The following is a 471,517-nucleotide window of genomic DNA, read 5'->3' as shown; positions in this document are numbered from 1 at the left end:
ATATGTTCATATTATATAACATTGTGATTCCTGGAACTGGAAGAGTCTCCAGAAATCTGCTGCTCAAACTTGAAAATGGGAGAGTGGATACCATAAACTGGTGTGGATGCAAGTTTGGCCATGTATCCTCCTAGCAGAAAATACCGGGTATCAAGAGTTTGACAATTGAAACATTTTCTTTTCACCTGTTTTCAACAAGATTGAATGTAGAAACCCCAACAGTGACTCCAACAAAGCCAGTGCCAAAATGCCCATTAACTTCACTTTAAGTCAAATTTTATATTGCTTTCTAATTGATTTGGGGTTTGTTATTATTTTTTTCTTTAAACTCTTTAATTAGTGTGTGTGTGTGTGTGTACATGTTTCCTAGGGAGATAAAACATTACTGTGGCATCTTGCAACATTCGTTTCCAATTTGTAGTTTATGTACCCAAATGAGACTTGTTCTAACAATATAACTCATGTCTCTGTAGGAAAACTCGCAAGTAACCGATGAGAGAAAGGGGAGAGGAGAGATGATGGGAGACGTGAGGTCTGTTTGCCTTTTCATTTATGCTCTGGAGGTGAGATGTTGTTGTTTCAGAAAGGTGCTTGATGGGACCGAGTTGTCCCGTGCTTGCTTCTCCCTACTCCTTCCCAATTCCTAGTGGACGGACTGGAGGTTGCTTTGCCCTGTGATACCTATATATAGTCAGTCCCAGGGAGTTTAAGTAGATCATTCTTTTCAAAAGGACTAGGCATAAAGTTAGGGGAATGACTGTTTCAACGACTGATGTTAACGTAACATAACCCCCTGTAGTGCCACAGGCTTAGGGAAGAGTAGCTGGAGAGCTGCCTGGCAGAGAGGGACCTGGGGGTGTTGACACCCAGCTGAATACGAGCCAGAAGTGTGCCCAGGTAGTCCAGAAGGCCAACAGTATCCTGGCCTGTGTTAAGAAGAGCGTGGTGAGCAGGAGTAGGGAAGTGACTGTCCCCCTGTACTCAGCGTTGGTGAGGCCCCACCTTGAGTATTGCATTCAGGTTTGTGCCCCTCACTGCTGAAAAGATGTTAAGGTGCTGAAGCATGTCCAGAGAGGGGTGACAAGGCTGGTGAGGGGACTGGAAAATAAATGTTACGAGGAGCAGCTGAGGTAGCTGGAGTTGTTTGGTCTGTAGAGGAGGAGGTTGAGGGGAGATCTCATTGCTCTCTACAACTATCTGAAAGGAGGTTGTGGAGAGGTGGGGGCTGACCTTTTCTCCCTAGTGACAAGCAATAGGACAAGAGGAATGGTGTGAAGTTACACCAGACGGGGTTTAGATTGGATGTTAAGAAAAAAAATATTCACAGAGAGGATTGTCAGGCATGGGAATGGGCTGTCCAGGGAAGTGAGGAACTCTCCATCCCTGGAGGTATTTAAAAGAGGTTAGATGTGGTGCAGAGGGACATGGTTTAGTGGTGGTTGTCAGGTTGAGGTGATGGTTGGACTTGATGATCTAAAGGGTCCCTTCCAACCAATACAATTCTATGATTATTTATATCAAATCTACTCAATTTAAAACAAAGCAAAAAGACCTTTATGGTAATTTCCGTGGCTCTAGGAGTTGTGGGGTTTTGTCATCTTCTTTGCCACATGCCAGGCTTCTGTGAACACCAGAAACTAGATAAAGGTACAAAGAAGTTAGCGTGGTTACACTTTCCTCTGTAACCTATAAATACAGCTCCCCCCAAACACCCATGTTCTATTCTATAATCTTATTTACTAGCTATGAGTCATGTATGCTGCAGATTAACAGGTGAAAAATAGATGAGAGTGTTTTTTTTAAACTAATGGTACCACTGGAGAATGAACAAAATAGTCTGTGAGTCCTTTGGTCTGTTTTCTGTTTTCAGCATTGCAAAGATGTGAGAATTTTAGGATAAGGAAGTGATATGAACTAGCTGTGATGCTGAAAGTGGTTAAATATATCAAGGGAGGAGCATCTGAAGTCTAATCTTAAAACTACATATTTAGCACAAAGTTCAGAGCTTGTTTTGTGAAAAAGAGGCTGTGTCTGTGCAAAATTTGTGCCTGACCAACAAATCCATATCCCACAAGAGAGCCTTTGGAGTAGATATACCTATCTAACATTCAAATAGAATAACTACTTATTAATATTCTTTTGTCAGAAAGGTGCATATAGGTATGGATACCATGAGCACAGTGTTTGCTGAATGTTAACTGAACCAACACGTAAGGAATCTCTTAGATATGTAATCATTAAATAAGGAGGCTTAGTCTATCCAGCTGTGATTTTACACACATTGTCAAATACCAAGTACAACACCCAGGGTAAGATTTTCATTTGACTGTTGCAGTTTCTTCATTAAAAAAAGAAATACGTCATGTCTTCTCTACTGAAGGTCCAGGAAGGATATTAAAATAATGATGATAATGATAATATAATCTCTGTGGTTAGCTTCTAAGCCTCAACTCACCAAAGAAATATGCATTTCAGTAGTTTTTGAAAGAAAACACATTTAGAGAGTTGTATCATTACTCATGACAAGGGATATTTGTTATTTGGCCCTACTAAATTGCATGTTGCAGGTCCTTCTGCTTACAGACACCCAGCCATGTTGTATCAGACTGTGTTCCAGCACAGTGTCCCCATTGCAGTTACATTCCAAAATGGATAAAGGTGGGAGGCACATAACCTACCTGATTAGGTACCAAGGTCAAAAGGAAAGAGAAACCTTTAATGCTGTTTTGATTAGCAAGCTTTCATACGTCTTATAGAAAGAGTCATTGGTTATATGTCACAGCAGGATGACCATCCTGCTCTGTGGGATGACCAGCCTTTCAGTGCTTCACCCTCTGTGTATGTTTTCATGCAACACTCCATTTTTGTGGATTTGAGAGCCTTCCTTATTACCCATTGGAGTTAAATGTGAACAGAGCACAAATTGAAATGCAAGAAATTCCATTTAAACACAAGAAAGAATGATTTTTTTTTTTTTTGAGGGTGATCAAACACCAGAGCAGGTTGCTCAGAGAGCTTGAAGAGTCTCCATCCTTGGAGATATTCCAAAGCCATCGGGATATGGTCGCAAGCAACCTGCTGCAGCAGCCCCTGCTCTGAGCAGGAGGCTGGACTAGATGATCTCCAGAGGTGCCCTCCTGCCTCAGCCAGTCTGTGATGCTGTGAGAACTGCTGCGAACGCTCTGCTTTCCACCAGTATAAAAATACCCTTTTGCCCAAGCACGCCAAAGCCCAGACCGAGGTGCTAATTAACAGTACGGGAAACTACAAAGAAGAGTTGCCAAGGAAAGCAATTCTGAAAAGAACACCTGGAAAGGACTATAAAACCTTTAAATTCTCTATTTACGGCACCGACTTTTTTTAAATTGCACCAACATTTGTATTTCCATTAAACAAACATTTTAAAGGAGTCGTAACTTCTCCATAAAAACAGCGCCTGTGTGGAACTTGGCAGGCAAATTCTCATTCTGGGAACATTTCATATTTTTGCTTTTTCTTTTTTTTTCATTTTAATTATAAAAAAAAGCTTCATTAACCTCTGTAAAATCACACTGAGTCTAGTGATTCCACATCAAATGCTCTTGCATAGTAATACCTTGATCATAACATGAACTATTAAAATACATCCAAGGGGGTTAACGTAACTCTGCTGCTTCCCAGGTCTATGTAACTTGTAAAGCAACAAAGAAGGGTTTTATTTTTTGTAATCAAGGAACACTTTTCCAACGTATGGTCTGCCACGTGTATCTTTCACCTACTCGGGAAAGTATTTCAGCTTTCAGGCCAAGTCCTTTTCTCTCTGACAATGCTTTTTTTTCTTTCTTTTCTTGAGAAGAAAACTTGCATTTGTAGTTGTCCTGTCTAAACTTGGTTCTTGGCTTTGCTCTTTCTTTTAAACAAAGTATAGCCACCTCGGCTTTAAAATAGAAGGTAGATGGTGGCAGGCAGAGTAAAATGTGAGGTGCCATCATGTTTCGAGGATCAGCAAAGAAGGCGATCTGCTTTTGATGTAACAAAGAAGAGGAGATTTGCTTCCCCCAGTTTTATTCTATAATTTATTCCCCAGTTTCACAGTGCTGAACTCTGCCTATGCTTTACATCAAGCAATCAAACTCAGGAGTAGGGGCAGAGCCTTGGCAAACTGTTTTAGTACTTCTGGAAGACCTTTCTACTGAAGTTTGGACTCCTATGACTTCAGTGCCACTGACCATATTTCTTTTCAACCTCTTCAATTCTTTTAGTCCTTTACTGGTCTGGAAGTGAGGAAAGTTCATAAAAGATCAGCTAATCTATGCTGCCTCTGATTTTACACCAACATAAATCTGTTTTACAGTGTTTCTTTTTAATCATACTTGAGCATTTGAAAAATTTCCATCTCAGAAAAGACCTTCTTCCATGACTCTGTCTGGGGAGCAGGAGCATACATACTGAAGTCACAAAACTAGCTGGTAACTCTGGTGTTCTGTAGGAGGACTAAGACAAAGGAGCTTTCCAAAGAGTTCTGCAGATGTAGAATTCACAATAAATTATTTCTGAGGCACAGATTGGGATTTTAAGTGCTATCCAAGTGGCACATTCATGTATAGTCTGTGCGCACCTTGATAACCTACTGCAGGTCATCAACATTTCAACAATCCTTACATCTGGTTGGAAGCAGGTAGTACACGTGGTAAGAGCCATCACATAAGATACAGTTAGTTATCTTCAACTGGCAAGCACTGAAATCACTACTGCCATGTCTGATGTCTGATAGCAAAGGACAATAAAATGGTAGGTAGCAATTCGGTTGTTCATCTATAGACATCAGATAACATTTCAACTTTTTTTCTGTATATATCAGTTGTTTTATGCTAAATATATTTTTATTTAATCTTCTGAAATGTTAACAACGATGCTAGTATGTCATTCTTGGTGGTGCCAGAAAGCTCTTTGGCTAAGTGAACCACAGGAGTTTTAATAAACCTCAGCTCTGCCATTAGTTGTAAATTGACTGACAGTCTGAATGCTCTGTGCAGAAAATCCACTTCTTGTTTCTACCTAGGTCGAATAATTTGCAATATTAAATATTAAACAACCTATAATACTGGATGATTGAGATAAAAAAAGAAGTGCATAAAACCTCAAGTGCCAGGAGATTAATGTTTTCTTTTACCCTTATGTGCCTGTCTCCTTAAATAGTTTGGAATGCCTGCTTAAAAGTTTAAGATCTTTCACAAAAGTAAATTTTATTTTAAAACAATCATTTTTCCAACTGGAGTGACTCAACAAAATATCTTTTTATAATAGAAGCTGTCACGTTTTGTGTTACAGCAGAGGGGGAGTATTTTTTAATTTAAAGAATTACAACATTTGGGCTGTAGAACTTTTTGCATTAAATCCCTTAAGAATTATTTTTTTGTCTTAACTTTTCTTCCTCCAGGCTTCTTTGCTATTTTCCCTGGCTTTCAGATTTTTTGTGTATTTACCTAGATGAAAGCCTTCATGTGCACAGCGAAGATATGTGGAGCTCAAGGGAGTAAACCTTGTGAAAGAAAACTCTCAGCCTGATTCTAGACCATTTTATCTTTTCTACAAATGTTTTTCTACTCCCAAAGCCTTACTTAGTCCTATCACTTGCTTCCAGTACTTACTATGTTATATTCTTAACCACTTATCTGTATCCAGTTCACTGTTTTATTCCCTCCTCCTACCCACCCTATTTTCATTTCCAGCTCACTGCTGCAAACTCGCCAGCCTCCCCTAAATACAGCTTTGTATGTATAGAACTCACTTTAACGTTGAGTTTAATCCACATGCACATTATTGTACTGAAATCAGATGGGCATTTTACTGAGTATACAAGTTCTTACTTCTGTATCTGTTACATCTGTAAGTCATATACCTATACAAGATACTGCCAAAAAGATGATATTGCTATATTTCTTTATACTAAAGGTCAATTTTAAGCTTTAAGTTTGCTTTATGTTATGTGAAGACAAAATAATAAAGACACTCTGGAGAAAGTAACTGTGCCTTACAGTCCACCCTGCCACAGTGGTAAACACGTGGAAAAACTGGCCTTGTCTCTTCATGCAAAGTTATTGGAGCCTACAGATTTAGAGAAAACTAAGTCAGAATTTTTCAGAATTTTATGCAGCCCCAAAGCCCTCAAATTTTATTTTGCTTCCAAGCCCTGCTTACATTTCTGTGCTTTTATATAAAGTCCATGCTCAGTCTGGCAGCTTTGAGACCGGGCAACTGGACCATGGAGAGAAGCAGTGGCACTGGACTTGCAGTATGGAAAAGTATGATATGCTGCTTCTCTCCTATAATTTTTGTTTTGCCAAAGTTCCTCTTCTGTAGTATCATGGGGAGGAAATACCATGAAAAAGCTCATGGTCAAGGTAAAGACAAAGACATCCGTTACCAGTTACCATGACAGGCAAAACAGACTCGACTCAACTTGGGGAAAATTAGTATATTGCCAAGTAACAGAGTTGGATGGTGAGAAACAATGGAAAAAACTAAACCATCTTCCTACCATAGCCTGGGTTTCCCAGGACCAAATTCGCTTCTTCGCTCCCAACTCTTCTCCCTCCTGCCCACAAGTGGTGGAGGGGGTGGAGCGTGGGGCTTGGAGTCAGATCCAGGCAGTTCTTCTCTGATGCTCTGTCCTCCTCAAACTTTTCCCTGCTCCAGTGTAGGTCTTCTCCATGGGCTACAGACCTTCAGGATGCTCCAGCATGGGTCCACCACAGGACACATTTCCTGTCAGGAGAACATGTTCCAGTGTGGGCTCTCCATGGGCTGCCATGTCTTCATGATACATCTACCTTCACAGGGGGCAGTATGGATGTCTGCTCCACCATGGCCCCACGACCCCACCACTTTGCCACCAGCACCCAAGGCATTGCATTAAAGTTCATTATTGCTTGTCATACAATGGTAAATCAGAGTTAGTTTCCTGAGCACTTGGAGTTGTTACATCAGTTTAGCAACAGCTCTGGATGTGAAGAGGTGAGGCCCCCAGACATCCTCTGGTGAGAGATTCACACTTTGGGGCACAGACTGTTGCTCTAATGACACAAGATGTTGCTGAAACAGCAGATTTATTATGCCTCATGTGGCAGTTACATGCTACTATGGCAATAAAATTCTACCATAGACTAATGAAGTATTTTCTTAAGTTACCTAAGTTGAAAGGCATGATTTTCAGATTCTAACTTGATCATTTTGCCAAGAAAACCTTTCAAAGTCCAATAATTGCATTTTGCATGAAAAAATGGCCCTTTGATTTTCATGGGGCCTGAAAAAATGGCCAGTTTTCTGCAAAGCTAATAAAAATGTATTTCTCTCAATTTAGTCTACTATCTGTAACTCCATTGAATTTAAATTTGCTGACACTTAAGGTTTCTTTTATGTGTACTGTCTCTCCAGCATCCCATTAAAATATAATTGCAGTTCAAAAGATACAGCTATTGAAATATAAAGAATTACCGGATTAAAGATAATGTAGATTCTTAAGGTCATGGTAACTCATCTAATCCTGGTAGCAGATGTTTCAGCTCTGTCTTCAAGCCATTGTGATGTGACTAGAGGGGCAAAAAGAGACTTCAAGCATTCCTGAGTCATTGGAATTTCTTTTCACTGCTGGTAGCTGGAATCCAACAACCTGAAAGTGCTTATCTTAAGATACAATAAACCTAGCAACAGAAAAGTAATTTACTGGGAAAAATGGAACGTTCTCCTGGATTCTCCTTCTGAACTGTTTTATGATATTGTAGCTCTTCACTTGTAAATACCTCTCCATGTGTAATGTATAATTTATATGATATATAGTATTTTATATGTAATTAATGTGATAATGTGATAATATAATACTATATCTCTATCAGCCTACAGTATACACTCTTTGTGTCTAATTGTCCTTGCAGTTTGCTTTTGTAAAAGAATGTAAATTTAGCCTGAGTTACAAATATGAAACAAATCATTCCTTGTATATACAGTATTTTATATCTATGTGAATTTATGGTTCTCTTTCAGGTATGTGTATAGGTGATGACTATACTAAAGGATAGTCGTCAACATGATTAAAAGATCTGGTTTGGCTTTAATTATTTAGCAGCATAAAAACCAGAAATCAATCAACTTTTCCTGAAATATAGAACCAAAGTGAGTTTGATTACATATGTCCGTGACTGCATATTCGGCACACTTGACTTGAAAAGTACCCTTGAGTGACTGTTCTCAGCAAGTAGTTTATCTGAAAACACTTAATTTGGTCTGGAAATTGCTTTTTAATTTTCTTTTTAATTACTTTCAATTATTAGGTCACTATTATACACAAGAAGTAAAAGTCCAACAGTGCTGGGTTGACCCTTGCAGAACCACAGGGGCCCACCAAGCTGCTCTGTCTTTCTCCTCCTCAGCAGGATTTGGGAGGGAGGAAAGGAGAGGGGTGAAAATAAGATGGAAAAAACATGTGAGTTTAATAAAGGCAGTTTAATAAAGCGGAAGCAAAGGTTGTGTGGGAGTGAAGGAAAGCAAAAGATTTATTCTCTACTTCACAAACATCGTAAACAATTAATGGCCCCCTGAATCCCCCCTCTTCCTCCTCCTTTCTCTCAGCTTTTATTGCTGAGCAGGCCCTATACAGTATGAAATACTGGTTTGATCAGTGGGGACAGCTGTCCTGGCTGTGTCCCCTCCCGAGACCTTGCCCACCCCCAGGCTACTGCTGAGGGGGAAGTTGGACAGACCAGCCTTGTTGTGTGCCAGCGCTGCTCGGCAGCAGCCACGACACTGGTGTGTCACCAACACCTCGCTGGCTGCTGATACACAGCGCTGCACTGTGAGAGCTGCTGTGGGGATGAGTAACTCCCTCTCAGCCAGAGCTAATACACAAATAACAGTATCCAGCTTATTTGGACTACTCCATTTCCCTGCAGTGATCTAAAGTACTGCTGGTGAAAAAAGGAAGAAGGCTCATCTGTGTGCTACCATGGTGTGGGCTTAACACCCAAGTCTCTGCTGGCTTAGATGCACTGAACTGGTGTATCTCTACTGACTTAATTGTCAGTGTAAGCTGGATATCATGCATTGACAGCTTCAGGTACACTGTTCACAGACAACTTAATGGTCAGAGCGGGGAAATAAAAATTGATGCTTAGCTTATCTTTTCACAGTTCATTTTGCTAGTGGGTAGAAGAGGTATGCAATGCCCAGGGCTTTGGTGAGCAAACCAAGCCCTGATTCTTTCCAAATACTGAAGCAGATCTTCACATGACACTGTCATGATGTTGCCCTCATCCCCCTTCATCCTCTTCCACTGAAAAACAAGCTAAAGTTTTGGAATTGGCTATCAAACATGACTGCTTGTGTGAAAGCTTTTTCACTGCTGTTGGTTGCTCCCAGGCAGCCTTCACCGAACCATCCCTCTGAAATTTCCCCCATCACTGAATTATTTATGTAATGAAATAGAGAGATGGGAGCTAATACTGCTACTTTCAACTACTACTTTGACCAAGAATGTCAGATAATTACATTTTTACAGAAGAATTAATGATTAAGATACCTAGGTGTGAGGATTAGATAATACCAAATCTCATCTGGATGAAGAAAACTCATGAAATACGCTGGGAAAATGTAATGAGTGTTTTGAAGAATGATTGTCAAAGATAAAACAAGTTTTTAATTACAAAGCCTGGAAATTCATCCAGGTTTATCTTAGTAGTAAGTTTGATATTAAGCTTCAGAAATATTAAAAATAAATATGAGTTATTCCTTCACACACACAATTTAGACACAGGAGAACTCGGTAAGTACAAAAGGGTGAGGAAGTCCTCAAAAAGTTTTCTTAAAGGGAAAAATGAGCAATGAAAGGCTACTATAATGAAGGGCTGCATGAAAGGCTCTGTGGGTAAGTTGGTTAAGAAAAGAAAGTGTAAATTCCCCAGGCATACTCAATCACTATTCATGGATTGTCAGATTGGTCATACTTTCTGTGGAGTGCAGGACCAAGAGATCTTGAATCATTCTTTGTGAAAGGATGCCATCCACAGACTGTGGCATTTTTGGCTATGAAATTGCATTTTGAATTGTGCTAATGTTATTATTCCATATCAAATAACTCCGAAATTACCTTAAAAAAACCCCAAACAACCCCAAACTTCCTCAGGCCTACACAGAGAAATCAGATTATTGAGGTACTCAATGACCTTTCTACCTCATTCTTCACTGGCAAGAGCTCAAGCCACACCACCCAACTCACGCAGACCAGACAGGGACTGAGAGTATGAAGAACTGCCCACTATAAGAGAAGATCAGGTTCAAGAACACCTAAGGAACCTGAAGGTACCCAAGTCCATGGGACCTGATGTCCACATCCACATGTCCACATCCACGTGTCCTGAGGGAACTGGCGGATGAAATGACCAAACCACTCTCCATCATATTTGAGAGGTCCTAGCAGTCTGGTGAAGTCCCCACTGACTGGAAAAGGGGAAACATAACCCCCTTTTTTAAAAAGGTGGAAAAAGGAAGACCCAGGGAACTACTGGCCTGTCAGTCTCACCTCTGTGCCTGGAAAGATCACAGAGCAGATCCTCCCGGAGACTATGCTCAGGCACATGGAGAAGGAGGTGATTTGTGACAGCAAGCATGGCTTCACTAAGGGCAAATCATGCCTGACAAATCTGGTGGCTTTCTGTGATGAATTAACAGAGATAGTGAACAAGGGAAGGATGATAGACACCATCTTCCTGGACTTGACTTGTGCAAGGCATTCAACACTGTCTAGGACATGACTGTCTCTAAATTGGAGAGAAATGGATTCAATGGATGAACCACTCAATGGATAAGGATCTATCTGGATAGTTATAAAGAGTTGTGGTCAACAGTTCAATGTCCACATGGAGGATTGTGATGAGTGGTGTTCCCAAGGGGTCAGTTCTGGGACTGGTACTGTTCAAATTCTTTGTCAATGACATGGACAGTGGGATACAGCGCACCCTCAGCAAGTTTGCCAACAACACCATTCTCTGTGGTGAGGTCGACATGCTGGCGGGAATGGATACCATCCAGAGGGACCTGGGCAGGCTGGAGAGACAGGCCCATGCAAACTGCAGGAAGCTCAACAAGGCCAAGTGCAAAGTCCTGAATGTGGATTGGTGCAATCCCCAGCACAACTACAGGCTGGGTGGAGAATCGTTGGAGAACAGCCCTGAGGAGAAGAACTTGTTGGTGCTGATTGATGAGAAGATCCACGTGAGCTGGCAGTGTGCAGCTCAGAAGGCCAATGGTATCCTGGGCTGCATCAAGAACAGCGTGGCCAGCAGGTTGAGGGAGGTTATTCTGCCCCTCTATTCTGCCCTGGTGAGACCCAGCCTGGAGTCCTGCATCCAGTTCTGGGGTCCCCAGTACAGAAAAGACATGGAGCTGTTGGAGCAAGTCCAGAGGAGGGCCACGAAGATGATGAAGGGGCTGGAGCACCTCTCCTATGAAGAGGGCTTGTTCAGTCTGGTGAAGAGAAGGCTCTGGGGAGACCTAATTATGGCCTAACAATAGTTAAAGGGGACCTACATTAAAGTGGGAGAGGAGCTGTTCCTCGGGGAATGTAGCGATAGGACAAGGGGCAATGGCTTCAAGCTGAAAGAGGGCAGGATTAGGTTACACGTTCTGAAGAAATTCTTTACTATGAGGGCGGTGAGGCCCCTGGCACAGGCTGCTCAGAGAGGTTGTGGAAGCCCCATCTTTGGAGGTGTTTAAGGCCAGGTGAGATGGGGCTTTGGGCAACCTGGTCTAGTGAGGGTGTCCCTGGCTATATGTCAAGGGGGTTGGAACTAGATGATCTTTGAGGTCCTTTCCAACCCAAAGGATTCTCTGATTCTATGATTCTAAGAAAGACAATTATAAAGCAACTGAGGCCTTGCAATTGTGTGAAGTTAATGTTGGCTGCTGCGGCTTCATGAACCATCTAAGGCAGGCTAAACCAGTGCACCATATAGTCTGTTTTTCTCCAGTTGCCCATCCCCATGGTTCCTTCTCCCCTTTTCTCAACATGTCCTGCTTTGTACCAGCACAGCTACCTGTGTGCCCACCCAGGGAGCTAGAGTTGCCTGCATGGGTAGCTTTCACCTGGTTTGTGCCTCAGCCAAGGGCACAAGAGACCACATGGGATGCTTTCGCATGACTTGAGGAGGAAGGCTCCGGGGCAGGATCAGGGAGCAGCAGGGCTGGGGGGAGAGGCAGAGCCACTCCTTTCAGTGGCAGTCTCGGCCTGAAGTGCTCATGGGACTGCTGTGTCAGTTAATGCAATCATTTCCTGTTCTAAATTTAGTGAAAGTGGTAATGCCAGATATCGCTGTGTGGTAACTGCTAGCAAATTCCTCCCTTTTGAAATAATGAACACCAAATGTGCAGCCAGTTAGACACTTTTTGTTATATATTCGAAGTGTGTTGAGGGCTCAGTCACAGAAGCAGGCATGTTCTTAACAAGCCCATGGCGTTTATTGTCATGTCTTTTTTGGTGATGAATCTGTGTTGTATCTTTCTCAGAGCATAGTGCTTATGTCCCAGCACTTGATATGTAGGCTTTTTCCAGTGAAGATTCACTTTAGAAGGCACGAGACATCCCTTCAAGAAAGGTGTGCAAATAAACCCTTGCACACATGAGTGATTGGAAGAGGACTAAATTCCCAGTCTCATATCTATGGCATGTATGTACATCCCAAAGAAACAGTCACCCAATTGCAAACCCTGCAAAACACTCCTGGGTGCTCAGAAGTTTTGTGAACTGCATGAGAGGACTAAATCGGGAGGGACCTGCTGCCTGAATAGAACAAGGTTACCAATTCCTGGACATTCAAAAAAACCAGAACAAAAGGGTTTTGTCGTGGTTTTGTTTTGGTTTTCCTCTAAGACACTGTGTTTTTTTTTCACAGATGGTAGAAAAAGATGCTTTACAGTATCACAGGTTTTACCACATCTCTTTTCCCTTTACATATTTTTTCCTGTGAGAGAGCAGGATTTGAGAGTATTTTCATTCATCTGACTTCAGTGAAACAAAAGTGGAAGGAGAAAGTGCACGTTGTTCCTGGCTTCCTGTCTGAAGACATCTGGGCCTTTATTTGATTGCTTAAGTCGGTGGTTTCCAAAATGAAGTTACAAATCAGGGACGGCCTTAATAAGAAGTTGGAAAAAAATATATTGCTAGGTTAATAGATAGAATTGATAGATTTTAAAATTTAAATATTTCTGATACAAGCATGTGAAGATTACTGATAGTCTTAGTCTGTCTTTCAATTTATGAACACAGATGTAAGAAAGAAGTTCCTAGGAGACAATAGTTTCTTAGGAGCTATTGAAACTATTTTAATTAATTCACATTAAAATCACCTTTCTGTATATTAACCGTACCTTTCAGGGGTTTCTTTTCTTTAAACATCAGAACACCTGAGCAATGGCCAAGACCTTTTCCAAATAGAGACTATTTCCTCGAGCTTATTGTGTGTGGTGATGACCCGACTCCTGGTAATTCTGGTCTGTATCCAAAGAACTCTACCCCACTGTATTTGGGGATATTGCAATTCTGTGTGGATCTGTTTCTTGCCAAAGTAAGAAGGTTGGGAAACATCTGTAAAGCCTATTTTTATATATTTGAATCATCACATACTCCTGGGAAGGTAAAGAGCAACGTCAGTAATGTATTTTCTCATTCACAGCCCTGCCCATGCAGTATGTACACAAGAAATCAACAGCAGAAGGGATGAAAGACAAGGAGCCATTGGGATAAGAAAAACAGGTTAGGGCAAATCAGAGACATGGAGGCTAACTGAGATAAGAATGTTCTGGAGGAAACTTCCCCTTTATTCCCATGCCTCTAATCTACAAAGTACTGAATGTTGGGGAGCGGGGGTGGGGGAAGCGAGGGAGAAGCTAAGGTGGCCTACTGTTTTTTCCACAGACATCCACTGGCTGTTTAAATAGAAACACAGTACTGGGAAGCCACTCAGTCCTCTATGAGAAGAGGTATGCTTCCCAGATGAGGTAGTCAGTGTATGGATCGATGCTAAATGCCAGAAGACAGCAAGGTCCTTCTTCTGCAGACAGGCAAAAAGGTCTATGCTGAGGCATACTCATGCTCACAAAGTTTAAGGCCACCGTCTGATGTGCCAGGCTTGAACATACCCAGTAAGGGGACCTTTACTGTAGGTCTGGAACAGATACCAGAGTTTTATAAAACTCATGTCAAACTTCAGCATAAGGCTGCAATAATACCTCAGAGTCTTATGCAGAAGATCTATAGTCAATATAAATTGGCCTAGTTTTTTTCTCAGATAACGAGATCTTGATGACCTCCTTGTCTCCTAAATTAGAGTGTTTAACGAGTGAATTTTGGAAGCTTTCTTCTCAATAACTGATGACAATTCCAAGGGGTATTGTGAAACTAACTGGGGATCTGCACAAAATACAAGTTAGTTTATTTCCAATGTATTCCAATTATGACATCTTCTTGGCTCAGTGATATCTAATGGTGCCAAGATAACTTCGAACATTTTTTGAATAATTGCATGATTTCACAATAGTATGTAAAGTAATCTGATTTTTCTTGGACAACTGCCCAAGATTTTTCAAATAAAAGAATAATGACCTAACTGCAGATGTAATGTATGTTGCCTGCTTAGAAATTGTCTTCAAAACCTTGCTAAAACCCACCATCTTGAAGCAGTTACGGAGTTTTTAGGAGACTGGGGAACTTGTGTTACATAGAAGGTAAGTCCCCCTTTGTTAGTAAAATTCATTTTTCTAGTAACGATAGGTCCCCAGGTATTTCTATGATCACTCATGACTATTAGTCAAGGAAAAGGACTGTCAGCCTAATCCAGAGATGAAGCAGAACTGATTTTCACTGTAAGGCCAGAAATAATGTTGAATGAGCCATGTTCTTTTGCTGTTTTCACTTGGCAAACCATTTACTTTATCTTCTAAAATAAAATGGGCAAGGTAACCAGCATGGCAATTTTTGCAGGGGCAGCTAACAGCTCACCTACACACTGGTCCAACTATTCAGCTCCGTGTGCCTGATGTTAGGCATCAAAACAGAGGCAGATCTCTGAAATGGCAAGTGCCTGCTCTTGTCACTGACTTTCTCCCATCCAAAAAAGAGCCAAATTTTTTTTTGCATGGGAAAAAACCCAGAACCATATGTGGATGCCTAACTCTATTCTGTTACAGGAAGATGACTTTGGAAATTCTTCAAATTCGGAAGGCCAATGGTATCCTGGGCTCCATCAGAAGAGGGATGACCAGCAGGGACAGGGAGGTGATTGTCCCTCTCTACTCTGCCCTTGTGAGGCCCCATCTGGAGTTCCGTGTCCAGGTCTGGGACCCCCAATACAAGAAAGATGTGGAACTGTTGGAGAGGGTTCAGAGGAGGCCACGAAGATGATATTTACAAGATATATTTACAAGCATCAAATTAATGAGGACAGTGTAAAGAAAGCCTTAGGAAAAAAAGTAAGAAACTTTTTTCCCCTCTTTTAATCAATAAAAAAGTAAAGAGTGGTAAGGTCTGACCTACTGTTTCTGTAAGATGTGGTGCTCTGAAAGAATTGTTTCAGTCACCTAACTACATATGCTCATTGTTTAGTAAATCCATCCTCCTAAAATTCAAAGCATTTTTTTCAGAATCTTACTTTTGATGTGGTTTGTTATTTCAAAAAAATTGCCTCAGGATCAAAATGTTTAAAATTTTGTTCAGTCACAGTAATTGTATTTAATTTTTATCTAAATGCACCTTGACCTGTCCTCTACATTCAGTGCTTGGTTGTTCCCCTTGCAACAGCCCACCCAGCAACGCGTGGGACCCAGTGAGGCTGTGAGGCATGCAGACCTTTCCTGAGCTGCCCTTACATTTCTGAGTAGCCCAGAGGTTAGAAACCCCTGCCGTGTGTGAGTCCAGCCTGTACTTCCCCTCCCTGGCAGCGTCCAAGGCCAGGTTGGATGGGGCTTTGGGTAACCTGGTCTAGTGGAGGGTGTCCCTGCCCATGGCATGGGGGTTGGGACTAGATGGGCTTTGAGCTCCCTTCCAACCCTAATCAGTCTGGGATTCTATGATAATTCAGTATTAACAAAAATACCAACTGATGCAGAAGAAACTTGTCATAGAAGATTTAGGGTAGTTTCTCTTCTGTACGCTGCCAGCAGTTCCAACTGCAGAAGGGGCTACTAAGGCTGGTGGTGGTTCAGTAAAGGGTGATTATTTTACAGAATTTTAAATGACATCTTTGCTTCCTCTAATCTGCATTATTTCCCGTAATTCACATCTTGGTAAACTGAGAAGATTGTATAATTCCTTCTAGAAACATTACGTGTACGGCTTCTTTGTTCATCTCTGTCAAAGTTCACAAGAACATCCAAGCAGGAAAAGCATTTCATAGCTTATTAGAATTACATCGGTGAAGTGTTAGGGAAAGTGATTGTCTGATTTGGAAATCCAAAAATCCATGTGATTTAATGTAAGGGCTCAGCATGCCAGAGGGCTGGAATTCTGGGGTCTGCAGCTTTCTACTAAGAGAGTAGTTGCTAAAACGCTCTGCATTTTGATCAATCTCTTCCTAGCTGTTTATTTCCTAGCAAGTTACTAGCAGTAAATTTTTATAAGAAGAACTTTCCATTTCTAAAACTAAAGAAACTACTTTTGTAATATGATTAGGTTAAAGAAAGCATCCCATAATTACTGAAGGGAAATATATTCAGACACTTCGTAGTGTTTTCTGGTTACATCAGAATATGTAAATAAAAGTTGCGAGCGAGCATGAAAATATTGAAACAAAACTGTTGCAATACGAAGGAGAAACTATTACATGAGATCACAGACACTATAATTATCAAATCATATTTACAAGTTGAATGTGCCAACTTCAGTTCTTGTGTCCCTAAAGCTATTAAAATTTCTACGTCACAGGCACAGCTGCAAAAACCCAGCCCTTCATTGATTTCAGGAGAGAGTTTTCAGCTGGTCTGTTAAACTGGATATTCTACTCCAGACCTTTGGAAGTTAAATATATAGTCAATGTTCAACTTTAATAATGTTGACGAGTCTATTTCATTTGGAAAGATATGCACAAGAGAAATAGTATAAGAGCAGAACCTCTGGCATTTTTAGTGTTGGTGCATAAGTTTTTCCATTCTAAATCCTTACTGTGAGGCAGTTTTAGTATACTGTGACATTTGGCAGAGAAGGAGATTTATGAAAAAACCCACAAAAAACCTCCAGACACCTCCTCCTCCCCCCAAAGCCTAACATCTCCTTGTTGCAGGACACAGAAAAAGAAATGAAGTCTGTGGTTCCTATCTCCCTGCAGCTGATTGTCTCAAAAAAGAGCCCTGCTTTTAATATGTTATAAATGTCCCCGGCCTCTCGTGTGGGCTAAGATATTTCAGAGCTGGAGACAACAGAAAACAATAAAAGACAAGACTAATTATGGATTGCTTTTGTAAGAAGGGGTGACTTCATGTATTTGTAATGAATAAATGAATTGATTTATTCAACATGTATCCATGATTCGATGTGAATCAACATTTGATAAGGGCCCAGCGTCAGTGTATAATATCTGGGTTAAGAACATGTTTTGGAAAGGCCTGGGAGCCACGGAGGCCTCTGGGATGCCGCAGGGAGTGACAGAGCAGGGCTCGCCGCTGGGCCCAGCAGCTGCATCTCATTCCCTCTCACTTGGAGCAGGCAGCTGGTGCTTCTGCAAAAGCGAGCCCGAGGGTGTGGTGTCCCAGACCTTGGAAACCGTGTCCAGCCCATGCTCTCCCCCAACCAAATGAGGCCTTTTCAACACCTACTTAGCGTCAGCTGGAGCCCTCCCTGGTGGCCGCAGGGCCAGGATCCCATGCGCTCACCTCTGGGTCTGGGCCCGACTTCTCGCCAGGGATGGCTGGAAACTGTGCCTTAGCGTCCAGCCACATGGCCAGACGGGCCTGCTCGTGAACAGAGCCGAAAATGAGCACATAAAAAAGAACACAGTTGTCAAAGGAGTGGCTTGATCCTGTTGACTATGTGCTGTGTGATCACTGCTGCACCAACTTTGCAGTTTACAGCCACCACTGGGGTGAAGGGAAAAGAAGGAACCATCCTCATCATCTGCGGCATGACCACAGATAGGCTGGTGGGACAGGAAACTGAGCCCGAGGGGTTTCTTACCCAAGCTTTCCTAGCCTAACACAGACAACATCAGAGAAGAAACTCAGTGTATTTTGTCTGCATTAACTGCAAAAATCAATTTTTAAAAGTCCACTGAAACAAGCACCTCAAAAAGCATCAAGGGCATTTGTCTGTTGAAGAAATCCTAAGGCTAGATTTTTTGCTTTTAAACCTTTTTCTGTTATGCCCAAGTTATTATGTGGCATGGCACAGCTAACAGCTTGGCATAAACATATAAACAGTGACACATCCTGTAGTTAAATATACAGCAATAATAAATTACTGTATTAAAAACTTACTTGTAACAGAAAATCAACAATAACGCCCAAGCTCACTGCAGTCAAAGGTGTTTCAAATGCATCACAAGCTGACTGCTAGGATAACTGTTAAAACAAACAGCTCATGCCAAAACCCCTGAGGGAAAGACCTTGCTACAGATTAATTTTTTCTCTCTACCTAATCAGTCCAATATGGAACAGGACGGTGCAGGGAACTGTTGAATAAACAATTTCTTCCAGTGTTTCTTCAAGAGCGTAGGTAAATGTGACAGTTCAGAAAGAAATATTGTAGGGGACCCAGTACTCCAGCCTAAAAATACCCCAAGCCAACAACACATTTATTCCATTACAACAGACATTCAACTAACAACTTGAAAGAAATTAATTACCTCTCCTCTATGTTTTTAGGCCAACACAAGGAAATGAAAAGCTAACACACTGTAATGGAGTTGGGATACGTGAAATTGAATATCAGTCTGGTTCCAGGAGAACCCAAACACCATTCAGGCTTATGTACTTTTTAGGGCTGGCAGATTTCTTTTCCAAATATCTCTGGAAAAGGGGTGGGAAATCTTTTCATCTTGGGTAGGCCACCCAGTAACATATATATATATAGCTTTGTGCTATCATTGGTCTTATCATATGACCTTAGCCTATATCTTTGCTGGTTTTGCTTGCCTTTAATGCTTTCTTATCTTGAGTTATAACTCAGGTGTTCTCCTGGGGCAGTTCTCATTCTCTGGACAGTATCGCTGACTCCTGTTAAGCTGTACTTAAACGAAGATCGGTGGCCATCACCTGATACTTTAGCTGATGCTTGAGCTGGGGATGCTGTTGACCCCAGCAGATTTTAGGCAGGTCACCTGCACTCCTGATCAGATCAAGATGAAGGTTTCTCCCTGACTGGAATTAGTCACACTCCTATTAAGCTAATTCAAGTGAATTGAGACAACTACGGGACACCCATTCCAGCCATGAGGTTATGGTGCTTATGAAGCTCATCAGGCTGGGTTTGTTGCAAAAAGATCTTCCTGCCTGTGAATAATTCACTATGATCACTGTAAACATATTTTGATATCATTAAGTTTGTGTCAAAGACTTTAGGAAATACGTTTCAGTTTGTTCTTCTTTTTCTTTTTTTTTCTTTTTTTTTCCCAAAGAGTATTTCATTTGACTATTGGCTCTTCACTGTTAATGGTATGTGATTAGTCATGTATGTCTGATAACATTTTCCAGTGGACTTCTCAGATGCCTGAGAGCTTTAAAAAAGGAGACAAAGGAAGGATGATTGACAAATACTGATTAACTGACAAAAGCAGAGTTCTTGAAGGAGTTTCTTATTGCTGTATATTAGATTATGTTAGAACATGCACCCTGTAAAAGAAGACAGTACGTGTGTACCGGAGTATATCTAAAGTTACATTCCACTGTAAAAGAAGTTGAACTTACAGCTGAAGTTACTTAATATGTTCATCATTTTACTTCAGGTATAAACTGGATGGTGTATGTTTTATAACGCACCAATACCCACGGTCTTTGTCTTTCCATCTGAGTGTGCACAGCCAGTTTGGGTGTTCCCAGTTGCAACTCAATGGTTTGCTCATGTTGATTACATAATGACACATATTTCCAAGGCTGTGGTTGGATGCAGGTGCTAAGATCAAGTTGTTGGTGTTTCGATTCTCAGGAGGATCTTCAGAAAACGAAGCATCTGCGATTACATTTATAATTCAAAATCATGCGATGAGATCATCATGGGTCCCTTTGTTTTCATAATAACAGCATGTGAGATTTTAAAGCTTGTAGATCATATACTGGAAAAAGCGTTTAACAGGAAACATACCAAGGTAAAGTGCCCTGAACATTTGTGAGGCACTTATTTTTAAGTGCTTGGATGTACTTTTAAAGTCCCCTCATCTCTTTTTTTTGAGGGTAGCTTTCTTCACTGACTGTTTCCAAAACTTTTCAGAGAAGGTATGCAAACCGTACTGCAAACAAAGGCAATACCTAAAACTATGCCCTAATGTAAGAATCTTCATTTCTAAGTGAAGGTGTGAAAAATCTGTAACCACTTTACTATTCTGTAATAAAAATCACCTTTTATTTGCATTGGTGTCTTTTTTTTTCTTATTAAGGAAGTGGCGGTTTGTACACAGTGCTGTTTGCTCTACATGACACAAGTGGAAATAATAAGCTAGTGGCTAAATATTGACTTGTTACATTCTTCCTCTATATGCTATTCACCAAGTCATGCGACTTGCAGTTTTACATAGGAAGAAGATCAATGATTAACCGCAGGTTACATCAAATTCCCTGGACAATCCCATAGAGATTTCAGAAAATTTTTATTAGGGGTGGGTACACATAGAAATATTATTTCCTCTTCTTTTAGGTGAATTCCTTCTGTGTCCAACATACTGTTTCCTTTTTTTTTTTTTTTTTTATTTTTCCTGTTCTACAGTATTTGGTAGATATTGGAAGAGAAAAAAATAGGTAGTCTGTGCGTCACAACTTCAAAAACACCCCCAAAATCTTTTTAAAAGTAGAAATGCTTTATCACAAAGGCAATTTTTTTTTCAATCAAAATAATTAAGTGTTTAGGCTTGCAGTGTCCTGGAAGATTTCTGATTTCCTTAAGGATGGCAAATGTTTTCCAAAAGATGCTTTGCTCATCCATACTATTTTCTATGAAAAACAAATGAGCAAACAACAGTTTACTGAAACTTTCATGCCTTAGAGGGTAAGGAGCTGACAGGGGGAAAGGTGTGCCTCTGCAGTATGACTCACTGTGCAGGGACTCCTGTGTGTCTAGCGTCAGTCACCAGGATTGAGTTTCTGTATGCAGAGGAGGGTTCTGCCACGAACCACAACACTGGGAGGCATGGTGGTGGTGAGGGCAAAGAAACAATGACTGAAACACGTCTTAGGATAACTCCGAGAGAAATGGGCGTGCAGCACAGGCAGGTAACAGTGTTGCAAAGAACCAAGCAGGGATTTACTCCTCTCCATGGTGCGCCAGCTGGGTCTGCTCTGCCACTCGGTTGGGTGGAAAAACTGAACGTGTTCCACATCATGAGGAGGGGAAAAGGTGTTTGCTGAGCCAGAAAGGAATATACAGAATTAGTACCACCAAAAAATGTCAGCCCTGCAGAGCTTCTTGAGGAGCCTGGCACATCCTTCCCTGAGCACATCCTCACAGGGCCTTTATTTGCCATTAAGGTTGTGCAGTCCAAAATGTTGTCACTGTGCGTCTTTCAGATATCTGAGCACAGTGTCAGACACTTCATTGTCTGCTGACCACTGTCCCTTAGTGGATTGAGGAGCAAATCATCATCATCATCATCTTCTTTTTGATGGACTGATGTGTGAGAGAGCAGAAACTTGACTTGCCCCATCTCCTGGTCTGGGTGCATGCTTCACTCACTGATGTACATATATCCCTTTATACTGCTATACTGCACTGTGTAATCCACACATTTCTTCTGGAACCCAACTAACCTCTTATTCTCTTAAATGTGACCTCATTTGTAGGTCAAGACAAAATATACAGCAGCAGAATCATTTACTGGCTTTACAGGCCTTTACAATATGAAAATGAACCATGATTCATATGCTTTTGTTCATGCACATACACATTTCAATATACTGTGCTAAACCACCACTGATCTTACCCTGAAAGTGATTGCTCCACATCTGCTTTCATCGCAGCAGAGTCTGTGCCACAACTGCAGATGAACTAGTGATGGCAAAGGCGAGGCTGAAGTGAGTATATTGCTTTCTCAGTGTTTTCTACATTATATATTCTGTCGCATCACTCCCAGGAAAGGAAGAATGCTAAAAATACCTGGAGTTAAAAATAATACGTGACATATATAAATTCTAATTATTTTAGAGACCACAGGAAGAAAGCAGGAAGTCACAGACTGTTATGCAGAGTTCTAGATACTTATCTGGTAGATTCACTGAGTCCAAGAATTAATGGACTTAAAAGATAGCTCATCGCTTCCATGTCATTGTTAGCGTGGAGTTATTTCTTGCACTGCTTTTTTCAGTGCTCTAATCTACTCCTATATTAATATTTTCTATTTATACTTATTTTCCTTAAGTGCATTACATTGATTTTGCATTTCAGCATACCTCAAAGGCTCCTATTATCAGTAGGGTATAATCTCAGCATGTAAAAAAAAATCCCCATTGTCGAGAGTTGAGAAATTACAAAGTAATTCCACAAAATGTCATGAAGAATTCTAGATATCCAGTGGAGAGATTCACTGAGTCAGAATTATTAACGCATTAATGCACCTGTTAACTTTATGAGTGTGAGTAGTCTCCCTGGATATAATGAGAATGTTCATCTTGGGTCTAGAAAGTGTTAGTGTTGAAAATATCTAATGGTTTATATTCTTTGCTAATCTCTCTTGTTCAGCAGCATCCCGAAATGGAAAATGTATACAGGTAAACAGTGAAGACATGATGCTTTAATTCAGCTTCAGTGCTGCATTCTAAAGAGTAGAAAAAGAAAACAAAACCAAACCAACAAACCAAAACACAAAACTAAAAAAAAAAAGTAAAAAATAAAAACAGAAAGAAATTTTCCTTTCCCACACAGAGAGAAATTCACCCTGAGCAGAAAGCTAGCACAAAATTTGTGTGCTCCTTGAATTCAATTTAGATAAATGAGTCAACTACTTAAATGGAGTGTAATATTGAGGATTTCAATTCTAAGGCAAACAACATGCGGACTTTTCTAGTCTTTCAGGTCACAGTGTAGATCATCTCATTGCATGGAGTCTTAAATCACAGAAAACATCTCCCCTTCCGGCGATCTACAGTCTCCTCTGAAATATCTGCACTTTCATGTTATGAAACTGCTGCCATGAATTCACTATTAAGCTCCAATTCTAACAACTGAATTTCTCTTATCAGTAGCATTCTTCCACAATGTTTGTAGCTTAATTATCAAGATATGCACTCTATGTAATGCTTTAATGTTTGCATTGGATTATTCCTAAAACCATTTACAGATTACTCACTGATTAGTAAATTTCCAGAGAGACAAACAATCATAGGAAAATATCTGCATGTCCACCCTGAAATTCTGCACTCAGGAAAATCTTGAATTTTCAACAGTGCTTTGCAAAATGGCTCCTAAAATGCTCCTAAAGCTTCCTATTGACAGCTCCAGCTCTCATGGAGGTTTTATTCTGTCACTGTGCTATTCTAAATAGAAAGCACCATAGTTTGTAAAGACTAAATTTATAATTTTAATTCACGTTAGATCTGCATATCTTTTTTTTTGGCTGAAAGAGTCATGTTCCTAATCTCACAGTGACTATTTGAATACCTGAGCTGATTTCCTGCAATACCTAACTTAGTATAATTACACAACTTATTTGTAGCTGATGTACAATGCACCAGATTTAGCCAATGAAAAATAGGCTTGACACTTGCTGGAGTTTGGTTAGTCTCTAATTTCCAATGCTGTTTTAGCTTCCCCATGGATAAAATTTGATTTTCCTTTGTTCTTCTGTATCTGAGCAAAAAAGAAGTGTCCCACAGAAATCTCTGAAGTAATTCATGCTTTCTTGTAAAGAATAAGAGGCTCAGTCTATCAGAAAGGTGAATTTCACTTCATCATTCTTATTGTAACTACCTGCAGAAGAGGAACAAGGCAGAAGGAGAAGCGTGCTGTTTGCTTACCCAGGGAATAAGGGCACCCTTGAATGACTTACTCTCTGGGTAAAATTTATGCTTGGAAAGATTATTTCATCTTCTTTGACATACCACCATCCCTGGCATGAGCATCTGTTGTAGGAGCTGGCAGTGGAATTCTTGAAGGTGTGCATTTCTGCTGAAAATGTTTAAATTATTTGGGAATGGAGCAGAGGAAGAGCAGTAGAGAGGTAAACTCAGCGACTTCTCATTACTTATTCCCCTTTCCTTCGGTCCAAGTCCCTGTGAACAATGAAAGGGATATCCCATCTTCCTGGGAGGACTTCCCATCTCCTTCAGCTGGCCTTCTTGGAGAAATCTCCAAAGTCTGGCGAAGGTATGTGTGCTTAGAGGTCACAGGTGAACCTCCTTGCACCCAGGATATATTTAAGCATTGATGCCTCTTCTTAAAAACTGGAATATAAAACCAGTGTCCCCAGAATAATGTATATTATTCTCACCTTTCTCTAAAGTCCTAAACACAGACACATGAATGAATGTGTGTTTGACGATTTTTTAAAAGGTTGGCATGTTCATTCTCTTACTTTGCTCTGGTTTTAAAGACTAGATTAAAAAAAAAAACAACAATGCAAAACAAATGCAGGATAAGTAGCATTTACAAGACAACTGGAAAAAATCTGATAAATGCTAATAGGTCGGTGGACTCATTGTTGGAAACATACAGTCTACCATTTGGTCAATAGCCACTGCAACTTAGTTTTAGCAATTGGACCTTTAAATCAATAGCTCCTTTTTAATAGTTAATGCCCTCATACCATTAGCCTGTTCTTGTATCTTTTTTGATTGCTAATCAAAGCTATTGGCAATGACCTTGAAAGTTTTCTAGGTTTTTAGTGGCTCAGGTTTCCTTTAATTTAGCAAGCATGGGAAGAGCTTTCTGTTGATTTAAAATTTACCTACATTTGAAGAACTTTGATTGCACTTTATCATTTCACCAGAAAGCAATACAAGGTCTAAATGAGACTGCTTTGGACGTTTCCATTTTCATTGCACCTAGTAGCCAGACACAATTAAAGTGACTTCCTATATATATCTAATTATGTGTTATGACTGCAGGATAACAGTAAAGAAATCTGGTCTTCCATTGTAATTATCCAGAGAAGCCACTGTCAGTTTGGGTAACCAGTTTGGGTTTGCAGTATGTTTGCAAGGATATTTGGGCTATTTTCTCATTCCATGTTTATTGTGTAGCTGTGGTGGAAGGTATTCACATTCAGTGATGAGTTTTTCTGTGTTTTGTTGAGTCTGGAACATACTGTAAGCTTAAAAATTCTTACTGCTAGTAGAGTTACTAGCATAGTTAACTGTAGTAGAGTTACTAGCTCTACTAGCTAGTATAGTTACTGTATAGTTAACTATCTCAAGCATTTCTCTGTGTATGGAGGACAGTATGCAATCCTGCTGTTCTCTGTGACAAAGGCACACAGCATCTCATTATTTAAATTAGGCAGGTAAGAATAAGGAACAAGGTTTCCAGAAATGAAATCACACAGCAATTAAATAAGCATCGATCCAACCCTGTTTTTTCACACAAACTGCTAATGGTGTTTTAGCAATTACCTTATCAGTTGCGACTGGCCCAGCAGTGATTTACATAATTCTGTCTGCGTAGTTAGACTGGTGTTAGATTATATCCGTTGAAATGAACATAGGTGTATTAAATAGCTCATTTACTTATCAATGAGTCACAGGAAATACTTAAACCAGGTTGCTTACTACCTGTTACTTTGTACTAGCAAATCCTTTGTACTAAAAGTTACCAGAAAAAGTAGGATTTGATCCAAAGCTTGTTGAAGTCACACGTCTTTCCACTACCTGCGACCTTTTATGGACACACATATGATATTTTAAAAACAGGGATGGCGTCTTCTCTAATTTCTCCTGTCCACAATAACTCCTGCAGTTTTTTTCTAGTGTGCATCTCTCAGTGAAGTTAATTAGATCCCTACCCAGAGCTAGGCTGAGAGCTCAGGTAAGCGTGGTATTATCTTCCCCCACTGTGCTCAGGGCTGCATCTGCACAAGTGAGGTCCAGAGGGTTCTTTCAAAGCAGGCTGGGCTGGAGGCAAGCTTGGCAGATTTCCCAGTGTCAGACAGCACTTTAGCAAGGCGCTGAACAGATCCGAGGGACACGTAGGTGCTGTTTGCTTAGAGCAGAATTGCATGTGCTCTGTGGCAAAGCATCTGAGAAGCCTGGAAGTTGAATGGCAAGGTCGTGACCTTGTCTGGCAAACCACTGTTTCTATGACTGACATATGTGACATATTCCTTGCCCAAAGACTTACAGAAGCATCATTAGCAACACTTTTCACAGCCCAGAGCCAACGACAAAGCTGCCCACAAAAGCTAATGAAGAGGTTGACAAGGAAGCAACTGTGCAACAAATTCCATCACATATACACTGGAATAAAAAATGATATTATATGCATCTGGACAATCCTTTTCACATAGAGATCTCAAGATGCTTCCCACACGTGGGTAAATATTTTCTTGCTCTGTGGGCAAGTGAGAAAATTAATGGCAAAATGATGGCTTCCCACAACTGAGCAGTAAACCTAAGGAAAATTATGCTCACCTGCCTTTAAAGGAAGCCTTACTGCAAACTGAATGCCAGTTATTTCTGTTATTTCTTTGATGTATTGCTTGTTTTTCACAAATAAGCACTGATCAACACTAACAAAGGAAGCCTCACTGAAGTTACTTGTGCAAGAAAACCCCAGAAAGACTTGTATATTACTGCCCTTTAACAAGAAGATCGTTTCTGTTCCCCCAAGAGTCTATTTTTTATCTCCTCCTGCAAAAGGAAGCTTCTTCCGTTATGAAGCCTATGCTATAAATGAATTTCTGGTAAACTTGTCTTTTTTAGAGGTACATAGGTACATTCTAAAATCAGTGGCACCCTACAAATTCTGTCTAGTGAATCCTGTGAGTTAACCTTGAACAAGTAAAATAATGAATATTTTTGTAGCACGGATCATGCTCTGTATCACCACAGTCTGGTAATTAACATCACTATCATAGTATTGAAAGGACTAAGAAATTGCAGGGGTTTATTATATGATTCAAATGGCAAAGAAATGTCAGAAGGGTCTGATTACTGAGTGCTCAGCATTTCTTGGACATCAGGTTTTGTTTAGATATGTCTTATCACAAAGTATTACAAATTTCAACTCTGCCTTGAAAATATTGGCTGATCTTTGTAGATGCACCAGTCAATGGCTCAGTTGAGTTAGGTTAGGTTTCTTTACTGTTGAGATGTGCAAAAGGTGTGCTGAAGTCTTAATTTCTGCTGACTGCATTCTAAATACGTACAAAGGAGCATATGCAGTTCTAAGGACTGTTGCTGGGGTTGCCACTGGTTTGTACTTTAAAAAAAAAACCCAGAATATAGAGATAATGGTGACACTGGGCCAGGTCTGAAAAATTGGAGCTATTCTTATTTACATAAGTTCATTTATGTACTTAGAACCAATATACATCATTCTCTTCTGGAATGAGGTACCAACCTCTTGAGTATGATGTTACTCTAGGACTTCCATGTTCAGATAATTAGACATTTTGGTTATATTTTATTTTAACATTGATTTTATAACAAAGAGAGAGTAAGAGATGGAGTAGTCATATGTTCTAGATTGTTACGAGCACCATACCAGAGGTTATATAAACCAGGGGGTTTTATATTATAAAAATAAACATGACTATCTGTTTAATGCTTAACAACATGTTGCCATAAATTTCCATTTTTTTGGACCATTTAGTAGTTCTATATACACAAAACTTTACAATAACACAGTAACTATGCCCTAAAATATTCATGTTCTTCTCATGCCTTGGTGTCTCTAGAAACTGCCATGAGATACACACACCAGAGGCAGTTTTAAGGCTGCAGAAGCACAGAAGTTCCCATGTATCCCTGCCACAGAGTGAACAAGGGACTGGAGGAGGGTAGAGTACACAGACAGCAAAGCAAGTCGCCATATAGCTAGGCCACAGGGGAAGAAACAGCTTTTGAGGGCTCCTGCGACTCTGACTGTGAATCACAGTAAAAAACAGGCTTACACATCCAAACACCAACTCAGCTTCTCTGTATATTGCTGAAGAGCACAGGTCGATAGGCTCATCTTCTCAGAAGGCAGCTCCAGTTCCTAGAAACAGCCCAGCGAGGAGCAGAAGGGACATGCTATTTCTATTACAGAATTGCCTCGTGCTCCTGGGATGCTTCGTTCTAAGTACGGGCCAGTCCTAAGGAAGAAGCCAAAGACAGAAATGTCAATGCTCTTAATTATAAGATGACAGCAGAATCAAATTTATACCTTTAGCTCATCTGTTGAATTTCAGCACCAGCATTCACCCCCCTGATGGTGCCAGTGGAGTTTTATTTTGACTCTTGAAGCTGTCTTTCGCTTCAGATGTTCTAGGGGAGAGGAACATAATATTTCTGACAATTGCTGTTTAGAAATAATATGTCTGAGCTACCTCAGATTTCAGCTACATTTGGATCCAGATCAGGATCATGTAACTTAGATTCATCTCTGTTATCAATTAAGTCCTTGGGGGAATACTGATAAAGCGAGTATTAAGGTTGCACTGAGTACAACAGCTTGTGATAGTCTGAATAACCTTTGCCCGGCTGTCCCAGTTTCAGCTGGGATGGAGTTAATTGTCTTTTAGTAGCTGGTTTAGCTCAGTGTTTTGGATTTAGGATGACAATCATGTTGGTAACACACGGATGTTTTTTGTTGTTGCTGAGTAGTTGTAGTGTCTGCACTGAGTCAAAGACTTTTCAGCTTCTCACGCCCTGCCAGGTGCACCAAATGCTGGGAGAGCACAAGGAGCTAGGACAGCTGGCCCAGGCTGGCCAAAGAGATATTCCCTAACATAAAGTGTCACACCCCCAGTGGAAATGGGGAAGCCAGCCAGGAGACAGATTCGCTGCTTGGAAACAGACTGGGCATCGGGTTGATTTTTCTTTTTCCTTTTGCATGTGGTGAGCAATTGCATTTGTGTATCACTTGTATTGTTGTTATTATCATTATCGACCTTATTGTTGTCGTTATTATTATTACTATTACTATTTTTTTATCCTGTTAAACTCTGTTTACCTCAACCCATGAATTATTTTTTCCATTTTCCTCCCCATGCTCTTGGGAGTGGAGTGGTAAGTGAGAGGCTGTGGGGTGCTCAGTTACTGGTTGGGGTTAAATATGACGCTGGCCTTCTTGTGGGAAGGCACTGTGATAATGTGTTTAACTATGTGCTCTCAGCTTTCTAAACACAGGTCTCCCATGTACAATTTTCTGGTATATATTACTGTGCTTCAAAAATATTAATTTGGGTTTTTAAAGTGTCCCTTTGTGGTAATAGATGCTATTATAGTCATTGTAGGTTTACATAGATGAGTAATCAAAAAGAAACCTGTCCTATATACTCAAGAGTGATTGGAGTTGATCTGCCCTGGTACTTCGTAACATACCTGTTTAGAATTCCTGATATTTCCTTGCATAATAGCTGACAAGTATTAGTATGCAATATATTTATCCTGCAGCCATGCAAGAAAAGTAATGATACATAGTTTTTTAAGTGTTAGAACAACATCATGGACCAACAGCTATATTCCTATTGTAGTGTTGGAGAGGTTTGAGTCACTGGCTTTTTCAGCACTGCCTCAAAATTCCATGTAGGTGTATGAATTTTATGAGGGTTCAGGAAGGTTAGATCAAGTACCTGGAAGAGAAATCCACCCTGGGTGTTACTAAATAAGCCATGAGGAAAATAATGTGATTTTAAGAGATTTCAAGTCTCAGAAAATCAATGCAAATTTGAGATGCAAGTAAAGGATAGGAGAGTGTTGGAGCAGGAGAGAAAAGGGAGTTTGTTTTAAGTTATTCTTCAAACGGTCTATTTCTGGCTCTTGAGTGAGATGATAGTAAACTGAGCCACATAGCCCATAAACTGAACTAGAACTTCCACTCTTATGGAAGCTGCCATACAGCAGTGTAAAACATATTTTCTCCTCTGCAATTCCCTGACTCAAAGCATAGTCCCCTTCATGTCAAAGCTCATCAGTTTTGCTTCCACTGGGAAATGGGCGGAAGGATAAATAGGTCTGGGTCATGCCTGACCAGATGCAGTTATAGGAATCCAAGAGATACAAGGGTTACATGAGCAAGAGAAGTGCCTGGGCACTAACGGGGAGACCAATTTGCCTCCAAGGGTGGTAGCATCACGAGGAAGCAATTGTTTGCCTGCCTGTGGTCCCCTTTATGTCAGACTAAGGAGATCCCGAATAAAAAAATGATGGAGAAGCTTACTGGGTCTTTGGCAGCTAGAGCACAGAAGTGCAATATCTAGTCTGTGCCTTAGTTATCAGACTGGCAGCAACCCAGAAGTGTTCCCTCTGCGTGCCATCAGACTGCCTACCTGATGCTCTCCCTCAGCCGTCCTGTACTTCAAACAGATGAAGCGCACTCTTGCGCTCTTTACGTCACCTTTGTCTTTTGTAAGCCTTTTCAGCTGCATGGTTGGCTTGGTTGTGATGAATGAACGCCCTTATTTGCATCTTTGGTTAACTTGGCATGCATTAAAGGTGATTTTGAGATGACTGAATAACAACAAAGCATTCCTTACCCAAACACACAGCGAAAATACAAACTGCAGCACCTTAACAGCACTGTAATAGGCATCTCCTGTGTGTCAAAGAATAACAGGGTGTTCTTCACAGGGGCCAGGACAGGAAGATGTGCCTTGTGATCATTGGGTAACAGGGAAGGCTCTCTGCCAGGCAGGATGACACTGAGCCATGGCTGATTCCAGAAAGCAATCAAGCAATCTCCTTCAGTGGCATTGCTGAGACAGGATTCATGCCTGTTTCTAATTAATGGAGACCATTAGCAGTAAAAGTTACAGTGTTATAAAGACACCGTGTTTCATGGAGGGCAAGGAGTGACGTGTGGGTTTTGCTTATTTCTGGGGTTTTTTTAACTTGGATATTACAAATCAGGGGTGGAGTGACAGGAGATTTCAAGCAAGAGTGTTTCTGGAGGCTGGGCTGCAGTTTCATGCTAACTGAAAAAAAATTCAGTGTAGAAACCACTGATAGTGGTATGGGAAAGCCTTTCCCCAGAGAGGAGTTTTTAACCTATTTCTATTTGCATTTGAAATTCAGTATATACCTGAGTGTTTAGATCTTTTGGGAAGAGTTTCAGGAAATGAAAAACTATATTAATTCTGTATTTTTAGGATTACACGTAGAGCAAGGTTACTCCCCAAAGAGCAGTCCTGTTCTGGAAAAATGAGGGATACTACTGAAGCTTAAGTACAACTGCCCTTTGCTGAGATGACTGGGAAAGATGCTGAAGAAGAAGGGAGCTAAAAGAAAGGGAAAAACAGCCTGAAGGGTTACAGAGAACTGAAGGAAGAGGGTCTTCATGGCCATGATATGAGAGTTTAGTGACCTCAAGACCCAGAGCATCATTTGACTTTGAAAGACTCTGCCTTGAGGCTTCTACAAGGATGGTTTGTTTTAAGGCATATCTTGTGGACTTTGAAAGTTCATTGAAGAGCATAAAGTAGCAAAAGACCACTGCATGTCTTCTTCACTAATCAAGCTAGAAAGTAACGTTCTGTTCTTGACAGCCTCATCAAGGATGAGCTTCAGATTACAGCCAGCCTAAATAAGCTTTGCTTTAAAAGTTTCGAACCTAGACTTTCAAGGAAAGGAAGACTTATTTATCCATGGATACGGTTGAACTTCTGGAAAACCTGTGGTTAGATAAACCACAGACTTTAAAAATTTTACCCCCAACAGGTTCACTTTTGTTAGCATTAAATATGTGATTGTAAACAGGCATTGCGAAGCTAGGCTGTGAAGTAAGGATTGCAGACCTCAGCGCTGCTTTCATTATGCTTTGATGCTTTATACCACTTCTTATTTACCCTGCAGCCACAGAACTGCAGTAAGAGATATCCCAGCACTATATCCCACTGCTCTCAGTCTGTGAAAAACAACAGAGTAGCATTTAGTTGCTTATTGTGAATGCTGAGATGGTTAAGTGGAGCAGTCTGAGGCCCTTAAAAGAAGGATGTCACAAGACATCTGCTGTACTGGTATTATTATTGTTGACATTAAAAATGTGCTTGGATACTACAGCAATGGGCTCTACAGAACATGCTCCAGAAAAAGGAAGAAACTAAATATTTGCACATGCTGGAAAGAGAGTGAGTCAGCATTTGACTGGGAACGTTAATCAAAACTTAACAATGAGCTACATTGTGATGGGTCTTGCTTTCTCCTCTAATGAAGTTTTAAGGAATGGGTTTAACTGGAAATTATTTTGCACAAAAGAAACACAATAATTATTTATTTTTTTTAAATGGGGGTATATTCAAAGGACCAGAAGGAAACACGTTCTCACTCACTCTGGAGACCTCATTTGGATGCATGTAGGCTATGGAGGGAGGTTAATTGGCTAAAAAGACTCCTTCCTGGAAAACCACTGCTGTCCGGACAAAAGAAAAGAAGGCAGTGAGTGGAATTAGGGAGGGACAAGGCAGAAGAAATATTTCTTAAACCATTCCCAGAGCTTAGAATAGTCAAACAACTCAGTTCTCCCATTTGTCTCGGTTATCCAGATAGTCATTTTGATACCCTGCCACATTACACATGCAGGCTAGTAAAATGAATACATCCTGTTCATAAGATAAAGCCATCAAGCACACAGTTGTGTGTCTAAAACCCAGATAAACAGCATTGTTCAAAAATTAGCCAATGTCAGGGATTATGTGTTCTTCTGTATCTGTAGCATTCTGGAAGAAGTCCAGACCTGTCAACATGTAAATGATTCAATAACCATGGCAAAAACGTTTGGGTCCAACCCGTCCTTAATGAAGATGGAAAACCACGGATATTCCCACACACTATGCAGCATGGTCAGTTTGCATGTGTTTTGATCCAGAAAACGTGAATTGTTATTGAGAAAACCATTAGCAAATGTTTGCTAAAGAAGAGAGAACCTTGTTAAAGTTTTTAACTGGGTGTTCACTGGAAATTTCTGGACCATGATTTCAAATAGATATACGATACCTGAAATACTTGATAAAAGCAGGAAAACTGATTTATGGAACGGTTTTATAGGCTACAATTATTTAGCTAACAACATATGAAAGATTTGAAGACCAAATCTGCTATCTGAGCATGTTTTCTGAAACAGGTTTTTGCATATTCCAGGTAGAGGAAGAAATCAAAGTGTTCAAAGATGCTTCTTAGAATTTTAGAAAGTTGAATAACGTCCGTATTCACAGCTGAAATGTGGTGAGCATCACTGCCTAGCTTGAATTGTCCTGGCTTTATTAGAAACCAGAGTAACTGCAAGCCAACTGCAAAATGTGGAAGACCCCAGAGGGAAGGTCCATAAAACTCAGCCCTTGCTTCACTTACTGAAGCCAGACTACTTTGAGACTATAATTGGACCCTTCCATAGAGTTGAATCTTTGAGTTATTTTTGTTGATAGTCCATCATATAGTGCAAGTACAGGCAGCCACCAGTTTCTTCCATGGCTTGCAGCATAAGGAATATAGGCCTGGATAGAATATTTTTAATAAATTTTTTTTTTGCTAAAAATGAAATGTTTCACAGGGACATACCTGGTTTTGACACAATCCTCAGAGTCAACACAGGAAGTTTTCTCCAAAGCTATCAGAACACTGCTTTTCAAGTTGTATTCACAGCAGCCCCCTCTGCAGAGATCTCTCTGCTCTTCATATCAGAACAGGTATTTTGGTGCTGTCATACTTTCTCAAAAATTTTTGAAAGGTTTTGGGCAGCACCAGGGATTATTTTAGCACAGATCACTCGCTCACTTTAGGTTTTGTATGAAGTCCCCACCACAGTAACTAGAGAGGTTGCCCAATAAGGAATTATTCTGCAGGGAAAGGTGATGCCTGGTAGTGTCTGGAATGCTTGGCTAAAATTTGCAAGTTCATTTAATATAATGTTTTAAATGTAGTGATATAAAGGGGGTGGGGAGGGGGGAGGAAAAAAAAAAAAGCATTAAAAACCTGTTTTATCATCATACGGACCCGTGCAGGCCCCCAAACTGTGTTACTGATAAGGTTTGTACCTTCAGATCTACAGTAGAGAGTTTTATTTCCAGAACAAGCAAAATAGTAGGCAACAGTAAAATGTTATTATCCTCCCTGAGGGGCAATCACTAGAAAAAGACGAGAGTCCAGGATATTCTGCCAGCGGGTCGCACAGCAGAGGACTGTAGAGTTAGGCCTGACTCATGCCTTTGGCCCCACCCTGTTTGTTCCACTTGCCCCTGTGCAATCATCTCGCTGCTTTTACTACCATACTATCAGCTCTCCAGCCAAGACATCAGTGAGACAATTTTCCTCCTTTCTGCAAACATCCCCCATTCCCTAATTTGCAAATATGGTGCCTTAGGAGCCCTTGGTGCTACAGAAGATCTCTTCAGTCCTAAAATCTGCTTGGTCATGGCACACCTGAAGCTGTATTACACACATACAGAGTTTGTGAATGGCCTGTGTTCAGTGCAGATGATATTCCTGAATGATATGCCTACCCTACACCTGTGTTTCCATTGAGGATCCATGAACTCTTGCCATGGTGTCAGAGTTAAGTGAAGGAAATAGGTAACCTTACTGTTACTGCTCTCAAATCCTCTCAAACAAAACACATGTATATCTAAACTCATCTGTTGGGAAGCTCAGTGCTAGCAATATAATGTACTCCTTCAACATCAATTCTCAGGTTTCACCTGAAAATTCAACCATTTCACCTGAAAATTTATCCACAAAGTTTAATTTTAGAAAAAGATCTACCATGAAAAATTGCATTTCAACCTCTTAAAGAAAGAGTCTGAGTAAGAATAGGAATATAGAAATTAAAACATTAGGAAATACTGACTCACCTTCGGTACAGTCCTACATCTGTCTTCTCCTAAACTATGCAATCAGAATCAGAAGCTTGCTTTTCCATATGTCTTCCCTTTCCATATTCAAAATATGCTAATTGCCTACTATGCCTAAAATGTGTCTCTCTTAGTCAAACTAAATACCATGCTTGGGACAGGTTCTTTCCACAGCTTAAAATTCCACGCTCTACATTTGTGAAGAATCATTAGTTCCTCGTATAGCATGAGCAATTGCATTTGTAGCCTGTGCATGATCATAGTACCATCATCAAAATCGGATCTAAACTGACCCCACAGACATTAGTGTAAGCTACCGAGGCATCTGGTGCTATACCACTCAGAACAACATCAGACCTAGATGTATTAGTTTTAGTTTATCTGGAATGACCCGTGTCTTTCTTTAAATTAATCAATTAATTAAAGTCCAAGTAAAGTGTTTTATCTGAATTAATCCAATGAAATGTCAGTGTTGGTGCCTTCTAGTTAACAAGAAATACATGGTCTTATAGTTAAAAATTAATTGCGATGAAACAAACTAGGAAATAAATATTTGGAAAATAATTCATACTTCCAGTATTCATTTTGTGTCCTTTGGAAACTGCAAGTATGTGGTAATGATGTAAAGTAAAGACAGATCCATCCTATATTCCTGGAATGCTTTATCACTATATAACACTTTAACAAATACTTCATTATATTAAGAGGATTTTTTGCCCTGCTGCCTCTCTTTCACAGTCTAGCCAAAATTAAAATCTTAGGAAGGAAATACAGGGCTCAGAGAGTGAATACAATACTGGAAGTACAATATTACAAAGCTCTGGCACCCCAATCTTAAAAAACACCTTCCTGGTTTGGTTGTTTTGGGGTTTTTTTGCATTCCATCTCATTGTCTTATTGCCCATCTTTGCATTTCTGTGTGTCAGGTACATGGCAACACTTTGTACTGGGACATCTGAGAGTTCAAAAAAAAGTACTTGACATGCTGATGAAAATAGGTATGTTTTGAGGGAAGTCTTGGAGGGTGAAGTCATATTTTTCTAGAGATTATTAGAGATACTTGGGTAAAAGGTATATGCTTTTGGCCACACCAGCCTCTCTTCCACCCTGATAAAGCAAGTACCTTCAAGGTTTGATACAAGTTTTACTTGTTGAAGAAGATGGCTGGTACCTGTGGAGCTGGAGAGGAAGGGGTGATGCGGTCCTTTGCCACAGCAACACTCAAATTACCCATACCAGAGAATACACAGCACAGTTGCTCTCCTGTGATACTCATACTGTGTGGACATCCAAGTGCCTCAAGAAAAACCTGACACTGAAATAGTTTTAATGTGGATGTGTGTCTTGAGTTCAAAACTTACACTGACAGGCAGAGATTTGAGTTTAAATTCCCAGACCTGCACCTTAAGTATTTCTTAAGTCTCCCTTTCTGTGCCAATGCTCTGTTCTGATTGCATCTCTCCCTCTCACTTCAAATTACAGGGAGGACTGTGGACTGTTCTGTTTCTTGAGTTTTCCTTGCTTGGTTAAGTATTTGGTTGCTGCTTACCAGTTGGGCAATTAGTGCCCCCCTCATGCTCATCGCTTCAGCCAAAGGCCTGTAATTGCAACAGCATCTTTCCAAGTCTCTTCCAGACCACACCATGTGTGATAACAAGGGGTGTGGTGCCATTAGCCTCTGCTAGAAATCTTAGCACATGCCCTGCAGCAAGCCTGGAAATGATTTTTCACTCTCATAATTTGTACTTTAAATGCTTTTCAAATGTTTTTGAGGGGTGTTTTGGTGGGTTTTTTTTCTCCAGCATGAAGCCAAGTGATGCACACCCTTTTCAGCATGCGCCTGCCAACTTTAAGAACTATCCAACTTCTGCCTTAGCTCTGTTCTGATTTGATTTGATTTATTTTGTTTTGAAGCATGGATTGGTTTATTTTTTATTTTTGTTAAAGGGGCAGTGTTTGGGTGGTTCTGACTCTTACCAAAACCAGGACACCCAAAGTGACTCCTTCGAACTTTTAAATGAAAAAGCACAGAACAGACAATTTTTTTGTGTTAAGCCCCTCCAGCAACTTTAGGTTTAAAACAGATTAGAGGCTTGTTACACTGTAAATCATATCTCATTGACCTGTTTCAAGCAGCTCAAATACAGACCATGGGTTAAGCCTACATTGCCCAATAAGGCAATAAGCCTTAACAGTAAATTATCCAAATCCCCACCTCCAGGAGAAAACAGGCCAAGGCTGAGGGATGGTAACCTGGGTCTCCCATCCATGCCCCAGTGACACGCTGCCCCCAGCACCCACCCACACTGGGTCACTGCCATTCCCAGGGGACGCAGGCAACTTCTGCTTGTGACTCATGCTCACAGCCTCCCTTCCCCTCCAGTTTCTGTGGTGCATGTGCTTCTTGGCCCTTGTGAGGATTTCTGATGTACAGCTAAGAAGGGTCAGCAGCTGCTAATGAGTTTCATCTCTTCCATCACATTCTGTCCTCTGTAACATCAGAGGATCACTTGGATCATCTCTGGAAATCTACTTGAAAACTTTGGTACTGTTCAATTTTTTACAGTAGAAAAAAAAATAAAATGAAACAAACAAACAAAAAAACCCAAAAAAACTAAACAAAAAACCCCCCAGAAGGGCAGGTGTGAACATGTAACTCCAGAAAAACCCAGTTAAATTTGCTGCTATAAATAGGCTTCCTAATGGGAACGGAACATGAACAGCCAGATTATTTTGAGGGGTGCAGCTTTAAGGAGATCAGTATTGCAGTGGGTGTCAAGGAAAAATAAGAGATCTGGAAAATAGGAATGACACAGTTCCAAGTTGTTTGTGCCACCAACTGTTTTTTTTTATTTTGCCCGAGGAACTCTCCAAGTATCAAACCCTTGGCTTGTAAAGGCAGCTGCTGAGAAAAAAGAAGTAAAACAAAATAGAGCTGCAGGGAACAGCGACCTAGAGAATTCTGCCACAGTGGTGAATGGATGGCATTCTGTGAGGTGTGTTCTGCTTGCTTCATTTTGTGGGGTTCATCACTGTGGAAATTATCCTTGTTGGCATTAGTAAGGGGTGACAACTCTGATGAGAGAACAGTTTGCATTCAGTTATTCATGGTATGCCTTCCAGTAATAGAATGCAGGGAAGTAAAAGGAGAGCAATAAAGCAATGAAAGCTGTAAATCCCCTTTAAGGAAAAAAGAAAAAGAGCAAAGTTTTCAATACACAAGGAAAGAGTATAAAAACAAACTCCAAAGGGCCACATTCTCACCACAACACTTTATGTTGATTATTATCAAAACAGGATATAAACTTCAGGAAGAAACTCCAAGCAGCTTTTAGTAATGGCAAAATCACATCTATCACCTGTAGATATAGCTAGCATTGTGCTTCTCCACCACAGGTGGTGTTACATTTCCATTTGAATCTTCCAAAAATCCGAATGAATGAAATAGAGAACCGTGACATATCTGGTACCGATTCGTTTCAGCCTGTTGCAGGCATTTGTAGATGTGAAACCCAGACAGCCTAAAGCTGTGCTGGAGGTTTATGGAGCAGAAATAACTGAGAGGCTAAGAGGACGTTTCTGTGTGGTAACCCAGATATTGAAATGGAAAAGTTTAGACCATTTGCATGTGGGCCTGTATACATTAACGTGGTCAGAAAACACTGACAATAACTTTTCCTGGTGTTGCAAAGAAGGAGCCTGGGAAATACTGAGGAAGTAGTCTTTTCCACAGGCATAAACTAGGAGGGTCACAACTGGCATCTTCATTCGTCTGCTAAGAACAGCCCTGTCTGATGTCCCTTCACAGAAATTAAATTTACCCATGCCAGGAGAATTTGCATCCTCAGGCTAGGACTACCACAGACTTCTCAGTATCTCTGTAAATGCACCTTTCTGTCACTCCCATCTTGCAGGTACTCTGGATTACAATGCCAGCATGACAACTGAAAAATTTTGTAATGATTGCAGAACGCCAAATTCTGTCTTTTCTAGGTTGCATGACAAATGTACAAATGAGATAATATTATAAATAATTGCATGCATGTCTTTTCCATGCCAGTCTTTTAAGTTCTTTTGTCAGCATCCTCTCAGGATTTTTCCTTCCACACATGCCTTCTTTGATTCACAAATTTATAAACAGCAGGGCTGAAAGGAACATAAAGAAATAATCTGATGTACTCTGGCCTGAATTAATATCAAATGCACATAAATCACTGTAAATGGATATTTGTCTGACTGCCATTGAAGTATTTCATTCTATCCGTGCAAAATATGACATTCTCCAGTATTCTTACTATTAGAAAGATTTTCCATGTGTCTAACATGCTTTCCTTTCTGCAAGTTTGTTACTTACACATAAGAAATATGTATAAAATGCAGTATGATTTTTTTTGTATTTTTTCACCTCTACAATGAGCCTTCCTCTTCCCCTCTCCTCTCCTCTCCTCTCCTCTCCTCTCCTCTCCTCTCCTCTCCTCTCCTCTCCTCTCCTCTCCTCTCCTCTCCTCTCCTCTCCTCTCCTCTCCTCTCCTCTCCTCTCCTCTCCTCTCCTCTCCTCTCCTCTCCTCTCCTCTCCTCTCCTCTCTCTCCTTCCCCCTCCTGTAAGACTCTTTAGAGTTCATCTATTCCACCTCCTGAACGAAGCAGAGCTCTCCTATATCTAGTCATTTGTGTTTGGTTCACAGTTCTTGGTTAATGTCCAGTCTGTACCCAGTAATTTACCTTCTGACTTAATGTCTGATAAACACTTCCTCAACCAGTAATGAAATATCCATGTGTGGCATATATGGTGCCTTTTCAGGATGATCTCCACAGTTAATGGACGACTTTGCCATTCTTCTCACATATGCAGCCCTGAACCAGAGACTCTCACACAATATTTCATGCATGAACACCGTTGGTGCCTCCAATGCCTTTCTGGTAACTGTGGATAATTAATGAGGTATAATGACACAGACATACACTGTCTTGCAGCAAGCAGTTGTACGAAAATAAACTAAGCATTGTTAACATTGAGTCATCTACAGTAATAAACCATAAAATAATACAGGCTAGAGAGGGAAAAGACATATTAAGTCATCTATTCCATCTCCTGCCAAGGCAGGCTTGATTTCTGCCATATATTATTAAGTGCTTTGTCCAGTCTAGCCTTAAATTATTCAAGCAATTTGATTTCCACTATTTCCTTTGGGATACTACTCTACAATCCAGTTCAGAGGTATGCTTATTTATTCTGTGGTCTTTAACTAAATTTTTCTTTGCTTATCTTCACTACTTTGAAAACTGCTTTCCAAAATATTTTTTTTATTATTTTATCTTATTACTCTTGGAGCTGGGATGTAAAATTGAAGATGAAGAGGCCTTTGGATGAAACAAAGACATAAAGATCTCCTGGGAAAGTAAATGAAGGTGTATTCTTTTGGGAGGTTTGTTTGTTTAAATCTCATACCATGTATTCATATACCTCACATACCAGAGTCAAATATAATCACAGCATTTATACACTGTTGAGTAACTTCCTCCTCCTGCTGGTAACCATTCTGTAGCAGTTTCCTCAGCAGGGGTTGGGAGATGTCCTGAGGGGAGCCATGGCCTGGAGGAGGCCTGGAGGGATGGCTGCCCAGCACCCTGTCAAGAGACCACACTGCCCACAGGCTGCCTTCAGCAGCAGCAGCTTCCTGCAAAGCTGCTCACATGATGGAACATGCAATCATAGCATCACAGACCGGTTTGGGTTGGAAGGGAGCTCAAAGCCCATCTAGTCCCAAACCCCTCTGCCATGGGCAAGGACACTCTCCGCTAGACCAGGTTACCCAAAGCCCCATCCAACCTGGCCTCGAATACTTCCAGGGAGGGGAAGTACAGGCTGGACTCACACATTACAGGTGTTTCTAACCTCTGGGCTGCTCAGAAGTGTAAGGCCAGCTCAGGAAAGCTCTGCATGCTTCACAGCCTCACTGGGTCCCACGCGTTGCTGGGTGGGCTGTCGCAAGGGGAACAACCAAGCACTAAATGTGCTGGACAGTAGGAAACACAGGTAAATGATTATGAGGAATGATTAAAAGGCATGTGCATGGCATAAAAGTAAAGAAAGAAATTCTTAATCCCAGTTGTTCAGCTGTGCCTTGTCAAGTGTTCCAGCAAGCTGGTCCCCAGCCCTACGCTCCGGTACACTTTACAAGAAGTTTTCAGGTAATGGGAGTTTAAAAATTAACTGGTGCACCCTGTGCTGTTCACTCACAAGACAGGGCCCTTTGAAGTGGGTAGAAAAATCCCCAACAGTTTCAAAGCACTCTGAAGTGGGCCCTGAGCACACAGAGGCAGTAGTTAATTTTACACTCGGACACAAAGACACCCTGCAAGTGAGAAATGTGATGGCCGAGACAGCCAAGGGCCTCACCCCACCGCCCCGCCGATGGGAACAGCTGCGGGGAGGTGATGGGGGCAGAGCCAAAGCACAACTGCTTTGTGCAAAATGGCAGCCAGCCAGCACAGCACCCACGCCTCAGCTGTGCCTCTGGCAGGTGCCTACGTCTTGTGAGCTAGATTAAGGTAATGCAGAAGGACACGGAAAAAATAGTCTGACCTTCCCCTAAACTGGTGCCAATGTTCAGTTCTGGGAAGAGCAGCAATGGCAAAGTAATCCCCTGGGAAACCACCTTCACTTGGCAATGGAGAGGAAGGTAAGCTTAATATGGGGCATCTGGAAATACTGTGTGTGAATACTAAGAGTCACAGCAGTGACTCCTTTATTTAGGTGTCCTTCTACTGTCTTCTTACAGAGAAGAAAGGATGACCCCATGCTTGGTGGAACAAAATGTAAGAATCCTGGCTATCTAGAGACCACCACCAAAGATGAAGGTGGTTTCCCAGACAGAGCCAAGGCTCTTGCTCTGCTGCCAGACCAGGTCCTGCCTTGCTCAGCAGCTCCTGCTGGAGACAATCCAGGAGGGCCTCCCAGTCGCTGAGACACCCCAACCTGCACACCATGGCTCTTGGGCAGTAGTGCAGCAAGGGCTTCTTCCAGACCAACCCATTTGAACCTCCATCATCATGTTGCCCTACCTTGGCTCCAGCCTTGTGTCCTTGGGGGAGTCTCACTCCATCTTGGTGACACCACTGAGATGCATGCCACCAGTTCTAAGGGACTAACCAAGCCAGGGAGAAACACCTGAACATCACTATATGGATATAAGATTGGGACTACATCTTCAGAGAAGATTCCTTGTGAACTCATTCTGGTTCCCCTTGCACAACAATATGGCTACCTCAGAGTCCAGGGACACCTGTCTTGGGACGGAAGGCTCTCTGTAAGCCATTTCCCTTTGTTATTAATTGATTTCAATGTTTTAAGACAGTAATTTGAATTGCATCATGCTGCTGCTATTGTCTGATTGTACTCCTTAGAATAGTAAAAAATAACAGCCCATTAAAAACAATTTATACACATGGAGTATTATTTCACCAGACATCTTCACAACATTGGTATGAGTTACAAGTTTCCAGTTTGTAAGAAACCATGGATGTTTCCAAGGAACTCATTAATCTTTCCAATTTTTGTCAATGTACTTGAGCACATTAATCAAAATGGTGGGTTTTATTCAAACATTATCTTCTACTTTTAACCATATGAGCTGCATTTAGCGTGATCCATCAGGATCTACACAATCTCTGCAAGGAAAGACACCATTTCTGGCACGCTACGGGAACAGCTGCATTTGAGTTTGTGTTTCAGGCAAGTAAAATCCTCCTGAACAAGGCTTTGCCAACTCCAGCACTTGAGTTGAATAGTAATAAGCACTTCAGGCAGTTTTAACTATAGTCATTATTTGCTTCCTTGGTAACTCTACTGTAACTCTATTTAGGTGCAGAACACACATTAGTAAAAAAATACTTGGTAACCTATGCAATGGGACAGGAAAGAAGAACTGCATAGGAAACCCACACATGGATTATAAAAAAAATCCATTATTAATGAATACATTTAAATTAGCCCCTCAGAAGTAGTTTAAGAACAGTTGACCCAGTCCAGGGAGAGGAGGATAGAAGACATAGCGGTGCCTTCTAACCTTGGTCTCTCAGTGGGGTGCAGAAGCTGACAGCAGAACAGTGTTGGAGTTCAGTGGTTGATGGGTCTTAGGAAAAAGAGCAGAATAGTTTGCAAAAGCTGTTTATTTCTACTTGATCATTAAACTTGTCTACTCATATGTGTATTGCTCTGTTCAAATATGTTTAGCCATTTCATACATAAAATCTAATCCTGGATTGGTTAGTGACTCTGTGTTGCTGACAGACTATCCATAACTTGTTTTGTGTTATAAATATGTAAAGTAGGTGCCCTTTAGTTGATATAAAAGAGATTCTCAGCTACCAGCTGAAAAAGGGGACACATATACAGTACTATATTTAAAAAGAACTTTTAATTCCCAAACAATATTTTCATGATTCTGTCTTTCACAGTTGGATAAATATTTACTGTTGTCATTAAAGACTCATCTCACTGTGTCATTCTTATCACTCTTGCAGCATCTTTATAGCAGCTTCAATTATTTCCTGTGCTGTGCAAATGTGGAAAGTAGTAACTTATTTTTGATGGTGTTCTGTACTTGGTTTAGGCTATCAGTTGTAGAAAAATGATTTAATTGTTCTCGCTCATTATACTAATATTAGGACTATGAAAACTGATACTACAGGGTTTTTTGATTTTGATGTCAAATTCTTCAATCTAAGAATTTTCTTGGACTCCTTCTTATGGATACGCTGCCCTAGTCAGATATACCAATGTGCAGACATCAGCCAGCACCTGTACATGGATGGAAACCACTTGCACTCTCCTTGACTTCTTTGTTGGGATCCAAAAGTGAGGAAAACAACTGTTCACCCTTGACTAGAGTCTGCCGCAATGCTGAGTAGCACCTTGCTCCTGGCACAGAAAGTGCTTCTTTGTGGAGTGACGTTTAATTCCATCATTATAAAATCCAGCTCTGAGACTGGGGGACTTGAAGGTGTGAAAATGTCCTGGCCTGTTACTTCATGGTATCACTGCACATGCTTTGGGACAGAAGGGTAATGTCTACATTGTGCTGCTGCTGTTGGAACAGGAGTGTCTGGTCACTAGGTGGGAACTGAGTGCCACCTTCAGACTAACATATTTCTCTCCATTCCATGAGCTTTCCCAGTCCCAGAGTATCCAGAAGAAATGATCTAGGCAAGACAAACCCACACCAGTGATTTCCTTGTGTACTCCATGGCCAACCTCATCTGCTAAGTTACACATGTGTAAGAAGACAGTTGAAGAAAATATAGGTACCTTGACCCTGGAGGAGAGATGCAAGTATGTTTAAATAGAAAACATGAGCTGGTAGATACCACTAAAGAAAGAGGATTTTTGTAACGGGAAAGTTTCCAATTAAATATAACTGCAGCCTCTTTTGTTTATTAAATAGTATGTTCAGTGATATTACAGGGATGATTTATATTCTAAAATATCTTGCTTTCCTTTAGCCTCCATTGCAGTTAAATCTGAGACATATATTGCTATAGCAACAGCTTGCTTTCAGAAAAACAGAATTTGTCAGGGAATATTTCACTTCCCTACAGAATTAAGGAATCGGTAAAGGCTAAAACAGAAATGCAAAATGACAGGTTAGGGAATATAGAAGCATGATGTATTACAAACTTCTTATTCCTGAGCACAGCCAAATTTCACAATTATTTAATACCTGAAAGCACCAAAACTTGGCATCCTTCTATTTGAATTTTAAAATAAAATCAAGAGGCAGTTTGAAGCGAAGATAAATAGATGATCTTTTTGTAATGGAATTCACTGTTTGCAGGGAAATATTTGTCTAGTTAAACTACCTGGACAAGCAGCTTAGAAGTACTGGTATGCAGTGATGACTACTAAATCAAGGATAAATATAATGTGAATGTGTTTGAGAAACTGAGAGTGTCACTAGAGTGGATAGATGATATGAGAGAAACTGCAATAATGAATTCCAGTGGTTTACACAAGAACACACAACGTGAAACATAATTCATGTGTATAAAGTCCTTCATGTGTGACTTATGGAAGGCAAGTGGGTGTCAGGTGCATGAAACACATGCCACAGAGGTGAACACCTCCATCTCACACACCTTTCTCTCCCAGCAAATGAACATGCTGTCTCTGTATTCCATAGTTACAGATTATTTTATTTTCAATTACAAATGTCCATAAACTGAGCACAGTCTAGTTAGAAACCCAGAGTTTATAGAAACACCTTTCAAGGCACTGATAAACATAGAATAAAGCACATTTTGGACCTTCATAATATGAGACCTTGTAATCAGTTTTAAAAAGGCAGCAATAAAAAAAAACCCAACCAATAAAACATCACAAATCCTTGGTCAATGAAAGGTAGGCTTGAGGATGAGGCACAGGAGCGACTAGCACCTCGTGTTGGCAGAAGAAGGTGCTAGCACAGTGTCTTCACAAACCCGTGTCAGGCAGGGAAGGAACAGCCAGTGCTAGCTGGAATCCCCTTTAAAAGCATCACGGTGGTGATGAGTCATCCCTGCGGTATTAAAACATCCAACACTGTCTTGTCAAAGAAAAAAAAAAAGGTCATAGCTAGGAACAGTCAATTCTATGTGTGCAAACTTATTTATATCCATCGATCTGCACGTTAGATTTCATACAAGCAGGGACGTTGCAAACAGCTTCTGGTATGTTAAAAACCAGAAGGAATAAGGTAAAGGAGCTCAGGACACCAAAACATATTTAGTGCCATTCAGCAAGAAAGCATCTGCTGTCACCTTTAGAAAGCTGGTTCAAGTAAGAAGTGAAAATCACAATGGTGTACGGCCCTGATGGAGCATACTTCATATAGCTTGTCTAACATGCCATACAGCCCAAATCTTCTGTCAGATTTGTGTTCAGTTTACAATCCAGACACTTGATAGTGATGAAATAACCTCTGTATGCACAGGTTACAGAGACAGCCCTGTGCACTGTTAGGGAGAAAAGGGAGAAAAGTTTGTGTTATTTGCTGGGCTCTTAATAACACTGTACAGTCAGAGTGCTCAGAAGACAGATGAAGGAAAACAAACCCCCTCTGATGGAAAAACCAGTTGTGAACAGCAGCTGTACCATGACAATGTGGCAATAGCTACAGGCAAGCTATGGAGTTGTAGGCATCTTCTTCACATCCCAAAAACGCAGGAGGTTAAGAAGTCCAAAGCTGCTGCTGCTCCTAAACTCTACACGGGGGAATGACCACTGTGGGCTGGGGCAGGTGACACAGTCAGATGAAGAGATGTTCCAACAACAGGCACACAGGTGTCTTTGAGGAGACCTGCTAATCAAACAACCGTTCTGAACTGCACGGGTTGAAACAGAGACCAGTGGAATGTAAACCACCTATCTGAATTCACAACTCTGCTTCCAAAAACATTGCTCATTAATTTCATTACTGTTGGCTTGGGAAGAAGTGGGTAACTGAGCTTTCTTGGGAGGCAACAGCTGTGTTAAACAGTGCTGATAACAAAGTGGTCACAGACTCCCCTCAATGCTGAGTGAAGCAAACCTCTGCCATGAGGAGTCACGTGTTAACAGCACACAGGAGAAGGTCCTTGCCTTCTGCTTTCCAGGAAAACACACATTTTTGTAGGTTTTGTAGGTAGGATGCCACCTATCCCCACACCTCCCCAGAAACTGAATCAGTCAATAAACCCCAGTATTTTTAAAGTTTCGGGTATTAGAGTGCTTTATGCAGAATCTAAACAGAAATATTTCTTTCAGCCCTATACACACACTTCTGGCTTCTCAGAACACCCCTGGAAATTGATACTGAGCTTATTTCTCACAGAGTAAGATCAACTGTCAGAAGAATCGTCTTTTGGATGCCCTCAGTATTACAGCAGGGAGTTGCCTTGGGAACTTAAATTCAAAAGCAGAGAGAAAAGATGCTTAAATATTGCTCAAGACCTGTAGGGAACGTTAGTGCAGAGTTTTAGCTGACTTCATTATGTATTTAATACTAACTTACTTGTCCCTTAACTGTACTAAATCTTTTAATAGCACTTTTCCAGGATTGGAGCAGTCCAGGAAAATTCCAGACTTTGCTCTGGCCAAGAAAGCCAAGAAGAAAAACAATCTGTAAAGCAGAAGTATGTTAGCAGGCAAAATCTGAAGTGTTCAGACACTAGGGAAGGCTGGATTGATTTTCTCAGAGACCAGGGCAGAGGACAGCTATACAAAAATGCCTCTGGCCAGCGTTCACCTGAAGACTGTACTGACTGTTGTCAATTTTCAGGTTTGCCTGCTTTTTTTCACTTGGGCACCATCCAAGAAAGATGCAAAGACCATACCGCTCTTCTAGAACACTTACATGAAGAGGGAAATACTGAATAAGAACACAGTGAACTTGCTCTAGTTATGAATGATGTAAAGTATTATAGACTTTTTGATGAATGCTATCATTTTAATGGGGTACAGGAAGAGACCTCCTGCCTCATCACTCAAGAATAAAATTTTTTACTCAGAACTGTTCTTAAGAATCAAAACTTTTCTTTCTAGTACCCCCAAAAGTCTTCATTTTCACAGTTGATTTTACATGTAAAACCAACGCTCCATGGAGGTACTTGGTCTTGTAATGGCCCAACTAGACACTTTGTAAAAGTCTATTGTTTGCTATCATGACTATCATACCTCCAGTTAGCTAGATTATATTTTGTCTTCTTGAGTCTGCAGATATCTTGAAACAATCCATTTGACAAAAGGACCTGCACAAGCAAGATGTCCACGCGAGAAACAGTTAGCAGAAGCTGTTATCCGTGTGATTATCTCGGACTCTCCATATGTACCACAGCATTTCCATCGCAACCGTTTTCAACACAAATGCAAGAATCAGGCAGGAAATGTTAAATTTAAATTAACTGGTTATAAATACATCCAGGCACCTTATTTACTTCTGTATTCTTTTATTTTCCTCACTTCATGCATTTAAAAATGTGTGTGTAAGAAATATGTATTGACACGTGTGTGTGTTCTGATAATTTATACGGAAACCTCAGAGAATTTAGTGTCTTTGATAAAGCCTTTGGGTGCAGTTTACCCCAGTATTCATGGGAATTGTGAACGATCCTGTATTTAGTTGGATTTGTGAATGGGTTGGTGGCTTTGTTTCAGATTACACGTGTTCTGCGGTTTGCTGACATGACAATGTATTCTCCAACTTCAAAATCAAGTCCAGAAAAAATAGATCATTTTAAGCCCCATGCTCCAGGCTGTCAAACAGCCTCCAAAACCGCTATCAACTGTCTTTTCTAGTGAGGCCAGGGGAAAGTCTTCTCATAATCTGGCTCATGCTGGAGTTTTATCTTTTTTTGGGAAAAGTATTCCTAGGTTTCAGAACAAAGTGCATCTTTAGACTTATTAACAATACAGCATATGTAAACCAGGTATATCCAAGCTCTCCACTTCTGTTTCAGCCTTTTCTTCTGTGTTTCTTTCCATTAGTTATATATCTCCCCTTTAGTTTATCCTTTCTATATCAAAAGAACTGGACAATAAAACTTAATGTGTATAGTCATCTAAATTCCTCCTCATTTTGGTTTCGACTACACACTTTTCTCTGCTGGAAAAGATAGAGGTGAGTGGATCTCCAAAACCAAGCTACATTTATTTTTCCATCATTGTCCTTATATTTTAAGATATCTAATGAATCAGTAGAGGAAGGTGTAGCAGTTAGAGTAACAGGCGAGGTCCATCTGCACACGGTGGTAGAAGAAGAAGGTATGGGGTGGGAGTAACAGGATGTTGCCCAAAGACCCGTCAAGGCGTGTGGGCACAGAGCCAGGCTGTGACACAGCAGAGACTGAAACTTCCCACAGCTTGCATCTTCCAAGCTGGGATGGGCAGTGAGAGGAGAGGGATGAAGCAGCTGGCTTCATTCCAGAAAGAAGAGAGGGTACGGCAACAGCAGGGAACAGATCTTGCTGGAAATATGTGGGGCTTTTATTTGGTTATCTCTTTAATTTTAATTAAGCTTTTCTAAGAAAATACCTCCTGCACAGCCCCAGGGAGGAGAGACTAGTTAGTCTGAACCAACAGTGAATATTTTGACAAAGTTATTTTTTGGATACTCAGACCACTTTCACTCAGCTCAATCTTTGTAAGTCTGGAAATTTTTAAAAAACCCTTTATCCTCTTGACATATCCCTTTTCCATCTCACATTCTTCTGGATTTCCTCAATCTATCAGAACCTTCCTCTTCTGTCTAAACTGCCCTTTCACCTTTCATTCCTCTTTTCTCCTGGCTTTTTTCTCACAACAATATCCTGACCTATCTAGTCTTCATTCACAAATTTCAGATCCTCTCTGTAGGAGACACCTTAATGTAAACAGCTTGGAAGATGTGAGAAAAGACAAATCAAGACATAAGTTTGGAAAGAGAGCTGTCAGCACCTCCTCTTGTTGCAGCAGTTGTGGCAGGATGATGCAGCAGGATGTTTTGTCTGATGGTTTGGTAGGAACTCGAGTTTTTTATCTTAATGGTCCTCTCTGACCTAGAATCTCTGCATCCCTCTGTCTTCCCTGGATTGTTTCCCACACAGAGATACCCAAAGTTTTGGGGTTTTCCTCTTTTCCCTTTTCTGTCTGGTTTACTTTCTCTTCTTTTTAAAGCAGTGCAGGATTTCCGTGGTCTAACTGATGTGATTTTTTAATTTTATTTGGTTTTTTTTCATTTGCAATGACAGTCCTAGAGACTTAACATTCCTGGTTTAATTTCAAACCCACAGCATTAAATCGGCTTCGATATTACACAGGGAGCATCTGCCCAGCCGACTGTAAATAAATGTAAAACGCTTACACTTGTTCCATTACAGCACACATTGGTTATTACATTAAATCCTTAATAAAGTTGCATTAAAAGGCTTGTAAGAGTGAGACAGAAACTTCCCACAGAAAGGAAATATTGAGTAAGTATTTCTGCTGTGTCTAATTCCTTTTGTCTAGACATCACAGCAGCCGTTAGGCTTACCCTGCCGATGTTAATAAAGTCTCTTGAGATACATGGCAAATTAACAAATATAGCAATAAAAGTGATGGGCTGAGAATTACCTAACTAGAATAACAATACAGCATATATTAATGGAATGTCCACATGCATGCAAATACTTTTAGGCACATATATGCATATTTATAGCTTCTGAGCCAACATCTCCAGCTTACATCAAACCATTTCAAGCCTTTTTTTCTGTGTAGATTTATACCCGTGCAGTCCTCCATGGCAGCTGGATGTGATGGTTAGCCAACATAATGTCTGTATATGAGAATAACAACATGACGGAGATGACTAAAGGACTGGAGCATCTGAGGATAGGCTGAATGAACTGGGGCTGTTCAGTCTTGAGAAAAGAAGACTGAGAGGGGATCTGATTAATGTTTATAGATGCCTGAAGTGTGGGACACAGTGGGAAATGGCCAGTCTCTTTTCAGTGGTCTGTGGGGACAGGACAAGGGGCAATGACCTCAAGTTGGAGCACAGGAAGTTCCGCATGCAGAAGAACTTTTTCACAGTGAGGGTGACAGAGCCCTGGCACAGGCTGCCCAGGGGGGTTGTGGAGTCATCTTCTTCTCTGGAGATATTCAAGACCTGTCTGGATGTCTACCTGTGTGACCTGTCCTAGGGAACCTGCTTTGGCAGGGGGTTGGACCCGATGATCTCTGGAGGTCCCTTCCAACCCCTACGATTCTGTAAGCACCGTGGCAGATATGTGCACGTACATAAACATGCCTGCACGCACCACCGCAGCCACTCTCCTCTGAGGCGAGTGAGCCCCCGCACCCTCTTACTCTCAGCCCTAGTGAGGACACATCAAGCTGCAGCTCTATGTGTAGTACCAAACTAGCCATTGGTGCGGCAGCGTCTCATGTTCATGCTTCTGCACGCTGCCTGATCTCTGGCTGAGCTTGGGTGGCTCACTAATCCCAGATGCCAACCTTGCAGATGGAGCTGAGCCCACTCAGGAAGTGCCATCTTCTCTGTGGGGGAGGCAATGAGATGGCAGGACACACAGATGAGCTCCTGGGGGTTTTGTGAGCACAGGATGCTGGCAGCTCTGGTGGGGTTACCCAGAATCCCCTCCACCAGTGCTTCTGCAAGCAGGCAGCAACCAAAGTCTTTGAATCCTCCAGCGCTGGATGGATGCAGTGAGGGGACTGCACCATTTTAGAACATACTTTTCCAGTTACCAGAAGGACAGAGTCTCTCCCTTCACAAGAAGCCACATGGAGAAGACAAAGGGCAATGGATACAAGTTGTACTGGGAACGATTTCATCTTGATATAAGATAGAAACTTTTTTTACAGTGAGAACAATCAACCACTGGAACAACTTACCCAGAGACATGGTGGAGTCCCCATCATTGGAGGTTTTCAAGATGTGTTTAGACAGGGTGTTGGATAATCTCATCTGGGCTCCCTTGCCCAAGAATGGTTGGAACACATGACATTTCAAGGTCCCATGCAGCCTTTGCTGTGGTTCTGTCATTTGATTGAATATCTGCCTGGGTTCTCCTGACACTTCTATGAGGTCCATAAGTTCCACAGCTAGAAACAGTTTTTCACTATCAACTTTAACTACAAGACTTTTGTAAAACAAAATATATTGAGAGAAGAAAAGAAACTCAGCTCTTTCACTGTTGTGCAACGAACAAAACTGTGATCACCCTTTTTAGCAGTCACACAGCAGCCAAGGGCTAATTTGAGCAACACGCTCACCTAATCACAGTGCTGGGCAATGTCCAACTCAGGCCAAATTTGAAAGAAACTAACATCTGTGGTCAGTATGCAAATGTGACCATTAGTCAATCATCTTACCCCCACAAATAATGAGCAACCCAGGAGAGTCCTTTGAGCAATCCTACATGGCAGCAGGCTGCACACCAGGATCTCCCCTAGAGTAGGGACACTTCTCAAGGTTACTCCTCAAGGCTGAGAGAACCCTTACTGGGGTTAGGTACTTGCTAAGTGAATCTGGAATGAGTGCACTTTGGAAATCTTAGCTAAGTGATACAAATTGTGATTGATTGGGCACATGTACTCCTTTAGACATAAACCATTGACTACTTCTGTGACTTGGACCCAGCCACACTCAGACCCCTCTGAGTAGTTTAGAAAGCAAGGGGGTGCTTTCTAAACCTTAACAGGAGATGCAGATGGTTTTGTCTGACCCTGTCCTCTATGTAGTAAATAATCAAATGTACCTTGTCATTGAAACTTATTAAACTAGTCGTATGTACCATTGAGCTTTGCTATTAATAACGTACACTGCTACTTCTCTCTTGCAAGTGATGTGCATCTCTATCACTACCCATAGCAGCATCCCACACTACGGGGACTGTTAACAAGCTGGAAAATGAAAGCAATGATGAAGAAAGTTATGAATGCAATTTTTCTTGAGTTTGCATGGAGTTCGTACCTCTCTTTTAAAACAATGCAATGTTATATCTGTTGTACCTTATTTTCCAAACACACCCATTGAATGTTCTAGTTGATTTTAAGTGATAAAGGTATTGGACTGATTTCAGCAGTAGATGAACACTATTCACACCAAGAAGTTTAGATTCTGTCTTCTCCTATGTCTCGTCAAGACAGTGGAGTTTCACCAAGTTTAACTGTGGCCCAATTTTTTTATTAGGGTGATAAACTCCATATTTACCTGAAATAATGACTAGAGATTACAGTCTGTAGCTGCAAAAGGTGTATGAAAAAATTTCTCAGGAGGAGACATAGATGGTCTTAGGATGATATTACATGTTTATTGGTATGGTTGAGCCTCCTTTTAAAAGACAAATTACTTTAAATTTTTAACTGTGGATGCTGTCATTAAACTGCTCTGACCGGTCCTGAAAGAGTTCATGATTTTTTTCTGTTTGTTGGTTGCTGTCACCACAGCAACTAACTGATTCTACATGAAGCGATAGTGCAAGCCAGCAGAGATGTAATGGAATACATTCCTCAGCGTGAGTCAATGCCTGTGCTGAAGAGGAAGTACACTGTTTTGGAAACAGTCTTTAAAATCGTGTGTTCTGCTCAGAAACTGAAAATAAGAAATTCTCTGTAATCAGATTTCTCCCTCCTTCATGTATCTTTAATTACAAGCACCTCAGTTACGCTTTGCGAAGGATCGGGAGCCCGGCTCTTCCAGTGTGACTGCAGCAATGGGAAGGAGGGAGCTGAAGCTGAGGTTGCTTTGTGCCCTGGAGAACAGAGGGAGATCGGTGTCAGTCACAGTGTAGGCTGGCAGTTATTTCCTGAAGGGTAGCCTTTGATGCAGTGGCTTTCATACCGTGTCCCACAGACCCCTGGGGATTTGCTGTGCTCTTCTGAAAGGTCTTCATAATGGGACTATAAAACCCAAGCCTACTGGTTTCATAATTTAACTTCGCTATCCAGGGATCTCTATATCCTTTGGAAAACTATGAAAGGTCAACAACTCCAAAGAAAGTTGCCAGTCACTAACATGCACAATGGAATAATAAGTACTGACAATGGAATAATAAGAACTATGTAAAGTGAGTCTTACTCTGCCTTTGTAAAACCAGCATCAGTCTGGAGAAATTCTGCTTGCACTGGGAATTGCAGTGGTGCAGATGTAGAAGGCTGAAACTTTTGCCTGGACAAACTGCTCCAGGTCACATTGTATGAAACACTTTTGACCGATTAAAAAAAATCAAATATATTTTGCTTTGTGATTATAGGGGGAGAGTGATGGCTTGGTTTTGAGTCATTATAGAGTCAAATTTGAGGAAAAACAAGACCAAATTGTGTCCCAAACAGCAATTCACAGTAATGATTAAAATGAAGTAAATTATTAATGCCATGCATTTAATAAGATGCATTTGAGGTTACCAGTCTTTGGAAGGAGTTGCATGACTTTGAGATTTCTACTTTAAAACCACATCATACTGCCCAAGTTCGTAAATCAGCAACCATATGAAAACTTAGGGCAGATTATTTTTGCACCAGTAGAATTCTCTGTGCAGTTACAGCTATTTTGGACTCATTTTTATGAGAACAGAATGAGAGCTCACTTTGCATCACAGATATTATGTCATCTGCTTAAAAAATAAGTCCACAACTCCAACCACAGGCTGGTAACCTCAAATGCAACATGTCACATTTGTCTTAATAAATCCAACACATTAATAACATACAGAATTTTAATAATGACTTAGTTTTGGATTTGCTGTTTGGAATATGATTTAATGTTACTTTCCCTCAAACTTTCCTTTCAGACATTTATTATAAAAATTGAGCCATAATTTCCTCAAAGTAAAACCAGATGACAAAAATACGCTTGCTCCCTTAACAGCCAAACTTAGGGGAGGCTTAATGAAAGGCTCAATGAGATATCAGAGTTAGAGATAAATTGGTCAGTAAATTCATTACTTTTGTTCTTGGTTTAAAGTAATTGATTAATCTAATTTTTTGACACCCTCCCCCCCCTCCCCCCAGTTATATTTTCACATACGACTCTGTATATCTTGACAGCTGTGAAGCTTATTTTTATCCTACCACTAATGGGCAAATTACAACGGCAATCTTCTCATTAATACTTTCAAATGGACTTGCAGGGGCCACCCTAACAAGTTATAATTCATTGGCAGTCCTGGGTAGAACACTTCCTCAGAAAATGAAATGAAATGATGACTTTGTCATCTCTGTTGCAACACATGGAGACAATGAATAAGACTAAAGGGAAGGAAATAATTTGCAATTTATCTCTGTCACTTTGATAAATATTCGTAATGGTATAGAAATCTGGAAAAATATCCACAGGAAGTGCAGAGTTTGGCCAATAAAATCTTGCAGATTGTAAAGTTATTACACCATCAGTCTGATGTCCTGTGGAATGGCATCCAGCAACTCATATATTGAGTTTAATAACTTGTGCGTGGCTGTGGGAAGCATTTCAGGCAATTTCAGCCTAGGGATGGAGTACCTCATGTTTCTCTTGGTAATTTATTTGGGTGTCATTATCATCACTATTAAACACACAGGGTTTTTTTTCTAGTGGAACAATGAAGTTGAAATTTCCTGGCCATTGGTTCTTCTTGGTTTTCTATACTAGATTTTCCATGGTAAAACTATCAAGCATGATATTTTATGTATGAAACGCTTATTTTTCTGTATATATATATATATATGGAGATATATATACAGGTTGTGCTCTTTAAATTTATCACTGTAAAGCATTACAGCCATTTTGAGTGGTCTCTCACTTTCCTCTCTTTCTTCATAGAGGTCTCAGGACAGTACACAATATTCCAGTATCAGTACTATAAGCAAAGATAAAATAATTTTCCTGTTTCTTCACACTACTTCCCATTTTATACAGACATGGATTATAAAAACTATTTATTAATATTTATCTGTATTTCCACAGTGATGAATGAAACCATTGGCAAGCCTTTGAGGTTACTGCCCCACAGTGTAAAATTTGCAAGATTAACATTTTTGTTACATTAACAGGACTTCTGAATCTTGACATTAATTTTCCAGATTTCTTTGCTTCTGGGGGTGGTTAAAGGGTGCAAACTCAAAGCTTTTGACTAACAAATATTAGATATTCCCGCAGTTATGCTCAGTTACCTGAGGTAAAGCTTAAGTCCCTTCTGTACCAGTCTGTAGCAGTTTGACCCTGGCTGGAGGCCAGGCATACACCAAAGTCGCTCTATCACTCCCCTTATCAGTTCGGCAGGGGAGAAAATATCTATTGAGAGGCTCAGGAGTTGAGATAAGGACAGGGAGAGATCATTCCACAATCAGCGTCATGGGCACAACAGACTCAACACAGAATAAAGGAAAGAAACTCTCCAATTTATGACACTGCCCTGCACACCCAGTGACACCAGAGTCGGGTAATGAGAAGTGTGGCCAGATCATAAAGCACTTCCCCCCACCCCTCCCTTCTTAGCAAACTTCACTTTAGTCATGATTTCGCTCCCTTCTTCCCCAACATTGTGCCATGGGGAGGGGCAGGGACTGGGGAAATGGGGGTTTCGGTCAGTTCCTTAGGAGCTGTTTTCCTTCTCAGCCAGGGAGGGGGCATTCCTCACTCTCTTCCCCTGCTGCATCATGAGGACCCACCCACGGGAGACAGTTCTCCCCAAACTTCTCCAATGTGAATCCTCACCCACGAGGCTTCAGCTCTTCCCCGGCTGCCCCAGCGTGGGTCACTGCTATGGGGTGCAGTCATAAATCATAGAATGTCTCTCGGTCCTCAGGCCCAGACTGCTCCAGCCTGGTCCTCCATGGGGGTCATAAGCTCCCCCCGCACCCAACCCTTTCCTCTCTAGCAAACCTGCTCCAGGGTGGGTCTCTCTTGCTCATCCCAGTGTCTCTGTCTCTCTCCACAGACTGCAAATACAGGCAGGGGCTTGCTGCAATGCGGGTCACAGCGTCTTCCGTATGTCTCCACCTACTACAGCATGGGGCCTCTCCACCGGCTGCAGGTGGGGTCTCGGCCTTTACCTTTGGGCTGGAAGGGGGCAACTGGTCCACCATGGGCTTCTCCACAGGCTGCAGGGGCATCTTTCTCTCCAGCACCTGGGGTGATTCCTCCCCCCTTACTTGACCTTGGTGCCTGCACAGTTCCTTACATCTTCTCACTCCCTTCTCTTGGGGGCACAAAGCAGCCGCTTGTGGGTTTTTTCTCCTAAATGTGATTCCCAGAGGCGCTGTGACCGTCGCTGATGGGCTCGGCCTTGGTCAGCAGTGACTCTGGCCTTGAGCCAGCTGGTGTTTGCTCTGTGGGGCCTGCAGAGAGCTTCTGGCTGCTTCTTGCAGAAGCTGCCCCTGCAGACCCCCTTCTTCACCAGAACCCAGCCACGCAAAACGTTTTTCGTTTAGAAAAGGCAAGCTGTTCCCTGTTCAAAAGAGAGTTGGCTCTTCTGTATATCATCTGTGTCCTGGAAGGGAACACTAAATCATAACTAGATGTGAGCTCTCCAGTCATACATAACTTTTTTTTTCTTTTTTTTTTCAAATAAGAAGGGCAAAGGTTGGGGGTTCCTTGGAGAACGCTAGCTTGTGACAATTCACATATGTAGAAGAAACAGGGCTTCTTGTAGGTGTTGATGACATTGATTCAGTTGCAAATTAGGCCATATGGCACATGAAAGCTCCCTCCAATCCAATTTGTAAATTACACAATGAAGAGGACTGAACCAATTAAAGATTTCCTTTCATCCTGCCTCTCTCCTTCCCCACAACTCTGCAATCACTAGACATATGCTTCATTTTACTGAAATGAGCAGTCCTGTAATGGGGTTTCCTTTCCTGGATGTAAAGTTAAGCTTCCGCAGAGGTATTTGCAGGATTGAGGCTAATGTGACTGGCAAACTAGAGAGCTTCACTCTGATATCCATTATATTCATTATCTATCATAGGCTGGAAATGTCAAGATTTTTATAAATGGTGCAATCCTCAGTTAAAAAGTGCTGGTGGTATAACTTTGTCAGATTGGAAAGCTACAGATCAGACATATCCTTACTTTTTCCTTACTGGCCCTCCGTGACTGGAATAACTTTATTTCACAGAGTGCCTGTCTAAGGAACCAGCTCAAGATTCCAAAAAGGAGAGTTCCTACAATAATCGTGATTTGATGTATTTGTGTTGTAAAATTTCAAGACTTTCTTTACTGCAATGTGCAAATTAAAAGCAATTGGTTGGAGGTAAATGTAGATTCTTGACTTGGAGAAGAGACTATTTCAAAAGCAATGTACATAAATCCAAGAAACCAAGATTATCTTAGCTCAGCCTTCCCACAGATCTATTTTCCATTGTTGGCTGGATAGGGAGGATAGTTGCAATAATATTTTTAATAATAATAAAGAATGAACAATATTTCCGTATATCTAGCAACTAAGCCAAACTCCTGCTCAAATTTCACCCTATGTAGCATTTGGCAGGGTCAGAGTGTGAAGAGATGGTAAAATTCCCCTCTTTTTAACGTGCTTTTAAAAAATCCACTGGAGGTATCTGTGTTAATCCAGCACTGGCCACACCAAAGAAAAAACCCAAGAATCTCTGAAATCTATTGCAAATGCAGTGAAAAAGTTATTGTGGGGGTTTTTTTTGTTTAACAGAAGCTATGAAAAAGAAAATGCTATTTCAGAAACTGTTGAAGGAGGAAAAAGAGGAGTTCCACTGAATTCCTGGATTCTTTCTGTGCTCCTGTTTCTCCTTAAAAACCAAAAAAACCCCAAATCAAAACAAAACAGCAAAAGCTGTAATATTGTTTGATATTTTAATGAGTACAAATGCACCAATGAAACTAATCTATTAATCTTTCTTTGTTCTGAACTCGTGTCTAATTCTAGATGCATAGTAAGTGTGAATTTCTTTGAAGTTGTGACACTGAAGATACTTGTTTTTCGTGGTTAAGAGGGGTACCCTTAAAAGTTTCTGGTTTATTCTATGTAGTACAAACTGATGTTTAACTCCTGCCTTTCTTTCCTATCGTTATCATGTTACAAGTGATTGCTCTCACCTACATGTGGCCACTTCAAATCAAGTACATATTCTAAGTCAGTCTCTTCCAGGGGGCCATTTATTTAACCAGTGATATTTTAGGGTGAACTGAACCACCCAGTAGGATGTTTTACCTCTCTTCAGTGACCCCAACATTCTAATAATGAGCTCAGACGGCATACCTCACTTCTGTAGACATTGTTGTGGTTTTGCATGGCAGGGTTCTCCTGGAGAGGTTGGGGTGGCTCCTGCAAGAAGAGCTAGAAGCTTTCCCTAGGTCCAACTGAGCAAACACCAGCCGGCTCAAGGCCAGAGTCATTGTTGACGAAGGCTGAGCCCATCAGCAACAGTCACAGCACCTTTGGGAATCACATTTAGGAGAAGAAAAATAGTGCTGCTTTTTGCCCCCCAAGAAGGGAGTGAGAAGATGTAAGAAACATCATGATGCAGGCACCAAGGTCAGGGAAGAAGGGAGAAGAGCAGGCGCTACAAGTGCCGGAGAGAAAGATTCCCCTGTAGCCTGCTGAGAAGATCATGGTGAAGCAGCTGTCCGCGGGCAGCCCATGGAAGAGGATGGGGAGCAGAGACCCTACCTGCAGCCTGTGGTGAGACCCCACACTGGAGCGTGTGGAGACATACAGAAGACGCTGTGACCCGCATTGGAGCAAGCTCCTGGAAGGACCTGCAGCCTGTGGAGAGATCCATGCCAAAGCAGGTTTGCTGGGGCAGGGCTTGTGATGCCCATGGAGGACCAGGTTGGAGCAGCCTGGGCCTGAGAGGCTGAGAGACATTCTATGATTTATGACAGCACCCCATAGCAGTGACCCACGCTGGGGCAGCTAGGGAACAGCTGAAGCCCCATGGGAAAGGACTCAATTGGAGAAGTTCGTGGAGGGTGTGAGGAATGCCCCATGCTCCCCGCTAAGAAAGAAAACAACTCATGAGGAACTGACCAAAACCCCCTTCCTGCTCAATGGGAGGAGAAGGGAGAGAAATTATGACTAACATGAAGTCTGTGAAGAAGGGAGGGATGGGTGAAGGTGTTTTAAGATGGGGTTGTACTTCTCATTACCTGACTCTGTTTTCTCTGTGTATGTACTGTAGTGTAATAAATTAGATGGGTTTTTTTTTCTTTTTAGTCTATGTTGACTCTGTTTTGCCAGTGACACTGATTGTGGAATGATCTCTCCCTGTCATTATCTCGACTCCTGAGCCTCTCAATAGATATTTTCTCTCCTGTCCAGCTGAAAAGGGGACTGATAGAGTGGCTTTCATGGGTGTCTAGCCTCCAGCCAGGGTCAAACCACCACAATAAGGAACTGTAAGCTGGCCCCACCATTTCTCAGGCAAACCTGTGAGAACCTTCTCAATTGGCTTTACGGTTCTGATTTCTCATTTGCATGCCTTTTGTTTCTAATATTAAATTGTTGTCCATAAAGTAATTTTGAATTTATTTTATAGTTCACTCCCATTTAAGTCCTATTTCTACTATGAACTTTTGCATGAAATCACAGATTTTTACTGTCCACAGTGGATGGCTGTTGTCACAGAATGATGCCCATGACAAAACACTTATCACTGTTCTTAACTTTATATTCTTGGAAGTGTTCTCCAATTTCATGCACTGTACTCTTCTTTCTGCCAACGCAGCATCTCCATGTACATGCTTGTTTTGGGGCACGTTTTGTATGCGTTCTTAATGCTGGTGTTCTTTCTGTTTTGCATGATGGACATTTATAGGCAGCCTTGTTCCCTCTGTCCCTTTGCTCTGACTTTATGCTCTGTGTAGATGGGACCCTGTTCTTGCCTCCTTCTTGTGTGTGTTGGATCCTTGTCCGAGAAAGCTTGCCCACAAAAGGCAGAAAGTTCTCATTATTTAATTAAGAACATAAATAATGCCACCTTCAAACTTCTTTTCTCGGAGAGAGAACTATACTGTTTGTTTACCATTTTATGAACACACACATGCACACACAAATAAAGCATGACTGATACACAAAAACACCCAAGCTGGCTCAAATTAGCAAGATGGAGCCGTGATAACACATTTGAATTCTGTCTGGTACGCTGATCACTTGATTTTACTCTGGCTCAGTATCTCTAGATGCTGCTGCTTTTCCATGACAGAAGATCATTTAAAAAATCTATACAAGCATGGATTTTTCTAAATTATTCTTAATGGATCTCCCTTTGAGGCAGCAATATATAAATCAGGAGATGTCAGAATTACTGCCGTACCAACCGTTTCATAAAACTTATTGCCACCAGCAAAAGTCCAAAAGCACTTCCCTGCCATAAATGTAGTTTGACAGATGGGAAACTTCTAAAAGAAGGCACATCCAAAAAAGGCAATAATGTCAAAATCAGTTTTCATTATGATCTGAGTTTGTCCCCACTCTCTGAATTATACAGACTCAGGTCTGCTGCTTTCACTCTCCCAAGTGACTATGTCTTACAGGACTACTCAAATTAGTATCATTACGTCCTTAATTGAACAGGGACTGTTCGCACACAGATTACAACACTTTTATGGGTTTGTGAAACAAACGTGGCTACTTTTATATTGCTTTTAATGATGTCAAATTTCAGTTTCACAACATCAAATGTTCAAATCCATTAAGAACGTAATCAACTGGCTGCCTAGAGATTTTTCAAGAAGCCTTCAAGGCAGGCACACAGATCCACAGCTTTTCTTGCATGTGAACATCCCACTGAGAATGATGTAGCGTTGTACATACAAGAAGAGCACACAAGCCTTTGTTTTCAGAACAAACATCCTTGCAACAATGGCTTGAAATGAAGGATGGTCAGAAACTCACATTTTGAGGTCCTTGTGTTTGGATTTCTCATAGACTCATTGTAGTCTTAAACTGGTAATCTCTTATCATGAAGAGCTGTAATTAATTGTGACTTCCCTGATGCTGAATGATGGTCTTAGTAACAAAAAAATCACAGAATCACGGAACGTTAGGAGTTGGAAGGGACCTCAAAAAATCATCTAGTCTAACCTCCCTGCTAGAGCAGGATCACCTAGACTAAATCACACAAGAACACGTCCAGGCAGGTTTTGAATGTATCCAGAGAAGGAGACTCCACAACCTCTCTGTGCAGCCTGTTTCAGTGCTCCATCACCCTCACAATGAAAAGGTTCCTCCTTACATTCACATGGAACTTCCTATGCTCCAGCTTGCACCCATTGTCCCTTGTTCAATCGCTGGCCATCACTGAGAAGATAAGAGCTCAGTCCTCCTGACTCTCACCCTTTACATATTTATAGACATCAATAAGGTCTACCCCTCGGTCTCCTCCAAGCTAAAGAGATCCAGCTCCCTCAGCCTCTCCTCATAAGGAAGGTATTCCATTTCCTTAATCACCTTGGTGGCCCTGTGCTGGACTCTTTCAAGGAGTTCTATGCCCTTCGTGAACTGAGGGACCCAGAACTGGACACAATATTCCAGGTACGGTCTCACCAGGGCAGAGTAGAGGTGGGTAAGGAGCTCTCTTGACCTACTAACCAACCACACCCCTTATACCCCCCCAGGGTGCCATTGGCCTTCTTGGCCACCAGAGCACATTGCTGGCTCATGATCATCCTGCTGTCCACCAGGACCCCAGGTCCCTTTCCCCTGTGCTGCTCTCCAACAGATCTGTCCTCAACCTGTACTGGTACCTGGGGTTGTTCTTCCCTAGATGCAAGGCCCTACACTTGCCCTTGTTAAATCTCATTAAACTTCTCCCTGCCCAGCTCTCCAGCTTGTCTTCGTCTTGCTGAATGGCAGCACAGCTCTCTGGCGTGTCAGCCACACCTCCCAGTTTTGTGTCATCAGCAAACTTGCTGACTGTACACTCTATTCCCTCATCCAGGTCATCAATAAATATATTGAATAGTATAGGCCCCAGTACCAACCCCTGAGGGACTCCACTAGATACAGACCTCCAGCTAGCCTGCAATTGCGAGGCTACTGTGAGCTGCCTGTAGAAGGCCTCATCAACTTCCTCCTCTTGATCAGGCAGCCTGTAATAGACACTCACAACAGTAACCCCCGTGCTAGCCTGTCCTTTAATTCTCACCCACAAACTCCCAACTCGCTCCTTGTCCACCCTAAGCGCTCATTCATCCAGTTACAGCAGTTTCCCAGCTATGGAAGGAGTAACAGCCTTCCAAAATCGAGGTAAGGTAAGAAATAATATCCCAGAGTAACAGTCTAGCCCAGAGAAGGCTGCTGGCAGCTTGTGGGGTGACTTTACTCAGCCTCTAACAGTCCAGACTCATCCTACTGTGACGGCACATGCTTAGCCCCTTTCTTTGATGAGCAATAATCCCATCTAAGTGAGTTGAGAGAGCAGCACAAATGGACAGCAGATGTGCCCAAAACTGGCATCTGTCCCACTAAACCGTTAAGTAGCCCTGATCTAAGCGGTAATGAGTCTCAGAGGGTGACAGTCTCACCCTGGCTTTCAAGGGGCTGATACTTCATTAAAAAAGAAAAGTAAAATGCAGTCTTTAATATAAAATGCTACAGTAATAGCCTCAAGCACTCCTTTCAGTGTCACTGTGGGGCTTACATTAATTCTAACATATTAACAAAAAAATTAATCACACTTAGGGGGGCCGGATGGCACATTTTGTGTCAGACATTTAGGCTTATCCAAGGCATCCTGTTCTCTATCACATGTTTTGGTCTTGCTAGTGATAGATCTTTTGCTGGCATGGGAAATCTGCAACAGAGGCATGGCTGAATCAAAACTACATGCACTGGGAGAAATGAAGAAGTTATTCCTATCTACTGTCCAGGAAAAGTCAATCCAGAGGCGAGTTGCTGAGTATTTTATTCCATTCCCCTCCTGGAATAATTCATGTTCTCAAACATTCTTTAACATATAGCTAACAAACAAGTTTTTGCAAACAAGTCTTTGCAAATATTTCAGTTATAGGTAGGCCAAGTGCACAATCTAATTATTAATACTGGTACCAGATTAAGGCAAAACAGAAAGAAAAGCTGTTGAATACAACAGTCTGAAGCACCACCACCTTATATTTCCACCTCTGGCCTTTCTTCTGCTGTACAAGTGGAAAGAAGTGTGTGGACAAATGAGGGAGCTCTTCATCTGACCCTATGTTCGTGTTCAAGTTTGGAAAAATGACAGGAAAACTCATACACTGGGTCGGATTTCCTTTGCTTCTGTTTTCTTATCTGCACATACAGCTAAACTTCTCCTAGAAGAGCTATTAAACAATCTGCACTGGAAATCTACACTTACACAGCTTTGGGTCAGCCAGCTGGATCACTTGCCTCAAACACTTTTTCAGCCATTGAGAAATCTTCTCTCACAAATTCTGTTTGTCCATCTTGCCTTAGCAGCTTTTCACATTGTTGGCAGCCACACTATTGTGATGCCACATGCCAAATTTGTACAGTAGTTTTGTCTTTCTCCATTTCAACAGCCTGCCCAAGTGAAGAATAGGTTAAAATAATATTCTAATATAATGCATTCTTTGGTTTCATTGCTGCTTATTCCCCACAGATAGGCATGATTACCAGCACTGAGTTTTCCCTATTAGAACTCCCTCAGGACAAATGTTAGTATTGGAAATTGATGTGTGGTCATAATGTGTTCTGAAATGGGCTTACCCAACTTATTTTTTCCCCAACATAAATCTTCAGATTCTTTAAAGCATTGATTGAGCTGAATATCTCAATAGCAGACTACATGTTGCAATTAGAATACCTTAGAAAAATCTTTAGGAGTTACATTTGCGATGAAAAAAACCCTACCAAACACAAAAAAATGCATATAAAACCAAAGCCACCCTGAACATCTTAAAACATGTATTCCAGTCTTTGTGAAGACCAGATGCTCAGTCTGCTTGTCTACTCTAACTGAAAAATTTATGAAAAATTAATGGGAAAAAAATGAACCCATTTCACAGGAGACTAAACCAAATTGCTGCGAGCCTTGCTGAAATTTACTGTCATGCTGCTGTTGAAAAATATAACACATGAATTTTCCTTGCCCGTCCAACCCACTTGGTTCTTTCCTCACCAAAATGCACTTGCTTCAAGTAAATGGGCTAATGTAATTTCACAAGTTTGTTTTATTTGGCTAATATGTAAATCAAAATAGTTGACTCACTGGAAGTATTAGCTTTGTTTGAGGGGTGAAAAAATAGCCACCTGAAAAAATAAATGGGAAATGTTCCAACTAACATAATCTAAAACAAATGAGTGACTACTGAGGTTTCTAATGGGAAAGAAAACTTGCTGTCAGCTGCGTTATATGGCACCAGCAAGAGAATAATGGAGTCTAGCTGGCGAAGGATCCGGGCAAATGCTGCTTGTCATATGAAACAGGAGACAGATGCTTGAAGAAAAAGTAGAGCAAAGGGACAAGGAACCATCCAGTAAAAAGATCCAAGGCATAATAGTTGTATAAACTTTATAGGACTCTAAAGCAGTTGAGTTAGACAAAAATAAATAAATTCTGCCTTGTTTTGCAACACTGTAAAACTAACAAACACTTTAAAATAGTTTATATTCAAACATGGAGTCTTCTTCATGTTTACTCATTGTTTAAGTAAAGCTGAAGTTAATTGTGTGCTTCCAACCTCTGAACACAGGACACACAATCTTAAAATCTTTTCATGACTTGCTTGTTTTGTGTCAAAGTGTTACAGGCTTGTATGTTTGACTGCAAATGTACACGATTCAATAGATTTGAAAGCTAGTAGACAATGGGTTTGACAGAAAACATGTCAAAATCAACAGGGAGCTTCTCATTGTTTTTGATTTGAGTCTGGAGAAGGCCATAATCTGAAAATCCATATGATAAATCTTGTTCTCATCCACCACAGGCTGCTTCCTGAAGAGACATTCTCCTCTTCCTCCCTCTTCTGTGGCTTTACTGTGAATAACTCTTTAGCATGTATTTTTGCAAGCAAGTCTACGTTTGCAGCACACTTTGACTCTAAGCAAAGACTCCTAGGATTCATAGGCAAGGAAAACATGTCAAGGAGATTGACAGCTGCAGTAAAGAGTCATCTTTCTGCAGGGTCAATGTCCTGGTTTCAGTCAGGATGGAGTTAACTTCTTTTGTAGCAGCGGATGGAATGCTGTGCTTGAGAGTTAAAATGAAAGCAGTGCTGATAACACCCTGATGTTTTTAGTTGAGTCAAGCAGTCAAGGACTTTCTCAGCTCTTCATATTTCTCTATTAATGAGAAAGGAGGGGACGAAGCCAGGACAGGTGAACCAAACTCCGCCAAAGAGAGTATTCCATGCCAATTACGTCACGCTCAGTATAAAGGGGGGCTGGTGGGAGGAGGAGCGGGTGGCTCCAGGACGTGCGGTTTTTAGGGGACGGTCAGGTTCCAGGATGGCTCTGGGTGGCACGGCCTGACTTGTGGGTTTGGTGAGAAACTGCATTGTGTATCAACAGCTTCATAGATTTTTTTGCTCTAAAGTCCTGTTAGCATTGTTATATTTTATCTTTCTGCTATTTTACTAAACTATCCTTATCCCACCCCACGGGCTTTTGGTTTCTTGGTTTTGGGGTTATTTGCCCCTTCCTTTTCCTTTCCCTTGCCTCACAACCCCCCACACACCCCCCCACACACACACACCCCTTTTCCTTTAAAGAGCAGGCAGCTGTGTGGATCTCGGCTCTCAGCCGGGGTAAAACCATGACAGTCAACTAGAACTGCAAAGCCAGGACTTGTCTACAACAGCTGACTGCCAGAGGCAACAAAATTATCATTTGGCATGTGTCACAGCCCTGGAAAGTCACGCTGGTTGCTGCTGCTTGCTGGCAGAGTAAGTCCATGGGGTAGCAGTGCTGCTCAGGCAGGTCACAGTGTCTGTGCTCCCCATCCCTCCATCAAAGCCTCAAGAGCTACAAACTCAGTTCCTTGCAGATCTCCTTACAGTTTCATAGCTCTCTCCACTACTTTCTGCCTCTGGCCCAGGATACAGCTTCAAAGTTTGGTTAGCCAACTCGGCCTCCCCAAAACTGCTTAGAAGCCTCGAGCTAGCACTGCAGTCAGTCACTTGCTCGGGACTTGCCTGACTGACAGTAATACAAACAAAAATTTAATATCCAACTCAAAACTAGTAATACAGTTGAAAATATCCTGAGGTTTTAGGAACCCAGAAAATGGGAAATCCCATTTGTTACCGAAAAATTAACATTTAGAAAAAACAGTGTAGCCATTGCCTTGTAATGCTCAGGATGAGGGGACACTGAATTCAGTTCTAACAAAGCTGTAGTTAATTTTAAACCCCAAGAACAAGTAATCATGAGGGGTTCATTCTACTCATGCAGGAAGTCACATGCAGATTACCTGAAGAGACTCAGCAGCTTGGTGAAAGTTAGCCCAGTTCCCCTAAAAAATTCTTGTGCTTAAATGTCTTTCAACTACCCTCAAGAAAAGAAAAAAAAACCTAAACAAAACTGAAAGAAAAATTTTCAGACTGGAGGGTCTACTCTCCACCTCTCTGAAAAAAAAGGTCTGTTTTCTTACCTAATTCAGTCCCCACTCTCCATTCTATTATGCATTTAGAGCACTCTTAGTTGCGTAATCAAAAATAATTTTGAGTGCCCTTAATCATGACAGAAGAAAAGACTTTCTGAAAGTGTAAGATCAAAGAGATGAGTTTTATTTCTGAGTCCTCCACAAAGAGGCAAGAGTGTATTTTATTATCAAAGCTCAGGAAGCCAAATTAAAGAACATTAATTCTGCTATTTGTTTGATCTGCTTTCATAAGTGTAGCATTCCCTTCTGTAATTATCTGCAGGTTTTCTGCACATGGATCCAGATGTGCTGATGCTAAAGCAAGTGTCATCGCTTCATCACAAAGCTGGAGTAAGCCAGGGATGAATGACTCTGCTCTGAGGGCTGTCAGAGGAAACGTGGCTTAGTGTAAAATGGCTTCACATCACGAGTCTGGTATCGTATTGGCATGACCCGTACCTCAGAGTGGGGGTTTTTTTTGTGATGTATGATCCTACTGTATACCACAGGACTGCACTGGATTTTTCAGAGGTTCAGAAAGCTTGGCAATGAGTACAGTTGTGTTCCTTTGGTCTGGGGGGTATGGGGAGGAGGTTTGTATAAATGTGACTCTGCTCAAATTTATAAGCTTCATTAAAAACAGATAAACGTCGAAATTAATGAAAGACAAATCTAAACTGGGCACTCCTTCCCTGGAGAGAGCCAGGGGACTGGGAGCAATGGCCACAGATTGGGTACTAAAACATGCCCTTCTAGTGCTCAGGGAAAGGAAATAAACACGACAGATACATCTGGGGAAGAAATACCAAGCAGTCACACCCTTTTCTAGTGTAACCAGTTTATTTTCAGTTCGCTCCCTTAATATTATGCTATCACTACATTCTCGAGTAACTAAGCAACCTCTGGTGCCCTACTGCTCGGCCGCTTTGAGTCACTGCTGAGACTCTCTGTAGTTTGGGGTTCAGTGGCAGGAGAAGGCGCAGAGGCGCTCCCAGCCCTGGGCTACACTGCCGCCCGACGGCACTTTCCCTACACAGCTCTCCTTCCCCCGCCCAGGACTCAAAAGCCTGTAATCAAAGCAGTTATCTATGGGTTGCCGGTCTCCTTGTGCCTGTGCTATTCAGTGTTCTTATCAGGGATAAGAAAACGGAGACTCTCCCATTTTTAGGGGGGCGGGGGGGGGGGGCGGGGGGGCGAGAGGGGGTGGGAGGCACAAACCAAAGGGAGGCAGAGGAAGAGTTATTTGTTAACCTGGAAGAGCATTCTGAAAGACAGGGCGGTGTAAATCATTGGTTCCTACCTGGAGGCAAAGAGAAGGCAGGCAGGGAGCAACAGGGCTGGCTGGCAACAAACCTGCAGCTGAGACTTTGGAATCGCAGTGGTTCGCAAGGGAGTTTTGTTCCCAAACTGTCTGTCCCTGTGAAAAGGCAGGTGCCACACAGAGCTATATTGCCAGGAACGTTACCTGTGAGAAACAGAACGCAGCAGGGTCAGGGTGCCCGTGGAAAAAGCATGAAGTACAGTTGTTTTCTTTAAAAAGCTTTCCATGTGTACACAGGTTTCACAAAATATTTGCTCAGGGCACTGGCTCAAGCCTTGCAGAGACAAAGTCTAAGACCTTGATTTTGGACAAAACTGTACCTGAAAAACAATGTATGATCTCAAAATGCAGAAGGGCTGAACTGAGTCCCAGACATAACATTTTGGTTTTCGTACCAGCAAGATCCAGCAGCAACAGAATATATGTCTGTTTTTGTCCCAGTTCTCAAACTGATTTGTGTTACCTTCAAATTACTCCAGAGTAGTTGGGCTTACCCAGGAGAGTAAAATAACATCTCTTCCCCTGGGAGTGTACTATGTAAATGAATATAGTCTTTTCTACAGCAGTGCCTCTCTGGATGTCATAATACAAATTACCTCTGGGACCGAAACAAAAAAAAGGAACATAATGGGAAGGAGAGGAATGATATAAAAGGATAAATAATTCAAGCGTGAAAGCTTGAATTATATATATTAAAAAAAGCATTATAACTTCATCAGCATCTTGTTCCTTCAGTGGTTTCCAAATAATAATACAGGAAAGCAATTGGAATGACAAAGAAAATCATACTTTCTTAATCCATTCTGCTATCACTGCTAGAAGCAAAACATCTGGAAGATCCTAGAAAACTACTTCTCTTCCAAACTCCAATGATTCCAAAGGAAACAAATCATCTGAATGATTTTGACAGTGTAAGTAATTGTTCTAATTCCATCATCAATGCTGATTACACATGTCTCGGTATTAAAAGTGAGTTGGGAGCGGCATTACTGTCTAAAGCACAAACTCTTAGAAAATGTAGGACAGGATGGGAATTAGTCAGAAAGGGTGAGAGGCAAAAAAGACACACAGAGATTTTTTGGTGAGATATGTAGAGGGGCAATGAGGACCTGAGACAAGAGAGGAATAGTGACAAAAGAAATGTTTGGGCAAGAAAATGGGAGGAGATAAAACAAATGAAAACTGAAAAGAAGGAATAATAAGAGAAAAAGCATTGTTCCCACTGAGCAGTTTCAGAGTGTAATATATTTAGAACTGGAGGATGCATCTGGACTGAAGCTGACGATTCAGGTTTTAAAGATGGAAAAGGAACTAAGGCTGCATCTGTTCCGATAACTTAATTCTTCAGTTCAGTCCCAGGACCTGGTCCCCCAGTCATTCACATCCAACTATGTTCATCCACTTGTGTGCTCTCCTTTGGACCTAACTGACCACTTTCCCCAGTCCTAGGGGCTGCTGCCACTATCCTTCCCGCCCAGTCCTCCAGAACAGAGCCAGCTCACCATGCTACCACAGAGATTCCCATGCCACCGAGCATGCAGCACAGTCCCACTGTGCAATCCGTTCACACGCTACTCACAGGGGCTCTACACGGCCTCCGTTTACTCCAAGCATTCTGAACTAAATAAACATGAAGAGTTACTACAATTTCAGGGGCCACCATACGGGACCACACAGGAGAGCTGGGCAAGCGTGCCACGATGTGGATTTCCCCCCAGATGAAACGAGGCTGAAGAGACATGACCACAAGCTGTCCTGTGGCAGCCATCAGTGCCCCACACTGCTGCCCTCTGTGAGCCAGGCCTATGGTGACGTGGGAAGAAGAAAAATCAGGCAGCAATGTTCTGAGGTGAGGACAGAGCCCTGGCACAGGCTGCCCAGGGAGGTTGTGGAGTCGCCATCTCTGGAGATATTCAGGACCTGTCTGGACGCCTCCCTGTGCGACCTGTCCTAGGGAACCTGCTTTGGCAGGGGGATTGGACTCGATGATCTCTGGAGGTCCCTTCCAACCCTCACAGATCTGTGATTCTGTGACTACTTTCATTGCTGGCATGCAGAGAGATGATGAGCGGAGGTGAATCCGCAACGCTGGATGCTTCCCTCTGTCTTTAACCCAACGGCAGACATTTGCAACAGCAGCTGCAATCCGAAAAATGATAACATTTCGGGATCACACCCAGAACAATAGAAAACAATGAGTTTGGGACGACTGCCACGCAACACACCCTTGATGTGTAATACTGGAGTCACACATGGCGAGGTGCTCCGTTATGAAATACCACACAGTTGTCTTTCATTACTTTCCAGTGTCATTCTCTGCTAACGATTTTATTATGTTTTCATTGTTTATCTCATTCATGAATTAGTTTCCTACACTAGTTTTCTGTGGGACAATTTAATCATTTCAGGATGTTTTAAGAGTTGTTAATGGAGAAAAAACATGAATATTAATGAAATAACATCAAAAGTAAAAAAGTCACCGAGTAATGTAGATTGTGGCTTTACTGTATTTCCAGGGAGGACAAAAATGCATCCTTTCCCATCAAAAATAACAATTTCCTATGACTAGTAGAAGTGCTAATAACATACCAGGCTAGAAATGCATAATTACAAAAATTCCTCTGCTTTTTTCTTTCATGTAGAGAAGGAATGTGTAGATGCCACTGAACCTGAAAAGAGCTTGATTGCATTCTTTTGCAATAGTCTATTTTCTTCCTTTGAGCAGGACCATATCTGCAGTTAACAATTGCTCATAGAACTTTCAAACTCTTTACTTGATAGCGCTGACTAGTGAAGAGGTGGCCTGTGAGTTTACCACAAGCATTCTGTCTCACACTTCCTACCAGTACGCTTCATTCTCTTGAGCTAAAGCAGATGAATCTCACCTGTGGAATGCTAAAACTACAGAATAAAGCAGGGAATCCTTGTTCTCCCATATACTGCATTCTCCACAGAGAATTCTACCGTTCTACGTATGCTGCACATCCCCCCAAGCCTGAAGAGAGGCCAGTTTTCCAAATCACAAGTGCTAAAAAAAATATGGAATAAAAGCTGGGTATGAAGAAGATCATAGGAGGAGTGAAAGCGTTACATGGAGTTAGTGCAATGGAGAAGAGAGGACAAGGAACAGCTTGTTCGAAATGACAGAGAGGGAATAAACATCACTGGGAGCCACAGGGAGAGGAAGCAGAGAATGTTGTTCTCAACAGGGAGAAGACTATATATAAGGAAGCTGAACAAGGTCCTGGGACAAGAGAGGGAATGAGCATCAGGAATACACAGCCATATGCACAAAGCAGCACTCCTTCTCCAAGCTGGTCATTGTTTCCCCTTCTCAGAAAAGCACCAGGGAAAGAAGAGAGGCACTTCTGATGCTGCTCGGGATTTTGGCCCTTTTGCAGTCTTCACACAGACTTTGTGTATCTTTCCCAAAATGTAACATCTCCTGTGAGGGGTGGCAAGAAGCTGTTGTCACCAGCCAGCCACTACAGGGTCACTCTGAGGAACACCTCAAACCCTCAACTTCCCCCTACTTAAATCCTAACTGTCCCTGGCAGGTTAGCAACCCAGGCTGTTAAGGAAATCCTGTCAGTCCATCCCAGGTACCATTCAGCCTTGCTATGAACCTGAGCAGGCCAGAAGAACACAGCAAGTATTTGGGGTTTATGAGTTGCACCAGTATAACTGGTACATACATTAATACCATCAGTGTGCATGAACCCACCAGTAATCTCCCCAGCAGTGTGAAATATTGGTCGATAAACTGCAGGTTGCAGACTTACAGGCTGAGATGGCTGTACCATTCAGAAGTGGCCTGGGACCTCTCAGGCTGCCGCAGTTATCTCAGCAGCCCAGGTGAAAGCCCCACACTGAACTTTGGGATAATACTTTCTCTAGTGACAGAGCTGCTCCCTGCCTGCAGAACAACATCTCCAGCAAGTCTACGCTTGCTTCCCAACTGGGGAGGTTCTAGAGACTGAAGATACTCTAGGAAAATGCCTTCTGAAGCAACCCAGCAACCTTTTTGCATCGCTTTTTATTCCCTCAGAGGCCAGCTGCTGTTGTTCTTGTTGTTTCATGAATGACATCTAAAGCTGCTCTGTAGTGCAAAATTCAAACTTCCAGCAAGTTGCCTGCCAAAAATGACTCCACAAGAAGCCCCTGTGTAGGCTTGTCATTACCAATGTGTTAGCAAGAACTGCTTTGTCCTTAATGACATCTGAAAACAGCACATCTACTCACAAGTGGATTTCATTCACCCCTTAGGCGTGAAAAGCAATGGCTTTATGCTGCTGCTTTTACACATCTCAGCCTGTGCCAAGGCATAGTGTACCTCAGAGTAACAGCAGGGCAGCCACACAAAAGCAGGATGCTGTGCATTGCCAGTGCTGCCACCCAAACTTAAATCTGAAGAGAGTCCAGTAGTTCCATGTCTTCCAGCAAGATAGTAACAAGCCTGGGTTTGGCTTGGTAAACAACTAAACAAATACACAGTTGGGCTTCATAGCAACATCTGTCTGCAGGGATGGCTACCTGTCTTCCTCACATCATCCTACTTTGTGTTACAGAGAAGATGATGAAGAAATTGCATTGGCCGTTGGTGTCCTGTGTAACAAACAGAACTGGTGGCCAGCCAAGGAAGGAGGGGAACAGTGTAGTGGAGATCTAGAGGAAGCTGTGTTTCGAAAATAGATGCCCACCTTCTGTCCTTCTGCTGGAGGTTGAGGGTGTAGTTAGTTTGAGGAACACATTTTCAGTGCCAATTATGCCTTAAGTATTTACCACTTGTGCTGCACTTGCTCGGATCTCTGTGCAGCCCTTGGGGCTTGGCAGACACAGGCACGTGTGATGCCAGCAGGTGAATGTGATTTATTTTCTGGAGGGTGAGGGGAATTTTCTGCCTTTCTGCAGTGTTCAGCCAGAGGGTTACGCAGGTTCCGATGACAGCACTGCTCAGGGAAGCAGAGCTGGTGCCGGAGCCAACGGCCAGGTGCAAAGCCAGGGTGGCGATGAGGAGCGGTTAACCTGGTTTGGGCACTCAGCCGCAACCCAGCGTGCAACCTCAGCATGAGCCTGTAAGCGGGGGGGAAGAAAGGGGGAAGGCTGGCTGGAGGGATCAGCAGCTGCAGCGCGGTGCGAGGACCCCTCAGTATTCGGTTAAGCGTTAACTGCCTCGCCCGCGTCCCGGGGGCGGGACGGAAAGTGCGGTTTTGACACTTCATTTAAATGACTGTAAGTCAGGGGGTGCGCGTCGCAAAGGCAGCAGAGCGCTCAGCCCCGCGTCGCTGCCTCAGCCCCGCGTCGCTGCCCCAGCCCGTGCCGGGCGGGCTGCGGGAGGGCACCCGGAGCGCCGGGGAAAGCGGCACGGCTGGGGGGTGCGTGCCCCAGCGCTCCATTCCCAACGGGGCTGGCCACGTCAGCGCCAAGCCGGGTGTGCCTGCGGGACTCCCAGACCTTTCTAACGCATTAACCGCATCTAACGGTCGGCCCGCGAGCCCCTCCCGCCCGTGGCGGGTCCCGCGCGGGCCGCCTGACGCCCCACCTTGGGCTCCCCAGCGGCACCCTCACGCCCCGCCACGCAGCCGCCCGCCCGCTCAGCAACCGAGCCCGCGCATGCGCGCAGCGGAGGGGGGGACGCAGGGAAAGACGCTGCTTGGCCCGCTGCTGGGGAGCGAGTTTCAGCTGGCGCTGGCTGTGTCGTCACTTCGGGGAGCGTGTCGGTTGGCCGGCTGGGGGCGGGCTGGGCTGGGCTAGGTGGTGGCGGCGGCGACTGAAGGAGACTAGAGGACGGGGTCCCGCGCCAGGTAGTGCCGCCCCTCCCCGCTCCATGCGCAAGATGTTGCTGGCCGCGCTCTCCCGGGTGCTGCAAGGTCCGGCCGCCGCTGCCGCCGGGAGGACGGTGAGTGCGGCCGTTGCCAGCCCGGCCGGAACGTGGGGGGACCGCCGGGCCCGAGAGGCGGGCGGTGCGGTGCCGCCGTGACGGCCGGTACCGCCTCAGCCGGGAGCGCGCCGCCCCCCGCCACTCGCCCGGCGCGTGGGCCGGCGCGGGCCCTGCCGGGGCGCGGCCCGGGAGCGGCGGGTCCGGGCGCGGCGGCGGCGGCCTTGGCCCGATCCGGCCCGGCCCGGTCTGGCTCGGCGGTACAGAGCGCCGGGCGCGGCAGGGTGGTGGGTTCTCCTGTGGAAGCAGCCCCGGGGTAACGCCTGGCAGCCGGTGCCTTGGCTCCGGTGGAACAATAAAGCTCGTTGGGGTTTTTATTTGGGTTTTGTGGTTGGGTTTGTTCCCTTTTTCACTCCGCGGAAGGTGCGGGTTTTGCCTCGGGGCGCTGCGAGGCCTTGCAGCAGGCGTGCGGGCCGCTGGGCCGGCGGGCGGCCGCAGCTGCCCCGCGGGAAGGCTGGCCGGCAGCTCCCTGCGCCGGAGCCGCGTTTCCGCCGGGGTTTGTGGGCTACGTGGATGATTTCTGCCACCCTTCGCTGGGCCCCGTGCTCTGCTTTGTTGTGTTTATATCTCCTTCGGCTGTCAGCACGGGTCGGAGCCTAAGCAGGGGGTAACCGTCCCCTTCTGGGTCTGTTCTGAATTCAGCCCTTCCAACCATGGAGTCACAGATGGTGTTAGGTTGGGAAGGAACCTTTAAAGGTCACTTAGTCCAACCCCCCCTGCAGTAAGCAGGGATATCTCCACTAGATCAGGTCTTGAATATCTCCATGGATGGGCCCTCCAATACCTCTCTGGGCAATCTCTTCCAGTGATCTACCACCCACAGAGCGAAGAACTTTTTCCTAATATCCAACCTGAATCTCTCCTTTTCTAGTTTAAAACCGTTACCCCTCATCCTATGGCTACATACCCTCATGAGCAGTTCTTCCCCAGCTTTCTTATGGGCACGTTTCAGGTATCTGATGATGATTTTTCTGGTCTCATCTGGATACACTCCAACAGGTCTGTGTCTTTATTGTGTTGAGGGCTCCAAAGCTGGAGACAGTACTCCAGGTGAGGTGTCACCAGAGCAGAATAGAGGGGCAGAATCACCTCTCTGGATCTTCTGGCCACACTGCTTTTGATGCAATTGGCCTTCTGGGCTGCAGATGCACATTGGTGGCTCTACAGCTGCTTTTTTTGGGCTGCTTTACTTTTCTTTGCTCAGACAATGTTATCTGTTTCATCCCTTCCTGAAGGGAATCATCTTTTAAGTGTTGTTTTGGCACTAGTATTTTGTTTCTGTATTTCCTCTCTTACATGAAAAAAGATTTTCCTGTGTGTATTGAGACTATATGGAATAAGTATCTAAAAGTATTTGCTAACTTACAAATAAAATATCAGTATTAAAAACCTCAAATACAAATGCAAAAAAAAACAAGTACTGAAAGTACTTAGCTGCTTCCTGACATCTGCACTTTCCAGAAGTCCACAGTATATCTAGTCTGGATATCATACTTTTCTTTTTGATCCTAGTGACTGCTGACTATATGTTTTGAATTGTTCCTGTCTGTGTATTGCAAAGCATAAAGTACCAAATAAATAGAAACAGTGTTACTCCATAAAGCAGTATTTTATGCCTGCTTTGAGCATAGTGTAAAGATGGGTTTCCATCTTTTTTCCATCAGTTTTGGGCCCCTCACTACAGGAAAGATATTGAGGTGCTGGAGCATGCCCAGAGAAAGGCAACAAAGCTGGTGAGGGGACTGGAAGACAAATGTTGAGGAGCATCTGAGGGAACTGGGGCGGTTCAGTCTGGGGAAGAGGAGTCTCAGAGGTGACCTGATGCTCTCTGCAGCTACCTGAAGGGAAGTTGTGGAGAAGTGGGGGCTGACCTCTTCTCCCTAGTGACAAGCAATAAGACAAGAGGAAATGGCTTCAGTTGTGCCAGGATAGGTTTAGATTGGATGTTAGGAAAAATGTCTTCATAGAGAGGGTTGTCAGTCACTGGAACAGGCTGCCCGGGTGGAGGAGTCTCCATCCTTGGAGGTATTTAAAAGACGGGTGGTGCTTAGGCACATGGTTTAGTGGTTGTTGGCAGGTTAGGGTGATGGTTGGACTTGATGATCTGAAAGGTCCCTTCCAACCAAGACAATTCTGTGATTCTATGGTGCAGAACTCACCTGTAAGGAAACTGTCTCTTACAGTCTTCTAGCTGGGTCATAATTTGCTGACTTCTCTTCCCCTAATTATTGACTTACTATTGTCTTTTTTGATTTCTGTTTTTTTTTCTCTTCCCCATGCTGCAAACCTAGGGAGCTGTCAGTGAGGTAAGGCCTGAATCAGTTGTGCCAAGGTTTGGGTTTGGGTTTTGTTTTGTGTCCTAGCCACGTGTTAGAGCTTTTGCTTTTAAGTCATATTCGGGGGGGGGGGGAGGTGGACCTGAGGGCTCACAGAGCCCTTCCAACCTCAGCCATTCTCTGATTATGTGAATCACAAACTCTTGATTTACTTCAGCCTGTAGAAGCAAAATAGCTCTTCCTCACTGATAGTACTGATGCATTGTGGTAAATGGGGTAATGAGTTTTAAATTAAAAACTCTAAATGTTCAATTCGTTAATGGGGGAGGGGGGATTGGGATTGCTAAAACAAATATATAAGAGAGTAGGTAACTGAGATGGATTGAGAAACTTCCTGACTTTCTTCCAAGCTTTATACCTATCAATCCAACCTATTTTTAGAGACGGTGATGTGGACGTTCCCAAAGTTTTGAAATAATGAACATGTGCAAGTTGCGTGGCTGAACGAGCTACTGAAGTTCATGTGTCACTTCATTAGCAATAGGGTTTTGCCAGCAAAGACACAGTGCACTCCTTATGCTGTGGTCACAGAGACTGCATGGAAGGATGAACATCCTATCAGATGCTGCAGTGAAACTGTCAAGTTATCTAAAAATACCAGCTGTTCATTAGTCTTATGTCAGCCTTTGTTCATTCCTTAAGACAGAACAATAATGTGTTTTTAAACATCCTTCTTATCTCTTCCTACTGTGCCACCCTTTCTGTTCTGTATTTCGTGTGTCCTATGGCATGTCACCTTTTGTGTTTCTGTAGCATTTTTAAGTTGCAGCCATGCTATTACCCAGTTAAATGATGCTTTCTCTCTTCACTGACATTGCCTTGCATCCCCCAAACTTCTATTTCTATTGAAAAGAAAGAGCTGGAGTAGTTCATATTCCATAAATCTGCTGGATTTTTCAGGATTTTGTTGTTTGGGTTTTTTCTTTTCCAATAATTTATTTGTTCTATCAAGGCAAAATTCCAGTCAGTGCAGAGAGACATGAAAACCTGCATTGGTTCTCTACTCATACAGGCAGTCTGGCATGTGAAGAGAAAAATACTTATTTTTGAGGTTTCAATGCTCTTCAGCCTTTTGAAACATACTGGTTTTCTTTTATATAACCAAGGGTTATATAGAAATCTGAAATTCTGTTCTCTTTTTCTAATCTTTATTTTAAATACTGGGTTTTAAAAGACTTCTAGCACAGCCATGCAAAATAAAAGTTCTTTAGTATTACAAGGATATAGCAGTAGTGAGTTTAATTCATACATTACTTCAGTTTGTGAGATATGTTAGAAATATTTGAGGATTCACCTGCATCTGCTTAACAGTGATCTTTAAACGCTGCACGTGTCCTGTTTGTTTTCCAGGCATCTCGGGTGATGGTAGCGTCACGCAACTATGCAGACTTTGCCAGTGAAGCTACGTTTGAAATTAAGGTAAAGAAGCCAAACACTTAATATAGTGGTACTCTGTGTGAGTGCTTGTTGTAGGTCTTGATGTGATGGACTTTCCCCCTTATTATCTCAGTTATAAACATTCTGTTTGAATTTCCAGTCCCAAACCTTCATTACCTGGCCTGACTTCTAAATGCAGCTGGAAGTACTGTGCTTGGCAGCATGCAGTAATGCTCCTTCTTTCTGATGCATATGAGACTGATCCTTTGCAACTGTGAGAATGGGGTCACAAAGGAGATAAAGAACCTTTTCTGTTCCAAGGGAAGAGTTAGGGTTAATAGTTTCCTTAGGGTTAATGGTTTCCTTAATGCTTTTTAAACAGATCGTTGGTGTTTGCTGCCTACCCTTCTTTCCATCTCCATTTTGTTTATGGGGACGTGGGTGCTGTATCCCAGATGTGCAGCTGATTGAAGTCTGTATGGATTTTGGAGGAAAAAAATACAGCATCCTTTTAATGCTTGACTTGGTGCCACTCAAAAAAACATGTTATATTCTGTCAGCTTCCCACTGTGGCTCGGTCTTAGGAAAAAGCTGTGCTTCCATTGGCAGTAGCTTTTCTGCTGGCTTTTCATTCAGGAATAGATAAAACAAAATCTGAAATGGATTATTTGGTTTTCTTTCTACCTGCTCCCTGTGTGTTCATCCCTGTAAAGTATTAAAATTGTTTTACAGGTGGAAGGGAGGAAAAATAAGTTTATATGAGAAGTCTTTTCTGTGTAAATACCAGGTTTGATGTTTGGTCCTGTGTTAATTACAAGACTCATAAGTTTCTATTGTTACATGGGTACTGAAGCTGCCTTAGTGTGCCCGTGTGTTATATCCAGTTCGTGTAGCTGTCAGTGGATTTGTTCTTTTGCTTTAATATAAACTGTCTTTTACCTGTATAGCAGTATTTAGGCCATTTAATTTGCACTGACTTTTATTATTATTAAATTATATTGGATTTTTATTTTATTTGTTTATTTTGTATGGGTGAATAAAATCAGCCCCCCCTGCCCCAAGCAGAGCCCATGGTTTTGGGAGGAGGGAGCTGTACTGCACACATAGTGGTTTGACTGGCAGGATGGCTGGTGCAGCAGTGGCTTTTTGCTGCTTGCCGGTGTTGGTGGTGGTAGAAGAGGCGAGGTCCAGACCTTACAGGACCTTGCTTTCACAAAGGAAACCTTTCTGTTTTTCTTGCCTCTTCACTAAGCCTCTGTAGCTCTTACTGAGTATTTGGCCTGCAGCTACCATGGAAACGTGCTTTTCCCATATTTTGTGAGGATTGTGGTTCATCTACTGCTAGTAGGAAGTGCAAGGCTTCATTTCACAAGTGGAAATCTGTCTTTATTAAAAGAAAAGCTTTTATTCCCCTGGCTTTGGAAATACCGCACAAATCTTACGGTTATTTTGACCTATGAATTTAGGTTTTGCTGGGTTTCCTTTTTTAAATGGCATTACACTCTGAATTTGGAAATAGCACATCATTAATTAAAAAGAAGCAAACAAGTAATGTCCCTAAATAGGATGAACTCCTGTCAGGAAATAACTGCTGGTAAACCTTGCAGAAGTGTGACCTGCACCGCCTGGAGGAAGGCCCCAGTACCACAGCGGTGATGACCCGAGAGGAAGGGCTCCATTACTACAAGACCATGCAGACCATACGACGCATGGAGCTGAAGTCTGACCAGCTGTACAAGCAGAAGATCATCCGTGGCTTCTGCCACTTGTATGATGGTCAGGTGAGGCTTTTTTTTTTTCCCCCCAAGAGACTGTATATTGTCTTGCCCCATGTAAGGGAGGGATTTGAAAAGAGTGGAAGGAAGTCTAGAACTGAGTATCTGTGTGCAGTGCCTGAACCTGTAGCTAGATTCATGATTTATTTAATAATTTCTTCTAAAACATTGAGCACCTGAGGGAATCCCCAAGGGCTTCTGAATAGCGGTGGGGAGCGAGAAGGCAAGGTGAAGCTGTGGAAGAGCTGGAAGTGAGGAATGAGCAGCTGCCACAATATTCAGTTCAGCAGTCAGAGGCCATACATGTGGATCCTCCTGATTAAGCTTTATTGATGGCTTTTCCTCCAGTGTCTCATGTGCCCACTTTTGCTCCAGTGACTCAAGGCCCACTTGCCCTACAGCCAAGAGAAGGAACTTGATGAATGTAGTGAAATTTGCTGTCTGCCCATTCCCTCCTGCCATTTTTGAGTTGGAGATGTTTAGAGACTTTGTTTAGAAGATGGCTGTAGAAAAAGTCCACAGATCTGTGCGGCTTCTGGTTTCTGTCCTGTCTGCTTCTGTTAGTTGCAGTCAGGTTGGAATTTAAAGCCCAAGGCCTGCTCTGGTTTAAGGCAGCCTCCTTTATCTGTGCTCTTCCTGTTCTCTGCTGATACTTGGTGCGTGTGGGATCACGCGTAGCCCTTGCCACACAGTTGGCTGTGGAAGTTGGCTGCTTTTCTTCGTTGCTGAGCTTACTTTTTCCCTTTCTCACAGGAGGCTTGCTGCGTAGGGCTGGAGGCTGCCATAAAGCCCACAGACCACGTGATAACAGCTTACAGGGCTCACGGCTTCACCTATGCACGAGGAGTTCCCGTTCGAGAGATTCTCGCTGAACTCACAGGTTTGTGCCAAGTGAAGTGAGGGTTCTCATGCTGCTGTACTTGTGTCAGAGTTTTTTATTCCAAGTCAAAATTCTTTTGATACACAAAGTACAAGACAGGGCCTTGAAAGTGGTTTAGTGACATGGCAGAATAAACCAATTTTATAATTTTATGCTGCAACCACTTTTTACTATAAAAAGTAAGGTATATTGAAGTGTCAGTACTTCTAAATCACAAATTCAGAAAACTTTTCTAGATGCTATATGTTGTATTTCCTGTGCTGCAACAAGTTAGTTGAATGGAACTTGCTGCTGGTAGACATTTCTTCTCAGTAAGGCATTGCCCTTCCTGGGAGACAGACTTGTGTTTTCAGAATTGCACTGTCAAGTAAGCACTACCTGTAATGCTGAGCTAGATAGCTTGGGAAAATCTGACTGTACCAAAAATATTAAGCTCCAATCTAGAGAGAACTGAGACTTTGTAGAAAGGAAAGATCACGTCTGTGAATGGATGCCAAAAGTGAGCAAGGGGTTTGAAGGCCTTTAGGAATCAGTGGCGTATCAAAGACTTGATCTGAGAATTTGCACACTTGAAACATGTAGAGAGGAAGGCATGTTTTGGGGGCAGAGGAAAGGTGTGCATTTGTATACTAAGAATGTGTGTGTGTTACCAGTGCATATTAAGAGCAGGCACAAAACCCCAGAGTTTTGTGGGCTTACTGGGTGTCACTGGAAACTGATAAAATAGAAAGTCAATGAGGAGGTTGCTGTGACTGAAGTCTGCTGTTGGCCCTGAAATGACAAATGTCAATGATGATGGGGGTTGTTTGGGTTTTTTTCTTCCATACATGACACTAGGAGGAAGTAAGTGTTGATCTGCCTGAGGGTAGGGAGGCTCTTCAGAGGGATCTGAACAGACTGGACTGATGGGCTGAGACCAACGGGATGAAGTTTAATATGGCCAAGTGTAGAGTGCTGCACATGGGACATAACAACCCCATGCAGCGCTACAGGCTTGGGGGAGACTGGCTGGAGAGCTGTCAGGAAGAGAAGGGCCTGGGGGTGTTGGTTGACTGCAGGCTGAATATGAGCCAGCAGTGTGCCCGGGCAGCCAAGAAGGCCAATGGCATCCTGGCTTGTATCAAAACCAGTGTGGCCAGTAGGTCTAGGGAGGTAATTGTGCCCCTGTACTCAGCATTGGTGAGGCCACATCTGGAGTATTGTGTCCAGTTCTGGGCTCCTCACCATAAGAAGGACATTGAGGTCCTTGAGCAAGTGCAGAGAAGGGCAACCGGGCTGGTGAAGGGGCTGGAGGGCAAATCACATGAGGAACGGCTGAGGGAGCTGGGGCTGTTTAGCCTGGAGAAGAGGAGGCTGAGGGGAGACCTTATCACCACCTACAACTACCTGAAGGGAGGTTGTAGAGAGGTGGGCGATGGTCTCTTTGGCCAGGTGACAGGAGATAGGACAAGGGGAAATGGCACAAAGCTGTGCCAGGGCAGGTTTAGATTGGATATTAGAAAAAAACTTTGTACTGAAAGAGTTGTTAGGGCCTGGAACAGGCTGCCCAGGGAGGGGGTTGAGTCACCTTCCCTGGATGTGTTCAAAAAAAGGGTAGATGAGGTACTTAGGGATATGGTTTAGCTTAGGATGGGAATGGTTGGACTCGATGATCTTCAAAGGTCTTTTCCAACCTTGTGATTCTGTGACACACACCAGCTTCTATAGCATTGGGCTTGGGTTTAGTGAGGCTCTTAGTTGAGAAAAAGCAGCCACAGTGCAGAGACTGTTGTTCCAAGAAATGGCGCGTGGGACAGGTTTGTAGGGAGGAGTGCTGCTGGCACGGATTCGTGCAAACAAAGATCCTGACTGAAAATGCCAAACTGAAAGATGTCCTGAGTTACAGTGACCAGGACATGGCAGACAGCTTTGAAGCAGCAGAAAGCAGTCACCCAAAGTAAGACTACTAGATCCTACAGGATAAGCCTCCTATAGAAGAGGGCTTGTCAGCAGAATTGACAGTTCCCTGAGAAACGTCTTTGTGGGCATCATGGCAGATTGTTCTAAGAAAAGTAGAAGGTGTAGCAGACAGTGACACTGGTCAATCAGGAGGTCACAGCTAAAATACACAAGAGGATTGTACGAAAAGGGAAGGGAGAAGAAAATCTCAAGAAAAATAGTTTTCTGATTAAAACTAGACAATCCTTTTTTCTTCTTTTTACTTTGGCCCTAACTGTCAGAATCCATGAAAGCTCACATGAAACCAGTTCATAAGCATATGAAAGTACAAGAAAGACCAGTAATAAAAATGATCTGCTGTTAAGTTAGAAAGACAAGTACAGTCCAGAAAAGAGATCCAACATTCAGCTTCTCAGACTAAGGCAAAAGAGCCCAGCCAAACAAGCTGTGCTTATTAGAAATAAAATAGAAGCATCTGGTTAGTTAACAAGACAGATGATAATATGGAATGGAGTAGGCTGATGAGAAATTCTCTGTTCTTAGATCAGCTCATTTAAATGGGATTTGTTGTAATGGTTCGTGGACCATCTTCAAGCTGCAGCTTGGATACAGCTGGGCTGGGTGGCTTTTCAGTGTTTATCCCACTTTCCAGGGTGGGAAAGGGAGTTGTTGGTTGTTTTGGTGTGTTTGTTTTTTAACTGTTCCATCTGTAGTTTTTACTTCTGGTTATTGTCGCAGGGAAGACAAGTGTAGATTCCTCCAACTAATTTGGAGCAGTGTCATGTATTTGTCACAGAAGCCAGAAGCAATAAGGACTGTACTTCTTACAGATAACCGAGAAATACAGACCATGTTTGCTATTTAAAAAAACCCCACCTGCATTTAAAAGAAAGCCCTTTTGTATAGTAGGACACTGAAACTTGTTAGTTGGTTTTAAGATTTCTTAATCTCATTCTGCATTTTCTGAATTATGTTTTCATTATAATTTCCCTCCGACCCTTCTCTTATTTGTTGTGTGATATATTTCATAGAAACACAGAATGTATTGGGTTGGAAGGGATTGGTAAAGGTCACCTAGTCCAACCCCCTGCAGTAAGCAGGGACATCTTCACTAGATCAGGTCTCTCAGAGCCCCAGCAAGCCTGACCTTGAATGTCTCCAGGGATGGGCCCTCCACTACCTCTCTGGGCAACCTGTTCCAGTGATCCACCACCCTCATAATGAAGAACTTTTTCCTAATATCCAACCTAAATCTCCCCTTTTCTAGTTTAAAACCATGAGCCCTCCTCCTAATGCTACATGGTCCCATGAGCAGTTCTTCCCCAGCTTTCTTATACACGTTTCAGGTACTTTAAGGCCACTATAAGGTCCCCCTGGAGCCTTCTCTTCTCCAAGCTGAACAAGCCCAACTCTCTCAGCCTGTCTTCACAGGAGAGTTGTTCCAGCCCTTTGATCGTTTTTGTGGCCCTCCTCTGGATGTACTCCAACAGGTCCCTGTCCCTCTTGTATTGAGGGCTCCAAAGCTGGATGCAGCAAACTCTTTGGGGAGGGGCCATTGTATCTTAACTCTGCACAGATGTGATGACAACAGCATAGTCTTAGTGTTACTGCCTGTAGGAACTGCATTAGATGTTCCCATTTTCATAGTATTTTTCTTCCCAAAAATGAATTGCTTGTTACTCATGTTTCAGGTCGAAAAGGAGGATGTGTGAAGGGAAAAGGAGGATCAATGCATATGTATACCAAAAACTTCTATGGTGGCAATGGTATTGTTGGTGCTCAGGTTTGTACATGACTTCTACTTTAAAGCACAAGTTGAATTTGGCTCATGTCCTGTGCTGGTGTTTTCTCTCACACCACAAAAACATTGTTTTGGCTCATTATCCTAAATTGCACTAACAGGGTTTTTTTACTGAAAAAAACCTTAATGTTTTTGTGGTGTGAGATTGTATGCAGATACCATTGCTCTGTGGCTATTAAAACCCCAATGCATTTATTCTGGTTTGCTCACTGTTCTGTAAACTGTAGCAAAAATTACTGGAATTTGGAACATAGTTAATGTTTATGTTTTGGTTGCAATATGGATTGGAAGCGGGTTGTCACCAGCGTGCATGTTGGGCAGGTCTCTGACAGTGTCGCTGTCTCTTTAGAGTTCACAAGCTGCCTATCTGATTCCTCTAGACGTTGTTGTAAACTTCTGTTTTGCCCTGTGCTCTGTGTTAGGTTCCTCTGGGAGCTGGGATTGCCCTGGCCTGCAAGTACTTTGGTAAAAACGAAGTCTGCCTGACGCTGTATGGGGATGGTGCAGCCAATCAGGTAAATGAGCTTTGTCTGACGGGGGTGTGGGCAATCAGTTTCCCTTCTGTGAACTGAGGAGTGGTGGGAGAGCACCTTTCACCCTGGGGGTGTAGTTCCTGCACCCTGGGCAATGTCTGACTTGGAACTTAGGCTGAGATGTGTGCATCAGGCTTGCTGCTGCTAGGATGCTTCCTTTATTAAAGGAGGCCTGATACTGGCAAAGCAGTTGTGGTGAGAGAGGGGACAGCGCACACCCTATGTCCTGCAGTCCACTGCAATTTGTTGTGGGGCTTTTGTGTGAAGTGCTGTTCACAGAGACCAACCTCAGGTCAGTGGCCGGGCATCCTGCAAATTCTGGGCACTGGCACATCATATATGTGATGTCTTGGGCATTAGAGTAGGGCTGCATTTCAAGTGCTGTGCCATCCTGAGGAGTGGTTCAGAGGGACAGTTGGAGGTTAATTGCTGGGTGCTCTTTGTGCATCAGGAGTGCAGCATGTGCTTGGGTTATTTTTTTTGGTTATGTTTTGGATTTGCCTCTGTCCTTCCCCACCACCACTTTGAACTCTGCCCTTGTGGCTGGAGTGGTGGGATGGCTTTTCAGCTCCTTCCCCTCTGGAGTGCTCCAGGTTCTGAGAGGGAGCAAGTGGGGCTAGTGGTCAGTTAGGTGAAGGCTGCTGAATCGTGGGAGGAGGGGTCTCCAGTTACTCATGTTATCTTCTTTCCAGTTGCATGTGGATCACCTAAGTGTGACACCCTGAAGTCTCTGTGCTGTAAGGAGGGCCCGAATGACAGCAGTGAAGATGACAGTGCTACTGAATAGGCAGAAATGTGGGACTTGGGTTTCTGAAGACAAGGGAGAGGACAGAGCATTTTGTAGAGCCACTTTTGACATTCAGAGAATTATCTTCATGTTTTGAGCAGAGACATTAAGCCAGATAAGAAATTGGTGGGTTACAGTGTACCTTAGATGTAATTTCCCACTACACACAGGTGGAGAATCTCAGTTCTTGGTTTTCCCTGCCTAATGCTGGAGTAGTGAGGCTGATGCAGGCACTGTGGATGAGCTTCTCTTTTACTTTGCTAGTAGCAGCTTCCTGACAGATTAATGAATTGTGATATTTTTATTATGACTGTTGCTAAAGTATGTCAGTTCAAGGTGGAGGTTTTGTGCTACCCTAACACAGATAGTGAAATAAATGGGTTTAAAAATTAAGACCTATGAAGTGTTGGCTGAGGTGAAGGTTATCTTGATCACTGCAGCGAGTGGCTGGTTTCAGGTCACCTTCAGGATTAAAACTCCTCCTAGCCAGACCTCTGCCCCGAGTGCTTTTCCGCAGAGCCTGGTGCTGGCGGGCTGAGCTCCCTGGCTTGACGCGAGTCGCGCGCTCTTTCAGGGCCAGATATTTGAAACGTACAACATGGCCGCCCTGTGGAAGCTGCCCTGTATCTTCATCTGTGAGAACAACCGCTACGGAATGGGGACGTCGGTTGAAAGAGCTGCAGCCAGCACTGACTACTACAAGAGAGGAGACTTCATTCCAGGGCTCAGGGTCAGTGCAGTCACAGCTGTTTTTGAGGGGGGAGAAGGGTGGGAGTGGGTGGGATGTGCGTGCATAGACCCACGCAATACATCCCTCTGTATGTATTTCTCTTACTCACACGTGGATTTGTAAATACTTTTTCTAAATAGAGAGAAAATTGAAATTGAATTCCTGTTGGAAGTACTGAGTTCCTGTTGTGGAAGTACTGAAATTGGAAACTGGGGGGGGGGGTGGCATTTTTTTGGTCCAACTTGTAGCTTCTGTTTATCAGGTGGATGGCATGGACATTCTCTGTGTTCGAGAAGCAACCAAGTTTGCAGCTGAGTTCTGTAGAGCTGGAAAAGTAAGTCTGTGATTGTCATTCCTTTTCCATAGGTGAAATTCTTAGCTAGACTATTGCTGCTTAAAACCTTCCTCATGTAGCTCACTTTCTCCAGTCGCTGTTGCAACTTTCTGACCTGTATTTCCTTTTTTCTCCCCGGTATTGAACTTGTGAGCAATTGAGTGGCTCTTTAGTTTTGTTAGAATTTCTTAACATTTAATTGGTATTAACCAAGCATTTTTAAAAAAATAAATCCTGATACCCTGTCATCTTTTCCCCCATTTTTATTCTAGTTAAATTCTGTTTTGAAAGGTATTCTGTCAGGCACTTGTGTTCTTTGCAAAGATTAATTAGGGGAAAGAAAGCAGAAGCCATTTTATCTTCACAAAGTAAAGTAAAAGTTTTATGAGTCAGCTTAGTGTCTGCTTTTGTTTGTTTGAACAGTTTTGTAGCGATAATGCTATGTAAATTAAACTGAGGAAGAAAAAGACATTGTATGAAAATCACTCGTCACTGGGGCAATTCACCTATAGCAAATACCATCACAACAAATTGGTCACTCAGGGTGTATTGTAACACGCTCTGTGTTGTTGTTTTCTTCTGAAGGGGCCTATTCTGATGGAGTTGCAGACATACCGTTACCATGGACACAGTATGAGTGACCCTGGGATAAGGTACTGTGACATATGGATCCTTGGCATTCACTAAGGCGTGTTGATGGCCAGAATCTGGACACTCTTCGTATCAGTGAGGTGCAGAGTTATGATGAAACCTCTATGAGCAGTCAGCTTGCTGCTTGTCAACTCATCTCACTGCTGAGTTATCTGTAATTGTGTCACTTTTGCAGCAGTAAGGGAGTTTGTTTTAGAATGAGCACAGTGTCAGTTCAACTTCTGTGCTTTGTGTTAGTGAATTCTGCTTTCAGTGAGACTGACTTCATGGTGTGCTCTAATTAAGTGCTGGCTGAAACAGCTTATTAGGATTACAAATACAGAGGTGCTGGAAAGACATGAAGAAGTAAGAAGTGTCTCCCAACAAAGCATTGGGAACTTGCAGTGAATTGGAAGTGGGCAGCAAGTCATTGAGTCTGTGTGTTTGCCCCTGCACCCCCACCCCCTCCCCACCCCATTAGGGGAGATAGGAAGGAGGAACTATGGCCCCTTGTAACTGTTTCAGCCTGGGGCTGCTCCCTTTCCCCTGCCTACAGTATAATTTTGCTGGAGCATCTTGAGGTCAGTTCCTGCTTAGAGGTCTGAGCAGTGTTCTGGTGTAGCTGTGCCTCCCCAGGTGCTGAATGTCACTGTATTTGCATTGCATTCCCCACGGTTTGCCCCCTCTTCTAAAAGTGAGCCGTGTCCAGACCCTTGCTGCTATTCAAGGACGTCACTGAAGAAGCTCATGTCTTTGCCTGTCTTGCTCCTAGCTACCGTACTAGAGAAGAAATCCAAGAAGTGAGAAGCAAAAGTGATCCCATTACTTTGCTGAAGGACAGAATGGTCAACAATAACCTCGCTAGCATTGAAGAACTGAAGGTAGGGCTTTTAGCTGCTATTTAAGCAAACTCTTGAGCATTCACACACTTAACCATCTCTGAAAAGCACATCTTGAGCCATTGCTTGAACGTTGAAGAACAAAGAACATTGTAACATCAGTTTTATGGGTGAAGTTTTGTGGCAGGCTGGTTGATACAGTTGTGCTTTTCTGGAAAGGTGTTTTGCTTTTGGGCGCTGAATATAACTGGGTGCCTTAAGGCTGTCTGTATGGGCAGAGGTGCTTCAAACCCAGCTCCTGCCATTTCTGAACATGTGGAAATCCAAATTACACAGGCTTTCTCTGCTACCAAGGAAGGGGGTAAATTTCTGAAAGGGAAATTACCAGTAGGGAAGAATCCTAGGGACGGGAGCCTGGAGCCTTCAAAGTGGAGGGTGTGAATACTTCCATTGGCTTTGTTTGAAACCATGTCCATTGGCACTCTGTCAGCTGACAGTGTTGTGGCTCAGGGGGGTCAGTGGCAGGGTGTTGCCTGTGCTGTCCAAAAGGGACAAATGCAGCAGTGTAGAGGGAAGGCAGCTTTCACAGGTTTTTTAATTTATGTTTATAGACAGTGGTATTGATTGGTCTGACCAACACTTAATCAGTGCATTTAAGTTCAGCATAATGCTGATTTTTTTCTAAGCTGTCTTCTAATCCATTTTTTTGTTTAGGAAATTGACGTGGCTGTACGGAAGGAGATCGAGGAAGCTGCTCAGTTTGCTACCACTGACCCAGAGCCACCACTGGAAGAACTAGGTAACCACATCTACTTCAATGAGCCACCCTTTGAAGTACGTGGCCCAAATCAGTGGATAAGGTACAAGTCAGTCAGCTAAAGGTTGCCTTTGGTGGTGTAACTTATTCGTAAGAATAAGGGAATGCATTTACAGGAACTATAATGCCTTGGAAACAACCCTTAAGCTTATTTAAAAGCTCTTTCAGAAGAGCAGAGGTGTAGGGAAATCCATGTCACTATGGATTTGCTTAAATATGCTGAATGTTGTTGCAGAAGGAGCTAAGTTAAGAGAAAGCAGTGGTTTATTTAAATTGCTATATTTGCTTTACTGATTTTTCTTTGGATTGCTGTATGTGTTATGTACAGTGTAAAAACAAAAATATATTAAACTTTAACAACCTTTGCTGGGGGGTCTGTTTGCTGTTTCCTGATGAACCACCTTCCAACCTCCCCAAAAAAAAAGCCATTCAGATGCTGTGTTTGTGGTGCAGGAAAGTTACCAAATGAAAAGCTCACACCAGGCTTTGTGTCGTCGTTCAGTGGGAGCAGCTTTATTACACGAAGCTATATACATTCACAGGGGGCTTTAGCGTAGCCCCTCCCTGCTCAAACCATCAGCCAGAAGAACTGTAACGCTCTGTAAGTTCACAGGTTTCACAATGCTGAAGCCCACCCAGATGTGTGGTACCCCTTTGGCAGAAAGGGTGGGGTTGTTTTCCCCTCCCAGCTAATGCTTTCTGTTACAGCGATGGGCATTTGACTTCTGCGTTACTCCCAGAAATAACTTAATGCATCGACACTGACTGAAAAGCTGTTACTATTCACTGTGCATCACACTGATGGTCACACAAGCTACATCATTGTGCAAAACCTGCAAGGCCGCTGTACATCCTTATATACATCTAATAATTTAAGTGTTAGGAATGTATTTTTCATTTGCTTAATCCCATTGCACATCCTCCTTCCAAAGCTTCACTCTCCTTGTGCTGGGGTCTTACCGGATGTCTGTCGGTGGTTTAATATTGCATTCCAAATTCTGCAGAGAAGACCACCCCTGGATGAAGAACAGACAGCAGTTATGGGGAAAGCCCCTCATCTCCATTACTTTAAAGTGAAAAAGAAGTAAAATGTAGAAACCCCAAAGGTATGTCATTTACGACAGGACAGAGGAAACACTACACCACTTTAAGGTTACAGCTAAAGCAACTTTTTCCAGGTCAGCCAGGAGTTAACAGAACGGTGACTGAAACTCAAATCAACAGGTAGGAAAAAGTTCTTCAGGCCTGTTTTCCATATGATAACATCACCAACTGGTGCAGAAGGGGTTCCCAACCTTGATAAATGCCAGAACTTGGATAGCTTGAAGCACCCTAGGGGCAGTTGTTACTGCTGCAGCAGTGGAAGTTTTTCACATGTTAACAGAAAATCAGAGGGGAAAACAGCAGCAGTTGCCACAGAACTATCACTGACCTACGTGAACAGCCTTCTGAAACAATTCAATTCATGGGTATGAGCTGAGAAGTACTTTCTTACCGCAGCTGGAGATACCGCAGATCATCTTTAGTGATATCATTAAGGACAGCACTTAGTGTATAATCTTCTTCAGCAAACTAAAAGGCATATTAATTTCTAAATTAACATTCCTCCTTTGAAACAAAACTGCTAATTATGAGCACAATGACCCTTTTTAAAAAAAAAAGAAAAAGTTTGGTTAGGTTTTTTACCCTCTTAATTGCCTCCAAGTCTGCTCCTTGTTGTTTCAGCCAGTTCATGAGCTCAGGGTCTGCATTCTCTCTAAGAGTTGCCGCAGACCATTGGGAATCTTTAACAGAAAACAAAAGTACAGGTTAATACAGCTCAAAACTTGGGCCAGAAGGCTGGGGGTTTTTTTTCAGACTATGACACCTAAAATAGATGTTTGTTTTAAATTACCCTGAGCCAAATCAAATAAACCACGAACCAATCTATTTCTGTGCAACTGTCAGAGCATGCAGGATCTCCTCATACCTTCCGGGTTCAGTTTTAATCGTAGCAGGCGTAATTCCTGAGTTTTTTGCTCCAGAGATTGTCGTAAGAGGGTCTGATACTCTTTCTCCTTCTGAACGAGGTTTTCCAAAAGTCTGTTAGCATATGAGAGATCAAACACAACCATACTAAGAATAAAAACAGCTGAAACAAGTATTGCTCATTTTTTAACAACTACCAAAGGACAGAGACCTCAGAGATACTCTTTTAAGTATTTTACAGCTTACAGACTTCATTTTGCTTGGCTGAGACTCAACGTGGTGGGGGCACTTTAAGGCTTTCCACTTGGCAGGATTTAGTAAGGAGCTTGTAAATTCTGTTGCTATTGTGTAGCCTCCCTGGGCAGAGCTGCTGCCTTCGTACTGTAATTTACTGCTGCATAACGCCTGTGTTTTACCAGGGACTTTCTGATCACAGATTTACATCAATCACACCCATAAAGAAGAACGGGACCTTGAGGGATCAACATCTGGGCAGCAGCCCACAGATGTAACGCGTGAGGAACAGGCACGGGCACTGCTGGGCTCTACTTGTGAGTATTAGCAGGCAGCCTGTCCAGCGGGACAGGGCAGAGCTGCTCTGGCCCTGCTTGCAGGACCAGCTCTGAGGACACTGGTGCTGCTTCAGGCAGCATCCAAGGAGCTCAGGGCGTGAGAAGGAAACCAGCACGGGTGGTTCAAGCCAAACTGCTTAACAGCAGAAACCCAACATGACGTTCTGCGATTAAAAAATGAACCCCATGGAAACAAGAGTTGTACTGACGGCTGCTGAGCTCACACATGTGCTGCTGGTGTGTCCTGAATCCGTTTGTGTGCTGGAAGGGCTGCTTCATCACAGGGCAGACAGTAAGTGAGCACTGTTATGTTACATGCACACATCACCATAGAAAGCAAGGGCTATGTGGGAGCTTTTCAAAGCCTGCCTGAAAGTAAAACCTCGGTCTATACAGGAGGGTTACCTTAAGGTCTCTTGTTTGAGTCTGCCCAGCTCCAGGCTGAGCTGTTGCTGAGCCTCGTTTGACACCACGGAACTCAGGGTGCTGACTCCTGACGTGACAGCAGGATCCTCGGCCCCGTTTTGCTCAGTGGGCTGGTAACTGTCCTCCACTTCATCACCGTCCTTGTCCCCACCTTCAGTTTCCGAGGCCGGCTCGAAGTGCGCTCGCAGCTCTGGTAAAAGGAAATGGTAAGAGTAAGAGCTTGTTTGGACAAGTCTGTCTGCAGAGGTACTACAGTGTGTTCTTGGCTGTGGAAGTCGGCTGTTTGCACAACGCGCTGTATTGCAACACTAAGCGGGAGTAGCAAAGCTTCAGGAGACCTGGACCACAGGTTCTCTGGCATCAGTTCTAAAATGAGCGGCACTCTAATAATAGCTCAGCTGCAGTGTACCAGCAGAGGTAGGTAACTGTAGCTTACAGCTGTCGAGGGGACAAATCCATTTGTGATCACAGAATTGTAGGGGTTGGAAGGGACCTCCAGAGATCATCGTGTCCAACCCGCGCCGCCCCCCCTGCCTCCCCCCCCACCATAGCAGGTTCCCTAGGAGAGGTCGCACAGGGAGGTGTCCAGATGGGTCCTGAATATCTCCAGAGAAGGAGACGCCACAACCCCCCTGGGCAGCCTGTGCCAGGGCTCTGTCACCCTCACTGTGAAAAAGTTCTTCTGCATGTTGGTGCGGAACTTCCTGTGCTGCAACTTGAGGCCATTGCCCCTTGTCCTGTCCCCACAGACCACTGAAAAGAGGCTGCCCATTTCCTCCATGTCCCACACTTGAGATATTTATAAACGTTGATCAGATCCCCTCTCAGTCTTCTTTTCTCAAGGCTGAACAGCCCCAGTTCTTTCAGCCTTTCCTCGTAGGGGAGATGGAATGAGTAAGATGACAGTTCATTAACAGTATTGCTGAGAAACCCCAGAAAGGTTGCTTTTAAGAAAACAAAAGGTTGTTTTCCCCATTGCCTTGGACCAAAGAGTTTATTTACAAAGCATTCTTGTTCTCCCAGTAGCACTTCTAACCCCAGTTCTCTTAGGACTTGCTGCAGGGGTCACCCTTCCCACCAAAGCATAGTTGCCATTTTTCTCCTACAAAGTCCTAAAAACCAGCTGATTTGGCTTAAAAGCCCTAGCAGCTTTGGTGTGAAAGAGCTCACCATCACTCAAGTGTTCTCAGAGCATTCTCATACTGGAAGGGGTGCTCAGCATCCCGAAGAGTTACAAAACTACTTTCATATTTCTAGCTCAAACTTATTCCTAGACAGTTCTTAGTCATTTATCCCCTCCTCAGTGCTTTGTCCTGTTATCCATCCATAGGCCATAATCAGGCTCCTCCTCGTATCAATGCACTCCCTTCTCTGCACCTGCTCCACAGAACACGTAACCAGGCCTGTGCAGTGTTACCCACCTCGGGTGTCATTAAATGTTGTACAGAGCTGGTGTCTTTCTTACCAGGAAACCTCCAGCTTGGACTGAATTTAATTTGCCTTTTTTTGTCATGGTTGGATGACACCAATGGTGCAGAACCGCTGGTTATCTCCTCATTATGTGCTTTCTTAGGGCAAGAGCAGCAGTAATCCTCCAGATCAGCACTTCTTTCTGTAGAACAGTCTGACCCGGTGCCTTTGATGTAGTGGCACATGGGATGCACTTATCGGCACGCTGACAGATTAAACGTCTCAATTGTTCCATTTGCCATAGTGCTTTGACATGCAAACAGCCTGTTTGAAGTTTATTTTATTTAAAAGGTTATTTTTAGCTGCTTTGATTTACCTGGAATAAGAATAGTGACTGCTGCTTGGACTGCACGGCGAATGATGTTATCCATCGCAAACATCCAGTGGGGCCTTATTAAGTGATTTCTTAGTACTTTGTTCACCTGTAATTAAATAAGCACATTAAAATAGCAGCAAACAACACTGGCTTACACATCAGGGGAAATAATCTTGTTCTTCAGTAGTCAGATGAAGTGTTATGAATTAACAAACCGCACAAATCACTAAAACCCTCCCACCCTTCAAACTCTAAACAATAGATTTGACGGTTCTAGGCTAGAGTTCTCAATCCATGCCCAGAGTGTGACATTCAAGCCCCTCTACAGTCCAAGGAGGAAGAGGAGTGAGGAAGATTGGGGAACCTGCAATCCCCTGGAGTGAGCTCTGTCTGCAAAAATTTCTCTCCCCCGTGCTAGGCAAGGGACTCACCGCATCTTGAAATCCAAACAGCACCAGATGAATCTGATTGATGGAAGTGCTGTCAAAGTCCAAATCCATTTTCAGTTTGGATATGGTAGAAGCCATCACTCTCTGCTCAGGAGAGCGTATAAAGTCCCTTAAAATCCCAATAATTTGCTTGATGTGGGCCACTGAAAGTTGCAGTTCTTCAGAGCTCTGGAGAAAAGATAATGAACGTATAGATAGTAAATCCCAGAGTCATTAAACATCTAATTGGAAGCATTAGCATTTTTAGGGTTACAACCTCTAGGTCTGCCCATGTACATTTCACACTGATGCCCAGAAACCACAGAACTTTTGTTTCTGCAAAGCCTTTGCTTTCTACCTGTTTCTATTTTATTTTGTTTCAACAGTAATTCCTCTCTTCCAAAATACAAATGAAGTTGTCTGCTACTGTGGCTGTTGCAAGGGAAGAGGTTCCAGATAACACCTATACTTTTCTACAGTGTACTGCAGAGGGCAGCTCTCCTCCACAAAACCAGGAGAGCGAGTCTGTAAGAGACCCAAATTATTAGACACTGTGCTTTCAGTAAGCTGAATCTGGACTTAGAGCTAATTATGCAGATATTTGATTTCCTTAGGCGAAAATAAAACAGATTTATATACACATTTATCATAAGCCAGAAAAAGGTCTGAGATCACACAGTGATAGGACTCAAATCTTCCTTCTAGGACTTGCAGTCCACACACCCCCCAGTTAAAGCCATCCAACCGCCTCTGAGAACAATGTGTACAATTAAAAGGCAAAGGCACAAGCAAGACAAAGTACAGAAGAGAGATGATTAGGGCAGTGCTGCAAAACAGCTGGAGACTGAGCTCGGACTTGCTGTTACTAAATAATCCTTCTTCATCCTGGAAAATATTTAGAGCCCTGGTTATTTCTGACTGAGACCTCGCATACAAGTTCCAGCCCTCCATAAGGCTGTATGCTACTCTGCACATGCAGCTCAGAGCAGAAATTTCCCCCCGTTGCTTCCCCTGCCCCTGTTTGTGGCCCGTCCCCTGGGTCCTGTAAAGCCTCCAGCTCTGGGTCCAGCCAGTCTGCACCGTGAGGCAATTTTGAAGGGGGAAGCAAAGCCCCTGCGCTGTGCAGGCCGGGCTGGAGCTCAGCAGGGCCCCGCCAGCAGTGCTGTGTGCGCTTCTGCACCACAACCGAGGGCAGAGTGGGGATACCACACCACGGGAGCAGCCCCCCTTTCTGTCAGTGGAGTCCTGTGAGAACCCATAGCTTTGGTAGAAACATCGGTGCCACTGTAGAAGCAGCTGTTAAGGAGAAAAGGCTCAGCAGTCAGCTCCTTACTGGTGTGTGGCACTGCGTGGCTGCAGGTTAACCAAACACAGGATTTCTCTTGCTCCCCTTTAGGCACTAAGCCTTCCCAGTCAACCCATACCTCTGCAGGAATCTGCCTGTGTTTTATTAAGATTCATGTGTGGCACCTAGTTTACACATTTTGAATTAAAAGCTATTAAGCAGATCTCTATCCTTAAATCAAATCATACACCTGTTACTACCTGGTGTTCCATTTCCACATCTTTAAAGGCCAAACCAAAAAAACCCCAAAGCACCAAGATCAGCCCTGCAACCCCCACACCAGAAGCCTGATAAAGACATTCAGGAGCAATTCAAGCATCTTCATTTACTAGCTTTCAGGAAAGAAGTAACACTGCATGACTTGCCATTTCCCTTTTGACCTGGGAACTGGAAAGCTGAAGTGAAATTACCTGTGCTATACAGTCCTGCAAATTGGAAGCAACTTTATTCTGTTCTTCCTTAAGGATTTTATATAGGATGGCTCGGCGTTCGCTGTCCTTCCGCAGCAGGAACAGACCGGAATCCTTATCCTCCACAGAAGGAGAGGTGCCCCTGTCCTCGGAGGCCAAGCCCTCATCAGGCACGCTGCGTCACAAGAGAGACCTCGGCAATTAGCAACACGGCAGTGCTGACAGAACAGAGTAGGGATACTTCAGAGGTTAAAAAGCAAGCTGAACTACAGCAGTAGATCCACCAGTCTGTTAAACACTAATTCTGGGGCAGAAGATGGCTCAGATCCTCAGATGGTCTGAACCTCACCGAAGCCAGAAGCACAGGGCTGGTTTCATCCCGCTAAAAAGTTGGCATTAATGTCACCCAGCACCGGCTCAGTTTTGGGAAGGAAAGCTGAAATCCCTGGACTGAGATATCTATTAATTTTTTGCTGACCCCACAATGTAACAGAGTCATCTGGAAGCCCTTCTTTGTGCCCTCTGATCAGCAGAACTGCCTTTCTGCTGCTCCTTTCCCACATTTGTTTCGTAAGTGCATGGAACCGTCAACTCTTCCGCTGACTTCTGAATCCATAGCCACTCAGGCAATAAGATGACTGACATTTATTCACTGGGGAGGGAAAAGTAAATAAATATGTGGGAACCTTAAGGACAAAGAATCACTGTTCATTAATTAAATATTGACAACATATAAATTAACTGGAAAATTGCCTATGCAACTCGCTGTTTAACACACCTGCTTATCTAGTCATTATGTGAAAAATTGCCCTCAGATAAAATATAATGTGAATTAAATCCACATAATCCCTCATATGTGTCAAGCGAGAAGCAAATGCCTTACCTTAGTAAATGGGAAAAGGGAGGTGGTGTCTGAACCTCTGAAACGGTTCTCTTTGGCCTTTCGAAAAACATGTCATGCTGCACATCAGAGTCTGGGGAAACAGAGCCGTGCTCACTGCTGCTACTGCCAGCCTGCTCTCCGTGGATCAGCAGCGGGAGGGATGTATTACGATTGTAATCTGGGAGCAGACATTGTAAAACATGTAGCAGAACCAGGCAGGAAAGGGCAACGCGCTTAAAAGAGCTGTGATCATCTTCAGTGATATATCAGCAGCTGCGGGAGAGGCAGCCCCTTTGGCAGCAACGCGACTCCCAGTCATTGGATGCGTAAGGAATAAAAGGCACAAACGAGCGAAGGCTGAGCCCAAAGACAGCAAAGCAGCTGGATGCACACATGGGATGCCATCTCATTCCTCTTGCATGCACACACATTGTTATCCCCCTTGGTGCTGGTGTCACAAAGCGACTCAACTGGATAGACAGCTGCTTAAAGAACCTGACTCACACCAACAAGGCAGCATCAGCTGCTCCACCAGCCATATCTGCAAGCAGGAAGAGCTCTGCTACCCACCCTCTCACAACTGCCTGACTGTGTTAATGGACTTGAATTTGCTCCCTCTCTGACACGGGTGCGATCTGCCTTGCTCGCATGTCCCCTTGCCCTCAGGAAGGACTCTCTCAGCACTAGCCTGGAGGAAATCTCCTGTCCCTTCCCAATTCATCTTGAAAGTAAGAAGAAATTTAAAAAAAACCCAACAGACATTGCGAGCTTGCTGTAATGCTGATTGCCATGTTTCAGCTGTGTGACAGGAAAGGTAAGGAAGAAGTTCTGTCAACTCAAAGCACACACATCCATGAAGTATCACAAAACCATCTGATGCTTCTCACTATGAATTATGTGGAGGGCAGGTGTGGGGAGAAGACAGCAGTAATTTAAAAGTTGTTCTGAAAGCTCTGACATACTCCATGGTACATGACTGATGTCCAGATGGCCGAGGCTAAACAGTCACAGAAATGAAACAATATATATCACCTTGGGAGAACTGGTGCAAGGCACCTCTGCAGTACACAAAATTGAAGGCTTCTGTCCCAAAAGTAAAGGGCTGAGATTTGCTCCAGGCTGCCTTTATTATTGGAAAGAAAAAGGGGATAGTGACAGGATGGGAAGATGGGGGCAAAGCTGAGGAAATTGATGGTGAGAGAAGCGGTAGAGGAAGGAGACAGGGTGAACCTCTGCAATTGAGATTGTGGCAACTGCTGAGCCAGGACCTGGCATATGTCCCCAAACTGCCCGTGGTGCTGGCTGCAGCTGCCAGCACAGCTTTCCCAGCTCCAGCACAGCGAAGCAAACGCTCAGCTGCAGCCACGCTGCCTTCCCCCCATTCCCCCTTAAACAGTTCTCATGGCATTTGCCCGCTCTGCTCATGGCCCTGACCGAGCTTGCTTCTTGCTGCAGCCCAGTGCCCAACCCCGCAGCACCAGATCCTTGGCCATCTGAGGGAGCTCCACAGCCTCATCAACAAGTGGGACAAGAGAAGAAAGGAGGAAGGCAGCAGGAGGGACAGGATGCACTTCCCCAAGTATTCGGCAAGGAGCCTGCTGCTCCCAGGGCAGCTAGTGAGGCCTGCTCCAGCCTTTCTAATGCCTGCTCCAGCCTTTCTAATGCCACGCAGTTTTCCCAGGGCAGCGTCCTCGGGCAGGGGCTGAAAAGGTGACAGGAGAGCTGTGTCGCAGTGGGGCAGAAGACCAATAGGTCCTGCCTGGCTGAGCAGTGCCAGCTCTCTCTCCCAGCCTAACCTAAGGGATCACAGTTCTCTGTGCCCCTCCAGACAAGAGAAGATGCCTGTTTCCTTGCTGAAACCAAATTCAGCTAGGTGTTAGAAATTCTCTGCTATTTTTCCCCCTTAGGATTCCATTCTTTCAGATGTTCCCTGCTGAGTGGGAAAAAGCTCAAAAGGGGAAGCAATTCAATTTGCACTAGGAGTGTGGGCATGTGTGTGTGCAGACAGGGAAAAGAAGCAGCAAGACCAAGAGCTTTCCTTGTTTTTAAATGCAGAGTTCCTCCAAACAGAAATTATTTATCTGGCAGGTCTATATTAAGATTTGTTATCTTATCACTGAGAAAGTGGCTGATATGTTGGGGGTGAGGGGAGCGGGGAAGAATACACTGGGCAGATAAAAGAGAACAACATGCTAAACAGCTACTTCAGCACCTTATATATGTAGAGTTTCCAAATTAGATGCCAAGTTTGCAAATGCTGACCCTTGTAGGCCTGAACACCTAATAGACCCACATTTTCAGGTGCCAAGGACTCAGATCAGTGTATATAATTGTGAATCCAAAATGCAGAACTGTTTTGGCAAGTCTTCACTGAATGTCATTTGTCCAATTTTAATATCCTATGAGGCATTTTATTTTGTGAGAGGATAAAACTGGGTTGGGGGGTTTCAGCGAGCAAAACACATGACAAGCAAGTCACTGTATTTTGTGGGAACTGTTAAATTTAAATATATCTAATTACAAATCACAGGCACTTGCAACGGTTGAGTTCCTGCTGTTTCCCTGGCACAAGAAACGTCCTTAGTAAAAGAGAGTGCTTAATGATTCCAATTTTTTCTGTAACACTTAATGATGATGCTGACTTGTATTTGGCTGATAATTCCTTACCTGATGGCTTGAATGCAATCCTGCTTTTCTTGCCCTTGTTCACTTGTTTCAGGAAGGAATCTCTGAGCAAATCTGATGCTGTAACACGCTTACTAGGATCAGGTTCAAAGCAGAGCAAAATAAAGGCCCTTGTTTCAGTGGATAGCGATTCTGGAATTTCTGGATGAATCTTAAACATACCAACCTGCAAGTAAAACACAGATATAAATTGTTTTTACTGAATAATTGTACTAAACAGCTTCAAGGAGACCATGGGTGCAAGCTTTCTTAGTATTGTCTCTCAGTCTTGCTGACTCTTATGGAAAAGGAGCGATCCAGGTACCCACATAGAGCAGGGAAGTGACAAGGCTCTAAACCTGGTTTACTTCCACGTAAACATGGTGTGAATGTCCACGTGGCATTACACAAATGTCAATTTGTGGATGCATCCAGCCATCTACTGTCAGCAACCTCAAGACCCAGGCATTATCCACACCTTGTGCTTCAAATGCTGCCTCTCCTACCAGCGCTGAGAGCAGCAACCCCTGCAGCTATTGCATACGCTGCCCATCACCCTGCCCAGTACCGTGTCTCTCCATTGCTGACTCCTCCAGCACATTTGTGCCCAGGAACAGGAATAGCTTCCTCCTCTAGCACCGGCTGCCTGGGGCCCGCACCTGTTCTGCTCCTGCTGCTGCCAAATTTTCTCCTATGAATGCTCACGGTGACCTTGCCAGATCCTGTCACCACCCTTGGCACTCAGGCCAGATGTCTTCCCTAGCTTTTCAGTGTTACTTAACTGAAAATCACATCGTGTCCAAAGGTTTAACGAGACCTCCCCCCACCCCTTAAGTAATGAAAAATGTGCTTCTACGGGTCGCTCCCTAGTGACGTATCCAACTCCTTCACTGCCTCCTTATTCTCTCATGCCAGTCTGGCATAAATGTTTTGAAATGAGCAGCATGTAGCACGTGTGCGCTGTACGGCCTGTACCCGGCGAGACTACCGCTTGTAGTCTCAGCGCCTTCACACAAAACAGGCCCTGGAGAACAAGCAGAGGGATAGTGGCCACACGGGAGGCGACAGCCTCGCAGTTAAACAAGTGCCAGCTGCTTGCTGAAAGGAAGAGTCGTTTAACTAATCTCATTATGCAGCTGCATTACCGCGCTGTGGCACCGTTAGGCACTTGCAATAGCGGTTCAGCTTCAGTGGAAGCGGAAGCCAGGCCTGCTGAGCAGCCCTGTGTCTCTGGGAATGGCAGTGCAGCACGGAGGAGGCCAATAATGCAGTCATCCTGAACCACGACACTAACCACCCTCAAAACTCAGGATCTCCCACATGCAACATGTTTAATGTACACAGCTTGCTAACCTCTGCAATTAAGTTGATGTATTTAATAAAGAAATGGAATAACTAACTAAATTGATGTCATGTCCCTTTAGCAGGACACAACATCTGTACATTCACCTTTGCCTGACTGAGCATCTTTATCTGATTTGTAAAATCCCAGGTGTATTTTGGACAGTGCTTTATAAACAGGGTATATAGTTTCACCTCCTCAAAATGTCAGCCTGGCAAGGCTTTTGCTTTGGAGCACAGAGAGAAGACAGCCGCCTGCTTGCTGTGCTCTGACAGCTCCTTTTGACACAACATGTCTGTGCCCATGATCAGCCTCCCTCCTTGTGCACTCTGGGGACAATCTCAGGCCGCCAGCTTCGGCTGGGGGACTGCCACAAGCTGACAGAACCTTACACACTAAGCAAAACCTGGGACAGTGCAAACCGGGACCAGGAATTTTGAATGCTCCTCTCTAAGCTTTATCTCTGCAGCTCAAGGACAACGAGTTGTGTCACAGGCATCCTGTAACTCTATGGCAACGCTAGCTTTATCTCCTTTGGATGTCATTTGTTTGCACTCCATTCACACAGAACCAGGCACACACATACTGTGCTCACAGATGAAATACCAGATAATGTACGCTCAGCTAGGAATTATTTCCAGTTCTCTGTTTCCTCCAGCCCCCTTTTCTCTACTGTGTCCAACACTTTGGTCATTTGCAATGCCTGTGCTGACTGCACAGCCAGACTCAGACCTTCGCTCTCCTCACGTGTCCTACATGCGACAGTGTCCACAGGTGGATGTGGTGACCTCAAATGATCAATATCCCAAGTTTTCCACACTTCTGGTTTTGTTACGTTCTTGTCCAGTTAGCCTGCTTTGTTCTGTCTCAGACTTAGTTTCCATCTTGCTTACTTTTATTACACAGTAAAAAGAAATCACAGTTGGCAATTCAGTGTCCAGCAAGAGGCAGTTCCAGGCAGGTCCCAGCAGAGCGAAGAAACAGAAAACCAAACCACATGCTTGACTGTAGTCCATTAATGCAGTCAATTAAAACGCTAAAATCTCTGCCACATGCTTCAAGAAAGGACAAGAAGCATTTGTTTTAAAAGTGCCAGTTCTGAGGCCTCAGAACACAGATCGGTGGCCTGACAGAGCTTATGGGCAGGACACAGGGACAGGGTGATCCTGCCAGAGCTCACCTCGTGAGCTTGTGCAGAGCTCATCGAGCACCCAGAAAGGAACAATCATTTCCTGACAGTTCAATACACTGTGCTGAAAAATAGGACATGTAACTCACTGAGCAGCTCAACAACACGCCAGGTATGTAAGATGAAAAGGCATCTGCCGACAGAACTGTACGTGACATACTGGACAAGGGGCAACGGGTACAAGTTGGAGCACAGGAAGTTCCATGTGAATGTAAGGAGGAACTTTTTCACAGTGAGGGTGGCAGAGAGCTGGCACAGGCTGCCCAGAGAAGTTGTGGGGTCTCCTTCTCTGGAGACATTAAAAACCTGCCTGGACGCCTTCCTGTGTGATTTAATTTAGGTGATCCAGCTCTGGTAGGGAGGTTGGACTAGGTGATCTTTTGAGGTGCCTTCGAACTCCTACTGTCCTGTGATTCTGTGATTGACAGCAACGTGGGGAAAAAAGTCTCTTTCCATGGCTCCCTCAGGAAAGCTTTAGTGATCCAAACCATGTTCACCCAGGGAGCGCCCTTTGTAATGTCACAAGTTGACAGCACCAAGGTGACATGTTATACTGTTGAAACAACTACATGAAAACCCATAACCATCCCTTCCTTTGGTGCATGGGACAACTCACAGGGCTAGTGTGACGGATGGCGTTACGTGCCATGCCAAACTGCAACCCAGGCCACTACCCTTATTGAGGAAGAATCTGGTTTTGCTACCGTGATTCCATTAATAATTATACTAATGCTCACACAGTGACTTTCAACAGCATACACAACAGAATTAACAATATTGATAATTTAAAGCAGTTTGCTGGGTAATGGATGGGGTATTTTGTTATCATTATAAGAACAAGGGCTCTGCAAGCGCAAGTGGAAACTCAAGTACTCTACTAAAGGTCTACTGCAAGTCAGTGGAAGAACCAAAATTTTTCAGTCTGCATGTTAGACACAGTATTATACCACAGCTTTTACACTGCTGTTAGTTTTAGACTTAGAAGAAATAACTTTTTTCAAACCCATTTTGCATCAGAACTCTCGGAATCACTCTCTTCTGAAGTGTCAGTCTGTGCATTTGAAAACAGGCACGTTAAGAGAAACCTAGTACTAGAGGTAACAGTTTACCAAGGAGGTGGCTTTGATCCAAAGGATTTTGGATGTAAAATGCAGAGTATTTTACTCCTGTAGTACCTTATAGAAATCCTGGAAAGTTAGCCCTCCACCCCCTTCCACCATAGCTTCCTGCGGTGCTGTTGAGACCAGGCCTTTGAAAGACAAGGCAAACAGATCCCCTGGGCAGGAGGCTTGTAAAAGAAGACTTAAAGGAGAAGAAATAACTTGGTCGTTATCACCAGAGAGGCTGGCTGCCAAGAAGGAAATCATAAACCAAGATCAGGAGCTGATAGAAGTCAGAGGGTCAAGAACACTAGTTTTCCTAAGTAAGTCCTGACTCATTTTTCAGGTTGCTGCTCTGAACCATGACCTATTTCCAGCACAAAAATAAATTATGATCCCTTAGAGCAGCACAGCTTAGAGCAGAGAAGGATCATTCAGTGAGAATTAAGAACTCAGGCCAGACTGTGGCATTTTGCAAAACTAGCCACATAAGGAAAGGTTACTACCAATTAAACTAATATTAAAAAAATAAGTTAATATTTGAAAATCCATAATCTCTATAGCAAAAAACCAAAGCACTGTACTTACTTTGAACATTGCTGCTTGAGGCTCCCCAAGCTCATGAAAGGGAGGCTTGCCTGTTGCCATTTCAATAATGGTACAACCCAGTGACCAGATATCAGCTGGTGCACCGTATCCTCGTGGTCCTTTATCAATGATTTCTGGAGCCATGTACTGCAAGGTTCCTAGCCAGGACAAAAAGAGTAGTCAAGTGTTATAGTCTTCACTACCACTAAAGAGAATTAACACACTGCTAAGCAACCTGAAAATTGTCATATGTAACCTGTAGAGCCATAATATCTGATTTCCAGCACTGGGACAAAAGCTAGACAGAAGTTTATGTTTTAACATCTTTTCTATATTCTATCTCCCTCCCCCCCACCCCCAAATTTCTAACACAAGGCTTCAAACTGCTGAAAGCATATTCACAACATAATCCAAATGCTTCCTCAGAATGTAGAATTGTATTAAACCCTTTTTGCAGGTACTAAATTGTAAAGATTACACATGTAACAGGTGATGAAAACCCACAAAGTGACAGTCCACCTTCATGAGAATCATTTTTCATGTGTTTACTCCTGTAATGAGAAGACTAGTGACAACGTCTTTCAAAAAGTTAGTTTGCAAATAAGCTATTTTTGTAAATATAAAACAACAAATTGAAAAAATGTTTAAAAAAATAATCTCAAGTTTATGCAATAACAATCAAGGGTAAATCCAGTAAATGATGTTTAAATAAGTAAGGGAACCCATCATAAATTGCAGTTCCAGGAAGTCTTTTGGATAGGCTTGGGATTTCTGACATGCAAGGTTAAGGGGAAAAAAAAATAACATATTCCCCCCCCAAAAAAAACTATTGGAATTTCTAAAGCTATATATGTGGGGAAAATAAGATCCTGCCTAAGCCTATAGTTGGCTCTTAACAGATGAATCTGAATGTCTATAAAGTTTGCCTGTAGACCATGTGACTGTAATACTAATTATAGTACTAATAAACAAAAAGAACAGTATAAATGAAATAAAGGGTGGTCAGTTTGGAATCGCTGGTATTCAGTCATACCCTAACACAGGTAACAAGAGGTCTTTACAGGCAACAACAGGAACCTACAGATGTTGGAACATCTACACTACGGTACTTTCTCCACATGAATTCCTACCAGGTCTGTTATGACATCTTTAAATTAAATTATGTTTCTTCTTAAAGCTACAATAAAATTACACTGTGGTAAAGCTGTGAGCTATTAAGTAAAGGACATCTGGTGAAGATAAAAGATATTGGCTATTACTGTGTTCATGAAATGGGACGGCTGTGGAATAACTGTTCAAGCCACGGCGTTGCCCTCAGGCTGTGTCTCTGGAATGGAGGGATATAACCTTTAAACCACCAGAAGTCTGGTTCTTCAATCAAAGAATAATAGAATGGTTTGGGTTGGAAGGAGCCTTAAATATCATCTAATTCCATCTGCCATGTGATTGTAATACATAATGCCTGAAATCCACAGAGTTTATGTACTGAGTTAAGGAACAAAACAAATTGCAAGAGACCTTCTAAGACCCTCTGGGCTACAGTTACATGTGCAATAATTTTAAATCCAAAAAAAAGAGAACTTAAGTAAAATATTTATTTTCATGGTAAATTACATATCTGAGGCACAACCAAGGCTGCCAACATGCAAAAAAGCACAGAAGGAGGGCACAAGATTCATCTCCTTCTTTTAGACTTCTTCAGATACCATTTCTCCATATATCAACTCTAACAAAACAGCCAGCTACTAAAAAGCCACTAAGGAGTATGTAAAGCACAGGCAATGACAGAATGGTTTTCCTCTAGTATCTGCCCCAGTCACAGTAGCAATCACACATAATAGTGACTTCCTGGTCACTCTGAATAGCTACAAAAGGGTCTTCCTCTATGACTTCAACTTTCACCTTATGCAACCCCTTGATATACTTGAAGTTTTCAGAATACCCTGTAGAAATGAGACACACAGTATAGCTATACATCACACCACGTGGTAGCGCACCCCTTCTCCATGCAGCACAACTGCATTGAACCAGTGTAACATAAATGGCAAGGACAAACATTGCAGGTGAAACCTGAAAATATTCTTTTCCAGATACCACAGAGGACCTGGACATACTTGAGAATTATCCATCCAGTTGCATAAACAAGATGATTATCGAGAAAATTATTTGTTGAATAATTTGTTTGGGAAAAAGAAGGTGAAAGTCTTTCAAGTAGAGCTGCTTCAGAAGCCAGCCTTTAACCAGCTCTGTTCAGACGTACTGCCATTTATGTATCGAACTGTTGGAGCACCTGTAGACTGGGGAGATGGCTTCTTGTAGCTCTTTGTTCTTAAAACATTCCAGTGCTGCGTTTAGGATTCCAAACAAGACAAATGACCATTTTTTTTTCTCCTCTTTAAATGACTTCTAACTTAATTCTAACCAAAATATTCACAGCTTTGCAGGGAATTGGTTTGTTTCAAATGCCTGCACCTGATGAGATGCTGATCTCACGGTACATGTTTTGTTCAGACTATAGTGTAATACAGGCCCAGTTTCCAGTTCACAAGCTTGGCTAATGGTGAGTGAAAAAAGCTCAGAAAGGTAAGTTAACCTTAATATTATTTTTTCATGGCTTCCCTTGTAAGAAAGCTGGAGGCACTGCATGCAGACTCGTCACCAGACAGGTAACAGGAAGCTTTGATAATCACTTAAAAGGAGGTTGTCGTCTTCTGCCTTCCACACACAACTGACAGATGTGTCTGCGAACCACGCACTGAGCTGCAGGCCAGTATGAAGCTTGTAGTTTGTGGCATCAGCTTACTCATATGGACAAGTGAAAATGTCATGTTACCTATATCTCCACTGATAAAATAATCAAGTAATTATGTGGTGATGTATTCATTTTTCAATGTGGAGTTTCAGCTGTTACTCAGCAAATGTTTTCTGTGAATATTGGGAGTTTTTATTACCTTGTGTTATACAAAAGCTTTTCTGTAACTTACCAGCCTAATAGTTTTATGCAAACTGTTCTTTTTTATTGTGGATAATACCAAGTTAGCCAGTTAGTTTGGTCTTGTAATTAATGCCTTAAAAGTGAAAGTATTTATAGGTTTATGTTTGGCTTTCAGCACCTCAGATTTCAAGAAAGCGTGCATGAATGCAGGAGTTACTAATACCAAGATTATTAAATTAAAATGTTGCTGTATTCAAGTGTTTCCAGATGTAATTGCAACAAATCAATTGCTACTTCATGAAAAATCCTTAGAAGAGAAACCTGTTACCCCAGCATGCTGATCAAGTTTGAAACAAAAAAGTAAATTGGAAAAAAAAAAGCATTAAAAACCCCCAGAAAGACAGGAAGGCTGTGTTTATGGTGCTCTCACTCCCATTCGCTCTCCCCTGAAAACAGACACCTTTGTGTCTGTTTTGTCTTTGTGTTTTCATCACAAACCCAAAGAGCCTCCTGCCTCTCCCGCTAAGTCTGTCACCAAAACCCTTATAAACGTGCTAAATTCATCTTACCTGTAAATGTTTCAGTGCATGGGTTGATTCCTGCCAGCCGTTTGGAAGTACCAAAATCAGATATCTTCACAACACCACTATAGGTGTTCACCAAAACATTGTCCCCCTGTGGTTTGAATAAGAGAGAGAGAGAGATAGACTGGGATGGGGACAGATGAGTACAGATTCCAAATCCCAACCTCAATACTCCTTCAAGTTTGCGGTTTTCTTTGTATTACACCTTTCTACAAAGGAACTTTTCTGGAACACTAGGGAGAAGGGTTTATTTTATTCTTTCATTTTGCTTTAAGCTTCCATGAAATCCCAATAAAAGCTTCACTTCACGTTAGAGTGAATGTACCAGAAATAAATAAGACAAAAAGCAAATCACACAAGATGCACTGAAGGAAAATTTACCTTTATATCCCTGTGTACAATCTGGTTCTCATGGAGATACTTAAGGCCTTCCAGAATCTGCTTGGTGTAAAATTTAATTGTAGGTTCTTTCATTGGGCCCCACTTAGATCTTAGTAGAGCTGAGAGGCTGCCTACAAGAGTTAAGAAGAAAGCATATCATGACAGCAAAATCCCCAAATTAACATCAAACATTAAAGTCTGGGCTAAGTCTCTGCTCAATATCCTAACACAAGAGAAATGCAGTACCTATAATTAAGCCAAATTCTTCCTAGATCCTGCTGAGAAAATAACTTGCTGCTGCTGCTCCTCTTGAGTGTTATCTCTTTCTTGCCAGCTCTGCTTCCAGCTCCATGATAGGAATAAACATTACGATAGGGGTGGATGCATCTCCCTTGCTTCAGTCTAACAACCGTTGAGACTACAACCAGCAACCATTTAGCCCTTAATGAAATAAAGACTAAAGGTAACACTGCAGGGTACACTGGACTTCAAGTTCTTCACAGGGAAAGAGAAGCGGATTTACTCGAGATAGGGATGAGAGAACAAAAAGAGAGAGTCTCTTCCTTGTAAATATGGGATTAATGTCTGGGAATTTTCAGACACAGAGGAAAGAAACCAAGTAATGGATGTTCAGAGTAGGAGACGGGTCATCCACACTTCCCCTACTTGTAATAATCTCTTTTTAAAAAACCCAAATACCACAATCATGAAGCAAAATAAACCCAGTTTTGCTTTTTCTGCTCATAACAAATGAAGTGACGTCGGCCTATTTAAAGCCAGACAACTTCAGCTAAAGGCATTTTTAGTCCATACCACCAACTTTATAAAGTTGCTGCAAAGAATGTTGCATAATCTGAACAGCTGACTCCTTTTTAAGACTGGCTGAAGAGTTTAAAACATCTGCATTGGTTCAATGCTGTCTTGCATTAGCAACTAATCACAGCACACTCCACTGTGCATATATGAACAGACAAAAAAGGTATGTAGCTACAGCAGCTTATACTTTCAACAAGTGCAGGAAAACAAGTGGAAGTGTTGGTATAAACTCAACATATCTGCATCCATCATACCTTTCTGAGGGTCTCAGCTTTCTGGTGAGAAGGCCACAGGAGCTCAAAAATTAAACAGCTTCTCCATGCTGAATGCCCCAGATATATTTAGTTAAACACTTCGAATGCTTGTGTCTGCACCTTACCTAAAAACCATGAACTTTTTCCCTGGTTTTCTTATTTCTATTTTTATTTGGGAAATTACAGTCATATGAGAATTTAACTCTCATTCTGACACATCCTTGACACTGAAGAGCAAATAGCAAAGGGGAGATGGAAATATAATCTAGAGATGATGTAGAGGGACTTCACATCTTAAAGTGTAGAGAAGGCTAGGGGAGTAAAACTGGAAATTATGAGCAAGGGAAGCATATAATTTCTTTCTCCATTCTACTTGGGAAATAGCAATGCTTTGTGTATAGCAGTTACAAAATGATACTTAATTGCTCAATTAGTGTTACTGCTGAACAGAAACTTAGCCTAAAAGCTCCAGCCATTGTTCAGATGCTCAGGCTAAATGGACTGTACAACTCTAACTCCACAATTTTATAACATTGAGTACTTGACACCAAATACTTTTAATGATTTTTCTCTAGGTTTATAGTTATTATAGAAAGGGGAGAGGGTACTGGGACCTGGATACATCAAATCTATTTTTGATATGAGAAGAATGCCACCTGTAGCTAATATCTCAACAGAAAAGCCATCCACAGTGCACAAACATATTAAGGGCACATCTATTGCCTTCCTCTAAGTTGAGAGTCCCAACTGCTTTTGATTCCTTTCAGAGACCAAGCTCAACACAATACAAACCTCCTGGCACCTGCTCCATAAAAATCTTAATGTATCCATCTTCTGAAACAGATCCAAGATACTGGACAATGTTCCGATGCTTTAAATATTTATGCAGTGCTATCTCTTCATGAAGAGGTTGAGAATACCTATTAAAAAGTAAAACAAAAATAAGTTAGGAGTATCTGATCCTACAGCAAAAGGTTCTAAAGGTCCTAGGCTGGGCTTAAATGCTAATTTGCAAACAGAATGGATTTTAGTGATACTGATGAAACACTTAGCACACATCTTGTCCATCACAAGCCAGCATGACTGGCTGCCTAATCAGAAAAATTACAGGGGTAGATCTCAAAGGAACCCTAAAGGAGAAACGTGTCCTCAAAAATTTATACACACCTTTCTTCTGTCTTGTTACATAGTATTGTCTTTGTCACTGAAACACCTTTTATGCTTTTCCCTCCTCCCCAAAAGGAATACAACTGCAACTTAAATCCCAAACTATGTCTTACTCTAGAACTTGGCAGACTCACAGATTATAAAATTCTATCATTTATGTTATAAAACTTTCCCCCAAAATGCAATGTCCTTATTCTCAAAAGGGTACTGTTGAATACTAGGGGGAAATAGTAATTGAACAGAAATATATGCAAGGAAAAGCAGTTTTCAGTTTCATTAGCAATGCATATATATAATAAACTAGGTCTTACCTGCTGTCTTTCTCAGGTATTTCTTTGATGGCTATTCGGACTTGATTGCTAAGGTCTCTTCCAGCATAAACTATTCCGTAAGTACCTTTCCCTAGAACCACCCTGTCACCGTTCTCATCATAGTCGTATTCGTACTGCAAGCAGAGAAGGTAAACAAAGCAGCACAGAGATTTTTAGCACTGACACTGGACATCACAAAGAGCTTTACCAACACCTACGTGCTGCCCTGACTCAGAGCAGCACAGAGCAGCTTCTGTAGCAAGGCACCTTTCCCACCCGACCAGTGCACCGTACAACTTGCAGCATTTCCACCTTACTGGCTTTACCAAACAGCTTTCCCTGACCAACTCTAAAATGAACTGAATGCAAGGGTAATGCCAAAAGAACAGATTCAGGTATCATCTCCAAGGTTTGCTCCCAGAGCCCTCAGGGTACACAGATGTATGGAACATAACCTATGGTTTTGAACCCAGCGGGTTAAGAAATTGATAAAAGTGACATTCTGATTACAGTGGGTGGATGCTGCTTTAAGACCCTGAACTCTTGTTTGAGCTTAGCCACAGCAAAATTATTTTCTGACGTATTCCTCTCATTATGAGCTTTTCCAAAAAGTGGGGGAAAAAGAAAGCTCATCTTCTCCCAGGATGATTAAACAAAAGAAGTGTTGGTTTCCACTGCTGCTGAAACACAGTGGGTAATACTGTCGGCTAAGTCACTGCTGCTTCACTGGCTTCAGTAAAGCTACATTAATTTACACCACCTCCTGGTCTTGTCCCATGCGGTGATTTGTCCCAGAGCTCTCCTACTGTAAAAGTCAGTGAAAAGGCCTTTTGATGAATGATGCTTAAATACATCCCAGATACTAAATAAACCCAAACTTCTTAGGAAAGTTGGGTTAAGCAGTACATCTGATTTCAATCAGGGAACTGATAAATTATATTGAAAAAGCGCCTTTGCAAAGAGTTAAGGAATTAACTGGACAGCTTCATAGCCTCAGATATTATCAGGAGTACACAGACCTCCCCTACCAAGTTCCCAGATCCAAGAGGATATCATGTATGGGAAAACTACAGTGTATTCTCTGCGGGTTCATATGATTTCCCTATTTAAAAAAACAACAAAAGAAACCTTTATAAAATAGCCATAACTATCAACATGTCTGTTCATGGGCACTTTTTCTGCTTCATCCACTAAGACTCCCTCACACAGAATGCAGTCTTGAGATGTATTTCTTTGCAGTGTCTTCCCAGCTCACATCGCAGCTCCGGTATTGCAATGTCTGCGCGTCACTTACATTCCCTGTCTCTTCACCTCAGGAAAGATGGCAAGTTTCACGCTGCTGCATGGAAGGTGCTAAAGAAAAGCTGTCTGCTGTTTATCCTAGCAGCATATTCTGCCCAGTGGAAGTAAACCCGAGTTAGCACAGCTTCAGTAGTTTCCTTTTCCATGTTTCAGCACTCTGCAGTTCCTAACGCAATCCTGTTACACGACAGGCATAACTGACCCAAAACGCCATATGTAGCTCTGTCAGGTCCTGTGGCAGGAGCGCAGCCAGCTTTCACAGCTATCCTATGACACAGAACTGCAGGAAAAAGATGGCACTCACATTGCAGAGTTTCAGATTGACAGCCAACCCTATCTGCAGCAGACTCATCCTAAGCTAACTCTGTAATTACTGTGGAGAAACCTACCTTCTCTCATCTAGGTCCTACAATACATGAAAATCATTGAGGTCTATAGTTCAGTGCTAGTTAGTAGACAGTTTTGTATATGCTTGAGGTCACTTTACATTTGCCTCCTCTTTCTCCAACAGCTGAAATGTTTGAATAAATCACTGTTGGCTGCCACAAGTCTGACTATGTGATCCACTGGACGTGTGATGCCACTATTAGGAATGAGTAAACAAGTGTTCATGGCTGACCTTCTGTATCAAGGTGGTAGGGCAGAGTCTGATCTCTAGGATATCCTATTTAGGTACAGTAGTTACGCTTAAAGTGACAGGAACTTCTTCAACATCAATATCAATATCCAGAAGCAAATGCCCTAAGGCAGAAAGGGCTGCCAAAATCACTCTCCCTCCAAATCCCAATGAGTTGTAGAATGAAACTGTAGTTGCTTTCAAATAATGCTGCAATCCAAAATGCACAACCCCTTGGAACAACATTCTTGTAAAAATTCTGACTGAAACTATGTTTTCTTCCTCTAAATTGTGCTCAAGGTTATTTCTTCCTCTTCTCCAAATATAAACAGTTCTTTTACTAATGGTAAAAACTTCAGCTTTCTTTGTGCTTGCCACGCCCATCAAGACCATATAAAGCTGCATTTTCTATGTTGCCTCTTCTTAAATGTAAGATCTCAGGCTTCAGAATGACATTCATTGTCTCACCTCATTTATAAGCTAACCAAATTAATCTGGACCTTGATTTCTGTTTTAGTGTCCTGACCTAAGACAGGAAGTACAAGGTGATAATTGTGAAAACTTCAAGTTATATAGAATGATATAGCTTAAAGATTTTAAATTAATTTCTGTAGTAATATCTCTGCATATCCTTGGTTCCTGCAGTATTGTTTCCTACTGTGCATTCCCAAGCGATTCTTTTGGTTCAGTTTTCAAAAGGATCAAGCTCACTTCCTCTGAGAGACTATGAATACAGTTGAATAGACTGTGGTGTTTGGAGATTGTCCTGTATTAGCTACATGTGTGAGTATGTAATGTAAAATCTGCAGCTATAGATAATACCCAGTTGTTGCCAAGGCAGAGCGCTGATCCTAGGCCGAGCCCCCAGGTGTATGTATTAAGTTGGGCCTAAAAGATACATATATCTTGTCCTTTTCACTTGAGGAGAGAATTGAGTGGCCATGATGCACAAACTTCAGTGCAAAGACTCATCATCCCCACTGTATGCAATTTCATTCAACGGTATAGCAGAGGGTCTCCTACTTTCTTAATTGTCTTCTGAAGCCTAAGATACTGCAAAAGGTTCCCTACAATAAAGAGCATCTCTGAATCATAAACCAAAGAGAATTGCTGGAATAAGACATGGTCAGAAAGATACCCAGCTCAAACAAACCAGAACAGGGGTTCTGTACTCATTAATTGGATTGGCTGAATTTACTTAACCACAAATAAAAGTTACAACCTGCTTTTTATGATGGCTATTCAGATTTCAAAACAAACAAACAGAAGCTCAGGATATATACTTAGAGCTAAAAACCTGGACATTTGCTGTGAGGCAGTGTGTCTTATCAAGACAAGGATCCACCTACCCCACACAAAATGTGAAGAACCCTTTCCAAGTTTAGGTTGGTTTCATCCCCCCTGGTACTGATTATAAAGAAAGTGTACCAGGTACTAACCATGGATTCTTCAGCCAAAAGGATGATGATTAATCTCAGCCTTAAAAATCTGCAAATCTCTGTGACAAAAAATCCTGTCAGATGACATTACCTGGAGTAGTAACAGTATCACACACCATCTAGAAAAACTGAAGTACCTTTGCTAAATGGCTTTTTCCTGGAATTTATTTACTATCTTATCTTTTTCATCCACTTAAGCCAGCTGGTATCAGATGATTCTCATTTATAGAGTGTTTGCAACACAAATACAAGATTAGTAACACTCTTCATTAGGGATTTATGCAGTTTACAGTAGTAACAGGCTCACTTCACTAAAAATGTGGGCTATTTTTCAAATGAATGCAACTCTTGTGTACAAATAGATTTGTAAGAGTTCAAATTTCATATACGATTAAGGAGTTAAATGCTATTTATTATCTTTCTATATACTGATAGGAAAGTGCAGAGAAGAGAGAGAATGAGCTTCAGAGGTTTTGGATCTTCTATCCCTGACATACCTCCAAAGTGTCTCCATCTATTTCTCCTTCGAGTTCCAAAGTACTGCCAACTGCATCAGACAAAATTTCTTTGACCAACCCACAGAATCTAAAAAAAAAAAATAAACAGCACAGATCACAGAATAATATCCTTTTAGAGGGAGATTAAACAGATTCTTCACAAGGTGCTCTTTGCTTTCAAGCTAACAGACTCATGTTCATAGGTTTCTTTCATTACTTGCTTTTTCCATATTTATCTTATTTTAAATGAGGAGGACCTTCAAACACACACTGAAAAGCCTAATTATTTATAAAATTACTTTATTTGCTGTAGCAGAACCTAATTCTTGCTTTTTATAGTAATTGCACAGTAAAATCTTGGTAGATCAAATTCAAATATTTTTGCTGTACACTTTGACAGAAAGTGCCTAGCATCACGTTTTCTTTACCAATATAATTAGATAAAAAGTTGAGATATTAAAAAAGTAAGTATTGGTTTCAATGGCTCAAGTCAGTAGTGCTAAACTTGCAACATCATATTGGGTAGTTCTCCTTCAGTGTAGCTGTCCTGGGCTCACCCGGGGATAGTTAAATTGCTTTCTAGTATCTAGCATGGTGCTGTATTTGGGATTTAGCACGAGAACAAAAGACAGAAAAAGAAGAAAATAGCAATATAATATAATATCATATCATATCATATACATATAATTTTCTGAGACCTAATGACTTGAGGTAAACTGATCAGAACCAATCAAGTGTGATAGACATTTCTCTCATCAGCTTAATTATCACTGAGTTTACCTCCTTGTGCTATGATCAAGGTAAAGAAATAAATAAATGGACAGAAATGTCAGCTTTCCATCCTTATTAAATCAATTCTATTTGGGACATAGATCTTGCATGCAATGTCACACAACTGAACTCACCTACTGCACTGGTTTTCTGTAGAGAAGTAGATTTGAAAGTCATCAGAGTTGTCATGGACATAAAGAAAACAACATCGCTCATCAAACTTGGAAATGCTGTAAAATTCACATTAAGAAAATATTATTTTGGATGTAAGTATTAGAAGAAATAGAGCAAGGAGAAGTTATTTTTTTAATTATGAACACTTTGCAAACGATTTTTTCACAGTTAATTACCTCAGAGACTCATTATGCAATTATATTTCTTTTCCTTACAAGTAGAAGCTTTGTCATAATTTATATATTCTACAATCCTATTTTAGTTTGATAAATGACTAAGCTACTGCTTACTTTGGTACAATACTTTTTCATCTGAAATCTTTTGAGGTTGGTTTGTTGCTCGTCCCCCCTTCTGTTTTTACACAGTTCTGTCAGATTTCTTGGTATTTGATGACACCTCTATTGAAAGTGAACTTATTTGACACTAGTCTATGAAGAAAGCCTTTCTTTTAAGCTTTACAATTAATTATGTCTTTTCTAATTCCTTACTCTGTAAAACCGAACTGGGGAATACGTGTGGTGTAGCAGATATTTCACAGGGTATACTTTTTATGGCCTTAATAGTGATAAACAAGTTTCGAGGTGACCAATACCTACTCCAAACTGCTGCAGTAATTCTGAAAAAGCATTTACTTATTGCACACTGTGTTTTGCCATTGTCACACATGTCCCATCTAAATGCACTGAAGTGAAAAGCGAAGTGGCCATAAAACATGATCATATCAACATGAAAGTAAACCTTGGAATGACTCTCTTATCATTCCAAACACTTATAATTCCAAACACAGTATTATTCTACATAAATGCCAAGTTGCTATCCCTGTTAAGGTATTATTATTTTTGTGCACTGAATTAATTAATTTGATTAGATTCTCAACTGATCTAAGTCAAATTCTCACAGTTTGCTTAGCCTCTCCTGAGCCAGTTAATATACATGACAGTAGACGACAGCAAAGTTACAGGATGTTGTAAGATCGACTTGCTGTAGCATCATTAAGGGCTACACGGACAAATGCTACAAAAAATTACAATTTTGCCAGAAGATTTTTTTTCAGAAATATATGAAAAGACACTGCACTGATCTGTAGCTTGGTTCTGGTGTAGCAAGGGGGATTAACCTGACATGACAACTAAGACACAAAGCAAGGTGATTCTTCCAAGGGCAAATATAGCATAGAATGCAGTATGTAAGATGACCTGGTTAGTGTAAATACAATTTAAGGATTTTGAACAAGTATAAGTTAGCTGAGGCCACTAAAGTTATAGTACAAAAACTAATGCAATTTAAAAAGTATAGCAATTTTAAGTTGTCACATACAAAGCAGCATCTAATTCCACTAAGTATAAAAAGACTGCTTCTTTGAGCTTCGCAATCCCTGGCAGTGATTAAGAATCAAAGCAAATTAATTTCTTGCTTCTATTTAATTAAAAGTTATCTTTCACAAAGATTAATTTCTGTGCAATGTGTTGACTGAAGCTAATTAACACATTTCAAAAACATAATGCTGAGTAATGCTCAATCAACTCCATAGACTTCAGTAATGACATCTTCACATCCACTCACATTGCATCGGAATAGTAAAATAAAATATCACAGTGAAGTCGTGGAAAGCAAAGCCTGCTTCTAAAATACTGAAGTTATGCTATAATCTATGTCTAAGTTCACAACTGTAGGCCTTCACAGCAGTCATTGCTCACTTCATTGAGAAAAATATTTTTTCACTGAGCTTACTTGTTAAGCAAGCCATGCAAGTTCAGAGAAGAAGAACTTGGGACCTAAGCCCAGGTGCTTCTGGTCAAAATTGTGGCCCAGAAACCCTCTGCTTTGATAACTGGAGAACTCATGAGGTAGATGAGTTTATGCTTGTACTTGAATCAGAAAGTTTTTTAACCACTTAAATTTATGCACTCACACAAGTGGTGCCAGCCAAGAGCCAAATGTTTATATCTCTACAAAGGCCAGATCCACCAACATAGCGACTTCACCAATTCAGAGAGAAGTCAAAAGCTCACCCTGTGTTCCCTATCCTTGCAGCTCCTTTGGTTCTTCACTACAGCCTGTGTAATGCAGCCAGAGAGCAAGAATGCCACAGGCACACTGCCAGGCTGTACAGAAAGGTTTTGGGTTTTTTCCTCTCCTGGTGCTCTGACTCTCACCATTCTGACAGTAAAGTAGCCCAGATTAAGATATATAAACTAGCTTCTAAATGTAGTAATATACTTTGAGGATGTTAACACCAAATATGATTCTTTTCTATCCTTTCAGTTCTCAGAACAATCCTGTTCTTTCTATATAATATTCTGATTATCTTTTTGTACTAATATTTAGACCCATTTGCTTGTTACTAGTGTTTCCATTAACATAGTCATCACAAAATGGAACTACTATAACTATTTAAAGGCTAATCCTTGAGAAACAGTTGAACTAGATGGTCTTGGAGGCCTTTTCCAACCTCAGTGATTCTATGAAACTCCACTAGCAGTCTCCTTCCAGCTCAAGAACTCTTTCCTTATCACAAAGCATGTCCATACATCATTTAACATTTATCTTATAATCCAAGTTTTAGCAGGTTTTCAGATAGAGCCATATCAGAAGCATTTCTGAATTCCAAACAGAAAATATGTTTCTTTCCTTCCATGGTTTCTTTTTCTTAAAGGAAAACAGCCAAAGTGTTCTTTCACTTTTGGAAGGAAGCTAAAAGACCTAAGGGCTGTTCTTTCCTTCTGTCCTCTGTTTTTAAATGCAGAGATGGCACTGAAAGATTTAGAATAATATATAAAAAGCAGGTACACAATTGAAAACAGGGGAAGTCTAACAGAGTAAACACATTCACACACATCCCTTAGACAAATATTCCTATGAGAAATGTACAGCTCTTCCCTCACATGGAAAGGCAAACTCTTCTATGTTGACATTTCAAAGCAGGTTGGACAGAACAAACTTTCATAATAGGAATGCAAAGCAGAGGCTTAAGGCAGAATCCAAATCTCCCACTTAAGGGAACTATAAAACTATAAATAAATCCCACCTAACTGTTTTCTGACATACCAACCTTATTCCTCGAATGGAAGAGGCTGTAAAATTCCATTCGTGAATCTGTTTCTGTAAAAAACAGAGAGGTATCTGTAATCATCCACAGTTTAACCTTGACTTACTATTGTAAACAAAGTCACAGAATGTTAAGCAAAATAAAGCTTTTCCAATGTGTCTCTTTTCCTTTTTTTCTTCCACCCCACCCCACCCCCCCCCCCCCCCCCCCATTTGAAATCAGATCGATGTATAGGTAAAGAAAGGCCATACATGACTGGTTTACTCACTTGAGGGAAAACAATATAAATGGCTCAGAGGAGAAGCAAAGGCCACATTTCCTCATGTAAAATTAAATCTGAAGAATAAATCTTGAGACACAATTTGCTACACAATATGTTTGCACTCAATGCATCAATGGTTCATATTAAACACAGAGCAGAAAATGCCCTACTCTTATCTAAGCTCAAAGGGAAGGAAATCTTCATACATCTTCCTAAGAGGTATTGAGCCAACAGTTTCAACCCTGGGAGCAGGCTGGAGGCAAAACAGAGGAAGGATGGCCTGCACCTAGGACCACAGCCCTCCCTACATCTCTAGCTAATGGCTGGGTTGTATTTAGCAGCACCAGATACACACCAAGAACTTGTTCCATAAATCAAAGTTGTGTCAGGCACATTCACTCTAAGTAATGAAGTAGAACAGTGTACTGGAAAATAAGTTCACAGATACAGGTAATAATGTGGTCATCTCCTGCTCTGGTATAATTCTTTTACACACTTGCCTCTACATTTTTAGTCATTCTGCACTTATGCTGTTCTGATATTAAGAAGGGGTGGTGAAATACATTCCAGATTGCAAAATTTCAGTTTCACATTGAAAGACATTTCTTACTTTTAAGATATTAAACTGCCCATAACTGTGCCTAATCCTTTCCTGATCTCCTGTGCCTTATCCAGTCATCCAAGACACCAAATATTTTACCTCTTGACATTTATTTGTCACAGGCTGACACTTTTTCTAGTTTCTAATATCATAACTGTAAAATTTTAAAATTTCTACAACATTAAACACAATACTGGGCTTTATCTTTACTTTTTATCTAGCTTTGAGTGGCATCTTAATAAAAATCACACACTTCTAATGAGAAATATTATGAGTAGACCAAATAACCCAAGTGCTTCTAAGAGGCACAGGATAAGTGAAATCTGAACTAGAGCTCAAAACCACCTGTGTTCTAATCATCGTCCCTCCTCTTACTTTCTCTGTAAATGTCAACTTCTGAATCTGCACAAAAGAGATACTGAGGCTTGTGCTTCACAAAAATGTAGCAAATTTTAAATTATTATAAAGTGCTCCAAAATCTACATGTAAAAAAGTAACTTCAAGCACAACTCAGAATACATGAAACACATCTGCTGGTAGTTTTACCATTTCAGTGGGAGAGACATGCCACAGTGAGAGAGATCTTTCATCTGCTTCATTGTTGATTGAAACATATGCAGGCTGGTAGACTTTAGTTGGTTCTATTACCAAAACCTGAAGAGAGAGAACATTTCTCCTCAATAAACCAGCAGCTAAATACACAACAGCATCTTCAGATGCTCTGATATAGACAACAGGCAATCTCACAGTAAGGCCTAGAAAATTTCCAGGGGAAAGAGAAGGGCAAGACAAGAGAGGAAGAGGCTGTGTTCCTATATACAACTAGACAGTATCATCACAGTTTGCTGTAGCAGACTTAAAAGTATTTATTGGAATGCTTTTGGGGTGGTGGGTTAAATGTTTTGTATAAAGATTAGCAGAATGCAGGGTTTTGATACATGCAATGAAATAAATGGCAGTAAAGCATGTATTGAATTCAGAGTCTTACAAATCTTATTACAACTTATCCAGAAACATAAGACACACAAAAAACTTGTTTGGATATAACATCTTACTGGAAATCTCAGTCCATTAGTTGTTTCTTTCGTTGCCTCAAAAATTATATCTAGCCAGAAAGTCAATCTTTCTTGTCTAGGAGAATGTTCTATGGTGAGTTTCTTGAAACGCTGAATTAACATCAGATTCTGAACTAATGATTTCAAGTACCTAGAATGTATTGAATTAGTGAGTTAACAGAGAGAAAATAAAATCTGACCAAATCCTAAAAGCACTGAACTGACTTATACATTCAAAAAATTCACTGCAAAATCAAAGGTACTTTGAAAGCTACCATGATGGTACGCCATAAGGTCAACATGGATGTTCACAAAGAGTATCTTTTTGCAAAAGGGTGTAGTTACATGAGTAATTACATGGGGATTAGACAGGATATTATGAGCTGGAAGATGGTGGGGAAGGGAAGCAGCAGCTAGCCAAACTCTGAAAAGAATGATTTCACAACCTTTTCACAATTATTTCACAAGGAATCATCACAAATGTGAATTCTTTCTTACAAAAAATGTGCTTCAATGGGATATAAACCCAATAGCTACGGATAACTTAATTTCTTACCTTCTCCCTTCCTTCCCAAAACAAAAGGACACAGTATAAAATTAGAGTTATAAAGAATCTTAGATGGGAAAATCTATTTAAGTTATCCAAGTGGCTGCAATGTGGGGTTTTTCTCATTTGTCTTTTTCCCCACATATGGGAACTTGAGCTACAGCCTTCTGCTACTTACCACACTGGAGGCTTCAGCTTAAAAAGTTTCTCTGCTGCTTGTACTGCTTTACCAACATCATTAGCCAGCATGCTCACACTGAAGAACTGTCCTACATCCCAGTAATTGTTCATTTTCTCTAAGCTTCCTTTTCTTCCCAACAAACTGTTTAACCGTACACCTGTAAAATTTCAATTAAAACCCGTATTTTTTTTCTATCAGCAATACACTAATAAATATTTTTTACTGATAAGTCTTATCAGTAAAAGACTAATCAGACCAGATTAAGAATTAGTGATAAAAAAAGTGGATCAAGTTTTCCCCAGAAAAATAACAAACAGCACTGCCCAACACAGAGGCTGGGACTGCAAACCACATCCCCAGTACAGTTCAGACAGTCAGAACTCCAACCACACACAGTGTTGAAAAACGTCTTGTGCTATCTATCTGGCCTATCTGCCTCCTGATTCTTGGTGTAAGCTGTGCATCTCTCTGTCCTCAAGATCTTCATCTATTGCAAAAAATCAATGGCTAGAGGCTTAGGCAAGTCCACCCCAGAGTGAGGTCAGGGAAAAGATTCCAAATATAATTTTCAACTATTATTTTTCTAGGAATAACTGTATCTGTTTCCATCATATGATTTCATTCTAGACCTATAGTGGTAGGTTTCAGTTAGCACCTACATGGAAGAGAGGAATTTAGGTAGGAAACTAGATACTGTCCTGGTAGATCCTTCCAGGAGATACTTTCTGTGGATCTCTCATTTCAGGGACAACAGAAACCCTGTGGATCGTTCCTTGGCATCGCTAAGGAGAGCTGGGCCACACTCTGTCACTTCTTGTCTTTATCCCCTGTTGGCTGTGGAATGGGGTAATCTCTGTGGTACAGTAAAGGCAGTTTACAGATGATGCTGAAGTTGGTCCTTGCTTGTTCTCTGGGACCCTTTAGATGGCCCAAGTTACCAGAAAGCTGCTCCAAGGCAGCAAGTGTAAAAATGGTCCTTCAATATCCCTGTGTTTTAGCCTGCTATCCAGGATCTGCCACTGAAGAGCCTAAACCACCTTTCTGTCTATACAACCCATTATTATAAGTATTTTGGTTTTTTTCTTCATAGGGAGTGAGGCAGAAATCTTGTCTGTGTGTGGCACTGTGTGTGGATATTTACCTATTTTTCTCAGTTCCATTGAGCTTTCAAACTGTTGTCCTGCAACAAGTAGCAAAACTGCAAGGTTAATTCCAGAGTACAAAGTCGACTGGAGTTCAAATCCTTTGCGATACCTGTGGAAAGGAGTCAAGAGCTCACACCTCACCATACAGAATCACTGAAACATTGCAATGTTTTGGTAAGTATCTTAAGCTATTAATTTACAGTAAGGACCATATGGCTAGTTGATACCAATGACACCCTTTGCAAAGAGCAGTTGAAAGAAATTAGCTTTTTTTCTTATGGTGAGAAAGAAAATCTGAGGTTTATGTCCTTCCACCTTGTGTAGGTTTGTGAAAATAAAACAAAGTTGTTACTGCATAACTATTAAATGCAACAGAATCTAGTTTTATTTCACTGTTCATATGAGAAAAGCAATGAAAATATTAGTCTTAGATGCGAGTTTTTAAAAAAGGCGCCAAGCCCTTTGCTTTAAAGCTTCACATTCATTAAAGATAATTGAGAGACAGTTGACAAAGGCTGCATGCACACCATTAGCTGGTGCAGGACAAAGAGAGCCATCTGAAGCTTTTAGGTTCACTACTACCCATCCACATTGCACTAACCATGCTGAAGTGATTTGGGGGGGGTGGGGAGGGGAAGAGAGAGAGGGGGAAGTATTTCACAGTTACAGTACAAACCCACATTGCTAACACTACTGTATTCAGCAGTAGTTTATATGACTGTACAAACATACCTACATGAACAGTATGCCAGTGAGAGCCTGTGTGCACATGCATGCCTCACTGTCTTAAGAAAATTCATAATGCAGTTTATCAATATTTTTCCTTATTTACAGCAGATCATGGCATTTCCTGAGGATCCAGCGTGGAAACCATCCTTTTACAGAGGACCAATGTACGTCCCATGATCTCACCTGTACTTCATTTTGGCCTTGAAGCAGATTAATTGTGTATTTTCTCTAAAAAGACATGGGTGAATCATTGTTCCCCTCCAAAAAACTGAGTGTATCATTCTATATTTATGACAGTCTATAAACAGGGGCAAGAAAACACATAGCCCAAAATCTGGTGCTCAGTAAACCAATTACTCAATTGTTTTTTCTGTTACCATTCAATGGCATGGTCTCGGCTATCGGTATCTTTACAGTCAGAATCAAGAAACATATCCTTGTAGATCCTCCCACATAAACAAAACATATCTGGGGCAGGGTGATCACACGTCTGCAGGACTTGAAGCATAACTTGTAGTGCCTTCTCTCTGTCACCTGCATTGTTTCTTCTGAAATGAAATACAGAGGATAAAATAAATGAGTTCAGATCTGAATCAGTAACTGCAAGGTGGTTGGAATAACATTATCCCCCATCTACCCCACAGCCCGTGCATCATTGCTATATACAGACTTGACTTTATTTGGACTGATGTATGATTGCTGATTGACTGATAAAACCCACACACATTCTCCTACCATGGCACTCTGGTTCTAGCTCACGTAAGAGCCAATTTAAGCCCAGAACTCCTATATGAAGAAAATCTGCCATCTAACTTCATTCCTTCCTGCAGAAGCAGACAGACTCTGCACATCCTGCAATGAGAAACAAGCGCCTGTTTATTCATTTCTTACAATACTCAACAAAACTGGCCACTTTCAGAATGTGAGCTGACAGCTCATTCAGCTACTCCCAAGATTTCTAATCTTGAATCCAGAGGTTTCAGAACTAGTATCAGGCAATACCAACCAAGCACAGGAGAAGCCAGGTCAGTCCTATTTTAGCCAAAAGAATGATGGAGCTCAGTATGGGCTAAAAAGGGTAAACTGAGATGTATTTCTTTAACTAAAATTCTTCAGATAACAGAAAAAAATGGAAAACAAACAGCTGTCATACAGCTTCTTTTGACAAATATTTAACAACTGTATCTGTAAGGAATCAGCAATTAAATAATATTTCCACTCCTTTCATTAAACTTATCAGAGTTTCTGACTCCCTTTACCTTGCTGTTTTTCTAAGTTCAGAATTTGCTATTTCCTGCAAAAAGTCACTTAGAACAAACAAAAATGTCTATTTGCAAGAGCAATACAAACACAGCTTAAGAGTTCAACAGCTTCTCCAAGACATTTTTTAATCACCACAGAGATTTAAAATATTTGCCAACCCCTTTTCAGAACTGTTTACCATTTTCTAATCCCTACCTAGGTATCCAGGAACAGGCTTACAAGTACTATGATTACTTTGTCAGCAATGCTGGTAGCAGATAACCATTTCTGGTAAATTTATTCTTTGCATGCCCTGAAAGGATTAATATTTACTGTAAAATGTCTCAGTTCCTTAGGTAACCAGGTGATGCAATAAGACCAATAACAACGCATCTGTAGCAAAATTCAGGCTTTGGTGCATGTTAGGGGATGGAGAACATCTAATAAGATTAAACAGATTTGTAGCTACTTGTGCAGGCTTTATCCTGCCTTTGATGTCACTGGCAGAGTGTAAACTTTCACAGCAAGCTTTAAAGCATTTTTTCTTCAGATCGACTCTTGTTCTGAAGCTAATGGTGGTTGGTTCACAAGGAGAAAGTTGGGGCTTTTTTACAGTTTTACAAGAAATAAAGACAAGTTAAACAGTATGGGGGTAGATTTATTGCATAGGTCAGTGTGCTCTAACCAAACCTGTTCTGAATGAGTGAGAGTCTCTCGGCAGGATTACCCAAGTTTCACTGTTGTTAATACGAACACAGGGAAAGTTGAGTTAACAGAGCTTAGAACAAAATTAGGCCCTAAAATACAAGTCAAACAGCTCCCAGGTTTAAGTCAGCATGTGTTCAAGCTTTTGCTGAAAACACAAGAAATACACAACCAGTACCTAACTTACAGCACTTCAGCATGGAAGAAGCAAATCCCCTGAATATGAATTTTATAAGCCAGAGCAGAGTCCTAATAGGTTACTACAGAACGGACCCTAGCCAGCTCATTTTACTGCTCCTTAGTCACAGCCCAGCTTGCACTGAAATACGTATGTTCCTTGTGGTATCACACGAACTAGTCATTTTGGGAACAAAGTACAATTCCGAAATAGCTGCTCTTCACCTTGCTTAGTATCTCCATACCTGGGAGAAGATACATCCTACCTTAAACAGGTCTGCGTATACATGTAGTAAAAATATGAGTTACTCTTCATGGTTTGTCTGGAGTGGGGGGGAGCAGTTTTTAAAATCACTAACCACAACCTGAAAATTCTTCCAAATTTTTACCTTTACAACATATATTTTAATGGTAAATGAGCTAAGAAAAAAAGAACACTAGTACTTTTTATTTAGAAACTATATTAAAACAAAGCACACGTCTTAAGAGAGCTGTTAATAATACTATTTTCCCCACTGGTTCCTTTGTTAACACATGTTCATCCTCTCCCTACAAGACTTGCCTTGCAAAAACTTGCACAGAAACTGAACAGAGAAAATCAGTCTAGATTATGTGAACACGATTAACTGCAAAAGCTACTGCCAGTGAGGAGAGAGATCTTCTATTTCTAAATACTAGGGAAATTATGAAAATATTCTAGTGTTTAACAAAGCACTGCCAAAAATCCCCCACAAGCAAAATGCCAGGAATTAAAAGGAAATGGACAGAGCGTAAAAATGAAAAACATCACAACACCTTTTTACAAATAAGCAGCACACTAATCTTCAGTACTGTGTGCAGTTTGAGGCTGCATTGGAAAAAGAAATTAAACTATTAAGATTAGGTGAAAAAGAAAAAAACCAAGAGAGAAGAACAATCAAAGGGATGTAATTGCATGTTTCTGTATGAAGGAAGCTTCTACATACTAAGGTTTTTCAGATAGAAATGACTATACAGAGATTATTTTTTTCCCAGAAATAAAAGGAAATGTTGGCCTGCAGGACACCTTTATAGCCTTTAATCACTTCCTCTAAATTAGACTCAATGTTCTGTTGGCAGTTTTGCTTTGCCTAATAGCTATCATCCTCCAGAAACTGATTTGCTCAGTGCAGTGTCATCCCATGATTTATCTGTCTGCTTGCTCTACCGTGTTTCTTTAACCACCTAAGCACTCTTCTCACTTCCCTGTCTACACAAACCTCTTATCTGTCTCCCCATCCTGCCCCACTATCCACTCCTCCTTTACCTCTCTGAATCACTACAAAGTGAGAGATTGTAGCTACATAATACTATGTAGATATAATAAAACATGTGTAGCTACAAACCTGATGAAAACAGCTTAGCATGTAATAAAGATACCTTTAAAGCATGTGCATACACTGAACAAGCAGAATTGAGGTAAGATCTGGCCACGGTGGAACTTTGATTTTGCTCACCTGTTCTAACCTGCTGCTCTCGCCCCATCCTGCTGTCACATTGTGTCTTAAACCAGAGTTGGAGCCCAACATTCTCAGAAAGAAGCTGCTGTTCCACAACTTGGCAGCTTCAGTCACCTGAACTGTGGCTTGGTTTTAGAAGCTCAAAGGTTCTCAGTGCTGCTGAGATTTGGTTGCTTGTTTCAATGGGGGAACATCTGCACCACCAAGCAGTAAATGCGAAAGGATGCGCTCCTGCTCTTTCCTTGTGTTGTACTCACAGCATCCTCCTCAGTTATTGATATGTAGGAGACCCAAGACGTTCTCAGACTAAAAATTCATAACCTGCTAACGGCACCAGAAACCCTCCCTCCACGAATCAGTCCTGTTCCTCATCCACCACCCCCACAGTTCTCTAGGTGTCTCCTGCTCCAAAGCTCAAGAATAATTTGTTGAGGTTTGCTTCAGTTCATCCAGGTTTTCTCTGAATTTATACTAATGAAGGGAGGTTACAAAGCCAGCAGTCAGCCATCAGTTGCAGAAAGCAGAATCTCTTTACAAATCTATCCTCCTTTTCCCTTCACAAATTTACTTGACAAGCACAAAAATTACTCTTGCTTTCCCTAAAATATGAGTTGGTGGGAGGATATTTAGGGAGATTTATCACTATACATTTTTCTGTCTCCATAATCTTCCCCAGGTATCTGTTGTTGACCACTGTCAGAGACAGGGATTTAGGCTAGAAAGAACTATGCCCCAAACTGGTATGGCCATCCTTACTGCTGTTTCTCTTCCCTAGCTCTCAGTTATCATCCAGAAGTCATATTCACGCCACAGCCTCTCACCTGAAGTAACACTGCCTTACAGCAAAAGAAACACAACCCACAAATTATCTTTTTTTTTTCCTTTCTTTTTGGTTTCATTGCTTCACACTTCTTTCTTCTCCCTCAAACCCATTATCTTCCCTGAATCTTTCTCTCCACTGCAGACATTACGGGGAGTCCTAGCTTTAACTATCCCCAAAACAAAAATCCTTCCCACTTCACAGACTGGTTTTACAAGCTTTAAAGTACTGGCATGGTTAAGGAACCAGAACTACACTCAGCAAACCAAGCTTTTGTCCAACAAAGTTAACAGGAACAGCAGGGATTTCTCTGGGACAAGAACTAGCTTGCTCTGTAAGTAACAGTTGATACAATCTTTTCTTTCTTCACCTTTTTGTTCACATCTTCCCCTGTACGAACTGTTTCAATCTGTCTAGCTGGAGAAGACTATCTGCTATAGAAAATTCTATGTCAGTGAAAAGTAATTCGCTCAAGGGAATACACCTTTGGGTTTCTTTATATTTCGTGTTGACTTATTAATTAGAGCTTCTTATTTTAGGACACCTATAAGCAAATAGATTTCTTGAAGAGCAGTGCACAGGGGGAAAAAAATTCAAACCACAACAAGAAGTTACAAAAATGTTTCCCAGAAAATAGTCCATTCAAAAAGACTAACCTGTTTTTCCACTCTATTCCTACATGAACCCTGCTTGTCTTCTCATTTCAGCCTTGAAGCAGATATCAATAGTTTACTGCATATATTATGATTAAACACCGCCCCACTCTCACTGTCACATTGCAGATAAAGTGTCAGACAACTTAATCAGCTACTATAAATCACATAGAACCATTCATAAAATAACTCATGTTCATATATGATATTGTCTTCTTTTATTATAATGGACAATACCTTTGCTTACAGTAATTACATGCAATTAATAACAAAATACATATTTTGAATTTTCTTCTATAAAAACAGGACATAGTTAGTTAAATACGCCTTAATGACTCCACAGCAGATGATCTGACCTGGTACTAACTATATAGAAAACCACATCAAAAGAAAGATTTTTAAAAAACAATCTTAATTATTGAGGAATACAACAACTGATTTGAACTAGAGTTATTACACTTGCAATCTCACTTAAAACATGAAACTAATTTGTGAGTTATGACAGATTTCAATAAGGACAGAATTTTATTGTAGACCCTTTAATATTTGAAATGAGGAATAATATTTGAAATGAGGAAAACTCGGCTTTGAGACTGGACCTAAGTTTGCAAGTCTCTAGAGTTATATAAGACAATGAAAAAAACCAGCTTTTTCCCCCCCCTCACATGCTTCAGGTGCCTCATGAAGCCACTCATAAAATAAGGAACACCATGATGTGTTTTTTACTAAATCTGAGTAATTGCAGAATGGAACATTTTAAATAACCAACTGTTATTCAATGGGAATAATTTCCTATGGCTACTATTATTCACAATTACTAGTGATTTTCTACTTGCACCCTGTAACGCGCTTCACTTGCTAATTGCCTTTTTTATTATTGTATTGGAATATGTTGCTTGTTAAAAAACCAACATGCTGAGTTAAATAATAGTGACTACAGCTGCCCTCATCTTTAATATAAGTGAAGACAGGACTGCTTTGGAAAGAGACTGAAGTCGTCACAGCTCTGGCCTCATGCCAGGGCAGGCTTTGGTTTTAAAGTCTGCTCTGTTCTGAACAGAATTTGACATAGTCTTTGGCCTCTTTGCAATCTTCCAGAACTTGGTAGCCCCAGTCCTGGTAAATAAGGCCAACTGAAAAACACTTGAACATAAATGTACAGCGAATCATCAAAAACTTTCTAGTAGTAGTGATTCCAAACACAAAAGGCCTGTATATATACATATATAATATATTGACAAAGCATATTAAATCACTTTGTATGTCTGTCTGCTTTAAGAAGAATTTTGGGGGTTTTTTTAATAAAAAAAGGGAAGGAAAAAAAGCTGTAATATTAGATACAACCAGCTTTAACACCATGGCATACATGCAGGTAGTATTTTTACCTTCTTTTCTTTATTAAAGAAAGCTACAGCCTTCACACTAGATGATGAGGGAATTGCTTGTTGGAAGGGTAACTGGATGTGTTTGCACACTCAGATTCTGTAAGACATCTAATTCCAGGGTGAAAGCTTCCCAAAAAGGGATCATTGACAGGGCCTCTGTATGTGAATTGAGAAATTAACCACTAAAAGCAGCTATAAGAGCAGTATTGAAATCATTTGGGAAGAGCCATGTCCTAAATTCAGCAAGTCAAGCTCATGAACTTTAGCTGGAACTCACAGAGGAAAGCAGAATGGACCAATGTAACAAACACAGTGACACGCAAACCATGGCACAACACAAAGGAATGCCCTTTAAAAGTGCAAAAAACATAAAATTTTAGAAGAAACCCCCAGAAGTCCAGGTCATTGTTAAAATGTAAATTCAATCCCCACATGTCTACTTGCCAATGTAAAATTAAACTGTGTGATCAAGCGGGGTGGGGGTGCATGGGTTGTTTAAAGGAATCATGAATCCTGGTCATCACATGGAAGAGTTGGATTTACTGTAAGGTTCTGCCATGGACTGGCATTCACTGTTGGTGTTGAGACCCCCACCTCAGGAACTGGGATGCAGGTAGAGCAGAAGCTGGGAGCTGCAGGAGAAAGGACAACCATACACCTGAGGCAGCTGCAGGCCATACTGAATGACTGTCTTCTAGCTTTACGCAGATCCCTTCACTCAAAGACTTGCCACAGAAACGTGCACTTCTCACTTTATAGGAGGACTAGCTTGAGAGGCTGAAGGCTAGTAGAGATGCGTTTACATTTACTGTTGAAGACAGTGGGATTTTGAAATACATGTCATCATGCTTTATACATCAAAAGACAAATCACAATGATGACATCTCAGTTTGAGAACCTTTACTTTGTGGACTTACATATCTGTGTGTTAGTTCCATATCTGTAAATGTAAGAAAATGCCATTGTTCTATTTCTCCATGATATGGTGATAAATTAATCACGTTTTGCAACAATAAACATGAAAGGACCCATAAGGTACCAATAATATTTCAGGTGGGGGGGTGGAGGGCTTTGCCATATAATAAATGTGTATTCATTCATCATACAGCACTGTTGCATCTTTAACAAGCACATGAACGCAAATCATTGAGATACTGACCACCTGACCTCCAGCTATTCCAGTGCACCTCACCAGGCAAAGCTCTCGAGGGAAAAAATCAGACAGCCTTCAATTAGACACACATTTAAAACAGAGGAAATAAAATGGTAACCTTAATTCAGAAATTGCTTAGCTATCAAGAATCTGGAACTGGGAAAACATTCTTTCATGGCAGGTCCCATACCTCATCTTCTCTTTACACAGTGCCTGCCTCCCAGGCAAGGTATACCCATGGAGTGAAGCAAACAGCTATCTACATCTGAAACATCCAGCACTCAGTTACACAGCATCTTACTTCAGAGCAAAGCTGTGAATACAAGCATTAAAAACATTCATGTTGCACATTTGGGCTGAACTTATACCTAAAGATGTGTTCCATTCTATGCCTAAATCAAGATACAGACCTAAATCTCACCTGGAAGACAACAAGGAAAAACATCTTAAACCAATCCATGTCTGTATAAAAGAAAGCACTCTCTTCTCTGCTTGTGTGTGGAGTCAAAATGAACTAGCTTAAGACAGCGGTAGAGGAATGGCCTTTTGCTCCCTAGGCCTTCTGAACAAACAGCTAGGAGGGTGATCAATATAGATAGCTGGGCTTGGAAACAAGCACAAGCCTGTCCTTGCAAACATCCTTTATTAGCCTCTGTTATTAGACATGACAAACCTAAGATGGTCTCAATGGTCTACTCTGAAAGGGAAACCAGGGAGGAAGATAGTGATCTAGGAGAGGGACTGAGTGTAAAAACCTGTTGTGTCCCCTACATATGATAATAGTGCTTGAGCACCTGTCTGCCCAGTACTCTTGCAGGTGTGCCCAGGCTTCCAAGCCAGGTCAGACAGACTCAGGCTGGCTTTGAACCAGAAGACGTGCAGCTAGGCTGGAACAGTGCTGAGCCTAAAAGAAAACATCCCTGTCCCTTCCCTTAGCACAACTTGTTAACTGGGACCCAGAATGGCACACAGCTGGGGCTCAGGTTGGGCTTGTGTCCAGCCAAGATGTGAGACCCCCAGAAGCAGTCCCGCACCGCTTGCCTGCCGCATGGCTAGCTCCATGCAGCAGTGCAGCAACACTGACTTGAAAACGGTAAGTGAAAACAATTGGCAAGAGAACTCAGTTACAGAGTCCAAGAGGAAATAAATGAATGACTTTGTTGATTATGATCACAGTTCTGGTACACTTTCATTATGACATTAAGCAAACATTAACTTCTGCAAGGTCTGATATTCTTACAGCTGCTAATTCTATTTTGCTTATGATGCATTTTGTTCCTGGTAGGCTCAATCAGTTGTATTTAGCCACATTAATACTGTTCTGTATGCTAAAAGTAGTAGAATATGAAGTTAAAACATTGTTCTGTATTTTTATAAATAGACTCTGAGTGTATTTTTATAAATAGATTCTGATGGAACTCACTGAAAAGAATTTGGTTTTAAAACAGAAAAAGTAAGTGATTTAAAAAATCCCATGAAGATGCTAAAAGCAATATTTTAGGGGTCATTTTGAACTAAGCGGACTCAGTCTTAAAATGTTCTTTCAACATCTGTAGAATCAAAATTCTGCATTCTTACTGATGGAAAACTGGTCATTTATTTCTGAAAAAAACTTTTTTTTCCTAGAAATGTTTAAATTGTTCCCAGAAGAACACAAGGAGAGTCAATGCTGGCTCAGGCTAGTGACAGATTTAATGAAACCTATTGATGGGGAAAGTGAGTTAATAAGCAATTAATTTTGTCTTGTCTTAACCAGGGAGCTATTGGTATTACCAAAGCAGATAATTTAGTGGTATGAGGTTCACATGCTGCTCAAAATGCAAAGAATTTGAAGACAAAGAGTGTAATGGAGCTTGCCAATTTTATTATGCATATCTAAATGAAAACATTTTTTAAAACTGATCATATCAGGATATTTTTCTAAAGACATGGCATGACCCTAGCATTATTCTTACTGGCAAGTTTAAACATCTTTTGATTATTTCAGGAATTTGACTCAAGTTGGACAAACAACTTCTGAAATACAGGGCCAAATCCTTTTTGTTGAAGCCATTTCTCAAGACATCACTATGATATTTTAAGGAGATTTGAATTTCAGAATCTTTATATTATCAAACCTGCAATTTTTAGGGGCTGGGGGATAAAAGGTGGAAAAACATACCATTTGATAATATTCAATAACTACTACACAGCCAAGAACATGCCTTATAATTTACAGAATTTAATTAAGGAAACTTCAAACACTGGGATCTATTAAAAATTGTACTTTGTGTGGTACATTAAAAATTTGATACCAAGACTGTGCATTTTTTCCTTTTATTTTTAAGCAGCCTATTGTGAAAACCATCTATCATTAGGTGTGATACACCGAAAGACACACTTCAGTGAAACCAGTTAGCAGACTAAGTAGATGGTTAACTGGCTAAGGTTTAATGGAGTGAAGGACCAATGTACCCAGTGAACCATACATAAGCTGAATCATATGCAAGAGCTGTATTTATGTATTTGGTACTAAGAGCTAAATATTAATTTATCCTTATTATTAAAAAGGCTTCATCATCATCTAAATTTGGGTTAAAGTTCCAAACATAGGTCTAGTTGTCTTTTTCAATGAAAGACTTGGATGTTGTCTGGCATCTGATATATTTCTTCTCACAGAAGGAATTCTCATTGTAATCTATTAACTTCTTACAATTTACTTCTTTTAATTAAAAAAAGGCCTTTTAAATAGGTTCAATTCTAGCCTTAAAAAAAATCACTATAGCTAGCTGTCATAAAAGCATGAGCATTAGGATTATGCAACACATCAGTCACAGCTGTGCTGTTTGCTCCATATATTCTATATACTCTCTCATTCACTACTAGTCTTTCAAAGATCAAGCTACTTGCACAGCATCACCCAGATGATCACTCAGCCTATTAAAATCCACCAGATCCTTTTCTAAGTCCACTGATTCCTACAGAGTTTCTTGTGGGCACGTACTGCATCCTTTGTTCCTGTGTGTATGACCTTGCATATGTTGCATAAGAATGATTTTTAATATTTTTTTGGCAGACAGCACAGTCTGTAAATGCTGCAAGGAGACTGTTCTTTGACACAGGGACAGCCGATAATTTTCTGAGCAATTATTTTGCATTTACTCCTACACCGGATGAAACTGTCAAATGGCACAAGACACTAACTTTCCATAAAAAGCCACAGGATCTGCTTTACTAGATCTACTATTAAGTTCTTAATCCCTTTGACAGATGCCAGCTTGATGTTGCCCAGTACTATTTTTTTTGGACAGATTGCAGGTCACAATTTTAATAGCATGTGGATTGCATCTAACCAATCACTTTTATTACTACATATGATTTCATTTGTATGAGAAGTATTTTCTACAATACAATCTGAATACTTAATAATTGTTAATAATGAATAATAATTGATTATATTTAATAATTCCAGTCACTACTGGGGACTCAGTTTAGGGCCAGTTCTTTTGAACATTTCCATAAATGACCTGGACTCAGGACTAGAGGGTATCCTAAGTAAATTTGCAGATGGCACCAAATTGGGAGGAGCTGTTGACTCCACTGAGGGTGGAGAAGACTTGCAGAGACACCTCTAAAGATCAGAGAGCTGGGCAATCACCAACAGCATGAAGTTTAATGTGGGCAAGTGCCAGATCTGGCACCTGGGAAGGGGCAACCCTGGGTGCATGTTCAGACTGGGGGGCCAGATGCTGGAGGTCAGCCATTCTGAGAGGGATTTGGGGGTCTTGGTTGACAGCAAGTTAAACATGAGCCATCAGTGTGCCCAGGCAGTCAGGAGAGCCAACTGTATCCTGGGGTGCACCAAGCACGGCATTGCCAGGTGGTCCAGGGAGGGGATTGTCCTGCTCTACACTGCACTGGTGCAGCCTCACCTCAAGTGCTGGGTGCAGTTTTGGGAGACAGGCTGAAGTGCCTTGGTTTTACAGCCTGGAGAAGAGGAGACTGAGGGGAAACCTCATCACAGTCTATGGCTTCCTGAGGAGAGGAAGCAAAAGGGCATGTACCAATCTCCTCTCTTTGGTGACCAGTGAGAGAACCTGAGGGAACAGCATGAAGCTGCAACAGGGGAGGTTTAGGCTGGATAACAGGAAGAGGTTCTTTACTGAGAGGGTGGTTGGGCACTGGAACAGGCTCCCCAGGGAAGTGGTCACAGCACTGAGCTTGACTGAGTTCAAGAGGCATCTGGATGATGCACTCAGTCCCATGCTCTGACTTGTCTGGCCCTGTGTGGAGCCAGGAGTTGGACTTGATGATCCTTATGGGTCCCTTCCAACTCAGGAGATTCTATGATTCTATGAATACAAATTCTTTATAAATGAAGAAACTATTATACATAGGCACTAGAGAAATGTGTAGCCTACTAGGGTTCAGTAACGTGCTTTCTAATTTAGCAACATGCCTGTAGGTCCAGATCACCTCTCAGCCTTTCAAGGAAACTGTACCATGAATGTGTATTTACAGATCAAGCAGTGCTCATTACATATTACTTTAATAACTCACCTATAATTCTATTATGCTAACCTTTTCAAGGGATTCAGTATAATCGATGACTCAGAATAAATAATCTCAGCCTGACCCAGAACCCATTGGTATTATTGAAGACTTTCACAGTTACTCAGGTGGCCTTTGAAACAGATACACTCTCCTCAGGTCAGGTTGTTGACAAAATGATGGTTGTTGGAAAACAATTATTTTAAAAGTTACAAGCTGTCCTGGAGCACAGGAAGTATGGGATTAAGGAAAGATGATTGTGGTGAATACCAGAATGTGCAGAAAGGGAAAATACTTTTATATTATCTGCACTGTAAATTTATATATAAGCCCATATGGCACAGCAATAGAATGAAACAACCTCAATCAATCATCCTTACCGATTCAATGCAAAAGCATAATGAAATTTAATGTTGTGCTGATCAGCCAGATCACAGGTAGGAAGCATTTCTAGTGTTTCGACTAGCTTCACCATAGCATCATAGTCCTGGTATGAATTTAAAAAGATAAAAAGAAAAGAAAAATGAAAGAAAAGAAACTGAAAGCAGAGGAAAGCATCACTAAATTAAAATGTATCATGACTGCTAGACAGTATGTCAAGTGACTATTCCTAGAAGAGTCAGTGAAACGGCCAGAAACTCCGTATAAGGAATTAACTAGGGATTTTGTCTGTTCCAAGTCTCTTCCTCACCTCAATGCCACTGCCCAATTTACTGAATCCCTCTGGCCAGTTTGATCAATTCAGCACCAGGAAGAAGAGGTGATGGGTCTGGCTCTTCCAGGCCTTGTTAAGGACTTCGGATGAATGACACTTCATCAGGTCATCACAGACACAGTTCATTGCACAGTTCATTCTGCAGCACATCAGCCAATTGTGCATTCATTTTGGTTTCTCAGGGGCAGCCCACATATACATTGCTGAAGAGGTCAGTTTACTGACATCACAAATGGCCTCACATTACTTAATTTGCTTGTTCAAAAAAATGTTTTGAGACTACTACACTTCTCAAGGAAAACGACACTTCAAAAGAATGCAAATGATACCAGAGTTGATCAAAATTAAGTTGGATAAAGTGCTAAGGGAAAATATGCAACTCTGAATGGAAAGCTGGGCAATGCAGGATGATGTGGTCACCCACTACTCTCATGACCCATTTATACTTATCAAAGAACCAACTTAGATCCTGACAGAAAAAAAAAAAATCCATCAAATGGTTGGGAATGTATTTTAAAAGGGATGTCAAACACACAGACTCTTGGTTTGGAACTATATCATGCAGGCTGAGTTTTAGCAAAAGCACAACTTATTTACAGATAAAATTAAAAAAAATACAGGTGGAATTATATTTTTAAAATAAATTAATATTTCTTTTAATGACAGTTATCAACTGGGGCACGTTTCTAAATATATCTGAGTTTGGGAGGTGAGGGAGAAAAGGGAGAGAAGGGAAAAATTAACATCTTGATTGAGTAGGGATTTGTTTGTTATGTTTTTTTTTAAATAGGTTAAAAACTACTAAAACCAAAGGAGACTTTAGGAAGTCACCTAATCTGTGTTTCTGAATCACAGGCAAAAGAAGAGTTTAAAGTCCCTTAAGCTGCCTAAAAGACAAGTCAAAGTATTAAACAATGTAATGCTTTAGCATCAGTTTTGAATCATTGTTTAACAAACAATGAAGTACAGAAGAACAAACAAGAGCCAAAATCCCAGAGTTAAATAATCTTCCTTAGGAACATACCTGAATATCTCTGTAAGAAAGAAGTAGGTTTATGACAATGTCAGAAGTCAGCACTTCAGTATTATCCATACGAAGCTTAATCCTGGCCAGCTCCTTAGCCAGTTCATCTCCTTGATACTTCTCTCTAGCTTTTCTAATATCATTTAGCAGTGTTTCTTTATAATAGGCACTAAGGAAATAAAAAATAGGCATATGGGAAGAAGACTGTTAGAAATTTCTTATGAAACATGATTCTGTTTCTAATAAAAAAGCATAATTTCTAATAAACAGTACCATTTTCTCAGTGCACCTGCACATCAAATGTTTCCACATTTTTCATTAACTATTTATAAATATTCCACCTTGCCCCACCTCAGACTGTGGGGCTATGCATCAATACATTTATAACCAGGACTGTGAGATAATGTGTCATTTCTTTGCCTTCTTAATTACCATGACAGATGTGGTACTTCTTTAGCTGTATCCTAAAGATGGAAGCAACTGGGATATCAAAGGGACACAGAGAGGAAACACCGGTGTGATCTGAAGAGGAGGTATGTGATTTTATCATAAAAGCAGCAGAGAGGCTTTCAAACAAAGAAGCTAAACCAAACACAAACCACCAAAAGATGACTTGTTTGCAACTGTTTGATGAGCTTAATACATAATGTGGGCAGGACTGATGTAAAAGCCCCCAGTTAGTGCATCTTATTTACAGTAACATCAGTATACAATGCAACACCAGAGCTTTTGTAGAGTACAAAATCACATCTACATTATCTTTATGATGGTTACAAACAACCTGGACAGGCTACTTAGAGGTCACTTTACCTGAAGCAGCTCATGAAGTCTACAGTTTGGAAGTTAGAGGACATCACCTGACACACACTCAAGTGCTAAAATGCCTTTTTGTTTACCACTGAGTATTGCAAAGCATTTGACTTTGCTCAGCATATAGCAATGAAAACTAAGTTTTCCAATACATGTTATATCTTATATATTGTCAGATATGTTTAAAGTGCAGAGCAGCAAGGTCACAGTAAGTTCTGCTGGAAAGCTTTTAGGAGTTGTTTTACTGTCAGTGGAGGTTTGGCCTAATTCAACATGGATTTCCAGTCTTGGGTCTCTATCCAGATTGTCTTCTACTGGAATAATGATAATTAGTCCTTCTTGTGCTAGCCAAACTGCAGGGTGATACTGGGTAATATTTTTCAAAAGTATCCAAATGACTTAGGAATGGGAGTCTCACTTTCAAGAACGATGCAATACAACCTCTTCAAACTTATTCAAGGTTTTGGCAGAAATGAGGGACCATCTAGCTACGTCTTCTTCTTCACAGGGATCTACCACAACAGTGTCTAATTCTGCAGCTGTACAAAAGCTGCTTTCGGGTACTTCAGCCTGAAGTTGGAAGAAAGGAAAGAGGCTTTACTGTAGGAGTTCACAGCACAATTATCAAATCTAAATCATACACAACCCTGGTCATAAATGTCAGAGACAAAGTTTACAGGTAGCTTTGGACACCAGATGCCCAGAACACTATTTACTGCTACCAGGACCAAGTGTGATGCTAGTTGCATGAGACTGCACTGCTGAACACAGTTCTGTATGAAACTGAAACTCAGTTCTTCACTGAGTTTCTACCTCTCCTATTGTCCCTTTCTTCAAGGGGAACCTGTGTTACCTTCATGTAGCTTCCCTTCTACCAGTGTTTTCTAGAAGCAGGAGACAGCCTGCGATCTTCAGGCCAGCAATATCCCAGCCACTGCCCAGCAAGAGTCCAGAGAACAGCAAATTTGCCATGAATGGAAGTGTTAGGGACAAAGTGTGTGGGTGAGAGGGCGGGGGGGCCATGGGGCAGGGTCATCTATAGGATCCCAGGAGTGGAACCACGTGAGAAAAGGATGTTTTAGGGCAAGTCTTGCACATGGGTGGGATGACAATGGGCATACAGAAAGAAATTCAAGGGCCCTCAATGCTATCTCATGCTTCAGACACTAGGAATAAGAAAACCTAGCTCAGCCATTCCTGGTGTTTTCCAGAAACACAAACAAAAGCAGTCCAGCTGCAAAGTATAGGGTGAGCAATCAAGAAAGAGAGACTTCCATTTCCAGGCCCAATCCTCAAAAACTCCAGCAGTCCTTTATAGAAGTGGCTGAACACTATCATGTTTACTAGACGATATCAGAAAGCTTATATTAAAAAAACCCAACCAAACCAAAACAACAACAAACCATGGAAATGAATTTGATTGCCCATTGCTACCATATATATATATACACACACACACACACACTTAACTTGATGACAGAAAAGGACAGTCTTTGGCTTTGAGCTTTATGAGGAAGCTGTGATCTTATCTCCTATTACAACCTGCTGCACTGTAATTTACACTTAAGCTCTCTACAGTACCCATGGACTGCCTTTGCTTACTGCTATTCTAGATAGTAACCATGTATCAGTTTCTAGCATAACATGGGTAGTTAACTGCAACAGCTGCAGGACATCAATTCAGAAATCCAGAAAGTTATCAGCTTTGTTTATCAATATATTAAGTGCAGTGAAAAATAAAGAATAATAAAAAATAATCATTGCTACTAGAGATTCTTCTTTAGTCTAACATTAAAAAGAGACTGGCAGAGGTTCTGGAGGTGCATGATTTATAAAATTACCATGACGTAACATGAACATCCTTGAGAAGGCTGATAAACTTGTCCACCAGTGGAACACAAAGCGGCCCCAGGATGTTGTCCCAGCTGGGTTGCATATACTCAGAAGCTCTTCTTTGGGCATCACTTTCACAGCAAAAGTAGTCAGCACAAGGTGTGACAATGTATGGAATAAAATAATAATTGCCACTGGAAGCCTAGAAGAAAAACAGGCACAGTTTAAGAAACAAATGAAATTAGAAATGTACTTGTGTATACACAGAATCTTTTACTGTCGTGAAAACCAGCTAGATTAGGGCTGGTGCACTATGAAGCTTTAGCACACTGTTTAACACAAGATTTGCAAATGTTAAATTCAAGGAATTTTCTGTGGAAGAGTTATAAATGTTAACAAGGGTGATGAATAAGAGTTTGTTAAGTGACAATACAATGAAACTGTTCAATTTTTTTATATGATATATGGATCCTAACAGGGTCTGAAAGTTACAAGCTAATCTTTTGCTCCCCAATTTTTTGAGTTCAGAGATGTACTTGCATCCTCTAGGCTCACTCCATGCTAGGAAAGATAGGATGCAAGTGCTCCTCACAAAGAGAGAAATACAGAAACATTGGTATTGGAAGGACTTTATGGAGATGTTCAATCCAGAAACGCTTACAAAGAATCTGCTGCACGTTGCCATCAAACACCAAACTAACAACAACACTTTCAAATGTTTCGTAATAAATGTAAGACTTTTAGGTCAAAATTCTGTAACTAAAAAGACAGAAATTCTTAATGTGTGAGCTAAAAAGTGTGGTGAACATGATCAAGGCACTGAAAGGGGAGAGGAATCAGGCAGCGTACCCTTCAGAGTTCAAAACCAGCAGGTTTAGTGTCTTCAATTTCTGAACAACTCCCTAAAACCAGACACACAGAAAGATTTCCACAGCAACTAGATTCCTCAGTATCCCATTTTGAACTAAGATAATTCTCTGCTGTTTAAAAGAAAACTTTGCATTTCAGAGTAACTAGAGAGGAGCACTGTGGCATGGGTCAGTGTGATACATCTATCACATCGTTACAATCCATTACCACTAAATACCCTTCAGCTGCCACCTTCAGGTTATCATGGCATCAAACGTGCAGCAAAATCATACCTTCCATTTTTTCATATCATCTAAGCCTGCAGTAAAGCTGTAGCCATTTAAAGTCACCTTGAACAATGGAAGAATGGTGAGATGTTGAAAAGAATGGATATGAAGACAGTGTATTTTTATATGTGTTAATAAAGTAGACAAAAGAAATAAACTGTTCACAGGAGGTAACAATGTAGAGCATGCAGTTATGAAAAATAGAGATGAAGAAAAAAAGCCTTTATCAGGTCATCCTGTGGCTGATCTGAGGATTTAGAATTTTAAGTTATATCTAACAGATAGTGATCAAGCTATATTCCTTCCTCATAAAGCCTACCGTATTGTATCTCTATTGTAACAACATAATTATCTGTTGCAATATTATCTTTACTTCCTGCTGAAAAAGTCAGACACTTGCAACCCAAACCACAAGTATGTTAAAACAATTCAGTATCAGGTTTCTTCAAATAAACACACAGGTCGGTGCAACACAAAATCTGTTTGTGTATAAACTCTACTCTTGAAGCTGCAATAGTGAATTTCCTCTTCCTGCAGTGGAAAAAATAATAATACCAATTTGAAAGTATAATGTGTCTTGTCAGCATGGCATTTAAAGGCAACATTATGATGCAAAGAGAACTGCTGTTATCTCCTGGAGAGGACATTTTCAGAAAAAAAAAAAAGCCAGACTCATGTGAAACACTCTATTAATTTCTATTCAGCCAGCATCTCATCTATTTGACCTAGTTTTCTTGCCTCATTTTGGACAGTGAAATCTATACAGTTACACCCACATTTTTATCCATAACTGATGCATTTTTGTGAGCGGAAGTCAGAAACCCTGAAGATATTTGAGCTTGTCATCTTTTCTGAAAAGCAACCAGTTCAAATTTCCTAGTGACTTTTGCCCTATATTTACATATATTAAATTATAAATCCCCTTCATATAGGGTCTTTGGCAGTTATTATCTACATTATGTAACAGTTCTGTCCATTTTCTTACACTATTAAGGATTAGAGATAGTTAAAAATATCATCCTCGCGTCTTCTGGTTGTCTAAGTCAGGATGTTGCTCTCTGACACCAATAATTAATTGTGAAAATTACTGTCTTGTCATACATCAGCTATTGCTTTTTAAGGTAATGAATAAATGGCACAGGTATGTGTGAAGTAACATCCATAGCAATGCTAGCTGCAAATATATATAATCTATAAATTATGACTTATTTAATTGTAATAGAATTATAACTTCATAGCTTATAAAGACTATATGGTAAGTTGGTTTATTTCAGGATTAGCAGCTAAGCTATTTCATTGTCCTATTCAGAGAAAATTTAAAGTTAAAAATTACAGAAAACCAAGCAGACTGAAAAAAACCAAACCTCTCAATAACTCATCTTCCAATATATAACGTATGCCTACTATGCTAGCAATGAAACTTTTGTACTCAATCAGAACTCTTTCAAATCTACCACAAAAAGATCCAAGAGTTTAAAAACAAAACCAACCAAAAAAAAAAAAAAAAACACCACCCAAAACAAAACAATAAAACCAACACCTCTCCAAAACCTAGAAAATAACTACAAGTAAGTTGAGAGAAGGACCTGTTTTTCAAAGGAAAAATGGTTGAAGGAATTAAACATGGAGCTGAAACATTTGCTGAAAGACTGAAGGAGTTAAACTCACATAGGCCATTTTTAGGCTCTAGGCAAGACAGGCCACATGTAGAGGTTTTTTTTTCTTATAATACTCCCCTCAACATTTTTCTAGCACTATTAAAAGTAACCTTTTGACCTTAATAACATAAACTTGTTTTTTAATTGTACTGCTCTAGGTGTTCTGGTGTGACTGTCACTTCATGATAGAAATGCTACATGAGAATTAAAACCTGTTTCTTTTTTTTCAAATAAATAACATTGAGTAAAATCTCTGCTTTTTTAGAGAGGGAATTATGCCTGCACAGCTAGTAGCATAATTATTTTATTTAAGCCATGCAATTCATTTTGCACCTTGCTTGCCTAAAGAGTATTACAGAATCACAAAATGTATTAGGAGTGCTTACTCTAACTTACAAAACACTAGAATGAAAGTTCTAGAAGGAAAATAAATAAGAAAATAGAAAATGAACTGCACTCTCTCAAAGAAGTCACAAAGTTTTGAGTGTTTAGGGTGTTTAATCGACTATTGTTTTAGAAATTAAGGTTTTCACAGCAGTTTTCTGTGTGGACTCTGATTCATATTCCTATCCATCTTGCGATACAGATGACTAAGATATTTTAAACTTTAAAAAAAACCCTCCCTTTTCTAACTTTGAATATATGCAGCATTTGTATGTAAAAACTGTGACGGGTGATTATCACAAGCCAAACATTCTAAATGTTTGGGTTCTAGCTTGGAATGAACAAGTACTCCAAGTTTACAATCACTTTGAAGGAAAGACCCTGCCAAGCACTATTCTTGAAGTGTCCTTATACATCATTAAATGCCTAGAAACACAGTCAAAGGATGGCATATCTATTCAACAGAAATCAGATATAAAGTGATACATACTTTGCCTATCAGATTACCACTGTGGTATTCAGGAGGTACTTGAACCCGAAGAAAAGCTTTGTGGTTGGCAACCTACTCCAAATTGAAATAAAACAACAAAGAGGAAAACACCACCACAAAACAGCATAAGAATCAAAAACACAGACATGACACATGAATAGAGAAATTATTAAAGAAAGAAAGAACAAAAATGAATGTAGATATTTATAGCAAGTTTGTATTTACAAGGCCAAGAAAACAGTGCGATACTTTGCCGCCCAGAATGTAAGATTTCTCTACCTACATGATTCTTTTTGTCTATAAATCTCCTTGTGTCATCATTAAGATGCTTTTGAATGTATTATATTTACTTTTATAAGCCTATTAGATCCATCATTTGATTAGATAACGATAATCCAACCACTGCAAATATGCATCCTTTGAGACAGTAACATTTTCATTAAAACTAACTTTCATAAATAAATTTTAAAAGCCTTAGTTTTCATCATATCAAGAGTAGCAGTGGCATATTTCATGTTTTGAAACATTACAAGTAATGTTTACAGGTTACCCGTTGCCTGTGACTATTCTCCCCATCAAAAGGAAAAAATGACAGCCTGTATTTAAGATGCTCCTACTCTTCTTTCATACTGTGCCACTTCTGTTACCTCAAACTTCATGAGAAATATATCATTAAATGACAGTATCATAGAAAAGTTTATGTATTCTAAAAATAATAAGAAAACAAAAATAGAAAACTACTCTGCAATACCTCTTAGTCAGATTATTAAATTCATATCATGTAATCATACTTCCGAGTCTTGGCTCTCATTTCAATACATTTGGGACACTAAATAGGAGAATATGAGTCCAAGTGCCAAAATATTTCTAGTTAGTTTTTTTAAATGTTCATTGCCTTGAAACAGTAGATACAGACTAATTTGTATAGCTACTGAAACTCTAAAGAGACTTTCTGCCAATTACAATAAAAAGTGATTTCTCAACATAAAAATTCCTTGTGGCAAGGATAAATTGCAATCCTGTTCCCTTTAGATCAAGCAGAATTTTTGCTAATGACTCTTCCCTGGCCCATGCTAATGACTCTTCCATGGCATCATGCTCTGCTTACTATAAGAGCTGTTACAGGATTTAATGAAAAAAACCCCACATTTAAATTGCTGAAAATACTTCATAAAGCCCACAGGCCAAAGTACACTATAATAAACCTTTTGGGTTAATAGACATCTTAGTTTCCTTTAAATATCTTCACCAAAAGCAATTAACAGATTTATTCAAATTTCTTCAGGCACACTATCCACTTAAGTCTTTCTCCTTACATTCTGTACTTGCTGTAATAACTTTTCCAGAGTGGGAAGTTCTAGTTTGTATTTTAAATGCCACAGTCAAACAAACTGAATGGATCAATGTATCTCAAACTATTGCCAGAAGGACTATACATTTTGCTAACTGACTGCAGCAGTTTTAAAAAGTCCCTTGTGCACTCTTGTTTTCTCACAATCTAGGACATCTTTCATGCACCATTCCTTAAAATTCTGCAGAGAAATTTCTCTATTGAAAAAAACCCAGTCATAGTTAGCAACAAAATGTTGCATCAAAATAGAACAACTTTCCCATGGATTTTGTCCATTATGTTGATTTGTGGAAAGGTGATTTTTTTAAGCATGTTTTTGCTTTTGAAAATCCTTGAAACTTCATTTCTCCAGTAAACCAATGTTTACTTGATGTCTAAAGAAAATCCAAAGCAGAAGCCCATTTTCTGTCGATAAATTTATTTTCCTGTACTCTACAGTCCGGTAGCAGCCTCTGTGCTCTCCAAACTTACTCCCCCCACAATACACAGGAAACAAACTGTTCTGCAAGCCTGCATGGTTGCAATTTAATTTATCAGTAGTCATTTTTGACAGAAGCTAGGAAGTATGGCATACACCTTCAATAATATTAACAGAAAATAGTCCCCAAAGCTCAGAGGAGTTCTACAGAAGGAAACCTAACTGATGGGACACAGAACCTTGACCTTGAATTTCATAGCACAGCAATTCTTTCTTGGGAACTGAACTCCCACAGCCAATAATTCTTTCCTTTTGTATCCAAGTATGCAATAAATTATTAATACAGAATTTTAATTGCTTGTTTGGGGGAGTCAAGTGGAACTGAACCACGTTTCCCATCTTATCTTATCCCTCAAAACTTCATTCCTGGATGGTGGAGGGAAGGAAGGTATCCTACTCTTACCCTCTTGTTTTAGACAGTAAGCTATTAAATCTCTTAGACTCACACCACTGCATCATGCCACTGTATAATTTTCACTGTTAGATCAGGCCAAATCCCAAATGAATTGCTGACCTTTTCTCTATGCATTGTTTTCAGCTTTATATCCAGTTTCCTTGCTCTTGCCTCCTTGATGCTGAATTAGAATAATGTTTTCTTTACAAGGAAAACATCAATTTTCTTCAAGGCTTACTTTCCTTACAAGGCTTTTTGTGTAATACACAAAACCATACCAGGTGACATGCTAGACATTCATCATCTCTGCATCTTTAACACGGCTCCACATCTCTTCTGTGCTATGATGTTTTTTGCAGTTTTGTACATAACTTGAGGTTTGCAGCATAAAGAGCAAAGGTGAGGGCAAGAGAAAGTTCAGAGCTACAGCAACCAGCACAGAAAGCCTCACTCCTGCTGCCAGAACAAAGGTGTGCTGTGCCTAGTGGTAAACTCAGTTGCTTCCATTCCCTTATACACAGTGTAGATGTGTGAGCATGGAGCTTGTAAGACATGGAGAGGACTTCATAAAACTATCAGTGGTATCCCTGTGGCTGTCTCTGGACTGCAGGATAGTTTAGTAGATCAAGTATTTATCCTCTTCCTAATACATCTCCAGACCCTAACAAGAAGCACATTTAAGCTCTTTCTGCTATTCCACAGGTATGGCAGAGGCATACTCACACTTTTCAATCAGGAGAAGTGAAAGGAAAACACAAACACCCAAAACAAGGGCATTAACTATTGTATCTAACATGCAGCTTTTGAACTGAAATGGTTATGTAGCTACATACTTGATTAGACACACTAACTTCAGACCAGTTCTCTACCTACTTCACTAGCACAGCAACCCTCATTAGCAATTAACTTCAAGCAAGACATTGCCCATATGGTTGTAAAATATTTAACCAAGCAATGAAACAGCGGTACCATACTGGGGCAGCAACAAACTGGAAGCCTCTCATGACAACTCACTGGATCTGAAAGGAGGGGAAAGAAATTGTCTATTTGAAGTCAACTCCAACTTAGAAAAACTTAACTTTCTAATCTACTAAGGATTAAATCTAGCTAATTAATTTGTTGTAATTTCTGATTTAAAAAAAAAAACCCAACTTATAAAAGAATATAACATGGGAGCACATTTATCTGATAAAAGAGAATATGAACAACTTCAAATAACACACAAGGGCCAAGAATCCATACTTTGTATTTACAGTCATTTCTTTTTTCCTCACTGTATATATTTTCTCTCACTTGTTTGGTTAATTTAAGCACTTGAAGAAAGTGGATTAGACAATCCCTCTTTTTTAGAGGGATCCTAGTTTCAGGATGCCTCCCTGTCCCTTTTGTTAACCACATGAGGCTTCCAGGTCTAATATCAGGACTCTGCTGTACAAACCATGTCACCAGATCCATCTTTCTTCTGTTCCATGTGGAAGGTTAATACCTTCTCTGTGGGAGAAAGAATCTGCTAAAAGAAAACATTGCAGGCTGCTAATCTGATCACACTAGGTTTTACTTGCCATTGTCTTATTGCCTTCACTGCATTTCTAGAATTAACCCCAAATGGCTCAGCCACAATTCTTCCTCTTGTCCTAGAGGGGAAAACACATGCTTGTGACATCTTGATCATCCACCAGTTGATGGATAGTAGCACTCACAAGCAAACCTGCCTCACTCTGCAGCCCTCTGTCTCAGAGCTACAGACTTGTAAATGCATTTCACACCTCACAGTTGAAACTAGTTCAAAAATGACCAAGACAGGCAAGAAAATGACCTGGCTTTACTCATGTGTTCAACCTGATCTATCTTTAGCCTACATGCAGCACTGTGGCCAAGAATAAACAGCAGCTCAAAATAAACTGCTGTGACTAACACATTTGTTTTCCTAGTTCTCTCTTAAATCATTCGCAAACTCTAAGAAAATTTTATTATTTTAGTCCTTCTCAATACTCTTCAGAAAAAAATAAAAGGATATGGTGAATGGGTGGAAACAGAAAGGAATAAATGGAAGTTTGAAAGTTTTGCATATTCAGTAGTCCTCAAAAATACCAGTGTTTAATGAAAATAACCACTGATATGATGTGAAATAGGGCAAACCATGTAAGGTATCATGTAATACTGCAATAAATCTCAACTAACCACTAAGTTTTATCTTGTTTCAGGCTTACTTGTTCAGTTTTACTTGCATTAAGTATAAGAATATTTTTACTTTGGCAAATTTTGCATTACTAAGTAAAATCTGTGAATTTGCAAGGAAGAGGATGGGTATACAGTAGCCAAAACTGTTTGAGAGAGGAGTGAGCCCCATTAAGGCATCACACACACCCACATTTGAACAAGTGGGTGAAGGCAGTAGGAGGATACTCTGAATTTCTGAGTTTACATTTTGGTGTAACAACCTACATATACCTGCTGGCACTTTTCTAGAACTTAAAAAGGAACTTCTAAAAAAAGTATATTTTTTTAAATCTAGCTTTCCTTAGGAAAGGAAGTCAAGAACATTTCCATAAGTTTTGATTGTATATAGGTAAAATAGACTTCCTTCAATCATATAGAGTATATATTCTTGACAGCTTCATTATTAGAGTTGCTTTCAATGTAGTATCCCTATTTTATGTTTTAAAATGAATGTGGATTTAATACTTACTGTGTTTTTCTGAGATACCATATCCTGGGGGAAAAAAAAAAGATAATAAAAATGTTTATTCATTTTACTGGGAATAAATATAGCATCAGCAACTATATATACACACATACACACGCAGATGTGTTCTTCACAACATAATCCAGATTTGCTGTTACAGCAAATTCCTAGTACTGGAACAAAGCAATATCAAGAAAACTCTTAGCAGTTCAAGTTAGGAAAAAAACCCCATCAGAATTCAAAAAAGAAACTTCTTGTAAAAAGTGCTCAGAAGATGAAGAAAGTTGTACTTGCCAGTAACTGAAGTTTCTCAGGCTGGGCATTCCACACACCCAGTCACAGTTCAGGTATTTGAGAGACAATCATTCAAAGCTGGATTCATTTTCTCTGAAAGAGTATCTTTAGGATACCTAGGCCTCTTTCCTACTTGGATGGGCACAGACCAACACAGTCATCCTACACTCTAATTCTTCTTACCACAATCTAAGGAGAGATACTGAAACTATGAGGCAGATGATGGACTAATGGGCAAGTAAACCTGACCTCAAAGATTTCCAGTCGCTGGTAAATAACCTCCTCCTTCTAGTGATGGCTCACACATCTAATGGACACCACTCAGTGAAACTAAAGAGATTTCCAAATAAGTGATGCTACAAACGTTAGCTGTAGAGTTCCTTCCAAGTAAGGTTTTTGATGTATTTTAATGCTCTGGTGTTCTCAAGTCTCCAGACTTGTCCTTGAGCATCCTTGGAGAAAATGCCTCAGAACCACCAGTGCAAAGACATGCAAGTTCTGACAACAAAAAGTCTGAAGACCTGACCCATGGATGGATGTAACCCTGGAGGTCATTCAGCACTCCAATTTCAGAGCAGGTTCTTGCTATGTGCTGGGCACAAAGTTCAGGAATCAAATCCATCCACAGTGGTCCTCGCGGGGCAGAGACAAATAGAAGCTTGTGCTTCCCAAACTTTGGCACAACCTTAGAAGAACCAAGTTGACCAGAACATCTGAGTGACACCATAAAGAAAGTTAAATGCATTAGTGAAAAATAAAATTGAAATATGTTTTTGCAGTCAGGTATAGTCACAATGCAGGATGAAAGGTTTTATGCCTGCCTACACAGATTAGCTAGAGGAATAGAGGGCCTTAGCACACATATCCACATGGACAACCTCTTTAAGCAAAGAGTGTAAGAGGCCTGAGCTCCAAGTTCTTGTGATCCTAGGTCACACAGACTGTAAATGTGTGACACAGACATGAACAAAGGAAGTATGGGGTACTAGACACATCAGAATAAAACTGATGACACAGAGCAGAAAAGAAAGAGAAGCTGTGACAGAACAGAGCCTTTCTTGGAAAAGAGAAGTTGGCTCATATAAAATTAAGATGAAACTTAATATTCTTACAGGATCAAGAGAGGTTGGAGAATTCCAAAAAGCATTTTTGGACATCGGTATATGAAGTATTTATGGGCAATAACTCAAAATAAGGAAAAAAGAACCACAACTCATGAACAACACTGCTCTCATTGAAGGTAGGAAAAAAATGGATTATATTAAAAGGAGCAAAATGTGATGATATAAAGTATAAAAGTCTAAATGTGATCTAAACCAAAGAGAACCAGCACTAAGAAAGACAGAAACATGCACAATATCTGACTTGCATCCAGAACAGCAGTTTCAGGACTGAAGTGCATAGCATGTGTTATCCTACTATAAAAACGAAGAGCAGACTTATAAAAAGATTTGATGAGGATCTCCCTTTTATCTTCAAGCATGAATAAAAAGGAGATTCTTGTAGTCTTAGCTACTCAGCACCTAGGAGGTACAAACCTCATCTGAAAGAGGTGCTTCAGTAGTAGGATTAGGTTGGACCCCTTTTTCAAGTGTTGATATTTTACAGACCATAACTATTTTTTTTCACATGTACTCTGAGAGAGGGAAAGGAATTAAAAAGAAATCATACCTGCTCTCTCACTTCCAAGTCTAACCATCTCAAGCAAAATCTGTATCCATACTGTGGATCTTCTTTTACAAACAAACCTTTATACTCATCATTACTATTCTTGCTAGCAGCTGTTTTAATTAGCATTATTTTGTTATGTAACCATCAGGAAATCACATTCAATTGAAGTTTCAGAAAAAAAAACCCAAATGTTTGAAGGATCAGGTACTTAAAGATATTTCTGAAATGAAGCATATTTTGACGTGAGACCCTTACTTTGAGAGACTGAGCAGTGTCAGCATCAGTGTCATGGTACAGTATAACATTATTAGCCATGTCAAAGCTTTCACGCACGCCAAGGTGGTAGAACAGTGATGGCTGCTTGGAAATATCACTCATGTCCACAACAGCAACATCTGAAATGAGAGAGGGAGGGGAAAAAGTGCTAAAAAAATAATCATCTTAAACCCAATTTTATTCTTAGGCAGGATTTAAAATAAATCATGAAGTTACACATACCTTTAAACAGACAAAACCAATATATTCAAATAAGGATCATTTTCTCATGGTACGAGAAAAATTTTCACACTCACATTTACCATTCACATTCAAGAACCTGCTCAGGAAATTATCACAGTGTTACAGTAACTGGGAGACATAGTTTATGAGTTCTGCTTGAGGTTATGAAATCATTGCATCAGGAAAACCTCTGGCCAAGAAGCAGTTCTGTACCTGCTCTCTGCATTATGCCTGAGAACTTGCAAGCCCAATAGGATGGGAGGCTCCAAACCTTCAGGCAGAATGTTTAAGAACAATAATGCATCAGAAAATAAGGCAAACGTGAGACTAAGTTTATCTTAACAGGAAATTTCTAAACAGTAGCAAAAGAAATTACTCTGAAAACTGACTTTTAAAAGCTACAGGCAAAATGTTCAAGATGGGGGGTGGGGTGGTGGTTGTGCAGGAATGAGGGGATTCAACCACAAGTAGCCAGAGCAAGACTTCCACTGCTCTTGGGTAGCATTCCAGTCTGAAATGGAAGTTAAAAAACGTATGTCAGTGAAAGATAACATATAGAGAGATCTAAGGAGAAATATCCCATGTTATGCAGAACAACTAAGATACAGGCAAAAGATTCTGAGTTCATTATTTGGTTCTCATATAAACCTGAAAGCCAGTTTAGAGAGAAGCGGTAACTGGAGAAGAAGACACTACTGATTTTATTTCCTTGATCCTTATATCTTAAAGCCAAAGTTTTCAGAGAATCACAGAATCATTAACGTTGGAAAAAACCTTCAAGTTCATCTAGTCCAACCATGCCCCTACCACCTATATTACTTACTAAACCATGTCCCTAAGTACCCCATCCAACCTTTCCTTGAACACCCTGAGGGACAGTGACTCCACCACCTCCCTGGGCAATCCTTTCCAATGCCTGACCACTCTTGCTGAGAAGAAATTTCTCCTCATTTCTAACAGGAACCTCCCCTGGTGCAATTTGCAGCCATTCCCTCTTGTTCTGTTGCTAGTCATCTGTGAGAAGAGGCCACAAACTCCCAACTCATTCCTCATCTGCCCCTGGACAGAACTCAATACATTCTAGTTGCTCTTTCACATAAAAAGCAACTCCACCTCCTTCCCTTTTTGACCTGTCTTTCCTAAAAAGGACATAGCCATCCATGGTCCAGTCATGTGAGTTGTCCCACCATGTCTCTGTAATTGCAACTAAATCATAACCCCTTGACTGCACGGAGATTTCCAGCTCCTCATGTTTAATCCCCATACTGCGTGCATTGCACAGGCATTTCAGGGAGCAAGCCAAGCACCTTATTTTTGCCTTAGGGGGGGGGGATGTGAGGTCTTCTGGTTCTCATTATTACCAGAATACTTCCTCACTGGTGAGAACCCAGCAACAACCCCATCCCCCTTCAAATCTACTGTAATCTTCCACTGGACATACACTCTTTTTCTCCCAGAGACTCCGCAAAGTTCCCCGTTCAGCCATGATGGTCTTTCCTGTTGTCTCATCTTATTGCACACCAAGACAGCTCCTGACCACCACATCTCCCAACAGTCCTTCTCTGTGAACAGAAGGTCTACTAGGGCATCTGCACTGCTAGGCTTTCTAACCAGCTGTGTCAGGAAGGTATCTTCCACACAGGCTTGCTAACCAGCTGTGTCAGGAAGGTATCTTCCAGGAACCTTCTCTGCTTCCTCTGGGCTGTATTGCATTATATTCCCAGCAAATATCCGGGAAGTCGAAATCCCCCATGAGAACAAGTGCTGGTGATTGAGGAACTTCCACCAGTTGCTTGTTGAAATCTTCATCTGTCTCTTCATCTTGGTTCATCAGCCTACAACAGACAACCACCAGGACGTCCTCTTTGTTGGTCTTCCCCTTGATCCTTACCCACAGGGACACTACCTTATCATTCCCAGCCCCGAACTCTACCACATCAAAACACTCTCTAATATAGTGCCACACCACCACCCCTCCTATGCTGCTTGTCCTTTCTAAAGAGTTTATAGCCATCCATGTCTGCACTCCATTCATGGGAGTGGTCCCACCATATTTCAGTGATGGCAAGTAAGTCTCAGTTTGCCTGCCACACAATGGCTTCCATCTCTTCCTGTTTGCTGCCCATGATGTGACATTAGTGAAGATGCACCTCAGTTGGGCCATTACGCTCACGCCCAGCTGTGGCACTGTTCCTCCAGCCTCATCCACAGCCCCTTCATAAGACTAGAGCCTTGGAATTGAAACCACAGGGGAGTCTGAGGTTTAAAACAGATTCCAGAGACTCAGTGCAACTGGGCAATAAATCCTACATCTCTGAAGGGATAACAGACAGTGTCTGTACCTAAAGGGAAAGGCAGAAAAGGGTGAGCTAATAGTAAACAAGAAATCAAAAAGCAATCTCATGTATAAGATCCAAACACAGCAGTCAGTTTAGCTGGGCTTCACCGAGGTTACACATCACAAGAATCAACACCCTGTACTTAGTATGCAAGTTCTTGGAAAAGTCTGCAATGAATACACACTCCTGTACAATTCCATCAGGCTATGCTAACACACCACACTGGGGTCAGCCAGTCCCTCTGGTTAGTAACCAGCTCCCTGCTACAGCACAGGGAACGTATTGAGTCTAAAGACAATGACCTGCCTTAAGACCAAAACATCACCATTCAAGAGCAGAAAAGCCCCCACCAAAACAAGCAAGTAAAACCAAAGTCTAAACACTTCCCCCCTTGCCTCCCGCAACCCCAAACAAACAAAAAACCCAAACCCAACCTAAAATCATGGCAACGTGAAAAAAATTCCCCTAATCCTGTGGAACCTCAAATTCTGCACTGTCTACTGATGATCTTTCCAGCTCCTGTTTAGCCAGCTCTCTACAACATGGACAAGATTCTTACTCAACTGCACACTGTAGCGTCACATAAACTGAGTGGGTTTGAAGCCATAAATCCCAGCTCTATAAAAACATCCAAATCTAAACTACCCCAATACTGCAAAATCATTTGGGAAAACATAAATGATCTATAAAACAAAAGTTAAGACAAACTAACAAGCAGACTTAGAATCAAATATCATTTATTGGTGGGGGAAAAAAAAAAGTCTTAACAGCTTGGACTGTTTATAGCACTTGTATAAATTGGTTTTTGTGGAACTATAGTGCTGTGAAATCAAGATCACCATCCTGGTAAGAGAATTCAGACAATGAGTTCACGTAGCACACAGATACTGCATTTTACACTACATACGAGCAGTGATCCATAACGGAGTTCACTGGAACAAGGCTATACACAGTTCATTGCTGCATGTAGTAGCGTACAACTTAGATTTGTCTTCTATTGACTGCTGCTAGGTAACAAGGTAAGAAGCATCAGAAATCCATTAAATAGACACAAGAACAGAAGTAAGCACCAGCACTAAAAAGGGCAATTATTCATCACTTAGGTATTCATTCACAGCCATAAAAGATCTATGAGAATGACTTTTTCTTGTTTATTCACACCTCAGGAACAAAGTTGTGAATATGGTAAAATAAAATTAAAACAAATAGAAGACTAGCAGAGGAGATGAAGACAATTATCACAAAACTACACATGCAAGTGCAAGCAAGCCCCAGGAATATAATTGAATGGATGCAGTCTGATCCTGGGATTCAAGGGATGACACAAAAGCAAGTGACAGTGGACAGAAACAGAGCATCAGAAGCTTTAGTGGTTGTGCAGAAGAGCAGTGGTTAGAGGCTGCATTCCCAGGGAGCTCTCCAAGTTCCCTGCAGCAGGAACAGCAGCAGGCTTGTAGCAGGGAGGAATGCAATCTACTTACAAACCTGCTTTACTAACGTGCTAATGAAACTTGGCTTGAGGCCAGTGGGCCCAGGAAATTAATGCAAATTCCAGTGGAGAATAACAACCAACAATAAATGTTTATTAAAGGAGCTGATCCCTAAAATGTTTCCCGTGCACTGAGTGCTGAGAGTATGGTGTTCGGTGTCACTGATCACTGGTTTCCAAGCACATTCCTATTGTTTTCAGGGTTACATCTCTCTTTGGGGTATTGCCAGCTCTATGAACCTGTCAATGAACTATGCTAATATGTGACACCACAAGTATCTGTTTCAGTTGTCCCGAATTTTTCTTATGACTTAAGCTAAAATCTTTCATCTACAGCTCTTTAAAACACAGACATGTGGCCCTGTACTCCAACTACATACTTAGTATGACTGATGAGAGAGAAGTCCCTTAAACTTCACAAGGCTGACAAAAAGAGCTACTAAAGTCTAGTATCTGTTTCACAAAGCTTGATTTATGAATAGAAACACAAGTCAATCACACTTTATCCTCGACTCCCATGCTCTGTGTCAGGAGAGCCTCTTAAGCCAAACATGCTTCCAGGCTTCCCCTTCCAAATTTAGGTTCAACCTCCTTCATTGTAGACAAGGGTGAAGTGAGAGTTAATGCCAACTTGGATCAAAGCTTTTGATCAATGAGGAATCTTATACAATAATGAAACATTTCACATAGGTCTAAAAGATTAACAGAAATGGTTTGCTATGTTCAGAAGGAAATAGAGTAGGGGAAGGCACCACCCCACTGTAAAGATAGAAGACTTCCAAGTGAAGTACGATGTTCTCTACAACACATCCACCAGATGGTGTGGAGGGGTGGGGATGTGCTAAGTGTTGCACATGACCAGTTTTGGATGGTTCCAAAACAGAACACTTAAACTCATAGCTTTGTTACTGAAGCAGCAACATACCCATAGAAATGTGTCCTTCCTCATTTCTTCTCAAGCATAAGAGATCTTTTCAAATATTCTTGCTCTCTCATAGTTGCAGATGAAAACTGTTTTCATCCTGAATATAGTTGTCTTTTGTCATGACCCCCAAAATTGATCTCACTTGATTAAGAATTTGATTAAGTTCGTTTGTCTAATCTTTTGTTTCCACTGAAAAACAACTATACTATGTGTATATTTTTTAAAGCATCAGTATTTCTAGTATAAACTTGATTAGGTCTTTGCACTGTTGCAGCAGATGGCACATCAGTAATTTCTTATACTACAGTTTGCGTATTTTAACACTCATGCGTCTTAAGAGACCAGACAAGGGAAAAGATAACTAAGAGGAAGAGTAGAGATCATTAATTGTGGTAAAACAAGAGACTGAAACTAATAAATAATTCCACAGGAAAAATATTATTACACAGGTTAAAACCAGAAGATTTATTTCTGTATCTGGAATGCACCTGAAGGCATCATATAATTTAATGATCTAAGCAAATCACACGATCTCATATGACTCCGGTACGATCCATGGCATTACTACCAACAACAAAAGGAAAATTTCAGCACCAGCTTTTGGGATTTGTAAATTAAAAGTAGTAAAGGAGAAAATTAAGAAATATCCTGCAATATGTTATTCCTCCTGGAACCCAGAACGCCTAAAGGAAGAAAGAGTCTGTACTGATTTCAGCTTGTAAGACTCACCTCCATCCAGCCTTATCCATGCAGAGAGAAAGAACCTCAGTCCATTACTGTGCATTCATTATGTTTCAGTATTTGGATCCTGTCTATACACAATAGATTTAAAAAAAACCCCAAACCTTAACATGATTGCAGAAACTTTATTGGAGGAAAACGCAGAACTCTGCCCTTTTGTTATTTGCTAGCATCCTGATAAGTGATTAACATTCAAATGACTACTGCTTCAGATCCTTGGCTACTTGCATCAGTGTCTTTCATAGGAAACAAACAAATGTGTTAACTTAGAAATCCACTAGAGGAAACCACCAGAGTTATTCTTCAGAACAACAGCAATGCTCCCTAAAGAAGAAAAAATCATCATAACTATCATCAAGAATCTGTAAGTTTTTTTTTCCTGCATGACTGACTGGTCCTTTAAAAGAAGAAAACCAAAGTTTTTATAGGGAAACAATGATGGTAAAATCTGAAGTGCATGTGAAAACTAGTAACCCTTTGCAGCTTTCACTTAAGATAACATAAAAGGCACACACTCTCAACTTTAATACACCCTCTATTCCTAGAAACTGTAAGGGGGGATAGTTCAAGGCAATAAAGCATAGTAATAACAGAACTGTTGAGGTAGTTTTTCAGCACAGTTTCTTATGCCAGCAAACTGTCAGTACCTTCCTTTAGATCCTAAACACAAGCCAATTTTAGTGTAAACCTGTTGTCAACATTTGTGATGCCATTATGACTCTCACTATGCATCAAGTCTTATGAAGATCTCACTGCTCTAAAATGATGTTATTCTATAAGAATCTAATTACTTTTCTCTAGAGAAAAAAAACAAAACATGTTCCAATCACAATCACTTAACAAAATACAAAAATACAACCAGAAGTTCCTTGAGAAGATAAAAGTTTCATGAGATGTAAATATGGAACATTTTGTAAGTTTAGGAACTTTTAGTTTTATTACAATTCAGTCTCTTCAAGTTTGCAATATTAGAGCATGAACTTCGCTAATTTCATTGGTTTGATAAAGGGCCAGAATTGGTCAGAAAAATAAAACCCAACTAGGCAGCCCTGCAATATAGACTTGCATATATTATAATCACACTAAATAGCATTTTGAAAAACGATTTCATATATTTCAAACTAAGCTTAACTTCTTATAGATTAAAACCAAGTGCTGCACTTTACTATAACTACTAAAATTAACTTTTAGAAATTGCTTACAAAGCACCTTTAAGAAGGAAGGTTGTTCTTAGAAGTTGCAACCAATTTTTGCACAAAAATTCAGCTGTGGCCGGATTCCAACTACAAGTTTCAGCCTAATTCAGAAAGGGAAGCACAAGCATCCCCACTGGACGTCTGAAGTTTTCTGATAAAATGAGGGCTCTTCCTTTGGAAAGAGCTTTTAGTTCTCAGGCCAAAGGAATTGAGAACTCAAAGGACAGGGCAATTAAGAATTAAATTACTCATGAATATTCATTTTAATTTGGGATAGAAGCTGATTCCTTTCTATTCCTAGACAGTAAATATTGAAGAAAAAACAGTAAGATTTGGGGGTTTTGTTAATGACACCAATCACAAACTGGAGAAAGAATACAACATTAATATTGGCCAAATAGTTCTTAATTATCTGTTTTTAAAGGATGATGTTCTTGGTGGCATGGTTTATCCCCAGAAGGTAACCAAGCACCATGCAGCCACTTGCTCACCTCCTGCCCCCCAACAAAGAGATGTAGAGCAGAAAAAACAACTCGTGGGTTGTGGGCATCAAAGGACAACAATTATGAAATGTGCTTGTCCATCGTTTGTCCGTATGCTCAGGAAAACAAAAGAACTGTTGTAAAGTGGAAATTTAAGGCATATGTTGTTTTATCAAAAACAGAACACCTCCTCTAATTTGTGTTCTGAGACTGAACTTGTCATTTGCCTTTTACTCAGTTGTTGCCTTAATCTTACCACAGGTTTTAATGTACAAAATGATCTATTGGTGAGAAGGGTGCACCACACACCAAAATGTACCAACTCTGCTCCTCTCAGCTAGCAAAATGGAAGGCCAGGAAAAAAATAATCTAACGATTGGGGCCCTTATAAAAGTCAACATTAACAGAAACAGCAAACATAAGGGAGAAAGTCAGGCCTAGGCCTGCCTTTTGCTTTTCTTCCTTCCTGTGTATCAGATCTTGCTCTGGAAAGCAGTTTCACATCCTTCCCCATGAAGTCATTCAGCTCTGTGGACATGAATACTGTGACTGCTGAAGAAGTAATTTTAACTATTTATTAGCTGAGCAGAAGCATCATTCTTGGCTAAGACAGCTGTTAAATAACTTTCCTGAAAGGACCAGGCAAATCCAGAGCCCTGCTGTTCCTAGGAAACTGCAAAACTTTAATTTTCAGATGAGCCTTTCTGTTACATGGCAGCATTACTAACTGCAACAATTAGGATGATTGCTTTGCTCCACTTAACACACAAACACACTAAAACTGGCAGTGTCCCACCTCCAGAGACAAATCTGGGAACAGCTGTTCCCTGCGAAGTGGTCCAACTGGCACCTCCCAGGCCAGATCCAGCTGACCCATGGCCTTTGTTTGGAAAGCAGGCACATCCATGTAGAGGAGGAGGAGGAATAAGAGCTGACATCCAAGTCTGTTTCTAACCACAGCATTTTGGTGCATGCTACAGAGTCCTTGCATGATGTCCAGCAAAGCGTCTCCTCCTTCCTATGGACCTAAAAAAATTTTGGAGCACTCTCTGAAAGTGGAGATTAGGAAGCTGGCACTCTTGTTCTTCATGTACAGATCACAGAACTGCCTCACACATCTTCCATAACCCAAATGGCCCGAAACAGTGCTTTTTGGATAGCCATCCTGCAGGTGGTGAAAAGTAGAGGCCAAAGAAGCAGCCAGCAGAATAATCCAGTGTGGAAAACAGGCAGCTGGAGTGAGACCAGTAACGAATGCAACCAGCAGAGAGACATGCAAGCAGAGCCTGAAAGTATTTTAATGTAAGGAGTACAAAAATATATTTATTTTAAATATGTACTTTAGTCCTGACCAGAAAGAAACTTCTTGTTCATGAGATCAGTTCTCACCTGTAACCTTTTGTCCTTTCTATTTCAAATACTAGTTTTTTGGCAACAACAGTTGAAAATGTTAGTCTTGGGCTGTCATTGTAAAATTCCCTGGCAATTCCCATCCAGCAAAATCAACCCTCAGGATACTGTGAAAATCAGAAAGTGATCCAAATCAACAGGACAGACAAGACTGATGCTAAGCTCTGGCTTTTGCAGTTCGGTACAAGAACCCATACAGCACACTCCACCACAGGGTTACATTCAGACCCAAACATTGCAGCCACTAATCATGTTAGCACTGTGGTGTTACTTTACAGTTGTACTCAGATACAACATCTTTCATCTGTCCTCTGGTACACAGAACACATATTAAAAATAGAACTAGAACATATTTTTCATGCTCCAGTGGCATTTGCTGCAACTCAGAAGAAACTAATATCTAGAAGTATTCATTTTTCTAGACTACAACAAGTATTTGTGCTGTTTTTACAATTGATACATATTACTTAATATCAAAATAGCTGTCTGGTCCAAAAATTAAATCACCCAAGAAACTGCTCTTTGGTTAAAAGAAGCAGAACAAATGACAGCAGGTGAGCACCACGTTTTAGCAGGTTGATCTGTAAGACAAGTTTTCATTTATTTTTAGGTTTTGGGTTTTCCTTATTCACTAGATACATCACTTGAAAGCTTTCGATTCTTTCCCCTGCAATTGAGTATTAGGAATGCTTTTGTTGAATGGAAGTGAGGATTCTTCCAAAACCCTTGGGTAGCAAAAGCTTTAAGTAACTTTTTAGATGTTTCTTAAATATAATCAAATTCCTAGTAAAACTAAGTTTCAAACAAGGCAAGACGCTATACTAAAATAAGAATGCAGTTCTGCTGATCCAGAAAAGCAAAAACTGTGTCAAGAGCATGTCTGTGTTTATTTGTCTATGTTTATTATTTCTCTAACTGATCCTTTTAGAGACTCTCCGGCTCTGAGAAGCAGAATACAACTAGCACCCACAAGAACTAGCGTGGGAAGAAAAGCAATAAAGTTAATGTAATACATAGGGCAGGGCATCTGAACTTAGAATGCATTTGGATGCTTTTGCACAAGTATGAAGGAGCAAAAATGCTGTATGATTGGAATAGTAAAACACCAGAAAGTAACCTGTCATTCAGAAGAGAGGCGAAAACTTTATTATTTTTTTGTCCAGTTGGCAGTTAGGGAAAGAAGGAAACAAAGAACTGATCCTCAAAGAACTTTTCCTGTGATATTGAACTGGAGAAGTTAGGAAATACATGATTCACTGTAAACAGCGTATGTCTAAGCTTAGGAGTTGCTTAATGCTTTCCACGACAAAGCTTTGCTTTCAGTCCCTTTTAACTTTGCCAGCCTTTGCTTCAGGTTGTTTTTTTTTCTTTCTTCGTAAGAGATTTAATTAAAAACAACCCTGAGACTGTGTTGGAGAACTTATTTTTCTGGCCAACATTAAACATCCTCTCATGCCAAATTAAGAAGCCTTAGTGCTTCCAAGTACCAAAACAGAAATTTGTCAGACGAGTCAAGCTGTCTGGAAGTACTTGTTAGCCTCATGAGATGCTGCTCATTCCAAAGCTAAGATTTCAGCAGTGAGTTGGTCAGTCACAAAGGAGATGTTTGGTCTTAGATAAGCCGGTCCTGACTCCCTTCATCGTCAACACAGAGAGAGGAAAAGCACCATTTGTCTGATCCATCAGAAGGCCACTTTAGGATGAAATCAATCTCAGCCCAGAAGAGCTCATTTCTCTCCACAAACTACAAAGGGAGTCAAGGCCAACTGCAGACACCCACAATGAAGGCATTCAGTGCTATTAATCCCCTCAGTGGAGCCTAGCAGCTCTACATTGTAGAATTTCACTAACCATGAAGACATTTCAGTCAAGAATGATATCAGATATTTCCCTGCAGATGTTCCCACCAGCTGACCAATGAGGACTACAGCCCTTCCTCATCAGTACTACAGCCACAGTCACTCAAGAAGGATGGACTGTCACAATTCAAACCCTTGGCTAAGATTTCCAAAAGAGTGTCTGGAACACCTAACTCTTTCTTGAGTTTCCCACAAATTGGTAGCTCATTCGTGAATCTCAGCTTATGACGTTGTTTGTTTTGGCACTCAAGAAATATGATTATACAACCGTGTGGATGACTGTTCTTTAAGAGGTGTTTTTGTATGCACTACCTCAGCCCGAAGTCTTCTCTTACTCACATGACGACTGTGTAGTTACATTGAAACATTAGCTATAACATCCTGGCCAATGGATTAAGTTTATACTCAAGTCAAATACTCAGTAAATTTACATTTAGGTCAAATATAAGCATTATATGTCTCTAGAAAGTACAAGTATACTAAAGCTAGTAACAGACTTCCCCTTCCGCCCCATACTACCGCTTGTGAGGTCATGGGAACAATACAGCCTAAAATCTCAGGGAACTAAGTCACAGTGGTGTGAGAGATCGCAGCTAAAAAAACCCCAACCAAACAACCATACACACACACTGTCCCTAGAAATGCACCCAGCACACACCCCTTTGCTCAGCCACCCTTCCTTAAGGATGGACTGTTAAAATTTACCCACTCTGGGACCACAAATTCACAGAACTTTAGTTACCAACAATCATATCAGATGAGCTCTGCCAAGGTCTGCATACTCCTGATTAATTCTGAAAGTTGTGACATGCACTGGGGATCAATATGTATATCATTCCTCTGTAAAATTACAGCCTTCAAGATCCTGGGTTAGAAACTGAGACAAAGATCTCATATCATTTGGACCTTAGCCATTTGGCCAGTCTCATGGCTCAGGCAGAAGAATGCTTATGCCTGTTTGTAACTCCTACCTCTTTCCCATGACCCATGGTTGGTCTTCACTTCTCTCATTCTCTCTTCCCCTTATCCATCAACCTGTGTTTAACTTGATAATTTCTGCCTAACTTAGTGCTAGCACAGCAACAGGTAGAAGCTCTGTCACTACAGCTTATCAGCTACCGATTTCCCACTAGCCTGCTGGAAAAGCATGTTAAGAAACTGTTAGGCTTTACAACAACTGGAAGAAATAAAGGTTAAAAGCTTATTTTAATGTAATCTCAATTTTTCACATATCACATAATAAAACACAGTTGCATCTGTAACTAAAAAAATCAGATCCTATAAGCAGTAGAAAAGAATCTGGGATGAGATATTACACACACACCCACCCCTCCTAAATAAGTCATCCACTCTGTTGTATAATCATGTTTCATGAGTGCCAAAACAAAGAATTTAAATTTGCAATGCCTATTATTTAAACCTTGTAAAAATGCACCCAAGAGAAGTGAAAAGAAAGGGAAAGGGAAGCAATTTGCTATTGCAGGTTGACATTCATCCTTTGACCATGTATAATGCAAAAAGCAACCACTATTAATCACTGCAAGTTTCAGAAAAAAACAATGCCTCCTTTAAAAGGCCAATATATAGCACAAAATACTCAATACTTGCTACCTAATTATTGCTAATACATGCTGGAGAATCTTAACATTCTGAGAATATTTTTTCAAACACCACAGCTCACAGCAGACAAGTGACTGGGGTATGTGGTGAACAGAGCAGTTACCACCCGCCTCAGTGGCTGCAGAAGATGGGCCAGCGCAGTGTGACAGCGGCTGACGTGTCTTAAGAGAAAGGGCACTAACAGGGCTTAGGCTGATGAATGCTTGCCTGTGAAACTGAATTCCACTCCTGCTTCTTTCTACCCCACAGCTGCTGCATGATACTAGCCTAACCCATAACCTTAGATTTCAGAGGGAGACCTGGTGACCATTAAGTTACAAGATTCTCATGTTCAGAAAAAAAACCCCTAAAGTACCCCACTGGATCACAAAAAATGGCTTTGAAAGACAGAGCCCTCATTTTGAAGGTGGTTTGTAACAAACCCAATGCTTTTAAGAGAGAAGTAGTTCCTAATATTTTACCTAACCTGTAATCATCCAATTGTACCTCAGCATAAACAACTCAGTCTTTGATTTAGCATCTTTGGTCATCCACCTGCAAAACAACTAAGCATCTACTGAGCAATCAATATGCCTGAATCTTACCTCAAGAGAGACAGATATTTGCACTCCCGATGGGCTCATTCAACATTTGTACCCAAATAAACAACAACAAAGCAGCATTCAAAACTTCTATAAAAAGTATTTAGTAATCTACATTTGTTTCCCATTTTGTTATTCACAGACATCAGGCAAAAGAAGATTCCACAAGTCAACTACTTCTCACTTTTTCCCAAATTCATTATCACTGACTGACAGGGGCTTCCAAATCTACATATCCAGGACACTACAAAAATGCTTACCCATCAATGATAATCTGAGAAAGATACCTGGTTCAACTATTTTCCCTGACTAATTACTCTTAATATATTAAAGATTTTGACACACATGCTAGACAGCCATAATGCATCGATGTCTCACATCATACATACTTTTTTGCTATGCCAAATCATTAAGGATAGCGTTATTTCCTACAATTTCTCTGCAAGCCAAAGAACCTACTAATTCCACAGAATCCGGTATTTCTCTGCCCTCTTTAATGGCAGAGAAGAAAAGAAACAATGGAGTAAATTAAAAACAGGCGCTTCACACTTGCCGGCCGCGCTAGCGGTGTGCCAAGTATCACATGAGACTGTTTCCACTGCAATGTTTGCTACAGCTGAGCCAGTTGGGAGAGCATACAGGAAAGCCACTCCAACCCTGATCCTAATTTGAATCTTGCCTTACTTGGAGGGGAAAAAAAAGGAGAAAGACGAACTTTATTTAACTTTTGCTACACCTCTGCACTTCCTACATGGGTCATAAAGGTAATGAAAGGAAATGAAGTATCAAAACAAAACAAAAAAAACCCCAAAAGGATTGCTTATGAGATAACCTGGCTCAAGTGAAGTTAAGAAGGGTATGATGGTCAACATGAAAGGCTGTTTCTTCCTCCCCGACTGCAGGCAAATCAATTTCTAGGCCAGAAAGGTTTAAGATAAGCTTCAAATATTTAAATATTTATCCAAACCAAACCACTGGAGAGTCACTCATCATTTCATGTTAAATACCTTGGCTGAGTAGAACAAAAAACCTGCCAAATCTTCACATCTCCAATAGGTCATGCACTGGCCAACAACAGATGTCAAAAATATTTGAAAAACAGAAATTATGCTGAACTTTATCTTATGCCCAAAGAAATATAACAGATAAGAAAAGTAATCAAAATAAAAGGCATTACAATGGAAAGAAAAAAGATTTCACTACACCGAAGTCTGGGTTAAGCTAAGACCTTTATTATTTTCTTTATGAATTAAAAATGTAGCACATGAAGATAAATGAGACTTTCCTACTCTGTGTCTCTTATTTTTCCCAAGTATTTTTTTAAAAACAAACATCAAGGGATATCTCCATCATAAGCACTTGAAACCTGTACGTAGGCAAAGTGAGGTATCCCACCTCATTACTAGATTACACATTTCACCTTTATATTAATAATCTCCCAGACTGTCACTTAGAACCCACATAAAAGCACATAAATTAAGCACAGAGACAACATTAATTGAGGAAAAGCAGTATTATTGAAGTGCAAATGAAAATAAAGTTTACATAAAGCCACGGCATCCTCCTTGAGTACTCACATATAGAGACAGGGTTCTTGATTTAATATTCTGGATGCTGAGCAGATGTGGATTCAATCTGCTATTTTTAACTCTTCTGTAAACACTAAAAGCTTTATGTGCCAGCCTAAAAGACTGTGCACGCTACTGAAAAAATCCTCCTGTACCACTGAACACTGTAATTTCAAAAATGGGCAACATTCCTTAAAAAATGAGAACAACCTATTTCAAGGCACTATAAAATCCAGAATTTCAGTAGCACCTGGCCTTTCCTAAACAAGTCACAATCATTATCTACTTAATCTTTAACTATCCTCTAAATACAGTACATGTTATTACTTCCAGCATGGAAGTAGGGAATATTAAGTAGGAACACAGCTTGGTATCACAGCGGATCCATTCTAAATTACCTCACTTTAACTAAGCTTAGAACTAAAAGAAAGAAACCCAAAGCCAATCATTATAAAGTCTCTGCAGAGTCAGAGAAATATTAGTACTTCCAAATTGTGATTCATCAGATGCAGTGAATCACATGAAAGTCTGATTTTGCAACAAGCCTCTGAACATGGTCCCCAGCATTTATTAAATGTAGCGTAGAATGGTTCACCTCAAAATATACATACATATAAAGTTGTCACAAGATGAATCCCAGCATGGATGCTGACAGTATCTCAGTTTAAGCATTTGATGGTGTATTCTGTTCTCTTGTTAATAAAACACAAGATAGATAAGGGTTTTTCCTTGCAAATTTAACTCAGCAAGTATTGTTTGGAGGCTGATTTCTATTCTATTTATCATATAGCTGAATCCACAGCTGCTCTTAAAATCAGCAGTGTATGAGCACTTTCATTGTCCAAAGACCCAAACATACTTCATGGAATCTCTTCTTGATGGAGCATTCTTTTCTTAATGATCAGCAAAGAAAATAAAAACAAAACTAAAGAGAAGAAAAAAAAAAAAAGAGCTGCGCAGAAGCAGTGAGCATCTTTATTAATGTGCAAGTTTTTCCTACTAAGTAAATTTTCCTTTTTGAAGATTTCTGAATTCTGTGTATTGCACCTTCTGTAGAGATGATGGGTGCCAAGCCATAACACTAAAGCAGACTGCTTTAACCCCAGGTTCATGCATATTCACCCTAGGACCACACGTCTGTATTGCTCCAGGGTAGCGGATTGTAATTCACAGGTCAGAATTCAGCAGTGAAAAAACCCACTAATGTTTGTTATATTAGTTACTCTGACAACTAGTTTACCAGTTTAAACTGGTAGAAAAAGCCAAATGTAAAAGAATTTACAGGCCAATGCTTGTAAGTAAGGCTTGAGCCACAGAGCAGGGTGAACACCAAATTTTATATCACTAGAGTCTGTGTGCTGGATTTACAAGCACAATCCCAGGTACAATGAGGAAAAAAAGAAATACATGAACTACTGCTGTGAAGTTTTTCAGCTGGCAAGCAGTTTCTAAGAAAATGCTTTGTAAATGTGTGTTATCAGGTTATCCAAACACTGTACAGAGTCCTGAAGTGTTCGAATGCACAGTCTGTGAACCTTCAGCATATGGCAGTAAATCTTCCTGTCAGTTTGGAGATTGCCTGCACTTGACTAAACCAGCCTTCATTCAAAGATTAAGACTATTCTCATAATCACAGAAATGGCATTAACTGTGAGAGGCTGTATATTAAAAAAAATCAGCATTATTGCTATGCTGTTTGGTAACTGAGTACATCTCATTATTATCTTCTTATCAACTCCAAGGATATGAAAAGACTGACTGTAGTTCCCTGCATTATGCTGTTTCCAAAGGAAGGATATTCCTGGTCACATTCACTGAACTGTGCTGGAGAATAACTGGAGTCAGTGCTCCAATTGATTGTCATGTAGACATGGACCAAGCCTACGGATCTATTCAACATACTGCAGTACTCATTTTTCATGAATCCTTAAAGCTTTGTCAGTTTTGATGAAGCACAAGTCAAAGCTAGGGTAGAGCACCTACCATAGTCAAATCTGAAGCCCCACAAGTTTATTATACAGACAGGATAGCAACTGCCACTACTTTCAGGGACTATACTGTGGAAACTCAAATTTGAAGTCACATTGAAGGAAAAGAATCAACAGTTCACTGATAATCTAATGTGTCATGGTGGGAGTATGTAAGCACGTTTAGATTTAAGATCCTAAATTACAAATATCGATCTTTAAAGTTGTCCAAAATACCGAAAGTATGGAAATAAACTCATTATTTTTTCTCAGTTTTATTGTATCTTCTTAGAGAATCATTACTGCAAAACAAGGAATCTGAAGAGGCATTTAGGGGTAAGAAATCATCATCATAATTTTTAAAAATAAACTAATAAAGCCTTCTTTTGTGCCTTGATTGCAAGCCAGAAAGTCAAGACAGTTTCTCATTTTCTAAAAATGATATGAAGACTTATACAGTCTTGTTCTGGAGTTATGATAAGAAACAAAAAAGTAAGGTTTATCAACCCCAAAAATTAGTTACCATGAAAACAAAAAAAAGTCTCTACCATTTTCAGACTACCTTTCATTCTGATTCAGATAATTTCTCCATCTGACAACCACCCATAATTTGCCAGTTACCTTAAGGACCCGGAACAGCAGCAGTAGGAACAGACACAATGTGTGGCTTTGAGCATGGTAATCATATCCTTTTCTCAAACTAGGTCTAAAAAAAAGACTGAAGTATGTCAAGCATTCATTGACAAAGAAAATATCTGAAACAAGTAACTCAGTTCCTCAAGAGACAGATGATGCTGATAGTCTGTTAAACAGGATTGTGCACACACAAGCTCTGCTACGTAAGGAAGCTCCGTGCCAAACAGTAACGCCACTGTAAACATTAGCTTTCCTCCTGCAAATTTTTATTATCAACAACTCTGAGCAGCAGAGATGACTGGTCTAGCACCACTGGAAAGCAACACACAGAATACAGCCTTGTACTGTTTTCACTTACTAATTCCCAGCTCCAGTTTCATCTTGTCACTCTCAGCCCAAATACAAAACTAACAGGAAGTCCCTCTGCTCAACGCACACACAAATTAGCAGAATATAAAAATAAAAACATCTTTTCATTTTTCTTCAGCTGCTTTGAGTGAAAGGCAGCAAGGGGAGAGCTAATGCAGCTAGTCTCACCTGAGTGAAATTATTATGGGTGGATATTTTTCTGCATTAGGCAAAACCTGCAGCCTGTGACTGCGAAGGTAAAGACAGTTGATTCACTACAGTTTCCTCTGGATGAGGTATCTACCAAGTATTCGTAACAAATTTAAGGGGGGACAGCAATCAAGTGGCAAATAGGTCACTACCTGAAGTGTAAACAAAGTAACACCCCAGCTGTTTTCCCCACAGCCAGCATCAGGAACCTACAGCTCTGGTTTTGGCAGGCCTGGAGGCAACGCAGTACCCCAGTTCTTGGAGAGCGCTGCAGACACCAGTAGGAAACGGAAGAATTTTTCAGAAAGCTCATTATCATGCTGATTTACCTGGGAGCATATTTATTTGTTTTCCAGAACTAAGGTGGTTTTGGGCTTAGACATCAGAAGCTTTAGATACTATGTGAACACATTTCCTCAAACGGCTGGGAGGCTAACGAGCACCAGTGGTTGAGCTCCAGTGCTGTGCGTGAAGGCCTCGTCCTAGATGGGAGAAGGGAAAACAAACAGCAGGGAATCTGCATTTCCTTCCATAACTTGATACAAAATTAAAGAAAAAATTTTATATGGAGTGAAACCAGGTTAAAAAAGATGATTCTATTTACAACTACTCTTTGCTGCTTTAAGAGATAATGAAGAATATTTTAAAACATAATTTAAACATAAAAACAGTGTATACTGCAGTAGACACAACTATATGCACAGCTATGATAAACCAGAGTTTAACCCTTTATACTGGATTTAGCTATCCAATCCCAGATCAGCGCATAGCTAGGGACATCATCTTAACAGTGTCATTACATTTTTGGAATTGTGTCTGTCGTCAGAGCCTGCTTCAGTCAATGAAAGCTCAATACTTACCAAGGCTGGGATTGTGTACTTTCAATGTAATTAAAAAATACACCCCAGCTTTTAAGTTGGAACTCAAAGCCAAATGAGTTTGGCTCACACAAGGGATAACTGTGGTTGAACTACTTAGACTAAACTTTAAATGCTCAGAAGCTTTAGCAGAGAGAAGTTTCATTTCTACCACCTTGAACACCACAGCAGATCCGTTTACTTTGTCAGGCTGAGTATTATGAAGGATAAAAACCCCCAAGCACAGCTTATCATTACACAGTGATCCAATACTTTTAAGTGTCAGAATTCATGCCCTAGCTTTGGGTCCCTCCTGGCAGACTACAGCAACACAGCTTTTTGGTTCTGTCATGCCTCTACAGACCCCCTCCACCTCCCAGAAAAAGGTGAAGTAGCACTCCTGAGAGCAAGACAGGGTAGGTGAAATCACACTGTGGGACACACTCAGCCCATCAGCTGCCAGCTGAATCACACTGACCTCAGCAGAGACCGGACCAACGCTGTTTATAGCAAGCCTGTGCCAGGGAGCAAGATAAAGCAACAGCTGCACCCCCTCTCTTGGCTCAGTATCAGGCACACGCATTGCTGTGCAAAGGTAGGCCGAGGCCAAAGCCAGTCACACCGCTGCCGAAGCGCACGGCGGGCTCTGCCCTACTGGAAAACTTCTCCTGCAAGTGGCAAGCCACGCTGAGGTCCTCCTAAGATCCTACATCTACCCCGACTGCCTAACTGCAGTCAGCTAGCATTCCTGCAGTGCGAAGAGAGGCAGCAGCTAGGCCCAGTGACCACCGCTGAGACTGCTTGTCCACATGTGTCAAAGCAGCAGCGTGCCCAGGCTACTGACAGATTTGCACACAGGTTTGCAACCAGCGATTCTGAACTTGAGGCCATCCTATAAGCATAATATAGAGGAAGACAAGTGGCCTGGAGTTCTCACCAAAGTTCTGTACCAGGTCATTGCATATCAGAAAAGCTTTACCTCAAGTTTCTAAGGCTGCAAACCAGGAACATTAGTTACTTTTTAACTAGGCAGTACAACAACATTTGTTAACATGAAAGTGTAATTTGAAATTTAAAAAGCAATGTATGATTACACTGATAAAAGCAGGACATGACCACAGAACATAAAATAAGCTACCACTATCTACTATAATTTGTCTATTTTATGGGAGGGTGGAAATTAAAGCAATGTAATTAACCCACATAAGTAAACATTTCTCTTTTTTTAAAAAAACAAACTTAATTTTGTGACCTCAGGTGCTGCAGAAACGATTCTTAAACCTGTGAAGAATATGTTGCCCACAGCACAGCAAGAACAAACAAGCATACAATCACTGCAAAGAAGGTGAGTGGCTGGGAACCAGGCTCCCAGATAAGCAGCCCCATGTGCTGCCCATCATGGTTGACTCAAGCCTGTCAGTTTCACGTTTAGCTTCTTTTCGGGAGCTCTCTGATATCACCAAGAGTCAACTTGAAATGCAACAAGGTAGAACCAGAGATCTACTTGCCAACATCTCATGGTCAAATGGCACAGCACATTCCTTCACTGTAATTTGGAAACTATGTTGGAAAATATGTTTGTATATCATTCATAAACAAAACAAACTAAAAAGGTCACCTTTAGAATTCACTGGCTGGTATGCACAGTCAGAACTTACTTTGTCTCCTATCAGTAATCAGAATGTTTACTTGATTCCAGAAATGTATCATTTCTGCCCCCCAAAAATAAGCAACATTTAAAAAATAAATTAAAAGAAAAAACACCCCAACTATAGCGTCAAGTGACAACTGATCTTCAGATCAAAGGCAGCTCAAGATAAATGCAGTTATTTGTCTCTTCAGAACAACCCAAAATAGTCACATTTTCTACATCATGTGTAATGGCTCCAAGGGGCATAAAAGTTGTTTAAGTTTGAGAATTCAGTGGGAATCAACAAGACTTTTAATCAAACAATGAAAAATATTACTTGCAGAGTAAATTAAAACAAAACAGAAACACACTCAATTTGTATTATATTTAGGAAAAAGATCCCTTCTCAGGTGATGCAACACCTAGAAACACCCAGTGACACAGGGTTCACAGTCAGCTTCCTGGAGGCTCTCTCAGATTCACTGTTTAAGCTCAGGAGGTGAGAAAGGCAAGCAGAGAAAAGGGAAAGTTGTAGGTTGGGCTGGTTTTTAGTTTTGTTATTGTTTGGTTGGTTTGTGGTTTGTTTTTTTTTTTCATGCAAGTAAGTTTCATGCAGAGGAAAGAACCAGAAAAAGAAAAGTGTATTCCTAATGGGGTTTTTTTTTCACTTTATCCAAAAGTCATGGCACAGAAATGAGTCACTTCAGATTGACAATGCATGCCTATGTATATGCTCTCACCTTGGAACAATGAAAGAAGTCCAAATTTGCATGGTTAGCAACAGATTTTTGGAGATACAGTCTATTTCATTTGAAGCTTCATTAAAAGGTAGGACTCATATTGGTTTTGGATTGTTGGTACTTCTTTCTATATGTCAAATTACAACTAAAAACAATGTCAGTTCAAAAAGGATAAAACAGAATCTCTCTCCTTTAGAGAATCAAGACATATTCTTCTTTTTGCTTTTATCATTCTCATTGTTCTCTGAACACATTTGGTCCACAAGAAAGTTAATGGGTCCCACCTAACCTATTTATGGTTATTTATTTTGCATAAGCAATGTATGGTTATTGACTGGCATATTCCTAAACTTGTTAATGATGTTAAATGAGCTATTTCATAGAATACACCCACGTTGAACCAAGGTGAAGCCTCTCAGGTTACACATAGAAAAAGCAGCAGGGTGGATACAAGGACTTTTTCACAGGTGGCAGATTGAAAATAACGTTCTCCAGTGCTGAGCAAAGGCATGCAAATCTCTGAATGCAAACAAGCATTTCTGCAAGATGACTCAGTGCTGGAAAGCTTCCAACCCCAACTAAAATCATTAAAGCAAAATGCACCTCTTGAATGCAATGCATGTCTTGCAGCACCTGAGATGGATCGTACCATAGTAACACACAGACCTGGGGCTTGCATCGGGCTTGTTACGCCATGCAGTTGGGCACAGAGGGATTACAGTGCTGGTACATTACAGGGCCCCATTATTAGAATACTTAGTTGGATGGCACAATGCAGAGCTTTGCAGGAAACACCTGCAGTCGCTCTAGCTGTACCATACCACACAGAGATAAAAGATCAGGTCCTGATAGCTCTGCTGTTGTTTTAAGGCAGCACAGTATCCAGCCTAGTTAGCCCTAGCCTCTCAGCCACCACCTTCCCATTCTGAAGATGGCTGGTTTGCGTCTCTGCACATTTTTCTGTGCTAATGCATCACCTGAGATTTAAAGCAAAGACATCCCTAGCCATTAGGCCACTTGCAAAGGAAAAGAAAGAAAGGGAAAAACACGAAGCAGTTCCCAACAGCGAACCCTGCCTGCTGAGGTACACATCGGAGCACTAACCCTTAACCCCTTCCCCACTGTTTGCTGTCACACCCAGGGGCAAAGATAAATTGAAGCAGGAAGATTTGTGGAAGTTTGTTTAAGAAGTTATTGCCCTCAGCTGTCATTCTCACCTTCCTGTCAGAGATTTCAATCCCTGTGGCAGTGTCAGCAAGACAAGCATGTGCCTCCAGCTCAGCTACACTACTTACCATGCCATACATCAGCTTAAACCCATATATTAGCTTAAACTAGGGACAAAGGTTTACTGTACCCTGACACACTAGCCTTTAGGCTAAAGAAGCTGAAGCATCACTGCCATATGTGAAGTAGGGACAACAGTGGCCTTCAAAGGCCAGAGGGCTTCAGGGCAGGCAGCTGGGTTACAGCAACAATGATTCCTTCAGTGGCTGCTGAAAATCAGGAGCCTAAAAATCAGGGTCCAGAACATACATTTCCTCCTTTCCCTTTCATGGTGTAACATGAAGAAAAAGAGATTCAGTGCCAAGAAATTAGAGTTATGTTCAACTACTGTACAGAAGAAAGGAGGACCCATGTCTCAGTCTCTCTCTGAGCCCCCTCCCACGTCTAACATTGGCTCTGAGTGAAGATGGGCTGTAAAGACCGGTATCAGACAATGCATTTTGAGACTGCTTTCTCATACAAGGTGTTGGTTAGAGAAGTGCACAGGCAGCAAAACAAATTAAAGAGACTTCCAAATATCCCACTGTACTCATTAATGATCTGACAACTTCCTGGATCATCAGAGTAGCACTCGTTTTTCTTCAGCAAACTTCTAGCTTTACTCCTCAGAACATCAGTCTATAGCTTGTCTTTTCAGTCAACTTTCATTCTGCTGACTTCAGTCATCTCTAAATGTTGTGATCAAATGATCAAAGAAATATTCCAAGCCTCAAAACAGATTGCTGTACATCCCTCATGAAGTAAAAAGATTATCAGCTAGAGAAACAGGATTTTACAAAACCAAAACAAGAACATTCAAAACTCATGTATCTGTAGAGGCTACTCCTTTACTTAACATTATAGCCAAATACTGTGGCATTTCAAGCAATAAGCCTTGATAAAGCTTCTGTTAGATAAGTAAAAGCCACATTTCTTTCTGTCTAGCATCACCCTTTCATAGGTACAGGTCAGACATTTAACTTTGACACCATGTTTGCTTTCTTAGTACAACCAGAACAGAAAGATCTTTTGCAGCCATGGTATGAGCACAAAGAGGCTGAATCACTCAATCTGTAACATTGCTCACCAAGCCATGCTCACTTTTCCACTATGTCTCTTAAGCTGTTTATGAACATACTACAGTACCTCTAAGTTTGACTTTCTGCATGGGATAATTCCAAAGAATTTTTAAAGTCCTCAGCACCTAGACTCACTGTTCCTGTGTAAAATTCCTTGTATTTTGTGGGGAAAAAAAAGCACACTAATGCCTGGTATCTGTGGCTTTCAGTCTGAAGTATTACCTCCCTTTCTTCCCAGAGATAGTCAATATATACAAGAATCCTTGTTGCTTCTCTATTAGGTAGATACCATCACCCACTTGTGCATAACATAAATCACTTTTTTGACAGCTTGTTTCTATGACAGACTGAGCAAAGAGATCTCATCTTACTGTTATCAAGCCTTCATTTCACAATTTGTTGTAAGTTTGCTCTCATAAGTACCACAGTTCCCTTTTAGCAAAGCATCTTAGAAAAAGCTCTGTGATTTCATAAGATTGGGGTCATTCTGCATTACCTGCCAGTCTGCAATAACTAACTTATGGCAAAAGTCATCTTCCATTCGAGGTACACTTACAAGTGATGGGAAGTCAGTAATGAGCACATGCAAGGAGGAAAGAGATTTTCATTAAGGAACATAGGTGGTTTTGCAGCACTCAGTGGTCTACTGAAAAATCATCTACTAGAAAATCTGGCTGCAGACAGGAAAGACATTCTTGGGTTTGGCTCTTTTTTTATTTGTACTGTGTCCTTAAAGTTTGCTGGTTTGGTAATCAAAGGTACCAATTCCAAGAATCATTACATCATTCATTCATACTAAATAAGATAGATAAAAGCTTGCTGGGGGAGGGTGTCTTAGGGCTTTAGGTAAATAGCAACAGTTTCAGGCAGAGCGGGGAATAAAGAATAATTGCTAGCGCTTTCAATAAAGACCCCATCACTACTAAACACAGAATCACAGAATCATAGGGGTTGGAAGGGACCTCCAGAGATCATCGGGTCCAACCCCCCTGCCAAAGCAGGTTCCCTAGGACAGGTCACACAGGGAGGCATCCAGATGGGTCTTGAATATCTCCAGAGAAGGAGACTCCACAGCCCCCTGGGCAGCCTGTGCCAGGGCTCTGTCACCTTCACTGTGAAAAAGTTCTTCCACATATTAATGCACAATGAGATGGACCTTACTGCTCAGTCTTCAAGCTTTAGTAGGTACTTACTGGTTAAGATCCCAACTAGTAAACCAAGAGATAGCTTTGGGCAAGCATCTTTTAGAGAATTCCCACTCACAACAGAGCAAGAGGAACTGGTTCTCGGGGTTCTGCTCATGGTGCACCAGAAGAAAATATGCATTGTAATACACATCTCCAGTATGGGAAGCATCTGCTCAGTATCTTACACAGGCAGTAATAAAAATCTCTTTACATTTTTTTCTTTAAAGCAACCACACAGTAATTTCCTAAAACAAAAAGTTCATCTATAGCCATAGGACTGCTGATATTATAATTTATTCTTAATGTTGTTCTTCAATAAGAACTGACTGGATGCAAACAGTTCAAATCCAACATATATTCTGGGAAAAAAAATAAGGCAACAATGAATTGTACCTGTAAAATACAGAAATTAAAACACCCTGATTTTTCAAAGATTAAAGAAATTGCATGGTAGTAGATGAAGAATGTGGCATGTAAACGAATAATTACCAGATTTAGCATTTTTTGATAATAGCTTGATATGTATTCAAAAACACAAGGCAGCAAGAACACACCAACAACCAACACGGAGCAAGAAAACAAGAAGGGCATAACAGAAGTTCTTAGGAAACAAGGACAGGCCATTGTATATAAAATGAGAACTGAAAAAGAAGAGGCAGCACTTTAAAATCCATGGTAATAAAAATCCAGTATGAAATTTAGGTCCACTGCTAACTGGTACCAGAGAGATAAAAGAAAAAAGAAAAAAGAAAAAAAGAGGAAAGCAAAGTAATAAAATTAAAAGGGTAATTGAGACCTTTTGTCCCTTTGCAGAATGAGGAAAGATGATGTAATTACTCTGTATGACACTGTTTAAATCGAAAATTTCCCCATCTCTACCATGTAGCAGGAGGAAATGAAGCAGCAAATATTAAGACAAAGACACTTCCTCTCCATGTTCCAGAATAATTTTAGACGTTTAAAGGTTCTGACTGGGGATTTCTCTGAACATCAACTGTAGACGTACCAAAGGAACTGGGAAAACTCCAAAGGATGGGGCAAATGTTCACCAAATTATTTATAAAAAAAGAGATTAATACTGTATAAAAATGATCGCTTATAATAAACAGACTTTGAAAAAAATTATTAAGGATGCTTGCATTTTCAGGGTAACACTGCATTTATTTCAGGACCCCTGAAAATGAATTAATGATAAAACGCTACTAACACATTCAGCATGATTTTCAAAAAAAGTATACACAGACAAATCAATCTCTCTACTTTTTGACAACTTGAAGGTCTGGTTGGTTACAGTGACTCATGCTAATACACTTGAGTTTCTCTTAATACAGGTAACTTAACACTAAAGGATGCTTTGGGCAAAAAGTTTGCCAAATGAAAGCATACTGTACACGGATAGAAAATGTATTGCCCTGGCTGACCTCAAAATGTTGCTACTGAAAAGAAACTCACACAAAGACTATTTTTTGAACAGTCTCCTTTGGAACAGTTCCTGGCTTGGGACTATTTGTTTTTAATGGACAGTAAAAAAGTGTTTGCTGACTAAACCTGGACATAAGAGCATTGTGGGAGTACCCAGTAACAATGCACATTAGAATAAGGTGATATTAATCACTGATAAGATGATCTTGGTCCTACAAGATGACTTGAATGCAAAAGTCTGTGAAGGCAGGCCACATCCTCAGACAAGAGGCTCTTGCTTTCAAATGCTTTCTTAAGTTGATGCATTCTGAATAGCTGTCTCAAGTTCTCAGTACAACGCAGAGCAGGTGTGTGCATAACTTACTAACAGAACTACTAGCAGAAACAGAGAAATAATTTTGCATTGATGAGTATGCTATTATGCTTTCCTTCAGAAGGGCTACAGAAATACTGGAAATACAAACAAGAAAAATTGCTAGTTCATGGTTGTGTACTAAGACACATAAGGAATGTATTTATGACACACTTGTCAACCTTGCTTCCCTAGCTGGGGAGTTGAAAAACAACAACAAAGTATATGAGGTTCCTCAATGTTTGGGTGACTTAGCAAAGGATGAAATGGACTCATCATCATATGAGAGTTTAAAATAAGACTAAAGTTGTAAGTATTGTTTAACACATCTCATGAGCAAAATAAAGTTTTTCTAGTAAAAGACAGACATCAACATGGCCTTGCTAACTGTACTTTCCCTCTCTGGAGTCTGTGAATCCCCCAGTTTCATAATGCCTGCTCACAGGGGTAGGAGAAAGAGTATGTCTGCATGTCCACATACTTGCCTTGATTAGTTTCAGTGATACCTGTTGACTCAGGGGCTTCCTGTGCCTGCTCAAAAAGCTCACGATTCTCTGCCATAGTGCTCAACGAGCCAGGTGTTCTTTGAGTGAGAAGGGACAGCAGCTTTCTGTCGAACCACTGGACACCAGTCACTGGCTGCAGCCTGCACAGCACGAGTACTACTCACAAGCCTTCTTTCTTGGGGCACGCTTCTACACTCCCTTATTCAGAGCAATGCTGGATCACTGCTCAGGGCCACACACAAACCGCGGTCACTGCCTAGGTCTGGAGTCAGAGTTGCCAACGTGAATCACCTGGCCAAGCCAGGGCTGAGGCTTCTGGCTGGCCTGTCTTTGTGGTGTGTCTCACTCCAAGCTCCCAACCAGGCTGGGGGCTGGAAGAGGACTCTTCGTAAAACATAGTAGCAAGAGTTTCTGCTAATCCTTAAGGCTCAGTTGGTACCATAGGACCCACTGTCCTGCTGGGGCAACACTCCATGCTAACTGAAAAAGCTGGTGCAAGGGCCTGACTTCTTTTTCTCACACCTCCTTGTGCGGGTGCAGGAGGCTCCTGAGGCTCCTGCTCCCACTACATGAGGTTCCCCTCACAGCCATCTCCTTGTCTCCCCACCCCTTCTCCAGACACGCACACACCCCCTTCACAGCCTCACGCTTGTCCTGTTCCCTCTCTCCTCTGGCACCTGCTTTACCGTGCCGTGCCCAGCTCGGCCGGCTGTGAGCCCACACAACCCGGGAAGGTGGCACCGGGCCGGGGCGAGCTTGAGCCCCCGCCCCGCGACCGCGCCTCAGCCCAGCCTGCTCACCCGCGTCGTAGAAGGCGTCCAGCACCGCCGTCTCCCCGAAGTCCAACTCCCCGAAGTTGACCGTCCCGAGCTGGGCCCCCTCGGCCTCGCAGGCCCGCAGTAGGCACTGCCGCGCCCCAGCCTCGGGGCTCCGCGCCCCGGCTCCCCCCTTGGGAGGGTCGTTCAGCACGTACACGGCGCGCAGGCAGCGCGGCCGCGGGACCGCCGCGCCGACCTCCACCGCCTCCCCCGCACCCGCCGGCGTCTCAGCCGGGACGGCGGCCGGCAGCTCCGGCTCCGCGCAGGGGTGCGCCGGCTCCGCGGCCGCGCTGCCGCCCGCGGGGCTCTCCATAGCGGCGTCGAGGGCTGAAGGGAGCCGGTGGCTGCCGGCAGGTGCTCAGGCGGGCCCGCGCCCCATCGCAAACAGTTGGGCAAACTCCGGCAGCGCGGAGCGAGGCGGCTCCCTCCCCGCTCGCCGTCCTTCCGCCCGCGCTTCTCCTCCCGCCTCCGCGGTTGGGCGCTGCGGCCGGGCGGCACCGCTCCCCGGCCGGCGGGCGGGCGGGCGGGCGGGCACAGGGGCGAGGTGAAAGCAGGCGGTGCAGAGCCGAACTCGGCGCCGCCTTCCCCGGACGGGACAGCCCGGGGGAACCGCGCGGCGCGGAGCCCGGCTCCCCCCACCCCCGCCCCGCGGCACAGTCGGCGAGCGCCGCCGTGCCTCCCCGGGGCAAACACCTGCTTTCCCTCCGCGACCAAAGCGACGCCGAGGGAAATAGCACCGTCGGGGCGATCGCTCCTCGTTTATGACTTCCCTTCCCCGCCCCTCGCTGGGCGAGCTGCACCTCCGCGCACCGCCCGCTACCCCGCTGTTAATCGCTGCGGCTGGTGCTGTTCTACATGGCGGCACCGTGCGCCCCGCTCGGGTTCGTCCGAGGGTAACTGGGGTTGGGTTAAGGCAAGCGGGCTGCAGTGAGGAACCCGCCGTGGCCCCCGCCCCGTTTGTTTTCCCAGGGCTGCCGTGAGGGGCCTTTCCCCCTGCCCGCTGCCGCCCCGCAGGGGCTGCCTGCTGCCTCGGGGTCTGTCTACTGGTGGGATCTGAGGAGCTGTTGGATTCTTAAGGACCAAAGGCAACCGCTGCCTCTGTTTCTTCTCTCTACTCGCTCTAACGTAGCCTTCCCCCCGCCCCGATTTTTCTTTCGGTTGTTGGTTAAATGACTTCGGCCACAGACAAACTGTATCGGGAGCTTGGATAGTTCATCCTTCAACTCCTGCTTTTCTTCAAAGTCTGCCACGGTCATGGCAAAAGCAGCTCCGAGAAACTCTGTGGCAACTCCTGGCTTCTTTCTAAGAACAAAACTGATTCTGACTGTCCTGTTTCCTAACACGTTATTCTTATTAGCTAAGCTGAGGATGGCAGCCTTGGCTTCAGCACTGCGCTGGGGCCAGCTGCTGGTTTGTGCCACAAGAGACAGTGAAAGGCAGGGTGGGTCTGGGTGACATCGTACCCCAGCCTTGCACCCCCGCTCTCAAAGGGACACTGGTACGTACTGCACAAGTCACGGCCTGCCCGCGGTCAAAGGAACAGTGGAAAGTTGCTTGTATCTGAAGCAGTAAGCCTGTCTGGAAAGCTTTTTCATCTAATTTTTCACTCACCGTGACAGAAGTGGTTTTAAACAAACAGCAACTTCGCCTTCTGCTGCAGTGAGGCTCCTTGCACCTATCCACAGTTAGTTAATGTATTTACTGTGCGCTGGAACGCAGCAAAAGCAACAACCAAAGGCTTAGAGCTTGGCATTCTCCTGTGTAGGTTTCTGGTACCACGGTTAGTAAGAACTGCAGTAGCCAGGTTTTTTTTTGAGACATGTTCCAATAGCCCCTTGCAGCGTTTATGTTTGCTTACTGCCCCATGAGGATTTTAGTGAGGATGGGGAGAAATAATTTAAGAGCCAAACCTGTTTCTCATTTTGAAGGGTTTGGGGCAAATAAACTGTTGGATTTGGTCCACAGGTTGTGTGTGTGTTTAACAAAAACAATGATACATGAGACTTTGGAGGAATGATATACAGTGGCCACTGGAGATCCCACTCATTCCTGGCAGCTTTCCTCTTTAAGCAAGAGCAAGCCTTTCTGTATGACAACTCTATTAGCTTTGATCCAGTAATGCACCAATTAGCTGATGTAACAGGAGAAACATCTAAATCTGCATTTAGAAGACACTGTGTGCATATTGAAGCCTCTGACCAACAAAAAGCACTAACACATACATTTATGATCCCCCCTCCAATCCCCCATTCCAAATCCTACTTTGTATTTTTAGCACTGTAAGAAAATTCAGTTGGATGGCTGGTATTAAAACTTTAAACGCAGTACTGGCCAAGTTAAGGGACTGTTTGCATGGGAAAGTGTTTATCTTGCTCAAGAATATTCTTGGGCTTTCAGCAGCTAACACGCAAAAACCAAATTGCACTTTGATGAGTTCAGAACAACAGATGCATGGTGTGGTGCTGTCTGTAATGGTGAAAATTGTGGAAGTGTCAATTTAGAACAAATACGTAGGCTGGAATTGCTTAGCGGGATGCCACTGAGGCACAATAAATAAGCCTTTTCTGCCTTCTAGAGATTATCCAAGTATAGTTTGTTTACAGACCCAGGACATACCTTTAGGTTTCATTTTGCAATTTGTAAAAATTTTGTACTGTTTTAAATTTCTTGCTGAGAGGTCTGTCACTTGGTCTTGAAAGAGAGTAACAGTCACCCTTAGTAGACACTTTATATGAATAAAATGAAGAAAAGGCATTTTCCCTTTTCTTAATTATATTCACTCTTCTTCCAAACAGCATCCCCACTGTTCCTCGGGCATTTTTCCTAACAAGCCACATTTTGAAGATCCATTTTCAGTAGTTTAACCTGGTGCAATTTGTTCAGAGTTTGCTGGGGATTTTTTTAAAGCTAGAAACAAGGAGCATTTTTGAAGGAAGAAACTTCATTTTATATACTGCAACCGAGTCTTCAGGAGCTGTGGTTCAGTACTGGTTTGCCTGACATTTCCAATGAGCAGCGGTATCTTCAGGTCTTGCAAGTCACCTGAGTGGGAACAAGTGGGAGATTCAGACTTTGGGATGTTTGAAGTGTTCCTCTGCAAACCAAAGAAATGTTAAATCCAGAAGAGGTAAGTCATGCAGCACTTTTTCCTCTTTTGGAAATGTGGTCCAGTGACGAGGTTATAAAAAGAACCACTCTGCCCCCAGAGTTGCCTGCTCAAAGGTCAGGGCCAGAAGTGAACATTCGGCTTTCATACACCTTCTCAAGGCCTTTTGCCTTGGCACAGAACCCAGCCTAACAAAACAGAGCATAAACCAGAGAAGCCAACATTTGCTTTTATACTGTAGTATAAAGCTGATGCTACGATTTTCTCAAGCAGTGCTCTGCACCTATCAAATCCACTTAGTGCAGAATACTGATTATCACTTACACACCGTGAGCAATATGTTTGCTGCAATTCACAAGGACAGCAAATACCCCAAACAAAAGAGATGTCCTTGAAACCACCTTTAAAAAAAAAAAAAATAATTAAAATTTCCATTTTGCAAATCCCTGAGCAGCAGTTGTTTCTCCAGACATAATGGGACTAATGGGGAGTGAGTCCTTCCCATCCCTACCCCCCACCCCCCCTTTGTTTTTCCCCAGGGCCACACACTGCTGTAAATTTATATGAGGCTTGACTCCACATGCAGTGCAGGCATGCCACGTTCTCCCCTGATGCACATATAGCTACAGCATACCTTAACTTCCCATTTTTAAAAGAAAAAACCATACTAGATCTTGTGGCATAAATGTCAATTCCATTTGAAACTGGCATTACATCATAAGCTGTTGAGAGGGATCTTCCTGTTTTACCCAGGGTCAGGGAAAGCAAACATCTCCTGGTTGGGGTAGATACCACACAGGTCAGTGGGGGAATCTGCAGATCTGAGCTGTTCCTCCAAAGTGCAGACCCAGGTGCCCATGCCCTGGCAGGGTTTCCTGAAGGCTGCCTGCCAGGGCAGCAGCCAGGGCATCTGTGGCACCCCGTGCAGAGGTGCCCAGGGTTCCACCCAGCCGCACTCAGCACTGACCAGGGGAGCATCCTTAACCACAGCCACATCTCCCTCCTGCCCTCGCGTCCCAGGCAGAGACCCCACAGCTGGGACCAGGGCATCCTGGACCGGCTCCAGAACACTGTCAGGGCAATAGCCATCTGGTACAGACACACCTCCAGAGAGCCTGAACATCCTATAGGAGTGAGATTTTTGTTCTGTATCATGAAAATCAGATACGGGGGGGGAAAGATACTGACACCTGAATTCTTTCCTGGCCAGACACTGTACCAACCTTCAACAAGATAATGTGATTCATGGTGTTTAAACTATCAAACTGTTAACAGACTATTTAGTGTAGCTAGTGCACTTGCTTTCATGCTCAGTGAACAGGTATCCAAGTAACCATACAGATGGTTACTGTCGTATGGACAAGGAGGAAAACAGTTAATTTCCTTACTGAACAGGAAAATGAGATTTATTTTATTTTCAAGTATGGATTCAGACTAAAAGGTTTTTGATTTTATGTAGAAACTTTACTAGAGTTTGAATAAAATTCTGAGAATATGCCCCAGGGAGTCTGACAAAACACTTGCATTTGTTCAAAAGCCCGGTTTAAGCTATTAAGTCTGTACCATGGAAGATAAATAATAGATGATTCTTGAAGAAAAGCTTAATGAAGAGGAGGCCTAAAAATATTGCAAGCTTTAAAAGTTGACTTGCAGCAAAGCACACCTGATTTGCAAGGGGAAATGTGTGTGCCTCAGAGCAATGCAAAGTGAAAACCCCTTGGCTACCAGATCAACCTTGGAAGGGGATTCTGAGAACGTGGGGATTCCTATTGCTCTTCTTTCACTGGAGGCTATGAGGCCTCACAAGCTCATCTGACCTGCTGACAGAGAAAGAAGGCAAAAGAAATGACTGCTGAGTCAGAGACTGTAATCCTCAGATCTACTGTTTCGCTCAGGGAAGGATGTTGTGCACAGCACTGGCGTGTCGCTGCGTCTTGCAAATGAAGGACAGTGACATCTTGACTGAAGCACAAAGTTAGAGAGACCTTTCTCTTCCTGCCTGCCTGCCTTGGAGAATGATCATTTTATATATAGACCCTGTGTGCTCACAAATGTGCAAAATGTAATCAATTTCAGAATTGGCTTTGATTCCAAATTCCTCATCTCCTTCAGCACATCCGGCACTCCAATCAAAAGTTCTTGTGTTTGGATTTTGAGTGGTTATTGGATGATCCTTTGGGATCATGAATGATTAAGGAGTGCAGGCTGGCAGCGAAGACTCAATGCATTTAAAATTATGCAGGTCTTTTCAATAGCTTCCATAAAGACAGACCTTCACGTATAGGAGGCTGTGCACATTGGAAATAATATAAAATAAACCCCAAAACTGGTAAATACAGTAGCAAAGGGTTAAATAACCCAACCCTTCCTGAATTTCTATCAATGCAGAAAGCTCATACTTTCCATATGGCTGATAGTTGGCATTATTTACATTATTCCTATCAGACAGCTAGATCAAATCAATCATGCAAGGCTCAGGCATGCACATTTATAAAAAGTCTGGCTAAAAGCTTTGTTTTGATTTATGTACCTGTGGCTCGCTGGCCTTTCCCACCCAGTCTAGAAATGGAGGAGCAAATAGCCAACATATAGATCCCAATATAAACTGAAATTCTCCAAAATACAATCTGTACTCAATTAGCCAAACAGAAAATCACCTCCAGTTTTCAACACATTTCAAATAACTTCTAGTTCATACTTCAGATGGGAGAAAAACAAACCAAGCCAAAACATCCAGAAAGACCTCCCTTAGACCATGAGACTGCTGAAGGCACACTAGTGTGACTAATGCCAGAGAACACCTCAAGAAAACCCTTGGAAAGAGAACACATTCAACTTAGGAGGATGGAATCCTCAGTTGGACATCTATATCATTCTGAATTTTAGTACTCAAGAACTAGATATTAATACAGTACAATATCTTAATCAACTAAGAATTCAAAAAATTAACAGTTGATACAATATCATCCCAAGATTTCTTCACACTTACAGCATCTTAACATAGTATTTCTCTGTCACAGTCCCAGGCTTAACAGGTTGCTCTTTGTGTTGGGTCTTTCTCCAATTCAGCCAGTCCTAGGGGTAAGAAATACATCTTTTCTTGAAGAATAAGAAGTGTCCTGGGTTAAAATGTTTGCACAGGCAGAAGATTAATTATTCTTACTGGGCCTGATTGATTTTCCTGTTTTCAGCTTGATCAAAGTATCTATGACTTCTTTAAATGCTACTTAAAAGCATTTAAAATATTTGTAATCACAGTGGTTCAGGCATTATCAATTGGGACTGTGAAAAGTAAAGGAAGCCTAAAGAGGCAGGAATTGCTTTGAAGTGACAAATTAAAAACCTCATCTGTTATGTTGATAATTACTTTTTTAATAGGTACTATTGAAAACCTCATGTATTCAGGCAAATATGGAAATTCAGTTGTCATGGTTTTACCCCAACTAGCAACTGAGCCCCACACAGCTGCTTGCTCACTCCCTGCTCCATGGGATGGGAGTGAGAATCAAAAGGGTAAAAGTGAGAAAATTCCTGTGCTGAGATAAAGGCAGTTTAACAGGGAAAGCAAAAGCTGGACAAATATTCAAATTAAAATAGGGAATTCATTCCCCACTGCCCATGGCCAGGCAGGAGTTCAGCCATCCCTAGGGAAGCAGGGCTCTGTCACACCCAACGGTGTCTTGGGAAGACAAATGCCATCAATCCAAATGTGTGTCCCCCCCTTTCTTTTTCTTCCCCCACCCACTTATATGCTGAGCATGACACCATATGGTATGGGATATCCCTTGGGTCAGCTGGGGTCAGCTGTCCCGGCTGTGTCCCCTCCCAACTCTGTGTGCACCCCCAGCCTCCTTGCTGGTTGGGTGGGGTGAGAAGCAGCAAAGGCCGTGGCTCTGTGTGAGTGCTGCTCAGAAGCAACAAAAACACCCCTGTGTCAGCAACGCTGTTTTTCAGCACAAATCCAAACCACAACCACTGCCAGCTGCTGTGAAGAAAATTAATTGTCCCAGCCAAAACAAGCACATTCTCCACACCTTATTCCATACCATCTGCATTATGCTCAGGCCCCACACTTACATCTTCATTAATGACACACCTCATTCCCTTAGCCTATGCCATGAAATGTCCACAAAACATCAACTGATTTAATTTAGCCCATGACTTTGGGCTTCACCTGTTATGGTGCTCACTCAGGACAGAAGAGGTGGGGTGATGTGTGGAGTTACTGAAGACCAAAGCCAGCTCAGGTCAGTCAGTGCTGTACTTGCACTCCTTGTAAGGCTTGTCCTCAGGTGGTTCCTACTGCAGTAATTCCTATAACATGCAACTGAAGTCGTGGGTTACAAGTTTAAGGTATTCCCATTATAATCCCCAGCCCTGGCCCCTTCGGGTCAGACCATCAGGTTTAACAGTGCAATGATCTCCTCCCCTTTCCCCTACCCCGGCTTCAACTTATCCACCCTTAGGGGTGTACCTGCTCCAAATGGAGCCTTACATATCAGCCAAAGTTTCTCTTCTGTGACACAGACTTATCCAGAACCACAGTATGTTGGAGGTGCACCTGTTACAGCATGGCCTTCTCCATAGCCACAATACCTTCAGAGCTGTACCTGCTCCAGTGTGGCCTTACCCACAGCCACCATCCCTTCAGAAGTTAACTTGCTCCAACATGGCCTTGCCCATGGCTGCAATCCCTCCAGAGGTATACCTGCTCCATCATGGGCTCATCCATGGCCACACACTTTGAGATGCTCCCGCATGACCTCATGCACAGCCACAGATGCTTTGAGGTGTACCTGCTCTGGTGTGGACTTATCCTTGGGCCACTGTCTCTTCATGTTTCAGACATAAGCAGTGCCACTGATGCTTCAAGATGTACATGCTTATCCATGGCCACAGACACTTCGGAGTGTCCTGCATCTGCGTGGACTCATCCACAGGTCACAGTTCCTTCAGCTTGAGTTCACATGGTAGTTTCAGCCTGTCCAGTAGAGCAGCACAGAAACAGCAGGGATGCCTAGCTATCTGCCAGCCCAGCAGCTTCAGTAAATATCCTTAAATTGCACTCACATTTTCTTCTTGTTAAGGCAGTCAAAAAATTCCAGTATTTATTAAATACTTCCTTGAGACATGAAGAAAGAAGTCTGCCAATGTCCAAAACAGAGAAGTTGGGTTTTTTTTTTGTTTTAACTCAGTAAGTATCCCACATCCCTGAACCAACAGTGTGAAAAGTCATGGGAGAAGGAAGCACTAATTGGTAGGAGCACAGCTAAGGCTTATTAGCATTGCATCTGATTTGAATACTTAGGTTTGGCTAGGTGCAGGTCTCAGCACTCGTAATGATGGGACCTGGATGTATTTTATATATACCAGGCACTGGTCTAGCGGGTCCTGAAGTTCTCTTGGTTACACGGTGAGACAAGATGCAGTGCAAGACATTTTATCTTCTCTGCTTTGTCACCTTGCATTACATTGAGTTTTTGCTAGAGCAGTGTCACATGCTCGGGGCGATTCAAGCCACTGCCAGATAACACATCACTCTTGCACAGTTAGAAAATTTTACGGCCAGATACATTGTCACTCAAACGCAGCCCCTTTCCAGACATCTATCTGGCAGCATGATAGGAATCATCCCAGGGAAGTTTTGTAATGCTATAAGCGAGACCTTCAGCCCATCATCATGTCAAATCACATTTCTTTCCAAGGACTGAAGAGTTTCTTCCTGCACTTTGCAGTGAAAAGCAAGTTAAATAATAACTCGCCTCCTGTTCAAGTCCAAGGCACCTGGAAAGCACAGAGCATTCCTGACCTTTTCACAGGAACCAGGACGTGCTTTGCTCATAGCCTTGTGATAGAAACATATCTTCTTTTGATTTGGGAAATTCCAAATAACAGCTATTTGAAGGAGAAAAGTTGAGCTGATGATAGCAGTAAGATGTCCAGCAGCAGCAGTAAAACATAATCCTTCTTGTTACCTGACAGCCTTGTTTTTCTCTAGGAGTTTAAATCCGTTTGGAAAACTCTGAATGATTTCAGTATTGCTCTGTAGCATTCTCACCTATTCACTCAGAAACAAAGAAATAAAACCATGAAGTTGTTATTTTGGCACTCACAGAGACGTAGGACAGGCATCAGATACCCTTTCCCACATCCCCAAATGAGATGATTGACGAGCTGCAGATTCCCACACGTTACGTGTACACCACTGCAGCATGCAACCAACTTGTGGAGCATCCTGTTCGCTTTGTGCTTAAGGGAGACACAGCAACATCTCAGTCCAGCCTGCTATGGGAGAGCAGCCAGAGCCAGCAGAAGGCAACGAGCTGCAGCCATTTGTATTTATGAAGAAAGCAAAGAAAGTATAAGGCCTGAGTCAGAGGACCTGGAAGGTGAGTGAAAATGTGAGCATGGGAACTCTGGCTTACCCCAGACTTACAGCCAGCTGGAGAGAGGTGCTGGACCTGCTAGTGCATTGGTGACTGGTACCTGCTGCACTGGTGACATTTGGGAGCTCTAAATCAGCACTTTTGACCAAGTTGGCCTCACTTTGTTTAACACATCTGTTTGTTCACATCCAGCCTTGAAGCTCGTAGCCATTGCAGTGACATGGCATCCTTCTTGTGTTACAGCTCCCCAAGCCCAGGCTACTGAGCTGCATTTCCAAGGTGAACAGACGCTCCAGGTCAGAGCATCAGAAATTTTCCATTCCCCTGCAATCAGTGGCACACACCAGGCACAACCGTGTAATCACAATGCAAACATCCTGAACCTCCAACAAGAGGTTTCCATCATTAATAAACTAGATTTCTCCATCCAATGCTGCTTTTGCTGGGGTCTCAAAATTTATGTCATGTTTTCCCCCTGCCTTGTACTTTTATTGGCTAAATGGCCACATCTGTCCTTCCACCAGGGCTCAGGAAATTAGCTTCTTTCAATCCAGAGCTGCCAAATTATCTAGCAGCAGCAATTTCCATGCAGGTGCACCTACTTTTCTACTTACCTACTTATCCTTTCTTAGCTGTTTTTCTGTTCCCCAGTGCTTTGTGCTGTGAGAAAGAGTATGGTGCATGGACTGTGCGAACTGTGTTATCTCTCACACCTGTTAGGCCCTTCACAAAGAAAACCATCCCTAGAAGGGGGTAAACCTGAGTGACAGGCTGTCCTGTAGCAGGGAAAGCTGCTCAGTTAATTTACACTTCATCTAAGAGCCTAAAAATGTGCTCTTATAAAATCCCAGGCTCTTGGGTGCTGAGCTGTGCTCAAAGGAGGGGAAGAGCTGCCTGATGGGTCCCTTTGTGTAAGCTTGCTCACCAGCTGGGACAAAGCATGTAGGGAAGAGCTGTTGTACTGAGGGAAATGATCTCCCCCAGCTAAAATGCTGTGTCTAGGTCCAGTGAAGTGAAGGGGTTTTGTAAAAGGAAGTTTTGAAAACAGATGCTTCTTTAGTGTCCTGATACTCAAAATTGCTTTTGAAGTTTGGTTGTTCTGATCTAATTTGCTTTGTCATTGTAATTTTCAAGTTTTCTCCTACAAGAGCAACAGCCTATTATGATGTTCAAGATCATAGTGTTAAAAGCCAATTATGTTTTTCTGTGACTATCAGCTTCAGTTCTCCTACAGGGAGATAAAAGAGTTCAAAACCTACTTACCTGAGGGGCTGAGACTGGTAGGCCCTGCCTCCCTACCTTAACCTTTGTGATGAGTCAGAAAAACTCTTCTCATGTTTCCAGAGATTTGTCTAGAATTAATTAACTGCTCCAGTTTGTTGGATAACAATTTAAACAAATTAATTTCCATTTTAAATTTTTCATCCTACAGTACTGACACATTTAAAAATATGCTTACATTTCTAGTACTTTCTCTTTTTTAATGCAGAAGAGCATTAAGCCATTTTGTTAGTTCAGCTATTTGTACTCCAGAGCCCTGACTGTCCAAGTGGAATGGAAGGGGAAATTCAACTGTGTTGCTGTTTTCTTCAGGTGGAAGAAAAGCCTGACCATGGCAGCACGAAGTCACTCAGGCATCCGTTCCCGAGGCTGCCAGCTGTTTACATTAGCTACCTGAAAAAGTCTGTGCCTGCACAGGACTGGAAATTGTATTAGTTAAAAGAATCAACACCAAACGGTGTGTTGAGTGGGTCTGACAACCATTGTTATCTGAGTAGGCAGTGGAGGGGAGGGTGGCTGGAGCTCTGGCCTGCCTGGCGCCCAGCCGGTGGGTGCTGCAGCCCCTCAGCCCCTGGCAGGCCACACACAGCACCACAGTTCTCTGCGGGCATTTAAAAGTGTCTTTTCATTCCTCTGCTGCTCCAATCCAGGCTGGGAAGTGCTGGCATCCCCTCATTGTCAGAGGGGTTATTTTCCAAAGGCAGAGAACAGCAGGAGCTGTGAGGCTGTGGCGGGAGGTCAGGAGGAGGGAAGCAGCAGCAGTGGGCCAGGCCCGCGACACCAGCTGCTAATTCCTGGGCCAGCTCAAGAGTCAGCTGAGGCCAAGGGCGCCATGCGAAATCTAATTTGTGGCTGAAGGGTATTAATAACCACGGATACAAGTACCCAATGTTTAGGCTACAGAGTTCATCTCCACCCCCTCTGGCTCTGTTTAGGGTAAGGATCGCCCTGAAGAGAAGTCAATGCTTGGATGACCCTCTCCTTTGCCATGCCCGGTGGGAACTGCGGCTGCCCAGCAGCACTGCCACCCGCTTGAAAAGCCTCTCGGATGCAGGAGCTGCGAAGTAGTTGGTCTCTACTTTTAAGCAGTATTCCCACCCGCCTTTCGAACCACAGCTGCCCCTTCTAAAAGGTATCTTCTCTTTAAGCAGCTCTCACCCTTTCCTCACCAACGCACCTCTGTCCCGCTTCCAGCCACAGGGCCCTTTCTCCAGAGCAGGAGCAGACACCAGAGACCTCACACCTCTTCCCAGCCTCGCACCGCAGCAGAGGCTGCAGACCAGCCATTCCTGCAGGCGGGAGTGCTGCACATCACCCTACCCCAGCTGTTCTCTCTCTTTGGCTTCTGGTGCTTGGGTATTTGTGGGACCCGTGAACCGCAGCACCTCTGACCCCCCCCATTCCCTCAGCAGGAGCACAAAAGCCCCAAACAGAGGCTAAAAGCCTGAGAGCTGTCAGCTTGGTTATGACTGCGATGTGGCACCGCCGAGGAATTCACAGGGACACCAGGCATCTTCACGCCATGCCGGCCCTGCAGCGGGAAAATATTCCTGCTCCTGGGCATGGCTGTGTTCAATCCTTCAGCCTGTTAGTGTAACAACAGGTCCATCTAACCCTTCTGCTCATTTAAGACCGGATTGTTAATAAGAAAAATGCAGAAGATGAAATGTAAGTAACAGAAACACTTTGCATATTTTACCACCTTATTTCCAGGTAGAACGTTTTAAGGGCTAAGTGCTATGATCTCACATCAAGAAATACTCCCACCTTGAAAACAGACTAGAAGAACACAACCCTTTTTTATTTTAATACCTACGAATTTTCCAAATCAAGAATTTGAGTATCATCATCAAAGGCGTGAGCTTGATGTTTCACACCTGACTTCTCCATGTAAACAGAAGTCTACCACAAGCCCGGTGTGTGCATATTAATGAAAAGTCATTTTACACAACTCTTCAAACAACAATATTTAATCGTTTTCACATCAAAATCACTTCGCAGCTCATCAGCATTTTCTGTTTTCCTTTAAATATAAACCCAAACATTTTAAAAAGCAGCAGTTTATATCCACAGGTTTAGTGCACAACCGATCCTCTTTAGAAAGGGAAAATCCATGTGCTGTGTGAAATACTTTCGACTATTATAATGACATCCAGCAAGAAGAGCATGTATTTCTACAAACTCTCTTCTTTCAGACTAATAAACTTTCAAAACAAAGCATTAGCACAAGATCTTACTTAACTTTTTTTTTACAAAGCATGATATGTTGGACTTCCAACTTGAATCTATAAAATTACAAGTTATCTCAAAGGAAAAAAAAAAAAAGAATATAATCTGATATAAGGAAACTCCATGGCAAATTCTGACTTTTATTTGCAAAAACCTGAACATTTCTGAGACGTGTCTTCTTTTTCTGAGGTACAGGTCAGGAATCCATACTTAGATACATGTGATAGAATGAATCTATCACATGTGCAATCGCTTCTCTTTCCAGGGATGCAATTAGGAAGCCAGAGCTGTTCATTTCTGGACTGATGTTGCAAATGCCTGACTACAAACCCAAACAGAATTCTTATTCCTTATCCCTCATTTCCTCCTGTTCTTCTTACTCTGCTACTAACTTCACAAAAAATACGGAAGCAATCTAGAAATCTTTATTGCTGGAAAGCCATGATGGGACTCTCATCCTTTGTATAAAAAATATTTCCACGCAGTTATTTAGAAATGTTAAATAAGAGCATTTCAGTGATAAAATATTTTATTAGTGCTTCTGTTTGTGTACACTGAGCAATGTATTGGGACTTTAAAAAAATAAAAAGCTCAACTTGCACTCTCCTATCTTCCAATCTCAGACACCACTGTTCAACAGAAGCACACGCTGTGCTAGAGGGAATCATCCCAATAGTGAGGTTCTGTATTGCCAGTTGAGACCCACAAAGCAAGATTTGGGTATAAGGGCATGTGTATTTTATACATCTGTGCATATCAAAGAGATTATGGGAACTCTGCCAACCATGTGTGAACGTGACCAGCGAACTCAACACCCCCTCTCACCCAGCTCCCGGCAGGCAGGGTGGTTAGCTGTGATACAGGGTGAGGACAGCTCTAGCATTTGATAGGATGCCAAAGAGATCCTTTGAGGGGGTTTTTTGGTCACTCTGAAGCATCACCAATCCCGTTCACCCACTCGCTCCACGCTGTGCAAAACTGTCCATTCTTTAAACGCTTTAACAGAGATTGCTGACAAGGAGTGGGGTACCCTGCTGCTGGTAAAGAACATGCAAAACCACAAACAGAAAAAGGAGAGACCTTACTTGGAAAGGATGAAGGCAAAGAGCGCAACTGGAAGAAATGAAGTAAGCATTAGGCTCAATAAAACGATGAAAAGGAAGTCCAGCTGCAAAACCAGGACCATAAAGTGTATCAGTCCATAAGCACACGACATACTGTAGCAAATGACAACACATAAACCCAGCAAACGAAACGATGTCACACAACAGAGGACCTTGTGCATGAAATAATACAACTTTTTATTCATGTTTTATAGATTACTTTTATTTATTTTTGCTTTTATAATGCATATTCTGTTCACTCTGTGCAAAATTGGGGACAGAGGCGGGTGTTTAAGTCGTCTAATGAAAATCAAGCGGAGATGAACATTCAAGTTGAGGGAGAGGCCTATCAAAACCAGGAAAGCTAAAAAGCCACAGCTGCTCAAGGCAAAGCTGCTCTCAGCTGCGCCCTTTTGCCCTGCCACCTCGCACAAACCTGGCTCTACTGACTGAGCAGCTGTACACTGAGAAGGTGACCTCCGCCGGGCGCCGGGGACAGGAGTCGTCGTGGTAGCTACATTAGGGGAGACCTGGCTTGCGACCGGCTCCAGTCAGTGTGTGGCAAAGAAAGGCACAAATCATTGCAAAGACTGGATTTCTCTGTTGGTTTGCTTCCTTCTTGTAAATACATTACTGTACACAACCAAAGTTTAAATTGTAGGGGATCTGGGGACGTAAAATTGCATATTTAACAGAACTTCAAACCATAACAAAAAGTAGGCTGTTTGCTCTCGAAGCAAAAATAATCCCTCCAGCCCCAACGTTAACATTCGTTCCTGGCTATATGCAGTACAAACATTTTAAAATCTGTGACAAAAGACAATTAAAAACCAAAAGTCAAAATCATAAAGCTTGTAAACAGATAATCTGAAATACATTTTATTTATGGAAAAATATCATCAAAATAGTACCACTATGGACTAAACTGCCTGAGTTTTCATTTCACCTAGGATCTTGAAGTAGAGAGCCTTTAGCACAAGAAGATCAATTTCAGTCACAACTAGTGCCGCACTGCACTGCTTCGGGTGGAAATTTCATCCTCACTGTTGGTGTTCCTGTTGTGCTATCAAAGACTGTTGTGCTAATCCTTCAGATAAAGGGATGTTGAGGCAATTCTTAAATCATTTGGCACAAAGTTATTTTGGCTGGGGCATAAATTCGAGTCTCAGTCATGAAGAATAATGCAACATTCCACCTAGCAAGTATTCACTTTGATTGAAGAGCTTTCTTTATGTCATTAACTTCCATCTGAAAAGAAATGAGAAAGATTGGTGATGAAATTAGGTGCGTTAACAAACTGAGGTTAACAAACTGGTGCTGCTTGAAAAGCACATGTTCCATCCTGTCCATGGGTGTTAAATACAGGTTTTACACTACTCTCATATCCATAGATTTCACAAATTGAGGTGACCTTCTCAGATGCATAAGATGACCACTCCCAGCTTCTTCCACTCAGACCTTGACAAGTGCAGCTACTGAATGGATGTATCACGAGGCCTTTCAAACTCTTTATGTTAGAACTTTCTCAAGCCACGTGGCTTGCTGCCAGGATTTACTTGCAGAAGGAGCTCTGTGTCCATACACTTACACCTGCCACAAGGAAACCTAACTGCTGACAATGAGCACTGGTAGCTGCAGAGCAAAACCTATCATTGCTCTTCTGTAGGGATGGTTCTTGCTGTGGGGACGGTGGTTGCCTTTGACACCCAGCAAGCCTATGGCCAGGCCTCTTCAGGGCTCTAATGGATGTACAGCTGTGTGGTAAAAGGATGTGGCTGAAAGCAGCCCTAGGTGCACACTTGGCCCCTCTGACAGACACAGAAATCCCTGAGGCAGGGGATTAGATTTATACAAACACACCCTCAGAGCTCAACTGCGCCGTGTCATCAGGGCAGTCGTCTTTAATACACGGACTTAGAGCTGTGCTGCTTTATGACTCTCAGAGCACTCTTAAATTACTGCAGATTGGTTTGCTCAACTCTTCTTCGTGTAAAGCTCATAATGCCACCTTGGCTAGCAGCTGAACATTCACCAGTATAAGCAACATTTCAACTGGAGAAAACTCTCAGCTTGGAGAAGAGAAGGCCCTGGGGAGATCTTAGAGCAGCCTGCCAGTACCTCAACAGAAAACCTGAGCAGGGCCCACAGAAAAGCTGGGAAGGGACTGGTTACAGGAGCATGGAGTGACAGGTAATGTGCTTAAGTGGAAGAAGAGCAGATTTCAATTAGGTATCAGGAAGAAATTCTTCCCTGTGAGGGCAGTGAGGCCCTGGCACAGGCTGCCCAGAGAAGCTGTGGCTGGCCCCTCCCTGGCAGTCAAGGCTGGATGGCTATGGGCTTAGTGGAGGGTGTCCCTGCCCATGGCAGGGGGTTGGAAGTAGATGGGCTTTGAAGTCTGTTCCAACCCAAACCAGTCTGGGATTCTGGGATTCTATGATTAAAAGCAGCCAGCCATAAGGTCATAATTTTACAACATCAATGCAGGTCTCTATAAAGATCTAAAGCCAGTCTTGTAGGTAGATTCTTGACCTCTGAATATTCTTGTTAGACTAAATCAATAGGCACCATTAAGAATGTTCACTGATTTTATTTGAATAAATTTCAATTTTAGCTGAACATGAATTGTGTGTTACTGGAAGCTGTGGCTGCACACACGAAGTCCTTTAGGCAGCCCTGGCACACAGCCACTGATGGTCCCTAGTTCTGCCACCCTTTGCCATGTCCCCATGCACTTTACTGAGTGGGAACAGCCACGTGAAATGAGAGTTTGATTTTCTATCCCCAGTACAAAGAAAAACTACAGCTGACCTGTACCATAAAACAAAAAAATATAATCAATACTAAACCACTTGTCAAGTACATCTCTCTTCAGAATCCAGAAAAGCACTTTGAGTGACGTTCTGCATGGAAGCAGTCCAGCCAATGATACCAGCAGAGGCGCAGCTCCACCACGCTCCCACAGGTTGGGCAGGCTGCTACCTGGCAAATCACTGAGCCAGGATGACAACACCTAGAGCTGAAGTACTACACAAACTACTGCAGCAGTAACTGGGGTCTTAATCAAAGCAGCTTCTTTTATATAGTTTAGGATGCTTTAGGAAAGACAACCTGGGTACACTCCATAAAGCAGGCATAAAAATCTTGCTATATCAAACAATGTTCCACACATATCAACACTGAGACAAGCCTACTGCAAAATATAAAGCTTTGGGACATGGCAACCATTTAAAAAGGTATGATTTTACTTGTGACAAAATCAAGCCATTAACACTGAGACTAAGAAATCTCATAGTTTGGATCCTATCTGTGGGTTTTGGTTTGGTTTTTAAATTTGTCTGCCTGTGCCGTTAAATTTTTAGATAATTATCAGTAAGAATCCAGCGCTGCAATTTTTGTGACATGGACTGGCAACACTATGAAGGGAACAGCTGTATCCCTTTCAGAAACATCAGAAGTTTCTGGTGCCCTGGAATCTAAGTATCTTAGCAGAGTTTTATGTCCCATACCTTAGGATCAATCAACTCTCCCAATATTTCCGTAACATTATTAATAATTTAACTACCTGCAATCGTAGACGGATCTTCTTCTCTTCATCCAACTCAGACAGCAACTGTTTAATCTCTTTTCTGTTGAAAGAATGCAAAGAAAGCTTGGAATGAAAACAATTAAACTATTAAATAAAACCGATCACTTCTTGGAGACATTTTCCTTGCTTCGCTAGTTACACTTTGTTCTCTGAACCACTAATGGGAGCCTCTGTACTAGATGCTGGACTGCAGAGAAGTGAGGCTCTCTAAAAAGCACATCACACACATGCTGCCCTCCCCCCTCCCCCTGCATCACAGAATCATGATGTTGGAAAAGACCTTTGAAGATCAAGTCCGACCATTCCCATCCTAAGATAAACCAAATCCCTAAGTACCTCATCTACCCTTTTTTTGAACACATCCAGAGAAGGTGACTCATCCACAGACTTCGCTTTGGACTGGCTGTATCAGCACTTCATCAGCACCCAGTTGTCTTTTTTCATACAAGAGGAGATGGGTTGGCTTTGGTGGGTTATAGGAACTGGTCACAGAAGTCCTGCCTGGCTGCCACATACTTAAGGCACTTATGCAATGTAAGCTTTAGCTTAATTTATAAGACTTCACTGTCATCCTTCTTTGTTGGGAAGGAGAACATGGCTATAAGGAGCAGACACCTCCTTATGTTCCCCCAGAGTGATCTCACCTTAAGACAGAAACCAGCAGGTGGAAGCAGCCCCTGCAAGAAGGGCCATGGAGACCAGAAGAGCAGGGATCAGCCAGCCTAAGAGGCAAAGCTGTGGGGCTCACTGGCTAGATCCAGCTTGAACCATGCTCTCCCACATCTTCTCCCAAATTCTACCCCCCTCCGTCCCCTAAGTCTCTTCTCCCAGTTTCTGCTTTCCCTTTTTCCTGCCTGGCCTACACACAACTGACAGGGTAAGTGAAGGTTTAGCTTCCAACACATTCAATATTCTCAGGAATAGGAAAAGCTACACACCACCCCTAATTTCTCCTAAGAAAATGGCAGCTTAAAGAAAAGAAACCTGCCCAACACTAAGCCAGCAAGAATTGGGTCATAAACACAAAGGTCTTCAAATCTCCTAATCACAATTCAGTTCTTGTTAGACAAGCTTCCTGGGAAATAAGCTAGCTGTCAAACGAGAAATTGACTTAACAATTTTAGGAACTTGTAGTAAGTTGTGCTACAGCCAGAACAAATGCACCCCTTACTAAGACCAGTGCACATCAGTTCCCAAACACTTAATGGCAAATGAAACAATGCAAGACCCTTATTCACTGTGTATAGCTGGTAACTTCACTTATTCAACACCCTCTGAACATCTGCTTATGTCATAACACAGTAAGAAAAGCTGTTACAGGTGGATGGTGCCTGAGCTTCTCACCCCTGCACGTGTTGTCAGATGAAAATCCCTCACAAACACAAAGTCAAAGGTGTGGAGCAACATAGGTGGAGGAGGGAGCTCAAGAAGACACTGCCACCACCATGCATGAAGGAATTCAGCCCACCTGCAGCTGTGGTCTGCAGTACTTACTTTTGCTGGTCTTTCATGGTTTCAATGATGGTTCTTAGCTCCTTAATTTGTGTTCTCAGCTCCTCCAGGGCAGTCTGGCCCTGGCTCAAGTGCTCAGTCTTTGGCTTTCCTTCAGTACCAAACAGGGACGGGGAATTTGACCTGTGGCCTGTTGTTCCCATAGCAATTGAGTGAAATCCAGGTGATGGTGAAGGGGATAGTGATGGTTGTAAGCTGCTGCCGCTAGCCAGACCTCCTGGTTTTGGAGGCAAGGAAGTTTTGTTTTCAGACACCTGCAAGAAAAAGAATAACGTTTCCTCTCTGGAGAAAGCTGTATGAAAGTCAGACCTCTAACAAATATGACGCACTTTGCCGCTCTTCAGTAATTTTGAAGGTCCACATTCAAACAGGGACAGTTTTGGTGAAAGCACAATAAATGTAACAATTAGCCATTATCTTTGTACGTGTACATCAGAGGAGGTCTAGTTCAGACTCAAGTTCAGACTGTTTCAGAAGGACTTTCTTCAATCACTCACTACAAGCAGCCAGCAGCCTTTCCAAGATCTCAGACCACACAGTGAAATGAACCAGAGAAGGATGGTCAGTGTTTCTTTTACAAGTCTCTAAGAACATACCTACACCCATGGATGTCTTCTGCAAAGCACAAAACTGCACGGCCAAGAAGCCAAGTTGTAATTTTTTGCAGACTAAATTTACCATTGTCAACTAACTGTTGAAGGAATCTTCAGCTCCCAATCTTTTTTAAAAAATTAAAAAGGTGTTAACATGCTGCCCTTAGTTCTACAAAAAACCCCAAATATTCCTTAAGTATGCTCGTGGTATGATATAAGAAGAAAAATGAACTCCCATGGCTTCAAAACACTACTATATTAACAAGAAATAAATGTACTGTACTGTCCTCTGGTCACTGAAGCTTCTGTGAATCCCCATAACTAAAAATGGCTCTTTATTCCTCCGGGAACTTAACAGGAAAATGCATCATTAAGCTAGTTTCCCTGCAACTATGTGGCTAGCTCAGAAGGATGCCAAGCTGCTTGAACTGCATTCCAATGCTCTATGTGTCAGACAAGGTACAGAAACACTGAAGTCCACCTCCCACGCATGACCAGCCCCGTCCCTGCAGACACCAAACACTGTACAAGTACAGCTATCACAATGGCAAGTAAGGGGAGTCTTAATTGTTTATTGTATTGTTATTGGGCAATGCTAGCCTGTGCATTATACAACAGCTACCAGGAGTATCTGAAAATCCGATTAGGCAGAGAGTAAGAAAAAGCAGTAGGCAAGTCTCCAACTCTCTTTAGGAAAGAGATCCTGAAGTTGAATGGCAGACAGGGTAAGATATTGAGGGAAAAAATGGGAGGGAAACGGCAGGAGACGTAGTAAGTGAGGGCTGGGGACTGGGGCAGTGGCATTAACCATCCAAAGTAATTAGTGGTAGCAAAGTAACAAAGTTAGTAGCCAGATGAAAATTAGGAGAAAATGTAATGGGGAGGGAAGAGCAGGATCCACTGAGTTCCCAAAAAAAGAGACTTCCCCAACACGAGTGGCATTGAGCATAGAGCCTGTGCTGGGAAAGTGCTGCATAAAGAACATGTTCTGCAGGAAAACCAGTGTGACCACAGAAGTCAAGCGGTGTTACAATCACAAGAAAGCTGAGTCACTCCAGTGGCTCCAATGCTTGTCTCCATGACCTTAATAATATTCTTTTAACATTTGATATACGTGTGTGTGTGTGTGCCTGTGTAATACTGTGTCCCTATAGGCTAGAAACGGGTATTTCATGGATAATATTCCTTGTAGCAGTAGATGAAAGTTTCCATTGGCCTGAAAAGAGACGTCAGACTGAGTTCAAACCTGGAGAGAGCGAGCAGTGCACAACGGGAGCCATCCACATCGCACACCTTGTTCCAGAGCTTAGCTGTCTATCAGCATTAAAGCCTCAAGCAGCTACTTTCTGATAGAGCCTTGACTTACAGCAACACACCTCCATCCTTGGCATGCCAGCACATAACTCAGGAATGTTGGCCCAAGAGGATTCCTTAACACAAGTGCTCCCAGAAGAGGGAGCTCTATAGCAAAACATCACCCTTAAAGCTTGATCACAGTTGTGCATGATTTCCTCTTCCAAGTACTTTTCTTATACTACTGGAGTGTAAACTTTATATTATTCAAGGTAGCCTTATGCACTAAAAAATAGTTCCAACCTCTAAAGCCTGACATACCTACTCCCTCTGCAACATCCTATAGTTTTCTGCCACTATACAGTCAGAATGGCACATGCCTATAAAATGAATACAATTACACCAGTATGAAAAAGTGATTATTCCTGCAAATAGAAATCCACATACTATTAGAGTGCCTCAAAGAATTATATTCTCTGCTTACAGACTTTTCTAATGTAAACTCAATTTAGAGCTGCAAAAAGAGGCCCTCTGTTTCTAAAATTTATTTCCATAGTGCCTCTGTGGGATTTATTTATACTAGAAGGATTCTTTATATTTCTTTTTGTACAGAATGGTCATGTGGACATTCTACCTGTTCAATTCGCTCTAGACTTGCATTTCAAACACAGAAGAATCTTTGTTAACCTTAAACATTTAAAGCTTCTTTCTTCTTCTGTTGAGTTAAATTTTAAAAGTAAACATGATATGGTTAAACAGTGGCATTCCAATTAACTTACTTGTGATATTGTAACAGTTCTTGATTTCCTCGACACTTCAATAGTTTTGTGAGTGCTGGAACCATGTTCCTCCTTCTCTTCTTCAGGACTTGGTGAGTCAAAGAAATCAGGGCTTGAAAGGGATGACTATAGACAAACATTTCAAGAGAGGAGAAAAAAAAAGCAGGTATTTTCATTGTGAGAATTTAACAAAGGAAGAAGAATGACTTTGGTTTTAGTTATAATTTTCAAAGTAACATTACTTACAATCAGGAACCTCCCTCACCCCCGCTCCCTTTTTTATGGCTGGAATGCTTTCAAAGCTTTCAAGAAACAAGACACACTCCAGAGCTGGATTCAACACTAATTGACATCTTTGCATGGCATTGCATCTTAAGATGCAAGCACCCTGCTGTCCCCAAGAGGAGCTGCACCTTGGCTGGGCGCTGAGCGCCGCGCTGCAGGGAGGGCAGCTCTGCCACCCGGGCAGCTCTGCGGGCGCTTGGCCTGGCACAGGTCTCACTTTGCTGCTCTTCAGAGGCCCATGTGCTGCCGGCACGGCAGGGCTGCCCCGTGCACAGCCTCCCGTGCACAGCCTCTTTGCAAAGGGGCAAACAAGGGAGGGTTCTCTCCACCCCGTGTTCCTTTCCCATAGATTTGACAGGGGAAGAAAAACCTTTTAACTTCTCTTTCATGCCTCTACACTTACATTCACAGTCAATTTTGAAAGCTTTCTTTTTTTTGTGTGTTCTATTACTTTCAAAATAACCCTTTTTGTTTCCCTCCACTTTGTTTCTCTTCAGCAACATGGACATGGGGAACCTCTCACTGATTTTCCAGAATGCAAAAAACGAACAGACTCCAAACCCCAAAGAAAGAGACACTGAAAAACTAAGCAGTGGTTTCCAAAGTATGGTTTATGAGACCGACTTGTCTAAAGATATGTATTAGAGAGTGTAATTTAAATCACTTGTATTTACAAATGTCAGCTTAATGAGAGGCTCAAGGAGAGGTGTTGAAGGCTGAAATGGTCTGTTTGTCCTCAAAATCTGGTGAATGTCCTAGAGAAACCAAGGGAAATGCTTCCTTTGGGAAACACTTTTCAAAATCCTTAATACTTTGCACAAACTAGTTTATCCCAAAGAGTTTTATAAATTATTTTTCTGGCCTCAGTCATGGCTGGCAAAGAATATTTGGCAGCGTCCAAATAAGAGGGTACGAATCTTATAAGGGAGGGAATGTTTTAAACATCAGTATTCAAAATGCTGGCAGCCTTTTGACACTAATTTTCAAGAGCTGCACCTCTCCACCTCACTGTACGTGTGAGGGAATGGCTGTGCAAATGCAGTAAAACCACCAGGGAACACAAAGAGGAGGGGAAAACAGAAAAAAGTATTTTTAAGAGAAGAGGAAAATTAACTTACAGATGTGAGAGACTGGGAGGGTGGTCGCCTGCCAGTAGCTTTTGGTCTGGTTGTAGTTGGATGATTAAGCTTCTCAGCAATTGGTATTACAGAGTCAAATCCTTCCAAGTCTTAAAAATAAAACAGAATGGATTTGGTTTTGTGGCAATTGTCCTCAAGGGGAAAGAATCACATTTTTTTTCTAATTTCAAAGAAATCAAATCACATTTTCCCCATCATGTCTGTCACAGTGTTCTGCAGATGTTTGGCCACCACAATGACACTAGAAAACCCTGGAAGTCAAGGGCAGCTGTAATCCAGTCACCCTTGCCAAGCACAATTACCCTTCCATCTCAAACCTGATAAAGCAGAGCGAGAAAGTGTAGAGGAGCCTTTGGCCCTGCTTTCAGCGTAGCGAAAGCTGAACGATGGCATGGGTCCTACGGCATGGAATAAACTGCTTCAAAATTTCCACCTTACTATTGAAGGGGTTAATTTTTTTTTTTCCCCTGAATTACTGGAGACAAAAGACAGTGCACGTGTTGTCTCAAGAACTGCACTGCCAGCACTGCACCTGTGGCAAGTGCTTATGGCAGCAGATTGAGAATGACTGAGCTGGAAGTCATCTGCAGGTTTCCCCGACACCCACAGCTGCAGGTAGTACAGTCTCCTCTAGCTCTAGGTGAGAGGAATATCTCCCTCAAATAGTCCAAAGGTTGCCATAAATAATAACTCCAACAGGCTCCTGAAGCTGTGCGGAGCCCAGGAGAAACAGGTTGGCTCCAACGCGGTATCGACTGTCTTCAGGGTTAGTGAAACGCACTGGGGAAGTGTTTACCGAGCCCAGCCACGTGGCAGCATGTTTACATGCAAGGATGATGTGAAGGCTGAAGGAATAACTGCAGCTTGTGATTATATGTCTGAATCAAATGGCCTAACGCCATTCATCTATTTTTATAGGTTATATCAGTTTCACTCACCTTCCTTTCAAAATGCCCTACTGCATATGTTAAGCAGAAAGGAGTCAGAAAACATGCAAGAGGTACGTCAGACAAGATAAATCAAAACTCTGTGTAAGTACTTTCAGACACCAATGAAATGCTGGAATGATATTCATTATTCAGACTACTTCTCACGGCCCACGTGTGGGAAGGAAGAGCTTTTCAGTTAATAGTTCTATATACTGGGCACTTAATTTTCAGAGCTGTTAGAGAACAATGAATCTCTAAGATCCAGCTTTCTTGCCGCATCACAACCATCCTACAAAATTACACAATGGAACAACGAATTAATGGGCCTGTGCCATAAACTATATGCACTGAAGGACACTTAAACTGATTCCAAGTACTCATGATTTGGCAGCTAGGAAGTAAAGGAGATCAGATAGTCCTTATTCAGCAATATTCTTCCATTTCTGGGAGATTAAAAAAGAAGTAAAAAAGAAACCTCTTTCAATAGCCCTGAAATAGTCTAAGGCTATCGACCTCTAAATACTACTCTATTTTTGAAGCAACTCCTCCTATATATAACCAGTGACCCTGCTGTCCTCTACCAGGTATTTCTCTCCTTGCTTCTCTATTGACTGTTGCAAGCTATGTCCAAAGGTAGGTCACAAAGTCTGCCAATGGGAATTTGGCAATGCGAACCCTCACCTGTACCCAGCATCTCTGGTGAGGCTACAGCTCCTTTAAAGTAAAAGTGAGCTCACATTAGCAGACTGCACAAACCCTACAGAACTTCAGGGTTTCAGGAGAGGAGAGATGGAAGTAAAAGATTATCTTCTGTGGAGAAAACTGCAAATGTAAAAGCTGTTTTCCAGTAATACCCAGGTTGAAGCTGACACCTGGGGTAGCTAAATGACTTGCTTAAGTTCAGGTAGCACATCACTGAGGTATTTTTATACTTTGTCTTCATTTTCGCCACTGTGTGACCTTGTTAAGTTGCACAGCAAGAATTTACTGCCCAAAAATACACCCTCCTCTATAAACAAGTGAGGCTCAGACATGGGCACAAAAGGAAGCTGAAGCTGCCCTTTGTCCCAGCTCCTCTTTCCCACCTAACAGTTTTTACTAATTTTTTTTCCTGAGCTAGTTTTAATCCAGCTCATTTTCTGACAGGCTTTGCCCAGCCACACGAACACATAGGCAGGAGGCAGGCTCAGCGTCACAGCCAGAGGACTGACACAAGCTGCTCAAACTGAGAGGAGGAGCAGACTGCTGCTTTGGGGGGCAGCAGACTGCTGCTTTGGGGGGCAGCAAACAGCCTGAAGCTACCGTGAGGCCTAGGAAGGCTCCGGTGCATGACAGGGTTCCCTTCTCTCGGTGTTCCTGCTTCTATGGGAAGGGCCACTGTCCCTTCCTCTGTCCTTACGAAAGGCAAGTATCTACACTAGTATAGAAAACAATCAGTGAAGAAAAAATATGAAGGCATTAATTCAATGTGTTTCTCAGGCTTAAATAAACTAGTAATTACCTGAAGTTATCTGTGTTTCATTAGAATAGTCAAATATTCGTGTTTAATGTATCAATATCCAGAGAGTGTATCAATGTATTGATGATCTCTGGAGGTCCCTTCCAACCCCTAAGATTCTGTGATATCCAGAATTTCTGTCCTTGAGACCCAGGAGCACTTGCAGATCCAATCTGCTCCACGCATTTTATGCATACCATGAAAGCTGAACATTTCTGTGCAAAGCTTTTATTACCAAAAAATACTGTGAATCCTCCACTTTTCCCATTTCTGAATAGCTACAAAAACAAAGCAAAGCAGCCTATACTTGCATTCAATTAAAAAAAATGAGAAAAGCAGAGGTTGGAAAGGCTCCACAGGTGGAACCTGCTGCCAAACTGGGGAAATCACAGCCGTTCAGCTGATACTATAAATGAAATTCTATTTAAGTGCAAGGGACAACACTTGGTACAATGCTAAAATAGTAAATCCATTTCCAGTACTTCCATATGCCCTTTATCCCCTCCCAAATTGGTTTTCCTTATTTAGCCATGGTTCTCACTTCCAGATCCACTCTGCCTCTGAGGTTACCATCACCTTCCATGGTCGTCACCTATGAGGCATTCATTCAGGAAAATTTCCACCTAGAATAAACTGGTAACTAGCAAAATGAGGAACAGAACCACTCAAGAGACCCCTGCCCTGCCCTACCCTTGTATATATTGTAGATTCAGTAATGAATTTACTCATATAGGTTATTTGATAATTTTTTTTGCTGGTGGAAAAAGCAAGGTTATATGGGTGTGACTATATTATGCTCACTGAGGTCATTATGTGCAGAGATCTGATTTTAGTTGGTAGCAAACAGAAATTGGGACCTTAAATTTAGACCCTAAGCAAAATGTAAAACCTCCCAGAGCTGGACCAAATGGGACACCAGTGAAAGATGATTAAGGGCCTGAAGATGATTAAGGGCCTGGAGCATTTTCCCTGTGAAGAAAGGCTGAGTAAGTTGGGACTGTTCAGCCTTGAGAAGAGAAGACTAAGGGGGGACCTAATTAAAGTTTATAATTATCTGAAGCAGAGGATGCAGGAGGAATCAGCCAGCCCCTTTTCAGTGGTCTGTGGGGATAGGACAAGGGGCAATGGCTGAAAGTTGGAGCACAGGAAATTCTGCACCAACATGCGGAAAAACTTTTTCACAGTGAGGGTGACAGAGCCCTGGGACAGGCTGCCCAGGGTGGTGTGAAGTCTCCTTCTCTGGATATCTGAGTGATATGTCCTAGGGAGCTGCTTTGGCAGGGGGTTGGACCCGATGATTTCTCGAGGTCCCTTCCAACCCCTACGATTCTGTGATTCTATGAAAACAAAAGTCAAGCCTCCTGTGTTTGCAGCCACGTTAATTGCTGGCGAGGCAGCGTCAGCATCCAACAGACCTGAGCTCCGCACTGACCCCGCATTCCCCACGGCTAGGAATCACTAACAGCAAGGAACCTTCTGTCGAACATAGAGGGCACCCAGAAATTAACTGTGCCACTCCCTAACTAAAAAACAGTCGATATGTGCTCTACAAATAAACAGATGCATTCATTATTATTACTGCCTCACCAGTCAAGCTGGTAATTCATGGAGTAATTCACGAGATGGGAGGAAAGACATCGGAGTCATTTTGATACACTGGTGTAGTACACATATAGCATGTCTGGCCTACTGAGCAAACATATTTAATGAATATGAAAAATATTAGCTGTGCAAGAATTACTCCCTGGTAGCTTTCCAAGCCACTTAAGGGTAGGATATGTCTCCCCACTGCTATGTTCATTTGGAGACACGGTTATTTAAAGCATGATGATCATGGTTCTTAAAAAAAATGCCTAGATCCAGGAAAACAATTATATGAGGAAAAAGTCTTCAGCTCATTATACTTTTACCTTCCCGGAAAATAACCTTCAATCCCTCCTTGAGACACACTCCTCTCCCTCCCCCCCCAAAAAAAAAAAGAGAAGGAAAATTAAATGGATATGCTTATGCTTCCTTCCTTGCCCCTTTCCTCCCCTCCCTGCTTGTACTATTTTGGCATAAAATGTGGCTAGGCCTTAGCTTTACCTTGCATTGAGGGTTTTTTTTAGTCTCTGGGCAAAGTCATTTATACGTAGCGAAGACAGAAAGCTTTTTGAATTAGCAGAGAGATTTCACCTTGAGAAAACTGAAATGGAAAGTGATGGATAACAGCAGAATCAAGACACTCAGAATGCTAACGGCGAGGTTGCGTGGAATGGAAATATAGCAGGGCTGGAAGAAATGAGGCAAAGGTGGCCTTCAATTAATTTGAAGAAGATAATGTCATAAAAGCCATGGAGCCACATTTCATTTCATAATCATCTTTGATGCATTTAAAAGATTGACAACAGGCTTGTGTAATGGTGTATGTGCTGTCTTTAAATACAATCATCCTGAGAGCTATGAAAAATGAATTAAAAACCAACTGAAAAAATAATCCAAATATTACTGGGAATTTTCAGAAGACCACAATTATTTTAACTACTCTGAGTGCCCAGATTCTGCAACTCTCCACGCTGAACAGCACTGCATCCTTCAAGGAGTAAAGCCATGCTTCCTGGCCAGGGGCAGGGCAGAAGAATCCCACCCATAATGAACTGCAGACCCTGTTTTTATGGGGTTTGGGTAACGCACTTTTAGCAGGAGAGCTCTGTGTCTGCAGGGGTTTTGTGCTCGGGAGTGCAACAGCGATGTGCTGGGGAGGCTCACCCGCTGGCTCTTCTCTTTGTGGGGGAACAGCTCAGCTCACCGGGCTGCCAGGACAGTCCCTGGACAACCACCTTTCCTAAAGTATACCGTGATCTTTTCCCATTTCAACCCTGACTTTACTAACCGAAAGCAGAAAGCTGCCATAACACGCTTTGCTCACCCCTTGCCAGTGCCCTCATAATGATTTTATTTTTAACGATTCAGAAGATGCCAAGAAAAGAACTGAAAGGTCAAGAAAACTGAGCTAGAAGAAATGGATATGCTGTTTTCAGGCGCCTCAACTTGACAGACATGGAGAACGATTTAAATTTCTGGTTCACTGCCCTTTTTTGGACCCTCCAGGGCAAGAGACCTAATTAATTTACTTAATGGACCATTAACATATCCCTGATTACAACATTTACAATTCACAACTATGTTTACGGGTGATTTTGATTCACTGACATAAATATTACAGCTTAACCCAGTTGGGTAATTCTGCCCCTGTGCTTTGCTCTGTTAAAATGAGCGGCAGCACGGAAAGAAGTAACTGGGTTAGGCAGGTTTCTGGCTTCATGGTATGAGTCACGTTCTGTCCTCCAACCCTTCTACGCACCAGTGATTTCTTTTTTTCAACTTCTACTCTGTGTCTTCAGGCAAAATAATTATAATGTCTCAACAGTATATCAGCCTGTGATTTAAAGACAAGCCCACTCCATTCTACAACCTTTTACTGGAAAGATTCTCCATCTTTTTCCCTAGTGTGGGCCAAATCTTATTACTTTTCCTTCCAGTCAGAGGCACAGCAATCCCTGCTCCTAGCATATATGAGCACGTAATAGCTCTAGAACTGCAAATACAACTCAAGGAAACATGAGATACTCAAGATTTTGTTGTTTGTTTTTTATTAGATATTTTCCAGTAGATTACCTTTAACTACCTTTCCAGGAAAGCTGTTAGCCCCAGGCTAGCAGGGGGGTGGGGAGAGGACAAAAAAAAAAGGATTGTTAACAAAGTGGGTTCAGCCACTGCTCCATGACCCGCCAGCAAATGCTGTCAAGATTAAAGTCTGAAGAAATGCTGAAAAATTGACTCAAGGTCATCCAACTTTCAGGGAATCTCTTGGGAACATTCAAACTGAGACCACACCTTTCATAAGGCACCAATGAAGGCCTACGTGCCTGTCGTTAGAGCTGATGAAGGTTCTTAACTGCTTTCATTAATACTGTGCCAAACGTGTGGAGCCAGGGGAAGCTACTGGAAAGCTGTGTCTGCTTGGCTGCGGGTGGGAAGCACCTGGGCAGCTCAGTCTTTCTGCAAAGTGCAGAAACTGCTTCTTGTGCAGATTAATTAATCCACAGGAGATACCCTCCTTTTATTTCTCTGTTTCTTATTCATTAAATCACTTTGCTTCAATCTGTATGATTTGAAGTGTCAGATGATTTCAAAGCAAGCCTCTTTTGGATAGAAAAGACTTGCTTTGGGATTGCAGGATTCCAAAATGTGTGTATATATAGTTAAAAGCCTTAGGATTAATCCTGACTTGCAGAAATAACTCGATGATTAATTAGAATAATTCAGTAATTTTCTGGAAGCATTTGATTTTGATGCAATAAGACCTCAATATGTGCTCAATGTTTCTGTCATTGCACTGGCCCTCAGATATAACAAATCTTTGTGACATTAAAAAGAAACGCTTAACCTAAGTAAAAAAAGTCAAGTTGTGACATAAGGCATGGGCTGAACCTGTCGCAGTCACTGTAATGCTTCATAAGGGCTACTCTTCTGTTGGTAGAACAGGGCTTATTTTCAGGGTAACTTATGTTGCTTTAGAAGAATTTTAATTAAGCTCAAAAAGCTGCTGTCAATCTAGAGCAGTTGTTGGTAGGCGAGACTTCACAACAGATGTAACTACTGGGATTTAACCACAGCAACGCTGGAGACAAAGTCTTGGGTGACATGACCGTGCCCTTCCCACCGACAGCCAGTGGGTGTTCTTCAAATTTCTGTTTCATTTGGGCTTTTTGCCTCTTTCAGACTTGAGAACCACCCCAGCCTGTCACTAAGTGTTTTTGTTTAGTAACAGGGAAGGACATCACAACGAAATCCATGCATTAAACTTTGCAGTGACACCGTGTGCCTGTAAGGACAGGTTAATGAAACCACCTCACTGGCAAACAGCGTGTGCAAACCGTACGCATCACGTCACTGAAACCTCTTCTGATGCAAGAAACTAAACTGTAATGATTTCTCCCTTCAATGCAAGATTTTCTATCACTGCACATTCAGTTTCAACTTTCAGTTAAAAAACTAATCTTTAACAGCTACATAGGTGTTGTACAAACACTTCTCTCTGCATTTGTTTGTTATTCGCTGTCGACTAAAGCAAAGACAGGACAGAAAAGAAATGGGAAAAATAAAAGGCTTACCCTCATGAAATGAAGAAGAGTTACCCATGGCAAAGAGATGTAAATAGGAAAAGCTGGATGAAAGATGTGTGGAAAGGAAAGTAAAGGCATCACTGAAAACAGGGAAAAAGAAAACAAAAGAAAAAGTGAGGAGGAATGGGGACAGTTCCTCTTAAATCATATATTCTGAAGGCTACATTTCCAAAGGGTTTTTGTTTTTTTTTACAGATTGTGGAAAGAAGCAAAGACATGAAGAACAGTAGCAATAGCTGCCATTCTATTCACAATCAGCAGCAACCTCGCCGACCATGATTTGCTCTTGTCAGTAGAGATTGCAAAATTGTAATTATGTGCTGTATTACTATCAAGAAGTTTAAATGTCAAGCCACAACTCCACGGAACATGCCAGTGGAACCAAGCCATGCACTGACATCTACATAAAAAGAACATTTTACAGCTGCAACCAACAGAACGTTACGCGCAGTATTACACATCACCTCAGCCTTGCTCAAACATTTGCCACTTTCCTGATCAGGAAAGCTGAGTGAATGCTTTTACAGGTGTTTGTAAAGGTGTGTGGTTTTCTGGTTTAGACAACACTGATCTGCTGGTAGAATATTATTTAGAAAGTAAGTACAAGAATGCCGTTTCTGAAACAGGCAATGCTTTACATGCTCACCTAGTACTGAGTTTGTTGCTGCCAATCACTTGGTTTGGTTTTTGGGAGGCGGCACATGGAAAGACCCTGTATCTTCTCCTCCCTGATCATAAAAGTTTTGTCTCATCATGATAAAGAAAAGGAACCAACTTAGAAATCCTTAAAAATGTTTCACAGGATGAAAAACTGCTCTCCATCCACCTTTATAAGGTTGGCTTCAATAAACTAGTGTCTTTCCAGCGTTTTTGTACATCTCACGGCTTTGAATGAAAGAACAAGAGCTTTAGACAGGCTGCAGGACTGAGAAAGTGACTGCCAGCTTCCAACTAAACATTGCACAAGCAAGAAAGCTAGGAGAGTGCTATAGTTATTAATTTTCAGTCCAAGATTTGCCATCAGTACTTAGCATAGGCACGAAAGTGGATGAGTTAACATGCAACAGACTTGCCCATTTTTTCCTCTGTCCTCTCCAAGAGCTCCAAGTGCCCAGGAATGACACTGGGGCTAATGGAGGAATAAGGAGGAGCCCAGTAACCAGAGTGGCCATACACCTGAGCTGCTGCAAAGGCCATTTAACTTCCATTTCCTTCAAAGGCCATTGCCAAGTCCCACCTTGTCTCCTAAACCCACTCTCCTTGGAGGTGTGAATTTGGATTACATCGAATTGCTCGCATGAATCAGATCCCTTCTGACTGTAAGGATGAACCTCGGGGAAGCTGAGGCTGCCCTCCCCACAGAATATCTGAGACCGGGGCAACACCAGTAACACGTCACAGTTACGTATTATCTGGACTTGCACTGCCCGATCCACCAGTGCTTTGCAATGTGCTGGGACATCACCACTCGCTCATTCATCATTTTTACTAATACCTCATTGAACCACAAGGTTTCTCCAACCCATTCTTCTCTCTGAAAATAAATCAAAAATCTACCACACTTATTACAAATGTTTTCAATTCCACGGCCCCATAAACAGTCCTGAGCTCCGAGCCTCTCCTCATAGTAAAGGAATTAATCCACTGTGAATTGTTTTGGCTTATTAAGTTTTAATTTATTGCTCTACGCTCTCTTAAAAGGCCGTTTCTTTATTTAACAACATTTTACACAAGCTATCAAAAGCCTCTTGAAAATTCTTCTAAGATCTTTGGGCTCCCTTTCATTCCAAAATCCTTTTTTTTTCTCTTTTTTTTCTTTTTTATTCTTTTTCTTTTAATGAGCTGTCAAACAGAATAGAATGACATGATTTGCCCTTGTAAATGCCATTCTGGGTTGACCCTATAAAGTTATAATTATCTAAGTATTCACACCATTTTATCCTTGGGCTCAATAAGTTCCCCTTGTTAGTGGTAACAGGAGGTCATCAGCAAAATCCTTTGCAACATGTCGTGTATGTGGTTTGGTTTATGGCCTCCTGTTGGCTCCTATTCTCCATTAAAAGAAAAATAACACACACACACACACAGAGTTCTGGAAATGAACAAAAATTATTATAAACCAAATTTCCTGTCTGTTTAAAAAACTCACAGAAAAATACAAAAGGCTCTAAGCTTTTACCCTCCTAGTGATTCTGAGGATACTAGCACAAAGACTAAAAAAGTTTGCTTCCATCAGACCACTAGATGCTATTTACAGTCAGAGATTTCTCTTTCAAGGAAGCAAAAGCTTGCAGGCTTTGAAGCACATTTGTAAACATGAGGAACAAACACTAAATGGCAGAATTTGCCTGCATTTTCCTACTGTTGATTTACATTAATTGCTACAATAAAAATGTTCATGCAGGTTAGCACAAGCTTCTAACTTCCCGTGCTTATCTCAAATGGAAGTCTGGAAAAAACACAGCACTTGCTTCTCCAGAAGAATGTTACTGTCATGAACCACAGCAACAGCAGGAGGTTAAAAAAGCAGCAGACATATGGATGCTGGAAAGCTCACAGACCTACGTGAAATCAATTGAGCGTTTTCTTGTTACGTTGCAATTAAAATCCACCTACAACTTAAAGCTTTGCTTTCAAGGCCAAGGAAAAAGGCAGGTTTGGCTGTTGGAAGCAAACCATGTTGCAGAAAGGTTGTACTAACAAAGCAGGCTGGGCAGGAACAGTCAGGCCGGAGTAACGTTTAATGCCGCTGGCAGAAGGCAGCGACACGTACGCGGTCAGGGTACCCCGGTTCTGCCTTGTACGAACCCGGGTCTCCCGCGGCACAGCTGCGGCTGCGGCGGAGAGCGACGGCAGCAGCTGCCGCCGGGGTATTTCTGAGCAGAGGCAGATGGCGGCTGTCGCGACTGTTGCTTACAGCCCTGGGACGGGAGCTGGAGCACCAAGCTTTCCGAGCAGAACTGACTGCGGCACCCAGCCCAGCAAGCACCAATCCGGCCCTGACAACCCAAGCAGCAAGGAGAGCAAGAGAAGACAGAAAAACACCCTGCTGTACTCCTTTCCAGGTGACTGCCCCTGTTAAGTTGCTTGTGTTGCAGGAACACTAATTATTATTTCTGAGAGAAATTTAGACTGCTTTTAATTGGTGTTTGGAGCAAAATTTATTCATATTGGCCTCAATTTGGTCTCTACTCCTTTGTATTAGAAAGTGTAAACATTACTAACTGCACCAAACTCAGAACATTTTTGCAGCATTAAAAATATAGCAGCACTAATATGACATCTGTTTAAGAAGTATGACTTCTTACCCTTGGTGTTCTCGTTTTTTTCAGACTTTTAAAGAGAAATAATGAAAGCTCTCCTAGTCAAAATAGCAGAAGACCCCCCCCCCCAAACTATTTTTAAGTAAAGCAGTTAGTCCTGCAGTTAAAATTTTATATAAATGCACTCACACATTCATTTCCAAATCTTCAATCTGCTTGCTGGATTATAACAAAGTCACTAAAAAGCAGAGTTTCACATCACAAACTTCTTAGGCAAACTATAAAAAGCACTATAACTTACCGATATCATTGCTTCTTTCAGAGGTGTCTTTCTCTAGAGTGACGGATACCGTACTGCCCACTAATTCCACTTTTGGACTATCACTCCTGCATTTGGATCAAGAAGAGGAGATGTTTTATTGGGAGTTTTTGTGTGGGTTACAGTAAATTGATAGCTAACTTGCAATTAAGAATGAGAGAGTGAAACAGTCTTCCTTTGTAGCACCAGAGTTATAGCAATGTGTCAGAGAGAGCAATCTCCAGTAAGTAGGCATGCTGTATGGATTAACCTTATCTCATTTCTCCTTAGCACCTGTCAAAAAAGCCTATTTTAGACACAGGAGTGTCCTGAGTAATTCTTCAGATGTTCAGAGCATCTCAACATGAAGGAAACCTAAGGGCAAAGGGGCATTCTTCAAAATCTTATTTGTAATTTTTTCTAATTAATTGGCTTGCATAAACTATAGTGATGGACTATCTAGAATACCACAGAAAGGGAAAGAACCTCAAGTCAGCATCATGCATTTCAGTGGTTCCTACTATTTACTGATAAATGCAGGTCCTCCACCACCTTTGTTTTTTCACATTGCTTATGAGATTAGACTACGAATATTGTTTCCACGGGGCCAAAGAACTATGATCACCTGGTCTGTCTAAAACATCTTTGGAACAGGTAAGTGTCAAGAGACGTGATAAAGAGGAACTATTTTTAAATCAGACAGGAGATCAACATGTTTATTCACTCTCTGTAGAGCTTTCTATCCCACAACTACTCCAGTTGCTTACTAAAGCAACCTGACTATTGAAATGCCAGAGTAAAAAAGGGCTGGTGGTAGGTGAGTAGCTCAGCATTGCACAGGTCACAGAGACAAATCCCTGTGGCATTTCCCATGATATCAACTGCTCCATTAAAGTGATAAACTGCACTTACTATCCTTATCAGGTCACCTAACAAACATAGTTTTTCCACAACTACTATTCCAAGTGTTATTCTGTGCTGTAATAATTATGATGTACCTAAGGTACCCAAATGATGGGTAAAACCATAGATCTGTCCCTGAACTGGCCCAGGCAGGTGTGCCTTTTCATGAACAGCAGTGACTACACACTGACAGCAAAACACATTGCAAGCTCCCAGTTCTCGTTGCTTTTTTGTCTCTGCTTTTGATGCCATAAGCTGATGACAGATGGCCTGAACCTCAACTCACGGCAGCAGTTCATAAGCAAAACACAAACAGGCTGGAAATCCTGTTTCAGACTTCGGGAAGGCTGTGACAGATGAAGGGTCTGAAAAAATGTGCTAAACACCGGAGGAGGTCACAGATTAGATGAAAGTTTACCCATTTAAAAACTCTGGTAGGGTGACATGTATTCAGTGAACTAAAAACGAGAGATAACTAGTTTATGAACTGAAAAACAAACTAGGCCTACACAGCTGCCAATATGGCAGGCAGGCTGCTCCAGGAAGGACACAGAAGGAATCTGACACACTCACAGAAAAATGCATTCATTGGCAGGTTGATAAATAAGGGCATTCTCCAAGTGATCTAGCTGGCCAATTAGTTTTATCTTTTGGTCTTGACCTTTTTTTTTTTATTTTTTTTTTTAAATGGCTTATACATTTGTAAATCTGTAAGAAGCAATGTCATTTCTTGGCTGACAGGGCAATGAGCATCTGACTGCATACTCTGTTTTGCACACATTTATTTCCCAGCAAACTGAGAGCACCGTGTGAATTGGAAGCGCTCTAGCAAATGTGAGAGCATGTTTTTGGAGGAGGTTCTTAGGCTGGTGTGATTTAGGGCTGAAAGTCACAACGTTTACCATATGACAACAAAAGATAGAAAGATATATGACATCAACTCCCACAAAAAAAACCCAACACTGTTGTCAAAAGAATCAACAAGCTTATTATGATGATCTACATCCATGTTGTTGTGAAATGAATGGAACCACCCCTTCCTGATTGGGGCATTTCCCTCCCTCAGCTCATGCCCATGCAGATAGGTCTGTCAGATTGATCCAGACACATGATCATCCTGGAAGAAACCCCACACTAATAGAAATCCCCCTGCGAACTGATGAATTGCCATCTGGAACAACTCACTGACCCATATGGCCAAACGGCTGCACAAAAGCTGGTGCTAACATAAGGGAGGTGGCAGGAGCAGGCTGCCAGGAAAGGGACCTGCCCCTGTTTAGAGCACCATGGACAAAGGTTGGTTTAGACCCATGCTAAAACTGCACTTTCTGTAGGATTTTATGACTTGCCTGCTCTGGAGAACTGACTCATCAGTAAATTGTATGATCGCAGGTATGTCTAAGTAAGCTGTGAAGCCTTTGGAGCAAATTGACAAGTATTCTCTGTCCCACATGGTTTTTGTCTCTCCTATTGCCCTTGAAGCCCTAACCTGCCTCCAAGGAAGGAGGATTATATTTAAGTGGAAAAACAATCATCACCACAAGAAGTCAGAGAAATGCATGAGATGCAAGTCACTTAGAACAGAAAAAGGAATCCTCCTCTGCTCAGCAGCGGACATGTCAATCTCATGAGGCTTTGTAACGACAACAGTTCCTTTCCCTAGGGTCATGCACTGACTGGTTTTGGCTGGGATGGAGTTAATTTTCTTCACAGCAGCCTGCTTGGGGCTATGAAAACAGTGCTGGTGGCAGCAAGATGTTTTAGCTGTTGTTGAGGTGTTCTCACACAGCCTTAAGGCCTTCTCAGTTTTCCATGATGCTCTGATAGTGCCTGGGGTGCACAAGAAGCTGTGAGGGGACACAAGCAGGACAGCTGGCCCCACCTGACCAAAGGGATATTCCATGCCATACAATGTCACACTTAGCAATAAAAGATTAGCAATAAAAGCTAGAGGAAGAAGGAGGAAGAGGGGATATCTACAGTGAAGGTGTTTGTCTTCCCAAGTCACCATTAGGCATGATGGAGCCCTGCTTCCCTGGGATGGCTGAACTCCTGCCTGTCCATGGGCAGTGGGGAATAACTCCTTGTCTTGTTCTGCTTGTGCACACAGCATTTGTTTATCTGTTTTGACTGTCTTTATCTCAACCCAGGAGTTTTCTCACTTTTTCCCTTCTGACTCTCACTCCCATGCCACTGCAGGGGAGCGAGCGAGTGGTTGCGCAGAGCTGAGGTGCCTACTGGTATTCAACCACAACAGGTCAGCGAAAATTCTGCTGGTTCAATTTTTCTTCTAATTGCCTTAACTTTTTCAGGTCCTGGAAATGGATACCAGCAGGTCTTAAAAGTATTTACTATCTTATTAACTGAACTGATTTAAAAACAAAACTTTTTTATTGAAGTGACTGCTTCCATTCAAAGTTTCACATTTCTTTATTATTTGAGTAATTCAAAGTCTATTCCATGGATTATTCTGTGAACTTTCTGCCCTCTTCCTACAAGACACCCCTATAAGTCATCGTTTCTCAGACAGAGCAGCTATATGAGATAAATCCATTAATTTGAACTAGCTCATAAAGTAACTCACAGGGAAACTGCTAGCACGGGGATCATCAATACATTTACCATCACCTTAAAAATCACCTTTTCTTCTAGCTTTTAGTCTAACTACTATTACAAGTAAAATGATTTCAAATATAACGGTCTTAAATAAAAAGGACAAGCATTTTTTTTTTCCTGTGCTAGATATAGCAGAGTTTGGACAATTAAGAAGCCAGCAGGGTTACTGTTTAGATCTGCTTTCCACCTTTGTTAACACGAAAACTGAAATCTCTTTTAAAACACATGGTTTCTTTATACAGTTTTGTACTTAGGAAAAAAGGAAACCATAAGAACAATAGAACACCTCTCTGAAACTCTCTTCAAAATGTGTTTAAATATTCCAGGTATAACCTAGAACAAAAGAATAGCTACCTCGTGGCATACCTAGCCAGTGAACTGAACCCTGGGGTATGTACTGGTCTTGCCAAGAAGACATCACTTAGCTAAATCTAAAGGTCATAGCAAATACTTGCCTTTCCAAGCATGGCCAAGTGACCACGGGGTGTGAACTATAGTTTGGAACAACTAAGGAAGCATGTTCAAAGCCAAGAAGCCCTAAAGAATCTGTGGCAGTAGCACCTGGACAGAAGGGCAGGTTCTCAGAGAAGCACAGCCAAAGTAAAAGGAAATTGGCAGCACAAGGCAGGCACCGTGTTTTTTATTTTATGTGTCTCAGATTTCACCCCAAGAACGTTTGTTTAACGACCCATATGTGGAGGCAGGAGGGGAATCAATGTCTAGGGCTTCTATTTTATTCCACTCTACCCTATACTCCATTCTGGTATTTAATTCACCATTAAAATACTTAACTCCAGAAGTTCAATGGCAACTAATTTTTCTAATTATTTGTAGGCCTATATTCTAATATTTCTGCAAAAGGTGCAGCTTGCCCATTTTAGGCCACTGATTTTTTTCTGTGTTTCACCTATTTCTACCCATTACCCCAGTGGATGTCCACGGTGCACAGCCCAGATGCTGATGACTACTGCAGCCATCTAGCCTTGATTAGGACTACAGGTGAGGACTTTAATTTTGGCCAGCTCTGCTTTTCCAAGCTCTGGCAGAGATTAAATGGAGTTCTGTTGGCAAGTCCAATTTCTCAGTGTTCCTCAAAGGCTGTAAAGACCCCTGACAAAGAACATCACATAACTATGGAACAACTAGCATTAGAGCATAAATACTTGACAGCAGTGTTCTGCAGTTGCATTAGATTAAAGAACATCTGTTGAAGAAATTTTGCTAAAAATTGATCTAAAACAATCAAAGAAAACAGACTGAAACCAAGCTGACAGATTTAAAATGTGCATTGTCTAATGCTGTTCCTCAGCACAATCTGAGTTTTTGCACTGACAGTGCACAGCTAAGCTGGAATAATTTGAGATAAACTAAGAAAGTCAATGGCAGCACAACATACTATTGCAGGTATCTCCCACATATTCTTCATCAGTAGAAATGAACCTGTAATGAACAGTCTAAGGCAGTTAAATTCTTCAGAAGGTAGTTATGATCCAGCCAGATGACTAGAAGGCTGGGTCTTTTGGCTCTTTAAATGCAGTTTACTGTGAAATAAAGTATAACGTTAACTGTAAAATCTAAATTATTTAAATGTGTGTTTTTTCCACTAATCCCAAAAGCACTGGATGGGGGAAAACCAATACCTTGTATGAGTCACAGGCACAACTGGTCTTTCTGGTCGTCTCGGGGGCAAGGTACCAGGTCTATTCACAGAGTTTGCTTTGGGTGGCCGAGGTTTCTTCGGAGGTATAGCAGGAACGGAAGGCTTCTGCAAGTCTAACTGTTTTTGCTCTCTCTCTGATCTTTCTTTAAATCAATTAATTCCAGAAAAGAAGAACACATGTATTATTAAGTGGAATTCATTTGCACTCACCAGTCTAGAATTTAAAAAAAGCTCTTTAACTGTCGATACACTGTATACAAAGAAAAAGCTTATCCCTTTTCCACTTCTGGCCTCACTCACTCTTTATTTGAAGTAACATGTTTACCACAAAACGGTTGCTTGTCCTGCCTGCCTGTTCTAATTCCTCATGGCCAGAAAGTGTGTGCAGTGGCTGAACAGGATGGCTAGTTTCTGTTCTAGAAACTTACAGATTTCTGAGTGTAAAAAGTAAAAACGGAACAATTTCCCACGAGCACAACTTGCATCAAATTCTAACATGAAACAATATTAAGTTAGAATGTCCAAAGGTAATTATGCTGGATATTCTTAACATGTCTTAAACAAACAGAGAAATACCATTTCTGGGGGAAAAAAAAGTGTAGTGAACAGTGCAGTTAAATATGAATACAAGCATTAAAATCTAGTGATGTTTGGCAGGATGTAAACCCCTCTGAAAAAATCAGACCTTTAATCTAGGTTCTTAATCACAGACTTATATGGTGCACTTTTCGGCTTGTCAATGAAAAACTGGATCATTTGCAGAACTGATTATGCATTGTTAGGTAGTGCCACCATACTATTATCCAATGCCAAACACACAATACCTGTGAGCAGGTAAAGCACAATACAAATGAACAGGTCTTGTAAATAACATGCTCTAAATTCGTAATACAAAACAAACGTGTAAACACACACATCACAGGAAACCAAATTCTTCTTAAAGAAAGAGCAAAAATCCCAAAGTGACCAAGTTTCACTCTCTGTATCCTGCTACGTCAACATCCCATCTGCTTCTCTTGACAACAGTGTTACAGTATATCGTGAATATTACAACTCTGTACACATATTGGGAATGTTACAGGGTATTGCTTAATGGGTTCTGGGTTTCCATCTGAGACGACCATGGAATATATCATCACGAACACAATCATAGAATCATAGAATGGCATGAGTTGGAAGGGACCCCAAGGATCACAGAGCTCCAAACCCCCTGCCACAGGCAGGGACACCAACCTCCAGCCTGGATCTACACAAGGCTGCCCAGGGCCCCATCCAACCTGGCCTTGAACACCTCCAGGGACGGGGCATCCACCACCTATCTGGACAGCCTGTTCCAGCACCTCACCACTCTCTCTGTAAAAAAATTCTCCCTAATATCTAATATAAACCTTCCTTCCTTTAGTTTTAATCCATTCCCCCTTGTCCTACCATTGTCTACCCTTTTAAAAAGTTGATTCCCCTCCCGTTTGTGTGTTCCCTTCAGGTACTGGAAGGCTGCAATGAGGTCCCGCCACAGCCTTCTCTTCTCTAGGCTGAACAAGCCCAGCTCCCCCAGCCTCCCTTTGTAGGGGAGGTGCTCCAGCCCTCTAATCATCCTTGTGGCCTCCTCTGAACCCTCTCCAACAGTTCCACATCTTTCTTGTATTGCGGGCCCCAGATCTGGACACAATCCACGTGAGATATGAAATAGTTCAGTAAGTGGATGTTGTGTGTTTGCAGGGGTTTACCCTTCTTCTCAGCGCACTTTCAGCTGATGCAGTCGTTGGGTCATCTGCAACAGGGAAGCTTTGCCAATGTAATGTGTAATTTTTACACACTTACTCCTATGACAATTTATACTGCGTCAGTGTCAAAGAATCTAAACTATGTATGAGGGACAGGCTGGGCACACAGTAGAAAGAACATTCCAGTGCCACCCCAGCTGCCAGACCACACCGAACAATCCTGCCACTCCTGGTACTCCAGAAACGCCAGCATGACTCCTGTGGCCTCTTTTCAACATTTGGAAAAGTTACAGATATTTATAACCTGGGACAGTAGTGTATTTAAAACTCCTCCACTGTTTTCAGATTCAGTTTTGCAAATCCAAAAAAGGAAGGTAAAGTGTTTTATTGAGAAGATAAGCATGAGAATGAATGCACATAACCAAAACTAAACATGTGGGTGAAAGTGCTGGAACACCTGTCAGATTGTGAAGATGTATATCCACAAACAGATCTTGCTGCAAAGTCTGAACGTTCTGGCACTGAAGTGTAACTGCATCCTATACATTTAGTCATGTGCTTCCCTGTGCCTCTTAAAAGACTTCAAGTTCAAAAACTTAAAGTTAAGAAATCCCATCAATAAACTTGTCTGTACAGTCTCACAGTCCCTTTAAAGGCATGGAAGTTAACACGATCTTCAATTAGAGAATCACTAGAATGACTTTCCCCAAACTGTTCAGAACGCACAGTGAATGCAATGAAACCATCAAAAGTTTCACCTGCTTGTCACTGCTCTGCATGGTACTGTGCTCCATTTCTTGAAATGTTCAAACCTGGCTTTGAAGACAGAATTTTTTCATTTCTTCACAGGCTTGCCTATGACTCCTGTGACTGTGATAATGGGGTGATTCATAAGTACTAATGACTATATCTTCACAAAACCCCTCAGTGATGCAGAAAAACCACAAACCCTGCTTTTAACCAGACAACCAAGGCATACACATGTTAAGAGAAAATAATGAACTAGCTATTTTACTTGATCTAGGACCTGGGTTTCTCTTGACACATCGCTTTAGACAGCGTTTTATGTATTGAGAACATATCTCTGTTTGACTTCATCTGAGGCTGCAGGTACTTAACAGCTCTGGATTGATATAAATGAATATCCCAAATTTAGCTCAAAACCAACGATGAGATCCTTTACAAAATGCATATCACCAGAGGTCTGTCAGAGTGGGAAATAACCATCTAAACAACACACTTAATGAAAATGGACTGGGAAATGAGGTTGTGCATGGGTTCCATTGCCCCTGGCAATGTCTGCAGGGAGCAGACAGGAAAGCACATTTCATACCTTTTTCTTCTGTTCGGTTAGGAAGACATTCTGGCCTTTCAGGAGGTACCTTTTTGATTTCTTGCTTTCGATCTGTGGTACCTGTCGAAGAAAGGAAAATTTGGAATTCTGAACGAGCCAACAAGCTGGCACATAAAGTCACACAAGACTTAATTTTGCAATCTCTTACACATTTTACATTCTCCTACGTGGAAATGTCTTACTGAAATGGGACATAAATCTATTCTGAAGTATTTGCTTACACCATAATGATACAAAATCCCCACAAAAAATGGATGTTTTTGCTGCCTTTCTGAACAGCACACTTCAAAAGAATGGGCACTTTAACACCATTCTGTGAAAAAACAAAAATTCAGTAACAACAGTTTTAAATGTGGACACATATTTAAACTTTATAGTCCTTTAGCATTGTAGACATGCTTAATCAGAGAGCAATTCCACAGTGTGTAGGTTCATTAGGAATAAATCAATTAATTGGGCATTTCTGCTAATATAGACAAATATGGGGGGCTGATTTTACATTAAGTTAAAAACATCCCTCTTTTTCATCTCTAGCACTAGGTGTTAATCACATATTAGAAAGATGAGAATAGCAGTACTGACAGTATCCTGCATGACTACTTCAACTGACAGCTTTTGGCCAGGAGACCTAAGCCTCTGCCGCCTCCTGCCTCTGTCCCAGAGACCCTGACGTGCTGACTTCTGTCGCTGCAGGGAATGTGGGAACTTGGGGTATCAACAACAGGAAAATTTTGCTAAAATTTCCTGGCACGTGCAAGATGTAAACTTCTGGTCCCCGTAGCTTAAGAAATACTTTAATGGGTATTGGCTTCACTGCACTGGCTAACTACTAGGTGCTAATGCCATTTCAACTTAGTAGTATTGAAAATCACTTTAGGTAACACTATTAGTATTTCAATAAAATTACAGTAGATGAAATCCAAGAAAAGCAGAGGAGGCAGGGCAGGGAACACAAAGAAATTTTTTTGCTTCGCTCTATTCTATTCTATGCAGTTCTCCAGTAGATTTACATTTTTCTGAATGTGCTGTTGCAATTCTCTTCTGCAGCTGGTTCCTAGAAATCAGTACTCATCAGTGCAAATTGCTCATCAGTGGTGATCACCAGCCATTGTTTCCTTATACAAATGTGCTGTTGGACAGGCAACCCTTGTACCACTTATCACGTCAATAAATAATATTGAAATGCCACTTTACATTTGGACTCAATGTTCTTAAGGGTATTTTCCAACCTAATGATTCTATGAAAAATACTTCACTCCCAAGAAACTTGCTAGAGACCAATTAAAGTCTTTCTAAATACAAGTTATGCAAAGTTATGCAAAGCATAAATCAACTTATTGATAACCTCCCACACACTAGTGTATTGAGGAAAAAAAAGAGACACAAGTTTATAGACTGAATGACAATAACATTAAGTCATCATTAACACACAGAGGGACACTCTCAGGCCTTGTCTAAAACAATGAGCCTACAAACACATAGTTGCTCCCAGACTCAGCTGTGCTCCCTACTTGGGTTGTGACCCCCAAAATGATCAGTAGCCAGGCAGGCACCATGATCCTGCCTTTGCTGCCAGAAGAAGGTCACCTGCAAGGAAGCTCTGGTGAACTTTGTACCAACTGCCACAGGGACTCAACAGTTTTCCTACCTTCCAGTTTAGATGCAGGTGTACTGCTTATCCCAGCTCCTCAGTGAAATGCCTCCTGCATTCCGATGACTACACAAGGGACTTGTGCTCCTAACTTTGGTTCTTCAGTTTTAACCTTACTCTGTAAAATAGCCCAGCACAGATGGACCTGGCAGTCTACTGCAGAATTTGGAAGCACAGACAAAATCCAGGCTATACTACAACACAAGCCAGACCCCTCCTTTACATACATACTGCTTGTACTACAAAGACCAATTTAAATTCTCTGCTATCATTTTATGCTCTGCATAAGAAGATACTGATATTTAATTATTTGGGCTGCAACTGACAATTCTCAATGTATTCATCACAGTATGAGTGGTTAAATACACAGAAACAGTACTGGGACTTGTTATCTACGATCCACAGTACAGCCTGACATGGGGATGTGGTAAAATACAGTGTTCTCTCAGTAAAATGGTGAAGTAGAGGGTGTCAGGATGGTAACAAACACAGGATGATTTTCACCTCTAAATACACATCAGAAGAAACTCCTGTGCATAATTAGCCAGGACTTGTCAAAGACTGTCATGGTTTAACCCCAGATAGTAACTGAGCACCACGTTGCTGCTCACTCACCCCCCACAGCAGATGGGGAGGAGAATGGAAAAAAAAGCCTCATGGGTTGAGATAAAGACAGTTTAATATGACAAAAAAGGAAGATGATGATAACAACCACCACAATAACAATGAAAAGAAAGTGATGCACAAGTGCATTGCTCATAACATATGGAAGAGAAAAACCTGCAATGCTGTTCTTCAGCCTTGAGCAACCCCATAACAGAAGGGTCCTCTGAGAAACCAAGCAAAGTAGATAGCTGTTTAAGTTCCTCCATCTCCAAGGCAGCTATTACAAAAGCCCACCGGTACCCTTTTGGGTTCTTGAAATATCCTCTGTGGAGGTAGTCTATGTCAAGCATGCACAGAGTTTCTGGGCCAGTCACAGTGGGGTGCTTTTCCCACTCATTGCCAATTTGACTCACTTTGACTCCAATACAGTTAACTGTTGTCATGTCCCTGTCACTCCAGAAATGCAGACAGGTTCTGGCTCTTCACAGTTTGATGGTGTGAAGTACTGTGTCCCTCAATGAATGCCTGTACCAGTGGACTTATGTCTCAACATTGCTGAAATATTGCATTAAGACGCTTGTAAAGGGTTAAGGAAGACTTGCTAACAGGATGGTTTATAGTGGTGACCTCCCATAAACAATGCCTCCCTTGATTGACTCTGTTTCTGAAGAAACATCAGTTGGGACATAAATTTGAGTCTAACCCCATATTTTGAGTAAATTACACACTCAAGGAGTATGTGCTCTGTGGAAATAAAATGACTTCTTCGACAAGTTCCAGTACCCCCTCCTCCTTATCTGTTCTATGAATTCCTTGCTTGTCTCTAACTGGCCACAAATGCAGGCAAAGCATTTCATTGTAGCTAGTTCGAGCTCCCCCTTGTCCTTGCAGGTACACAAAACCTGCTGAAACCAAACTTGAAGTTTGGATCAGAGTCAAGGGGTAACTGAGTCTGTGCAAAACAGAAGGTTACTTGCGGTGACGAAGAGGAGCCATCTGACTTCATCCTCATGACCCTCCACAACCACCACCAAACAGCAGTGCGCAGGCGCAGCTGGGAGGAGTTTATGGAAATCACCTCTTGGAACTCATTTTAATACGAAGCGGGACAAGTTAGGAATATGTACAGGTGTGTGAGGCAACCTAATGAATAAGTATCATTGAACTGTATATAACCAAGAAGAACTGCCACGTTAGTGTGCATGTCCACAGTGGAGCAACGCCCCGTGCACCCAGCGCTGAGCCATGACAACCAGCAACTCATGGAACTCCCCACCTGACGTGAAGTCGATTCGGACTGTACCTGTGCCTCTAGGGTCAAGACAGATTTTCCTCCTCTCTGTGGTCATGCAAGTAAAACCACAGGGTGCCTTGTGGTGTGTACCCTGGAGGGGTACACAGAGGAATACCAGTTCCTAATAGCTGAAATACTGGTCCATACAAGCAGGGAATCTGATTTATCCCCTTTGAGTTGCCAGACCTCCCAGGAGTTTCTTGAATAGGTTTTCAGATTTTTCAGACAGCCTTTCCATGGCTGGGACACAGGACTGTGCAGATTTCTTTGTGTTGCCAGCCAGCCACTTCATTCGTCACTGGTGCCTCTTTGCCTTTCCAGGCTAGTATTGCCAGTGAGTTGGCATATGTTGGTGGTGCAAGCTGCACAAATCTCCACCACACAGGTCAGGTACACTGGACTTCATCTGGATCTGTAGGTTACTGTGTGTTGTCCTGGTCATAATAAAACATCTTCTAAGGGGCTAATTCCCTTAGTACTAGATAACTCTCTCCATGGTGGTCCACTTGCCTGGATGAAATACAGTATCTTCTCTGAAGGGATACCTTTCCCTTGCTCTTGACAAGAGTTTTCTCCAGAGGCTGAGGGCTTGTGTCCCTTTTCCAGTTGCCTTGGCAATGCCCCCTTCCCTGGATAGGGATCCCAGCTATTTGGCTTCCCTACCCTCTAATTCCAGGCTACTGGCCCTGCTATCCCAGCCAGGTGATAAGTTGCACACCTATTGATGACTGAAATGTTTTTGCATATCTCACAGCTCACTCAGGGATCAGGAAGTTATCTCTGGTTCCAACTTTTCCTCTTGTTCTTGTGATGGCCCTGTTCCATCATACTTTACTAAATGAGTTGACTTTCATGTCCATTTCTTCTTGTGTATAGGGGCAACTGATACCAATATGGGTTGGTTCTCTGGGTCAGCTGCAGTGCTTGCCATGGGGGTTAGAAAAGCCACAGTGCCTGTCCTGGGGGTTAATCTCCACATACCTATATTGCTGTTTAACCCTAAACAAGACCTGAACCACCCTCAGGAGAGCTAGCAATAGAGACATGCTGCTTTTGAACATCCCAAGGATATTCAACATTCTCAAAATCTCCTGTAATTAGCCTGGAGAAGAAAAGGAAGGTGAAGGAAGGTGTCTCCCCCACATATTTGCTCTCCAAGAAGAAAAAGTGTACTAATTAATAGCTTTTGACAGATGACTCCAAAAACATGGAGATGAAACAGTTGCTGTTTCTCCACCACCACTAAATACAGATTCACCTGCTGCTGCATACAAGTACAAAACTGGTCTATCAACAATTTTATCATACCATCAGCCAGTAGTACATCAAATGGTAGTTCCAAGGGGATCCAAGGTAGATCCAAGGGGATGGGGAGGAAAATGGAAAAGAACCTCATGGGTTGAGATAAACGCAGTTTAAAGGATAGCAAAGGAAGAGAATAATAGCAATAATGACAACAACATTATTATCATACAAAACAAGGGCTGCACAAATGCAGTTGCTCACCACATGTGGAAGGAAAAAACCCAAAACCCAATGCTCAAACTGTTTCTGAGCAGCAAATCTGTCTCCTGGCTGGCTTCCCCAGTTACTTTGGGAGCATAACTTTAATATGTTAGGGAATATGCCTTTGGCCAGTCTGGGCCAGCTTTCCTGGCCATGCTCTCCCAGCTCGTGCGTTTGACTGGGTGTGAGGAGCTGAAAAGTTCTTGGCTTAGTGTAGACACTAAGCAGCAACTAAAAGATCCGTGTGTTATCAACATGATTCTCATCCTAAATCCAAAACACAGTGCTATACTGGCTACTACAAAGAAAATTCACTCTGTCTCAGCTGAAACCAGGACAAAGGTTGAGTTTGAAAACAAAGAACAGCAACAGCCTTGGCTCTGTCACAGGTTTAAGGTGCCTTAATCAACTTGTCTGCATCCTTTATGCATCCATTTCTCCTTCTGAAAACAGGCACATTATCCTGCTACGGTCACACAAACAAGGTGTTGAATGTAAACAGGCACATACATATAAAAAGTGTTATTCTTTAATTAGAGGGCTACACATAGAACGGACTATAATGTTTCATAGAGCTTTTCCAAAACGCACGTGGGGCTGTAACGTCAGCTGTCACCACTAGATGGCAAAGCAGCACTGCTCTCTCTGGACATTCACTGATCCTGAAATCAAAGCTACGTTTTTCGGGGGCTCAAGACAGAGCAGAGAATAAACCATGGGTGTCAATAAGCAAACCGAGTATTTATAGCCGTGGTTCTGTAGTCAAAGACCTGCTTGACAAATTCTAACTAGTTAAATTACAGCCTATCGATTCACAGTATGTTGTACATTGGTATAACTTGTTTTTCTATTAATAGACCAAGACTGTAGGAAAGGGAAATTTACTTTGTAAAAGCACTGAAAGCTGGAACAGGCCACAATGACAAGGAAAAATAACCTGGCTGGATTGGACGTGTTCAGTTTGCTTTCTTAATGTGCGCCAGCAATAGGGGAGCAATAGTGCTCCCACAGAATTTTAACAAACTAACTTCAGTTAAGGGACTAAAGAATTCCAGCCATGGTTAGTTATGTTTCCACCACAACCTCAATACAACTGAAAACTCTCAAGGCATCCATCCCACACCTCCTGATTTGTGATTTTACGTGAATGGAACCAGAGTTTGGGTTGTGATGTCAGAACTGTCAAGGATGGTAGATTCTTAAATGGTTCTTAAATGGTGTCACAGAAAAATAAATCATGCAGGTGGCTTTTGAAAATTTATATTGAGAGGTCTTTTGAAAACTACAAAGAAAAGCAGTTTCAGCTCTGAGTATTATACACACTTCAACCTAACATGTTCCAAAACCAGCTTTGCTAGCACTCACCTGTTTGCAAAACTCAATCAGCCCTTAATACCTTAGCATCACCACTATCTACACGCCCAAATTCAGGGTAACTCCTTTAAGTTTTACAGTGTTGAAACCCAAGAACGTAGCTGTGGCATAGAACCAAGGGACAGCCAGCTCCAGCATTCCTGCAGATCTGTAAGATTTACATTGTGACTCAGATGGGGCCACTGTATTGCAGCCAAGTTCTCCTGACACTGTCTTACAGACATGCAGAAAGGCTCTTTATGTCTAGAATAAATCAGATCGTCAGGTGTACAGTGACTGTTGTTTCCTATTGTGTGTATTATTAGATTGCAACTTACTGGGTCCACACTGCCAAGACATGCACACAATCAACCTGGAACTGGAGAACTTCTAGGTAAAACTACAGTGTCAGGCCCGTTCCAAATGAGCACGTTTAAGGGGCAAAATGGTGCAGATGCCCACCACAGCCTTTCAGGGTTATCATCGTTTTGCCATTTGATTCTGATCTATTAGTTATTGCCTAGACACCTCCTGCTTATCGATTTTGATATAGATGAATCCTATATAAATTTGAATAGGCTGAAGATGGACTGAGATGTGCTCACTGACACGTGCTGTATAAAAGCAAGTGCATCTTACCCAATCCCTGTTTGATGGCAGGAGCTGATGGAGGAGGCGGCTTCTTCGGTCTCTAAAATTCAATAAGAGAAAAAACCAGATTGCTTCACAATGTCTGCAAATCTCATTCATACAAAGGTTGGAGTTAATCATACACTGCTTAACAGTAACAATTAAAATACTTGAGACTACAGATCTGTCACATATTTCCCCAGAAATAACTTCATTAACATGAATTTGAAGCGAGAAAATAACATTGACAAATAAAATTACTTTTTTTTTCCTTTGTAATTGAAATGGTCTGCTGAGGAGACAAAAAAATAGAGTCCAGTTTCAGTGCCTTAAGATGAGAAAAATACATAACCTTTGGCTTAATGAAGAAACCTATTTATTTAAAGTTTAATCTTGTAAATATTCCAACCCATTTTGGAAAAAAAAAATGACCCACAAAAAATTCTATGCAAGAAAACTTGAAGTGTGGTTTTTCAGACTCATAAATGGGACAAAACTGTAGAACACAGGAAATTCTTCCAAGGTTACACTTTATTCACTCGCTGTGATACATTTACAGCTTCAATTGTGAAAGACAGTTACCAGAATTTTGGATGTTTGATGAAATAGCAGAAATTACTCCAACTGATCTGTACTTTTTATTTTTACTTTGCCTGTTAGGATGATTTTTCTATCAGCCCTATAATGGTACAGCTGAGAAATACAACCACTATATCAGCACCAGAACCATTCCCAGAAACATTCCTCTTCACCTGCAAGTTAGGGAAAAAGCAGTTTTTCTTCTGTGTTGACATTATGTGCAAGCACACCCACCATACTGGCACTCACCCTGTATAGCTTAAATCTTAAAATAAAAAAAACTGAGAATAAAGCCTACGTAAAACATAATAATTACTATCAATGTATGTTCACCCTTCTACCTGAGCCTTATTTCCTTTGCTACAGATAGATTATAGTCACTGTCACTTCACAGTTGCTGGCTATGCAACACCATCCATCCTCTTGTGGAACCGCCTGTAAGATGATGTTTCCAGGTATGCATCGCCTTGCCAAACCTCAACCAACCATTTAGGGTGGCATTTTCTATCAAACTCAGGTTTATTTTTCTCCCTGTTATTTTTTATATATCTGCTGAGTGGCCTAGCTATTCTCAGGGAAGATAACTGTTCCTCACTTGCAGCAGTTAGTTAAGCCTCTGCCTTGGAATTCTCAATTCTTGGTCTGAATGTTGCCAGGCAGCAGTTTTCCTGTGAAGGTTGAGCCCTTGCTGTTCACCCTTCCTGGGGATCTCTCTCAAATCTAGCAAATGTATTCATCTCTGGAGAAAAAAAAATATACCAGCTTCACACAGAGAGAATAAACCTAACAGCTTAAATCTCTGAAGTTGCCAACCCACCAGCCTTAGGTTTCTCCTACCACCTTTCCTAATCAGATCACCTCTTGTCACCGAGCTGAGAAAGCTGTGGCCAAGAACTTGGGAGCTCAGAATCGCTCTGGGTGACTGTCCATGAACAGTGAGTCCCTTCTACCCTCAGAGACACTTCTGCAGGAATTTAGGCAACAAGGTTCAAGGTCTAAATGCAGAAAAGTGTGGAAGGGAAAGAAGACAGGGATGATTATTTTCTTGTGATAGCAGCTGGGGTTTGGTTGATAATGGCTGCAGAGTGCAGGTGAGGGTCCATCAACATAATGTACACATTGGGGCTTTGCATGGCAAGGTTCAGGGGGTAGTGGGGAGCTGCAGGGTGTTTATTCTGGAGTGGCATGAGCCTGACCCTATTGGCTGTCCACAGGACAGCAGCTGGAATGTACGTGCACTCCTTTAGCGTGTCTTTTGGCTTAGTTCTGATCTGAAGGAGTCTAGTTCAAGTCCCCCAAGACCTGTCTTCGAGGCAAACCAGTGCACAGTAAGTACAGAAGGACAAGTGAGAGATTCAGTACAGATCCCATTTTTGACTAAAACTAAAGCAGTAACTAACTAAAAAAAATGAGAAAGGGGGCTGTGGTTCATTAGGCAAAGTGGTTTTACCTGGGAGCTGATGAGGGTAATATTGTTTGAAAAAAGCAAAGATTAGAAAGGAAGTAGCATGAAGAAGCCTTAAGACTGGTAAGGGAAACATGGATAAGCAAGGAGGAATTACAGAGGTCTGTGGCTGCATGAGATAACCAAGAAGCTGATGGAGACAGACTAGAAGTAAAGCTAACAGAAAGGAAACCAGGATTGGTTGGAGAAGTAGAGAACAAAACTGCAGAGCAGGGACCAAGAGTGAGGAGGGAGAGGAAAACAAGCTGGATAAAGACATTGGGTGTAGGGATAGCAAGTAAATCCAGATGGCCATTTAGACTCAGATAGTGAGCTCAGGGGGAAAACTCTGTAACTGAGACCACCTGAGAGGTGGAGACTGGGACTAGGCAGTGAATAGAAAACACCTTGGACAAAAATCATGTGTGGAAAACAATCAGGATTGGAAAACTGGGTACTGAACAAGGAGATGGAAAAGATCCCAAGCTTTTGTTTAATAAGCAGAGCTACTGCAACAAGTACTTTTCAGACCATGGGATGGAATCCAACATTACTGGATCACATCAGAAAAATACCTAACAAAACCACTGGAAAAATATCCATTTCCTTCCCTTTAGCATTGATTCAAGCAAAGACAGACAGTCTATAGTCCTACCAGTTACTTAGTCATGTGGCCAAATCTGTGCCATTTAAGAATCAATAGTATTTTATTCTCCACATTTACAGCAAACTTAGCCACAATTTCTAAGTGTCTGAATATTTAATTTTATTCTACAAGTTATAGTCATTGTACGTTAAAGAACCATCCCCCCTTAAAGATATATAATTTATAAGTTCAAAAAGACTGAATAAATTTCACCACAAAAGAATGGATAAGAATAAAGATTTTTTTTTCTTCTATAATAAGCTTGCTATGCTCTAAGGTTTAAGATTTCTGCCTCTCCTGGAAATCATCTTCTTTTATTACTAGGCCTAAAGCCAGGATATCCACTCTGCTGTGGAATTGCATTTTCATTTCCCACAGTTTTTGCTGCTCTCCTACCTTCATTTTCAGTAATTATCATGTTAGCTTCTGTGACTTGTTTAATAGTTGCTTTATTAAGCTTTCCAAGTTATTTAATTTTTGCCTCTGGCATCCAATTTTATTGCCAAAGATTGAAGCTGAGTGTCAGTAGGTCTCTGTTTTATCATGTAAGGCTTACACCGTCACTGCAAAATGCTCATCAAAAGCCTGACTGCAAGCTCAGAATATCACACCCATGACTGAAAAGGTTCCTAAAAATGGAATGCACTTGTGGGGGAAGTAATCCTTTACTTACTTCCAGGAAGCTGCAGGATTTCTAAATATTGTTTGGCAAACAACTACACTGAATCTTTCAAATAAATAGAAGCTGAAAAAGCTTCTGCATGTATTTTATAACTCCTTTAAAAAAATAAAAGAAACAACCCTCTGAGATACCAAAGGGTGACTGTTGTCTTTCAAATATCACAGATAAAATTTCACCCCTTTCATTTTGCAGGCGCTGATTGACAGCAGTCAATCAGCATGCAGGTGGTAGGCCAACATTTCATATTCCACCACAACAATAATGGAGAAGAGTTAACAATTCTGGTCATCCTTGCATCACCTGACTCAGCAAATTAAACTGACCTCCAATTTCTCTCTCAACCTTAGGATGGAGGACGGAGGGCTTTCAGAGCAACGTAGTAGAGGCAGACCTACTGGATATGTCAATCAAACCCTTCAAAGAAACTCTATCTTGAGTGCCACATTCTCTTCATGGATGCTTTGTAACATGGAAACTGGTTTCCTTGAATGTTTTTTTTGTTTTTAAGTTAGAAGTAAAAGTCACATATCCAAACCAGAATTTCTTTCAACTCCCCTTCCATTCTGGATTCCAAAGGAAAAAGGAAACACATTGCTTACCTCTTTTTCAAAATCAGAAGGGAGAAGCTTGACAAAATTATCTGGAAACACTCCTCGCCTGCCATTGAGTTCTCCTTCCCACCAACCCACATCGATGCAGTCCTACAAAACAGTAAAATAAAATTAAAGCCACAATGTGTTTGTGCACCGAACACATTGGTGTGCTGAACTGCCCTTTTGCATAATGTCCTGCCTTTTTGCTAGAACACAACAATTTACTGGAGTGCCAGGTTAACGGGGTAATTTGCCAGATAAAAACTGCAGTAATCACCCCGCATTATATTAGCACATGGAACACCTAGGAAAGAACAATAAACATGCTGTAAGAGCTCTAGAACTTGTCTGTGTCTAAAGCAAAACACCATTCCACCAGTTGATCTATTAAACCAGGAAGCGTTTTGAACATGTATGATGCTACTCTGACTTCATTTTAGAGAAAGACAGTAACTTAATTAAAGATCACACATCCCAGGAGGTAAAAATGCTCCTTTATTTCCCGTGCTTTCAAGAAAAGCTTGACACACTGTAATTGCTTCTGAGATGATTAAATTTCAGCACAGTCCAATGAAGAAGGCATTATACACTTGATTGTTATTAAGCATCACCTTTTTCTGCAGCATTTTTCAGCAGCACAATGCAGAGTGTGTAGCAAAACAATGCACAGCTAAATGCTTGCTATGAGTGAACTGCTAAATCGGTGAGTCTAAATGATGAAAAAATTAGTGCTGCTATTTCAGTAATGAATAATAAAATAACAGAAGCCAGAAGCATTATAGAGATTAAAATTGTTCCTTGAGTCCTGGATAGTAAGCTCCATGGAGTTCACTTATTTTTGTGTTTGCTGAAGACTTCTAGTTGAGATTTTCCATGTTCTTCTCTGAAAGCTGTGGCTGAACCAATTCAGCTGTTTTCCAAAACAATTATGGGAAAGTCACCCAGTATCTGCTCAGCCTTAGAACTATTGCAGCCAATTTTAGCAGTTGGGTCAGCATCTGGCTGGCGAAACTTTCTATCCTCTTGGGCAGCAGCTCTGTCTCTTCATGTGGCTCAAAGCCATGCAATAAGTACTACACACCCGAGACATGAGGGAAAGTAAAATCCCACAAACATGCCAAAAACTCATTGGGGATCCCCCCCATTCTATGAAAGCCAGGGCTAAACAGGGTTGGGTCTACAGCTGGGTTCTCACATTAACTAGTAACATAAGCCTGAAGCAATCTCTGTGGCATCACTGCTTCCACAGCTACTGATCTGGACTGACCAAACCATCTGCACCTGCCAGGTATATCCCGCTGACCTGGAAGCAGAGCCACATTGCAACTGCTCAGAAGGTCAACGTGTTGGATGTTCCTATCCTAACATTTCTATTCCAACCCTGTGGAAACTCTCCCAGATTTAATGAAGTGCTGCTGCTTTTCAAAAAAATCAGATGTCACCACTGTTCAGAAGAGATCACTTGAAATTCAGCAGCTGCATTCTCTGAATACTGGGTGGTACCTATGCAGGTCTAACAGTTCTAGCTTGGGGAATGGTTACTGTTCCAAGTCAGCCTGAAGTGAGGATTCTCCATCACTCACTGCTGCAGAAACCGAATGGTTCTTTCCCTGTAAAGACTCTATCTGGGCCATGGAAAAAAAAGTGTGATAATGTGCAGAGCTGCACATTACAATCACCGGTCTCTTCCTGCTTTTCAGTAACGTGAGAGTTGAACAAGCTGTATGTAAGGAGCACCAGAGCATAGGGACGAGGAGAAACAGAGGGGTATGGGTATAATAAACGTAGGCAAGAGCAGGCAGGTGGTTCAGGAAAAAGCAAGAACAAGCACTAAATAATTGTATTGGTTTACACAGAGAACAAAGCTAAACAAAATTGAACAGAAGCAAGCAAAACAGGCCAAATCCTACAAACCTCATAGATGCTATGAGGCAACATCCCTCCAGAGACAGCACTGGATCAGGAGTCCAGAATCATAACATTCTTGTGGTGTGAGAAAATAGCTTAAAAAACGCTGAGTGGAAACCCGTGTCTTAACATTATTTATCTACACAATTAGGTTGTGAAGTCAGACCTAATTGCATAGATTAGAAGCTCTGGGGTTAAAAATGTCACATGCTCAAATTAGTCACTGTTGTGGCCATGCGTATACAGGATGTTAAATATTCACTAATAGACAGATCTCATTTGTTTTTCTCCATAGTAAGCTTCTAAAATGACCAAAGACTCAAATATGCCCACTTCATTCCATCCTCTGCCTAGGAAGGATCATAGCATGCCGTCATAATTTAGAAAAGTTTTTAAGATAAATGTTTAGAAATCATGCACAGACTACAAAAGGACAGAGAGAAAAGGTTAAGAGGAAAGGAACATTTCTTTGTCTAAAGGAAGCAAATAGTAGTTTAAATAGGGAGGAGGATCCACCGAAAAAAATGGAGTGTGAATGGACAACAAAAGGTAATATATGCATGCAAAATGGCATTTTTGCTACACTTCTATGAAATAGTTTGTTTCAGCTGCTACAAGGGTGACAGAAGAATGCAAGTTAACTTAATGAGGTGTACTTAATACCAAGAGAAGTCTTAAAAATGCTGTTAACAATGACTTTGCTTGTTGGTATTTTTCTGTATGTTATAATGCAAAACCACTGGATGATATTTGAGAGAAAGCAGACTAGCATTAAATAAGATCATTGTATTCATGGGGGTTTTTTTTGGAGGGGGCAGAGTTAGTTATTCTTCCGGGCTAGGCTTCTTATTTAGCTTATTTAGTTCAACTCATCTCCTGAGGTAGAATACACTAACTAAATATGGGAGCTAAGTATCTCGGTTTCTTGCATTATTTCTGTTCTGGGTGGGTATTTTTTTTTTCCTATCCCCATGCTCTGCTGCAATGTGTTCCTGATCTACAAACGCAGGCACTGAACAATCCTTTCATTCTTTATCTGTTTGTTTCCTCTTATGCTCAACCTGTGTTTTTATCCTGCATTTTTTCTTTAAGAGGGTGGCCTTCACTAAGGACACTTACCTTTTCTAGATCTTCCCAGGAGCTATTTAGGAGCTATTTTCCCGCTCTGTTAGACTGCTGAGCCTTTGTTAGTGAACAGGGCTGACCCTCAAACTAGCTGATGGCTTCAAAATATCCGCTGTGGAAATACAGGGCTCCATGAAGGACTGAGATAATCAGCTAGTCATGCATGGCACGGGCAGGCCCCGTGCAGGATTTTACTCCTACTACAGAGCCAGCACCTCTCATTCCTGACGCAAAGGCGCCCTCCCACTTGGCTCGATCTACTTGCACAGCCCAGTAATCAGCGCACTCAACTGTTCTATCACATGTTGTGTTTTATAATGCCCTCCACGGCTAATCTGAAATTGCCAAAACATTTATGACCTAATTTAGACTTTGAAAAATATTAAGAATAATTCAAGCCTCCAGACATGAAAAGCTTGAGCTTCAGCTGATAGCACCGCTTAGCGCTAGCTAATAATCCCGGCTAAACAACACAACATCACATGTATTCTTTTTCAGGCCAAATGCTTTTTTATGCTCTTAGAAAACCCAAATATTACCCCTGCTTCTTCATGTTATTAGCCCACGTGGATTTTGTATTCACTGCTCTTTTTAAAGCTCATTTGTTTGCATGAAGACGCTGCTCGTGTTACACGCTCATTAATCCCAAACAGCTGCAGATTTGCTTCCTGCTCCCCTCCAGCTTGTCGCTCAGGCTTGCACAGCCAATCACCAGGCAGGATTTTCACACAGTGGATCGATCTTTACGCAGCTTCTCTTTAACTTTCTCATTTATTTTACTTGCCAGAAGCAGCTTCTGTGTCACTGAGCCAAAGGACAGAAAGAGATCTCAAAATTAAAAGCCAGAGGTGCCGTCAGGTGAGGAATCTCAGCAGTGGTGCAGGCTGACTGTGCCTCAGCAGCCTCTGGTAGCCCAGGTATGATGCTGGCAGCAGGCTCCTCTTCATCACAAGGCATGAGGATACCTGAGCTACAGCTGCACAAGCTGCCTCAGGTATTAATACATGACACAACTACGAAGTGCAATCAAAGCAAAATGTTAAAAACCCCGTGGCTGCCTGTGAACACTGAGCAAAAGCTACTCTGATGCCTCTAGATTCCCATCAGCCATGCAATCCTAATCAGAGACTTTTTTAATATATCTCCATGATTTCAAGATTGGCAAAATGTTTGTAATTTCAAATTACAGATCTTATAAAAAAGCTGTCAAGCTATTATAACCCAGTATCGATATTCCAAATTTTACTAACAAACCCAGTGGATTTCTCTACGCTATACTACCAGACTCCTAACAATGAAAACAGTCAAAAATCAGGCACCGAAATATCCTTAAGGTTCTATAAAAAATGTATTCCAATATAAATGCAGCTTAGCTTGATTTAAGGGGAGGGAAGAAAAAAAAAGGGAAAACCAAAATATTTACAAAACAGAAAACAAGTAAAAATTGTTTTTGATGGACACTGGAGTTCATGAAAGTTAGATAAGTAGCTGGGCCAACATTCTGCTACTGTAAAAATCAGGCACCAAAGCTTGCCTCAGAGACTATACTTATGTACTCAGAACAGTGACAGTGCAATCAAATATCTTAGAGAAATCCACTGCTGGCCCACCTTGACAAGCCTCTTTTCATTACTCAAGCAGAGGTGGATTCATACAATAGAGAAAAACAAAATCTAGAGGGAAATTGTAGCATTTTTTCATTGAAACAAAAATCCTGGACTTATCCTCATTTCCAGTGAAGTAGTTTTGTTCCAAAATCTTCTCTCTGGTAAATTTAATTCAAATTACTTTTTAGAGAATGAAGTAAAGGGAGGGAGGAGAGGCAAAATGAAAGAAGGATTGAGAAGCAGAATCAACATCCATTCAAATTCCAAGCTCAGCAGGTCCCAAATAAGTGATAATAAACTCAGTCTAATAGATTTATTAGTGACATTCATTTTGTGGCAAATGTTAGGATAAAAAATTGGATGAAACATAGTGATGAGAGAGACAGAGGTATTGAGGAATTTTTGAGGACGAATTTTAAAACTTTATAAGAAATAAATATTACACCAAGTATAAGGTACTAAAATGTCGATCTGAGCTGGAATTCTTAAATAAGTCAGAAAAACACTGTAAGAGGAAGGGGTAAAACTTGGAGAAATGGGAACAACCAGAAAAGCAGAATTCAGCTAGCTTTTGTCAATACATTGCCAATTATTTTAAGGGTATACATAGATGAACTAAAAACCACCACTCGTCTTCTTGATGTCAGGAAAAAGAGAGAGAGTACCATTCTTCAGGTAACTAGAAGTGAGACATGTAAGCTGCAAGAAAATTGTAAGAGGGAATCATCTGAAGAAAACAGGTATTTTTGTTTCCTTCTTGTATCAGAACCAATGCTGTGCTGTTCCTTCCCTCAGTGCTCTCAATCCAACTGTAAAAAAGCAGAAGCTGGCGGAGATTGAACGAAAAGCCCCAACATAAGGCGCCTTCGATGACGTATTCTTACAAACACTGTGCTTGCTGCACAGCAGCAGCTGTACCCAGACAGGCTCTACTGACAAGACGCTGGCCCCAGCCGTCTTCCCAACCCTGGAGTACAGCTGCTCGAAAGACAAGAACACAACCTTCCCTTCAGTCAAACACCATCGCTGGTTTTATCTGGCAGTGAGAGGTGACAACAGTGTTTGACAAGACAGAGCTGTCAGCCCCCTGCTATCTTAATTTCCACTTTAGTAGCTGGTACCACTTTCAAGACCGCAAAATCAGACGCAAGTTCATACCTGGCAAGTTACATGCCTTTCGCACGCCACGCTGTGAGTCAGCTACAAGCTGGACGGTGACAGATTGCCCTGTCACACAAACAGGACTCAACTCTCCCTCCTGGACACACTCACAACTTCGCAGCCTCTCCCTCTGCTCCAAGTGGCAGGAGTTTCCCATACCCCAAAGAAAGAGGGGAGTTGGTTTTGTATAAAGCTCAGGCGTGGTTATTACGAACGGGCTCATTTCTAGCCCACGCTGCTCCTGTGCTTGCACTTTAGGTCTGAGCCAGATGCAGAGATCACGAAGACAACCAACACTCCTTGGAAATGGGACGCAGCACTTCAGGCTGTTAATGTGTTTATAGTAAAAACTCACCATGTGGAGTTTTTTCATTGTTTTGCTAGGAGTCAATAAAGCATACAAGACTACTATAATTTAAATGCCAGACTTGCTAAACTATGTTTTCTTAACTACTATGTTTTCTTTCTTTCTTTCTTTTTTTTCTTCTTTTCAAGTCACTTACAGGACAGTTGGTGCATGCTAAGAGACTGTTCTTAGTCACTTAAATTAAAAACAGTAGCTACTTGTCTCTCTGATCAGTTGTGATAACTGTCTCTGGTCTTTGCTCAGAAGCCCACTGGACTTGCATCTTGACCACTGCTGAAGCCAGCTGGAAATGCTTGGAGATGATTCTTTCCAGCCTGAGCCACCGCCTGGTCCTTCCAGTGAACCTACCAACAGCTGAGCAACTTTTGTGGCTTTACCAAAGCACAGGGAAACGTGACAGCATCCGATCAAGGCTGGTAGGAGCTGCCTAAATACCTTATTCAGCCACTCCACAAAGCACAGCACTGCCACTGCTTCAGCCAAGTTTTCCCGTTAATTTAGGGGTAAAGATGTTTCCTGCCTTTTCCTCCAAAGCAACCAGGTCTTCTAGATGGCACCTGCTCCCTCGTCTCTTTGGAAAGACTGGCCATTTCAGGGAATGCTACAGCCCCAAGTTCACCTGTCCCTTCCCCAACTTATCTCTTATCAGAGAAACTGGCTGAGAATAACAAATGACCTGCAATACCCAGGATGTTAGAGTAGAGGATCTATTTTGTTTGTGAATTCTGTTTCAGGATAAATCTAACCTTTTGACTTTAAACTCTGTGAGCAAACAATTTAATCATTAATGAAGCTGAAATGCTTTGATGAAATATTTTGCAAACAGGAAAAATTACATTGCTCATTGAGTAAAACAATATCTTCTGGGGATTCACTTCACTTGCAATGTTCAGTCAGCAAATTTCATGGAGAAATTTATATGTTCCACGTCATAAAACCCTAGCACTCCAATACTCACATTAAAACTAAATTAGCCAACACAAACATGGAAGGTGGAGCTAGTAACAGACATTATTTATGCTTCTGATGAGCCACAATACAATATTTACATAACTGCATGTTTTGCAATTTAGGAGGATTACAAAAACATAGAACAAAACGTCTGAAGGATTACTGAATGCTATTATTACTGTTCACATCACAGGCATTTTAAGCCCAGGGTCCAAATTACTAATTACTAGGCCCTAAATGTGCATTTTTACTTTCCCTTTAAAAAGGTCTCCCTGTGCTGAAAGGTTGGGCTTCAGATAATACCATCACACCAGCAGGCGAACCCAGCATTCAGGATAAAAGGAAGGCTGAAGCTAAGTAGTGAGTCTAAAGCCCACATTGTGAGCAATAATCACAGTTTTCCAGACGCCTCAGCATTTCAGTGGTATCTCTTGTAAGCACAGGGCAGAAAAAACTGTCTTTCCTTTTTTATCTTAAAATATGTCACCTTTTTAGATTAGCTTGACTGTACTAAACGTACTTATGAACAAACCTAACTCTTTTTGAATGCTGCAAATCTTGAAACACTGCATGCATGGAGGATCCTGACACTTCACCTACATAGCTTGGCATGAACTTGCATTTGTCAAAATTCAAATTTGGCACTTCCCAGGAACAGCAGAGTCCTGTCCTCTGAAGGCACTGCTGTAGCACTGCAAGCACTGATAACAAGAATAGTCAAAGAAAACTTCAGTGAGCACTTAAAATTAATATTGCAAATATACTAAAAAGAAAAACATTCAAGTGCTGGCTGCTCCCTTCTCCCCATACTCATCTCAGGCTTCACAATTTATTAAAGAGCTCAGCCCAAACAACACTGTTCCTGTAAAGTTTCTAAAGATGTCAGTGAAATGCCAGCTACACCTGGTATCTTCTTAAAAACTTTGTCAGGCTTTATCTCTACCCAGACCTTACCTAATCCACCACTGCTAATCACAGCAGCCAAGAATTGCTGCAAGATATGAATAAGTGCAAAAAAAAATAGTTAAAAGCTTTGGCCAAGGACAACGTTCAGGCAAGAAGAAAAACAGGAGGACTCACAGTCTGTTTTCTCTACAACTTACTGAATTATATCAACTAATTTTAGAAAATGAACATATTTATTTGATCATCAGTGTGCCCACAAGTTTTATATAGCTGCTTTGTGTCACACATGTGAGGAAAAGCTCATGCTTCTATGCAATGACAAGGTTTACCCCACACACTCGCCACAGACATTGGCAGCACGGCGAAAGGGTCTCGGTTCTGCAGGGCATTCTCCAGATACTGTCCTGCACAGTGCCATGGCTTGAAATCCAGCAAACATCCAAACCTGATTATTTGCATTAGGTTGAAACCTCCAGAGGAACATTTTGGATCAGGGAAAAGCGATCCTATAACTAAGTCAGACCTTCAGCAGGCTGCTGACTGCCAGGGAGATCCCGCTCTTCACATCACCCGTTCCTACTCACGCACCCCAGCATGTCCTGTGGCCGACGCAAGAGGGAAGGAGCAGAACCATCCCTCTGAGGAGCCACCCACCACCAGTCACGTAAAAGTGCACCCTCAGCATGCAGAGTTTGCAAAATAATTCCCTTTATGAAGCCAGCGGCTTCTCTATCAGCGGTTTCTCTATCAGCTAAGGAGGCAGGAGGTCTTGGGGGAAACACTGGTGCCAAGCACAGTGTAGGGGGCCAGGAACAGAGAAAGCAGATTAGGTATGGAGACTGGCTCTGGCCAAAGATGTGTTGAATAATTCATGGATATCTCAGGAGAAAAAAAGGGCATGCACTGAGACACATTATGGTATTGCTGCTTCTGAGGGAAATACCTATTTATTTCCAAAGGCAATCAGTAAGTGCCTTCATTGTTCGCATGCTATTCTTTAAAGAAAAAACATCATAAAGGCTTTCTTAAAGCTGTCACGAAAGCTTTCTTAAAGTCAGGCATTCCTCTCAGTTTCTGTATGCAAGATTGTTGCAAAAGTTACAAATACTCAACATTATTTTGCATTAAAACCCCAAACAAGGTCATTTGTGTGACCAAATATTTAGTGTCAACAGAAATATACACTGCATTGCTCTGGCAGAAAGCCATTTTTATGTTTTATTAAACCAGATAATGCATCTCCCCCTGCATAACCTGAATTTTTTTTGTACTGTTGTATTAGTAGATTCATTTCTAACAATGAGATAAAAGCTTTTAGCTGCCAATCAAGGAAAACCAAAACTACCTGAATGACTATCATGAAATATGACTAACTTCTTCCTTTCTTCTGAAAGAGACAACCTTAAGCTACCATACTTCTGCTTTGAAAATTTCTATTTTCTTGGCCAATCAGCTTTATTCTTATTGGCTTCAAATATTATCACGCTTTTTTTTTTACATGCCTAGAGTGGAAAATACAAAAAAAAATCATGTTAATATAGAATGAGTGCTCATACTGAAAGAAAATCTGAGTATTCTGATTCCTCCACATATTTTTATAAGCAAGGGTCATAAAATGTGTGGGTTTTGTAATTAAAAGTGCACAGAAAAAATCAGCAATGACACACACCCCATGCACCTCTCATAGAAACAAATACAAAACCAGATAGGTTTCTATCACAGAGATGCCACAACCTAGGAAACTGCTCAATTATGTATCAGCTAGTGTCCTCTTCTATCATACTGGTACCGTTGGGTTCCTGCTCCTTCCCCTGCTCATGGCCTCAACTCACTGGCAAGGCTCTTGCACATAGCACTTACTAATTTTTATTCCTTTAGGAGTCTCCTGCATCCCTCAGAGCAGCTGTTTTCCTTCACAAGACTACCCAGCTGAGTTCCCCCTGGCAATCGCTGTGCTAAAGAAAACACTCTGGACAATTACCTCCTGCACAAGGATGAGCATTTAAAGATGCTGTAAGAAAGAAAAGCGGGAGAACTGTTTTGGTGAAAGGACCATTCTCAAACAACTGTCTATAAATACAGTGAAGGTGAAATTAGGTGCTTAACCACTACCCTAAAAACTGGAAAATATTAAATGCTCTGCATAAGGACAGATTCTGTACTCAAGCAGGAACAAAAGCAGTGGCTGCAACAGGGAAAATGAGGTTATAAAAGAGACTATCAAGACCAAATCTCATTTCATTGTTTCCTTATACCCTTATACTCCCCTTTACTGTGTTGTGTCCTGTCTTACCACTTGGTTGCATGTGCTTTGTGACAGGAACTCACTAAATGTACAGCATTTTGAGCCGCAAAACCTTCAAATTTCACAGTAAAGCAAATCATCAACAGTAACACCAAAAGAAAATACTATATTTGCAAAAACTAATTTCCATTAAGGTTATTTTTAGAAACTAGGTTTATGGATCTTTTTTCCCCAACACAGAGATAAACACTACTAATTGTAGTATCTTTTAAGTATCTGAATTGTCACTAAATATCTAGACCAGATATTTTTGTTACATAATTCTTTCACTCGTGACAGACATTAGTTTGCTGTGTCTTTCATGATACCAATGCAGCAGCTGTTTGCCTGCAGCAGCAGAGGAAAGGCTTTGCAATCCAGGAAGGTGGAGGCTCAGGAACAGATTGGATACATGGGGCAAGTGCAAAAGCATTATACCAGCTAATATATTGATATCTATTAATTTCAACATTGCTTCAATTCAGAATTAGCAAAATTGCCACACGTTTCCCAGAGAAGCTGTGGCTGCCCCCTCCCTGGCAGTGTTCAAGGCCAGGTTGGATGAGCTTTGGGCAATCTGGTCTGGTGGAGGGTGTCCCTGCCCAGAGCAGGGGCCTGGAACTAGATGGGCTTTGAGGTCCTTTCCAACCCAAACCAGTCTGGGATTCTAGGATATTGCCCTCCTCTACTCCTACTCCGCTTATAAGGGTTCAAGTGAGGATACCCTTCTATTACTGTCAGCTATTCAAATCTGCGATGATTTTTGAAGTAGTTAATTTCATTTGTCCAGATCATTTTCATTCCTGGGAACAAAGTGGGCTTTACAGCTTAGAGACCAGGTAGATTGATGCAGTGCAGTGAAAACTTGCAGGTAAAACTGCTTTCAAAGGAGTGCACAGCTGCCAGCGTGAGTTTGATGTACTTGCCTTGAAATTGTTTAGATATTACTATCGATTCCTCACACAGGCCATTTTCTGCATGCCAGTGAAATCTTCACAGTCTCACACATTTTGTTAGAATTTATTAGAGCTACTAAGAAATGTGTAGTGTTTGCATAAAGAATCTTTACTACCACTGGAAAGTAGTGGTAGCTATGTCTAAAAGTGCTGGAATGAAAAACCCTAAAAGACTTTCATGATGACAGCTGAAAATGTCACATGAATCTGTGGTGGCTTAGAAGTGACTCCATTTACTACAAATACCATCTCCAAAATCAATATTTGATCATGATAAAACACCTGCTTGACACTGTCCTTCAGCTGCACAGTGCAGTCACTACCAGTATTATTATCCTTGCCCAAATGCTGTCAAGAACATTTTCAAGGCACTAAGAAAACTACATCAGGAAGACAAATGTTCGACATTACAAAGTATAACTTACAGGGCCAATTTCATGGCCTCTTGCCATTCATATCTTTTCATCTTATAAACATATCTTTTCATCAAATTGCACAAAAATCATCTTAACAATTACTCCATTTACTGTACAATTACTCCATTTTACTTTTTGTTCTCTTTCTTCCAAAGGTGTATTTTTCCTAGGCCCTTTATTTGTAAAGCAAGGGTGCCAGGGTTACCATTGCATTGCCTTGAAGGTGAAGCTTTTACAATCCTTTACAGTTCTGAGCAGTATTTTCTGGGGGTTTTTATGTTAAAATATTTTTCATGAAGGGATTAAAGGACTACAATTTGTCCACTTTAATTGCCAGTGATTAATAAATAAAACCTTTTATCTGTATCTACATGGTTATCTGCTTCACTAGGGAAAAGGAGAGAAAAACCTTTTCCAAAAATTTTTGGAATGTGAATGCCTCAGTGTTTAAATAAAAATTATAAGCACATTTTCTGAGTCACTAGGGAAGTGTCACTTGTGATTCAGCAAATCTGCTCCAAGTATCCTCTAGCTATATCATTAAAAAACTTAGATATTCCTAAAACCTTATCACAGAGGCCTATAGGAAAGGTCTGATCAGCTTTTGATTCAAGATCTCATCATCCATCCAAACAGAACAAGAACTTGTAACAGATTCTGCAAAGGCCATGACAATTAAATGCAAATTCAGTACAAGTTAAAACTGAGTCTTCAACATTTCTATAGATCTGACTGTGTGGAAACAGATTAGCCTAGTGAGGGACTCTTCACACACAGAATTCATATCACCTTCTGGGTTTAGTGATTTCAACAAAACACAACATAATGCATCTGTGGTTGTGGCAAGTACTATGACACCAATCTCTTTAAAAGAAACAATCTTCCTTCCTTGGGTCTAGGAAATTGGGAAGAATAAATTTGGTCTAACGCTCTGTGGTAGAGAAAGCAAAGTCTGCAAAACAATTTCTTGAAAATAGATTAAAAGAAACTTCATGATCTGATATGAAAGCAGAACCATGGTAACAGTTTCTGAAGTACTCCATAGATTTCTATTTAATTACTCTCAGTATGGATCACTAACTGGTTACTGAAAGGCTCTTTAAGCGTGATGATTTGTATTTCAGGGTGAAGGCAACTCTCTAGCAGAAACCATTAGTGGGCAGAAAGGTGAAGCTGACTTTGCTATTGCTGACTAACAGAAAAATGACAATGCACACACCTGCTTAAGAGGATCTGGACAAAAAAGTTACTATATTCCACGGTAAAGCATGGAGGAGACCCCACTTTTCAGGACTCTACAGCAAGGACCTTGACTCCACATTGCTTGAATTTGATCTTTTAAACTATGTATTAAAAACAGACAAAAAATTCCACAAGTCTACAAGCCACAAGCCTGCAAAGTGACTGCTTGTTAGCCCTGCTTCTTCAGTATCTTAGATACTAAGTATCGTAGTATCTCAGCTTAGTTCAGATGCAGCACAAAAAGCATCTAGGGAGAAATGCCATTTTGCACTGAGATCCTCCATTCTCTAAAGGCATGGTTTATGTAATTATTCCTAGACAGCTGACACACTACACAAAAAAATAATAAATTTGAATAAAACGTCTGCAGTGCTTTGATAACATCAGGTTGGAGCACAGAAGAACAAGTATATATACTAAAGAACACGCTGACAAGCTTCTCACTGCATAGTTGGGGAAACTGAGCAAGTCAGTCAAATCATCAGCTCAGTTGTTATAAATGACAAATATCCTTCCATTGTGGGGGCAGAGGCAGCAAGAGGAAAAAAAATTGTACATCCAAGCAAAAGAAACAGCATAATAAAACCTCAGTAAAGTAACTGCCCTTAGTCTATCTGTACTGAAGAACAGAGTTCCACCTGGAGACCAGCCATCTCAGAGAGTTCAATCAACCTGGTCAATAAAGTGTAAAATGGACAGGAGCCATGTCTTAAAAGCCATTTCTATGATCAGAGACACTGTTAAATACTCACATAAGAACATTCTAAATCAGGCCAAGCCAAACAGTTTTCAAGACGAGCTAAAGAAAAAGTCACTGAGGGCACAATTAAGGGATATTTAACGTACACAATTTATTTCCTAAATTTGCAGTTTCTCTTCTTATCAAATGTCTGATTATTTTTCCTTGGCTACATGCATATTCTTCAGGATAATTTGTCCTCTGGGATTGCAAACAGCTTAATATATAGCAAACACCACATGTACTTTCCAAGGTTTCGGGGGGTTTCCACCCAGGTGCCAAATCGCTCAGTCAAACCACTTCTTATGAAACTTACCAATTATAGAATTCATTTTTACTTTCACATAAGCACAAGCACCAACAGCACTATTGTGCACATCATTACAATTCATCTTCAGCATGCAAAATCCACAGTCTTTTCTAGTTTGCTTTTCTAGCTTTTTCCCCACAAATACTTAAACATCCAGCACTCAAAAACATTTAAGCAAACTCTAAAGTCTTTAAACAAGAGCAGGAAATCAAGTGCACCTAAGCTACAATCCATTCTTTGTAGCATGGTGCATACCTCTTCGAAAAGAAAACCAACTGTTGCCTCACAATCTCACTGTCTAGTTTTTGGAGATGCAGTCAAAATTCTGGCACTATTTTCATTTCTCATCTAGAATAATTTCAAGTAATTTTTAAAGAAAAGAACACAGATTTAAAATTATTTGATTTAATTTCTGTTTTGTACTTTACCATAGTGTTAAGGGTGGCTACAGTTTAAATAAGTGTTTAGCTCATTAAGCTCATTTAGGCACATTATCTCCATCTAACCCAAAAATCTAATTCACAGTTCTTAGAAGAAAGATAACTCACACACCTAGCAGAGATGTTTGAAGCTGCTGCTTTCCTGAGTCTTTCAGTTTATTCTCTAGGCTTTTATGTTGCTACAGGGATGAATTCCCAAATTATGTAGAACTGTCAGCAGATTCAAATCAAAATTAATTGTATAAACTTGTAAACTCAGAGGGAACCCATCTGCAGTTTTTCACTTACCATTATCAAGATCAGGCTCTAAAACACAGGAGGAAGGGAGATGTAGGGCTTTCTGAAGTCCCTGTAATGTTTCATTTTCAAACTAGCTTTCATTTAGAAAATACACTACCAAAGGCACAAATAGGGATTTTACAGCTATTGAAAAATGTCTGTATTTTAAAAACTGGATCCCTGCTTATAGGTGAAAAATAATGCTTTTACCTTACTGATAAGTGTGACGACATCACCTTCTCGGATTGTGAGTTCATCATCATTCTGTGCTTCATATGGAAATATCACTTTGCAGTACTCCTTGGCTGAAAAGAATAACATTCAATGTGATAAATTATTCACCTTATAACAGCTGCTTATCTAAGGGTGAAAATCTTCCTAAAGTTTTTCACAAATCTTTCATTTTCTTACCATCTTTTTCTTTGCATTTTAGACTTTCAAAACCAGCATGAAATATTTTTTTTAAATGTACACTGATGAGCATTATTTTCTCAAATAAAATTGCTCCAGATGGCAACCTGCTACAAACAATTTCCTTTACAGCAACCCTGTATCTGACACTTGCTTCTATAGTTCCACCAGTATGGCCTTCCAGCAGATCACATAAATTGGAAGCATAAAGGATGTGGTGGGTTGACATAACTTGTTTATCTCCTGGTGTACAAGAAAGCACATACTTCTGCATCTATAAAGATGATAAAGTAACAAATAATACATTCATATATGCAAAGGTTTACATTTGAACTCAATGATCTGAAATGTCTTTTCGAACCTGTATATATATATATAACTAAATCTTCTGTACACTCGGCATAAAAGAAAAATTTTGAATATTAGTCTACCGTTTCCTCTTCTCCCTCTACTGTCTATAAATAAGGGCATCATCTCCACTTTCATCTGGAAAATACAGGAGCCAGCACTCCTACTTGGAAATCATGAAAAGCGGTTGTCATCAAAAGAAATTACAACATGTTGCTGTGCAACAGACAAGAATGTCAATGTGCCTTACAAATGAAAAGGGAATATGTATTCCAGCTGTTAAATAATGTATAAAAATATGTGATACTATAAGACAGCAGGTTTAAAAAGACCAAAGAAACACACATAGAAATTACTGGACCCTTTGTAGAAGGTCATGTGACTTTGTAGAAGTGTTCACCTCCTTTAAATGTCTCAATTTTGATAACCTCTACCTCTAGTCACCTGTCATACTTGATGCAGAGAAACAGGGAGTTGCAGGCCACAGAAATATAAATCAATTTGAAACAATAGGACCTATTTCTTTACACTTACTGTCGTGGTTTAGCCCTGGCTGGAGGCCAGATGCCCACCGAAGTCAGTCTATTACTCCCCTTCTTAGTTAGACAGGGGAGAAAATATGTATTAAGAGGCTCAGGAGTTAAAATAAGGACAAGGGGAGACCACTCTGTCAGTAATGACATGGGCAAAACAGACTCAACAAAAAATGAACAGAAAAAATACTCTACTTTATTACACTACAACTACAAAGAACAGTGAAGAAACCAGAGTTGAGAGCATGACCGATCTTAAAACAAACGTAACCAGATCTTAAAACACTTTCCCCCCACCATTCCCTTCTTAGCAGACTTTAGTCAGGATTATGCTCCCTTCTTCCCGCCCCCGCTCGCAGTACAGGGGGGCAGGGACTGGGGAAGATGGGGTTCTCGGTAGCACCTTCCCCCCACCCCTCCATTCTAAGCAGACTTCCCTTTAGCCATGATCTTGCTCCCTTCTTCCCCCTGCTCGCAGTACAGGGGGGCAGGGACTGGGAAAAAATGGGGTTCTTGGTTACTTCTTCATGACCTGTTTTCCTTTTCCTTATCTTAAGACACCTCTAACCTCCCTCCCTGCTCCCTTCTTAGCAGACTTCACTCTGGTCATGATTTCACTCCCTTCTTCCCCCTGCTCACAGTACAGGGGGGCAGGGACTGGGAGATGGGGGCTTCGGTCAGTCGCTTGCAAGTTGGTTTCCCTCTCGGCCGGGGGGCGGGGGGAGGCATTCATTCCACACCCTCCCCCTGCTGCACCGTAGGGTCTCACCCACAGGAGACAGTCCTCCATGAACTTCTCCAATGTGAGTCTCTTCCCCCAGGGCTTTATCTATTCACCAGCTGCCCTGGCGTGGGTCACTGCTATGGCGGGCAGTCATAAATCACAATGTCTCTCAGTCCCAGTCCTCTGTGGGGTCACCAGCCTCCCCCAGGAAACCTGTTCCAGTGCAAATCTCTCTCTCACTCATCTCTGTGTCTCTTTCTCTCCATGGCTGCAAGTGCTGGCAGGGGCTTCTTCCAACATAGGGTCACAGCGCCTCCTCTGTGTCTCCACCTGCTCCATCCAGCGTGGAGCCCCTCCACGGGCTGCAGGTGGGGTCTCGGCCTTTTCCATGGGTTTCTCCACGGGCTGCAGGGGCATCTTTCTCTCCGGCACCTGGGCCGCCTCCTCGCCCGCCCTTTCCCGGCCTTGGTGTCTGCACAGCTCGGTACATCTTCTCGCTCCCTTCTCCAGTGGCAAAATGCAGCTGCTTCCGGGTTGTTTTCTCCTATATGTGATTCTCAGAGGCGCTCGCTGTCTCTCAGGCCGCAACTTTGGCCTTGAATTGCTCGTTGTTTATGGTTTAGGCTGGCAGAAAACTGTAACTGCTGCTTAAAAAACCCGTCTCAGCAGCACAGCCTCACAAAACTGCAACACTTACTATAAAGAAAACCTGCATTATCACACTTGTGGGCATTTCAAGTTCCACCAGGGGCTTCAGTTTAGCTGTGCAGACACTAAATGCCATTTCAGACACTCATGGCCATGTAAGACACACATGTGGTGGGCAGACACAATACACTACGTATGGAAGAGCCAGGCCCCACTGATCTAGCAGCTGAAGGCAAGCCAAAATACCTCAGAGTATGTCAAACAGCGCCAGATGCAGGCTACTGATTTTGGCCCCCAGGGTTGGGCCTGGATCCTGGATTCAGATTTGGGCACCTGGTGTCAGAAACGGATGCGTCAATGCCTAATGCTAGCATTACAGCTGATGGAGATCAAGTCACTAAAGTGAGCAAAGCCTTGAGAGCTCAACTTCCCCTGAGAGAGCAGACTCCTATATTTGATTAGCTGACTCACACTCTGAACTCACTGGACACCACAGAGAGATCTCCACTGGGACCATGGGAGCAGACACCAAGCTCACATGTGTACACCGAATCTTAGCGCTCCGACTCAGAAGCTGCATCCCAACTGCTGAAGCTTAGTGATAGGAATATTGCATTGCACAAGGAGCCAGCACACATGCACGTGAAGGGTTTCTTTCTGTAAGCACATTCAGGCTGAGAAATGAAACAGTACTAATGGGGAAGGGGAAAGCTCTTCTCCAGTTCACCTGCTGTCACTCAGAAATGGCATGAATTTTACGTGGTGGTGATTCAAGTAAACAAGAATTTCTTAGGCTTCATTTATTTTCCTGAACACAAAAATTTAAATGCACCCATGATTATTAGCAGTTGGTTTTCTGGCCTGGCTGGGATAGAGTTAATTTTCTTCACTGCAGCCCACGTGGTGTCACGTTTTGGCTTTGTGAATAAAACAGCACAGGGAACACACTAGTGTTTTGGCTATGGCTGAGCAGCACCTCCACGGTGCCAAAGCTGCCCTCCTCTGGCCCTCAGCAAGTAGGCCTGGCGGTGAGCAAGGACCTGGGAGGGGACACAGCCAGGACAGCTACCACAAACTGAGCAAAGGCATATCCCCTGCCATTGAACCTCCTGCTCAGCAATAAAAAAGGGTGGGCTTGGGGGGCTGTATTGTCTGGGAGGTAGCCATGGCTTGGAGACTGGCTGGGCATTGGTCTACTTGTGGTAGTTAGTGAATGATTGCTTTGGCATCACTTGTTTTTGTCCCCTGTCATTCACTTATTAAATTGCCTCTAGCCATGATTTTTCTTGCTTTTTCTCTCCATATTCTCTCCCTAATGGGGGAGCAAGCAGCTGGGTGGAGCTTAGCTGCTGGCTGGGGTCAACCCAGTATATCCCCTCCGATGTCTCTGAAGAAAGAAGAGTCAGATGAAGACAACAAACATGATCTATGAAAAAAATAAGACCAAGAGGAAAATAAGCCTCTTTCACTGTTTCTGAGAGCAGGGAACACTGTCAAATAAACATTTGGTAACATTGCCAAATGACTGGGGATGTGAGAACCTCCACGTCACAACTCAGATTTCAAGCGATGAAAGGGGTGCCTAACTGCTAGCTTACTGATTCTGGAGGAGGGTTTTGGACCTCTCTTCATGGACCCAGCTACGATGCTCCACTCGTCCACTATCTTGTCTATACAATAACATTCAACATAAAACTGGTGAAAAGCTGACACATACTAACTTAGGTCTGGTAGATGCAGCGCAGCATGTAAGAGAAACATGAGATTCAGCACATTTTACACTTCAGTGTGTACACTTCCTTAAATAATTACAGACTTTTTTTTTTCCTATTCTGAGAGTATCCACATCCTGAAAAACAGCTTTGCAAAATAGTAGATTCAGGGAATTACTACAGAGATGATGTACTGTACTAAAAAAACCTCAGTGCTGCATACTCAGGCAAGTCTCTGGTTACTGGAAACAGGTTTAGCACCTCTTTTTTGGGATTCACAAAAGATGTGAGGCTGGGCTCTCATTGTCAAACACCTCTTGGGCCCAGCGAGGATAATTCCTGAGTACCCATTCTCAAGGGTGTAATTCCTTCCTCCATTCACTATGTAATCTATACACTGTACGATCTCAAGATTAGATGGGAAGCCAAGCACAGTGCACAGATCAACAGAGAAGGCTTGCCACTATTCCACAAAAACAGTACCATTCTGAGAGTGTGCCAGTGGTGCAGCTCTTGCCCAGAGGCATGGATGAATCCCACCTGTTTCAGGTTAAAGAATGCTTTGAACAGCAAGTGTGTCCAGGGTGCTTGTGTCCCCTGAATTCTATAACAGTCCAGCCTCCCTTAGGTCCCCTTGCTATGTGAAGACCGTAAATTTGAACTGTTGTTCAAAATGAAGACCCTGACAGGTAAGAGTAGAGAGAAGGATGTAGTTTCAGTATCTGTAAAAGTCAGCTTCTTATTTCTTTTTTAAGCTTTTCCTCTAAAAGCACATGTCAGTGTGTATCTCACAGTGCGTGGCTGTCAGAAGCAGCAAGACTTTAACCAAATAACTCTTAGTCTTTGACACAGAGCAAATGGCTAAGCATCTTCACCTTCTAGCTTTGATGTCAAGAAATCTGTTCTCCCATGACCTGTCTGGCCTCCCCACCAAGCTCTTGCATTTTTGCCTTTTTTTTTTAAATATCCAGATAGCAGAGAAAGAAGGAATTAAACTCAAGAAAAATGTCCAAAAGCGTATCTTAAGATCAGCCAAATGTTGATGAAGTGCATAAAGAGCCAGGAGAAATCTTGTGAGCAGCACAAGAGGGAGCTGGGGGAGGCTTATGACCACCCTGTGCTCTGAGGACTGGCACAAAAACACAGAGTGAAGGCACAGCCGTGGAAAAAAAAAATCATGGTTTATGTACAGTAGAAGTCTGGACTTGTTGAGGGTGATTCACACTGACATACACTAAATCAATACATTCCTCTGCCTAACAAGGACCCTGCAGATTATGCTACAACTGAGCTGGATCTCAACAACACAGAAAAGTTTGAAACAGTGTAAGTTACTGGACAAAATCAGCTTTCAAACTTGTTCTAAGGGAATGTTAGACCAATGTGATTTAAGTAAGTAAAAGCAAAGCCAACAGGACTCAAAATAATATGAACTGTTAAAGTCAGACTAATAAAAGCAGAGAAGAATCTTATAGGTTATGGCACTTCAGTACTAAAATTGTCCTTACTCAGCAAAGCAAAATACCATAAGAGGATGTAGAAGCACTTAATTCAAGCTATGTTTAAATAGGAAGGAAGAAGAGATAAAAGGAAATTCTAATTTCAGACACATCACTGCAAGACCACACTGAAACTTGCTGAATTTGAGTGTTTTCCAAGTGAACCCCTTCCACCCCCGCAAAACTCCAAAAGTCAGAATAATATATCCTCTTACAAGCTTGGTAAATAGACTTAAGCTAAATTAAAGCTTCAAACTGAGATACCAACATTAAGCATCCCCCAACTGTAGATGATAAATCTCATGTTTACATTTGACATCCAAGACTGGTTTTACACATCACAGATGGTTCTTCCAGAAGCTTCTCTTTTTTCCTCTGACCTGACAACATTTAAAAAATATACTTGCTAAGAAACCCCCAACAGCAGACATCTTGGAAACAGTCAAGGAGGAGAAAAGATTATATTCTTGAGCTTTTCAATCCTCATTTTTTAATTCAACAATAACTCACTCTGTCGGACCACAGGGTCTCTCCCTGCAAACTCACAGCTCCTCCCAAGCAAAGGAGGACAACCTGCCATAGGCAAGGGGCATTGCTCAGGGAGCTGAGCGAGCAGAAAACCGTACACAGCCCATCTTACAATTCAAACAGGCTGGACCTAATGCAGGATGTTCAACTTCTGGCCCAACTGAGAGGGCGTGGGTTAAGTATAATCCCGTTTGAAAATAGGCACCCTTGGATTAATCCTGTAATTTTTGAACTAGACCAGGTACAATGACAACACAACTGATAAGCATTTTCTCTGCCCATGTTCCTCCTAGACCTGCCCTTTGGAAAGATAAACACCACCATTGCTAGCATCTCTGACAGACCCCCAAGGGCCCAAGTGACTTTCAGTTCCCCTTCCCAGCATCATCCTTGTAGCTTGGAAGCTGGAAGAAAAAAGCAGCAGCAAAGAACAAGATATTTATCACAAGTGGCCAGTCACTGCCCATACTTCATTGAGGAAAAAGTCTCAGGGCCATTGTAAACACTACAAAGGGAGTATCCTCTAAAAAGAACTGGAAGTTTTATGGGGGCAGTTAACATGCATGTCTGTCCTGAATTCAAAATGCAGCTGATGTGATACAGTCTCAAGCCATCCAAACAACAATTGCCTCAAAGAGAGAGAACAATAGTAAGAGAAATCCTTCCTTCAGAATACAGCCACTTCATTACCCATGCTGTTGCAAGTACTGTATTTCACTGAGCCACTGAATTCTGTGTATTTCACCCACAGAATTCAGTGGCTCAACATGTATTTACAATTACAGTGTAAAGCACTTGTTTCAATGTATAGACCTTCTCTATAATGGGGTCCTGTAGTGCAGTAGTAGGAAAACTAATTTGTTTGAATTTTGAGAGACTGGTTAAATATTACATCACTCAAACCAGAACTGAGTAAAACTCCATTTATGGTACCAGGGGATCCTGTTCACTTTAAAAGCATGCCTCTTCTGTTTGTTCTCCTGCCAGACTCTTAGGATGTTCAAGACAGCAGACCACAGACAAACATACCTTCTAGCTTAAATTTCATGGGGACAGTGACTCTTTTCCTCTTAGGCCAGGATGGCACAATTTCCTTCTCTTAACTCTGCTGCTGCTTCCTTTTTAAGCAAGAACTGTTTCAACTCATTGCAAGATTTCCTTCATCTCAGGTACTGTAACCACCAGGCTGCATTCATCCTTTTAACTTTTTGGTAATGGATTATGTACTTATTTTTTACTAAAACAACCAACAAATGTGTATAGTTGGTTTTTAAGGTTTAAATATGTCCTGCTTGGGGAAGTCTAAATTACATACCAATCACTATGGGCACAAACAGTTTTCTAACAGTAAGTTAGAAAAAAAGGAGCATTAAAGTTGTATTCCTTGAGCTTAACCTTCCTATCTTTACCACTCATAAAATGTTTCTGAAATGGAAAAAGTGTACAAAATCTACTGAAAAATTACATCATTGTTACCAATAATACAAAGCAGATTTTAAAAAAAACCCAGAAAATAACATCTCATCTAGCAGAATTTGGGTTTACTATTAACTGCTACACTCAAGACTCATACACGGATTGCACTAATAAATGCCTTTGCAGAACTTCATGAGATTCAAACTGTCAAAACACCACTCATCAAACAAAACATAGAAACAGAAATAATTAGGGCCCCATTAATCTAGATTCAGCTACTGCTTCCACCATCATGTAAAAGGATTAGTGGCTTGCTAGGATTTTGGTATTCCTACTATGCAATAGGTTAACACAAATTATAAACAGTCAGTGAGTGAAGTAATCAAATTAAGTGCTGTGGTCAACGCATTCTGTGACTTACTGCCTTCGCTGTTTTGTCATCTGCTTTATTTATACTCCATTTTTGCCATCTCAGTAATCTGCAGGAGCACTCTCAGTCACTGTGGATGGTTTTGCTTTGCTGAATTTTAGAATCCAACAGAGCTACTTAAATATTTATATATATATTCTACAATACAGCCTTTTCACCGCAAGACACTTCAACTAACAGCAGCTACTTCATAGAAAAAACAATATATCTCATGCTAGACATAGAAGTATAAACACAATCACATGACACGTGCCGCCCGAGATCAGTAAGAGAGATGGAATCTCAACAGCAGAATCATGTCCCTATAAGTCTATGCACAAAAACACCTGAAACAAACAGCTCTCCCCTCTTCTCTTCAAAGATGCATTCTTTCATTCCTGAAAGGTTAATGATGTTTTCCAAGGGACCACTTGAGCTCTGTAAGGATTTGTGCTTTCAATGTGCTCTTTGGCACTGAAGAGCCATCTGTTTATTCCCCCAGATCTCAAAGCTACTTCTCAGAGAGATTTACAGAGCATATTGCTGGGAGATGCACCTATAGCACACACTGCCTCTTGCTCTGACCAGCTCAGCCCACTGCAGAACTTAGGCCATCTTGCAAATACTGAGAGCAAATGCTAAGCACATCAAGTGCTGTGCTGCGTATCACTGCCCTATCACATCAGGAAAGCCACAGGAAAAAGGCAGACTCAAATCAAGATGTGAGAGGAGTCGGCAACCATCGCTCCATGCTGGAACCCTGTGGGCAGAGAGGGAAGAAAGGGAAATTGCTCCCTGTTTCCTCTCTCACCCAGCTTCTTCACAGTGCAACTGCATTTTGCATCCAGTTGAGACTAATGAATAACAGCATTGGTCATGGAAAAAAAAAAGGTGGAAGATGAAAAGTTGTTCCCCTACCAATATAATCTTTGCCTTGCTTGCAGCATACATCTCTAACAGTAATCCCCAGGGAATTTACATCAAATTTTCAAAAGCCCCCTCTCCATGTTTAGCTGAATTCATGGATCTCCTTTTTCTTGCTAATACTCCGGAGAATGGCACAATAGCTATTTTGTTTAGCAATTAAAGACTCCAAGGAAGACTGGAACCCTACTGTACCAGACAACAGTGAAAGCAGCTGAGGTGAATTGATACTTTTATGCTTAGCATTGCAATCAGTACAATCAACAGTTTTCTGTGACAGCAAACTTCTCTGGATTCAATGCTTTTTTAAGCGTTGCAAAGAAGTAGCCCATCCTCCTCATCAGTTCTGGCAAAAGTGATGTAGAGCGGTGTTTGCACACAACCATGGTGAAAATACACAGCAACAGAAGGAAATGCATGTCAAAGGGAAATAGCAAAAAGGTGAAAGAAGAACAAACCAGACCCCAGAAGCGTTGATGATGACGTGTCTCTTTGTGAACCAGAGCTCAGTGTGTCACTGTAGAAGGTACAGTTCTCAAACCACTGTTCAGAAGGTTTTCATTTTCATTTATAAATGCTAAAAGAATGAAACCTCAGTACCCTGGGATGCAGGTCAGTGAGCAGCTTCCACTGTCACTGAAGAAAGATGCAGCTGTCTCCCAGCCGGGCTCACCACACAAGGGTAAGCGCCGTAGGTGGGAAAGCCAACAGGACCATCCCTTCTTATGGCACCTGCACTTGGGTCAGCATCACCTGCTCAAGCTGCAAGTTGGGAAAAGTAATTCCCAAAAACATATAGCCAGGAACTTTGCTCTACACTACCAGCTTGCACATTTTTTAGTATTTCAAGTTCTCATTTCCTCAGGGAGCTTGAGTTCTTGCTGTACTTCCTGTGAACAGCCTTGTCTCACAAGGGGACTGAGACAGAAGGATGCAGCAAGTCAATTAGTGTCGTGCAGCTAGTGGACAATAACTCACTAAAAGTTGTTTTAAGCTGCTGTTGCAACTCTGAGCTTAAAACGTGGTGAACTAGGTCATAACCATACACTCCCCTCAGACAGCCCATGTTCTGGTCCCCAAATGTTTTCCTTCCTGTGTCTGCATGTGTTTCAGTTCTGACACAGAACATTATCTGCTAGCTATTTAAAAGAAAGGAGAAGGGTGATGCAAGTCTTAAAAACTCAGCAGTTTGTATTATACTCAATCTCTTTTCTAAAGTATGGCTGTATTCTTTTCCTTCTTATACTTTCCTACTGGGATCCATAACATTTAGTTGCCACTTTATAAAAATAAAATCAAAAGATAGGGAATATATACATAAGTCATTTGGTATGCTAGTTACCTATGCCTCCCTAGAACAGCACTGAGACCTGCCTAAAGGATTTAATTACTGCTTTTTGTTTACTAAGCATTGAAATGATGAAAACAGAACTGAAGTTCTTGGACAGTGTCCATTTCCCATACAAACTATACCACCCACACAGACCATTTCTACTACATAAAGAGAGAAAAAAATAGGAAAAAAACAAGGGTAGTCACAACCAGAGATTTTTCTCTGTCCTACCTACAAGTTACAGCGTGAAGTTGGATCTTATTCAACTCTAATTCCAAAGTACCCTCAAGGCTGAAAGCTGATCATGTAACTTAATTTGATTTTTGGTGGCAGAAAACTCTAGGTAGGATTATCAAAGCAAAAACAATTCAGAGGATTCTGTGAAGCAAAGCATTCTGTGTACCGCCTACTGAAAGTTTATCCTAAATATACCTATCCCCATCCTTGATTTCATATATATAGGACACTTTTTTAGCCAAAACCAAAGAGAAAAGTGTTCAGCTTGCTTTTAAGAGGCTTAACAGCACTAAGTGCAAAGAATAAAAAATTGTGAAACCTACTTTTTGTTCTGCTGTCCACTTCTATTTTTGTTGGCTCCTGAGTTGCTGTGGCTGGAGGTAATTTCTTCCCAACACTCTGGAAAAAAAATTAAAATTCTCCTTTAAAATTTGCAAGTTCAGATAAAAGTTGGGCAAGATGAAAAAACTGCAACAGAAATACAAAGTATAGGAGTACAAAAAGGACAGTAAGGAAATGAGGAAAATTAAACTATACTGAGGTTTGGGGGAGGGGGGGTCAGCTTTTTTTTTTTTTTTAATGATAAAGAATTCATGAAAATATGACCCTCAAATCTTCCCTTAAAATAAAATGGTTAATAAGAGTTTTAAACAATAACCCATTAACACAGTTTCAGGGGAGACTCGCTGATGTATCTTTGATGAACTGAGTAGGTGATGAAATTGCTTAAGGAAAGATGCTATTCAGTATCAGAAGTAAAACTGAAAGAAGAGGGGGACAAGAAACCCTGTGAAGTCTGGCCATACAAGGAGCATTCATTTCAGTCATTCTAGATTGAATGCAATTTTTTAGTTCACAACATTTCTTTAAAAACTTGCCATTTTTATTCATTTTGAGAAAAAAACCCACCTAATTTACAGAGGTGCGCTGCAGTAAGCAATAATCAGCCTCAGGCAGGTAAGCTGACAGAAGGGTAAACCAGCGTTAGCTGCACCCAACAAAATAAAACAAAACTGGTGATATCCTTTATGCCTCTTCACCAATTACTACATGCACACCCTCCCCTCTCTCTTCTCAGCTTTTCTCCTTATCAAGAACATTGTCTAGCTTTAAAATCCCAGACGTGTAGTTGAGGATGTGAATGTAATTATTACTTGTTTATATAGATATGAGTACTTAAAAGCCCTAGCTCTATTTCAAGATCCTTTTCTGGTAAGGTATGAATAAACTCCACAAAACCTCCTTCATACTCCAGTGAGCTTCTGAGTAAAAGCTAAAAGACAAGAGAAGTAAGATTTAGTCTTGCAGGCACCGAGGACCTCTTGGGGACCATGAGGAAAACACTCTTCAATAAGAGAAGCAATAGGAGTACGGCACTTCAAGTAGCTGAATATTTTCAAGGTGTATAAAGAACATGAAGAGCTCACTTTTCGTCATTTTGTACACTAACTGTGGCAACATTTATCTTTGAAAAGGAGTAAAATACACAGGCAAGGGTTTTAGGCTGGCAAAAGGAGCACCTCTGGAGGAGAGGTAGTTTTGAGAGTTGCACACAAGACAGTTGTTGAGTATGAGCTGATGAGCAAGGCAAACTATGAATTGCAATACCCTTAAGTGTCCTGTTGTAACTGAACTTTCAGGTGGCAACAGAAACTGACCTTCTGATGAGCTCTGCAACTCATACAATCCAGAGTTTGTGAACTGATTGGGAAGAGAAATCAACAACAAAGCTTTAAACCTCCCAATGTCTTTCCTGAGGTGGAAATGAGAGATGAGAAGCTTATCTGAAGTAGCAATTACGCAGGTAACAGAAAGCCAAGAGATGATGGAAACCTGCAAATCAGGAGAGGGCAAAACTAAGAAAAGAGCATGACCTGGCTGCCTGAAGAACCTTAGAGTCAAGGAGGATGATGATGAAGAGCAGACTCTGAGATGTCTCTGGAAAGCAGTGAAAATAGCACTGGGAGAGCAGTAATGAAGAATTTGAAGCTACTGGGCGTTCACAGATGAAAGCACAGAATGCCTTCAAGATGAAAGCAAGGCTGGGAAGTCAGCTTTTGGATCAGAGGCAAACAGAGCAGTTCAAGATAGCTACAAATCTCTGTACATGCTTGTCCACCATCAAACAGTTCACCATTCACAGTCCTGTTTCATAAAATGGTTTGGAAAATCGTGAGGCCACATGCTCTAAACGGCACTGCTAATTAACTCAGGAAGAAATGATTACTAAAGGAATGTCCAAAACCTTGAATTTAGGGGAGGTTTTCTTTTTTCAAAGATGAAATTGTTATTGAAGAACAATTAACTGAAGGAAAGCTTTTGGTAATTGCTTTATACATGAATCGTTGACTTTATGCCATGAAACCAAAGCCCAGATAAGGTCACTATAAGTTAAAACTTAACAAGCTAAAAATCACAGCAAAAGAGCCGTGGGCAAAGAGGAAGAACCTAGTGTATCCCAGAGAGAAGAGTGTGCTGCATTGCTTGAATACACTCATTCGTCTGCTCGTTCAGAGCACATCCGTGTTGCAGGTGATAAATCAGCATGGGGAACCAACTTACTCCTTGGGACCAGAAAAGAGGTTACCGTCTGATCAAGGCTCTTCTTTTGTTGGGAGCTAGGAGACAGGTCTGAAAGCAGTCTTTGCATGAGTTGCAATTTGTTAAGGAGAGAAGGTAAAAAGCCCAGGGAGAAAAGCAGCTGAAGACGTGACTCTTTCTGCATATATAGAAATAGCCTAAGCCCAGAACAAGACTTCTGACAGGTCTAATGATAGAAGAGTTGCACAAAACTGGGTTTAGCACATGGAATGTCCTGAAAGATCACGGTGACCTACAAGATCCAAAGACCAGTTATTGTAGAAAAAGCAAAGCTGTCCCAGAATTCTGAAGTGAGGAGAGGAAGGAAGGTTTATATCTAATAGGAGAATACAGGAAGTCATAATTCAAATAATTTAAATGAGGCTTGAGCAGAACCCATTCCAGTGAGGAGGGACATCTGAGTTTGTTGTGGAACAGGGAGAGAAGATGAGCAGAACTGTTATTCTTTAATTATAAGAGGACTGCACACAAGGATTTATGGTGGGGACACAAGCACTACTGGAAAAAGGAAAAATGAAATATGGCTTCAGCTGGACCTGAGCTGCAAAGATGTTTTACTTTTTCTATAAAATGGTACTAAAGGAGTTGGGGTTTTGTTGTGGGTTGGGATATTTTTAAATTATGATTTATTTATGATTACAGCTGGTCTATATTGATCCATACATTTGCATGGAAACATCTGTTACCATATTCTGAAAATATCTCCATGAAAGTTAATACAGGACTCATCTGTTCCTTAGGAAACACGCAAGATCAGCTTTCCTCACTAAGAGACACCGAACCCTCTATAATCTGTTAAGTCTGATGGTTCTGTTTTAACAGGATAAAACCTCAAGGACAGCTATGATCTGTGTGCTGGGAGTCACAGATCAAGTAACACTGTCACAGTTACCAATTTTTCGGACACCAAGACACACACACCTCCTCCCATATGAGCTAGAAACTTTCGTTCTGACTCTCCAACTGTTCTACATCACTCGTACTCCCACACAGTTCAAATATCTACCAAATTTACTATGCCTAGGAGAACCAAGCAAGCCCAACATTAAATTCTTGCTGATTCAACACATATATCCATTAAATATATTCTTATTCTCAGGCGCTAGTTACTATAGAGTATTACAGTCACTTCTCCAGTTGAAAGCCTAGCATAATTTATCAAAATCTCTTTCACTTCTGTGGTGGTTTAACCCTGGCTGGAGGCCGGATGCCCACCAAAACCACTCTGTCACTCCCCTCCTCAGCTGGACAGGGGAGAAAATGTGTAACAAAGAGATCACTCACCAGTTACTGTCACAGGCAAAACAGGCTCAACACAGAAGAAAATCCATCTAATTTACTACCAATCAAAGCAGCGTAAGATAATGAGAAATATCTCATAAGATGACAACTTTATTCATGATTTTTCTCCCTCCTCCCCCTAAGCAGCAAAGTGGGACAGGGAATGGGGGTTGCAGTCAGTTCATCTGTCACTGTCTCTGCTGCTCCTTCCTCCTCAGGGGGAGATCTCCTCATGCTCTTTCCCTGCTCCAGCAAGGGGTCCCTCTCACAGGAGACAGTTCTCTGTGAATTTCTCCCAAAATGAGTCCTTCCCACAGGCTTCAGCTCTTCACCAACTGCCTCAGCGTGGGTCCCTTCCATGGGGTGCAGACCTTCCATGTGGACCAGTCTGCTCCAGTACAATCCCCCACAAAACCACAAGTCCCTCCAGCAAACCTGCTCTGGTCTTGGCTCTTCTCTCTATGGGCTGCAGGTCCTGCTAGGAGCTTGCTCCAGCACAGGCTTCCCACAAGTGTCTCCACCTGCTCCAGCATGGGGGTCCCCCACAGACTGTAGGTAGGGTCTCTGCTCACCATCATCTTCCATGGGCTGCAGGGGGACACCTGCTCCACCATGGTCTTCTCCAAGGGCTGCAGCGGAATCTCTCCTCTGGTGCCTGGGGCACCTCTTCCCTGCCCCTTCACTGACCTTTGGTGTCTGCACAGCTGCTTACATCTTCCCCCTCCTTTCTCTGGCTGGAGAAAAAAACCCCAATCTGCTGCCTGTTGTGTTTTATATCTTGTTTTTAAATATGCTATCCCAGAGGCACTATGACCATTGCTATTTGGTCAGCAGCAGGTCCATCCTTGAGCTGTCTGGTATTGGCTCTGTCAGACCCAGCAGAAGCTTCTAGCAGCTTCTTGCAAAAGCCACTCCTGCAGCCCCTTCCCCCCATCCCCAAACCTTGCCACGCAAACCCAAAACAACTTCTAAAAAAGGAAACATGGGAGCAAATTTCCAGTTCAATTCAACCCAATTCAGTTCCAATTGGGTTGAACTGGAGATTTCAGCAGAATTCTTTCTCTTCCTGTTCCTCCTTTACATACGAAGATCAATTCAGAAAAAAATATTTCTCCAAGCCCTTCCAAACACATTGATCTATACCACAAAATACTGATATCGAGCTCCAATTTTCATGTTACTTAATCTTTTACCTCTCTATCAGACTCATCATTCCTATCTATCAGACTCAATACTCCCAAGAAGAAAGCAGATCTTTACCTCTTTGGGGCTCAGGCATAAAACAAGATGTAGAACTTGGACTTTTTTGGAATTTATCCAAATCCTTAAGCAGGATACTCAGCCCTGCCAGTATCCCCTGACACCTCCCAGGATGAACTCTCTCTCCATTTACCTAACTCAAACATTTTATCAATAATGTTTGTAACAAAAAGTCACAGGGAGCATGAACCAGAAGGTCTGTAATGATGCCCTTCCTGTGGTGTCCTAATCACTGGGCTACAAAGACAAGTAAAGTTCTGCATTTTCTCTCTGGCTCTGCATATCTTGAATTCTCAGCTGCAGAATGGTTTCAGCACCAGCAAGAAGGGTAGCATGTCTTCAAGAATACCGTTTCAGTCTCCTCCTATCCTCTTCCAACATGCTGATTACCATAAATCTCATTTCTAGATGGTGGCTGTCAGCCTTGTTTCACTTACATTGCTCTGCAGACACCACTCTGACTTGCTCAGTCCTGTCACACAAGAAACGTGTGGTGGACACAGAGTTCACATTTCCTGACTCCAAGCCTAGGTTGACTCCCAGCACACAACAGAACACACCAACAGAACAAGCAGAATCTTGATCCCAGCGTTTCCGCAAGGCGAGTATAATTAGATTATTTGGCTGTCAGACACAAATCCCCCTAATCGCCTGACAAGAGAATCCTAAAGATGAAAGGGGATAAAGTGCCCTCTTGCTGCAGAAAACAGCTGATAAAAGCATGAGTAATGACCGTGGTTTGGTGTACAGATATGCAGAGGGATGAGACAGATTTAGCAGCAACCTGCCAGTACTAATGCTCGGTTTAATGAAGCCAGCAGCAGGCCAGCCTAGCAGGTTCAGTTAGCAGGAGGGGCCTCGGTGGCAGTTTGGTACGCTGCAAATCCCTATCGCTGCAGACCAGTTTCCTCTGATACTGAATTCACAGCGATTACAAAAGTTGTTGAGGTGGCACACAGAGTCATGTGAATGAGGTCACGGTACAATCTAAGCAGTTTCATTTCCTTTCATTAATGTATTTTGGCTTAACTGCAATCCCAAACAGCAGAGAACGACACGAGAGAAGCAGAGCACACACCGGTCAGTACCGAGTGGGGTTTTCTCACTTGAGGGCACTACGACCCTTCCCTACAGCTATTCAACCCTGGTCAGAGGAAGAAAAGTAGACCTGTGATCAAGCTTCCTCCTTCAGGATATTTTAATATTGTATTTCAGGGGTGTCTGTTGTTGAAAACTCACTTGTCTGCTTACTTTTGTTCTTCAGGTCTCATGTCTACAGAATATTTAATCCGAAAATTCAATTGCATTGCCACTTGTGCACCAGCTACATCTGCACAGAAGAATTTAGTTATACTTCTTTGCACTAAAGGAACATACCTATCCTTTGAGTCTCCTTTAACCAATATAGGCGTCTCAGAGCAACAGCTTATTTACTCAGGATTAAGGGAAAAAGATTCACTCAGCATCAGTATTTATTCTGGAAAGCATATTGAGCTCTTTGCCCTAGCTAAAATATTTTGGAACTGCTACTTGAATTTTAATTCCATTAAGATATTCTTAAGGAATACACAGAGCAATTTAAAAATAAAAATCATAAAAACGGGATGTATGAGCTGGAAACACTAATGGTTTTGGGTGTAATATCATCAGTTTGAATAGTGAAAATAGAACAATATGCACTGACGTTGTACACAGGAGGGGAAAAGGCAGTTCTGTATCTTGAGAATTTTTAGAATTTCAGAAAACCCCAATGATTCGGTCAGGGAAAAAATGTGTCATGTTTCTTTGACCACAATACTTCCTTTTAACACTGAGCTAGTATTTCTGAGTGTTGTTTTTATGCATGAGAATTTTTTTATATAAAGGTTTACGTGTAAATCCACACCACTATTACTGACAATATAAGAGCTGTATTCCTGAATCTATCTTTGACAGTCCATTTTGGAACTGATAACACCTTTTTCACAAAGAAGCAGAAACGGTCACTAGATTCTTCCAGCTCTGGACAAGCAGAACCACAAACAAGCTTCTTACTGACCATGTATAATGCTGGTGGTGTGATGGGGAAGCCAAATTAATTTCCTTTTTTTTTTTTTCTAAAATGCTTCAAGTGCTTAAGAAACATCATCAAGTCCTTTATCATCCTACTTGGTTTACCTTAAAAAAAATAAATTGAAAGTGCCCAAATATTAAAATCCCAAAAGCTTTCAGATATCAAAAGTGCTCTTACTCTGTCAGAGACAAAATAAGAGAAATGTCTGGGATTTCAGTTTTTCCCCTGATACCAACACTCAACTCCACATAAAATGCTTTCTATGACAGCGTGATCAAGTACTGCTATCCTGGGGGTCCCCAAAAGGACAGAGTTAACACTTTTCCTACAGGGTCACCACATGCCACTTCAAAGAGAGTAATGGGAATTTTAAGAAACCTTTATAGAAAAAACCCAAAAATTCTTTAGGGAAAGTGTGATTAAGCCTGCACATTTGATTGCCTCAGTCATCGAAAAGAGCTTCTTGCTCTGTACTTACTTTCTACCCAGCAGTGTTTGGTAGAAATACCACTCACATGCTCCTGAACTACAATTATCAGTAATTTTTAATACCAACTAGACAGGTACATCTGCCCAAAACACACCCAGCTAATAGAGAGAGCCCCAGTTGCCCAAGCTGCACGCACTTCTACTGACATCATCTATGAGGACATTCCAGGGTAATTTCCTTAAAACTAGGTTAGGTGAATGAATGCTACAGGAAACAAGTTTTCATCAAGACTTCAATTACAACCAGACTGTTGCAAGCACAGGCAAGAAAAATTGTTTTTATTCTCCTGTTCCTAGTTTACTCTGAGTATGAGCAGAGAGATGTCTCATAACTGGTGTCTCACAGGTGTCTCGTAATTCACTTGCTGTGAGCAAGAGAGAAGGAACAGCCCAGTTGCTGCCCAAACCCACCCACCAAAGGTGGCAACGCCCCCCCCAAGGAGCCACCCTCGGCCACTGATTCCTGTGCCATCACTCCTCCCCTCTGCCGTGACATTAGCATTCTGCAAGTGGAGAAGAGGGGATTGCTCCGTGTTAATAAGTACTGCAGAGGAGAAGGAAGAAGAAAAGCGAGTTTTAATGCTACCTGCTTCACTAACCAGCTGCACAACCATCTGGGTAGAATTGAACCCAGGCAGGAAAATTTATGTTCACAGGGTAAGGTGCAACTCGCAGTTGCAGGGCTCATTTAAACCAGCTCAAGCTCATTGGGCAAGTATGGTGAGCATCTCACAGTGTGCTTTAATAACTCCCAAGGCCAGCATATCACATTTTGACCGTGCTCAGGGCAACTCAAGGAGAGGTTGCAGCAGTGCTGGCCTTTATATCATTCAAAAGATGGAACATGAATGACAGTCAAGCACTCAGCTCTATATACCAGATGATAGTTCAAGGAAAAACAGCCACCCTGACCACAGGATCAGATGTGGCACACACCCACAGAACATTTTTAGTAAGATTTTTGACAAATACTTCACAGAATGCAGACAACAAAGCAACAGAAAGAGTTTTACATTTCTTATTACAGTTTCTTTGCACATAGTCAAGCTGTATTACCTTTGACTTGACAATCTTAAAAGGATGGATATTCATGCTTAGTTCATATTCCAGCAAGACCTAAGAGCAGTTTTTCCAACTGATGTCTATACTAGGTTACTTTTGGTCTTGGATGAACATAGGCCATCTGTATTACAGTATATCTTTGTAAAGAAATAAATACTTTTTTTTCTTTGGAAAAATATTATACTGTGAAAGGTCTTACAATTCTTCAGCAAGATTGCAAAACTCTAAAAAGCATATGAACTGCTGGCACCTTAATTCTCTCTGTCTAGACAAAATCAACAAATCTCTAAATAACAGATGTCCCTCCAAATAAAATCCTGTAAAACAAAGCAGCAAAGCCTTCATCCCATCAGAGCTCCTTGAAAATTAACATCATTGCAGCCATCAGCATGACTCCTATCACAATTAAAACGTTTGTGCATGGCAGACAAGTGTCTGAAATCAACAGCGAAGAGGTGGAGGCCCCCCAACTGTTCATGAACAACAGTCCTCCGGGAACTGGTATCTCCTGCTCAAATGCTAAAGGCTTTTGGAATTAGGATGCACAGGCAGAAAAACTAAAGGTGTCTGGGGGAAAATGATTTCTACTGTTCACACAGAAACTGACACATTTTTACCAAATACAAAAGTTACTTCTTGAATGCAAAAGTAAAAAGGGAGAGAGCGAGGAGGGAGGCATGACACAAAAATAACATGTCAGTCTAAATCCTACTACAATACCCTAACTCTCATTCCAGAGAGTGGCAAATGGGTTGTAATAACATTACACCACACTCAGTTCACTTGGTGCCCTGGAAATTGAGTAAGGAATGTCAGAGCATCTTACAACTGCTGCGTATATGGTACACTGGAATCCAAGCATACAAGCAAGCTGGAGAGTAAACAAAGTAAAGGAAGCAGCACTGAGGTCCCCAAGCAAGGGAAACTTTGGAACAAAAGATGATTTCGCTGAGGCTTTCTTTTCCGATTTATCACAGATGCTTATTCCTCTGATGTGCTGCCTTTTTACAACTGAAAAAAGAAGCAAAACTACCTCTTCTCATCAGTTCAACCACTGAAACTACATCAAGGCTGAAAACAAATGCTTTGACTATTTAAGAAACAGTCACCTTTTAAAAAAAAAAACCCTACTTTGTTTTTTAAAATAACTGTAACTTCTGAAATATTTAATAGAAGAAGTTACAGGTGCTTTACGTAATCACATCCAAAAGTATTTGGAAATCACATACAGAGAAGACCTAGAAAATCACTTACTGGGATAGACAAGGAATAATTTATGTGGTTCTGAACATCCATGGCAAAATAAAGACAAAATGGCAAGCCTGCACTACCTCTGACATACTGTTGTGAAAGATTACATACAACAGAAAAGGGAGGGAAAAAAGAAAGACCAGGATGTTTTAATCAACCTACATCCAACATTCCTTGATGTCTCAGAGTTTGTTATTCCTTCACATTTTATTTGATAACAACAATTAAATGTCTGGGTTTTTTTAATGGAAAAAAGACCTTTAAAATAAAAAGGGAGAATGGCTACAAAACAAAGATTAGAATTGTAAATTCTTTGGTAGACTTTCCAGGTGTGTATTTCTTTAGGAGAAAGCACTAGGTGCTGCAATTAGACTTCGATCACTGATTTTGTCTTGTATTAATAATTTTTATCTATTTAGTATGTTATTCACAATTACTTCTTATTTTAATGATGATTTATCATGATTTATTACAGACTGTGTAGAAACCTTGAAACATCAAAGACATCTAAACTCAGTCAACAGAATCCCACGATAGTTGCTGGTTTTAAATATGTTAGTTGTACAGTCCTTGCATATTACCTGCCAGAACCACAGCCTGCTCATCTATCTACAGAGCTATCTTTAGAAACCTACCTTTATATATCTCATCTATCTTGATGCATCTACCTACCTTTCTCTCTCTCTCTCTCTCAACTCCCCCCCTGCCCCGCCTATGGATCTATCAATAAATCTACAAACCCCGATATCTAATCAATAAATAACGGTGTTATATCAACACAGTGCTGTCTGTATGTAAGTCCGGCGTGATCTTTTCTACTTTGCATGGTCAAATCACAACAATTTTCATTAAAATAAAAATAAAAAGTTGCCGGTCCTGGCTCCTGAAGAGGAGTCAAATTGTGACCTAAGTGCATACTAAAAACTGAAAGAAGCAGATTAAAAAGATTTTAATGATCATCTTTTATAGAAAAAGCTTAACTTGGATAAGTAACTGATTAAAAGACAGGAAACAAAAGGCAGGATTTCATCATGGAGACCAGTGGAGTCCGTCAGGGATCTAGATCAAGGCCTTTCTTCTCCACATGTTCACAGATGATCCAGAAATGAAGAAAGACCAAAATTCAGTTTAGAGAGAAGTAAAATTACACATTTGGAGGAAACCCACTATCTTTAGGCAGAAATTACGGGCTTCAAAACACATAGTTGTTAATACTTTGGAAAGAAATGAAGAACAATGGAAAACACTATCAAAATGCTGTATAAATCCATCCATCCATCCATCCATCCATCCATCCATCCATCCATCCATCCATCCATGTATGTATGCCCTTCTCTCCTCTTTCCCCTCTCACACATAACCCACCTCAGTCCCTAAAGGAACTGGAAAACAACAAAAAGTCAGGAAGAACAACCAAACCTCATACTGGGGAAAAAAAAAGGTACACATAGGTCATTAAAGACAAGTCTATAAAATTCAGGAGGGGCATTGAGATAGGGTGGACTTGCTCATTATCTCTTCCAGTAATAAAAATTAAGGGCTATCAAATTAAATTAGCAGGTACTACATTCAAAATAAACACAGGGAGGTAACTGCTTCCCACAGTGTGTGACTCAGCTGAGTGGAACTCCTGTGAAAGAGTTACACATGCTGACATGTTACCTGCAATGAAAACGTGACTACCCAATTTGACGAAGAAAAAAAATTCATTAAGGTTCTTAAACACCAAATTCAAAACGACTAGAGGCTGTGAAGACTCACTGCAGGAATTTATCTGTATTTTTACCCTGTTTTCACACTCTTCCCTTCCAGTACTGACCTCTGTTTGGAGGCATGATGCCAGCCCAGGCACAGTTCTGATCTGAATTACAGATGTCTCAGGATCTTCCAGTGTCCTGGAAATCTCATTCTTTAACATATGGAAATGCGATTGAATACATTACACTTTGGAATGTAAATCTAAAGAAAGCAACGTGATGTAAAAGCAAAGTGATAACACAGGGGAAATTTCAAAGGATTACTGTAACTCTTCTCTCCCCAAAAACATTATTAAACAAAACATTTCACAGTTAAGAAGAAAACAAAACCACAGGGAGAAAATAACTAGAAAACTTTTCAGAATTTTAAAGCAGTAACTCTTACAGGTTAATTTCAATTCTCTGACTTGTAAGAAGTTACAGAGATTTTCAGTGGAAAAAAATGCTTTACGCCATGTGTAAGTCTGCTTCCCTGGGTCATCTTCTGTAGTTCCCACAACAGCAGAGAAACACACTGAGAGTCTAAAAGATTATAATAAAACAACACGAGACTGAGAGTCAGCTAATGGAATGATAGACAAATCCAGAGGACAGAATCATATATTTGCATTTCCTTTTTAGCCATCTCAAACTTTTTCTGACCTGTTAGGAAGACTAAGTCTACCACAGCACCCTCAGTGAAATGCTCAGAACAACTTACCAACCTCCTGAATAAATTCAACTCTATCAAGTGGTGTGAAAAGGTGTTAACTGTCTCTGATTTTCTCTGAGAAAGGGCTATAGCTTTAGGAGATGATGTGCTAGAAAGTAGTCCTGTGGAAAAGGACTTGGGGGTACTCATGGATGAACAGCTGGACATGAGCCACCAATGTGCATCTGCAGCCCAGGAGGCCAACCACGTCCTGGGCTGCATCAAAAGCAGTGTGGCCAGCAGATCCAGAGAGGTGATTCTGCCTCTCTGCTCTAGTGAGACCTCACCTGGAATACTGTGTCCAGCTTTGGAGCCCTCAACACAAGAAGGACATGGACCTGTTGGAGCGTGTCCAGAGGAGGGGCACAAAAACGATCAAAGGGCTGGAGCAACTCTCCTGTGAAGACAGGCTGAGACAGTTGGGCTTGTTCAGTCTGGAGAAGAGAAGGCTCCAAGGGGGACCTTATAGTAGCCTTCCAGTACCTGAAACGTGCCTATAAGAAAGCTGGGGAAGAACGCTCATGAGGGCATGTAGCGATGGGATGAGGCATCATTGTTTTACACTCGAAAAGATTTAGGTTGGATATTAGGAAAAAGTTCTTCACTGTGAAGGTGGTAGATCACTGGAACAGGTTGCCCAGAGAGGTAGTGGAGGCTCCATCCCTGGAGATAAGATATTCAAGGTCAGGCTGGATGGGGCTCAAGCGACCTGATCTAGTGAAGATGTTTCTGCTTACTGCAGGGGGGTGCGGTCCCTTCCAACCTAACGCATTCTATGTCTTCAGATGCACAGTATTTTAATATTTCAGTGTATGAACACACACTGCTCCCTCAGCCATAATATTGATGTTTATGCTGAGCTGTAACTGTTTATATCCTCCACATTCAGGTAATTTGTATTTTTGCATTAAAAGGAGTCTCAAACCGTCATTAGTGGGGAAGACATCTAATTAGTGAGACTTTTTGTCAGGTTTCTAACTTCCCATTTACAACTCCAAAACACCTCTTCAGCAATTTCAGAACTGCTTAAATGGAAAACTACTTTAGCACTCATTTCCAGCTTTTGAGCTACATTAAGAAATGACCTGAGCAAGCATCAAATGTCCCATCCATCTATCCATGCACTAAAACCATCAGGTATTTAGCAGACCACCAGCAGCCTACAAAGCATGAAGAATATCTTCATTATTGTTATGCAAGCCACCGGAGAAATATGTGCTATCTCAAACAGTGGTCAAAGAAACCAGTAGGTAAAATATGCAATGGAAAATTTTTGTATTAACTTCTTGGATGGAAAAGGGAGTAGGAACAAAACCATCGACGAATACGAACAGCGAAACATCATTCTCATTAAAACTCAGGGTAGGCTTGGAGAGAGGAGAGTGCACGTTCTGGTTTTTACATCACTATTCTCCACAATTAAACCTGTTCTACCAGCAGGTGAGTTCACACTCTACAGCTTTGTAACATGGTATTTTGACAAGTCCCTAACATTTCAAATTACGGGCAGGGAGGAGAGTGGAAATGCTTTCTTCTACTGATACGCTTGATGTGCTGGACAGGAGAGAAATCGGTGTGCCTTAAATTGAACGCTTTATAACATTTATATTTCTGTAAAGTTTGGAAACCTGACATTTGATGCTGTCAGACCATCAGTTTCAAACCATTAATGAACTCAAAATCTGCCTTCCTAAAAGGTTAACGGTGAGAAAGCAAATGCAAGAGGTTAGATTAGGTAGATGCTGCTGGAGCAAATGGAGCAGGACATAGTAGACTCACTGATGAAAAACCCTTTAGCAAATTAAATCAAATAAGGAAAAAAAAAAGGGGGTGGTAAATGCAGAATGAAGCCCACGCAGCACGCTCCCAACTGCCTCATCTCAAAGCATGGAAAGCATGCACAGCAAAACCAGCTCTATGAACAAGCTTATTTTATTTCTTTCCCAAGCTGCAGCTGTGCCATGCTAGGAGGTGCTTTTGTAGCAGAATTAAGTATTTTTTTGAGCAGATAAGTAATCTTTCCTCCCTGGTTTATTTATTTTTTTTCATTTCCCCCTTTTACTGACTGTGGCTCACAAATGTAAAGGTTTGTGCCCCCCTGCAACCCTCGCCAGGAATTTCCCCATTTGGAGGTTGAGGTTCGCTATTAATTTCGATCTCCTCTAGGAAGAATCCTGGAGCCAGTCAGTGTGCACCGAGTGAACGAAATTCCTCACCACTCTCCCAGGAGAACCGTGCCTGTCTAGATTGCAGTTGGTAACTAGCGTGATCCAGACTGTACCATCCAGCTTAGAAAATGCTGTTATGAAACCTCCCTCTTTTATAAAAATTAATGAACCTTACAACTGTGACACGGATCTCTGCTGCCTTTTCCAGCAGGAAAGAAAGCAGTGTGGCTACTTTCATCTCTCAAATTAAAAAAATCCCAAGGAAAACAATGAGCAGGGAATGGCTTTTCTCTAATATCTTCAGTTTTTAAAGTGGAAACAATACTTCTTTGCTCTTTTGTGAAATTTATGATGTGGGCAACAAACTGCCAAGTAGCTGTTCAATTAATTATATTTTTCAACTTCAGTGTTTAAAAATAAAACTAAACTGTCATACAGATAGTCCTAGACACAGTGCTGATGGGAAATATTTCTTCCATTTTGGCATCATGTTTCTACTTTACTTCTCAGATTATCTTTAATTTTCTTTTTTTTTTTTAGAGTGGCTTTTTTTCCCCCACCTTGCATCACTGAAATCAGGACAGAAGTTACTGAGGCAAATCAGGGGGATATTTTTATTTTAAACTCTTTGAGGGAAAACCGCAGAGCAACAAGTGACCTAGCAAAATGCATTAGCATCTCCATCCAGTTCTCTGTGAACTGACTGGAATTTCATCTCTTCTCCTTTGGATGAAGCTCTGAAACTCGCTGCACAAATGGAAAATGACTAATATCATGTGCTTCAGCTTTTTGTTTCAGCAAGTGCTCTAGGTACAGACACTGCTGCTCAAGAAGCTGTCAGCTGTACGTATGGAGGTCTACTGCTCTTTGGGTGGCCAGCATGTGGCAGAGAGCCCAGGGCCAGAAGAAACCAGGGACCAGCAGTCTGTACTTGGCTACCAGTCACTGTTGCACCAACCCTCCCTCCCCAGGAGCTGAGTCCTCTTCTCTCTCTCCTTGGATTTTGCTGGAAAGTTTTTACGAAGCACTGAGTCAACTAAAGGTAGTAATATAAGTTCATGCCTATAGTATTTAAGAACCATTTTGGAAACACCAAACGCTACCGACTTCCTATAGAAATATATGAAAAAATGAATTAAAAAGGCATTTTAGAAACTGGCCTGCAGACTTTTTATTCCACCCAGTGCCTGGCTGGTCTCCTTTAGCACTGCTCCTTTCCTCCTTCCTCTTTTAAGTCAGAAAAAGAGAAAGACACAAGGCACTTTTAAAGAGAAAAAGCTCAGAAAACTTGCAGCTTCCTTTCTGCATGCAGCTTACTGACGCTAACTGTGAAAAGCCAAAGTTGAGAGAAATTTACATTTCTGTCCTAAAAGTCTCCAAAGTATCTGCAAGTCATTAAACAGTTTACTTGGTGTCTCTCCATTCAGCTTTCTATAAAATTTTACAAGCATCAGTTGACTCCAGTTTCCTTGCTGTTTCTTGAAGGAAAGGATAATTTCCATTTAGATTTTATTATCCTTATATCATTTGCTCCAGAAATCATTCGTATCGCTTTTCTTCGTTTGTACAAAACCCACCAAATGTCACCTCACTCAGAAGAGGAATAAGTAAAGCTCCTCCTCTTTTTCTGCCCAAAAGAAGTAGTGCAGTTTTATTAGTGCATTTGGGGAGGGGAAAAAAAAAGGGGGGGGCAAGGGGGTGATTTTTCATTTACGAAGCAGACGTATGAAAGAGCAACGCATCCTAAAGATTGTGTAACTAGCCTTGTCTAACTGAAAAGTTACATTACTCTTTAGAGTAAGAAAATTGAAACCAAATAATATAGAAATAAAAAACATCTGTGCAAGTTTAATGGCCAAACAGTCCGAAAGGGGAAAAAAAAAGAAGCTAAACAGAGCCAGGATGGAATATGTTTTCACACAAAAGTAACCCCCTATTCTAGTATGCTCCTCTCCTCTCCAGCAAAAAAGGACTTCAGGATCCCCAGCACTCTTTTTCCTTCTTTTTCTTTTTACCTACCCAGCATCTACACAGCGGGCAGAAGAACCAAAGAATCCAGCGCTCTGCATTATATCTAAATTACAATACAGTTTTACACAGTCACAGGAAAAAAAGAAACAAAACCAAAAACCAAAACCCCGACTAATTGTAAAAGAAATACCTCCTCTCCCATTGCGAAGCCAAACTGCCTTTCAGCAGCTCCAAGTGTCCAAGAGCAGCCCTGGAGTCCTGCCCCTTCCTTGCATGAGCTCAGCTCAGCGAGCGCAGGAGCCCAGCCCTGACACTGACTCACACTTCGGGCCATCCCGGGGAAACAAAGGTTCCACTTGTTTATTTCACAGGAAATCTGGAGCCTTTCCTACCTCTGCTTACTCGCAGTGAGAAGTTTCCTCTCCTTTCCCAAGTCAGTCTAGTCTCTCCTGGCTTCTTGAGACTGACAGCTAGGAAAGGCAATGTGAACAAGGATGCACAAACTTTGTGTGACCAGCCCAAACAGAAAGTCTTGCAAATAACCGAAGGAAAATGAGCTTATGACAAATTCTGAGTCTATTGGTCTCTCTATTTAAAAAAAGCACAACAAACTCACAAAAATTAACTGTCATTAGGATCATTGATGCCTTTGTTTCAGCTTTCGTTTTTAAAGAAAGTGAAACACCAAAAGATGATGCTCTCTTCCTTGAAAATCTGGTTTAGGCTGGGATATAATTAACTTTCTTCACAGTAGCTGGTATGGGGCTGTGTTTTGGATTCACGCTGAAAGCAGTGTTGCTAACACAGGGGTGGTTTCATCACCGCTGAGCAGTGCTCATGTGGCCTTCTCTGCTTCTCACACCACCAGCGAGGAAGCTGGGGGTGCACAAGCAGTTGGGAGTGGACACAGACAGGACAGCTGACCACAGGGATATTCTATACCATATGATGTCATGCTCAGCGTATAGAGGGCTGGGGGAAGAAGGAGGAAGGAGGGGATGTTCAGTGTGAAGGCGTTTGACTTCCCAAGTCACTGCTGGGCGTGACGGAGCCCTGCTTGCCTAGGGAGGGCTGAACTCCTGCCTGACCATGGGCAGTGGGGAATGAATTCCCTGTCTTACTTTGCTTGTGTGCCTGGCCTTTGCTTTGCCTACTGAACTGTCTTCATCTCAGCCCAGGAGTTTTTTCAGTTTTACCTCTCTGACTCTCTTCCCCCAGCCCACCAGGGGGGAGTGCACGAGTGGCTGCGTGGGGCTCAGTTGCCAGCTGGGGCTAAACCACAACAAAACCTTATAAATTCTTAATACCACCTCCTCACAAAGATTCAACTTTAAAATGACTGAAAGAGCAAGGGAGGGAAACATGCATTTGGCTTCTCAGATAATTTGGAAGAAATTAAAGATTTATATTGAAGCAAGCCACAAGATACTACACACTCTCTACTTCCATTTGACCTTATACACTATTCAGTAAGCATTTGCACACAAACATGCCTAACTCTGGGCTTACTTAGGTGCACTCAACACATTCCCTATAGACATTCATCCCATTCTCTACAGAGGCATTCTCATGGGAGTGCCAACACAATTATGAAACCAAAAAAGCCCCTGAACTCATACATTAAACAGATAAAAGCAAAAAAAAAAAAAAAGTTCTCTTCAGTTTTAAGTTCTCTTTAGTTTTAAGAACCAGTGTGAGGAAGGATGTGATAAACTTAGACAGTATGTAGATTTTGAAAGGGGGACAATAAATTGTTCAACATGGTTCCAATGAAAAAGAAGAAAGGTCATTTTGTAGATGCAGGATATTACAGTACATTTTCTGCTACAACAGTGAAATACGAGAACATGGGGAGGATACACCATTTTCTTGACTTGGTGCTTTTTTAAAATCCAGTCATCCCCTGGGCAATACTTATATGTATTTGGTCCTAATCCAGTTGAGAGGCTTGGATTAGATGATCTCCAGAATCCCCTTTGGCCTCATACCGAAAGCAAATCATAACCAATCTGAGTAGGACTATCACTGCGAGTGCAGATCTCCAGAAAAAGTATCAGGGTGTTTTGAAGAATGGAAATGGGCAGAAGATGATGGCAACATCTCTCACAGCAACACTCCTTGTGCCTGCACCAGGCTGCAGAACAGGTTCTGAAGTGATTCACAGCAAAGTCTGAAGGCCTACTGAGCCTGTCATCTTCCTGAAGGTAAATTATTTTACAATAAGTCATTAACTTCAATTCCAGAAAATGCACAATTACTGGTATTTAAGAGAGAAGAATAATCTGCAACCCATTTGCACTTTAGACAATTTATGAGTAAATAAATGTATGAGTACTGCAGTCACAGAATCACAGAACCACAGAATTGTTGGGGTTGGAAGGGACCTCTAGAGATCATTTAGTCCAACCTCCCTGCCAAGCAGGTTCACCTACAGCTTGTCACACAGGACAGCATCCAGGTGGGTTTTGAAAGTCTCCAGAGAGCCTCCACAACCTCTGGGAAGCCAGTTCCAGTGCTCCTCACAGTAAAGAAAATTTTCCTCATGTTGAGGTGAAACTTCTTATGTCTAGTTTATGTCCATTACCCCTTGTCCTACCTCTCAGCACCAGGGAAAAGAGACTGGCCCCATCTTCTTGACAGACACCCTTCAGGTATTTACACACACTGATCAGATCTCTCAGCCTTCTCTTCTCCAGGCTGAACAGACCAAGGTCCCTCAGCCTTTCCTCGTAAGAGAGACGTTCCATTCCCTTAACCATCCTCGTAGCCCTTTGCTGGACTCTCCAATCCTTCCTGATCTCTTGTGAATTGTGGAGCCCAGAAATGGACACAATACTCCAGCTGAGGCCTCACCAGGGCAGACTAGAGGGTCAGGAGACCCTCCCTTGACCTGCTGGTCATACTGTTCTTAATGTGCCCTAGGATACCAGTGACCTTCTTGTCCACAAGCACATACTGCTTCCTCATGATCAACTCATTGTCCACCAGGACTCCATATCATCAGGTGTGACTTTAAAAAAAATAATTCTCGATAAAGGAGAATTTAAAAAAGGAAACCCATTCAGAAAAATACCACAAACTCATGAATCTGAAAAGACAGTAAAAGATGAGTGTATAAATTTTACTCTAGGTAATTCACAGGTTATATTCAGTTTGGTTTATGGTCATCAGTCTTTTTAATACCTCAGCAAGCGTGAAAGTTATTTATGTGATCCCCAAACTCAGATGGGTTATTTTATTTTTTTGCATAACTGTATTTGTTATTTTAATTTTCAACATACATGGGTGCTAAGAATATAAAATCTAAAGAATATAAAATATAAAACTAAAAACCTAACAACTTGGATGCGGCAATTAAAAATCAAAGTTACATTATCTGACAAAAGATAAGTGGGGAAAGAAAAAAATCATTTCACTTAGAAACACTAAGACACAGTTTACAAAACAAACAGCAAAAAAGCCAACTTGCCAGCCTGCATGTCACTATTGTTACTTTCTTAAGTATTTTTTCTCTGTACTTAAGTTAAAACATAAACCAAATCTTCCCTAGAAATTCAGTTTATGTCTCCATCAAGTACCTCTGGAACTCATGAAATCAGTTTTATTTTAAATTACTAAAGGACTGCATTTTGCGGGTTTTAATGATTCTTTTTTTAAAATGCCTGAGGGGGTATCAGTGTTGGTAATGGTACAGACTCAACTGAAATTCAGAGATTTACTGTGATTAGCAAGCTACCAATCATCAGCTGATCCAGAGCAACTTACAACACACATATTTTTATTGTCTCCCAATTACGAAATAAAATCCCATTAGCTTAAACCTACACATCCTGTTCTTCAGACTGAAGCATCCTAAGATTTCCTAATCAAAACCATGACTGAGAGCCGAGGAGCATTCCCTCCCAGAGAGCGCTCCTCCAAGAGAACTCATGCTGGCAGAAGCCCAGTGCTCACTCCCAGGAGAACAGAACAGATTTTCCATGTTACTTTCAGGAGTAACTTCAGGTACTATCAATACTTCTTATACTACTCTGCTTCTATTACTATATGTTCGTCAAGTAGCTCAAGTCAGCAGCAGAACTTGACAATGTTTTCATGCATACTTGATGTGTTTCTTCCCTATGGACAAATATTTTCTGAATAAAGACCAACTCTATACGTGTAAAGTCTTGTGTCATAGATAACAACCATCTTGCATTTATCTAGAGTCCAACCATCACAGGCAGCACAAACCATTGTGTGGGTAACCTCCTCCGTGCAAAGCTGCTAGTGCAGGCTGCTGTGAAAGCTAAACCCTGTCACAAACACCTGGACACCTCTGTTCAGGCAGCTGGAACATTTCACAAACCAAAGCAAGAAAACACGAAACCAAAGCTATCTAGTGGGAGAGCAGGGAAGGGCAGGAAGTATGCAGGAGATCAGGAGACGTTATTCGCTCATGTAGCACAGTTCAGTGACTCAGCTGAGACTCATCTCCAGCAGACGTTATCAAATTTGTTCCTCTCTTTAAACTTGATTTTCCATTTCCCGCTCTAGCCCCTCGGTACCAAGTCCCGCTGAGAGCCAGCCTCCTCTAAAGGGGTATGCTCTTTTCCAACTGTCCCATATTTAAGAGCCAGCCATATTTTTCCTATCCTTCCTTCTTATTGCTGTGAATTAGTTTCTCCAGAAAAGGTAATGAGATTCTAAAGAACTTATTTATAGCATCCACAGTGGCCCATGAACATCAGGCACCATTTGCAAATCTGTGCTTTTTTTTGCATAATGAAGCACACCCAAAAATCCTTTTTCCACACTGAACTCAAGGAATGGAAAGTTACACCAGCAAAGGAGCGAGTCCCTGCTGCAAGCAGCCTGGCTCTTATGACAACTGCAGGAGGGGCCAGGGTCCTTCTTTCCTCGAGTAAGAGGTAAGGGCAGAGCTGCCAGGCTGTGTCAGATGACAACTCGAAAGCAAACCACAAATGCTGCTTGAACAGCTGAGTGCTTCCCCCAGTTTCTACACAGAGCTTGACACACTGCTGATGCTTGCCACGACCACTGCCATCGCCAGTGGCCATCTCCAGCTAAATGAATGCCAGAAACCTGTGCTTTCCAGTGCAAAGTGCTGCACACACTCCATACATCACAGTCTTTGCCTCAGCAGGCATTTTTAACAGCCTTCTTCAGGACCAGGTGGTTTCACTCACATCCACTTTTCCATTAGCTGAGGATTCTGAACACTGGCTTCAACGTTCCAGCTAAGGGAGCAAGCACCTCCAAAGCACCTCCAAAAAGCACACAGCAGTGAGCTGTGCGATACAGAGGCAAGCGCAGACCGACGCGCGCGGCACCCACAGCCGGTGCTGGCCCGGCACCACGGGTGCTGCTGGGCAGCGCTGGCAGAGCTGGGGCACATCATTAGCAGGTTTAAAAACGCCAGGAGGAGCCTCCACCTTGCACCTCTCTTAAGATTTCTTTTTCAATAGCAACTGAAAATTAAGCGGGGAACTGTTTTCCACAAGGAGCAGAAGGAATGGAGAGCACAGGTGCGGCAAGGATGTGACTGACAGTGCAAGGTCCTCACAACAGGTTCTGGGTCCCAAACTCACTGGCTTAAAATAGAAACTCAGACCTTGCACGCACTCCGTCTCAGAGTCTGTAAATTTCTGTCTTATTACAGAGGACAGGTAGACTTAATAATTGACAGGAGCTGCAAGCCCTTACAGGTCTTGTGTCTACTTCCATTATTCTCCATTTCTTCTCTGCCAAACATACTAAATATATACAGAATTCAAAATTTCTGTATAAATTCAGTGTTTTGCTGTGAGAAGGATCCCTAAACACCAGATCTTACAAGTTGCTGGATCTAGAGCCATGGCACTCTCCCTCCTTTATATTAACTTGTTACAGTGGCTGCAGTAGTGGCCCCAGTTTGATGACTGAGTATGTAATTTACATTAAATTCTGGCAAACACTAACATAACCTCAACAAAGGCTGGTAATAAAATCTAACTCCGCTCAAATTCACCACTGCTAGCCAACTATGAAAGCCTTGCCTGAAAAAATTTCAAATGTATCTCAAATCAAATATGTAAAAAATCCTCTCAATAGCCTCTTCTGAAGTAAAGGCAGTTTCCAGAAAGATCAAAATGGCTTTTTAAGGCTTTTTATTTTATATTCACTTATTACGGCCTTTAGCATTTCCAGCCGAAGCCTCAACTCATACACCAACCAGATACAGTTAACTCAGACTAAGGAATGCATTGGTTGAATTAATTTTCCTATGCTTTTCTAGGGTTTTTTTTAGATACAAGAGAGGAAAAAGTGATAGCTGCTTAGAACAGCAGAAGCAAATACAGATCATACTAGAAGGAAGTCCAACCTAGAAATAGCCATTTAGATAAGCTACTAAAAATGAAAAAAAAAAAGGAAAAAATAAATAAGCACAAAGACCTGTTTACATGTCTCGGAGTGGCACGAGCAGGAGGACATGTGAAACGGGAAATCCTATTTGACCATAAAACCTGTTCAACCTTTCAGGAGACACAATATGCTTGTACACATACTGTGTTTCTTCTAAAAAGTCATCTGTCAGCCAGCTATGTCTTCAGCAGCATGGTAAATTAGTTCACTATCATTTACAGGAATTTGAAAGAGCCAAGCTTCAGGAATCTGATTCTAGTTACACATGGCCAGCAGCTGATTCATCAACGCAAACAGGCAAAGAAAAGGCCTACAAAGCATAAATATTTGATTTTTTAATTTATTGTTTTAAAAAGCACGTCTCTGATGGCACTGTTCAAATTAAACTCCCCCAACTGCATCATTAATGTCCCTAGGATAATTTGCTTCTGTGATTTTTAGAACAAAGAACAGCAAAGCAGTGAGTTCTGCACACCAATAAAACCAATGGGATTTCACATGATTCCTCAGTTTTGCCTTTAGTTTGAGAATTTATTGATCACCTTAAAAGACAATGGCCACTATATCCTATGTTGTTACCACTGAACTAACACTTGGAGCACATCAAACTGCCTGGTGATTTACAGGAGAGCCAAATGGCATCTGCTTCTGCTCAACTGGCAGCAATCCTTTCTGCCCTCGTCCTCCTGCCAATATTTGTGTAAAAGCCTTCTTAACTTAACACCCCAATAATTCATCTCACCTCTGTGTGAAATATGATCTAACCCTATGATTCATAAAATTGAAAGCACATTTGAACACAAAGTGATAACAACAACAAAAGGAGAACCTGTTCTGTAAATAGGACTGACATTTTCCATGGGAATTATCTTGTTCTAAATAGGCCCACATTTTAAAATCTTCACAGTAATTTACCAATGCTTTAAAAACAGTCAGTACTTGTTTAGGAAATATTTAAAATCAAATAGGTAGCACATCATTACAGTAATATATAAAATTTTTCATCAATTACTGTATCAAGAATAAGCAACAAAAGTTGTTTTAGGGTTCCCAAACTTCAGCAAGAATAAAATGATAAAAGAATAAAAGAAGGAAGCAAGGAAAGCAGTGTTCCTGCCTCTTCAAAAGACTGCAAGTTACTGAAAAACTGGGGTTACTCATAAATGAGCGAGGCACATACCAGGGCAAAGATCCATTTAAAAACTACATTGCCAGAGAAAAATTTGTTCTAATTTGACATTCTGTGTCGTATGCAAGACTTTTGATCCAGTATGCAGAGCTCTCAAGCTAAACATGACCTTGCTTGGAATGACAAACTTAATGCAGGATTTTCTCTCTCTTGGTCAGCATTAAATGCCAAAGAACATGCCAATAACGAGGGAGGAATTTCTTGTAGCCAGGAGAAAAGTACTTTGGAGGTTAATGGTTTGCCATTGTAACCAAATGTTGGGTCAGTGAATCATGTTTTGGAGCTATGAGTAGGCAAAGAGCACAGTGCTGGAGCCTCTGAAAGGCTCAAAGGTTAACCATCCGACCCTACTCAGGAAAAACGTAACAACAGCAAAGAAATGATGCCTTTAGTTATCTACACACTTGAAACACAAATAATGGACTGTGTTTATAAAAATGAAGCCATTATTTTTCACTAATCATGTCAACTTTAGGAGAAACCTGCAGACATAGGAAAGAAGGAAGGTCTCTGGGCAGGATGGAAAATTTTAGAATTTTTCTGAAAATTATGTATATTTTTGGCTGGGTAACAAACCTATTGACTTATGCTGCACAAATATTTGTTCCTTGTGAAAAACAAAGGTAAGACTTTTCATTATTGTGAAGTGCAGTAACACTTCAGGGGATGAACATCACTTCATCAGCACTTTGAGAACACTTCACGTGAAAAAAGGGACTGCAGAGTTCAAGGGATACATCATTTATTTTAATCAGTTCCCATTTATAATCACTACTGTAGAGATAGCTACAATTATAATAAACTGCAGACAGGAGAAATCCTTAGTGTGGCATTAACAGAGGCTTACCATTTGTAAATTCTAATGTGCCTGTATCAGACTCGGAAGAACTGAATTTTGTGCAATACTTGAATTCTGGTCAGTGCCCACATAAGCATCACCCTTACAAATGACTGCTTATGTTACACACCAATTATAAATGTAAATTATAATAGTGCAGAAAGAACATAGCCCAAAACAAACACACTATTTCCTTTACATACCTAGATGTGGGCAGTTAATACTTTAAAACTCACTTCTTTTAGAACTGCATTACTAAAATACACATTTCCTGATGCTACAGGAGTTTTTACACCCTGAGTCTAAACCCACCAAAAGGTTAAAGTACAGCTATGTGTGAGTTGAAGTCTGCCTGCTATCAGGTGCTTCTTACATACAAACCAGTTTTCCTTGTAAGGAAAGTTTCGTACTTGTAAGTACGAGATCACAGGCAGCCATCAAACTACAAAACCAAACATCCTCTGAAACGGGGCTTAAAAGAAAATGAAACCTTTAGTTAGCCCAGTTGTTGTTCCAGTACAAGCCTCTGTCAGCGTGCTTACAAAGCTTTCCTGGGGTCCAGACGCACCTTGAACACTGACAGGTCATCAGGGTCATAAAGGGACCGTGCTGCAGAAAGACACCGTGATGGCTCCACGCACGGCAGGCTTCCCTGCTCTCTCTCCTGTTCCCTGAGTGTTCATTAGCTAGTGCTCACTCAACGCTGCCAGGCCTGGGCTGGCCCGCCCTGTCTTGTATCCCAGGGGAGGGCGGGTGTCCTTTGATGAGGTGCCATTGGAATACAGTTTAACTGCTCCTGGTTCAGCACATTAACAAAGCTCCTCGTTATCAGTTAATGAGCCCACCCAGAAAGAGAAGGAAAGCAGGGTACCATGCAGGCTTTGAAGATACCAGCAGTGGTCAAGGAGTAATAGAATCTAGGTTTTTCCTTTACTTATGTTATCTCAGCTCTTCTCTACTCTCCATATACAGATTTTGAATTGCAGTCTACTGTAAAATAGTAACCAATTACTGTAAAATAGTAACCAACTCTCCCTCAGTATAACTAACTCAAGATGTTTCCACCATGTCTCTATAGAATCTCCTCTTCTGATGTCCCACTAAACCTCAGAGCATAGGTAGAGGTAGGTGCTGTGCTAGAAATCACATCACTGAAACAACGTATGTTACAAAACAGAAGTTTTGTGGGCCAAAGAGATGTAATTCACCCAGCACCTGATTCTACAGACGCCTGGACATGCACAACTCAAAAGGCAACAAGCTGCTGCTGCAACAGGGAACAAGGGCAGCTGCCTAGGAGCTTCTTAAAATCAGCGTGGTGCCAAAGAAAATGCATCACCTAGCTATGTCCGTAGCAGAACTCCAAGCTATGGAGGCCTCCTAACACTTCACAGCATATCAGCATATTCACTTAAAGGGAGGATTTCACAGATTTTTCCTTGGTGGTTACTTCATTAGGAAAAAATGCACCTCTTTCTTCTCCTAATAAACATACCTTAGAGTGATCAATCCTTTTGCGTTTTTTTTTTTTTTTTAAACTTTGCCTCCTCCAGTTTAGTAAAAACACCTCATCTTGCTTTCTAGTCTCTATTTCTAATTTAGTTAGTGATAGTTTTGGAGGCTTTGGAACAAACATTGCACTCTAAAAAGATGGTGTGTTTCAATTTGTCAGTAAGTTTTATTCCCAAGTGTTAATCTCAGGACTTTCTTTTATGTCACGTAGAACAAACCCATGCCTTCTCTTTTCCTAATCCCTTTAAACAAAGTTAGGCGATTTTGGAAAGCATCCTTTAAATCAAAAAATCCAGTACTAAGTTGAGGTATTTAGATATTTGCCAAAGCTTCCATTTTTCAAGCAAACTGATGGCATATTGACAGTACTCCCTCTTAGTTTACATAAGAATTAGCAATTTCTTTTTACCATAATGTAAAAAGCTGTAAAGCCTCTCCAGTCTTGTTCTCCAAAATCCCTAAAGTAGAATTATCTTAGGGGGAGAAAAAAGGCAAATTAAACAGATGGAGGTATGAACAGAAGAGTAAAGCTTTAAGCAATGTTAGAATCCTTGCAGACAGCTAGCCTTGCTGGAATATTCTTTCTGGTGTGCAGCAGAATTTAAAGAAAGCAGAATCATCCACTGAAAGATAATGACCATGGAGCTTCAAGTTTGGGCCAATGACAGAATTTAGAACTTTAAAATGAAAACTTCTTTAAACCAACACCAAAGGAGGATTAAGACAAGACACGTACCTTATCTACTGGGATAAAGTCATTTTCAACTTCTATTGACCTTGGTCGTAGCTTTATTGGTTTGTCTTTGAAGATATCTCCAAAGCCAACCCCCTTGACCTTTTTGGGTTGGATTGTCGTGCCTCCATTGGCTCCTTCTGATTTTGTGCTGCAAGAGTCACCACCATCACTCTCAGATCCTGTAGCATCTTTTAGGCCTGTGAAGCAAAAGGATGGAAGAAGGAATCTCAGGTGTGACGCTCGCTATTTTCAAAACAGATTGTGACTGGAAAATGATCCCTCCCACCATCCTCTCAAGGAAAAAGAAACCACAAGAAACATGTACAGAAGATGCTTTCTGTGCCATGCACTCATTTCTGAGTTTTAAAAATCACTTTATTTCATCACATTGGTGTACAGGTCAGAACTTACACCAATCCACAAAACATGCATACTCCGGCATCAAAACTTCATGACTGAAGATGGCCATTCCTTCAGTACCAAGAAAATCCTTCTTCCTCAGACAAAAACTATTCAGAAGAGAACTCAATAAATGAAAGAGTTAAGTTCAGTTCTAGGGCAGCTATTGTACAAAGCCACTTAAAGCTAACAAGCAGTCAGACCAGGCGCGTTGTACCTTCAATCTGTGTGACTCATATCAAGCCAATTATGCACTTAGTATCTAAAGCTACATTACCTAACTAGGAAATAATAAAGCTGAAAGCTGTTTAAACAAATTTGCAATCAAATAAGCTGCATAATACGTTCCCTGCTGGAAATTAAATCTCTCTGCAGCATAGACAGCCTCATAAGAAAAGCACCCATGCACACTATCCTCTAGGAATATAATAAATCAAAACTGACATTCTGATTTGCATTACTTCTCTCAGTGAGTAGGAAAATTTATCTGAAAATAGCTGCTGTCTGAGTAGCAGAGGCCACAGATGCGGTAATGGTGATGCTTCAGCCACTTTGCAGAATGGTGCAGAATCAGGCCAAACAGTCACTGGCAGCAGAAGTGACCCACTGACATCTCCTCCAATTTAAACAATCCCCCAGATCATTTAAATCTTCCTTCCTACATTATGAAGCGACTTAATTATGTTTCCAGGAAAACCACAGCAATTGCTACTGCTACAGCACTAATTCTACCTAATAACAACAAATTTAAGTCCTCACGGTCTCACTAGGGTTCATGGTGCTGCAGATGTAGATCTCCGAAGTCAAAGAAAGAAAAATTTCAAGGAAACTTATGTTCTTATTTTTGTATCAAGGTTCACAAAGTGATTGCAATGGATTTTCTAATTTTAGGCTGCCAGTATAGAAGGAAGATTCTAGACATCTAAAATCTAGTAGAGATTATATACAAATCTCTTCCCTCTTTCCTCTGGTGAGCAAGTAATGTCACACAAAAAATATTTGCATTTCTGCCAAAAAGGAAAGAAATGGCACCAAGATTGGACAAAGTCTACTGGATCCCTATAAAGGGGCTGCAAATTGTGGAGCATGTCCAAAGTTTTATAAAATCTTTGTAATGCCTCAGTTTCTATGATTCCCTAATATGTATGTGCAACAGAAACAGAATGATGCGGTGTTCCTGAGCTGAAAGCATGGGAATAGCATTTTCAGCCTATATGAGAATAGTCCCTCAAAACCAAAAAGAGGAATTAACAACGACAACAAAACAAAATTTAAGAAGAAAATGAAAATATTTATGAATTAAATTTTAAATATTAACAATTAAATCATTTGCTTTTGCCTCCCTGACACAAGTGATGGCTTTAGTTTTAATAACAGACTGTCTCCATCCAACAACTTTCTACCATGCTGGTGAGCAGAGACTGGTTTTGGGAAAGACTTCATGTATTCTTGGCAATTCACTGTTTAGGAACATGACTACCCAGTAAAACATAGCGTCATCTTTAAGGGCTACTATAAGCTTCCAATGAACCCCAGAAACCACTGTTAGTGCTGAGGTCTACAGGCACAACATTGTGTTTTTTCCAGGATGCAAGGGACTCATCTGCTAAATGACTTACATACCAGGGTGCTGCTAGGAAAGGAACCATCGTATGTTGCTTTGAGATTATCTGTATCCAAAACATGAATTAGAGAAACTTCCCAGTTAGAAACAACAAAAAGACTAAAGACTAAGCAAAATGCTTAGACCCTCTGGACTCCTGAGTGGCTGCTACAGCTCCCTGTTGAATGTAAGTAACATTTCTGTTTCTACGAGAGTTGAATTAAGATATCACTAAGGAAGTGATTTGTTCCATAAACTGCAAGGCTGAATTCTAAATAATACTAAAATTATTTTTTAAAATATGCTGGGTTCTTGATCACTTTACTTGGACATCTAAGGGCCTGAGGAAAACTTCAAATCTGGTCTCACTGGTTTTTGATGGTAGAATGATAGTATTCCAGCTATCACTATCATCAAGAGCTTGTGAAAGCAATAACCAGGGAATTCAAGCATTCACGGTGATCCTGCTCTGTGCTGTGGTTTGAGGGAGTGGGGTTGTTATCCGTAGCAGAGCCACAACACACAGAGACATAAATCTCTTCAGGCAACAAGTGAAAGTCACTGCCTCTTTCTTACTCCTACACCTTGTTGTGACTTCACCAGTAACAGAAAAAATCTGTTCTACTGGCTGGACCTTTCCCAGCTTTCCAAAAGATCAGTCACCAGGGCCACAGCTGAGAGAAACCAACTGGTTTTTCTACTTCTAAGTGCAAAGAGAAAGGTCCCCAGTCAAGTATACTAAGTTACAAGCAATATTTCTGAGAATAAAATGTCCACATTCAAAAAGACTCAAAGAAAACACAGCGGTCATCATCTCTTTGCTGAATAAAAGATTTTAATAGGAGATAGGAAAAATATCCCCTGGAATATGTTGTCCCTTCACCTTTGCCAGAATTTCCTTGAACTACTCTGTGATGGAGGGAAAGATCAGTGCAGATACATTCCTCCACAAGTGACTGTATTGTAGCTGCTAGGAGCCATGACTGCTCCTAGTCACTTCCTGAGATGAACAGAAAAGCTATTTTAAAAACAGCTTTCTGCATCGCTAATCATGGAAGGAGGACCTGACCTTGGCCAGTTGTTGGAAACAAAATATGGAAGTCATTATGAGAATTAATCAGCAGGTCCACACTGATTTCCAGATCTTTGAAGCCTACATGAAAGAGAGATCAGAAACCACAAGGGGCTACAATAAGAATTAGTATTTGTTTCTGGGTCATAACTTTTCATTATGGCTTCTTCATCTTTTATTACCATTCTCCTATGATGAGACATCACACCTTGTATCAGAAACCTTATCTCAGCCTTAAAACACATCCCTCTAGTATCACCCATCTGTGCTTGATAGCAACCTAACAGCCATTCCCAATGCTGCCACAAAGCTTTGTCTCCATATACAGTCCTCATAAGAAAACCAACATAGGAAATAGCATTTTTTGGTGGTGTTTTTGGATTATTTTAATGAGGACAAAATGGACTGAAGTGATGCCTGTCCAAACTAAACTGCATTTTGGTAGCCAGATACAGAGCCCAACCTTACCAAGCTCCTTCAAAGTTAAAAGAATCCTTCCTGACCAATTGGGAAAAATGACATAATTTATTACTTTTTGATTGACACAAGCTCAGGAGCCCCCTGGATGTAAACAAATAATTAAGAATAAAAGTCACAGCTTTTCCAAAAACTAGTCTGCTCTCGCTCTGATCACCTTAAGGCTGAGGGAATGAGACAAAGGGGGCAGAAGGAGAGGGCTATATGCAGTGGATAAAAATGAGGATAAAATGAAGATCTGCGACAACATTAAGAAAAATTATGCAGTGTTTAAGGACAAAACAGTCCTGCAGAAATTATCTAATATGCTCTTAATCTTAGCTAAGGAGACTCTCTTACCTTCCTCCCAAGGTACATGAGATATACACCTCTGATTTGTACAGATCAAGAACTTGCAAGCAAGAATTTGCAACACTATGTCCACCTTTGCCCAACAAATTATCTCCTTGCATTTATTTTTCAATTGGGTTGTTCCCTGATGTGTGTATAAATGTGTGTGTATATATATGTATGCATATATGCCAGCATATATATGTCAGCAATTCTCCAGGAGCAATCCTGCCAAGCGCAGCTGCACAGGCCTCCCTAGCCCTGCCCACACAAGGAAGGGATGGCTGATGCCTGAGGTGATGCCTCCCTCTTAAAAATGTAAAAATGTTCATCTTCCAACCACCCTCTTTCTTTCTTTTCTACAGCTTTCCATAGCATTTTTCACTACTACTGCGAACAGCTCTCTAGGAGAACAGAGCCAGGGACACAGTTTCCCCAGAAGGCAAATGCAGCCCACAGACACAGCTGGGAACAAAGCAGCAACCTGAGCGATCCAGGCTGCCACATTACGAATTTTAAACAGGAAATTTTCTGCAAGAAGAGTTACAGTTAGCTGGGAAGGCAGGTTGCTCAATGGACATTAAAACCTGGGAAACATTTCAGTTGGCAGCGTCATCTGCTGCTGCTGACCAACACGCCCACGCAGGCCGAAGCAGCTGCAGTGCAGCTCTGAACTGAAGCTCTAAGGTAAGGCCCGCGGCCCAGCAGACTGCTCTCCTCAAAAGCACATCTTCTGCTTTTGGTTTTAAGGGCAGTTATTAAATACTCCAAATATAACTAGAGCAGAATAAAAGCTACAGTAGTCAGGCCTTTTAAAAAAAACCAAACAAAATAGAACCTTTTCTAGGTTCTGTTTTCTAGACTGTCAGCTCTCTGTCAGCATGTGGAGAGCTGACAAGCAAAGCATGTAATGTCAACACAGTGCTCACTACTGTGCCTATGATCACACCAGCCCTAATAGCTGGCAGATTTTCCAGATCTTTAAAATTTCTCAGGAAGGAGATAAGTCTTTCGGGAGTGTCACTTCCCATTTCTGGCTGTATAAGGAAAGACACTGTTCTTTTACCTAGATTCATTGTTGCTGAAACACCTGCAGGTAGAGCTCAAATCTGAGTGTTGAGTGAACTTTTATAGTAAGCACCTTGAAGTCTGAACAAGGGCAACATCACCGGCAAGAAACTAAAATTCCCAGAAATCAACTTTTGCTAACTTTTGGCTGGGATAAGATACGGGACTACTGACATAGGGCTATTTAAAACCACTCAGAGCACTATGATTCTCTGTGGCTTCTTGCTCCTTACAATCACAAGATAAATTAGTATTCATGAAGATTAAATTCTCACAACATGTCTGGAGGAATTTCGCACTTCACACACATTTTTTTCCTCTATGGATATATAAGAGAGATTAGTTTTCCCAAGACATTTCAAACACATGACGCTCCTGCTATGCCAGTTACAGGTCTTTTCAGAGCAACATTCTGAAATGTACCAAAACAGATTAGCTCAAACAGGGATTAAAAAGAGACAGCAACATCAGACTACATTCACCAATGGCCACAGAGCTGCACTGGCATCCAACCAAGGCTCTAATAAATCAGAAGGATATTTGGGATGATAAAGGGCTGTGTAAAGTAAAGCTGTTAAAACAAAAATAAACAGCTGCGATAAAATTAACTCGATTCAAAGCAGGAAACAAATGGTTTCTAAATAGCTTAAAATGGCAGGAAAAGGGGGAATACATTGTGAGCTTTGCAGAGCTTTCTATTTTGAGCTGTTATTTAGCAATTTCATTTCTGTTCTTTATTCTGGATTGTTCTCTCCACAGACAATCTATGGTGCTGGGCAAAAGGCAGCCCACAGATGATGTATAAGCCCAAAGATGCTCTGGCCCTCTAAGCACTTCTTGGGCTACCTCTGCTAAGTGACGTAAAGGTCAGCTGTTCAGAAGCACACACCTGAGACGATGCAAAGGATCTCCCATTTTGGCTTGGCAGCCAAAGAGAAATGCTGGCAACTGTGTTTAACAGAACAAAGACATATGTAAATGTCTGTGATTCTGTAAATGGAGCTTATTGAGATTTTTGCCTTTTATGGAAGGGAAGGAAGGCGAGAGGAAATATGTCCTTTCCTTCTATTTAGAGAATGACAGCGTGGAACGCCCGAGTGACTGATCTGAATGACAAAGAAGGTGAAGTTATACATGGCAACTGCAGTAGATCAGACAGGAACTCCCCTTCTTCCTTTTCCTCTCGTACTGGCGAGGGCAGAACAAATACTCGCAGCCTATGAGGTATTTATCTTAACCTCGCTTTTTATCGCAGTCCTGCATTTTGTTGAAGTCATCCCCAACAACATTCCAAAGTGTCATAAAAAAGAAATCAAAACCAGAAAAGGAAGTTTGATTTTAAATATTACTGTAGAACAAAGCCATGTTGAACCTTCATAGTTTAAAGGTTAATAAATTCACACTGTCAAAACCCAAATTTACGCTTCTTTAGCAAGAACAGTTATACATGTACAAATGGCTGAGGCATACTATCTCGATATTAGTCATTATTTGTTATTCTCAGTTATAGTCCTCGAAGAAATGTAACAGTGTAATCTAAACATTTTGTCATTTCCTTTTAGCATGTTCTTTTTCCTTAGCACAACAGTTCTTGCCACGCGGGAAACAGCCCCAAGATTTTTATGCTTGCACAAGAAACCATGCAGGGAAAAGGGGAGCGGTGTCCAGCACCACGTAGCAGCATGCATTAAGGGCAATGCAGCGCAAGCATCTTCTGCAGCATGAACACAGAGCCATCAATACAGAGGCTGGTGGCGTCACCTCATCCCCAGCCATTTCCCCAAGTACTGCAAGAGCGAATAGAAACAATCATTCATTCACAGGAGCTCTACAACCATACCATCATCATCCTCATTTTGGAACTATTTTTTCACCACTCTTGTTCTCACCCAGTACAGGAACATGTTATTACACGCGAAAGGATGGGTAATCACGGCCAAAAGGATTCTTTACCTGCCACTCAGCAAAAAGTGGCATTTTGTGAGACTCAGGGAAAACCACTTGTTAGAGCTCACATCAATGGAAGCAATTAATGGGTTTCACCCCAGTCAACATAATTCTTCCACCCACCACCCCCGATCCTTCACCATCTGTACATTTGTTCTCCAGAAAACAGGATGCTTATTTTTAATCATCAAAAGTTCCCTCACTCAATTTTGGTATTGTTCTTTCTCAGATGTTATTTTTCATTGTAGCAACTGTGTATTTAATGTGTGTTCTTCTTTGTAAGCAAGTTACAAGAAGTTTAGATGAAATAAAAATTCTTCTCAGAACTGTTAAAATCCACATCGAGGCTTCTCATTTAACTTTGCTCACCTTCACACACTCTTAAATGGGGTCAGTGATGTCATAAATACATCAAGCATATTTATTTCTTTGAACTCGGACCAGCCTTTTTTCATCAATGGTTAAGAGGGTAAAAAAAAAAAGTTTAAAAAAAGTGGTGGAGCAATAAAAAACACAATTAAGGTTACTCACGAATATTTCTGTTTCAACGATCCTGTCTCATCTTCTTCCATTATATCTAATATCTACTACTGACAGCATTGTGGATCCATATATAAGGAAAGAGAGGCAAGTATTTGTCAAACCAAGCACTGTATCTGCCCTGTTCCTCGGTTATAGCATCTTTGAAGAAAAAGAAAGTGAAGGAAGAAAGAGAAATTAAACCAGGAAAAAGAAAAAAAAAATTAAAAATCGAAGAAGCATTTTTCGTGGAGGTGCAGGAAAGTTGCAGAATGAGAGAAAAGAGGGCTATGATCAACAAAACAAAGTCATTTTTTGTTGCTGTGTGTCCTTCTTCATCCAGCATACACAGTAGCAAAAATTTTCTGACAGCAAGTTAATGAGCAGAATGCTAAAGGAGTTGGAATTACTGCTGAGCGGAGCCTGGCATACCTAATGATCGAAAAAGCCATGCCAGTGTATGAGGGCAAGGCCCAGTGTTTATGCACTATTTCAGTGGAAGGTATCTAGAAGCAGCTTGCTAATTCAACAGCATTTAGCTATTACAGGCCTCAGTCAAGAAAACTTCTTTTAAACACAGCAGTTGCAAAATGGCTTTCAAAATAAAAGTATTTTAGCACTTAAGCAGATGTCTGTAAAGTAAAAGCTCCAAGCCTGCTGCTAAAGTTCAGCAACCTTCATGCAGTGTGAGACAGGTGAACCCAAGCACCCTTTGGGCATAGCTAATCCAGAGCTATGAATTGACTCCGGAGAATTTACAGAGAAAACAGCTGAAATCAAAGCGTCTGCGGGTTGTTTTCAACAGACATCCCTAACCAAAACCAATTCCGTGGAATGCCTCCAAATGATTTGCACTGGACATATAAGTACTCGGATATTTGCCTAAAAATGAGGAGCAGGATAAGATATGAAACGAAAGGAGGAGGCCGCTCTTCTGTAGGCCTGTTCTAGAAGAACAGGAGTGCACTGAAAGCGAGCTGCCGACAGATATAGCAGAAAGAATAATGAACCCTCCTTGCGTGTTCATTTAGGAGGCAACATCCCTGAGAGTATCAACAGTGCCAACCCTCATTTTGTTCAAAACTTTCCCAGATGACCTGATTTTGTGTACCATCCCAGCCAACTCAGTAAGCAACAAATAGCCAACAAATATAGCTGGACATCTGGCCTTCTGAGATGCAGTTCTACAGAGAAAGCAAAATACCTCTGCGGCATGAAAAAAGCCCTACAAGTCTCAACCAAATGCCTAGGGAGGTGGTATTGAGCATGAGATCTTTGGTTAGCTTTAAAAACAAAGTTTAGATGGGCATTTGCTCAGAGCAGCGTGAGACAATCTGCTGCGGGTTAAGCTGTCTTCTTGCAGCTGGTTATCAAACATACAAGTAGATTCCCATCCAACCATGGAGTGCTGCTCCATGAAATTGGTTTGATGAAATTTATTTTCTGTGACATGGCACAACCATGGGAGAGCTAAATGCAGAGCTCTAGCAGAACTGGGAAAGTGACTAAATTCACACTAAATTACTCCAGAAAGGGGAAGGGTCATTTGACACTACAAAAAATGGTCTGGGCAAAGCCAGTTTCCGGAAAACTCGGAAAAGTAATGCTAGGGCAATATTGCCCAGAAAGGTTAATGTGAAATGAAAAGCTCCAAGGCAGACCTTGCATCCAATTTGAAGCTGGAACTTAAAGTCAGAAGTCAAGCATACTGGACATTTACTTCAGAATTCCTTATTATGCTCATCAGATAGGTTGATTTGAGGACATGATGGTCTAAGAACTCTGCAAGAAGCATGCAATTTGAGTGATGCATAAGCAATTGTGAAGACCATACGGTAAGAAGCAGCAGAAGTATGTGAAGACCGCCAGCCACATGTTCTGCTCCAGCCAGAGCAAGAGCTTGGTTGGAAGCCTGAAAAGAACTGCAGAAAATAGATGAATTTTGAGAGATAATTCTCCACAGGGAGAATACTCAGCACTGCACACATCCACAAAGATTTTTGCATTAAAAAAAAGATAAGGTTTTATTTAAAAAAAAAAAGGTTTAATAGCAAGTTATCAGAATAGAAGACTACCACTTCAATTGCTTGATCCTTTGCTGTGCACGTGCATAAGACAGAAGTCCTCAGAGGTAGGAGAGCAAACACCCCCCAGCCAGAAAGGAGGAAGAAGGACAGCACAACTTGGATCTTCTCAAGAGAAAGCTGTCCGGGACAAAAGCAGATGCCAAAGTTAGCACAACATCCTGCTCATCAGAGAACAGGACTGAACACTTTGTACTGAGTCACACTGAATGTGACTCAGTAGGATCCCTATCTGCTAGATTTATCAATGAGGAAGCAGGTGGAAAGACAGATTTCTGTCTTCCTTGCTTCCTCTGCCTTGCATCTGATGTCACCATCCTCTCTTCTTCGGCATTAACAGGGTAGTCAAAGCATATGAAAAGAAGCATGTTCCCTGCTTCCGAAATGCAGAAGGCAAAAACCTGAACATGAAATGAAAGGAGCTTTATAACTTTTACCTTCCTTGGCAGAAAAAAACGTATCAACCAAAATGCTGTGAGTAATAGCTGTCAAAGACGGAATGCCAAATGAAGAGCATGGATGGAATTAAAATCAAACCAAAACCTACAACACAACCCCCCCAAAACACAAAGCAACCAAACCCTGCAATGTTTTCTAAGAAAAGCAAAGCGTATTTTGTCAATTCTGCAATCAAATGTGAACTTTATTGTTAGAGCAGAAGGAAATTTAATTCAAAGATTTGCGGTTATTACCAATAGTCTTCATGTTTCAGGCAGTAAAAATAATGGGACTAAATGATCTTAATTTCAATCCATAGCTGAGACCCAAACATCCAACATAATTCACAACTGACTGTAGGCTTACACACATACATATATATATATATGGACATATTACATACACATGCACAGAAGGAAGGAGTGCATTCTCATTGCATTAAGGGTAGGCAGTTCATCAGCAGCAAACTGACTTCAGCTTACAGACAAAGATATGCACGTAGGGTAGCCATAAGTGAGTAGCAGTGGCACATTTTACAAGTGTAGATAAATCAAACAAGTACTGAGGACTAAAGCTATTGCTTGTTGATTTTGAAACACACTCACTGTTATAGCGTCTGTAGCTGTCAATCTTTGCCGGTGCCACTCTGTACAGAATTGTCCCTTCAAAGGCAGATTTTCCTGACAGCAGGCAAGAGAAGGAAAGAGGGGGAAAAAAAAGACAAGGGGCAGGGTGGGGGTGAAGAGATCGAATGATGGTAAAAAGAAGGGAGAGGAAGAGGTTTTAATCTGTATTTTCAGTCACTAACATTTTTAAAGCCTCATTAGCAAAACAACGAGAATATTAACAAAAGTATCTGATTGTACATGAAGTTAAAATATTCTTACTGCATGTAGGTCAGATAAAAGAATCTCATGATTTTGCTAAAGCTCTACTTTACAATGTCCAACAGAATGCATTTTTGTCTTAGGTTTTTCTCTGTTGTCCATCAAGTTGCGAATGTGATTAGTAGTCTGTCTCATTCAGTCTCCTCACGGACGCAGAGGAAGCCTGAAAAGAGTCATGACTGCAACGACGTACTCACAGCGGCTCAACACTCCTGATGCAGATGTAGTGCACTCCAACAAGCACAGCTGACATCCAAACAGGACACTGAAATACTCACATTTCTTTTATATACCAGGATCCTGTGAGCAGCAGACACACTGCAGCTTTCCAAGCTGACTTATTAGAAATGTTTTGGATGTGAGAACTGGTTTTGAAGAATTCTTAGTTGAAGGAATAGGACACTAAAACCTGAATAAATCAGTTTTTCAACCAACAGCTTAATCAGGTGCTTTGACTCGACACACATTAACAGAAATGAAAAAATAAATTAAAAAAGAAAGCAACTAAACAAGAAACCCCAACAAATCACACTTCCCATCTTAGAACTTCAAGCTAAAATTTTAATTCTCAAAAACAGTAATTCTGTAGGGTTTTTTCTTTGATAGCAAGATAACTCGTGCTCTGGTATTTGTGGTATGAAAGTCATGTGAGGGTAAATGCTTGATCAGTTGAGGTGTTTTGTGTTTGGGTTCTGTTAAACCCAAGGTACCCAGGCAAGCCCAAGCATATACCCACTGTCAGCTTGTTGCCATTATCATGCAGATATACTATGATAAAAATTAAAGTCTTCTGTAAAATTTTGCAGCACAATAAGCCAGTACATGTGAATTGTCCCAACATAGCATTACAAACATTATGTTACAAAAAATGTGTAGTGTTTTCCCTTGCATATCATTCTGTTGGACTTTCAGAAGATAAAAAGCTATAGTCATTTATGTGTTGTAAAACTCCATTTCTTTGTTTTGTTCTTGTAGTTTAATTGACAGCAAAAATTTTTCCTTGCCTTATTTTTACCTAATTAGGAAACCAAAATGCCACAAATCCATCTTTCCACCTTGTTTTACAAACACCATTAAAAGGATGCTATTAAACCAGTTAAACAATAATTAAATTGCTAAGAGAAAGGTACATTAAGCTTCATGATACTGAGGAGAACCAGAGAGACAGGAATGGACATCTCAAGTTCCAAGAACTCAAAATACAAGAGGTTGCCTGACTGAACCATTAGCTGACAAGTCTATCATCAGTTTTAGCTCCAGCAGTCATGACATCTCAGGGGCCATCACTAACAGGTTCTAAAAATAGTTGATACATACCATGTGGCCTAGGAATTCCTGAACAGACACATATGAGAAACAGCAAGATAGAGAAGGCCACCTTTAAGTCTTGTCATGACACTGCCATCAACATACTAACATGCTTTTGAAATCATCTTAATATTAAGCTGTGATTCTCTCTGATACGATTCATCTGACTATGTGACACTTTTTTGCTTCTTAACAGGCTGTAAGGACAAGATTGGTATTGAAAACAGTCTTAAAACTCATACTAGATATACGAGAAATCTAGAAAATAATATTCTAATTCATGTATCCATTTAATACAGTGATAAAATTATAATGCATACTTCCTGTTCATGCTGTAACATTGTCTCAAAGGAAACAACATTTTAATTTAAGAGGATGCTTTAAAGACAAGGGACTGAAATGTGCCTTTGAAGACAAAAATATTGGCAGTTGGCTTACAGCTAGGACAAATCCTTTAAAATCAAACCAGCCAACCCCCAAACCTACAACCTTCTGATCCTGCAACAGTTTTCATTAGGTTTGCATGCCAGGGTACTGGCAGCAGGGTGACTATAGGGGTGGCATCTATGAGAAGCTGCCAGAAGCTTCCTCCATATCCAACAGAGCCAATGCCAGCTTGCTCCAAGAAAAGACCTGCCACTGGCCATGGCTGAGCCCGTCAGCAATGGTCATAGCAACTCTGGGATAACTTATTTAAGAAGGGGAAATAGAACCTGCACAACACCAAGAGCAATTGCAGTCAGAAGGCAGGAGTTAACAGTATGTGAGAGGAACAACTCTGCAGATACCCAGGTCAGTGCAGAGGGAGGGGCAGGAGATGCTGGAGGCATTTGGAGTAGAGATTCCCCTTCAGCCCCCACAGAACACCACAGTGAAGAATGTTCTTTGCTCCCATGTTTCCTTTTTCAGAAGTTGTTTTGGGTTTGCATGGCAAGGTTTGGGGGTGGGGGGAGGGGGCTGCAGGGGTGGCTTTTGCAAGAAGCAGCTAGAAGCTTCCCCTGGGTCTGACAGAGCCAATACCAGACAGCTCAAGTCTGGAGTCATTTCTGACCAAGGCTGAGGCCATCAGTGACAGTCACAGCATCTCTGGGATAACATATTTAAGAATGAGAAAAAAACCCACAACAAGTGGCAGGATGGGGTGGGGCTTTTTTGCGGCCAGAGAAAGGAAGGGGAGGATACAAGAAGCTGTACAGACACCAAGGTCAGTGAAGGAGGAGGGTGTGTGTGTGAGGTGTATCAGGCACTGGAGGAGAGATTCCTCTGCAGCCCATGGAGGTCCATGGTGGAAGATAGCCACCTCCAGCCTGTGGAAGACCCCATGCTGGAGCACTTGCATGCACAGCTGATGCATTCTGTGACCCCATAGGTATCCTGCACTGTAGCAAGCTCCTGGCAGGACTGGTGTCCCCTTGGAGAGATGAGCCCACACGGAAGGAGTTTTGCTGTGGGGACTTGTGACCCAATGAGGGACCCACGCTGAAGCAGCCTGGTCCTCAAGGTCTGCACCCCATGGATGAGACACACACTGGAGCAGTTCATGAAGAACTGCAGCCCATGGGAAGGACTCATATGTGAGAAGTTCATGGAGGACTGAGGTCTCCTGTGAGAAGGACCCCACGTTGGAGCAGGGGAAGAGTGTGAGGAGTCCTCTCCCTGAGGAGGAAGGAGCGGCAGAAAACGTGAGATGAACCAACCACAATCCCCATTCTCTGTCCCCCTGTGCTGCTGGAGAGGAGGAAGGAGAGAAATCAGGAGTGAAGTTGAGCCCAGGAAGAAGTGTGTGTTTTTAAGATTTAGTCTTTATTTCTCATTATCATGCTTGGATTTGATTGGTAATAAATTATTTTTCCCTGAGTTGTGTGACAGTAACTGGTGAGTGATCTCTCCCTGCCCTTGTCTAGACCAGGGAGCCTTTTGTTATATTCTCTCTGACCTGCCCAGCTGAGGGGGAGTGACGGAGCAGCTTTGGTGGGCACCTGGCCTCCAGCTTGGGTCAGCCCACCACACTCCTTGCTTTCCAATCTGCTGAGCACCCACCATCTAAGGGGAAGCATAGGATCCCAACCTTTCCAATTAAAGGGCAAGTAAGTCCCACTATGGGTATTCAGAAATATTTAGACTCTTCTAAAAGTAGCCCCAGCCATTTTTTTAAAAAGGGGCTTTTTGTTCTGAGGAAACTTTTGAGTTATTCTATGGGTGAGCGTAAAAAGAAGCCAAGATCATTCCTTCTGGCCATTTGCTCTGATCTGCCATAAAATTTACATGGACAGAACAAACCAATAAAATCAGACAGGACCTTTCTGCCCACTGGGCCTGTGTAGATCATAACAACAGAAAGAGAAATACCTATTTTTATTAATATTATTCCCAAAAAGCAATATTATGCTACTTTTCTCTTCTGTATTTATTCTACTCTGAATTCACAAGAAATTACAACTGCTCTTCCAAAACATTTCTCTTTAGAGAGGAACAATAAAATCTGATTAAAAGAAAGTTTAACCAATTTTAACCAAAACATGAAGTTTAACTATTAACTGAAAAATACTCATTTGTTTACACGAGTCCCTTCTCCAAAGAGCCAATGCTACTTCCCCACATCTCACAGTAAAACTGTCAAGTATTACCTTACCCATTTTACAAGTTCTAGGTTGCTGCTCAAGATTACAGAGCCATACCCCAACCCTGTCTAGGCCCCTCTAGAAGCTGCATGGAACCTGCATGACCACACAAAGCTCTAGTACAGGGACAACCAGGACAGTCTCTCACACCCGAGTGTTAACAATAATCTAGAATTCATATTCATATTGAAGGTTTCTGCCTTACAAAGTTCTATGACACAGACATACACAAACATGTTTCCAGAGAAAGAAAAAGGAGTTATTGTAAATATGAATGCTTGTACCCCCAAGCATTTCAACAGCAATGCTAGCCCAGTGCCCAAATCTTCCAGGGTTTACTTGCTTGGTTTTCATTTTGCTTTTAAGACCAAGCACAGGTACTGGAAGTGAGATTATCATTTCTAGTCAGTCATATAAACTTAATGAAATTTTTGTACCCTCACTATGGAGATTTTCAAATCTAGAGTCAAATGTGCCTGAACACAGCCTCATAAGGCAACACCTGTAACAATTACATAAACCACATATAAAGAACTGATTTTATGCACAGTTCTCATAATTCTCCCCCTCCCAGGGGAATGCAGTTCTTAAATCAATAGTTTTACTCTAAGAAAAATAAATAAAATAGCATTATATCTCCCATAAGAACCTCAACATTCCTTGAGTCCCTGCCTCTGTCTGAGGAGGTTTACAGTGGTTTTCAGCTTTATAGCTCTCTTGCTATTTAGAAAATAGCTCCTAATAACACATCATCTTCGCTAGCCACAAAGCGTCTCCGAAGACTTAAACTACATAGAAGAAAGAAGATAATCCATCTCACAGCTAGAGTTATCTTCAATTTAGTCAAAGAGACAAAAATGATATCTGTGTTACCTATGTCTTCTCAATGAAAGTGTCACAGATTTTAGGTGCCACTGACAGTCAGAACCAGCACACAAACCTGAGTTTGAACTAAGCCTGTGCCATTATGGGTGCCGGTGAAATAAGCTAATGCTTTGTGGCTGCTTTTACACACTCCAAAGTATGTTTTTATTAAACAAAGCTTTTAGGATGCTCATTATAAACTAAATGTTACCAAATTATTCGGGGAAGAAACATTCCAGTCTTTCATACAGATAAAACTGGAGTATTCTGCCATGAGTGGTACCACTTAGCTTTTCACGTGTAGAGTACCAAACACTACAGAATCCAGAGCTGAAACTACACCTACACAATTAGTTCTTCCAAGACTCACTGCGTTTGCAATGAACATGATAACATATATAGGCTTTAGAAAGCAGTCTGCAGTCTCACTGAAATGAACTTCACGTAAAGCCCTTCTTCCTTTTCCATCACACTAAAATGGTTAACATATTTCATTCTAGTCTGAGGGAACGTTACCTGTAAATATCTTTAGCAGCACTGATCACAAGACTAGGTCACCAGTGCCACTAACAAACGAATAGGTACTTCCTTACAAAAACAGAACAAACAACTTTCATCATTGCAAAGGTCAGATTTTTAAAATTTGCTTTAAATGGAAAAAATGTGTGAGAAAAAGAAGTATTATAACCTTCTACCTCTTACAGACAGACTGAACTATAAAGGCTTTGGTAAATTTCAGCTGAAATAAGGTTACAAAGATCTTGGGAGACCTTTCGCTTGTGCTTGTTCAGAGATCTCAGAGGAACACCATGTAGCGATGGATATCTGCAGTGCTGAAAATAGGAAGACCTTGGCAGGTATTGTGGAATTAGCCTGAAGTATGTAAATACATTTGTCTTTTTTTTTTCCTTTTCACTAAGGATTCAGGATTGACCACTGAATTAGGAAATATCAAGAATATCTGTTTGAAAAACAGAAAAAAACCCCATGAAGACCACCAAGTATCCATTCCATGTAACAGCATACTTTTGGTTCAAGTTACTCTTCAAGGCAAATTATAAATAGGACAACCCACTACCATGCTTATAGTATTGCAAACTTAGTTACCAAACATGCTTTTCACCTGCAGCAGTACTGGCCCACTGTAAGTGAGAGAACAAAGTCCATGTCCCAGTTGTGGCCTTTTTCCCTTTGGCTGCTGGGGCAGTGGGTGACGGAGGTGATAGTAACATGCTCAGCACCTGGAGGGAAAAAGTGCCGCATGTCCCACACCAATAATTATGAATTCTTAAATCTACTGGAGCCATTATCGAAGGCATGGCACTTGAATCCCTCGTTTAAATAAACACAGCCACTTTGTAGATGTTTGGTTACTTTGCTTACTTTCCACATCTAAAGACAAAAGAAAAATTTCATTCATTTTGAAATACGAAGCCGATAATCATCATTTCCTTCTGTGTTCTTGGTCTGCTGCAGCTTGGCAAGTCTTAACACAGCTCAGGGACTGTTGCCAATATTACAACTCAGGTAGCATTGCAAGTATGCACTTATCATCATCATCATCTGACCCTTTCACAGCATAAATTAACATGGCATTCAAAAACACTTCCAAGCAAGAGATAAGAAGGCACAACCCTATCAATGTGTTAAGAGTGTGAAGACACAGGCATACATACAGAACATCAACTATTTTTTTTCCTTACTTGGCTTTACTTGCTCTTCCTGTGCTATTCCAACGTCATCAGAATCAGACAATTCCTTTATGAAGTTGGAAGGAAACATGCCAGTCTTTCCATTGAGTATACCTTCCCACCAGCCCTCTTCCACCTGCACCAAGACAAAAGCAAAACAAAGGGGCTTTAACATAAGCACCAAGTTACATTATATACTTGAATTCCAATAACAATAACATAATTTGTGACAGTTTGTATTAATTGCAGGTATACGGTGTACATGGCATAGGCTCCAAGCCAGAACATCTCTCCTTTTTTTAATGTGAAAACAAGAAAGATGCATACACCCATCTGTAAATGTCAGCACTCCTGGCAGCAGTCAGAAGCATGGGTGAGCATTAAATAACAGGATAAAAGAACAACTTGAGTGCACAAGGTGTCTCCACGTTTCAGGTTTAATGGATGTCAGTTCAATCACTAAATTTCCGCGCACACCAAACTCCTATTCACGGCCATCTTAATGAATGTGATTTACTATAGGAGTTTAAATTCCCTTAGTTGTCAAGGGTGAAAGAGAAATGCCTGAAAAGGACTTCACAGAGAATCTAAACTAGGTACCTTAATATAAATCATGTGAATGTTCCTGCTTTACCCTTCGAAATCAGAGTTTTTCTATTTTAAAAATGAAGAATGTTGCTACTTCATGAATGTGTTAACGTAAGAAATCGACGGAGAACAAAGAACAGTACTAATGCATATCTGAGTCTCCATTTACAAAGAACTACCAAAATACATAATAATGATATGGTCAGAAGGAGGAGAGACATTTCCTAGCCCAATCCCAAGAGAAAATATCACTTAAAAATGACAAACTCCCTGCTGTATTCAGGACTGAACAGCAAGGTCAGGCAGTGAAATGACAGCCCTTAGAAACCAGATGCCTTTAGGTTATAACAGGGCAGCAAGAAATGATTTATTATCTGCATCAGCTAAACACACCCTTGACAGACAAATATTTTTCATCTGTCAGACACTGTCCATTCACCAAATAAAAATGACAGGGGAGGACAGCGTCAGTCTGTAGCACATCAGTCTCCAAAAACGTTTGGCCCATCTCTTTTTTGCCTCCCAAGAAAAATTGTGGTTAACTTTACAAGTTGAGAGTGTTTTACATTTAATGTCAAAAAACAACCCCACTTCTTAAATTATACCGGTTAATTATTACCAAAAAAAGGTCTAGTTTATATTGCTTATCCATGAACATCTCAAGTTGTTAGAAAACAAATCTTTTAATAATATAAGCAAATACTTCCTCAATCTATAGAGGAATGGTTGAATTTTTTTCAACTTAGCTACACATAAAATTTTATTACAAAGCAAATTGTTACTTCAGGAGGGTTTCCTGTGCTTCCTATCCATCTTCATCCTTCTTAGCACATTTCTTGTCCTCCTGGGTTGGTGGTTTCTTTTAATTTGAAAGCAGTTCAAACCAGCACAGTTACTTTCACTCAATCTCAGTACCTGCCCACAACAAAACTTTTTAAATGTTGTTTCCCTGAAGGCATTAGCAGTATGAGTGAGTCAAACTGGGAATAGTGGCTATTATCATGCTGCTGCTTTAGAGGATGGAATACATACAAATCACACAATCACTTCAGTGGGGTGCAGATTTTTTCCATGGAAGTGTCAAAGTCTCTAAAAGGTAATATTTGCTTTTCTTCTCTCCAGACAAATTAAATACCATATAGAAAAGTGAAACTGCATGACATACAACACTTAGCAGACACTACAAATTGTATCTCAAAATACCTATATACAACATTATATAGAAAATATACAACATGGCCAAGACTCTATGAACGATAAGATATTTTAACTTTTCTAATTCACTATTCCCAGATGGCTCTATTGATTAGAGCTAAACATTAAGCCACAACTGCATTAGCTGATTGACCAGAAGATTTATCAGGGAGGAATTAGACAGCTCCCAAGACCCCTGCTTTGTCACATGCTAAGATTGCCTGACAGGAATAAAGTGACCAGTATCACTCGGTTCCATCTTTCCCTTAAGTAATTTTCTCCTGCTTACTTCTTCCAGTGTAACACTTCATAGTTTTCTTACAAGTTAACATTAGCACTCTTTTTGTGGTGTGTTTATGTATGGAACACTATGTACGTGTATAGAAATACACACAAAGATCTTTAACCAGGTAAATCTAAATTGGATGTGAAGAAAATAGCATTCACTAGCTTGTTATAAGTTTTCCAGCTGATATAAGAATGAGTTATCTGAAAATACCATGTCATATACAATAATTTTACACATTCAAAATAACCTAATGCAAAACCCAGATTTTTTTTTTCTACAAGAAAATGCAAATTCATGTCAGCAAGGCATCAGAGGTTCAGGTCAAACTGGAGCTCCCAAAGATTTATTAGGAAATTTTTATCAAAAGCATCAAAGGCTTTAAGTATTTTTATACACCGTAGCTACACGTGACAAGGCTCAAAACACACAGCTAGAGAGCAATCCATACAACAAAGACGACGCTAAAATGCCCCCAGGATTTACTTATCCCAAATTGGGGCATATGGTTTGAAATGTTGCAATAATTTCCAGCCAATAAAACCTTATAAATGAAAATCCATTATTCATGGGGGTAATCTATCTGGAGGTACAAGCACTCAATAAAATTTGTTACTATACTATTACAACAAAGTGCTTTCACAATTTACACATCTAAGTCTTGATTTATGCCCAGCATTCATGTGGTGAAGCAAACAATCTAAAAAGAGGAGGATTTCATTCAGTACTCAACGTCCTTATGCCAGAAAAGAAGGTCTACTATTCATAATACCATACACACCAAAACAAAGTTCAGTCTGAATATGAAGTTTTTGGTTTTAGGTTAGTAACAGAATCTTTCTGATCTGCTGAATTGAAGAGGCTACAGCTAGAGGTATTTTCAAGACGTGATTTCAATGTGTTATATCTGTTCACTGCCTTTTGGAAGACATAGCATGTCCTCATATTGCCAAGCCCCTGGGCTGCCAGCACTGCTGTCACACCACATTTGAAAAGCAACAACATACAAGAATGTGACTGAAGATACCTCATTACTCCTCTTCATATATTTTGGGAGGTAACAACACACGCATCCAACTGCAACTCAGTCAGTGCCATGCATGGGGCAGGGACAGATGCAACAGCAGACAGCTATATGCAGTCCAATGCCTGGATGTGATTGAATGAGATCCTGTAATTTGTATCACCAGAGAATGATCCATCAGTTCTTGAGAAAAGCATCCCCTGAAGAAGCCTTGCCTTTAGGATTTAAAGGAAAATTTAAGCTACACAATACTTATGCCACATTCACATGTATAGTTGTGGTTTTGATTTTTATTTTTTTTACATTTGCAATTAAGAAAGAATACTTATGTTTTTAATTTACTTAATCTGCAGGGACATGTAAATGAGGGCTTTGGAAACTATAAACCAAGTGCAGGTTAAAATAATTCAAAATATACTGTTTTACTTTGTTAAAAACTGAGTATTCAATTGTGAGATCCCATCACATATTAACAACCCAGATCAGAAAGACAGTAAGAGGTTGTTAATAGTTAATTTGACTTACAACTAATAATATAAATAAGAAATAATAATGAAGTGCTCAAAATAGATAGCATGGAAGTAGACAGACAAGAAAATAACACAGGGAATTATGTGTGAGACATTCAGGCACGCAAACAAGAAGTTCTCAAAAGGGTATACAGATGCTAAGACTTGAAGCTGCTTAGAAATCAACAAAAATATTGAAATCAGCCTATTTCCATTTTAAAGTATGCACACACAAAAAAGAAAATAATTTGACAGCACTTCAAGCCTTCAGGCACACATAATAGTTCTATTTCAGTCTGGCAATGCAGTTTTATTCTGTAACTGTAAAGCAACCAAAGGAAAAAAGCCCACTTCAGTAGGTCAGTAGGACTACAAGATATTCCAAAAATGAGGAAACATTACTTCTTATTTTCTTTAGTTTTTTTTCTTCATGGCCAACACTGTCTGTACCATCACTCTAAAGAAAGAGGTGTCAGAGGGAGCATCAGCCTGACCTGCAGTGCAAGAAAGCTTCTTGTTACGAGCCTAGAAGCACCTTCCCTAGATGGAACTGGGCGGCCATCCATGAAACTCCAGGATGGGATGCCCAAAGAGAGCAGGAAGTGCTGAGGCCAACTACCAGCAGTTGCTCGCCAGAACAGCTGGGACTGCCACAGCTGCCTGCTTACACTTTGTTACAGAATTAATAGGCTGAAGTTGTTAAATGATTAAAATATTCAGCTCTTCAGAATCACTGACCTAAAGCATGTTTCCAGTAAGCTTTTCTACAACCTGCAGCTTTGCTTATTAGGCTGACACACTGCTCAGCTAGGGCAAATGAGGGAAGCTTTGAGTCAGGAAAGATTTCAGGTGGCAGAAAGTCTCCCTGGATCACAACAGAGTCTTTCTGGGCTGTTAAAATTGAAGCACAGTCCCAGGAATAAAAGCAGTGCCAGAGGCAGGCAACAGGAAGGAGAGAAGCCCAAGGTCAATAATATTTCTTCTGCTTAGGGAGAACTGGAACCCAAAAAGCAAAGCAAAAAAAAAAAAGCCCTGATTTTATAAAGTCTGAAGGAAGACCTTGAACTTGAAGGAGAAAAGCAATCCTATGTTGAAAGGAAATTAAAAACATAAGATTCCCAAGAGGGAAAACAAACAAATCATATTCACTGCCAATGGGAAAGAAATTTTGGAAACAAGACTTCAAGAGAAGATGGTGCCTACAGTGCCACTTGATGGCTTGTTCTGGGAGTGCAATCAGAGAGATCCCCATGAGAAGTCAACCAGCCCTTGGGCTTCTGCTTCAGCACATCTGGAAGCTGTTTGATAACTCTGATGCAGAAGGGAAGAATTTTAAACTGCACAAGCACATTGTATTAGGGGATCCTTTCAGCTTCAGAGTTCTTTATTTTACACTGTCAAAACATGCTTTGGGATTTTTTGTTTGGGATTGGGTTTTTTTGGGGGGGCATGTTGGATTTTTATTGGGTTTTTTAACAGTCTTCTATGTAAGAAAGGGAGGGACTGAGAAAGCAATCACATAGAACCGGAATGACCCTATAAAGAATCAGAGGCATTTCCACCCTTATTTCCACAAAAAAAAGCCTCCTACCGAAAGGACTAACCAAAGAAGCAGTAGTCATAGAAGTCCTTGTGAACCACCTGTTGAAAGAGGATCAGGAAAAACATCTTACCACAGGATGTCACAGTAAAGTAACTGAGGGACACGGAACCCCAGCCTTCATCCTCAGCTGCTATCTTGCAGTATTTTACAGGTTTTTTTACTTGTAGCACAGACCATCCCCTTGCCACTATTAAATATTCCCCTTTCAACTCTACAGCTGTCAAAATAAGTTACTGTAAGGAAAGTCCAGCTCAATCCCCAGTGTTTATCCTTTTCTTGGAAAGGAGTTGAACTGTTCTATCTCATAACAATAATAAAAAAACCCAACCCACCAACTTTGCCCAAAAGGAGCAACAGATTTGAAAAAATTCAGTCTAAATTTTTATAATTTCAAATGAATAACTTGTAAGATTTGATCACGTAATAACACATGGCCATGTTAACTACAAGTCAAAGAATAAGCTCAGTGGTATTAGAGCACATCTCAGTCAGACTTAATTGTGAGCTTAGCTCCGTGCACTACATGTTGCCAGAAAGCTGACTTCTCAGCAGGATGTGGCCACAAGGTATAGAGGAGCGTGGCGACAGACTAATCCCAAATGAAAGCAGCCTCAGAACTGCTGAATGACATGCCAAACGTCCTCATTCTGATGTTACAGGTTAATTGTCTGGCATCCCATGAAATTCTAAGGGTGAAACATAATTGGAATTCAGATATCTGCATTTAATAAGACAATTAGTTACAGTTGTATTTTAGGACAACTGTAATTAGAGTGGTAGCTAATGAGCTAGGAAAATGACAAGCAAAAAGCTATCAATCACATATTAAGCGTGAATGTAAACAATGATGAAAATGCTTCTCTTATTAGTTTCAAATGCACTTTTAATTTAAGTCTGTTAATGAGTGCCTCATGGGTATCACTGTGTAGTTATGGAAACCTCTAGTTTAACAACAAGCATTTTTATCTATTGTGATGAATGTCTGATCTTACTATAATTAATTCCTAACTATTAAGACCAAATAGAAAAGAACTGGAAGTTCTGAACATGCACAGCTTCCAAGGATATCTATCTGGTGACAATCCTAGCATCCCAAAACTCATACTTGCCTGTTTCAATCCACTGTAGAGCCCCAAACTACTTCTGCCACAATAGGAATCTGCAATAGTACCTACCACTACCACAGACACAAAAACCCTTTCCAAAAGTACCTTATCCAACCTGTTGGCATCAGGAAGAAGGTCTCTGGCAGCTTTAGATACTACAGCACCTCAGATGCTGGTTAGCACCCTGGAGCAGAGGTGGGAGAATTGAAGACATCCTCAGCATGCCACTCTGGGATATCAGCGTAACATGTTTTCATTTGGGGTCTAGGGAAACATGCTTGATGGAGGCAGCCAAGGAGAAAACTGATGTTCCTTTATGCCAACCTTTTGATGGAGGCAGCGACCTTCAAGGAGTTCAAAGAGGAGCAGAACCCATTTCTTTAAGGATGCAGTGAAATTGGCACAGTACGACAGGAACCAGCCTTTCTTTGCAAAAGGAAAAGTTTAATGAGTTGATAACTGTAAGTGACATTTTAAAACATGTTTTGCTAAATACCTACATCAAGGTGTATAGACAGTATTTTGATCTAAACAGTATCCATTTTATCCATGAGTTAGGAATTCTTTATTTCCAACTGATTAGAAGTCCATGGAGATCTGAATAGATCTTAGTCAATTTAAAAATAATTAATTCAAGTGTTGCAACTTTCTTAGGCAGATACAACGAAATACTATCTGTGGAAATCTGAGACCTTCTACTCATGAATAAGAAGACAAAGTAAGAGAAAGGAGCAACTACAAATGGAAAGCAAATGTTCCAATTAGCCAGTGAACCATTGTAAATAACGCTGAAGATGCCATCATCCAGTTTCTCATCTTGATAAACAAAATTGGTATTTTGCAAGAACAGCCTCCAATTATCGCCTGTGTGGGAGGATTTTTTGCTGTTGTTTTGAGATTTTTTTCTACTATGACACAGCTTGATTTTGACCCTTGCAAAAACTGGGAAGAAGAAAAAAAAAATCTCCCTTTTCACAACAGGGAAAGTCATAGTTTTAAAATAATAAGTCACTCACATCAAACATTTATAATTTGAAACAAGGAGCACTACATAACAACATAAACACTGTGAATCCTATTTCAATGCCATGACTCTTTATACAGCCTTACCTACAAGCAGACAGGTAAACAGTGAAATCAGTACTTTGGTTGGTGAAGCTTTCTACGTCAAATCAAGTTGCTGTTTCAAAAGAAAAACTCTGCCCTACTTTTTCGAGGAATTAACACTCCTAAGGCAAGGGCAGAAGAGGAAGTAGTAACAGCAAGTATTCAACATCAACTGCTTGCTATCAACCAAGGTGGAAAATAAAGGTCACACAACACCATTTCCTGAGGTGCTGAGAATTTTTTCCTCTAAATTCCTTTATTTTCCCTCTTCCACCAGCTGATCTAGTTCCACCTAGAAGAGTCAAACAATGTCCCGGATCGCATGAATGCACCAGATGATGCCTGAGGCAGAGCTTCTGTTTCAGTAGCTGACAGAACAGGGAATTTTGTTAAGGTCAAAGTGGGCATAGCTGTGAGCAATCCTCTTCCGCACTACAGTAAAACTAATTCCAGTATGACATTCTCTAGGACTGCCAATCAAAAAGGGAGCCCTAGACAATACACTTTCTTAAACCTTAGACTCAGCAAGGTGTCTTCACAGGAGCAATTAAATGTACATTCATGTGTTTAAGACTCATAGTCTGTAACTGGCAATCCAGGCAGGTTTCAATAAACGTGCCCAGAACGACAAGCACACCGAACAAATACAGGAATGTTTCACTTTTATAGCTCTACATCTCTCAATTTTAATGCAAATCTTTTCAGTCTCATTTGGATTTAAGTAAATACACTATTTATAATTCAGTTGTTCAAATTTATATGAAGACAAGAGATGCATTTCCTAAGAGAAGTCTAGTGTCTCATCTAAATTATTTAATCACACAATTCATTCAGTAGAGTTAATTTGTTGGCTGGATACTAGGGAGGGGTTTTATTTCATCACTTTACTCTTGAAAGGAACAGACTTAAAAGTTTTAAGTAAGGCAAATGACAAAGACATTTGTGTGGCCATGTGAGGTCAAATATACTTCAAACCGCACAATGAAAACAGCTCATGTGCTGCTGTGAAACTCATTCTAACATTGGTTTTATATTGTCTTCAAAATGTGCTCTTAAATATCTTACAACCTTGACATCCCCCATTACAATTCTGCTCACAGACAGAATAAGGTTAGTTAAGTGACACATCATGCCTGATTCCAGGAAGAGCAATGTGCAGAGCTGGCGTGTGCAGCTAGGTTAAAGGAAAGCCAGTGATCACTAAGCTTCTTACATTCAGCTGTGAGAATTTAATCTCTTGTGAGAAAACTGGATGTCATGTAGATTGCTGGTGAATTTATATCCTTTTAGAACTTATTTTTAAGTGACAGATTCAGGAAAAATAAGGTTAATCGTACATCCTTAACAAGAAAATAAATATTGACTTATTAGCTACTGAGTCACATAGAAAAAAATCCTACAAATAAATGATACAAGCTGAAACACACCTTTTACAGGCTCCTCGAGCAGACTACGGTCTTAGATCTTATTAAATCCAAGTAAATAAAGTTTGAATGCTTTCTACCTAAAGGCTTCATGTTAGAATTTTGACTTTTGGTCCTCATGCTATTAAGGTCAACAAGGTATTTCTAAAATTTCTAATGGAACAAAAGTGAAGGTATTGGGAGTGAACAGCATTCCTTGATCCTGCAACCAGATTCCACCTATTCAAAAAAATGTCTCTATCTCTATCTAAGCTTTTGTAATTTGTTCCCAGTCTTTCTAAGAGATATGCATTCATTTTCCACATCTGTTTCCACCCAAAGTAAGTGCACCTTGAGTATCTAAACAATTTGGGTTTTTAATTGCTTAGGCTAAAATTAAATTCTTAAGATTTTCAGGCAGAGATGACGAAAGATAAATGTCATGGCTAAGCTCCAGAGGGCTTTGAGTACATTTCTTAAATGTGTTTAAATCCATAAAGATTTCTTCCCTGTGGCTGGCTTACTAAAATTGGGAAGAGCTTTTTCTGCTATAATCTTCGTTCTTCAGAGATATAAACTCAACAGCCCTGTAGCACAAACTTGGACATTTTTACCTCAACAGAACTACAGGAAAAATACTCCTCCCAAAATCCATGAGCAGCCAATACCATCCCCTCAATCCCAACAGTAACCCAAACTGGTCACTTCAGTACACCAGAGAAGTAAAACATCTGGTTTAGATTATGTCTTAAAATAAACTATATCTGAGAGCTTAGCATGCACAAAGTATGTCAGAACTGCATGTATGTGTATTCCATTAAAGATCTGCTCACCTCTCCCACAACTTCAATGATGTCGCCAACTTTTAATTCCAGTTCATCTTCGTTTTGAGGCATGTAACTGAAAGCCACCTGACATCTTCTTCTTCTGCTTCTCTCTCCTAGTGGAAATGAAGGAAACAGAAAAATTGTAAAATGAAAACAAAATTCCATGCCAAATACAAGCCAGGGGAAATTATTAAAGATTAAATATTCTTTGAGCTCTATTCAAAGAATCTGAATGTTTGCAATGCTTAGTATATCTGCCCAGAATTATTTTTTTAAAAGAGGGTGAAAAAAGGATTTCTGGTATATATTATACCTTTCAACTATCTTTATAATTCAAGTCAATAAATAAAGAAAAATAAATTGTGGACATTTTTTTCCCTTTCCGTATTATTATTCAAGAGACAAAATTTTAAGAAGAGATTGTGTTTACTAGTGACAAGATCGACAAACTTTAGCCAGAGGAACTCTCCAGATGTATTTGCTAACATTTCTCTTCTAGGCTAATGCTCTATGCACATGATATAGGCATATCCAGAAACTGGGGAGGGGTGGAGGTGGGGAACGGATCTAAAACCTTGTGGCTTTTGCTCATATGGAAATAAACTCTTGATTATTTTGTCCTGTATCTTTTCCACCATAACTCTTTCACATGTATACAAATACCTCTAAGCTTTTTCAACATATTTATTTTTACATACATATATACATACATGTATATACACACAAATTTGTAAAGGTTCAGCTAGGATAGAGACAATTTTCTTTCCAGCAGCTGGTGCAGTGCCATGTTTGGGAGTTAGGATGAGAGCAGTGCTGGTAACACATGGATGTTTTAGTTGTTGTCAAGCTGTCAGGGACTTCCCAGTTGTTCATATTGTCCTACTAATAAGAAGGTGGGGGCACCCAGGAAGCTGGGAGGGAAGTACAGGTGACACAATGACAAAGGTGCATAGTTGTACACTAACATTAGACTAAAGAAAATAGAAGGAAAACCCAGGCCAAAGCACCCCCAAAATTAGGCATGTCATAGGGTTACTGTGGGTAAAACAGTCTAGCTGCAACTAGTCACTGGAAATGATGTTGCTAGCCATCTTTATCTTGGATATCCAGGCTCCCATGACAAGCTGAGGATGCATCTTTGGATGCACAACTGGAGAAAGGCTTGAATTTATAGTTCTGAATGAGAGGAAAACTCCTTTCCCTTACTTGACCCTCCTGCCATCCCAGTTTCAAGACAGACAGATAAATGAAAAGATTCAGTTGCAGAGCTTTGTTCACCAGGTCTGCTGGCATACATATTACAGTGGCATGATTTGTAGCCGGGCAGAGGAAAGGACTTCCCAGACTCAGTTGCTGAAGCTTGTTGCTCAGCCTCTATCAGGGCAACTTACTGACATGAATCATGACCCTGTTGGAACGTGGTGGTAGAGGAGCAGAAAAATCATTCAAACCACAGGATTCACTGATTACTCCCTCTTCTTTAGAAGATGTGCAATGGATAAGCCATAACATGTCACATTGTTTATATACATTTATTCACCCAAACATATATACACACTATAAACAAGTAAATGTACTTTCTTTTAACACTATTTCTCTCAACTATTAAACATGCTCAATACACACCAAAATCAGTTGTGTAAATACTGTCCAAGGATGGTCTTAATCTGTCACTAAATTACAAAAATGGATCTTATGGCCAGTCCAGTATTTCCCTTGCAACATCTATTGCTAATACTGCTCTACAGTAAACAGTAATAAAAGTTGCAGAACATTTTTGTGTTTTTTCTAATCTATTGAATGAATGAAGAGAAAGAAGGGAGAAGGGAAACCACTGAATTTGGCTTCCTGACAATATTTTTCACAGGCACTGAAATCCTGCATGAGAGGCAGCTTTTTGAATGTTAAAATTAATACCTTGATACAATGTAACCAAACTCACTCAAATTGGCTCTTTTTCCACCTACAGATGACTGTTCCTTCTTCACCATCTAAACTAAAACGGTCCTAAATTTGACAATTTTACACAGCTGCATTCAAAGTAACTTAAATATAATAAATAGCTTCCATATTGAGTGCTGCTTTGATTGTGCAAAAGAGGCTGGCTATTTTCCCTAAAGGTAACACTCCCACTATGATTTCTAACATCAAATAGCAACTGATGTGCTGATGTCCCCTGATGTGACAGATGTCAGTTGCCACCCTATTTAATAATCAATGTTGTGCGACTCGTGGAGAATATTTTTGAGATTGCCAAGAGAGTAAAAAATAAACACAATTCTGGATGTTAATAATAGAACTGTACAAATCCTTCCCCCTCCCACCCCATGAAGTTTTTATTACTGGAAAAATCTAGCAAAAGTCTGCATTTATCTCTGTAAGTCTCATGGTTGTCTTAGAATCATAGAATATGTTAGGTCAGAAGGGACCTTTAAAGACACTTAGTCCAACACCCCCCACAGTAAGCAGGGACATCTTGACCAGATCAGGTCGCTCAGAACTCCCAGCAAGCCTGGCCCTGAATGTCTCCAGGGATGAGGCCTCCACTACCTCTCTGGGCAGCCTGTTCCAGTGATCCACCACCCTCACAGTGAAGAACTTTTTCCTAATATCCAACCTAAATCTCCCCTTTTCTAGTTTAAAACCGTTACCCCTCATCCCACTGCTACATGCCCTCATGAACAGTTCTTCCCCAGCTGTCTTATAGCACATTTCAGGTATTGGAGGGCCACTATAAGATGTCCCCGGAACCTCTCTTCCCCAGGCTGAACAAGCCCAACTCTCTCAGCCAGTCTTCCCAGGAGAGTTGCTCCAACCCTTTGATAATTTTTGTGCCCCTCCTCTGGATACGCTCCAACAGGTCCCTGTCCTTCTTGTGTTGAGGGGTCCAAAGCTGGACACAGTATTCCAGGTGAGGTCTCACTAGAGCAGAGTAGAGGAGCAGAATCACCCCTCTGGATCTGCTGGCCACACTGCTTTTGATGCAGCCCAGGATGTGGTTGGCTGCCTGGGCTGCAGATGCACATTGGTGGCTCATGTCCAGCTGTTCATCCATGAGTACCCCCAAGTCCTTTTCCTCAGAGCTGCTTTTCAGCACATCATCTTCTAACTTACCCTTCCCCTCCTATTTCTTTCTCTAGATAAATACCTAAGTGGAGACTAGCAAGCAAGCAAGAGTCCTAGACTCCATGTAGCAACTAGATCAAATCTGTGGTGTAAAGAAGGACAACAGATCCAGCAGCAAATCCTTTTTGCTGTAAGGAGAAGGTGGTGCTGGAACCCATGTGCATGCTAATGTTTGAAGTACTTGAGCAGAGCAGTAGTTGTGTGAAAAGCTCAACAGCCAAGGGATATTTCGGTTTTTTCCTCACACTACAGCAACGTGGATAATACGGCAGTACGAGTTTTCTTAGAAAACAGAGCTGATAGGAAGATAAGTCAGAGTAACTAAGCTATACAAAAAACATTAGTAAACTAAAAAAAAAAATCTGGTTTTGCAAATGTAATATTGCCACTCCAGCATCACTTTCTTTTTCTTTTCTTTTTTTTTTTTTTTTTTTTTTTTTTTTTTTTTGGTGTCTGTTTCTTAACTAGCAGAATCTCCAAAGGCAGCATGGTCAAGAACCAGAAAGACCAACTGTGACAACAAGCGGTTTAGACAGGATTGCTGTCATCTTGGTCATCTCTCACCATTTCCCCTTTTGCTAATATTGCCACTTACTGCAAAGTGTAATTACAGTCTCTGTTTTAACTGCCTGGCACCTGAGATCTAAATGGCACGCTGTGACTTTACTGACCACTTGATGTAAAGTTAATTTAAACCAAGCAAGTCTGCAATAATGACTACAGATACTAACTATCTAGGTGTAAATTGATGAAGAAAATATTTTGTACAAGCTTTTTGCACTTTTGTCCACATCTGAGCATAGAGCTACTTGCAAATGAGAAGTTACCACGCGGTGAGAACTCAGGTAATAAAGCCAGTACTTTAAAATCAGAAAAGCTGTGTTGCGAAGTCCTCACCAGGCTTTGAAAGGCTTTAAAGAAGACTGGTGATCAGTGATCTTTTACTGGTCCACATATAATTTGTAGCAGGTAACCTGCTGCAGGCAGCACTGCACTGTGATCTGCCTGCTGCTTGCAGTTGTAGGCTTTCTCATTTCCTGTAGCTGCAGTGCAATATCAGAAACGTTTTGAAGGCAGAAGACCTCTGAGTTCATTCAGGATCAAAGAATTATAGAATATCCTAAGCTGGAAGGGACCCATAAGGATCATCAATTCCAACTCACAACAAGGTATCACATAGAAATAGCATCACTCATCCTTGTAAAAAAAAAAAACACTGGTCCCCTCTTACATAGAGATAATAAACCCCAAAGAAGAAGAAAGTAATCAGCTGTCTGGTTTGCTCAGTCACTTCTGCAACCCAACCAGGCAGCTACAGAGAATTTGCTGTGCATGCACAAGGGGGCTAACAAAGCAGTGACTGCAAAGCATACTGCATCTGAGGGATGGCACCAAGACCCCAACCGCGGTGCCACGGAGCACGGCTGTGTCTTCTCCACTCCTTGTGAGGACTATGCCAAAGGCGCTGAACCCTCAGAAACTGTCGGCAGGCCTCGCACGGGAGGAAAGGCCACAGGCCTTGCCTGCATTGCAAAAGGCGTCATGTCACATTGCACCAGGGATGATCCTGGCTGCCTCCACATTTGCAGCTGCTGGTTGCCAACTCACCCCACTCATTGGTCACCCCACCTCAGGCTACTGTTCCCTCTGCCCTGAGAGGTGAACTGGTTCTCTGATCATCACCCACTTTCCCTCAGAGAAAAACTTGGTAGCTTGGCAAACAAGCAGCTTTGCTAAACCAGCTCCTTTTGGTCTTTATCCTAAGATTCACCTACCTCACTGTAGGTGCCCCTGAGTTGGATGCCTACACCTGAGCCTATCACCCAGGACTGGAGAGAACCTAATACCTACAGAGGGTATTTAGTGTCACTGTGACACAGACAACTAAAATACATCAGCTGAATCACTCTCTGGAGGTGCCTTTTTCTACTGGTGTGGCAGAATTGGACCTCAGCATCTAACTTTAAAAGGTTTAAAGTTAGGTCAAAGGAAAAGAGAAATGAATACAAATACAGAGACTTCAAACTGTCAGACAAATAAATATTCGAGGACACAAATCTAATTTGTTTCAAAGTGGTGTTTCATCAGATTCTAAAAACTGTGTGGTTGCCCGTGACAGCAGAGGACTACAAAGAGGCTTCTTCCAGCTCTACACATACATGCAAGAGAAAGCGTGATTTGTAGATACCCCTCTGACACTAACAATGAAGGCCAAAAAAAGGGGCAATGACAACACACTAGCAAGAAACACTTACCTTTGTAAGGGGCACCAAAAGCTGAGGCGATGCCTCACACGTAGTCACACTGGTACATACATACTGCCACCAGACACAGCAAAGGTCACAAACTGACAACGTGGAGCTAGATGAAAAATGTGGCAGCAGCAAAATAGATAGGAACTAAACAATTTCAAAATGCACTGGAATTTTCAAATCCAAGTTACCTTTTTTAAACTTTAAGCCTCTGTCATGAAACAGATCACAGAATCACAGAAGGGCAGAGGTTGGAAGGGACCTCTGGACATCATCCAGCCTGACCCCCCTGCCAGAGCAGGATCATCTATAGCAGGCTGCACAGGACAGTGTCCAGATGGATTTTGAATGTTTCCAGAGATGGAGACTCTACAACCCCCTGGGCAGCCTGTTCAAGTGCTCTGCCACCCTCACTGTGAAAAAGTCCCTCTTCATGTTTATACAAACATGTGCATATGGGTTGTATTACGGTTTCTAGAGAGCCCACTTTTCATTGATGCCAATGCCTTCACAGCCTCCTGTCAGTGAAAACCATGTGGCCAACTTCACCAACAGAAAGTCCATCAATTCTACCTACTAATCCACTTTCCTCCCCCCCAAAAGAATGAGTACAGCAAGCCATTTTTTAACACAGTCCGACTATTCCATACAGTCAAAAACCTATATTCAATAAAAACTTTCAGAGAACAGACTCATGGAGCAAATATCTGCCCTCTCCCCGCTGACAAAAGTCTTATCTGAATGGCTCACAATCTCTTCAAAACCAAGCTCACAGTTTCATGATTAGATCTGTTTTAAAAAAGAGACTTATCAATATCATTGCAGCTCAAACAACCCAACCCTATTGTTCCCAGATTTCTTTTATTATTGGATTTTTAATAAAAGAGTGTTGCTATGGAAATTGCATGGGTTAGGTTGGGTGCTAAGTTAAGGAACCTAAAGACATTTCTCCCACACCTAAAAAATTTCAAACACAGTAGAGCTCATAGCAGGTCTATAGGCTTCCCTCTATTGAGGCTTGCTGGGTAGGCTCAGATAGATAAAAATGAAGTAGGCTCAGGGGGGTAGGCTCAGGGGGGTTGGAGCTCTATGATCCTTGGGGTCCCTTCCAACTCAGACCATTCTATGATTCTATGATTCTATGAACCACGGAAGGAAACTGAGACTCCTTGGGCCATCCTTCAAGTAGATGCAAAGTGACTGCACTCAGTAAAACCACTTGGTAAAAAAGCTCCTTTTGAAGAGGCAAGTCTATTAGGAAGAAAAGGACAAGTTGGAGGAAAAGTTTCCTGCCTTCTCCCTGCATGCAGCATCATCTGCCCACCAGTCTCAGTTGCACTTCCCATCCTTCCAGGTTTCAAAGCTATATCTGTAGCTAGAAGGAACTGGTCGAGTGCACAGTGTCTCCTTGTTAGACAAGCTGGATTGTGATATGACTCAGCCAGAAGCCAGTTCTAAATTTAAGGTGCAAAAATACAAAAGACAACTACTGCAAAACCAAAGGATGATGTACATGCTTCGAGGTTGCATGTTACTGATTTTAATAGCACTGATGGAGTGCTGGTACAGCTGTTTCAGGCTGCCAGCCTAGATGGCTATTGTATCATATCACTCTTTTTTGTTATAAATAATTGAATTGTGTATATTAAAATACAAACGTTAAAAAAAAAAGGGGTGAGCTACAAGCTTACTTCTGAGAAAAAATCTTCTCAGATGCTTTTGAGAAACACAAGTTACCTAGTTATGAGAAAAGAGAGAGTTAGCATTAAAATGTTAACTTTCTTAATTGCTTTCTTAAAGTATATTGAAGATAGTATTAAGAGACTTAAGAAAAAGCCCTGGTCATACTCAATTCTAATGTGGATCCTGTCACTATCTTCCACAACACAGTAACTACCCACTAAAAGAAACACAATTCTGATTTTAAAAGGCACCAGAATCATCAAGCTACAATTTCCTTCTTTTCCTCTAAGATTTTGTCAGTATTTTTCTGACCTGAGACGTGACATGTCAAATCCAAGTCTGTCATCACCCACATGCTGTTAGAAGGGTGAATACTTTTCAATGGATGACCTGCTGAGGTCTGTTCCCTGTCTGGCAGAAAAATAGAAGTAAGCTGGGTATGAATATTTGAGGGAGACAGGACACGCAACTGTTGGGCTGGGTTTTTTTGTTTGGTTTGGTTGGTTTATTGGTTGTTTGCTTGTTTTCAATATCTGACATTATTATACCAGAAAAGAGGAAGATAAACTGCAAGAAGGGGTTAAGGGGAGACAGAGTATCTGAGTTATTTCCAGTACTCTACCAAAGGGGTTGTGCAAAACTGCTGTGTTTCTCTACAAGCAGCTAAACCAGGAGGTACTTTGCTGTGAGCAGCTGAATCATGGCGATTGCAGGACTCTATTAAGCACAATTAAACCACAATACAGTATGTCATCACTGCTAGTAATATATTACTGGGAGTGTGTTAATGTTCCACTGTTACTGCAAAGGAGGTTTTCTCTTGCTAGACACCACAGCAACACTTCCAGCTTTCAGCCATCTGGCTGCTGCTCTGGATTTTATGACCAGGATTTGTCTGTGAGGAACCTGCAAGTCTGGAAGACTCTGTCACGTTTTAACACGTAGGCACCACTGGAACAACAGCAAACCTCATGTAGTTCAATGAATTAATTCTTTTGTTCAACTCATGCAGCGATATTCCCGCCTTTCATCGTGTACAAGCCTCTTGTGTAACAGCAGCAATTACTGAAAGCAACTTACAGCAACAACATAGTACCAGCGGTTGTATGCTTTTAGGAGAAAATCATTAATTAACTGAGAATTGGGGCATTTCCATATGCCACAGCAGGAGCCAGGCTTGTGCATTTGACAGGCAGAACTGAAGTACTAGTGAAGCTGAGATCACTATTTAAGCCTAACCCAAAGCAGAAGGAAATGCCAGAAAACTAACTGCAAACACAAAAGCTGCTTGCACAACTTAACCACACCACCAGTTTGGGTTTTTTTTCCTGAGTCTGAAAGTTTTAAGCTGCCTCTAAATGGAGCAGAAACTTCTGCTGCTGCCAACACCAAGAATGCAATCAAATCATCACCAACAAATTGGACAAAGCAAGTCCAAACACCAACATGAGCGCTTGGCATTGCCATACAGGCTGCATATTTTATACTCTGTCTTTTAGGGGGCAAGCGTACAGCATAATTTTAAACTACACATTAACTCCACCACATGCAGAACTGAAAATGTCTGTGTTCATCAAAGTTACTAGCTCTAGTGCCTGTATCTTTTAAACATCACCGTGCAGATGCACTTCGCACTGCGAGTGTAACACCCCTTCACAAGATGAGAATTGCAACTTGGTGACAGGGTTTTAAACTGGTTTGTTAAACTGTGTTTTAAAAGCAGTTACGCAGTCCCAGTAAAGACTGGACAAGCTCACTCAACCTCTCACCTGCTTCCAGAGGTGCAAAACAACCTCAAAATACTCCTCAGCAGCAAGTGGTGCCTCAACGCCACTTTTGCCAAATGACCTGTTCACTTGCCCCTTCTCAAGGACAGCAGTTTGTTTCTCTCCTCTTGTGCCTTTCACAAGCAGCAGAATCCAAGGAGCCACAAATGCTTCCATCCTCCTTGTAATGCTGGGTAAGGCCAAGGCATATTTCAACAGGGTGGCTGCTCCGGTCACCAATTCCCCGCCATCCCTTATGCAATTAGCACCTGTTGACATGATGGGGCCCATTACCCCACATAAGATCCTGCGTTTTCCTGAGCATTTGGTTTCTTTTCTCGGGCTTGGAAGACAAGTTGCAAGGCTACATCACAACAAAAGCTTGTTAGGCTGGCGAGTATACAATTCACACAAAATGACTGTATAAGGAGCTTTAAGAAATACTGCAGGCAGTAGATATCAATAGCAATAAATTAGCTTTTCTGAAGAATAACATACACAAACTTGAAAAACTCCTTCTTGGATGGCAGACGAAGTTTTAAAATGCAAGAATAGAAACACAGCAAGATTTGCAAATGGCCCATAAAAGGCCTTTTCTCTTTCTATTCGCATTGCATACATCTCATGTTGTCATGGGATAATCCCAAAATATTACCCCCTTAGCTAGCTTTTGAGACAGTGCTGAACTACTTTGCTCTTCGCTGCTTTTTTGTATTGATCTCCAGAGAAAGCATTTGAATAAACCAAAACTAAACACAAACTGCATCTTTCCATCACATCCTTATGTTCAATCACATAATTCACACTGCTTAAATTGCCTGTGCACAGTAGCACTTCACAACATAGAGCAAATGAAAGCAAATAGCTCTAATTTGTGGAACAACTGTGCACATTCAGTTTACTTTGTGTTCTATTCTTTATAAAGGCATTAGATCAAACCACATGGATTCCTACATGATAATCTCAAAAAATACTAACTTTGCACTACCAGCTAGTGTGCTGACTTGAAGCTGACTTCTTTCCAACTTAACTACAAAAAATTTTCCAGAAGAGCTTTAAAAGCATGATGCTTTCTTACAGAATGCCAACAACTGCACTGGCACAGGCTACCCAGGGAGTCTCCTTCTCTGGAGATATTCAAGACCAGTCTGGACGTCTACCTGTGTGACCTGTCCTAGGGAACCTGCTCTGGCAGGGGCTTGGACTTGATGATCTCTGGAGGTCCCTTCCATCCCCTACAGTTCTCTGAATCTGTGTACTGTGTTACTTCATTTTTAACTACCAGAGTATCAGTGTTTTCTGGCAGGTTCTCAATCTCTGTAATGACATTGCATTGCAGATCTTACACTGCCCTCTGCTACATCAGTTTCAAGTGAGCATCGCTTATCAGGGCAAAAAAATTCCATTGTCAAGATTTTATTTTCACTCCAACGGGTAACAACACACATTAAACAAATGCATCAAGAAGTGTTGGAAAGATGCAAAAACATAGAGCAACCAATTTTCTGGTTGCTGCACTCATGAGAGCTGTTACACAATGAACACATACAATAAATCAACACCACTTAACAAAAACCAATACTGGCTTTCATACTGGGTGTTTGGAATATCAATCAAGATTTTTAACCTAGAATCTTGTTTTTCTCTAGAATATCTATACAATTTATATATGAATTTCGAAGCCATTGAAGGCAACAAAGTTAAAAAAATATTAACATGTCCCCAGATAGAGCAGACACTTTGCTTTCCTGTCCAGCAATCCTCCTAAAATCTAGGAAACTACATTCAATTTACGTTGGAATACAAGCCCAGACAAATCCTAAATTCTAGGAAGCTAACGTGTGAAGCTAGAAGGTGCCCTGGTAAACTGGGAAAATGACTCGCCCAGTCTGGTGCAATGGGTCTGATTCTGCAGCACTCGCAGCGAAACGAGTAGTCACTTGGGCAGGAGCACTCAGGCACGTGTGTCCCGTGGCAATTAAGCCACAATATTTTCAAAGCCTTGCAGAGAACAGAGCTGTGGCATGGCTGCCCACCGGGCTGCTGACACGCACCAGCTCAGCATGCCAGGTTACACAACTACCTGTCCTTCAGCCCTGCTGAAAGGGAAGCGCACCAGGAGGGGCCCTCAATTGCACTCCTTGCATCAAGTTTTGTTATTATTTCTCAGCTACCATCGTGAAAACGCTGTAATCCAAAACAACCTGCCGTTTTAAAGGGCATGCTATGCTGTACTTTGTTATTTGAGGGTTGCACGAGTGTGCAGGAATACACTTTCAGAAGAGCAAATTGAAATAAATCAATTATTCTTGCTGCTGCTGGTCCTCTGAAACACCAGGCACCATTAGCTCTACGACAGCTGAGCAGGAGGCACGTTTCCCAAAAGGTATCTCTGTACCAGAAGTGAAAATCAGCACTGACTGTTCGACGACATCCTCCAAAATGAACAGTGCCATAGAATCCACACTGGGCAGTTCATTCCACAAACACAGGACAAGTATTTCTGCATCAGCCAGATCAGACATGTATCACTATCCTCCAGAACTGAGCAACAAATGGGGGAAAAAAAAAAAAAAACCCAAACCCAAAAGGCTATCTATCCATCTTGGGAAGCCACCAGCCCACACATACAGTGCAGGGGCAGAACCAGTCACCCAGGCAGTGATGGAGAAGAAAGGGAGGAGAGTGTTCTGCAGTAGCTGCACCTAGCCAGGTCTGCCACTTCTTTAGCTTTCCGTGGTGAGACATGCTGAATGCCACAGAAATTTTCATATGTTTTCTTGGTTGTTCTCATCAGTTGAAAACCCTCTGCCAACAACACACATCAACAGTAGCAAATCAAGTTGCCCATGGTGAGTGACATGTTTTCTTCAGTGGTGGAGAAAGATGGCATTTGGCTTGGCAAACCACAGCACAAGATTCCACTTACTAAAGTAAGTTTAAGCATTGAACTGCTTTGTATTGTTGAGATTATGCTGCATCCCAGTTACTTCATGTCTAACTCATGATTTTCTTTCTTGCTTCCAGGAGTGTTCAGCTTAATTCCCACCCTGATTTTCAGAGCTTATCTTTGGTACAAGGAATAGTTTTTCAGGACAATCTAGCTGCTTAGTTGCACCTGCACAACTTCTAGTGCCTTTCAGTGACTCTGACAAGAGTTCCTACACAGGTCTGTAGATGAAACCCAAGCTGAAGCTGAGAAGCAAAATAAAGAATGACCACTACATCTCGGGCTCTCAAAATGTCATCTACTGTAGTGCAAGTCCATCTGTTTTGCCTTGTTTAAAAGCATTTATGCAAACACAAATGCATTCCTAAAGGTCTGGACAGGTCTCCAAGTCAGACCTGCATCAAGAAGAATTAAGTACCATTAAATAATTTCTATCCCATGTGCCAGTAAAGCTGGAGGTGAGAGGTGTAGAAATTCAAAAAGCGTGCTCATTAGCATACCTGATTGCACTTCCTGCCTCTCTGGCAATCTCAAGCATCAGTACTTCACTACTCAGTCTGGACAGACAGAAGCCAGGCATATACAATTTGTTCTAAAACATGAGTTTTATTTTAAAAAACAAGGCACTACAGGCAGAACTTTTAAATTATACCATGTCCACTGACATTTAGGCAGCACTATTCTCCCCTATGACTATGCCTTGATTTCATTTCATTCAACTCTTACATGCATTTGCATGTCATTCCACTGCTGAAGAACACCTACAATTGGGCAGAATTGTTGGCAGAATAGTTAAGATGATCGAAAGGCTTGTTGTCAAAAGACATATATATTTTTATACACAGAACACCCAGAGCACTCAAATAATTATCATGTCTTCCAACAGCTTGTTAGCCACTACTTGATCTCTCTTGCTGCATTTATCACAAACGACTAACCCCCTAGTTCCAGTGCTGACATACCCATGTGCCTGCCCCTGAGGCCTAATTTTGTCATAACGATCAACATAATTAAAAGGTAGTAATACAGGAAACATTTGCAAGTATACTTAGATATTCAGGCACCTAAAATGTTGAGTCTGAAAGACCCCTGCTCCCACATCTTTTGAGCAGCTTGTAAAATCTTTGCCATGGTTAAATTTTTAACACAGCACTGGTTTGTTACTGCAAATCCAAGGCAGATAGACAGCAGCAAACTGCACAATGGAATATATTATAATCCTGAGCCATGTAGAAAAAGAAGAGATGGAAAAAGAGGAATTGCTCAACATTAAGAAAAAGAGATTTAAAAGGCCTCCAAATATTTTCCTTCTGAGAAGCAAAAAGGGAAAGTCAAAGTTAAGGCAGATTCAGTCATAAGGGCAGGGAACGAGAGCTGTTCCAGCATAAATGGAAAACTGAAAACACAGAGCATCTTACAGCCTCAAGGTATCAGTACAAAGCGATACAATTATTTGCCCCTGTGGGCTCAGCTCAAACACTATTGCTTACAGCTATCCAATACGCTGCTTCCCCAGGGTTTCCTCACTGCTCCCGTACTGTTTCCCTGCATGACCAAAAAGCCCACCCTGAAATCCTGCAGGGATGCATTTTTACCTTTACAGTAACAAAATAAAGCAATGAAATACCCCAAGGATGCTTGGATATGTTTTGCAGATACACTTTATGTTTATGAGGCATAAAAACTATGTCAGTGAAGCTGTGTGATTTAATGTGTCAATCATGCTGCTTAAAGTGTCAATAAAAACATTCTTCTGTAACTTCTTATTTATAACTGAAAGCAACCACCATTAAAGTATGAAAACATAAATACACACAACTCTTTGTAACATACTCCTGGCACTTTATTACCCACAAGAATTGCAATTGCTAAATAGTTTTCCAGCAACACACTCCCTATTCCTTAGTATTATTCAATATACGGATTAAGTCAGTAGAATAATATAGCTGTAGGCTCAACCTTATACTCCAGCTGCATACATGGTCACAGGTATGCATAATGGGTCTACAATTCTCCTCCATCCGTTTGGAAGAGCCTGTACAAAAATCCTTCTCATTTAAGCACTAGGCACACCTAAGCCTCTGAAATCCTTGCTGCCCTCTCAGCCCACTCCAGCTTTACTTTCATATACGTTACAGAAAATGTAACAGTGAAACACTTTCATTGCTTCATCACTCACCAGAAGCATCGTTATGTCTCAGTATTGTGTTAGCATTTGTTTAGAGAGGCCCAAGCACATACTCCAGTGAATTGTGGAAGCTGGTCGTACCCAAGGCAGCTTCTTGACATACAGTAGAAAGGGACACAGGAAAGCACACGCCACAAAAGCAACTGAAACAAGACATGTTCTTAGGGAAGACAGCTGACAATGACTCCCTCAGTACTAAGAGTTCAACATTTTTTAAAGCCTTTGTATTATATACAGCACCAGAGTACTTCAGGTATAAACATTCACCAACATCTTGCATAAAAGCATTTTTCCTGGTTAATCTTGGATGCTGGTTGGGGAGGGGAAACAGGAGGAGTATGCATCTTCCATAGGCAGCCCTTGCTTGGCCAAGGAGCTGCAGCCCACTTCCCCCAGGCCACCTCGGTCGTGCCTTGTGTTCAGACATATCCCCACAGCACAGCTGCAGCCACAGACAACTTCCCCTTCCAGGCTAATGCGCCTATTTATCCTCAGGGCTAAAATTAGTTTGTATGTTATGAACAGCAGCAGCATGTTTGCTTTCAGAGCTCCTATGAGCCACACTATACCCAGATACAGTCATCTGTAAATATTAAATCAGCTACTACTATATTTTCACAAAAAGCAGCACCTGGGAACTAATATGAACCCTGGATGTTCTTACAAAGCGCATGCTGCTTGCATTATTGAAAACCAGAGAGTAAGGGAATTCAGTAATACAGAAAGCTTTATGTAAGCATACAAGAAATCCCTTATCAATACCCGAGATGAAAAAATAACAAAATCTAATGAAATAAAAAAAAATAATGAAATCTAGAACTCTGTATTTCATTCAAAATTTTAATCAAGTACTATACAAAGGATACTTGATATCTTTACACGGCAAGGAAAGATTAATAGATGGAAAGCTTTGTGTAATTCATTATCTTTTGCCTTTGAAGATAGATGCCGAACTGTGCAGAACATCCGGTAACTTATTTGCCTCTGAGGTAATTCCTACTTTTTTATTTACAGAAGTAGACCTGTAAGTAACTTACTACTTAAGTCAGGTTTTGGGGTTTTTTGAGTAAATTACATTTCTCTGCTCTTAGATTGTTATCTTGTTTTATTATTCTGCAGTGTCCACGGATGTTCAATATCTTAAAACCCACTAAGAGCACTGAAGCTCCAATTTAAACAACCCTTCCGAAAGACAAAGAGAGCATTTATGCTTAGACAAACGTGTGGTAAGGTGGAATGACTCAGTAGCAACAAGCAAAAGCAAACACAGCACTGTTTCCTCTCCTTTTTCAACAGATCAAGTTTAACCTTAAGCTAGGGTGATAACAAATCTGATGACCATTTGGCCTTCACTATGAGACTACACATGCTCTTGCAAATCAATTTGCAACGGCTATGTATCCATGTAAAAGACCTCTGAACTCCAAAAAGCTTAGTGAACAAAGCCAAATTTGTCTGTGGAAACAGAGGAAGACAGAGCCACGGGGTCTATCTAAAGGAAGATCGACTCTGCAGTAAAGAACATTGCACCTCATGGCAACAACACGTTTGCTTGCAGACAAACCCAGAGCCACTATGCAAACACGGTCCCATCTTTCACAGCGCAGAGTACTGGCAGCCGCTGCAGATCTGTCACGCCTTCCGCTGACACTTCAGCTACCCTAGAGATCCACGTGAATGATAACACAGTCACCAACGTATCTAGCCTTCTTCTTAAAGTGGGAGTATTTAAATACCCCCTTTCTGAGTCAGAATAATTACTTCACATCTTTATTTCAAATATTTTAAATGCAGTGTGCTCTCAGTGTAGAAACCCACAAAGAATACACTGTCATGTCTGGTATGGGTTGCAAAAGTTTTATGGTAACAAGTCAGGTTAAAATATTCTTTGGCATCTTCAATATAGACCTGGGTGGTGGGAGTTAGCTATCCCTGAAGAGATTAGCATATTAAGGCAAGAACCTTACCTAGTGAATAGCAACTGCAGAGAAATGGTCCTCTACTGAAGCTGAAAAAAACACACTGTTCTGAATTAACTTTGAAAGAGAAGACCTTATAGCAGCCTTCTGGTACCTGAAGGGGATAATAGGAAAGCTGGGGAGGGACTGGTTACATGAGCATGGAGTGACAGGACAAAGGGTAATGGTCTGAAGCAGGCAGAGGGCAGATTTCCCTTAGATATTAGGAAAAAATTCTTCCTTGTGAGGGCAGCGAGGCCCTGGCACAGGCTGCCCAGAGAAGCTGTTGGCTGCCCCCTCCCTGGCAGTGTTCAAGGCCAAGTTGGACAGGGCTTTGGGCAACCTGGTCTGGTGGAGGGTGCCCCTGCCCATGGCAGGGAGTTGGAACTAGATGATCTCAGATGTCCCTTCCAAACCAAACCAGTCTGGGACTCTAAGATTCTGTGGCCTCGTACAGTTAAACCAGACAAGCGTCCTTTGAGATTTGTTCTCAGCAGTGAACAAGACGTTCTGCAGAAAGCACTGTATTTGATGTATAGCACAACGGACAATCAAGTCTTCGTGTTTCCCCAGGCCCAGCTGACTTGCCTGTACCCAAAGGCTGAGTCACAACCAACAAAACAGACTATAGTCCAAATACAGAAGAGCCACTTGCTTCTCCTCATTGAAAGCCTTACTGAACCAAAATGTTTGTGAACAAAGGCATTCATTGATAGAAGAGCTCTTTGAGATTCTGAGATTCAACAGGCAATAAAATACAAGAAACAAAATATTTAGACTATCAGAATACTGTCTTGGCTGCCCATTGTCTTGCATTATTTTCCTGTGAATTCATAATCTTTAAGACATCTGTTATCTCAAGCTGGCAAAGAAAAGAATCTCAAGGAGGCGGCAAGAAATGAATCATTTATCATCTGCCCTCTCTCCTCCCGACTGCTTCTCTGCTGATTTCAAATGATACAGGAACAGTTTATTTATAAAAGGCAGCGCTGATACCTTCTAATTTTGAACACACATTAACTGATTTGTTTTCTTCTACTCATTACACCTGCCCCGATTTCCAAAGCTGTATTTAAGCTCTTTGTTACCTTGCACATATTCAGATTTCCCATTGTTTTAATCTTCAGTCTACATATCTTTCTTTTGAAGGAATACCATGTGATGAAAGTGAGAAATAAAGGACTGATGAGCGTGACTGCTCAAAAAAGATTTAAGACAGACAACTGAAAATGAAATTGCTCCTGTGCTGTCCAGACTGGGAGGAACTAATGTGGTGTTAAAAGAAATACATGTAAGCCTCCAACAGCTTCTCAGCTTAAAGATGCCACTTAAAGGATGATGTGCCTTACTGGGACCAGATAACCATGTCAGGGTTACCTCAGTCATCCATGCTAGAGATGTAGCTCTAATAGGAGAGCTCAGGCAAGAGAGGCAGACGCGCCTGAACAGTGCTTGACACTGCGCTGTAACAACACCTCTTTGACTCAGCAGTGGTAATGGACTCTACGGCCAACACTTACGTTCGCTTTTTCAGCTGAGTTCTCAATACACTGCCCTCAGCCTCTCCTGACATCCTCTTACCCTTTCCACATTTATCTTTTTCTTCCATGTACAATGATACTTTCTAGAGCACTGCCTCCCAAAAAGCCTTTGTAAATACAGAGTAGTGAGTCTGCATTTTAAGAAACTAGCTTGAGACACGGTGTGCCTTCATTCTGCAATAACTTGCAACTTGTGCCTTAAGCATTCAAGACTACAAGCTCCTGTCCATACGTTATCTTGCTGTTTGGCCAGAAACCAGTAGGAAAGCAGAGATTTCTGGAGCTCTCGTTGTTAATGGGATATAGCTAATATTTTTTAAACTGGGAGGATGGTCAAACGCTGGACCAGGTTACCCATATAGGTTGTGGAGCCTCCATCCACAAAGATTTTCAGAACCCAACTGAGTCCTGGACAACTGGCTCTAGATTGCCCTGCTTGAGCATGGTGTTGAACTAGACCACCTTCAGAGGTGCCTTCTACCTCAGCTATGCTGCCATTCTATTTTAGGGCTACCCTTTAAACCCCTATGTCCCATGATTCTGTATTGTTTCTGTTATTAATTTTCCTGGTCTACAGCTTAATTGCTAAAATCCAACCAAGCTGCTCTGAGGCACTCTACGTGCTGTGAGTCAGCCTCTGACAGGTGAAGATGCTGAGAGCAAAGGATATTATTGCAACTAGGTGTGAGCTGTCATTGCAAACTTGCAGAAACTTGATTTCATATATTTGATGCCTTTCCTTGTTTACAAACCTCATGTTAGTACAACCCACCCTCCAGCTTACCAGACTGAACTGAACTCCCTTAGGATCTTATCCACAGTAAATGCCACTTGAAATCAGAGAGGAAATAGAAGTGCAGACTATGAGGATTGGCATTTCACTAGGGAGTTGCAGACAGCCTTTCTTTAGCACTCTTCATTCCTCTCTTGCTTTTTAACCAGTAAGACTTCCATTTATGTAACTGAAAAACAAGGGGAAATGAAGCCTTCATCATTATACCAAAAAAACCCCTCTAGAGCTACTCTTTATTTTTATTCGTAACCTCAAAGAGAAATCAGGAAGATAAAACTTCAGCATTTTCACTCCTCTGTGTAATTTGACAAAAGTGGCATAAGATGAGTGAAAAAGTGTTTTGTGTGCCTAGAAATATGTGAAACTTTTATGTATGTCTGCATATTATTCTATGAGGAACAGGACAGCCAAAAGCCTCTAGAAGTTGTTTCATAAGCAGCAGAGCTAATGACACTAGAAGAAATGTGGACTTGCACCCAATGCCTTCTGTCCAACCCAACCTCTACCCATCTGCACCATCCCTTGCCCCAGCTTCCACCTGTATCCTGTTCCTGCACAGCTGGGGAAGTGATAGATGCTGGGACTGCTACAGAGCAACATGGGTACAATGAATTGAAGACCTCTACTCTTCTGCCAGCGCTAGCTGGCACTGTCCAGGGGGTTCAAAAAAATCAGTGGGAAGAGGGCAAACGAACAGATGTTCTCAAACAAGACTTGTTCCATCAGGAAACTGAAATAAGTAGCAAAGGCATCCAGATTGTCAGAGGATGACATTCTCTTTGCTATACGATTACAACGTGACTCTCTCCCCTTGCATGCAAGCCAGTACATTGGAGCCCAGCTCCTTTGCATTAAACTAAGAAAGCGAGTTGGGGTGTTTGCCGGTCCTGCAGGCTGCAGGCGGCTTCCTTGGAGCGGCACCTGGAATAGGAACTACCTGCCTCCTGGGAGCTGCAGTTATCCCTTTCATCAAGGGTAGATTGCCTGAAGGGAAGGGGTGAACTTACCTCTTCCTTCCTTTACGTGGGCCTGTAGGGCAAACAGCAATCTTTTCGGAACACAGGGACATGAGCAGAACCAATTTTACACTTTAAATACATTTCATTCAGAAAATGACATCAGAGCTTTCACATTCTGAAATTAGTTTTGTAATAGGTTTCCTATAGGATCTGAAAAAGGAAGTTTTCATGAAGATATATGGTATCTGTGAAGAGTTTCTTTATGACACATTTGTCTTTTTCTCTCCAAGGACTCAGTTAAATTTATAATTCAAAAGCTGTTCTATCTACCATTCTACATTGTAGATTTTAAGAACCAGGCAAAAAGTGTAAGGAGGAAATAAAATCCGCATTGCTTTCTGCATTGTGTGCAAATCAGTTGTTTGTTTTCCCTGAATTTATTAAGAAAAAATAAATTCTTCAGTATAGTAGTAGTTTCTCTATGCTAGATCCAGTATTTATACAGAAAAACTTAGGTGGCAATCTAATCTTGAATCCCTTATTTAATGAGACAGCTGCTAAAGTGACTGTGAAGGCCACAAAGTACCCACCCCTACATTAAATGTCCTCTGTTTCCAAAGATGCTCATTAATTATGTTTCTACATAAACTTCAAATAACCATGCATGAGGACTGAGCTGTGGGGAAGCCACAGTGCGGACAAACTTCCCTGAGGGATTTTAACCACTGTGCCCCCTTCCAGCCGTGTCCAATTCACACTTGTATCCCCAGACTTTTGGCTCAGAACTTTCTACAACCTGACTGCAGAACGTGTGCTGGTTGGGTTTTGTGTCCTTATACTAAAAACTTGTCTGCTTTTTAGTTCCCATAACTCTATGTTCTACGTGCAGGATGGGAACTTCTCATATAAAATTCAGAACAGTGAGTGATAAACAAACTAAACATTCTGTCTCCCAGTCAAGCGATCTACAACCACCTTACTAATGATTTTCACTTATCTTGTATCTTCAGCTTTTTGCTTGATTTCAGTGGGTTTTAAATTAGACACTGAATGATTTCTACACAGAAATAACCTGATCTTACCACCCCGTACCAAATGCAAACTTCTACACTGTACATACCTTCCCATCAGAAATCTCTGTTGCTTTGCCTCTGCAAGGCCCTCATCTGGCAGCTCTCCAGGATATATCCAAGCATGTCATACTTGCATGACTCTTCACCCTAATACCCCTCAGCTCTGCCTCTAGGGTCACAACCATTCCTGTTCCCAACAACGTGCTGTGAGTGGTGATGACTTCATGCCAGTTCTGCTTTGTGCAGGGATGAAACTAATTCATGGAATCCAGTTGCACAGATGTCCCATCTCTATCCAAGGACACACCTGCACCCAAGATCCCCTACTGAACCTCTCTAATTCTTTCTTTTTCCCTGCTGTAGCATTCACACAAACTACTTCAGTCCCTGTGTCTTAATACTGGGCCACCTCCACACACTTTCACCTGGATGCTGCTAAGACTCCTCGACATCACATTAATCAACATGCCAGAGCTTTCCATGTTGAACTGAGCAATTTCTTCTAGTTTACTGCCCTGCCTCTCTCTTTGTTTTTATTCAGCTTTCCTTAAGGAAGAGTTTTCCAGACTTGTGATGTCAGGCAAGGCAAGCAGGCTGGTTTCATACCTTGCCTTTCTGGTAGCCTTTTTGATGGCATCTGTACACCCATCACTACATGTCTGCTCACCCTCTGAATCATACAGTCTATTACAAAACTACTGTGTCAGCTGTTCTGCTGACACATCTGTGCAATAATATTACTTCTGGTTGTGAAAATATTATTTTTATTTAGGAAAATATTTCTTTTAAAACAAATACATTTTTATTATGTTACTTTTATTTAGGAAAATAAAAGTAATCAAAAAGTGGCCAAAATTTTATGAGGTTTACTGTTTTCCTGGCACTATCAGTTTCCATTTTTAGTGGGTTCTTAATATGATGCGTAGGAGAATATCAATTTGCATAGAAATAAAAATGCTAGCAGAGGACTACTCAAGCTGACAGGGCAATTGAGGCACACATTAAAAGAACCTCCTTCAGCTTAAAATAATTTTTAAAAAAATTCTGTCTAGGTTTAAAGTTTGTAATGTCTCAACATCTTTTTTAGTTTTGCTTAGATAAATACTATCTTTTCCTAAAAATAACTGTCAAGTTCCTCTTGTCCTTTCCATTACACGTGCTACATAAATGAGAAGTTACTTCCTCAAAGTTAAAAGCTGTGAACAAATAGGTCTCTGGCTCAAGTCAGCTGGGTCTGTAAGGAAATATATCTCCAAAAGGGTTCTGTGGTTACAAGATGTAGAGTGGGGAGGGGAGAAGAGTTCTGTATACTACTGCAAGGCTGGTTTTCTGGGACCCTGACCAAGCCACACACCTCCCCACCACAAGAGAGAAGTGAAGAGTAACACTGACAAGATGGCACCTTTGTGTTCTTCAGCAGCTAATTTACCCAAATAACCATGAACAGCCTTTGAAAGAGTCTGACAAACCACCACTCCCTCATCAGCGCTTTTAGAATGATTTTCATCTGCAACCAAGTAAAAGGCAGCACCGCTGCTCCCTCGGCTTTTCCCAGCTCCTGCAACACTCCTTGCTGTCCTGTCAGACCAAGTGCTCATGCAGCAGTGTGAGGAGGTAGACGCTGAACTGACTCGCTCCTAAAAACAACCTCTGCATTTTTCTTGCTGGTTTAATGCTAACCTCAATCATTCTCCTTGTCTGGCCCACCAGGAAGCCAAATGTCTGTACCAGAACACAGGAAGAAGAAACCAGGAAAGATGGCTCTTTTTTGGTGGCAGTGCTAGCTAAACATCTTTGTGAAACGACAGCCTCAGGCTAACCTTTCAATGCTTATTACTTCTGTTTTCCACTACTCAGTGTGCTTAATAGCTGCAAGGCACATGAGTGAATCTTTCGGTTTTCCACAGGTCACTGGAGCTTTTTAAATTTAAATAATTTCCTGGACACTTCCTGACCTTTTATGAATTCCCAGAAATAACCATGCCCTGTGTAATTTAGGATAACAATATCCTGAGTCAGCAGTCTAACAGAGAACTCCTAGGACTGAAAAAATAACATGTCTTATGACTGTAGTTGCACAAATGAAGCAACAATGGCTGACATTGCATCTTGCAGCTTTTGCGCAGCTAGATACCAGGCTGCACAGTCGAGGGACATCTGGAATCTGGCAGGAGTCTAACAGAAGACTACACAAGGTACATGTGGTAGTAAATAAAGTAGGGAAGTACAAAAATACAGCATTTAAAGTTATTTGAAAGGAATGGAGTATCTGGGGCTAATGACTGAGGGTTGCGTGAGGGTACTTTAGTTGGTTATCACTGAAATAGTCCCAATGAATGCATCACAGAGGGGGATGGCCAACAGGAAAATACATGACCCAGTGTGAAAAAGAGCTGCTCAAATGTACATAATGACTTAAATTCAAGCTACTGGATAGCTGGGATGCTACTGTACCCTGTTTAATCACTAAACACAGCATTACCCCTGTCATCTACCATAGTGCATTATGCAAGAGATCTGAGCAATGAACACAGTGCCTGGCTGATCACTGTACGGGTACAAAGCTGGTGAAATCCCACTCCTAAAGAAAACATTAGAAGCAGATTCTGGAGCAGCCAAGTATTTCTGGGGGGGGAATCAGATATATCCTGGTGCCCTGGCAGATATATCCTGGTGCTCTGAGCTTCTTGCAGGTGCCAGTGCTCTCTAGAATAGTCTGAGGAGTAGAGCAGCAGATTTGTGATAGTGCTGCCACAGCAGATGATACAGTAACAGCTGAAAACTAGGTGGTGCTTCACTGGGCGATGCAGCCCAGGCAGGGGATCATGCCAGTGGCACCACGGTCCCAATGACTGCAGGGAACCACTTCTCACCATGAGGACCTCTGCCCATCCTTCGTTTCAGTGTCAAAATAAAGTTGGTGCTGAAGTTAGGAAATAACAGCTCTTGCTGTGTGACAGATAATAATAATCTTCCCTCTTGCAATCTTGTGCTTTGGGCCAAGAATCAGAAACCAGACACTTGTCAGCACTTCCATGTTTTACTCCCTTGTCACGCACAACCGCCCTACCAATGAGGTTGGAAACCAACCATCAGCAGCAACATGCTTTGAATTTCTGAAGAGGATGATATTACAAATTAACACCAAGCAAGAAACAAGTACAACCACGCACTGGTAACTGAAAAGGGAATGCAGAAAAGACATAGAATAGGAACAACTGAATACTACTGGTGCATCTTAACTGTGAAATAATATTCCAAAGCAATGAGATAACCATTAAAAATACTGTAAACGGTACAATACATCACAACACACCACTAACAACAGCACAACCTGCCATGGCACGAGTGCCTTGATAAAAGGGGAGTAGACTGCAAGGGAGGAAATTCTGAAATAAGATAAAACATGCATGAAGAATTCACTGAATTACAGTTAGGAGACTTCATGCTGGTGGAAAAAGGAAATTTGCTTTTCCAGGCATAGGATCTTGTTACTCAGGTCACTGCACCTGCATAACATAGGAATCTGAAGAGTGAAAACCTACATAGCTAATAATGCCATCCTACTCAGAATAATCCAAGCCACACTTGATATATCAACACTATCCAGTACCTCTATCTGTTTTTCAACTCTACTTATAGCAAAGCAAATTTACCTAACTTTGGGGGCTTCTAACCATATGAATCCCAGTATTTTAAGCTGTGTGTGAAAAATAATTTAAATGAACACAGCGACCAGTTCATTGCAGGCATATCACTTTAGCAGAAGAAAGTTTTTAAAGCCTGTATCAGTTCCAGGAAGTAAAACATTTCATAGAATCTATCACAGATCATAAACCAGAAAAACCAACCTGCTTGTATGTGCAATACCTTCATACAGTTTCACGTCACTTGCAGCCAACAGCAAAGCTTTGCTTAAAGCACTCTAGATGTTGCATACATGCACAGGACCCATGCAAAATGCATTCAGAGTTAAATACACACACACACACTCTCCTAACCAAGCCCCAGACCAGCAGCTGGTTCACAGAGGACCCCCCACAGCATACAACTCTCTGCTCAGCTCTCTAAGCCAGGCAGTGATGACCCTTCCTACCAGCTGAACCAGTAACGTTCATTTTTTGCAGTGTACATTCTTGTCACTGTCTGCAGAAGTTTATCCCAACTTGGGCTTAAAAATACCATGCCATCAGAAGAGGAAGCTCTTCAATAATGGCTGTATTTTCCTTCTGGTCCAAGTAGGCAAAAGTCAAAAAGCTTCCTGAACTAAAAGGATTCAACAGCAGCAGAACATGTCACTCTATTCCAATGCAGAGAACACAACTATGGAGCTGGTTTTAAAAAAAATACAATCATATAAAAAAAAAGTACAAAGGCATATGTTTTGATTAAAATTGCACACGCATACAAAAATCATCTTTATAGAGGGGTGCCTACTGGACTAAGAATAAATTCTTAAATCAATCATTTATACAAACTAAGTCTTCACTTCATGCCACATGACACTGCAATTTGAAGGAGACTCAAGGGAGCTGCTGACAGGCATTGCTTCTCACCTACAACCCCAGAAATCATTCAAAGGTTTCTGCGGTTGTCGCAGAAGCCAGAAACCTCCAACTGCCTCAGTATGCTGATTAGTGCAGCAGCTCACCATAGCACAGCTGGCTCTTATCACTACCTACATGTGACAGGGGACAGATGTCAACAGCCATGCAGCCCTGATTCAGCCCATCAGGCAAGGTTAACACCAGTCCCCTGTCCCCATAAAAGCAACACAGCACCACCCCAGCTGCCATCCAAGCAAGCAAACGAAAAGCAGCACTGAACTGAGGACCTGCCTGTCAATGAGAGCACACTTAGATGGGCATATTTACCTTACCAGTTGCAAATTCATTAAGAAATGTCAGAAAAGACAAGGATTGTTGACCCAGTTTAAAGTAAACTTGCAAAGTTTCAAGGCTCATGGAAAAGAGATTAGCTTGCACAGTCGAAGTATACTCTCTTGACCACAAATTTTCATTCCAGATTGGGTTATGGTTTTTATTCCATAAGAGTATCCCTGCATTGCTCCTTTGCTTTTGTTGTCTCACAAAAGGAAGTCTGCTTCATCTCAGCTGCCAGATACAAGGTGCAGGAAACCCTGCTCATCTTCTGCCATTCCTTAATTACAGAAAGTTGTAAGGGGGGACAAGGTTGGTCTGCTAATATTCAAATCCAGTTATCCATACAGTTCTTGAAAATCCCATACCACCTAGATGAAAGACTAAAGAAGACAGAGATCAACAGCTACAGTAAGGAGGCACAATGTTAGGGATGGACCTCAAGGGCAGCTGGGCCTTGCTAGGTGCCAAGTGATTTAGCCTACAGGAGTGAGAAGGGAACTCCTGGCACCAGGGAGAAGCTGTGAAAATATAAACAGGGCCTTTTGTGATGGGAAACACAGTTTTAAGAAAGGAGGAAGCTTCAAACCTTTGCTGTTGCTGAAACTCTAACAAGAGTGGCTCCAGCATTTAGTATTGTTTTAATGCATTATTGCTCCCTCCCTGGCAGTGTCCAAGGCCAGGCTGGATGGGGCTTTGGGCAACCTGGCCTACTGGAGGGTGTCCCTGCCCATGGCAGAGGGTTGGAACTAGATGATCTCTGAGGTCCCTTCCAACCCAAACCAGCCTGTGATTCTGGGATTGGTTTTGGTTTGCATTAAAGGAGATTTCAATATAACCTGAGTTTGACAACACATTTGCTCTAGACTTGTACCTTTTGGACAATTATCATATACTGTGATCAAAAGTGAACTAGGAGTTCTAGTACAACTGTTAGAAACATCTGATTTCATTTTGTACTTCAGACACATGAAGCACATTGCAAAGCTTTTTGAAAGGAAAAAAAAAATCCTTTAATGGATTAAACACAAATTCATAAGTGATGAAAGAGAAGATGAAACTCTGTGACTATTCCTCTAGTGCAGCACTTTGATACCTGCATAAATTACATGTAAAAAGGCTTTCTTCTCCTTGTTCTTTCAGCTGCCCCTCTAGCCCTATTTCACCACTTTACCTTTTCCCTCTCACTCTCTTCCTTAAAAATTCACTTATCTGCTTTCCCACTGATATAAATATAGTTCTGGATCTACCGTTAAAAAGGCCCAACTAACACACCTAACTCGTATCCTCATTTGCCTCCATAGCTACCTCCCTCTGTCTCATCTGTAGGCTGCACAGAGTTCCCCTAAGTCACTGATCTCCCATGTCTCCTGTCTCTGCATGAGAGGGTCACCTTCATCCTCTTCTTTGTCCTAGGTGTCAGCATCCATCAGTGCCTGTTAAATATTAAACCAAACTTTGCCACAATTTTCTCCATATGCTTTCCCAAGTTCCAAATGCAGATCCAGATGTAAATCTTTCATTAAAGCAAGTGTCCTCTGTCTGCAAGAAACCTGGCTTGTTTCACACGTGTGTGTACAGTTAGCTCCTTGATGTAGGGCTGTATTTTCCTTCCGTGGTTTTACAACATAAATGGGAACCCCAGAGCTAAACAGATGACACGCAAGACAACAGCCATCTAGGCAAACAGAAGATGCCCAGATGATAAAATTAATTTGGAATTACAGTTCAAACCAAGAGGGATTTCTACAACCAACTTCTACAGGCTGCTCCTCCACTGAACCTCACGATACCCACCAGGATCCCACACCAAGTGGCTGGATCCAACTATGCAGAATTGCAGGAGCTACATCAGGGCTCAGCATCTGTGCATTTTGCAGAGCATCAGGAAGGAGTAATTGGAAAGGAGGGGTAGGCCCTTAGGATATAAAGAAGATGTGGGGCACTGCACAGTGAATGACAGGAAAAGAAACGATATCACTAGAAATAAGCTCTTGGCACCTGGATGAATAATGAAACCTTAACTGAAAACAATGGCAGCAAATGACCATAATATATAAAAGAAGTTTAGGTTTTAAATATATTAAATTATTATTTAAATAGGACTTGTAAACAAGGTCTGCTTGAAAAGAATGAGTGAGCATCCTCTCCACTGTTCCCAGAAAGACAGCACTGAGATCTCTCTTCCAGAAAAGAAAATATAATCATGACAATGGTCAACAGACTCATCTCAAATTTAGAGCAATGGTAACACCTCTCTCTGTACTCCTGTTCTGCAGCACCCTTCAGTGCAGTGCAGCTTACCCGAGGGCAAAGAATATCCATGCTTTTATTTTCAATATACAGGACTTTTAAAGGAAATGTGTATTATCTGAGACACCCCTTATGCATATGCTGATATGGTGTTTAAACTCAAAGAATAAATATTTTGCTGAATTCAAATTTCCTGTGCCATTAATTTTTTATGTCTCATTTTGGGTTTGTGTCATATGTTGTATGCATATTTTAACCTTAATAGGCTGAGAAGTATGTTCTTGTGCATATTTGTGTAAACTGTGTACTGATTATATACCAATTAGCTGATCTTAAAATCTAAAGGAATTTTTATTTCATGCTAGCTAGAATTTCTCTGAAGTTGGCAGTATTTGCAAAGGAACAGCAAAGTCTGTCTCTGGAGGAGGCCTGGACATATAAACAGCAGAAAGATAACCCAACTAAAAGACAGATTAATGCCTTCAAACTTCCCGGGTTTGAAAGGAGACTCAAAGCTGAGAGTAGTGAGGGTCAGGCACCTCATCAAACACGACTGGAACACAACAGAGGCAGTTGTTTGCGCTGGGTTTGGTAATAAAAGATTTTATGAAGGAAAATTTTAAGTTTGCCTTTCTGTTGAAAAATATGGCCAGAATTATAGTGTACATACATTGCTCAGTGTCAACACACTGAGTCACCATCAGCTTGTCTTTTCAATAAATGTCTTTTTGTATCCAAATAATTGTGAAACTATTGAACCAAATGATGGAGCATTTTTCTTCTAAAATACTTTTCCCACTTCTCTAATTTGCAAAAATAGACTTAAATCTCAGTTTGGCACACAAGACACTTGTTATTTATTGTAACATAAACCTATTCTATCATCATACCTACTTTCACAAAACTCTCCCTTTTAGGATGCAAATCCTCTTTATTCTTTCAATGTGGGGTGGAAGGTAAAAGAAGTAATTCTTGAGAGAATTAGAAAAAAAAGCGTTTCTTTGCTTTCAGGGTTTGGCTCTGATTAAGAACATGTAACACATGATGAGCTGTTCCAGATTTGCTGGCTTGAATAACCTCAACGCAGACTGCATTTACAGTTTATATAAAACAAATACATCTGGCAAAGCAATAGATCTTTTCCTCAAATATGTTTACTTGTATAACAATTGTTGCTAGTTTACTTACAGAACATGGCCTATCAACCCTAGTTTTGCAATTCTGAAGGGAGCATACAAACAGGAGGGGAATCAACTTTTTAAAAGGGTAGACACTGGCAGGACAAGGGGGGAATGGATTGAAGCTAAAGGAGGGAAGGTTTAGATTAGATATGAGGGGGAAGTTTTTTACAGAGAGAGTGGTGAGATGCTGGAACAGGCTGCCCAGAGTGGTGGTGGATGCCCCATCCCTGGAGGTGTTCAAGGCCAGGTTGGATGGGGCCCTGGGCAGCCTTGTGTAGATCCAGGCCTGGAGGCTGACAGCCCTGCCTGTGGCAAGGGGGTTGGAGCTCTATGATCCTTGGGGTCCCTTCCAACCCAGACCGTTCTATGACTCTATGAATTTGCCCCATGCAGCAGGCTCCTCTTCCCAGATACATAAAATAGCGCAGTAAACAGGATACTTAAAAATAGGATATTCAAATATCAGACCAAAACTGTCCTTAAATCAGTCACAGTCATTTAACAGTTGAGTTCACTATATGCAAGTTTCCATGAATTTATGAGAGATCTGGAACAGTTGCACAATTTCAGATCTGCTTCTAGATTTTGGAAGCTAACTTAAAAAAGAAGGTATTTCACCACATGGGAAAAACATTCAAAAAAGAAAAGAAGAAGAAAAAAAAAAAGATATCTTTCAGTGTTTTCTTATTCCAAGACCTGACTGTAATTTGCATACATTACTAAATAGTAACAACAGGAATAAATCTGCTTTTTTCAAATAATTTGAAAACATTCTCAAGAATAAAAACACTTTCCCAACCTTTTATTACCAGGTTGCAACAATGCCAATTCTAAATAAAAAAGAGGATTTTATAATTTTTTTACAAAATAGTTCCACGTGCCAACCAACAATTCTTGAGCAATGAAAAGATATACAAGATGACCCACACCTGGCAAGGAATGGCTTTGCTTGGCACATGAACTGTAGAAAAAAGCAAACGAATGATCCCTCCCAGGTTCTGGCACATGATAGGCAAGCCAACCACACAATTTCAGACAGGCTATTCAGCATCACAGCCTTTTTTCCTACACAGGAGCCAATATTGCAGCACCTGAAGCACCCATCAGAACTAGCCCAGAGCTGCTGCAGCCCTGGCTACCATGAGGGAAAGCAGAAGGACTTCATCTTTCCCTAACCCCATCTCTACACTTGAGCAAACAGTCCTTTACTAAACCTTTCAGAGGTGAAGCATGAACTCACTGAAATGCTACATTAAAATGCTCAGTTTCCTAGATGTTAATTACCATCCTTACCATGCTGTAACAGATCCCAACATCTTTAGGAGGCAGGTAGAAAACACGGTTTTGCCAATAGGCAGCCTGAGGGAGAGACACTTGAAATACCTGGCAGCTATAAATAAATCTGGAGATGCCACTGCATAAAAGGGAAAATAAACTTTTACCTATCTGAAAAAAGAATGATACATATGAAGATACCCGACATTGAAAATTACAGTGATTTTGGTGATCTGGCCGCCAGAATTTAAGTGATATAGCAAAAGTTACACAGCAACTCTGGCAGGCTGAGAAACTAAACCCTTTATTTCTTAGGTGTAGCCCTTTTAGATCATACTAACAACCCTGTAAAGAAAGGAAACTCGCACAATTACATCAAGGCCAAGTGTAACAGAGTTTCCTAAATTATGTCTACCACAGCATTTCTATTGTTTGTTTCCATTAGGTCAGCAGTATTTGTGGTCAGCAAGAAACACTGAAGGATGAGAAACGTTCTGGTTTTACTGCTCCCAGTGAAAATCAGACCAAAATCAAATCCTTCCATCTTCCCCCATGCCTTATAAGAAAAACCTGAATGATGGTGACAACCCACATAACTAATAATACCACAGTCAGTTGCCACCCTCACTAGGTAATGGGAGTACTAACCCAGCAGGCTACTACCAATGGCATTACACCAACTTTAAATTGCTCCTAGATTACATCTGTAATTCAAAGTAGTAATGTCCATTAATTAATTGATGAAGTAAGCCCTGAATTTCAATTTACACCAACACACTTGTAAGAATCCCTAATTTCAATGCAGTGCTTAGAAATAGTTAGCATGAACATGCAAAGATATCAAGTTGGATCCTAAATCTCTTTTTGCTCAGAAATCCATTCTTTTCTTTTGAGCTACTTAGATCTACTCATATGTTTCTTACTAATAAATTAGCTATTTTCCTTGAATACCACTGTTGGATACTCATCAATATTCCTCAAGGAAAAACTGTTTACAAGCCAGAGGCTCAAGAGGCTTAGATCTTCTGCTCAAAATGTAAATGCTAAAGTGATGCCACTTAAATTAGGCCAACTAAGGTAAATAGTGAAACTATGCAATGTAACACCACAGCAGTAGAAAAGCACTTATCATCATCTTGGTAATAGAAACACAAGGCACCAGCACAGAATGCTTCGCCCCCACGTCACTGCATCTGCTGCTGAAAGTTCCAAGCAGCAATATGACATTGGCCAAGCAAATAAATAATGCTGCCTACTATTTTCACTGTTGAATGGGGTCTAAAACCTTTCAATGCACACTTCTCCTCTCACTTTCTAACAATGAGGGGAGAAAAAAAAGAAAGAAAAGAAAAAAGTACCCTCTTTCAGGGCAGGTCACATTGTAAGATCAGTAAACAGACTGAGGTAGGGTTTAACAAAGATTACAGCACAAGAACACTTGAAGAAAATAATCCCTGTGGCATTTAGAGCGCTCTCTTCAGTAACACACTGCAACACTTTCCAGATGGAGATTTGCCACATAGATCTTAGAAAGCTCACTATTACTGAACACAGCAGTAACTACCTGCTTAGCTGTCCTTACTTCAACAAGGCTACTTTGGCACCATGCTCCAACCAACCCCAGAAAAAAAAGAGGGGAAGCTCTCTTGGCCTTGTTAAGCTCTACACATCTTTAGCTATACTGCTAGAGTACGGCACGCTGCCACCGCCTGCCCTGCAGCAATGGAAACAGCTGTGGAGAAGTAGCCAAAATGAAAACTTTACTAACCCTTACCTCCCTAGGTAGAGGTAGCCATGAGAACTGCAATCCCCACCAATGAAATCCAATGTAATAACATCATAAATATGAAATCTTCTATTTCCAAACCTAACCCCTTCCTCAAGCTACACATCTTCGTGTCAGGCTTTGCTTCTCTCCTTTCAATAAACATGAAGCTTTATATTCTCCAGCTACAGATAGAAACAGAGAACTTCTTTATCTCCTGAATCCTTTAAAGCTTCTGAGACAGAGGGAAGGAAGAGGAGGAGAAAGCCTGTGTTCTAAGTATCGTATTTGGAGTGTTATCCCCTTGTGACTGAACCGCATCTCTGCATCTGCCACAGCTATTAGCCTTCTCCAAATAGCAGCTGAAGCAATATGGAACAGACTTGGTCCCGAGATAATTTCCCAACTACTCATACAGTTCTGTATAGCAGCCACGAAAAAGAATAATTTGTGGTAATTTAATTCTGCTGTTGCTTGAAAAACCTATGACCCAAAGCAGAAATGTTGGATGTGTCTCCAGATTTGAGATGACACTGCAAACTCAAAAGACAAAGCTTTCTGAGATTTATTTCCAAATTTTTTCTTTCAGAGGACATCACTCCTTGCAAAAGAGGTGAAAATTCCTCCCTCCTACATTTTAAAGGAAGTCATACATTTTGAAGAAATTGATAAATCTTCCTCACTTGCAGTTGCAAACCTTAGGTTTAAGACCCCTAGTCAAACTGCCAGCTCAAACAGAATATTTGCTGACAATATAAAGAGGAAATTTCCATATGCAATGTCCTAACTGTATAGAAGACATGCCAAAATGGAAATTGCATTACCGCAATGATTAATGACAGCAGATTACTCTGTGTAAGACAACAAGCAAGAAACTGTCCAGTGAATTCTCCAGGAAAAACTACATCTCTTGCACATAGCCAATTGTCCTCCCACAAATGAACAGGAGGAGAAACAAAACCTAAAGAAAAAGCCAGCTTTTCTATTGCCAATTTTTTGTTTTGTTCTGGTATTTCTGAGAGCAGGACTGGGAGCTAGGGAAAGAAACAGAAGATCTGGAGGCTTTCATTTCAGCAACTCAAAACCCTACATAGGAATCTGCACTGGGAGTCAAGCCAGACATGAAGAGTACACATTCCGGTCTGAAACAGAAGACAGTGATAGACACTTCCCAGGAAACTAATGTGTTAAACTTTATGTTTTCCACTTTTTTTAACTTATTTTTTTCAAGTTCTCTGTCAGTAACCAGTCTCTCTCCCAGACAGAACGTGAATATGTGAATGTGGACTGACATCACTAAGCAAAAACCTCCATATATGCAAGCTGTCATTTCCTTACTTTAATAAGCTTTAACAATCTCTTCATACAGCTTTCCTTAATTAAATGTATCCAGGAAGGATTTCTTTTAGAAGAAAGGAATGTTTGTGCAAATTAATGTAGAAATACTAGGCATAATACACGCATCCATATGCCAGATTAAGAGGACAATAAGATTTTTTTTCTTTTTATCATCCCACCTATGCTTTTACAGTTAAGCATATTCTAGCTTTATTTCTAGAAACAAGGAAAGTTCACATTTTGTTCTTTTAAGGGTCTGAATTTAATCTGCATTTAAACTTCCAAATAGTATACCTTTTTTGTTGGTTCTAATAATTGTCTCAGACAACAGTAAAGGGCTTCCATTGGAAACTTCATTTATAGGCTTCTCTGGTGGTTTGTTGGCAGCATTTTCTTTCTTCATGTCCTTCTTTATTTCCTGTAGAAGATAAAGTGGGTGGAGAAAGAGGAGAAAACAAACAGTTAAAAACATTACAGGTTATTCTAAATCTTCAGTTCCTACAGTTTCTTAAAACTTCTACGTACACACTCTAATGCTACCTCAAAGACACTTTTATAAGTTTAAATGCCACAAAATGAAAGCAATTTTCAGTAACTCTTCTAATTGATACTATTTTTTTTCTTTCTAAAAGAAGTCATGTCTTTATTTATGTGTGAAAATTATAGGACAGCTTTGCAAAGCTCTTACTACTGATCATCAAAGCTGAATGGTGGTGATGGGGTAAAGACTTCGGAGTTTATCCATCAGTTAGCTGTACATTTGATGCACAGGGCAGAACCAAGTTCAGCACTCCTGATGTAAAGGCAGCTAAAGTCTGCTTCCCACCATCAAGAAAGCCCACAGAAACAATGATCACAGAAGGAAGAAAAATATTAACTAGGAAAATATGACAAATGTTACCACAATTGGCAGAAGCATACAGAGAGCCTGCTGTCAGAGCTGTTGCTAACACTAACACATTTTGCAGCTGACTACCTTTTAAGGTGATCAATTTCTTCAGCAGCACTCAGAGAAAAAAAAATATATATGGTGGAGCTTCATGAAAGTAAACCCACAGAAAACAGCTTCCCAAGACTTCACGGTTAGTGCTTGAGAAGATGTGCAATGCTTCTCTATCAACTTCTCAGGCAGAGTTTAAAGGCCTACACGGTTACTTGTCTCTATCTGCTTTGCCAAAGCATCCAAAAGATCACAGCCTTTCCTATATCTTATCTTGAAATACCACAGAGGGAAGATAAGTAGTGTTACCTCCACTTTATAGACAGGGAACTGACGCAACTAAAGAGGCTGAACAATTTATTAGTACCAAAAAAATAAGGAAAAAATAGTTAAGTTTTGGCTCCAAGCTTTGCCCTAGGTCAGAATCGCAGAGCCACTCAGGCTGAGAGGACCTTGGCAGGTCTCTACCCCAATCTCTATCTCAAAGCAGGGCCACCTCTGTGGTCAGACCAGGCTGTTCCAGGTTTTGCCCAGCTGAGTCTTAAAACCCTCCAAGGACAGAAACTGCACAACCTCACAAGCAACCTGCTCTACCGCTTTACTGCTACTACAGCAACAGAAATTTTCCTTATACCCAGCCTGAAACTCAAGACCCATCTACTCTCTACCGTACTCCCCAAAGTCCTGACCACGTCTTCTGAGTAACCTCCTTGTCTATACCTAAAGGTCCCCCCCAAAGCTGCCTCTTCTCCAGGATGAACAAAGCCCACCTCCCTTGGCACCTCCTAGCAGGGCACTCACTCCAGCTCCCAGAGCCACTGAACTTGCTCCAGTTTATCAATGTCTCTCTTTTCCTGGTAGACTCAGAACAGGACGCTGTACTCTGGATGTAGACTAATGAGTGCCAGGTAAAGGAGGATTATCACTTCTCTCAATGTCCAGGCTGTTAATACAGCTCAGACACTGTTTGTTGTATTGATGCCAGGGTACATGACTGGCTCATGTTTACCTTGCTGTCCACCAGGGTCCACAAGTCCTTTCCAAGAGAGCTGCTCCCAAAGCCATCAGGCCCCAACCTGTATGTATGCCAGCAATTCCCCCTCTCAGGGACAGAAACTGGCATTTGACCTTGATAGGTTTCATAAGGTTCCTGTCTGGGTCCTTTTGAAGAGCAGCCCTGCTTTGAAGCATGCCAACTGCTCACCCACCGATTTGGGGTCATTTTCAAATTTGCTGAGAACTTCTACACTGAGCAAGCATTGGGGACTGGTGCTTGTAGGACAAACTCTTCCCCTACTAAAAAACCTCTGTCTCTCTTCCTCCCTTTCAACTCTCGTACATTCACTACCATCTTCTGCTCTGTACAATAGAAACCTCCACAATCCCACAGCACTGTACCATACACAGGAAATACTCTAGATCTTATTTAGGTTTCCAGCATATCAGTCATGAGCACTACACCATAGACAGTACATTTCTATTTGAAGCTTCTCAAGTTGTTATCTGAGAAGTGTATCAACCAAAACAAGAATTTCCAAGTCACTTTCTATAAGATGCACTTTAACCCTGAATTTCATAATTACTTTAAACCTCTTATGCCCTCAGTCCAATTGGTGTTTCAAAGCTGAACTATTAGCTAGACAACATTAATATAGTCTTCTGCATACTCACAAGGCATTTATTGTGTATCAGTTTTCTATTGGCAGAGATACAAACTATTGCATTACCAGAGTTTTATAAACTGCTGCCCATTGAGGGTGCAATGAATCTTTTATCTAGTGCCATCACACAGGTAAAATAGCACCTAAAACATCTCAGTAACCATCGTAACTGAAATAACAAACATGAATATGTGGATGAAAGGTGAACACATCTGTGCAATAGATACTGCTGATGTTAGAAGAAGAAAACCTGCACACAGTTCTTGTATAAAAGTGAACAACAGGATAATTCAAGAACACTGAATGCATTTAGAAAAAAATGCTTTATCACTTTCTAAGAAAGAAAGGATTAGACTAATATATACATTATTCCATGACCTTCTTATCGTAGCTTTGAAAATTAAAATATATAATAAATAAGTCCACTCAAAGCTTGTTATTCTGAAGCTTTAAATTTATTTTGCAGCCATGGGACAAACTCACAGCATATTAAAAAATTATCTACAGTTCAAACAGAATTTGTGAGTCAAACAGCACTCTCACGTGAACAGGACCACAACACAACAACCTACAGAAGACCCCATCTTGCCAGAACTTGCTTCCTGTGTATCAGTAGCATGTTATTTTCCGTTCCTTATGTCAGAATGTAATTACATTCTCAAGTCACATGTTTTGAAAAAATAGTTAAAAGTTCTGTATTTTTAAAATCCTATCTGCAATTCAAAAGTGACAGAGAAAATCATGAGCTATAACAGAAAGCAGTGCTACACCCTCAAAAGTCTGCATGTAAATCACTATGGTACCTTTGCTGCTGCTGACAGCTTTTTAAGGACACCTTGTTTAGCGCCTGAAAAAAAACAACAGAAATACAAATAGCCAATTCCCAAGCACTGGCATTTCTTTGTAGGATGGGAAGTCTTACATTTCCCTTCTCATCCACTGTTCATGGAAAAGAAAGAGACACACACATGCCGAGTCTCCACTAAGATGAAATTCATATAGAAAGTACAGCACCTTGCAGCCACCAAAACGGTCTAAGTATTGAGTTTTTCCTACATTTTCATTACTGGTTTGGGCTACTTTTCATCACTGTTTCCTTTGATGCTCATGAGAAAGATCATAATTTTTCAGAGCTACTGCCCACAATACCATGACATGTGATCGACCCCAGCAGCATGAAATTACAAATCCAGGAGGGAATTAAAAGGAAAAGTGGAGAATTCTCTAAATAGTGACACAAATCGAGCAAAAGCCAAGTCAGCCCTCCTAAGCTAAAATCTTATCATAAACATACTCATACTTAGCAACACCCTATGGCAAGCCTGTATCTAAGCAGCTCAGCACATATTCTGCAGTGGAGAAGTTATTACCAGCTTTAAACCACTTGCGCACCTTTTCACTTTCTGATCTTAGTCTACAGCACAAGACTTAAAAACAGACAACCAAAACCAAAGCAAAGCCCTAAACCTTAAGCAACCTCACCACTGCAGTCTGTAGCAAACATTACAACCTCTGTCTTTTTTTCAATACTGCCCACGCTTGTGGACCTTAGGATTTCAGGACATTCCTTCAGCAGTGGCCCAAGCTGAGCCAGGACACAGGCCCTGTCCATGACTGTTTCACTGCTACCACGCTTCCTGGTCGCTAGGCCTACCCTTCTCCCACGCGGTACCTGGGTGCATGTTGGCAAATAACTAACTCAGCAACCCAGGCTGTTCACAACAGGCGACGTGGAAGAGACAAGCCTGCAGAGGATGGAGGTTTTTTCCAGGCGAGTTGAGCTGTACCTATTAATCTCAGGACAAAGAAAGGGACCCTACAGCTGTTAAATTCAGAAATATTGACAGAGTCTTTTATCCCCACTTTTACCTGCTGTAAAAAAAAAAGTGTTACTACACTAAAATACAGTAAATGGCCTACTGAAAACTGCCTTTCTGCTTGAAAAACGTAGTGAAAACAAACACAACTCTGGCCACATAGGTATACCAAGCCATCTCACTTTATTTCACTGCAAAGAACACGCTGAACACAACTATCTTGCATGTTTGGTAAATGATGCAACTAAAATGAGCCTAAAAGCTTTGTGTTCCATCAGCAATGGTTATAGAAATTTCTCTACATAGCACACTCATTCTAGATTTGCATGGTGCAGAAGCCTGCTATGTGAGGAAAGAATAGGCAAATGACCTTCCAAACCCACACGTGGTGGGCTTTTGGGAACTTTACCCAGTGTAACAATATCCGTTTGTTGTTCTGCTTTCAAGTTGAAGTTTCTATCTATTATTTGTTTTCAAGAAGAAATTCCATGTACGCAAAGCAGAAGAAAGCGAACTTTCAGTTAGGTGGGAGTTCGGAAGTCCCCGGTCTGCCACGCGTAGTTCAAGAACAGCTGAATTTAAATGCTAATGGAAGATGAACAGAAACTAATAATCCAGTTGTGAGCACAGGGACTGATGTTCCTTGAGGGAGAAAAGAGAGGAGAAACAAGAAAGGTAAGAGACTACTTTACTGCTCTAAAATACTGGACAAAAGTCAACCTAGAGTGACCTGTCTGCCCAACAAGGCCTTCAGTGTACCTCCTGACTGGGATTCTTACACTGTTTTCAGGTGATATTTCAGCTACAGCAACTATACTCACACTCTGATTAGATATAACCACTCACTGTGGGCCAATCTGTCCTTAAGTAGGACAAGGGAGACCAGACAGGTTCTGTGGGACATCTGCGGTGTGCCAAGTCTTCTCAAAAAGACATGGTGTGAGCACCCTTACTGGGAATCCCTGTGGTGGCACTGGTCAGACCAGACTCCATAACATAGAGAGCCATTTCTTTCCAGTGCCAAGTTCGCATGACAAATGTGTCCATGGAGAGTCCCCCCTCAGGAGAAGGGGCTCAAAGGGATCCTGAGTGCAAAGCTTGGCTTTTCACCCCACCACAAGCATCTTGTGCACTCCTCCAATACTGAGATGTTTCTGCAGAATGATCAGCTGTCCAACACACTAGGCCTACCAGCAAGGAGGTAGGTTTTCACAGTGCTAACAGCTTCAAAAACATCTCTACACCTCCTCTTCAGTATCATTAATTAATTAATAATTAGTAATCAATTTTTGGGGCAGCGCCTGGTATAAATTTCATGGGTCAAATTGCTGCCTTTTTTCCTAGCCCACAGAAAGGTAATTGCAGGTTCTCAGCAGTTCATTTTCAAGCGACATGCCTCCGGAACCCAGCCCTTAAGTAAATGACCTCACATTTCAACCACTAAATCTAAAACAGGCCTTCCTGATGCCGCAAATTTTAAGTGAGCTTCTATCTCCTGGGTATGTGGGTTTCAGAGTGATTCCACTACGATAAGCGTATCTTACTGGGAAGAAGCATCCTTAATCTGAGACATTCTGAAAAAAAATATCACTGTGAACTTTAAAAGTAAGCTTTAAGTCTGATTTGATGAAATATTCAAAGCTATCATGGAAATGTAAACGTATTTGAGAGTACTCTGAAGGCCCTTACACTTTGTACACCCTTTTAATATCTAAAAAAAAGAAAAAATTAAACTAGTTTTCAAGCATACTGCATAGATGCCAACAGCTAAATCACAATGAAAAGTGGGGGTATTTTTCTAGCAAACTTTTAAATATGGTTTCTCCAAAGAAACACAAAATCCAAGACAGTACTTCTGCAGTTTTTATTTGGATGTTCTCTAATACAATTCTACATCAATAGAAGCCAGAGAAAAATTTTAAGACATTTTCTGTAAGCTCAGTCCTTGACAAAATATTAACTAACAGCAAATTACATAGCATGATGAAATTCCATCAGGTAGCAAAATACATTATATTCAAGTGTACCTGTACCCTACTAAAAGGCTATTTCAACCTATAAAATCTAGAAATTAAGCATCTTTCACCTTTTTGAAAGTAAAACCCTGTTACTCATTGACATGAGAAACACCTTATCAAGCTGGAGAAAGACAAAGAGTGGTTAATGGTTTTCAAAGAGGGAAGTCTTTACCTCACCTGCCATTTTCCCACTGTTGTTTGCGAGACCTAGCTTTGTTTTCAAAATTTCATCATTCATTACCTTTCAAGGAAAAGGTCTATCTGTGTTTCAACATGCTGAAGTTTCCCCTCATCTATCAAAAAGCTTCCTTCAATTTACAGCTTATGCTTGAATTAGGTCAGCCGCAAAAGTTACAGTTTGTATCTGTTACCAAGTCAGAAGGGAAGTACAAGAACTTCTGCCATTTACACTATGCCAAAGTTTCAAGATTTTTTTTACTCCAGCAGTTCTGACCTTCACAGGAAACTCAACTGAAAACATCTGAGGAAATTGCTGCAATCCTTTCTACAACTGTAAATGCAATGAAACACTATTCTGTGCCACTGCAGGTATGAAATACCTCAGCCAACATTTCATTCCTCATAGTTACGGGAGCCATGCAAAATTCTGAGAGAAATCACTATCAGACTACAAGGTGATTTATCTATGGCTTCCACGTGCAAAAGCAAAACCAGTTCTTGCATACTGGAAAGAAAAGGTTTCAAAAAGCAACCCTTTCTGAAAACAAAACGTATGCTGAAAGAGTTAAAAGCTGAGAAATAATGAAGCTTTCACACTTCAAAAATCCACAGCCTGTGCATTGCTTGAAGTCAAATACGGGAGCAGGAATAAGAACACAGACTCATATGCAGCCTGGGGGAAACCACGCAACACATCTGAATTATCAAAAGATGACAATGGAAATGTTAGGAGCACTTTGACCCCTCTGAGATATAGAATGCTTTGCTTTTAACCTCTTTTCTCAAAATGATACTTCACATTTCAAGAGACAACTGCCACCATGATTTCCTGCAAACGATGTTTCCAACTTCAAACAGTGTATGAATTCAATTAACCATTTATATCAAAACCTCAAAACATAACTGCTTCAGAGTACATCAATGCAATATTTAGTCCTACTGAGTAATTTCCTGTGACATTTTCACTAAAACTAGTTAAGAGCTACTGAAAATTATAAATGTGCTTAGATATAAAGGCAACTGTAATATTGTCAGGACTCTTGTAGTTTTACTATGAAATAAAGGACATACACAGCAGGGACGCTGGAACAAACCTACCCAGTAACTGAACTAGCATCAGTCTGAAAATTATTTTCAACCAGAAAGATGGTGGCAGCACTGAAATCCAATATGCCCTCGTAACAGTAGCCTTAAACTCCATAAAAAGCAAAAAGACAACATTTCAGAGACAATAAAGAAACCACCTGGCTTTTATTTTCCTGCCTTCTGCATCACTTGAGATTCACTAGTCTTCAGCTTCTCCTTTCTAGGACAATTAACCAGCTTCAAGACACAGAGGCAGAACATGGGACCTTTGAGCACCGCAATCAAGACTGGGATCGCTTCATTAGGTGATCATGACAGGAGACACTATCAGTAGCGCCAACAGCAAGTAGAGCAGGAAGGACAGCTTGGGAAGAGCGCTTCCCCAGCAGTGACCCCCAGCTTTTAACAGCTGCACAGACTCTGTAATGCTATTGCACACAGCATCCCAGCTCATGACAAAAGTTCTGATCCTTTTACCACAGCAGGATTCCACATCCGCTCTCCTCTTTCACCGTCAGCTTTTCCCAAGTTTATAGGAAACACGTTCCCAACTGCCTGTCAGGCATGTGACATAATCTAGGGGAGGGGGGGGGGGGGGGTGTTAAAAAAAAAAAAAAAAAAAGGTTTGCTAGTACTGCCTAGTTCTGGGACTATTTCAAAACCACAGCCTCCTAAGCCTCTCTCAAAGACTTCTTTGGTTTATATACCTACCCTTCAAATCAAGTCTATTTCTGTGGTTCACGTGACTTCTATCTGATTTACAGCTTCGTAGAGAAAAGCCTTATTTGTTCACCAAGCTTTACATTCTGAGCAGTGTATCTATTCCAGCAGTATGCAGGATGAAGCATCTTAAGGATGAAAGCTCTGATGCATGATGTACCTTACCTCCTTTTTTTTCCTCCCTTGTTACACAAAAAAGATGCAATCCTCTGTTTTGATCTTTCCCAGCACAAATAAGCACTTGCATACCATCCACATACAGTCAGAAGAACCACATTCCTGGCTGCTCAGGTAAGCACACAGTGCCACCCTTGCTTCTTAAATGCAAGGCCTTATGAACACTGCAAAGCTTCCTGCAAGGACACTGCTCAGGTATTTGTTGTACACATCTACAAGCTAGCCAGCACAGCCATAAATTCTTTACCTAGCCATAAATAAAGACTTCAGCAGCCCAACTGTCACGTGTTGTTTTGGAAGCATTTAAATGTTCATTTTATTATCAATTCTCTTTACTTAATAAAGAGGAAATACCTCAAACTCTTGGGACGATATATGGGGCTGCATGAAAACATCTATGTAAAAAATCAGTTCAGATTTAGTGCAATTGGCAACAAACAAAATTACTCTAAAGTGACAAAGCAACAGTTGTTATAAAAGGAAATTAACTCCTATTCTATCCCAAGAATACAGTGCCACTTCTGGCACCATGCAACCAGCTCCTGCCTAAACTCCTGGCAACTTCTCTGTGGTATCTGTGTCCGAACATTCCTTCTTTATCCCAGCCTGAGATGCCCGTGCTATGGTGCCCACCCTAGCATAACTCTAAGGAGGGCACACGCTGCCACACCTGAATTACTCTGTTACTCTCCTTCACACCAACACCAAGAATGCTACAACAAGCTGAAACTCCTCTTTTAAAGGATCTTCACATTCTTTTTCTTTCTGGTACATCCTTCTGATAATAAAAGGTCTTCTGGATAGGATATGTGCTCTTTCTCATGAAGAAAGCCTTGAGCTTTTAGAAAGCTAAGTGCATATGTTAATTTTATTATAAAACAATTCTCAAATTTCTAAGTCTTATGCAATATTTCAGCTCTGGTTTTATGTGGAAAAGAGCGTGTTTTCCTGCATCCATTCAGGTCAAGAAAATCTCCTTGTTCCATGCCCTTAGCCTTAGACTTCTTTCTTCAGCTCAAAAGAGTTAGCTCTTATTCACTTACATCACGTAGGGTTTTGCTTTTTTTTAATTACCAGAAAAGAGTAAAATATGGTGGAAAGAAAAAAAGCAGCTATGAGAAATAGCAAGGAACACAACAGGAAGAAAAGCAAAGAGCATATTTTAAAGAATGCATACCAAACATACAACATTAATTGTCTCAGAGAGAACCAGGAGGCAAAAAAAATACACTCCTCACTACAGTTTGGGTTTGGGGACGTGCTTAGCTACACAAGTGATTAGCTTTGCTACCACCAAGACAAAAACTTCATTACATCTTAATGTACTTAACAGACCAAGGCTGAAAATGATAATTACAGCAATAAAAAAAGGCAAAGAGGAAAAAGATGCTATGCCAGGTGTGGGATGCCATTCCAAGCTATTTGATTCATCCTGACCCCAACACTGGCATTCCGAGGAAGGGAGATTGGTCCAGGCTTGCTTCTTTGCTCCCAGTCTCCTCTCTAGCAGGTACTTTAACAGCAGCTATGGATCCCACACCGCAGTGACAGAAAAAAATGACAGTACCTCTCTCAGAGATATTACAATCTTGGTGTAAGAAAAAGTAGAACTGATTAACCGAAACAGATGGCAAGAAGCATGAAGCCGCACAAGTGATCTGCAAGGGCCGGGTGCATAAGCACTTACCAGCATTTGGTAAGCGCTGTGAAGACACCTTTAAGGAAGTTTTTGAAAGACAGCAAGTGAGTTCTTTATGTGCCAATCTTTATGTGCAGGTTTCCCTGGTTGGTGAGAAGTACAAAAGCAGATGCTTGCTACAGATTCATTGAAGAAGTGTGAAAAACAGAACCTGTCACCAGAACAGGGGCACATAGTCCCACCACCCACGTATGAGGCATTAGGAAGACAGTAACCCAAAGACTAAGAATTAAAGTGGACTAGATGCAGAGCTGATATGGATTTTGAATTTCTGCAACCTTACAGAGTCACAAGACACAGACAAAATTGCACAGCTACAGCAAGTTTCAGAACCTGCAGGTGAACTGGAAGTGACCTCCTTATTTCGTGTTCCCATTAAGTTGTCTGTCAGCACCCACCAGTGAACCCTGCAGTACACAGTCCCTGATTTCAACGTGAGGCTGAGAACTTCTGCTTTCCGTATTTAGCAGTGTGTGCCAGAAGTGGGGTTCAGGGCATGAGATGCTGCAAGGATCACCACAGGGAAGATGCTCAGCAACCAGCCTCTTTAACTGGCTCCCTCTACTTCTTTCGTTATGGCCAGCCAGGCTTCCACCAGCTGTATCTCCGGCCTTTCACCTGAGCTTGGCAGCAGCCCAGCACAGTCTGTACGTGCTTCAGCTGCCCAGTGGTCTCGATACCTGTACACACACACCCCTCCCCTCACCCTGTACAGGAGCTTAGAAACCAGGCTCTATGGATCTGGGAATACTGTGGTGAGGGGCTGCTGGGAGGCACAAAAGGTGCTTCTCTGCCAGCTTTCCCTCAGTCCAGCTCCATCAGAATGAAATCATTCAAGCAATTTCACTTTTTAGGGGAAATAAGCTCCTTTCACACAGGTTCCATCTTCATCTAAGTATTAGAAGCATTATTTTGCTTGACAGTGCAATGTCATTCCTCATTTCTTCAAGCAGAGTGCGATACACCAGAATTTAGCATGTTAATAGTGTCCCCTCCCCAGGCAGCTGGCCATATTAAAATGGTCTGCTGTAACAGACTACAGTTTTAGAGGATGATAAATGGATATTTTGTCTGGTAGAAATAGTTCTGTTGTCAGCATAAAAAAGCCCTGCATGTGTTACTACATAAAGCAAAGTTGATAAGACACACAAGAAACTACTTGAATACACGAGTTTCCAGGGTTGTATCTTTGTTACTTCTCACAATTGTACAGTTTGAAATAGATGACCTACACAGAAAAAGAGATAATATATGTTCTCCAAAAACAAGCACGGAAAGACACTATCACAAATTGTAATGTGTTAAGAGATAACCAGATTATCTCTATGACACAGACAGGTTCAGAGAGACTAAGCAGCAGAAATCCTTCATGCAGAATCCTATCACAAACCAGATGATCCTTAGCTGCAGGATTTTCTAATGAGAACATTAACTGACTTGTTCAGCATCTTGCATTTTCTGTTTAAAAGAATGGGGAAGATTTTTTTTTAATAAAAGGATTTGTCTTCTATAAATTTTAAGTTGTACAGTGAAAAAGAAACAAAACAAAAAACCTGAACAGAAGTGACCGTGATACCCAAACCGTACAAAATAAAAAAATGCAACTGCAAAGCATTTAAAAATTTTCAATTCAATCACACTTTAAAATCCCCAACCCTGGTGACAGTCCAAACAACCATTTATTTTTCTTCCCAATTAACAAGTCAAGAAAAATTATACGAATTCCTGTAGAAGTCTTTAACCACATAATTCTACATTACAGAATGAAGAATGCTCCATAAACAAGGTTTGGGCAAATTGCATAGATTGCTGTTGTTCTTTGATAGACCTGTCTGCAAATACAAGCTGCTCTATTAAATCAACCCAATTACTCAACCCTCTGGAGCATACAGCTATAAAGGTTATGTGAAAAGTCCATGCACCTACACACACACGGCCAGCGTTGCATAATTCCACCACATGTAAAATGAAAATTGAGATTCTTGAAGATACATCAGTATTTTAAGAGTCTCCTCAGACAAGCAGAGGCTTTTTTTTTTTTAAGAGGAAAAAAGGGCTCATGAAAATATTTATCTGTAAAGATAGTTACAGTGTTACAGGATTTTTAGGGTTTTGTTTGTTTGCGTAACCAGTTGTATGAAAGCTAGCAGGCATTAATGAAATAAGATCCTGGATTAAATCAGGGTTAATGAGATCAGGAGTAGACACATCATTATTCAAATCACACAACACGTGAATAGTATGCGCTGCCAGACTTGTAAATCAGAGATTAGAATTTAACACTCTTCCTTCTGCAGTCTGACAGTTTAGGGCTAGAGGTCTCTTCATAAATATTGCTGGCATCCACCTGCCACAGCTTCACAAGAAAATGTATTATGATTCCAGTTTTTCCTGATGCTAAGCACCAACAATTTCAAGAGGGAACTTATGGCAGAGGCAGTTCCTCAGCACTTCTGAGATCAATGTTCCTCGAGTCTTACAGCGCTTGCAGCTGTCAAACAAAAATTGCTATTTAATTATGTTCCTTCTTAACCTGACCTTGCTTCCTGCAAATGTTACAGCAGGTATGGGTTAATTCACGTGAGTCTGGAATGAGGTTGTACACTTTGTGGATTTCTTTTTGTCTGGTACAGCCTTCTGAGTTCCAGCATGTTCCTGATACACTCATCTCCAGCAGTGGTTCTCTTTCCAGTATCCAAAGACTGGAATCTTCCTTTCCAGTCTCCAAAGATTGAAGAGATCTTTGTTTGTTTGGCATGGGGGGAGAGGGGGCAGCGCAAAGAGACGAAACTGAAAAGATTCAGAGCAAGAATTTTAATAATCCCCATTAAAAGATGGCCCAGAATCATGGAAATCCCTTTAAAAAAATTAGGTCACACGTTTCTTTGGAGGTATTAGACTTAATCCTAAAACTTGATATTTAGAAAAGATAGCCGTATTCATAAAGCCTTAAGAGCTGGGACCTTAAACAACAGGTCTTAAAAATTCCCTGACATGGAAAAACCCAGTAACTTTCCTCTACACTTCAGACTACTTTCTCGTATTAGTGTGGAGGCCTCCAAACAAAGCTTTTCATGGTAGAACTACTAGGCCCTTCATATGTTCTGTCTGCTCTTTTACAGCTGTGAAAAAAGAACAAGCAGGCAAGATGAGATGGATGGGTCAATCTCTTCAAGCAGAACAATCTTTCAGATTTTGGCCTTATCTGTGAGAGAAAAAATCCCACAAAGAATGCAAACAGTAGAAGTAACTGTGCTCAAATAGCAAAGAACATTTCTCAAGACTAAAAAAAGATGCGTTGAGTGCTGCAATTGTCTGAGAGAGGTTGATATGCCAGAGGTTTTTGTAGGAGAGGTGCAGCCTAGCATCTCAGATGGGAAAAGATCTGGTGACCACGATCCTCACCTCAAATTACTCCATCCCATATTTACTCAATGTTTGCAAAAGAGATTGGCATGTTACCTTTGAAGTAATGCATCATACTGAAACTACCTTTGCAGTTTCTCAACCTAGTGTTTATCCAGCCAGCGTGAAACTTTAAACAAACTTTCACAGATACCAGAGCCACACGGACTCATTAGCTTGTATTAAAATTAAAAAGAAAAAAAAAAGAGGCCATATTATGGTCAAGTCCATGTGAGAAAAACTGATGTGTATCTGCCTAGCACACTCAGCAGGATTCCTGTTTACAGATAAGAGAAGTTGCATGAGAAAGTACGATCGTTGTTTGGATAAGCCTCCTTCCAAGCAGACACATCCATTTTATGGCATTTCCCAATGTGACACATGGTTCCAGTATGCATGAGGCTCACTGCTATTAAAACTCGAGCTTTATAAATAAGAGAGAGATGAAAGAAAATTACCAATTATATAGTTCTGCTGATGGGAAAGTTTGTAGATGAGAGTTAAAAGAAAGCAAGTAGACAGCAGGTGCACAGGAATCATCAAGGATGAAGAAATGTTGTGGTCTGGCCATACGTTAAAGATACACCAATGCACAAGGGCAGTAAGAAGGATCTGGAAAACAGGCCTGTCAGTCTGACCTTGGTGCCAGGGAAGGTTATTGAGCAGATTATCTTGAGAATTTGCACGTACAGGACAACCAGGGGATCAGGCCCTGTCAGCCCATATGGATTTACGAAAGGCAGGCCCTGCTCAACAAACTTGATCACCTTCTATGACAAGGTGACCTTCTGAGTCAATAAGGGAAAGGCTGTGGATGTTGTCAAAGTCTCTAGTAAAATCCAAGTAGACAGCGTTTCTCTCAGCATTCTTCTAGAGAAACTGGCTGCTCGTGGCTTGGATGGACTTACTCTTCACTGGTTAGATGGTCAAACCCAAACAGTTGAGCTGATTTAAACCAAGTTGGCGGTCAGTTACAAGCGATGTTTCCCAGAGCCTAGTACTGGAGCCAGTTCTGTTTGATGCCTTTATGAGGGAACTATAATATCTGGTTGAGGGCATCAAGTGCACCCTCGGTAAGTTTGCAGACACCACCAAGTTGGGTGGGAGTGTTAATGTGCTAAAAAGATAGAAAATCTCTACAGAGGGGTCTAGACAGACTGGATCAGTATGCTGAGGCCAACTGTGTGAGGTTCAACAAGGCCAAGTACTGGGTTCTGCCCTTGGGTCACAATAACCCCATGCAAAGCTACAGGCTTGGAGACAAGTGGCTTGAGAGCCATCTGGAGGAGAAAGACCTAGGGATGTTGATCAACAGCTGGCTGAATATGAGCCAGCAGTGTGCCCAGGTGGCCCAAGAGGCCAACAGCATCCTGGCTTGTATCAGAGTAGTGTGGCCAGCAGGACTAGGGAAGTGGCTGTGCCCCTGTACTCAGCACTGGGAAGACCACAACTCAAGTGCGGTGTTCAGTTTTGGGCCTCTCTCTACAAAAAAGGACACTGAGGTGCTGGAGCATGTCCAAAGAAGGGCAATGAAGCTGGTGAAGGGTCCAGAGGACAGGTGCTATGAGGAACTGCTGAGGGAACCAGGGTTGTTTAGTCTGAAGCAAATGAGGCTGAGGGGAGACCTTACCGCTCTCTGCAACTGCCTGAGAGGAGGTTGTAGCCATGTGGGTGTTGGCCTCTTCTCCCAAGAAAGAAGTGATAGGATGAAACAGTCTCAAGTTGCACCAGGGGAATTTTAGACTGGAGATTAGGAAAAAATTCTTCACAAAAAGGGTTGTCAAGCACTGGGATAGACTGCCCAGGGAAGTGGTTGAGTTGCCATCCCTGGAATTATTTAAAACTTGTGCTTAGAGACATGGTTTAGTGGTGCATATGGCAGTGCTGGGTTAAAAAGTTGAACTTGATGATCTTACATGCCTTTTCCAATTAAAATGATTCTATGATATATTGGAATTCCAGGACTGAATCCTCTGAATCTGCTCATCTTGTTGAGCATCACTGAATGTTGATGCAGACTGACTCAGCAAGCAGAAACATGAAGATTTCAGCAGCCACAAACTCCTACAGAAATTACCTTTAAGTACTTCTTAATTTAAACACTTAATACATAAATTTCCTTTTTTACATTTAAAAAAAAGAATCAGGAAGAAAAAGTTGCACGTAATGTATGTGGAAGGAAGATTACCTATTCATCCAAGGATTATCACTTGGTTTTAATCAGGCTTTTTGTTTGTTTTTTTTTTTATATGTTGGTCAGCAATCTATTTTAGAACAGTTAATACACTCCTGGTCTGAGTGTGCTGTAGGCTGAGGGAACACACTGAGTGTTACTGCTGTGAGCTGAGGAGGGCTCATTTACATTTCAAGTGAAAACTTCAGCATAGCCTTAACTATGAAACTTCTGTGTCTCCAATTATATATGTGCAGTACTGTTGCTTCAAATTCTACTAACTTTCAACTTGCATAACTCCAAAGACAGAAGAAATGACATCCAGGACTTTGCTTTTGCTTCCCTACAGCAGCTTACCTTGAAAGTAGCTCTCTGCTGTATGCAAAACACAAACCAGAAAAAATTCTGCCATAAGAAAAATCGCTGGATAATTACTATAAATACAAATATGGCAGTTGGGGGGTGGCAAGGGGGGGGTGGGTGTGGGGAAGAAATATCATTTAGCAGAAGCAAGTGTCCTTCCATTTGTGACAAAGATTGAACTCAAGAAGTTCCAGCAAAGCCAAGTAGTTTTCTTCTAGGCAATTCACAAGAGGATTCTCTATCCACCCTGTTCCTGAACTGTTATTTCCTACTTAAAAGGCAAAACTCAACATGCCTTTTCCCAGCTATTCTGACAGGTTCTAGAAATTACAGCATCCCAGATGTATTTAAACTCCTTTACTACAAACAGCTTCAAGTTCAGGAGTAAGGTGGTCTGGTTCTTTTTTTTGGGTTTTTTTTTTTTTTTTTTTACACTTAAAACATTAACTTTGACACATCAGAACAGAAACCATGTGATTCTTTTTCACTGGAAGCCTTTCTTGACATGTTTACTCCAGGTTAAGAAGTACACTTTGCGCATGGGTAGTCCTACAGATTTTAATAGGCCTCATCACACAGTAAATTTTGTGGGCATTTTAAGTGAGAATAACTTCCTCTGCTGCTTGGAAACAACACAAAACAGTAACACTCAGTCTTCTGAGCAACAATCAATCAGTGAGAAAAAAGCGGCTAGCTATTGACAAGCGATAGCAAATATTACCCAGTCACATCGTATAAAGATTAATGAAAACACAGAATCACTGCAATTTGAAGATATAGCTGTCACATGCCATGAAACAGTCAAAATAAAAATTCCTATTCAGTATATCACTCATTACTTCTGAGTTGTATGGTTGTAATTCTTCTTATATGGGAAACTAAAAAAGAAAAGGAAATAAAAATCTCTTTTATGTGTGGATTAGGGCTCTGAAAGAACATAACCAGTAAAAGATATTGAGCATGTTGTGGTTTAAGAAATTTGTACTTAATGAGCTGCATCTAAAAGCCCATTCCTCAGGGGGAAGAAAGAAAAAAAAAACCCCAAAAGAGAGGTCAGAAACCTGTAAGCACTTCTAACTTTGCTCCTCACCCACTGTGATCCAGGCTAGATGAGGGAATATTAGAAAATAGAAAAGCTATCTGGAAACACCTGCATAGAAGTAGTTAAAAGAAACCAAACCCAACATACACACATTCTACTTTGTTAAGAGTATACTTACAATCACAGACCAGTAACAGACCGCTTTAGGAAAGTCATTAAGCACTCTCGGCAAGGTCTGCAATAGACACTTCCCAGAATTAATGGGAGTGCTGGACTTGGTACAGAACCCTCTGAAAAAGAAACAGGGATAAATACACATGGTACTACACTGAAAAGCATGAAGGAAGTGACTCCTTTCAACCCCAATATAAGACTGGGAATAAACAAGGCCTGTTTAAGGATGTTTAATTAGAGAAAGAGGAATGTGAATGCAGAGCAAACAAGCACCGGCCATGAGATCCAAGGGCCTGGCAAGCAGCTTGAAGTGCACAGCTGAAAGAAAACCCCACACAGAGCTGGGGAGACAGACAGGCAGCTGAATGCTGGTGCTACATACAGTAGAGTCTGGATGTGTCTGCACTCCACCTACCATCCAACATATGAGTGCTCAGTGCAGAGGTGACATTCATTACCATATAAGTGGGGGGATTTGTAAAGATGTGAAAGGCAGATGGTATCTCAGTAGATCTTTAGGGGTGGTGGCCTGTATGCACCTGCTAGTGATGAAAACAAACCTAGGCATGCTGTAGCCAGTATCATTTAAGGAGATGAAACTCACAGGTCCCTCTAACAGCATCAATTTAGCCTTCCTTCCTTTAAAGAGAATTGGTTGATCCTACATTTTGCTGCTGGCCACTTTCATGTGTCTTTCATAACTTTTGCACTGTCACTGGCTATGTCATTGTATTTCCAAGTAGTTACAGGTATTTTCAGACCTAGGCATTTTCAACACTTATTTCATTATCTACCATCTATAAACTATCACTAAATGTAGTTGGCACAGACTACAGAGCACGAGGTAAGAGTGTGCTTGCTTTGGACTTCGTTGTTTCTGGTATACTAAAGGGTATGAACAGTGACAAGAGTCACATGCACCCATCGAACAGCTGAAGTGTTTGGGAAGGGCCTTCCTCTATAAAGCTGGAGGAAAGCAACTGGTATGATCAAACATATTTGGTGACTGCTAGTCAATCTGCTAAGGCCTGCAATTCTACCAGCTATAAGAAGCTCCTAAATAAACAATTTCAAACCACACTAAATCCTTAAAAATCAAAGTTTATCACTACTACTTTTTTTTTAATTAAAAAAATAAAAATCACTTGCTTCCACAGCTTGATAAGTGTTATCTCACGCATTCACTGTGGCCAGACTCACTCAAATAAACATTCAGTAACTGAAAGAAAACATAACAAAGCCAAAAAGAGGCTTGAGTACAATAAAGGTTGTACTAGCCAAGTACTGGTCAACTCTGTGTTTCCTGAATTCTGAAGTATTTATTAAAGAGGCACAGAGGTCAACCGTTATTGTCTGGTTTACATTTATTTACAGTTAGACAAATCCTTAAACAGAGCCAAGTACCCCTTAACATTAACATCTGACAATTTAATGGGATTTCACTCGCCATCTGGAAAACAAAGGCTGAAGACACAGGTAATCAAAACCAGTATTACAGCTTCTCCCTTCTCCTCCCTCAGCACATAGCACAGTATTTTGTTCACCTCTCAGGTTTTCCTGTACCTCAGTAACACTGTCTTCAGTATGACAGTTTTACTGATCAGCAATGAAAACCAAAGCACTTCAGTTTTCAATAGCATGAAATTCCCTCTTTGACTTCCATTTTTCTTGTTATTCAAATCTACTTACAGGTAGGTTCTCCAAAATATCTACTTATCTACAATATATCTACTTATTTCTTTGGGTTTATTTTTGAAGCTCTTCCTGTTAGGAATTTAAATTTCAAAAGTAATTTTCTACACAAAATGCATCTAGGGCCAGAAAAATAAGACTTTAATTTAGTTACTCAGGTTTCCTGGTAGGTCAGCAGCACCTCAAAATATTTACCCAGATTTCTGAAGTGCAAACGAAAAACCAGAAAAGTCTACTTTTCCATCTTCACAAAATCCTAACTCTGTCCTAGTCTTTGGATATTTATTTTCATTCACTCAAAATTTGTGGCAGTTGGCCACAAATAACACAATTCAAATAAGTATTATAAAAACATTGCTAAGCCTGGTTTCAGTAAGAATCTTTGGTCAAATACTTTTAACAGCTCTTCAAAATTTGTAGCACATTTTTAAAACAAAGAAGAAAATTCAATTAAACCACAAGAATTATCATGGCTACATTTCTCTTGTGTTCTTAGTTCACACACACACCCCTCATATGCAACAAGGTTAAATGAATAAAACCAGAGAAAGTTAGAATCAATCTTCACAATGCATTTCTGAACATCAGCACTTTTTAAAGTACCCTCTGGAGAGCACAGGTAATTTTACGTCCAGTGTCTTCTCAAATCACAATTTTTAAACTTCTTCCTCTGTTTTAACAACATGAGATGCCCTGAAGACTATTTTGATCCAAAATATTTTCCAGGCCCCACTATTTTACGGTGAATAGTGTCTTGGGAAATTGTTTTGTATAAATGAATACCAAAACTGTGTAACTGTTCAGTGCATTAAATACAATCAAAAACCCCCAAACAAAATCAAATCTAAGTTGCCATAGTATATGCAAAATCCTTTTGAAAGTGTATACAGCAAGACAGCAGTCAACTGACACTCATTTGCACTCCATTTAATTTTGGAAGCTTTATTTCATAAATCTCATATTTCTCGATTAAATTGATGCTCTGTTTCAATTATTTGATCAAAAAAACCCTCTGAATCTTTCAATCCTGTTCCTCAGTCACTGTTTGAATGGGTGGTTGTTGGATAGACTAGAAAACTAACATCACCTAGAAGTGACCAGTAGAAATTCTCTCCAAATGGATTGTAAGACAAACCCAGGAAATCTGAGTCGTGAAACTGGGGAAAGTTGCCCAGATTTTCTCCTATCTTTTTCTTGAAAAAAAAATATTCCCATTTCAGTGCTATAAAATACGTAAGTGGTTATTTAGATTTTAACATGTTGAACTTAATTCCACACTTGTGTGATCTGGTCTGAAGCAGAATTCTGGCATCACCTGTAACTCCAGTTAGGCAGCACCAAGCCAGTGCCTGGCTGAGGGAGTTGAGAAGCCTTCTATTTGCAGGGCAAAGGGCAATGATACAACAGGGTAATTTAACAGTAGCAAGAAAATCTGCTTGGTACTTCTCAACCTGTCAGTTTATACATCAGAAACCAGCTTTACATGTATTTTCAAGAGCTTTCACAGCAGAAAAAGCACATTAGACCTGTCTTTTTCTCAAAGTCAGTAAACTCAGCATTGCACCATCCACATGTCAGAGAAAGCAACAAAACCCAAGAGGGTGTGTATCTGACACAGTAGGATGTCACTTTTGCTTGGTGCAGTGATGTAGCCTTTACCAACACAGTATCATCAGGTCATTATTTTCATAACCTTTTATGTTGGACGTGTACCCTGATGAAACACAGAATGTCAGGAAGGCAAGCACTAAAACCCCCACTAGACATTTTTTTACCCTTAGCATTTTATACAGATGTCAACAAAAAATAAGATACAGGTTTGAAACTGAAGCTTTTATTCACAATATACCCACATCGAGCTGATGATTATTTCTAAAGCAGATTTTTGTTACAAACAGCTTGAAATTTAGAATTCAAAGATATTAGATCCAGCTCTGAAACCTGTACTTCATCAAACTTGACCTTCTACCCATCCCATTTGCTTGGGGACAGAAGAAAAGCCCACTGTGCAACCCTTCTTTTAGTGCTAGATGCCCTAAAGATGGTGAGATCAGCTCTGCTAGGCTAACTGGACTGCCATCAAAGCCTGGAAGGTTTTGGTTAATATGCAAAAAAAAGGGCACATTTCAACTTGATCCTTATGGGTCTGTTCCAACGCAGTATATTCTATGATTCTGTGATACAGGACAGGCAAAGAACCCTTCAACATAGATTTATTCAACCTTCCCACACAGATCTCTACCTTCAACCCTTTGAAACCACAGAGGCTACCTGGTACAAAAATAAAACCCATCCTGTTTGTTTTTAAAAGGCAATACATCACTGAATTAGATCCAAAAACCTGATGGAAATGTATGAGATTCAAGTTGAGCAGACTGGGAAGAAAGCTCTGAACACTGTAACATTTGTACAAGGTAGTACTCCCTTTTAGCCAATGCAGTCCGCTCTTTTTCTCCTTGGCATGTTGAAGTACTCTCTTGGAAATTCACAACTAGAGTAAACATGCAAGAAAGCTTCCAGAGAGGCTGGTAACTGGGACAGGCTGCAAACCTGCCTTTCTGAATTTCCTTAAACTTCAGCAAAGTCCTGTAAACACACTTATAACAGCCCCTTTCTGGCCAGTAAGTACGCATTACAATAGTAAGAGGCTGTGCTGATGAAAGGGAAAGTAATACAAATCCTACAATAGCAGGCGTGTTGAAAACGGCCCTACTAACAAGTTTTACCTAATTATATGTGGTACTTAAGAAGGAAAAGCAATAAAGTTTGTCACTGAAACTCACTATTCTTTTAGAACAACCAAGACCTAAGTGAAGGGAAAGTCAGGGAAAAAGAACTTGAGTCATGATAAACAATGTGGATTACAAAATGGGGATTGACAACCAAGCAGCTTGGACTCAAGTAAAAGACCTGGCTACAGAAAGTGAAACTCCTTCCTTCTCTCCCTTGAAAATCCAGTCATTCCATAGATTATGCTGCTAAATACAAAACATGTCCTAACAGACATCAGGCAAACCAAGCACTGGGTCTAGAACAGAAGGAACACACGTCTATCAGCAGGCACTGGCAGTCTAAAACCCAGTGTACTATTTACAGTTGTTCGATGAACTCCAAGATTTGAAGAAGGGAGTTAATTTTATATCTGTTCAAGTAAATAATGTGCAAAAGACGTAAGATACAAATTGCTCACTAAGGACAAATTACAAACTATTCCCCCTCTTGATTTGCCCACTTTGCTGAGAGTCCCTGCTCCTGAAGGAGCAGTTACAACACGGTGTGACAAGTTGAACTGAGCACCTATATTTTCTTGCGAAAAATCATTAGCATCTGCAGCTTTGTACGTGTAGATTCTGAGTGGCAAATACAAGAAAGCTCAACTCAATTACAGCACAGCACTGCAATCAGCAGGAGATGCATATTCACAGCATTTATCTTTAAGAACTACGTATCTACACATTAGATTGAGAATAATCTATAAACTTGTGAAAACAAGGTACAGGGAGTTAAGTAGTAGAGTGAGTAGCATAGTTTACTTTCTGACAGGCCGAGCAGTGTCAAAGATTTCATCAGCATTGCCCATTCCACGTGCTCCCTTCTTTAAAACTATTTTTTCAGCAGACATTCTTTGGTTTTTTTACTTCTATCTGTAGATTTCTTCTATCAGCATATATTGCACAATTAGTCACAAATAGCTCAACCGCCTTGGAAAAACTAATGTTAACATATTATTACATTTCAAAACATCTGTCTCTGATGTAATTTGTTCCTTTCTATAGCACATTTCCCCTTCAATAAGAGAAACGCAGCTCTTTTGCAGACTGGTAAAACAGAACCTGCAAACTGTAATATACATCAAACTCCCTTCTCCCCGCCCCCCAGCTCAGGAAACCAAATTATTATCCAAATTACAGTGTTTTAGAAGTTTCTGTTGCTAACAGGTAGGTTGTGGGCAACATTAAATCAGTGATTCCCACATGATGTAATCAAAAAGGCAGACATAATGTTATGCTGTCCTTCTCCAACCATCACTATAATTTTGGTTTGTCCTACAGTTTCTCAAGGTAATAAAACTAAATGCAATTCAGCGGTCAACAAATCTACCTCCTCAATCACACATAAATCAGTCAGCTTCGATGGAAGACCTAATTTAACAATGAAAACAGGTCATTTGAATAAGGAACAGGAGCTTGGACATTCTTTTCTTAAGAATCAAAGATTCTTCCCAAGCAAGACATGGAGTCAGCAAGATTAGATCACAACACAATTTTCATACACGTAAATGGAAGAGATGATGTTTATCTACTCAACCAATGCAATTATAGTTTATAACGAAGATCAAGATGGGCACTGGAAGTAGATATACTAAGCACTTCAGTATTCAAAGCATCAAGCCCAGAACTAGCAGTTTACTCCATGTAATAAAACAACAAATAAATGGTTTAAAGGCAGTTTTACATTCTCATTTTGAGAGGTAACAAGAAATACCCAAGTGAGAGGTTAATTCAGAAGAGCTTACTGCCTGTTGTTCTCAACTATCTAGAGTGCTGGGAACAGGGCACTGGACAATACAAACCACCGCTAGAGCAGCTCCTGCTCTTTCAAGCACAACCTCCGGATTCATACAGGGATGATGGTACTTATCAGCTACATGCACTAATCTGGAGTAAGTAACCCATACTTTCTGTGGTTACCTGCAGAAGACCAAGTCCAGTTGTTATCTGAGTATTTTCAGTCCTTTTGCCACAGCCTTCTAAAATCCAGGGCAGTCCTCCGCTTTTCAAAATGAGCTTGAAATAAGGGAGAACTAAGATCACTGTGCTAAATGGGAGAGATACAATCCCTTCTACTACACAGACAATACTTTTATATTGTAATACTTTCGATTGGCATAAGAAAGGAAAACAAATATGTATTTTAAACCAGAGATTTTTCATTTACATTTAATAGCTGTTGCCTCATCCTGCTTCTTAAGCAACACAACAGATGAAATGTAAACCATAAACCAGGATGTATGGTTTTAAGCTTCCTTAAAAATCTGCCGAGTAATTTCTGATCCCATCATGCCAAAGCTACAGCAGCACACATGCAGCAGCCAAAAGGAGAGCCCTGCCCCTCTCTAAGTGGATTCCTTAGCTGCGTCTGCGAGGCGGGTGTCTCTGTACCTTACCAGCAAGGCTGTAATAAAGAGGAAGCAATACTCCAAAGATGCTTCTGCTGATGTTCCCAGGTACCCATAACCGTCAACTAGTCGTGCAACAAATTTTGAGCCAGGCTTTGTCCGCTCAGCAGGTTTTGGGTGTGGATTTTTTTAACCTTTATTACTACGTTTGATGGTTCTGTCTCCACACAGAATTAAAAAACCTCCAGATCCCCCAGGAAATGCACTTTCAAACTGTCCTTCGGCACTAGGAATGGAGAGAATCAAACTGCTAACACAGAGCCAGGAACCCAATCCTGCAGCTTAAAAAATGTGCTGAACTGGTGAAAGGCTGCCAGACACCCGGGATCATTGTTAGCTGCCATGGTTACTAACTGAGTTTTAACTCTGCAGCCTGTAAACACCACCATGTATTGAATCAGCTACAGAGTTAATTAGTTACAGAGAAAGGAAAAACTTGTAGTGTGGGCAGGAGAGGAATCTCACATGGACAATCACCTGTAGCTTAACTATATGGACTTTCCAGAACCCTTCCAAAATAAGCACAGAAGATACCAAGGATATGGCCCATCATTTCAAACTGTTCTTAAGATGTATTTCAGGATATTATCTCCAGTCTCACCCCCCCATTACTCCAAATAATTTCTGAGGCGTGACGGGACATCTCACTGCTACTGCTTCATAATCTTGACAGCACTGAGCCATCTGACAAATGCTTTAAAAAATTAAAAAGGAGGGGAGAGGGGGAGCTAAAACTAAAAATGGGTAAAGGTGGAGTGAAACAAAGTGAAGTAAGATACTGGCACTGTATTTTCTTCAAGGAAGGCTCATTTAAAAATAACACTAGAAGAAATATCAAGTAATTTAAAAGGTCAACTAGCAAAAAATGCATTTCATCACTGATGTTCTTCACTATTAATTCATCACAGTTTTGACAGATCCTGCTTAGCTACATCACTTCTGAGACCTTTGCAGTTCACACCAGGCTGCTTCAGGTAGGCCTCCTCCTCCTTTTAAATTATTTTCAGAAATATCATGCAGTATGCCTAATAGGTGAATCATGGATTCTTTCTATACTGGCTCAAAGACAGTCAAATTAAGTTTTCTTCAGAGTAGGATGTCTTAGTTAAGTAAACAGGCAACTCAAAAAAAAAAAAATTTTTGTAAACATTAACAACATACTCTGTATATTAAATGGCAAAAATGGTGACAGAGGACACTGCAGGAAGCCTAAAGAAACGTGTGGTTTTTAGTATCTCATGCTTCAGAAGAAAAAAGAAAGGGAATAAACCTTGCAGGAGATGACAAATGCATTCCCAGACTCCTGAGAAACCCTAAGAACATGGAAACAACAATGTCTATTTTCATGTGCAGTGAAAGAGCAACCACAGATTGTGAAACAACCCAGAAGCACTTTATTATGGTGATTCAGACCCATTCACAATCTCAAGGGAAAAACAAGGCTCTAATCAACACCACCAGAAAACCAATCAATTCCCACCTCCTCACTCCAAATCGTTTGCACCACTCTGTTCTAATAAACATGCACAGGCTTTCATCAGCTTGCTCCAAGTCCCACTGAAGGATTCAGCAGTAAGTGCTGGTTGAATGAAGACACGGTTCAGGACCTTGCTATTGCCAGGTCAGACAGCATGTCAGCTGGAGCGGAAAAGAAAAAAATAAAAGCATGCCTTCATTTCCCAAAGGGGAAGCCCCTCCAAGAAAAGGCTTAGTGTCATCCCTAAATCCCCTTTCCTCAGCAGTCCTTGTGATGACCAAGCTATTAGGTGAATCCCTAAATTAGGCTCCATGTTGATAAGAAATTAAAAAGGATTCACAATACTGCCACAAGTGGAAAGATGCCATCTGTACACTAGCAACTATGTCTACTCTTTTTGATTACCTTAAACACATTTACTTACTTGACATTTGAAATTTAAAAGGTTCTGTGTCATAATACAATAGAATTTCCAAAGTACATTTAAAAAAAAAATTAAAAGCGTAAATTGAGCTTTCATCACTTTTTCTGATGTTTGGAACATCTTTAAACTGAGGGCTAAATTGAAGCTGGATCTTTGTCATGCAATTACTTTCCTCATAATGGGTTATGCGCTTCTAAATCTTGCAAGCTCTGGAACACAGCACAGATTTTGGAAGGGTGGTCTAGCAATAAGCAGACATTGGATATTGCAGTCAGTATTAGATGTATTTGTTTCCTTGGGATTCTTTTTAAACGGCATATAAGGAAATACATTTTGCTGTTTCATGATTCTTTTTCCCAGTAACCTCCTAGCACTAACGTCACCTGCATGTCAAGCTGCACCCCTGCTACTCAAGAGCTACTGGTTTAACATAATATACACATGTTGCTGTACAAACGGGGAAAAAACTACATCATGAACAGGACAAGTAGTATGATATCCAAATAGGATTTTCTTTATTTCACAGCAGCCAACAGTATAAATATAACACGAAAATAATCAAATGTAAAGAGTTATTCACCAACTCTATAGCACTCTGGTGTGTGGACACAGATCATACCCAGAGGTAGTTATGCCCGTCACTAGTTACAAGTTTTTTACTAGATAAATAAAATCTCCAGCTATAAATTCAATTGCCTTTAATTGTTTGTTAGTATTTTGCATATGTAACCTATTTGTCCAAAACTTCGTTTGGATTTAAAAGACGAGCTCAACAACAAAACTGACCTGCTTTTGTCCATTTGAAAATTGGACAAAAGGATCCTGGTGATACTCTCCATTGTTGTGTATTATTTCCTCTTTATCTAGTGGTTATCTTCATGATTATTTTTGAAAGCTATATAAATATTTGAGATTTTAAAAGAGAAACAAAGACAGTTTCCTCTTATTTATAACAAAACCTTATTTGTAGGAAACAAGGTTAGGACAAAGTAGTTTTGACTACACTAAAATCCTCAACCTTTGAAAAACCACACTAAGAGGCATATTTTAATATACCACGCTTTTAAATATTACCATGGGTAATATTCACACAAGGAACATGCTCTTTGGTATCCAGATAAAAATCTCACAAATGTGCTTAAAAAAAAGAAAAATTAAAAAGTGCACAAAATGGACAGATTTAGGAATAGTTGCTAAGATCTCCAGATTTCACCCTCACTGACTAAACTGGAGCCTCTATCCATGCTGCACACACTGGAATATTTGAGCGCATTTACCACAAGGAGGACACAACTTCCTTCTCTTGGTTGTGCCAGGCATGACTGAAGCCCAGCACCAAAAATCACACCAAGACTAAGCCTGCCACAGAAGCACTGAGGGAGGAAAAGCATATATATTGACATAAGGATCCACTTCAAAAACATGTTGCAGAAGGAAACAAGGGGCAGGGAGGAGGGTGAAGCACAGCAAATTCAGGGTGATGACCTGGGATGCAAGGGAGGGGAGAGAGGAAGGAAACCCAGGATCAGGGGAAAAAGGAGACCTGGCAGAAAGAAAGATGACAAGCTTAAGAAGCCCTAGAGGTGGGGCTGTCATACCTGACTGGAAATACCGGGAACAGACTGGAACTTAATCATTGAAAGAGCCAGGAGGAAGGAAAGGAATGCAACTGAAATAAGATAAGGAGCCAAAATAAAAAATGACAAGGCTGGAACAAGGCAGGAGCCTTATAGAAAAATAGTCTGTTACCACGTTACCAAAGGTTAAAGAAAACCTGGGCCCAGGTAAGCTGGCCTTTCCTGAAGTGCTGCCTACAATTTTGCAGTAAAGAAGGGACTGATCACGTTTATGAAAGTAAAGCAAAGGGCTGGGAGGATCAGTGGGAAGGACAGAATACTTGAAAGGGCAAATCAAGAGAGCTTGGTCTGTTAGATTGAAAATATATATGACTGCTCTCTAAAAATACATCAGAGGGGAAGGAATAGCAAAACAGGAAGGGAAGGAACTATTTAATCAGAAATATAAATCATGAGAATAAATGAGCCAAGACCTGCCAGGAATAATTTTATACTAAACAAAGGAGGAAGGTTTTTGTTGTTGGGAGTTTTGTTGATGGTTTGTTTTGGTGCAGTTGTTTGGATTTTTTTAAATCATGAGACCAATATCTTGAATATGAATAGCTGAAAAGATGCAACGTGAACTTTTTTTTTTTTTAAATGCACAAAACCCTCAAAGCCCTATTAAGCTAACAAGCCAAAATGCTCCCTCTGAAAACCCTCTCAACCACCACCTTTAAACCTTTTAGAGCAGAACTGGCTGAGCTGGTGAGAAGAGAGGTGTGCAGGAGCAGCAGGTCTGTCCCCTGGAGACCCTGCCCAACAGGGCCTTACAGCAGGGCTGCCTTTCTTCTCCTGACAGCACCGAGCCAGGAACAGGCTCCAGACAAAAACCACACGCGGTTCTTCTCTCCGCCAGCTTTGCTTTTAGCCTCTTAATTTCCAACAGCTACAGCCAAAAGCAGGGAGCCAGCAAACCACGGTTTACTATGAGACCAGCACACAAAGACAGTGTTTTGTTGCTCTGGGTTTTTTTAAGCTCTGTGCTCTGTCTGACTTTGAAACATCTGTAAGGATCTTCTGACATCTCTGCAGACAGCTCTGCAGTCAAAGGAAAGCTGCGTTAGCCCAAGGACTTCTGTAGTACAGAAATGCACAGCACTGCAAGACCTGCAAGCCGGAATAACAAGAGTTCTCCATCTATTCTGGGTCCCAGGGAAAGTCAAAAATAACACACACGCACATTATCTACTTTGACAAGAGGCTTTGTTCTGGTTTTAACTGCTGTTTAATCACCATCCTACTCGCATTTAGAGTAGGTCTACTCATATTTAAGGATGAAGTCCTGTTTCCATTGAATTAAATAGGAATTACAGCATTATTTTGAGTGAAGACCAGAATTTTACTCCATACAAAAGATTTACCTTGGCATGACAGAATGCAGTAGTTACAATTAGTTAAACTTTCCATTCAGGAGAAAAGCTGGTACGATACACCACAACTGAGAACACTTCATTTTTATTTAACTGAAGTGGTTTGAAAACAACCAGACTTCCCTTTAAGCAAAATGATCTAGAAATTAACCACAAGTAATTCGTCATTTGTTTGCTATGAGGAAAAAACACACTGGTCCCCACAACAGAGAAGTCCCCAAAACAAATGGCTCATTCAGTTTCATTCAGTAGTTACTGGGCACATTTCTGATTAAAAAAAAAAAAGGACAAAGCTACTCCACTATTAAGTACATAGATAATTTTATGGTTAGTATCATAATTAATATTTTTAGTTTGCATAAGCAATTTCAAAAGGTCTTCTTTATAGGAGCTCCTGTTTATATTTAAATAAGAGTAAAACCTCCAACTTCCAACACAGACTCTAGCCCACCCACATACCTATCATCCTTTCTGCCTTAATTTTCAACTTCCAGACATCCAGGATATTTTATGTTATTTATGTGTAAAACAAACATTTTCAGTTCAAGTCACACTGTTTACAGATACCCTGCAACTCCAAAGGGCTTCGGCTCTCATCACACCCACATCTCAAGTTTTGTCCAAAACCAATCATTCTTTCTTTCTTTCTTTCTCCTGCAAAGAGAGTTTTGAAAGCATGACCTCCATTTTAACTCTGTGTGTGTGTGTGTGTGTGTGTGTGTGAGTGCTCCACCAAGGAAAGATACCTTCCTTCACAGGGAACCTTCCACCTTGTCATGGTTTAGCCCCAGCCAACCATGAAGCACCACGCAGCTCTTTGCTCACCCCCAGTGAGATGGGGAAAAGAATAGGAATAGTGAAAGTGAGAAAACTGGTGGGTTGAGAGAAAAACTGTTTAACTGGACACAAATGCCAAAATAAGGAAGATAATATTAATAATATACACACAAAACAAATGATGGAAAGCACAATTTCTCTCCACCCCAGGTCAGTGCAGCTTGAGACACCAACCCCACCCCCCAGCTGCTGTGCAAGACCCCCACACTGCCCAGCCTCTCAGCCCACACACACAAGCAAAGCAAAACAAGGAATTCATTCACCACTTCCCACTGGCAGGCAGGCAGGCAGGCATTCAGCCATCACCCTGAAGAAGTTGTTGCTGCACAAGACCCCAGCTGCCTCACCAGGCCTCCACCTGCCCCCAGTTGCTGCCCAGGCCTTCAGCCCAACCCAGTTACAAACAGAACATGACGTATGGTATGGAGAATCTCTTTGGCCAGTTTGGGTCAGCTTCTTGGGTGCCCTCCATCTTCTCACTAGCAGGGCAGTATGAAAAGCTGAAAAGCCATTGACTGCTTGGCAACAACTAAAAACATCCCTGCATTACCAACAGGATTCTCATCTTAAATCCAAAACACAGCACTGCACCAGCTAACAGGGAGAAAATTAACTCTATCCCTGCTGAAACCAGGACATACCTCTTGGGTGAACACACTGAAAACAGATCAGCGGCTGTAAGATCAACAGAAATGAATAAGAATAGCTGATCAGAATAATGAATAGACTGCTTAAATCAAAGTCCTCCATACATTCCAAATGAGATTAAATCCTTTAAAATGCACCACAAGTCCACATGCCCTACCAAGGAGGTTTTGCCATCTACTGTCTGTCTCTGTCCCCACTTTTTGTAAAACATTCCTACGCTAAAAGACTAAGGTGACTAAAATAATTCTCAGGGGCTGTGTTGTTGGCTTCCACATATCCTTTTTTTGTTGTTGTTTTTAAATCAATACTTCTCAATTGCATCACTGCACCATTGGCCAGATTTTACTGACTTCTTTTACTCAGAAATATGAAGCAAAATAATTTGGAATTCAAATATTCCAGTGTTCCAAAGGGCCTTTTCCCTGGTACGTGATGAGAATATATATGCAATCAAACTTGTAAGATGTGTTTCTTAACATCAGTGAAATTGATTTGTCTATGAAATAACCAAAAGTAAAATTGAACATGCATACTTCTTTTCTAAAAGCATGGTTCAGTTTAAAACATAGCTGAAAGCTCCAAATCTAACTGCAGATTTATCCCTGTCTCCATCACCATTCTCTCTTAAATGCTGCACCACTTTTTACACTTTAAACATGAGAACATGTATCAAGTAGTTAAATTAATACCAAGAAAATAAGAAATTACAATATGCTATCATGCTGTTCTGTGGGAACCAGAGTATTCTCTCTTGCACAGAAACCTGACACAATGCAAAGCCGCATTCAAATGTGCTGTCCCTCCTGTGCCAAACACAGGGCTGCATTTTCGTTTTCTCATGGTGTGTTCAATTCGGACTGCTCTGCGCTTACAGCTGACAGCCCATGCCGAGCAGAAGCTAGCTGGAGGTAACCACTCTGAGCTGTTACCTCCAGTTGCCCAATGGAGTGGCTTCTCTAGAACACAAGAGGTTGAGGAAGAGGAAGTGAGAAAGGGAAGAAGCAAAGACGAGGAACTCTCGCAGGTTGCAAGTGTAGAGATAATAGTCTCGGAGTTTCTACAAACTTCCGAACCAACCTTTAGAAATTTTAGCATATCCAAAAGTACCGTGCTGAAAGGTCATGTAAACACAGCAGTCACAGCTCACCACTACCCCACAATGGTCACTGCAAAACAGGCTCCACAAACCATCACTCAGAGGTCACAGCTCTTCCAAGTAAGGTAAGAAGAGGACAAGAGCACTCCAGGCACACCTATTTTCTGCCCATCACCAAAGTCACAGCATTGTCTCTTCAGGAACCATGCCTCAGACACAAACACAGGCATGCAGCATCTAGGGCTGGCAGGAATCAACCTAGGTCCATTTAAATGCTAAAGTCCAAGTTAGATTTCCTGTGGCAACACCCAGACACTGGAACCCCTTGGAGCCCCGAATCCTGCACAGCGACTCGATCTCTCTCTTACCAATCTCAAATGTGTATTATTTCCCTAAATGCAAGATGCATTCCTCTTGCAGGAACCGCATTCATTAGCTGTAAATGACAGTGGTTACAAAAGGCTAGCCAAGGCGAGTCATCCAAACCAATCATACGTGGCACATGTGGCCATTTTACAGAGATTCTTCTGCAGCTTCTTACATTTGCTTTTAGTTTGCGCAGTGGTTAGTCTGTAGCAGTAATAGAACCAGGCAAACCCATTTCTTATAGTAAATTCTACTCCAAAGACCAGTTGTAATGAGTATGGTTGGATAATAGCTACAGATATCAAATTCTTTGAAGATTTCTTAAGACATCTACAGGTTACCTTTCTCTTTCCTCTTCTCTCTTGCTTCCTTCTAATGTCTGCCAACAGTAGAACTGGTATTCAAAGCTGGCCAAAAGGCCATGTGTACTTCTCCTCCTATCTTCCATGTGTCCTTCATTCACCTGAATGTTTAGCATCTATTTACCTACACATTGAAATGTATGTCATTTGTTTGATTTGTATTAGAGAAAAACAGTGAATAACAAGCAAAAAAACCCTCACAGCTTCTTTCACACCAAAGAATGAGGTCATAGAGCTGTGGAAATTACAGCCAATCTTTCATTGAGTGATGTGATCACGGACCTTCATTGTTTGATACAGACTTGCTTCTATCTAGAGCCTCAGGATTGCAGCCATGATATCAAATATAAGTTTTCCAGGCCTGGAAACACTTTTCTAACAGTTTGACAGATCCTATCTTCCATAGTACTTAATCCCCAAACTCGAGCCATTATTTCCTAGCCCTTCAGCGCTCTAAAAATGTAGCTTTTCACAGCAGATATATGAAACCCACAATTTTTCCTAAATAATTTTCATTGGTGATAAACTTAAGTACTCCTATCAGCTCTAAAAGACAGCCTCTGCAGCTGCCTCCTGTTGTTCCCCCTTCATCTCAGGAGCTCAGCCATCAGCCACAAGTAACTTTTCGCAGCACTGCAGAGGGAGGGAGAAGAATGACTCATCTGTGTCTCTTCCCCCCCTCTGAAGAGCAGCTTCAACCTGAACATGAGCAAGAGAACAGCCATTTTAAAACCAAGAAATGCACAACTCTGACTCCTTCAGCTGCTACTCAGGAGTCCAAAAAATGTGGCAGCTGAACAAACAACTGTCTGAACATCTTGAGCACAGATTAAAGCAGCCACATTGGGTGGCACAGATTGTGCCAAAATTGATTCAGGTGTCCAAGGCCCTGAAAGGGCCTAGATTTTGTCATAGGCTCTGGCATACCCTTGTGAAAGGAAGGTTTATGAATAGCTGAGGACTTGCAGATGTTTGCACTTCCATGCAGCCCAAACAGTTCAAAAGAAAGAGGTGGGAAACAGGTCCTTTCCAGGGTTCATAACCTTTCTGCTTTAGTCAAAGGCAAATTCATAAACCATGGACATAACACAAAATCTTCAAAAGTTTTCAAGATGCTTTGTTCACAGATGGTTTTAAGGAGTTTCAAAACAAGGATAAGTAAAGCCACAATACAATTAGTAGTTTTGCAAGTTCAACTAAATCAGAAAGGAGAGTATACTTTACTTCATTGACCCCTTCTTACTAGTGTGATAAGATCTACAGGCTTCTCTGAGATCATCTCATCTTCCCCTTTGTCCCAGGGATAGGAAATTTTATACCTGGTTTCTCAAATGTTCAAGTTGGCATCACAGGCATAACCTGAAGCTACAGCTCAGTTTCAGGACTGTAAACATTGTGTACAAGCACACAAAGCTTTCTTTATAATTAAGTTTGAATCTTTTGGGAAGACTGAATGTCAGCAACTGGTTTCTTGCCCTGATAAAGCAGTGTGTGTTAGAGAATCCAGTCCCCCAGACTCATCTCCTTAGGGTGAAACCTTTAGCTCCACCCAAGAAGGAGCTCTGGGAAGGGCTTAGGCTCCCAGGCAGCCAGCCAGCCCTATGGCCTGTGCCTGCCACAGTGCTCAGGAGCTAGACTGTGCGTGAAGTTGCTAAACCTACTTTTTGGAGCAAATTCCCAGTCATCCTCTCAAGACTGAAACACGTTCAGAGCCAAGAAAGTGCAAAGGTAACTGCTGCCATTCCGCAGTGGGGGTCAGATTTCATGAAACCTAACTTTTTTCAGAATAACTGAAAACCCCTCAGGTTCAGTCTTGTTAAAAACAACACAAAACCAGATTTCTGCTTTGTGCACATGCTGTGTTCCTGCTAATAGACACAGATACTTCCTCTCAAAACAAACACTGCTCTGATAGCTGAGAAGCTTTTTGTTCAAGAAGTATCATAAATCCACCAAGATTCAAAAGCCCTTTCTAGAAAGTATAAAAATAAAGTATGGAGATGATAAGCACCATTACATGCTTAGAAATTCCAACATCATCTCAGGAATTAATGAAAAAACTTTCCCTAACATTTCCTCTCATTTCTTTAACACTGGTAAGATAAACCCATGCAGCATAAGATATTATAAATCCATTGAGACAAACCTTCCCTGAGGTATGTACTGCATAATAGCTGTAGCGGTAGCTGTGTCAGTAACTAATTAAACTTATGCCTCAGGCTTCAGAAGTATCAATTCATCTATTCCAGATTTATTCAGTTTTTAAAAAGCAAGATCATCATCTTCATGAACTCTTTCATTAAAAAAAAATATTTAACTAAAGATCTTTTAAAGTATACGTTTGATATGACAGGCTGTCATACTTGAATAAACACAGTAAAGTTTCATGTTCTTGCGAGGGAGCTGGTCATCCCATTTTTTTCTTAGAAAACGTGAAAGAGTGTGTAAAGAGTGTTGCTTTTGACAAAAGGTAGCTTCTAAGAATTCCTGCAGAAAATAAGATGCTCATCCAAGATGATCGTTGCACAGTATATGATGAATCTTACCACCACAAGAGTTACCAGCTTTCATTGCTTTATGCTGCATTCTTCGAGCTGTAAAAGTCCCCTGGGTTAGGTTATTTGTGACAATAAACTACAGCAATAGTTAACTCTTCCCATTTCAGCAGAATGGCTATAAAACTGATGTAGAAATAGCTTCTGCAATAAACTGCAGCAGCCTTTACTTCACCCTTGATGCTTTTATCAGCATCTTCTCAAGAAAAAAAAGGGTAGTCACATTTCCTTCCACAGTTCTTGTCACAAGGTTTGCAAGAAGGCAGCAAAATGATGACAGTACCTTTTCTCTTTAATTGCAGCAGAATTCAGTAGTACAGTCTCCTAGCTGTTGGTTACTCTAATTGTTACAATTCCACTTTACAGGTAAAATAATTTCCATATTAAGTAGCATCTTCTTTACCAAAAGCTGTAGTTCACCTGCAAGCTCCATAAAGCTAACAGAGTAGAGTCTCTGAACTGCTTACGTGATCATTTTAGGGATACCATAGTCATACAAACAAGTTGTTCTTGAATTGTTCATGTTTTACAAAAAGAAAAAACATCTGAGACTCAAATCACAAACATATTGTCATTATCTGGCTTTGGTTTTGGCACGCTACTCTGAAAACAGACAGCTAGATGTTACTTCTCTTTGCATCAGATCGTGCTTGAATTTGTGCAAACACTGTGCGAGCCGTCCAAGTTCACAAAGAATGTAACTGCTGTTTGCCATCTGCACTGGTAGCGTTGTACTGCAGAACATTAAGCTTTATTTAGCATCTTTTATGCTCAAGAGTGCCAGCAAACAGTGTTCACTGGACTAGTTAATGCTGGTGCAGAGAAGTTACTAACTACAGCAACCTAATGGAAACAGCTCAGAGCGAATGGCCTTCACAAATGTTCAAATCTATTTTACTTTGAGAAAATATTAGAGGTATCACTAAACACTTCAGGGGCAAAGCGCCATAAATGCATGAATAATTTTAAATAATTCAGTCATTCATTAGATATCAAGCAGGTATTCAGGAGGTGGAAGGTTAGATTAATGCACATGTTCAGTTCTTAACATACAGAGTTCTTGCAGCCCTAAGGCCTGAAGTATTTATAATTAGCTGGGGAACAAAGGCATGTCGAGTTGCTCTTGCACGGAGATTCATCAGCTTGAACAAGAAATGTTCCCAGTAGTTTCAAAAGGTACCGTTTGCAGAGATGCCTATCCGAAACAGTAGTTGTAACTAACTCTGATCTTGAGGCGACCAAGGAAGATGATCTAAGTATCACTCTTACCACAGAGAAGGAAAGAGAATTCAGAATGACACTCAGTCTCTCTGCAGAGTGTTATCTTTGCAAGGGCTACTTTCTGCTACCCCACCTTAATACAACAAAACATATTTTACTGATTCAGCTTCAAAAGTTGTCTCCTTAGACAATTACAATTAATTCTTCTTAATACCTTTTAACAGAGTGAGGTCTCAAGAAAGAAAAAGACAATTAACAAACTCCACAGATAGCTCATGTTAAGTCACAACATCGCATTGTTTTCTGCTCCTGCTCAGAGACTGCAAGAAAACAGAGTATGGTCTGGAGATAAAAACACATGCACATGAACATTAAAATGTTCAAGCAAGAGCATAACTTGAGGAAAACGCATCTTATTTTTGGCAACAGGCAGTGTGACTATGGACTACGTGAGCTTTGGATCAAATCCATGAAGCTAATACTACAAACCACGAATTCAAGAAAAAAAAAAAGATTCCACAAAACAAAGCTATGCAAAGCAACTGTTGTGAGAAGCCATGGGTGGCTGTCAAAAGTGAAACCCCAAAAGCCAAAACAAAATCAGAGGAACTGACTTTGATTACACTATTGACCACAGTTTTAAAGGAGGCTAATTGGGGGAAATTCAAAGTCACTGTGGCACATTTAAAAACATTACAGGACACAACTCTTACAAACATAGCCATCTGTCTTTGCCAGTAGACGTCGTCACAGAATAGAATTCTTTAAACCAAGATCTCTGTGCGGCTTGAATTAAACCTTAGCATCCGCTGTACAAATAGAAAGGGGGCCCTACTGGATGGCTCCTAAGAGCCATGAAGCTTCCTCCATGCTCCAGTTCTTAACTTCCTATGCACCCCCTCAACTCTCACTCCCCTCACCCATCTGTCTTACTACTCAACCTCTATGAAACAGGTAGAGATGGTTACAGATACTCTTTATGGTCTGCAGAGAAAGCTACAGGGGCATGCTTATTAACAGGGGTGATAACTGAGGAAAAAGGTAAAAGAAAAGCCACCCCCAAAAAATACCCAAAAGAAAACAAAAAGCACAGCAGAGGTTATGGTGGATTTGAACGTTACTCTGCATTTCCTCCAGTCTGCTTTCATCTTACTGTGGGGCTTTTTTTGGTTTTTTTTTCAGCATTTAAATTTTTTCAGTGTATTACCTTGGGCTATGATTCCCTGTCCAAGCCTTTTAACCCCAACCCATGGTTTCACTCCCTTTCAATCACCCTTCTCAAATTCATCCCGCATTAGTAATTCAACAGAAATCTTGACACAGCATATAGTTTTCATTTTTACTTTCCTTTTTAAATTTCTACCTATTTGAACAGTGGTCATCAGTTTTAACTCTTCAAAGCAATCATATCCCAATCACTACAATATTCTCCCTCAGCTTCTCTACCATAATTTCCCTGTTCATCTATTTTCCGGACCTAAATCTAATACCAACTTAATACCAGTTTCTCACAAGCTTATCCTAGATTTAAAAACCTGAGAGGCAAATATTCCGTTTTCCAAATGTAATCTTAGCCTGGCCTCTGCCAAATGTCATTAAACTCAAGGCCAAAATTCTGCTGCAAGATTTTTTATTTCCTGTACTTCCCTCACAGAGGTACAACATGTTTAGAATATGGCCGCTGAAAAGAAATTTTACTGCGGGACAGATAAAGCTGCTCAGATGCTCCAATCTTAAAAGATCTTGTTCATACAAAGGCTTTATCGTAGCAGAGCCCCCCATAAATGTCAAAAGAGAAGTGTGACTCATTTGGCAGCCAAATTATTCTCATTGTTCCACAAAGGCATATAGAGCACCATACGCATCACAACTACTGTCTTCCACAGTTGTTTTTCTCTTCCCTTTCACTCAGTCATTTTTCTTTAAATTATTAAATCCTTCTTTCCTCTTGTTACAGTTTGGGAATTCTCTGACTGTAAGAATTTATAAGAGAAGGTCAGGCATTGGAAGGGGTTGCCCAGGGAGGTGGTGGAGTCACCGTCCCTCCATGTGTTCAAGGAAAGGTTGGATGAGGTACTTGGGGACATGGTTTAGTAAGTACTATAGGTGGCAGGGGGATGGTTGGACTACATGATCTTGGAGGTCTTTTCCAACTTTAACGATTCTGTGATTCCATTATAATTTGCAGTAAAAGAAAGAGGGTTGAATAGAAAAGATGGCTCTACAGGAACTGTGAAATGGTTGCCATTTCAGGTAACCAAAAACCCCAGTGGCTCCCTTCAGGCTGTGCCTTCAACAAAACTCATCCCAGCCTGAGTCCTGTTTACCAGACAAGATGCAAGTGGTTCACTGACAGATAAAGTCCCCAGATTAAGAGGCACAAAATCAAGCCAGTAAACAGCAATTTTGGAAAGAAGAACAAACTGTATGTCTCATTAGCTACTAGACAAGAGCACAAACAAATTCAAAATAATCATGAATGTACAGCTTCAAAAACCCAATCATATAAGGAGATGAATTTCAGAGAGTTACATCAATTCAGACTAGCTACAAAACGATATTAAAAATTACTCTTCAAAACAACATGAGATTTTACTTCTCACACAGTTCATTTAACAAATACAGGCCTACAAAGTGATTTACAGCTTACTGAAAATGAGGGGAAATTATTAAACAGGTAACAGATGAGTCTAAGTCAATACAGAATGCAACACTGAGGCTCAATCTGGAATATTATGTACCATTCTTTATCATGTCATGTCTATCCAGCACGTGAACATGTGCTGGAAATAAAATACAGAGAATTGCAGCTAGTATTCTCAAGAGAATGAGAGCCCACTTTACATCAATATCCCAAACAAAAAGGTGATCGTCAATATCTGTATAAGAGCAAGCAACCAGGATTGATGAAACACCACGGGGGAAAAAAAAAGCCATCTTAACTCACACAGAGAGCGCCTGCACAACAGCAAGTGATAAAAACTGGTCATTAATAAACTTAGAATAAAGAGTAAAGGAATGTTTCTAACCATGAGAGAAGAGAGACTTGAGTGGCATTTGCTTGGCACAGCACCACCACAATGAAACTTAGTAACTGGGAAATACTGGGCCTGAAAGGAGGAAGAGAGTGGAACTAAGAGAAGCTTTCCAAACTCACCTCATGCTCTTGCACTCTCATTCACAAATCTTCCGTGACGATGATGCTGAGCAGCATCAGACCCTTTATCCACCCTTGTGGCATATCGCTCCTTCAGCTGGAGCTCATGCTGCACATCACAACCCTTTGAGCCTGGCACTTCAGCCAGCTTTCAGTCCACCTCACTGTCCATTGACTTGGCCTGTTCTTCATCCCTTTGTCAATGAGGATGATATGGGAGACAGTGTCAAAAGCTTTGCTGGAGTCAACGTAAACAGCATCCCCTGCCCTCCCCTGCCCCACCAAGCCAGTGATCTCACTGTAGGAAACTGATTGCTCAGACACGACTTCCCCTTCATAAATCCATGCTGACTACTCCAAACCAGCTTCTTGACCTTCATATGTTTGGAAATGGCTTCCAGGAGATCAATCTGAGGTTTTAGTTTCCAAAATTCTCTGTCATTTCTGTTCTGAAAACATGAATGACTTTTGTTTTCTGCTCATCCCCAGGAGCCTACCCCAAGGTTCTTTCTGAGAAAAATCAATTTTCCACCTGGAATTAGTCTCCTGTAAGATTTTCCTCTGGGTTAGGCACTGGACCGTATCTGCCTACCTCACCTTTATGATATATGAATGAAAATAACAGTTGGCTTTCATATATCAGGCTGGGTTGCAGCAATGATGGAGGGAATGCTTGGTACTGTGGAAGCAAATATGACCTAAATTTACTGCATGCCATCTGACAGAATAAAAAAGAATTCTCAAAAATCAAAACACTACATATAAAGTCACCTCTACTTTTTTCAATCAGTTTTAACACTAATGAAGTATCCACGTGAGAGCAAGAAGAAATTAAGCCATATAAGACAACTATTCAAGCAATCCCAACACTCGCTCTTAGACAACCATGATTTACCACAACCAACCACCTTTCAGATTACAATGTATATTTTAGAACTTTTATTTATTGTAGTCCATGGGATATATAATGTGGCCATATATGAGAGCACCCAACCTTCCTGTGGGGAACTAAGCTGATACCAATGTAAGAACCCTAATCTGTCCACACTAACCTTTAACACAAGGCAGTGCGACAGAATTGAGACCTGTGAGCTTACCTTTCCTAAACTCAGGTACAGCTGTTATGCTGAACAACTTCTGAGAACAGTTTCCAACAGATTAAACTGGAAACAGCAAAAGGAAGGAGACGCTCCATACAGGCTTGGGGCAGGGCATGAACAAGGTTCTACAGAAGAACCCATGTAATCCACCACATAATTGGCAGATATTTCAGCACTGCTTTTTCCAGCGCTGTCAGAGATGCCTGAATTTACGTGGTTTTTCCTGGGCCCATTTCTGCCATGTCTTTTTCTATTTATTCTGTTTCTTTCCTGATCAAACCTGTGCTTCCTCTAACATTGCTTAGTCACGCCATCCTTACTAACTGCATGAAAGCAATCTCACAGGGTACAAAGCTGCACAGCTTTTCTCTTTGCATACCAGTGCACCCAGAGCACAAGGTAACACACCACTGAACACAGCCTCAGTTTTGTGCTAACATAGCTATGGTTTCACAGTGCACGGAAACGCTTCAGTAACATTCTGGTGCCCTAGCTACGTTTCCTGTGATGGTCTATACAATGGAGTTAGCTTATTTACTATGGGTTGATCTAAATAAGCTTTTCCAACTCCCCTAAGTAGCTTAAGTGAAAGGTATCCCTTTCATTTAGAAAGGACTGAAGAAACTGTTCAATCACTCCCTTCTAGTTGTCTCATCTGCTAGCAGTTGAATACAAAAAGAGTTAATGCTAGTGTTTTATAACAAAGCAATAGTTATTTGGATTTTAAATACTGTCTCAGTATATTGTGCTACTTACAAACCCGCCATTATCCCAGCCCTTTCAATTGAAAACAAAATCCGTGTAGTACTAACTACCTTCTGTTTCTTTCACTCACAGAATTCAAACCTTAAACTTCTCTTCTGTCTTCTGTGAGTGTAGAAAACGCATGAGGTAGAGAGGCAGGTAGCTAATAACTATAACCAAGAGTAGCTACATTTGACTAAGACGCGTAGCTGTAAATTCCTAGGAGAGGAGAAAGAAAAAAATAAAAAAGAAAATAAAAAGAAAAAAAGACCACGTTGCAACCATGCAACAACCACAGTGGAATTTCCTAAAAGGGTACCAACTTGCACACTTCTGCCGGCATAGCTGGAGCAGGAAGACTGGCAGGTGTGACTTGGAACAAGCCCCTACCACTGACTTAATTCAACTAGCCGGACTGGTTTAACTGAGCTTTTACTGGTACAGCCTGTTTGCTTTCTGTACCTGGTTTTACTAGATGGCTATGAAGCAAAGCTTCGCTGTGCTTCACTGTACAGCTGCTTCACAGCAGCAGCTCGTTGGCAATACATTATACTAACACTCTTATAACCATGAAAGAACAATAGTACAGACAGAGCAAGAGAGATGCAAGCTTCTATCGCAAGCGAGGCTGCTCATCCATAATGTTTACAAAGAACAATTTGGTTTTGTATTATCTTAGGCTATGTATTTTTGCTGGAGATAATACTGGCCTCCTTGAAAAGCACATACAAAGCAAAAAAAAATTAAATGGCCACCATTAACATCACAAAAATCAAGGGGATCTGTTGGTGGCAATAAATTATCTTTATCGGACAATTACAACTACATCTAGCCTTTTAATTTACTTTTTTTACACCCAGAAAAGCATTTGTAATTAATCACTACACATTTTCACTGAATTGTTACTTGTGACACTTTTTCACAAGCCCTGTTTACGTGCATTTCCCTGGAAGCAGCAGGAATTCAAACTTACCACTTTGAGATGGAGTTCAGTGAAAGGATGGTATCGGTGTGATGGCAGCACAGTAGTACAATAATGCTGTTTCGAGTTCAGGTCTCTTCCTGCTGTTACGTACCATGCTCTAATGATGCAAACTTCCCTTTTCTCTCAAGCAGTCTAACCAGCTAATATTAATTGGCCTTAAGTAAAAATAATTGCCCGTAGCCAGTATTTATCTTTAATTTTCTTGCCAGATCTGATGAGGGGATACTGAGTCTCAGAGTCTAGTCAATTTTTCCAACACAACCAAGGGAGAGATAGTAATTTAGCCTCTCCCTGTAAATCTTGTTTTCGCTTCATGAATGTCTGAAATCATCAGTAGGAAACAAATACATCTGTTAGCACTCATTAGTAAATACTGGTGGTGTTGGTTGTTAAAACTCAAATCCCATCTCCCCATCTGTCCTTCCACATACATACTTCAGTGGTAGGAGCCAAGCAGCTCATTTCAGCACAGACAGGCTCAAAGGCATGACCCAGAAAGTCTCCAGTAATATAACCAGTCTTCAAATAGAAGCCACTCTCTAACACAGCTATAATATTTTCACTTGTTCTTTATAGCACTCAGTGTCATGGGGCTGAAATTTGACAGCAGGCAGCCACGCTGCAGGGACTGGAGAGACAGGTTACCAACACACTGCAAGTAACTCCAGGCATGAGCAAGGAAGCCCTGAAGGAGTTCTTCAGCCCTGTAACTTGTACACCCAGTTTCAACTTCATGAGAAAATAAAGCCCATATAGAAGCTGCTGGGTGGGGGAATGGGAAAAGAAGGGCAGCTTCTAAAACTTAAAAAAACCTAACAGGGAGTAGAGTATGCTTACTTTAAACAGACCAAACAAAACCTACACTTTTCTGAATATCTGAATACACACTACGGAAACAATGAAAAGGTAAAAATCCCAGCACAAAGAAATGGGGTCAGTATTACAGACTGTTACTGCAAGTGTCACCAAAGTTCAGAAGGATGAGCAGCACATGTTCTACTTCCTTTTAAAAACTCTGTTTCAGATACAGAGGATCAGCCTTGTGCAGTTGCTTAGTGAAGAGCAAAAGGTTGAACTAATTACACCAGAGAATAAATTCCCTTTCATTCTCTCTATTTTGTCAGATAAAAGCCCATTTAAAAGAATTTCTGACACCTTAACTTCTGGTTTTAGACCTTGTGTCTATTACTGCATGCCACACACACGTACATAAAGCTGATTACTGTGTGCACAGATATGTATTGCTGACCACATTTTGAAAGGAATTCTATTTTTTAAAAGAGCTTTCATTTCACAGTTTAATAAGGTGTTCCTCTCCCTTCACATACTCAACATTTTCTTCTGATATCTACCAAACAGTTTGCGTAGATTCTCAAAAACATGTTCAGATTTTTCAAAGGCTGCAGAAGTTCAAGTGACCCACTAAAAACATGTGGGCTGACAATAAAGAAGTTGGGAAGTTTTCTACACAGAACTGCAGCACCATCAGGGACCGTGACATACACTGTTCAAGCCTACGAGAATTAGTGCATGCAAGCAGTTGTATCCTCCTAGTGTTTCCATCAGCTTCAGTGAACTGCTTGTACAGGGAAGTTCTTTGTGTACAACAGTATTTAATGGACCTGCCCTCAGCTGTTTGGTTAGGAAGTTTCAAAGCACACATAATCTTTCCTTCTGCAGGGAAAATTAATAGCAATATCTTGCAGTAGGATAACACAAATCTTAACTCTTTCCAGGACTTTAGTTTAGCTTTAGCATTCTGTGTATTTACAAAACATCATTAACAAACCAGGTTTTGGCTTTGAATTAACTGTCATTATCTGTGACAATCTGTTCATGATAACTCATCAAGTCGGATTCAAGACCATGGGCCTTCAGGTGCTTTCAGTTTGAAAGTACAGCTCCCACAGAGTCAAAGAAAGGCGGAGAGATAATAGCACACCACAAAGCATTATGAACTGACTGAAGGTTGCAAAATGAAGAAGCTGTGTGGGAACAGAGGAAAACAACTGAGCATATGCCCTTTTGTACAGGCACGACCGTACATTTCAGGTAGTTCCACTTGTAAGGACCTTTTTTCCATGAAAGAATGTTACGTACAAGATATTCAACTAAATTTTAGAAGCAGGCTCCTTTAAAATGCAAGTGAAGCACTGAAAATTTACTGAAAGCTACACTGAGACATGTATACAGTTTTTTGGTGGATGAATTTTAAATATTTTAAATTCAAGATAGTTAACGTGGTAATCCTGAATTACAGACATATTCACATCTATCTCTCTCCAATTCAAGTCCGGAAAGGATAATAACTTAAATCATCTTATGCAGACTTTTAAATGAAGAATAGGTTACATTCTGTCTTTGTGCTTGACAGTACAATAAAATTGAGACAGGGGACATTAGGGAAGGATAAATAAAACACTAAGATTTGCATCTCAACTTATTCTATGCATAGTATTAGGCATTCATTGGGCCAGTGACCTGGCAACAACTGACAACAGTGTATGGACCATATGTCTAAAGTGCCACTGAACCATATATCTTAAGTGCCACATCATGCAGACGCAACAGCAACACACAGTAAGATGGGCAGTCCACTCATATGCTGGCAGGGTCCTGGGTACAGCATAAGAAATCTTGGGGCAGGGAACAAAAGACAAAAAAGCCCTTGAAGCAACCAAAAAGCTGGTTAACACAGGTGGCAAAAGGAAAACTTGATGCCATGATGTCCTTGGCTACAAGTAGGAGAAGAATCATTTCCAGCCAAAAGGATGAAAAGAAGTTTCATTTTCTTTGTGCTATCTATTAATAAGTACATAGTGACAGATAAATCAGACCACATAAAATCACCTTAGCACATCTAAAAAGAGTAAACAAGGCTCAGCTAACTTGGTTATCATGAACTAGCCAAAATAACAGCAATAACTTGTAATCATAAGAAACCAGGAAAATTATGAAATAAATTACTGTTTTGGAGATGTTTTCTGATGGAAGAGTGTTTTTAATCAGGGTTTTTTAATAATACTGACCTGTAGCCTCTGGGCAGGCAAATGCAAGTTGCCTGGAAGAACAAGTACTAAATTAATCTTTCAAGGAGTGCAGTGAGTGAGTTCCCATGAAGTGGGAAATGGAAAAATCAAGGGTTTGGTGAAGCAGAAGATACATACACTCAATGCATTGCCAGGTCTTGCTTGTGATGTATTTATTTGGTTTTTATTTTATTTTGACAAATTTGGTGGCCTTCTACAACGGTGTTATGATGATGATTAATAAGGGACATCATCTGTCTGGACTTGTGCAAAGCAGTTGACGCTGTCCCAACATGACATCTGTGTCTCTAAACTGAAGAGACATGGATTTGACTCAACGGATAAGGAACTGGCTGGATGCTCATACTCTAAGAGTTGCAGACAACAGCTCAATGTCCAAGTGGAGATCAGCGATGAGTGGTCAATATTGAGATCAGCTCTCTTTAACAACCTTGCTGGTAACATGGACAGTGGAATTGAGTGCACCTTCTGCAGGTTTGCCAATGACACCAATCTGTGTGGTGCAGTCAACATGCTGGAGGGATGGGATGCCATCCAGAGGGACCTTAGGCTGGAAAGGTAGGCCCATGCAAACCTCAAAGTTCAATAATGCCATGAGCAAGATCCTTCACATAGGCCAGGACAATGCCCAGCACAACTACAGGCTGGGCAGAGAACGGACGAAGAGCAGCCCTGAGGAGAATGACTTAAGGCTGTTGGCTGATGAGAAGCTCACCATGAGTCAGCAACATGAGCTTGTGGCCCAGAAAGCCAGGTTGCATCAAAAGAAGTGTGACCAGCAGGTTCAGGGAGATGATTCTCCCCCCCATCTACTCTGCTCTTGTGAGACCCCACCTGAAGACCTGCATCCAGCATAAGGGAGATACGGAGATGTTACGAGTACAGGTGTCAACAGGAAAAGGGGAACTGGCCTTAAGCAGAAGGAGGGTAGATTTAGATTAGATATTAGGAAGAAATTCTCCCCTGCGAGGGTGGTGAGGCCCTGGCACAGGCTGCCCAGAGAAGCTGCGGCTGCTCCCTCCCTGGCAGTGTCCAAGGCCAGGCTGGATGGGGCTTTGGGCAACCTGGTCTAGTGAGGGTGTCCCTGCTCAGGGCAGGGGGGTTGTAACTAGATGATCTTTAACATCCCTTCCAATCAAAACCATCCTTTGATTCTGGTTTCCTCTCTATATTCCCAGTTAAAAATAAAATTCAAAAAAACAGAATTCATTACCACCTTCTATCTAAATGACAGTTTTCCCTTGCTGCTTCTCCCTAGGTGGAAGGTACCAATGTTATTTTTAAAACTGTGTACTCTACTTCTTCCCGCTCATCCCTCACCACCTCAGTTCCAGTCTTTGGCACTACGTGTCCATCACTGAAGTCAAATTGAGTAAATAATTCTTCCCATTAAACATGATGGTAGTTGACTTTCACCTTTGTCTTTTACAAGGGTAACTGATTAAGTACAGTGTCTATATGTAAACAAAATTATATTTCATAAAACTGTAACAGAGCCAAAAAGCGAGCATTAAGAGATTCACATATACACTCATCTCTTTCCAACTCTGAACAAAACAACATGTGCTGAACATTAACCTAAACTGCTCTAATGTACTCTGTCATATTATAAGTTTACTAACAGTGCCAGTGAAATTCTAGTAGAATAATTAATTAGGCAATTGCAGGAAGGATTCTAGGAGGGAGCTGCAGCACTTACAGACACTGCATATAAAGATACCTAATTAGTCAGATACTATTTCCAGTAGCAAATAATGCACATAGTTTGCTATTGCAGTTGATGTGCATTTTATAAAAACATGGAAGCTGTTAAATGGTCTACATGATAGTTCAGAAAAACCCAGAAGTTCTGTAAAACCCCACAACAGCAAAAAAGAAAGAACCAAGAAATCAGCACCACTTAATAACCCTCCCACATGCACACATATACTTCCAGTTAATAAATTACAGCATTTGACCAAGGCAGGAATATACGGACGCAAGCAGTATCATTAAACCATCATAGCAGCAGTTAGGACTGCTAGTTCTACAGTCCCTGATGGCTTTCTTTTTCTCACATGTCCTTCTTTCTCTCATTTTTGTTCTTTCTTAAAATTAATATTACTTAATATACAAGTGACACAAATTGAAAGACAATTGGTAGATGTAGTTAGGATACAGGCTGGATCACTGAAATGGATTGAACGGAATATTTGTCAGACTAAGCTTAAATGCAAGGACAACCCTTCACAATTATGATTACTAAATGCTGTAGTTATACCACTGGCATCCAGGATATCGTTTCTCTTACAAGCATTTTTGTAAACGATCATTAAAAATCAGATAACATGTCCTAAAGTTGCATGAATCCATCTCAGAGCTATATATTTGAATTGCCAGAATAGTGGAGCTGCTAACAAGTATTCTCACATTAGCCTCAGGAAGCAGCAGGACTGAACTGCAGTTCAGTTTCTAAGAATTTAAATTTTCTGATACTGTGTTTTAGGAATTCTGTCAAGGATTTTGAATCCTGTTGGGAAAAATCAGATACACAGCTGTACTCTGGAAATATGAAACTGTAGAAGAACCTTTTGCAAGACATTTCTATGCAAAAGCTGCTAATCTACAGATTCTACCTACAGACAAGAGTTTTTCTCACAGCAGCTTGCTCCAAAAGTAAAACAATTGCCAGAATAAGTGTAAAAAATTAATCAGCACAAAATACATGGATTATTAACATACCCACCCACACATAAACAAACTACAGAAAATAAAAACATCCGGAGCCTGGGAAATTGCCAAGAAAAAAAAAAGAGGAGGAAAAAAAACCCACCACAAAACCAAACTGACTTAAGGGAAGAAAAAACATAAGGTCAGGACACCTTCTCTTTGCCTCCCAACCTTTTAGGAGTAGGTTGGAGAAAAGCCATCAACCACCTAATTCTTCCAATTCTATAAATCCTTATGGAAACTACTTTAAGCGGCTACTGCCAAAACTTCCCTGTGTAACACAATTACAAATAATAATACAAAAGTAATTCTGAAGAAATTGAAGCTGCTTTAAAGAAGTATGATAGCACAGCTCTAAAGTGTAACTTCTAAATAGCACATTCTGCTCTTGTTTCAAGCTCTGATTAGGTTCTCCTCCTCATGGCTTGGAGCCTCAGGAAGGGACAGAAGAGAGTAGTGTTTGTTTTCCTTTTCAGCATTTTTTTTTCATTTACAATTTAAACAATAGCATATTTAAACAGAAATACTCTACTGAGGTTTTCTTAAGAATATAAAAGACAAAACCTAGCCAGAAGAGGAAATAGTCTCCTTAGTATATCAATTTATGCTACCTACACTGAACTCTCAGTGAAGCAATATGATATGAATTTAAATAAGTTCTTTTGGGTTGTTTTTTTACAATGTATATTAGAGAATTAAAAGCAGGTCATTTTGTTTTCCAACTCTTAAATTTTCACTGTTTCTATCAATACATCATTACAGGTTAGCCTTTGCCTTTTCAAAAAAGTTACTTTTTACTAATAACTTGCCACAACATAAAGTACTAGACCCTACAAGCCAGCAAAAACCTTAACACTGAAGCTTCACATTACCATGTGTCCACTGCACGACTATCCCATACATATAAAACACTCTCACTTTTACATAGTTCATAAACATTCAAATGCTCATTCCCACAGCTGACAGTCCCCAACAGCAGCCCTTCTTTCCTCTCAGTTCCACACCCCCAAGTAATCCCCCTCTCAAGGCCTGGCATCAAACCATATCCAACAAGCCCACCACCACATGACAGCCAATGCAACACCTGACCCCATGACAAACATACGAGATCCATTCCGCTGACTGCAATGAGCATGACACCCTTCCCATTCAGCCGAGAATATCACCAGTTCCCTGCAACTGGGAATGGGAAAGAACCTCTGTTGCTGTCACGGAGTGTCACATCACTTCTAGGCCGAAGACCGAGGGCAGCTGCCTCACTTGGGTGCTCCCCCACCTCCTCTGAAGCCAGATGAACAGGTTGAGGCGTGACGTTATTTGTAATAATGCCTTGGGGATCCCGGACAGCCCACAGTGCTGCTGCTGTGTGCTGAATTCCCATACAAGAATAAGCATCGCTAAGTCTATTGGCCAGACTACTGACTGGTACAAGACTATCTTGATGGATCCGTGTCTTTTGGGGAGAGATGGGCTGGGAGAAGGAGAATGACTTGATTTTACTAGTTTTGCTTTCACTGATGTAAGAGTAATAACAGCAGCAATACCAAATTACAACACATCAGTTGTGATTTGTTACAACACATTACAGCGATGCTGTCTCTCTCCACAAAAAACTTTATTCTTCTTAACAGAAACAGAAGCTCAAGAGTAACAACATTGTCACATTATGGAGCCTGAGAGTTTCTTTCACCAATTCTCTTCTCTTATATTACACCATAAGGGTAACAAGTTTAATGGCCATACCCAGAACAAGAAACTAACACTCCTGACTCTCATTCCCAAGATGACATAACAGTTCGGGTACCACAATCCTAAGAACAAGTAGGTAGACAGTATTCTAGTAAAACTGCCAACAAAAAAAGCTTGGTAATTGAATTGCAAATTCCTGCCAACTGCGTAAAAAACCCCCGCAATAACTCATTGACCCATAAAGTGAGGTACAGACAGACATAGCACTGCTTTCCCCAGTCTGCAGATAACCTCAGTTCCTTGGCAGATGCCACAACTTTGAGGAGCAGCTACTTAGGCAAAGCTGACCCCGTGTCACTTAACAGGATTCAGAGTACCTGGGGGAGCCGTGACTGCCATAGCAACTTAGGAAGCCCTGAAGCAAAGGTAGCACAGTGGTATCAGAGACTGCGGTGGCAAAGCAGGAGGGACAGACCAGAGATGGTCAGTTCTCAGACCTGGAGGGTACCAAGCAGCAGCTGGAGGGTCAGGGAAGGAGAAAGCACTGTAGGAACCAAAGTGTTCTGGGAGACGGGGAACCAAGCTATGGCTGTAAAGGGCCCCTGCATGTTCGCAGACCCAGTCTTACAAAAGGTTTTAGGACTGCACTAATAGGGATGGGTCTGGGTGTGTGTGGTGTGTAACAACCACAAGGGTCTCAGTAAGGGATCACCCTGCGTTTCACTCACAATTCCCTGCAACATCTGCCTGGTTATGAAGACTGGAAACAAACAAAACACACAGAGAAGAAAATTAAATGACAAGCAACAGATAAGGATCTCCACCGTGTGCCTACGACACCCTACAACTCATTTGCACCATTTAACGATTGCATTCTGCTTGTATAACAAGAAATCCAGGTTGCTGCTCTGCCCTGAGGCAGCAGTAGTTACACACAGTCTCCATCCGGCTCCACTGATTCTAAAACACAAGCTATACACCACAATTTCAAAAGTAACTACCACCACACCTCTTGCTTTTTTTTAAATAAATTTACCTTCCTTATTCTGCTAGCAATATTGGCAAGTCCTCTGGAGTACAGACCAGCCTTGAAGGTTGTCACATACAGCAAATTCAGTTTACCAGTATAATGCTATTTAACCCTACATAGAATTAGCTTTGTAAATTAAAACCAGCAAGTATGGCTGTGCACCACAGTTTCCTGCTTTCTTCATCTGCTATCAGCAAAAATCTAACTGCCTCAGATGCTGTCACACTTACAGTTTTACATTGCAGGGCATGGTTACACACAGTTACACAAGGAACCTGTTAAAATAAGACCAGAAAAAAACCCCAAAAGCCTGCCTGTCTCCTAATGGCATTCAAAAAAAAAAACCAAACAAAAAACAACCCAAAACCCTAATATACTACACATCATCCACATTCACTTTATTTTCTGGTTAGAAAAGTAAGGATTTGGGATTTCAAGTTGAAATTCTCAAGCTAGAAAGATAGAGGAAACTAACTTTATACCATGCAAATGAACAACACTGCAATCACACCTGCTACCCCCTCTTTTCTAACTACATAACTGAGAAGTAAAACAGACAACCAGAAACAGTATATAACTCTCTACACATACTTCCATTTCACTACCTGAAACAATGAAAGAAAACAGAAGATGACAACCAGATGCACGTTTCATACAATAAATTCAGGATCAGTATCTCTAAGTAGATATATACAAAGGCTGACAGAGGTAAATTAGATCTTGAGGGAACAAAGAATTTTCTCATATCTAGACAAAGTTCTCCTACAGATTTTCCAGGTGACCATAGCTGCAGACATAGGCAGTGAAAACGGAAAAAGAAATTTCAAATACCTTTTCTGTTTCACCCTGCATGAATCTCTGGGTTTTTGTGTCTGTATGTATAAAAATATACTAAATTCAGAGCAGTTGTTTTGCAGATTCGAGAGCCGGAAGCACCTCTGATATAACTTCACAGTGAAAGTTGCCTGAAAAAGATAACTGCACGTGTACTGCATACATGTCATCGCTGCCTCCCCTTTCCTTTTTCTTTCTCATATCTGGCTTCAGACAGCTTATCTTCAATGGTCTCCTAATTTGCATTTATTTGGTGAAATGTAAACCCACTTTTGCTACAGGCAACTCCCAAAGTCTTTTTTTACATTCAGAACCTAGTACTCACTTGAAAAATATTATTTTTTAAAGTAACACTTAGTATTGGTGTCTTTTCATAAACATTCCAATAGATTGCATTCCCCTAATTCTTCCATGTCTGATTTTGTACCTTTTCTTCCAAACTCTTTTCAAACTGCGCTTTCCGGAATCTATGACGACTCAGACCTCTTTATTGTGTTAATTTTGTGGTTTCGATTCAGCCCAAACACTGAATTTTTTGCAAAATCCAGCAGTTTCATTGGAATGTCATCATTAATTTATTCAAAAGAAAATCAAATCACAGAAAGGAAAAGCTCTTTTCCACAAAAAATTATTTTCTCCACTTGAAGGTAGAATGCAAAGTACCTCCAGAATTTCATTAGTGATTTTTACCTCTGAATAACTTTAAGCAACTGCTCTTACAACCAATTCTGATAAGCAATGGGAATTTGATGTTGCATTCAACTCTACCACTCATCTCTAGCATCTTTTGCCTGCTGCTTGTTTTCTTTCCCAACACAGCAGAAGAGCAACAGGGCATGAATTGATTGCTGGTGAGCTCAACTGCATGTACTTGTTAAAAGAATTTCCATAACTGGAAGTTTATAATTGCTTGTAATCTTTGTGAACAGAATATTTATGCTCAACAAACTTTCTAACAGGATTGCTGTTATGTTTGACTACAGTTTTCAAGATACGAGATTTACATGAGAAAAACTGAAGAAAAATAAAGGTTTTCACTCAAAGCATTAACAAACTGACTATACTTTCAGGAAGTTTGTATCTTCCACTCCACATTACCTAATTTAGAGAGGGAATGCTCAACTTTGAAAAAAACACATTTGATTGTGTTCAGGCTGAGAATGAGGAAGAATTTGCTGTGGCTTTTAGTTCTTTAGAAAACTGCTGTGGATGCTGATTGTTTTGAGTTTTTTTAAAAAGGGGTGCGGGGAGCACAGAGTTAGATATTTTACCAGAACACAAAATCCCAAACATTTACTAGTTTTTTAGAACTTTCTACTGAGAAATTTTTTATTTCCCCCTCCCCACAATTGTGTGATTATATGGCACAGACTGCTGTCATTTTAGAAAGAAGTAGTCTTAAAAATTAGGTACAAAGGGCAAGAACTTGCAAAACTTCATACTTAGATGATGATATTTTAATAACAGAAATTCCTAAGTCGCATTCCTTTAGGACACTACGTTCAACACCTCCTAAACTCAGCAACAGATTTCAAATATCGGCCAGGAGAAAACTTAGAGGAAGTCTGCTTTCGTCCCACAGACCTTCACAGTTAATCAGAGTTCAAGCAGAAAAATACCATCAATGAATCACAAAATGGTCTCTTCCTCCTACCCCAATGTGTGGATTTTCAGAAGTTAACAAGAAACAGGGTATCCGTTTTCCCCCTGCACTCCCTTTCATCTCATTGAGGCTGTTACTCCCTCCTAATCATTGCCGCCTGACAGACAGAGAGCTGCTCTTTCTTCTTGGCGATGATAAGAATGAGGAGTAGGACGTGAGTATGTTTGTCCCCACAGGAACACTTGAGACTCCCACATTTGTGTCCCTGCTATGGGGTAAAGTTTGCCACTCCCCACAATTACCTCAGCATATGCAGCATTACTGAAGTAAAATAAAATAATTTCATCATGTGCATATGTCTAAACACACAACAGGCTCACACAGTTAGAAGACAGAAAAGAGGAAGAAAGACACTTGGAAAGGGGAAAGTCCCAAAGATGCTCTGAAGCTGTAGTAACAGATTACCATTAAAAAACGTCTATGTAATTTACTGTAGTTCTTGCTCTCTTTTCCATAGTGGAAAGTCATGTTTATGGAGGTTTATAGAAGCTAACAGCCTAGGTCTGCTATGACAAATCAAGAAAGCCCAGAAGTACTAGTAAGAGTTAGTCTCATATGTGCAGACATACGTGCACACACATGCATCAGTAAGAGATGGCACATACTTCTTTAAACTTTGAATGGCTTTCTTAAAACCAGTATTACTGCATGTTATTTGGTACATTATGTGAAACACAAAGTCATGATATAACATATTTTTAAAACAGTTTTATAGGCAACTGTTTGGAAAAAATCCATTTTATTTATTCTCAATTAGTTTAGTCAGGAGTAAGTATTTGCAAAAAGCTTCTACAAAACCTAAGAAAGCACTCAGGAAAAGCAGCAGTTACAGAGAAGAGAAAATATTACAAATGCCATGACATAGAAGTTGTTTTAGAGTAAGTACTTTGTTCTCAGACCACACAGTCAAACACAATTACTGAACGGCAAGAGAAATGTAGGGGTAGCTTCTCTTATTTTCAGGATATCAAAACCACATTCTCTTTGCAAAGTATTTTTTTTCTTTGTAACACAGCCTAAATAGGCCACTGTATTGACTATATTATGGTTTTGGATATAAGAAATATTATGCTATAAAGGCAGATATTTAGCCTAAACAGCACAGTACATAAAGCATATTCCCCCAACATGAGAACAGTTCCACTTTGTACTCACTCTTACAAAGTTGTCAGGGAACAAACCTCTTCTGCCTTTGAGCTGTCCTTCCCACCAGCCTCCATCATCTTTCTTGATATTGGTGATTACGTCACCTACAGTGATCGTCAGCTCATCATCATGTTGAGCTTTGTAGTCAAACTCCACTATCGCCTCCACTAAAAGAGAAACACACATATGCATAATTATTGACAGCACTTATTTAAACATCAATCCAATTATATATTTTCAGTGAAAGTAATCTATTCAGCTTAACCAAGACAGCACATCAAATAGGCAACACGTAACGGTAACATATTGTGGGTAACTGCTACAGAAGAGGCCAAAGAAAAAACCAACCAAGCAACGCAGTGCTGCCCATCACAGTTAAGGCAATGAGTGGTACACATTTTTCTTTACCGTTGAAAGGAAATTAATTTGTGATGCTTCAGCTCTGGCAGCATTACAAAGCTTATTTTTATTTCTTGGACGTTGTTTTAGCTTTTGTTTGCAGGACTTCTAAAGCATTTTATTTCTGGAAAGGCTCTCAAATCCCTAAGCACCCTAAGACACGACACTTACTTTGGAAAATACATCACTATTAACCTAAAGTGTATTTAATAAGGATTGCTTGCATCATATTGAGTTTCATGGTTTGTACAGAAACACAGAGCTTTGCTGTATGAACATGCTCTCACAGGGTTTCAAAGGGAGGCAAATTTACTTTCACTTGTGATTATGCATCAGAGATCTGAAGATGAAATACTTCTATTGCTCTGAATCTCTGCTATCAATGTGCGTGTGCTGAGCTCAGCTAGGATAGAGTTAATTTTCTTTCTAGCAACCAGTGGAGTGTGTTTGGGAGTTAGGATGAGGGCAGTGCTGATAACACTCCGATGTTTTAGTTGTTGCTAAGCAGTCAGGGACTTTTCAGTTGTTCATATTGCCCTGCTAACAGGAAAGTGGGGGCACCCAGGGAGCTGGGAGGGGACACAGGAGGGACATGTGACCCAAACTGGCCAAAGAGGGTATTCCATGCCAATTACATCATGCTCAGCATAAAGGGGGCTGGTGGGGGATGGAGCACTCAGCTCTAGGACGCACAGTTTTGGGGACAGTCCAGCTTCAGGACAGCTCTGAGCTGCACGGCCTGAGTTGTGCAGTTCAGTGAGACACTGCATTTGCTATAAAGTCCTGTTATTATTATATCTACCTCTCTGCTATCCCAGTAACCTGTCCTTGTCCCAACCTGCAAGGGTCTGGGTTTTTTTCTTTGGTTGTCTTTTCCCCCATCTTCCCAGCCGCCACCACTCTCTTAGAGAGCAGCTACATGGTGCTTGGCTCTCAGCTGGGGCAAAACCACGACAGTGTGTTATAAGCTTGCTATCATTACATGGTTGGTTGGTGTGTCCTTCTCTTTTCCTGAGAGGACTCCCCATCCCTTGAAACCATGCACACAACAAAGTTCCTGTAGAGGATTAAGCAAGTCAAAGACAGAAGAAATACTTTGGAGAATCAAAAAGTCATATTTGTAAAGCCTTATTCCTTTTCTTCAGAGGAAAAGCATGCCCCAGGATGTTCCACCAAACATTTAGCACTTTAACCATCGAAAAAGCAAAATGAGAACTACTAACAGGCATCTGCTTTCTGCACAAATGACTGTACTATGTAAACCTTGCAAAATGTGGCCAGCAAACACGCTATACAGCTCAAGTAAAGCTAACCATTATACCACAGACACTAAAACGTCTCTGCCTAAATAACAGGAGCCCTGAGGACTAAATTTAATTAAGCTGACAGAAAAGCAGAGTTATTCCTTTCCACCCCCAAAATGTCACAGAGACACAATGCTGAACTTCTCCCTCCCCCAGAGACTGCAAGTCATAGCCAAAAGAGCGTTCTGACTTTCGGATACATCCCAGACACGAGGCTATGGCTGATAATATTAATCTACTGATGCTTCTGTGAAGCCCAAAACCATTACAAAACCAGTTCACAAAAGGCATGCTAAACTACATCTTGAACAGCAAAAGAGAAAGACTGTCATCACACATTACAAGCTGATGCGCAAATGGAACTTGAAAAATTTACCACTGAAACTTAACTGAAAAATCAGAGTCATTCAGGCTGGGAGAAACCTCAATCAGCTTCCAGTCCAAAGCACACCCAGCTCTGAGATCGAACCAGGCTGCTCAAGGCTTTGTCCATGTGGATCTTAAAAACAGCCAAGGACAGAGGTAGGGCATGCAGGGCAACCTGCTCCACTGCTTGACTGGGAGAAAAGATTCTTCCAGTCAAGTCCATCAGAACCTCTCTTGTTTCAGTTTACATCCATTGGTCTTGCTGTCCCACCATGCACTGCTGTGAAGAGCCTCAAACCATCTTTCTGATAACCAACCTGAAGGTATTTGTGACAAAAACAATGCTGGTACCACCGCGATGCTGTTGCTGAGGGATGCTCACACAGCTTCAAGGCCTTCTCTGTTTCTCATGCTGCCCTGACAGTGAGAAGCCTGGGGTTGCACAAGAAGCTGTGAGGGGACACAACAAGCAAGCTGGCCCCAACCAACAAAATGAGATATTCCATGACATATGACATCAGCAACAAGCTGGGGAGAAGGAAGAAGGAGGGCCATTTGGAGTTACAGCATTTGTCTTCCCAAGTCACCATTATGTTTGATGAAGTCCTGCTTTCTTGAGATGACTAAACATCAGTTTGCTGCTGGAGCGTCTGAACTCCTTATTTTGGATTGCTTGTATGACCAGCACTTGCTTTACCCATTGTCTTTATCTTAACCTATGAGTTTTCTTGCTTCCCAATCCTTCTGTGGGGGAGTGAGCAAGCAGCCCATGTGAGGCTGAGCTGCATACTGGGGTTAGCCCATAACACCACGCCCCACCACATTCAATTCACGAGGGTCTTTGGTTTTCCTAACCCTATCCCTACATACACATTCTAGCTTTGTCTCAGATAACTTCTCCCTGCTTTCACATCCTTTACTCTTTATGTTAGATTTTTGTCAGGAGCTCCTTGCTCATCCATGAAGGCATCCTACTACCTCTGCTTGTCTTCCTGCTTGGAAGCAGCTCAGCTGGATCCCTCTTTACTCCACAACTGTCTTGAGTGGAATTTTCTAAGCAGATTGCTAAACAAAACAAAGTCTTCCCTCTTCAAGTCCAGGGTTGCAATCCTGGCTTTTGGGTTTTTTTCCTCCTCCTCTCTGTATCCTGAACTTCATCTCATGATCGGCACAGCCAATGTTGTTCTCAACCATCAGATCCCCAAACTTCTTCCTTGTTTGAAAGTACAAGATCCAGCAGTCAACACACCCCAGAAACCTGAATTGCTCACACCCAGCACATAAGCTAACAATCCCTCCAGTAGATATCAGGGTGGTTTAAATCCTCCATGAGGGCCAGATGAGCCTTATTCCAGGTCTGTGAAGAAGGCCTCATCAACTACTTCATCCTGGTTAGACTTTTAGACACACACACCACAACATGATCCACATCAATCCACCCTCTTACTGTAACCCACAGACTCTCAGGTTGTTCATCACCTGTCCCATAGCTGAGGTCCATACATTTCAGCTGCTCTGCTGCACAGACTAATTCCCCTTCCTGGCCTTCCTAGCCTATCCTTACCCTTATCTACTGCAGCACCCCAGTCACATAAGCTATCCCATCTTCACGATCCCAATCAAATTACAGCTTTGCAACTGAACATAGACATGCAATTACTCTTCTTTGAACCCCACACCAGCCATGCTGATTTCCCAGAAAGAGTACAACAGTTTTCCCTGTAATTCTGAAAGGCGCTTCCTCATTTATAGAGATGCATGGGAAAGGGCCCCCTGCAGTCCTTTTTTGTTGATTACAAGGTCCCTACTGTTTGCATGGCCCCACACATTTCGTTTGCCAACCTGGTCCACTGCTTCCTTTCAAGACTGCTGGCTATCCTCTCCTTGTTGCATCACTTCTACTTTAAAGCTCTCCTCAGCTAGTTAGCCAGTCTGTTAGTAAAGATGCTTTTGCCCCACTTAGTCAGGTGGACTCCATCTTTTCCAAGCAATCCTCAAAAAGGGTCCCATGATCATAAAAATCAGTACTCTGATTTTTGCACCAGCTGTGCAACCAGTTGCTACCTGCAGGATCTGTCCGTTCCTCCTCACACCATTCCCTCTCACTGAAAGGATCAAGGAGAAAACAAGTCAGGCTCCCATGCCCTCGAGCATCACCCCAGAGCCATACAGTCACAACTGACACCTTCCAGATCACTCCCTGCAATATCATTGAAGCCTACATGAAAGAGCAGCAGGGGGGTAGCACTCTGAGGGCCAGTCAAGCCTTGGCAGTCTTTCTACGCTGTTCCAGATCCAAGCCCCTAGCAGGCAACAAGCCTCCCTAGATGACAGGTCGGGTCAGTACAGTAGATGGGAGCCTACAGCCCTCACAACTGCAAACTTCCCTACTATTATCACTTGCCACTGTCTCCTGGTGCTCCTGCATGGCTCCAAATTAGCCGACATGGGTGTTCTATTGAATGAAGCACCTAGACCCTCACCACCTACAAGAGTACTGTTCTGTAACTGCAGATCTGGAGGTAGAGCAGGAGCCTTCCTTCCAGTGTCAGAATTTACAAACTTCAGGTCTCCAGACTTGCTATTCTACAAGTCTCTAATCCTATTGCAAGAGGCACAGATTCTGCCTAACTTCCATTCAGAAAAGTTGGGGTTTGGGGTCTTAAAGCCTCAGGGATTTAAAAAAGATCTGGAAAGATCAGCTCAACCATCCAACCGATTTTTAAACTCGCCTAGTTGCCCTGCAGGATACCACCACAACTATAGAGCAATTCCACCCCACATTTGGTGGAATTTCTGGGCTCCTTCTGTGCCAACTGCTACATAAACTAGAGAATCTGCTGAAATACCCATTCCAATTAAAGCACACTCACGTACACATAAAACCTCTTAAAGCAACCCAACATATTTCTAAAATATGAAGTAAAGTCCCTAAAAATAGCATAAATATTATCTACATATGCACACTTTACCTCAGAGAAATCAGTAAAATTGGTTAAGAAGTTCTATTTACACAATAGCTCTCCAAAGACTACTGGATTCAGGCAGCGGCACCAAGGTACAATGACTACTTTAAGTCTCACACCAATTAAAAAGGCTATCTCCACAGGAAACAATAGCATTCAGGCTCCAAAAGGGCAAAATAAAGTCTATTTATCAAGATATTTCCAATTTGGTTCAGCCCCATGAAAGACCTTTTGAGAGCGAGGCCCTATATCCTTCATTTTAAAGCAGCCTACTAGGATGCACTTGCTTGCAGAACTCAAAGTTTATACATTGTTTTTCTAACTGCCAAATCATTTCTCCTCCCTACTTTGGCAGCTTTTAAATCTTACTCTCTTGCTGTAGATGCAACTACATAATGCTTTGCTCTCCATTCTCCCTAAGCGACCAGGAGGTAGTTAAGAAAGCTATAAGGGGGACATGGCACTAGAGCAGGGATTTGGGTTGGCTCCAGCTACTGATTCTTCAAACACTCCTCGATGTTCAGACTGCAGCATAACATAATGAATGATGGCAAACAACTCTTCCCACTTTTCAAGTCCCATGCTTTAAAAAGAGTTCTAGGACCTGTTGCTGGACATGTAGTTTTCACCTAAGACGACTGTAAAACTGACAATTTCATCTTCTTATTCATTATGTTCTCGCTTATGAAGAGAGACCAAAAGGTTGGCCAGGGCTGTTTGGTTGACTCTACTGTGGTTTGGATAGGCTGGAGGCACTGGTGTTATCTTCTTGAAATTTGTCTGCCTTGCACTAATTCATAAACAGACAGCTGCAGCTGTTCAACCACTTTTGTTTTACTGGAAGTTAATTAAACAAACAAAAAAAACCCCTTTACCCTGCAGGCTCTTCTCTGTCTGTAAAAGTTTCCACTTATTGAAACACACATATAAATATTTTTAAAGGCTGTCTCCTCTCTGAGAATTTGATTACTGTAACATAAGTGTGTGTAAGCTGTCAGAGATATACGAGTCACCAAAAATGGACCATACAAATCAAGATGTTTATAATTCTTCAAAGGAAACCAAGAGCACAGTTTGGAAAGAGGAATAAGAGCACACCTAACAAATGTGCAGATTGTTACAAAATGATGAGAAGGTACTTGTGAGATCACTAAAAAGTCTCATTTATCACCCTACTGAATCTTGCAGAGCATATAGCAGGTTAAAAATGCTTTATAAATATATAGTTCCATGCAGTTGCCAGTTTTAAATCCAGCTCATCATTAACGCATGCTAAATGACACCACCTTCTCAAACTATGTTTTGAAAAATTAATTCTGATGGTCAAACAACCTTTTTTGTGTCTTTTGAGGTATTTTTTTTTCCACGGAAGCTGTATTGCTACTGGAGTCAACACCGATCCCAAAATCCTCAGAAAAAAGCAGATCTGAGTTTTGCTCCACACCAAAGTACAACACAGCTCATTCCTGAAGTGCTGTGCTAGGTTTCTCCTCAGGAACTGGGCTACAACGGTGTCCCAGTTTGTACAATGATTTATGATGTGAGAAAAGGCTCCATGGACAGTGAGCTCAAACTAATTTTTATTTGTTAACCAACAAAGGCTGGTCTTAGGCCCAGCTCTGCCAAGGTAAACAGCTTGTTAGATTAACAGCCAAAACCCAAATCCCTTTTAAGCCAAAAGCAAAATAAAACAGCAAAATTGGGGCAGACAGATCTGGCTTCTCTTTTTGGTATATTTTTCTTCAATATACTGTACTCCACAATGCCTGAAAGTCTAGCCTGCCCCAGATTGTAAACTGTAGCTGGTAGACTCTTTCCGTTGGAAGAAGGCATTTTTCATGTTAGGAATGAAATCCAATATCAAAAGCTATTCAAGTTATTTTGATCTAAAAGGGGAACGTTCATTCCCATGCCAACACAATCAGCTATTGCTAGCCTTATATTACCATCAATCCAAACTGTAACATAAAAACCTCATGAAACAGAATCAAAGCTCGTTATTACCAACCCGGCTGGAGACTGTCACAGCACAACTCATTACTGCAATGTCAGGGATGAAGATTTTTTCAGTTTAGTGTTTAGCAGCTCAGGTTGAAAATCATAGAATATCCTGAGCTGGAAGGGACCCATAAAGATCATCAAGCCGTCCACAAAGGGCCCACTAAGAGCACACGACTTTTGTGCTTCAAAATACAAAATCTAAAGTGTTAATGCTGTGAATGAGGAATTGAAATGTAACCTCTCAGCAATATTAAAAGTAAACACATTTGGGAAAAAAAAAACACTGTTGATTAAAAGTTTAACTGTTCTGACCTTTTATTCCCCAAATTAGTCTTACAAAACCACATGAAATTATTTTCCTGATTATTACATACATTTTTCCTACTGAATAGTTTGTCTTCTTGCCACATTTTAAATTAGAAATAAAATTTAATCTCTTTAAACTCACCTAGTCAGAATAAGCATTTGTTTTATAATGCCACCAATATTTTAAGACAGAAGCGTCTCAGTGTATGCTATTTTAAATTATTGTACAGTGTCTTTCCAAGCAAGAAATGAATCAAGAGAAGAAACAGAGATTTGCTACTGTGCAAGAAAACCTACGTTATTAAATCAGCTTCTGGTGACATGTGAAGTGTGTGGGCACAATGGAAGTGTTATTAACGTCTTTGGCACTATTCCACCCAAGTAACAGCATCCATATGGCAACACCATGCAGCAGCATGGTTTCACACACAAATGCAGACCTGAAAACTAGTGTATAGTTAGACTTGACAGTTAAAGAGTTAAATGCTTCTCTGAGTTTTCTGTTTTCGCTTTTATTAGTTACTCTGCTTCATATGAATGATAAATACATGTTGCATTGACTTACCCAAAAACCAGAACTGAAACTAGACAAACTACCTTCATATATTCCACACTAAACCTTTAATTTAAAGTTCAAATTACTTTTCCTCAGAAGAGTGTGCAACAGATCTTTTGCCTTTTGCATAAAGCTAACTGTTAAGAAATAACATGACACTAACAGCACAAACAGGCATCACACAACAATTCTACTCTTATGTCACAGTCTGCATAAGCCTCTACAGGAAAGTCTCAGTGACTACAGTAGGCTTCATGTTCTCTACGACCTATGGTAAGTTATCAAGTATCAAAACCTATTAATCGATGCAGTGGAACGCACTGCTTTTCTGTAATACCACATTTCGCTTGTAAAAGTTACAAAGGTTCATTTGGTAGTGAATAATAGTTTATCACCATTTTCACTGTAAGTACCTTTTATAACTGGTTAACAATCTGGCCATCAAAATCCATCTGCCTCAAAATTTGCTAGACAAGGCCTTAGTTCAGAAGTGCTGTACTGTTTGAGGCACTGAGGTGGTGTATGTACAAGACTTTTAGTGCTTATGGACATATTTTAAACCAAAAAAAATAGTATTTTTGCCATACAACATGCTGCAATCCAACTCTTAGTTAAGACATTAAGAGCCACTAGGAGGAGAAAAAAATCAGTACCTGTAATTAGACCAAATGACAAAGCACAATTTACATTCTGAACTCAAATAACTTAAAAAAAAAAACCAAAACCAAAACCCCACAATGCCAAAAACGCCACAAAAAAAAAAAGCCAAACCAACAACAAAACCAAATCTCAAATTACATTACATTCAATAGTACTAGAACCGGAGGAACAGAAGGCCTGAAGACCAAGTGTGACCTACAAGGCCATTGTTTTCTGGACTGCAGGATCACTGAGCAGCTGGCAGGCCAATCACATATGGGATGCTGTGGTACAAATGCATTTGAGGATGGAGGAGACAGACTCATATGAGATCAGGCAGAATCTACTGCAGATGGCACAGCACTGATGAAAGGGGAATGTACTGGTGTAACCACTGAAGGCCAGTCTGGGGCTCCAAAATCCCACCAACCCAAAATCATCACAGCTATTCCAGGCATCAGCTATAATCTCTCTACAACAGTCATAACTAAATGATTGTTCTTCTGGGAAGAAGAGTTCACATCGGGCTCTTCTATCAGAGAAGAACAGGATTTGTAGTTCATCAAGACCCAACTCTCTCAGTGTCATTACATCTACAACTCTAGATGAAGGAGCCACTGAATGTCCTTTGAAGCATCACTCTACCAAGAGGAAATGCCCATTGCCACATATTTCTCCCAAAACACACAAACTCCAATTTAATGACAGCAACAACAGTTTAAATGTAGATTTCAACTGGGATTTTTAAGGCTTCATGAGCTCTTCTAACATCTTTGGAAGAAAAATATTAATCTGAACATTTTGCATCTGCTCAATTGAAAGCAGTTATTGAAGAACCATACTGTTCTTTGAAAATTTATTCCAAAATGTGTTAATTTTAAAAATTGTCTTCTTTTGCAACACTTATTATCAGGAACAATACCCTTTGCTAAAAGTATCTGCAAGGATTCAGCTTCATGAAAAAGAACAGCTCAATGTGGAGAAAAACAGTATCAGAAAGAAGACCTGTCCTATTCAATCTTCAAGAGGTTAAATCCATGCTACATGATAAACAGCAACTTCTCTGCTAAGACAACAGCTTTCAGTTTACATTATACTTTCCTATTTCCCCTTCAAAAACAATGGGGGGAAAGCTAAAGGTCATAGTCCTAGAATAGCATCTTCACCAAATCTCTCCGTCAAACTGCAGAGCAGTCACAGAAGGGGCCACCTAAATCACAGTGCATATGGACCTTTTTATTTTATAGTCCCAGTCCCTCCAAAAGGCCACAAATGCTCTTCACCCAGTCTGCACACTCGTTGCAAACACAGAAAGCAGCCACAGAGCACTTCACACAGATGGGAAGCATCTGAAAGGAAGACCCATTGCATGCAATTCACACGTATGCAGGCACAGAAAGAGAGGAGCTGTGCAGTGGACCCCAACCAAAACTTGATTTGGAGGACAGAGTGAACACTTGGCTACACGCTGTCCCGATGTGACTCTTCTCTGGGAAGCAGCAGAGTCAAAGCCACACCAGCTGTCATAATGCCTGATCTGTCCTCCAGGAAAAGAGGAGAGCTGGTTTTCTGTTTTTCAAAGAGGGATCAATATGACTGACTCCAGCTTTTAAAAAAAATACAAACACCAAGTTATTCTAGTGGAATTTACCCAGCAGGACAAGAAATAATTTATATGCCAGCTAAGGCATTTGGTATGACCATAATCCATTGCAAAAATCTTGCATTTACAGTTGGTTAAATAAAGAACAACAGTAAGTCAATGCATTTGTATTTCTGTACATAGGTGCGGGATTTCCATATAGAATATGCATCTCAAAGCAGTTCTGTGATAATGTCAGGCAGATATTTCTAACAAACATTATGAATTTGTTCAGCTTTTCTTAGGTCTATCACAGCAGTTTCCTCTTACTGAATTTGTTTTGTCACACTCATTTCTCTGATATAAACTCTAAAAAAATATGCACATCAGAGATGTTCATGAACATGTAACTTCAGAGCAAGGAAGGAAAGACAGCTGCAGCAGTTCTAAATGGCAGCAGTCACATCTGTATTCCCAAAAGCCTCCTTATGTGCCACTTTGGATCCAACAATACATGTTATATTTTAATGGGACAAGTCTCCTTAACCCCTTTGAAAGGGCAAGATTGCATAGATAACCTCTGGCATCCACATGGTTGGCAGTTGGAAAAGGACTTGCATTCCATAACTTGAAATTCATCTTTTCTTGCAGGGCAAAGTGATCCTACTGCCTCAGACAACAAACTGTTAGAATCACTGTTTCTACTGAGAGATTAATTTTACTGTAATTCACTGGTTCTATCAATGACTGCAGATACTGCCAGCATGCAGCATTCACAAACAAGCTTACTTTTGATTCATGTTGTCGTCAAGTTTGTAGGTGATGCACACAGCGTTCATCTGTAACTGAAGTAATACAGTGCCTCTTAGAGGCAAAATTGTCCTGAGAGTTGGTTCACTTGTTTTAACGCTGCCCTTCCCCTCAGATACTAATGCACACAAGAAGTCATCCAGAAGAAATGGAAGGCATTAGATTCAGAGAGAAACATTTAACATCATCATCTTAATGTGAGTTCCTGCCTCCTCCAGTATCCATAAAAGTAATTCAAAGTTTGGAAAAGTATAAAGGATTATACCCATTGCTGGGATAAATAGAAAAAGAGAAAAGGATTGTAACTTAAGCTAAGCAAAGACAAATAATTCCCGTTCAACAAGCTATATATTAATAAAACCTTGTCAATAACACTCCTCTCGTGGTTTCTAAATCACAGTCTTAAGACAACTGAGAAGCTAGGAATGATATTAGTTATTTCAGAAGAAAAAGAAGAACGATTACTTACAGCTAAACATAGCTAGAACTGCATATAAAATTACCATCTCACTAATGAGAATTGCTACTGGATGAACGTATCAACATAAAAAGGGATAGAAAAGCTGATGCCATGAAAACAACAGCTGCTTAAATTTACTCAGAAGTACTAATCCAGTGTAAATCCCATGTGAGTCTAGTCTCAAAGTTGCCTCGATACTATCTGTAGATGCTGATGGAAACGCACTGAGGTGGAAAGTCAAATAAATAACAAAAACTGTAAAGCCAGGAAACAATTACCTTTTCAGTGATACAGTGTAGCATCATTTAACTCCCATGAACATGAGAAGTTGTGGTCAACAATTCATTCTCAATCTTCATATTGTGTACTGCTGAGTGTTTAGTTGTTAAAACTTCAGTTTCTAGAACAGTAATGTTCACCAAGACCCATTAAAATCAGACTAAAACCATGAGTGCAATTACAGATATGATCTCAGACGAACCTGGTGGATTTTACTACAGATGCCTAAACTGTTACTATCACCATCCATCTTTGCCAAAAGTAGCAACCATTTTGCACAGGAGGAGGATGGGGAGAACATGACATACTCCTCTGCATCTCAGCCACATTTTCCTGGAGTACTGATAAAGATGGGTTTATATTAAGTAACTAGACTGCAAAGTGGTGCACAGATACATCCTGTTGTGGTATTCCTGCTGTTGGAAGTGGCAATTTCTGCAGGAAGAGATTGCTGGCAGCAACAGCTTGATACAGCCAAAATCCTTGGACTGTGTTACAGACCTTCACTGTGCAATGCCAGCTGCAGACAAACATGGCATCTTAAAATAATTTCAAAGCTATGTCATTTTCCCTCAGTTTCATGGAATTCTATTATTTTTAAGACAGCACTTGCAAAATATTTACCCCAGCAGCAGCTCTGGTGATTTGACCTGCCAGATGTTAAGTCTACAAACCAGTGCCAGTTTATAACACATTAGTTGGAGCACCTCAGTGAGAACCTGGACTTCACATAGAAGTGAAATGACCAGGTTTTTCCTTTTTAAATTCTAACCCTATTTTACATAAATCCAAGCATTTCAACCTACAAAACTTCACATTTAGAATGAATGTGAAGGCCCAGTATGGAACTCCACAGCAGTTTCATAATTTATAAGCCCAATGAAATGACACTTACTATATTATGCTTCCATATATAACAGATTGTCAGACATTACCAGAGCTACAAAGTTTCAGCCTGGAGAAGAGGTGGCTCCAGGGAGACCCTATAGCACCCTCCAGTACCTGGCAGGGACCTATAGGAAATCTCAGGAGAGGCTTTTCATCAGGGAGTGTAGTAACACAACAAGGGGTGACAGCTTTAACCTTAAAGAAGGTAGATTTAGATTAGACATAAGGAAGAAATTGTTTACTGTGAGGGCGGTGAGGCCCTGGCACAGGCTGCCCGGAGAAGCTGAGGCTGCCCAGAGAAGCTGTGGCTGCCCCCTCCCTGGCAGTGTCCAAGGCCAGGTTGGATGGGGCTTTGGGCAACCTGGTCTGGTGGAGGGTGTCCCTGCCTGTGGCAGAGGGGTTGGAACTAGATGATCTCGGATGTCTCTTCCAACCCAAACCAGTCTGTGATTCTACGAAAGCCCTGTGTGTGCTGGGGCTCACAGCTCTAAGTACAAGAACTCAGACCACAGGCAATTTGCATTTCACCACTATGGTCCAATACAAGATTCACATGTCAGTACTGAACCCTCTCCACTAATCTTCAGATCATACTGAAAAACAGCAAAAAACCACTTAAAGTCTTTAAAAAAAACCCAAAAAACAAACCCTAGCTTGCTCCATTATGTGAGCAACAATAGAAGGTAGGGTGGGAGTGTTTGGAGGAAGGACACATTTGATTAAAATAACACCTTTACCACCCACCAATATCATATTTGTTCTTGATTAATAATGAAGTCTTGTAAGACTGCTACTCATAATCCTTAGCAACTTGTCTTTTTCCATCAGGTTCTTTTATTCTACTTCAAACTGTAGCAAGAACAAGATATTTAAGAAATGCTGTTTTAGAAACAGAAATTACTGCTTGTAAAGCTTCACAAGTTCTGGACAACCCGTGGGCAAATAGACTCAATGATCATTCCAGATAACACCTATTGACTCCAAAATTTGAAAGCTTTTTAATGCACAATTTTATAATTCAGGATGCAATTCTGAGAAAATAAGTTTTAGATGGCATCTTTAATGCCTCTGTTTTCTCAGCTCAAATCAGTTTCTGCAGGCAATTTATTCTGGATGTCACAGTAAATGGAATTCAAAAACCAACATATTTAGTTTTTTGATCTATGAACAAAAATATTCACACATCCCAGCCATTAGCTTCTTTGTTTTGCTTTCATGGTGCTTTTCAGAGTCCCATGTGTCAATTAGGTTTGGGCAAGGAGGCACTTCAATTAACATCTTTTATTTTCATTTTGTCTTAGAAAAATTCTTTGGATTTTAAACAAGGCAAAGCCTTTCAGAAAGCAGAAGTCATGCTGCAAGTAGGAGACACAGCTCTTCTAACAGGTATCTCCAGTAGAATTCCAGAAGTCTCCTCCAACTGTAGAAACACTCGCTCCCACTTCCAACAGATCTTCTACAACACTTATGACTAGAATAAACCTCCACAAAGGAGACACCACACAGAGTTCCTCCTTAGAACAACAATCCTGAAAGCAAAAACTGATGCAAGCCAAACAAGTGCATCTGAAAGTAATTGTCACTGACTTCCATAGCGAGCAAGAACAGCTTGTGATCTGATGACAGCGTTGCTGCAATAGGGAATTTGAGGCACCGTGTGCTGGCTGAATGAGAACGCTCAGCAGCACTGCGTGGGGAGCAAAAGCACAAACAGTAGTCAGCATTCAGACAGAACAGCCTATTGCTGCACTGAGGGTGCAGGCAGAAATGGGAGGAAGCAGCAGGGTGGAGCTCTGTGGAACCCAAGTAAACATACACAGAGGCAATGAACCCTGTTGTTTTATACCCAATTATTCCTCTGACAACCTCCTCCTCCCTCCCATCCCCAGTTACCACCACTGGTGCCGTCTAGAACAGAACAGAGCACGTGGACAAGGAAGCAACAATAATTCTACTCAAGACAAGTAGAACATCCTCAGATGCTGGTACAGAACCTTTCTACAGCATCCAGAGGCAGCATGCAGGTTAAACCCATACAACCAAGAAAACTAGAGAGGACAGAGATAATGCTGTCATTGCATGTTGACTTGATAGCTTCTTCCAAGTCTAACCAGAAAGCTCTACTTCTCCCTTATTTACGAAAAAGGTTCCTGGGCTCCATCCATTTGAAAAATCTTTCAATGACCTTCCCTGGTTTCCAATGATCCATGCTCTTACAGCTAAGGAAATCAGAAGCCAAAGTTAACCCTACATTCCAGAGGGTCTAGAGAGGCAAAGATTCTTTCTTGCATTTAAGATCTCTGCCTTGTAAGACTACTTTTACATCAGCTCCTCATTTTGCTTTTTGAGACAGACACTGACAGACCTAAACAGACAGGAACTGAAATACTACTTAAAATAGCAACATCCTGCTTTTAAATTCTCCAAATTCAAAACCATTGGAAGTTCAGCATTTGGCTCTACTGACTTCCACAACCTGCTTTTCTCCACACACCAAAGGCACCTTTCTTCCAACAGAAAGCATCAAAAATGTGACTGGCAAAACACAATATGCAACACACACCTCAGCATTTACTTTCCAGGTAACTCAGTGGACTAAATCAATAGTCTCTAAGAGACAGGCAGTCCCTCTGCTTTCTGACATGGTATTTATGGAAAACCAGCTGAAGGTTTCTTATTTTCCTAATTCCGAAGCAAAATTTGTAAAGGACCATCCACAATTTTGCTATAGTCCACACCAAATTGTCTTTAGAATTCTGTATATCTTTGCATTTAATAGAGTTTTGAGACATAACAGAAGTATTCAGGAAATTTTCCTAAAAAGAGAAGTAGTGCACTTGAAAGACAGTTGAAAGAGAAAGAAAGACTAATTTGAAAGAAGTGTGTATGAAATGGCAAGAGACAAAAAAACAGGGTGAAGAACATCTTTCCCGAGGGAAAAAAAAAAAGCAAGACACAGTAATGTAGATTCAAAAACCAAACAAAAAACCCAAAAGCACACACAAAACCCAAAAAGCACCCCACCAAACACAACCCACCAACAAAACATCACTTGCAAGGGAAAAGAAGAAGAGGTTCTTGGTTGGAAAAGGTTCTTTACTGAGACGGGTAGTTTGGCACTGGAACAGGCTCCCCAGGGAAGTGGTCACAGCACTGAGCTTGACTGAGTTCAAGAAGCATCTGGACGATGCGCTCAGCCCCATGCTCTGACCTGTCTGGCCCTGTGTGGAGCCAGGAGTTGGACTCGACGATCCTTATGGGTCCCTTCCAGCTCAGGAGATTTTATGACTTTAACAAGCATATATGCAGTTCTGTAAGCAATAGGAAGAGGAGCAACTGCTTTCTGACAGAATGAGGTAAAGGAACAAGAAACACACAGGAATAAACAAGACTGTTTTCTGCACAACTGTGAGCAAATTATCAAATATACTGCAGAGGAATATATATTAATAGATCTCTCATGACTCCGGAACCAGTACAGATGACTTTGAATTGTCAGATCTTAGTTCACCATGAACAAGGTGGCATCTTGTCTCAATCCTCCGTGAAGCACAGTCATATAATTGACATGTCAGCTAATCAAAAGCACTATTTATAGATGCTTCACACACAAAAATTGTGGTCTTTAAAGCAAGTAGCATGCTTAAAGCAAATCAAAGCCAGCAGTTCTGAAAGGCAGTATGAGGTGCAGAACAAAGACCATTCAAGCTGACCTCAGTGTCAAAGTAAAACCAACCAGTGTGTTTCAACTGTTCTCAAATGCAGCTAAATAAAGGTATTTGATGAATAAAACGATCAGCAGATATAAGGGACTTTAATATAAAGTTTCAAAGAAAATAAAGATCTTTTTGATTTTAGAAGAGATTATTGCATGGAGGAGGAAATAACAGCTGCCCTGACAAAGGAGTATTAAAAACAACTGTAACAATAGATGACAGCAACAGTAGCAATGAGATTTCTCTCCCAGTTGAAAGGCTGTTTCTTGCAACAGAAAGAGCCCATCTTACTTGTATCAAGTAGCTGGCTGTTCAAAAGTACGTTCCTTTTCAACACACAGGACCCCAGTTCAAGCCTTCAGCAGCACTCACGCAAGCGAGGAAGAAGTCACAGAAGGCACTTTTTTCCCCTGCTGTATTAAGATCTTCCATCAATAGCAGTCACTAAACTGCACTAACTGCACTCAGAAATCCTTCTACTAGGTTCACACTCTATGAAGTTGGAGCAGTTTTATACACACAGCTAAACTTGGCTCGCTATGGCCAGCGAGATTCAGACTGCTACAAAAAGAAGCAAGCGGCAGAGAAGCTGCTCCCATGTTTAAGCTAGCTAGCGAAAATCCAACCAAATCCACAAATAGTTCTGTGTCACCTGAAAAGCTAGGCAATGCTGTTAAAGTTACCAATGAAAATTAAAAGCTACAAAAAACACTGTCATGGTTCAGCCCCAGCCAGTAGCTGAGCACCGAGCAACCCTCCATCCCCCGGCGGGACGGGCAGGAGAAGGGGTGGGGTTTGTCGGGACAGCACAGGGAGAGGGGAACAACAACAGAACTCGTGACAGAATACACAACTGGTGATAACAAAAAGCACTTTACCAATCTGAGAAGCGACAGGACACTCAGGCCACACTGAGACCTTCCTGGAGTCAACTCTCCCTGCCCAGACCCTTTTTATGGGGAGAATGACATCACAGGTGTGGAAAACGGCCCTGGCCAACTCAGCTCACCTGCGCTGGCTGCTTGGGAGTTACCTCTGTCCTAGCCAAAACCAGGACAAACACATTTCCAACATTAGGAACACAACAATTAACAATGAAATCAAGATAAAAAATAATGGAATATCAGACTAGGTTGATGACCAAACTAGTTCGATGATCTGCTTGATGCTGCAAATGGTTTAGAATCTTAAAATGAGATCAAAGTTCAATGACACCTGCTTCCTTGAACAAAAACACAACAAAATCACTTAAGAGTATCAAAATCATTCACACATACTAGTTGGAGCCAGTTTAAACCATTTGACTTCAATATCAAAACATTTAAGTCCGAACCAAACCTAGACTTCACCATCGTGCAGCGATTAAGCTTTTCGTTCCCACAAGCAATCTAAAAATACAGGCATAAAAAAGCAAAGTTTGCAAAGCTACCAAGCCAGCGCTCTCAACTGCTGGCAGCCTGATGTTTCCTAGAACAAAAAATGAGAAAGTAAAGCTTGGTGCATGCCATTGAGGAAACAAAGCTTTAATATCACAAGGGCTCAAAAAATGCAGACATCTTTAGTACTCTTCTGGACCTGGAATTTCAATCATACCACCAAATGAAGTGGCTTCCACCCATTGCTTGCTACCATACCAGCCTTCACATGGTACACTTTGCTTTTGCCAGTTAGCAGACCCATCGCCTGCCTGCAAGCACTGGTGCTGACTCTCTGACGTTCAGAAATACCCCGTCACAAACTGCTTGGTGATGAGCTCAAGGCTTCTCAGGCTTAACTTTGACTAGAGGACTTTCCTTTCTGCGCTCGTTTCTCCTTCCCTTCCTCTGGTCACTTAAAAGCTGATGGGAACAAAGTTAGGTTCTTCTAGGGTTTGTGGTGGGTTTTTTTTGCAGGAGTTGTTTGAGGGGTTTTGGCTAGTTGGCATGTTGGAGTTTTTGCCTGTGTTTGCTTTTTTGCAATCTGATAGCTTAAGCAGAAAAGTAGAGTATTTGTATCCAACAAACACTGCAGTTCTGCAATCTCACTGAAACACAGACCATTGCACAGGGAACTAAAATAGTCTTGCCTAGAGTGAAAGGTCTTGAGATAATATTTTGCCACACAGCTGTTGATGACAATAAGGACATGTTCATAAGAAACATCTGACAAAAAAGGAACACTATCTAGGTGTCACCGTTCAGCCCCAGGCAGCAGCTGAGGGGAAACAGAGCCCCACGGGGTGGGATAAGGACAGTTATGGACAGGCGCTGCACAAGGGGAACGGAATACTCACACTGGAGATACCACAGAGCACTGCACCGACCCGATGAGGGGATAGCAAAGGTGACTGCACCAACACCAGGACCAGCCACACTGAGACTGTCCTAGAGCCACACTAACCCCCACCTCTCCCCTGACCAGCCCCTTTTATGAGGAAGCAATGTCAGGTGATGTAGGAACAGCCCAGGCTAACTCAGCTCACCTGGGCTGGCTGCCTGGGGAAGGTAACTCCGGCCTGGCCAGAACCAGGACACTATGCAACCAATCTTCATCCATAAAACATTAAAATACTGGTTATAAACAAGCATCATGACTCTTACAAAATAAGCCTTTAATCCTTACACGTGGAAACAAAGACAAAGCTAAACCACTTGTTTATAAATATTCTGAATTTGCCAGCAAAAAGGTTTCAAACTTTGCCTTAACAAAACCCCAAAATAAAGGCATTTTTTCCTGGACAAACTCTGGAATTTTTGGTGTGCCCTTTTATAGACAGAAGAGCATTAACAACTCAGTAAGAGCTCAGTGAGACCTCACAGAAAAAAACCAGCAGGAATGAGGAAAAACACTGCAAAGTTAAGCTGAGGTTTTGCCACTTGCCCATTCTGTATCTGCCACAAGGACAGCAAATTTTCCACACTGCACAAGCCTATCAGGGAAAAGAAAATCCACTCTGCCGAGTTACCAGAGTATTACAAATGTTTCTTGCCAGGGGTGAGGATGAATCAGCAACCACAGATAGAGGACATATTCGATTTATACCCGAGATGAGAGTTCTCAAAGGATGGTTTTACATTTGGCTCAAAAATGAAAAGTTCTCTCTGAGTGTACATTTACATTCTAATATTTCAGCTACACTGAACTAAGCCCTTTATAAAGCTAGCTATGTGGAAAGACAGTGCTACATACGGAGAGACTCACACTGACAGTGGTAGTCAATACAGCACGGAATAGCACCAGGAGCTGCGCTGACCCCCCAGGAACTTCTTGCCACAAAACCAAACCAAACAGGAAAACACCCTGGAGTGATTTTTGTGCATGTTTGGAGATCTCATTATCAATAAAAGGCACCGATATGCTGCCTTGTAAATTAACAAGCAAGTTCCTGGAAACTGCAAGCAGAGGCTAATAACATGTCATGGGGATTTCTGTTGTGTTGGTTTTGATTGTGTTGGGTTTTTTAAAGGCAGGTCACATAAATTAACTTATACAGAAATTACTTGTAGGACACAAAACAATATATAATGTAAGCAGTGTGACCATTGAAAGCTAATTAAATATTGATAGTTCATTGGTTTGGTTTGGAAGGGACCTTTAAAGACCATCTAGCCCAACCCCTCTGCCATGGGATCGACTCAGGCCTTGACTTGCAACACACACAATGAATCTGTATTGACATTTTTGAAAAAGCACCGGGTCCCTGGAGAGTTGCACACCAATGCTGACTCCAGTCTTCAAATAAATGGGCTTACACTGATTTTGGTGTATGTGAGTTTTGCCAGCAGCAATTTAGCTGCACAGTATGAGAGAGTGAGGAGATAGAGAAACTTTTCCTTCTGTACAATACTTCTAATGAAATTCCAGGGCAGAGGTCAAAAGGCACCTCTCTACACTGACACTATAGATTAATTAGAATTTAGGGATATTTTCCTCATGTAACTGCTCAGCTATCTATGTCACATTATGCTTGTTGCTAATGAGAATTGTTTCAGTATAGACATAATTTCTGATCCACAACCCTAGACAACGCCTCTTCCCAAATCAGAAGAACAAATTCACCCCCGCTGGAATGCTAACTGCTGTAAGAATGAGAAGATATCCTTTTCCCCTCTAGCCCTCCTCACCTTGGATGCCCCTTTCTGTACAACAAAGTTACATTAGGAACAAAGCACAGCTGAGACATCACAAGTCATCTCACCATACAGCTCTTAAGCAGACATTCCACTGCATCTTCAAGAGTTGATTTCAAATGATTCTTCTCCATTTTCAATAATAAAGGGGAGGGGGAGGGAGTCAGCTCCATTTGCTAATCCAACCCATGACTCCTGTACTGCAGTACTGCACATTCTTTCACACATAAGGACTTAAAGCTTTTATTGTTTCCTCTCAGTGTGTAGCAGACTGTCAGCAATTACTTTTACATTAGCAGAATTACCGAATCTTGACATTCACCTCCTCTCTCTCTCTCCCCTCCCCCTGATATATTCTCTCATCATTTCTCAGTGTACAAAACATAGATATGCCCTACAGCTACTTCCTGCTTTTGCATTCAGGGAAAACATCCACTCCCTGGTCCAGGATTTTGTATTCTGTGAGTTAGTAACAAACAAACAAAAAAAACCCAAACAAAACCCCACCAAAACAACAACAAACAAAGAAACACAGCTAGGAACCATACAAAACCCACCATCCTTTCTGATGAGCTTGCTCTGTAACAGCAGTATGGGAGCAAACCAACAGATACCATCTCTGCGGCTGTTTTCTCCCCTTTGATCCCACCAGGCCTAACCTGCTTTCAGCACTTCAGTGACCCCTTAACATTTCAGACCTGAAATTTCAGCTGTTCATTTCACATTACCAAGCTCTCCTCTTTTTTTTTCCCCTCCTAACACATGCGTCCCTTCCCCTTCAAGTGGGGAAGGAGTCAACGCATTATCTCCAAGGTCAACACCGATCTGTTATATGAATTCTGACACACGGCTGGTACAATGATTACCAGCTGTATTCTCAAAAAAAAAACCCAACCTTTAACATCCAGTGAATACAAATTCCAGAAGAAACAATCTCAGCACCCTTAGAGAGAAATTGTGTATATCACATTAGTAGCAATTTAAACAGAAATACACATGCACTCAGCATTAATATAAAAATAGAACTGCTTCTCATGAAGTGTCTTAATAATTACATATACTTCCTTAAACACAGGGAGTAAAAACACCTTTTCTAGCAGGTCTACCATAATTTTCTACATTTGATTAGCACAAAAAGTAGTAAGAATTCTGCTGGTTTAAAAAAACATCTATTTTAAGTACTCTCATCTTTATCACAGTTACTAATCTAAAAGCAACAGTTAATAGAAAAACAACTATAAGGGAGACACTGAGAAAAGAAGTAGAGATACTAACATACAGAAAAGACTGTGCAATCAGAAATTATTTCCATAATCTGGTACATATATACACACACATATTTATATATTTAGTATTTCTTTATTTCAGACCCCCATCTTGATCCATTTAGAACCCAATTCTGACATCTTTTATGATAGAAATGTCATTATCTCTTGATTTCTAGGGGAATAAAAGCTTAGTGCCAGCTATTTTTATATGAAATTTTATACAGGTTATTATCAATATTTTACCACAGTATATGAAAACTTCCTCTTGTACTCCAACCACAAAGACATTCACAGACTATAAATATTGTCACCAATCAACTGGAAACCTGATCCTGAACAGCTCCAATGCAACTGCCTTGTTGTGAGCAACAAGCCTACCGAAGACAACACAAGAAATAATAGGAGTAAAACCCCCTATGAGGAGGAGAACAAAGACTTATTACAGGCTGGGGAGGACTTTTACACATTTCCTATATAAAGCCTCTTTACAGCTGCTTAAAACCTCATTTTTTAAAAAAAAAAAAAAGTGAAAAAAAATCACCCTAATCATCCTTCTCATGATTTTTCCTTATTCAGCTGAAGCTGTTCAACTGTTTTCGAGGATGACAAGAATGACACATGCTACTCCTCGTCAAAAACGTCTTACAGCTATTTTGCTGAAAAGCTCCAAAATGGCTATTTTGGAGGGAGAACTTAAAACTCATCAGAGTGCTCAAGAACCACAAACACATCCACCACCTTCCATGTGTGATTTATATAAACTCGGCTCAGCTCAGGCCTCAAACAACGCTTCGTTTCACATCGGGCTGTAGAGCTGTTAGCTTCCCGGATAAGCTCCCCAGGTCTCCCATTGCAGGGAGAAGTCTCCCAGCCATCCCAGGCCCCAGCTGGGGTAGCTCTCTCCCTTGCTGGATGGAGGTCAGTGTGGCCCCACAGGCAGGAAATGCGCTCAGAGTGCTCCCTCTGTTGATACTTTGATAAGAGAGAGGGAGAAAGAGGAAATAGCACGTCTGAAACGTGTAAAGAGAAGTAGAGAAAGGAGGAAAGAAATGTAAGTGGTAAGGGCTTAGAAGGAAGCAGGGTAGAATTTCAGGGCAGGGGATAGAGGAGAATTTGGAAAGAAGAAAAGGATTAAGAGTGGGGAATCAGGGAAAAGGCCTGCCACTGGTACAGCACAATCAGACTTTTGCATAGATTCGAGGTTTTTTTTGATTACATTACTTCTTGGGGTAACATTCCTTCGGTGTGTACAAACTAGCTGTGGTATGTCACAGCAAAGCATCTTTCTCAACCACTAATGAAAAACCACACAGACAGTATCTGTCTGCCAGCATCAGCAATCTAACTGGTTCAAAGGGCTCAAGACTGCCTCTGCATCCCAACTCCAACTATAGCAACAGCAAAGGTGATCCCTCTGATTTCACATAAACAAAAGCAACATGTCCTCTCGTCTCCTTTCCCCACAGAAAAGCTTTAAGAATGCACTGAAAGATGTTAAGATGGAAAAATACCAACGATAAAAGAGTTTATGTATAACTTGGTCATTTACAAACACTGTGATGAAGGCTTTGACTGCTTAGGTTCATAGTGGCATTATTACATAAGACCCCTTCCTCATTTAATAGACTCTGAAGTTGAGCACAGACTGTGCAGCAGAAAAAAGGATCTTCCTTCATCTACTGCAGAAGTTGGAAGGTGTGTCTCAACTGACACCTCACCAGTGGTTATGTGATGATGGTGGTTAAGCACTTCTCTCTAGAACCAGACCCATACTTTTGTATTTTCTAAATTTGATTAGCAGGACATTTCAAAATAGCTATTCCCTAAGCAGCTGCCACACCTTCTTACTTTGTTTTCTGGACCTCCAACTTCATGACAGTCTGATGTGGGGGTATGCAAAGTTCTTTCAAATGAGGCTGAGGAGTTCTCTCATCCTACTTAACATCAAGTAGTCTTTAGAAAAACAAACAAACAAACAAAACCATAACAAACCCACCAACAAAACCCAGAATAAAACAAACCCGAAAGCAACAACAAGCAAGCAACCCCCACACACATACAAGTCCCTACAAAAAACCACCTTCTCATTTCTCAGACATTTAAGAAAGCTTGTCCCAGTGTATGCACAATTACCTTTAAGGTCTTTACTTTACATCCCCCTCCCCTCTTTTTACATTCAGAGAACTACCACCATTGTCTCATTCAACTCTCCTGACACATCTATTCCAAGTGTAAATTAATTTGCCTTAAGATACTCTAACTATAATGTCATAGAAGAGCTCATGAAACATAAAGCTGTATTTCTTCTAAGGTTTGGGGTACGTGCTTAGGGCCATACATTGAACTTTAATATACACACGTGTAAGATACACTTATATATCAATGCACAGGTTTGGACTAGTAACAATATGCAGTGCCATATGTAACATACAACTGGTTAAAACAGAAGGCATACAAGTAATTTAAAAATAAAACATTAGGAATCTTAACAATGTAGGACACATAAAGAATTCACCTTTTTTTCCCCTGCATTTAAAATACCTTCCAAAAATGCTAACAACGTTAAAAATGTTGCAAATAAAAGTCTTGTTTTCATTTGGTACCCCCTAGAAAGATTTTGCTTTCATATTACTCATATCTTCTCTTCCTTGCACAATTTTTCTAATTGTTTTTTAACTACAAGAAGCACTTAGCATTGAAAGATATGCACAACAATGAAATCATATCTACTTTCCTCCACTCCCATTTTGCAAAGAAAAGTCTGATTGAATCACAGTGATTTGGGAAAATCATTAATTATCCAAATGAGCTGTAAAGAAGCCAGATGTGTACGGCCAGCCCAGGGGAGGGAAGGGCGGGTACAGGGAAAAATATGGCCTTCACTGCCAAGTTATGGTATTCTAAAACCTTTCTAGAGGTTTTGCAGTGCTTGCAAGTTACTTCTCTGCTCCTTTGCACCATTAAGCTAAAAAAAAAAAAAAGGGGGGGGTAACATCTGGCCTACAGATTAAGCTCAAATCAGAGTCTTACTGTATCCCAATACAAAGTTAATAAATACATGCAGAGAGGATAACCCACCCCCCACCCCCCAAAAATATATATTAAAAAACCCCAATATCCCGCGACATGCCCTACTGAAGGCAGATTTTGCTCCGTTCGGCAGCTATAAACCCTCGTTACAAGTAGCACTACGTTCACAGCCTTATCCGTGGCTACCCGAGTCAGAACTCGAGCGCTGCGTTGGCCAGCAGCAGGCGAACCGGCGCTAACAGAGTCCTCTCTACAAGGCACCCGATTAAACGTGGCGATCTGGGATGCCGGCCAGCTCCCAGGAGCATCAGAGTTCGCCGGGATCGATACAGCTGGATGAGCTGCGCGGGGATGGAGGCGTCTCGGCTCGAACGGGAGAGGGATAGCTGAAAGTCAATAGCGAAGAGCTGGTGCTTAACCTGGCGGCGGGCAGGTACAGCAGCTGCGCGGCGCTCCGCCGGCACCCCGCAAACTAAGCTCTCCAAGAACAAAGGGACGATTTGATTTCTCCCCCCCACTCTACCCCTAATGTCACTGTATTACAACAGGCAAAACTGTGTGTAAAATATCTGCCAGTGCAACGCGTTCTGTGGAGCGATGCGGCTCTCAGGTTCCCCCACAGACCAACAGCGTTTCTGCAGCCGGGAGAGGAACGGGCGGCCGGGGGCCTAAGGGCAGCGAAAGGCCGGCTTTTCGGAGGACCCTTCTCCGCTGCCTTCAGACGCCGGCCCGTGGGTACAGCCAGGACTGCCTACCAACAGCAGACGGCTCCTTTTGTTCCCTCCAATCCGTCATTTTCCGCCGGGCACCGTGCTGGGCAGGGAGAGCCGCGGGCCAGCGCCGCTCCAGCGGCGCCCCGGGACGCATCGCTCAGCCAGCCCGCGCCTGGCACCGCCGCTGCCGCTCCCGCATAATGGGGCGATTCATCCCCCATCCTCCCGCTGCCCACGCCTCCCTCGCCGCACAGGTAGCGGGCGCTGCCCACCCCGGGCCGGGCAACCACGGCGCAGGCTCTTCCCGAAGTCCGCGGGAGCCACCTCACGGGCAGCGCCTGCCGAGCGCAACCGCCCTCCCCCCCCCCCGCCCCGCGTAACGGCCCCAACGACCCCCGCGCAACGGCCCCAACGGCCGCTCCCTTCTGGAGGGAGCGGTAGGGACTGTCCCTACAGGCCGGCCCGCGCCCTCCCTCAGCTCTCCTCTTGCGGCAGCCCCACGGCCCGGGGAGCGCAACCTGCGCGCCCGGGGCAACGGTTCCCCCCGCCCCGCTCTCTCGGCGCCACCACACCCCAGGCTGCCCAGGGGCGGTCGTGCCCGGCGGAGCACGGGAGAGCGTGTAACGTTGTCAGCCCCCCCTCGGGGTGATCACCCGCCACGGTAGCCCCCAGGGGTACCCGGCCTTAGCCTCGCCGCCGCAAACCCCGACCTATCCGCCTGTCACATGAAAACAATCACTGACTCGGCCGGGGGAGGGGAGAAGTTAAAAGCCGCGAGCGGAGGTTAGGGGGCGGCCAGCTCCCTTCCCGCCGCCTTCGGCCCTCGGTCGCGGCGACACGCATCCCACCCGCCAGGCAGGAGCCCCGGCCGGCCCCTCAGCACCGCCAACTCGGAGCCGGCGGCGTGAACTCACCCATTTATGTCGAGCTGGGCTTTGCCTGACGGCAGGAACAGGCTGAAAGTTTGAGGCGGCTGGCTACGGCGACGGGGGGCGAGAGACAGCCCGAGCCGCCGCCACGGGAAGGAGAAGAGGCTGCTGACAAGAGCCGCTCCCTCCTCCGGCGGCCGCCGCTCTCAGCACCCGCTGCAGCCGGGCTGCATTCTGCGTCCTCCTAACAGCACCTCGGCTCCTCTCAGCATATGGGTTCGTACGTGTTAAAAAAAACGACAGGAAAAATAAAAAGAAGAAAAGAAAAGAAAACGAGGGGGAAAAAGAGGCTCAGCCTTCAGCTCCTGCCTGCCACCTTGGTCCCCGCTGCCGCCAGGCGGAGGAGCTCGGACGCCCAGGGGCGCCTGCTGCCGAGCCGCAGGGACGGGCGTCTTCCCCCGCCGGCCGGTGCGTACGGCAGGGCGAGGGTGCGAGGAGCAGCTGGGTCTCCCCGCCGCCGCCGACTGCCGCTCCTGCTGCCGCCGCTGCTGCTGCCGGAGCGAGCGGCGCGGCTCGGCGCTGCGGGAAGTGTCGCGAGACTGCGCCAGAGCCGCTGCGCCGCCGGGGGGGAGGAGGGCGGGGAGGAAGGAAGCGGAGCGGCGGTCCCCGGCGGGGGCAGGGTCGGGGCAGAGGGGTGCAGCGGCGCTCCGGGCCCGCCTCGCCCATTCGGGGGGAAGGGGATGACTTCTTCCCCCTCAGGCCAGGAAGCGTCAGCCGGGGGCTGGAGGACGCCGGGGGCACGGGCAGGAGACGGGAGTCACCCTTGTTTCGGTGCTGGGAGAGGCGCTTCAGGCTCCGGCCGCCGTCTCCCGGAGCGGCGGGACTAGCGGGTACCCCTCGGCTCCCGACAGTCGCCCCCCTAGTCCGCACACGCCCCTGGGGAGCCGATACCTACCGCAGGCCGTGCGCGCCCCCACGCCCGGGACTCTGCCTGCGGGGAGGCTGGGGCGGGCACCGAACTCTCCGCAGGAGACCCTCGGCTAGCCCTGGCCCTGAGGGGGAGGAGGGGGGGGGGCAGCAGCCCCGGGGGCAGCGGACGGCCCCGCTCCATTCCCCGCAGCCCTTTACAGGCTTAGCTTGGGGCCGGGAGGAAAGGGAAGGGAAAGGAAGGGAAGGGGAGAAGCAGCAGCCTTGAGGGTGGCGGCTCGGGAGAAGAGCAGCTGATGGCTCTTCCCTGGTATCGCAGGGAAACAAGCGTGTGCCGCGACACACCCGAAGGGCAGAGCGAGCACCGCGCAGCCACCGGCCAGAGAGGCACCTCACCAGGCCAGAGGAGCTGCTTCGAAGGCAAGACAGGTAAAGGCCGGCGGGGGGAAAACCCACACTCGCGCTGAAGGGGAAGAGCAGATTAAAAACTATATAGCCTGGTCTAAAAGATAAAGCACAGGTAACACCTTCTACAGCAGAAGCACTTCCAGTGTTAATAAAAGCAGTCTGAGCTCAGGTATTTCATGTAAGTGGAAGAAAATGCCAATACATGCATTTTTTTTTGTACTTCTCCTCCCCTTGCTCCTACTTAAGTACCATGGTTTATTTCGGTAAGTTTTTGGGGGGGTGGTGTTTGAGGTTAGAAATAAGAGAACAGAATATACGTAAGGGAGCAGCTGGCTTCCCGGCTCTGAGAATCCTCATTTTGATATTGTGACCGTAGTGAACGGTAAAGGGAAAATTAGAGTTTAATAGGCAGGAAGCTTATGTTCTAATTCTTGACTTAAAAGAAAAATAAAGGAAACTTTAACCACAGCTATGAAAATTTGTTTTTAATTTACTTATTTACGTGCCATAGCGGCAAGGGAAAACCAGGACTAATTATTTTCTAATTCTGATTTTCTGCAAATTAGTTATTCTACAATACAATCTTTGAGATAAGTCCTTTAAAGCTGTTTTAAAATATAACTAAAAAAGGAAAGTTATAACTAACACTGAAAGTTCAACCATGTTAAGGAATAGAATGAAAACAGACTGAAAATAGACAGAAAACGGAGCCTCCAGTTCAGTGCTTCACTGAGAAGTCAAAGCCTTTGAACCACCTCAGTACTGCTTTCAGCAACACTGGGACACCAAGTCACACAACACCAACAAGAGTTCCAAGACTGGGGGGAGATAGGCAAAATGGAAAATGCATTTGAACTTCATACACACACAGCACATCTTTTAGCCAGGGATGTGCTATCAGAAATCCAGCGTTCACTCGTTCATACGCACCTTAACAGAACAGTGCTGCTTTCTGTGATCCCCAGTTCCTGACTGCGTAAGGGCACTTGACCTCTCTCACCTGGAAAATCTACATGGTTAATACTGGGAAATTACCAGCATGGCAAGTAGCAGCTTTTACTTAAGCTCTACAACAAACTAGCCAAAACCATCAAGTCAGTCAGAACAAAGTAACATGTCAACGTAAGTTAATTGATGCAACCAGGCTCCAGAAGGTATTCCTGTTGTTAACATGGCAGTTTTAAATGAAGCTGAGCTTTCCCTGCTCCAGCCCTGCAGCTAAAGGTGGAGGAAGAGGTGTAACTAAATGAGCTTGGTACATACCAGCAGCACTGTCTCTGCAAGAACTCTTTAGGGCTGGTAGTGGGGGAGTGCAGCACAGTCACATCAGAATGTCACTGTTACCGTGCACAGGAGAAAGCCCATTCAATGCTCCTCTCAAACAGATTTCCAACCATCACTAAAAACATGTCTATGGGAATTTCTTGGCTTTCCCAAGTAATGCAGTAACACTTCTGAAGACTGTAGTTTAGTATTTCAAATCATTATTATACCTCCCTCAAGTATTATTTACACATTTTTCTTGGAGTGAGGGGAAGTTCCAATGAACAATGCCTCCCCCCATAGCTACTCTACAGCACAGTAGATTTACCACATGTAAAGTTTTCCTTTAGTACCTACTGCAAAGATAGTAACCAGATTAGGAGAATTATTTAAGAAGTCAAAATTATTTACATACACTGAAGATCAAGACAGATCTCGATTACTGTAAATTTAAGTAAGTAATGGGAAATCTTTACTCTCTTTATAATTAAACACTGCAAGTGTATTCATCTAGCTCCCCCTCATTCTCGCTCTACTCTATTAGAGAATCTGAGTATTAAACGTGGTTCTTCTCACCTCACACTGGTGATACTGCATGGTGGGAATTCTTAAAAATGTACTCTCTTGTACTGAATGTAAGCTATACTAAAATATTAGCTGAGGAAGAGTGTGCCTTCAGCCCTGAACAGGGCGAGAACCAGAATTTGGCAGAAGCCATGGATTTTGAATGCCACAGAGGAGACAGACCTACCTGCTTTCCAAGGTTTGGGTTTGTTGTTGTTTTTTAAAAGACACCACCTATTTCATGCTAGTAATGAAGGAAGATTCATATTTTATGCCCTTGGAAACAGAGCTGTTTCCACGCTTCTTTTAGCCAAAAGAAGCGTGCCTAGAACATGGATCAATACTTTAGCCTCAAAAAGCAGCAATAAATGAAGTTACAGCAGCAACAGTTCTGTAAAAGTCTTCAATGGCTACACAGATCAAGTACTCTGAAAACGGCAGCAAAACATTAACAACCCCTGAAGCAAATCAGTGAGTTAAGTAAAAAACTTTGTTAAAACATTTATTGTCCGTAGAAACAAAATTTACATTGATTTTATATAAACTATGTTAAACATACATATAAACATACCTACATCTTAATGTATACTCAGGAATGAGGCTTTCAGATAGGGGGTAACATTGTCAAAAGCACCGTTGTCGACTCCACCAACTACAGACTTAAAACATGTGCGAGTTCAACTCCATCTTCAGTAGTTAAAAGCGTCACTCTTACCCACGCTGGGAAATAATTACATGACTAGTACTGTGTTTGCATGTGTACATACACTGTTAGACAGTCCTTGTGAAACTACAGTGTGAATAACGTCAGCATTCACATATTCCTTGAAAGTGGACATTGCTCCACATCCTCATTCAACTGGGGGGAAATAAAGTTCCCACTCTCCTTAAAACAAAACAGCGAGGGGGTATTTGTTCCATGAAGAGGGTACTCTAACAACCACCCCTTCCACCCCATCTCTCAATAAAAGACTTGAGAAGCCAGTCACAAAACGAAAGCCATCCACTACATTATTTACAGAAAATGAAATAGTAGAAAGACAACATGAGATTTAGACTGCTTAGACAAAACTCAGAGCAATGAACAGCGAACAGAGAAAACTGTAGTCAAGTGGCAGGCAGCACAGCTATTAAACCACCTGGCTAAATACTTATTCAAAAACCCCTCCAGCAACAACAAAAAAATATCAGGCACAGAAGAAAGGGGCATGTGTTATGATAATAGTTTTCTCCGGTCTTAACACTCAAAATTTATGCTCCCTAAACTTGAAACAGAACACACTTAAACGTTCATCACTGTCCTTAAGGTCTATTAAGTCAAGTGTTACAAGTAGGCTTTCAAAGATCTTGAAATGGCTTTTATTGTTATATTTTTTTCCCTTGGTAAGGAGGCTGAAGAACCTCCCCCATCTTCAAATCCTGCAGCAGTGGAATGAAGTCTGTCAAGGGCCACAGTTATGTGCAGAAACATTCTTCTTTTTCCAGGTTCATTAGGATGCAAGTCTGAAGTCTTTCTGTTAGAGAGCTCTCCCAATAAGAACGCTGTAGATGGCTGTTGAGATGCTTAAAGAAAGGCAAAAGGCATGCTTCTACACAGTGTGGGAAAAGATCCCTTCAGAAAGCAAGGACGGTAAAGATCTCTCTGTATACAGTCTTCTACAGTGAATACTGAGAAATCAAGTCTCTCAATCATCTTCTCTAAGCAACTCTCACTATCCATTTCCAAGACATGGCAGAAAATGACTTGGATACATAACAAGCGAGTTTTGAGAGCCCTGCCTTTTTTTAATGCCACAAAAGTGTAATCTTGGGTTTTGTTTTAAAGCAGCTAAGCTTGTAAAAAAAAAAAATTCAGCATTTCACCCTGAGGCCCTGGGAGAGAAGGCAGCAGGTAAACCATTATCACAACTGGTGATCAGCTGAATTTACGCCCATACTCTGCTATCAGTTACCTGAGTTTGAGACAGTTACGTTCAGGTCTCGAGACCATCTAAATCCATCAGGTAAGGTGGTTTTAAAACATGTAAGTGATTAGAGTTAAGGCAGGCTCGTAGAAGCCCTACACTGTGTTGCTTCTTACTAGCCCCAGTATTTTGTAAACCTTGTGAACTCAATCACCACAAAGTTTAAAATGAGGATTCTAACCAATCTATGCAGAGATGAAATGAATCAGCAATATAAATGCTAAAAATCACAACACCTTATTATTTCATTTATAAGGAAGACTAGTCATATTAAACCCATTGCATTTTGGATAGCAATTTTAGAAGTTTCACATGTGAACAACTGAGAATATGACACGAGCATTTAACAGTCGTTTCAAGTCAACTGAAAGAAAGGCAATTCACATTTACATTTTCAAAGTATAAAACAAAGCTAGAAAGCTCTTAGACAATCACATTTTTAACTTGCCCTTCCAATGCAAATGTAGCAACAGACTTTAATACAAGAGATGCTGTTTTCCTTCTGAGGCTTACATGTGTATTTAAACCGGGTATTTCAACAACCGCTACCAGTCCGGGCTGCCGTTGGACACAATCAGGTGATCGCTTCAGTCTCTGTACAGGTGGGTTCTACAACGCAGTCACAGTACAGAAAGGCACATTATTCAAGTAAATTGACCTTTTGTCTCCTTAACGCTTTTTCTTGTGCCTTTACAACCCCACCAGTAACTTCAACACATTGTTCTCAGCCTAATGTGACGTTCCAGCACAACAGAACTTCCCTCTGCTAGAAGAACAAATAAGCTGATTTGTGTGTGAGTATATAGACACAAATCTCTTAACTCACAAAGATAAAGCTACACAGCAATGTCTCACAACAGGTAACACCAGAGAGTAGATGCCTCTAGCACCTAAGCCAGTCACAGAATTCAACTTCTGTGAATCTTATAAAACACAAGTTTTATCATGACAGAATCCTAAATTAGTGAAGTAAAGCTATCAGTAAAGAATGGGATTTGAGCAAATGGTATCACCTTAAACAAAAGCTAAAGCAACTGAAATAGTGACTACATTTCATCATGACATTCATCTTGGGACCAAGGGTGGGCAAGGGGGGGAAAAAAGTCAGTAAACATGCAAAAAACCCCACCCCGTTGTAGTATGTTGTTCACAGTTGTAGAAGTAAAAACAAAGCTAAACTGTTAAAAAGTACAAAACACATTACAGTTAGTCATGCACAGGTAAAATAAGAAAGTACAGAGTCAGAGGAGCCAGTCACACTTGTAAATCTGGTTAAAGCAGCATTAACTGACTGAAGTCTGACTACTTCAGCGTTACTTCCGAACAGCGTTAGCACAACTGCCACGTCAGAAGTTTCTTCATGTTTCCACTTTTCCCATTGGCTTAACGAGTTCTCTTCCAGGCTTTAATATCAACACTGCAGGAAGCTTACAGAAACAGTAGTATCCTGTTGAATAAGACAATATAGCTTCAGTAGTCTGTCCTGTCCATATACAGTTTCACTTCTTATGTGTTTTACAGTGCTTTGGCACATGGAGGAGCAGTGTGAATAGCTCGCTGGCTTGAGGATAACCCTTCCCTCACCCACAGGGTATGTACAGCACTTCCCCGCCAGCAGGCTGCTCAACTGCAGCTACTCCACATCCACCTGTTGTTCCAACTCCTTACTTTCATCTCCCAGTAAACCTACCCAGGATGCTTTTGCCACTGACAGCATAAGTATATAAACATTTTCCTATCTGCAGAAAGTTGCCTGCCTCTATTTGACCAGGGAATTTCTTTCCATTAGCTTCCCACTTTGTGGATGCATGTCAAAGTTACTGAGAAACTAGCTGAATCATTAATGATTATTTAAACTGAAAACTTGGGTTTTAGAAACAAACTGTCTGGTGTCATTGTTGAATGACAACATCATCAACGAACGTGGCACGCTTCCTGCCTGTTTATGCCCTATGAACACTAAGCAGTACACCCCAAGAACTGAAGATTTTAAGTAACAGTATTTCAGCTGTTCTGAGCTGTACCTACACTTTCAAATAGTCTCTGTACAGAAGGTGTCATGGAAAAAAAAATTCAGCAATCACATCCCGACCTTCCACCCACATCCCTCCTCTCTGAACATAACCCTGTGTTGTGGGTATGGGGAGCAACTTTTTTCATCACTAAGAACATCTCTGAAAGCTACCTGCTATGCATCTTTCATTTACCAGCAATAAAAGGTCAGAACGAATCTGTAATACATACACACAGCCCTATCATGTATTATATATTAAGGCAAAGGCTATAAACAGGAAATAAGCACAATATTGTTTATAGCTGCTTATAAAATATGCCTGGTTGAATTGGAGTATGCACACAGCATAACAATATTGCAGTACGGTAAACTTCAGAGAATGACTGGGGTTTTGAACAGTGACAAGCAATCTGCATTGAAAGTGGTTTCAGTTCTGAACATTTCTGTTAAAAGACATGCTTATGAAAACTTACGTTTTTTGTTTTTCTTGCAATTAAACACTTCAGGCCCCAATTTCAGAATCCAGGAAATCACCAAGTCATTTATGACAAAAAAAATTAGAGAACATGTGGCTTGGTCAAGAATGTCATACACCAAAATATAATGAGACAGAATAACTTTGAATACAGACCAACTAATCTCCTCTAACAAACCCAAGCATGCTTTCAGTGCAGTTATAAGCTACTGCTACAGTACATTACATACCTGCCTCTTACCATTCATTTTAATCAAATACTGAAAGTTCTCCCAACATTCTAACAATTTAAAATGTATATACACATCAGAAACCCAAGTATATCATTAAAGTAATACAAAATACTGTTTTATGGAAATGATTGAACAGAGGTGTAAAATCTATTGCACAACCTAAAAGGTCATTACTTGGAAAATCCTGAGCTAATGTGCTATTACCAAACAATTCAGGCACTTTTTTTTTTTCCTTTTTTATTACATAAGCAATAAACTTTCAACATATAAACCTCTGGGTATAACAACTCAAGTTCCATCTGTAACATCATGCTTAGAGAAAAGGTATTCAATAAATAAGACTCCCTTCAACGACTTCTTTACTTGAGACTGGTATGCAAAAGGAACTAAAGGTACATACTACAACGTTTCAGTTGAATACTGTACTTTAAAAGCAATTATTAAAACTGTAAAAAAGTTCTGCAGCATTCCACTACGGAAAAATAAAGGTTTGGTTTTTGTTTTTTTTAAGTCAAGAAAGTTACAGGGTTAGTTCCTTTATCCTATTTTAAGTCTTGACAGAGTTGTCAAAAAAAATTGAACAGATGCTCCCTTTGCTGTGTTAATCTGTTTCAACTTCAGGATCACAGCTCAGTTCAGGTTTCTGTTGCAATATTTAAATTTCCCTACAGAAAGAAAAAAATCATTACTGTCAAGTTGTAACAGTGGAAAAAAGCCTCCCACCTTTTCTACGTAGTGTATTATTATAGTATGTAACATACAAGATTCTGTCAATTCTGGATTGAAACAGCACAACTGTGAAGACAATACCTTAAAGGATGCATATGCATTATTATTTCAAAAGGGTGAAATAAAGACATTCAGATCAGTTTAACAAATCTCAAGGACAGGTTTAATCACTGCAATGGGCAAACGATGGGACATGCTAGAATCTGAGGCACAGTTCTGCTTAAGAGTTAGCCAATCAGCAATAAGTATGCGGTAAGAAAATGTCTGCAATACTTATTCTTCAGGATTTATTTTACTTTAACTGAAAGATACTCAAGTTCTTCATCAGGCCTGAAACTCCATATTCAGATCTTGTTCTGTTTTTCTCTAATTCACATCATAATCCCCAGCAGCCAGACTGCGTTAAGCATGCTTTATAGGTTCCAGACAAGAACCTTAATAGCCAGTTATAGAAGAGCACTGGAAATTAGTGGGGAAAGCTCGCTACAACGAAGTTACAGCACTTCTATGCTCATTTTACAAGGTCATAATTTTTGGAAAAAATCCTTCTCCACTAATTCCAATTCAATTTAGTCTTGAGAGATCATACTTCTCAGAGTCCATGCAAATGTAAAAAGGCCTTCACCAGTACGCTCAGTACCAAGTGACCCATTTACCAAAGGGGTTTGTTTTCTTCCTTGCTTTTTTAATTTCTGGGAGGTTCTTTTGGTGGGTGGCATGTGTGGAGGGGTGTGTTTTGCTCTTCCTGTCCCCCCCCCAGGGCTGCAAACTTGAGGATTTTTTTTTTTTAAAAAAAAAACAGCTCTCAAGAACCTATACTGTTGTGCTCCAAGAACAGTACAACTCCAACTCACCCAACTACAAGTGCTGATGCAAGTGTATTTACTTGTAGCTAGGTGGACATGAGTACAGAACAAACAAGAATTCGCAGAGGAACACCGAACTGCAAGGGGCTGAGTAGGGTGTCTAATCCGATTCTCTGATGTCATGCAACTTTGATCATACCTGACCAATTCTAATAAATGGATTTGCAATGTTTTAACTACTGATCCTCACAAAAGCTGTAACATTTTATATGGTTCAAAAGTTCTGCAGTTCAAGATTATCGCTGCCCTACACGCACTGCAAATCAAAAGTTATCGTAACACAGATATGCCTTATTATTTCAGCTTGAGCTTATCAAACCATTTTACAGACATCATATGCTGTGGGATGCTTTAGTCAGAACAGCACTCCAGTGCATACTTTAAAGCACATGATTAATTGAAGGTAACGTAACAAAGAGGAGAAACACACAGATGTAGTAAAAAATTAATACCTTTCACATTGATTTAAAGCCATAGCCTAAGAGACTACACTATTTTTTTCCCCTTCCCCAGAGGGGCACTTTCTCTTTGTATTGCTATGAAGAAAAATCAACTGAGCTCAAAGAGTGAACGCTCAAACAGGCAGCTGTGGAATCTGAGAGGCCACCCCTGATTTACAGTTACCCAAAGCAAGTTTCCATGGAATAAACATGGAAGAAACAGGAGCGCAGAGCCAAGTTTACCTGTAAGGTACAAAAAGCCAACGCTCCAGAAAATCCCACCCAAATCGTTCCATGGGGATCAAAAAATTTGAAGGGATCATATGAACATTCATATTTTATAAACAGCTTAATGAAAAATAAATTAACCAAACTTACCTTTTCTTTCCTTAAAAATCCGTCTCTGAATCTGTTAGTGGCAAATCCCCTTACACCGACAGAACGTAACCGCTGGTACTTAGCCTGAATATATAAACCCTTCTGTACTAAGCCTGATTTGTAATGGGATTGCAAACGGCCATCTGCAAAGTTGCTCTGTAAGGGAGGGGGAGGGGAGGGAGAAAATGCTCAAAATGAGGGCAGCAAAATGTAATAGTTTCTATTTACACTTATACAGATGTAAAACAATACTGAACAACAGAAGTGTGCACTTGCAAGTGCAGAACCCCTTCCTTAGTTTCTCAATTGATACTCCTCAGACCACCAGCTACCACGTGGCTTGAGGAACTGCTGCTCGAGGAACTGCCGTACTTCTAGTTTCAAACATCTGCAGTTACCTTCCTCATCACACAAAAGAGCAAACGTGTTGTACAACATCTTAAGTTTTTTTTTTTTCCCAAAAAAATGTTAATGAAGGTAAACCAGCACCAACAAAAAGGTGTTAAGACACCACCTCACTGTTACTAATTCAGTGACATCAGGCCTGCAGCAGGTACATATGGTGAGTCTAAAAAAGTCATAACCAGAGTCAGTATCTTTTTATTCCTCCCCCCTTCCCCCAAGTTTTAGGATCTTATGGTTTAAACGTACATTCATTGCTCTATGCCTCTGTCACTTCCAGCCCAGAATACCGTCAGCTAGCGTGGGACCAGGAGCAGAGGCCACAGAGATAACAGAAGGCTGTTACTGGTGAATGGCATTATGCATACACAGAAGGAATACAGCCAGATCAACCCCGACCACAGCAGTTATACAGAGGTTTTCATTCCTGAACACTCAGACCTCCAACAAAACAGGCAGTGAAAATCTCTTATGATAAATGAGTTCTTACTGCATTTTCTCACATTTTTCCAGTACTGCTTTTCTCTAACACAGCCCTGACAGAAAGCACTCCTGTGTATTTTCATCCTTTAAATTTCCAGGGTATCCCTCCCCAAACTTAAACAAACTACAGTTTACCATGAAGGCCGGGGGGAGGGTGGGGAAGGGAAAGGAGGAAACATCCTGGCCATATAAAATTCTTGTCAACTTTTACAAGCACCTTTAAAGGGTAGAAGAGAACAAAATATATCAGAGAAATAGACCTTCCTGGGTGTGACCCAATTGCTCTGGCAAAATCAGTCCCCTTTTGACAGAATAAGGATCACCTCAAGAAAAATCACAACCTCTGAGTTTGCAGTAAGCTTGGTACCAGTTTTTCCTTCACATTATCCACTGCATGGCTGCTGAAGTGCTAAGTGACAGTAAAGAACAGAGGTTCCTTTACACATAGAGAGATTTTATTTCCCAAACCACCTGTCCTTGTTTTTGCCAGGGACAGAGTTAGTTTTCACAAGAAGCTATTTCAGCTATGGCTGAGCAGCACCTGCACAGCGCCAAGGCCGCCTCTTCTTCCCCTACTCTGGCCCTCAGTGAGTAGGCCAGGGGTGGGCATGAAGCTGGGAGGGGACACAGCTAGGACAGCTGACACAAAACTGAGCAAAGGGATATCCCTGTGCCATTGCACCTCAGCAAGAGAAACCAAGGGGAGAGGGCTTTGGAAGAGCGTAGCCATTGCTCAGGAACCAGCTGGGCATCACTCAGCTTTTGCAGGACATGGTGACCTTTCCATCACTTTTTTTCTTCCTCTTTCCTTCTCTTAAGCTGTCTTCATCTCAACCCATGAGTTCTCTCACTTGTGCTCTCAATATTCTCTCCCCCATTCTGCTGCAGGAGCAGGGGAACTGAGGGGAGGGTGGTCAGGCAACCGTTCGGTACTCACCTGCTGGTGGGGGTAAACCCACCACAGCTGTTGGTACAGCAGTGTCAGCGAACAAAGTTCTGCTCTAAGTGGGTATGTGTAAGGTAATCTTTAAAAGGTTGGCTTAGTGATTCACTGCCAAGTGTCCTTAGAAAAAAAGACCTTTGAACTTTATAAAAGGGTCTGGAAAGATTTTATAAAAATGCTGTTCCAAAATACTCTTTTCACAAAAAAAAGTTTAACATAGTGCAAGACTATGTGTTTGTTTGGTTTTTGAATACTCCAAATAAGCCCTCTTGGTTGTTTCTAGAGTAAAAACATACTTGCTTTACATACCAAGAAATGTGGTGGGGTTGGATTTTTTTGGAGAGGAAAGCAGGGTGGCAGGGTGGTGTGTGTGGTTATTTGGTTGGCTTTTACATTTCTAAGTTTGAGGGTTTTAAAATAATTAGCCAATAAAGTCTGCTGAGTACAGAAGATAGTCAAATCAACCTTCCTAAGCACGTTTCAACAACAGCATGGGAAGGAGAAACCCTGTATGTTACACAGGAGGAACTTAAATGTGAAAAAAAAGTTGATGAAATTAAGTCAAATCAGCCCTGTTGTTTCCATGGCAATGATAGATGTGCTATACACATATGCAAACTGCAATATGAGTGCATATGCTATTTCCCCTGCGAATATTAAAGCGCCGTGGGACTGATCATTGGATACTGGGATGTTCACACGTATACACGTGTGATGACAACTTCACTTTCATACTTACATCATTTCCAGAACTGCAGGCTAATGTAAATGAAAGCAGCCTTCCATTTTCTTTAAATTACATCAGTTACTGATGCTGCCTTGATGATATGGCAGCCAGTACTGAAGATCCCCCCATCCCCTATAGGCTGACAATAGGGAGGCGATACTGATGAAGAGGCTATGAGGTCCTTACACGTTAAAACAGCTGCATCAAGCTGACACTTCACATTTAGCTTCAGCTTGGAAAAATACTTTTTTTTTTTTTTTTCCCCAGCAGAATAAGCTCAGCATTTTTGCTAGTAAACTGTTTGGTAAAGCACACCTGAATGGGAGAGCCTGAAAACCTTTTTATCCAACAGTTTTCTTATGTTTAGCCTGAGGGGGGAAGAAAAACCCAATAAAAACAACCCAAAAGATCCCACACCTACACTGCCCCTCTTTCAAAACGTCACCCAAAAGTGCTAGCTACTTAACTCTGTCATCAAAACTTTCCTTCAACTTCACTACCTACAAGCCAGGAAAGATGACTACCTAGTCTGTGTGTTATTTTATTCTTGAGAACATGTCTTAAAATCTGGAACAACTTACACTCATTTTCTACCTTAAAATTACCCCCTACATAATATTTTACTGATACAGAAGGAGCTCTAACTGGATCCATGCACAGCATTCCACTGCTAGAAAAGGAAGAAAGCGGGTTTTGTTTTTTTCTGCTGAACTACGGCAGTACCCCAAGAAGAATCACAGTTGCCTGCCCCTTTACCATCTCAAGGCTCTGAGAATAAAGCTTCAGTTTTTCCGTTCTTTTTTAAAGGCATAAACAACAATATACAGAACATACACAAGAGATTAGTTCCCCAGAATTTCCTATATGAAAGAGCTAATTTTTAAAGCAGTGGAATTCATATCTCCCAGTCTTGGGAAATAGCTCAGGCTTCCACACATACCAGGTGAAGGAAAGGAAGCTGACCAGCTTGGGTTTCTGGACAGATGAGCTTTTAGTCATTGTCTAGGTTCTGTGATTCTCAACTTTGCAGTTACCTTATTTCAGCTGTGCAGGTACAATACTGGACAGCCCTGCTCAACTCACCACCAACCCTCCTACCTACTAAAAGCTAAGCCTCACGTTATTTCAATGGGAGCAATCAGGCTATGATGGCAATAGTTTTCACAGCACTTAAAACCATAAAAAAAATCCTCAACAGGATCAAATCACCATTTTATAACATCTGATAAAAGTTGATCTGTACCTTAAAGTGTCTTCTGATGGGTCCTGCATTTTCAAGGTGTCCTCTAACGTGTCCGTGAGGGTAAGTATCACTTGGTTTTGAAGAATAGTAAGAATTCTAGTAGGAAAACAGTTTAAGGTTACTGAATTATTCCAGAAAAACATAAAAAATTTCTGTGCTATACTAACAAATGTTGCAGCTGACACAATGACACTGTTGGAAGGAACCACAGTAACGGGAGGACAGGGCCTGGTGTCCAGTCTGGCTGAAGCAAAGCTAAAGACAATAGATACCGGAATATCATCATCTTGGAGATGATCTAAACAGGTAATAACTCATTTAGTGTTCACCACCCCTGCCCCCTGAACATATGCCTCAATTTGCATGCAGCAAGTGTAGCAGGCAGGCTGCTTTAGCAGCCATCCCTTGCGTTCAGAATAAGGGTAACAAGATTAGTGCTGTGGCCAAGGCATACGTACATACCATTAGTACTCTGGTTAGCACATGGTTATCCCAGGTGAGCGTATTTTAGAGGGGACACAGGCACTGTCACTGAACACACCGCCACAGCAGCCAGATGATGAAAGCATAGTGCATTTCATCACTCCTCAGGCAACTCCCTTTAGCTCTGAGTTACAGGAGAGCAGGCTGAGGATCGCTCGCCTGCCACAGACACACGATTTCAAAAGCAAGTGGCAGAGACCAGCAGTACGGCAACTGCTGTGTCGTGGTGAGCGGCTGCAGTCCCACAGCCACAGCTGCCTGCAGCAGAGCACCCCCTCCAGGCACTGTGCCACCTGGGTGCTCTGGCCCTTTCCCAACTTCTCCCACGACAGACACCTTGTGAGGATGCACACAGCTAAAATACCATTCTCTCCCCTTCTGCATACGATTGAAGTACTCACAGAAGTGTTACATACTGGCACATACTACATTAAAGTCAACTAAGGCAGACAGAATGGCTTTGCTAATGAAGTCTTAGCAAATTAGGTAGTTGTTTTTTTTTTTAATGGACCATTCTTGAATAAGAGCAAAAAAGCGATCCAATGCTGATTGAAGTCTGTTTTTTCAATGGAAATTTTAACAGCTTCAAATGAATTTTCAGAACAGGCTAAGAAACTGAACTCATGAAGTATTTCATATATGCTAGCATCTAATAAACACAAACGCATGCTTTGCTGTTTGCAGAATTTCTGTTCTCTAACAAAGCACCAAACTTTTCTGGTGGCAGAAACACTAAGGGGGGGTGGCTCTAAACACAACAGCACAGTATCAGTATCCAAGTCCGCTTTTAAGAGGGATTTAAGCTAGCTTGTTGGGTTTTTTGAGACTATATTATTGCCTACAAGACACCTATTAAGCTTCTTTCAATGCCTTGACAAGAGGGGATTCATCAGAGAACAGACAGAGAGGAAAGGAAGTGAGATCAAAAAGACTTTAAAAAAAAAAGTCTGGAAAACTAAACACACAGAGAAAAAAACAACATCAGGAACTTCCCAGCTCCCTTCTAATTCTAAGAATATCAAGATGCTCCATGAAATCAAATTAACTTTCTCCATAGAACACATAATTATATCAGGAAGCTCCCTGCTGAAGTACACTCTTCAAAGCTGAGAATTCAGCAGGATAAAAAAACCCCAAGGAAATTCCTTGTTAGCTAAGGGAAACATTCCCCTTCAGTGGCCCGCTGTAAAAGGTGCTCATACCTTGTGCTGAGAAGTTCATAATGATTTATCACAGGATACCAGAAGCAAGCCAACCAAGTCAATACCTCTTCCAGATTTCATTTTGACCCAAATGACTAACAGTATCCATTTCACAAGAGAGCAAAAAGGGGTGTTAATATCACATTTTCAGAGTTTACTGAAAGGACATTTCGATATGACCAACATACACCCTGTTTTCACATTAGGCAAAAACCTCACATTAGATCTGAGCTGCTGATCAGGCTTTCAGCTTTCAAGCACCCATCTTTTACCAGGGTTGATACTTGCAGTGCCTCAAGCATCAGCACTGGAAACTACACTCAAATTTTACTAACAAAGATGAAAGTGTGCAAATACATATACAGTAATTATTTTTTTAATCTTATGTTACAACTTAAAATGCCATAGTGGTTTTCTTGTCACATGCTCTTTTAAAAAGTTATTTTTCCATGTTATGAGTCTTGGCACAGTTACACCTGTCATTTGAAATCTGGCTCTGATGTACTCTTCTCTCAGTATTTACTGAGAAACAAGAGCAAACAAACCTTAGAGGAATGCTCAAGGTTGGAGCTTCTGGTTTGGATTCTCAAGAGTTTGGTTTTAAGACTACAGGTGGAACTCTCAACAAAATTGGTAAAAGTAATTCCTCACCTGTTTTCCCACACCTTTAAAGTTTTGCTGATACAATGTGCAATTGCTACATCTCTTCTGCAAAGTAAAGAAAGTGTCCCAGCAAGAACTGAAGCACTCTGCTCGGACTGTAAAACCTACTCAATAACGTGTAAGACTCAGCAAAGCCACTAGAAGTTACTTTCAACAGCTATTCTCTTAGCTCTTGCTTATGTTTCACACTTTCTTTGTATTTCCATGTGTTGCTGAATGCCAGTAACATATCCTTCATTTTTAGGACGATTTCTATCTAAAAAGGTGTGCTTGGCCCATCCTCAGCATTCTGGTGACCCATCAAACCACTTAAATCAATGCAGTATTCTGCAAACATCAACTTCCAGTCTCCATCCCGTACTTATGAAAATGCTTGGCAGCATTTACGCCATTTACAAGTGTCCCTTCATTCATTTTCGTTTCCCAAAGGCTGCTTCCAACCCCACTAGTATTACACTCCCACAGTAGTAGTGAACGCAGTCAGCAGCTCTGAATTCATCACAGAGAGCCTACTCGACACAGAAGCAGTACGTGTGGCTGAGACTACAGCTGGCTGCCTGGAGACCACTCTGCTTAAAACACCCACAACAAGTGCTGAAGCAGTGGCAGCAGCCTACAGGTACAGAGATCAAGCCTGAGCTACTGCCCACCAGGGTAAGCTCTTCTCTGATCACATCTAGTCCCAAAGAAGTCCTTCAAGGAAAGCGATTTTGAGCACCAGGCTCTCTTATGTAACGTGTCTACAGGCCACGCAAAGCGCCCCGCTGCTGGAGCTGCTTTGCCCAGCTGAGTTACTTGTCCTGCTTCAGACAGGAGTTACATGTATTAGCGACCTGTCCTGCCCCGGAAAAGACTCCTCTTCCTGCATTACTTCATGTATCGAGCATTAGACATACCAGACAAACAGGAAAACAGATAAGAGGAGCAGAGTAAGAGTCAAAAGGCAAGAACAGAAACACAACACCAGAAGAGGAGATGCAATTAGGAAGTGCAAATTAATGTGCTGCAGACACATTCACAAAGTGTCTGCAAGCCCTCCAGGCCAGTGGGTGAGCACCGATTGTGTTTTTACTGACAAACGTGGATGGCAAACTAAAATATTTTTTATCTCAGTTGTCTGCAAAGCAGCTTCTGCAAGGCTGACTTCATCAAGAGTCACTCCTTTGGGGAGCCTTGCATTTGTAATGCCCCTGCCTCACAGCTACTGTCGCTCTGAACAGGTAACTCCTCGCTGCAGTGCGGGACTTCCTAAAAACTCATGTTTGCAGTTCACTCCCAGGCATCAAAATGCAATCCTCCTGAATCTTCAGCACTTCTAACAATAACTTCTTTTCTATTTCAAAATAGCTCCCTTTTCATTTGCTTTTATATTACTTAATGAACCATTACTACCTGTTTTTTTGGGACTTCAAGCTTAGTCTTCAGTACGTAATTTTTTTTTTTTTTTAATGTTAAAAACTGTTGTTTTACACTGAAAGACACAGCGTTCTATCTGCAATGCAGCTGCATTCCAGTGATGGTCACAACTTTGACTAAATAAAACCTACTTTTGATGGACTAATTTATTTCTACTGAACCTAATATAACTGTCTTCCCCATTTCAGTATTCACAGAAAGACAGCCTAAGCAAGAAGTGCCCAAACTAGCTTTGATCAACACAGATAAGCTGTTGCATTGTGTAAAACTCCTCAGGAATGTTATTTCAGACATTTCTAATTATTTCTGTGGTTCATTCCTCATTCCTGTTTTTAAAAAAGAGCTTTCAGGAACTTTTATCATAATGAGGAGAAACACCATTTAGACTGACAGTGCCATGCACACGAAATGAGATTCAGATCTTGCCTTCCAACCACTGACAACCAGAATGCAGGAGGGTCATATTTTTCTCAAACTGTTCCATGGTACCTCAGGTTATCTGCTAATTTACACTTCAAGTAAATCAAGTTGAATAAATGCAATATTAGGTACACATTTGTTTCACAAAGGTACAAGCAGTTTTACAGGAGTTCAGGAGTTTTTCCTGAAATAAAGCCCCTGAATTTGTTTCAGTAAGTCATTTTGAAACTAAAATTTTATGTAAAAGTTTATTTTGATATGTTCCTCCTATTCAGTAATGGATCTGAAGTTCACAATTTTATTTCCAGACTAGCTGAAAAAGCATTTTGTTTTCACCCAGCATCCCAATTTAAATGGGTTTCCTGAAACAAGAAATGCCTGGCCAGCTCATTGCTTGGTTATAAAAAAGGAGTAGCAAAGTTTCTTACAAAAACTGCACAGGTGTGCAAAAGCAAGATAACCAATTTTCTTGTATCACTATCTGGTCATAAAAGTGGCTTTAGGACTTGTATTAATCTATGCTTCAGCACACTGGAGGAAGTACAGCGCCAGAACTGTGAAACTACAAGCAGTGTCTGAAGATAATAAATAAAGCCTTACTTGAAATTTAAAAGGACAATATATCACAGATTGTTAAATTTACATCAGCACAGGCAATGCAGGCCCTCTCCCCTCCCCCTCTGATTATACATCTAAGGACAACAAATGCAGAAACTACTAATTCTACATTTAGGCTTACCAGGTGAGGTTTCCCAATAAATTTCCTGAAAGGTGGCTTAATGAACCTCATAGGTTTTTGGAAGCCATCAAGTTGAGAGTTTTGCAATTTTGGAAGATTGCAGCTTTGCTGGCTCCTGGTGTGTACATGAGAGAGACAGAGAGAGGGAGAAAAACAATTAAAATCTAAAGCCGCTGCATATCAAACCCCTGCATCTTTAATGAGCTTAGTTTAGCATCTGTACCAGACAGGTTTTAAATAATTTTTTCTATGACACTCAACAAGTTACTAGTCCTCTGACTAAATTCACGCCCGGCTTGCAGAGCGCTCCACAGTAAACTGTATTCTCTTACGCAATGACAAATTAACGGAGACGCCTCCTTCAAACACTCCCTATGCAAACCAGGCTTCCCCGGCTCGGTCTGCAGGGCCGGTCCTTGCTGCCCTCCGCTGGCTGAAATGCTTCCTGCAGTTCTTCCACACCGCGCTACCTTCCCAGTTGTACAGAACTTTCACCTCCTGAAACCCTAAATACGATGACAAACTCATATCAACACCCAGCTGCCCGCTGGGCGCTCTCGTCTCATCCCGAGCAAGCAGGATTCTCCGGCTTTGGGCTCTTCCTTGCTTGACTGACTTTTTTTAACGAGCACATTGCTAATACAGATGTGTCCATAAATTCCTAAATAAAACATTTACCATGAAAAGCAGCCACCAGAAGTGAAAATTCATACCTCATGAAACGTAAAGAACAGTTTTCATGGCAGCAAAATAAATTATTAGGGAAAGTAGAGGCACACTGGATTAGCTCCTAAGCACTGCCAGTATGACATGCGAACTATGAAAAACCCTGTCTCTGGAAAATTCTGCCCACTGCCGCTCTCAGCCCCTGTTACACTGTCCACACTACTCAGAGCATGACTTCTCCTCACATCAAACTCCAGGACAGCCAGGCTTACTGCAATGACTTGAGCTTCCCACTTTGAGTAATGCACATGAAAGATCAGCACAGCAGTTGCCATGGAAGTAGCAAAGAAAAGCCTTCCCAGGTGATGGGGCCAACCATACCCTGAAGGCATCGCCCCAGGCACATAAAGGGCGACACACAACAACAGTCCCATATTCTTTTTTTTTCTGCTTTGTAGCTTTTACTTTTTTTTTTTCTTAAAGAATCTCACATCCAAGAGGCACTGCTGCAGCTTCACAAGTCAGCATGAGCACTGCCACTACTTGCCATCATGGACTGCATTTACAACAGACAAGCAGCAGCACGTTAAGAGCCATCTGAAGATCGCGACTCCGGTACAGATACATTTCATTACACTCTGGCAACGCTGTAATCATCACCTCTTCTCCTACAAGTGAGTCAAGTCATCTCTCTAATCAGCCAACCTCACAACATCAAAAATGACACAGGATGCCTGAGGTCAGCAAACACTTCTGGGGCAAACACCTTTAGCAAACCTGCTGGAGGAGTTCACAGCAGTAAAAAGCTAGGCCAAAAATCTAGCTTTTCTTCATAAAATTCTCAGAGAAGCAGAAAAATTCCAATTCTTTGTTGATATTGTACATGACACTACAAACAACCAGGGCAACACAACAATGTATTCATCCTAGGATGCTTTCATAAAGCTACAAAATACTAAGAGAAAGTTGTTATATGGCACATCAAGGATTTTAAAAATAGGTAAGCATCTTTAAATTTGTTCCTTCCTCTTTTCCCACTCAGTGCCACAGCCTGAGCTTGCTTTTCAGTTTCCCCACTGCAGCTTAACCTCTTTCAAGGTAACACAACATTCCAGAGCAGTTTGCAGTCTGTGTCAGTTGCATTTCAGTCAGAGTCAGATTTGCAAGGATAAGCTAAGGAAAAGAAACACCAGTATGAATGTAACTGTCCAAGAGTAAAAAAATTAACACACAAGAGAACTACAGGTCTGGGCCAACAAGACTGTGATATGCCAATTACCTTGGAGTCACACCATCTACGTGAAACACTCTCTCATCTTCATTCTTCAGTCTCTCTTTTCTCCTCCTTTCTATGTCATGTCGTAGATCATTTGGATCTTCTAACACTCTCATAATGTTCTAGTCAAGAGGAAAGGTTGAAGTCAAGTTAGCCAGTAATAACTGAACTCCACAGTGATTCTGTCTCTCAGGGGCTGCCTATGGCATACAAAACCTTGTTAACACAGATCTGCACATAGGATGGATGCACACCAGCCCAAGGTTCCAAAGCTCAAAACAGTATCCAGAGATTGCCCCCAACAATTGCTCTTCCTTGCACCATCTGCCTTTTTACAAGCATTCAAACAAGAGTGAACAGTGTTGGAGTCTGTGTGGAGTTGCCAAGGCAAAAAATGTTCACCTAAATTCCAGTAAATTCTACAATCCTTAATTAAGGAAGTTGAATCCCCATATACCTGTACTACAGAAAAATGGTAACTAAATCGCAGTAAGCGTAGCCCGGAAGGTGAAAGAGAGATAAATCTCGTGTCCCTGGATGAAAGCACGGGATAAAATGACATTCTGAAGAATCAGGTGGGTGTCAGGCGATTCCAGCATTAGGTTAGAAGAAACATTGAGGCTTTTTCTTATATCAGAGGGAAAGTAAGATCCACATGACAATAACCTACTTAGTATTTACACTATTTAGTAACAGTTAGGGGTTCAAGCAGCAGAAGTAACCACACTCCAGCCCCTCTGGAGAACACACCGGCATTTTACTCATCAGTGAGCACAGTATGTACTCATGCTGCTGCAGTATCTGTAAACATGCTCCAGGATACACTTCTTTCAAAACAGAATTACTGTTGGCCTTCAAAATATGCAAAAATTACCTACCAATAGCAAGGGAAAAATGTTGTTTACATCTATATCATTTTAACTTACTGTTTGAAGAAAAAAAAAAAACCACAACACCCCTAAACCAACAAACAAGCTTAGTAGTCAAAATACCTGGGGAGATTCAGATGGCACAGTCCGTTTGTTCTGAAGTTCTGACAGAGACATGTCAATCCTCCTGGAACACAAACATATTATTTAAACAAATGCCAACACTATACGTAGCAAAAGCATTAGTGACCAACTGCAGAATTCTTTACAGACTATGGGCAGGTAGTTCAAAGTTTAATTTACATTGGGTAGAATCTATTGAAGATTAACTACATTAATGCAAATAAATTAATGCAACAGGCACATAAGTTACCTGTGAATTTCTGGATCCAACCGTATTTTAACTTCATTCACATTTGCAATTGGTTTATCCTGAATTTTTGAGAACCGCTCATGCAGAGTTATGTCAGAGGATGGAAAATAATTTGCTGTGTGAAGAGATATTAATTACAAGAATGCTTATTTGAAGTATTTAAAATGCACAGTGGGAAATTGTATCTTTTAAAAGATTAACTCCCAAGGACACCAAGAGAACTTCCAAGATTAAATTTCAAACTATTTCCACTTGCAGTTTAACACTCACAAGCGAAAGATTAGGGCAGCCCATCTTAGATACCCTCCTTCAGTAAGGTTAGGCTCAGCAGAGAGCCCACTATTTGTCAGCTCTATCGTGGTAGCAGTCAGATGACTGGAACCTATAAATAAAAGTTCAACACTGAACAGGACGCAGCAGTCTGAACACTAATCTGGAAAGTAAAAGGAACTGCCTGTAACCAGGAAGTTGTGATTATAGCAAAGCTCCTTTTTTCTTCTCTTGTTCCTAACCAAGCAGGTTAGTCTTAAGTAGTCGCATGAAATCCTTTTGACCATAACACCCCACCATAATGCCTCTATTATGGATCAAGACCCTCTCACAATCATTCCCCAACCAACTACTTTTAAATACTCAACCTACATATCCCTTAAAACACACAGAATGAAGCCAAAGCACAAATCAAGCCAAAGACAAGCGCCTGAGTTACAAGGACAGCACATCTAATTCATTAAATTTGGTTTTAATAGTTATAAATACATCAAACACATACATATACCCCAAATATTAGAGACACCTTTAACTTGATGGATAATGGTGATGATTTCCTGAGTAAATTCTCTCGATGGGTCGTTTTCAACATTCTGTGTTACAGATTCCATGTGTTCAAACACTGGGTGAAAATTTTCCGTTTTCCTGCCAACAGCAACCAGATCATGTGACATCTGTCTCTCTGTAGTATGACTAGAAGCAGTCCTAGAATAAGAATTTGCAGATACTCACTTTAAAATAGTTCACTATATCCGGTAACTTCAAACAGACGAGCAGAACAGAACAGTGCATTAAGTAGTTCATTTTAGGAATGTGGTGAAACTGAAATTCCAATTTTGTTCTTTGTTAACAAAATGCTAAGAGATGCACTCTCAGAAATTCCTGTTTCAGTGAAGCATGTAATACTAAATTCATGAATTTTAAACTTAATTCATTTAGGTTATCAAATAAAACAGGCAAATGAAGATCCTGATGTACTACTACGGTGTAATTCTGTAAGGCATTTACGTGTCTTTGCTTATAAAGAGGGACAATTTTCAAGAGCAGTTCAGAGATGTAAAAATCTCACGGCGTCTTTGGGAACTGAATCATTACTGGAGCCTGGGGAAACAGCTTTGCAGTGGCAGCGTGCGAACTTCAGAACGTGTTTCTCATCTTTCTGCCAAATCTCACTCATTCTAAGTCAGTTTATGCCCCAAATGGCTGCACTGCTGCGTATGGGTTATTTTGACAAGGAAGCTAACACTTTAAAAATCCTTGCAAAGAAAATGCTTGTCATTTGGGAAGATAAATTGAAGACTTAAACAGCCTGCACAGAAGCTTTTAGGATAAAGACTCTGTTTACTGTGTGTTTTGCAAAGGGATTACGTGCCTGCCCATCCTGTACTGGAAGCACACAGAACACGACCAGATTTTCATATAAAAATTGTACTGGAAAAAGCTTCAAGCAGGTGCCAGAAGTCATCAATTTGTCCCTAGCAAATTGAAAATAAAGGCATGTGAGTGGGAATACAAACAATTTAAAACGCAGATTTGAAATATCTACCTGTGCCCCAGGTTTATAAAGAAATTATTCTTCTCAGCTGAGTCATTTCAAGTCAGGTGTTTGTTAAATGCCTGAAGTAGGCAGCATGAATATTCCCAGTCATCTGCTTGTGCAAAATTTGTGTTCTCATCTTCAAAAAACTACAAGATTTATCACTTGTGGCTGTGGAAACAAGCCTTCCACACATAAAATTAGCTGTAATCAATGTAGTAGCTTCTTTAGTCTGCCAATAATTTCCATGTCTACAGTGCATGACTGAAAAACAGCAGCGAGAGACTTACTAGAAACAGGAATCATCCTGTGGGCTTGCAATAAAACCCAGCAATAATTAAGTTATTTTCCTTATGTTATCATTCAGGAAGCTAAATGTTTGTCCTAGCCTCAGGCAAGGGGTGGGGGTGCTGTATTTTTCCACTTCCTCTCCTTAGACTTTAATATTAGCCCCTTATGTGCAGATAGTAAATGGTCTTTGTAACTCCCCATTGTATTACCCAATTCTGAAGTACTGGAAAGGGGAGAGAAAATGACACAGATGTTTTATTTATTTGGGACAAGAAGCAAGCTACTTTTAAAATTAATGCTGATCATTTTGGAAGGGAAGGTGATCCCTTCCAAACAGGATTACTACCATTACAACACTGTTGCCTGCAACAGCAAGGAAGCAAACTAGAACAGCCTGGAAAAAATTACTTGCTCCCATATATCCATCATCTAGATTTTTATAATATTACCACTTCTTTCCAATTCAGCTGGCACTGGGAACGCTAGAGACAACCACAAGCATTACGGAGAAGACAGCCAGCAGAATCTACTCCTTTCAGCTCTGATGCCTCACCAGGATTGCCACTTTGTTACAATAAACACCATATCCCAGGGATCTCTAATTTTTCAACAGCTTTATTGAACCTCAAACCTTGAAAATGCAAATGTGCAACTGAGATTTATGTAATTCAAAGGCGATCTGCTTTTTAAAAGAAATCAGGGATGACTCAGTAAAAAAAGAAATGCCATTGTCATCTTAATAAGAACATATGTGACTAGGGTTTTCTGAATTTTATTTTTGTTTTTAAATAACACTGATGCATTACTAATCAGAAACAACTTTTAACTAAAGGTTTGTACACCAGGCTATCTGCTCTTTACACTCCCTACTACAGCTCCATGAAATGAACTTGGGGGTGGGGGTGGATTGGTTTTGGATAGAAGAAAACTGGAAGTTTCCAGCCTGGTCAAATTAACATTTTAAACTAAATAAAACCCTTAGTTTGTCCTGATTATCCCTTAAAAGAAAGCGTGCTTTCTTCCAATATTCATAAACTGTAAAGAGACAGAAAGGAAGAAGAGGTGAGCAGAAACCAGTACCTGTACTTGGTCACCATTTTCTTCATATCCACTTTGATTGTGAGACGTTCCCTCCTACAGCTGGCATCTGACACTTTCAGATCAGAAACAGTATGGTTTAAATCATGCTGGCTATCGGAGGAATTTACTTTTTTCCTGAATTCCCCTTCTTTCCTCACTCTTTCAGTGGGTTTGTTTTTAAAAGACCTCAGATCGACATCCGTTTTGGAGGAGTTAACACAAGCATCGCAGCCCTTCTTTGAACTGTATTTAACAGGTGCCTCAGCGTGCCCGTCTTCAGTCCGTCTCGCCCTCCCACCGGTACAGTAATCTAACTCTTTGCTATTCCGGGCGCTCTTGGAAGAGCCGTATTTCTGGTCTTCCTGCTTCACGTACTTCTGAGCTCTGTCCTCTGAAAAAGGCTTCTCCCCCTCCGGGTGCCTGCGCCGTTTGTGGCTGTACTCATAGGCTATCTTTGTGACGGGCCCCTCCGAGTACTCCCTTTCAGCCGAGCGGTGGGACTGGGCGCCCAGATTTCTTTGCTCCTCCTTTTCTTGGTAAGGTGGAAAAGAACGCTCTTGCTTCCACTTGGAATTTCTTGCTACTTCTCCACCGTCATACCTCTCCATTTCCTTAGCCCTTTTAGACGTGTGCCCATATTCTCTGTAATCGTGATCTTCAGGATACCTGTGTTGACATAAAGCAATTTACACTTGCACTAGAGAAGAAAGCGAGAACTTATATGTGCAGAATGTTGGACAGCAGAATGCGTGGCAAGTTAACCCGTAATCCCTCGCGCCAAGGTACAGATGTGCAGGGGCTCTTAAGAGGGAAATATTATCCTTTCATACTCTAGCCATCAATACGATTTACTTAACAGACAAATACTTCACTACTACCAGTCGCCCATAATTAAACTACAAAGTGGCCAACGTGTTTCAAGGTGGGTATCTTCAACTATAATGAAAACAGACTTTCACTTGAGGCTTTACACCACAATACCCAGGTTTTAATTATTTTATTCCTATACCTCTTCTGTAAAGAGCTCCTTGCCGTAAAATCATCAGAAACTCTTCTGGGTGACTGACCATACTTCTCTTCATGTAACCTCTGGTGCCTCAAGTCATCTTCATGCCATTTTCTCTCAGGTTTACATGAAAGCCCTAACGGTCTATGAAAAGGTTTCATTCCTTTTTCGTTGCCGGTGACTTTGTAGTGCTCAAACTCGTATCTTTCTTCCATTTTGTGCTGGTAAAACGGACGATCGTGTTCTTTATATGGTATTTCCAAGTACTTTGGTGGTAACTGGCATCTTCTATTGCTTTCAGTTCTTTCAGTCGAATGTGTTCTGTAGGGCTTATGACTGTAAGTATCATCCATGGGAATTCTTTTCAGGTTTGGTGAAGGTGATCTACGTTCATATATTCTCTGGTGGTTATTTCTATGAGGTGCAAACCTGGAATTGCTTTGTCCATATTTTTCATCTTCTGCTCTCCAAGGCATAGGTTTCTTTGGGTCCTTACGAAAGCTTTTATATTCACAGTCATAATTAATATGCGCGTGCCTTTGCCTATGGTGCTCCGGACTCCTAAATGCTGGAGATAAGGACCTAAGGCAAAAACAAAATCCGCTTTGAATAGGCCCATAAAATTGAATCAACCTCTTAACGAGAGCATCTATTGCCTAAGGAAGTTTAGTTTACTACACAGTTTTAATCAACTGGTAAAAAAATTTAGAACAAGCCAAGGTATTCAAGGCATCATTTCCCTGGCTAGAGTGCCAAGCTTACTTTTACTCTGTTGAGTTTTCAGCATTTCAGCCCACTCAAAATCCTAGTAAGTCAACCATTTTTCTCTTTGAGTTTTTCATTTAAAACTAAAAATAATGCCATCATATACATGAAGTTTCCGCTACAAGGAAAACAACCGTTGTCCACATTTTCACACTTCTCATGTATTGCCTGTCTTTTCAGTGCCAAGAGAAAAAAGGGGAAAGGAAAAAAGATTTAAAAAAAAAAAAAAAAAGAAAAACACTTTTCAGGTTTTCTTTGCATGCCAAAACCGGCGCAAAACCTGGCTGAAAACATGTATTCTAACTAAAATATCACACAGGTAGGCTTTTTCCTGCAGCAAAGATGAAGTTTGAAAAAAGAGTATACTTGTGTACACAATCTCGATAGACTCTTAATAAAAGCATTGAAAAAAACAGAAGTTGAAAAAAAAAAAAAATCAAGGCTGTCCCTTCCTTTGTATATATATTGCAAATGTACAATTCTGTGTAGCTGTTTGCTCCATTTCTACGAGTGAGTTCAGGCTGAGAACCACAGACCTGCACACAACTGTAACAGCCAGCTTCCAACAGCACCGGCACTGCTGCTGCCCCACGTTGCTCTGGGCAAGGCTCGCATTTTAACAAGAGCAGGAGCATTCCTCCTTGCCCTCCACACAAAGGACATTTTCATAACTATGAATCTAGTGTGGAAATAGATAGGATTTTTATACCTAAAACCAAACAATATCCCACACAAATAATTCCCGAACCCCAAAGCAGCAAAAATGTAGTTTCTTGTAACACACTAACAGCTCTTGAAAGCTTAGCGTTGCATTTCAGCCTCAGAGTTTTAAGATCTCAAATTTGCATTGCAAGTCCTAAAAAATCAGGCAGGTAGCTAACAGCATGAAGTAACTTGGGTGTTATTCTGGTGACATATATCAGTGACACATACTACTAGGCAACTGTCCAAGGAAGGCACCGACTCCCATGCTTTCAGCTTGCGTTATGCTGCAAATCATCTCTAACTGTGCTGAAGATCAATGTGCAGATCAGCCCCAAAGGCTCAGAAAGCCTGAGGGGTTCCAACTAGTTTGGTTTGGTTTTTTTACTAGTGGATCTGGCCCTCCCTGTAGACCAAGCGGCAAAACAGGAGCGAGCTACAGACATCAAGTGTACCAGGTGGTGTTTGAGTAAAAATAACCTTAACTAGAGTTTGGTGCTTGGGCTCTGTGCTTAAGATACTTCCAAGTACATGCAAGCAGAACAAGGTTCTTGGCAGGCAGCAAAACCTTAACACCTCCAGCTTAAAAAGAAAAATCATAATAATCAAATGGCAAGTTGGGTAAAAAAATGGTAGAAGCTGTTCAGTTTGGAATGCGTATTCTAATTTATAGCATACACTTTACTATTTTCAATTCTGTATGCAACATTCTTTCTTTTACACAAGTTTTACATCTTCCTGTAAATCCTTACATAGACCTACAATTCAGGGCAAATTACAAATACGTATTTACCTTTGTTTCCATCGTGGTGATCTTGATCTAGATCTTGTCATCTTCTCACGTCTTTACAGGAGGTTCTTGAAGCTGTAAAAATGATATGGTTTACTAGTCTGATAACAGATTCACTCTATGAATTGCAGTGGGGACAGCTGATTTTAACCAGCGTAGTACTGGATGCTTTCATGCTGGGGTGAGGCATACTTTTAGCATGATGCACCTTCAACTCCCACTCCAAGGCAAATAACTTTATTCCTAATTGCTGATATTAGAACACAGCTTATTTTCTTAATAAAAATTTAAATATCTGACACTGCTCCTTTTTCCTCTCCGTTTTGTAACGCTACCTATCCGATCCATTTCTAAGTGTTAATAACCTCACAAGCAAGCTGCAGCAACCAAAACCACACTGTAACTGTTAGCATGTATGAAATGCTATAGATGACAGAGAGGGGAAAGAATCAGCTTTAAAATCAAGTTTACAAAGAAAAATGGTTTTGCATCGAGTTACACTCTGAACTTTACGCTGAGGTTCAGACTTGTAATATACACTGATATTTCTACATGGTTAAAGTCCCTCTGTAAGCTATGACTGCTCCACAGAGTCTTAACTGTTGAATCATTGCACACCTGATTCAAATAAAACCATGTTTCAGAGATCACTTTTCATTTTAATACTTAAACCTGTTAATAACCGACTACCCAGATACAGATTTAAATACCCAGTGGATATTGCACTGCTCTTGAATCCTGGAAGTAGTTCTGGGCATCCCTTCTCATAAAAGGTATGGCAGAATGAGAAAAATATATGTGGAATCTATCTTTCTCACTGTTATTTTGCCAAAAGATGCTAGAAACTCTGAAAGCAAGTGATGAAGAGACATACAAACTCACCAGTAACATGACTACTGAATAAGAATGGAATGGTTATTCATTATATAGGATTATGCAAGGATTAAAGCAGAAGGAAATTCTCAGGTAACTGGTTAAAAGTTGGAATTTGAACCCCATACCCACAGCTCCTAATTTACCACAAGATGCTGATGCTGTAAAGGCCAGAAACATAAATAGAATCAAAGACAGATCCATCAAAAGCTCCGAAATTAATGAATAACCAGTCACTTGAAACTGGAAGAATACGCCCAAGTCAATGTCACCCTGGTATTTTCTGCAAGGATTTCATCACAGAGACAGGAAGCTATTCTGGATCGGTCAAATACGAGTACTGGGAGCATTACAAAATGGGAGCGTGTAATATTTGTTCCCTGAACTCTCAATTATGAAGTTAGCATTACCTCTTAGATCCTAAAGGCACGTATCTGAGGACTCCATAGCATGAATTAACTCCAGGCTTTTTGCTTACTCAAAGATCATACTAATATCATTAAATACAATGATCCAATGCCAGTGTTCATATTGAATATTATTTTTCAAGCTAAATACCATCATGGCTAAAACACTTATCTATTTCTCACCCATAAAAATACATCTAACCAAACTTAACTACTTCAGAAAACAAACACACCTCTAGCTAACACATTTCAAGAAGAGGTGCGCATCCCACAAGTTTCAAAGATTCACTACTACCCTCTGTTCTCATAAACTTCAAAAAGGGACAGTGTTTTTATATGCCATTCAAGCTCCTGCTTTCTATCTTCTTTTCCTCCAGTTCTGAACGTTATCCTTCAGTTCCAAATGAGCAGGTAAACACCACAAAGACAAAAGTACCATTAAACCCCACCCAACCATCGTACAGAACCTGGTATGCTGGGATCTCTCAATGCAATCAAGTTAGAAACTGAACATACGTAACCAGAGATTCCTTATTCTTTGAAGACTGGCTAAACAATCGTAATAAAAGCGTGAGAAGGACTGTGACAGCACATCCTAGATCTTGCCTTAGGATAAAGAAGACTACTGTAACTTTCAGTGAAGACACTCCTTTTGTTTAGTGGAAAGAAAGTGCTCATTTCAATGTGCCTCCTAAAAAGTGACCTACGCAACACAGTTTCCTCACCGCAACGCTGAAGGTGCAATCGGAGCACACGGAGGCAGCAGACACTCAACCCCAACCAAAACTCCCAGAATCACAAATCAATCTACACAGAATTTGTCAGCATGTTGCCAAATTCAAGTTTATGTCATCTCACCTGGACCAGCAACACCAGCCCTGAAACAAACCCAAGCTTTTTGTGGAAGGGTCGCAGGTAGCACCCCTGACCACAGCAGAATTACTGGAATTAAGTAAAGGCCCTACAGCTCCCCAGTCAGGCATCCGGGCGCTTCTGCAAGGCCAGGTCACGTTGGAGCAGAGATGCCATCCCCCTCTATGCTCTGCTCTGGGTTCCAAAGTCCCCCCGCTGTGTGCTCTACAGGATGCCATCACTATGAAACATGAAGAACTTTTCTTATTAACTAGGAAGGAATATTGTTAGGTTCACAGTGCTCCTCGCATTTGCTGTGTCCAACAATAAATGACTCATTGGAGGAATTATCAGTAACTGTGCTTAGATAGTTTTTCAATATTATGGGAACCCCACCTTCTATTTTCTTTTCCTTGATGTTTGAAATTGAAATCAGACAATCTCCCTCTTGGGAGAAATGACCTTAAGCCTGCTGCTGGTGCTCCTTTGATTCCACCCTCGAGAGATAAGCACTTTGACAGGCACAAAATTCTTGTGGTATCTACGTACTACAAACCTGAAAGGAGTTATCTTCAGAGAAGTAATGACCAGAACTTGTATGGGATGTGCCAACCCAAACACACATTCTTTAGAAAAGGCTATAAATTAACAACTTGCTCTCCTGAACAGAGACATCTTCAGTCTCCTTGACTTTCTCCAGCACGAAATACAAGAAACCACAACTGACTGCAGTCATCTAACTGAATGGGGGGGGGGGGGAACTGGAGCTCTTCCTCATGCAGAGTGCCCCACACCAGCAAACCCCAAACAGCTAAAACCTTGCAGATAAAGCACAGCCTGAGTGGAAGTAGTTAACTCTCCTGTAAATAGATCATAAATATGTGAACTGCTTTACGTGCCATTTGGGTGCCGTCCATCATCTGCTGTGGATGTGGGAAGAAGCCCCACACAAGACACTGTCGTGGTTTAACCCATCAGGCAGCAAAAACAGCCACACAACCACTCACTGACTTTCCCTGCTCCCAGTGGGACAGGGGAAGAGAACTGAAAATGGAAAAGGAAAAAAACCCCAACTTGTGGACTGAAATAAAGACAACAGGAGACAAAAGGAATATAATATAATATAATATAATATAATAAACCTATACAAGACAGGTGACGAGCAACATAATTTCTTACCACCTGAAGTCAATGTTCTTTAAGACCCCAAGCTACCCAGCCTCCCAGCCCACCACCCCCACTCCTCAAACACAGAACATGATGGCACATAATACAGAACACCCCTTTGGCCAGTTTGAGTCCTCTCCCAGGGACCTTCCAGTTAGGAGGGCAGCATGAGAAGCTGAAGAGTCCTTGACCGCTTGGCCACAAAACTTCAGTGTGTTATCAACACGATTCCCATCCTAAAACCAAACCAGGGGGCAGGTCATTAGTAGTAGTGCTGACCATCAAGGAGCTGCTCTTCAATTGTCAGCCAGCAATGCCACTGTCTCCCAGACCTTTTAGAGGACGAAGGGATAAGCAAGTCGGGTCACACAGCAGACACAAAAACAGATGCTGACCTTTGCTGCAAAAACTAGCCAGCTCACTATTCTCTCACACTGCCCAAAAAGCTAAGGAGTTGCTGAAAGCTTTTCATTTGACTCTCTTCCAGACAGGGATCAACCAGAGAATGTGAGGGACACGCCAGAGCATGTATTGCTGCAGTGTCTGTCAGACTAGAGAAACCAGGAATCAAGAGTCTCAATACCAAGAGAGCCAAGTTTTGACAGAAATACAATCAAATTTAAAGCTCACCTGCAAGCCAGACTTTGAAAAAAAAAAAAAAGAAATTAGACCTCTTGAAGCCTGCAATACAGAAAGCCATTCATCCTATCCTTAAATGAAAGGTACAAGAACTGAACCCTTTTCTTTTTTAGTTAAATAGCTGATTCAAAGGCTGTCCCACGTGGCTCCCATCCATTGTCCAAGCAGGACACAAGCCTGGCACAGTCCTGCCCATTCAGCTTCCAGGCAAATCTTATCATCTCCAATAGCAAATGCCAAGGGAAGAGCATAAGAACAGAGAAACATCTTGCAGCAAACCAGCCTGAACATTTCTGAACCCACAACAGGGCTTCACATCTCCTTTAGCACCTGCTCCCCAGACTGGCTTGGGTACCATCACCACAGACAGAGAGATTCACGAGGCCACACAACACCCATATCTCCTGATTTTTTCTACTGAATGCCTTCAGCCTCAAAACCACAGCTTCCAACTGGCACCTTCACCTGCAACCCCCAACCCTGCACAGCCTGGAGGAAGGATGTCACAACATGTGGAACACAACCCAACCCCACCCCACACTCCAACGCTGCTGCCCCAGCACCAGAGAGGTGCCCAGAGCTGGGTTACAGCTCTGCCAGCACATGTAGGTGACTCCCAACTCAAGGCACACTGCCTCAGGAGAGGACTATGCAACAGGTTTGAAAGCTATGAGCTAGAACAGCTGTTTAACTCAAGGACACACACCCCAGCCAAGGCAAATGAAACTCAGTTGAAGGTTTTCTAAACCATTCTCCCTTTAGACAACACAGCAGGTAGCAACACAAACTTCCATCTTTAGTCTCCTCTTTCTGATTACAGACCCCTCCTCCTGGGTTTTTGTCACTCTCAAAGCACCTTCCAAGACCGCCAAGGTTATGCTTTGAATATCCAAAATATTTTCCTGCAGGTGCAGTAGCACCCCCAGACCACTCCAGCCTCAGCTGCACTGGCAACAGAGCCAGGGTTTTTCCCCCTTTCCTTCTCTTTTTTTTTTATCCTGTGCTGTATTGACCAAGTTTCTTGATCTCCACAGCATCTCCCCAAGAAGCTGCAACTGGGAACAGTGAGCAGAGATGGCAGGAGGCAGCACCAGATGCCCACACTCCTAAGCATGTCATGGCCCAGGTGAGCTCCAACACCCCAGTTTGCCCGCTGAGAAATCGAGTCTGGCCTCCTGAAACTGCAGCCACTGCAGCCTTAGCAAACTTTCTGCCCTCCTCCTCAGCTTTGTCATTTTTCTTCGTCATGAGCTGGGGAAGGCAGCCTTTACACAGCCTGAATCCCAATGCTGAGCAACCTTAACAGACAATCAGACTTCATCCTAGTGAGGTGACCATCCCACACAGCGTCAGCATGCAGGCATCGCTCCCTTCTGCTTGCTATACAGGATATCTGTATATATAAAGAGAAACAATTGATCCTGTTACACTGCCAGTAGAATGAAGGCCTATTTTGGGAAGGCCAGGCCTAGCTGAGGCACAGGACTTCTTAACAGGCCACTAAATTTTAAGCAATTCCTTGGGATACGTAGGAAGTATTCCCCTGTCCCCACGTATCTAAGCAAAAGAATAAAAATAACTGACTAGCTCTACTGAGCATGTAACTTGAAGCTCAGAGTGCTCTCATTTAAAACTAACCCATTTAATGACGCTAATTAGCAGGCGCTGCCTCACCTTTGCAGAAAAACGGATTACAATACCAGCTTGGAAAGACTGAGCAGGATAAATCTGAATCACAAAATAAACTCGGTATTTCACTCTCCAATAAACACTTTTTTTTTTTTAAGAAAGCACAAGTGAGCCACTTCTGTAACGGATGCTAAAGGCCTCTAATTAAATGCATCTATTACAGAACCTTAAATGTCACAGCACCAAGCCCAGCCGCTCCTGCCTACCAGTTTCTAAGAGGATGCCAGAAGCGCGTTAAATCCGCTCCTGTCATAGTCCTAGAGACAAACCACAACAACTTCCTGCCTACTGAAAGCTCTCCAACACACACAAACCATAACAGGGACCTTTGCTTTTTCACCTTACGCCATAAAAACACCAGAAAGCCGAAAGAAAGTCCTTGTTTATTCAGAACCAGCAATGCCACGCAGCAGCCCAGGCTACCTTCCCCAGGCACGCCAAGGGAAACGAGCCCTCTCTGGAAGGCTCCCAGCACATTTCCTCGCAGACAGCGAGCTCCTGCTGCCACCTGAGAGGAACAGCAAACCTAACTGCGTGCAACCAGATCGCTCGCCAGCTTGCTGCGACACCAGCAGCTACCTCCTGACAGGTGAACACCCACAAGGCAAGACTGCACCAAAAATCAAGCCCATCTCAGCACAGCACAGGCGGAAGGAGAGTTGGTTCGATCGGCCTTACAACAGCGGGGGCAGAAATACCAGTTGTTTTGCTGAAGGCAGATGTGGAGGAGTGCACGGACACTCATTCAGACAGACAGCTGTTTATCAGGATAACAGGGCATGCCTCTAAGGGAAGTTAATTAGTTTCAGCTCACCTCATCAACACAAGTAGTTTTAAAAACCCACCAGAAAAATCCTCATGGCTTCTGATTAAGCCTTGAGATTGGAAAGAGGAGAACAAGGGGAAAGTCTTAGTGATCTACATTCCCTGTCCCTGCCCAGCCCTGTGTGTCACTGCCTGCCACAACGTGGCTTCCGTCACCCGAGATTCTTCCATGCCTTCTGCGTATTTCTTCCCCTCCCTTCCTGGCATCATCCTCCTCCTCCACACTCTTCCTCCAGCCATCCACACCCAGAAAAACTTTCACAAAAGATTCACTTTTCCTTCAGGCCCACAAACACACAAGGCAAACAGGTAATTAAAATCTCCCAGCAATTCGGGCAGCCTTTGTCTTAAACTCTTGTAACTCAGGAATCTAAACTATATTTACAGGTGACTTGGGGCATTTTAACAATTGCAAAAAAAGCCAATTTAGGTGTTGCTGTTCCAGGAGGGGTTGAGCCAGGCAAGGAGACTGCTATCACAGATCCCTCCCGAAGCTTTCCTGCCCCTCAGATGTGTATGAGTAACCGTGCGTTATTGACTAAACCAACTAGAGAAGCATCAAAAGACAACGGATTCGGTCAAATCGGCTCCAATTCATCTTGCTTGGGCTTGACTCGAATCTAGAGCGGGTTAAGTTAAACCAAAGACACGTTAAAACTAAGATGTGACTGCTACGCAGAAGTCGCCCTGCTTGGAGTTATGACAGACGCGCGAACCAGCGTGAATCTGTGCCTGGCAACGTGCACGTTACCAAGAACACGGACCGCTGGCATTCACGCCTCGCTCACCTCTGAGGAAAACGCTCTCCTCACAGCGGCGGCCTCGGCTCGGCCTTCCTGACGCGGCCAGGACACGGGGGCACCACACCACACCCCCTGTCGCCCCCTGCGCCACGCCGCGATCCCGGCCCTCAAAAGCCTCGCTGAAAGCTTAAGCTACGCACACCACGCCACAAAATAACACAGGAGCTGACGCGCACGCCCCAGACAAACGCACACGCCGCGGGAGGCAGGTTACGGGTGCCGCTACTCCGGGCTACCCGGGCATCGGCAGAGCCGAGACGGGTCCAGCTCACTCCCCGCTGACCTCCTGTGCCCGCAGCACCCGCAGCCGCCGGCCAGCGCCTCCCGGGTCAGCGCAAGGAACGACAGCGGCGCCTCCCACCGTCTCCCCCTCGCCCCCCGGGCCGAGGAGGCCGGCAGGCCCTCGCTAGGCGCAGAGGGGGGCGGTGGAGCTTCGTTGCCCCCGGCCCGGCGGATCCCCCAGAGCCAGGCCCACCCCTCCTGGCCACCCAGGCGGGGGATGGGCCCGTTCGGCGCCGGGCGCGCAAGAGGCTCCCACAGGGACAATGACCACCGCCACCGCCGCCGCCGCCGCCCCCGGGCTCCAAGCACCCAGGTCCAGTTCCCGCTCCCTCACTCTACCCGCGCCACAGGCCAGGCTCCCGCCCAGCTGTCCCCCCGCCCCGCGCCGGGCTTGACCAGGCCCTACCGAGGCCGTGGTGCCGCTCGGCCTGCCGCGAGCCCCCCACGCTTACCGCCAGCCGGGGCCGCTTCCGGAGCCGCCTCCCGCCGCTCCTCCGGCCGCCGCCACCGCCGCTCCGCCCCGAGCAGGTGCCCGGCGAGGAGGCGGGGCGGGTCCCGGCGGGCCGCGCCGGCCGCAGCTGCTCCCCACGGGCGCGGCAGAGAGAAAGGGCGGGGTGAGGGCGGGCGCCCCGGAAGAGGAGGAGCGGGCGGGGCCGGGTGGTGGCGGTGGCACCACCTCCTCCTTGTCGTCACTCCACTGGTGGCCGCTGCTCGGCCTTACGCCCCGGTGCCGCCCCCCTCGCCGCCGCGGCGCGCCCGCTGTGGCTGGGGGTCTGGCTCTGATGGGGCTTAAGCACCGAGAGGCTTCGTGCCGGCCGCTTGTTCCCGGCCGCGCAGCAAGGACTGGGTTCCCCGGCGCTCCGTAGGGTGCATTCAGAGCTCTGAGGAGCCGCGTAACTGCAAAGCCCCGTGGAAAGCAGCCCCCTTCCCGTGACGCTTCCCACACGGCCCCTCTCGGGCCCCGGAGAGCGGCTGCCGCTGCCTGCGCGGGGCCGGCCGGGGCAGGGCAGGCCCGAAGCGCCGGACTTCGCCGGGGAGACGCCGCGGCCGCCGTGCCAGCTCTTTCCCCGGCCCGGCGCTGCGGCGTGGCGGGTCGGGCAGGAAAGGCTTGGCCAGAAGCCTCCCCCAGGCCGCCCGGGTCAGACCCAAAGCCCTTACGACGGCCACGGTGCCAGGCGGGCAGGCGTGGGCTGGGTGCTGCCTGCCGGCCCGCAGGTAACGCGGCCACGGCTCTCTCTGCTCGCTGGCTGCTGCTAGAAGGCTTCAGGCTTTTTGGTTTGGGTTTTTATCCCGGGGGTCGAGGGGGACCCAGGTGTACCCAGGGCTCTCCTTCCCCGGGCAGGAGCTGCGATCTCTCTCCTTCCCGGGCCACCAGCCCTAGCAAGCCCGACAGGTTTGGCGCCTGAGTGGGCGAGCTTTCTTTGCTTCAGAAGCTGCAAACAGTGGGAGCACACACACCGACAGACGCGGGAGCCGTCTTGGAACAGTGTCTTCTTACTGTAGAAACCCACAGAAAAAATAGGTTTAAAGACCATGCAAAGAGGAGACACCGATGCTGTCCGAATTTTGTTAGGTGTCTGAGGCTTTTGACCGAGGATCGTGAATACCGGTTGAGTGTGTAGCCAGATCAGCTCGTTAGTATAAATTTGATCCAGATCCGATGCAGGCATATGCTTTTATTTTAGTATTGGTTGCTGTTGGTTTTGTGTTTTTACTTTAGCTGCAGGAAGATGAGCGATACCTGATACGGTGGCATTACAGCAGCACAGGCAGATGATACCTGATCCTGTGTAAAGCCTGCCAAAACCAAGTTAGCCTGTCAACAGGCCTTGTGTTTTTTAAATAAAGTAAGTCCCAAAAAGGGTCAGCGTTGGCCCTCTGCTTTGCATAGTCTTGACATTTCTGATCCCACCATGGTGCTGCATTTACTCTGCGTCAAACCATGGCCTAACAGGGTGGAGTTAGATGCCTGTATTCACCAGATAAAGAGAGGAGAGGAAGGGTCGTTCTCTGTTGGCCCCTTAATTAGATGTACTTCAAAGGGTGGTCTCAGCTTCTTTATGTTTCAAATATCAGTGTGGGCTGCTGACTTTGGCTACCCTTCAGAATTTGAGCTGTTGACATCATCCTGCCCTCCTTTTATAGGACGGAGCTTTTAGCAGAGCATCATCTTCAGATCTCCATCTTCTCAGCCAGGCTGTACTTTGGACTGAGGGATCCCTCCTCACAGCTGTAAATCAGGTTGTCTTTGTCCACGGGATCCTGCTCAGTTAATTCTAGACTAATTCAAACAAGAGGAACCCCACACAATTGTCATGCCAAATAATTTCCTGCGTTCACCAAAACACTTTGAAATTCTCAAGAAAAGCATGAAGAGGTTTAAAATACCTCACTTGAGGCAAAAACTGGTCCAAAGAAATAACTACCGACAACCCATCTGTATGTGCATATAATAAACTTCTACGTAACATAAGCTAAATTATCAGGACTGATTATTAACCTCTTCATTTTAATTCCCCTCAGATGGCCTTGATCCAATACACATTTACCTTGACAGATAGCATTGAGTACACAAGGGTCTCAATGGCTGGGGCCACGTAGTCTAACAAAACAAGAACTTAAGCACATTTTACAAATTAGACTAACATTCAAAGCAGTGTCTGTTAGTGCTTCGACGGCATCATTAGTCTTCATCTCTAAACTGTGAAGGCTACGCTATTGCACAAGACTTGGCAATTACTGTGTATTAAGACTAATTATTTTAATCTATTTCCGTGTTTTTTTTCCCTAATTAAATATCATTAGAATAGAGAATAGCTTTCACATTCCTTTAATGTTTAATTTAGTAAACATTTCCTCCGGAAAGAGCACGGCTGAGGTTTGCATGCTAAATGCTTGGAAACGATGAGCAGAAGTCAGCTGGAACTCCAGGGCAGAAACTAGCCCCCAGCAGCAGACACATCCCACCTTTCGGTTCTTTCAAGGAGGCATTTCATTTTCTACATATCACTATCGGAGCTGAACTTTGCAGAACCAGATTATTACATTGTTGGCTTCTGGGTTGGTTGTTGGTTTGGTTTTTTTTTTTTAAATCAGAAAAAGCAGAAATAAAACTTTCCTCGATCCCTGGCAAGGTCAGACACAGAAGCAGGCAGAGCAAGGGAGCCCGAGCCGAGCCGGGGAGCACTGCTGGGGTTTCCCCACTGCCAGGCCCAGCACCACAGCTGAATGCCTCTTCTCCACAGAGGTGGGTTAGATGCATGAAATGAAAAGCTCTTTGGGGAGCGGAGTAGCTTGGTTGTCATATGCCGTTCGTTTCGGTGCCTGCAGGCAGAGCCCGTAGATGGCAATGCTTCCAAGAAGAAAAAGCACGTCGGGGTAGTAAGGGGTGGTCTTGGTGGAGCCAACATCTGCAAAGGCACAACCCACCATCGAGAACTGGTAATCATGGTTTTACCAGCCAACCTCTCATAATAGCTGAAGGGAAATGTTCAGTTTGTACTTCACTATCTCGCTATGCCTCCTGATAAGGTTTGCATGGCTTCATTAACTTTGATCTCTACTTTTGGAGGAGTTTCACATTCATGCTTGCTTCTTCCACCTCTCCCCCACCCCTGCCCCGTAGCACATCCAGGCATTTTTTTTTTCCTTTGAGTTATATCAAAGTACTTTCCCCCCAAACCACAAAGCACGTCTCCTTGTCTTGAGCCGAGAGCGAGCTGCCTCATTGTTTGCAGGTGCACTACTCGTTTGCTTCTTCTAAGAGAGAAAAATAAAAACATTTCTATCGTTCATCGGAACAGAAGGAGCTAAACCTCCGAGCCCCCAGCAATGGAACATCAGCTGTTACTTTGCAGAGAGATACCGGTCCTTACATCAGCTCCTGAATTTACTTGTTAGAGTAGCTTTCAATCCATAACACCTTATCTAAACAAGGAAAGAATTTGATCCAGAATACAGCAAAAAACCCAAACAAATTCAGTTGTAAGAACTCTCTTCAACAGCTCACCATGGAACTGTGGTATTTTTCTCAGTCTAGGCATGGAGCAACAGATAACAATTCCCTCCTTAATTGAGGAAATAAGTCCTACATTATTTACCTTTGAAATTTAAGGAAAGCTGTAAAGTAATTGTTTAATTAAAACCCGGAGGAACGTGAGAGGATGACTGACTGCATGACTTGGCTCCGATAGGATCGCCAAATTACTCTTTAAAGAGAGCCTTCAGTCAGACTGGGCTCTCATGACATAACGATGCCCGTATGTTTTATTTATGAGGTTATCATCACTTTCTTGTTACAAAATGTGAAAATGTGCTGTTGCCCCGAGGCGTACGGCCTGTGTAAACTTGGGAGGCTTCTGGCAAACCATCAGTGAAAACAATCTCCGTGTATGAATTAACACTGAAGCGGGACACAAATACAGGAACAGGGGGTTAAAAGCAAAGGCTCTGAACCAGGCTTAGGTCAGCCAAGCGGCTGCAGCAGATGAATCGGAGGAGGAAGGCAGAGGAAGGCGCAGGAAGGCCGCCTGGCTTTGCCTGGGCAGGAGTCAGACCTTGGAAAGGGGAGAGGGAGAGAAACTGCAATGAAACAGCAGGATGAAAAGTCTGAGGAGACATCAAATTGCAGAACGTCCAGCTTGACAGGACCTTGTGGGCACGAGTGATGCAAATTTGTCTTAGGAATTTTAATAGTAAACACATAGTAGTAAATACGCACCAAGTATCCTGGCTTTCCTTCTCCAGCAACTCTTGGCATCACCCATCCTGCTTCCCCTCCCTCATTCCATCAGCTCCTCCATTTGCTACATCGACCAGCAGTTTAATTTGCTACATAGAGGGCACTGCTTACCCCAGGAACCAGGGCTGACCCAGGAACATCAGTGTAAGTTAACCTTGTAGAAATACAGGTTAGAAATGCAAACTTTTATTGCCAAAAGGAAATAAATTCTGACCTGATCTCCACGCAGGGAAGCTTTAGGCATTTCTGACCTGGATTTTATATTCAGTGCCTGCGCCAGCGGCATCTTGTTGCTGTTCCCAACACACTACTGGAGATATTCAGTCTCCTTAAGGCTCCTCAGACTTTCTGTTTCTCTGCCAGCTGTGATGCAGACACAGCTTTGTCCAGGAGCTGAAAGAACAAACCCATTCCAGCAGGCAACCGCCACAATTTGCATTCTCTGGGATTTGTGCACTTGCACTGGTAAGAGGTTTAAGAAAAGAAGGAATGAGAACTGTTCTCCAGATCTCACACCAGGAGAATTAGGAGTAACTCCATAGAATTGATCAGTACAAGCCCCAGCAGCTCTGCATATTTAAGGTGCTAATAACGGTATTTCAGACAATGTTGTCACAAGCACTTTAAAAGAAGCATTCTGCGAAGGGATGTGGGAACATGACGTTAATATGGTGTTACAGACACTGCCCTGATCCTGCTTACTGTGCTGATCATGTACTGAATTTGGTGAGTGGCTGCTGCTTCTAGGAGGAAAAAAAAAAAAAAAAGAGGAAATACTGTCAGAGTAATTTCCCTGATTGTGACCATGTCTCACACCCATTAATTTTTTTTCTCCAGCTATGTGATTTTCAGGTTCTTGGGTCCATTCCTGTACAACATCCATCACCCACAATTCTACTGACTTCAAATTACTTGTTTGCCATACAGCAAGAAGATACAGGTGACAATGCACAGCAGCTGCTTTGAGTTAGTCATACAACTATTTTAAAACTTTTTTTTTTTTTTAAGAGAGATAACTTAATAGAAAGCATATTGTTTTCTATTTCCTACTATTCATTGAATCTATCCTGCATCGCAGTTCTTTTCTCTCTGGAAATTATTAAGGTTCGATTTCAGCAGGGTTACACAGCTGTTTTTGTAAAGCTCCCAAGTGAACATCACACACTAGTTTCCAGAGAGTTTATTTTGATCCTGAAAATCGCAGGCCTCAGGTAATCAATGAACCCACTAGTTCAAACATTCCTACCTCAGCCCAGAATCATTAGAAATGCTATAAAACATGTTATTTATGTGTTGGTACTACAAGCTGGAGAACAAACAAGGCAACTGAGAAGAAAACAAGTATCAAAAAATATTCTGGTGGTCAATAAACAATTTTCTTATACTTAATGTAATTATTTCACAAACTTAAACATCCTTAACCTTTCTTCCTGCAATTTTAAGGGCTTTTACACTTAATGCATTGCTTCAACAGACATGTTAAATTGGCCAGTTGAGTGAATAGCATCACTTCCTCTTAAGTTGTAAGAGATTGTAAGAATAACAGAATTGGAAGGGACCTCCAGAGATCATCGGGTCCAACAACCCTGCCAAAGCAGGTTCCTTAGGACAGGTCGCACAGGGAGGTGTCCAGACGGGTCCTGAATATCTCCAGAGAAGGAGACTCCACCACCCCCTGAGCAGCCTGTGCCAGGGCTCTGTCACCCTCACTGTGAAAAAGTTCTTCCTGATTTTGGTGCGAAACTTCCTGTGCTCCAACTTGAGCCCATTGCCCCTTGTCCTGTCCCCACAGACCACTGAAAAGGGGCTGGCCATTTCCCCTTGTGTCCCACACTTGAGATATTTACAAACATTGATCAGATCCCATCCCAGTCTTGTTTTCTCAAGGCTGAACAGCCCCAGCTCACTCAGCCTTTCCTTGTAGGGGAGTTAAGGGTAGGATAAATGATGGGGTAAAAAAGTGTGGGAGGCACCAACGTCCACAGCATCCCAGATTAGTAGTATTATTGTCAGTAACAGCAGTAACGAAACCACATCTGAATACCTTAGGGTTTCTATTAGTTTTAAGTGTATGTATTCTGGAAAGAGTGAATGAATTTAAACCCCATTTTCCTTAAGATTAAAAAGAAAATCCAGAGACAGTTGTATTCAGTGGTAAGACACATCATATTTTCCCGATGTTAGCATAGCAGCCCAGCAGTAGTATTTTTTGTAACTTAATATTGATACCAAGCCCAAACACTCCCACATGCCAGGTAACCGCTATTCATATATCTGCATACACAGAGGCAGCACGGGTGAACATGTCAGGTGTGGAGGCAACCAACAGCTTGAACAACATTGTACTAAAATGAAAGCAGAGCGAGTTTTTTCAGTCTCTGTGTGGTTCTTGTACAGGGGAAGAGAGGGGAGGTGAGAGGCAGAAGTCCCGCAGGTCACTGCAGCAGGAGAAGGAGCAGCATTTCCCCACCACTCACAGCTCCGTCTCCCTCTTGCGCACGATACAGGCCGTGGGTCAGAGCAAGCAAGCAGCAAATCTCACTGAGGCAACAGTTTTCAGCTCTGGAGTATTAAACTATTCCCATTTTACTACAGGGAAGGGAGCACAGTTTAAACCTTTATGTGGAAGATGTCTTCTACTAAGGTTTCCAGGCTGCCTTGAAACCCCAGGGGTGCCCTGACAAGGCACAACTGATGCTGGAGAAGGGCACTGTGCCACCTCAGGCACGTGGGGCTATGGCACAGTAGAACAGCTGCAGTGACACACTGCCTGTCACCAAATACAGGTGAGGTGGTGGCAGGGCTGCTGCATCTGCTGGCAAAGCTGGGGCTGTGGTGGAGTGGGATGCAGGGGGCCAGGGTGAGATCCACACCCTGCCAGCCAGCGAGTAGCAGCCTGTGGTGTTTCTGTTGCTTCCTCCACGTGTATAATTTGTACAATTACAGGGGAGAGTGTGTTTTTTTCTCCCTTTATAACCCTTCATCATCAGATGAAAACATGGCTCCAGAGGTCCAGATCCACACCTCTCTGATACCATTTTGTTTTGAAACAAACTCGTGGTGGAGCCAGGAGGTCTGGTCAGGGCCCTCGTGAGGCCCAAAGCACGCCCTGGGCATCATTTTCCCAGGGCAGCACCACAGCAAGTGCTGAAACTCTCCAGAGAGCTCCAGTGATGCCCAGTTATCTCACAGTTGTTTTTTATCTGTTAGAAATCTACTAATAGTTATAGAATCACAGACTGGTTTGGGTTGGAAGGGACCTCAAAGATCATCCAGTTCCAATCCCCTGCTACGGGCAAGGACACCCTCCATTAGACCAGGTTGCCCAAGCCTCATCCAGGTTGCCCAAAGCCACATCCAACCTGGCCTAAAGACTTCCAGGGATGTTTCAACATCCTGCTGCTCATGATGTTGCAGGGACAGTAGCAGTGTCTAACTCCGTGTACAATCCGGTTTTGCAGATCACTTTATAAACATGATATGAAAAAATCCACTTATAAATCCACTTATAAAAAATAATTGAAGGATCATAGAATCATAGAATGGTCTGGGTTGGAAGGGACCCCAAGGATCATAGAGTTCCAACCGCCCTGCCACAGGCAGGGACACCAACCTCCAGGCCTGGATCTACACAAGGTTGCCCAGGGCTCCATCCAACCTGGCCTTGAACTCTTCCAGGGATGGGGCATCCACCACCTCTCCGGGCAGCCTGTTCCAGCACCTCACCACTCTCTCTGTAAAGAACTTCACCCTAATATCTAATCTAAACCTTCCCTCCTTTAGCTTCAATCCATTCCACCTTTTCCTGCCATTCTCTACCCTTTGAAAAAGTTGATTCCCCTCCTGTTTATAAGCTCCCTTCAGGTACTGGAAGGCTGCAATGAGGTCCCCCCGCAGCCTCCTCTTCTCTAGGCTGAACAAGCCTAGAGATCAACAATCCACTGCCCCCAACTTTTTTTTTCTTGCTTCTTCTCACAGTTTGATTCTCAAGTGCTTTACAGCAGAAAAGCTCTACCAAGGACTTCTGTGAATCACTAGTGATCCTTCACCACAGATAAATGGGAAGTAAAGCTCCTCGCACAGACTTGAATCACAGCAGCCGACACTGGTATGGCACTGGTATGAAGTTACATCATTAAAAGCCAAAAGTAGAAGTGATTTAACCTCCCAGCTAACAGTACTTGCTCCAGATACTCAGCAAGCAAACAAAGGAAAATATGCAATATCTTTCCTCACAAATACTCACTTAGCATGCTTCCTGAATTAATAATTGAGTGGACAAATCACACGATCTATTCAAGAGTTACTAAGAGAGGAACTGTCACCACAAAAAATATCAGTACATGTTATAATAAAAGTAGATTCTCATTGCTAGTTGTGACCGAAGTTAGGATTTTTTTAATACTAAAATGAAAATTTGGAGAACATTTTTCCCACAACATTTCACTAGAAAACTACAAGCAGCTCCAGGCTGGCCCCTTTCTAAGCAGCGATACACACGTGTAGCTTGAAGTTCTGCGTTTATGCTATGGGTACCCTTACAGAACAGCTCCCACCTGCTCAACAGAACAGCGCCTACCAGCCACGGCTCCTAATTTTCTTCTTATTATGTTATCTTCTTTATCACTTTGCCAAGTGATACCCCAGAGAGCAGAAGCTGGATCTGCAAACCATCCTGTATAGAGTCACTAGCACCCTGGATACTACCGTTTGGAAGCCCTCATCCTCTTCTGCCACCACTCTGCTCTTCCGACACGTACTGGCAAGACCTCAGAGAAAGCAAATTAGTATATGGCAAAGGAGACAATGGCAAAATATTCTGAGGCCCTGACAACCACTCCTTCATTCAGTATTACACCCTCCTTCAGACAAGACTCTGAACAAATTAACATACACGTCTTTTTACATTAGCCACATTTTTGCTGGGAATTAAAAATAAAGAAATCTAAGAAACAAGTGAGAGTCATAAATGAAAATGTATTTCACCTTTATACATGCTATACATGTCATGCAAATACAGAAATCTACAGATTATACAAATGACACCATAATAAAATATAATGTGACATTTGTCAAACACAACGCATCACGGCAAAACAAACTGCTTTCGTTTGTTTATTATTTCGGAAATAGATGAAGGACTAATCTGGAAGACACAGTACCATGCTACAGCTTACTGCACAGTCAAAAGAAAAGTATTTCTCTGAAGTACACGAACATAAATAGAGCTGGATTGTTGTAGGTATGATTTCTTTATACATCGCACATAATGTCATTGGTTACTTTCCCGTTGCTTGGCTTTCAAGAGCACAAGAACGGGGCTACAACTGAGCTCAAGCTGTGCTGTGAACTCCCTTAACATGTGAAAAAGGAAAAAACAAAAAGAAACCCACCCCAAAAAAGCAAAAAAGCCCACCCCCCCCCAACTTTTCACTTCTGTGTCGGTGTCCAGAGTTGTATTTATAATTTATTCTTAGTAAGGAACTGGACAAAAGTGTCCTCAAAGCAGTACATGATCTAGCAGAAAGTCAGAGTTCACCAACAGAAATAAAGTTAACACTGTATGGCACATAATGTCTAGAAATTATACATCTTCATGTGAAACTTCCCATACAGATGCTTACAGACCGTTAAGGGGGCTTGCGGCGGTCCCCGGGTGCCTCTCAGCCTTCGCATTCCTGCTGCGACCTTCACGTCCTGTTTTGCTGCTGACTGAACCTTGCTTTGCTGAGCCTACAGGAAGACAAAATACTTCTCCCCACAAAAGAAAGCCTGCTGGTATTAATCAGCTGTCTGCGTCTTCAAAGATTAATGTGTCACCTCACCCCTCCCCCCTTTGACCACTTAACTTGGATCTACTACAGCTATAGTCTATATATATATATTAAGGGATTACACTAGGCATTTTGCTGCCTTTGTTTACAGGTGTAACACAAGTATGTTATTAAACACACAATTGGTAGTCGCTCCCAGACTAATAAATATTAACCAGTAAGTGCCACTAGTGACTAGAAGTTTCAACATAACCATAACGGGATCGCTCCCATGCTCCAGTGCCAGTAAGAAGGCTGCTTTGATTCCAGCAGTTGTATATTTTTTCAAGCCTTTTCAGCTATAGTTTTGTATTATATACACCTGCATAAAAGTT

At 41.5% G+C, this 471,517-nt stretch overlaps 4 protein-coding genes across 5 annotated transcripts; 1 reads left to right on the top strand and 3 right to left on the bottom strand.

Annotated features, from left to right (window-relative positions):
* The first annotated feature begins 74,232 nt into the window (after nt 1-74,232).
* On the top strand, nt 74,233-89,565 carry PDHA1 (pyruvate dehydrogenase E1 subunit alpha 1). Of its 2 annotated transcripts, XM_084263166.1 has the most exons (12): nt 74,233-74,387; nt 76,718-76,732; nt 78,113-78,181; nt 79,747-79,920; nt 80,668-80,794; nt 84,424-84,515; nt 84,956-85,048; nt 86,428-86,583; nt 86,846-86,917; nt 87,503-87,570; nt 88,320-88,428; nt 89,101-89,565. In XM_084263166.1, exons 1-12 carry the CDS (start codon nt 74,316-74,318, stop codon nt 89,263-89,265), a joined length of 1,212 nt encoding a protein of 403 aa, XP_084119292.1. In that variant the 5' UTR covers nt 74,233-74,315; the 3' UTR covers nt 89,266-89,565. The 2 variants fall into 2 exon arrangements, with proteins under 2 accessions (XP_084119292.1, XP_084119293.1); XM_084263167.1 differs by lacking the exon at nt 76,718-76,732.
* A 132-nt stretch (nt 89,566-89,697) lies between these two features.
* MAP3K15 (mitogen-activated protein kinase kinase kinase 15) lies at nt 89,698-177,826 on the bottom strand (the record flags this gene model as incomplete). Its single annotated transcript, XM_084269758.1, has 29 exons — nt 89,698-90,219; nt 90,699-90,775; nt 90,890-90,987; nt 91,173-91,285; nt 92,149-92,359; nt 93,956-94,061; nt 94,387-94,572; nt 96,139-96,313; nt 97,022-97,199; nt 99,689-99,872; nt 103,905-104,062; nt 107,409-107,514; nt 107,805-107,931; nt 109,663-109,794; nt 110,353-110,486; nt 114,207-114,294; nt 115,112-115,207; nt 118,204-118,253; nt 119,610-119,717; nt 120,119-120,269; nt 120,844-121,003; nt 121,988-122,100; nt 123,098-123,268; nt 135,244-135,350; nt 136,603-136,771; nt 139,254-139,447; nt 147,826-147,849; nt 150,043-150,182; nt 177,496-177,826. 29 exons carry the CDS (start codon nt 177,824-177,826, stop codon nt 90,138-90,140), a joined length of 3,969 nt encoding a protein of 1,322 aa, XP_084125884.1. The 3' UTR covers nt 89,698-90,137.
* Nucleotides 177,827-191,801: 13,975 nt separating this feature from the next.
* Nucleotides 191,802-425,015, bottom strand: SH3KBP1 (SH3 domain containing kinase binding protein 1). The gene is made up of 18 exons (XM_084262660.1): nt 424,530-425,015; nt 398,233-398,390; nt 344,110-344,233; nt 310,841-310,947; nt 301,200-301,323; nt 283,880-284,076; nt 256,939-257,014; nt 246,104-246,198; nt 231,209-231,310; nt 227,268-227,319; nt 220,198-220,278; nt 217,121-217,283; nt 211,965-212,050; nt 200,785-200,894; nt 199,382-199,507; nt 196,699-196,970; nt 195,181-195,244; nt 191,802-192,866 (listed from the first exon to the last, which is right to left on the bottom strand). The coding sequence occupies exons 1-18, from the start codon at nt 424,531-424,533 to the stop codon at nt 192,825-192,827; spliced, it is 1,983 nt and encodes a 660-aa protein (XP_084118786.1). The 5' UTR covers nt 424,534-425,015; the 3' UTR covers nt 191,802-192,824.
* Nucleotides 425,016-432,269: 7,254 nt separating this feature from the next.
* Nucleotides 432,270-453,167, bottom strand: BCLAF3 (BCLAF1 and THRAP3 family member 3). Its single transcript, XM_084264917.1, has 11 exons — nt 453,095-453,167; nt 450,838-451,416; nt 449,829-450,494; nt 447,447-447,625; nt 446,651-446,765; nt 446,401-446,464; nt 445,412-445,530; nt 443,467-443,581; nt 438,544-438,639; nt 434,746-434,901; nt 432,270-432,997 (listed from the first exon to the last, which is right to left on the bottom strand). The coding sequence occupies exons 1-11, from the start codon at nt 453,133-453,135 to the stop codon at nt 432,968-432,970; spliced, it is 2,160 nt and encodes a 719-aa protein (XP_084121043.1). The 5' UTR covers nt 453,136-453,167; the 3' UTR covers nt 432,270-432,967.
* Nucleotides 453,168-471,517: the final 18,350 nt, after the last annotated feature.

Source organism: Gallinula chloropus (assembly GCF_964237585.1).
Source record: "Gallinula chloropus genome assembly, chromosome: 1".
Taxonomy (NCBI): domain Eukaryota; kingdom Metazoa; phylum Chordata; class Aves; order Gruiformes; family Rallidae; genus Gallinula; species Gallinula chloropus.
The sequence above is the reverse complement of the archived record's forward strand: the minus strand, read 5'-3'. Positions and strand labels throughout refer to the sequence as shown.

Coding starts and splice junctions, on each gene's coding strand:
- PDHA1 (XM_084263166.1), top strand. CDS start 74,316: ATGCGCAAGATGTTGCTGGCCGCGCTCTCCCGGGTGCTGCAAGGTCCG. Junction 84,516..84,955: donor ATGGTATTGTTGGTGCTCAG/GTTTGTACATGA, acceptor GCTCTGTGTTAG/GTTCCTCTGGGAGCTGGGAT. Junction 86,584..86,845: donor ACTTCATTCCAGGGCTCAGG/GTCAGTGCAGTC, acceptor TCTGTTTATCAG/GTGGATGGCATGGACATTCT.
- SH3KBP1 (XM_084262660.1), bottom strand. Junction 200,895..211,964: donor TGAAAGAAGCAATGATATCG/GTAAGTTATAGT, acceptor TTTATTTTTAAG/ACTTGGAAGGATTTGACTCT. Junction 199,508..200,784: donor CCTCCCAGTCTCTCACATCT/GTAAGTTAATTT, acceptor GTTTGTCTATAG/TCATCCCTTTCAAGCCCTGA.
- BCLAF3 (XM_084264917.1), bottom strand. CDS start 453,135: ATGACAAGATCTAGATCAAGATCACCACGATGGAAACAAAG. Junction 446,766..447,446: donor CATTATCCATCAAGTTAAAG/GTGTCTCTAATA, acceptor CTCTTCACACAG/CAAATTATTTTCCATCCTCT. Junction 438,640..443,466: donor TTATTGGGAAACCTCACCTG/GTAAGCCTAAAT, acceptor TTTTCCTACTAG/AATTCTTACTATTCTTCAAA.